The sequence below is a fragment of the Pleurodeles waltl genome, chromosome 5 (genome assembly GCF_031143425.1).
Source record: "Pleurodeles waltl isolate 20211129_DDA chromosome 5, aPleWal1.hap1.20221129, whole genome shotgun sequence".
In the NCBI taxonomy this organism is placed as follows: Eukaryota; Metazoa; Chordata; class Amphibia; order Caudata; family Salamandridae; genus Pleurodeles; species Pleurodeles waltl.
The window spans coordinates 253,347,573-253,924,288 of record NC_090444.1 but is presented as its reverse complement, the minus strand read 5'-3'; the positions used below and the strand labels follow the sequence as shown (position 1 = coordinate 253,924,288).

The following is a 576,716-nucleotide window of genomic DNA, read 5'->3' as shown; positions in this document are numbered from 1 at the left end:
GGGTGAGGACAGCAAGTTTTGTGCGTCAACCAACCTGCATTCATGAGAGGTCAGCAATGCATCGGTTGCAATTTACACATTCCTGTCATTGTACCTTGTGTATCGCACATACGTATTGAAGTGCCAAAAATGGTACACACATGTGCAATGGTGAAAGGATTCATGTTCCCCTGGTACAAATGTATATGTCCATCATGGGCTTTACAACTATAGAAAAGTGCTAAGTAATGTTTAAATGATAACAAACATAATGCTGGAGTATTGGTAGTTCCTTGAGTCATGTATGTGCAAAGTGATATGACAAGAACACAAATGTAAGAATGACTAATTGGCTGCTGCAACATCAGTGTCATAGTTTTTGAAGGTAATGATGGAGATAAGTAAATCCTGCTTACCGCCACGATGACGGCCTCAACCTTACTGCTGCGGTTGCGGATATCCGTTCACCATATTATGACACAGACACACCAATCTGACAGAACACAACCACATACACAAATCTGCCAGCCCAAAGGTCAGTGCAAAAGTGGCGGTCTCAAAACCCATACTGTTAAGCCATCAAAACAATGCTCACCAAATTATGACCCACAAGTCACCACGGCGGACATTGAACGGCAGTAAACCATTGGTCGTACATACTGCCGTGCTTGGTATTGTCACCCACATACAAAACAACACCACACTCACACACCACTATAAAACACACACCCACATTACCCACAACCCCTTACAAACAACAATTGCTGCCAGGAGACTGCGAAGAAGACCACAGAGACAACTAGACACACAAACCACTTACACCCATACACCCCTCACGCACTTCACATCACACACCCCACCACATTACCCAACACACCCTCACCAACACACATCACACAACACCCATGGCACCACAAAGGCACCCCCGTTTCATTGAGGAGGAGGTACAGGTCATGGTGGAGGAAATTGTCAGGGTAGAGCCATAGATCTTTGGAGCACAGGTACAGCAGATTTCCATTGCCCAGAAGATGGAGCTATGGTGGAGAATTGTGGACAGGGTCAATGCTGTGAGACAGCACCCAAGAACAAGGGACGACATTAGGAAGAGGTGGAATGACCTACGGGGGAAGGTACGTTCTATAGCAGCAAGACACCAGCTCACAATACAGAGGACTGACGGTGGACCCCCACAGCTCACATCATGGGAGGAGCAGGTACAGGCAATACTGCATCCTGAGGGACTCGCTGGAGTTGCCGGAGGACTGGACACTGGTAAGTCTATATTTACTACCTATCACCCCCCCAATACTTGCATGCCATCTCCCACCCACAGCCTCACTCCCATCACTCCACTCCATCCCACACACTGCACCAACACATCTCACTAATCCCAATGCCAAGCCCTGCATGGACACCCCTCCTAGCCCTACATGGACACCCATCACTAAAGCATGCACAGCATAGGGAAACTAACATAACCACAATACATCACCATACACAAGCAAAAGCTGGCAGGGTAACACCAACCATAGAGGGGAAGCTACGGAAGTACAAATGTCATACACATCATTTACATCCCCACAAGTACCCCAGCCAATGTCAGTGGAGAGGAGGTGCCACCACTGCCCAGTCCCCTAACAGAAGAGGCCCTCAGCGATGACAGTAACTCTGGACTTCATGATCTGGAGGACCTACCTGGGCCATCAGGGACAAATGGACAGTCTGTCACCCAAGCCCACTCACAGACCACCACAGAGCCTCCCCCATCAGGAACCAACACCACAGCACCCACCCAGCGCACCCACACCTCTGTCCCCAGGACACGTCAACCTGTACAGGGATCTCAGGCCACAGCTTGCTCACAAGACAATCAGGGAACTGGGGTCAGTGGCAGTGGGCACACTGTTCAGGGGACAGAGGCACAGGCCAAAAGGGGCACTGGGAGGAGTGCTGTGCGCCAGAGGGAGGACAGGACCAGGAAACCAACTCTCCAGGAGGCACTCTCAGAGATCCTGGGAGCCTACCAACATTCCCAGGACACGATGGGCCATATCCTTGACAACGTGCAGGAGAACAGGAGACTGCAGGAGGGATAGTATCAGGGGATCAGGGAGGAGTTTCAGGCCATCATCAACACCCTGATCTCCATAGCAGGGGTGCTGGCAGACATGGCCAACATCACGAGGGAGGCAAAATCACACCAGTGGGCCCCTACCACAAGCCAGTCCATCTACCAGCCCTCCACTTCCACTGCCGCTAGTAGGCGGGAGGCCTACCACAGGACCCACAGGCCACCAGCAACCCTCCCCCTGCAGAAGGAGAACCACCCCGCAAATGTTCCCTGCGAACCAGACAGAAGCCAGAGACACTTGCTCAGACCACCACCAGGAAATGAGACTCTCCTGATTGTCCCCCTTGTGTCCCACTCTGTCACCTTGTCCATCTCAAACTGCCATTGCTCCCCTTCCTGTGTTCCCCTTGGACACCGCACCTGTGCTACAAACAGATTGGAACAATACCCTGGACTTTCCTCCATCATCACCCCATTCCATTGCACCTTCCCCTCAATATCTTAGTACTACAATAAACACCCTTGGACAAACTTCGACTACTAGTATTTCATGTATTGCAAATTTGTATTGATTGAAACAGCTACATCCATTGCAAATGAACTGTACATAGTGAGAGCATAGAATGAATGACCTGTTGCTGGCTGTTGTGATCACATCAGGACATTGTTGTCATATCACCAACATATGTAAAATGACAATCCATAGGTATCAGTAAGTAGGGGAAATAAGTGGGTAATGCCAGCATGCCAATGCCACACAGAATACAACACTAGTCATAGAAATGTGAAGTTGCACTGTCTCACCTGTGTGTCATTGGAAGTACTGACAGATCACTAATGTTCTGTTGGCACATCCTCATCCTTTGCCTCCTCATCCTCACTGTCCTCAGGATCCACTGCTGCTGCCTCCAGTCTCCTCCTTCTGCAGAAAAGGTACATGGCGTCTGAGGGCCAGGTTGCGCAACATGCAGCATGCCACTACTATCTGGCAGACCTTCTTGGGTGAGTAGCTCAGGGATCCACCTGTCAGATGGAGGCACCTGAACCTGGCCTTCAGGAGGCTGAAGGTTCTCTCAATTTTCCTTCTGGTTCGCCCATGTGCCTCATTATAACATTCTTCTACCCTTGTCCTGGCATTCCTCACTGGGGTCAGCAGCACAATAGGTTTGGGTAACCAGAATCACCTGCAAATTTTGAGGGACAACATTTAGCCACACACTATCCTATTTGGCCAACAGCAAAGGCATACACTAACATACACCAGGTGGGGACCATGGCGCAGCTATAAGCCACACCCTGTGCCTCTGTAGTCGTGCCACCACATTTGGGATGCTGCTCTTCCTGAGGGCAAAGGCATCATGCACCGACCCAGGAAACTTAGCATTGACATATGAGATGTACTGGTCCACCAGGCTCACAATCTGCACATTCATGGAGTGGAAACTCTTACGATTCCTGTACACCTGTTCATTTTGCCGGGGGGGGGACAAACGCAATATGTGTACCGTCAATCGCCCCAATTATATTGGGGATATGCCCCATTGCATAAAACCCAGCCTTCACAGTGGCCAAATCTTCCACCTGGGGGAAAGCAATGTAGCTGCACATGTGTTTTATCAGGGCGGACAAGACTCTTGCCAGCTCTATTGAGAACATTGTCTGTGACATTCCTGCTGCCAAGCCCACTGTCACTTGGAGAGAACCAGTTGCCAGGAAATGGAGCACCGATAGAAGTTGCACAAGAGGGGGGATCCCAGTGGGATGACGGATAGCTGAGATCAGGTCAGGCTCCAACTGGCCACACAGCGCTGTGATTCTGGCCCTGTTCAGTCTATAGGTGAGTATTATGTGCTTGTCCTCCAGTGTAGCTAAGTCCACCAGGGGGTCTGTACACGGGGGTATGTCTCCATCTCCTATTCATCCGCAGCTGTAGATATCTAAGGGACACAAGAGTGAGTAGGCTGTCACAATTTGAACAACTATACCACAACAGCAGTCCACATCGTGCAATCATGTTTTGGGACAGTGGAATTTCAAAGTATGTGCTTTTTATCCTGTGACGCAGCAATAATCGATAGCCCTGTCCTCCCCTCCTGATGTGGCGACCGCTTGCCCTGTGTGGAGGGACAGGTGGAAGTGAGGTCATTCCACCGGCGTTGTGCGCTGTGGCGGTAGGCGGTCGTGAACCATTGTGCAATTCTTCATTGGATAATATTGGGCCGTATAGGGTACAGTGGCCAATTGGGATGTACGCCGGAGGTGACGGTATACACTGCAGCTGATGTGGCTGCCATTTTATTTCTCAATCATCACTTGTTTCCTGACCTTCCACAGGAGAAGACCTACACTGCATGTGCTTCTGTAACCTGTGTATGGAACCTACCATGGCCCGTGTGACTGGGGAAAGGGCCCCAGCCTTCACTTCTGAGGAGTTGGAGCGAATGGTGGATGGGGTTCTAACCCAGTACAGACTGCTGTATGGGCCTCCAGACCAACAGGTAGTACACTGTGGGCACGATGCATGTGGCATGAATGCATGGAGTTGTGTGTGAAGGCATCGTGTAAGGGTGGTTGGGGTGTGGGGGGGTTCTCTTGGCAGTGTACATGTTGTGAGCTGACCTATGTGTTTTGCAATGGTGATGGGATCGGGTATGGTGGGCCATGTGTGTGACAGGCTGGACTATTTGTTTAATGGAGTTCTCCTGTATGTATTACCTCTGAAGGTCAGCTCCCATCAATGAAGGGATTATGGTGTGCCATCGAAAAGGAGGTACGGACCCTGATGGTCTATGGCAGGCAGAGCACCCACTGTCAGAAACAGTGGGAGGACCTGAGACACTGGGCACGGAAGACCACAGGGGCCCAGCTAGAGATGGTCTCCCAACGAGGAAGGGGTGCCTGTCGGACCCTGACCCCGCTGATGGACTGCATACTGGCGGTGGCCTACCCTGAGCTGAATGGATGCTTGAGGGCATTAAAGCAGCCACACGGGGGTGAGTACAGTGGGTATAGTTACAACTAATGGCTGGTGGGGTGGTATCCGGGTGGTGGTTGGGTGTTAGTGGGTTCCCCTAAGGCCAGGCCAGACATAGCAGCGTAGGTCCTCTGAAGGGTAAGGGTTGCATGGCAAATACAGGTAACCTAGCTTGTTAGTATTCACTTCTAGGCAGGGCAGGTGTGCAGCAGTTGGCAGTGTATGCTCCTCCTCATGCCTTGGTGACTAGCCAGATCACTGTTAGTGCAATGCATAGTGCGTAGGCCTGTTCCCTGTGTGTGAGGGCGCTGTGTACGCCAAGGGTGGTGTTGGTGCAGACATTGACCCAGTGTATCCTTTGTCTCTCTCTCCCCCATTTCTTTTGTCATCCTGTCCTTATGTGCATTAGCATCATCTGGCGGAGGAGCAGAGGCCCCGGCGACAGAGGGAGCTGCATCCCACAGGACCCTGGAGACAGAGTCCACCTACGCAGAGGGAACCAGTGGGATGGACGGTGAGGGGAGCACCACGACGGAGACTGGAGGGGACAACACAGACTCAGATACCTCCTCCGATGGGAGCTGCCTGGAGGTGGCAGACACCTCTGTGACTACCCCAGGTGCAGGTTCAGCTGCCACCCTCCATACCAGCACTGCCCTCCCAGTAGCCCCTCAGTGAGTTGCCTGTGCCCACTCACGAGTGAGCCCTGCTGCCCTGAGTGAGGAGGCTATTGACCTCTTGAGAGCCATCTCGGTAGGGCAGTCAACCATTGTGAATGCCATCCAGGGGCTGGCATCCCAGATGCAGCAATGCAATGCATTCCTGGACAGCATTCTTGGTGGATTGGTGGCCCAACAGAGATCGATTCAGGCTCTGGCCTCCTCTCTGATGCAGCCATTGTCCCTGTTTCAACTGCCCCCCCAACTCCCACTTCCCAGTCCCATTCTCCTCAACCCCAACCCATCCCAAGCACACAAACAGACAAGCATGCACACAAGGCAACACCCAAGAGTGGCACAGGCAAACACAAGCACCACACTTCATCCCACAGGCACTCACACAAACACCATACAGTTTCAGACACAACAACATCCACAGCATCCACTGTCTCCCCCTTCTCCTCCTCCACCTCCTTCCCAGTTACATCCACTCTCACACCTGCATGCACTACATCAGCATCCACTACCAGCATCACTACACCAAGCAGAACACACATCCCACTGGCAGGCACCTCCACAACATCCATGCACATGTCCCCTGTGTCCTCTCCCACCATGTCTGTCCCCCCCAAAGGACGCAAACGCAAGCACTCAGACACCCAACAGCCATCCACCTCACAACAGCATACAGCCCATGCACCTGCACCCAAATCCAGCACACATATACCTCCGACAACCACTCCCCCATCCTCCACTTCTATTACTCCTCCCTCCCACCACCCCAACATCCCTAAAAGGCTTTTCCTTGCCCAACCTGACCTCTTCCCTACCCCTCCCCCGTCCTGCACGGATGTGTAGGGTACCAAGGACACAGCCCAGCACCTCAGCCAAACAGTCCACTGGGACAGTGGTAGCACCACCTACTCGTGGTAGTAAGGTTACAAGAACTACAACACTGAAGGGAAAGGAGCCAGCACCACCAGGGATGAAAGGGAAGAGTCCTGCACCAGCTGTGAGGAAGGGGCCTGCACCAGCTGTGAGAAGGCATCGGGGTCATGGCAGGCGTTTCCACGTGGGAGACCAGTGAAATAGCCCACAATCAACGCCAAGAAAGGTGTTACCTAAATGCCAAGGGTCAGAGGTGCCTCAGAAGGCCCCACCCCTCCACATACACAGCCCATACAGCACCAGCAGCCCTGCAACATCCACCACCAGCTGCCAATGTCTCTACCTTTAAAGCAGATATGCGAAAGGACGTGGTGGACGTCAAAGCAAGATTGGCCAAGATGGAGGCAGACAATGCCCGTAACTTCAAATTGTTGAAATACATAAAGAGGAAGCGTATGATACTCTGAGTGTGGACAGTGACCACTTCCCAGTACCTTCCCTTTCCCTAGTTTCCATTGTAAATAGTTTTTGTGGGCTTTAGGTGAGTCGGCATAGATTATGTAGCATAGAGTAGGTTAGTTGTAGGACATAGTATAGTTGGGGGGTATTTAGGATTTTTTTTTGTTTTGGGGGCTTCGGGGAGGTCATGTATAGGGTCTAAGTTAAAAAATATAAAAGTAAAAAATATATATATTTTTGTTTAGGCAATAGGTTTAGTAAGTCTATGTGTAGCTTTAGTTCATGCTGCCATACTCATCTATTGTCTCTTAAGGGGAATGGGGGACAATGTTTATTGTGTGGCATTACATGTAGAACATAAGTTTAGATTAGGATAGATAGCTGTAGGGATAAGTTAATTTAAGTTAGTATAGGTTAGTTTAGTGTAGGTTAGTATGTAGTTTAGGTTTTTAATAGGTAGTTTTGTTTACTATTAATGAATCATGTTAGTTTTCTACAATCTGGTGTCCATGATGATTGGCTGTCTGGGTTTTAGTATGTCTGCACTACTTGCGTTAGACAAATGCCTTTGGGTGTGCATTCAGTATTGATTTACATGTGTGACTATGCTTATCCCCTATGACCAAGGACCTGTCTGATTGGCAGCAGTCTAACATCAGCTAGTCAATACACTTTTCAGCACAGTTCTTAGTGCTAAGTGCTGAAGTCTGTAACAATCATTCTTGAAAAGTTTTAGCACATTGCACTCCACCTCACTTGGGGAATGGATACTGGCACACAAACGGCTGCCACTCACGGTATTACATATGCATATTTTGTTGGTCACATCAATGTTGTACTGGTACAAACATCAGGGAAATTTCCAGACACTTGTGTTCTAAACCACACATGCCTTATGTCAAATTGCATGGATACCTGTCTAATACATGCTTTGAAGACTCAGAAAGTTGGTTGTAGTCCACTATCAGTCACCTTAATCATGTTTGAATCCTAGTGTGTGCCTTTGTGTCTGATAGAAAGCCACACATGTCCTTTAGTTCTGTAGTCATTGACATAGCTTCACACAATGCATACATTTGTAACAGTTGATGGATCACTAAAAAAACCCAGAACACGTGGGATTATGGTGATTTATTTACGTGTGCAAGTTTTGTTTCCAATGATGTACAATGTACAGCTGACTGACCCGATGGGACAGGAGGCACCACACACATCAGAGGATGAAGATTTGGAAGGAACAACATTCTCATGTAAAACCAACCGGTAGCACCAGTCTGTGCCACATGGACAGTCTCTCCTTAGTTCTGTGTTTAAGATCATGCCAGTGTTGTGACAGCTGGCAATGTGCCTTCTTCACTCAACTAACGTTGACTTATCTTGTATGGACTGTCATTGTCTCTTTTCCTACCTATTGTCAATTTGGACACCTCCTCACTAATGCACACTTCTCCTACACATGTCTCTTGACATGTTCCTCATCCTTGTACATCAAATGGCTCAGGATCTCTCATGGGGTCAGTGAACTGGACATTGTACTGCATTGTAAACTAAACTTGCACATGTAAATAAATCACCATAGTCACATGTATTGTGTGTATTTTTCAGTGTTTAATAAACTCATATAAATGACTGTATTGTGTGAAGCAATGTCAATGAGAACAGAACCAAATGACATGTGTGGCTTACTGTCAGACACAAATGCACACACTAGGATTCAAACATGATAAAGGTGAATAATAGTATAGTGGACTACAAACAACTTACTGAACCTCCCAAGCATGTATTGTACATATATCCATGCAAGTTGACATATGGCATGAATGGCTAAGAACTCAAGTGTCAGGAAATGCCCCTGACAAATATACCAATACAACAAATATGTGAGAAACTGAAGAGCATATTCAAGACTGTGACAGGCAGCTGTCAGTGTGCCAGTATCCATTCCTCAAATGAGGTGGAGTTTAATGTGCATAACATTTCTAAAAATGATTGTGACAGACCTTATCAATGACAATTGATGTTGCATCATTACCTGTCAAATACATTGTATCCATACACAATCTGAGTGTCAGAAACTCCATTGAAAACTGTCTTGAGTAGCTGATGTTGTAGCACTGCCAATCAGACAGCCCCTTGGTCATTGAGGAAGGACATAGTCAGACATGTAAATCAATACTGGATGCATACCCTAAAGCATTTCCCCAACTTGGCCACTGGAGACATGAGAACAACCAGACAGTCAATCATCATGGATACCTAATTGTCAAAAAATAACAGGATTTATTGGTACCTAAAACCACAACCTATAAAAAAAAAACTAACCTACTCACTAACCTACACTAAGCTAACCTATACTAACTTATTTTAACTTAATCCTACAGCTATGTATCCTAATCTAAACTTAACTTATACACAAAATGCCACTCAATAAACTTTGTCCCTCCACCCTCCTAATGAGAGAATAAACATATAGGAAAACTTGAACTAAAGCTACACATATACTAACCAATCCTATGTCCTAAAAAAGATATTTTTTGATTTAATTTTTGTTAGCATTTTTTTTTTGTACATATACCCCTAAACATAATCCCCCAGCCAACAACCTCCCAAACAAAAACAACGCCTAAATCCCACCCCGAACTATACTAACTATATCCTACACCTAACCTAATCTATGCTATCTAACCCATGTCTAACCCCCTAAAACCCACTAAAACCTTAAACAATGCATACCGGGGAAGGGAAGGTCCAGCTTCCTCTTGATGTACATTGATATTTAGTAATTTCTGGCATTTTCTGCATCGTCTGGCCAACCTAACCTTGACCTCAGCCAGGTCTTCACGCATTTCCACCTCAAAGCTGGTCCCAGTGGCAGATGGTGCTAGCTGTTGTGGTGCTGATGGCGTTTGATGTGCTGCAGATGTTAATGGTGCTGGACCTGATGAAGTACCATGGACTCTGGGTGCTGAGGACACTCCTTTAGTTGAGGTGGTTGCAGGCTGTTGAGCTGGTCCACCACTAGGGAGGGTCTTCCACGACCCCAACAACTTTTTCCGTGCGGTACCTCCTTGCCATCTTTCTGTAACCATCCTGGACCTTGCAAATGTGCTGGAAACATTCAACACATTTTGTGAATTTCTGTTTCTGGGCTGTAGTCATTGTGGCAGCTAAAACATGAGGAGAACATGTTATCAGTAACTGTGTTGGGTAGAGAAAGAACAAGCATACATTGTAAACAGCATTTCCTGATGACACATGCTGTCAACCAGTAAGCCAACAACAAGGGCAAGACCCAAGTCCATACAAATGTGCCTAGCAAGCATCTACAGTATTTTGTACATGTCACGAGAATAATGGCTCCCCAAATTTGTACACTAGGGCCAAGATGTGAGAGGGTCTAGGGCCTCCTTGCACCACATTAGTATCATAAGCAATATGATGCTAATAAGGCACAACAAGGCCAAATGTTCAGCAGAATATCAACAAAGTGGTGTAATACCTGCACTGTGTCACTTTGTCACCCCTTGTGCCACATTAGGTCTATGCCAGACATGATGTATGAAAGGGTGGTGTTACCCCGGTAGGGTGACAGCCAAAATGGCACACTGCAATATAAGAGATTCAGCTGCATCATTTTGTTTTTGCAACTTTTGTTGCCAGCTCAGAGCTGGAATTGAAAGGGGACACACCATTGGTCACAGTGGGCCCGTCTGAACAGTCCAGGGTTAGCATTAGATTATCTTGCACAAACCATGAATTGCACATCATTTCAATCAAGATGTTAACCACAATAGGCACATACCCAGCGCCATAGTGTGCCATATATCACATATGGCACACACATGATGTCGGATAGGGGGGAGCTAAGGGCCGCAAGAGAAGTGGGGCAGCGCTGGGTGCAGCACCTGTTTACTTGTATCTGCCCCTATCTGTGCACAAACTTGATACACCTCCCAACTACCAGGTACATACTCACCATGCACATTTCATACACACGTGATGTGATCTTGCTTGCTCACAACTATCACGATGGCTGAAACCTGTCTGTCAGGAATAGGACCATGCGCGGTCCAGGTCCCGCCCGAAACTCCGCTGCACGGCACTGCAGTGCTTTCTGCGCACCACTTGTCATCCCCTCTTGCTCCAAAGGTGGCCATCAACGTCGTTTGCCCTGTGGCAAAGCTCATAGAGCTGCAGGTTCAGGTCATTGGTGGACAAGATGCACTTATCAATGCGATTCCATGAAGGGACTACAATTCCCATGTTTTTTAGAGGCAGCAGCCATTTGGGGTGTGGCAGGCCTAAAAAGCCCAGCCACACCCAAGCACGTTGCTCACTATTTTGAAGACTTCGATGCAGCCAGACCTCGTGGGGATTTCTCTGGAAAAGAGCAGAGTTCCTGAATGTCAGAGTGTCATCCCACCGAAGTATCCTTTTTTCCATGGTGCATTAAAAAATGAGTAGTTCGTACTCGTGGTGGTAAGGCATTGCTGAATCCAAGTTTGAAGGAAGTCGTTAATTACAAAAGGTAAAGCGCCCCTTAGCATGACGAGCAAAGCATTTCACGCCACACTGGTAAAGCGCCCGGGCGCAACATTTAAAGTGATTAAATTCACATGAGTAAAGCGCACTTGGCATGGTATTCAAAGCACTTCAGTTCACAGGAGTAAAGCTCACCTGGCATGGTATTCAAAGCACTTCAGTTCACAGGAGTAAAGTGCACTTGGCACGACATTCAAAGTGCTTCAGTTCACAGGAGTAAAGTGCCCTTTGCACAGCAATCAAAGCGCTTCAGTTCACAGGAGTAAAGCGTTCTTGGCACAGCATTCAAAGCGCTTCAGTTCACAGGAGTAAAGTGCCCATGGCACGACATTTAAAGCGCTTCAGTTCACAGGAGTAAAGCGCACTTGGCATGGTATTCAAAGCGCTTCAGTTCACAGGAGTAAAGCGCCCATGGCACGACATTTAAAGCGCTTCAGTTCACAGGAGTAAAGCGCACTTGGCATGGTATTCAAAGCGTTTCAGTTCACAGGAGTAAAGCGCACTTGGCACGACATTCAAAGCGCTTCAGTTCATTGGAAATAAAGCGCCCTTCTCACAGCAATCAAAACGCTTCAGTTCATATGAGTAAAGCGCCCTTAGTCCAATAATCAAGGCGCTTCAGTTTACATGAGTAAAACTTTCAGGCCTAGGTGGCAAATGTGAAAACATCTCAAAGTTAAGCAAACCATAGTTTCATTGTTTTTGGAAGCATAATATGGGAGAGACATATTTAAGTCTTTGATGATATGTGAGATACATATTTAAGTCTTTGCGAATTTCTAGACTGAGACCAAACGTTTTATGTTTATGAATGCATAGCAGTTGCATGATTGATGTTCAGAGCATGTCTGAGGTCCAAGCTCTTGCCTTCCAAAGGTTCAGAGGTCTCAGTTTGTTCTTGTTCCATGATTCAGAGAAGGGCCACGCCCAGTTTTGTTTAATGCTCACGACATCCTGAAGTATCATGATTTTACTAATTGTTCTTGTTCCATGATTCAGAGAAGGGCCACGCCCAGTTTTGTTTAATGCTCATGACATCCTGAAGTATCATGATTACACCAATTCTTCTTGTTCCATGATTCAGAGAAGGGCCACGCCCAGTTTTGTCTAATGCTCATGACATCCTGAAATGTCATGATTTTACCAATTCTTGCACCTACGAAGACGCATTTGTTTATTCCATAAGAGTCTCAACTGCTGCATTCACGGAGACGCCTTTGTCTATTCCATAAGGGTCTCAACTCTTGCATTCTCAGAGACGCCTTTGTTGATTCCATAAGGGTCTCAACACTTGCATTCACGGAGACGCCTTTGTCTATTCCATAAGGGTCTCAACTCTTGCACACACGGAGACGCCTTAGTCTATTCCATGAGGGTCTCAACTCTTGCATTCACTGAGACGCCTTTGTTTATTCCATAAGGGTCTCAACACTTGCATCCACGGAGACGCCTTTGTCTCTTCCGTAAGGGTCTCAACACTTGCATTCACGGAGACGCCTTTGTCTATTTCATAAGGGTCTCAACTCTTGCATTCACGGAGATGCCTTTGTTTTTTCCATAAGGGTCTCATCACTTGCATCCACGGAGACGCCTTTGTCTATACCATGAGGGTCTCAACACTTGCATTCACGGAGACACCTTTGTCTATTCCATAAGGGTCTCAACTCTTGCATTCACGGAGACGCCTTTGTTTATTCCATAAGGGTCTCAACTCTTGCACACACGGAGACGCCTTTGTATATTCCAAAAGGGTCTCAACACTTGCATCCACGGAGACGCCTTTGTCTATTCCATAAGGGTCTCAACTCTTGCACACACGGAAACGCCTTTGTCTATTCCATAAGGGTCTCAACACTTGCACTCACGGAGACGCCTTTGTCTATTCCATAAGGGTCTCAACTCTTGCATTCACGGGGACGCCTTTGTCTATTCCATAAGTGTCTCAACACTTGCATTCACGAAGACGCCTTTGTCTATTCCATAAGGGTCTCAACTCTTGCACACACGGATACGCCTTTGTCTGTTCCATAAGGGTCTCAACACTTGCGTTCACGGGACGCCTTTGTTTTTTCCATAAGGGTCTCAACACTGGCATCCACGGAGACGCCTTTGTCTATTCCATAAGGGTCTCAACTCTTGCACACACGGAGACGCCTTTGTCTATTCCATAAGGGTCTCAACTCTTGCATTCACGGAAACGCCTTTGTTTTTTCATAAGGGTATCAACACTTGCATCCACGGAGACGCCTTTGTCTTTTCCATAAGGGTCTCAACTCTTTCACACTCAGAGACGCCTTTGTCTATTCCGTAAGGGTCTCAACACTTGCATTCACGGAGACGCCTTTGTCTATTCCATAAGGGTCTCAACTCTTGCACACACGGAGACGCCTTTGTCTATTCCATAAGGGTCTCAACTCTTGCATTCACGGAAACGCCTTTGTTTTTTCCATAAGGGTATCAACACTTGCATCCACGGAGACGCCTTTGTCTTTTCCATAAGGGTCTCAACTCTTGCACACACAGAGACGCCTTTGTCTATTCCATAATGGTCTCAACTCTTGCACACACGGAGACGCCTTTGTCTATTCCATAGTGGCCACGCCCAGTTGTGTTTAATGCTCATGACATCCTGAAGTATCATGTTTACACCAATTCTTCTTGTTCCATGATTCACAGAAGAGCCACGCACAGTTTTGTCTAATGCTCATGACATCCTGAAATGTCATGATTCTACCAATTCTTGCACCTACGAAGACGTATTTGTTTATTCCATAGGGTCTCAACTCCTGCATTCACAGAGACGCCTTTGTCTATTCCATAAGGGTCTCAACTCTTGCATTCATAGAGACGCCTTTGTTGATTCCATAAGGGTCTCAACACTTGCATTCATGGAGACGCCTTTGTCTATTCCATAAGGGTCTCAACTCTTGCACACACGGAGACGCCTTAGTCTATTCCATGAGGGTCTCAACTCTTGCATTCACGGAGACGCCTTTGTTTATTCCATAAGGGTCTCAACACTTGCATTCACGGACACGCCTTTGTTTTTCCCACAAGGGTATCAACACTTGCATCCACGGAGACGCCTTTGTCTATTCCATAAGGGTCTCAACTCTTGCACACACGGAGACGCCTTTGTCTATTCTGTAAGGGTCTCAACACTTGCATTCACGGAGACGCCTTTGTCTATTCCATAAGGGTCTCAATCTTGCATTCACTGAGACGCCTTTGTTTTTTCCATTAGGGTCTCAACACTTGCATCCACGGAGACGCCTTTGTCTATTCCATGAGGGTCTCAACTCTTGCATTCATGGAGACACCTTTGTCTATTCCATAAGGGTCTCAACTCTTGCATTCACTGAGACGCCTTTGTTTATTCCATAAGGGTCTTAACTCTTGCACACACGGAGATGCCTTTGTCTATTCCATAAGGGTCTCAACACTTGCATCCACGGAGACACCTTTGTCTATTCCATAAGGGTCTCAACTCTTGCATTCACGGGGACGCCTTTGTCTATTCCATAAGGGTCTCAACACTTGCATCCACGGAGACGCCTTTGTCTGTTCCATAAGGGTCTCAACTCTTGCACACACGGAGACTCCTTTGTCTGTTCCATAAGGGTCTCAACACTTGCATTCACGGAGATGCCTTTGTCTATTCCATAAGGGTCTCAACTCTTGCATTCACGGAGACGCCTTTGTTTTTTCCATAAGGGTCTCAACACTTGCATCCACGGAGACGCCTTTGTCTTTTCCATGAGGGTCTCAACTCTTGCATTCATGGAGACACCTTTGTCTATTCCATAAGGGTCTCAACTCTTGCATTCACGGAGACGCCTTTGTTTATTCCATAAGGGTCTCAACTCTTGCACACACGGAGACGCCTTTGTCTATTCCATAAGGGTCTCAACACTCGCATCCACGGAGACGCCTTTGTCTATTCCATAAGGGTCTCAACTCTTGCATTCACAGGGACGCCTTTGTCTATTCCATAAGGGTCTCAACACTTGCATCCACTGAGACTCCTTTGTCTATTCCATAAGGGTCTCAACTCTTGCACACACGGAGACTCCTTTGTCTGTTCCATAAGGGTCTCAACACTTGCATTCACGGAGATGCCTTTGTCTATTCCATAAGGGTCTCAACTCTTGCATTTACGGAGACGCCTTTGTTTTTTCCATAAGGGCCTCAACACTTGCATCCACGGAGACGCCTTTGTCTATTCCATAAGGGTCTCAACTCTTGCACACACGGAGACGCCTTTGTCTATTCTGTAAGGGTCTCAACACTTGCATTCACGGAGACGCCTTTGTCTATTCCATAAGGGTCTCAATCTTGCATTCACTGAGACGCCTTTGTTTTTTCCATAAGGGTCTCAACAATTGCATCCACGGAGACGCCTTTGTCTATTCCATGAGGGTCTCAACTCTTGCATTCATGGAGACACCTTTGTCTATTCCATAAGGGTCTCAACTCTTGCATTCACTGAGACGCCTTTGTTTATTCCATAAGGGTCTCAACTCTTGCACACACGGAGATGCCTTTGTCTATTCCATAAGGGTCTCAACACTTGCATCCACGGAGACACCTTTGTCTATTCCATAAGGGTCTCAACTCTTGCATTCACGGGGACGCCTTTGTCTATTCCATAAGGGTCTCAACACTTGCATCCACGGAGACGCCTTTGTCTGTTCCATAAGGGTCTCAACTCTTGCACACACGGAGACTCCTTTGTCTGTTCCATAAGGGTCTCAACACTTGCATTCACGGAGATGCCTTTGTCTATTCCATAAGGGTCTCAACTCTTGCATTCACTGAGACGCCTTTGTTTTTTCCATAAGGGTCTCAACACTTGCATCCACGGAGACGCCTTTGTCTTTTCCATGAGGGTCTCAACTCTTGCATTCATGGAGACACCTTTGTCTATTCCATAAGGGTCTCAACTCTTGCATTCACGGAGACGCCTTTGTTTATTCCATAAGGGTCTCAACTCTTGCACACACGGAGACGCCTTTGTCTATTCCATAAGGGTCTCAACACTCGCATCCACGGAGACGCCTTTGTCTATTCCATAAGGGTCTCAACTCTTGCATTCACAGGGACGCCTTTGTCTATTCCATAAGGGTCTCAACACTTGCATCCACTGAGACTCCTTTGTCTATTCCATAAGGGTCTCAACTCTTGCACACACGGAGACTCCTTTGTCTGTTCCATAAGGGTCTCAACACTTGCATTCACGGAGATGCCTTTGTCTATTCCATAAGGGTCTCAACTCTTGCATTTACGGAGACGCCTTTGTTTTTTCCATAAGGGTCTCAACATTTGCATCCACGGAGACGCCTTTGTCTATTCCATAATGGTCTCAACTCTTGCACACACGGAGACGCCTTTGTCTATTCCATGAGGGTCTCAACTCTTGCACACACGGAGACGCCTTTGTTAATTCCATAAGTGTCTCAACTCTTGCATCCACTAAAACACCTATGTTTATTCCATAAGGGTCTCAACACTTGCATCCACGGAGACGCCTTTGTTTTTTCCATAAGGGTCTCAACACTTGCATCCACGGAGACGCCTTTGTCTATTCCATAATGGTCTCAACTCTTGCACACACGGAGACTCCTTTGTCTATTCCATAAGGGTCTCAACTCTTGCATTCACAGAGATGCCTTTGTTTTTTCCATAAGGGTATCAACACTTGCATCCACGGAGATGCCTTTGTCTATTCCATAATGGTCTCAACTCTTGCACACACGGAGACGCCTTTGTCTATTCCATAAGGGTCTCAACTCTTGCATTCACGGAGACGCCTTTGTTTATTCCATAAGGGTCTCAACTCTTGCATTCACGGAGACGCCTTTGTTTTTTCCTTGAGGGTCTCAACACTTGCATCCACGGAGACGCCTTTCTCTACTCCATAATGGTCTCAACTCTTGCACACACGGAGACGCCTTTGTCTAATCCATAAGGGTCTCAACTCTTGTATTCACGGAGATGCCTTTGTTTTTTCCATAAGGGTATCAGCACTCGCATCCACGGAGATGCCTTTGTCTATTCCATAAGGGTCTCAACTCTTGCATTCACAGAGACGCCTTTGTTTATTCCATAAGGGTCTCAACTCTTGCACACACGGAGACGCCTTTGTCTATTTCATAAGGGTCTCAACACTTGCATCCACGGGGACGCCTTTGTCTATTCCATAAGGGTCTCAACACTTGCGCACACGCAGACGCCTTTGTCTATTCCATAGGGTCTCAACACTTGCATTCACAGAGACGCCTTTGTCTATTCCATAAGGGTCTCAACTCTTGCATTCACGGAGAAGCCTTTGTTTATTCTATAAGGGTCTCAACTCTTGCACACACGGAGACGCCTTTGTCTTTTCCATAAGGGTCTCAACACTTGCATTCACGGGACGCCTTTGTCTATTCCATAAGGGTCTCAACACTTGCACACATGGAGACGCCTTTGTCTATTCCATAAGGGTCTCAACACTTGCATTCACGGACACGCCTTTGTCTATTCCATAAGGGTCTCAACTCTTGCATTCACGGAGACCCCTTTGTCTGTTCCATAAGGGTCTCAACACTTGCATTCACGGGACACCTTTGTCTATTCCATAAGGGTCTCAACACTTGCACACATGGAGACGCCTTTGTCTATTCCATAAGGGTCTCAACACTCGCATTCATGGACACGCCTTTGTCTATTCCATAAGGGTCTCAACTCTTGCATTCACGGAGACCCCTTTGTCTGTTCCATAAGGGTCTCAACACTTGCATTCACGGAGATGCCTTTGTCTATTCCATAAGGGTCTCAACTCTTGCATTCACGGAGACGCCTTTGTTTTTTCCATAAGGGTCTCAACACTTGCATCCACGGAGACGCCTTTGTCTTTTCCATGAGGGTCTCAACTCTTGCATTCATGGAGACACCTTTGTCTATTCCATAAGGGTCTCAACTCTTGCATTCACGGAGACGCCTTTGTTTATTCCATAAGGGTCTCAACTCTTGCACACACGGAGACGCCTTTGTCTATTCCATAAGGGTCTCAACACTCGCATCCACGGAGACGCCTTTGTCTATTCCATAAGGGTCTCAACTCTTGCATTCACAGGGACGCCTTTGTCTATTCCATAAGGGTCTCAACACTTGCATCCACTGAGACTCCTTTGTCTTTTCCATAAGGGTCTCAACTCTTGCACACACAGAGACTCCTTTGTCTGTTCCATAAGGGTCTCAACACTTGCATTCACGGAGATGCCTTTGTCTATTCCATAAGGGTCTCAACTCTTGCATTTACGGAGACGCCTTTGTTTTTTCCATAAGGGTCTCAACACTTGCATCCACGGAGACGCCTTTGTCTATTCCATAAGGGTCTCAACTCTTGCACACACGGAGACGCCTTTGTCTATTCTGTAAGGGTCTCAACACTTGCATTCACGGAGACGCCTTTGTCTATTCCATAAGGGTCTCAATCTTGCATTCACTGAGACGCCTTTGTTTTTTCCATAAGGGTCTCAACAATTGCATCCACGGAGACGCCTTTGTCTATTCCATGAGGGTCTCAACTCTTGCATTCATGGAGACACCTTTGTCTATTCCATAAGGGTCTCAACTCTTGCATTCACTGAGACGCCTTTGTTTATTCCATAAGGGTCTCAACTCTTGCACACACGGAGATGCCTTTGTCTATTCCATAAGGGTCTCAACTCTTGCATTCACAGGGACGCCTTTGTCTATTCCATAAGGGTCTCAACACTTGCATCCACTGAGACTCCTTTGTCTATTCCATAAGGGTCTCAACTCTTGCACACACAGAGACTCCTTTGTCTGTTCCATAAGGGTCTCAACACTTGCATTCACAGAGATGCCTTTGTCTATTCCATAAGGGTCTCAACTCTTGCATTTACGGAGACGCCTTTGTTTTTTCCATAAGGGTCTCAACACTTGCATCCACGGAGACGCCTTTGTCTATTCCATAAGGGTCTCAACTCTTGCACACACGGAGACGCCTTTGTCTATTCTGTAAGGGTCTCAACACTTGCATTCACGGAGACGCCTTTGTCTATTCCATAAGGGTCTCAATCTTGCATTCACTGAGACGCCTTTGTTTTTTCCATAAGGGTCTCAACAATTGCATCCACGGAGATGCCTTTGTCTATTCCATGAGGGTCTCAACTCTTGCATTTATGGAGACACCTTTGTCTATTCCATAAGGGTCTCAACTCTTGCATTCACTGAGACGCCTTTGTTTATTCCATAAGGGTCTCAACTCTTGCACACACGGAGATGCCTTTGTCTATTCCATAAGGGTCTCAACACTTGCATCCACGGAGACACCTTTGTCTATTCCATAAGGGTCTCAACTCTTGCATTCACGGGGACGCCTTTGTCTATTCCATAAGGGTCTCAACACTTGCATCCACGGAGACGCCTTTGTCTGTTCCATAAGGGTCTCAACTCTTGCACACACGGAGACTCCTTTGTCTGTTCCATAAGGGTCTCAACACTTGCATTCACGGAGATGCCTTTGTCTATTCCATAAGGGTCTCAACTCTTGCATTCACTGAGACGCCTTTGTTTTTTCCATAAGGGTCTCAACACTTGCATCCACAGAGACGCCTTTGTCTTTTCCATGAGGGTCTCAACTCTTGCATTCATGGAGACACCTTTGTCTATTCCATAAGGGTCTCAACTCTTGCATTCACGGAGACGCCTTTGTTTATTCCATAAGGGTCTCAACTCTTGCACACACGGAGACGCCTTTGTCTATTCCATAAGGGTCTCAACACTCGCATCCACGGAGACGCCTTTGTCTATTCCATAAGGGTCTCAACTCTTGCATTCACAGGGACGCCTTTGTCTATTCCATAAGGGTCTCAACACTTGCATCCACTGAGACTCCTTTGTCTATTCCATAAGGGTCTCAACTCTTGCACACACGGAGACTCCTTTGTCTCTTCCATAAGGGTCTCAACACTTGCATTCACGGAGATGCCTTTGTCTATTCCATAAGGGTCTCAACTCTTGCATTTACGGAGACGCCTTTGTTTTTTCCATAAGGGTCTCAACATTTGCATCCACGGAGACGCCTTTGTCTATTCCATGAGGGTCTCAACTCTTGCATTCATGGAGACTCCTTTGTCTATTCCATAAGGGTCTCAACTCTTGCATTCACTTAGACGCCTTTGTTTATTCCATAAGGGTCTCAACTCTTGCACACACGGAGATGCCTTTGTCTATTCCATAAGGGTCTCAACACTTGCATCCACGGAGACACCTTTGTCTATTCCATAAGGGTCTCAACTCTTGCATTCACGGGGACGCCTTTGTCTATTCCATAAGGGTCTCAACACTTGCATCCACGGAGACGCCTTTGTCTGTTCCATAAGGGTCTCAACTCTTGCACACACGGAGACTCCTTTGTCTGTTCCATAAGGGTCTCAACACTTGCATTCACGGAGATGCCTTTGTCTATTCCATAAGGGTCTCAACTCTTGCATTCACTGAGACGCCTTTGTTTTTTCCATAAGGGTCTCAACACTTGCATCCACGGAGACGCCTTTGTCTTTTCCATGAGGGTCTCAACTCTTGCGTTCATGGAGACACCTTTGTCTATTCCATAAGGGTCTCAACTCTTGCATTCACGGAGACGCCTTTGTTTATTCCATAAGGGTCTCAACTCTTGCACACACGGAGACGCCTTTGTCTATTCCATAAGGGTCTCAACACTCGCATCCATGGAGACGCCTTTGTCTATTCCATAAGGGTCTCAACTCTTGCATTCACAGGGACGCCTTTGTCTATTCCATAAGGGTCTCAACACTTGCATCCACTGAGACTCCTTTGTCTATTCCATAAGGGTCTCAACTCTTGCACACACGGAGACTCCTTTGTCTCTTCCATAAGGGTCTCAACACTTGCATTCACGGAGATGCCTTTGTCTATTCCATAAGGGTCTCAACTCTTGCATTTACGGAGACGCCTTTGTTTTTTCCATAAGGGTCTCAACATTTGCATCCACGGAGATGCCTTTGTCTATTCCATAATGGTCTCAACTCTTGCACACACGGAGACGCCTTTGTCTATTCCATGAGGGTCTCAACACTTGCATTCAAGGAGACGCCTTTGTTTTTTCCATAAGGGTCTCAACACTTGCATCCACGGAGACGCCTTTGTCTTTTCCATAAGGGTCTCAACACTTGCATCCACGGAGACGCCTTTGTCTATTCCATAATGGTCTCAACTCTTGCACACACGGAGACGACTTTGTCTATTCCATAAGGGTCTCAACTCTTGCATTCACAGAGATGCCTTTGTTTTTTCCATAAGGGTATCAACACTTGCATCCACGGAGATGCCTTTGTCTATTCCATAAGGGTCTCAACTCTTGCATTCACGGAGACGCCTTTGTCTATTCCATAAGGGTCTCAACTCTTGCACACACGGAGACGCCTTTGTCTATTCTGTAAGGGTCTCAACACTTGCATTCACGGAGACGCCTTTGTCTATTCCATAAGGGTCTCAATCTTGCATTCACTGAGACGCCTTTGTTTTTTCCATAAGGGTCTCAACAATTGCATCCACGGAGACGCCTTTGTCTATTCCATGAGGGTCTCAACTCTTGAATTCATGGAGACACCTTTGTCTATTCCATAAGGGTCTCAACTCTTGCATTCACTGAGACGCCTTTGTTTATTCCATAAGGGTGTCAACTCTTGCACACACGGAGATGCCTTTGTCTATTCCATAAGGGTCTCAACACTTGCATCCACGGAGACACCTTTGTCTATTCCATAAGGGTCTCAACTCTTGCATTCACGGGGACGCCTTTGTCTATTCCATAAGGGTCTCAACACTTGCATCCACGGAGACGCCTTTGTCTGTTCCATAAGGGTCTCAACTCTTGCACACACGGAGACTCCTTTGTCTGTTCCATAAGGGTCTCAACACTTGCATTCACGGAGATGCCTTTGTCTATTCCATAAGGGTCTCAACTCTTGCATTCACTGAGACGCCTTTGTTTTTTCCATAAGGGTCTCAACACTTGCATCCACGGAGACGCCTTTGTCTTTTCCATGAGGGTCTCAACTCTTGCATTCATGGAGACACCTTTGTCTATTCCATAAGGGTCTCAACTCTTGCATTCACGGAGACGCCTTTGTTTATTTCATAAGGGTCTCAACTCTTGCACACACGGAGACGCCTTTGTCTATTCCATAAGGGTCTCAACACTCGCATCCACGGAGACGCCTTTGTCTATTCCATAAGGGTCTCAACTCTTGCATTCACAGGGACGCCTTTGTCTATTCCATAAGGGTCTCAACACTTGCATCCACTGAGACTCCTTTGTCTATTCCATAAGGGTCTCAACTCTTGCACACACGGAGACTCCTTTGTCTGTTCCATAAGGGTCTCAACACTTGCATTCACGGAGATGCCTTTGTCTATTCCATAAGGGTCTCAACTCTTGCATTTACGGAGACGCCTTTGTTTTTTCCATAAGGGTCTCAACATTTGCATCCACGGAGACGCCTTTGTCTATTCCATAATGGTCTCAACTCTTGCACACACGGAGACGCCTTTGTCTATTCCATGAGGGTCACAACACTTGCATCCACGGAGACGCCTTTGTCTTTTCCATAAGGGTCTCAACACTTGCATCCACGGAGACGCCTTTGTTTTTTCCATAAGGGTCTCAACACTTGCATCCACGGAGACGCCTTTGTCTATTCCATAATGGTCTCAACTCTTGCACACACGGAGACTCCTTTGTCTATTCCATAAGGGTCTCAACTCTTGCATTCACAGAGATGCCTTTGTTTTTTCCATAAGGGTATCAACACTTGCATCCACGGAGATGCCTTTGTCTATTCCATAATGGTCTCAACTCTTGCACACACGGAGACGCCTTTGTCTATTCCATAAGGGTCTCAACTCTTGCATTCACGGAGACGCCTTTGTTTATTCCATAAGGGTCTCAACTCTTGCATTCACGGAGACGCCTTTGTTTTTTCCTTGAGGGTCTCAACACTTGCATCCACGGAGACGCCTTTCTCTACTCCATAATGGTCTCAACTCTTGCACACACGGAGACGCCTTTGTCTAATCCATAAGGGTCTCAACTCTTGTATTCACGGAGATGCCTTTGTTTTTTCCATAAGGGTATCAGCACTCGCATCCACGGAGATGCCTTTGTCTATTCCATAAGGGTCTCAACTCTTGCATTCACAGAGACGCCTTTGTTTATTCCATAAGGGTCTCAACTCTTGCACACACGGAGACGCCTTTGTCTATTTCATAAGGGTCTCAACACTTGCATCCACGGGGACGCCTTTGTCTATTCCATAAGGGTCTCAACACTTGCGCACACGCAGACGCCTTTGTCTATTCCATAGGGTCTCAACACTTGCATTCACAGAGACGCCTTTGTCTATTCCATAAGGGTCTCAACTCTTGCATTCACGGAGAAGCCTTTGTTTATTCTATAAGGGTCTCAACTCTTGCACACACGGAGACGCCTTTGTCTATTCCATAAGGGTCTCAACACTTGCATTCACGGGACGCCTTTGTCTATTCCATAAGGGTCTCAACACTTGCACACATGGAGACGCCTTTGTCTATTCCATAAGGGTCTCAACACTTGCATTCACGGACACGCCTTTGTCTATTCCATAAGGGTCTCAACTCTTGCATTCACGGAGACCCCTTTGTCTGTTCCATAAGGGTCTCAACACTTGCATTCACGGGACGCCTTTGTCTATTCCATAAGGGTCTCAACACTTGCACACATGGAGACGCCTTTGTCTATTCCATAAGGGTCTCAACACTCGCATTCATGGACACGCCTTTGTCTATTCCATAAGGGTCTCAACTCTTGCATTCACAGAGACCCCTTTGTCTGTTCCATAAGGGTCTCAACACTTGCATTCACGGAGATGCCTTTGTCTATTCCATAAGGGTCTCAACTCTTGCATTCACGGAGACGCCTTTGTTTTTTCCATAAGGGTCTCAACACTTGCATCCACGGAGACGCCTTTGTCTTTTCCATGAGGGTCTCAACTCTTGCATTCATGGAGACACCTTTGTCTATTCCATAAGGGTCTCAACTCTTGCATTCACGGAGACGCCTTTGTTTATTCCATAAGGGTCTCAACTCTTGCACACACGGAGACGCCTTTGTCTATTCCATAAGGGTCTCAACACTCGCATCCACGGAGACGCCTTTGTCTATTCCATAAGGGTCTCAACTCTTGCATTCACAGGGACGCCTTTGTCTATTCCATAAGGGTCTCAACACTTGCATCCACTGAGACTCCTTTGTCTATTCCATAAGGGTCTCAACTCTTGCACACACAGAGACTCCTTTGTCTGTTCCATAAGGGTCTCAACACTTGCATTCACGGAGATGCCTTTGTCTATTCCATAAGGGTCTCAACTCTTGCATTTACGGAGACGCCTTTGTTTTTTCCATAAGGGTCTCAACACTTGCATCCACGGAGACGCCTTTGTCTATTCCATAAGGGTCTCAACTCTTGCACACACGGAGACGCCTTTGTCTATTCTGTAAGGGTCTCAACACTTGCATTCACGGAGACGCCTTTGTCTATTCCATAAGGGTCTCAATCTTGCATTCACTGAGACGCCTTTGTTTTTTCCCTAAGGGTCTCAACAATTGCATCCACGGAGACGCCTTTGTCTATTCCATGAGGGTCTCAACTCTTGCATTCATGGAGACACCTTTGTCTATTCCATAAGGGTCTCAACTCTTGCATTCACTGAGACGCCTTTGTTTATTCCATAAGGGTCTCAACTCTTGCACACACGGAGATGCCTTTGTCTATTCCATAAGGGTCTCAACTCTTGCATTCACAGGGACGCCTTTGTCTATTCCATAAGGGTCTCAACACTTGCATCCACTGAGACTCCTTTGTCTATTCCATAAGGGTCTCAACTCTTGCACACACAGAGACTCCTTTGTCTGTTCCATAAGGGTCTCAACACTTGCATTCACAGAGATGCCTTTGTCTATTCCATAAGGGTCTCAACTCTTGCATTTACGGAGACGCCTTTGTTTTTTCCATAAGGGTCTCAACACTTGCATCCACGGAGACGCCTTTGTCTATTCCATAAGGGTCTCAACTCTTGCACACACGGAGACGCCTTTGTCTATTCTGTAAGGGTCTCAACACTTGCATTCACGGAGACGCCTTTGTCTATTCCATAAGGGTCTCAATCTTGCATTCACTGAGACGCCTTTGTTTTTTCCATAAGGGTCTCAACAATTGCATCCACGGAGACGCCTTTGTCTATTCCATGAGGGCCTCAACTCTTGCATTCATGGAGACACCTTTGTCTATTCCATAAGGGTCTCAACTCTTGCATTCACTGAGACGCCTTTGTTTATTCCATAAGGGTCTCAACTCTTGCACACACGGAGATGCCTTTGTCTATTCCATAAGGGTCTCAACACTTGCATCCACGGAGACACCTTTGTCTATTCCATAAGGGTCTCAACTCTTGCATTCACGGGGACGCCTTTGTCTATTCCATAAGGGTCTCAACACTTGCATCCACGGAGACGCCTTTGTCTGTTCCATAAGGGTCTCAACTCTTGCACACACGGAGACTCCTTTGTCTGTTCCATAAGGGTCTCAACACTTGCATTCACGGAGATGCCTTTGTCTATTCCATAAGGGTCTCAACTCTTGCATTCACTGAGACGCCTTTGTTTTTTCCATAAGGGTCTCAACACTTGCATCCACGGAGACGCCTTTGTCTTTTCCATGAGGGTCTCAACTCTTGCATTCATGGAGACACCTTTGTCTATTCCATAAGGGTCTCAACTCTTGCATTCACGGAGACGCCTTTGTTTATTCCATAAGGGTCTCAACTCTTGCACACACGGAGACGCCTTTGTCTATTCCATAAGGGTCTCAACACTCGCATCCACGGAGACGCCTTTGTCTATTCCATAAGGGTCTCAACTCTTGCATTCACAGGGACGCCTTTGTCTATTCCATAAGGGTCTCAACACTTGCATCCACTGAGACTCCTTTGTCTATTCCATAAGGGTCTCAACTCTTGCACACACGGAGACTCCTTTGTCTCTTCCATAAGGGTCTCAACACTTGCATTCACGGAGATGCCTTTGTCTATTCCATAAGGGTCTCAACTCTTGCATTTACGGAGACGCCTTTGTTTTTTCCATAAGGGTCTCAACATTTGCATCCACGGAGATGCCTTTGTCTATTCCATAATGGTCTCAACTCTTGCACACACGGAGACGCCTTTGTCTATTCCATGAGGGTCTCAACACTTGCATTCAAGGAGACGCCTTTGTTTTTTCCATAAGGGTCTCAACACTTGCATCCACGGAGACGCCTTTGTCTTTTCCATAAGGGTCTCAACACTTGCATCCACGGAGACGCCTTTGTCTATTCCATAATGGTCTCAACTCTTGCACACACGGAGACGCCTTTGTCTATTCCATAAGGGTCTCAACTCTTGCATTCACAGAGATGCCTTTGTTTTTTCCATAAGGGTATCAACACTTGCATCCACGGAGATGCCTTTGTCTATTCCATAAGGGTCTCAACTCTTGCATTCACGGAGACGCCTTTGTTTATTCCATAAGGGTCTCAACTCTTGCACACATGGAGACGCCTTTGTCTATTCCATGAGGGTCTCAACACTTGCATCCACGGAGACGCCTTTGTCTATTCCATAAGGGTCTCAACTCTTGCACACACGGAGACTCCTTTGTCTGTTCCATAAGGGTCTCAACACTTGCATTCACGGAGATGCCTTTGTCTATTCCATAAGGGTCTCAACTCTTGCATTCACGGATACGCCTTTGTTTTTTCCTTGAGGGTCTCAACACTTGCATCCACGGAGACGCCTTTCTCTATTCCATAATGGTCTCAACTCTTGCACACACGGAGACGCCTTTGTCTAATCCATAAGGGTCTCAACTCTTGTATTCACGGAGATGCCTTTGCTTTTTCCATAAGGGTATCAACACTCGCATCCACGGAGATGCCTTTGTCTATTCCATAAGGGTCTCAACTCTTGCATTGACAGAGACGCCTTTGTTTATTCCACAAGGGTCTCAACTCTTGCACACACGGAGACGCCTTTGTCTATTTCATAAGGGTCTCAACACTTGCATCCACGGGGACGCCTTTGTCTATTCCATAAGGGTCTCAACACTTGCGCACACGCAGACGCCTTTGTCTATTCCATAGGGTCTCAACACTTGCATTCACAGAGATGCCTTTGTCTATTCCATAAGGGTCTCAACTCTTGCATTCACGGAGACGCCTTTGTTTATTCCATAAGGGTCTCCACTCTTACACACGGAGACGCCTTTGTCTATTCCATAAGGGTCTCAACACTTGCATCCACGGGGACGCCTTTGTCTATTTCATAAGGGTCTCAACACTTCCATTCATGGGGACACCTTTGTCTATTCCATAAGGGTTTCAACTCTTGCATTCACGGAGACGCCTTTGTTTATTCTATAAGGGTCTCAACTCTTGCACACACGGAGACGCCTTTGTCTATTCCATAAGGGTCTCAACACTTGCATTCACGGGACGCCTTTGTCTATTCCATAAGGGTCTCAACACTTGCACACATGGAGACGCCTTTGTCTATTCCATAAGGGTCTCAACACTTGCATTCACGGACACGCCTTTGTCTATTCCATAAGGGTCTCAACTCTTGCATTCACGGAGACCCCTTTGTCTGTTCCATAAGGGTCTCAACACTTGCATTCACGGAGACGCCTTTGTCTATTCCATAAGGGTCTTAACTCTTGCATTCACGTAGACGCCTTTTTTTTCCCATAAGGGTCTCAACTCTTGCACACACGGAGACGCCTTTGTCTATTCCATGAGGGTCGCAACACTTGCATTCAAGGAGACGCCTTTGTTTTTTCCATAAGGGTCTCAACACTTGCATCCACGGAGACGCCTTTGTCTTTTCCATAAGGGTCTCAACACTTGCATCCACGGAGACGCCTTTGTTTTTTCCATAAGGGTCTCAACACTTGCATCCACGGAGACGCCTTTGTCTATTCCATAATGGTCTCAACTCTTGCACACACGGAGACTCCTTTGTCTATTCCATAAGGGTCTCAACTCTTGCATTCACAGAGATGCCTTTGTTTTTTCCATAAGGGTATCAACACTTGCATCCACGGAGATGCCTTTGTCTATTCCATAATGGTCTCAACTCTTGCACACACGGAGACGCCTTTGTCTATTCCATAAGGGTCTCAACTCTTGCATTCACGGAGACGCCTTTGTTTATTCCATAAGGGTCTCAACTCTTGCATTCACGGAGACACCTTTGTTTTTTCCTTGAGGGTCTCAACACTTGCATCCACGGAGACGCCTTTCTCTACTCCATAATGGTCTCAACTCTTGCACACACGGAGACGCCTTTGTCTAATCCATAAGGGTCTCAACTCTTGTATTCACGGAGATGCCTTTGTTTTTTCCATAAGGGTATCAGCACTCGCATCCACGGAGATTCCTTTGTCTATTCCATAAGGGTCTCAACTCTTGCATTCACAGAGACGCCTTTGTTTATTCCATAAGGGTCTCAACTCTTGCACACACAGAGACGCCTTTGTTTATTCCATAAGGGTCTCAACTCTTGCACACACGGAGATGCCTTTGTCTATTCCATAATGGTCTCAACTCTTGCACACACGGAGATGCCTTTGTCTATTCCATAAGGGTCTCAACTCTTGCATTCACGGAGACGCCTTTGTTTATTCCATAAGAGTCTCAACTCTTGCACACATGGAGACGCCTTTGTCTATTCCATGAGGGTCTCAACACTTGCATCCACGGAGACGCCTTTGTCTATTCCATAAGGGTCTCAACTCTTGCACACACGGAGACTCCTTTGTCTGTTCCATAAGGGTCTCAACACTTGCATTCACAGAGATGCCTTTGTCTATTCCATAAGGGTCTCAACTCTTGCATTCACGGAGACGCCTTTGTTTTTTCCTTGAGGGTCTCAACACTTGCATCCACGGAGACGCCTTTCTCTATTCCATAATGGTCTCAACTCTTGCACACACGGAGACGCCTTTGTCTAATCCATAAGGGTCTCAACTCTTGTATTCACGGAGATGCCTTTGTTTTTTCCATTAGGGTATCAACACTCGCATCCACCGAGATGCCTTTGTCTATTCCATAAGGGTCTCAACTCTTGCATTCACAGAGACGCCTTTGTTTATTCCATAAGGGTCTCAACTCTTGCACACACGGAGACGCCTTTGTCTATTTCATAAGGGTCTCAACACTTGCATCCACGGGGACGCCTTTGTCTATTCCATAAGGGTCTCAACACTTGCGCACACGCAGACGCCTTTGTCTATTCCATAGGGTCTCAACACTTGCATTCACAGAGACGCCTTTGTCTATTCCATAAGGGTCTCAACTCTTGCATTCACGGAGACGCCTTTGTTTATTCCATAAGGGTCTCCACTCTTACACACGGAGACGCCTTTGTCTATTCCATAAGGGTCTCAACACTTGCATCCACGGGGACGCCTTTGTCTATTCCATAAGGGTCTCAACACTTCCATTCATGGGGACACCTTTGTCTATTCCATAAGGGTCTCAACTCTTGCATTCACGGAGACGCCTTTGTTTATTCTATAAGGGTCTCAACTCTTGCACAAACGGAGATGCCTTTGTCTATTCCATAAGGGTCTCAACACTTGCATCCACGGGACGCCTTTGTCTATTCCATAAGGGTCTCAACACTTGCACACATGGAGACGCCTTTGTCTATTCCATAAGGGTATCAACACTTCCATTCACGGACACGCCTTTGTCTATTCCATAAGGGTCTCAACTCTTGCATTCACGGAGACCCCTTTGTCTGTTCCATAAGGGTCTCAACACTTGCATTCACGGAGACGCCTTTGTCTATTCCATAAGGGTCTTAACTCTTGCATTCACGTAGACGCCTTTTTTTTCCCATAAGGGTCTCAACACTTGCATCCACGGAAACGCCTTTGTCTATTCCATAAGGGTCTCAACTCTTGCACACACGGAGACGCCTTTGTTTATTCCATAAGTGTCTCAACTCTTGCATCCACTAAAACACCTATGTTTATTCCATAAGGGTCTCAACACTTGCATTCACGGAGACGCCTTTGTCTAAATGTATAATTGAATGTTAATGCTGTTATGAACAAGTATATACATACATGCTTAACCATTTTTTCTTTTCAGATCTCTCTCTCTGCTGTTCCCTACCCTAATTCCCTACCCCCCGACTGGCTTCACCATAACTCTGTGCTATATTAGCTAGGTGGGCCTGTTGTTCAGCGGCGTGCAGATCTCGAGGAAAAGGACACTGTGACACTGTCATTTCATCTGCACACATCTTATTTCCTACAATCCATGGACTTGTCCCACATCCATCTGGAGAAGACCACACTTCTCTATGTGTACTCAACTGGCTTTTGTCATTCTCAAAAGAGCTCCTTGTATGCCTCACTGCATCATTGAAGAGCAGTGAAGCAACAGTGGTGCAAGTGTCTCCTGCGAAAGGCCCTTGGATAGCTCTACCCAGGTACACATATTGTACCATGTCCTGACTACATTTGTGCCATGTGTGGAACATAGTGCTGGAACAGGTGCTGTGAAAATATATGTTTTAAGCATCCATGCATTGCAGAAATCCAGCACCTCTGACACATATTGTGACTGACATCAGTGTGTTTGTTGGCATACAAATAATCTCCTGAGACCCAATAATCCATGGCAGTACACGTTGGCACCTGTGCATCATTCAACTTATTCCACATCCTCTGCATACCATCAGACATGATGTTGATACCCCAGGATCAATGATGATGTTCAAATTGACACACATGCCATTTGTACATGAATTAATATACATCATACCCTCTCAGACACAACACTGTATGTACACATGTGACATACAAGGTGACACTTATTGGTTGCATTGGGGTCTTTGAAAGTGGAAACCTCGCCTATGGTGTAGCGTTGATGTCCGCCTGCAAGACATGGCAGGAAAACATAGCATTGTGATTTGTGAAGAAAGATCAGCATGGACAACTGTTACACATTACACTTGTTTAAAAGATGAAGCATAGATAAAAAAAGTAAGAAATCTGGTCCTTTAGTGGAGCATCCCATCCACAGCCAACTACACTCTTCTCCTCTCAGCTCTGCTCTCTTCAAACCTTTCTAACATTCCATATTCTACATGATGTCAGGCTATGACATCAGCCTGAGAGCAGAGCAAAGAGAACAATCTACATTGATTTTACAATTGATTATATACCACACACCTCCCCCCTAAAATAAAAATTCTCCAGTCAACTATATACAAAGTTTGAAAGAATTACAATAGAATAGATAACAAAATACAATGCATAAAGAAAACACTAACCTTAACAATTTCCAATGAATTTTACAATTCTATTAAGATTCCATATTCTACCATCTTTTATCTTCACAGCATTTCTGAATAGTTTAACAACTTCAAAAGGTCCTTGGAATTTACTCTTGCCTTTACTCAATGTCGGTTTTTTGATCAATACCTGATCTCCAATCTTTATGTCAAGCTCACACACACCCTTCTTGTGGTCATAATACAATTTCCTTTTTTGTACATTAACACTCTCATGCACATTCTTTTCATCCATTATGTTTTGATCCATTACTTCCTTCCTCCAACGCACCCACGCAGGTGCAAGTGATGTGTTAGCCTTCCGACCTCTGAAAAGTTCAAAAGGGACCTTTCCTGTTGTAGAATGAGGAGTCACCCTATAAGCATAGAGAAATACTTTTAAACCTTCCTTCCAGTCTCTATTTGAAGCATTCTCTAGTTGTATACATTCTTTCACACACCTGTTGAATCTTTCAATTATTCCATTACCTTCGGTATGGTAAAGAGAACATCTTTTGTGTCTTATACCTGACTTCCCAAGGAACTCACTCATTTCTCTTGAGACAAACTGCGGTCCGTTATCCGTGACAACAGTATCAGGAAAACCCTCACATCCAAAAATGTCATTGAGAAACTCAATTATTCTCTTGGTTTCTGTACTGTGACATATACCAATCTCTGCCCATCTAGAAAAATGATCAATAAGCACTAACAAATAAGTGACACCACCCCTACCATGTAACGGACCCACAATGTCCACCGCAATTTCTTGCCATGGTTTTAGTGGCATGTCTCTTACACACATTGGTGGTACTCTTGTTTTATAAACTTTGTCACTATTGCAACATTCAATACATTCTCTCACTACCCTCTCCACTCTCAAATCCATTCCCGGCCACCAATAGTCCAGACGAATTCTAGCCTTTGTTCTGCTCATGCCTTGATGACCAACATGCCCAAGACTAACAATTCTATCTCTCAAAACCATAGGAACTACTAATCTCAGACCTCGTAACAACAAACCATCCTGAATAGATAATTCATCCTTTACCTTCCAATAGCCACACAACTCTACATCCTTTTTGGCATCATGTGTCCAACCACCTCTGATCTTTTCACACACTCGTTGCAAAACCTCATCCTCTGTAACCGCTTTCTCCCATTCTTTCTGTTCTACTATACCACCTGTCACACTGCACACAGAAACATCCCTTAAACCATACTCACTCGAACTCTCTTCCGCATTTGAACTCAATCTGGAGAGACAATCCGCAACTCTATTATACGAACCGGGAACATAATGCACAGTGTAATCATACTCTTGTAAACTAATCACCCATTTACTCACCCTTCCTGAAATAGAATCTAACCCTTTCCTCATGAATACCTCAACTAAAGGTTTGTGGTCAGTAAAAACTTGAAATTTTCTCCCCCACACAAAATTCCTAAGTTTGTTAACTGCCCAATGTACACACAAAGCCTCTTTTTCAATTGTTGAGTAGTTGAACTCCGATCCACGTAACGTCCTAGAGCAAAACACTATGGGTTTGCGAATCAAATCCTCATTCTCTTGTAACAACACAGCTCCTAAACCTTTTTCACTCGCATCAGTCATGATTACACTTTTCTTCTTGGGGTCAAATGATTCCAAACACCCCAAAGAAGACAAAATACTCTTGATGTTCTTAAACTCCTCTGAACACGCATCATCCCAAACAAATTCAACATTTTTTTTCAAGAGCTGACGCATGCACACAGTTTTTGAAGCAAGATCCGGTAGAAATTTTGCGTGAAACTCAACCATTCCCAAAAAGGACATCAACTCATCTTTTTTCGCAGGTGCACGGTCATGGACCGCCAGGGCCGGGGACCGCGGATGCACCGCCAACAGGCTGGCGGTGCATCCAGGCCAATTCTGACCGTGGCGGTAAAGCCGCGGTCAGAAAAGGGAAACCGGCGGTTTCCCGCCGGTTTTCCCCTGGCCTGAGGAATCCTCCATGGCGGCGCTGCATGCAGTGCCGCCATGGGGATTCCGACCCCCTTACCGCCAGCCTGGTTCTGGCGGTTTTGACCGCCAGAACCTGGTTGGCGGTAACGGGTGTTGTGGGGCCCCCTAACAGGGCCCCACCAAGATTTTCAGTGTCTGCATAGCAGACACTGAAAATCACGACGGGTGCAACTGCACCCGTCGCACCCTTTCCACTCCGCCGGCTCCATTCGGAGCCGGCATCCTCGTGGAAGGGGGTTTCCCGCTGGGCTGGCGGGCGGCCTTCTGGCGGTCGCCTGCCAGCCCAGCGGGAAACTCGGAATTACCGCTGCGGACTTTTGACCGCGCAGTGGTATTCTGATGGCGGTACTTCCGCCCGCGAAGGTCAGAATGAGGCCCACAGTCTCTTAATTTCCTTTTTCCACATCATCCTTCAACGAGATAGGAATAGGCCGCACTTTAGCTATAACAGGAACTGATCCTTTCCTTAATTTTATTTGATGAACATAACTCTTCAAACAACCCAACTTCGAACTGAACACATCTTTAAATTCATCAACAAATTCTCGGAAAGACTCCTCTATTCCTGTACTTATTTCACATACCTGACCAAGAGCCTTTACATATTCATCTTTAACCATCACTGGAGAAGAAGAATTAGGATCCAAAATGACTTTCAAACCAGCCTGATGAGGCCAACTCAATACACTACCACCTTTGACTGGAACATAAATTTTCGCAAAAATTGTGTTAGACTTAGATAATCTCTGCTTCAAAATATCCCCTCAAATCAATGACCTGACCACCATACCCCTCAGGAACCAGATCAGGACTTTTCAAATTAACCTTGTGACTAAAATTTTGATCAAAGAACTCATTAGAAATTAAGGTCAACCATGCCCCTGAGTCAAATAACATCTCAGTTGATTTTCCCAAAATAGATACAAAATCCTTAGGATGTTTTTTTTTCTCAGTACCCAGTGAAAAAGACAAAATACAGTCCTCAACAGTTTTCACAGGTATTTGTTTTTTTGCAGATTTACAACTCTTAGCAAAATGTCCCTTCTTATTGCAGGATCTACAGGTGGAGTTCACAGCAGGACATTTTTTGTAAGTAGCATAGTGTCCCAAATTCCCACAACGAAAACATCTGGGATTCTTATACCTGTTTTCTCCAATTTGATCAATATTCCCATTTTCACGCTGAGATATATCACTGTGTGGTATAAAATCAATTGTAAAATCAATGTAGATTGTTCTCTTTGCTCTGCTCTCAGGCTGATGTCATAGCCTGACATCATGTAGAATATGGAATGTTAGAAAGGTTTGAAGAGAGCAGAGCTGAGAGGAGAAGAGTGTAGTTGGCTGTGGATGGGATGCTCCAATAAAGGACCAGATTTCTTACTTTTTTGATCTATGCTTCATCTTTTCAACAGTGTCCTAGTCAACTTAGATTTAGGAACGACCAACTGCCATCTGCACACTGTCAGTCAGACAGACATACATGTCTCTGATTCATACGTCACACTTATTAAGGGACAGGACCCTGTCAATTGTGCGAAGCTTAGGGGCAGATAATAGGAAAGTGGCACTGCACGCAGTGTAGCGCCACTTTCCTTGCACCCCTTAGCACCCCCTTAGTGCCACCATGTGTGCGCCGTATTTAAGATAAGGCGCATCATGGCACAGGGTAGGGGGCAATGGCATCATAATTATTGACGCTATTGAAGTACTGTTCTGGGTTAGTGCCAAGATTTTGGCCCAGCCCTGAACAATACATAGGGGCCCATCATAATCATTGGTGTGCCCCCTTTTAATGCCTGGTCTGAGCAGGCATGGAAAATGCCTGAATGATTTTCACAAATAATTTTCTTAGTTTTCTTTGGGCCTTATATTCTTTTACCCTCCCCTAACGGGGCAATGGCCCCCTTGCATACATCATGCATGGTGTAGGCATAATGTAGCTCATAGGCTCACTAAGCGGTGCAATGCACGCATTGTGCAACTTTATCACCTTTCTGCTACATTATGCCTGTGTCAGCCATCATATATTCAAAGTGGGAATTTGCCCGTTAGAGGGGCTGAAGAAATGGCACATAGAAACCTAAAGGAACATTTGGCGTAATTTTGTTCTTCACATTTTGACGCCTGTTCAGAACATGTGTTAAAGGGGGGCACATCATTATACTTTGATGGCCCACTATGTACTGGCTAGGATTGTTGGCAATTTTATGGCAATAACCCAGAACAGTAAATCAATAGCATCAAACATTTAAGACGCAATTGCCCCCCAAACCTGCACCATGGTGTGCCGTATCTTAGATACAGCGCACACATGGCTGTGGTAGGGGGGTAGTAAGGGGCGCAAGGAAAGTGGGCCTGCACTGAGAGTCGTGACACTGTCCTTAAATCTGACCTTTGATGTCTTCACCTTTCTCATGACATGCACATGTTATCCCTATTCCCTTCTGTCATGCACAAGCAAAGGAGGATGTTGCTATGTTACAGGTTTACTTACCAACAGGTTTGCCAACCCGAACCCCCAGGTGATCCAGGAGATCACCTTCCCTGACAATGAGGTCTGCCCACGGTGCTTGATCTGGTGGTCTGTGCACTCAACCTTATAGATCCTGTGCATCTGGAAAAGCACCTTCCCCCATTGCAGCTTCCTGGTCATGACTATGAACCCCCCCAGTTCATCAGGACTCATGGTCTGTGCTCTTCTCTTGCCAGACATCCTGCTGTCTCCCTCCATAGCAACCAATAATCCACAAAAAAAGTATAGAATAACCCACCTAACTCCAAATACCCCAACAAACTACACTACCCCAAGACAAACACCTCACAATACAAATAAAATGACAGGACAATAACACTACACAAAACTTACAGATACAAAAAATTGGACTGAACAGCAACAGGACACATCACAAAACTCTCAGCAATCACCACTCCTCAATCAGCACCAGCTTCACACAAACAGTCTTGACCACAGACAGCAAGATTGTAAAGTAAAAGTGAAAGCCATTTCACTTTACCAGGTGTGCAGAAAGGAAGTCCTGTTATTTCACTTCCTAGGCATATGTGTCACGTTTTGTGATATACGTTTTTTTTTTTTACACATTACAGCCATGCGTGGATTTTTTCCATGAAGGCTGACAAGGCCTGTCAACTCGCAACTGACGCGCAGGGGCCAGATGTCATTTTTGGTATGTGCAATGTTTGTAAGATAATGTTATGCGTCAAAAAATTTTACGAATACCTGCCATGCTTGAATTTTGGAGGAACGGCTGAGACCGCAAGACAGTTCAGATGGGCATTGTGCCAGGTGTCATTTTAGTGATTTGCGATGTATGGAGATGTACCATATGCATCAATTTTGTTTTTACGCCTGCCGGCCATGAGTGGATTTTGGTGAAAAGGCTGACAGTGCACCCACATTCATTTTTTTATGGGTTTATGCATGTATGTAGTTTGTATGGTTTGGCTACATGTGTGTGCATGTGTATATAATTGTCTACCTGTATAGGAATGTGTTACCACATGTTTGTATGTGTGTGTGTGATACACGCGAGGACTGACACTGTTTGCAAATGTGCCTGTGTGTGAAGACTCTTTGCTACATACATGTTTACAAATGTGTACTGAGTGTTCACATGTGATGCTACTCATGTTGTGGGTCTATAACATTGTCATGTCCAAATTCCGACTGTACGTCATGATACACAACAGAAGATGTGAAGGGCCATGTGCAATACATGTTCAGGCATATCATACCCTTGACAAATCTTTAATAAAGGATGCTGTTGACTAAGGCCGGGATAAGATCATGTAAGCCATTTCGATGTGAGTGCAGGTATGTGCACACACTGGTGTGTTGTGAGGAGCAGATTTAATGATGCAGAGCAAAATATGTAACGTATGGTTCTCCATGCATGCAAACATTGGAGATGGTGTGCTGACGTGTCATTGCTGGTATGTATGTGACAAGTTTCTTTTGTGGAAATATATGTATCATGTATGATAAGTGCTGCATGATACAGTGGTGTATTTAAGGATTGGACACATATCAAATCTCTATTCCAGTTGTATGTAGGCCATTGTTCCAAAGCTGTGTACTCAGATCTGTGTAGAAAATGTTTCACAATGGGGGGACATTTGTACTTGTCTTGATAAGTTGTAAGTTTTCAAGTGACACATACACATATTATCATGTCAATTGTACTCATTTGCCCATCCGCAAATTGACAGCACCATGCCTAGCCCACCGAGCTGGGACATGTGGGATACGTTTAGGTATTATGTGTTCAGTGTTCAGTTACGCAAACTTTGATGTTATTGGTAGATAGATAAAAATTGTATTCAATCTGTATGGCAGGGGTGCTCTCATGCAGTGATGGCACCCGTGTCATCATCGCTCCAGTGGCAATTTGAATGGCCATACAGGGCCATTGTTGCATGTATGAACACTGATTGACGTGGTCACCTCAGCTCAGTTCACTGTATGCAATCAGCAGGCCCCTGACTGTGTACAGGGTCAATGTAGCGTACTCAGGGATTTGCTTGGCCGTTGGGTGGTGATCTGCCATCCTCATGATAGAGTATCAACACTGTGATGCACAGTCCCATGCAGACATACACATGCACATTTGTGATCCTATGGCCAAGTATGTGTTGTTACCCTTGCAGTACTTGAAGTCAGGCTTGCCCTATCATATACTGGGGACTGACAGCTTGTTTGTGTAACACACGTCTCATCAATTTCCATGGTTACACATGATTTGCTATGAATCTGTGTGGTTATTCCTAGGATGCTTGGTTAGGCCATTGATAATTTGTGGTACTGCGTCTTGTCTCTAGAACCAGGGTACAGATATGGTCCTTCCTGGGCTCTGGGCTTCCCTTCTTTGTGGAAGGCCTCTATGGAAGCCTGGCCCTGGTCTAACGGGAGTACTCAACCCTTCTGGCTCTTTTCATACATCTGCTTCAGATGTTAGGCAAGCTAAGTGGCTGTCAATAAATGCGGTTCCATTGTTACCCCATTGGGTCCTCATGCTTTGTCAGGCTTCACATCCCTGATGGCTCTTACTATTTCCTCAAGAAAAAGTGCATCTTCTAAGGCTTCCCTATTCTCTGTAGTGAGGCTTGGGTGGGGGATGTCACCCAGGAGCGAATCTGCTTTGCATTGTGTGGCAAAGTACCTTGCATAATCAAATTTCCCATAGTAGGGTTAAACATTTTGGGCTATGGTTTGTCCACAACTAGCAAGTTCCCCTGACTCCTTCTCGATCCCAGGAACCTATCTATCCACAACCTCATACCTGAATAGCCAGGCCAATAATTTTTCCTGTCTTAACCCCTATTACATTGAAGTGCTGCTGTGTTGCCTTCTGGTGCATATTTGCAGCTTCCTGGTGCATGTTTCAGTATCCATTTTGCTTCAGAGCTAGGGTGTGGGCTCCCTCAGATCCCTCCTCATCAGTTTCGCTGGACTCAAGGGACATTAGCTCACATTCAAGGTGCTTCAATTTGGTACTTTTTAGGTTTTCCCTTGCACCATCATGGTGAGACCCACCCCCTTGACTACTGTCTCATAGGCCGCCCACAACGTGAGTGGAGACTCGACTGAAGTGCTGTTTACCTGATCATAATGGTATTTTACGGGTAGCATCCATTCCTTAATTCATGGCTCTTTAAGCTACCAAGGGTTCAAAATGATGCAGTACTGTTTGGCTTCTTGTCCCGACCACACACCAGCCACAGGGGAGAATAGTCATAAATACCCCTGGTTAAGTTTGTGGCCTCACTCTCATTTAACAGTTGGAGAGTGGGCATGAAAAAGTGATCAATTCAAGAGAGACAATCATGCACCCCCAAGTAAAAGGATAAAGTTTTGGGTTGCTGGGTTAAGGGTACACCATACATCTGCCAGATCCCGGGCAGTGAGGTAGTCTGCTAATGTTCATCTGACTGAGCCCAGGGACCTGGGGAGTGTCGGTGAATGCTACCACTCGGAGTCACCTGGCCTTTATTGGTCACATATACACTGCACCCTGATGCAACAACCTTGACTGTAGCTGAAGTCCGCCGCTTATAAACTGAGCTTATGGAAATAAACAGACGAGTAGTACAATTTGTAATGCAAACATTAAATACGAACCGAGCACATGCTGCCCTGGTGCAACCACATGCAGCAAAATCAGGTATTAATCCTGCGACTGTACATTCGATTATGGGTAAGGTACCCGCCAAACAGGAAGAGATTCCATTTTGGTTAGCTCAAAAAATAAATGCACTGGAAGTAGTAGTTCCCCATACGGGACCTCAGGATTAGCATAGAATATTAACTATGTGCTTGCCATTTGGGATGGTTCCCACAGTAGATAACTGCAATACTTGTAGCATGGTATTTGCCACACTCTATACTACCGCACATGGTACACCGACACTTACCAATCTACCGGAAGTGTTAAAAACAATTCAAGATGAAGACGGGGCTGCCCCGACCCTGGACTTGGGGATGCAACTAATGGGCAATTTTGCCACTGTATCTTCAATCATAATAAGTAACCTTAAAGGGGAAGCAGTTGCACTAGCAGTGCGCATGCGGCCTCGGGACGTTCCTCAAAAGGATCAAGAACGTGAGCTGCCAAAGATTATCGCGGAGACCTACTCTAGTATTGGTTGAGATAGTCTGGGGGCCAGACCCACAAAACCACAGTTTCAGGGAAAATCTAATAAAAATTCTAGAAAGCAAGCTCCTGAGGGTTCTAAAAAACACTGGGATAAAAAACAACAAACTCCTAAAAAAGAAAGGGGAGAAACTCCGCATACGGAGACCCCACAGAATAGATATAATCTCAAAAATAGAGATAATATAAAAACGCCTGACAGATATCAATATGCTGATACACGCCAATCTCGTTCTTTTCAGGACTCACCTGAAAAATGCAGTGAGAGAGGTGGGCGGACAAAGCGAAGAACTGAGTGCGTGAAACCGAGAACGGAATCACAACGCTCAACAGAAGATTCTATCTAAAAAGAAGAGAAACTTCCCCAACAAAAACCCCAATTTAAAAAGAAAAAAGTGACAGCAGTTGCAATTCGTCATGTCACTCAAGAAGAGGGCTCTATTAAAGAACAAGAAGTGGGCACTAGCTCTGCTAGACAGCGCAGCAGAGGTCACAATAGTTTGCCAGAACCTTCAAGAGCATCTGGAGGTGAAAGCAACTGATGACCTCTTAGAAGTGGAAACTGCAGAAATGTTTTCTCCATGCCTGACAGGGTGTACAAAGTAACCTTACAGTTAGAAGGAGACATTGAGTGCACAATCGACGCAATCTTTTGGGACAGCATCGTAAAAATTTATGATATTCTACTGGCCGAAAGGGATTGGCCACCGAAATTTTTCTGTACTTGCCCATATGGGAAGAGGTTATCAAACCTTCTTTCTCGCCTCTTGTTCCCGATGAGCTCGTAGAATCCTGCGCCGTTGATTGGGCATTGGCACAGACACCCACGTTATATCACAACCACGTAGGGTGGGATAAAGATTCTCCTATCATGTAATTCCGATTAAAAATCAACCCCAAACTCAACCCCAATACCCAATAAAACATGATGCTAAAGCACCCGTGAGGAAAATCCTCACACAACTGGAGTACCAGAGCGTAATCAATCCCTGTGTCTCTCCAATGAATAATCCTTTATTTCCTGTAGCTAAACTGGACCATTCATACAGAATAGTTTTAGATTACAGACACTTAAACAGTCACACACGCACATCTGATATACAAAATTCTCACAGCACAGCACTTACGAACAACCTAGTGCACAAAAAATACCAAAACAACATTGGATATTTCAAATGGTTTCTTCTGCCAAAACACAGCACCTGTGAGTAGAGACTTAACAAGTTTCAGTGCACTGGGCTCCCAGGAATAATTCTGTTGTTTACCACAGGGATACAAGAACAGTCCAGCACTGTTCGCGGCTCGTGTAACTTCCATATTGCATAACATTGACCCTGGAGCATTGTCCTATGTAGATGATATCTACCTTACAGATGACGAATTACTGCAACATCTAAGACAGGTAGCCCCCATTGTTGTGGGATTTGCCAAATTCGGTTATAAATTCAATAAAAAAAAAACAAAAATAGCGTTCCTTAGTGACCTGTTTCTGAGATACGAGCTATCAATTGAAGGAAAGAGCCTAGCGCCACAATTCTTAGAAACATGCGCACAGTTACAACCTCCAAGTACCATTAAAAAACTCCAATCCTTAGTAGATTTCCTAAATTTGGGCAGAACTTACATTCCATATTACACATCACGCATGAAACCTTTATATGACTTAATACATCCTGACTTTTCCAGTAAATTTTGGACAGTCAAACACACACGCATTCTCAGAGCATTGCATTAAGACATGCTTGCAGCACAACATTTACACACAAGGAACAATAAAAAACCTCTGGTCATCAGAGTAATTGCTGGTGCCATTGGTTTCACCTATGTAACATTCAATGAGGGTGAGACAGTCCCGATTGCATACAAATCACATTCATACTCTACAGCAGAACAACGTTTTGCTCCCACTGAGAAAATTCTCACTGCTGTTCAGATGGCTGTCATCAAAGAAAGACCACTGGCCCAGGGGAAATGCATTATTGACTATCTCCAATTCCAGCCCTTGAGGCTGTTATCAAAGCCAACATTCCAAACATTAAAGCATTACATCCACTTTGGATTCAATGGGCAACGTATATGACAGCCACTGATGTAGACTATGGGGGTCATTACAACATTGGCGGTAAAAGCTGCTTACCGCCGTGCAGAAGACCGCCAACACACCGCCGCGGCTGCAGAATTCCGCCACAGCTATTATGACCCACATCTCGGAACCCGCCAAAATTCAGACACCCACACAAGTCCGCCACACTAAAGGTCAGTGATAAACTGGTGAAAACAAAACCTCCACCGTCACGCCAACAGAAATACGCCCACACTATCACGACACACGAATCCACGCGGCGGTCTTTCAACCGCGGTATTCCATTGGCGGTACACACCGCTGCGCTCAAAATACACACACATTTACAAAAGACAACCACATTGGACAATTCGAAATACACACACCTGATACACATACACACACCACTCCCACACACCCAATACAATATAAAACACACACCCACATCACCCACAAACCCCTACGACAACAATTGAGAACGAAGCACAGAGAGAGACACCACCAGCAAGTACAACAGCATCCACAGGCACATAACACCATCACCCACACAACTTCCACGCACCTCACACAACACACCACTACATATCACCACACTTATCACCACACACACCACCCCACACATCACCTACACCACCCCATGGCACGGCAAAGACACCCCAGGTTCTCGGAGGAGGACCTCAGGGTCATGGTGGAGGAAATCGTCCGGGTAGAGCCACAGCTATTTGGATCACAGGTGCAGCACACCTCAATTGCAAGGAAGATGGAGCTATGGTGAAGAATAGTGGACAGGGTCAACGCAGTGGGACAGCACCCAAGAAATCGGGAGGACATCAGGAAGAGGTGGAACGACCTACAGGGGAAGGTGCGTTCCGTGGTCTCAAGACACCACCTGGCGGTTCAGCGGACTGGCGGCGGACCCCCACCTCCTCATCCACAACTAACAACATGGGAGGAGCAGGTCTTGCTGATTCTGCATCCTGAGGGCCTCGCAGGAGTAGGTGGAGGAATGGACTCTGGTAAGTCAAATCTTAACTATTACATCCCCCACCCTACCTGCATGCTATCACATACCCCCACCCTCGCCCTCACCCCTATCACTCCAACTCCTCACAAATGTACCAATCACAAACCAGCCATCCCAACCCCAAGCCCTGCATGCAACAACAAAGCATGGACACCCATCACCAAAGCATGCACACTGCACAATGCCATACACCCCCTAAACCATCATCACACAAGGTCCCACACAGGACCCCAGCACTGGGGTACACGGTCACCCACCCATTGCACACCATGCCACACACAGATGCAATAATCATACCTTTCCACCCCTGCATGACCCCAACCCAACGTCACCAGAGAGGAGGGTCCAGACATGTCCACTCCACCCACAGAAGAGGCCCACAGTTATGACAGCACCTATGTCCAACTGGATCTAGATGACCAGCCCGGCCCATCGGGGGCCTCGGGACAGTCGGTTCCCCTCACACAGGCAGAGGCCACCACAGACCTTCCCCCCTCTGGAAACACCAGCACAGCACCCACCCAGCGGGCCCATACCTCCGTCCCCAGGACACGTCAATCAGCTGTGTGTCCACCACTACAGGGAACCCAGGATAACCCACCACTCCAACAACAATAGGGACCTGGGGGCAGTGGTAGTGGGCACACGGTCCAGGGGACGGAGGCCCAGGAACACAGGGGAACTGGGAGGGCTGCCGTGCGACAGGGGGCGGACAGGCCAAGGGAACCCACTCTCCACGAGGCCCTCTCCTCCATAATGGGAGCATACCACCACTCCCAGGAGACGATGGCAACGGTACTGGCCAAGTTTCAGGAGACCCAGCGTATGCAGGATGAACAGTATATGGGCTTCAGGGAGGAACTCAGAACCATCAGCTCCACCCTGGGCACCATCATAGGGGTGCTGAAGGAAGTACTGAACACCAGGAGGGACACTGTGGCACTCCAGGGGGCACCTGACACTAGCATGGACGATGAACTGCCCACCACCTCCGCCGGCGCTAGTGGACAGGAAGCCCCACCACAGGACCACCACACCAGCACTCCACCCCCTGCAGAGGGAGAACCACCCCGCAGGAACAAGACAGAGCATGATGCCAAGACCCCGCCAAGAAATGAGACCACCCTGATTGTCATCCCACTGTCCCACTTTGTCACCCTGTCCATAATTAAACTGCCCCAGCTCCACTTCCTATGCCCATATGGGCAATGCACCTGTGAGACTAATAGACTGGACTCTGCCATGGACACTCCTCCGCCATCACCCCTCACCATTTAACATCCCCCTCCAATAATTTGCATTTAAATAAACACACCTAAAGCACAAAATTATCTGCAGTCTGTCTGTGATTTCGAAATAGTGTATTTGCAATTACAGTGACAAAATGTTCTTGAAATAGTAATGTCAACATACCTATGTCACACAGCTCTAGTTCATGAGGAATGTAAGCAGATGACACACGTTGGGACCCACATCTGTGAAACCGTAAGGGAAAGTGACAACTCAGTGTCCATACACTGGGTGAAAACGACAGACAGGATAGAGGTAGTAGTGTAAAAGTACATGTAGTAGGCAAGAATGTATTCTCACCTGTGTTTCACTGGAAATATTGCTGGATCACTGAGTCCCTGTTCTGCATGTCTTCTTCCTCTGCTTCATCCTCATCACTGTCCACAGGCTCCACAGCTGCCACAACACCGCCATCTGGACCATCCTCCTGCAGAAAAGGCACCTGTCATCGCAAAGCCAAGTTGTGAAGCATACAGCAGGCCACGATGTTCTGGCACACCTTCTTTGGTGAGTAGAATAGGGATCCACCTGTCATATGCAGGCACCTGAACCTGGCCTTCAGGAGGCCAAAGGTCCGCTCGATCACCCTCCTAGTTCGCCCATGGTCCTCACTGTAGTGTTCCTCTGCCCTGGTCCTGGGATTCCTCACTGGGGTCAGTAGCCATGGCAGGTTGGGGTACCCAGAGTCACCTGCAAATGGTGAGGGACAACTGTTAGACACACACTAACCTGTAGGGATAACCCCAGACAACCATTCCCACTGTCTTGCTTCCAGGGACTCACCTAATAGCCACACACGGTGCCTCTGGAGTTGAGCCATCACATAAGGGATGCTGCTATTCCGCAGGATGTAGGCGTCATGCACTGAGCCAGGGAACATGGCATTCACATGGGAGATGTACTGGTCTGCCAAACATACCATCTGTACATTCATAGAATGATAACTCTTCCGGTTTCTGTACACCTGTTCACTCCTGTGGGGGGGGGACCAAAGCCACATGGGTCCCATCAATGGCACCTATGATGTTGGGGATATGTCCCAGGGCATATAAATCACCTTTCACTGTAGGCAAATCCTCCACCTGAGGGAAAATGATGTAGCTCCGCATTTGTTTCAGAAGGGCAGACAACACTCTGGACAATACGTTGGAAAACATAGGCTGGGACATCCCTGATGCCATGGACACAGTTGTTTGAAAAGACCCACTTGCAAGGAAATGGAGCACTGACAGCACCTGCACTTGAGGGGGGGATTCCTGTGGGATGGCGGATTGCTGACATCAGGTCTGGCTCCAACTGGGTACACAGTTCCTGGATTGTGGCACGGTCAGACCTGTAGGTGATTATCAAATGTCGCTCATCCATTGTCGACAGGTCCACCAACAGTCGGTACACCGGAGGATGCCGCCATCTCCTCACATGTCCCAGCGGACGGTGCCTATGAAGGACAACAGCGACCACAGAGTCAAACAACTCAGAGGTACATACCCACAGTTTACACAGAACACCAATCATACACAAAAGGTGGCCTGTATGTGTGTTGAGACTAGGCCTAGGTATGTGTTACGCAGTATAAAATGAGGCATGTGGGCCCCTGAAATGGCGGCTGCCTGACCTCTAAAGTGGGACAATGGGATGTGAGGTAACTGCGCTGGCGTTGTACACCATCGCGGTAGGCAGTCGGAGACCGCGGTGCAATGCTGCATTGGTTAACATTGGACCCTATGGGTCCCAGGAGCCAATGACGATGTACGCCGGTGGTGATGGTACGCACTGCCGCGGACGTGACCGCCATTTTCTATCTGTTCAATCACTCGATACCTGATCTTCGACAGGAGAGGACCTACACTGCAAGTGCTGAGGGGACCTCAGTCTGGAAGAGACAATGGCTCGTGCGTCTGGGGAAAGGGCCCCTGCCTTCACATCAGAGGAGGTGGAGAAGCTCGTTGATGGGGTCCTCCCCCAGTACATGCTACTCTACGGTCCTCCAGACAAACAGGTAAGTACACAAGGAGCATGTTGTATGGGCTATGCCTGTGTAGAGAGGGCTGGATGTAAGAAGGAAGGGGGCAGAGTGCTGCGTGCATGAAAGACGGTGGGTGCATGTGCCACATGGCAAGGGTAGGGATGGGGGCCACTCACTTTGATGGTGCATTTGGTAATGACTTCTCTTCTTCCTCTGTACATTTCATGTAGGTCAGCGCCCACCAGAAGAAAGATATTTGGTGTGCCTTCGCCAAGGACGTCCGGATCCTGGGGGTCTACCACAGACGGAGCACCCACTGCCGGAAAAGATGGGAGGACATTCGCCGCTGGAGCAAGAAGACGGCGGAGGCTCAGCTGGGGATGGCCTCCCAACGTGGGAGGGGTGCCCGTCGCACCATGACCCCCCTGATGTTCAGGATCCTGGTGGTGGCCTACCCGGAGTACGATGGGCACTTGAGGGCATCACATCAGACACAAGGGGGTGAGTACACTCTTGATCAGCTGACTTTGCGCGCAGTGGAGTTGTCTGGGTGGGGGAGGAGGGCTGTGGGTTTCCCTAGGCCAGGGTGAGTTCCGTAGGCTAGGCCCCTCCATAAGGCATGGCCCTGTGGCCCCCCACCCCACCGCTGTAGAGTGCCAAGTACGGCTATTCATGCCCCTGTGTCACCTATGTGTGCAGATGTCGTCCATAGCCTTGTAGGCCATTTCCCAGGAATTGCACTGTAGAGCCCAAGAGCGCGGCGTAGTGCAGGGGGCTTCTGTGTCTGTCTTGTCAGCCAACGGTAGGGGTAATCCATGCACTCAACATGTCTTTATTCTGTCTCCCCCCACCCCCTTTTTGTGGTCTACCTGTTCTTGTGTGCATTAGCATCATCAGGCGGAGGAGCAGTGGCACCGGAGCACGAGGAAGCTGCATCCCACGTGGCCATGGAGGGCCACACTACGGACTCTGAATTCACCAGTGGGACGGAGAGCGAGGGGAGCTCCACGGCGGGGACAGGAGCTGAGACCAGCGACACGGACTCGTCCTCTGATGGGAGCTCCCTTGTGGTGGCGGCAATATCTGTGCCTCCCGCATCTACAGGTACAGCCGCCACCCCCCCTACCAGCACCGCCCTCCCACCAACATCAACTGCCTCCACTGTGTCCCCCTCCTCATCATCTCCCTCCTCCCTCCCAGTCTCGTCTACACACACACCTGCATGTACTACCTATACAGCCACTACGTCCCTCACCAGCACACCCACCAGCACACCCCGCTCACGTGCAGTCACCACCCCCACTACCATTCACACGTCCCCTGTGTCCTCTCCCAGTGTGTCTCTGATGCCCCCTCCGAAGATACACAAACACAGGCACACACCCACCCAACAGCCATCCACCTCACGACAGCCTCCAGCGCATGCACCTGCACCCAAAGTCACCAAACGCACACCTCCTACTACCACCACCTCTTCCTCCACTCCCAAACCCCCTCCAGCTACCCGTCCTAGTGTGCCCAAAATAATTTTCCTGTCCAGCCTTGACCTTTTTCCCACACCTCCCCCACCCCCGTCCATCTCATAGGTCCCGAAGTAGCACCTCAGCCACAACATCTCCGGGACCAGTGGTGCCTGTAGTCACAGGTATGTGGAGTGCACCGGCCACCAGGACTGCCAGTGTGGCACGGAGCCCCCCTGTGAAGCATCAGAAGTTGGCCAGTGCCTGGCGGGAGAGGGGGAAGACTCCAGCCACCAAAGCCGCTCCCAGGGGTCCCGTTGGGAGTGTGGAGTCAGCTGTAACACCTCCCAAGGTGGGGAAGGGCCACAAGAAACCCGGCAAGTCTGGGAAGAGCAGCACGGCGGAGAAGACCGCCATCATCCCTGCTGCCCAGGAGGCCCCCGCCAGCCCCATCCCAGCTGCCCAGGAGGGCCCGCCAGCCCCAGCCCAGCTGCCTAGGAGGGCCCCGTCAGCCTCAGCCCAGCTGCCCAGGAGGGCCCCGCCAGCCCCAGCCCAGCTGCCCAGGAGGGCCCCGCCAGCCCCAGCCCAGCTGCCCAGGAGGGCCCGCAAGCACAAGCCCAGCTGCCCAGGAGGCCACCGCCAGCACAAGCCTCGCTGGGCCATGAAGGACCGCCAGCACAATCACCGCTGTACAGGGCACCGCCAACTCAAGCCCCGCTGGGCCATGAAGGACCGCCAGCACAAGCCCCGCTGGGCCATGAATGACCGCCAGCACAAGCACCGCTGAACAGGGCACCGCCAACGCTGAACAGGGCACCGCCAAATCAAGCACCGCTGAACAGGGCCCCGCCAGCACAAGCACCGCTGAACAGGGCACCGCCAACTCAAGCACCGCTGAACAGGGCACCGCCAAATCAAACACCGCTGAACAGGGCACCTCCAAATCAAGCACCGCTGAACAGGGTACCGCCAACTCAAGCACCGCTGAACAGGGCACCGCCAAATCAAGTACCGCTAAACAGGGCACCGCCAACTCAAGCACCGCTGAACAGGGCACCGCCAACTCAAGCAACACTGAACAGGGCACCGCCAAATCAAGCACCGCTGAACAGGGCACCGCCAACTCAAGCACCGCTGAACAGGGCACCGACAATTCAAGCACCGCTGAACAGGGCACCGCCAACTCAAGCACCGCTAGCCCATGAGCGGCAGGGGTACTGACGCAACTGGGTCCGTCACGGGGTGAGTGATGCACTCTGGGCACCAGTCCCCCTCCAGAACCAGTGGAGAGATCCATCCACTACCTCTGTCCTTCACAGGATGAAGCACTCTGGGCACCAGTCCCCCTCCAGAACCAGTGGAGACATCCATTCACTACCTCTGTCCTTCACAGGATGAAGCACTCTGGGCACCAGTCCCCCTCCAGAACCAGTGGAGACTGTTATCCACTTGAGAGACTGTGGCTTTGCACACCCAGTATTGAACAGTGGGCAAACCACCCACTGTAGAGACTCCAGAGACTGTGGCTTTGCACTCCCCAGGATTGAACAGTGGGCAACCCACCCACTGTAGAGACTTGAGAGACTGTGGCTTTGCACTCCCCAGGATTGAACAGTGGGCAACCCACCCACTGTAGAGACTTGAGAGACTGTGGCTTTGCACTCCCCAGGATTGAACAGTGGGCAATCCACCCACTGTAGAGACTTGAGAGACTGTGGCTTTGCACTCCCCAGGATTGAACAGTGGGCATTGAGCCCCCTTGTGGATCTGGCATTGTGCACTCATCCGGCTGAGGTACCCCCTTCCCCCTGAGATGCCTGTTGTATTTCTATCTGATGCCCCTCCAGTGTTCTCTCTGTTTTGATCTGGTATCGAGTGTGGGCCTCGCCCATGCATTTTGGGCCAAGTGGTCCACGGACTATAAATGGTGCAATACCTGGACTTGTATTATTGGTGTATATATTTGTTTATAGTGTATATATATTTTGGAGTACTGTATTTTAATAGATTACAATGGTTACAATCATTTCCTTTTGTCTTTGCATTCTTCCGGGGGGTTTGGGGGTGTAACTGTTATGTATCAACATGTATTAGTGTGTGTGTTGTAGTGGGTGAGGGTGGGGGTGGGTGTGGGGTGTTGCGTGTGTGTGTCCCTGTTTTTTGCCTCCCCCCTCCCCTGTGTCGTAGGTGCAGTACTCACCGTGGTCTTCGCCGCCGGCATCCGTTCTCCTGGTACAGGAGCAGGAAGACTATCGCAGGTAGAATTTGGAGTTCCGGGTCCATGGTGTCCTCCTTCCTCGTGGAGTGTGATGAGGTGAGCGTTTTCCCTTCGAAATTCCTGTTTCCGCCGTGTTTTTATCCGCGGTGAATCCGCACCGGAAAAGGTGGCGGATTGGCCTGTCATAATAGTGTGGGCGGTACATTGTCTCTCGCCTGTCTGTTGGCGGTGACCGCCGCACTGTTTGTTTGTACCGCCATGGCGGTCTGAGTGTTAAAGTGGCTGTCTTTTTTTGGGGCGGTTTCCGCCACGGTCGTAATTGCAGATTTTTTACCGCCGGCCTGTTGGCGGTCTTACCGCCGCTTTAACACCGTCCGCCAGGGTTATAATGAGGGCCTATATTTTTGACCCAAAATTACAAACACAAGAATTTTTGCATTAAGAACTAGAAAATACATTGCCTATTGATCAATATCAAAGAATCATGTACACCGATATCTCAGCACAATCTGCAATAGGCACAAAGCATCAATAATCCCCTGCCTGCTCAGTTATAAGCAGCTATATGGAGGGTAGTAAGTTCTATCCACAAAATATTTTCACGCAAACCCTAGGGGATTCCACAGCACAACTAGCAGAGCTAAAAGCTCTGGTGATGGCACAGGAACATGCGGATCCTGCGCAGTTAACACTGATTGTCTGTGATTCGTACTATTGTGTCAGTCCTTCAATGAATATCTGCATTACTGGCACCAGAATGGCTTCAGAGATTTTAAAGGTAACACCATTAAACACAGACTTCTGTGGGGGAAAGTAGCGGATCTGAAGGAAACTCTACTAAATGTCCATGTTGTACGTACACTTGGACACCAGCTCATTGGAGTACACGTTGCTGGAAATTCACTGACTGATGAAGCAGCCAAATTGGCAGTAGCTACAGCTTCTGTTGCTGCAGTACCTCGTTCTAGAACAAAACTGGACGATGACATTTGGGCTGCCGTGAAAGCCATGGCTGAAGGCACGCGCTTCCCAAAAGCATTTCCTGCTAAATATTCCTACCGCATGGGAGGCTTTCTTGATGCAGAAGTAAAAATTCCAGGTGTGGGAGTTCGAGCAATTCCCAAGAAAGACCTAAGACCAGAGTTGATTAAATTAGTGCATGAGGGGGTGGCCTCTGCCCATGCTGGTGTGGCGGCTAAAACATCATTATTGCAAGCACGTTATTGGTGGCCAGGTGTATACAAGCAGACCAAGCAGTATGTCCTTTGTTGTGATATCTGCCAACAAATAAGGGGTCCACCATCAAATGTCCATCGCAGACACCCCTCCTATTTTCTAACAAACCACTACAATGTGTGTACTTGGACCATTACGGTCTCCTAACACCTGACAGTGCATACAAATACATCTTAGTTGCTGTCGACTCTTACTCCAGATTTCTATGAGTGTGGCCACAATGCTCGGCTGATGCTCAGATTGTTATTGAAGATTTGCAAGTCTTTATCGGCACATGTGGAGTTCTGGCTTTTCACTCAGAGCATGGCCCTGCTTTTGCCTCAAGGGCATTCAGGGACGCCATGGCTTCGTTCGGTGTCTGTGACAAAGCGTCTTCTTTGAACGCGCCCCTCCGATACCCCAGAGGTATGTCCGCGGACGCCCGATGCCCCGCTGGTATTTCCGGTCCCTTCTTCTCCAACCCGGAAGTATTTTCCCCGTCCCCGAGGAACAACCGATGGCCGGATGGTGGTGGGGTTTTTAAATCCCCGGATACCCTCACTGGGGGGACACCGCCAGACCCACGTAGCGAGATGACCAAGGAAGGGCCGACCGCGACGGTGAAGGAAGAGACGACAACGCCAGGAGCAAGCTACGGAGGAGACGAACAGGAGGCAGCAGGACCCTGAAGCCGGCCACCCTCTAGGAAGAGCGTGGCCTAATCAAGTACGAGACGGGAAAAGGAACATTTGTTTTATTTTTATTTTCCCTCCTTTATTCAAACGCTGATAAAGGAAAGGGGTTGAGACAACAGTAATTGAGGTTCATCTCAAACATAAGTTTGTTTTCTTTTCTTTATTATTACTTTTGTTTTGTGCACCTTTGATTGAGAGAGACTTTTTCCCTTATGCAGGGTCATCCCCAGTCTTTTTGCCTCCTTCCTCCTGTTTTTTCTGACCTCTCGCTGTTGGCTCTAGGACTCTGAGCACTTTATCACTGCTGACCAGTGCTAAAGTGCAGGTGCTCTCCCATCTAAAGTTGGTACGATTGGCTTATACCTAATTGGCATATTTAATTTACCCATAAGTCCATTGTACAGTGGTATCTCTATACCCAGGGCCTGTAAATTAAATACTACTAGTCGGCCTGCAGCGCTGCTTGCGCCATCCACTGAAGTAGACTTTCAAACCTGTCTCAGGCCTGCTAGCGCAGGGCCTGTGTGCACAGTTTTCTGCCAGAGGAACCTGCCATCTAAATTTACTTTCCAGGCCCAGAACTCCCCTTTTACTACACGTAAGTCACTCCTAAAGTATGCCCTAGCTAGCCCTATGGGCAGGGTGCCATGTATGTAGAAAGGCAGGACATGTGCCAGGTTGCGTGGCCTGTCCTGGTAGTGAAAAACAGCCTAACTTGGTGTCTCACTGCTGTGAGTGCTTCCTTCTCATAGGATTGCATTAGAAATGCCCTGCCTTATGTGTAACGGGTATTGTCTGATTTATGAGGGGTAGCGTAGGTGTGTTTGGTATGGTTGTGATGGTGATAATACATGCTGCTTACTAGTGTGGGTGTATTTTTTATTACTATCACAGAAATGCCACTTCTAGAAAGTGCGCATTTATCTGTGCTCATGACTCTGGTGTTTTGCAGCTTGACTCCAATCCACGTCTGGGCAGAGTGACAGTTGGTGCTTTGTGCATACTTTTCAGACAGCCTGTACACAGGGAGGGTGGAGGTGTCACAGAGGTGCACCTGCATATTGAATAGTCTTCCTGGGCTGAGAGAAGGGAGATGCGGGGCACACCTACATTTGTAAAGGCTGTGCCCTGGCCTCACACAATAGGGTTGTTAACCCCCCACTGATGTTTGGAGCTTGTGCTGAAAGGAGAGAGGGGGCACTCCCAGAACCAGTTGTAACTGGCTGGAACCTCCTCTCCCTACCATTGCAAAACATTGTAAGGACTGAGTATAAGTATACAGGAATTTTCCCCACAATTTGGAGACTCTTTGAACATCATGGAACTGGACACAGCAATGCAGGAAGGACTTACCAGGGACCGCCATGGACTGCTGCTGATGTGCTGACCTGTGACCTGCTTGGTCACCGTAAAGGACTTGCCACTTGCTACCTTTCCCTTGTGCCGGCCTGTTGCTAGGGCCTCTCTGCCTGTGGGCCTTTTCTTGAACCTTTTGCTCCCCTGGGCAGGGTGCTGTGGCCCCTGACTCCTGCTGTGACCCGGAAGCAGGAGAGGTGCTTCACTTGGTGCCTAATCTATTGCTGAGTAAAGCGCTTCCCCTTTTTCAGCGCTTTTGCAAGAAAATCACCGCCGCAGCCCGGGCTGTTGACTGGGGCCCTAGCGCTGTGAAAAGCGCTCTCATAATTGCCCCAAATCACTGCTGCGACCCGAGCGTCGTATTTGTATGCAGCCGCGAGGATCGCGCTGTTTCCAGATCCCCCGGGGCACCCAGAAAGGAGGATCGGAGCGAACGCACTCCAAACATTGCCCCGGGGGCGAAGCGTGCTTTTTAACACGCCCCCGGGGCACTTGCAGGCACCATCCTTGGTGCCTGCTCCACTCGCCAGCCCTGGTCGGGCTAAGAAGCAGCTAGTGCACCACATCGGGTGCGGCTGCGTAGGGAAGCAGGAAAAGAAGCCTCATCAGAGGCCCCTGCTCCCTTCTTCACTTTGGCAGCCGCACCGAGGACGAGGGCGGCTGCCTCCCACTAAGCAGGACACGGGCAGAAAGGGAGTTCCCTTCCCCCCGGTCACTGCCCTAGGGGCACGATCGCCCCAACTACTTGGTTGGCTTTTGGGCCCCCCCCTCTTTGGAGAGGGCCATTAGAGGCCCGGGGGTGACCCACAAGGATCACGGGTCCACAGAGGGGCCCGTTTCAAACATTACAGAGAGGGTGCTGATCGCCCTTCTCCCCAGGAGCATCGCGTGGCCACCCTGGAGCGCACAGGAGTGCCGGGGACCCCCCATACTCCTCTCGCTAAGCACAGGGAGGCCCCCACATTGCGCAGAAGAGTGCCGGGGGGCCTTCTTGGCCCCTTAGGCACTGGCGGTGCCTTTATCATCTACCAGGTATTTCAAAGGGACAATATATATTAGAAGTTCTTATTAGAGACTTTATTGCATTATATATTGCATACCTGTTTTATGATGTTTCTGTGTGCATATGCAAATGTTCCTTTTATGGACATGCTTGCTAATATGTTCTTCTAACTTGCCATATGTTTTCTAATGTTCCTATTATGGGCATTGTATGATGTTCTTATGACAAGTGCTTTGGTGTAATAACGTGTTTTCCTGACTACTGCTTATGTTGCAGAATACTAAGTAACCTGTGTGTTAGGTGTGACTACTGCTCGTTTGCAGAGTAACTAATGTGTAATGTTCTGACAACTGCTAAGGTAGCAGGATAGTACTGATATGTGATGTTTGGTCTAATAATTGCATTGTGTACAATACAGTATATTTTCATATAATCTGGTGTTGTGTTTCCTTTGTGGTGGGGATATTGCATCACGTGTGTTGTGTGTGTTGTGCAAACGCTTTACACATTGCCTCTGGGATAAGCCTGACTGCTCGTGCCAAGCTACCAAGGGGGTGAGCAGGGGTTATCTTGGACGTGTAACTCCCTTGCCCTGACTAGAGTGGGTAAGTTCTGCCTGGCTGAGGTGCATACCCTAGCCAACCAGAAACCCCATTTCAAACAGACACTAAAAAGAAACAAAGCAGGTTATGCTCTCTATATTATTTACATATATACATATATATATATACATATATATATATATATATATATACATTTTTAATCTCACTGTTTTTCAACATTTTGACAGTTGTAAGGAACAAAACTCAGGGAGCAGAACAGGACAGAAGGAAAACCCAACCAAAGAAAAGAAGAGAAAACTAAGGCAGAAAGAAAAGGGGAATACAAAGAGAAGATACAGAGGAAGAAACATAGCAGGAAATAAAGTAAGGCCACAGATAGAGAGAAGAAAAAAAAAAGTCAGAGAGGAAAGCGAATATAACAACACAAGAAAAGAAAAGAAAATCAGAGAGATAGGAAGAGAGAGTCAGAAACAGTGAGGAGAAAGAAGGAAAGTAAAGTGAGGAACATACATACCAACCTTCTTGTGTTCTTCTTTCTTTACATGCTCCTCCTGAGTCTCCCTCCGGATAAAGAAGAACAAAAGAGAGAAAGCGTGAAGATCAAGGGGAAGATAAAGACGAAGAGCCAATAACAGAACAAGAATAAAGGATTAAGGGCCAGATGTTCAAAACTTTTTGCACGTCGCAAACAGCAAATTTTGCTGTTTGCGATGTGCAAAAAGCACATCGCGATGCCCAATCCCCGTTTTGCGAGTCGGTAACCTGGTTACCGATTTGCAAAACGAAACTGCAAGTCACAATTAGGAAGGGGTGTTCCCCTTCCTAATTGCGAGTCGCATCGCGATGCTGTATTGTTTTGTGACCGCTAATGCGGTCACAAAACAATCGCAGTTAGCAGCCATTTCAAATGGGTACTAGCCATTCGCAAAAGTTAAGGGGTCCCCAGGGAACCCCATCCCCTTTGTGAATGGCATTGAAATTTTTTTTTCAGAGCAGGCAGTGGTCCTATGGACCACTGCCTGCTCTGAAAAAAATGAAACGAAAACGTTTCATTTTTTAGTTTTGTAATGCATCTCGTTTTCCTTTTAGGAAAACGGGCTGTAATAAAAATAAAAAAAAGCTTTATTTAAAAGCAGTCACAGACATGGTGGTCTGCTGTCTCCAGCAGGCCATCATCCCTGTGAGTGCTGCGAGTCTCAAGGGAGTCGCAAATTGCGACCCACCTCATTAATATTAATGAGGTGGGCTTTTGCGGCCCCCTTGTGAGTTGCAGATGGTGTCAGGGACACCCTGCTACATTCTGAATTGTGACTCGCAAATTGCGAGTCTCTCTGACTAGCAATTTGCGAGTCGCAATTCAGAAACTCCTTACATCTGGCCGTAAGAGACTGTGAAACCTGTATTGCACTTAATAAATTACAATTTAAAGATCAGTGTGTAACTCCATTATTCGTCTCCATTTCATCCCGAGGGAAATTATGTAGTGGAGTGACAAAACCAAGATTTAAAGCAATCCTTAACAGCCAGAGTATTAGGTACGGGTCGTAGTTGGCTTAATCAACTAGTCAAGAGAGCACTTAATAGTCTACCTAGAAGGTCTCTGGGGGGGTCGTACTTCAAAGGAGCGCCTGTTTGGAACTCGAATATATGTTCCAGATCTTGATGGTCCTGGCGTGGAGGCGGCAGAAACACCCTTTGACATAAATTAATGTGTCACTACCTTGCGGGAATTACAACAGTTCAGTGACGACAACGCTTCTGCCAGTGCTGCCTCTGTAGAAATTAAGGATGTACCAATAACATCCACCAGCTGGATTCCAAAGGTTGGGGATCTAGTACGTGAAAAAGTTGCTGCAAAAAAGGAGTTTGGTCCTTCCTTTTGTGCACCAGTTCCAGTTCTGGGAATACACGGTACCAGAACTGTTATCCTACCACCGCGGCCTCGTACTAAAGAAAACTACTTTGTCTTCATCAACAATGTTAAGTTTAACCATGTGGCCGATCCTGCACAGCAGACCAAGAGGAACAACCAGTAGTACCCGAATCCCTCTCACTACTGGTCAAGATGTCCCTCTACAAGTCTTTAGCAGCAACGCTGACATCCCCCCCGAGCTTGGGTAGGCATGAAAAATGATCTTGCATTAGTTCTACTAACATCTATTATAACAAGCAACACAGAAATTGCTGATCGATTTGATTCAACTTCTACACAAATGGATGGCGTCATTTACTGTGAACTACCGCGGGAGACCCTTGCCAGTTCTCCTCCTTCAAATACGGCTCCAGTTTTGGCACAAACTGCTTCTGGATAGTTTGCCGACATCAATGACACCTTTTCAGACTCATTTGCCTCTTCTACACCTGAACTGCCAAAACACGTAAGCTTATAAACCGGTTTAAAACAAATGACCTAATGTCTCATGGAAGCACCTGTGGCTTTCCTTGACTATATTAGCTTTCCTCCTTTGGATTGGCTTTGTTATTACTTTCTTTCTACTGATACATGGTCATTACCTTCCTGAACGATCAACAGTTGAACTGGTGGCTAAGTTCCTAAAATCCCATTTTTCTTATCACAAGGTCTGCAGAGACTTGTCTTTCGTGAGCATTTCTGCTATACCAATTCCTGATGGGATTGTTTGGGTTAAAGTCACGTTTGATATACACGGCCCGACGAAGGTCACTCAAGTACCATATGTGTTTAAACTTTCCATGAATGATGTAATAATACCCAGAGTTTTTTCTGATGACTGGGATGTGAAAATAGTTGATTCTATAATGACTGAATTGCAGTATTTTACTGTATTTGAAAGTGAGGATGTTTATCAATCCAAAGAGAATTATGGTGACATGTTTTGCTATAATTATCATGGACCCCAAAGACTATTTTTAACTACACATAGTGGGAACATTGTCCAACTCCACCACAAGGGAGTTCTAAAACATATTCTGAAAAGTTTGCATATTTTTTTGGACACGTTAAAAATGCTGATTCATAATATTTTTAATTGCCATCAATGGAAAATGTACATATATTATTGACAGATACGAAATTCATTTATTCGGATTCCTTTGTTTCCCGGTTGGCTATAGAAGGTTATGAATATTAGTTGAAGTTGATTGACTTAAAAAGTGTGTGGGGAACAAAAAATTGGCAAATAAGGGGAAAGGAAGCCTCATTTAGAGCATGTCTGATACCTGCTCAAATGATATTTTTAAATAAAACTGTACAACAGACAAGTTGTTGAGGCTTAGCAAAGATTAAGGATTTGAATGCGCCCAGCATTCCTGCCCCTGCAAAATTTTACAAATGGAAAAAATATATGAATGTAACTGAAGATCAGCTCGATTAATGGGTCCAAAATGGCAGGTTTAATGCTTCACTTTCACGTCCTGGTGGATGGTTATTGTAGCCAATAGATCCTAATGGGTGTCATAAACGTTTTATAAACTCCATGTTTTTTTTTAGAACAAGTAGGCCTGACCCTCGCTAAGTATCATCTGAACATGCGGGTATAGTAACAACATACAGTGCAGGGAAACTATGCCAGCAATGGTTGAAGAGTTCCTCACTAGATGCTGTTAGAGAACACCTCAGTCTCCTGTCTAATAACACTAACTTACAGTATTTCCTGTTAGGCCCTAGAAAACAAAGCAGAAAGCACTTCTTAAATGCAGTCAATAATCACATTTGGAAGCTTTCCCAACAAGAAGCTGCTGCCCGGTTTAGGCAAAGAGATCTGGAAAACTTACAGAAGGCATTAGCTGCTAATGGGATTAATACCCTGTCCGACCGGGGGTGCAAAGCCACAATCTCTCAAGTCTCTACAGTGGGTGGGTTGCCCACTGCCATATCTAGGGGAGTGCAAAGCCACAGTCTCTCAAGTCTCTACAGTGGGTGGTTTGCCCACTGTTCCGTCCTGGGGAGTGCAAAGCCACAGTCTCTCACGTCTATACAGTGGGTGGTTTGCCCACTGTTCCGTCCTGGGGAGTGCAAAGCCACAGTCTCTCAAGACTATACAGTGGGTGGGTTGCCCACTGTTCAGTCCTGGGGAGTGCAAAGCCACAGTCTCTCAAGTCTATACAGTGGGTGGGTTGCCCACTGTTCAGTCCTGGGGAGTGCAAAGCCACAGTCTCTCAAGTCTCTACAGTGGATGGGTTGCCCACTGTTCCGTCCTGGGGAGTGCAAAGCCACAGTCTCTCAAGTCTATACAGTGGGTGGGTTGCCCACTGTTCAATCCTGGGGAGTGCAAAGCCACAGTCTCTCAAGTCTATACAGTGGGTGGGTTGCCCACTGTTCCATCCTGGGGAGTGCAAAACCACAGTCTCTCAAGTCTATACAGTGGGTGGGTTGCCCACTGTTCAATCCTGGGAAGTGCAAAGCCACAGTCTCTCAAGTCTCTACAGTGGGTGGGTTGCCCACTGTTCCATCCTGGGGAATGCAAAGCCACAGTCTCTCAAGTCTCTACAGTGGGTGGGTAGCCCACTGTTCAGTCCTGGGGAGTGCAAAGCCACAGTCTCTCAAGTGGATGACATTCTCCACTGGTTCTGGAGGGGGCCTTGTGCCCAGAGTGCTTCATACTGCCAAAGACTGAGGTAGTGGACGTCTTCCTCCACTGGTTCTGGAGGGGGCATGGTGCCCAGAGTGCTTCATCCTGCTAAGGGCAGAGGTAGAGAATGGATCTCTCCACTGGTTCTGGAGGGGGCATGGTGCCTAGAGTGCTTCATCCTGCTAAGGACAGAGGTAGTGGATGTATATCTCCACTGGTTCTGGAGGGGGCATGGTGCCCAGAGTGCCTCATTCTGCCCGTGACGGACTCAGTATCATCAGTGCCATTGGCGCTCATGGGCCAGCGGTGCTTGATACGGCGGTGCCCTGTTCAGCGGTGCTTGAGACGGCGGTGCCCTGTTCAGCGGTGCTTGAGACGGCGGTGCCCTGTTCAGCAGTGCTTGATACGGCGGTGCCCTGTTCAGCGGTGCTTGAGACGGCGGTGCCCTGTTCAGCGGTGCTTGAGGCGGCGGTCTCCATTGCAGGGACTCAGCTGCTGGCGGTCCTTCATGGCCCAGCGGGGCTTTTGCTGGCGGTCCTTCATGGCCCAGCGGGGATTTTTCTGGCGGTCCTTCATGGCCTAGCGGGGCTTTTGCTGGCGGTCCTTCATGGCCCAGCGGGGCTTTTGCTGGCGGTCCTTCATGGCCCAGTGGGGCTTTTGCTGGCGGTCCTTCATGGCCCAGGGGGGCTTATGCTGGCGGTCCTAAATGGCCCAGCGTGGCTTTTGCTCGCGGTGGCCTCCTGGGCAGCTGGGCTTGTGCTGGCGGTGGCCTCCTGGGCAGCTGGGCTTGTGCTTGCGGTGGCCTCCTGGGCAGCAGGGCTTGTGCTGGCAGTGGCCTCCTGGGCAGCTGGGCTTGTGCTGTCGGTGGCCTCCTGGGCAGTGGGGCTTGTGCTGGTGGTGGCCTCCTGGGCAGCCGGGCTTGTGCTGGCGGTGGCCTCCTGGGCAGCGGGGCTTGTGCTGGCGGTGGCCTCCTGGGCAGCCGGGCTTGTGCTGGCGGTGGCCTCCTGAGCAGCGGAGCTTGTGCTGGCGGTGGCCTCCTGGGCAGCTGGGCTGGTGCAGGCGGTGGCCTCCTGGGCAGCTGGGCTGGTGCTGGCGGTGGCCTCCTGGGCAGCTGGGCTTGTGCTGGCGGTGGCCTCCTGGGCAGCTGGGCTGGTGCTGGCGGTGGCCTCCTGGGAAGTTGGGCTGGTGCCGGCGGTGGCCTCCTGGGCAGCGGGGCTTGTGCCGGCGGTGGCCTCCTGGGCAGCTGGGCTTGTGCTGGCAGTGGCCTCCTGGGCAGCGGGGCTTGTGCTGGCAGTGGCCTCTTGGGCAGCTGGCCTGGTGCTGGCGGTGGCCTCCTGGGCAGCTGGGCTGGTGCTGGCGGTGGCCTCCTGGGCAGCGGGGATGATGGCGGTCTTCTCCGCCGTGCTGCTCTTCCCAGACTAGCCGGGTTTCTTGTGGCCCTTCCGCACCTTGGAAGGTGTCACAGCTGACTCCACACTCCTACCGGGACACCCTGGGAGCAGCTTTGGTGGCTGGAGTCTTCCCCCTCTCCCGCCGGGCACTGGCCAACTTCTGATCCTTCACAGGTGGGGGACTGTCTGTGCTGTAGCTCCGTGCCACACTGGCTGCCCTGGTGGCCGGTGCACTCCAGATTCCGGTGACTACAGGCGCCACTGGTCCCGGCGATGTTGTGGCTGAGGTGCTAGTTCGGGACCTAGGAGACTGACAGGGTGGGGGAGGTATGGGAAAGAGGTCAAGGTTGGACAGGAAAAGTTTTTTAGACACACTGGGATGGGTAGCTGGAGGGGGTTTGGGAGTGGAGGAAGAGGTGGTGGTTGTAGGAGGTGTTCGTTTGCTGACTTTGGGTGAAGGTGCATGCGCTGAAGGCTGTCGTGAGGTGGATGGCTGTTGGGTGGGTGTGTGCCTGCGTTTGTGTATCTTTGGAGGGGGCGTCACAGGCACACTGGGAGAGGACACAGGGGACGTGTGAATGGTAGTGGGGGTGGTGACTGCACATCAGCGGGTGTGGTGGTGGGTGTGCTGGAGAGGGACGTAGTGGCTGTAGAGGTAGTGCATGCAGGTGTGAGTGTAGACGAGACTGGGAGGGAGGAGGGAGACGAGGAGGAGGGGGACACAGTGGAGGCAGTGGATGTTGATATGTCTGCATGTGTGTGATGCTTGCGTGAGTGCCTGTGGGATGTGTGCTGCTTATGTTTGCCTGAGCTTCCCTTGTGTGTTGACGTGTGTGCATGCTGGTCTGTAGGTGTGCTTGGGAGAGGCTGAGGTAGAGGGGATTGGGTCTGGATGGAGAAAGTTGGAGGGGGGAGGCTAGACACAGGGACAATGGCTGCCATCAGTGCTGGGGCCAGAGTCTGAAAAGCTCGCTGAAGGGTCGCCTGACCAGAATGAATGCCCTCCAGGAATGCATTGGTTTGTTGCAACTGCCTTTCTACACCCTGGATGGCATTCAAAATGGTAGACTGCCCAACAGTGAGGGACCTGAGGAGGTCAATGGCCTCCTCACTGAGGGCAGCCGGGGTGACTGGGGCAGGGCCTGAGGTGCCTGGGGCGAAGGTGATGCCCACCCTCCCAGGTGAGCGGGCACGGGGCGAAGGCTGAGGGGCTGCTGGGAGGGCGGTGCTGGAAGGGGGGTGGCGGCTGCACCTGTAGATGGGGGGGGCACAGATGTTGCCGCCACCACAAGGGAGCTCCCATCAGAGGACGAGTCCGTGTCACTGGTCTTAGCTCCTGTCCCCGCCGTGGAGCTACCCTTGCCCTCCGTCCCACTGGTGAACTCTGAGTCCGCAGTGTGGCCCTCCATGGCCATGTGGGATGCAGCCCCCTGGTGCTCCGGTGCCACTGCTCCTCCGCCTGATGATGCTAATGCACACAAGAACAGGGAGACCACAAAAAGGGGGGGGATGACAGAAGAAAAACATGTTGAGTGCATGCATTACCGCTACCGTTGGCGGACACGACAGACACAGAAGCCCCCTGCACTACGCCGCGCTGTTGGGCTCCACTGTTCAATTCCTGGGAAATGGCCTACAAGGCTATGGACGACATCTGCACACATAGATGACACAGGGGCATGACTAGGTGTACTTGGCACTCTACAGAGGTGGGGTGGGGTGCCACATGGCCTGCCTTACGGAGGGACCTTGCCTACGGAACTCGCCCTGGCCTAGGGAAACCCACAGCCCACCTCCCCCGCCCAGACCCCTCCACTGGGCGCAAAGTCAGCAGAATGAGAGTGTACTCACCCCCTTGTGGCTGCTGTGATGCCCTCAAGCGCCCATCCATCTCCGGGTACGCCACCGCCAGGATCCTGAACATCAGGGGGGTCATGGTGCGACGGGCACCCCTCCCACATTGGGAGGCCATCCCCAGCTGAGCCTCCGCAGTCTTCTTGCACCAGCGGTGAATGTCCTCCCATCTTTTCTGGCAGTGGGTGCTCCGTCTGTGGTAGACCCCCAGGGTCCGGACGTCCTTGGCGATGGCACGCCAAATATCTTTTTTATGGTGGTTTGCTGACATACATGAATTGTACAGGGGGAAGAGAAAGTTATTACCAACTGCACCATCAAAGTGATTGGCCCCCATCCCTATCCTTGCCATGTGGCACATGCATTCACCGTCGTTTCATGCATGCCGCACTCTCCCCCCTTCCTTCTTACATCCAGCCCTCTCCACACAGACATAGCCCATACATCATGCTCCCAGTGTACTTACCTGTTTGTCTGGAGGACCGTAGAGTAGCGTGTACTGAGGGAGGACCCCATCCACGAGTTTCTCCAACTCCTCCGATGTGAAGGCAGGGGCCCTTTCCCCAGACACTCGAGCCATTATCTCTTCCAGACCGAGGTCACAGCAGCACTTGCAGTGTAGGTCCTCTCCTGTCGAAGATCAGGTATCGAGTGATTGAACAGATAGAAAATGGCAGTCACGTCCGCGGCGGTGCGTACCATCACCGCCGGCGTACATCGTCATTGGCTCCTGGGACGCATAGGGTCCAATCTTAACCAATGCAGCATTGCACCGCGGTCTCCGACTGCCTACCGCGATGGTGTACAACGCCAGCGCAGTTACCTCACATCCCATTGTCCCACTTTAGAGGTCAGGCAGCCGCCTTTTCAGGGGCCCACATGGCCTCATTTTATACTGCTTCACACATACCTAGGCCTAGTCTCAACACACATACAGGCCACTTTTTGAGTTGGAATGGTGTTCTGTGAAAGCTGTGGGTACGTACCTCTGAGTTGTTTGACTCTGTGCTTGCTGTTGTCCTTCATAGGCACCACCCGCTGGGACATGTGAGGAGATGGCGGCATCCTCCGGTGTACCGACCGTTGGTGGACCTGTCGACAATGGAGGAAAGACATGTGATTATCACATACAGGCTTGACCGTGCCACAATCCTGGAACTGTGTACCCAGTTGGAGCCAGACCTGATGTCAGCTATCCGCCATCCCACAGGAATCCCCCCTCAAGTGCAGGTGCTGTCAGTGCTCCATTTCCTTGCAAGTGGGTCATTTCAAACAACAGTGGCCATAGCATCAGGGATGTCCCAGCCTATGTTTTCCAACGTCTTGTCCAGAGTGTTGTCTGCCCTTCTGAAACACATGCGGAGCTATATCATTTTCCCTCAGGTGGAGGATTTGCCTACAGTGAAAGGTGATTTCTATGCCCTGGGACATATCCCCAACATCGTAGGTGCCATTGATGGGACACATGTGGCTTTGGTCCCCCCAACAGGAGTGAACAGGTGTACAGAAACCGGAAGAGTTATCATTCGATGAATGTACAGATGGTATGTTTGGCAGACCAGTACATCTCCCATGTGAATGCCATGTTCCCTGGCTCAGTGCATGACGCCTACATCCTGCGGAATAGCAGCATCCCTTATGTGATGGCTCAACTCCAGAGGCACCGTGTGTGGCTATTAGGTGAGCAGCTGGAAGCTAGTCAGTGGGAATGGTTGTCTGGGTCTGGGGATATCCCTACAGGTTAGTGTGTGTCTAACAGTTGTCCCTCGCCATTTGCAGGTGACTCTGGTTACCCCAACCTCTCATGGCTACTGACCCCAGTGAGGAATCCCAGGACAAGGGCAGAGGAACGCTACAATGAGGCCCATGGGCGAACTAGGCGGGTGATCGAGCGGACCTTCGGCCTCCTGAAGGCCAGGTTCCGGTACCTCCACATGACAGGTCGATCCCTATTCTACTCACCAAAGAAGGTGTGCCAGATCATCGTGGCCTGCTGTCTGCTTCACAACTTGGCTTTGCGATGACAGGTGCCTTTTCTGCAGGAGGATGGTCCAGATGGAGGTGTTGTGGCAGCTGTGGAGCCTGTGGACACTGTAGACGAGGAAGCAGAGGAAGGAAACATGGACAACAGGGACTCAGTGATCCAGCAATATTTCCAGTGAGACACAGGTAAGAGTACAGACCTGCCTACTACATGTACTTAAACACTAATGCCTCTCTACTGTCTGTCATTTTCACCCAGTGTATGGTCACTGAGTTGTCACTTTCCCTTAAAATTTCACAGATGTGGGTCCCACTGTGTGACATTTGCTTTGATTCCTCATGGACTAGAGCTGTGTGACATAGGTATGCTGACATTACCAATGAAAAAAGCTTTCTGCTACCGTTATTGCTAATACAGTATTCCGAAATCACAGACAGACTCCAGATTGTTTTGTGCTTTAAGGGTGTTTATTTAAGTGCTCAATATTGGAGGGGGTAGTAAAATGGTGAGGGGTGATGGTGGAGGAATGTCCATGGCAGAGTCCAGTCTATTAGTCTCACAGGTGCATTGCCCATAAGGACATAGGAAGTGGAGCTGGGGCAGTTTAAGGATGGACAGGGTGACAAAGTGGGACAGTGGGATGACAATCAGGGTGGTCTCATTTCTTGGCGGGGGTCTTGGCATCGTTCTCTGTCTTGTTCCTGGATCTCAGGGACTGTTTGTGAGGTGGTTCTCCCTCTGCAGGGGGTTGGGTGCTGGTGTGGTGGTCCTGTGGCGGGGCATCCTGTCCACTAGTGCCGGCGGAGGTGGTGGCAGTTCTTCATCCAGGCTAGTGTCAGGGGCCCCTTGTAGTGCCACAGTGTCCCTCCTGGTGTTCATGAGTTCCTTCAGCATCCCTACGATGGTGCCCAGGGTGGAGTTGATGGTTCTGAGTTCCTCCCTGAAGCCCATATACTGTTCCTCCTGCAGGCGCTGGGTCTCCTGAAACTTGGCCAGTACCGTTGCCATCGTCTCCTGGGAGTGGTGGTAGGCTCCCATGATGGAGGAGAGGGCCTCGTGGACAGTGGGTTCCCTTGGCCTGTACGCCCCCTTTCGCACAGCAGCCCTCCCAGTTCCCCTGTGTTCCTGGGCCTCTGTCCCCTGGACCGTGTGCCCACTACCATTGCCCCCAGGTCCCTGTTGTTGTTGGGGTGGTGGGTTATCCTGGGTTCCCTGTAGTGGTGGACACACAGTTGATTGACGTGTCCTGGTGATGGAGGTATGGGCCCACTGGGTGGGTGCTGTGCTGGTGTTTCCAGAGGGGGAAAGGTCTATAGTGGCCTGTGACTGTGTCAGGGGAACCGACTGTACAGAGGTCCCCGATGTGCCGGGCTGGTCATCTAGATCCAGTTGGACAGAGCTGCTGTCATCACTGTGGGCCTCTTCTGTTGGTGGTGTGGACATGTGTGGGCCCTCCTGTCCGGTGACGTTGGGTAGGGGTCCTGAAGGGGTATAAAAGGATGGTTATTCCATCTGTGTGTGTCATGGTGTGCAATGGGTGGGTGACTGTGTACCCCAGTGCTTGCATTCCTGTGTGGGACCTCGTGTGATGATGGTTTAGTGGGGTGCTTGGGTATGTGCAGTGGGCATGCTTTAGTGATGGGTGTCCATGCTTTGTTGCATGCAGGGCTTGGTGTTGGGATGGGTGGTTTGTGATGTTGGGACATTTGTGAGGAGTTGGAGTGCTGGGGGTGAGGGTGAGGGAGGGGGTATGTGCTGGCATGCAGGTAGGGTGGGGGATGTAATAGTTAAGATTTGTCTTACCAGAGTCCATTCCTCCACCTACTCCTGCGAGGCCCTCAGGATGCAGAATCGCCAAGACCTGCTCCTCCCATGTTGTTAGTTGTGGGGGAGGAGGTGGGGGTCTGCCGCCAGTCTGCTGAACCGCCAGGTGGTGTCTTGAGACCACGGAACGCACCTTCTCCCGTAGGTCATTCCATCTCTTCCTGATGTCCTCCCGATTTCTTGGGTGCTGTCCCATTGCGTTGACCCTGTCCACTATTCTTCACCATGGCTCCATCTTCCTTGCAATTGAGGTGTGCTGCACCTGTGATCCGAATAGCTGAGGCTCTACCTGGACGATTTCCTCCACCATGACCCTGAGCTCCTCCTCCGAGAACCTGGGGTGTCTTTGCCATGCCATGGGGTGGTGTAGGTGATGTGTGGGGTGATAAGTGTGCTGATATGTAGTGGGGTGTTGTGTGAGGTGCGTGGAAGTTATGTGGGTGATGGTGTTGTGTGCCTGTGGATGCTAGTGTTCTTGCTGGTGCTGTCTCTCTCTGGCTTTCGTTCGTGAATTGTTGTTGTAAGGGTTTGTGGGTGTGTGTTTTATATTGTATTGGGTGTGTGGGAGTGGTGTGTGTATGTGTATCAGGTGTGTGTATTTGGAATTGTACAATGTGGCTGTGTTTTGTAAATGTGTGTGTGTTTTGAGCGCAGCGGTGTGTCCCGGCAATGGTTTACTGCAGTTGAAAGACCGCCAAGTGGATTCGTGTGTCGTGATAGTGTGGACGTATTTCTGTTGGCGTGATGGTGGAGGTTTTGTTTTCACCAGTTTATCACTGACCTTTGGTGTGGCGGACTTATGTGGGTGTCTAGATTTTGGCGGATTCCGAACTGTGGGTCATAATAGCTGTGGCTGAATTCCGCGGCCATGGCGGTGTGTTGGAGGTCTTCTGCACAGCGGTAAGCAGCTTTTACCACCAATGTTGTGATGAGGGCCATAGTTTCTTCTGCAATAGACATAATACAAAGTGACATGTCCTCTTTACACCTTGGACAGAATCAACCAACGTCCATTATGCAGTTGGGTTGGACACTACAAACATTGAAGGCAGTTCCCGTTCCCTGGCAACATGTTAGCGCAAGGGACATATTTTCCAAATTTAATTTAACGTGACAACAACTAATGGCTAAGGAAGAAGTGGCTTATGTCATGTTAGCTATTGAGAAATTAGAAAAGTTGACTTTTACTTTGGCTGAAATACCATCTGCTGAGTGGTTAATACACAGGATCATTCATCTGCCTATTTCAACACTTCAATTCACGTCCTGCTTAAAACACATTCCAGTGGGCAAATATGATAGGCTAGAAGATAGTTACATCCATGAGGTGTGGGAGCTACCCTTCTCGTACAATTGTCTCAGTGGCATGAAAGAGGTCTTTCTTAGCGGTCGCGAGTCCAAGACTTCTGTTAGCCATTCAATGGTTTGTAAGCAGCTGTCCTTGCATGGGGTGTGTTATGCTTCGGCAGCGAACTTGGCTTGTTATCTGAAGGGAGTCCCAGTCCCCTTGATTAGACCTGCATTCCAGATGCTCTCGAATGGCAACTATGTCCTCTTCAATAGTGAGAAATGTTGTGTGATGCGAGACGGAATAGTTCATGTCGTTTCGGTCTCTAAGATTGTTAATTGCTGCGGGAATGTACCTTTTCCCCCTACACGACAAAGGGAAGTATCTGAGATTTGGCCCCATATAGCTACTTCAAATGTGAATTTTGACAAGTTGAGCAGACTCAAGGCTTTATTGTTTCAAAAACGTGTGGCGCACACATCTGCACGCAAGACCTATGCGCTTCAGGTTGTGAGCTCATCAGCAGAGATGCAGTACCTTTTAAGTACTAACTTTCCGTGACACTTTGGTGAACTCGTGGGACGGATATTTAATGTGCCCAGTACTACTGGAATCGCAAATTTCTTTAAGGCTGTTGGTTCTGGTTTTGTTCACACCTTCTCCTCTATATTTGGCTTAATACCTTCAGCCATCCACTCAATATTCTCCAGTATTTTCGGGGGATTTCCGATAACTTTGGCTACAATAGGTGGCATTTGGCTATTGCTACTTTTTTTGCGCAATGGCTGTCTCGCTGCAACAAGGACGAATGAAAGCGCTTCCACCAACGCAGCTGTGTCATGAACGCATGATGCAGTACTTTGGAGCATTCCTCCTGGAGCAATTGAAGTGTGACTGGTCTCTGTCATCCAGACCGGTTTTTGCATTGTGTGCAGCCCGTGTTTTGGTGGCTCTGGTGCTCATTTGAACATGCACTGAAACTTTGTCTTTCTACGCAGCACTTGCTTCCATTGGACGCTGATCTGTTGATGTCCTCGTTGATGGCTCATTACCAGACATGTGCGCTGAGGGTGCGTTTGCTACAGGAAGCTGTTTATGAGTTGCTGGTTGTGGATCACGCAGCTCTAAACTCACTGTTGGGCACACCACGGAATGCTGCTGCCTTGGCTGGAGCTCAGGCTTTGGAACACAAATGCTTCTTGGTTTTCCTTGGTGATGGACTTCCTAATTTACCACCTGCCAAAGTGGAAGATTTCCTGTCTTCAGTTATCCCTGATTTAATTGGCAACTTCCAAAATGACTCTGACTTTTGAAATTGGGCTTTTTCTTGACACCACACTTAACATTTTAAATTGTCCTTTTAATACATGCTCAAGTGTCCTTTTAAATTGTCATTATTGACATTCCCATATATATTGCTTAGAATGAATTTTAGTAGCTTTTATAGATAATTAGTTTTGGAACCACCTTTGAACCGGCAAGGGGAGGGTGCTGTGTAGCCATTTTAACTATAATTTTAGGTACGTTATTTTAGCAAACTAGGCCAGCCACTGTGCAGTTTAATCTAGATATGTTTTATTCATATTATTTTACCAATAGCCCCATTTGCTGTCTTGTTTTATTTTCTCTATCTAGCTGTTCTTTGCCTAGGCCACCACTGCGCTCTTAAACAAGACATTTCTTTCACTCTGTCCTTTTCTCAAGGCTGCAGTAAGATAGGCTGCCGGCAAAAGTGGTACGCTTTGTCTCTAATGTTCACAGAAACGTTCACACTCTTACGTGGGGATCCTTTCTTGGAACATCAGCTGTTTTATTATAAAAACACTACTTTGACCCATGTATGTTAGAGGGAGATTCCAGCCAGATGACCACAATTGTATGCTGATTGCTGAGTGCTTCGCTGCAGCTTCTTATGTAGACTACAGACCTCTTGTTCAGGTATGTGGGATAATGTCTTCCCAGGGGAATCTGAAGGGCAGAATTAGAGCTTACCATACTGTGCTCTAACATAGTTTAGGTAGGAACTATTCTTAAAAACCATAGTGACAACATGGTTGCGTTATTTTTATGTTTTACTCTCCTTGTCACAATTTTAATCTTATTGTGCTTCATCATTCTAGTTATTGCAGTACATGCTTTATTATGTAAGATGCAGTTGCTTCAATAAAACCTTATTGAACTATACTCTGCTTCTGGTTGTCCTTTCATCTGTGGGACTAATACAACTGAGAGAAACGGATGAGATCTGAGTGACCACGATTTCCCTGAGGAGTCATTTGTGTAATGCACTGGTTGCCCAATCATCCCTGCTCTTGGGTGGAGATGAGGCACTGCTAGTTAGCCGGATGAAAACCCGTATTAGGCTGACAGGTGTCACCTGGTGTGGGTTCAGACTCAGTTCCCCACAGTACAAGTGATTCTGCCACCCAAATCCAGTCTCATGAGGATAATGAGAACCTACACGACACTGTAGCTTCACAAAATTTGTCATACATGGCCACATGCTCACATTTGCATTCCCCAACCTATGTAACATTCACAATGAGTGAATTTTGGTACTGTGATGACTCATGTCAGCTATGAGTAGAGAGAATGACACAATCGAGCTTTCTATGTGATTCATCACAAATAAATTTGCCAAGGGTCTGTGACGTGTTAGTACATTGTTTGACTTGCATGCACATTCCAAGTTGATTGGGTGTGATACACCTAGACATTTATGTGTATTAGTTCCTGTATGTCACTCTCTGACTAATACATGTGAGTGGCAATGAGAAGTATGTTATCAGTACTCACGTCTGATATTGTCATTCAGACTTAGCTAGGTTACCCAGCAGACACAAACCTAACATTGTATGTACTTGCTAGCCTTTTCCTACCTAGCCCATACATCTGTACAGCAGTCTTCAAGTATATTTCCTGGATTGCTACAGGCATATGAGTGTGCCAATGTAAAATGTATTAGCTACAAACAATGTGTCCATTCCACCAACACATTCATGTGGTACTGAATTATTTTAAAGATGTTTAATGTTCCTCACTATGGAGCAGATAAAGTGAAGTGGCGCAGCAACCAGTGCAGGGCCACTTTTCTTTCCCTCCCTTGGAGTCCCTGTTCCGCCACCCTGTGTGTGCTGTATTTTACAGACTGTAGATGATGGGACAGGGTAGGGGGCAATAGCGTGTAATGTATTTTATGCAATTGATGTACTGTTCAGGGTCGGGGCTAAGATTTTGGCCCTTACCCTGAACAGTACTCAGGGTCCGATTGGTACCAATGGTGTGCCCCCTATAAGCAGCTCCTCTGAGCAGGTGTTAAAGATAGCAGCAATATATGGTGCCGTTTTTTTATCTAGATTCCACTGCACCATTTTGGCTCCCACCCTACCGGCTGTACAATCCTCCTTGCATACTTAATGGCTGTCGTAGGCATTTTTTGGCAAAAGGTGCTACAAAGTGGCCCAATGACTGACTTGTGCCACTATGAGTTTCTGCTGCTTAGATATTGCCTAGTTGGGTCACATTAGCATAAGATATTTGACACTAATGTAGAACAAGGATGCACTGGGACCTCTTAAATCAGGGGTCATGCAGATAATAGACCTTGTAGTAACTCATGGCCTGCGTTTTGGAAATGGCCGTTTTTTAAATGACAACTCTAGACCCACCTTCTACAGAGGCCACTACAGCAGCACTCTGGATTACGTTATTTTTGATCTACGAGTTTGGCACTTTATAATCAATGTTGAGGTTGGTTCACGGTACACTAGCGACCATGCCCCCTTACAAATTGAATATAATGCAACCCTTTTTTCAGGGCTCACTCCACCTTATGTTCTGGATGCTCCCAATGATTGGCTGGAATTATCCAGCAATAGGCGTGTGGTGAGATGGTCTTCGTTTTTGAATTCTAACCTGCTTAATGACAAGCTTTATGACCTAGTCTCTTGCCACCAGCTTTTTGATGACTCTATTGTTTTATCTCCCTCAGAAGTTATGTCCTCTCATGCGACTCTTTTTTTGGATCTCAAGGAGCTTTTTACTAAACCCCCCTCAACCCAAAACAAAGGAGATAAGAGTTCCCTGGGAACTACAGACCGATTAGTCTATTAGATAACCTGCAAAAAATATTCTCTTTCCAGTTGTTGTCCAGATTAAAACACTGGATAACAAAAAATCAGGTTTTAAGCCATCTCCAGGCTGGTTTCCGGTACAAGGTCAGTACCATCGATCAGGTCTTCCGATTCACTACCATCAAGTGGAAGACCGTAGACGCCGACAAAGGCCATTTATTTGTGGCCTTTGTTGATTTGAAATCTGCGTTTGACCTTGTCCCGCGTGCCAAGCTCTGGGCGGTCTTGAGCAACATTGGAGTTCCGGGTTCTTTGATTAATGTTATCCAAGATCTTAACTCTGACAATTATGCCAGAGTGCGCTGGGTTTGGCTGGTGAGTTGACCCCAGCTTTTTCTATAATGCGAGGTGTGAGGCAGGGGTGCGTTCTCGCGCCCACCCTATTCCTATTGTTTATTAACGCTTGCATCCCATACCTCTTAGATTGCTTTGGTGATGCCCCGAATTTGCGTGGCCAGAAGTTCCCCTGTCTACTGTTCGCAGACGACACCCTGTTACTCTCGCGAACTGCCATGGGCCTTTCCAGATTGCTATCACGATTTTTGGAGTTTTGCAAAGACCATGGGTTGGAAATCAACTCAGCAAAAACAAAGTATATGGTCTTTGGGGACAGTAGGTGCAAAATGAAGAGACCAGTATACCTAGATGGTGCTCCCTTGGAAAGAGTGCGCACCTTTGACTATTTAGGTATCAAACTGGAAGACTCACATCTTTGGCATGCACACCGCCAGAAATCTCTATTGTGCTTGAAGCAAAGGGCGGGTGGCATTGTAAGATTCGCCTCTAGATCTCCCAAGTTTGCAATGTCTCCCGCCCTTGAAATATATAAATCCCAAGCCCGCGGGGGGCCTTATATGGTGCTGAACTTTGGGGCCATTGTAACCTGGTGGATTTGGAAAGGGTGGAAAATCAATTTCTGAAATCATTGTTAAAAGTTCCTTCTAGCACTCCATCTCTGCCCATCCGTATGGATCTAAATCTTTTTTCTATTTCACAGATTGCTGCTTTAAGGCCCTTGCTGTATTGGATCCGGCTCTGGATAACAGCTGCCCTGTCTCCATTTCGTTGTGGGCTTCTCAAACTGGTGGGCAGTAACACAATCAGTAAAACGAAATGGTGTACTTATGTCAAAGATTCCTTATTCCATCTAGGTTTTGGGTCCTATTGGTCAGACCCTTCTTCTATTCCTAAAAATGCTGTGCAGCTATTGAAGGATGCTTTTTGGCACAACGCTCAGATTGTGCAATTTACTGAGATTGTTCCGTTGTCAATGTGTGATAATTATTTATCACTCAAATGCCACTATGAATTTGAGCCTTATATGGATATAGCATTATCTCCATTTGCGCGAGCTCTTTTTGTTAGACTCAGAATAGGGTCCCTCCCCTTGTGTTCCCTAACGTACAATTGGCATTGTTCTTCTAATAGTTCCAAGCTCTGCCCGATGGGCTGCCAACGTGAAGAGTCTATTTCACATGTTCTCTTTTATTGTCATGCATATCGCAAACAAAGAGCTTGCTGGATTATCCCACTCTGCAAATCTATAGGCGCCAGGTCTCATTTGTATGCTGAGAGAATTTTTAAATCTGATCCATCTCCCGAGGTAGTTTTACCAGTGGCAAAATTCCTCGAATCAATCTGGCGCCTTAGACTAGCAACTTTAAAGAAGAAGACTGGATAGCTAATTTTAAGATCTATGTATGCATTTTAATTGACCTTTTGATGTCTGATTTTAGTATTTAATTTTTAATATTAAGATACTGTTTTATTGTATTATTGAATTCCCATAGGCATAGGGAATAGGGTCCTTGCTGTGTGGTACACTCTAAATTTAGGAGATATATATTGTGATCATTCTGTTCGAATTTTTATTTTCTACTATCTCTTTTACATTTTTACTGTGTTTATATTTTTAAGTGTTTTACCAATTTCCAAAATTAACAATTTATGATGCTTGTATTGTACTTTTATGGTATGCTTTTACTTACCGAAATAAAGTTAAATGATGATGATGAAATCAGGGCCTATATTCCAAAGTTGTTTACAACTGTTGTGGTGTAGTCATGCTCTCAGAGATATGAGCAAGTTACAATTGGTATGTGATGGTGTAAAAGAGCATGCCATGTACATTCTGAGTTTACGTGATTTTATTGATTTATTTACATGGTGATTCTTGGAGTACAGTTCTATGTGAAAATGTTTTGCACTATTAGATCTCTTCTGCATACTCCTGCAGCAGTGTTTTGTTGTTCCCTTTCCTACAGTTATACACCATTGTTATGATCCTCCTCATTGGGGGCATCTACTTGTTCATTCCTAGGGATATATGTGCGTAGACAAATGTTGTGCAAAATGGCACACACAAGGACTATTTTGCAGGCAAGGGGTTGTGCATATAACTGTCCTCCTCCTGTAAGATGCAGGCACCTCAACCTTGATTTAAGGGGCCAAATGTCCGCTCCACAACATTTCTGGTACTTATGTGGAGTTCATTATATGCCTGATCTGCATCCATTGTTAGATTTCCAAAAGGTGTTATGACCCATGGCTGGATGACATAAATTTGGTCAGCTGCAAAGGAATGTGAGAACATGTGTCAATCATGCACATTAGTTAATTGCTAGGTGCCATGGCCCCTATTTGTTTTGAGTGGAATAGTATATGAGACTTCTATCGAGTATTGAGTGTGTTCCTGTGTGGATGGATGGTTGGAGTGGTCTGTGGTGGTGCACTTTCTGATCATGGCTTGTGGCTTAGGTACATGGGGATTGTAACTTGAATTTTTGTCAGACAGTTCACCCATGCCAAATATGTGCGTTGTTCTCTATATCTGAGCTCGGGACCAAATTTACAAGGGCCTAGCACCTCCTAGTACAACATAAGCCTCATTTTAGTGGATACAATTGTGGGCCAATTAGGCAAATGATCACAGCGCCATGTTTACAAAGTGGCACTACCCACGCAGTGCAACACTTAGAAAACCTTTGTGCCACATTATGCCTGTGCAGAGAATCATGTATGCACGGGGTGTGTTCTCCCAAGCTAAAATGGTGCAAGGGAATATAAGAGGTTCCAATGCATGATTTTTATCAGATATTTTTGATGCCTGCACAGAGCAGGCATAAGTATGGGGTACACCATGACTTTAAGTGTGGCCCTATGAATTATGCAGGGTTTGCAACATACATTTGGCATTTATCCTACACAGTCCATCAATGGCATTCATCTTGTTGACACTATTGCAACTACTCTGCACCATGGTGTGCCATATATTGACTATGACACACACATGTTGGTTGTAGCGGGGGTGCTAAGGTGCATAAGTAAAATAGCACTGCTTTAGATGCTGCCCAACTTTTCTGACATGTGGCCCTTAGTGCCTTCACTTTAGACCTGCAGAACAATGATGTAGTGGACATGTGTAGCTATTTTGTGTGCCATGTGACAGGTGTAGGGCCCTGTGTGTTGCATGTGAATCCCCCCTGTTTTGCCCTTGAAATACCTCCCTTGCTCAAAGTGTTGTTGTTGGCAATTGCTGGCTGGCATATGTATGTGCATGAGGTTCATATGCCCAGTGTGCAACAGTTAAATGGGATGTGTTGTGATGTATGCAGAATTTTACAGACAGTTGTGGGACAGGATGGGGCATGCTGTGCTTTTCTGCACTGCCCTGCATGAGGAGTCCAGCCCTGCTAAGTTTCATGTATTCTCATCCATGTGCATTTCTGGCCTCTCCCTGTACATTGTCAGTGGTACATCACCCCAGTCCATTGTTGGTAGCTTTATATCATGGTATGGAGATGTGGTATTTACAGCTATATTTGTTGGTATGCTGTGAGGTGTCCATTCCTGCACATGATCTTTCATTGATGATGATGTTGTTTTTCAATGTGTGCTGCACTATACACCACATAAGGGAAAGTTGTGCACAATAAGTATACCTATAATATAATATTTTGCTGATATGTACATGGTGATGGGACCACTCGGGTGGCAATAGATAGCAGTGCTGCCTGAGATTTCTACAGCATAGTAAATGTGGGGCAGTGCCATTATGTGAGTAAAGTGCAGAGCAATCCTTTGGTATGTGTTATGTCATGTTTGAAGGATGTGTGTTCTGTTGTAAACCTATGAACACATGTAGTTTGAGCTCAGCTTTTGTATTCATAGGGGACATTGCTCCACCTGTCTGTCCAGTGATGTGACAGTCAGTGGTGCCAGGGACTTGCAGATATTGGCATATGTGAGGTTGATGTGCATTACAAGCAGTGTAGTGTGGCATATATATGTGTTGTGGCACGGTGTCCAGTTGCTTTCCAATGGTCCTTCTGTTTGTTTCCCTTATGTAATTGTGTGTGCGCCTTATTTTAACACCTGGTCTTCCCAGGCATTAAAATGTTGATGCTAATCGGACTTAGCATCATTTTTTGGAGCCGGTCTTTTGCATGCATCATTTTTTGGTCGGGTTCTAAATTTGGCACAAGCGGCCTAGTGTAATTTTTTGGGAGGGAATGCCTACCTTGCATATCATTGTTGTTAAACGATACAAGGTGAGGTGTCACTCCAAAAAAATGATGCTAAGTCGGATATTTTTATGCTAGACTGCTCTAGCACCAAAATATAAATATGCAGATAAGTTAGCACCCCTTTTGCGTCAAAAAAATGGTGAAAACACAGCACTAACTTTTCTTAAATCTGGGCCTTAGTTCTGTGTTTGCAATTGTGCCTGCACTTCTTACAATTGGTGACAGTCCTCTTCACCTCTGCCACACTGTTGACTTTATCTACTGTTACCTGCTATATAGCCTCCTTCCCACCTTTTGACAGTTATGAGGTGACAAAGAGCTGGTGTTGGTGCTCTGCCACGTCTCTGACCAAGAGTTTATTCTCCTTACTGAAACAACACTTCCTTTTCCTTTTCTCTTTCTCCTGTGATGTTGTTTGTCCATCCTGGCTGGAACTGGGGTGATTGGAGTATCTATGTGGTCTCTTCTGGCCTGCATTGTACATCTTGGGTCCTTGTGGCTTGTTTAGCTACCTCACTGACTTTTGTTTCTGCTAATGCTGCAAAAATGGCGCTAACATAATTAGCGTAAAAAAAGTGCTCTAATCATTCTAACGCCACTTTTGCAGCATTAGCATAATTTTTCTTTACTATGTGTCACAATAGCTAGCATAATTTTTTTTACACTAACCTTTCCTTTGCACCATGGTTCGTCGCTTTCTAAATACGGTGAGCAGATGGTGCAAGGGAATGTCATAAAGTGTTTTTCTTTTTTCACACAACTGCGCTAGCTCATTTGTTTGTCATTTTTCTTAAATCTAGGCCAATGTGTTGTATGAGACGCAAATAACGAGCTCAAAAAATTAAGGCATTCTTGATTAAAAAAAGAAACAAAACAGATTGGTTAGATAACAAGATCTTAAAAGCAGTCCACCAAATTTTCAGACAACAATTATTTCCTCCAAAGAATTTTCATGCTTTGCTATTCTAAAATCAATAAATCTTAAAACTACTTGGGGGGGTCATTTACAGAGCGGGCATTTTACCTGAATCACCCGTGTTCTTGTTTTGCCAAACCTGCGATGGGGAACCTCTACCTTTTTCAAGGTTGAGCATCAGCTGACTCACATCACAAGAAACCCATGATCCAGCACACTACTCGCCACAGTTCCAGCTGATCAGTACATCAGAAGAGTACATTTAGGGTGGGCCTTCTGATGTATACTTTTCTTGCCCTATGTTGGCTAGCCTGGGCAGAAAAAATAATCAGTGCCCGCAATGCACTGCTTGCACTACATGGATGTTTTGTTCTGAAAAAAATAAACTCATGGTTTGAGAGTCTGCTTCTGCAAAACAATAAACTGCCACTGCAGCTGGCTAGCATTACTGGGATACTTAAAGTGCTACTTCCGTGTTGCCCTGAATGCATTTACCAAAATGATCAATGTTGTCATTGTAGAGACCTGCTAAACACTATTGCTACAAAGCCAAAGTATAGACCACGTGATTTTCCAGTTCCATTCTGAGTTTCCCAGTTCAAAAATATACAACGTGTTTTGTTTTTTCCAACAGGTAAAACCGTTGTGATCCCCACCTTTAAACTGTTTTTAACCCTAAAAGTCCCTCCAGCTAGTGCCTGGGGGAACGTATATGGAGAAAAGCCTTTATGTTGAATTAATTATCCGAATTGTTGTACATTGTTCGAGCCTCGATTTAAATTGCTGTCACCGAGGAGGAGCACTGCAACTGTTTTCTCCAGTCCTCTTTTCGGGGTCCTACTCTTCCATTGTAAATTAATTTATATATCACAAAACCAGGTAATGCCCATCATATGGGTACAAATAGCTGTGCATTTTCAGTTGGTTACTATGGTGTATAACAGGTCTAGTATGTTCTTCTGCATGCCTTTCATTTTAAAAGTTTGAGCTTTAACTTGTGTATTATATGTTGGCCTGAAATCCACCCTGTTGCTCTTATGAACAACACAACCTTTCCAAGGGGCAGAACAGGAAGTGAGGGGAGTGTCATAAGGACTCCAATAGAGGGCAGCGCAGAGACAGTATGGTGTGGTGGAAGTCAAGCACCCGCAGAGGAAGAGGGGCGAATCTATAAGGCATGGCACACATAATACAGGATTTAGGGGGTCATTCTGACCCTGGCGGCCGGTGGCCGCCAGGGCCACTGACCACGGGAGCACCGCCAACAGGCTGGCGGTGCTCCAACGAGCATTCTGACCGCAGCGGTTCAGCCGCGGTCAGAAGCGGAAAGTCAGCGGTCTCCCGCCGACTTTCCGCTGCTCGTTTGAATCCTCCATGGCTGCGGAGCGCGCTCCGCAGCCATGAGGATTCTGACCCCCCCTACCGCCATCCTGTTCATGGCGGGAAAGCCGCCATGAACAGGATGGCGGTAGGGGGGGTCGCGGGGCCCCTGGGGGCCCCTGCCGTGCCCATGCCAATGGCATGGGCACGGCAGGGGCCCCCGTAAGAGGGCCCCGCAAGGTATTTCAGTGTCTGCCTTGCAGACACTGAAATACGCGACGGGTGCTACTGCACCCGTCGCACCTTCCCACTCCGCCGGCTCGATTACGAGCCGGCATCCTCGTGGGAAGGGAGTTTTTCCCTGGGCTGGCGGGCGGTCTTTTGGAGACCGCCCGCCAGCCCAGGGAAAAACTCATAATACCCTCCGCGGTCTTCTGACCGCGGAGCGGTATTATGGGGGCGGAATTCTGGCAGGCGGCCTCCGCCGCCCGCCAGAATTAGAATCAGCCCCTTAATGTCTACAATAGATTTTCATAATCCACCAATTTCAGTCTACCTTCAGCACAAAAGACTGGTGTCACATATTGATCTGGAGCCTAATGTTGTATGCCCCGATTACGTAGGAGTGATATTTAAATATTTAATAAACTATTTTTTTACTTTTCTATGCAGTTTAAAGGCAAAATCTGGCAGCCGGAATGAGAGAATTACTGTCATGAAGGACCTCCTGATCAGTGCTTTCAGCTGTGTAAAGTAAAGAATAGGGGTTGGAGGAATGTTTCACTGTGCTCCCGGGACTGGTGAAATTTGGCAAATACATGTTACTCTTGCACATGGAGTTCCTGTCATATTCTATCAGTTTGTGCATGGCAGAATTATTTCCTGTGAGGCTCCAGAAATGTGAGCACGACCAAGACCTGGCATTTCCTAGTGCCATTTTCTAACGTGGGTTATCACATACGGTCGCTAGTGGTCATGGTCAGAGGGCTCCTTCTGGTGTAGATTTGCTGCAGCTCTCGTAGATTTTCTACTTGATTGGTTGCAAAACCAACTTGCAAAACCAACTTGAATGGATGTGCACTCTTGTGCACTTCATGGTGCCATTTGCACTGATTTTTCAGTGCTGCTCGCGCTACTGACTCCAAAGGGCAGCATGAGCAGCCCGACATGCATATTTTCCACCCATTGGTGGAACTTCATGGAATCTCGTGGAGTTTTTATGTAACTCCACAGAATTCCGTGGAGTGAAAATCGACCAGTTCTCCCCACCTCTAGTAAAGAAACTCTCCACTTGGTAATGCAGTCTACATTTATTAGTGCACAGAGAAGACATCGATTTTTCAGAAATTGTGCTTTTCATATATAGGATTCCACTATTGTATGAGAATTCCATGTTGATTTTTTGCCCATTATACACATAGAACCTGATTCAAGGTTGTGCAAAGTACACTAAAATGACAATGTATCATTCAGTGTCAGTTGTTTTAGTTATCATACTTTCTGTAACCCTACACTTGTGTAGCAACTTCTGGTGTTCTTAGAAGAGGATTCTTTGAATGTGAAGTGAGGTTACTAAAAACAAGAATCAGTTTGAGAAAAGGGAGTGCTCATGTTTCAAGGTGCCCTTATATTCTGACCCCTTTTTCCAGTTCCATTCCATCTCACACCCATGTCTACCTTTGTTGCCACAATTTAATGACTCTCCATGCCCATGTATTGCCATGTATATGCTATGTCTCTCAGTGCCTCCCTATGTGGCCATTGTGTTTGTGTCTCTGTGTTCCTACTGTAAAGGAACTTGGCACTTGTGCCTGAGTCTACTGCTCATGAACACCAGCGTTACTGGTGGCCGGTGACTCTAGGTGCAAGACAGAGTGAGTTCATATGCCCAATCCAGAACAGTTAGCAGAAAAAGCATTCAAACCCTTTCACTTACTTACATCCTATGAATCCGTTTAAAAATAATAAACAAGAAGTGGCTATCTGCATTTTAATTTTACATTTAAATCTAAATAACTAACATATCAAATTCAAGAAAGGGAATACCTAAAAAGAAAAATGCGTGTGATAATTATTATACATCAGAAGATTACTTTGTGGAGAGATCCTAAGAACTTGCTGTTTCTCACTTCTATGAACTGTGCCATTGTTAGATATGCGTGATGGGCCCGCTGATGCAGGAGACAATGCAGACAATGTAAATATAGTGTTTCACTATATTTGACAAGCCATAGACAAGACATAGACAAGACACAGTGGTTCGCATGTCATGGTAGGTTTGCATTTAATTCTACACCCATTCCTTTCTCTTATCCTTTTCCTTTATTATGTTTATAATTAGGGGTGTGTTTAAGTAAGGTCATAATCAGTGTTTTTCCATAGACATACCCATTATTTTTGAGCTGTCAAATGATTGGGTCAACAAATTTACAAAACAGTCCTTACTATAAACAATATGCTACATGATCAGAGATGACTATCTATTAATGTACACCTGGAAGAACTAGAATGACATGATAACTCAACACTATGGGTCTGATTCGCAATGGTAAACTTAGAACAAATGGTCTAAGTTTGTGACATACGATATTCACAAAGGGCATTTCGGAGCAGTATCTTTTTGTCAGCACTCAGGGTGAAATCTCCACACTAGGGCTGGAGTTTCTACACTCAAGGTGGAATCAACACATTTGGGGAGGAATCTCAGGCAAGCAAGTTCCGATGCTTGCATCAGGTACTAAGCTGCATCAATAGGAGAACCTATCTCCACATACAAATGCCCCATACACTGTCCAGAAGCCAAAGGGTAGCTACGGAGTTCTACCTCTGTTCCCACTAACCACATGTGCAATGTGCAATTACTTGTTCCCATGTGGCTCTTCAGCCACCTTGCCACGATGCACACATCTTTTGCAACAGACACCGCTGGCACTCTATCAATGTGCAGGGTGTCTGTGATGTCAGTGGTAGCTTTACTGATGTACATGCAGTTTTCCCCGGCAGTACGCATGACAGCTATTTATTACGCAGGTCACCTCTTGCACGGCACATTACAGTGGGAGAATTTGGCAACATGTGGCTGCTGGGTAAGTACCAAGAACTACACAAGTCTGATATGTGTACATGTTTTTTTAATATGCACAACCATCATACAACACTAATCCTCATGCCACATACATGCCCCCAACAGACACAGCAAATACCATTTCATACACCATGTACTGTACAGATGCAGGAGGGACAATTACAAATATGATCTAATTTTCCTCCTAAGGTGACGCTGCATATGCACTCTCCCATCATCTCCTCACACCATTGAAACATGCAACCACTTTATCTCAGCGGAAGTACAAAAGGACACACATACACACACAAGCCATCATTGCATGCAGGTTTTGGTCTCCTGAAGTCAAGATTCAGATGCCTTGACCATATGGGGGCCAACGTACAAAACAATGGGCAGGTTATGCAGGTTCATGACCAACTGGTTGACACTTGACCAATCTGTAGTGTTACGGCCTTCATGTGGTTTGCAGTCTGTTGTCAATGATGATAGTTGGACATCTAACACTCTGTCCATAAATTCCATCCATACATATTTACTTGTGAGCCATACATAATGTCTGTAAACAACAACAGTTGGTAAGAGTTAAAAGGTTGCCATGCAATACGTTATGTGCACCTGCCAGTTATTAGTGTGGCCAACCTCTCTAAGGGCTCCATTGCCTCAGGGCATTAAATGTCAATGCATGTGTGAGACCTCCCTGAACAGTTTGACAATAGGGGTCTGTTTCACAAAGGGCCTCAGACCTTGGGACTGAGGTGCTGCTGTAGTGGGGGAGTCTCCATACTCTGGGTGGAATCACTGCAATGAGATTTCTCAGTGCATAGATCCTGCCCCAAGTGTGGAGATTCCCCCCCAGCTGGAGGGCCTCAGACACAAGAGCAGAGGTCATTTGTGAATCAGGCCCCTTGTGTGTGCTGAAATGGATGTGGCAGTGTCACCATATGTCTGTCATATATACACCATATTTCAATTGGACTTGTGTAATTACATGGATAGTCCATGCTCATAGCTGCCATGTTTGGCAGCTCCATGTGTGATGCATCACTCCAGGCCTGTTGGTAATATTTGTGGAAACTGTGACTTCTGTTCCTGTTTCACTATGGAATGAAAAAGACTACAAGTTTCAGTATTCAATGTGATAATCTAGGCTGGATCAGCACATCATGAAACTGTCTCGCACATAAATCCGAGTAACATTTGCTGGCCCCATTAAAAAATGGCTAGGCAGATTGTGTTGTGTGTAACGCAGAATGCATCACACATGCTGGTCTAAGGTACCCCTATGATGATCTGTCACTGTCTCATGTTAACTTCACAGTTACCATGCAAGATATATAACATGGAGAAGCTGCCACTGTCTGAAGTGGTAATGTTGTACCAACACACACCCCTTGCTCTTATGGCACATCTAAGCCCATTGCAGGTTCAAGGATAAACTACCCTGCAGTTTGCGGTGAATTAAGTCCAGATCTCGTTGTGCGCTCCAGCACACATCTGTTCCTCTGGGCCTACATAATGCACAGGGGACCTTCAAGCACCTCCTCAGTTAGTAAGGTCATAGAAGTATTACAGGATGTGTGGGTGCCTTGTCCTCAGGTCCCTCTGCCAGGTTGGGTGGAGGTGGGTTCAACAGTGCAGCAGGATGACAGAGGATCTTGCTTGGAGGTGAGGATGCTCAGAATGACCATAAAATAGATGCCTGCACCTCTGTGTATTGGAGGAAATTGGAAGTGCTAGTCGCTAACTTTCTGCCCTCTTTTCACACTTTTTACTAAATTTCGAGTTAGAAAACCTTGTTTTCCAGCCCATGTGCAAAGTCTTGTCCCCGAGTGTGGAGAGTACTCCCTGATGTGCAAACTTCGCAATTGGGCTGAGGAATCTGAAAGCGGGCCTAGAATCCAACATTCTAATACAGGAAATACAAGGCACTAAGTTCATGACAGGAAATTGCAGGCAGCCAATTTATGGTCATTATGTCCTTGGTAGTATGATGTGAGCAGTGCAGAGCTGTACCAGCATGTATCTTATGCCACATGTTCAGTACTCACAAGGCCAATGCCTCTTTGGAGCACAATGAATGCACTAACCAGAGAACATGTGTAGTGTTCTGAACACAACCGTGGAAATGACCCTCACAGTTGCATTTGAATGAATAAATGCACTGCCAACACCATGACTGGTGAACCAAAGGCCTTTTAACTGCTGTGTGCAATGGGGAAGGAATGTTCAGGCAATTTACAGTTTGGGGACGAGAGGCATTTGGGTGCTGGATGCTGTATCAAGCATGCCTTTTGTGTGTTTCTCATGTCTCCTTTCAAGTAATCTGAGTGACTGCCGTTGTAGAAATAAGGCCAATGCCACTTTGGAGCACATTGAATGCACTAACCTGAGTGCATTCTGGGACTTGTAGTGTTCTGAACACAACTGGGGAAATGATCCTCACAGTTGCATTTGAATAAATAAATGCACTGCCAACACCGTCGTGGTGAAGCTGTGTGCGATGGGGAAGGAATGGCCTATACAATGTCCAGTGTGGGGACAAGAGGTCTTTGGGTGTTAGATGCTGCATCATGCATGCCTTTTGTGTGTTTTTTTTCAGGGGAAAATACAATATTATGTGCTATGAAGTAAAGGCTAACTTTGTGATACTTGTCTCACTTAAAATTGTACCAACATTTTAAAGGGGGACATCTTCCCAACAGTGGCTCATATGTCATTTGTAATGCATAGGTAGCTGTACTAACTATGCGCATGTGCTAACCAGTGTACAGCAAAGCAGTCTTGACATGCTAAATGTGACACTTGCCATAGAGAGTGTCTGATGTTGTCAAGGGATATTCAAATAGTTAGATTCAAATTTTAGCATAAGGCATATCCAAGGCCTTGTTTGTATATGTACACCCAATCCAGCATTTGTGTTGTGTTAGACAATGCTACATATAAGATGGCATATGATAGTAAGTGTAAGACTTTTGAGACTGCACATGGTAGGATAATCCTAGATCCATGCTTAGGTGTGGATATATCCATCCAGACTGTGTTCCATCTTTACTCGTAAACTGACATTGAATGATGATTATGTTGAAATATCAGGAAACACTGATTGCAATAATGCTGAAGGTGAGAGTTGGTCAGTACAGAAGTGTATACTTGCCAAAATTGTAAAATACGTCAATTTGTGAGTAAATTCAAGACAACATAGTGATAGCTAACATGATTTTGGCTCCAAGACACATCTAATTGGTTAGTGAGATCAAAGGAGAACAAAGTCTGCACATGCTTCATGTAGTTAGGTGCTGTGTTATGACTTGTACACCAACTACATAATGTTTTGCCTTCTATTTCAATGGACCTAGCTGGCCAAGAACACCAGGAACAGGGGCAGAATGGGACATTCTTGGGGCACTGGCAGCCACAGTCTCTTCCTTCCAGTGAAGAGAAGGAGGAGTAGGGACCCTATTGTACTTTAAATTCAAAAGAAAAGAGAGAAGGCCCTCCAAAACCTATCACCCAAACGGGACAGGGCACCTTGATACAGTGAAAAAAGGAAATTCCCCAATGGGATCAATTAGATTCAACCCCACACGGCACACGATCTCAACCGCTCAATATCTAAAATGATCAATCTCAATAAAGGAATCAGTGATAAACAATATAATTTTAATAATATAAACCCATAAAATTATAAAACCCCACATTACACACTAAGAACAATGATAAAACCATCACATATAAAAATCAGACAAAAGGGAGACAAAACAAAAAGACATTCACTCTGGTCTATTATATACGAGCTGTCCCAATTTTGGTATTTGGATATTGGCCTATTGACTTCTGTCCACAGTCTCTGTTCAATTTTAGGCCCGTTCCAGTGGGTCCAGCAATCCAATTTGCGTCAATGCGTTTTCGTGGATTTTCAAAATTCCTTCCACCACCTTCTTCAGGACATTAAGATATACTCCCCTCATATATTCTTCAAATCTGCATGCACCAGAAATTAAGTAGATATCAATTAACCAGTCATCCCAACTCCATATGTTTAGACACACATAGGTTTTAGTTTCACGATAGTCCACTGACCTGATAACCTCAAAGAATCCACTTAGCTCCCAAATCAATATATTCAATCACATAGGGCCCCATATTGATAAAAAGGCTCCCAATCTTTTAAATCCGAGTGGCGAAGCTCCGCCCTCGTCCTCTTCACACAAACAAATAAATAACCTATCACTGATTCCTTTATTGAGATTGATCATTATAGATATTGAGTGGTTGAGATTGTGTGCTGTGTGGGGTTGAATTTAATTGATTCCATTGGGAATTTCCTGTTTTCACCGGAGTAGGGACCCGAAACATCAGCAGGGAGAGGTAGTTTGCCCACTTGGACAAAGCCCACAACAACTGTAACAGACTGGGTGGAGGTTGAAGACACTGTAGGAGGGGGCACCAACGTGAACACCTCTGGTGCAGGGGGAGGAATGTGACTATCCCCCGACACACAATAACTGAACACAGCTGAGGTTTCCCCAGAGCACCCTCCCTACTTCATGAGGCCCCCATTCCATAAGAGCCTACAGCTGCCCCCCTTGCTACTTGTCCCTTTCCAAGTGGATGCCCGGATGAACCGAGATAAAGCTCTGCCTCCAACACCCCACACCCCTCATGTGAGACCCAAACCCCACCTGTATTGTCACTCCTGTTGTTGCATACCAGGAAGTGATGGGGCATCTGATGGGAAGACAATTATGTCCTTTCTTTTCCTACTGAAGATCTTTGAAGGACTGTGTAGGTTCTGAGAGTAACACTCAAGAGACATGGCCACCCTCAATTCCAACATCACTTCCTTGGGTGTAGCCATGCTGTATACTTTGACCCAGCGTACTTCCCAAACCACTCTCCATGTATCACCCTGTACTTCTACTAGAGGTGTGCGGGGAGCTTAACTCCGCTGGTGGAGCTAACGGAGTCCTTGGAATGCAGAGTTATCCAAACAATTGTGCTAGCCCTGCCAGTGGAGCTCACCCAGTGTGCCCTGCAGCCCAGTATGGGCTGCACAGCGCAAGCTCAGACAGTCTGCGCTTGCTCTGTGCATCCCATAACTGGGCTGCAGCACACACCGGAGCAGAGTAAGAAGTAGGCAGCCGCTAAAGAAGACTCGTCGCCATCAGATGAGGAGGAGCGGAGGACCCCCAGGAAGACCCAGTTAAGTCTTTATCGCTTCCTTTTGTCATTGTTTGTGCACACTGATGCACAAACAAGGACTGAAACAGCAATTTTCACTGCCTACAGCCATGGCCTGAATTCAGGCCTGGGCCATAGGCAGTAGAAGCTGCCGTTTCAGGCCTCTTGTGCACAGGCCTGTCAGCTGGTGCACAACAGGACTGGCAGCTTTCATTGCCTACGACCCTGGGCTGAATTCAGGCTAGGGCCGTAGGCAGCAAAATAAAGCACTTCACTTCATATTAACCCACCTTATCAGCCCCAAACCCCCCTCCCCAACTGCAACCCTGCCGGCATCAGTGCAGCATTCATCCACATCAAGCATCATACATTTTGGGCCCTGGGATCTTGTTATCAAGTATCCATGCCATGGACGTTCAACCCAGTTGTGGCTACTCCTCTCCACAATAGACTTGGCAACATATTTATGAGCCCTTTGCCCCATGGGAGCATCATTTTTTGTGAAGCTCTGGCAGGGAAAACTACAAAATCGGATATATGAGAGCGAACAAAGTCACGTTGCTTGGCTTTGAATGGCGTCATAGATATTGAGTAAGGCAAGGCAGCGCAAATCTCTGTGTTGACTTAATCTGCGCTCGAGTGGTGTTCCATGGACATTGCGGTGGGTGTTCACATGCAACACCCATGGATTTTGACACTTCTCCAGATTTACAAAACCATGTGAACCTGGGGATGCACCAAAACCTTATGCTTCCTGTTAGAAATGGGGTCTCGATTTTGCAGTCGGTTTGCACCCTGTCTAAGTAGGGACCCTAACTCTAGTCAGGATAAGGGAGATACCCAGCTCAGATAACCTCTGCTCACCCCCTTAGTAGCTTGGCACGAGCAGTCAGGCTTATCTCAGAAGCAATGTGTTAAGCATTTGCACATAACACACAGTAATACAGTGAAAAAACTATAGAAGTACACCAGTTTTAGAAAAATAGCCACAATGTATCTGTGTAAAACAAGACCAAAATGAGAAAAATTCAACATACAGTAATAAAGATATGTATTTTGCAAGAAGTAACATAAAAATACAGTTCCTTGAAGTCAATAGATCCGCCTGGGGCTATCACATTGTTGTGAACAACAAAGCCAACAGTTCAGGCCAGCCGTGGTGTCGCGGGCCAGCTATGGTGACAGGAAGACCCTTCAAACAGTACCTTGGAAATGTAGGGCATTGTGATCCTCGCGATGAGATCCGGAGTGCGGCGTGGGAGGCGTCAGTTCTGGGGGCTGATGCAGGGGACACGGGGCTCTTGTAGTCACATGCATTGCAGATCGAACTCCGCGCTGATGACGAAGTCAGGAGTGCTGGCGTCAGGGCTGTGGTGCGAAGTGACACAATGTGACGTGTGGTGCCCACAGGCCACAGTGCAGGCAGTGGCTTGGTGACAGCGCCCTGCAGCATCGGTGAGACCAGGGCTGCGGTCTGAAGTGGGGCGGTGCGGCATGCGATGTCTCCAGGTCGCAGTGCAGGCAGCGGTGTCATTGTTGCTAAAATGTTGTCATCGGTAGGCCCAAGGCGGAGCGTTGGTTGACGAAAATTAAGTTGATGGCGCTGGCATCAGTGGACCGGGGCTGTGGTGTGGGACGCTGTGTCGGGTACCTCATAAGTGGCGTTCTAAGGCTACGGTGCAGGCAGTGGTGTTGCTGTCAGCATGGAGGGTCATTGTCGGGGATGGCAAGGCTATGGTGTGAGGAAGGCGATGTGGAGTGCGGGCCTATAGGTCACAGTGCAAGCAGCGGGTTGGTGACAGCTTCAGGTGGTGGTAAGGTGAGACCAGGGTTGTGGTGCGATGTGGGCCAAGGCTCTGTGTGGTATCATCAAGTCAAGGTGCAGTCAGCGGCATCAGTGACGGCGTTGCAGTGGTTTTTCTTCTGTTGCAGCACAAAATGCACATTTCCCAGCTTTATAGGAAGATGAAGCTGGAGTCTTTGATATCTCTGAGACTTCCAACAGGAGGCAAGCTCTACTCTAAGCCCTTGGAGAAACTTCACAAGCAGGATACACAGTAAAGTCCAGTGTTTGCCCTCTTTAAAGCAGAAGCAGTAACTGCAGGCCAATCCAGCAAAGCACACACACAAAGAGGCAGTACTCCTCCTCCAGCTCTTCAGCTCTTCTTCTTCGCAGAGGTTTCTCTTGATCCAGAAGTGTTCTAAAATTCTGGGGTTTTGGGTGCACTACTTATACCCAGTTCTACCTTTGAAGTAGGCAAACTTCAAAGGAAAGTCTCTGTTGTTGACATGATACTGCCTTGCCCAGGCCTGGCACCAGACATACACCAGGGGGTTGGAGACTGCATTGTGTGAGACAGGCACAGCCCTGTCAGGTGTAAGTGACCACTCCTCCCTCCACTCTAGCCCAGATGGCCCATCAGGATATACTGGCTACACCACAGCTCCCTTAGTGTTACTGTCTAGAGGGAATTTACAGCAGCCCAACTGTCAGTCTGACCCAGACATGGAAACACAAGCAGGCAGAGGCACAGAATGTTTAAGCAAGAAAACGCCCACTTTCTCAAAGTGGCATTTTCAAACAGACAATTTAAAAAACAACTTTACAAAAAGATGCATTTTTAAATTGTGAGTTCAGAGACCCCAAGCTCCATTTCTTTAAATAACTGACGGCTCACTTTCGTATTTTAACCACACCAAGATTTTAATTGTGGACTTTGCTATTACACATTTGTGTCTGGTTTCTATTGGCTCTTCTGCTTTTGCTGCCTATGGTCCGTGTTTAGAGGCCGTTGGTAGTAAAGTCATCTGTTTTACTGTTTCCCTCCCCTCCTCCTCCCCTTTTGTATGTAATTATTATTTGCCTTACCTACTGTGCCCTCCTTTTTTCCTTTTAACTAGTGTGTTGGCCTGCCTCAGGTTATTTCATTGGCAGCCATCTTTCCCCTTTAGTTCTGAGCAATCATCAATGCCATTATTGGAGGTCAGTGGTCTAGCCGCCAGAATCTCCTTGAATTTTAAACCCATTTAAGAGCTGCGATGCTGCGGTCGCGCAGCGGACGTGCCACAGGTGCGCCGCAGGTGCGCCTAAAGCATGACTGTCTGCACCCATGCGCGCCAAGGGGGCAGTACCCCTGTCCATTTTAATAGGAACAAGATATCTTATAATGCCGGCTTCCTCCAGTCACTCAGACCAGAACCTGTAGATGGTTGTCATGGCCGATCTTATCTTTTGGAAGTCATCTCACCTTGTGCTATTTGCCATTAGTGTCCACTGCCTAAAACACTGACTGATCATGTGCCTTATATAGCTTCACAAAGTACTTTCCTCCTGGCCAATTGTCGTTCACTGGCTGCCCATAATCTTGATATTAACCTTCTTTTGAGTGACCCGAAACCCACAGCTCTTTTTCTCACAGAGACGTGGGTTCATGAGGGATCGGCACCCAATGTAGCTTTAGCTTTGCCCAAAAATTATTTGATAATCAGGTTGGATAGAACCTCTGCTAAAGGGGGGGAATCATCATCATCTTTAGGGAATCAGTTAGGGTAATTTCCCATCCTCTTCAGCTACCTGACTGTGAGAGTACGTCTTTCTCTATTTCATTAAATTCTCAGTGTCGTTTTTGAGGGGACTTAGTGTATCGTCCCCCTGGCCCAGTGCAACATTTCTTACAATTATTCCCAGAGCAGGTTGCTGAACTAATATGCAATAAGCCTAATTTCACTATTCATGGTGATTTTAATATTCACGCAGAAAATCAAGATAATGCTGCGGCTAAAAGATTTTTGCCCCATATGGCCGCCCTGGACCTAATACAATTGGTAAGAGGCCCAACACATAATAAAGGTCATACTATCGACCTAGTTTTTAGTAATGCAGCTGGTCTAACCTCCTTGCCCCCCTCTCCTATGCCTTAGTCAGATCATTTCTTAATCTCTCTTAACCTGCCCACCCTGGCACCAGGTAAAACCTCCCAAATTATAACTCAGCTCCATAGGCGCTGGCATACGCTTAATGATAGAGAGTAGATAAGTACTTTAGAGAGTTTGAAACCTGCCTTCAGGGGGAATATGGTTTGTTCCCTAGAGTTATTCAACGATTGGATCACCAAAAGCTTAGGTATTGTGCTCCCCTGTACGTCAAGGTCAGGAGGACACCTGAAAAAAGGTATTCCTTGGTTCTCCCACCACCTATGTCTATTAAAGAGGGGATGCAGACGTCTGGAAAGAAGATGGAGAAAAACTTATGATACCTCGCTGAAAGAAGAATACAGGAAGGCTATTAGACTGTTTCATGTGGAAATTAAATCAGCACAAAGCACCTATTATGCCACCAAAACAGAACAGAGCTCCAACTCTCCTAAAGAGATTTTTCATCTATTAAGAGAAGTTGCCCACTCTCATTTTTATACTGAACATGTGGAAGCCTCTCACAAACACAGTAACAATCTGGGATCATTCTTTCAGAAAAAAATCTTAGACATCCATTTGGCCTTCCCGATGGGAACTTACAGTTCCCAAGCTCCTAGAAAGGAGTGTTTAAATGGCACAGCGGTGCTTTTACAGTTTCCGCCTCTCTCTACAGAACTGGTTTCAACATTACTGGACACCCTTAAATCTGGCTCCCCCCTGGACCCGGCACCCGCCACAATTTTAGCGCCTTTTTTAGAGGCAAGATCATTTCAGGTGCTAGATCGCTTTCTTCTCCAGCTGTTTTAATAACAGCTGGGGAGTGCCACAAGGCTCTTCACTTTGTTCCACTTTATTTAACATCTACATGTTGCCACTGGCAAAGCTAGTGGAGCCGTATGGTTTCTCTCTAGTTTCATATGTGGATGACACCCAGCCGGTGGTCTCTTTCTCAACTGAGCAGAACTTGTCTCAGTCGGCACTCACCCCCTACTTATGGGCAATGTCCGAATAGATGTCTGAATGTAAACTTAAGCTAAATGGAGATAAGACAGAGGTCATGATCCTAGGCCAGCATTCTCGGCCGAATCTCATTTCCCTCATGCTTCACTCATTAGGGGATTTGCCCCCTCCCAAGGGATACATCAGGAGTTTAGGAGTATGGCTTCACCCATGGTTGAACATGGATCATCAGGTGAAGAAAATCTCCTCCACTTGATTTGGTACATTTAGACTCCTAAGAAAGGTGTTTAAAATACTTCCACCTATTGCAAAGAGACTCATCATCTGGCACTCATTATTTCCCGCATGGATTATGGTAATGCCTTGTACCTCGGTGCTCCGAAATAGTTTAAAAAGAAACTACAGGTGGTGCACAACACTGCCGCCCGTCTTATCTTTGACATACCTCAGCATGAATTGGCCAAATAAGCTCTCTCTTCTCTGCATTGGCTCCCAGTGGAACAACCGATAAAGTTTAAAACGTTGTATGCATCCACAGAGCTCTTTATAACAAAGGTACTCCACTTTTCCGAACCCTTGCCTCTTTACATAATCCTGTTAGACATCTTAGGTCCTCTTTGGTGGCTCTAGCCTCAGTCCCTTTAATAAAAAAGTCTAAATGTGCCGGAAGCTCTATGGCCTATGTTGGTGCCTAGTTGTGGAATTCTCTGCCCCTGGGCCTATGACAAACCAGCCATGAATTATCCTTTTGTTGTCTACTTAAAACTTGGTTGTTTTTGCCTCCGTCCCTCAGTCTGTGTCTTGAAGACTTCCGTTAAGTGCTGGGAGGCCTTTGAGTAGCCATGCGCTCTATAAGTCCTCATAACTTAACATACCATAGCATCTCTATCTGCTCCCAAAGGGAAACTGCACTTAAATGTTATTTAAAGGCAGCCCCCATATTAACCTATGTGAGGGATAGGCCTTGCAACAGTGGAAACCGAATTTGGCAGTATTTCACTGTTAGGACATGTAAAACACACCAGTATCTGTCCTTTCTTTTAAATACACAGCACCCTGCCCATGGGGCTACCTAGGACATACCTTTCGGGTGCCTTACATGTAGTAAAATGGAAGGTTTGGGCCTGGCAAGTGGGTACACCTGCCAGGTCGAATGGGCAGTTTAAAACTGCACACACAGACACTTCAGTGGCAGGTCTGAGACATGTTCACAGGGCTACTCATGTTGGTAGCACAACCAGTGCTGCAGACCTACTACTAGCATTTGATTTACAGGCCCTGGGCAACTCTGGTGCACTTTACTGGGGACTTACCAACAAATCATATATGCCAATCATGGATAAATCAATCACCAATACAATTTACATAAGGAGCACTTGCACTTTAGCACTGATCAGAAGTGATGAAGTGTGCAGAGACATTAAACCAGCAAAACAGAGTCCAGTATACCACAAAACAAGAGGTCAGAAGGCAAAAAGACAGGGGAAATGAGCCAAAAGATGCCAGGTTTAACACCTCCCTAAGTGAGGCATAACCAGGAGAACTAACTTTATTTTGCCTCATTGTTTCCTCTTTCCATGTGTGCTGCATTTTGCATCATGCTGACAACACAGGATACCTTGCACCATATTGCAAGGGTGCCTGCATTGTCACTAGTTTGCTGAAATGATGCCAGAATAAGGGAAAAGGGCAAGTATGCACAGTATTGGATAAATACAATGTATTCCTGCCCTTTCACTTTGGCATAAGGCAGCACGGAAAGGTGACTTGCTGCACTACCCTATGACAATTCCGCATAAATGATTGCCAATGTGAGCAGTTAGGTATGTACTGTACTCATCATACATTTTCATTCAACCTTTCATTAGCCAACATGTTATGAAGTGGTATATTGTTATGAGCCATATGTTATGAGCCATATGTGAGCATATGGAGATGAGTGACAACTGGAATAGTAGACACATACCACATACTGCTGACCTTTTATCCACTTTATAGTCGCATGAGCATTTGGTAATGTCATTATTAAGTATACTAGGGCCCTGCATCCGCCTAGTGTGTGGTGCCTGGCCAGATGTGACACCCGTACATGTTGCAGAGATCAATGTGGGCTGTGTATTTCTGGACAACATCACAGGGCCTACATTGATATGTGTGTTTTCATTTTACATTCTAGTTGACAAATGTGATGCACAGCATTTACTAGTTCATTTCACTGGTTTGGGACTGTTGATGGATTCTATGTAATATATCTATTGGTTGTCTGATCACATTGTAGGAGTTTGGACCCTCTCCTGTCCGTATTTACATACCAGTTTGTGAAAGTGGTATAGGTTAATGTGCCGAATGACGTTGCCTTCCTGGTGGTGCACGAACCTCGGCTTCAGTGGGTGACTGTAATCTGACTGTATGTGGCAATGAAAGGGAAAAGTCACCAGACTTAATGAAGAAATGCGGTAAATGTGCAACCTGTCACATATTTACTCAATTGTATCTACATTCCAACAGTAATGGTAAGTGAAAAAGGCATATTGGCTATTGCCATTTACCAGTGTTAGGCGAAGAAACCAGCAGTGATGGACCGCTGTTTGGGACTGAGAAACTGGAAGTTGCCATTTCAATCACAAAGAATGCTGTGACTTGTAGTGCAATGGACTAAATGAGAGACATGAGGGTCTGACTAACCATGCAATTTGCACATAGTTTGGACAACATCCATAGTCGCAATGTATTGCAGACATTGATCATTCTGTGTCATTGTTAGAATCAACATATATTACCTGGTATCACATTGAGGTCCTCACTCAGAGGAAGCCAATGAAGCAGTTGGGGGCTATGGTGAAGAGGAAGTCCCTCTTAAGTGGGATGAGTTGAATCTAAAGTCCAGTTTGTCCACCTGGGAGTGCTCTGGCCACCTCTATCCTACTGTACTCTTCCTTCACCTGCCTCTTCTCATCCTGCCACTTTTCCTGGCTGTCTGTGACTGTACGGACATCATCCCTCAAAATAGTGACTTCAGTAGCCAAATGCTGTCACAGGGCTGCCTTCTGTGTGGCACTGCTGCTAAAGGGGGGTAGACATTGCAATCTTTTGTGGTGCCTCACTATGAACAGGATTATCATGGGGATCTCCTCCTCAGTATAATTCTTCTTCCTCCTCAGAGGTAGCATGGTGGAGGCATGGCACAGATGAGGCCTTGATTGTGTGCTGCTTTTATGTGTTTGTAGAACTGTGATTGCATGTGGGATTGTCTGCAGGCATATGTAATTATACTTGCTCCACCCCAAGTGCAGAAAGTTCGCACCGATTATGGAGATTCCACCCCAAGTGCAGAAACTCCACCCAAAGTGCAGAGATTCTGCCCCAAGTACACACGTAAAGATACTACTCATAAATGCCCTTTGTAAATACCATATGTCGTAAACTTATACTTTTGATCTAAACTTAGACGAAAAATTAAAGTTTGCCTTTGTGAATTGGGCTCATGGTTTGGGATGAACACCCTCACGCAAAAACACATGTTCCAGATATTCGACTGATGATTTCAAAAATGTAAATTTTTCTCTTATAAGAACCACACAGCTTCAGCAAAAACCTTGAGCACCTGTCTAAGAATGTTGTCATGTTCACTGTGTTCCCATGCATGAATTGACACATCATGTTGAAAGATGGAGACATTGTCAATATCTTTCAGTAGGGTAGACATGATCCGCTGAAACATTGAAGACGCAGAAGTATGTTGGAATGGCATGCAGCAATACTGATTTGTCCCCCATGCAAATACAAATGCTGTTAAGTATCGGGATTCAGGTGCCAATTCTACCTGATGATACGCTGCTGCTAAGTCAAGCTTAGTGAATATTTTTGCTCCAGAAATAGTTGACAACATTTCATTAAATTTAGGGAGTAGGTGTGACTCTACCCAAATCTCTCTATTGAGAGACCTAAGGTCAACACACACCCTCAGCTCTCTGTTTTGTTTAAGCAGAACCAGAGGAGAAAGCCACAGTGAGGATTCAATTAGTTCAATAATACCTTTGATATGTAAGCCTTCGAATTCTTTTTCCAAATATTCTCTTACACTGAAACACACTCCTATCAACTTCTGCTTTAAAAGGCGAGGTGCTCTTCTTTGTTTTAATTTTGTGTTTGATTCCCTTTATTTTCCCAAGTTCACTTGAGAATACCTTGGTAAACTCATTTAACAACTCTTCTGAATCTCTGGTGCCTCTTATCACTGTTACCTGTTCACTTGTACCTGGACATAAAACCATATCAAACAATCCTTGATGGAACCATCCCAATACGTTCAACCCTTCAACAGCCACATATCTCCTCCCAGAAATGCATCTCACCTTAAACATCAAAATAACTTCAAAAGTCCTTGAAGTTCAATCTTCCTCCCTTCATAGTAGAGCGGTAACCTGTCCAGTGGTAACAGCTTACAATCATCTCAATTCTGTTGATACACTTCCTAAGTGATCATTTTGACCTTAGCTCCTGAGTCAACTAATAGATGTACTTGTTTATCACCAGCTTGTATGTATACTTAGGGATCAACCCATTGTTCCAGAGCCCCACTTTTCACATTACCATCCTCTACTACCAAAATCATGTCTTGAGCTTCACCCATCAGGTCATCAACACTATTTTCATTCTCATTATACACAGCTAGACATTTGTGCTCTTGCATTTTCTACCTCTGGTACACCTTAGCAAGTAGTATGCCTGTCACCATATAATAAAATATGCACACTGAAAATATACAGAAGTATTCATACCCTTTTTGTAGCTCTTGGTGAAAATTTCTCACACCGAGATTAAGATAAACAATAGAGAGGTTTAACCATATTTCATTTTGCACACATCAGAAATGGCCTTTGGGTATTATTGGAAACATTTCTTGTTGAATTATAAATATAATTTTCCAAAATGCCTGAAGCACTCTACACACAGGAGTGGCATGTGCAATACAATTCTCTCGAATGGTTAGAAGCCCAAAGTATTAAAATGGTGCCCCGCTGTTTCCTTGTCTCAGAAGTCAGTAGCGCTCGAATGCGTGGTCTAATTGTCCAAGATGGCCACCAATAGATTTGTTGTTTTTAGAGGCGGTGGTGCATTGACATTTACAAAGTGTGGCCCAAAGTCTTTAGATGGCCAACAGGTTTTGCAATTTTTTTTAGAGGCAATGGTTCTCATGATACGCATGCAGCATTTCCCAAAGACTTAAGATGGCTGTCCGTGTGGCTGTTTGTTTTCATAGGAAGTGATGCTTCTGATATGTGTGCAGACGTCTGGCCTAACAATTGTCCTACCCAATGCAACCCCTATTCTGTAAGTGGTAGCCGCCAGGGTACGCATTTAGCATCTACCCACTTACTCGTGTAATCAGCACACGTGCCGGATGTCTCTCCTTTCGTTAGGAACCAAAAGGTAGAAAAATGTAACTTAACCACGCTGATTGCTGAGTGTAAGTTGCGTCACTGTGACACACTGTGGGTTCACTGTGTCTGGGGTGACTGCCCTTTGCCACATATAATGAACAGAATACATGTAGGGTGTGCTTATTTGAAGTAATTTATTTGTCAAAGCCACACATGATGAAAATCACACCAGACCGTTTCAGGCACACCTTCAACTGACAAATACGATCAGTTAACAACATTCTAAAGAATGCTAAATCTCCTGCAGCTTCAACTGACATATACAATCAATTAACAACATTCTAAGGAATGCTAAAGTTCCTGCATCCTAGAGTGGTACCTTAACAAATAAGAACATAGTAAAAATACCCTCACAGCGCACACCAGCTACAAAACATCTGCACATTACAGCATTACATTGCAAGCTGCCCAAACATTGCAAGCTACCTAAAACATTAATCTTACACCTGCCTTGCCTTTTGTGGAGCAAAGATGAACAACAGCTTTGATGGGTGTTGATGATGGGAATTTCTCCTATCACATGTTTTGTGCAGGACAGTACAAATGTTTGTGTGCTTGCTTGATAGTGGGCAGTCAGTGTATCAAGTGACGCAAGGTCAACTGGTGAGTAGAACCTTCAGAGTTTATGGCTTTTGAGCCATGATTGATGATCGGAGTTGTTTGTGTGGAGCATAAATTCAATTGTTTTTAAGTATGCACAGGTCATCCATATTTTGAGAGAAAGGTATACACCAAGGGAGTTTAAACCTTAAGTTCACAAAGCCTTACATAGAGTTGTGTGTCATCTGTATATTGGAAATGTGAAATCCATAATAGCTGAGGTTGCTTTGTAGAACCCAAAAGGACTTTCAATTGACAAGCAGAAGAAAGGACCTAGATTGTCCCTTTTGGAAATACGGGTGTTGAATGGTCAAGAAACCATTCAATGATTTCGTTGTCTGTGTTCAAAAAGCTTTACATAGAGTTGTGTCTCATCTGTATCTTGCAAATCCATAATTTCTGGGGTTGCCTTTTAGAACCAAAAGGGGATTTCCGCTAATAGGCAGAAGACGGGACCTAGATTGTCCCTTTGAGAAATACTAGTGTTGAATGGTCAGGAAAAATGAAAGCCATTCAAAGATTTTTTTGTGTCTATTTTTAGACCTGACAGTCTAGGGGGGTCGCCCCCATTTTCTTGCCTGCCTCCCTCCACTTTTTTTTTACACTGTTTTTGCTGGTTTTAGGACTGCACACTTTACCGCTGCTAACCAGTGCTAAAGTGCATATGCTCTCTCCCTTAAAACATGGTAACATTGGTCCACACCCAATTGGCATATTTGATCTACTTGTAAGTCCCTAGTAAAGTGTGCTACATGTGCCCAGCGCCTTTAGATTGAATGCGACTAGTGGGTCTGCAGCACTGGTTGTGCCACCCACCTAAGTAGCCCCTTAACCATGACTCAGGCCTACCATTGCCAGGCCTGTGTGTGCAGTTTCACTGCCACTTTGACATGGCATTTAGTACTTGCCAAGCTTTAACCAACCCTTTTTTCTACACATAAGTCACCCCTAAGGTAGTACCTAGGTAACCCTAGGTAACCCAGAGGGCAGGGTGCTGTGTAGGTAAAAGGTAGGACATATACCTGTGTGTTTTTATGTCCTCGTAGTGGAAAACTCCTAAATTAGTTTCCCGCTGCTGTGAAGCCTGCTCCTTTCATAGGCTAACATTCTGGCTACCCTCATATACTGTTTGAGTGGTAGATTCTGATCAAAAAGGAGTAGACAGGTCATATTTAGTATGGCCAGAATGGTAACACAAAATCCTGCTGACTGGCGAAGTTGGATTTTATATTACTACTTTAGAAATGCCACTTTTAGAAAGTGAGCATTTCTCTGCACTTAAAATCCTTCTGTGCCTTACAGCCTGTCTCCAATCCATGTCTGGGCTGGGCTGGTTGACAACTACCTTGTGCATTTCACCCAGACAACCACAAACACATCTAAGTCACACTTGCACACATCTGCATATTGAATGGGTCTTCCAGGGCTGGAAGGGTGGAGGGGCTTGACACTTAATTTCAAAGGCTATTGGCCTGCCCTCACACAAAAGAATGCCACACCTCTACTGGGACCCTGGCAGACAGACCTGTACTGAAAGGGGACCTTGTACACTTCAAAACCACTCTTTGACGTTTCCCCCACTTCAAAGACACCTTTGGGTATATAAACTGGGTCCCTGACTCTACCAACTTAGACACTTCCTGGTACAGATACTCTGAACCAGACCTTGCAACCTGCCAAGAGTAGCTGCCTGGCTGCCCAAAGGACTCACCAGGACTACTTTCCTGTGAAGGACTGCTGCCTTGCTGTTGACCTGCTGCCTTGCTGGCCTCTGGCTCGCCTGAGAAGTGCTCTCCAAGGGCTTGGATTGAGCTTGCCTCCTGTTCCTGAAGTCTCAGGGCCAAAAAGACTTCTTCTCTTTAAAAGGAACTCCTTGTGCGGTGAAAATCGATGCACATCCTGTCGGAATCAATGCACAGCCTGCCTAGCAGTGAAAGAATCACTGCATCGCCGCTCCAGAATGACGCAGCTTGTCTCCCCTAGTGGAGATCAATGCAGCACCAGTATTGTGACCGGAACTTCAACGCACAGCCCACCGGATCGAGGCATCCCTGAGCCAGAACGATGCAGCCCGACTTCCTGCGGGAGGAATCGACGCAGCGCCTGCCATGCGACAGAAAGTCTGCTGCATTGCCCACCGCGTCAACACAGCACCTGTGACTTTGTCCAGCACTCCCAGGATTTCCATGCATCGTCCCTGGCCATCAAAAGACCCTGCATCGCAAAGAGGATTCAAGCCTTCGAGACGGAATTATATGCAAAGTCCTTGCTGCGTGGAAAAGAATCGAAGCATCGTCTGTGTGTGCCCGGAAATCCGATGCCCACCCCTTGTTTTCCACGCATCTCCTCCTCAGGGGTCTCCCTGCGTGTAATTTTGACGGATACCAGGTACTTTGTGCACATAAGAGACAATTGTTGCTTTCTAAAGACTTAAGACTCTTTTTATCATTGCAAAAGTGATATTTCAACTTGTACGTTTTTAACTTAATTCATTCAGATAAATATCTTATATTTTTCTAAACCTGTGCGGTGTATTTGTGTTGTGTTTTCACTGTATTAATGCATGATTTATTGCTCAAATACTTTACACATTGACTACTAAGTTAAGCCTGACTGCTTAGTGCCGAGCTACCAGAGGGTGGGCACAGGATAATTTGGATTGTGTGTGACTTACTCTGACTAGTATTGTGGTCCCTACTTGTACAAGGGTGTATAACTCTGCCAATTAAAGACCCCATTTCTAACATCTATGTACAGGTGAGTATTAAGGCCCATATTTATACTTTTTGACGCTAAACTGCGCTAACGCAGTTTAGCGTCAAAAAGTTTTGCGCCGTCTAACGCCATTCTGAAGCGCCATGCGGGCGCCGTATTTATGGAATGGCGTTAGACGGCGCAATCAGACCGGCGCTGCCTGGTTTGCGTGGGAAGAAACCACGTAGACCAGACAGCGCCGGCGTAGGGGGAAAATGGCGCATGGCCGTCTTAAAATGGGGCAAGTCAGGTTACGTCGAAAAAATCGTCTTAACCCGACTTGCGCCATTTTTTAACGACGCCCATCCCCCATCAACATGACTCCTATCATTGTAAAGATAGGAGTCATGCCCCCTTGCCCAATGGCCATGCCCAGGGGACTTCTGTCCCCTGGGCATGGTCATTGGGCATAGTGGCATGTAGGGGGGCACAAATCAGGCCCCCCTATGCCACAAAAATAAAATATAAAAAATAAAAAATAAAACTTACCTGAACTTTCCTGAATGTCCCTGGGGTGGGTCCCTCCATCCTTGGGGGTCCTCCTGGGGTGGGCAAGGGTGGCAGGGGGGGTCCCTGGGGGCATGGGAGGGCACCTGTGGGCTCATTTTGAGCCAACAGGCCCCTTAACGCCTGCCCTGAGCAGGCGTTAAAAAGTGGCGCAAATGCGCCGTTTTTTGCCACGCCAACTCCCAGGCGTCTCTTTTGCCCGGGAGTATAAATACCACGTAAAGGCCTGGGAGTCATTTTTTAGACGGGAACGCCTCCCTTGCATATCATTAACGCAAGGAAGGGGTTCACGCTAAAAAATGACGCACATTCCGGGAACTTTGGCGCTATTCGCCTCTAACGCCATAGTATAAATATGGCGTTAGTTGGCGTTAGTTTTGCGTCGAAATTGCGTCAAAAAAAACGACGCAATTTCGGCGCAAACGGAGTATAAATATGGCCCTTAATATTTTTTTTAAATCGTGATCAATGATAAAAAGGATGGCTGCGATATTTAGGAACACTTTGACGATAGAGTCAACATCATTGACAGTGCAGAGAGTATTGCTTTCTGCATAGATGACAGCAATTGCTGCGCTGTTTTGAAGCCTTAAGCCATACTGCTCAATCCTGGGATGTTGTCCCTGCTAACATGAACAGGCAACTGTATATCTACAGCCATCTTTTGCACTTTTCCAAAGGAGCGAAAATATATTGCAGAGTTTCCAGTTCTAGAGATCAAGAGAGGGAATATTATGCAGTGGAAGTATGTGACTAGTTTTTATCAATGAGGAAATCCTCCATCAGTGTGGAAGACATTAACAATGAGTAGGATTTAAGAATATTATCTAGATAGATTGCTTACAAGCTAGAAAAACACGTGTTTTAGAAGGTCACCTGCGATATAAAATGTGGGTAAGAAGAATGTGTGCTTGTTTCGATGTGGTCTTGTACCGTGAAGAGTTTCCCAAAGGGGAATGTGTTACTTGCAGTGGCTGTTTGATACAGGGGCTTTGCTAGAGAGCTAGTCCATTTTTAAACAGCTCTGAACAAAGCACATGACTCAAAATGTTCAATTATTCAGTTGAGAGTAAGACCATGTTAGACCTGAGTATGTGACTGAAGACATGCATGTTAAGCAGTGATTTAATTTTTGCTGATGGATAATGAAAGGGAGGATTTCTTTAAAGGAGCAAATAAGGTGTTTGTGGGATGGCTGGTGCACAGGCCTGTGTTTGTGAGCATAATTGAGTATGCATGTGTCTTTAAGCGTATGTATATGTATGTGTGTTGAATTTCTGATTGTGAATGTTACACAATGGTTATTTGAATAGTCTATATGTAATGTTTTGAGGTAGTCGTGTGTCCTATATTATTAGCTCTAGAATGTTTGTTTAATGTGAGTTGGATCAATTGTGTGTTGTGTGAGATACAGTGAGCCAAGGAGGTTGCGTTTTGCTTCCTTAAAAGACAAGAATGTTGTGGTCTAAAGAAGATTTTAATGTAGTGTATGAGGTGCCTAGATGGCAAGAGATCAGAAATGATGGATCTATTGAATCCATAGCATTTTGAAATGAGATGGAGGGACAAAGTCTCTGTAAGCGAACGGAAGATGAGACATGCATTTGAAGGAACAACTAATCGATTCTTTAAAATTGGGGCCAATTCAGTTGAATTTGTCCATGAAGGATTTGGCCACACGTTTTGTCTATGATACAGTTTAGATGATGTGTGCTGTATCCATTCTGGGTGGAGGGATTGTAGAGGAGATGTCTCCAGTTGGGTGTTAGGCAGGTCTCTCTGCTGAAAAAGTGTTGATATTGTGTACAGATGTGATAATTATGGTGTCTATTGGATGGAGTACTACAGAGCAGGTGCAGAAAAGTGTTAGTTTCATTGCTCTGTTAGTGGACATTGTCTGTGTCTTTGCAAGTGGGGCAGATAGGAGCATGCTGCGATTGAAAGTGTGAGTGGTATAAGGTTAATGATTAAATGTTTGTTGTAGAGCTTAAACATCTACATTGTTGTGATACTCTTCATTGGGACATAGACGAAATGCCCTTAGTGAGATTGTTTGAAATGCATTTGGGTCAAGTTACTGGCTAAACACAACCACTGCATTGCAAAGCCTGGTAGAGATGTGTGTTACTTATAAGGAGCAGGTATCCGTATTCAGACAGCAGCCCTCAAAGAAAAAAATGATCAGGGAAAGGTTATCTCAGCATGTCAGATTGGCTGGCTATCTTGCGATGGCCAGCCCGACATGTGTACTTCTGCTCGCACCAATCCAGCATCTGTGTTAACAGCCAGGGGATTGCAGACCCAGGCTCCCAGTCACAAAAGGATCACTAGGTTAGCCTGCTCCATCCAATCCTGGCGCTACTCTCATACTCCAAACAGCATGAGAGCAGGTGCAGAATTCGTGAGGTTTGGGTTGACGTAAACCAGTCCGACAGCATCCTCGGAGGTAGAGCAGTTCGTGGGCTCTGAGAGAGGGAGAAAGACTGAATACCAAACTGGTTTGCTTAAGGTAAGGCCAACGTGCAACTTAAACTGAAGACACAAGAATGAGTTTTCTATGTCATGCTTTTTTGTGGCTATTGTTTGTTACTGTGTTGTTCTCCTTCACCTGTGCATTCATTCATTCATGCATTTTGCCACTACAATTCCGTTGCAGCTGTGATCTAGTGCACTGGGCCATTCCGCAGAGAAACACACACACATATATATATATACATAGTTCACTTTATTTACGGGGTCCTGCATTGCTAACAACCACCGCCAAAGAGTATTCGTGAATCTTAATTTGTTTGATGACGTTTGTATGGGATTTGAGCATCACTGTGACATAGTGGACAGGATGTCACATTTAACTCTATTATGTGGCCTCTAGAGTGTACGTGGAGTAACTTGGCAGTAATCACCGTCAGCTTCCATAATAGATACCTGACTCACCGCTGGCTGTGCAAAGATAACTGCAGACCACATATGGTGGAGAGAACCACTGCACAATATCTCCTTTATCAAAAACTTATCAAGAACGCCGCATTGACGAAGGAGCAGACCCAGTGCCCCTCTCAATCCAAGGCTAGAGTACAGATGCAAATCCCATATACAACTTTAGTATCCCTTCAGAACATCTGGTTTTAAGAGATTAATTATGTGCAAATGATGCTATAAAATGCAATGATTGTGTCAGATTTTTTCTCTAGAAGAGGAACCCCCAGAATCCCTTTCAAGAACATGGGACTTATTCACTTCACACACTAACTTCGATCAAAGGCATTTTCTTTCGCCCTACCACTTCCCAAGTCCACCAGCCACCACTGGAGTCCCTTTAGTGTAATTTCCTCATCCTTCCTCTGGAGGCTGTGATTCATTGCACCTTCAGGTTGCATGCCTGACACAAGAAAATCACAAGTGGTAGTGCCTGGAGAGTCAGCATCAAAATGATGGAATCACCATCATATATCCAGCACTTTCAAGGTGAGTTATCACTGAGGAATTTGTGCTCACTTTTCTTCAGAAGCCTCCTATACTTTTCATAGTCTAGTACAGAATCATCATCTATAAGTTAACCGATACTGTAAGATTTGCTTTCGACATGGGGAAGAAATAGTACATACAATCTGTTATAAATATATTTGTAGCTTTGTTCATATTACACCGTTTTGCAGTTGCATGACATGAAATCCGATGCCCACCCCTTGTTTTCCACGCATCTCCTCCTCAGGGGTCTCCCTGCGTGTAATTTTGACGGATACCAGGTACTTTGTGCACATAAGAGACAATTGTTGCTTTCTAAAGACTTAAGACTCTTTTTATCATTGCAAAAGTGATATTTCAACTTGTACGTTTTTAACTTAATTCATTCAGATAAATATCTTATATTTTTCTAAACCTGTGCGGTGTATTTGTGTTGTGTTTTCACTGTATTAATGCATGATTTATTGCTCAAATACTTTACACATTGACTACTAAGTTAAGCCTGACTGCTTAGTGCCGAGCTACCAGAGGGTGGGCACAGGATAATTTGGATTGTGTGTGACTTACTCTGACTAGTATTGTGGTCCCTACTTGTACAAGGGTGTATAACTCTGCCAATTAAAGACCCCATTTCTAACATCTATGTACAGGTGAGTATTAAATATTTTTTTTAAATCGTGATCAATGATAAAAAGGATGGCTGCGATATTTAGGAACACTTTGACGATAGAGTCAACATCATTGACAGTGCAGAGAGTATTGCTTTCTGCATAGATGACAGCAATTGCTGCGCTGTTTTGAAGCCTTAAGCCATACTGCTCAATCCTGGGATGTTGTCCCTGCTAACATGAACAGGCAACTGTATATCTACAGCCGTCTTTTGCACTTTTCCAAAGGAGCGAAAATATATTGCAGAGTTTCCAGTTCTAGAGATCAAGAGAGGGAATATTATGCAGTGGAAGTATGTGACTAGTTTTTATCAATGAGGAAATCCTCCATCAGTGTGGAAGACATTAACAATGAGTAGGATTTAAGAATATTATCTAGATAGATTGCTTACAAGCTAGAAAAACACGTGTTTTAGAAGGTCACCTGCGATATAAAATGTGGGTAAGAAGAATGTGTGCTTGTTTCGATGTGGTCTTGTACCGTGAAGAGTTTCCCAAAGGGGAATGTGTTACTTGCAGTGGCTGTTTGATACAGGGGCTTTGCTAGAGAGCTAGTCCATTTTTAAACAGCTCTGAACAAAGCACATGACTCAAAATGTTCAATTATTCAGTTGAGAGTAAGACCATGTTAGACCTGAGTATGTGACTGAAGATATGCATGTTAAGCAGTGATTTAATTTTTGCTGATGGATAATGAAAGGGAGGATTTCTTTAAAGGAGCAAATAAGGTGTTTGTGGGATGGCTGGTGCACAGGCCTGTGTTTGTGAGCATAATTGAGTATGCATGTGTCTTTAAGCGTATGTATATGTATGTGTGTTGAATTTCTGATTGTGAATGTTACACAATGGTTATTTGAATAGTCTATATGTAATGTTTTGAGGTAGTCGTGTGTCCTATATTATTAGCTCTAGAATGTTTGTTTAATGTGAGTTGGATCAATTGTGTGTTGTGTGAGATACAGTGAGCCAAGGAGGTTGCGTTTTGCTTCCTTAAAAGACAAGAATGTTGTGGTCTAAAGAAGATTTTAATGTAGTGTATGAGGTGCCTAGATGGCAAGAGATCAGAAATGATGGATCTATTGAATCCATAGCATTTTGAAATGAGATGGAGGGACAAAGTCTCTGTAAGCGAACGGAAGATGAGACATGCATTTGAAGGAACAACTAATCGATTCTTTAAAATTGGGGCCAATTCAGTTGAATTTGTCCATGAAGGATTTGGCCACACGTTTTGTCTATGATACAGTTTAGATGATGTGTGCTGTATCCATTCTGGGTGGAGGGATTGTAGAGGAGATGTCTCCAGTTGGGTGTTAGGCAGGTCTCTCTGCTGAAAAAGTGTTGATATTGTGTACAGATGTGATAATTATGGTGTCTATTGGATGGAGTACTACAGAGCAGGTGCAGAAAAGTGTTAGTTTCATTGCTCTGTTAGTGGACATTGTCTGTGTCTTTGCAAGTGGGGCAGATAGGAGCATGCTGCGATTGAAAGTGTGAGTGGTATAAGGTTAATGATTAAATGTTTGTTGTAGAGCTTAAACATCTACATTGTTGTGATACTCTTCATTGGGACATAGACGAAATGCCCTTAGTGAGATTGTTTGAAATGCATTTGGGTCAAGTTACTGGCTAAACACAACCACTGCATTGCAAAGCCTGGTAGAGATGTGTGTTACTTATAAGGAGCAGGTATCCGTATTCAGACAGCAGCCCTCAAAGAAAAAAATGATCAGGGAAAGGTTATCTCAGCATGTCAGATTGGCTGGCTATCTTGCGATGGCCAGCCCGACATGTGTACTTCTGCTCGCACCAATCCAGCATCTGTGTTAACAGCCAGGGGATTGCAGACCCAGGCTCCCAGTCACAAAAGGATCACTAGGTTAGCCTGCTCCATCCAATCCTGGCGCTACTCTCATACTCCAAACAGCATGAGAGCAGGTGCAGAATTCGTGAGGTTTGGGTTGACGTAAACCAGTCCGACAGCATCCTCGGAGGTAGAGCAGTTCGTGGGCTCTGAGAGAGGGAGAAAGACTGAATACCAAACTGGTTTGCTTAAGGTAAGGCCAACGTGCAACTTAAACTGAAGACACAAGAATGAGTTTTCTATGTCATGCTTTTTTGTGGCTATTGTTTGTTACTGTGTTGTTCTCCTTCACCTGTGCATTCATTCATTCATGCATTTTGCCACTACAATTCCGTTGCAGCTGTGATCTAGTGCACTGGGCCATTCCGCAGAGAAACACACACACATATATATATATACATAGTTCACTTTATTTACGGGGTCCTGCATTGCTAACAACCACCGCCAAAGAGTATTCGTGAATCTTAATTTGTTTGATGACGTTTGTATGGGATTTGAGCATCACTGTGACATAGTGGACAGGATGTCACATTTAACTCTATTATGTGGCCTCTAGAGTGTACGTGGAGTAACTTGGCAGTAATCACCGTCAGCTTCCATAATAGATACCTGACTCACCGCTGGCTGTGCAAAGATAACTGCAGACCACATATGGTGGAGAGAACCACTGCACAATATCTCCTTTATCAAAAACTTATCAAGAACCCCGCATTGACGAAGGAGCAGACCCAGTGCCCCTCTCAATCCAAGGCTAGAGTACAGATGCAAATCCCATATACAACTTTAGTATCCCTTCAGAACATCTGGTTTTAAGAGATTAATTATGTGCAAATGATGCTATAAAATGCAATGATTGTGTCAGATTTTTTCTCTAGAAGAGGAACCCCCAGAATCCCTTTCAAGAACATGGGACTTATTCACTTCACACACTAACTTCGATCAAAGGCATTTTCTTTCGCCCTACCACTTCCCAAGTCCACCAGCCACCACTGGAGTCCCTTTAGTGTAATTTCCTCATCCTTCCTCTGGAGGCTGTGATTCATTGCACCTTCAGGTTGCATGCCTGACACAAGAAAATCACAAGTGGTAGTGCCTGGAGAGTCAGCATCAAAATGATGGAATCACCATCATATATCCAGCACTTTCAAGGTGAGTTATCACTGAGGAATTTGTGCTCACTTTTCTTCAGAAGCCTCCTATACTTTTCATAGTCTAGTACAGAATCATCATCTATAAGTTAACCGATACTGTAAGATTTGCTTTCGACATGGGGAAGAAATAGTACATACAATCTGTTATAAATATATTTGTAGCTTTGTTCATATTACACCGTTTTGCAGTTGCATGACATGGTAGACTTTATTCTGTACTTTAGTAAATATAAGAGTGCCACTCTGTGACATGTTTATGGAGAGGTAAGAACGGAAGCCTATGATTGGTCAAATAATGCAAATAATAAGAGGATCGAGTAACCATAGTTAAGATACTCCATAGCATGTTCATTAACCAAACTACACACTCTGCTCCTTTATCTCACTCATACAGATTCTTTGTCCCATTTTTTTCACATTTCTCTTCTTTTCAGCTTTCGTGTTTTTCTTTCCTGTCCTCTAGGTGATAGTCTGATGAAGGAAAATAAGTGTCAGTCCCCAAAAAGGAATTGCTTGGGTTCCATCTGCAAAAGCCGGCACAACTTCAGCACTGCCCAGGATGCTGGTGAGCAGGATCTAAAGGCAGTGACGTCACCTTGGTGCGCTGCCTTGTGTCAAAGCGAAAGGGTAGGAATGCTCCATCTGCATGGTATAGTGCACATTCCTGTCCTTTCCCACTGCGCTGGCGCCATTTTGGAAGCCTAGCACCAACGCAGGCACCATTGGACCATGGTTCCTGCACAAAAACAATAAACAATCCTGGGAGACTTTTTCCTCTTTCTATGCAGTACACACAGAAAGAAATAAAAAACAAGCAGAGATAGGAATATTTCTCCTCCTTGTGCCTCCCCTGGGAAGGAGTAAGCTTTTGGTGCATTCACAGGTTTACAAGGTCTTGTAAATCTGAGGATGTGTCAAAATCCATGGGTATTGCATGGGAACACCCACTGTATCGCCCATGTAACGCCCCCCCCCGGCGCAGAGTAGGACAATACAGCAACTCGCGCTGCGTTGCCTTACCCCATATCTATACGTCCATTCAAAGCCACGCAAAGTGGCTTTGCATGGCCTCAGATATGATTTAAAGGTTTGCAACGCTGGTGCATCACAGAAAGTAACACAACGGCGGCACAAGGGGCACATAAATATGTTCTTGTGTTTTTGATGACTTGGAGCTTCTGTCACACTCTTCATGTCACGCTCCAGGTTTACTACTTCAGCAAGAGACAATGAGAGAGGAAGAAGGGAGGGAAAGAGTGGTAGAGGTGAAAGAGAGAGATGTTAAAGAACAAGAGAGGGAAATAGAGAGAAGAGGAGGTGAGACGGGATGGATGGAGAGAGAGCGCGGCCGGGGCTGCTTTTCGTTCTCAGTCCGGCCATGACTGGAGGGTGAGGTATTTTTTTAAAAATCAACTGCAGCTTCAACAATATGATTTTTTGTTCCTCGGCTTCACTGCCGGCTCTGCGTCCTCGAGCCACTTTGTAAGACTAGCTTGTTTACAGCTTGAATGGCTCTGTTTATGTGTCCCTTTCAAAGAAGAAACATGGGAAGGTGTGACTTCCTAAGGTCAGACATACGATCTGCTTTTCCCTTTTAATGGGGGGTGAGGAGAGAGAAGGGGGCTTCAGAGGAGGCGTTGGAGTAGGTGAGCGCTCGGCTCTTTATGAATCGGTGTCTGAGAAGTAGCCGCCTAGGCTAAGCTCCAGCTGGGCTAATAGAGGCAAGAACTCATTGCAGCGAAAATGTATTTTGGAAGCAAAATACTTGCCTGGGGAGCGTGTTTCTCTGTTTTGTACATGTGACGCAATCATTACAAAAAACAGAAGTGCAAGAGGGTGGTAGAAACAGTCTCATGGTGTGTGTAGAAGGTGTGATTCGTAGTCTGTTTACTGTCTGTTCACTGAGGCTTTCTCAAGGTTTTTTTGATTGGAGGGTCTCTGTGAACCCCACTGCATTAGTCAGCCATGGAAATGACATTTGTAAGGACCAAGCAATCTGTTGGTGCCCCAGTACTGGCATGATCCCCCAAGATGGAGGAGGTGGCATTATTGCTCTGCACGACAAATCACAGCCCCTTCATCGAAAGGGAGAGCGCATTGTGATTTAGTCATGTCTGCTGTTCAACAAGGAAGCTGCTGCTTCTTCCGTTGTTGCACATAAAGCGCCTAAAAACAGTATGTTGAAATAACTTTCAAACAGTCACCTTCACCCCCGAAAAAAACTACAACCACCTCAATTTACTGAGGAAAACACCAATTTGTAAGAATGCTAATAAGCCACGATTATTTTGAGAAACAATGTTACTACATGTACCACGATGACATGTGTACTAAAACAAAAGGTAGCCAAGACAATGTGATGAAAGTAGTGACTGTGGCAGCTATTTTACAACGGTGCAGTGCTGTGAGCAGTAGAATGATAAAGTCCTTTTATACTGCGTGATACTGCTGCAGGAGCCAGACTAGCATCAGGGTCAAGTAAAATGTCAGAGGAAGTGACAGACTATCACCTATAGCAAACATTCCCATCCCCAAGGGACCGAAATGTAACTACAAAAGGGGGGGCACACTGGACCCTTCCCCAAGCCTTAAATTACCCTGGGCACAGCTTGCCCTATTTCAATCACTTTAATGAAAAGGGAGGGGCCCCCTGTTTATGAGCCTTTAGTGGCTCCGGGGACCCCATTTCTTGGGTCCGACTCAGTGACTGTGTCCCGGGATGTCTAACCCCATGACAAAGTAGTTGTTTCCCTGCGCACACTGGCGTGGGCATGGAGATGTGTGTTTGCTCCTGTCTGGCAGGAGCATTTGTAAATCTCCCACCAAACAGAGCCAACACATAAATCTTCCCCAAGCTGCAGGAGTTTTGAAAATGCTCCGTCAGCTGGGAACAGACTTGTGCTCTGTTTTCTTGCAACATAGTTAGAGCAGGAAAACAGAACATATATTGCTCCCGGGAAGAGCCGGCTGGAACGTGGGGCCAGGGACTCTCCTCGCAGCCCTCACAAAGTTGGTCCATGGGTGTCCCGTGTGGCCACTAGTGCACCCACATATAATTTATGTGGGCCCTGGGGGATGAGGTCTCTGGGACCAAAATAGGCCCGGGGCATCTTCAGGGGCTGTACCTTTTGAAAAAGGTACAGCCCCTGAAGATGGGGTCCCCATGGCCTATAAAAGCTTGAGCGTGAGGCAGCTAGGACCCCTCCCCTTTTACTCACATTTTAGCCCTGGGGATGGGTCCTCTGGCCTAACTAGGCCAAGAGAAAGGGGGGCCATGTGCCCCTACCCTTTAATTCACATTTCGACCCAAAAGATGGACTTTCCGGGCATAATATGGCTTAGGGAGGGGGCTGCATTCCCCATCCCATTTTTTGTAAATTTATCCCTGGGAGATGGGGTCCCAGGGGCCAAGAAGGCTCGGGGTGGAGTCCTCCATGCCCCCTCCCCTTTATAATTTACTTTGGCCCCAAAGAATGGTGTCCATGGGGCCTAGTCAGGCTCGGGGGGCACACCCCACTCCCCTTTGAATTTGGCCTCGGAGGATGGTATCTGCTGGCATATTAAGGCTTGAAGAGGGCAGCCATACAGCCCCCTCCCCTTCTTTTATTGAATTTAACTGCAGGGCCAATTTTGGCCATGGGGGACGGAGTGCCCAAGGCCCAAAGGCCAACCCTACACTAGGTCACCAAAAGCTGTGCATGGCTTGGGGGTGGAAGCCTGCATTTGGGGATGTTTAGCTGCCTTCATTCACCAGCTATAGTTATCTCAAGTAACTATAACTCGAGCCCTAAGTTAACTATTACTTGCGTCCCGCGATCAATAATTTAATGGCAAATGTTCCAGTCATACTACCAATGATGACATAGAAGATGTCATGAGTGATGTAAAATGTGGGGTAATTAGCACGCACGCAAGTTATAGTTACCTTAGGACACGAGTTATAGTTACTTGAGGTAACAGTAACTATAACTGGTGAAATATGTGTTTTTCAGAATTTAAAATGTTACGTTGTTGCTGAATATTTCACCTAACTATTACAGTACTTTCACCTCAGATTTTTTCAGTGAATTTCTAGGGGCTATTTTAGCATAAGTAATATTTTATTATCATACGTAAATCAAACCCCGTGACGTACAGCCAAAGGCCATGAGCAGCAGGAGGTTGCCTGCAGAGCCTGGCCTACGGCCTTATGGCCAGCCCCGCATATACAGCTAACACTGCACTGGGAGCCAACTCCACACTGCTCGGGGCCTTCAACCCTGCATGGAGGGGGGTTGTTAGGAGGGCCTGGTCTACGATAGGGCACTGCCACCAACATCCCGAAGTAAACCATCCCCAATCCGCACACAGCCTATGGCTTTTTACGGCAAGGTGCTTTTTTCACATAGGGATGACCTTTGGGCCCCGGGGAGCAACAGATATATTAAGGGACCAACCCCCACATGCAGCCAACCCAACACTGCACAAGGCCTTACTCTGTGCATGGTGGGTAGTTGGCCACAAGGCCTAGATATAGGGAGACAAGGTAGTGATACCCTGACATCTTAGGCCTACTACTGGGTTCACAGAGGGAACCTGCCTGTGGCTAAAATCTTTTTTTTAAAAACAAAAAATGTGCTGCAAATTCATGAACCTGCAGAAAAATGTTTAAAAAATCAATGCTTTTTAGAACCCTCTGGGGTGGACCAAGGCCTGGAGGGGTGACACATGTTTGTTTTTTAGGTGAGGGGCCCTCTCCCGAAGCTGTTTATAGCCACGGGTGTCCTATTCCCTCGATATCTGAAGTGTTTTTTGAGGGGAAGGGGCATGCAGCCACCCTTCCCCAGCTGATTTTGGCCCCCAAGGATCAGATCCCCCAGGGCCCAATTGAATCAGTTAGAGGAGGGGGCCATGTGATTCCCTCCCCAAACCATGTAAGGCCTTGGGGACAACACTCCCAGGGCCCAAAACATGTTTTAAGGGGAGAGGAACCGCACTGCCCCTCCCCAAGTCTTTAAATGTAGAGATCCCGTATCCCTGGGCCAGCTCACTTCTTGTGTCCTGGGAAGTCCACTCCTGGGATACAACACTTTCCCTACCCGCACCTATCTAAAATAGATATGTTCTTGGGGGATGGGGTTTCCAGGGCCTGATGAGGTTCAGGGAGGGGGCCACATGGACTCCCTCCCCATTAAACAAAATACAGCCCTGGGAAATGGGGTCCTCAGGGCCTAATGAGGCTCAGAAAGGAGGGTAAACTGGCCCACCTCCTCTTTTGTTTATACTTCTGCCCTATGTGATGGGGTATCCACAACCTAATTAGGCTAAGGGAGTGGGGCCACGCGCCCTCTTCCTTTATTAATTATTGGGCCCCAGGCACAATAAAGCTCAGGATAGGGGGCCACATGACTCACCTCCCCTTTATTTTAATTATGTTTTAACCCTGAGGATGTGGTCCCACGGGCCAGATATGGACCATGGAGGGGCTGAAGGCCTCCTTCTTCTAATATATATGTTTTGGCCCTGGTGGATGGAGTTACCTGGGCCCAAAGGCCATTGCTACTCCATTTTACAAAGGATAAATGCCCTCTATGGCTGTCGAAGGCTGTAATTGGCTGGGGGTGGCAGCCTGCAGGGGTTTGCCTGCAGGCCACACACGGCCAAAGGCCTTGCACACTGTGGGATTGGCTTCCAGTGGGAGATTATTGGAGGAAAGATATTTTTGCTCCTGACTGGAGCATTTTTAAAGCTCCCACCAGTCAGGAGCTAACATGCAAGGCTGCTCCCACCCGGAGGGAGTTATAAACATGATCCCATTGACAGGGAGCACACTTCTGGTCTGTTTCCCTGACAGCACGCCTGCATATTGCTCCTGCCTGAATGGAGCAAGCAGAAAACAACAGCTCCCTCTAGGCGGGAACAATGCTGGCTCCTCACCATACATGTAACCAGTAGGGTCCACGGGTGTCCTGAAGCTCCCCCTGTGGCCCCAATATGGTGGTTGGTACCACCCATAATTTTGAAATGCCCCAGGTGATGGGGTCCCTGTGGACATAATAGGCTTGGGAGGAGGGTCACTCTTTTAATAATATGCAGCCCAAGTGATGAGGTCCCAGGGGCCTGATAAGGCGTGGGGAGGTGGACAGCATAACCACCTCCCCTTTTTTTATTATATTTTGCCCTGAGGGATGGGGTGTTTGGAGCCTTTTGAAGGCTCGGGAGGGGGGATGCATGCCCCTTTCCTCTTAGAATCTTCAGCCAGGGGAGGAGGTCCTCAGAATCAAACAAGGCTCAGGCTCAGGTGCACCCCTCACCTGTTTAATTGTATATGATCCCTGGGAATGGGGTCCTCAGGGCCTTTTAAGTCTCCTCCCCTTTTTATTGGAATTTGGTCCCCGGGGTCAGTTAAGGCTCTTGGAGGGAGCTGCACACTATTTCCCCTTAATATATATGTTTTGGCCCCAGGGGATGGAGTCCCCTTGGGCCAAAGGGCAACCCTGTGCTACACACGCCAAAGGCTGTGCATAGCATGGGGTTAGCAGCTTGATGGGGGGTTGACCACAAGGCCTGAGGGCAAGCCAAGCCCTATGGCCAACCCCAACAGTGCACAGTTAAAGGCTGTGTACTGCAGTGCTGTGGGGTGGGTTGGTGGCCTGTGGGGTGGTGGAGGCAGGGCCTGGATGCAAGCCATGCTCTGCTGCCAACAACATGCATGACTAAAGGCTGCGCCTGCATTAGGTTGGCTGCCACCAGGTGGATTCCTGCAAGGAGTTGGGTGCAGGGCATCACTGCCAGTTAGGCCCTACGATCAACCTGCACCATGCATGGTGAAAGCTCATCGACGCAGTGTGGGGTCGGCAGCCAGCAGGGGTTTTGGCAGTCTACAGGTGGGTTAGCTGCAGGGTCTGGCTACAGGATAGGCTCTGGTGCAGCATTCTGCTGTGCACGGCCAAAGGCCATTTGCAGCCTCTGGGTGGCTGCCTGCTGGGGTTGGCCGCAGAGCCCTGCTTGCAGCCATTTATGGCGGGGGTTGGCTTTTCGTATGGTTATAAAATATTACTTTATGTTAAAAAATCCAAAAAAAAATTACCTGAAAAAAAACCAAAGGTTAAAGTAACATCATAATTAGGTGAAATGTTCAGTAAGAACATAACGTTTTATGATTAAAAAAACACAGAAATTCAGCAGTTATAGTTCTCTCAAGTAACTTTATCTTGTGCCCTAAGGTAACTATAACTCCGACTCTCACCATGCACTGCCAGTTACCCCACATATTGAATGACTTATTACATGTTCTATGACATCATTGATTATAGCACTGCAATCTTTGTAGTGAAATTATTGATGAGAGAACTGTGCGTGGATGGGGCATCCTCAAAACAAGGATGCTCACTTGGGGCAGAATTGCAGTAAAGAAGTATTTATTAAAAAGGCAACTCCAACATGTTATGGCCGACAGACAGCCTTGATCACATGACAAAACAAGGCAGGCTGTTGCAATTTATAATCCAGAACTATGGAAAGTGGACGAGGTGAAAATCAAGTGTGCTTGAAATGGGTGCCATGTTGGAAAAGTCAGACAGGGGGCGTAAACAGAATGCAGGACATATACATCAAGTCAAAATATGTGAATATGTAAAAAGAAAATGGCACACAGCCATCCAAAAACAATCCATTCATGACACTCAGCACTTCTCAATTAATAATAAATGCACATCTTCGACCTCTGCCTGACCAAAGCATCATGCTTTGCCTATATTAGCACACCCACACTAAAGGCTGCCTCAACCCCAAAATAATATATAATCTGAACTCATGGCTGTGAGTTCTCTACATAAAACACCAATGGGATGTTGGGATCAAGAAATCATACTGAGTGTTCTCAGTGTGCGTGAGGATTCTTTCTCCTAGAATTAAGACTTCTCCATCTTCCTTTCTTTTTGGAACAGTGTATTTTGATGTGTGATGTATAGTATTTAATAAGGGAGGTCATACACTGGACCATTATTCCTCCCTATCCCTCCGTTTGTTGATGTACTTAGTACAGCAGCTTAGCTGTGGGATACTATAACTATATATATTTTTTCAGTCACCCGGTATGGATAATTTCCAGGGACTTAGCTTTGATGATGACATTGTGTCTGCTATTTTACAGACTCGTCCATATTGGGAAATGATGGTGCTGGACCTTTCGGGTCCTACAAAGGAGGAGTGGGACAAACTGTCCTCACTTAAACGAGACCTTATTAAGACGGTCCTACATGGTACAATTATGACTGAGTACCTGAGAGCCAATATAGCCCCCAATGGGCTCCTGGTGGCCAATATGCCTAGGATATTTTTACAGGACCTGGCCTTCAGGGAGGATTGGGCCCAGATAGCCTGGAAGTGTACCAGGGACTGGCTTGTTCTTATCATTAATACCTCGAAACGGTTAGCAGAATCCATTACCATACAGATTAATTAGATGGAAAGCACACTTAAAACCACAGTTTCCATCACTGCCTTTAAGAGCCGGTTGGCGGAGATCAATTCCGAACTTAATGAAACGAAAGAATTCCTGACTCAACAAAAGATCATCAAATTACAGAAAGATATTACCAAATTCAGCAGAGAGAAGGTCTATCTTTACATTGAGGAAGACTTTGCTGCTGACACTCAATCCCTTTCTTCTGATGAGTCTTCCTCCTCTGTTAAAAAGCCCCGTAAATACAGTAACAGCTCCTCTTCTGATGGGTGGAGCACTGATGATGACAGACCACAACCTTACTTTCACTTTCCACAGTACCCTCACGGCCAGCCGTTAGCATGGCAATACCCCTTCCCCTTCTACCAACCACGCCCCATGGGACCATACTTGCCTTTTTTAGGCCACGGCCGGGGCAGAGGCAGAAAGACAGGAAGAGGCAGAAGGGTTCACTGGGCACAGGAGGAACCACAGATGGTGACTCAGGGCCAATGGAAGAACCAGTCAAATCTGACTTAGTAGTGAACTTGTCCTCTAGACCACTATCTTCAGACGAGAGTAGGGTCTTGAATAGAGGATTGGGCTTTATACCGACCCCCAAAGAGGACTTCTTTCGTCTTCACTGTGAACTTTCCCAATTCTTTAGAAAAATCAAACTCCAGATTTTTTTCAAAGATAGACCTATTGACAACCAGCCCGAGGACTCGGGGCTCAAGAAACCGTCTAAATTTATGCCTCCCTCATCGTCAATGCCTTGAGAGGTCTTAGCATTTGAGAAGGCGGTCATGAATGATCTCTCGAGTTTACATCCTAGATGGAATTTCGTCAATTTACCCAATATAGAACGGAATACTCTTAGGACATTGGCATCCGACACCAATATTGTGATCAAACCAGCAGATAAGGGTGGTGCAATAGTTGTGATGAATACAGTTGACTACAGACAAGAATGTTTACGTCTTCTCGGGGACTCCACCTACTATTCTCAGATCAAACGAGACCCTACTGAGAGACTACAAATTGAGATACGAGGGATGATAGAGGAGGCTTGCAGCAACTCATGGATCTCTCAGAAAGAAGCTGAATTCTTGGATACCAAGAATCCATGCATCCCCTATTTCTATTGTCTCCCCAAGATTCATAAAGGTAGGACTCCTCCCCCTGGTTGCCCGATAGTCTCAGGAATAGGTTAGGTTCTTGAACCCCTATCTACCTTCTGCGACCAGTTTTTTACAACCTATTGTACAAGAGTCAGCCACCTACCTGAAGGACACCAAGGATGTCCTCAACTTGATAGAGACTATCAACTCAACGGGTCATGTACATGCCCTCATCACTCTTGATGTGGAAGCATTGTACACAAATATACCACAAGAAGCCACATTAAAGGTAGTTGAATCTGCTCTTTTCTCTGCTAATTGGGAATCAGCTACTCCTGTCCATTTTATAATGCATTGTGCCACCACAGCCATGAAAGAGAACTTTTTTCAATTTGAGGATCTTCTTTTCCACCAGATACGTGGCACGTCGATGGGGAACACCTTCGCCCCTAGTTTGGCCTGCCTATATATGTACGATTTTGAAAAGCGGTTCATATTGCCTCATACCAACCCTTTTCATGATAACATTAAATTGTGGCGACGGTATATAGACGACATTTTGATCGTCTGGCAGGGTGTACTCTCTGAGGTTGATGTATTTACAACATGGGTTAACAGCTTAGATCCCTTTTTGAGGTTTACATCCTCGGTGTCCACTACCAAGATCTAATTTTTGGATCTACTGATTGGCATTGATGATGGCAAACTCATAACTAGTACTTACCACAAAACCACTGATCGCAACAGCTTACTACTGTATGAAAGCCATCACCCTAGAGCATTACGAGATAATCTGCCTTACGGTCAGTTCCGTCGACTATGTCGGAATTTCAGTAGCATACATACATTTAATACTCAAGCTAAGGATCTTTCCAATAAATTGAGTGACCGTCACTACCCAGTTCACGTGGTCAATACAGCTTACAAGCGGGCCAAACACTGTAACCGGGACGCACTACTGCTAATGGCTCCTCGACCCACAGACACCAAGCTGACTTGCGTGTCCACGTTTACCCCCTTGTCTAATACCATAAAGAAAGTGGTTAACAAAAGATGGACCATTCTGTGTAGTGGAGGAGTAGACATTCCTAAACCTCTCTTTGCCTTTAAAAGAACGACCAACATTAAGACATGTTGGTCCACACTCAACCACGATCCGATGTTGCACCTCTCAGACAAAGGGCATTGTGGGATATTCCACCAGTTGCAGACCATTTTCCCTGTGGTAATTGCAACATGTGTATACTTATGAAACGCATGGATACACTTGAATTGGACCCAATAGGTACATGGCGTTTACTAAAGCACACCAACTGCAATACTCGTAACTGCATCTACTTGATCACTTGCCCGTGTAATTTACGTTATGTGGGCATGACCACGAGAGCAGCTAAACTGAGAATTAACGAGCATCGTAGTAACATCAGATGCGGTCGCACCACGACCAAACTCAGTATTCATTATATCGAGGTTAACCATAGCCCAGATGATATGTGGTGGGCAGTTTTGCAGACCAGCCTACTAAAGGACACGAGATCTCTTTTTGAACTTGAACAACGTTGGGTGTATAAATCAAACACTCATATCAGGGGACTTAATGACGATATCCCTTGGATTAGCCTTTCACAAAGATAACCAGATTTATGTTGGTGGGTTTCTTTAACTAAGAATGTTTTCCTCTAACAATTTGGTCTAACTATCTGGATATGTTTCTTTTTTTAGCTGTACTAGGGCATGTTGGTGCCTGATGCCTTTCTTTCTGCACTTTGTTATCCCATTGAGTATCAGTGCTTTCTCTACTATTGATGTGTTACTTTCGTTGAAATATTCCACATCATACAGCCTAATAATGCACTTTGTTCGACATAATCTATCAACATTGAGCGTTGACTGATAATCCTCTGATCACTACTCCTTGTCAGCACGGTTGTAATGCACTCGTGACTAGTCCACTCGCCATGAGTGTTTTTATTACCATTTCAATGAGAACTTTGCTTTTAACTTAACACTTTGACTGACTTAGCCCATTTTGGGTATTTATAGCCGTTAACATCGTAACTAGGGCCGTGATATAGTCAATTTTTTGTTTCTTTACCTCACCAGCACGACCGAAGCACACGCTCGGCTTTGTTACCTAGCAGCGCAAGCGTCAGCTTGACGTGCCTGCTTCCGGTCAGCGGGTTCTTCTTCCCTGCTTTCCGCGTCCTCCCTATTCTTTCGGGAGCCCTGCCAGGGGTAGGTTCACCTCTTTGGCACAGGAGCGATACAAGTAAGTTTAACATAGCGACTATAATCTTTACCACTATTCTGCTTGTGCCTTTTCTGCCTTCATTCATGGGCGCTCTACCGTTGCTTCCTCATTTGTTTGGCAACGTGTTTTGTGTTAACTTTCGTTGTTTCATACACCCGCGGGTGGTTCCCCCGCACCAGTTGTGATTCTTTGGTTTTAATGACTTCACCATTTAAGTAGTTCTGATCCTCTCAGATCGACTAGTAAAGCTGAACCATGATGCCACTTTTTGAATTATTACACAGCATTACTTACTGGTGTCCGAGAACGTTTGGAATGTTCTGCCTAACATTGAATTAGGGAAGGCATGTTTGTAATAACTTTACCTGTTCATTTGATCACCCTCCTGACTTTTTTGCTGTAATTTATCTACAGATTGTTTGCTGCTTGGTTTTGGATTTCTGCATTGCTTTGTTTTAAGGGATAAGTGTGTCCCGTCACGGCTACTATCTCAATAACTGGTCATTTGAACTCTACTGGAGCCTGTGGGTATTGAATAATGCCTTCTTCAATAACAGCCATTTCTGTTGTTTGTTGTTTCTTGCTTACTTAACTATTAGAAATTTTGCACCCTGCCATTGGACCCCCGCTGTCCCATGAAGCATGTTCCTTAAATGGGAGGGTAAGCTAACTAGCGGACTTGCATGCACCAGTGTGCCACTACCTGCACCATCACTGTGTTTTTCACAAAACGACACTTATGTTTTCAGTTTAATACCAGTATGTTTAGACTTCATTATTTTCTTGTGACCTGTGTTCTTTTGATTGCAGGGCGACAGTTAGGAATAGGACGTTCAAGTTACACATAATTAGTGTAAGTGACTGGAGACGTGATAACTGATAGTTTTAGTTTGTAGGAGTTTTTTCAGTTGTATTAAAGGAGAAGCATATATCCAGCTGGTCCTGAAGAAGCGTCGCTGGATCCAATTGGACCATAAAGACGCGAAACATGTTGACCATTTTTCAGTGATGGTCTGGTAATTCCACACCTCACCTTCTCCAATAAGTGTGGTTGAGAGTGTTTTGATCATTATTCTCATTTCACTCTCCTCATCATTTTTAATCTTGGCCTTCACCTTCCACGGTTTAATAAAATTGTTACCCCCAGGTTTAGGGTCCAGAGCCAATTTTAATCTCTATTGTAAATCTAATTTCTCTTTTTTCTCCTTCCAAGCTCACTTTTGGGGTCTTGGCATCATCGAGTAAAGATCTCCAGCAAAGTGCCCCCCTACGGGGGGTGCCCGTCAGACATTGCAGCGCCGGTCTGCAATTCCGATGATGAAGCATGACACCCATTAGGGTGTGTGAGGATTCTTGCTCCTAGAATTAGGACTTCTCCATCTTCCTTTCTTTTTGGAACAGTGTATTTTGATGTGTGATGTTCTCAACAGCACCAGACAGTCCTGAGATATGAATGCGGAGGCACCGCAAAGGGGTTCCTGATTGATAGAATATGCAATTCAGTTTATGAATGGCTGTCCCAGAGGTCTATCTTGTGGTATATATGTCAGTTACTGAAACGTAATATGGGACATGTGTTGGTACCACACCAATACAGAGGAAATGCATTTCCACTGGCGTGGCAACAGTTAATCCAAAACTCAAGCCTCAGAGAGCATGTTGTCAACTCATGTCTGTCAGTGTATGTTGGGAGCACTCTATGATCAACCCACAATAAGTCATTATGGAAAGCGGGGTACCTAATCAGTTAATATGAATACTTTTCTAAGTAGTCACGGACCCCCTGAGGAGGCTTTGCGGACCCCCAGGGTCCCTGGATCACAATTTGGGAACCACTGGTCTATTGCCCTCATATGTTCCAAGAAGGCAATTTTAACTGTATGTATGGTTCACCCTACATAGCTCTTATTGCATGGGCAATCAAATAAACATACTACAAATCATGAGCTTCAAGTCAGATACTGTTATACTTCTACTTGCTAGAAGGGTGGCACAGTTTCTGACTTTCAGGTTGCATACATGCAGTTAAAAAAGCATTTGTATCTTGTCAAGAAATAAAGAATGACATTGATTTCTGGCCTCATGGAACGATGATCACTTCCTGCAAGACCAGGAAGTGAAGTTAAAACAAGATCAGTTCATAGAAGGCTGTTTGTATGATATGAGGCAAACTCTCCCAATACTAGAGAGAAGCTTATAGTATATAAAGAAGAAATTAACATGGAATGCTTTGGACACATTCCTGTAGAACCCTTGTGTTGTTTCCTAGTGTTTCATTTGTATATATTTATGTTTTATAGGGGTATTGCCACTTTACTGGTATCATACAACTGCATGATTGCTTGTCGACATGAAAATAAAACATCAGTTAATAAATCAAGGATTGGCAAAACCTATAGATTTCAATCAATCATCTGTAGAGCGTGCTATTCACCCGTTAGGGTCTCAAGGCGCTGAAAGAAGTAGAGGGGGAAGTGCTACTGCTCGAATAGCCAGGTCTTGAGGCTTTTCCTGAAGGTCAGCAGGTCCTGGGTCTGTCGTAGGTGGATGGGGAGGGAGTTCCAGGTCTTGGCGGTGAGGTAGGAGAAAGATCTGCCGCCGGCTGTAGTTCGCTGGATGTGGGGGACGGTGGTGAGAGCGAGGTTGGTGGAGCGCGGTTGACGGTTGGGAGTGTGGAAGGTGAGTATGCAGGGCCAGCGTTGTGGAGTGCTTTGTGAGCTTGGATGAGGAGTTTAAAGGTGATCCTCTGGAACTTGGCCGTGGTTCCTGCGTAGAGAGCATTGCCGTAGTCCAGTCTGCTGCTGACAAGGGCGTGGGTGACCGTCCTTCTGGTTTCGGTGGGGATTCATCTAAGATCTTTTGGATAATGCGGAGGGTGTTGAAGCAGGAAGATGAGACGGCGTTGACTTGCTGGGATATGGTGAGCGCTGAGTGTAGGATGAAACCTAAGTTGCATGCGTGGTTGGTGGGCATTGGTGCGGTTCCTAGAGTGGCTGGCCACCAGGAGTCATCCCATGCGGAGTGGTCGGAGCCGAGAATGAGGATCTCCATCTTGTCTGAGTTCAGTTTAAGGCAGCTCCTCTCCATCCAGTTGGTGATAGCCTTTATTTCGTCATGGAGGTTGGTTTTGGTGGTGGCTGGGTCCTTGGTGAGTGAGAGGATCAGCTGGTTGTCATCGGCGTAGGATATGATGTTGAGGTTGTGAGATCGGACAATGTTGGTGAGCGGTGCCATGTAGATGTTAAAAATGGTTGGGCTGGGAGAGGATCCTTGGGGAGCGCCACCGATGGTCTTGGTGGCTTCAGAAAGGAAGGGAGGGAGGTGGATTCTCTGGGTTCTGCCGGAGAGGAAGGATGTGATCCAGTCTAGGGCTTTGTGGCAGATCCCTGCGTCGTGGAGGCGTGTGCGGAGGGTGTGGTGACAGACGGTGTCGAAGGCAGCCGAGAGGTCTACGAGGATGTGGGCCGCAGTTTCGCCTTTGTCAAGCATGGTCCTGATGTCGTCGGTTGCGGCGATGAGGGCGGTCTCGGTGCTGTGGTTCCTACGGAATCCGGACTGAGAGGTGTCCAGCGTGTTGTTGTCTTCCGGGAAGCGAGTCAGTTGGCCATTGGCGATATTCTCGATGACCTGCGCTGGGAAGGGGCGGAGGGAGATGGGCCGGTAGTTCTTGAGATCTCCGAGGTCCGCTTTGGGTTTCTTTAGCAGGGCGTTGACTTTGGCGTGCTTCCAACTCTCCGGGAAGGTGGAGGTCTCAAAGGAACTGTTGACGATCATACAGAGGTGGGGGGCGATGATGAGGCTTGCTTTGTTGAAGACATGGTGGGGGCAGGGGTTGGAGGGTGATCCGGAGTGGATGATGCTCATGGTTTTGATGGTGTCCTCGTCATTGATGTGGGCACAGGAGAGCAGGAGCTTGGGATGGCTGGGTGCGTTGGGGTTTGTGGTGGCTGTGGTGGTTGTGGGGGTCGAGGTGTTGAAGCTGCCGTGGATGTCTGTGATCTTGCAGTGGAAGAAGGTGGAGAGGGAATTGCAGAGGTCTTGCGAGGGAGGGGGGTCGATGGAGCAGGACCTGGGGTTGGCGAGTTCCTTGACGATATTGAAAAGCTCTCTGCTGCTGTGCGTGTTGTTGTCGATGCGATTCTTGTAGAAGGATCTCTTGGTGATCCAGATTAGTTGGTGGTGCTTGCGGATGGCTGTCTTGAGGGCGGTGTGGTTGATCTCTGTTTGTTTGTGGCGCCACTTCTTTTAAATTTTTTGGCACTCCCGCTTGGAGGCCTGAAGGTCGGCGGTGAACAAGATGGCCTTAGTGCTGCTGCGGTTGTTGGAGTGTTTCCTGATGGGGGTGAGGGTGTCGGCGCAGTCGTCTATTCATTGTCTGAGGTTGAGGGCAGCTGTGTTTGGGTCGGTGGTGATGGGCAGCGGGGCACGGGCGAGGGTTGAGATCATCTGGTGTTCAGTGATCTTGTTCCAGCTGTGGCGGGGGATCTGCTGTGGGTGGTGGTGTGTGGCAGGTTTCTGGAAGGTGAAGTGGACGCAGCGGTGGTCAGACCAGTGGAGTTCGGTGGTATGGCTGAAGGTGACATGGCTGCTAGTGGAGAAGACGGGGTCGAGCGTGTGGCTAGCGGAGTGGGTGGGCGTCTTGAGACCGAGGTTGGCGAGGTTGTTGATCAAGGCGGTGGAGTTGCTGTCTTTGGCATTCTCGAGGTGAAAAGATAACAAAGATTTAACCTTTGTTACTTAATTTCATTACAGATGCTTTTTGAATATTAAAATAATTCATTAAGAGTATTTGTTTTACTCACTATGAAACATGAGCAAGCCATACCCTCTATAAAGTCTGTTCTGAGCTTTGACATTCAATTGTTGTATTTTGAGCATGCAGAGTTCAAATACCGTCATTTTTCACAGGCAATAACGTAACCGGGCTCCATTTAATTTATGACCACATTATCTTTTTTTTTAACTTTACTTTTACACACATATGACTTCTTTTGGATATGGAGTGTTATTGTATCCCAGCAAGAAATCCATATACTGGGCATTACACAGCAAAGACATGCTTGAGCATGTGTACAAACTAACTAGGCCACTTTGAAGAAGTGAAGGTTCTAGAAGGATTTCTTCTACTAAACATCTACTGATACATATAACTTATGCTGCATACACTTAACATTGCTGCCCTGCTGCCAACTCATCTGTACTCCAGACTGTTGGAATCTATATACTGGTCCACATAGACACTGTTTCAGCCCTGGAAATGATAAACTGTCCCACATAGTTTGTATCCCAGACACTTAAGAATGATATACTAGTCCACAAAAGTTGTGCGTGAGGCACCCGAGAATGATGTACATCTCCACATAATCAAGCTATGTCAATTAAAAGTAAATGTGATGTGATCCAAATGTTGCAGACTGGCTACTATGCAGGTGGCTTTAACTTCAACATTTGGTGGACATTGAGTTTAAATTCACATAGAAAAAAATAAGTGGATATTTTTATTAGTTAGTAGAGAATACACTCTTAGATGGATGCAGGGCTGGTTTTACGGGGGTGCGACCGGTGCGTCTGCAGTAGGCACTGACCCGAAAGGGGGGGCTGTGTTCAGCAACAACTTACAATATAAAAGTGCTTGCTACAGAGTTCTGTGTGCGCCCAGCTTTCAGGTAGCAATACAAATGCCAAGATAACTCTTGTGATTACCGTTCCTGCTAGAGAAAGAGATATTGGAGTTTTGTCTAGGCACAGTTTTGACTTGCCATTAAGTAGTTCAGAAGGTTAGTATGCCTGCTGGCTGGAGCAAATCTGTATTATATGCGGATAGCTGAGTGGATTAGTAAAGCCAGCATTTACCAGCACTTTAAAACAAATTAAATGTATGTGAGAGAGGGGCCATGGAGAGGTGAGGGGCATTTTTGCATGGTGGTAGTGAGGGAACCCGAGGAGGAGGTCATGGGGGTCATGGGGGCACCAAAGAATGTTGCAAGGGCACCACCAGTGTGAAAGCCGGCCCTGGATTGATGTTTTAGAATACTTTCCTGATCCACTTTTTGGACCAGTGATTTATTTTCTGTGTTCAGTAAGGGAGATTTTGGGTCAGGACTTTACATTTTGGCGTTTGGAAGCAGTTGTCCAAGAGGGACTAAATATGAGTATATTCGACACAGGAATAAATAGAAGGAATGCATATTAATTGATGTTCATGATTCAATGACTTAGCCTTTTGGACAACAGAGAAATTATGAATGATATAATGTAGTATGTCATTCAATTGCAGTAAAATAAAATGCAGTGCTTAATCAGATTCCAGATGAGACCCACATTTAGCCCTTGATGGCCTGTTTGACCCAAATCCAAGACTGATGGACAAACAGAAAGACCCAAGTTGAACCCTGAGTAAAATGGCATTGCTCTCTTTGGCTGTAAATGAAAATCCACTGGGGTATCCATGCCCATTTTTTTGGAGAGGACCTGTGGATCAGCTTGACTGTAAATATCCTAGGTGCCATCTTGACAAACTCTTTAACTTTCAGGAGCCTCTTGATCCCTGAGTCAAACGATAGAAAGGATTACTTTATAGGCATAATGAACACAGAATTTATAAATTTGTAGAGCACTGTATGTGAATCGATGTATTCTTCTTTCATAGGGAAAACAGAAATATTCAGGAAGAGTAAAGCAGGAAATAAAAATTGGTTACCATTTTTATAAACAATGTTGTTTGATGAGGGGCAGATTAAACCAGTGCTGGCTCCCGAAACTTTTGGGCTTAGCACAATCAGGTTTCAAGCAGAAGAGAACACAACGACTGACTTTATATTCTACCAGTTTTAAGGAGAGTTCACATTTTTTGACAGAACACCATATGCACAATACATTGATATGCCAGGGTTCCCATTCTAAAATGCCGGCTATCATTAGCCAAGTTCAAATGTATTGCAAAGGGCTGTTTAGGAAGAGGGCTTTGTTGGCGAAAGTTCAGATACAGATTTTTTTCCTATCTCCTGTGAAACTCTAGATTTGTTTGTCCGTTTCTTTTAGATGTGATATTTTTAATGCTATTCAAGTGTACAGGTAGAAAAGCAAATCCGTGGACTTATGCATATAGCGGCACTGCATTTTAGACTATCTCATTTAGAGTCCTTGTGTTATCCACAGCGCTAATGAGTGTAACAGCACTCTGGACAGATAGTACGGTCTGTATCCACGAGACCTGGAGAAAGTAAAGTTCTTTCATTTGGATAACTGGGTAAGTTATCGAATTTACATTGATTACTTTGGCCATCTAATCAAAAAGATGTGGAGAGGGGGCTTTATGTCAATCTGTATTGCCACACTGATTGTTGAACGATATTGTACTCATTTTCCAGTGGTGGGAAACTTCTATGCTCTTTTCAGTTGGCCGATTGATCACACAGGCCCATATTTATACTTTTTGACGCAAAACTGCGCCAACGCAGTTTTGCGTCAAAAAAATTAGCGCCGGCTAACGCCATTCTGAAGCGCCATGCGGGTGCCGTATTTATTGAATGACGTTAGCCGGCGTTAGCCGCCGGCGCCGTCTGGTGTGCGTTAAAAAAAATGACGTACACCAGGCAGCGCCGGCGTAGGGGGATATGGGGCTTGGGCGTCAAGAAATGGGGCAAGTCAGGTTGAGGCAATTTTTTCGCCTCAACCCGATTTGCGCCATTTTTTACGACTCCCAACCCCCATAGAAATGACTCCTGTCTTAGCAAAGACAGGAGTCATGCCCCCTTGCCCAATGGCCATGCCCAGGGGACTTCTGTCCCCTGGGAATGGTCATTGGGCATAGTGGCATGTAGGGGGGCACAAATCAGGCCCCCCTATGCCACAAAAAAATAAAAATAAAATACTTACCCGAATTTAACTTAATGTCCCTGGGATGGGTCCCTCCAGCCTTGGGTGTCCTCCTGGGGTGGGCAAGGGTGACAGGGGGTGTCCCTGGGGGCATGGGAGGGCACCTCTGGGCTCCGTCAGAGCCCACAGGTCCCTTAACGCCTGCCTTTTGCAGGCGCTAAAAAACGGCGCAAAAGCGGCCGTACGTCATTTTTTTTGACCCGCCCACTCCCGGGCGTGATTTTTGCCCGGGAGTATAAATCCGACGCACATGCCTCGGAGTCGATTTTTTAGACGGGAACGCCTACCTTGCATATAATTAACGCCAAGTAGGTGTCCACGCTAAAAAATGACGCTAACTCCATGGACTTTGGCGCTAGACGCGTCTAACGCCAAAGTATAAATATGGAGTTAGTTTTGCGTCGAAATTGCGTAAGAAAAAACGACGCAATTTCGGCGAAAACGGAGTATAAATATGCCCCACCGTGTGCCAGATTCCTTTACTGCAATCTTAACTGAGCCATGTTACTTTTCCTTGTTGTAATTCCTTCCCTTATCAATGTTCTTTTTAACCCCTTCATTGCGCATGATGGAATTGTTCTGTCAAGCGCCCCAGTTCTCATGTGTCCTCATCACACGATCGTTAAATCCCTCTGCGGTTTACAGCGGAGGGATTTGTTTTTCGTTTTCACTGAAATGACGAGCAGCGCATGGCGTGCTGACGTCATTAATTTCAGTAAAAACAAAAGCAAAATGAGTCGATCGCCACACTTCATTTTCTCTGCCTTGGTGCTAAGGGGGCAATCTCAGTCCCCGAGGCAGGTGGCAGAGGTATCATTAGAAAGGGGAGAATCTCCCAGACAGCAGGGAGAGGGGAGCAGCCGCTTGGTCAAGTGCTTTTGCTTTCCCCTTTTTTTGGCCATATTCAGTCTTTATGCCCCCTGCTGGGGGCATATGCGGGCAATAGCTACTGATTTGCCCCCCCAACCCAGGAGAGCAGAAGGCACAGTAGGCACCAGGGTTTATATATTTATTTTTTTAGAATGGGGTGGGGGCTGCCCACTATGGGCATGTCAATGCCCCCATCCCTGAAATTGGCACCACCTTTCTGCTCCCCCTGGGGGGCAGATGGAGACAATAGCCCCCATCTGCCCTCCAGGAAGGGAAGAAAGCACACAAGACACCAAGAAATATGAATGGGGTGGAGGCTGCTCACTATGGGAATGTCGATGCTCCCACCCCCAAAAATTTGGGCATAGTCATTCTGCCCCACACGGGAGGGCAGAGAACACAAGAGACACCAGGGAATATATCTTTACTTTAGAATAGGGGTAAGGGGCACAAACCCCGGACGGGGGCATAAAGCACAATAGGCCCCAGGGAGTATTTTATTTAGCCAAAGTATGGGTGAGGGCTGCCCAGAATGGGCATTGCAATGCCCCCACCCTTCCAAAAATTAGCATAGTCTTTCTACCCTCCCTGGGTGGCAAATGGGGGCAATAGCCTCTGATCTTGCCCCCTGGAGGGGACGGAAAGCCCACTAGACACAACAGGGTATTTTTTTTTTAAACTAGAGTAGGGGTGGGGGCTGCAGAGAATGGACTTGGCAATGCACCAATTCCTCCCAAAAATGAACATAGTCTTTCTTGCCATCCGGGGGGGCGGAATACAGGGGCAATAGCTGGGCAGAAAGCCCACTAGGCATCAGGGGGTATTTTTTACACATGAGTAGGGGTGGGGGCTGCCCTGAATGGGCATGCTAATGCCTCTAGTGCCCCCTCAAAAAAAGCCACAGTCTTCTTGCCCCCCCCGGAGGGCAGATATGAAGAACAGCTCCCAATCTGCTTCCCCTAGAGGGGCGGAAAGCCCACTAGGCACCAGGAACCATTTTTTTTCTCCGTGTAGGGGTGGTGCTACCCAGAATGGGCATCCCCCACATCCCCTAAAAAAATAGGCACATTCCTATTGCAGCCCATGGCAGGCAGATAGTGGTTATCAAAACCAATCTGACATCCTGGGGGGCAGAAAGCCCACTACGCACCAGGGTTAAGTTTATGGGCATGTCAGGGTGTGGCCCCATAGGCAAGGGTTGTTTCCCTTTTTTTTGGGACCACATTATGGCCATTTCTGCCCTCTCCCCTTGGGGGCAGTTCAGAAAATATTTTTAGGCTCATCCCCTAGCGTTTTCTTACCCATAATACAGTGCACACCTCAAATTTAGCTAGAAAGTTAGATTTTCCTCACATTTCTTTGTGGGAAAGTTGTACAATCACTGTGCCACCACAAATTTCCTACCACCCAGTGTTTCCCTCAGTCTCCCAAAAGAAATGATATCTCACTACCCAAAGTAGAGTCATCCTAAAAACATATAAAATGAAATACTAAGGCGGAACCAAATTGGGTCCAAAAGGTCAATCTACACATTTTTGGTCCTTCTCTGTTGCAGGCGATAGGCCCACCCACACAAGTGGGATATCGTTTTTATGGAGAGACCAAGGGGATCACTGGGTGGTAGGACATTTTATGCCAGCACAGTGACCCTGTTACTTTTCTGCACAGAAATGTGAGGAAAGTGTGACTATTTAGCAAAATTTAAGTTTTGAGAAAATGTTGGAGGGTCTATGCAAGACATACCTCCCTCGACTCACCCATGTGTCTAGTTTTCAGAAATGTCTGGGCTTGGTAGGTTTCCCTAGATGGCCACTGAGTCAGGGACCAAAAACGCAGGTTGAGCCTATGCAAAACTAGGTTGTTTTGTGATAGATAATTGTGATATCCCCACAATGCATTTTGGGCTGTTTCCTGTCACAGGCACCAGGCCTACATACACAAGTGAGGCACCATTTATATCGGGAGACTTGAGGAAATGCTGGGTGGAAGTTAGTGTGTGGCTCCCCTCAGAAACCAGAACTTTTCTTCACAGAAATATGAGGAAAATGTGTTTTTGGACAAATGTTGAGATTTGCAAGGGATTCTGAGTAATAGAACCTCGTGAGAGCCACACAAGTCACCCCATTCTGGATTTTCCTGGGTGATAAAATGTGATTTGGCCAGTTTGTGTTTTGGGACATTTCCTGTCAAGGGCACTAGGACTACCCACACAAGTGAGGTACATATTTATCGGGAGACTTAGAGGAACACAGAATAGTAGAACAAGTATTATTGCCAATTGTCTTTTTCTGCATTTGTGCCTTCCAAATGTAAGACAGTGTGTAAAAAAGAAGTAATTGTGGGAAAAGCCCTCTAATTCACATGCTAGTATGTGTACTCACAAATTCAGAGAGGTACAAATAACCACTGCTTCTAAACTCCATATCTTGTGCCCATTTCAGAAATACATAGGTTTCCTTGATACCTATTTTTCACTCTTTATATTTTGCCAAATTAATTGTTACCTGGTAGACACTGAAAAACCGTTGCAAGGCGAGACACAGTTATTGGCTCTGGGTACCTCAGGTTCTTGGTAAACCTATAAGCCCTACATATCTCCGCAACCAGAAGGGTAACGGTATATTGCTTTCAAAAATCTGTCATCGTTAGAAACAGTTACAGATGAAAATGTAGACACAAACGGCTGTTTTTTCCTCAACTCAATTTCAATATGTTTGTCATTTCTATATACTGTTACTTTCTATAGGAAAACCGTGAAGGATCCACACAAATGACCCCTTGCTGAATTCAGAATTGTGCCTACTTTCTAGAAATGTATAGCTTTCGGGGATCCACCATTGAGTTTACACCCATCTCTAACACTAACTAGAAGAAGGTTGACAGTTGAAAAAATAGGAAAAATGGGCTATGTTCCAGTAGAAGGCCAAAACTGTGCTGAAAAATTTGTTTTTCTGACTCAAGTTCACCTGTTCCTGAAAACTGGGAAGATGGTGATTTTAGCACTGCAAACCCTTCGCTGATGCCTTTTGCAGGGAAAAAGCAGAAGCTTTTTTCTGCAGCACTTTTTTCCAATTTTTCCCCCAAAAAGAAACTTTGGCTCTATTTTGGCTAATTTTTCGCTCTCTTCCAGGGGAATCCACAAATCCTGCGTACCTTTATACTCCCCAGGATGTTGAATAAAAAGAATGCAAATGTGTCTTATGTGGCAACTAGGTACAGAGGCCTAAGCACAGACTACCCAAAATGGCCAAAAAAGGCTTAGCACAGGGGGAAAAGACTCAGCAGCGTTGGGGTTAAACTGCTCGTGACTCCAGTTCATCTTGAGAATAACTTTTTATGCATTCTTTTCTTGCTGCCCACTGGACTAAATATTAAAGTTTCTCCTATCATCCCTGGCAGTGTTCTTTAATGTGTTAAGTATTTTAAGTCATATTACTTTTACCTGTGTCTCCAAATCGTCACATGATAGTGTAGTTTTTGTTGCTACAGTAGCCATCTTTGTTTACTTCTTTCTCTCTCCAATTGGTGGTGGCTTTTCAAAGTTGTCATTTCGCTGGCATTGAAACCACGTACGTATATTCTCACCTCACTCAATGCACATAAGACCACAAAACATCTCAAGCTTTATTGTGATCACTATATGAAATCGTTGCTTGACTTCCTGTCCAAGCACATTTTAAGAGTATCTTTGGTGGTTCTGTGAAAGCAGTTATTGTTGTCTCTGTTTCGTCTTCTTAACTGTGATAATTTCTGTAATTTCCCTGTGCCTTCACGTCCTAAAGTGTAAAAGTGCATAATTAGGTCCAGAGGGCGTAAGGTTTTAGACAGCATAGATGCAATCTTTATTTTATTCACTGACATACAGATGCAGAACCTTTGAACAAACAATACTTGTTCAATCACATACAAACAAGTGGAAAGAGCACTGTCAAACCCTCTAGGACTGCTCTCACCAAAACTGCTTTGATGTTTATTTTTCAAACAAATGTAAAAGACATTGAAAATGCCACTGTCTAAACTATGGCATACAAATGTTTGCAAAAACTATTTCAGAAATACAAAAATGTTAAATTGAAACAGAAATGAAAAGAGAGATTGGCAGTGGAGTAAACTACTTTTCAGGATTATGCACATGTGCACAAGCGAAATTAATCACTTACAAGGAACAAAGCCAAGGGCTCTAGTGGGCTGACCTATTGCCCCATGCTGGATGGTCCTGTGAGCTCAAGCGAAATGTGAATGACACTTGAGCAGACCAATGGATGAAGAGTACTGACTAAAAGCCCCTCCATTTTCATATAAGTATGTACGCATTTTATGTATTTTTTGGCAAACAGGAGTCTGGAAAGCGAGCTAAAGTTGTGCTCTAGGCCAGATCCAAACAAGCATTGGCAAAGCCAACAGGTTTCCCCTTTGTTTTTTTCTTTCTATCTAACTGGATTGTAAAATACTAGAACAATGTTATAATAATGTTTGTTTTAAACTTGATAAACTGTTCATAGTTTATTAAATTTAAAACAAACATTATTGTAACATTCAGTAAGATAGAAAGAAGAAACAAAGGCAAAACCTATTGACGTGAGGGCATGCAGCGAAGAAGACAGCGAAGAAAGAAAACAGCAGTGAAGAAAAAAAGACAAGAAGAAAGAAGATGGCAATTAAAGAAGAAGACAGTGAAGAAAATAGACAGAGGGCAGCATGCAGTGAAGAAGAATGAAGACAGTGAAGAAAGAAGACAGAAGGTGGAATGAGGTGAAGAAGAAAGAAGACAACAAAGACAGAAGACAGAGGATGGCATGAGGTAATGAAGAAAGAAGACAGCAGAGAAAGAAAACAGAAGAAAGCACGTGGTGAAGAAGAAAGAAGACAGCGAAGAAAGAAGACAGAAGACTGCATGCATTAATGAAGAAAGACAACAGCAAAGAAAGAAGATAAAACACTGCATGCATGAAGAAAGAAGATAGAAGATGGTATGGTAAAAGAAGACTGTGAAGAAAGAAGACAGAAAACACGACAGCAAAGAAAGAAGAAAGAAGACAACATGCTGTGAAGAAGAAAGAAGACAGCGAAGAATGAAGACAGAAGATGGCATGCATTAACGAAGGAAGAAGACAGGGAAGAAAGAAGACAGCATTTAGTGAAGAAAAACAAAGACAGCAAAGAAAGAAGACAGAAGATGGAATGCAGTGAAAAAGAAAGAAGACAGTGAAGAAAGAAGACAGAAGACTGCAAGCGGTAAGGAAGAAAGAAGACAGCAAAGAAAGAAAACAGAAGACAGCATGCAGTGAAGAAGAAAGAAGACAGCAAAGAAAGAAGACAGAAAAAGGCATGTGGTGAAGAAGAAAAAAAGACAGTGAAGTAAAAAGACAGAAGATGGCATGCAGAGAAAAAGAAAGAAGGCAGAGAAGAAAGAAGACGACATGCGGTAAAGAAGAAAGAAGACTGCAAAGAAAGGAGACAGAGAAGAAGGCAGCAAAAAAAATGAAAAAAGACAGCATGTAGTGAAGAAGAAAAAAGACAGAAGATTGCATGCGGTAATGAGGAAAGAAGACAGAGAAGAAAGAAGACAGAAGACGGCATGTGGTGAAGAAGAAGAAAGAAGACAGCGAAGAAATAAAACAGAAAATGGCATGCGGTGAAAGAAGAAAGAGCACAACGAACTAAGAGGACAGAAGATGGCATGAGGGTGGAGAAGAAAGAAGTCAGAGAAGCAAGAAGACAGAAGACAGCATGCGGTAAAGAAGAAAGAAGACTGCAAAGAAAGAAGACAGAGAAGACGTCACCAAAGAAAGGAGACGGCATGCAGAAAGAAAAAAGAAGACAGCAACAAAGAAAGATGACAGAGAAGACAGCAGGGAAGAAAGAATATGTCAATGAACTGAAAAGACGGCATGCAGAAAGAAAAAGAAGACAGCAACAAAGAAACTAGACATAGAAAATGGCAGCAAAGTAAGAAGAAATCAGCAAAGAAAGAAGATGGCATGTAGAAAGAAAAGAAAAGTACCTTCAGTGGTGTAGCCAGTGGAAGGACACTGGCCAGTGTCCAATGGGAAGTGACCGGAGGGAGTGTTTGGTCCAGAGGCAACTCGATGGCAAGATCAGCGAAGAAGAGAACAGGAAGTGATGTGCAGACAACGTGCTGGCCAATCAGAAGCACGTAAATTAGAGTAACTTTGGAGTAAGCCAGTGGTAAGTTCAGTTAAGTAAGGGGCTGGTTCTAAGGCCCTTTCACATTTTTTTTTATTAACAATAGATTTCCAAGCAGTGCCAAGTGCGAGTGCAGACGAAACCTAAAAAAGAAGTAGTGTTCATATAAGCTCAGAGTAACAAAATCATCAATGCTCCTGTTTGACCTGATAGCCTTAGGGTGGTCACCCCCAACTTTTTGCCTGCCTCCCTCCACTTTTTGATACTGTTTTTGCTGATTTTAGAACTCTGCACACTTTACTACGGCTAACCAGTGCTAAAGTGCATATGCTCCCTCCCTTAAAACATGGTGACATTGGCTCATACCCAAATGGCATGTTTAATTTACTTGTAGGTCCCTAGTAAAGTGCACAACATGAGCACAGGGCCTGTAAATTAAATGCTACTTGTGGGCCGGCAACTCTGATTGTGCCACCCACATAAATAGCGCCTTAACCATGTCTCAGGCCTGCCATTGCAAGGCCTGTGTGTGCAGTTTCACAGCCACTTCGGCTTGGCATTAAAAGGTGCTTGCCAAGCCTGAAACTCTCCTTTTTCTACACATAAGTCACCCCTAAGGAAGGCCCTGGATAACCCTCTGGACAGGGTGCTATGTAGGTAAAAGGCAGGCCATATACCTGTGTGTTTTATATATCCTGGTAGTGGAAAACTCCTAAATTTGTTTTCCATTCCTGTGAAACCTGCTCCTTTCATAGGCTAACATTAGGGCTACCCTCATACACTCTTTGAGTGGTAGGTTCTGATCAGAAGGGGGTAGACAGGTCATATTTAGTACGACCAGAATGGTAATATAAAATCCTGCTGACTGGTGGGGTTGGATTTTAAATTACTATTTTAAGAATGCCACTTTTAAAAAGTGAGCATTTCTCTGCACTTAAAATCCTTCTGTGCCTTACAGCCTGTCTCCAATCCATGTCTGGGCTGGGCTGAACTGGTTGACAGCTCCCTTGTGCATTTCACCGAGACAACCACAAAAACAGGATGCTCAGTCACACCTGCACACATCTGCATACTAAATGGGTCTTCCTGGAATGGAAGGGCGGAGGGCCTGACACTTACATTTTAAAGGACAGTGCCCTAACCTCACACAATGGACTGCCAAACCTCGTACTGGGACCCTGGTAGACAGAGTTGTACTGAAAGGGGACCTTGTGCACTTCAAAACCACTCTTTGAAGTCTCCCCTACTTCAAAGGCACTTTTGGGTATATAAACTGGGTCCCTGACCCTATCTACTTAGACACTTCCTGGGGCAGATACTCTGAACCAGATCCTGTAACCTGCCAAGAGGAGCTGCCTGACAGCCTAATGGACTCACCGGGACTGCTCTGCTGTGAAGGACTGCTGCCTTGTTGTTGCCCTGCTGCCTTGCTGGCCTCTGGCTCTGCTGGGAAGTGCTCTCCAAGGGCTTGGATTGAGCTTGCCTCCTCTTTCCTGAAGTCTCAGGGCCAAAAAGACTTCATCTCTGCAAAGGAACTGCTTGTGTGGCAAAAATCAACACATAGCCTGCCGGAATCAATGCACAGCCTGCCTAGCGGTGAAAGAATCACTGCATCGCTGAACCAGAATGATGCAGCCCAGCTCCCTGACAGGAGATCGACGCATCACCAGTGTTGCGACCGGAACTTTGACTCACAGCCCACTGGATCAACGCATCACGAGCCGGAATGATGCAGCCCGTTTTCCTGCGGAAGGAATTGACTCAGCACCTGCTGTGCGGCAGAAACTCCGACGCATCGCCCACTGGATCAACTCAGCACCTGTGACTTCGTCCTGCACTCATAGGATTTCCATGCATCGTCCCTGGGCATCAAAAGACCTCACATCGCAAACAGGATTTAAGCCTGCGTGCCGGAATTCGAAGCAATTCCTTGCCGTGTGGAAAATTCTGTGTGTGTCCGAAAATACAACGCACACGTTTTCCTCACATACCCTCCTCTGTGGTCTCCGTGCATGTAATTTTGACGCTTATCAGGTACTTTGTACTTGCAAGAGACACTTATAAGACTTAAGACTCTTCTTAACATTACAAAAGTGACATTTCAACTTCTACTTATCAAATCTTGATCGTTTTGACCTTAATTCACTCAGATAAATATCTTGCATATTTCTAAATCTGTGTGGTGTATTTTTGTGGTGTTTTCATTGTGTTATTGCATGATTTATAGCACAAATACTTTACACATTGCCTTCTAAGTTAAGCCTGACTGCTCAGTGCCAAGCTACCAGAGGGTGGGAACAGGATAATTTGGATTGTATGTGACCTACCCTGACTGGGATTGTGGTCCCTAGTTGGACAAGGGTGTATACCTCTACAAACTATAGACCCCATTTCTAACAGCTCCTAATACTTTTGTAAGAATACAACATGAGACTACACTTTCAATCCATTCAATGATGTTTGCATATCGTTATGAATGTCAATTAAAGGATAGCCAGGGGGCAGAAGCTCCCCAACTTGCCTTTTCATACTTCTGACACTGTTCTCATTCCCTTTGGGCTCTGAGTTGAGTGACGTAACAAAGGCCCCCGCTGCCCATGCCGTGGGCCGTGAGCACCAGGTGCCCCCCCACCCAGCCCAGTTTAATGTGCACTGACAGCAAGCCCCTCACTGGGCCCAGGGAGGAGGGAGCCCTTCCAGGTACTTTGCAGGAGGCCCCCCTCAAGTTACGTTACACCACTGTCTGAGTTATGAAAGTAGAGGCAGGAAGGGAAAGTAAACGTTGTCTAGTTTGCTCTCCTTGTCCTTAGCCTAGTTCCTCATCAGCAAATTCCAGGATGGTGAGGGGCAAAGAATGAAACACGGGGTCAACCTGCTGATCCCATCTCGATTCAAAGCATGTTTGAGTGTTAATCCTGCTATCCCTGTCATGTGAGTGAATCCACTCCAAGGGGCATATTTATACTTCGTCTGCGCCGAATGTGCGTCAAAAATGTTGACGCACATTCAGGGCAAATGTTGCCCCGTATTTAAACTTTGACGCCCGAGCCCGCGGACGACAAAATTCCACCGTGTGCGTCATTTTTGGGATGCTGCAACCCGCCTTGCGTTAATGATATGCAAGGTAGGCGGTCCCGTTCAAAAAATGACTTAAACGCCCGTGCGTCGTATTTATGCTTTTGGGCAAAAATGACGCACGGCCGGGAGGTGGAGCCGGAAAATGACGCACAGCCCGATTTGCGTAAAAATGTAACGCCTGGGCCAGGGCAAGCGTTAAAATGGAGCAAACACACCTGTATTTAATCAGAACGCACAGAAACAACAGCAGAGCAGCAGAGCAGCAAACAGGAGACATGGAGGTGATTCTTATCCAGCGTGTACGCAGACGCAGAGCACAGGAGCTACAACAGCAGCTACAACAACACCAGCAGGGACCCCAAAGGCAGCGCAGAAGGCAGGAGAGGATATTCCGCCCCAGAACAACCCTTCATGGCCTCAGGGAACACAACATCATCCAGAGGTACAGGTTGAACTGGCAGGCCATTCAGCAGCTGCTGCGCAAGATAGAGCCACAGTTGGCACCCACTTTGCTGACACCCCGCACCATCCCAACAGAAACCAAGCAGCTTGCCATACTTCACATGCTGGCAAGTGGCTCTTTTCAAACAACTGGTGCCCTGGTTGCCGGAATATCACAACCATCATTCTCTGCCTTTTTGCCCAAAGAACTGGATGCCATAATTGGACTTACACCCGCCACATCTGCTTCCCTAACACACTGCAGAAGCAGCAGGAAACAAAACAGGGGTTCTACCTCATTAGTGGCTTCCCACACGTCCTTGGTGCAATCGACTGCACACATGTACGCCTTGTGCCACCTGCTGCAACTGAACACCTCTACCGCAACAGGAAGCACACACATTCCATCAATGTGCAGGCCATAGTCGATCACCAAGGACTGATCACCAACATCGTGGCTAAATATCCTGGGAGTGTCCATGACTCCTTCATCTTCCGTCACTGCACCATCAATGAACACTTCCAGGATGGACGGTATGGCAATGGACTACTTGTTGGTAAGTACAAAAACCTACTTATATACACACTGCACAGCAACCCTCTAGGACACACAACACATACACCACAACAGCAACATGTGAACAGGAACACACTGAGGTTGTGACATCGCTAGCCATGTTTCTTAGGTCACCATTGAACCTGTCACACATCTGAAATTACTGTACAGCCTAATGTTAAGACGTCAAAGATCACATGTGGAGTGGGTTGCCTAAATGTCACCTTGCAAATTGTAAGTGTCCCAATGACGTTTACATTAATCCATTGCATAAGTCTAAAGGTATGGGATGTCCAGGGTACATTGATATGAACGTGTTAACAACACTGTCAAAATGATTCTGTGTATGGAACTATCATCTCACCCCCAGTGAAGACACACGGACACCTGTATCACAAGTCACAATGCTAGGGAGGGCACACTGTACTGCAAATCCCAAAACATACTGCTGACAAACGGTCAGCAGCCAAACACTTGTTCAGCCAAGGAAACAACACGATGCAGATGGTACGTCCTACAAGCCTAGGATGCGACATAATAACACAAAAGAGTCACAGACAACACAAGACAACTACTGCCATGAAAGGTCATTTCAATGGGGCTAGCTACATAAACACCTATAATAATCACCATATCATGGTCTGGCTACTCATTTTTGCACACCTTCATCTCTAACTATCAGAATAAGAGTGTTGCCTCATGCAGCATTGCTGATATACTGATTAGGACACTGAAAATCCCAGAGCTAATGTGATGCGTAACATACAATGGTCACATACACACACTGTAAATGACATATATCATGTACATTTCTCCTTTGAAGGCCAATAGCAGAGGACCACACCTATTTCACACATACATGTTGAAATCATGGTCCAACGCAGCATATGGCACACAACTAAGACACCATCACTCAATAAGGGGAAAACAAGCCTCATACATGAGGCAGTCGATGTGCTTTTGCATCAGTAACAGGAATGTCTGACCAGACCCTTGACAGCAGTTATTCCAACTGCATCCAATATTTGCAAGGACTATCTGTGACCAGAGTTCCATAGAAGCTGTACATAGACAGCACAAGTGCCACACATATGAGCAGCATTGCGCACATGACATTCCATGTACATGTCAGCCCATTTCCTAACTCCTGACACACTCATGCACCTGGTCACAACCCACCTGTCTGAAGAGGTCCCTGGAATAGTAAGATGTGTACCCTGATATCCCCTCCCCTACACACACAGCTTGTCAATAGCAATCCAGTGTGCTACACCATTTCCTATGGTATGCCATTGTCATAGAACATCTGACTGCATGGACGTCAGGTCAATTAATACACTGGCTTCTAGTTTCTAAGCCCTGTTAGCACCTGTAGATTGCTTCCCGTGTGAAAATGTCTGTTGGCCATTAGAATGCAAATCTCACTTACAGGACTTGTGAGAAACAGATGCAGCCCACACCTGTGATCACCTCCATGCACACCACCCATTTCAACAAGCACTGCCCCTGCTGATGCCTAGAACAGCATAGGAGTTTCCATTTTGTCAAATACACCGTTAAGCATTGATACTAATTAAGCCGTGTAACACAGCCCTTGGGTTCATTTGTCACCTTCAAAAACACAGGACATACACAGTTTGACATGTCAACTCTCTAGTTCGTCCTCCAAACAGTCTTAGTCAGACCACTGATTATGTAACTTGTCAAATTGCTGGATCCTGATTCACCCTGCATTCTGTCAGCCTGACTGGCATCTGTCTGTGCGTCACACTAAAGTATCCCTGTCTCTGCATATGTACCACACTTGCGTTAGCAAACCTCTCATTCATCAGGGGGTATTTGGGCATGGGCTTCTTCAGTGCATACCCAAATACATTGTATAGCATCATCTGCCTTTTAAATGTACCATATGAGTTAAATCCTCTGTGAAAAGCAAAATTCATGGCCCATCCCTTGTCTCATTCTCATTTATGCATGAATGACAAAGTGTGACAGTGTCCCAGGGCCGTATGCAGGGATTGGATACGGGGCCTTCAGCAGAACCAGCAACCTCTGATAATGTCCATGAAAAATCCACACATGTCAGGACCCTGACAGTTTACACACAGAATCACAGTGCTCACAACATATTGATGGGCCGTGTGTGGTGAATAGCTGCGAGAATAATCAGCACAGAGGCTATGATGTTCCCAGATGCAGTGGGAATTGCAGAGGCTAACCTGTGTACAAATGTTGTAATGACACCTGCCGGAACATGACACCTGAGACATTATCTCACTCAGCACACCAAGGTTGTCCTGTTGACTGTCTCATTACACGTCTTTAGTGACAGGGTGGGACCATCCCCATGTAGGTTCTCATGTCCACATCCACTTTACTCACATTGATCAACAAAGGATACTCAGTAGATACAGGACTAGCTGCCACTGACTCATGATGAGTCCTGGACCGAACTGTGACAAATTACACCCCAAAAAATATACAGGATCATCATTGGACCAAACACATGAACAAGACACCTATGTGCAATTGATCACTGGAAATATGTGGACACGTGCTGCCTCGTCTGCTGGTCCACCACAGCCACTTGAGAGTTGTGGCTAACTTCTATGACCTCAACTGTGGTGTCATCATACATTTGTGATTCACCTTTGTCTGTCTGGGCAAACAACATGGTACCCACTTCCTCAATGCATGTGTATGACTCACTGTGGGATTCACCAACTAGTGCCTAGGAAGCTGTTACCAAAACTCTAGGACATAGGATGTTGAAAATGTGGACCATTGACATGAACAAGCGTCTGCCATCTATCTGGTGCATGCTTTGTCACATGTGGTGTCTACGTTACCCTATATCTTGGAAGTCCACATTACGGATGTTGCTACATGTATGACTAACACATGAGGAAGCATTATTCTGTCCAACACAGCATGATGTTGTATGGTTTCTCACTTCATCAGATATGTCCCTCAGGAAGGGCATAGTATGATGCAATCATGGCCACTGTGCAGATTTATCTGACTACATAATATCAGGACAGTTGTATTGACAAGCTACGTGATTTGACAGTAGGCACATTTCAGTTATCTACTGCACAGTTGATATGTCACATTACCCAGAGACAGATTTGTTGTGTAAGTGCTATTTATTGAAAAGTGCTGTAGTGCTATCTGTACATTGTCCATGATTGTGAGTCCATTAGAGTGACATCTTACATTGTGATCCTACACAAGGGGTTACGGAAATGCTTTTGACATGCTGGGGTGATGTTTCAGACAGTGCAGAGGGACAGGATTTGCCAATGAGTAGGAGAGAGACAATCACTGGGCAGGCTGACAAGATATACAGTGGTAAGCAGAACAGTCATTAAGTAGAGTTGTTGCAAGACTGGCATGTTACAAAGCACAGGACCTTGGTAATAGTTGGCCATATGGCAGGGACTAGTGCTTCTGGGTACTTTTTGGTGTGAAGGTGATCTGTTCCATGTCTTCTTCTGATGTGTGTGTTGCCTCCTCTGTTCTTGGTGGTGGTGGTTGTGAAGGGGCAACACACACCTCAGTGTTAGAAGACGTGGAGTCAGACATCCCGGTCGCTGCTCCCTGTGAAGGTCTTACGGGCAGTACTGCAGCAAGGAGGATCTGCTGGTTCTTGAGAATAGCAGCCACATCACGATGGTAGGCAGCCAGGTCGGCCCTGAGGGGTTCAATGTTGCATTTGTGCATGCATTGACAGGATTGCTGTTGTAGGTGTTGGATCAACTGTATTACAGCTGTGCTGATTTCCTTCTGGGTTTTTTGCTGTTCCTGCAAGATAGATGTTAGGGCTTGCATAGCTGCTGCCTGATCTGCAGATGACATCATGCACGAACGCACCCCCTCTAGGCTGGCTGCCATAGTTTGCATCCCCACCCGCACCTCCTTGGCCAGCTCCCGCTGTACCCCAACTACAGTTCTCTCAAAGCTGGTGCCTGTGTTGTCAGAGTCCTCAGCTGTATTGGAGCTGGCAGGTCTTACAATTGGGGTGGTGGGTGGATCCTTTGCGATGGCTGCTTGTTCTGTGCTCCTCCTTGTGACTGAATGTGGGGTCTGGAGGGTTTCAAGGACCTTTTGGATAGTCTCCTGGGGAATGTTTATCAGCTCGTCATCCATGTCATCAGGGTAATCTGAGACAGGGATATCCGCAGGAGATCCATCTTCCTCTGCAATGAAACAGGGTACAATTAGTGTGTCTGTGTTGTGGCATGAGTGATGTGACATGCCTGCCTTGTGATGAATTCACATTGTGATCTTGTTTCGTGTTCATTGCTCCAGTCCTTCAGATGGGCATTCTCCCAGGCCTATGGCCCACCTACATGTCACATGTATGTTATTAAGGGGGTCATTCTGACCCTGGCGGTCATTGACCGCCAGGGTCAACGACCGCGGGAGCACCGCCAACAGGCTGGCGGTGCTCCCAAGGGCATTCTGACCGCGGCGGTATGGCCGCGGTCAGAAACGGAAAACCGGCGGTCTCCCGCCGGTTTTCCGCTGCCCTAAGGAATCCTCAATGGCGGCGCAGCTTGCTGCGCCTCCATGGGGATTCTGACCCCCTCACCGCCATCCTGTTCCTGGCGGTTGTGACCGCCAGGAACAGGATGGCGGTGAGGGGTGTCGTGGGGCCCCTGGGGGCCCCTAAAAGATTTTCAGTGTCTGCCAGGCAGACACTGAAAATCGCGACGGGTGCTACTGCACCCGTCGCACCCTTCCCACTCCGCCGGCTCCATTCGGAGCCGGCTTCCTCGTGGGAAGGGGTTTCCCGCTGGGCTGGCGGTCGCCCGCCAGCCCAGCGGGAAACACAGAATAACCGCGGCGGTCTTCTGACCGCGTAGCGGTATTCTGTTGGGGGAACTTTGAGCCGCCCGCCAAAGTTAGAATCACCCCCTAAGTTATTAGACTTTTCGGCATCATCTCTTCTAGGTGTTGGTTTTAGCCAAATAGTGAATTGCCACCTTCTTGTCCTACTCAACCCTCCGTCTACATCCATTCTCATGGTGAGACCTTTCACTGGCTGTGGGTGTTCTGATGGCACTGGCAGCGCACTTAACAATCTGGACCTGCCGCAATCTCTGATCTTTCACATCCACTTAAATGTATTTGACATGTGGCATATCCTTTGCATAGCAATGTTATGACACAATAGGGATGTTGGCATTGGTTAATTTGTACTGCTGATGTTGGGGAATGTGTGGTACATTGGATTGCACTGATTGTCGTAGCAGTGTCCTATTTCCTCCTCTGACTGTGCAGGTGTATGTCAGTGACCAGTTACATGTGCCCCCCCCCTCAATGCTGTTGTCTGAGCAGTATGACATTTGGGATGTTACATTGTGACCCAGGCACAGGATGGACCCTGACATATGCAGCATGGGTATGTCCTTAGTGCTGTGTAGCTCTTATTGTTGTTGAAATTGGCTGATGTTTGCAACAACCATGGGCATTGACATTTGACAGTACTGGGGCCTTTGTCTTTTTTAAGGGGATTGTTGAAGTTGTCATCCTCAACCCCCTAATTTAGGTGTGTATGATCGATGGGGAGGTTACTGCCATTGGCTACTTGAACTGCACACAGAGCGGAAGTGGTAGTGGCAACTGTTGTTGCAGTTACATTCCAGTTGTCGGTATGGCTAGAGGTTGTTAAGAGGGCCCTAGTTAATGTGGGGGGTATGGTGGCTGACGTGTCCCGGGATGTCAGTTTGACGTTGTGGCCTTCCCTCCTGGCGTGGATTTCCCTTTGCTCCATCGTTGGCATGACAGCATGCCCCCATGGGACTGTTGTTGGTGTAGTGTAATGGTGTGCCCCAGCTTCTGTCTGTCCAGGCCATGCCCCCATGCCGTGCCCCTTTACCCATGCCACTCCATGTATATGATGACTTACATGCAATATGTAGTAGGTATTCCCCCCCCGGTTGCAGTTGACATTAGTGCATTTCAATTCCCCATGCGACTTACCCTGCATGTGCGTTGTCTCCTGGTAGTCTGCGCTGTCCTGTCCTTGAATCCCTGTGACGATCTCCTCAGGGATGACGGCTGCAACCATCTCCTCCAAGTGGTCCAGGGCCTCCTGGTGTGCTGGACTCCCACCTCCAGTCTGCAGTGCTGCCTTCCTGTTCCTGGCCATCTTTTCGTTGGTCCTGCGCTTGCAGTCATGCCAGCACTCGATGACTGTTCTGCGTACTTCTGCCACACTGTTAATCTTGTCAACAATTTGTTGCCATATAGCCTCTCTCCTACTGATTGGCAACTTTGAGGTGACAAACAGTTGGTGCTGGTGTTCCGTCACCTCTTTAACCAGAATTTCCTCCTCCTCTGCACTGAGGCGACACTTTATTTTCTTCTTATAAGTGTCCTGATTCTTGTGTGGGTCCTCTTGGCTGGTTCCTGGTCTGTTGTCATCTTCCTGGGGTCTGTAGTGGCATCTGGGATCCATTTTGGCTCTCCCCTGGTGAAATGGAAGTGTTCGCGGGTTTTTTTGATGCTATTGCGTAAAAAAACTGCGCATATCCGTTTTGCGGGGTCGTAAATCGACCCACAGTCATTCCCGCCGCGTTAACGTCGTTTTGCTTTACTACTTGACGCTGCGGCGTGCGTCTAAATAAATGACTCCCCCCTGTGGTTTGCGCCGCCATGCATCAAAGTATAAATTTGACGCCCGCACGGTGCACCAAAATGGCGTTAGCCGGCGGTAATATTTTTGACGCAAAACTGCGCCGGCGTAGTTTTGCGTCAAAAAGTATAAATATGGCCCCAAGTTATTTGCTGGTTTGCAAACAAGTGCATAAAGTAGCCATAAATGTAGCATGTTGGCTATTTATAAAAGACATAATAAAGATAATTAAACATAATATAACACACTTAAAACAATATTTGATAAAGCAGGCAGAAAGCATTGATGGGCTCTTTTCGAGCGTGCCAAACGCACCCAGTACAAATACCTTTCTCCAATTCTCTTTTTTATTTAAACCATATTTTTATTCAGCTAGTTAACAAAAATGAAAATGCCATTTTAACTTAAACAGGCCTATTACAATTTCATCACGAACAAATCAGAAAAAAAAATATTTATCTGCTCAGAATTAATTCTCGAGACATGACTTTAAGTTGTTGCCATGTTGAAGGAATTTTAAATCACGGTGCTCTAGCACCCCCTGCCTTTGAATAAAGGTTTATAAAAGTTACAGCTCTCGAATGTAACCCACCACGCAGTAACTCTCACAGGACACATTATGTACTAATCAACACTTTTTGTGGATATTTTACGTGAACAGTTTCCCTGTTGATAGACTTCGGAGCTCTAAAAGTAGATATTTACAAACCGCACATTGACAGAAATGATCCATGCCATATATTTGCCACGTTTTCAGTTTACATGTGTGTGGCATTTTCATGTTTTCAGTGTCTGCATGTGTGATATTGTAATACCCCATATGGGACACTTTGAGTGATACTTCACAATAGAAAAAAACACTCATGCCCCTGTCATGAGATATAGCTCCGAAAATAGCTCCTTTTTTTGTTAAGTTTTGCTCCCGAAATGCGTACGCCTGTATATTAATCTAATACCCTCGTGTGTTCTTGGACTATGTAAGCTATTTTTTTTAAATCTTCTATGAGCCTTTAATTCAGGGTGATGGCAATTTGTCCGTGGCAAAACAGCAAGTATATATTCCACAAACAATGTTCTCAGCCTGGGCTAAAGACTTTACTTAATTGTTTTGACAAACGCTAAGTCCTGTTAGCAATGTGTACAGTTAGGACATGTCCAGTTTATTGACAGGAAACAGCTGACATGGAGCAGACTTAGACCTTGACAAGGCAGTTGAGCTGCTAACGAACTGTAATTAGAAATATAGGCTATCCTGAAATCAGAAAGGTCGACAAGAAGGACATCATGACAAAACGTATAAAAAACAAACCCTTTAGTTTTGTTAGCTGCTAGTAATTTCACTTACTGTTCTCTAAACTTTCTTTGCCTCTGGTAACAGAGAGTGAGGAGAAGGCTTGTTCAGGCCCCAGGTAACCATATAATCACAGCACGAACTACTGTACCTAGGTAAGCAAGCCACATTTCATTGTGTCGATTAATAGAAATTGGTACATATACTATATGCAATGAATCAATAAATACAAACATTAAAAGGTTTAATATTTAAAACCATAATGTCTATAAAAGCAACAATTATTAATAATTCACAAAACAAAATAAAATCCTTGGAAGCGATAGGTGTTTGTATATGTATGCGGTCTTCCCATTAATGCAGCCTGTTTTTCAGTTCCTTAATGGCATATGACAGCATGTTTACGTATTTGTCAAACTGAGCTAGATCGATTGGACTATTAGTTCTCAGACAATAGGTCAAGTCATCTTGCCAAGTTGAAATCCTTGCATTAAAAACATTGCGCCCCATTTACAAGACCTTTGCGCCACTGTTGCGTAATTTTTCTTTTTCACGTAGCGGTGGAGCAAGCAGTGCTCTACACTGCTCCACATTTACAAACTGATGCATTGGCCCTAAAAGTCAGTTTGTAAAGCCTTGCATCACATTATACCTGCGCCAGGTATAGGTATTCCCACAGGAAAAGCCACGCAGAAACTGAAACAGTGAAATTTACATTTGATTGCATCATTCCGCGACTTCACTGCATCAGAATTTTACCACCTGCTCATAGCAGACGTAAAATTGACTCAGGGCTTTTCACAATGGGGGAATCCTGGCATTGCTGGAGTAGCATCCTTTTTTTGACGCTAGTCCAGTAACGCGTGAGTAAAGCACCACAGATGCGTCAGAATTTCTGATGCATTTGTGAAAACAGTTTATGGCGCAGTCATGGATATTGCCTGAACCAAGCGTGAAAGAACTGCAAGAGTTGAAGGATTCGCAATGAAAGGAGACAGCTGCGATAAATGAAAGGTTCAATAAAATTGAGGAAGCGATAGGGCAGATTCGAGAACGCCTCCAGGAATTGTAGCAGAGAATTTCAGATCTTGAGGATCGCTTCTTAGCTTGGGAGAACAAGCTGGAGAGAGTTCAAAAGAAGTTGTGTGAGTCCCAAAATAAAATTGAGGATATGGAGAGCTATGCGAGTAGTTCGAACCTTAGTTTTGAGAGGGTACTGGAGGGGGCAGAAATGCAGGGCAATCATCGGGATATGTTGCAATTTATGGATGCCCTAATTAAGACCCATATATTGGAAAACCCTCCAGCTAACTTGACAATCATGCAAGCACATTGGGTCGCCTTTCAGAAGCAGCCAAATGCAAAGTTTCCTCGTACTAGCATTGTGATTTTTGCTTACTATAGAATTAAAGAGAAGATTCTCACAAAAGCAAACAATCAAAAGTCATTCGCTCTGGCAGAGAAAGAAGAGGTGAGGATGTTCTCCAATATGTCAGCGGTCTCAGCCAAGAGAACCGACTGGTATGATTGGCCAATTCAAGGCAGCAGGGGCCCAGGCCTCTCTAATTCAGCAATCAAAGCTAAAGGTTGTGTTTAAAGGCCAATTTTATTTATGTACAACTCTTATAGATGCCCAGAATCTTTTGGGGAAGGCATAGTTGGGTTAGCGTTGGGTTTAGGTCATCCCACATTTTGGAATATTAGCTAAAAGATTCCAGAAGTTGGTTGATTTTATGGTCTGTTACAAAGAATGTAAAAATGAAACCAGGCAAAAGAAGCGGGAGCAAATGCGTGAGTGTGGCTGAGCATGGCACGGCTCAGGTTTTGGACGAGGGGTGGAGAGGGGGATCAGGTCTCCCTAACAAGTATGCCATAGTGCCAGGGCACCTAAGTAGTAGGAAGAGATGGTAAGGGGTAGTGTAGTCTATTACGCCTCCAATTTGGGGAGGGCACTCTGCAGGAAGGGGGGGTTGGTGGGATTGGTGGTGCATGGGGTTGGGTGGCTAGGGCATAAAAAATGGGCAGATTTGCTAGTCATTCTACATATGCCAGCAAGAGATTTTGTGCAAGGACAATCATTTTAAAGAAATCTTAATGGAAATTGTGAAAAACAAACCAGTTCCAGCTTTTTTTGAGATGGAGGCGATAAAGGTAAGTCAAGTTAAATATGGATGTGTAATATAATGTCTCTTTTATGCAATGTTAATGGCATTCTGAATAGGTGAAAATATTGTTCTGTAATGAACTGGTTAACTACGTTTAATCCTGAAATCATTTTTCCACAGTAAACCCATCTTTAAGTGAGTACACCAAAACATTTTGGGCCATATTTATACTTTTTGACGCACAACTGTGGCAACGCAGTTGTGCGTAAATTTTTTTACCGCCGACTAACGCCATTCCAACGTGCCATGCGGGCGCCTTATTTATGGAATGACGTTAGCCGGCGCTGCAGACTGGTACATGTAAAAAAAAAATGACTCGCACCAGGCAGCGCCGGCGTATGGGAAAATGGGGGTTGTGCGTCAAAAAATGGTGCAAGTCAGGTCGGAGGCAAAAATCAGGCCTCACACCTGACTTGCGCCATTTTTTTTGACGCACAATCCCCATTGACATGACTCCTGTCATAGCAAAGACCGGAGTCATGCCTCGTTGCCCAATGGCCATGCCCAGGGGACTTATGTACCCTGGGCATGGTCATTGGGCATAGTGGCATGTAGGGGGGCCCAAATCAGGCCCCCCTATGCCACTTAAAAAAAATCAAAAAATATACTTACCAGAACTTACCTTTCCTTCCATGGGATGGGTCCCTCCATCCTTGGGTGTCCTCCCGGGGTGGACAAGGGTGGCAGGGTGTGTCCCTGGGGGCATGGGTTGGCACCTCTGGGCTCCTTCCGAGCCCACAGGTCCCTTAACGCCTACCCTGACCCAGGCGTTAAAAAACGTCGCCCATCAGGCTGGGTGCCATTTTTTAAGGCCCGCCCCCTCCTGTGCGTCAAAATGACGCCAGAGTATAAATAAGGCGCACAGGCCTTAAAGTCATTTTTTGGAAGGGAACGCCTACCTTCCATATAATTCATGCAAGGCAGGTTCCCCCTTCCAAAAAATGATGCACATGGTGGGATTTTGACGTCCGCGGGGTCAGCGTCAAAGTATAAATATGGGGCAGGGTTTGCGCTGAATGTGCGTCAAAATCTTTGATGCACATTCGGCGCAAGCAGAGTATAAATATGCCCCTATATTCCTAGGGTCTATTCTCATGCTTTTTATGCCACAGCTGGGCTTGTAGTACGGGGTGGCGATTTTTTTGTCTAGATCAATAGACTGGCACATCAAGGATGTTATCAGAGATAAGGCGGGTTGATGGATTTGGCTGAAAGTTCGGGTCCAAGGAGTTTCCCTTAACCTCCTTAATTTTTATGGCCCAGTCCAGGACGAGGATGCTCCTGTTAAGGCAATATTTTCCATGGTGATGGGTGCAATGGGCCCATTAATCTGGGGAGATAATTTCAATTTTATAAAGGATCTTAAGTTAGACACCTAAAAATACAGCTAAAGCCTAACACAGCTAAGGAGATGGGCACAATGAAAAGCAGTTTAAATTCAGTGGATCCGTGGTGCCTTGATTATCATGGCCAAGCACAAAATACCTGCTTCTCAAGTCAGTATAACACAGCTAATTGGCTGGACTACATTTTAGTTTAAAAATCAGTAAAATGGAAGGGTACAAGGATCGGGGCCAATGCATTTTCAGACCATTCTGTAGTAGGGGTCACTTTGTAGGTAGAGGGTACTAAAACTTTGTGGGCATACTGGCAGTTTGATAGGATACTCCTAGTGAACCAGGAATGGTTGGGTAGTATGCGTAAATTTATCTAGGAATTGTTTGAGATTAATCAGGGCACTGCCTCCCCGTTTTCTGTTTGGGATTCATTTAAAGCTGCATTTAGAGGTCAAGTGATATAAGCCTATAAATCAATCCAGAGGAGAGTTCAGGAAATATGCTTTAAGGAACAACAAGATGCTCTTGATTATGCTCACAAAGCGTTAACTAGGGGGGTGGCTGAGTGCAGAGTGGATTTAAAAGTTAAGTATGATCAGGCCTAATAAATGCTATGCAATTTTTATGCTTTTGAAGTGATCACTAGCTGAAAAACTTTTCAGCAGAAACAGGATGAAGAAAGTCGGTTTGTGAGCAAACTGTTAGCGTGGTCAGCATGTGGGAAACACAATACATTGCATATTAGGGAAGTTAAAGATCCTGGCTCCAATCTGAGTCAAAGAGATGACATAAAAATCACCCAGATATTCTTGCAGCACAATAATAATATATTTCGCTACAATAGTGTTATTTCCATATCTAGCTTTGATTAGTTTTATAACTTATTCATGCTTCCTTGCTTGTCTGGAACACAGGTAGAGGCACTACATCTAGATATTTCAGTGAAGGAGGCGGTCTGTGCATTTCAAAAGATGTCCAATGCCAAAGCAACTGGTATGGATGGAATTTTAACCGAAGTATATAAGATATTTCAGAAAGAGCTATTGCCACATTTAGTACATTTATTTAATCAAATTGGTGATGGCATAGACATTTAAAGAGTCAGTGGTGGTAAGCTTCTTGAAAGGAGATAAAGGGCCTATTTACGACTTTGGCGGTCTTTTGGCAAGTCTGCCACGGTTGCGGTTGCTAAAAAACAGCCATGTTGGTGGTAATCTGACCGCAGTATTAAGAGCCACACTGTGAAGTCTACCAAAAAACAGCCACATTTCTGAAACTGACAGGACCCTGCAGGACGGAAAAGAGGCAGTTCCACCACCATCAACGCCAGCCCGACAAAAATCCACCCTTCAGATTACTATCCGCAAATCACGACAGCAGTTCTTCCATGGCAGAAAACTATTGGCGGTGCGAACCACGGTGGTCTCAACTCACTTCTTTCAGAACACCACACCACATTGGATAGTTTGAATACCCCACACCTGATACACATCCACACACCCGATACACCTACTCACTGCACTATATAACACATCGAAACACAACCCACAACCCTTTGCAATGAAAATGCCACACACAACCACAGACAACCGACATCCCAGAAAGTTCAAAATAGCAAGACTAGACACTCATTGACACTTCACTATGCACACATCACACACCTGTGCAACATACCTAACACACACATCAGTACCATACACAATCCACAACACCCGACACACACTCATATCACAGCACCTATACCTCACAATTTTCCAAACTCTGCAACCATTCACTTAGCACAATAGTTAGGCTATAGACTCTAGACTGATCATGTCCCTCTGTATTGCACGCCCATTGATATGGACCCCATACGTCGACTCTATCAGCAGGGGACTCATTACAATAGGATTGTAACAGGACAGATACCAAGTAGGTTGTAAACTACAACTACACACAATCAGTGAAATATATGCAAACAGCACAAAAAGCATGACTGAGAGTAGCATCAATATGTCTGCTAAGGTTGAATACAAAGCTAAACTACAAAATACTGAATTTAGGATCATACTACTCTACCAACAAGTCAGGAGGCACACAGATTGTTTTTTTGTATCACCTAGCAAATCCTTATCACATATCCATACCATAGCTTCCAAATATACATATCCCATTGTACAGACAGAGATCAGTACTGATCTACCCATACCTGGAAACTTTCACTTGCATTGATCACATACCTGTAGGCTTGTCACTCACCTATGTCAGTCCACAGTGGCATTCACATTGGTCTGCAATGTAGGAACACACTGACAGCTAGATTCAAGGAAGGACACATAAAACGGTTACTACTGTGCAGATAGAGGCTATGGAAATACATTTACACATGAGACAGACACATATTCAAACACAAATGACAGCTCTTGACAACCTCATGTACCCTACAGGTGACCTTGAAGGGAAAACACTTTTCCACCCCAGTGTCCTGACAGTCTAACAATGTCAGTCATACTCCACAAGACTCAAAGTACTTGGTAATAGCTATGACCACTTCTCAGGTCTGTCTGCAATACCCGTCTGCTTCTGACACTGTCTGTCGTTTGCCAAGGTTCATCAGCGCAACAGATTCCAGGCATACCTGTGTTTGAAAGAGTAGAGAGATGGGACAGAGCAGAATACACTCATCAAATCAGAGAAGTAATGTCCAGAAGTGTAACTTTGCATCTTCTTTATCAATACATGAGACTGTAGACCACTCTCTTATGTACACAATACAAATTACAGTTTGCATGCACAACTCACTCATAGGCATTGGAGCTATATAACAACCCCACAGATGATGCAGGATAGGAGGTGGCATGCTACCCATCTACTTCAGGTTACAAATTTGAACCACAACATTATGTCTACTTCACATACCTTTTAGACAGTTGGTGTACTGGTTGATGAGATCTGCCCTAGAGTCTCCTGCTTCATCTTCCTGTGGCTCTTCATCACTTGGCAAATCTGCATCTCCACCCACAGGTTCTTCTGGCTTCCCCCAACTGGTATACATGGTATTGCAAATATGAACGGCGCAAGTCAAAACAATCCATGTTACATTAAATGCTCAAAAGTCCATAATTAAAACAGGCTTCAAACATTGACTGATAATCTTCTTTATTCTTCTCGAAAATTATTTTATCCACAATTGCTCTCGTTCCAGTCCTAGTCAACACGTGTTTCGTCTGGGGAATACCCCTTGACTTCTTCAGGACTTTCTCATCTCAAAATAGTCAGTCAGATAAATCGAGATTTGTAGTTCAGATGATTCTTAATATAATTATAATAGTGCCATATGCTGTCTGGCTATGTAAGTTTACTCAATGTACTGTATATTCACTCGGATGCCCCAATATGCTCTTGCACAGAAGCGTATCCTGCAACTAGTTCCATGGAGTCCGCGAGTACGCCAGTTTCTGTTGGTATAAATAGTATCTGTTGTTTTGGGGCAAGATTGTGGAGCATGCAGCAGGCAACTATTATTTGACATACGTTGTTGGATGAGTTGAGGAGGGCTCCTCCTGATCTGTCCAAGCACCTAAATCTTCTTGCCTTCAGGAACTCAAAAGTCCACTCAACCACACACCTTGTCCTCCCGTGGGCCTCATTGCAGCGGACTTCCCCTGGAGTGGTTGGTACCTCACAGGTGTCAATAAACAACGATGGTTTGGATAGCTAGAGTCACCTGTGAAGAAAGTGGTAGAACAACACACATATATATGTGAGACATCAAACATTGTGATGGCAGGAGACATGCATTGCAAACACACATTTCAGTTGTAACTGACCAACCAGCCAGGCCCTCTCTGTGTGGAGTCGTGTCATCAGCAGTGTGAAATTGTTGTTCCTCATGATGAAGGAATCATGGAATGATCCTGGATTCTTGACACTGACTTGTGAAATGTACTGGTCTGCCAGACACACCACCTGAATGTTTATTGAGTGGTAGTTTTTCCTTTTCCTATATACCTGTTCATTGGCACTGGAGGGAAACAAGGCTACATGGGTGCCATCTATGGCTCCAACCACAAGTGGAATGTGTCCCATAGCATAAAACTCTGCCTTCACATAGGCTAAATCCGCACGTTGGGGAACCCTGATGTAGCTGTCTAAGTGGTTCAACAATGTACACATTGTACACAGAACATCCCTCAGAACCAGACTGAACATGGGCTGAGACATTCCAGTAGTTAGGGCCACTGTATTCCTAAAGTACCCAGTGGCTAAGAAGTGTAGCACTCTCGAGAGTTGAACAATGGGAAGGATGCTATAGGGATTGCGAATGGCAGGCATCAGATCTGGCGCCAGTTGATCACAAAGATCCATGATAGTTTGACGATTCGGCTGATATGTCTGGATACAATGTCCCTCCTCCATGGTGTGCAGGTCTACTAGTAGACTGTACATTGGTGGTTGTCATTCTCTCCTCATGGCATGAAAACTATGTGAAAAACTGTCAAAATAGTATGTGACATGCAGCATGCAGACATTTTGTAAAGTTAGATACACAACTCACACATATCTTATGTCGAGCTAAGTTACAAACTCAGATCTTTACAGTACAGCACATAGGTATGAACCCGAGGGCAACCTCCTTGGTGTACATTCCCCGAGTTAACTATTAAACTACACATACAGATTCATCTGTACATGGTTGTAAGTCCAACCGATTTGACATGTCTTACACATATTGTTGCACATTATCAACTTTTTCAAAGCACATGGGAACGTCCTAGAAGGTGTACATTGCTATCACCACATGTCCTTAGGTGACACAGCATTTACTGCACTGATGCACAATTTGACAACCAAACATGAAGGCAGTACTTACAGTAGTACTTCACGATATATAGTATAATTAATGACGCAGATAATAAAACTCTTCCATACAAGTAATGCGCTTAAAATGGCAGCCGCCTGACCTACTGTACTGGACACATGGAAGTGATCTAAGTCCACCAATGGAAGTAGTCATGGCGGTAGGCGGTCACAACCACAGTGGAAATTGCCATTGGAAGACATTGCTGCCTTTGGCGGACTTGGGCCAGTGGCTATGTCCGCCGGTGGTGACAGTCGTGTGCATGGCGGACGTGACCGCCATCTTCTGCAGTATAGCTCACTTGACTCCTGACACTGCTGCCGGCAAGACCTCCACTACCTGAGCTGCTGTGTACTGCCCCTGGGAGCTATCATGCCATGTCCTGCAGGTGCTAGGGTCCCGGACTCCACCACTGGGGAGCTGGAAAATCCTCTATGAACAGCTATATGATGCACCAGAGGAGCATGTAAGTCCAATGCGATACCAATGTGTGATAGGTGTTGTGAATGATGGTGTATCTGAACTGTGAAGTAGTTAAGGTGTTGATGCATGCAGATGAGAAACTGTAAATGTGTGTGAGTTGAGAGGATGGGAACGATTGACTACTTGCTGTCACAGAAGTGTACTGTCCTCTACTATTGGTATGGTGCATGTGAACATTACTTTTTTGTTTTGTTTGTGTCATCCATGTTGGTCAACGTCCATCAGAAGAAAGGAATTTGGCTGCCATTGCCAAGCAAGTGCAGACCATGGGGGTCCACAGCCTGCGGAGCACCTACTGTACGTATCGGTGGGAGGACCTGAGATGCTGGGCCCAGAAGACGACAGAGGCCCAGCTGCGGATGTCCTCCCAATGAGTGAGGGGTGCCAGTCGGACCTGGACCCCTCTAATGGTCTGCATTTTGGCGTTCGCTTACTCTGAGGTGGATGGGCGTTGAGGGCAGCACAGCAGCCACAAGGGGGGGTAAATACAGAAAGAACCCACAAACTTGCCACTGATAGTTTAGTGTACGATGTATAAGTATTGCAGCTATGATGATGTGGTAAGTGCTACATGTATGGTGACTACTAGGAAGACATGGGGCCATATTTACAAGAAAGTAGTGCATCACTAGTGATGCGCCACTTTTCTTGCAGCCCCCTTGCCTCCCCTAACGCCACCATGGTAGCCCTGTATTTACAATGCGGTGCACCATGGCGCATGTTAGGGGTAATAGCATCATTTTCTTGACGCTATTGTATTGCTGTACTGGAGTAACATAAAAAAATTGACGCTAATCCAGTATAGTGTTAAGAGGCCCATTTAAATCAATGGGAGACTCATTTTAATGGCTGCTTCAAGCATGTGTTAAAAATGATACTAGAAATAGCACAATGGAATCTTTCTAGATTACATTTCACCATTTGTCATGACCCTATAATGAGGGAATGCTCCCTTTGCATACATCATGTGCATAGTATAAAGGATGTGGCACAAAAGAGTTTACAAGTTAAATATAGTGCTATGGTAGTGGCCCGTTAGCGTCACATTTGTGGCAAAAATTTTGCAGCAAATGTGCAGCTAAGGGGCGTAAGGGCCTTCTAAATCTGGCCCATGGTACTACAGTTGCCAAACATACATACAGATGTGTCCATTGTATTGTGCATGGGAACATTTTGTTCCCCTTTGTGTCCAAATTGTATGACTGCATGTGGAGATGCACATGTCAATGTGACATATGTGTGACTCTACTCAGCCGTACATATTTGTAACCTGCTGTGTCATCCTTCCCACCTAGTGCTCCCAAGTCCATGTGCCCAAATGGTTTTTACAGATGTTTCAATGACATGCTATGTCATTTTCTGATGCACACTGTATGGGAATGCCACATGTAGTGTCTTCATCTGAGGTGTTTGCCAATGTATAAGTTGTGTACAGAATGATCAGTTAGGCATGTGTCGTATTTGAAGCAAGATGAGTTTACTTTCATGGAACATGACTACTAGTGATGGACTGGGCAGGTGTGGATAAGGGGAAGCCATGACATTGTGTTATCAGTCAACTGCATTTACTTAGACTGATTTGATGATGGACAGTGATGATTTGTATGGGGATAGATTTGAGATGTAGCCAATCCATCTTGTGGATGATCTATTTGAGTTACAACTGAGATGGCGATGTAGTGGTCAGATGGTTGGCTTAGGTTGTGGATGAGACCGTGTTCATATGATGTGGGCAGTGAATGGTTTCTATCTTGGCCTTTAGTTGACAAGGATGTGTTGATACTGTTATGAATGTTGTAATGTATGTGTGTGGGAAGAATGTGATGACCCTCTCTCTCTCTTTCTGTGCATCAGCATCCGCAGGTAAAGGACACAGGCACAGCGGAGAGGGGAAGCTGCCAACCACTTGACCCCGAGTGCTGTGACCACTGACACCGTGGGACCCTGTGGCCCGGAGGATGAGGGGAGTGCCACAGGGGAGACAGGATTTACATCTTCATTGTTGGATACTTCCTCCAGTGAACACTCCCTGGTGGTGACAGACCCATCTAGGACCATCCCAGCACCATCTCTGTCCACCATCCCCCCTTACTACTACCCCCTCCCTGTAGTTCCCCACCCAGTTGGCCATGAATGCTCACCCAAGAGGGAGGGTGTCTCATTTGCCACAGGCACCTCTGCCCCTGCACTTGGCAGCCCTGCTGCCCTCGGTGAGGAGGCTATTGACCTGCTGAGGTCAATCTCTGTGGGTCAGTTGACCATTGTGAATGCCATCCAGGGACTGGCAACTCAAGTCCAACAGAGTAATGTGTTCCTGGAGTGCCTTCAAGGTGCATTGGCTGGCCTACAGAGATCTTTTCAGGCACTGGCCTCCACACTGATGGCCGCCGGTCACCCTTTGTCTTCTGTCCCTCCTCCACCTTCCTCTTCCCAATCCCAATCCCAATCCCAATCCCCTCTTTCATGACCCAGCTGAAGCACACAGACAGACAAGCATGCATCCACCTCAACATCTAAGGGTAGCTCACACAACACCACCACAAGACACACCTCCGGCATGTACACAAGCAACATACACCTGCTTAAACATCAACAGTCACAACCTGCCCTGATACCCCCACCACCCACAGTATCACAGGCAGCACACCTGACACATCTGCAGACACCACACCAACATTCACAGATCTAGCCACTACACCTATCATACACACAGACAGCACCACATCAGACCCTCAGACATCCACCCCAGTCACCACACCTGCAGAAATCACAACCACTGGCACTCCTACATGCAGCACATCGACCATACCTGCAGTCACCACCCCAACATACAGTCACCCACCCACACGGCATCCCCCAGCACCTCCACCCACCTCAGTCCCGTACACATAAACACCTGCACTCACCCACCCAACATACTGCCACCACCCACAAGCATACCTCTCAAACACACACACATGCACAACAACCATAACAACACGTCAGACAACCACTTCCTCACCCTCCACTCACAAACCCTCTGCCGATGACTGTCCCCGTGTGTCAAAAAAGTGTTCCTTTAATATTTTGACCTTTTCCCTACTCCTCTCCCACCATGAGACCCCTAAACATTCCGTTTCCCTCCCCAGGCCCATCCCTTGCACCTTCAACTCCCCCCCCGGCCCTGCTGCAAGTACCCATGCCCCTCCCCCCACCAGAAGTCTGCCTCTCCCAAGAGAACCCAACCCTCCCCTAAGCCTATGCCGAAGCCTACCAAGTCAAATCCCGAAGGGCCCCCTCCCAAGCTGAAGCCCAAACTCCCACTCTGCCCGCTATTCTCTGAGGTGCCTTCTTGCCCCCTCGATGCCCCTACCTGTGGAGGTTACATGGCAGGAGAGGTTACAAGCATCAAGTGCTTTGGACATTATTATATTTGTTCCAAATTTTAATATATATGTGGACTGACCATTTGTTGGTTTCGATGTTACATATTTGTCCTGGACTTCTTTACTTGGAGAATATTTGAAAATGGCTGACATTGTGTGTGACTATTTGTGTGTAAGGGGTGCTTGTGCTACCTTTTTTGTCTGGATGGCATGTGAGGTTGCGTGCAGTACATTTGTCCCCTAGTGATAGGTGTGTGTTGTCTGATGGCCATATGTATGTTGGGGACATGTTGCTGTCATGGTATTGAATGGTGTTTGTGTTGACATGTGTTTGTTGCAGTATTGTGTGGCTTTGTGTGCTTTGACTGTGCGTGTTTGGTGAATGGTATGTCAGATACGTTGTGATGTGCGTTTGCTGGGTATGTCGAATGCTGCGTTGCATGGTTGTGTGATTGTGTGTGTTGGTTCCCTGTTGGTGGTACATTGTGTTGTATGTGTTATTTGTCAGTGGATAGTGTGTATTGTGGGTGCTTGACAATGCATTGATGGTGTTACGGTGTTGTACTGTTGGTTTGTGTTGTTGTTGTTGTGTTGTGTGTGACTGTGCCGGTGCTGTGTTTCTGGGAGTAGGTGTGTGTTTTTGACATGTGTGTGTGATAGCCTTAGTGTGTTTACTGTGTATGTGTGTGTATGTGGCTTTCTGTGAGTGTGCGTGTCAGGTTACGTATATGTGTGTGCCTCACCACCCGTTCCCGATTGGTATGTTGTGTGTGCGTACGTACTTTCACAATTCACAACACTGACAGGTAAGTGTGTGTACTTACAGTTGCTCTTGTCATTTTAGGCATTGATTCCGGTGTCTCTGGGCTAGCAGAAGCAGTGGGAAGACTTGCATTTCTGGTTCCAGGGTGACTCCGGACGAGTATGGCTTCCTAAAGGTGAATGTCTTCTTTTATACTGTTGGTTTCCGCTAGACATCACTGGAGGTGCTTTGGCTGGATTTTGTTGGGAATACCGCCATGGTCATACTATGGCAGTCTTCTCTGCCAGCTTTTTGGCAGTGCAACCGCCACTGCCAACATTGCAGTCCTGAGACTGCCAATGTCGTAATGATGCCCAAAGATCCCCATAGTATAAATTCTTATTGACCAATAAGTCTACTCAATGCAGACTACAAATTATTAGCCAAAATCTGGGCAACATGTATAATTGAGGTTGGGTAGACTCTGGTCTATAAAGATCAGTGTGGGTTTTTGCCAAAGCGAATGATGGCTGCGAATATGCAGTATTTGGTCCAGCCTATCAAATTTTTCTCTCTCCCGCGCACAAGACGAGACTGTAATTGCACTGATTGATGCCGAGAAGGCATTCGTGTGAACTGGGATGCTCTTTTCTTTGTGTTGGAGAAATGTGGACTCCCTGTTTGAGTGGTTTCGGTGTTCAAAAGGTTATATCAATGGGCAGAAGCGTGTATAATAATCAATGCAAAGCTTGCAAGTACTGTGCAGATAAAGTGCAGCACCCAGTAGGGATGCCCAATGTCCCCCATACTCTTTGTACTTTTTATTGAGCCATTAGCTGAACGTATACGTAATGTCAAAAGAATCGTGCCCCCTGCTCGGGATGTCCAAACTCAAGTTATTTGTGAGTGACTTGGTGTTATATTTAAAGGCTGACCAGGTTAATATTAAGGGAGCACTCAACATTATTCGAGATTACACTTATTTAGGGGGGGATTTGGTGAATCAGGATAAAACCAATAAATTTTATTTTAATTCTTGTCCATCAGTGCTGCCTCCAGGATGAATTCAGAATTTTAGTAGTCATTTTAGTAGTTATCTGGGGATCCTGATGACGAATAGCTATACTGATTTATTCAAATTAAATTATGAGAAAACAATGGTGAAAGAGAAAGAGTTTCCTGAAAAATGTTCCTTGCTGCCGCTTATGCTAATAGGTAGAGTGTCACTAATTAAAAGGTCAGTCTTGCAGTTGTTTTGATTTCTTTTAGCAAATCTGCCCATAAAGGTCAACAAGGGTTTTTCTAAAAAACTAGGGCTCAAATTTAAGAAATGTTGCGCTGCCTTATATGCTGTGCCACTTTTCTTGTGCCTATCAGCGCCCCTCTAACTCCACCATGTGTGCACCCTATTAAACATAAGGAGCACTATGGTGCAGGGTAGGGACAATATCATAAAAAGGTTTGATGCTATTGTAATACATTGCAGGATTGGCGCCAAAAATGTTGGCGCTATTCCTGCAAGGTACATAGGGGCCCATTATAAATAATGGTGTGCCCCCATTTAATGCCTGCTCAGTGCAGGTGTTAAAAATAGCCGCAAAAAATGGCGCAGGGGAATCTTACAGATTCAACTGCACCATTTTTGCAGTCCCCCTAATGGGTGAACCTCCCCCACTTGCACACATTATGGCTGTGGCAGGCATAATGTGGTGCAAGGGGTTACAAAGTGGTGTAATGCATGCATTGCACCACTTTGTAAATCTAGCGCGGTGAATTGGGCCTCCTTGAGCCACATTAGCATTATAAAAAATGAAGCTAATGTGGCACTAGATTTCCTCTCAATCAGTTTTATTATTAAAAAATGGTAAAAGAGAGTGGAGGCAGCTTGCCATTTTTTTTAAGGTGGCAAGATTGCTGAAACGGCATGGTACAAGGTGCTAGGTGAAATTGTTTGGTTTGCACAAAAAGGTTTTTAGATCTGTGCATATTCCGCCTTGTCTTCGGCTGGTAATGCTACAGGATTGCCAGGGCTTGGATATGGTAACTTCATAAACTATTTGTAGGATTTGGAATTGTAGCGGTTACTGAACACTGGACTACTTTTTCTTATGCACATGACTTGCTACCTGGGCGGAAATAAAACTCTGAGTAGAGGCGGACGATGGAAAGCTATGGTACAGTGTTGTCCAATTTAAATGTTTAATAAATAGCAGTCTCCAAGAGGTGCACCATTCCTCTGAGGTAATTACGAAACTGTGGTACAAAAGTTAACTGGTGGGAATAGGAAATTGGTTTAGGTCTTTTTGGAAAAAGACGGACTCATTATTGATTGAAAGGCATCTAAGTAAGGGGCAAGGGGAAGCAGGAGACAGGATGTAGATTGATGATCGGAGGATCAAGACTATGGGGGTCATTCCGCCAGGGCAAGAATGACAGAAGCACTGCCAACAGGCTGGCGGTGCTTCAAACCCCATTCCGACTGCGGCGGTAAAGCCGCGGTCGCACCACCGGGGACGGCGGTGTCCCGCCGATTTTCCCCCGGCGGTGATAATCCACCAGGGCAGCGCTGCAAGCAGCGCTGCCCTGGGGATTATGACCCCCTTACCACCAGCCTGTTTCTGGCGGTGTACACCGCCAGGAAGAGGCTGGCGGTAACGGGTGTCCAGGGGCCCCCTAACAGGGCCCGGCCTGCTTTTCACTGTCTGCCTGGCAGACAGTGAAAAGCACGACGGGTGCAACTGCACCCGTCACACAGCCGCAACACCGCCGGCTCCATTAGGAGCCGGCTCCTGTGTTGCGGCCTCATTCCCGCTGGGCCGGCGGGCTCTAACATGGTTAGCGCCCGCCGGCCCAGCGGGAATGTCGGAATGTGGGCCGCGGTAAAGTGGCCGCATGGCGGCCACTTGGCGGTTCCCGCCTGGCGGGCGGCGGTAGTCGCCCGCCAAGGTCGGAATGAGGGCCTATAACTCTTAGTTCAACTAATTTTAAAAGGAAGAGCTTTCAATCTCACTGGTTAGCATATTATACACCTAAAACTATTCCTAAAATGTTTCCATCAGTTATCAGAAATGCTTTAGGTTTACCCAAAAGGATAAAGAGGATGTGCTATATATATTTTTCGAGTGTCCTAAGCTGTAGCAATGCTGGGATGTATTTTTTCGAGAATTGAGTCAAGGAATTCAGGTGACGCTGAAGCAGGAATCGAAGCTGGTACCTTTTGGGCTATCAAGTCAAACTTCCTGGCTAGATAAGAATAATTCAAAATGTTGTCTCAGCATGATCAGCTGTCGCGGAGTCATTAATTTTACAATGCTGGCGTACAAATTCAGTTCCAACTCCTAAGAAGTGGTTTGCAAAGCTACAGAGGACAGAGCGATTTGAGGAAGCATATGCTAGAAGAATGGGTAGCCCGACTAAGGCCTAAATTTAAGAAGGGCCTAGCACCAACTATCTTCACACTAACGTAATTTTTTTGTTGCAAATGTGGCGATAGTGTGGCAAAAACGCCGCACCATATTCACAATGTAGTGCAATGCTTGTGCCAGGCATAATGTATGTAAGGGGCGTTCCCCTGTTAGGGGGCCCTCAAAAATGGTGCAGTGGAATCTGTTATATTCCACTGTGCCATTTTTAGCAGCATTTCTAACACCTGCACAGAGCAGGCATTAAAATGAGGAACACCATTATTTTTAATGGACCTCTAGGTACTTTGCAGTATTAGCTCCAACATTTTTAGTGCTAATCCTGAAAAGTACAACAATAGCGTAAAACATTTATGATGCTATTGTCCCTAACCTGGGCCATGGTGCGCCATATGCTAAATACAGAGCGCACATGTTGGCATTAGGGGGGCGCGATAGGCCACAGGAAAAGTGCACTTCATGATATGAAGCACCACTTTTCTTAAATCTGGGCCTAAATATTTTAATGTGTGGGCTCCATTTGAAGTGATGCCCTTGTAGAGAGTAGTATTGTTCCAGAATTGCTCTACTGGTTTAATGGTTAAGGTATAGTGAGCTCCGAGAATGCAAAAGTACTAGGCAATGCTATTATGTAGCATGATGGGGTAGCTTTAGTATAATGAAATATTTTAGTAAATGTGGAATGGCTATGAAGAATTAGTTTTGTTCCAGAATGCGAGTCCTGCAAAGTACAGAAGCACTTTATGAATTGATGCACTTTAAACTGAGCTGCAGGTCTCTTTCTTCAGCTGCTATTTATATTATTGCACTTGATTGTTGTGATAGAGAGTTCTGCAATTACGATTAAGATGATTTTGTGAAGATGCTATGTTGATCAGTTTTTAGATCTTTATGACATATAATTTGTGGACAAGTACTGAAGCACTTTCTGTATCAAATTGCCTAATTTTGTACCAAATGGTGCTGCAGTAGTTATGTAGATCCCTTTGTTGTGCAAATGGTAAAATAAATAGGTTGAAGACTAATTTACACGGATGTTAAGTTGTTTAACTTTCAGATGTGCAATATATTTTGGTGAGGGGCATGACTGTGATTTGCAATACTAGAAACGTACTGTAGCACTTATGTACTAAATAGATTATTTTGCACCAAAACGTGTTTCTTTGTTGTTATGTCAAGCTGCCTATTCATGTCAACAGCCTTAGTTGGTTGATTAGTCTATGTTTGGGGTAGGACAGGTTTGGATAAGCAAGTGCTTCAGTTTTGCTGTATAATACTCCTTAGAATTCTTCATGGAAGATGATGTATATGATTGATTGTCAGTTTATGTCCATTCGGTCTGTTATTTTTAATGCAGGACACCCTCAATATGGTGAATGAATTTATATATATGAATCTGCTCAATAAAAAAAAAATCATCTGTGAAAATGTTCCCCCTTGGAGCTCTGTATGGTAAATACAGCACATTCATGGTGTCATTAGGTGGTCGTAGGGCAGCGCAAGAAATCTGACGCATCAGAGCCGATGCGTCAGATTCTTGTAAATGAGACCTATTGTCTTTAATAAAATACGGTGTGCAGTTAGAAATACTGGGCAGCAACATAGGAAGTGCAGCATGGTTTTTCTCCCATGGTAACAGAACCTACAACTAGTTGGGCCATTCTGATTTGACCAGTTGGTTCTGTTCCTATAGATTGGTAGAACCATTAGCTTGCGCAAAGTATTAGGAGGCACATTTAAGTGCCCCTAGTGCCACCTTAGTGCTGCCTTAGCGTCATTTTTTTAAGCTAAGGCGGCGCTAAAGTGGCCTTTTCCCCCGTGCCATATTTACAAAGTGGAGCACTTTGTAAACCCTTGCGCCACATTATGCCTGTGCCAGGCATAATGTATGCAAGGGGGCATTCCCCTTTTAGGAGGCTGAAAAAATGGCATAAGGAAATCTAGGAGATTTGCTTGCTCTATTTTTTCTGCACTTTTAAAGCCTGCTCAGAGGAGGCGTTAAAGGGGGCATACCATTATTTATAAAGGCCTCCTATGTACTCTGCAGGAGTAGCGCCAAACTTTTGGCATCACTCCTGCAGAGTACAACAATAGCGTAAAAAAAATGACGCTATTGCCCCCTACCCTGTGCTAGGGTGTACCTTATTTTGAAAACAGCGCCCACATGGTGGCAGTAGGGGGTGCTACGGGGCGCAAGGAAAGTGGCACTGCACTGGGTGCAGCACCACATTCCTTAAATCTGCCCCTAAGTTTCTTAAGTTCCTACTTAAAGCCTCCTTTAGGTAAGGCTCCATCTTTGTCCTTTCTTGGGAGTTAGCACTTAGGTGGGCATAAGGAGTGTTTTGGGGCTTCTCCAGGTCACCTTTCCTCAAAAGGACCAACATCGTGATTTTTAAGAATCCGTATAATAGCCTGGACTTAAGGGACATGGAAGTTACTATTTCCCAGTTAACATTTAGGCAGCCATTGTTAACTATGATGTCCAAGGACTGCTTAATGTGCTAAAAATCTCCTGCAGTGACTTTTTAGGGTTTCTCTGTTGGCTTGAGCAATTACATAATAATATTGAATGAATGATGCCTTGCATTCAAGGTTGTCTAATCCGTCCAATGTCATGACGCAGCAGCGATTTCCATGTGTAATTTGGTAAGTTGAAAACATTCTCCTATATGCAGTACACTGTAGTACATCCAGAGAAGAGGATCACTTCCACTGTAAGATTGGAAACCATAAGAAATAGTTGCCAATAACTTTGCTCACAATGCTCTTATAATTCATTTGGCAGTTGGACTGTAAATGGTTATTTAGTTTACAAAGCGCAAATGTTACTGCTTATGCTTTTCTTGAAAGTTGCTGTAAATGTATATTGACCATACCCTTTTCAATGATCCATATTCTTTAAGGGAATTACATGTATGCATGTATTCAATTTTGTACTGGCCTAGTCTCCTAGACTAATTAGATATGTTTTTAAATTTTCGGAAAACCATGACCTTTGTCTTTACAACATTAGCAACGAGTTTGTTTTTTTCATTGGGATTGTTTAGCTCATCAAGTGCAGGCTGTATACATTATCTAGTATGATCCTGGATGATCAAGTCGTCTGTATATTAAAGAAAAGGCATTCAATGTGAGTCAATTATTGGTGGTGGTGTTTTTGCAGCAGATATTGCTTGGCTCAGGTCTGCCCTATAAAGGTTGAACAATGTAGGAGCTAACATGCAGCACTGTTTAAGGCCGCCGGATTACCATTTTCTAACTTGATGGCAAACCATGTAAATACAAGGTCATAATTGCCTTTAGTAGAGTGCCAGAGATCCCCTATTTTGGGTATTTAGACAAAACATTGAGTTTTAAATATCGAGCTACAGAAGTATCAGAAAAACTATTGTGATACAAAAATATTGTTGTACAGAATATCGATTGTGTATGTAAGTAATATCATTGTCAAGAATATCTTTGTTGTTAATATAATTTTCAATAATATAGTTGTCAGGAATATTGTTTTTCAATTATCTTTATATGTTTTAGTTCATATATTTATTATACGTGTTATTATTATAAGCATAATTGCTAATAATATTTTTATATATGGCTTGAAATTTTAAGTGATTTCTAATTTTTATTTGTATTTCGAAAAATAATTTATAGTGTTGTAGTGCTGTGCTAGGTTTATAAGGGTATAGAGTGGGAAGTTCATTAAGTATAATTATTAGACAAGTACTAATTTATTTTTAATTATTTAATTGATTAATAATTATGTAAATTGTGTAGCAATTATGTTTTTTAAGTTATGTATTAGGTGCGGACTGCTGGGTTTGTAGGGGATATGGAATGAAGTTAATTAAGTTAATTAAGAATTTTCTTGATTATTAGTTATGCAAATTGTGCAATAATATTTTTTTCAAGTTATATATTAGGTGGGGGCTGCTGTGTTTCTAGGACATATGGTGTGAAGTATTTAAGTAGAAATTAACAATGCATTATTAATGTATTAATCATTATTACATTGATTATTAATAATTTGGGCTGTTAGGTTTTTGGGAGTATAGTGTGGGAAGTTAATAATAATGAAAATATAACATTTCTATTTTTGGTTAATTATTAATGTCCTTATTAATATTAAGAGTTTCATATTTCTTGTACATTAATAAGGCTAATTAAATAGCTTGTGTGTTTGAAGTGAAGCACTTTCCCTACTGCTGCACAGACTGTAGTGGGAATGGTAAATATTACCCTTTTGCAGTCCAGTGTTTTCCTTACTGTTGCACAGACTGGATTGGGAATAGCACATTTTACCCCTACTGGAGTGGGAATAGTAACTTTTACACCTCTGAAGTCCAAAACATTCCCTGCTATTGAATAGACTGGAGTGAAAATAGTGAATTTAATCCCACCAAGGTCTAATACTCTCACTGCTGTTCCAAAGACTGGAATGGGAATAGCAAATGTAACTCCTCTGAAGTCCAACGCTTTCCCTACTATTGCACAGGCTGGAGAGGGAATAGTAAATTGTACCCCTCCGAATTCCAGTTGTTTCCCTACCATTGTACAGAATGCAGTGGGAATAATACATTTTACACTCTGAAGTCCGACGATTTCTCTACTGTTGCACAGACTGGTGTGAGAATAGTAAATTTACCCCTCCGAAGTCCAACACTGTTGCTACTTTCACACAGAATGTAGAGGAAATAATAAATGTAACCCCTCTGAAGTCCAAAGCTGTCCCAACTGTTGCACAAACTTGAGTGGGAATAAGAAATGTAACCCCTCTCAAGTACAACACTTTCCCTACTGTTGCATAGACTGGAGTGGGAATAGTAAATTTAACCTCTCCACCATTCAACACGTGCCCTACTGTTACACAAACTGGAATGGGAATAGTAAATTGAACTTCAACAAAGTCCAATGCTTTCATTACTGGTGCACAGACTGGAGTGGGAATAGTACATTTTACCCATCTGAAGTCCAACTCTTTCCTTTCCCTACTATTGCACAGACTGGGGTTGGAATAGTAAATCTTTTCCTTCCAAAGTCAAATGCTTTCCCTACTGTTACACAGACTGGTGTGGGAGTAGGAAATCTTATGCATCCGAAGTCCAACACTTTCTCTACTGTTGCATAGACAGGAGTGGGAATAATAAATTTAACCCCTCAACAGTCCAACTCTTTCCCTACTGTTACACAGACTGGAATGGGAATAGTAAATTGAACCCCTCCGAAGTCAAACACTTTCCCTACTGTTGCACAGACTGGAATGTGAATAGTAAATGGAACCCCTCTGAAGTCCAATGCTTTCCCTACTGTTGCACAGACTGGAATTGGAATAGTAAATCTCACCCCTCTGAAGTCCAATGCTTTTCCTTCTGTTACACAGACAGGAGTGGGAAAAGTAAATGTAACTCCTTCACAGTCCAACATTTTCCTTACTTTTGCACAGATTGGATTGGGAATAGTAAATTTTACCTGTCCAAAATCCAAAGCTTTCCCTATTGTTGCACAGACTGGAATTGGAATAGTAAATCTCACCCCTCTGAAGTCCAGTGCTTTCCTCTCTGTTAAACAGACTGCAATGGGAATAGTAAATGTTACCCCTCTGAAGTCCAGCACTTTCCCTACTGTTGCACTGTCTGGAGTGGGAACAGTAAAGACCCCTCAGAAATCCAATTCTTTCCCTACGGCTACACAGACTGGAGTAGGAATAATACATTTTACCCATCCGAAGTCCAATGCTTTCCCTACTGTTTCACAGACTGGAATTAGAATAGTAAATCTCACCCATATGAAGTCCAATTCTTTTCCTTCTTTTACACAGACAGGAGTGAGAAAAGGAAATTGAACCACTCAGCACTTCAACACTTTTCTTACCTTTGCACAGTCTGGAGTGGAGCACAGTAAATGTTACCTGTCCAAAATCCAAAGCTTTCTCTAATGATGCACAGACTGGAATTAGAATAGTAAATCTCACTCCTCCGAAGTCCAACACTTTCCCTACTGTTGCACAGAATGGTGTGAGAATAGTAAGTATAACCTCTCCAAAGTCCAACCCTTTTGCTACTGTCACAAAGAATCGAGAGGGACTAGTAAATCTAACCACTCTGAAGTCCAAAGCTTTCCCTACTGTTGCACAAACTGGAGTGGGAATCATAAATGTAACCCCTGTGAAGTCCAACACTTTCCCTACTGTTGAATAGACTGGAGTGGTAATAGTAAATGTAACCCCTCACCATTCAAAACGTTCCCTACTCTTAGACAAACTGGAATGGAAATAGTAAATTGAATCCCTCTGAAGTCAAATACTTTCCTTACTGTTGCACAGACTGGAATGGGAATAGTAAATGTAACCCCTCTGAGGTCCAATGCTTTTCCTTCTTTTACACAGACAGGAGTGAGAAAGGTAAATTTAACCCCTCAGCACTTCAACACTTTCCTTACTTTTGCACAGACTGGAGTGGAGCATAGTAAATGTTACCTGTCCAAAATCCAAAGTTTTCCCTACTGTTGCACAGACTGGAATTAGAATAGTAAATCTCACTCATCTGAAGTCCAATGTTTTCCTTTCTGTTAAACAGACTGGAGTGAGACTAGTAAATTTAACCACTCTGAAGTCCAACACTTTCTCTACTTTTGCACAGACTGGTGTGAGAATAGTAAATTTAACCCCTCCAAAGTCCAACACTTTTGCTACTGTGACAAAGAATCGAGAGGGACTAGTATATCTAACCACTCAGAAGTCCAAAGCTTTCCCTACTGTTGCACAAACTGGAGTGGGAATCATAAATGTAACCCTTGTGAAGTCCAACACTTTCCCTCCTGTCGCATAGACTGGAGTGATAATAGTAAATTTAACCCCTCACCATTCAAATGTTCCCTATTCTTACACAAACTGGAATGGGAATAGTAAATTGAACCCTTCTGAAGTCAAACACTTTCCTTACTGTTGCACAGACTGGAATGGGAATAGTAAATGTAACCCCTCTGAGGTCCAATGCTTTCCCTTCTTTTACAGAGACAGGAATGAGAAAGGTAAATTTAACCCCTCAGCACTTCAACACTTTTCTTACCTTTGCACAGACTGGAGTGGAGCACAGTAAATGTTACCTGTCCAAAATCCAAAGCTTTCCCTAATGATGCACAGACTGGAATTAGAATAGTAAATCTCAATCCTCTGAAGTCCAACACTTTCCCTACTGTTGCACAGACTGGTGTGAGAAGAGTAAATTTAACCCCTCCAAAGTTCAAGACTTTTACTATTGTCACAAAGAATCGAGAGGGACTAGTAAATCTAACCACTCTGAAGTCCAAAGCTTTCCCTACTGTTGCACAAACTGGAGTGGGAATCATAAATGTAACCCCTCTGAAGTCCAACACTTTCCCTACTGTCTCATAGAGTGGAGTGGTAATAGTAAATTTAACTCCTGCATCATTCAAAAGTTTCCCTACTCTTACACAAACTGGAATGGGAATAGTAAATGTAACCCCTCCGAAGTCCAATTCTTTCCCTGCTGCTTCACAGAATGGAGTGGGAATAGTAAATCTTACCCATCCAAAGTCTTACGCTTTCCCTAATGTTGCACAGACTGAAATTTGAATAGTAAATCTCACCCCTCTGAAGTCCAATGCTTTCCTTTCTGTTAAACGGACTGGAGTGGGACTAGTAAATTATACCCCTCTGAAGTCCAGCACATTCTAGTTAGGGAATTATACCCTTCAAAGTCTGACGCTTTCCCTAGTGTTGCACAGTCTGGAGAGGGAATAGTGAATTTAACCCCCCGCAACATAAACACTTTCCCTGCTGTTGCACATACTGGAGTGTGATTGCTAAGTGAAACCCCTCCAAAGTCTGACACTTTCCCTACTGTTGCACACACTGGAGAGGGAATAGTACATTTAAGTTCTCCACCATGCAACACTTTCCCACCTGTTACATAAACTGGAATTGGAATAGTAAATTGAACCCCTACGAAGTCCAATGCTTTTCCTACCGTTGCACAGACTGGAGTAGGAATAGTACATTTTACCCGTACGAAGTCCAACTCTTTCCCTACCATTGGGTAGACTGAAGTTGGAAGAGTAATTCTTATCCTCCTGAAGTCAATTGCTTTTCCTAATGTAATATAACCTCTCCCAAATCCAACACTTTTCTTACTGTTGCACGGACTGGAATGGGAATAGTAAATTTAACCTCTCCAAAGTCCAATGCTTTCCCTACTGTTACACAGACTGGAGTGGAAGTAGTAAATCCTACCCCTTCGAAATCCAACGCTTTCCCTATTGTTGCAAAGATAGGAGTGGGAATAGTACGTTTAACCCCCTCAACAGTCCAACTCTTTTCCTACTGTTGCAAAAACTGGAATAGGGAATAGTAAATTGAATCTCTCCGAAGTCAAACACTTTCCCTACTGTTGCACACACTGGAATGGGAATAGCAAGTGTAACCCCTCTGAAGTCCAGTGCTTTCCCTACTGATGCACAGCCTGGAGTTGGAATAGTAAATTTTACCTGTCTGAAGTCCAAAGCTTTCCCTACTGTTGCACAGCCGGGACTTGGGCACTTTCCTTACTGTTGAACAGACTGCAGTAAATTTCACCCGTCTGAAGTCCAACACTTCCTCTACTGTTGCATAGACTGGAGTGGGAATAGTAAATCTTACCCTTCCTCAGTCCAACACTTTCCCTACTGTTGCACAGACTGGAGTGGGAATAGTAAATTTTCCCAATCTGAAGTCCAACACTTCCTCTATTGTTGCACAGACTGGAGTGGGAATAGTAAATCTTACCCCTCCTCAGTCCAACACTTTCCCTACTGTTGCCCAGACTGGAGTGGGAATAGTAAATGTAACCCTTCTGAAGTCCAACATTCTCCCTACTGTTGCACAGACTGGAATAGGAATAGTAAATTTAATATCTCCAAAGTCCAATGCTTCCCTTACTTTTGCACAGACGGAAGTGACAATAGTAAATGTAACCCTTACGAAGTCCAGCACGTTCCCTACTGTTGCACAGACTGAAATGGGAACAGTTAAAATCCCTCTGAAATCTAATTCTTTCCCTACTGTTACACAGAGTGGAGTGGGAATAGTAAATCTTACCGATCCTCAGTCCAATGCTTTCCCTAATGTTGCACAGACTGGAATTGGAATAGTAAATCTCACCCCTCTGAAGTCCAATGCTTTTCCTTCTGTTCCACAGACAAGAGTGGGATAGTACATTTAACCACTCCACAGTCCAACACTTTTCTTACTTTTGCACAGACTGGAGTCGGAATAGTAAATTTTACCTGTCCAAAATCCAAAGCTTTCCCTACTGTGCCTGGAAGTGCTAACAAGCAGCCGGAAAGGAATGGGGCAGGCTTCCTGCCAAGTTGAACTACAAAATGTTGGTAGACATTCTGCTGCATGGGATGCTTTAGTACTGCTTAGGGGGCTTGAGCCCCACAGTCTGCACCACTTCCAAGTGGAGACTCCAAGTCCAGACCTACACTGAGCCTGGAGGTGCTGACGAGCAACTGGAAAGAAAGAGGGTGTACCTGCATGATAAATCATGCTACAAAGCGCTGGTAACAATGTCCCTGCAAACAATGCTTGCGAGGCATGCCCAGACATGCACCCGGGCGAAGACAAGACCAAGACGGCTCCCTCTTAACCCATCTGAGACACAAAGAGGTAAGGTCTACAGCTATATATACCCTGGTTTCATTGGAAGTTGTCCCAAGAACATTGTGGTAAGAATGATCTTTGGCAAGTTCTTCTTTTATAATGGGTTAAAGGAAGGCTACAGGCAGCCCCCAGTGGGTGGCAAACATTACTAAAAGGGCAGCTTCACATGCAGAAAAGAACTGTATGATTGACGACATTGATAAGCTGAAGAGAGTTGGAAACATTGCTAACAAAGGAAACTCACAAAACCACTTTGAGATTGGCCCAAAGGTAGCGGGTATTTTTAAGAAGAAAACTCATGCTACTGTTAATATGAGGAAATCATTGAAAATACCTGCTGAACCTCATTCTTCCACTTCGGTTAATTACATACAAATAGAAGGAGGTGAAAGTGGAGTCAGTTTACAGGAACTACAGTCTCAAAATATCTGAAACCTTTGGCCACAAGGAGTCTGATTCACAAAGCTAAACTCACTTTGTGAAAGTTTGCGATTGTTTGCTAGTCACAAAGGGATTTGTGAGTAGTTTCTTTACGAGTGCAGAGTCTCCACACATAAAACTATAGGACAGTCCTATCTTCATATGAGCGTAGACTCTGCACTCATAAAAATACTACTTGTAAATCCCTTTGTGAATGACAAACAATCATAAGCTTTCACGAGGTGTAAGTTTACCTTTATGAATCAAGCCCTAAGTTATCATCTTGACAGATATGAGCAACTATGGCATTGAAGCAGTACTTATGCACATGAAGGAAGGATGAGGTTGTGTTGGCTTAAACAGCAAGGGCACTGGGGCAGGCCAAGCATAATTATTGCGTAGGCGAGAAGGAAACTTTAGCCTGTTAGTGGAACATAATTCACTACAATCAAGGACACCTGCAAGGTGCCACAATACATTGCTAAGTGGCCCTTTTAAATTTGTCTTCAAAGTAGACACCAGCAGTGTGCATTATTTAGGCCATCTCATTGTCTGCAAAGGCATTAGACTTCTCAAAAGCTTATGGAAAGCAATAAGGAAAGCCACTAATTCAGTCAACAAGGATCTCCTCATTTGTGTTTAGGATTAGCAGAGTATTTAAAAACAAGCTGGGTGCAAGAGTTATTTACAAATTACTCAAAGTTTATATGGAGTGAAAGTTACTATTAGTGTATAGTGGAGAAGGAAATGTTAGGTAGTTATTGGAGCATATTTCACTTTAGACAGTATATGTGGTCAGTGAGTTCATAGTCCAGACAGTCCATAAACCATTGGTGGATTTGATTACAAAGAAGGAGGCCAATCAGGTAACACAGTGCATTGCTGAGTGGCTTTTAGATTGCATGAGTTTGTCTTCCATGAAGAGTATGATTCAGGAGTCAGGAAGTCCATGGCAGATTGCTTGTCATGTCTTCCTTTGAGTGTTGTGGAGCATGATGATATTAAGGAAGAATGCAGAGTAGTAAATGTAGCTGAGGTGACAAGAAAGTATGTGTCCCATTAAGAGAGGATAAAGATACACAATGCAAAGTGGTGTTGAGGAAGGTTAGTAATTATATACTTAATGGCTGGCTGAAAAAGGAATAACTTGATAAGAAAGGGAAGTCTAATGATAATGTTAAGTTAGAACTGTATTGAGAGGATGTTTTAGAAGAAATGGGACATTGATGGTACATTTTGATAAAGGAAAAGGGTCATTGAGTTGGCCATCTGAGGATCATGTTTATCAGAGCCTCAAGAAGGGGTAAGGGTGGATATTCTAATTTTTAGTGGCTAAAGTTAGATAAAGATGTAGGGGGATGACGAAACAGTGCATACCTTGTGCGTTGTGTGATGAGTGTCAAAAGGCCATGATCTACCCTTCTCAAAGGATGGAGGATGGTTCTAGGCCTTGAAAGAAATTTGTAATAGGACATCATGACTACTTTCAGCCTGCTTGGTTCAGGTTCCACATTTAATTTGTGGTGTTAGAATATTTTTCATGCAGGCCAGAAGTTAAATTTGTGAAGCAGAATGAAAAAGGAATGCCATTGAATTTCTACAGGAACTGTTTCTGAGGGAAAGAGTTCTGCTGGAAATTGTTATGGACAACAGTGCCCTGATTGTATCCACACAGATGAAAACTTTTTCTGGACAGTCTGGGTGTTTATTACATCAGGATGTCAGTTCATTCCGCCTAAATCAATGGTATTGTTGAAAGATTGACTAGAATTGAAGGAAGGGCTACAACCGGCATTGTGTTAAGGGGGATTTTATTTAAATCTGCTTATTAGAACTTTGCAACATAATACCTCATAAAAAGAGAAATCTACAAACTCATGTCAAGAGTTGCAATTGTACATATTGTGCAATGTTTGGATATGTACATGGCTGCGCCTTTATTAAATACAGACATCATTTGGTACTTAGCAACATTATTATTTTGCAGTTGCAACAGTCAAGCCTTTCACAGCGGATACTCACCTGCAGGAAATCTCAAGTCTCCAGACAATGCAGGTGTCTTGACATATTCAGCAAACTTAACATTTCGTCCTACCATTTTCATTCTTATTTCTTTGGTTTGGTACCATTCCCACAAAACCTAAGCCAGCTCATTATCATAGAGACCCTAGGACTCAAACAAACCATTTTAATGTAGGTTTTCACCAATAGCAGCATAAAAAATTAACTTTTTTTCATCTTATTTTTCCTGCAGACCGCGTCACTCCCAGTAGACATACATGAGGTGTCATTTGCAACCAAGCTTGTAGGCTCCTTTGGTATTGGTGTGCCACCTGTCTCCAGTATTCATCTAAATGTGAGCAATACCACATTAGCTGTAGATAATTGGTATCTGTACAACAGAATTTGGGACATTCTATAATTTTCTATTGGTCTATTTTATCAAGCATGGCATGAGTGACATATGCCCTGTGTATGAAATAAACTGAATGCATCTAAATCTGGCATTGCTTGTAGCGTTTTGAATGAGCATTAGTGCCGCTTTTCCGTTTTTGACTGTAATACATTCACCACAATCTGCTTCCCATTTTTGTCTCGCTCTAATTGTGAGTTTTATCTTAACCTTATGTATGGCAAGGTATAACCTTGTGACCAGTTCCCCTACCACTCTCTGTACACATAATTGCTTCTATTATATGAGAGTTAGTTGTGTTTTCCAGCTGTCTTTCATGTGTCATTCGCAAGTTTTCTGATTGCATAGTAATGTAAAAACTTCTAGTGTCTAGTTGAAATTACTCCTTGGCTTCCTTCCATTGCAACAGTGATCCATTCACATACAGATTGCCAGTCTGAATGCAGCACCCTGTTTACCACTTTGCTATATTTAGCTCTCAGTCAATTTTCTTCAATGCATGGGAATTCCCATAGCAGCAGCTCATGTATGTAGGGGAGGTATCTGGCCCATCTAGTTTATAAATCTTCCAAGTATGAAGACCCCAGTGGATTATAAATAACTGTCTGGAGAGTACATTGGTGGCATTTTATACCTAACTTGGTGATTCTCCCTTCAGTAATATTTCTTGCAGGAAGTGTTGTACTGTTTCACCACAAATTGCAACTGGGCCGCCTGGAAGTATGGCTCTAAGGCCCTCATTACAACAGTGGCGGGAAATGCCACCTACAGTTGTGCTGACGGCCGCCAACAAACCGTGACCGCGGTGGTAATCCGCTACAGGTATTATGACCCACACTGAGAAATCTGCCACTATACAGACACCCACACAAGTCCGCCACAGGAAAGGTCTGTGATAAACTGGCGGTACCAAAACCCACACCGTTACGCCAACAGGAACACACCCACAGTGTCACGACCCACGAATGACCGCAGTGGTCTTTTAACCGCGGTAAACCATTGGCGGTTCACACCGCCGCGCTCAAAATACACACACACCTACAAAACCACACCACATTGGACAATTCAAACTACACACACCCGACACACATACACACACCACACCCACACACCCACACCAATATAAAACACACACTACCCACAACCCTTTACGACCAAAAGGATTTGACAACTGAGAGAGACAGGAGCAACCATTCAATTAGAGGCACAGAACACCATCACCCATACACCATCCCCGCACCTCACACCACACACCACAACACATCACCCCACACGTCCTCACACCTACCGCTCACACCACATCAATGGCACCCCAAAGACCCCCCAGGTTTTCAGAGGAGGAGCTAAGGGTCATGGTGGAGGAAATCATCCGGGTAGAGCCAAAGCTATTCGGATCACAGGTGCAGCAGACGGCCATTGCAAGGAAGATGGCGCTATGGCAGAGAATCGTGGACAGGGTCAACGCCGTGGGACAGCACCCCAGAACAAGGGATGACATCAGGAAGATGTGGAATGACCTATGGGGGAAGATGCGTTCCGTGGTTGCAAGACACCAGGTAGCAGTACAGAGGACTGTCAGTGGACCCCCACCTCCTCCCCCACAACTAACAACATGGGAGGAGCAAGTCTTGGCAATAATGCATCCTGAGGGCCTCGCAGGAGTAGCAGGAGGTCTGGACTCTGGTAAGTCAAATCTTTACTACTAAATCCCCCACCCTACCTGCATGCCATCACAAACTCCTACCCCTACTATCACCACCATCACTCCACCACCTCACATATACCCCACCATCACAACCCACCCATCCCAATACCAAGCCCTGCATGCAACACTATTGCATGGACACCAATCACAGACCTGCATGGACAACCATCACCACAGCATGTCCATCACAGAGATTCACCCAGCCCACAAAACCACCACGAACACAAGGCCAAGCTGACAGGGAAATCACAATCATACAGGGAAACACACCCATGTGCAAGATGGCACACGCAGATACTTTAACACTGCATTTGCATCCCCACATGACCCCTACTCAACATAACCGGAGAGGAGGTGTCAGCTACAATCAGTCCACCCCCTGAAGAGGCCCATAGCGATGACAGCAGCTCTGCACGCCTGGATCACGATGACCAATCTAGCCCATCAGGGACCTCTGGACAGTTGGTTCCCCTGCCACTGTCCCAACCCACCACAGAGCCTCCCCCCTCAGGAAACACCAGCACAGCACCCACCCGGCGGGCCCATGACACTGTCCCCAGGACACGTCAATCAGCAGTCTGTCCACCACTACAGGGACCCCAGGCAACCCCACAAACACAGGACGATCAGGGACCTGGGGTCAGTGGCAGTGGGCACACGGTTCAGAGGACAGAGGCACAGGACAACAGGGAAGCTGGGAGGACAGCTGTGCAACAGGGGGAGGACAGGCCCAGGGAACCCACTCTCCAAGAGGCTCTCTCCAACACCTGAGAGCATACCACCATTCCCTGGAGACCATGGGCCAGATACTGGCAAAGCTGCAGGAGACCCAGTGGCTGCAGGAGGGACAGTACCTAGGGATCAGGGATGACCTAACAAACAACTACACCATCCTGGTCAACATTGCAGGGGTGCTGGGTGACATGGCCAAGAAAATGAGAGAGGCAGTGGCACAACAACGGGCCCCTGACACTAGCCACACAGATCAACAGCCCTCCACCTCTGCCGGCGCTAGTGGACGGGAGGCACTGTCACAGGACCAGCAGGCCACCAGCACCCCACTCCCTGCAGAAGGAGAACCACCCCACAAACGGTCCCTGCGATTCTGGCAGAAGACAGAGAACATTGCCAAGACCCCCGCCAGGAAATAAGACTCTCCTGATTGTCATTTTTCTGTCCCACTCTGTCACCCTGTCCTCCTTGAACTGCCATTACTCCCCTTCCTATGGCCCCTTGGACAATGCACCAGTGATACCAAGAGACTGACTCTAACTGGACCTTCCTCCACCATCACCCCTGCCCATTGCACATCCCCCTCTACTTATGAGCACTGAAATAAACACCCTTGGATCAAATACAAGTACGGAGTCTGTCAATTGATTGCAATATGTATTAGGTTAACAAGCTGTAAACATTTCAATCCATATGTACAGTTCTATATACATTGGTATGACCTGTAGTTGGCAGCAGTACACATAGCAGGAACCAGAATGGGGCACAGGGATCTTAAAATAGAGATGGCAAAGGGTAAAGTCAGTGGCCAGAGACATATGGTAAGAGGCTGTCTTGTACAATGTCCAACAGTTAACTGAAATGTAATATGAACGTACAATGTCTTACCTGTGTGTCACTGGAAGTATTGCAGAATAATGTTGCTCCTGTTGTCAACATCTTCTTCCTCTGCCTCCTCTTCCTCACTGTCCACAGGCTCCACCGCTGCCACAAGACCATCTCCAGGCTCATCCTCCTGCAGAAAAGGCACCTGGCATCTCAAGGTCAGGTTGTGCAACATGCAACAGGCAACAATGATCTGGCACACCTTCTTGGGTGAGTAGTACAGGGATCCACCAGTCAGATGGAGGCACTGGAATCTGGCCTTCAGGAGGCCGAAGGTCCGTTCTATAATCCTCCTTGTACGTCCATGTGCCTCATTGTAACGTTCCTCTGCCCTTGTCCTGGCATTCCTCACTGGGGTCAGTAGCCATGAGAGGTTGGGGTAACCAGAATCACCTGCAAATATTGAGGGATAACTGTTAGACACACACTAACCCTTAGGGACAACACCATACCCAGACACCTACTCATACTGTGTGGGGACCTTGGGCTCACCTATTAGCCACACCCGGTGCCTCTGGAGTTGGCCCATCACATATGGAATGCTGCTATTCCTCAAGATAAAGGTGTCATGCACAGAGCCAGTGTATTTGGCATTCACATGGGAGATGTACTGGTCCGCCAAACATACCATCTGCACATTCGGAGAGTAGCTGCACATGTGTTTCAACAGGGCTGACAACACTCTGGTCAACACGTTAGAGAACATTGGCTGAGACATTCCTGATGCCATGGCCACTGTTGTTTGGAAGGAACCACTGGTCAGGAAATGGAGCACAGACAGGACTTGCACTCGAGGGGGATACCAGTGGGCTGCCGGATAGATGACTTTAGGTCTGGCTCCAATTGGGCACACAGTTCCTGGATTGTGGCACAAACAAGTCTGTAGGTAATGATAATGTGTCTGTCCTCCATTGTTGCAAAGTCCACCAGGGGTCTGTACACCTGAGGATGCTGCCATCTCATATGCAGCGTCAGCGGTTGGAGCCTATGGAAGAGAACGGTGAGCAGATGGTCACATTCCCACATCTATTGCAGTAATGCTGTTTTTTAACTTTACAAAAACAAAATGTGAATCCTAAAATCAGTTGCCGTGCAAATGTCTGCTGTGACGCAGTTAGGTGCCATGCCCTGTGGCCCCCTGAAATAGCGGATGCCTGACCTGTGAGGAGGAACAAATGGAAATTAGGTAATTGCGCTGGCGTTGTGTGCCGTTGCGGTAGGCGTTCGATGACTGCCGCGCAACTTCGCATTGGTTATCATTGGGCCCTATGGGTTCCAGGAGCCAATGGCGATGTACGCCGGCGGTGACTGTATGCACCACTGCAGACGTCATCTATCAACTCACTTGCTACCTCGCCATCAACAGGAAATGACCTACACTGCAAGTGCTGCTGTGATCTGTGCCTGGAAGCGACAATGGCTCGAGTGTTTGGGGAAAGGGCCCCTGCCTTCACTGCGGAGGCGATGGAGAGACTGGTGGATGGGGTCCTACCCCAGTAGATTTTACTCTATGGTCCTCCAGACAAACAGGTGAGTACACTGTGAGCATGATGCTTGGGCCATGAATGTCTGGAGTGCTGGGTGTTAGCCATATGTTGGGGGGAGGGCTGAGGGGTCCTGGCCAGAGTGCAGCATGTAACGTGGTCAATGTATGTGCGTCAGGGGATGAGTGGGATCTGGTGGGCAATGAGTGTGACGGTTCGGATGGGTGACTAATTCCCTTTTCTGCTGTCTTTTCCCTGCAGGTCAGTGCCCACCAGAAAAAGGGTATTTGGCGTGCCATCGCCAAGGAGGTGGGGACCCTGGGGGTATTTGAAAGGCAGAGCACCCACTGCCGCAAGAGGTGGGAGGACCTGTGCTGCTGGGCAAAGAAGAGGACGGAGGCCCAGCTGGGGCTGGCCTCCCAACGAGTAAGGGGTGGCAGTCGCACCATGACCCCCCCTGATTTTCCGTATCCTGGCGGTGGCCTATCTGGAGTTGGATTGGCGCTTGAAGGTATCATAGCAGCCACAAGGGGGTGAGTACTGAATCTGACTCCTGCTGTGCGTGCGTTAAGAGTTTCCTGGGTGGGGGGGTGGGGACAATGGGTGCCCCTACGCCAGGGTGAAGATGGCAGGGTAGGTCCCTTGTTGAGCAGGCTCTGAGGTATACCTACACCAATAGTGTTAGTGGGCATCTACTACTGGGCAGGGTCCTTTGGGTTTCTGGGGTGCAGCTGATGGCGTTAGGCATTGTACCCCATGGGCTGGTGACTATCTTAGGAACTGTTTGGGCATGGCCTAGTGCATAGGGCTGCTCCCTGTGTGTTGTGTCCACCAACGGAAGTGGTGTTGCTGGCATTGACCAAGTGTATCCTCTGTCTCCCCCCCCCTTTTTGTTTTGTCACCCTGTCCTTATGTGTATTAGCACCGTCTGGCGGAGGAGGAGAGGCACCGGCGACGGAGGGAGCTGCATCCCACATGGGCCTGGAGGCCGAATCCACCGAGGGTGAGGGCACCAGTGGGACTGAGGGCGAGGGGAGAACCATGATAGGGACAGGAGGGGATACCACAGACAGTGACTCCTCCTCTGATGGAAGCTCCCTGGCGGACACCTCTGTGCCCACCCCAACTACAGGTACAGCCGCCACCTCCCCTACCAGCACCGCCCTCCCATCAGCCCCTCAGCGTGTTTCCCGTGCCCGCTCACTCAGGAGGGTGGGCATCCCCTTCGCCCCAGGCACATCAGGCCCTGCCCCAGTCAGCCCTGCTGCCCTCAGTGAGGAGGCTATTGACCTCCTGAGATCCCTCACTGTTGGGCCGTCAACCATTCTGAATGCCACCCAGGGTGTCGAGAGGCATTTGCGACAAACAAATGCATACCCGGAGGGCATTCACTCTGGCGTGGCAGCCCAACAGAGAACATTTCAGGCTCAGGCCTCAGCACTGATGGCAGCCATTGTCCCTGTGTCTAGCCTCCCCATCCAACTTCCTCTACCCAGTCCAAATCCCCTCAACCGAAGCCTATCCCAAGCACATCTTCAGACCATCATGCACAAAAGAAAACACACAGGAGTGGTTCAGGCAAACACAAGCACCACACATCATCCCACAGGCACTCATACAAGCACCAGACCCCATGCAGACACATCAACATCCACTGCCTCCACTGTGTCCCCTTCCTCCTCCTCGTCCACCTCCCTCCCATTATCGTCTCCACTCACACCTGCATGCACTACATCCTCATCCACTACCGCCATCACCAGCACGCCAATCACAACACACCCTCACGAGCAGTCACCACCCCCACAACCATACACACGTCCCCTGTGTCCTCTCCCAGTGTCTGTAACCCCTCCTCCCAAAGTGCACAAACGCAAGCACCCACCCACCCAACAGCCATCCACCTCACAGCAGCGTCCAGCACTTGCACCTTCACCCAAACTCAGCAGACAGACACCTCCTACAACCACTTCCTCTTCCTCCACTCCCAAACCTTGTCCCTCGTTCCCTCGTCCGGCCCCAGTGTGTCTAAAATACTTTTCCTAGCCAACATTGACCTGTTCCCGACCCTGCCCCCCCTCCCCGTCATTACCCTCGGGCCAAGGTGTCCAGAACCCAGCCGAGCACCTCAGCCACCAAGTCGCCATCCAATGTGGACCCTGCAGCTCCCAGAGGCTCAAAGGGGGCACCCGTCAGGAAAGCCAGTGTACTACCAACCCCTGCAAAGGACCAAACTATACCACCACCTGTTGAAGAAGGGGCCAGCATGCAGCAGGGGCATGGATGACAACCCACCCAGCAAGGCCTTCTCCAAACCTCCAGCTGACAGAGCCAAGGGCAAAACAGCATCAGCCAAGTTGAGGAAGGGGCAGAAAACCGAAGGCAAGGCACTTCAGCCGACGGAGGATGCAGGTGAAGCCCTGGTGCCCACCACCAGAACCGCCAGCCCCGCCACCTGCACCATGGCCAGCACCACCTGGAGCCCCGGCGCAAGCACCGCCACCTGCACCGCTGACAGTAGCACCACTAGCAGCAGCACTAGAAGGGCGGCCGTCCGAAGCTGCAGGGGATGGGCTGGAGCCTCCCCCACCACTGCCAGCGCCGACACCAGCACCGCCACTGCCACCCCTGAGAAGCCGTCACCGCCGGCGGACAGTGTGTAGTCCTGCCTCCATGGGCTGTTGTGTGTCCTAGCCCCTGCAAAGCAAGTGGGTCTGACACCCAGGTGAGATACTGTGACCTTGCACTCCCCAAGATCTGCATCACAGGGCACAATGCCCCCTCCAGCACCAGTGGAAGAAGCCATCCACTCACCCAATCCTTGGCAGGATGAAGCACACTGGGCACAACGCCCCCTCCAGAACCAGTGGAGAAAGGCATCCACTCACCCAATCCTTGGCAGGATGAAGCACACTGGGCACAAAGCCCCCTCCAGAACCAGTGGAGAAAGACATCCACTCACCCAATCCTTGGCAGGATGAAGCACTCTGGGCACCAAGCCCCCTCCAGAACCAGTGGAGAAGCCACCCACCTGAGAGACTGTGGATTTGCATTCCCCAGGACCAAGCAGTGGGCAAACCACCCACTTTAGAGACTGTGGCTTTGCCCTCCCCAGGACCAAGCAGTGGGCAAACCACACACTTGAGAGACTGTGGCTTTGCACTCCCCAGGACATTGTTGTGGACATGTAGCCCCCTCCAGGAACAGTGCCGTTGTCCCATCTTCCGGCTGAGGTGCTCCCCTTCCCCGTCCCCCTGAGGTGCCTGTGTGTTTACGACCTGATGCCCCTGCAGTGTTCTCTCTGTATTGAGGCAGGAGTCAAGTGTGTGCTTGGCCCATGGTTTTTGGCCCAGTGGCCCACGGACCTTTGTGAATGGACAATGTACGGCATTCTGTGCATATTGTATATTTGTGTTAATACTGTTTTCCAAACTCTATAGTATATATGCCTATTTCTAAAATATCACTAATTTGACTCAATTCCTTTTGTCCTTGTATTCTTCCAGGGGCTTATGGGGTGTATATGTAATGTTGCTGCATGTGTTTGCGTGTATGGTGTTGTGGGTGGGGTTAGGAATGGGGGTGTTGCGTGTTGCGTGTGTGTGTCACTCTCTTTTTCCTCCCCTGTGTATTAGGTGCAGTACTCACCGTCGTCGTCACCGCCGTCTTTGATGTTCCTGGTAGATGAGGAGGTAGACCAGCATCGACAGGACCTGTAACTCGGGCACCATGGTGTCCTGGTTCTTCGTTGAGTGTTGAGAGGTGAGTGGTTTTTCTTCCAATTTGTGCTTTTGATGGCATTGGTACTGCCCCGGAAAAGGTGGCAGATTGGCGGGTTGTGATGTGGTGGGCGGTACATTGTCTTCCGCCTCTCTGTTGGCAGTGACCGATGAGGTGTTTGTTCCTACCACCCTTGCGGTCGGAGTGTTAAAGTGGCTGTCTGTGTTGGTGGTTTCCACTGTGGTCGTGATCCCATTTTTTTTACCGCTGGCCTGTTGGTGGTATTACCGCCACTTGAACACTGACCGCCAGGGTTGTAATGAGGGTCTAAGTCTGTTACCATCAGGCCCCCAACCGCACCCCCCACTGCTGTGGACACTACAGGATATTGTTCTGTATTCTACACCCATTCCTATCCCGGCTATGGTTGTCAGCACTGACTTCAATGCCTTAAGTGTGCAACATGGAATTGAGAATATAAAACACTGGAAAACCTACAGACTTGTGGGTAACGGCAGCATCCTATACAACCTCTACCCTATCTGCCACGGACATGGGTGGGGCAATCCAAAAATCTATGTTCTTTTGTAATTATAACAACAACTTGTCAGTCTTGAGTTCTATCTCTGTTTTGTTTATGACCATCATTCCCAGATATCGAATAGTGTCTCTATCCCACTGTATCCCAAAACCAAGGATATGCTCTGTGGGTAAGCCCCTCGGTGGAACACCACCAATTTCTATTTATTCACACAGTGCCCAGATTGATTACCAAACTGGGTTATTTCAGTCAAGAGTATTGGCAAGGGTGTGTGTAGGTTAGACAAATATACCAGCATTTCATCTGCGTATAATGATACTACATGTTTATAGGAACCTGTTTATATTGCCCAGTTAGTCAGTTCCATACGAGGCCACTGGTTCCATGGCTAATACAAGTAGTAAAGACAACAGGGGCCTTCACTGTCTGGTGCCATGCTCTAATTCCCACTCTGCTGGTATTATATCATCAGTTCTGACTATGGTCAAGGCTTTTGTGTACGATAGTGAGGCCATCTTGAGATATACTGGGCCAAAAGTAATTGCTTCTAGAACAGGAAAGGGGTATCGTCACTGTACAGTCTTAAAGGCTTTCTCTGTGTTCAATGAGACTAAAGTGAGCTTCTGCCTGCTGTATTCCCCCTCTCCTGTAATGCTGTCAGTCGTCCTACATTCACTGCAGTACTCCTACCTGGAATGAAGCCATTCTGATCTCTATGCACTAAATCTGTAATCACTTTGGGCAGCCTCATAGCTAGAGTTTTGCATAGTATTTTTGTTATCCGTGTTCAGCAGGGATAGAGGTCTGTATAATCAACTATCTGTAGGTTGTTTGCCAGGTTTCAGAAGCAAATTAGTTGCTTTCTGTGATGATTTTGGTAACTCTCCGCCTCACAGTGCTTGACAGACATCCAAGACAGTGCTTAATTTGTAAATAAAAAGGTTCTGGTGCCCAAAGCCCTCCTCGTAAATGTTAAATGTTCGAACACGGAATATTGATGCAGCGTAATCCTGAAGCCATCTTGGGCCTCTTCAATCGATTTAAAGCCAGTGCCTGCCCCTTCAGCTCAGTCTTACAGCTTTCTGCTGTCTCCCTTTAAGACTCTTTTTTGTTTTTCTCTTCCTCCGTCTTTCCCATATGTGTCTTTTGCTCGCAGTTAATGCTTGAGGCAGAAAAATAAGTGCCAGCCCTCACAAATAAGTACAGGGGCTCTGCACCGGAAACAACAAGCATAAATTAAGCGCTGATCTAATAGGCTCTCTGCCTCTATCCCTGTATAAGAATGACATCAATCTGCTGGAAGACCATTCGGTCCTGGTTCCTTATATGTGTTCAGCTCCTATATAGCTGTATTTATTTCTTCTGTGGTGATGCTTGGCTGGAAGGATTCTCTCTGTTCTAGTAAGTTTCTTAACGCCTGCTACAACCGTTTGGAGGACATGTCTGCCCCCAGACTATTCTCACTGCTTGTGTACAGGATTTTGTAATATTGATGTTACACTATAAGTTGGTTATTGTGAGTTTACCGGACCAACCCAAATGTGGCAAATGGGTGAAACTCCATACAAGTTGAGGAGTGACGGGGAACTTTGTTTAGAGAGTTGGTTGACTGATGGGAGGAAAAGTGTGATTGAGGCATAGCTCATGTTGTGAGTACTGTGTTCTGTATGTATTGTGTTGTGTTGTGTGCATTTGTATAGTGCACAACTCACCTGAGATGGTATCCTGCCAACAAAGCATGAGCTGCATGGCTGAGGCAGGTTTGTGCTAGGTGAAGTCAGGTCTTCAGTTTCTTGCTGAATGCAGAAACTGAGGAGAAGTCTTAGATAACCATGGGCAGGTCATTAAAGGCTTTAGGACTGAGGTAGGAAAAAGCATGGCCGCCGGACCTGCAAGAACTTCCAAGCGACCGCTTACAAATGGCTTATGCTGGATTCAATTTTGTAGTATGGGTTTTTGACAACATAAGCTTCCTGATTGCAGTAGCATGCTAAGGGAACCCCTCCAGTCATCACAATGGCACCCAAACACTTCCCACATTAGCTACACTACATTTCTAACCAATCACGACCTTGGTGTGCATTGTCTATGAAGCTCTATCTCCTCCACTTCTGCACTCAACTCCATGCACATGCTGCAAAATGTGGCAGGGTGAGAGTATCCCCTGCTCATCAGACATGAAACAAAACACCTGCAATATTGACCATTCTATAAAACTACACATCTCAAGCAAGTCTAACATACAGAGTAGAAAGGTGCTTCTCCAGTAAAATGGATTTCAGGGCCTCACAATAGCTTGACACAGTATACAAAAGAATTACAATACAGTACCTAATAACCACAATACACCACGAAGCTAATGTTTACTGAATCCAGCAAAACACTCCGTTGAGATGTATTAACACATTCACAAGATTAAAATGTTAATAAATTGAAGAGACTATGGTACCTTCAAACAAAGTGAAGGCGAAGGGAGGTGATGTGTTACTTGAATTAGATGGTAGAATTTACTTTGGATCCGTAGTCGAAACATGGCACAGCTACAAGATTTTGAGCGTGGCTAGCTATTTTACAACCAGAAAACTAAACAGTTGAATTGGTATTTTACCCCTCTCACTATGTCCAGTTATCAACTATATGGATTATTCTTTGGCTATTGCCACTTTTCATTGAACTTTCATATGACTCACATATCATATGGTAACTTGGTGCCCCCTCCAGTAGGGAGTCTGACTTTTGAACAATAATTTTCACCCATGAAACGTAATGGCTTTGGCAATGATTTTTAGCCATATTGTACAGCAGCACACAACTGAGGGTGGAAAACAGAAGCTGGGCAGGCAGACACAGGGATGCACACGGACAACAGAGTGGGCAGGGATTGGGGAGCACTAGGAAAATGGAGGGTGGGAGGGGAAGCACAAGGACAACAGGGTGCGGGCGGTTTATGGAGAAGTACACGGACAATGTAGAGTGTAGGGAAGCAAGAACAGCAATGGAAGGTGGGCGGGTGAGGAGGAAGCAAGAACTGCAATTGAGGGAGGGAGGCGAGGGGAGAAAAACAGGCGAGAAAGAGGAACATGAAGTACACATAGGAAACAACTGGAAAACACATACACTCTAGTAGAGTGCATAACCAAAGAGAAAAAAGTAGCCCCCTGATAACTGAAAATGGAACACTGGAAATATGCAGGTAACGGGTCCATGCTCCAAGGGGTGTGCAAAAATACCAGAGGAGGAAAGAACGACCGCAGAAGGTGAGGAATGTGAAGTAAGCAGATGTGAGTGTATGAAGCCAACCAAAGATAAGGAATGGGCAGGCTCTAGGCCTACTGTAAGCTAACACCATGTCTCACTGACGTATCCAAAATCTAAAAATTAGTTAATAGTTTGTTTCAAACAAGATGGCTTTAGATTCCAGATCTACGCTGATCGTTAGGGGCTACACAAGAGAAAGGGCAATTTACTTGATGTGGGTATGTACATGACAATAATTTATCATGTTATTAAAAGTTACAGCCTTCTCTAGGTAATGTGTTTTATTTCAATTTTGAAACGTGTAAGTGCTCTTTTTAAAATATACAGAATCCAGAACAGTAAACTACACGTAATTCTATTTTCCAGCGGTGCTTTCACATTTTATAAAGCGCATATGTTGTACAATTGTGAAATCTTAACAGCCTCAACACATCAGTAGTTGGCAAGAGCTTTGTTTTAACATCTGCTTTTTATCTGCTTAACAGGAAAACAGCAACCAGACAAAGGAACATTGGAGCGCTATCCCCCAGTTTATCTGTCATGTTTACACTTGGCAAAATGTAAGATTGTTATTCTCTTCACTGCAAGGAATAATCTCAGATTTATTGCTTCTTGACAGTGCAAACAAATAAGCCATTCTATAAATAAACCACGGAAAGGACACAGTGAAGGTCTTTAGCAGAGCTTCTTCAATGAAGCTGGAGCTGGGTGACTTTTCATTTCCAGTGCTAAACTGAGGGTCGAGAGCAGGGATTCTTTTATAAATGGGAACTCTTTTGTGTTCAAGCTTCCATGATCAAAGCTCATGCAACCTCATTCTGGAGCTGACTGAAGCATTCCGGAGCAGTGAAGTAGGGCACTAGAGGTGCCATGGAAATGCCATTTGCACACTCTATCCATGCATAGGACACACTATACATTTGTGGCTGATTGGACATCAGTTCTGTGTGGGGAGGTTGTGTATGGCTGGAATTTCTGTTATCACCTGGTAAAATATCTGCCTATTACGAGTTAAACCCATCTAATGGCCAATAAATGTGCAAGCTGGATCTACTGCGTGGGATTCTCAGTTTGTGAGGTTTAATGCAGGTATACAACACCCTATGCAGGTGGTAAATATCTGCAAGGTGACCTGTGTGGAACAGTGGGAGCAGAAAAGGGATGGTTTTCTGGTTAGTGAAATCAAGTTTGTTGTTCCCGCACCTGGAATATCCAAGGGCAAGAACATCGCCCCACATAACACTGAGTGGAGTGGAATTCCATATAATAATTCTGCTTTATTCACATTATAACTGGAGCCATTATCTTGCCCAGGTAATACCTAGAGAAAACAGCATATGCAAAACCAGTGACTTGGTCCAAATTGCATAAAACATATGGTAGAAAAGCTGATTGCAAATACAGTTTTGAACTCCATTTTGCACTTAACATTGCCCATTGAGTGAGGAATTGAGAGGCTGATTGAGTTTGTTAATAAGGGAGTGAGCGGGCCTATGAGGGAGTCATTATGTGAGTGAGAGTGGGAAATTGGGCGAGGAGGAGTAAATGCCAGACCTGCTGACTTTGGAACTAGGGAACCAGGTCTGAGTCACAGCAGCTCAAGATCCTGTGATTCTGGACAAATCAATTAATCTCCTGGTGCCTTGAAAAATGAATGCGTCCTTGTGTTGTAAGGTAACTGGTGCTCATGCAAAATGCTCCAATACCTTCAGATCAAGTTTGTGCTATATAAAACTGCAAAGCAAAATAAAACATGTGAGAGACTGGCAGAGAGAAGTGTGTAAATGAATGTTTCAAGTTCATGTGGTCTTCCATTTTGAGTCACTTCTTTACTCTTCTCAATTGATAGACTTGTGGTCCTCCAGAAAATGAAATTGTGTCTTTGTATATGGCAGCCATTAACAAACAGTGTAAAACAAACCCTATCAAAGACCAGTGCAAATACAGATTTGCATGCGCTATCTCGAAGAGACATGTAGTTTTCAATCTGTGGGCTTCCGCCCTCCCATAGACTTACTATTTGCTTGCTCCATTGTCACTCATGTATCCTTTATGCCCATTTGTTCATGGCCCCAGAGGTGGGTCCAAGTACTTATGTCCTTCCACCCCTCCAATCTAGGGGCTTCTTTTTCTTTGCATTTGGGCACAGATCTGTTTTATTATTCACCTTCTCATGCCGTTTCTGTTCCGTTCTGTAACTGGCTTATGGCAGAGTTCTTTCCCTGCAGCTTTGAGACAGTCTGCCTGTTCTGCCCTCCCTGCCGGTCCTCCTCTCTTTCCCTTTTTCTCTCCCAGCAGTTTGTTTTTGATCCTATGATCTTGCCCCTGCTCCTTCGGGACACCCACTTTGCCAGGTCTCTGGCAGGCCGTCGTCTTTCTGCCATTGAGGAAGTATCTGCTCACCCTAGATCATTCACATCCTGTGTCAATTTTGTGTTACTGGGGAGGTTACATCCCATCAGGACTGCACGGCCACTCGCTTTCAAAAAGTCACAACAAGCATTAAGAAAAATGCCAAGAGGTCGCAGCTAAAAGGCCTTTTGACTTTGTTATTGCAATCATGCAAACCTACAAAAGTGACTGGGTCATCATGCCTATTTTTTATAATTTACTGATATGAGTTGGATCGGTATATTAAAAAAAAGTTGCACAAAAGCACAATGTAAAACAAAATTGTCACTGCAAAACAGGAACGGTTTCAACAATAACAGAGGTTGTGTTTTGGTGCACTTTTTATATGGCACAAACTTGGCTTGAAGGTGATGGAGCGCTTTTCATGAGCACGAGTTACATTACACAACAACACATTCATGTTTTTGATAGATGGGGGAAATTAAGTGATCACAGTGGCCAGAATCACAGGATGTTGACCGGATGCCAAGACTCCAACTGGGTTCCCCAGTCCGCAGCGCTGCCCTTTACACAACATCTGGAGAGCTGCTGACTTTTTTCCAGTCTTGATGCTCATGTGCCCCATTCTTCCTGCCCTGACTTCCATCCGCTATCTGTGTTTACACCACCAACCAGCTCTAGGAAAAAAAGTGCTATGACTCCGCCAGCAGTGGGCGCTTCATAGCGCTACTATTCTAAAATATAGCCATGCTGCACAGCAGCCATGCTTCTGTACAACATTACTAAAAGACATTGGAAAAGGCAAAATCTCATGCTTAGGAGAAACCTATTGGCTTTGCCAATGCTTATTTTTAACCTTGCCTTTCAATGCAAATGTCACTAAAAGGTTCATTTTAGGAAATAAGAAATGAATTTTAGTTTAAGTAGTTCTTGTTAATACGTTTCAGATTCTGTATTAACAGACTGTAAACAGGTAAAATGTAAGCTAGGAGTGCAATGCGATACCCTGCTTAAGTGATAGCTTTCATGAAGATTTCCTACAGTATTACTTTCCTTCTACATTTTGTGACCACGTGTACTTAATTATAGTCCCAGCCTTGCCATGCAGGCACTCAGGGGGCCTCATTTATCAAGGTCTACAGACTCTCACGGACAACACCGAGTGTGCAGTCTGAAGTGAATCAACGTGGCTGTGCATGACTGCAGCCCTGTGTAGAACGCGATAGTTTTTAATTGTGCATGCAAAGGAAGAATCCCTCCCTGCTAATGGGCCAGAACATTTTTACATGAGTAAAAAGCTTTTTAGCAGGTGTATGTTCATAGTGATTTATTGCACTTTAAATGGAATGAAAAGGCTCAAAATATAACTTTGTATAAAATGTAATGGGGCCCATAATGAGTTGACCGTTGCAAGGATACTGGAAAATCCTTTGGGAAAATCGGGCACCTGATATCTGAATTCGGTAATTTTGTCTGAAAGACACTCTTGGGCATATAGGATCAACTATAGTGGTTTCTCACTAAAGTCGACCAGTAATCGGCCCCAAAGATTTATCATAGGGCTGCGGTGTCACCCAATCCAGTTGTGGGCGTTGACTTCGCTAACTGGTGCTTTGAGGGAAGGGTGGGTCTGTTGCTACCTATACAGATACATGCTCCAAGCTATCAGTGTCTTTACATTGACAACCTGTATCGCAGACACTGTGTGTATCCTGAGGGCTCCCACGAGAATTCATGCAATATTTCAGAGAACCAGTGGGGTAGTCACCCACTCCAGAGACGGTGTCCTTGCACTCCCCAGCAGAGAGCAAGGAGCATGGGCCCCCTCTAGAATCAGTGGGGTAGTCACCCACTCCAGAGACTGCAGCTTTGCACTTCCCAGGACAGAGCAATGGGCCTGGAGCCCCCTCCAGAACCAGTGGGGTAGTCACCCACTCCAGAGACTGTGGCCTTGCTCTCCCCAGGACAGAGCAATGGGCATGGAGCCCCCTCCAGAACCAGTGGCCTTGTTCTCGCATCTGGCTGAGGTGCCACCCCCTCCCCCTGAGGTGCCTGTCTATTTGCAAACTGATGCCACTGATGCGGATGTGGTCAGGATTCCAGTTGGGCCTTAGACTTTGCCATGTGGGCCCTTTGAATATTGGACTGGGCAGTGTCCCTTTGTGTACATGTGTACATATCTGTTTCATTTACAAATCGAATTATTGATTTTGAATTTGATCTGATTACAATAACTCTCGTCCATTCCTGTTGTCCTTGCATTATTCTGCCGTTTTACGGGGACAAATTGTTTTTTGTGTGCAGCTGGTTGTGTGTATTGTGTGTGTGTGTCGGGTGTGTGTCGTGTGTGTGTGTGTCACTCTCGTTTTCTTCCCACCCTTCCTTGTATGCTGGGCGACTGTATTCACCGTTGTTGTCTTCGTCGGCATTGATGTTCTGCCCTGGAAAGGTGACAGATTGTAGTGCCTATTTCAAAGACAGTAATGGGAATACGTACTGGACCTGTGACACCACAAAGTTTGAATTCTTCTGGACTGAAGACATTCTGCAGGGAAAAAGCACTGGATGCTGTGGGAGGGACTGCCACTCTGCCTGTTGCTTTGCTGTGCTGGCCTGCTGCTTGATGTTTCTGTCCAGGGAGTGAAAGGACTGGACTTTGCTTTCTACATCCTGTTTCCAAAGGTTCTCCAAGGGCTTGGACTGAGCTTGCCTCCTGTTAAGAAGTCTCAGAGCACCTGGGCTCTCTGGCTGAAACTCCTGACTTTCTATGTAGTGCCAAATCCAGATTCTGGGCCCTTGGGAGTGAGTTCTGGTGCAACCAAGAAAAAACCAAGCACATCGACTCAAGAATTACCTGTCCAACTCCACGCCGCTACCTGCAATGGAGCTGTGGTCCCCGCTGAGTGGAGCGACTGGTGTCGCAGGCCGAATGCAACAGAAAGCACCTCTGAGGTCATTCCACAGTGTGAGTCCAGAGCACCGTGTCACTGACGTCGGTGGCACCCAGGTCCAACTCCGTGCCGCACCTGTGGCCCCATGGAGTCATTGCATATGTATATGAGAAGAAGCATTAGTGGGAACTAATTGATTAAAAAAATAAGCCTAGAAAACAGTATATTAATTACTCCTAGGCAAATAATGAAACTGTTATTTAGGCAAAAATAATTCCTTACAAAGCCAACTCGAAAAGTGAATAATCCACATTTTCAGGTACCATCTAATCCATGCGTGTTAATATTTTGAAACATAAAAAATGTTTTTCAATACAGTTACAACACAAACAATTATCGAAAGATAAATGAAACAAGCAACATTTAGTGTGACACATTAAATAGGTATTTGTATTGTCTTCCAGTTGTTTTTCTGTATGGCTGCGTCCTTATTTTGAATTTAGTCCTTGTGAGAGGTAGCCCCTTCGGGGCAATATCATAGGACGAACAACTCTCCTCTTAGTGTTTCCAACAAATATGTGCCATTTCAAAATTGCTTCAGCTCAGATTTAGCGTTAGGTTGGCTCCACCAAGACAAGCATCAACATGTTTTGGCCCCTAAATTTCAGACCTTCTTAGGACAGATAGGAAGACTTGTGAATCTGATTCCAACGGAGAAACTATCCCTAAGGTACCCAACTCATGTAAAGAGTCTTTTAGTACAGACGCATGCCAGCCATGCAAATATCAGGTAGGGTCGCTAAATAATCTGGTGTATAGCTCTGTCCAAGGAGAAAGAAAGGGGAACAAGTTCAGCTCTGCTGTGGCAAACCACAGTCAATGTGTTAATTTTTTTATTAATTAGTTCCCACTAACACTTCTTTTCATATAGACATGTACTTAAGACCCAGTTTTAGTGTGGTTATGTTGGCATCCCCTTGTATGACCATCGCGTGATTGTGCCACTGCAAAGTCGAGACCTCTCTTCTTGACCAGATGGATTCTGCAACCCTGTTGTGTCGTACGGAACTGATGCCTCGCCGCCAATGCTGTCTCACCTTTCATGCAACCGTAAAGAATTGCCTTGCAGTAAGGAACTGACACCTCACCTCCCCGGTGGAAATAAGGAACCAACATCGCACTGGATCCAGTAATGTCTCCTTGCAAGTCTTTGTTTCCTCATTGTTTTCCAAGGTACTGTAGCTGGGGTCCGTCCAACTCCGTGACTGTCCCGCGCTCCTCCCAGAGTGGCATCACACTGTTGGGAATTACTCTGTCAAGATGCTGTGATAGCTCCGGTTGGGGGTATTGTGTTTCCAAGCCTTTTACTGAGATTTACTTTTTCAGAATTCATATCTCTACTTGTGTATGTTGGATTATTGCCCTTTTGGTCTTGTTTTACTCAAATAAATATTGGCTATTTTTCTAAACAGTTTGGAGTACTTTTGTGGTGTTTTCATTGTGTTACTATGTGTGTGTGTACAAGTACTTTACACATTGCCTATGAGATAAACCTGAGCAGAGGTGATCAAGCTGTGTGAATCCCTCACCCTGACTAGAGTGAGCATCGCTTTTTGGACACGGTGCAAACCACTGGCAACTAGAGACCATGGTTGTAACACCCATGCACATGAGTGGGTCACTCCAGACCTATTAGAGAATATGCACTGGCACAAAAAACACAAGAGTCAGTATATTGATGGCTATTGAACAATTGGTGTAAATCAGGCATCTCCTAAGAAACATCTCTAATCTGGACAATTGGGATCCCACAAACCCTTAGCTAGCTACCCCAAGAGGATACTTTCTTATAATGCATATTCCAGGTGGAAGGAGGAGATCTACTCCTAAAGCTGGACCAACCTACCATATCACAGAGGCAAGGCACAGAGGAATGCAAGGAGGAGGGCTTACATGATGGATCCCTCTCCTTCAGCTTTTAAAGGTTCTCAACTACACACACTTGTGTTGGACTTTTTTTGCATTTTTTTTATATAGTGCAAATTCGACCCGAAGGTATTGGAGCACTTTACATGAGCACCAGTTACATAACACAAGGAATTATTTTTTTTTTGTTTAGGTAGTGAGATTGAGCGATTTACCCAGAATCACGGGACGTTGAGCTGACACTGAGTCTCAAATCTGATTCCCCAGTTCCATAGTTGGCAGCTCTGGCCATAGCACCACACCCTTTCATTACTCGAAGCAAAGGTTCAAAAGTTATTAAATGTTAACGCAACAATCACAGAATTACACATTCAGGCTTTATAGGGCAAATACGGGAGAGTTGATTAGCACATTGTCCCTGCAGGACCACCGCATGATGATTTGGTCATGCCCCAAGAAACATTATTGGCACCGGACTAGAAGGCCAAGACCACCTGCAGGTCAGTACCCCATCTAACAAGCCACATACCTAAAGAATCTCTCTGTAAGAGGGTTTTTCATAATAAAGTCAAGGGCACTTTTCGATGTGTAATTTGATGCAATGTGATGAATTAGTGGAATCCACTGAATGACTCATGGAATATTTTAAAATGATCCTCGTTTTTTAGACCTCATCGTGAAAATGCAACCTACATTCTGGAGGCTGCTAGTGGTGTCAGGGATAGTTTCCTAAGTATTACTACTTCAGTTTCACAATAAAGATGCCAGTTTGTTGCAGATCCACTTGCGTGCCTTTAGATATTACCATTGTTAGTAAGAATTATCATTCATTGGAAATAGAAATCGCTGTGTCTGAGAATAAAATTCACCACGTCTCTGACGACATTTGCTTGGATGTCTAGCTTGTAATTTCGTATTTCCAAGAATCACTGACAGACATTTATCCCAAAAGGTTGAATATTGAATACAGAGATTTACTATCCTTTGTGGCTACCATAGGAATAAATGGTACGTGGAATTAGGATATATGGTTTAAATGTAGTCAGTGAGCATTAACATCCTATTAATCAGCTTTGTTTTATAGTTTTCCTTTTTATGCAAATGTGTTCTTATCCTTTGTTATTGAATTCAAGGTTTATGCTTGTAAATCAACTATTGGTTGAAGAAAGTAAATATAGGCTTCTAATTTGAGGTTACACTCATACGAAGGGGTGACTTTTTTGATTTTCTGCAGCTATGGACTTCAGATGCATACCCATGTTTGCCACTGTGCCCAAGGAGCTATACCCTGAACATAAAAGTCTTTTTAAGTCCTTCATTTCACATCAAATGTGACACCAGTTTCCTGGACAGTATAGACTATTCAGTGGTGATAAATTTATGTCTTGAGAAAGTGCTAACTTATAAATTATTTGTAGTGCAGTAGTTCATGGGGTACTGAGTGTTTAGTTCCTGAAGCATTGGAGGGGTGGTGTCACAGGTCTCTATTGCCTCTGGAAGTTTAACTTCGATAATTCATTCCATGCAATTCACATAGTTTCCTATTCTGCTGTAGTTATGGGAAACTCAGTATTTTCTTTTTATTTCATTTTATCTGGAGATCTAAAAGAAATATGTTGATGACTAATCATTTTGCAATAATTAATTTCCTTCATTAACTAAGCACATGGAATGTTGTTTCAGAGAATTGTTGAGCCAGACGTGTTTGGGGAGTCAGGTTTATTTCTGGCACATGGTCAGAAATGGATATTTATCTAATTTAGGTTGTTTCCTTCTTTTCTGGGAAATGGATCACTGAGTCTAATGAATTTGGGAACTGTAATTATGTACAAAAGAAGAAAGGTCCATTTATGTGTGAGAGAAATCAAAAATTCAGAACTGTATTTGTTGTTAAATCTTTCAATGAAGCAAATGAAAATAAAATGCAACTTTTTGTAATCTGCCCTATCTGAAAGGTTACCCTGGATTGTTTTTTTACTTTTTGCTTAACCCTATTTTTGCTAACAAAAGAACTCTCTGCACTTTACCTCTGCTAACTTTTGGTAAAGTGCTTGTGGGTCTCCTTTCAAATTGGTATACAATTGATTGGTTTATTTATTTGTCTTTAATTCCCTATCATATGATACTCAATGTACCCAGGGCAGGGAAATTAAATGCTACCAGTGGTGTGTGGCACTCATTTTGCCATCCACTGCAATCTCACTGTAAAGCATTTCTCCAGTCCTGCTGATTGTGTGTCTATGTAGTTCTTAACTGAAAATTTGACCTATCAAAGCATCCCCTTTTTGACAGGCCTAAACCTTCCTTTTAAATATTTGTAAGCCACCCTTACACAGGCCTTCTTACCCATTGGGTAGGAGGCATGATACTTAATGTAGGACATGTAAATGTTTGATGTTAAACATGTGCAGAATGCCAAAACAATTTGGGGTTCATTACAAGTTTAGCGGTCTTCTGGAAAGACCGCCGTGGTGGTGGCCGTTAAAAAGACCTCCATGTTGGTGGTAATCCAACAGCTGTATTAAGAGTTACACTGTGAAGTCTGCCAAAAATAGCCAAATATCTGAAACTGCCAGAAAACTGGAGGACGGAAAAGAGGCGGTCCTACCACCAGCACCGCCAGCCCGACAAAAATCCTCCCATCAGATTACGATCCACAAATCACGACATCAGTTCTTCCATGGCGGAAAACCATAGGCAATGCGAAACGTGGCAGTCTCAACTCACAGCACATCGAACACAACACCACATTGGATAGTTTGAATACCCCACACCTGACCCACATCCACACACCCGACACATCTACTCACTGCACTTTATTACACTTTATAATCCTTTGCAAAGAAAATGCCACACACAGCCACAGAAAAGCTACATAGTACACAGATACAAAAAGTAAGAATAGGCACCCATAAACATTTCACTATGCACACATCACACACCTGCACAACATACGCAACACACATTTTATTACCACACACGACATACAACAATTGTCACCCACTCACATCACAGCACCTACACCTCACCATTTACCTATTTCAGCAGCCTTTTACTTTGAACACTACCACACCATCTTCACCACCACTACCATGTCCCCACAAAAACATCCACATTTCACGGGTGATGAGTTAAGGGTCATTGTAAACGAAATTGTCACGGTAGAGCCATACCTGTTCAGAGGAAAAATTCAGCAAACATCAATTGCCAGGAAAATGGATTTGTGACAAAGAGTAGTCGACAGGGTCAATTCTGTAGGAAACTATCCAAGAGGTGGAACGACTTCAGGGGGAAGGTATTTTCCATGGAATCCAGGCACCAGCTGGCGGTTATTAAGACTGGCGGTGGGCCCCAACCTCCTCCCCCTACTTTCACATCTTGGGAGGAGAAGGTCTTGGACATACTGCATCCTGAGGGCCTGACAGGAATAACTGGGGAAGTGGAGTCAGGTATGTCCCCACAAAATCCACATCACTCCATTGTCATGCTCCCTTACTAGCTTACCTCACCCCTATTAACATGCCACCCAATACACCTATGTTCAACTGACCTAATACCCCTCTCTGCCATGCCACATGTCCACTAAACTCATCTGGCGCCACAGCCCTTGCAAATGGTATGTGAAATACTGGCAACTCATAGCACTACAACTCCCAGAATGCAATAGCCCACCAATGTGAAAACCTGAACACTACACCAAATGTGAGATGTCATGCACATGAAACTAACTACCAATCTAACCTATCTTAAATGTTCAAGCGTGAAACAGTTAATGTCAATTACAGAAATGCAATGACCCACTCCTACTATCATCACAAGCAAAACACAGCTATAGCTGAGTGCCCAATCCAAATGCTCTTAGAATGATCATTCCAACTATTGTAATGTACTCATCAGGGGTGGAATTCTAGATGCCAAAGTGGATGCACATGCATTACATCCATATACAGGTCAATTTAAATTGCTTACTCACATACTGGGTCCCTGCAATGGCAATAATGTGCATTGTACAACTTTCATTTGTGCCATCTATTATGCCAGACAGCTCAATAGGTAACAAAGGTGAATAACCATGTGAATTATCATACAACATCAGGTGGCATCAGCAGTACAATCACTACCAACATAGTTTAACAACTCAAAACATGGAGTATGTAATTCAAGTCACAGAGTTTTATGTTGTTACTCTGTGCAGCAGCTCTCATTGTCATTACTGAGGATCATGTTAAGGCACCGTCTGCATCTCACACAACTACAACAATACCCCTAATTTAACTTGAACTCTGTGTTCCACTACTCCCACAGGTAACCTCTGGATGAAGGCTCCAGTGAAGACAACACCCCTGGATGCCTGGACACTGACGACAAACCTGGACCATCCGGGATACCTGGTCAGTCAACAGCTGTCAGTCTCACCCTGCCCACATCCACCCCTCCCACTCCTGTTGCACCTACAACATAGGCAACCATTCGCCTCTTAGCCTGTGTCCCAAGGACTGTTCCATCCATTGTGTGCCCCTCCAGAGACACTCATGTATATGGTGTTGAGAAGGTAAGTGGCTAGCCTGCTGATCCCTTAGCCCATGTATTTTGTCCATGCTACATATGTCAGTACCATACCTATATGGGTACAACATGAACAATGTTGTGCCTACATCATGTGTCAATTGATACTTCATGTCTATTGTTCTGTTGAAACTACCAGAATTACCTTTGCCTATCTGAGGGTGTTTGGACAGTTTTAGTAATGGATCAGCTCATTTCTTCCTGACTTAATAGTGTAGCAAGTGTTTCATCTAACATACATATGTTGTTATGGGATATGTTGTCATTCAATTTGCTTGACTCTAGGTGTATGTGTCAATCATGGTTACATTAGTAGTTGGTTTTGTAATTGTTAGTTCAGGACTAAGGTAATAGGTTTCCCATGTGGGCAGTTGTTAGTGATGTAGGTGTTTACATGCAGTCATGTAGAGTTTGTACCCAGCATGCACAGTGGAATGGTATGTGGCCTTCATGCACATGTTTGGTGTCCATTATTTTGGAGGTGTTGGTATGCTCCCTGTGGTTGTCTTTGGTTGTATTTGGTGTGCTAAGTAGGCCCCTATTTCAGGACATAAATTGTTGTCTATGTGTCACTAAGTTAGATAAGTGGGTCCAGATACTCTTTCTGAATCTTTTTATACTATTTCAATTGATGCTCTAATGACATGCTATGTTATTTTGCGAGGCATTCTATTTGAGTATGTCATATGTAGTGTCTTCATCTGAGGTATATGACATTGTGAAAGATATGGACAGAGTCACAAGTTAGGTATGTGATTGCAAAGCAACATGTGGTGTTGTATTTGAAGTGAGATGAGTTTACTTTCATGTCATATGACTAATGGTGATGGACGGGGCAAGTGTGGAGTAGTGGAAGGCATGATATTGTGTTTTCAGTCAACAGTATTTCCTAAGGATGATTTGCTGATACACAGTGATGATCTGTATGAGGAGAGACTTTAGAAGTAGCTAATTCATCTTGTGCATAGTTTGTTGTGTTACATCTGAATTGATGGGTTGGTGATGTAGTGGTCAGATGGCTGGCTTATGTTGTGGGCGAGACTGTGGTCATTTAGGACTGTTGGAGGTATGTAGTTGTGACGTGATTTAGGCTCAAAATGGTTCCTATCTGGGGCTTTATTAGACATAGCTGTGCTGTTCCTGTTGTTTATGGTATACTGTATGTATATGTTAAGAATGGGAAGACCCTTTCTCTTTCTCCATCTCTTTTTGTACATCAGCATCGGCAGGTGAGGGAGAAGGGGCACAGCAGAGTGGGGAAGCTGCTGGCCACGAGACCCTGAGTGCTGATACCACCAACACTGAGGGACCCAGTGGCCCGGAGGGTGAGGGGAGTGCCATTGGGGATACTGGATCCACCTCATCATCCAGTGGACACTCCTTGGTGGTAGGGGACCCATTTGGGACCACCCCAGCACCATCTCAGTCCACCACCCTCCTTACTATCTCTCTGTAGCTCCCCACCCCGTTGGCTGTGCCCGCTCACCCAATAGGGTGGGCTTCTCCTTTTCCGCAGACACCTCTGCCCCTACTCCTGTCAGCCCTGCTTCCCTCATTGAGGAGGCTATTGGCCTCCTGAGGTCAATCTCTGTGGGTCAGTCGACCATCCAGGGACTGGCAACTCAAGTCAAATAGAGTAAAGCATTCATGGAGGGCATTCATGGTGCACTGGCCGGACTACAGAGATCCTTTCAGGCACTGGCCTCCACACTGATGGCAACCAGTCATCCTTTGTCTCCCGTCCCCCTCCACCTTCCTCTTCCCAATCCCAAACCACTCTTTCCCAACCCAGCCAAATCACACAGACAGACAATCATGCAACCACCTCAACATCCAAAGTTAGCTCTGACAAACACACGCACCACAAGACACACCACCTGCATGCACACAAGCAACATATACCTGCACCCACATCAACAGTCACAGCCTTCCCTGGCACACCCACAACCCCCTACATCACTAACAGCACATCTGACACACCTACAGACACCACACCAACATTCACAGATCCAGAAACTACACCTACCTTACCCACACACAGCACAACAGCAGACCATCAGACATCCACTAATCCCCAGATCTGCAGACACCACAGCCACAGACACACCTACATGCAGCACATCCACCATACCTGCAGTCACCAACCCAACAGTCACCCACCCACCACGGCATCCCCCAGCACCTCCACCACCCCTCCTCTAAAAGACACATAAATGCCCTCACTCCCCCACCCAACAGACACCCACCACCCACAAACATACCTCATACAAACATGCACCCAAGACATCCACACCAACACTGCACACAACTGCTCCCTCTCCCTCCACACCCAAACCCTTTTGCTATGACCATCCCTGTGTGTCTTGGAAGTCTTTCCTTTCAGAGTCTGCCCTTTTCCCTACTCCTCTTCCACCCGGTGATATCCCTAAATGTGCTGAGTCCCTCCCCAAGTCTGGCTTTTCCACCTCCATGCCCTCTCCTGTCCCCCTGCAAGTTTCCGTGCCCCACTCCCTGCCAAGAAGTCTACCCCTCCACCTAAAAGCCAACCCACTCCTAAACATAAGTCCAAACCCAAACCCCCCCCCCAAGCTAAATCCCAAAGGCCTCCCTCCAAGACCTAAACCCAAACTGTGTCCCTCCACCCCCTTTACCCAGAGAACACCTGAGGTACTTGCATGCCCCATTGATGCCCCTTCCTGTGGAGGTTACATGGCAGTCAAGAATCAATTTGGGACACACATGTGTGCACTGTGTGCATTGCTACAGTTAACCTATGGAATGACCTATGGATTTCAGTTTTATTATTTAAATCACAAAATAATTACTTGAACCAACCAGTTTGTGGTTTCTTGGTTGCATTGTTGTCATGCATTTCTTTGACTAGTATGGAGTTGTACCTGGCTGACATTAGTTGTGTGTCTTAATGGGTGTGTTTGTGTGTTTTGCTTGGGTTACCTGTGTTGTTTAGCCAATATGTGATATTGTGTGCTGTGATTTTGTCTGACAGTAGTCTGGTGTGTGTTGTATGATGGACCTGTGTGTGTTCAGGATTTTTTTTTGGGTGGTATTGAATGGTGTTTTTGTTGAAATGTGTTTGTTTGTGTGTTGTGTGGCTTTGTGTGCTTTGACTGTGTGCGTGTGTGTGTTTTGTGCATGGTATGTTAGATACAATGTTCTGTGTAAGTTGATCGGTAAGTAGAATGGTTGTGTAATTGTCTGTGTTTGTTCCCTGTTGGTGTTACGGTGTGCTGTATGTGTGATGTGTCCCCGGGTAGTGTCCCCTGTGGATCCCTGCCAAGTGATTGGAGATGCTGAGATTGCGTTGTGGTTGTGACGTGTTGTGTTGTAGTGTAGTAGTCTGTGAGTGTGGGCCTGTGCAGTGTTTCTGTGTGTACATGTGTGTGTTTGTGGCATTTGTGTGTGTGCGTGTGGTGGCTTTGGCATGTTTGTTGTGTATTTAAGAGCTGTCTGTGAGTGTATATGTTAGTGTGCACTTACGTGTGAGTGTCGCTCTCGCACCCCCTTCCCGATTGTATGTTGTGTGTGCGTAGAAAAACTGACAATATACAACAATAACAAGTAAGAGTGTGCACTCACGGTTGCTCTCGTTGTCTTCTGCGTTGATTCCGGTGTCTCTGGGAGAGCAGGAGCAGGGGGAAGATGTATAGTTTGGTTCCATGGCAGCTCCGGAGGTGTATGGCTTCCTGAAGGTTGGTGTCTCCTTTTATACAGTTGGTTTCTGCCTTGTTTCCTTGGTGGGGCGACCCCGGCAGAAACCTTGGCGGTATTCAACCTTGTAATCTGTCCGGTGGAAAAATGGTCTTTGCCAGCCTGCCGGTGGTTACCGTCATCTGTGGCGGGCAGACTGCAGTGGCGGTGCCAGCAGTGCTTTGGCTGTATTCTGTTCTGAATACCTCCATGGTCGTAACATGGCGGTCTTCTCCACCAGCATGTTGGTGGTATGACTGCCACCACCAACATGGTGGTCCTGGGACCACCAAACTCATAACGAGGCCCTTTGTGTCTATCCACTGTCTGGTTCCAGAAAGCTTAGCTTTGTCTTACCAGACGTTTGTCTCTGAGTTTGTGGGGGTGGAGTACAGGGATTGTCTAAAACTTAATTTTAGTGTTAGATGTAGGAGGAAACTGCAATTGACTAGTACACTCCCTACATGTACCCAGCCCAAGTTTAGTGCAGCAAAAGTCTTCAGCCTTCTTGAAAATGCCCAATGTGGGTAGGGTTACCCTCGGGAATCTTCTCCTTTTGCATTGGTGCTCCTCTAGGGTCATTTTCACCCACAGCCAGTGCCTGGCACAAATGTGGCATCTTCAGGCACCCTCTTCGGATCACTCTTGGACCTGTGGAAGTTCAGTAGAGGATTGAACCTTCTGTATTCCACCTGAGAAGAGCATAGAAGACTGAACATGCTCTCCTTCTTGTACCCAGGACAAAGAATTGGACTCCAAGTGTCATACATTTGATTTCTTGTTAAAGCTACAAGGACACACCATACTTCAAGAGACAATTACCTGCAGCTGCCCAGCTGACCAATTGCAACTGGACCTGGACTAGACCTTCCTGTTGGCCTCTGCCTGCCACACTGTGAGCCTCTAATTGCTTCCCCTGTGGTCCTGGAGGGCTTTTGAAGTGTACTCCTGCTGAAGCAGGTGTCTTAACTAGAAATTATTAATGAGTGTTTATGTAGTTTGACTAATGAATTTTGTAGAAAATGAATAACGTAGAGAAAAATTATGCACGCGTTGGAAATGTGATCTCGGAGAATGGTCACCAATGTTCACGAAATGTACTAATTAAGGCTTAATACTTATGAAATATTGAAAATTTATCAGATTAATGTAGTATTTAGAGTTATGAAGTATGCTTTAGTTTATTAATTGTAGGCCTTAACTTAGCGTGTGTCTTGATCTAGTTTTGCCAGGTCTCATGCAGAAGCTGTATTTCTTAGCAGTTTAATAAAAATTGCTGACAGAGTGAACTAAACTGTGAAATGCCCATAGTCTTGTTAAAAGTGCTTACCAGAAGCTTTTCGTGAGAACAGACTAACAGGAGATGATGTTCCTAGCAGTGTAACAAATTGTGTATAATGTGTGTGAGATGTACTTTCCCAGGACGCAAACAATGAAGACACTGACTGGAGCTGAAGATGCAACAATATTGTCACCTGACAAGCCGGATGATGAGGACATCGTAAAGTGGACCAATCAACTTCATGAGCAGAGTGAAATACTAGAATTCATAGATTTGGTATAGAAATATTTTTGGGTAGAGTATAAACGTACGATTAACTGACCAATAGGGAATTAGGGGATAGTTTAGGTGACTTTGATATAACAACGCGACAGGGGAGAATTATTCAGACCAGATTTTGAGAATTACTGTGATTTTGTGAGAAGAGACTTTAGAAGAGATTAGAGATTCATTCTGTCATTGGGCTCATACTCTCTAACTGAGAGCCTGTTTTGCTGATCGATTTGATGACCTGAAGACAAAGGCTGATTTTGTTTGCTGACTCATACCGTGGATAGGTAGATATGAGAATGTGACTGTAATGCATTTTTATGTTTTTTCTTTCTAGGTACCAACTGCGCTGTTTTGATAGAGCCATAGTTAGATGTTTTTTCCTAAATTTGTGTTCTAAATTGTTTGCATGAAGCTTAACATGCTGATGCTAATCTGAGGTTAGATGAGGATATTCACATAATGACTAATGTTTGACGAGTTATCTTGCTGAATTCTATGTACGATATTACTTCGTTGCAGGTGACTCTGCTATTGATATGTACCGTAACCTTAGAATGTGTTGTGATTCAAGCTTTGATTAGATTGCGTTTCTTCTGTCGCTGTGGACAACCAGTTATGTCATTATATGTGTTTCATTTGATTTTGAGATTAATTTACATGACTTTAGCATTGTTATTATAAGGGAAATAAACTTACTAAACTTTACTAAAGGTGTGGTTATTCATGAATAAAAGGTCATGGTGAGTAACTCTTACTGACTCCATTGAATATTGATTTTGTTGATTACTAATGTTTATCGATCATTGTGTATTGATTATTAATTCTGTACTGGAGCTATGGTAAGAACTTCTTAAACGAGTCAAAAGGTTCATCGACCTATTCGCGTCCCCATGTAAGTTTACTTATTAAGGTTGACGCGCTAACACTCCTGTGGTGAATTGGGACTTAAAGGACTAAAGTCAGAAGGTAAAATCTTTCACCAGAACGAACCTGGTTATTTCTCTGATTCACGGTTGGTAAGCATCAAATTGCCCCAAGGTCCTGTTCTACTGCAACTATAGACTACTGTTGGCATGTTGTACATCTTGTTGCTATTACTACTTATAACATAAAAATGAATATCTTCCTTTTATTGGATTTTGTCATTTTCATGTCATTTTGTTTATTACTATTTACTCTATTGTTTTAATTTGTTTTGGAATTTTTATTGTTTTGCATTTCAACTTGTTTTTTGTTTTAGTACTGCATAAATGCTTTACACATCACTTCTAAGTTAAGCTTTTCTGCTGTGTGCCAATGCCACCCGGGGGTTGAGCTCAGGTTTGTTTAGTGACTTCAGTGGCTCACCATTTCAAGGACTGTGTTTATTATTTAAGTGGGGATCTCACCTCACAATTAACACCCATTTTTTTTTTACAGCAAACCATAATCTTTGAGAGCTAAACAGGCACTTTATTCATTCCAAAATGATCTTGAGGATGCACATCTGCCTTCAGGTAATATTTGACCTTGCTAAACTGCATGCGGAAACACAAGGAATTCAACATGTTTCCCCAAGTAAAGGTTTGGAATATTTTAATGAATGATACGCTTCTACAGATGTATGATGCAGAAAACCCCTTGTTTGCAAGGCACACACAGATTTGATGTCTTTTAAGAATGTTTTCAATTCTGGTGAGGGGAAAAATATTTATGCAAAGGTGTCATTAGCGGATTTAGGGAATACCATTGAGGTAATACAGCTCTTTACATTTGCAGTACTGTTAGGTGCGTTGGCCTGCTTTTCTCGTATTACCACACTGCTTTGGGTTTTTCCTATGTTTATTTCATCAAATGTTTCCTGGTTAATTGCCCGTGCGAAAAATCTTGGCGTTTGGTGTTCCTGCATTACTTGTAATCCTGATTCGGCTGGGAACTCCAGTTAACAGTCAAACGGAGATTATCTCCTAATTAGAATAATGAGATGAATGGGTCTCTCTATTTAACAAAAACCTTTAATGAATGACGCACTAGGACAGACTCTGAAACGATGAGTTTCTTACACGTAGGTGGGGAGCAAAGTGTATATCATGAGGATGTAATGCTGCCAAGTGGCTTTGCGTTATCTGTGGCATGTTTCACCAGTTCTGTTTTTTCTAGTTAACGCCTCTCTAAATTCCAGAATTAGAATTTGAAAATTAATCTTTAAAAGTATGGGCTAAAAGTTACACATGCAAAGTGCAGGTTGCTCATATGTGAGGACTGGCTTAGAATCTCACACATGGCGTAGTTCCACTTGCAAGTTATGATTAATCAACCGATTCATTCAAACAGTTCCATTGTGCGCTAGTCAAGTATTCTCTGAATAAAAGTTGACATACCAGACCACATTTTAGTGTTTCTGACTAAAAAATGTTTTGGCCGGTCCGCGAAGTATTATAATTAGCAGTAGGCTCCTGAAAGTATTTTCCTTTAGTTTGAATTGAGGACAAAAATCACGGAGATTTTGGGAAATTGTGGGTTTCGTTCAATTTCTCATTATATCATCGGATGTTATATCATGAATCTGAAGTCATAATTTCATATGGAAATATGGGTAACTCCTCAGACTTCCACAGCACTTGCTTGTGTGCAACAGTGCACCACCTGTTAACCGCCTTGTGAGTGTGCCTTTGAGTAAACAGGTTTGGATATCATTTAATTAACAGGTTGATAACACCTGTTATTTCTGCGGCTTTGCACATTTAATAAGGCGATTCCACTTTCATTATATCTTATGAGATCCTCTAATTTCATAAGTTTTTGAAAAGATGTATAGGGTAACATCAATGAGATAACAAACTGGGTTCGTCTTTTTGAAACTTGAAATCAAGAAATTCCGGCTTTCTTTAACATATATGTATAAGGAATTGAGAACTTCGTGAAACCCGTGAATTTCAACCAATTCGTTTCTGCCATGTGTGTCCATGTAATGGTGTAAACTGCTGTACCAAGGGAGTTGTCTTATGGTCTACAGAACTGTGGTCTTTCTTTATGTTGCGTTTAGTGGAATGCTGGTAGGTATGTACTGTTCTTATGGTACTGTGTTCCAAAGAAGTCAGTTGCGCTGCTGCCTAGGGACAACAGTCGGGAACAGGGAGTGCTGATTTCGCTGAGGCACAGTGCTTAATTTGTCAATAAAAACGTACCGGTGCTCAAAGCCCTCCTCTTGAACACTCGGCTGCTGCAACTAAATGTGGGAACACGGAATACCTGAAGCCATCTCGGGCCTCTTCAATACATTTAAAGCCACTCCCTGCCCCTTCAGTTCACTTTTGCAGCTTTCTCCTTTCTCCCATTGAGAAGCCTTTTCGTTGTTCTCTTCCTCCGTCTTTCCCATATGTGTCTTTTGCTCGCAGCTGAATAGGCGCCGGCCCTCAGAAATAAGTGCCAGTGCTCCGCACCGGAAACAAGTACAAGTTAAGCACTGCTGAGGCATAATAAACTTAATTACGCTACATCTGTGCCTCCTCTTGATTCTTTGCCGATACCACAAGTTGTGAAACGGAGTGGGATTTTATGTCCATGTAACTGCTTGGCTATATTTCTATATCCAGTTTTGGCACTTGTCTGAAATGTTGCTTATCGTGGCTAACTACTCAATGTCCATGTCATTAAATTTGTATTTCAAACATGTGAAAAAACCCAATTAAGTGTACATGACGCGGAATCACCTCTTAACCTCTGCCCCCAATTTAATAGTTTACCAAGCTTGGTTTGTGCTTTAGAAATAGTGATATATGCATTGGTCCTGTTTGCTAAAGCTCTGGGATACCAGAGCAGAGGGATGTGCACATGCTGGGAAGTTTGTGTACTTTTATCTTCTTTTGCAGACGGTTCACCCAGAAGCAGACACACTTCAAGGCCTGAGCTAAAAGAAGGGAGCGTGGCAGAGCTGCTGACATCCTAAACTCACACTGAGAATGTATGCCAAACTCTATCAGGCTTGATCCGATGAAGCTGAAGGAGGAGATGGGCAAAACTTTGTTGTTTGGAGGAATAGATACATTGTGCACGCATTCTTAATCTGGTTTAAGTGTTAAACAGTGTTTGCTCATGCAGTAACATCTGATAAGCAACTCCCCAAATTATTTGAGCATCTGACAAATTATCACCAAACAGCAAATAATCTGTGAATCTGGGCATAAAACACAAAGGAAGGAGCAAAGGATCTGACCAAGGAGCAACCTATACAATGAAAACATCGAGGAACTCCTCAAGATAACGAATGAAAACCGGGCTGCAAAAAATAGGCATTTAATGGGCCTAGATTTGGTACTGGTCTCGGTACTGCGTGAGACACAGTATCAAAGGATGATGACAGAGATATCTGCGTAGTGGTCCTCCCTGTATTATTAATAATATGTCTAAGGTGATCAAGTTAAGATATAAGAGCCACACAGCCAGACAGAGATTGATAGAGAATATTATAATTGTCAAGGAAAGAGGGTCGTTGCTGGCTAACAATTTTCTCTGTAAAATTATCAACACAGGGTAAAGATTTGAGAGGTCAAAGATAGTTCCGCCCACCAGGATCAGCAGAATGTTTTCTAAAAGTGGAATTATGTATTTTTCTTGGTTGCCGGTACCATGGCAGAATGAAAAGCAAGAATAATTAGGTAAGCTAGGAGCAAGAGCATCTATGACCTGGTGTAGAAGCGGACATGACCCGAACTAAGCAGTTCCCCAGATTAGATAGCCAGAAGAGCAACCAGTGGCGGCTCCTCCGCCAGGACGGAGTAGCGTCCCCCGCCAGCAGCAAGCACTGCAAATCCTTTAACAATGAAAGGATAATGAACTAGGGGGCATATTTATACTCTGTTTGTTCCATTTTAGGATATTTTTTTAAGGATAAAACAGCGCAAACTTAATTCCATATTTATATTTTTACGCTAGACACGTCTAGCATCAAAATATTGGAGTTAGCACCATTTGTGTGATGTGTGAACCCACCTTGCGTCAATGAGATGCAAGGTAGGTGTTCACGTACAAAAAATGACTCTAAGCCCGTACCACTATATTTATCCCCAGTGCAAAAGCCTGCTTAGCATTAATTAATGCCTGGCGTTAAAGTACCTGTGGACCCATTTCCATGGCTAAACACCATGGAATAGGCCCACAGATGCCCACCCCAAGCCCTAGCAACATCCCCACCCACACCAGAGGGACACCAGAGGATGGGGGACCCCATCCTGGGTAAGTATGGGTAAGTATAGGTAAGTATATTTTTTTTATTTGCTGTGCCATTGGAGGCCCCTTACATGGGTCCCCCTGTATGGCACTGGGTCAAATGGCCATGCCCAGGGGACACTAGTTATCTGGGGTGGTGGGCATGACTCCTGTCTTTACTAAGACAGGAGTCATTTTTGGCTGCTATTGCGTCAAGACATGACACTCGTCTGGTTAACGCCATATTTATTGGGGTTAACGAGCCTAGCATAATTTCTGGTTCCCTAACACCGTTTCCTCCGACCGTCACCTACCGGCTCTTGTGCCATTCCATAAACCAGCGGTAAACCTTTTGAGGCAAAACTGTGTTTTCGCAGTTTTGAGTCAAAAAGTATAAATATGGGACTAATTTGATTATCCTTTCATTGTTAAAGGGGCGGGGGAATGGGGATGATGAGCACTGAGGGGAGTGCACTATGCACTCCCCTCAGTGCCCATGTATGTTTGGCTGGCCATCTTGGGCCAGCCAAACACAAAGCGCAGTGTGCTCACTGAGAGAGCAGGTACAGGCTCCCAGTCTGCCTGGGACGCCCTGGCTGGGCACTCCCAGCCAACTCTAACGCAGCTTTGAGTAGCGTCTGGATTGGCTACAGGGCATGCTGGGAGCCTGTGCCTGCTTGCTGCTGAGATGACGAGGATCAGCGGTACAGTGGAGAGTTTTTTTTAATGTATTTTATGCTTTTTCTTAATCTTCCCCCCACACACCGCCCGCCCCCTGTAGCAGCTGCGAGCCACGACTGAGTTCAACATATATTTTATATAGGAACAGATGACTGAATTCAACAACACCTTCATTGACAGGCTGACAGCATGCCTTACCGACCCTTACATAGGTGGAAGTAGAAAAAGAGGCATACATGTGGGCGAGATAGGAGAATGACAATTAGATAGAGGTTCACACGGTGTCTCAGAATGTGGAGTAGCCATAGAACAGCAAGAACACTACATGAATTCCTTTAAAGTCTAAAACAGTTCTCAAGAATTATCAATGTGAGTAATTTGTGGATCCATAGTATTCAGTGAGCTAGGGCATTCAAACATTTGAAAGAGTTGCCTTCAACCAATAATTGCTCTGTGTATCACTGCTCAGTCATATATAGGTGGAGAACTTTTGTGCATGGAGTTAGTAACCCAAGACTTGAAGCCTACATCATTGACCTCGAGATAATCACTAAATTTATAATACCATCCAAAAAGTGTTGTTGGGAACGTTTTACTGTGCCATAATGTGTTTCAAGCTGAACACCATCTGAGATTTGGATTTGCTGAGTTCACAATACCTTTCAATAAAATATCAAAAAGAATAGCAGATGGTTTTGACCAATGAATAGGTAGACAAACAGGTTCCGAAATTGATCTGGAGCATTTAAGAATCAGGTTCAAATGGTCACTAGCTTCATGAGTGCTATCTGCCATCATCTGAGTGAAGCCTAGTATGGAGCAAGAGTCTATCAGATTTCAAAAGTGGTGAGTTTGGGCAGTTTTGCTTAAATGATGAAATCTCACAGGATTTGGGTTGCAGGCAGTACGTAGGCCTCTCTGTGGCCCCCAGCACTGCCTTCTTAAGAACCGGGGTCCCCGCCATTAAAAGGTTGGCTGAAAGGGAAGTCATGATCAGCACAGCAGTGCTGAACTGGCCACTGCTGTGGCTGGCCAGAACTTCGAACGCCGCCAACCCGTCGGGATCCCTGATCCTGGTGGAGGCAGCGGTCTCCTGGTGGTCTGACTGCCAGGACCATAGTCTGGCAGTTGAAACACCAGGAGTGCAGCAGTCCGACCGCCACTATGAGTTTGGTGCCAACAAGTCCTTGAGGGTGGGCCAATGACATTAGCTTGACATGAGGGATGTCACCAACCCATAGGTGTAGATGGTAGTGACAGTACTCCTTATGTGAAGCAGCAGCTAACCCCATGTCTTCGTATCTCAGTCTATGTGTATCTTCTAAGGAGGCTGTCCCACTAAAAAGCAGAAAGTGAATAATCTTGCATTCAAGTTTCATTTATAAAAACATATGTCTAAATCTTTGTCCATAATGAAGTCAATAAATTAAAGATTATGGTGGTCATTACAACATTGGCGGTAAAAGCCACTTACCGCCGTGCAGAAGACCACCAACACACCGCCGCGGCTGCGGAATTTCGCCACTGCCATAATGACCCACAGCTCGGAATCCACCAAAATCTAGACACCCACACAAGTCCGCCATACCAAAGGTCAGTGATAAACTGGCAATAACAAAACGTCCACCGTCACGCCAACAGGAATACGCCCACACTGTCACGACCCACGAATTCATGCAGCGGTCTTTCACCCGCGGTATTCCATTGGCGGTACACACCGCCGCGCTCAAAATACACACACATTTACAAAACACTACCACATTGGACAATTCCAAATACACACACCTCATACACATACACACACCACACCCACACTCCCAATACACTATAAAACACACACCCACATCACCCACAAACCCTTACGACAACAATTGCGACAGAAGGCCAGAGAGAGACACCACCAGAAAGAACAATAGCATCCACAAGCACTCAACACCATCACTCACACAACATCCACGCACCTCACACAACACACCTCTAAATATCACCCCACACATCACAGCACACACCACCCCACACATCACCCACACCACCCCACACATCACCCACACCACCACATGGCACCGCAAAGACACCCCAGGTTTTCTGAGGAGGAGCTCAGGTTCATGGTGGAGGAATTCATCCGGGTTGAGCCACAGCTATTCGGATCACAGGTGCAGCACACCACCATAGCTAGGAAGATGGAGCTATGGCGAAGAATCGTGGACAGGGTCAATGCAGTGGGGCAGCACCCAAGAACTAGGGATGACATCAGGAAGAGGTGGAACGACCTACAGGGGAAGGTGCGTTCCGTGGTCTCAAGACACCAGATAGCGGTTCAGAGGACTGGCGGCGGACCCCCACCTCCTTCCCCAGAACTCACAAGATGGGAGGAGCAGGTCTTGGCTATACTGCATCCTGAGGGCCTCGCAGGAGTAATTGGAGGAATGGACTCTGGTAAGTCAAACCTTTAACTACTTCATCCCCCACCCTACCTGCATTCTATCACACACCCCCACCCTCGCCCTCACCCCCATCACTCCAACTCCTCACATATGTCCCAATATCCCAAACCACACATCCCAAACCCAAGCCCTGCATGTAACACCAAAGCATGGACACCCATCACCAAAGCATGTCCACTGCACATACCCACACACCTCCCTAAACCGTTATCACACAAGGTCCCACACAAGAATGCAAGCACTGGGGTACAGGGTCACCCACCCATTGCACACCATGGTACATACAGATGCAATAATCATGCCTTTATACCCATGCAGGACCCCTACCCAACGTCACCAGACAGGAGGGTCCAGACATGTCCACTCCACCCACAGAAGAGGCCCATAGTGATGACAGCAGCTCTGTCCAACTGGATCTAGATGACCAGCCAGGCCCATCTGGGACCTCAGGACAGTCGGTTCCCCTCACACTGGCACAGGCCACTACAGAGCTTCCCCCCTCTGGAAACACCAGCAGAGCACCCACTCAGTGGGCCCATACCTCTGTCCCCAGGACACGTCAAGCAGCAGTGTGTCCACCACTACAGGGAACCCAGGCTAACCCACCACCCCAACAACACCAGGGACCTGGGGGCAGTGGTAGTGGGCACACGGTTCAGGGGACAGAAGCCCAAGGAAACAGGAGAACTGAGAGAGCTTCTGTGCGATAGGGGGAGGCCTTCACCCAAAGTCACCAAACGTACACCTCCTACAACCACTACCTCTTCCTCCACTCCCAAACCCCCTCCATCTACCCGTCCCAGTGTGTCCAAAACACTTTTCATGTCCAACCTTGACCTCTTCCCCTCACCTCCCCCCCCCTTCAGTCTCGTAGGGCCCGCCTCTCCAGGGCCCAACCCAGCGCCTTAGCCACAACAGTTGCGGGAACAGTGGTGCCAGTAGTAACCGGCTTCTGGGGTGCGCCAGACAGCAGGGCAGCCAGTGTGCCAAGGAGTCAGAGCACGGACAGTCCCCCACCTCAAAAGCACAAAAAGTTGGCCAGGGCCCGGTGGGAGAGAGGAAAAAAATCTTCCACCAAAGCCTCTCCCAGGGGTACAGTTGGGAGTTTGGAGACAGCTGCACCACCATCCAAGGTGGGGAAGGGGCACAGTAAAACAGGCAAGTCTGGGAAAACCTGCACGGCGGACAAGACCGCCACCGGCACCGCTGCCAAGGACACCGCCGCCACAAGCACCGCTGCCAAGGACACCGCCACCATCAGCACAGCTGAACAGGACACCGCAGCCACCAGCGCCGCTGCCAAGGACACCGCCACCACCAGCACAGCTGAACAGGACACCGCCGCCACCAGCATCGCTGAACAGGACACCACCGCAACAAGCACTGCAGGCCAGTGACCAAAGATTTCGACGCTACTGAGGCCGCCACGAGCAGGATGAAGCACTTTGGGCACAAAGCCCCCTCCAGAACCAGTGGAGAAAGGCATCCAATACCTCTGTCCTTGGCAGGATGAAGCACTCTGGGTACAAAGCCCCCTCCAGAACCAGTGGAGATTTACATCCACTACCTCTGTCCTTGGTAGGATGAAGCACTCTGGGCAAAAAGCCCCCTCCAGAACCAGTGGAGAAAGGCAACCACTATCTCTGTCCTTGGCAGGATGAAGCACTCTGGGCACAAAGCCCCCTCCAGAACCAGTGGAGATTTACATCCACTACCTCTGTCCTTGGCAGGATGAAGCACTCTGGGCACAAAGCCCCCTCCAGAACCAGTGGAGAAAGGCATCCACTTGAGAGACTGTGGCTTTGCACTTCCCAGGATAAAGCAGTGGGCAAACCACCCACTGGAGAGACTTGAGAGACTGTGGCTTTGCACTCCCTAGGAAAACTATTTAGATTTTTTATTTTCTGAAAAAAGGAACATTACTTTCAATGGCAAGGAAAACAATTTGCATAGTCCGCAAAGGCAGAAAAACTAAAACAAAGGCATTTTAACAGTTGTGCGCCTGGATGGCTGGCACAAGATTTGGAACAGCTTGTTCGCCAACTTTCAAAACTTTGCCACATTTGCAACAAAAAATCCCAACTTCTCCAATTCCTGGGATTGTCGGAGAAACTCCAGAAACATGGCATGCACCAGATGATGGTCCTGACTGTTCAGCAGATGCCCTGGAACCACCTTTCCTCTGCAGCCTCTTCATTTGCGCTCTTGCAAGTCGAGTAGAGTGCATTGTGCTAAGATGGTTGAACATACCCTAGGTCCCACAAGAGTATTTCCTCTCACTCCCTCTGAACAACACCTTTTCACAAAGAGTGCATGTCACCTTCTAAGCATTTGAATTTTTCCTCTTCTGGAATGGTGAAAAAATTCCCACACAATACTCTCCTTTTTCTTCTTCGTCAGTTTGTATTCTTCCTCCAAGATGTTGACATCCCCCACCTGTTGCTGCTCTACTGAAGCTGCTGTATCCAAAAAGAAGAAAGACAAAAAGCACCAAGCCACAAGGACAAAGTATTGGGTTTGGCAGAGAAATGTGAAAACACACAGCCGTTGCCAAAGTAAGTTGCAATGGGTGGGATCCCTCACTATAGAAGGTGAAAAGGACCTTAGACAATAGAATTGTTTTTTCTAGGTACATGGGATGCGCAAAACCGCTGCATACCCGCCACAACGCAAACGTGACTCTTTCAAAACTATTTAAATGTCGGTTCAAATGTATTTCTTGTTTGCAAACATTATTTGTTTTAACAAGTTAGTAAACCTCTTTATATATTGTAAACATTAAGAAAGTGAAAATATGTTAATTCTGTATTTTTTAAAACAGTCGGAGTCACATATCCTGTGCAAATCCAGATATATGTGCAGGAACGTACGTGACCACATCGCAACTCTCAAAAAAATACTATAGACACTTTTAACATCTTTTTAAAGTGTTGTTATGTTAGTTAATTAACAACATTAGTTAAACTAGTATATAAAACTAAATTATAATAACGTGTGTATGTGTATTATACAAACTTGTAATTTGCGCTGAAGTTGCGTCCTGTGCACAAAGGTTCACGTTAGGTACACAACTCTTAAATTTCTTTTAATATATATATATATATATATAATATTACTAGTAGTAAAAAAAACTGTTAATTCACCATGAAGGCCATTGGCTTAGATCCTACAAGGGTTTCCTACAGAAAATAACAGCTGAAATAAAAAAAGCTTGAAATTGAGGTGAAAAAAACAACCATTTTTCTCAATGTTTTACTCTGTAACTTTTTCCTGCGATGTCAGATTTTTTAAAGCAATATACCATTACGTCTGCTGGACTCTTCTGGTTGCGGGGATATATAGGGCTTGCAGGTTCATCAAGAATCCTAGGTACGCAGAGCCAATAAAAGAGCTGCACCTTGCAATGGGTTTTCATTCTATACCAGGCATACAGCAATTCATTTGCTGAAATGTAAAGAGTCAAAAATAGGTATCAAGAAAACCTTTGTATTTCTGAAATGGGCACAAGATAAGATGATGAGAAGCAGTGGCTATTTGCACATCTCTGAATTCCGGGGTGCCCGAACTAGCATGTGAATTACAGGGCATTTCTCAATCACACGTGTTTTTTACACACTGTTTTACATTTGGAAGGAAAAAATGAAGAGAAAGACAAGGGGCAATAACGCTTGTTTTGCTATTCTGTATTCCCCGATAAAAATGGTACCTCACTTGCATGGGTAGGCCTGATGCTCGCGAAAAGAAATGCAACATGGACACATCACATTTTTACATTGAAATCTGATGTGTTTTTGAAAAGTGCCTAGCTGTAGATTTTGGCCTCTAGCTCAGCCGGCACCTAGGGAAACCTAGCAAACCTGTGCATTTTTTAAAACTAGACACCTGGGGGAATCCAAAATGGGGTGACATGTGACAGGTTCTGTAACCCAGAATCATTTGCAAACCTCAATATTTGGCTAAAAAAACGCTTTCTCCTCACATTTCGGTGACAGAAAGTTCTGGAATCTGAGAGGAACCACAAATTTCCTTCCACCCAGCGTTCCCCTAAGTCTCCCGATAAAAATGATACCTCACTTGTGTGGGTAGGCCTAGCGCCTGCAACAGGAAATACCACAAACACAACATAGACACATCAAATTTTTCCACAGAAAACAGAGGTGTTTTTTGTAAAGTGCCTACCTATGGATTTTGGCCTGTAGCTCAGCCGGAACCGAGGGAAACCTACCAAACCTGAGCATTTTTGGAACTAGACACCAAGGGGAATCCAAGATGGGGTGACTTGTGGGGCTCTCAACAGGTTCTGTTACCCAGAATCCTTTGCAAACCTCAAAATGTGGCCAAAAAAACACCTTTTCCTTTAATTTCAGTGACAGAAAGTTCTGGAATCTGAGAGGAGCCACAAATTTCCTTCCACCCAGCATCTCCCCAAGTCTTCTGATAAAAATGATACCTCACTTGTGTGGGTAGGACTAGTGCCCGTGACAGGAAATGTCCCAAAACACTATCTGGACACATCAAAATTATCAAAAACAAAACAAACTGTTTTTGGGTGGGGGGGGGGGCAGCCTGCGTTTTTGTTCCTGGGCTCAGCAGACATCTAAGGAAACCTACCAAACCCAGACATTTCTGAAAACTAGACACCAGAGGGAGTCCAGGGAGGTGTGACTTGCGTGGATCCCCCAATGATTTCTTACCCAGAATCCTCAGCAAACCTTAACTGTAGCTAAAAAATATTTTTTTCCCACATTTCTATGTGGGATCACTGCACCGGGACAAATTTCCTACCACCCAACACTCCCCTCAGTCTCCCAGTAAAAAGTATACCTCACTTGTGTAGGTGGGCCAAGTATTAGTGTCTTAGTGGGTGTGTGAGCGGTTGCATAAGGGTCTGAGTGGAATTCTTAATCACAGCATAAGGGTGGGTGCATTACTTTCTGAGTGAATCTGTAAGTGGGTCCTTAAGGGTCTGACTGGGACTCTGAGTGACTGCATGAGGGTCTGAGTGGGTATGTGAAAGGATGCATGAGGGTCTCAGTGGATCTGTGAGTTGGTGCATCATTGTGTGTGAATGGGTCTGTGAATGGGGGCATGAGTGTGTGAGTGGGTCTGTGCTGTAAGTGGGTGTGTGAGTGTCTGGTTATTTCAGTGGCTACATGATGTCACTGTGTCTGTGAGAGGGTGCATGAGTGTGCCAGTGGGTCAGTGAGTGAGTGTATGAGTTACTCAGTAGCTCTCTGAGTGGGTGTGCAAGTGTCTGGTTCTATGGAAGGGTGTGTGAGTCTGAGTGGGTCGTTGCGTGACTGTGTGACAGTCACAGTGGGTATGTGAGTGGGTGCATGAGTGTCTGAGTGGATCTGTGAGTAAATGCATGACAATCAGAGTGGGTCTATGAGTGGGTGCATGAGTGTCTGAGTGGGTCTGTGAGTGGTTGCATGGTGGTCAGAGTGGGTCTGTGAGTGGATGAATGAGTGTTTGAGTGGGTCTGTGAGTGGGTGCATGATGGTCAGAGTCAATCTATGAGTGGGTGCATGAGTTATTGAGTGGGTCTGTGAGTGGGTGTGTCAGGGTCTCAGTGAGTTTATCAGTGAGTGCATGAGGGTCTGAGTGGGTCTGTGAGTGGCTACATGAGGGTGTCAGTTGGTCTGTGAGTAGGTATATGACTGACTGAGTCAGTCTCTCAGTGGGTGTACAAGTGTCTGTCTGGGTCTGTGTATGGGTGTGTAAGTGTCTCAATGAGTCTGTCAGTGGGTTCATGAGTGTGTGAGTGTGTGTCTGAATGTGTATTTTTTTTTTGCACCAGGATTTGCAACTCTGTGAGGGCATTACACAAGGGCCGTGCTGAGTGCCAAGACGGAGTCTCAACTCCACGATTGTGGAAAAGTAAGAGTTTTGAACCATCTGAAACTCATAAGAGGTCCCTCAGACACTCATTGGTGAACCTCATGGGGTCAGAATACCTCTACCCTGACCCCTTTTATTATTTACATCCCCTATTTCCACCCCTCCTCCCACAGGGCCAGGCATCGGATCATAAGATGGCAGTGGAAACTTTCTCCACAGGTTCTGGCCAGCCAATCACATTACTACCATCTGTTTAACGGAGCTGCGGTGCTCCACGCAGGACCCGCAATGGATCCCTATATATACAAATTTGGATTCCTTTTACTTTCTTTAAAACTACTCAACCTATTTATACCAAATAACCAATAGACCTCATTCTAGACAAAGAGCTACCTTTCTGTAACATTTGGTGTAATTCCGTCCAGTGGTTTCAGTGATATCGATGTCCAAAATCCCGATTGAAAAAATGAATGGGGCAAACATGTTTTCGAGACAGCAGCTGAAGTGACCACCTCTGGTTTTTGGAAAGTTTCATGAAGATTAATCAAACGGCGCCAAAGTTATTATCAAAACAAAAAACACTTTTTCAATACAAACTAGGGGCCTAATTACGAGTCTTGCAGTCCTAGGACTACCAGTCCCTCGGTGGTTGTTGGACCACCGCTGATGTGGAAGTCCAACTGCCAATTACGACCCTGGTGGTCTAACCTCCATGGGACCGCCGTCTCCACCAGGATCAGTGATCCCGACGGGCTGACGACAGTTGCAGGTTGCAATCTGCCAGGGCAGTCCAGCACCCAGCGCCTCCCTGCTGAATACAACCTGGTTCTCTGCTGGCTTTTTCATGACATTTCCCTGCCATGAAAAGACTGAGGGTGGCAGAATTTCAGCTGGCTCGACAATGCTGCCATCATTTCCCCAGTTGGCTGACCGGCAGAAACCTTGATTTCCGCCCATCAGCCCAGTGGGAAAGTCAGAACGGGGCCGACGGAGAGATCGCCACTACAGTGGCAGCCACTCTGTCGAGAGTTTAACTCATAATCAGGGTTTATATATATATATATAACCTACTGGCAGTTGTTGGTAGAGAGCTATAGTTAAGACCTAGTTTGCATAGGAAAAGCATTTTTTGATTTGACAACAACTTTTATGCCGTTTGATGAATCTTCACAACATTTGTGAAACTAGTACGACAGTTGGTTCGCTGCTGTTTTGAAAATTTCAGGGTGATTCGTCAAGCAGGGGTTGAGAAAAGGGGGGGCCAAAATGCTTTTTCCACATGCAATTTCCCATAGGGAGTTTGAGCACAACTACAGTCTGACCCACAGGGTGGTTTCATGGTGATTCGTCAAGCAGGGTCAGGGGCTGAGAAAAAGCGGGGGTCCCAAAATTATTTTTCACAATGCAATTTCCCATAGGGATTTTGAGCACAACTACAGTCCGAACCGTTGGACAGAATTACACCAAATTTGGCAGAAAGGTAGCTCGTGGTCCAGAAAAATACTTTTTTCCTGATTTGGTGTAAAACTGTTAAGTTCCCACTAAGCGAGAGAGAGCAAAGAGCAACTATGCTCCCAGCAAGCCGGAGCTGGAAAACTGCTCCTGCTCGCTGGTAGCAGAGTTTTCATCTGTTTCCCTGCCCACTGTCAAGCAGCAGAGAAAGAGGTGAAATGATTGCTCCTGCGTGCAGGGAGCTGCATTTCTTGCAGCTCTCCATGTGTGGGAGTAATGCCAGCTTCTAAAGGAGATGGGAAGCTGATTGGGGCTACAGGGGAATTAGGGCTCCCCACACGGTCTCCATCAATGCGCACTGGATGAATTGGGTGGGACCAGGGTACCTAAGTACAAGTAGCCAGGCCCAGAGGGATGGTGTCCCTGGGGCCAAAATCGGCCCAGGGAGGGGGGGTACACAGACCCTCTCCCTTTCCATTAATTGGCTGGGAGATGGGGTCCCTGAAACCAAAATCGGTCCCTACTAAATACTCAAGATATTACATCACTCATGACATAATTTATAATATCACTGTAACATTTGCAGTAAAATTATTGATGAGAAAACTGTGCATGATGAGTTATAGTAACCTTAGGGCATGAGTTATAGTTACTTGAAATATCTCTCACTATAACAGCTGAATTTCTATGGTTTTGTGTGTGTAGGATCTGAACCTAAGTATAATGTAACTGTTGTGCATATATATATATATATATATATATATATATATATATATATATATATATATATATATATATATATATATAAAAAATAAAATTCCACTTTGTCTTGAATGGTATTTTACCAGTCCAAAGAGCTGTAATAATGTGTCTTTAGTGGTGAATGGCTTTTGTCATTTTACAGCTCGGCAAGGATGGTAATGTGTCATTCCTGTGCTTAAAGATTTTGCTCTATAATTGTCCCAATCTAGCTCGGCATAGATAGTAACGTGCTGATCCTATGCTTAAACACTTTGGTAGATAAACATACATTTGAGGTTAGCAAATCTAGAGTGTCGCTGGTGTTGCTCGGTACTCCTTACTGGTGCTGCTCTCCACCTAAACTTGTGAACTACCCAGAGTTACCTCTTCTTTTTTGCATAATTTGTTCATCACTCTGACTCTGAAAGTGCTTTGTTTTGACTTAAAGTGGGTGCTCCTTTGTATCTGGACAATGCTAAGCCCCTCTGAAGAGCTATAATGAAAGCAAAACTCATGTCAAGGGTTGCTTTTACTATTTCCAGGTTGGCTTGGATGATATTTTACCGGTCCAAAGCTGTAATACTGTGCCTGTAGTGGTGAATGGCTTTTGTCGTTTTACAGCTCGGCAAGGATGGCACTGTGTTAATCCTATGCTTAAAGATTTTGGTGTATAAATGACAAAAGACTTTGGACCACATTATGACCCTGGTGGTGAGTGATAAAGTGGCCCTAATACCGCCAACAGGCTGGTGGTAAGTCCCGCCAAATTATGACCATGGCGGTGATAGCTCCCATAGACAGCCAACAGCCAGGGCGGAAACAACACTCACCACGGCGGTAGCCAACAACACCCAGACGGAAGACAAAGTACCGCCCACCATATTAAGACACTACAATCTGCCACCTTTCCGGGGCGGTACCAAGGCCATCAAAAGCCTGGCGGAAACACATCACCGAAGAGAAGGGACTCACCATCGGAGACACAGGAAAGAACAAAGCCGCCATGGAACCCAAGCTGCAAGTTTTCCTGATAATCTTCTATGTTATGCTCCACCTGGAACACCAACGCCGACGAAGACAACAACGGTGAGTACAGTCACCTAGCATACAAGGAAAGGTGGGAAGAAAACGAGAGTGGCACACACACATACGACACACACCCGACACACACACACCATACACACAACCAGCTGCACACAAAAAACAATCTGTCCCCGTAAAACAGCAGAATAATGCAAGGACAACAGGAATGGACGAGAGTGATTGTAATCAGATCAAATTCAAAATCAGTAATACGATTTGTAAATGAAAGAGATATGTACACATGTACACAAAGGGACACTGTCCAGTATAATATTCAAAGGGCCCACATGGCACAGTTGGCCCAACTCGAATCCTGACCACATCTGCATCAGTGCCATCAGTTTGCAAATAGGCAGGCACCTCAGGGGGAGGTGGGTGGCACCTCAGCCAGATACAAGAACAAGGCCACTGGTTCTGGAGGGGGGTCCATGCCCATTGCTCTGTCCTGGGGAGTGCAAGGCCACAGTCTCTGGAGTCGGTGACTTTCCCCATTGGTTCTGGCAGTGGGCAACTTGCCCATTGCTCTGTCCTGGGGAGTGCAAGGCCACAGTCTCTGGAGTGGGTGACTACCCCACTGGTTCTGGAGGGAGCTCCATGCCCATTGCTCTGTCCTGGGGAGTGCAAAGCCACAGTCTCTGGAGTGGGTGACTACCCCACTGATTCTGGAGGGGGCCCCATGCTCCTTGCTCTCTGCTGGGGAGTACAATGCCACAGTCTCTGGAGTAGGTGACTCCCCCACTGGTTCTGGGGGGGGCTCCATGCCCATTGCTCTCTGCTGGGGAGTGCAAGCCAAGGTCTCTCAGGTGGGTGACTTGCCCACTGGTTCTGGAGGGGGCAACACACAGCAGCACCTGGAGTATGGCCTACATGGCATCCACTGGCGGTGACGGCTGCAGTGTGGTGGTGGATGGAGGAGCCTCCTCGCTAGCCTCTGCACTGTCTGATGGCTGCAGTGTGGTGGTGGATGGAGGAGCCTCCTGGCCTACCTCTGCACTGTCTGATGGCTGCAGTGTGTGGTGGATGGAGGATCCTCCTGGGCAGCCTCTGCACTTTCTGATGGCTGCAATTCATCAGCTGGTGGTGGGGGCCCCATGACTGCTGGTGGTGGAGTAGAGGGCTTCGTCTCCTCCAGTATATGGGGTGTGGGTCCCTTACCCTTCCTGGCAGGGGTAGATGGGCTCTTCTCCTTCTTTCCTGGTGGTGCAGGCTCCTTCCCCTTCTTTCCTGGTGGTGCAGGCTCCTTTCCCTTCTTGCCTGGTGATGCTGGCTCCTTCCCCTTCTTCGATGGAGAAGTGGTATCCTTACCACCACGATTAGGTGGTGCTACCACTGTCCCCTTGGACTGTGTGGCTGAGGTGCTGGGCTGTGTCCTTGATACCCTCCTCATACAGGCAGGACGAGGGGGGAGGGGTAGGGAAGAACTTGGGAAAGGAAAAGCTTTTTAGGGATGTTGGGGCGGGAAGAGGGAGGAGTAACGGGAGTGGAGGTTGAGGGTGTGGTTGTTGGAGGTGTATGTCTGCTGGACTTGGGTGAAGGTGCATGGGCTGTATGCTGATGTGAGGTGGATGGCTGTTGGGTGTGTGAGTGCTTGCGTTTGTGTCCTTTAGGAGGGAGGGCAGACAGAGTGGTAGAGGACAGAGGGGACACGTGCATGGCTGTTGTGGATGTGCCTGCCAGTGAGGTGTGTGTCCTGCTTTGTGTGGTGATGCTGGTAGTGGATGTTGATGTAGTGCCTGCAGGTGTGAGTGTGGATATGATTGGGAGGGAGGTGGAGTAGGAGGAGGGGGAGACAGTGGAGGCAGTGGATGTTGTTGTATCTGCAAATGTATGGTGTTTGCGTGAGTGCTTGTGAGATGAAGTGTGTTGCTTGTGTTTGCCTGTGACACTCTTGGGTGTTGTATAGTGTGCATGCTCGTCTGTATGTGTGCTTGGGATAGGTTGGGGTTGAGGAGAATGGGACTGGGAAGTGGAATTTGGAGGGGGGAGGGTAGAAACAGGGACAATGGCTGCCATCAGAGAGGAGGCCAGAGCCTGAATCGATCTCTGTTGGGCCGCCAGTCCACTGTAGATGCCCTTGAGGAATGCATTGCATTGCTGCATCTGGGACGCCAGCCCCTGGATGGCATTCACAATGGTTGACTGCCTTACAGAGATGGATCTCAGGAGGTCAATTGCCTCCTCACTTAGGGCCCAGGGCTCACTGGGGCAGGGCCTGTGGTGTCTGGGGCGAAGGAGATGCCCACCCTCTTGGGCGAGCAGGCACGGGATACTTGCTGAGGGGCTGCTGAGAGGGCGGTGCTGGTACGGGTGTGGCGGCTGTACATGCAGCTGGGGTGGTCACAGAGGTGTCCGCCACCATCAGGGAGCTCCCATCAGAGGATGTATCTGAGTCTGTGTTGTCTCCTCCAGTCTCTGCCGTGGTGCTCCCCTCACCCTCCATCCCACTGGTTCCCTCGGCGTCCGTAGATTCTGCCTCCTGGGTCATGTGGGATGCAGCTCCCTCTGTGGCTTGTGCCCCTGCTCCTCCACCAGATGAGGCTAATGCACACAATGACAGGATGACAAAACAAGAAAGGGGGGAGAGAGACAAAGGATACACTGGGTCAATGACTGCACCAACACCACAGTTGGCATACACATCACCGTCACACACAGGGATCAGGGGTGAGCACTATGTATTGCACTACCATGGATATGGCTAGTCGCTAAGGCAAGATGAGGACACCACACCGCCAACTGCAGCACTCTTTGGACCCACAATGCCCTGCCTGAAATGGACTGCTAACAAGCTAGGTCACCTGTATTTACCATACACCCATTACTCTTCAGATGACCCACTCTGCAATGTCTGGCCTGGCCTTAGGGGCGTCCACTGACACACATCCACCACCCGGATACCATCCCACCAGCCAAAATATGTATTGATACCCACTGTACTCACCACCTTGTGGCTGCTGTGATTCCCTCAAGCGCCAATCCAGCTCAGGGTAGGCCACCACCAGTATGCGGGCCATCAGGGAGGTCAGGGTCCAATGGGTACCCCTTCCTCATTGGGAGGCCATCCCCAGCTGGGCCTCCACGATCTTCCGTGCCCATCGTCTCAGGTCCTCCCACCGTTTCCTACAGTGGGTGCTCCGCCTGCCATAGACCCCCAGGGTCCGAACGTCCTTGGAGATGGCATGCCATAATCCCTTCTTTTGATGGGCGCTGACCTGCAGAGGCAATACAGACAGGAGAACACCATTAAACAAACAGTCCAGCCCATCACACAAATGGCCCACCTTGCCCGTTTCCATCAGCATTAGCACACAAATAGCCCAGTGAACAACATATACACCGCCAACTGACAATCCATCCAACCCCCAACCACCCTTACATGATGGTTGCACACACATCTCCATGCATCCTTGACACATGCATCGTGGCCAAAGTGTACTCACTTGTTGGACTGGAGGCCCATACAGCTGTCCGTACTGGGGTAGGACCCCATCCACCACTCTCTCCAACTCCTCCGAAGTGAAGGCAGGGGCTCTTTCCTCGGTCACACGGGCCATGGTAGGTTCCAGACACAGGTCACAGCAGCACACGCAATGTAGGTCTTCTCCTGTTGAAGGTCGGGAAATAAGTGAGGATTGAGTTAGAAAATGGTGGTCACGTCCGCGGTGGTGTACACCGTCACGGCCGGTGTAGATCCCCATTGGCCACTGTACTCCCTAGAGCCCCATATTATCCAATGAGGAAATGCATGGCAGTGCAAGACCACCTTCCGCCACGACGCCCAACGTCTGCGGAGTTACCTCACTTCCACCTGTCCCTACATACAGGACAGGCGGTGGGGGGCAGGCATATCAACATTTGCTTTGTCACAGATTAGATTGGCACATACTTCGCCATTAACACTGTCCGAACACATCAGTGCACCATGTGGACTACTGTTGTGATTTTGTTGTTACAATTGTGACAGCCAACTCACTCTTGTGTCCCTTAGATACCTGCCGCTGCGGATGAATAGGAGGTGGAGACATGCCCCCGTGTACAGACCCTTGGTGGACTTAGCTACACTGGAGGACAGGCACATTATACTCACCTATAGACTGGACAGAGCCACAATCACAGAGCTGTGTGCCCAGTTGGAGCCTGACCTGATCTAAACTATCCGTCATCCGATTGGGATCCCCCCTCTTGTGCAAGTGCTATCAGTGCTCTATTTTGTGCCGACAGGTTCTTTCCAAGTGACAGTGGGCTTGGCAGCAGGAATGTCACAGCCAATGTTCTCAATTGTGCTGGCAAGAGTGTTGTCTGCCCTGGTAAAACACATGTGCAGCTACATAGCTTTCTCCCAGGTGGAAGATTTGGCCACTGTGAAGGCCGGATTCTATGCAATGGGACATATCCCCAATATTATTGAGGCGATTGACGGGACACATATTGCATTAGTCCCCCCTGGCAGAATGAACAGGTGTACAGGAATCGTAAGAGTTTCCACTCCATGAATGTGCAGATGGTGTGCCTGCCAGACCAGTACATCTCCCACGTCAATGCTAAGTATCCTGGGTTGGTGCATGATGCCTTTGTCCTGAGGAATAGCAGCATTCCAAATGTGATGGCCCAACTACACAGGCACAGGGTATGGCTAATAGATGAGCCTTGGTCCCCACCCACTGTATGTTAGCGTATGCCTCTGGTGTTAACCTCATAGGATAGTGTGTGGATAAATGTTGTCCCTTATTACCTGCAGGTGACTCTGGCTACCCAAACCTATTGTGGCTGCTGACCCCTGTGAGGAATGCCAGGACAAGGGCTAAACAACATTATAATAAGGCACATGGGCGAACCAGACGGATCATCGAGCGAACCTTCGGGCTCCTGAAGGCCAGGTTCAGGTGCCTCCATCTGACTGGTGGATCCCTGTGCTACTCACCCGAGAAGGCCTGCCAGATAGTAGTGGCATGCTGCATGTTGCACAACCTGGCCCTCAGATGCCATGTACCTTTTCCACAGGAGGAGGAGACTGGAGATGGCCCTGTGGCTGCATAGACCCTTATGACAGTGAGGATAAAGAGGCTGAAGATGAGGATGAGGATGAGGACAACAGAACATCAGTTATCCGTCAGTACTTCCAATGGCACACAGATGAGAAAGTGCAACTTCATCTTTCTATGACTATTGTTGTATTCTGTGTGGCTGTGGCATGATGGCATTAACTACTTTGACCTCTACTTACTGTCACATATGGATTATCATTTTAAAGATGTTGGTGCAATGACAACTGTGCACTGATGCGCTGACTACAGCCAGCTACAGGTCATTATTTCTATGCTCTCACAATGTACAGTTCATTTGCAACGGATGTAACTGTTTCCATTAATACACTGTTTCAACACATGACATACAAGTATATGAGTTGTGTTCAAGGGTGTTTATTTTAGTGCTAAGAAATTGAGGGGAAAGTGCAATGGAATGGGGTGATGATGGAGGAAAGTCCAGGGTATTGCTCCAGTCTGTTTGTAGCACAGGTGCAGTGTCCAAGTGGCCATACGGAAGTTCAAGGTGGACAGGGTCACTGAGTGGGACACAAGGGGGACAATCAGGAGATTCTCATTTCCTGGCGGTGATCTTGGCAAGTGTCTCTGGCTTCTGTCTGGGTTGCAGGGAATGTTTACGGGGTGGTTCACCTTCTGCATGGGGAGGGGTGCTGGTGGCCTGTGGGTCCTGTGGTGGGGCATCCCACCAACTAGCAGAAGTGGAGGGATGGTCAATGGGCTGGCTAGTGGAAGGGGCCCGCTGGTGTGCTACTGCCTCCCTCATAATGTTGGCCATATCTGCCAGCACCCCTGCTATGGAGATCAGGGTGGTGTTAATGACCTGCAAGTCCTCCCTGATCCTGTGATACTGTCCCTCCTGCAGCCGTCTATTCTCCTGAACGTTGTCAAGGATCTGGCCCATCGTGTCCTGGGAATGTTGGTAGGCTCCCAGGATCTTGGAGAGTGCCTCCAGGAGAGTCGGTTCCCTGTTTCTGTCCTCCCCCTGGTGCACAGCAGTCCTCCAGTGTCCCTGTTGGCCTGTGCCCCTGTCCCCTGAATGGTGCGCCCACAGACACTGATCCCAGGTCCTTGATTGGCTTGGGGGCGAGGTGTGGCCTAGGGTCCCTGTTCAGGTGGTCACACTGCCAATTTACGTGTCCTGGTGACAGAGGTGTGGGTACGCTGGCTGGGTGCTGTAGTGTTGGAACCTGATGGGGGAGGCTCTATGGTGGTCTGTGAGTGGGCTTGGGTGACCCGCTGTCCAGTGGTCCCTGATTGGCCAGGTAGGTCATCCAGATCCAGAAGTCCGGAGTTACTGTCATCACTGGGGCATCTTCTGTCGTGGCACGTCCTCTCCACTGACATTGGCTGGGGTACCTGTGGGGATATAAGTGATGTATTATGCTTCATGTTTGAGACATTTGTACATCCCTGGCTTCCACTCTATCGTTGGTGTTGCCCTGACACCTTTTGCTTGTGTATGGTGATGTACTGAGGGAATGTTAGTTTCCCTATTCTGTGCATGCTTTAGTGATCCATTCAGGGCTGGGGAGGTGTCCATGCATTGGTATAGCATGCAGGGCTTGGCATTGGGGTTAGTCAGATGTGTAGGTGCAGTGCGTGGGATGGAGTGTAGAGATGGGAGTGAGGGTGAGGGGGTGTGATGGCATGCAGGTATGGGGGGTGATAAGTAGTACATATTGACCTACCAGTGTCCAGTCCTCCGGCTACTCCAGTAAGTCCCTCAGGATGCATTATTGCCAGTACTTGCTCGTCCCATGCTGTGAGCAGTGGGGGAGGAGGTAGGGTCCACCGCCAGTCCTCTGTATAGCGAGCTGGTGCCTTGCTGAAACACAGCTTCCCCCGTAGGTCGTCCCACCTTTTCCTGATGTCATCCCTTGTTTTTGGGTGCTGCCCCACAGCGTTCACCCTGTCCAAGATTCTTTGCCATAGCTCCATCTTCCTGGCAATGGATATCTACTGTACCTGTGCTCCAAAGAGCTGTGCCTGTACCCTAACAATTTCCTCCATCATGACCCTTAACTCCACCTCAGGGAAACAGGGGATCCTGTGTGGTGCCATGGGTGTTGTGTGATGTGTGTTGGTGAGAGTGTGTTGAGAAATGTGGTGGGGTGTCTGATGTGGAGTGCATGAGGGATGTATGGGTGTAAGTGTGTGTGTGTCTATTTGTCTCTGTGCTGTTCGTGTCAATCTCCTGGCAGTAATTGTTGTTCGTAAAGTGTTGTGGGTAATGTGGGTGTGTGTTTTATAGTGGTGTGGGTGGTGTGTGGGTGTGGTGTGTCTATGAGTTTCAAGTGTGTGTTTTTAGTGTTGGCAATGTAATGTTGTTTTTTATGTGGGTGTCCATTCTGAGCGCAGTGGTATGTACCGCCAATAGTTTACCGTCATTGAATGTCCGCTGCGTTGATTTGTGGGTCGTAATGTGGTGGGCATTGTTCTGTTGGCGTACCGGTATGGATGTTGGGTCTGGCACTTTTGCACTGACCTTTGGTCTGGCTGATTCGTGTATGTGGCTGTATTCTGTCAGATTGGTGTGTGTGTGTCATAATATGGTGAACGGATATTCGCCACCGCAGAGGTATGCTGGGAGCCGTCAGCGTGGCGGTAGGCAGCATTTACAGCCAATGTCATAATGAGGGCCTTTATCTCTTTTTAGCTCTGCATGGATATCCTGCTGGTCCTATGCTTAAATACTTTGCTAGATAAACATACATTTGATGTGAGCAAATCAGTGTGTCACTGGTGTTGCAGGGTGCGCTTTACTGAAACTGCTCTCCACCTAAACTTGGGAACTACCCAGAGTTCTCTCTTCTTTGTTGCATAATTTATGCATCACTCTAACTCTGAAAGGGCTTTGTTTTAGTATTTTACATTTGTGCATTTAAATATATTAACTTATGATGTTAATATAATATTTTACGATAGTAATATTTTCAATTTAGTTTTACTTTATAATAATATATTTGAAGTACATGTTACATTTTAAAGTACATTTGTACATTTTTCAACCTTAAAATTAATAAATATGTTAAAAATATATCTTTTTTCACTTTTTTGTTATTTCAAAGTTAATTTTAAAAAGTCTATGGTGGTCATTACAACCCTGCCGGACGGTGTTAAAGCTGCGGAAATACCGCAAACAGGCCGGCGGACAAAAAAAGTGAATTATGACCCTGGCGGAAACCGCCAACAAAGACAGTCACTTTAACACTTCGCACGCCACGGCGGTACAGACAAGCAGCGCGGCGGTCACCGCCAACAGACAGGCGGGAGACAATGTACCGCCCACACTATTACAACCCGCCAATACGCCACTTTTTCTTTTTCTTTGTCCTCCCATCTCTTACGGCAGTGGGTGCCCCGTCTCTGGTGGGCCCCCAGGGTCCGGACCTCCTTGGCGATGGCACGCCAAATGTACCTCTTCTGGTGGGCGCTGACCTACATGACATGCACAAGAGAGGAACAGTCATTACCAACTGCACCGTCGTTGTGAGTGGCCTCCTCCCTACACTGGCCATTTGGCCCATTCATTCCTTAATGTTCTATGAACTCTGCCCCCTTCCCTCTTCCAACCAGCCCTCTCCACCCAGGCCTAGCCCATACAACGTGCTCCCTGTGTACTAACCTGTTGGTCTGGAGGACCGTAGAGTAGCGTGTACTGGGGGAGGACCCCGTCTACCAGTTTCTCCAACTCCTGTGCAGTGAAGGCAGGGGCCCTTTCCCCAGACGCAGCAGCCATCGTCGCTTCCAGACCGAGGTCACAGCAGCACTTGCAGTGTAGGTCCTCTCCTGTCGAAGGTCAGGTATCTAGTGATTGAACAGATAGAAAATGGCAGTGACGTCTGCGGCGGTGACGTCCACGGCGGTGCGCATCATCACCGCCAGCGCACCTGTTCATTGGCTCCTGGGACCAATAGGGTCCAATGTTAACCAATGCAGCATTGCGCCGCGGTCTACAACCGCCTACCGCGACGGTGTGCAACGCCAGCACAGTTATCCCACAATCCCATTGTCCCAGTTTAGAGGTCAGGCAACCGCCATTTCAGGGGCCCACATGGCTTCATTTACTACTGCGTCAACACACATACAGGAAGGGTTTTGTGAGTGGTGTAGTCTTGTGTGTAACTGTGGGTACATACCTGGAGGAATAATGACTGGTTCTTCGCTGTTGTCCTTCATATGCACCGTTAGCTGGGACATATGAGAAGATGGCGGAATCCTCCGGTGTACTGACCGCTGGTGGACCTGTTGACAATGGAAGAGAGACATGTCATCGTAACCTACCGGTTTGACCGTGTCACAATCCAGGAACTATGTACCCATTTGGAGCCAGACCTGATGTCACCAATCTGCCATCCGACTGGAATCCCCCCTGACGTGCAGGTGCTGTCAGTGCTCCATTTCCTTGCAAGTGGCTCTTTTCAGACAACTGTGGCCATGGCATCAGGGATGTCCCAGCCTATGTTTTCAAACATGTTGTCCAGAGTGTTGTCTGCCCTGCTGAAACACGTAAGGAGATACATAATTTTTCCCTCAGGTGGAGGATTTGCCTACAGTGAAAGGTGACTTCTATGCCCTTGGACATATCCCCAACGTCATAGGTGCCATTGATGGGACCCATGTAGCTCTGGCCCCCCCCCACAGGAGTGAACAGGTGTATAGGAACAGGAAGAGTTATCATTCCATGAATGTACAAATGGTATGTTTGGCAGACCAGTACATCTCCCAGGTAAATGCTATGTTCCCTGGCTCAGTGCATGACGCCTACATCCTGCGGAATAGCAGCATCCCTGATATGATGGTTCAACTCCAAAGGCACTGTGTATGGCTATTAGGGGACTCTGGTTACCCCAACCTTTCCTGGCTATTGACCCCAGTGAGGAATCCCAGGACCAGGGCAGAGGAACGGTACAATGAGGCCCATGGGTGGTCTAGGAGGGTGATCGAACGCACCTTCGGCCTCCTGAAGGCCGGGTTTAGGTGCCTCCATATGACAGGTGGATCCCTATTCTACTCACCGAAGAAGGTGTGCGACATCATCATCGTCTGCTCCATGCTCCATAATTTGGCTTTGGGACGCCAGGTGCCTTTTCTGGAGAAGGATGATCCCGATGACGGTGTTGTACCAGCTGTGGAGTCTGTGGAGCCTGTGGACAGTGATGAGGAGGAAGCTGAGGAAGAAAACAACGACAACAGGGAGTCAGTCATACAGCAATATTTCCAGTGAGACACAGGTGAGAACATTTTCATTTTTAGCATTACATTAACTTTCACACGTCTACCTCTATTCTGTTCCTCGATTTAAATCACTATTTGGTAACTGAGTTGTACCCTTCCATTGTGGTTTCACAGGTGTGGTTACCTATGTGTCAACTGCTTGCACCCTTCAAGGGCTTGTGATGTGTGACATAGGTATGTTAGCTTTACAATGGTAAACCCATTATGACACTGTCCTTGATAATACATATTTACTAAATCACAGACTGACTCCAGATTGTTTTGTGTTTCAAGGGTGTTTATTGAAGTGCTCAGAAATGGGAGGGGGTTGTAAAAGGAGGATGGGTGATGGCGGAGGAATGTCCATGGCAGAGTCCAGTCTATTAGTCTCACAGGTGCACTGCCCATCTGGGCATAGGAAGTGGAGCTGGTGCAGTTTAAGTATGGACAGGGTAACAAAGTGGGACAGTGGGAGGACAATCAGGGTGGTCTCATTTCCTGGCGGGGGTCTCGCCATCTTGCTCTGTCCTGTTCCTGGATCTCAGGGACCGCTTGCGTGGTGGTTGTCTATCTGCAGGGGGTGGGCTGCTGGTGTGGTGGTCCTGTTGCGGGGCGTCCTGTCCACTAGCACCGGTGGAGGTGGTGGGCAGTTCATCGTCCTGGCTAGTGTCAGGCGCCTCTTGGAGTGCCACGGTGTCCCTCAAGGTCTGCTGTATGTCCTTCAGCACCCCTACGGTGGTGCCCAGGGCGGAGCTGATGGTCCTGAGCTCCTCCCTGAACCCCAAATACTGTTCGTCCTGCAGGCGCAGGGTCTCCTGCAACTTGTCCAGGACCGTCGCCATCGTCTCCTGGGAGTGGTGGTATGCTCCCATGATGGAGGAGAGGGCCTCGTGGAGAATGGATTCCCTTGGCCTGCCCGCCCCCTGTCGCACAGCAGCCCTCCCAGTTCCCCTGTGTTCCTGTGCCTCCGTCCCCTGGACTGTGTGCCCACTACCACTGCCCCCAGGTCCCTGTTGTTGTTGGGGTGGTGGGTTACCCTGGGTGCCCTGTAGTGGTGGACACACCGCTGATTGACCTGTCCTGGGTAGGGAGGTTTGGGCCCGCTGGGTGGGTGCTGTACTGGTGTTACCAGAGGGTGGAAGGTCGGTGTTGGGCTGTGCCTGTGCAAGGGGAACCGACTGTCCCGAGGCCTACGATGGTCCGGGTTGGTCATCAGGATCCAGTAGGGCAGAGCTGCTCTCGTCACTGTGGGCCTCTTCTGGGGGTTTAGTGGTTTTGTCTGGACCCTCTGGTGTGGTGACGGTCTTTCTGGTTCCTGCAGGGGCATAAGAGCTAGATTATTGCATGTGTGTGTGTAATGGTGTGCAATGGGTGGGTGTTTGTGTACCCCAGTGCAAGCATTTCTGTGCGTGGGGTTGTGTGGTGATGGTTGGGGGGGTGTTCTGAGTATGTGCAGTGGGCATGCTTTAGTGAGGGGTGTCCATGCTTAGTTGTGTCATGCAGGGCTTGGTGTTGGGATGGGTGGTTTGTGTCATGGGTACATTAGTGAGGAGTTGTAGTGATAGGGGAGGGGGTGAGGGCAGGGCTGTGTGATAGCATGCAGGTAGGGTGGGGGATATGATAGTTAAGATTTGACTTACCAGTGTCCCATCCTCCACCGACTCCTCCGAGGCTCTCAGGATGCATGATGGTCAAGACTTGCTCCTCCCATGTTGTTAGTTGTGGGGGAGGAGGTGGGGGTTCGCCGCCAGTCCGCTGTACCGCGATGTTGTGCCTGGAGACCGTTGAACGCACCTTCCCCAGTAGGTTGTTCCACCTCTTCCTGATGTCCTCCCTATTTCTTGGGTGCTGTCCCACGGCGTTCACCCTGTCCACTATTCTGCGCCATAACTCCATCTTCCTGACTATTGACGTGTGCTGTACCTGTGAGCCAAATAGCTGTGGCTCTACCCGGACGATTTCCTCCACCATGACCCTGAGCTCCTCCTCGGAGAAGCGGGGGCGTCTTTGGCATGACATGGAGTGGTGTGGGTGATGTGTGGGGTGGTGTATGTGGTGATGGTTGTGGTGAGTGTAGTGGTGTGTGGTGTTTTGTGCGTGGATGTTGTGTGGGTGATGGTGTTGTGTGCCTCTGTGTAGTGGGGTTGTCTATTCTGTGCTCTCTCTCTGTCGCCTTCGTCTCAAATTATTTTTCGTAGGGGTTTGTGGGTGATGTGGGTGTGTGTTTTATATTGTATTGGGTGTGTGGGAGTGTTGTTTGTATGTGTATCAGGTGTATGTATTTGTAATTGTCCAATGTGGCGGTGTTTTGGAGATGTGTGTGTATTTTGAGCGCGGCGGTGTGTACGCCAATGGAATACCGCGGTTGAAAGACCGCCGCGTGGATTCGTGGGTCGTAATAGCATGGGGGTGTTTCTGTTGGCGTGGAGGTGGAGGATTTGTATCCGCCAGTTTATCACTGACCTTTGGTGTGGCGGTCTTGTGTGGCTGTCTGAATTTCGGCGGATTCCAAGATGTGTGTCATAATAGCTGTTGCGGAATGCCACCGCCGCGGCGGTGTATTGGCGGTCTTCTGCACGGCAGTAAGCGCCTTTTACCACCAATGTTGTAATGACCCCCTATATTATGGTCATCTACATTTGGTTTTCAATATTTTTAAACTTTAGATATTTTTATATAACACTATTCTGGATTCAATATTTTTTCTCAATTTAATTCTAAACATAAGGTTAGAGATATTGTGGGTGCTGATATTTTGACTTTGATATTTTTAATATCAATATGTACTACTACAATCAGAGTTGAGGTTAGTAAAGCTTCAGAATGGTTGTCCTAATTTTTGACCGACCAAATGCATATCATTGCTACCCCTCCTTATTGATTGAAGACAAAGATTCACAGCTGTGGTAGCCCTCAGGGCTTCATTTTAGCGCCACTTTCTTTTACTATATATACATTTCCCCTTGCAAAGTTAGTAAATGCATTTGGCATCTTCTTGTACATCTATGCTGATAACAACCAACTGGTTGTCTAGTTTTCCAAGCCTGTCAATTTGCCAGATAGTATTGCTCTGAATAACCAAGGTACTCTGGTCAACTCATTGTCAATTATTTGCTTCTGGATTTAAGCAAACTATATGAAATTTAGCCCTGATAAAACTGAGACATTGCTGGTATCCACTCAGACGATAACATCAATTCTTTTCCCATGGCTGAAAGTAAGGGCAGTTGCCCCTTACCATTTGCTTTCATATGAAATGTTGGTGTCATGATTGACAACAGACTTTACCTAAAGACTCAGGTGAATCATGTTGAACAAACTTGCTTCAGGCATCAAAGAATGCTCAAATCTATATTACCGTTTATTAACCCAGTTCATCTTGTAACAATAATGAATATGGTGATACTACCAAGGCTTTATTATGGAAATGCCTCATATTAGTCAGCCCTGGATCCTGTTTTGCATCAAGTTCAGCACCTGCAGGGTGAGCTAGTAATACTGCAAGATCATCACATATATGATTGTTTTGCACCAGCTTCACTAGCTGCAAGTGAAAAGTAGGATTCTGACAGGACAGATTTAAGGCACTCCAGATGTTTTAGTGAATGCATTTAGATTTTATAACTCTACAAAAGCTGTGCAATCAGCTCATTCATTTTGTCTTACTGTTCCCATGTCATGTTTTAGCAAATTTGGTGTCATAGCCTCTTCTGTCATGGCAGCAAAACCCTGAATCTCTCTTCCACTTGCTCTTCATTCGTACTCTAATTTACCAGTGTATAGAAAGGTCTTAGAAATATATCTGTTTTAAATTTCATGTCACGGACCGGAGGCTAACATTATTCAATCTCCTTTATTGCCACTACTCACAGCAGCTGCTTTCAAGAATTCAGAACACAAGAGTTTCAACACAATAAAAACACAGATTCCTCAACACTCATCCTTCTTTTTACAGCAGATAAGTACTGATATGAGAGAGCGTGATATTAGCTTAGTATTTTGAGTATATTTTGCTGTATGAAAGACTTTTATTTTATAAATTAATATATATGTAAGGTCTTAGATTGTTTTTAAACATGGTTGGTTTTCAAAGGGGTTTACAATCTCTTACATTGCTTTAATGTTTTGTTTCTATGAAGAGATGTTTGTCCCTTAGGATTGGGCACTTAACCTTTATTAAAATAGTTGTATTTCATTTGATTTGTAAGCTGTATCTCTTTACCAGTGTCTGTTTGTTGAAGAGGCGGGTGCCTGTGTGAGCTGTCAGTTGGGCCGCGTACAGTCTGCGTGAGCAGATGGGTGCAACATGCAGTTTCCTCGGTCCGCATTGGAAGGTTGCTCAGGGATGAGTAGCTGCGTGTGCTTAGCTTTCTGTTCTGCTGCACAGGCGGCATATAATGAATGATCGGTGAAGCTTGGGCGCACCTGAGTTTTTTTGTCAGCCACAAGGATGGTGTGTTGATGGCTTGGAAATGCTCAAATCTGTTTTTTCTCATCAGTGGCATGGGTGGCATTTTAATAGGTGTTCTGAGGCCCCCAATCAGTCCTGGATATGAGGAGGCATACATACATGGAAGAATTAAAAAAATAGAAATGAAGGAAGGACTATTAATCAAGAGCCAAGTCTATTGGAGGAAAGCTTTGTAATGTCATATGGCAGGCCATTTCAGGAAGTTGTACAAGCTTCTATTATGTTACTATGATAGAATGTTTTGACATAGTGGCCTTTTAGAGTGTCAGGTATAGGTGACAGTTGCTTTCAGGCCATTCTACTGTATCTGAGGGGTTGAGGAGATTATTGGTGGAAATAGGTAGTCTATGCAATTTGTTGGAAAGAGTTTGTCTATTAAAGCTGTGGTAGTTAGGGTGATTGTTTCACTAGTGTATTTTGACAAGATGTGTGAGGACAAGACTCAGTTGGCCGATGAGACTTTGCTTGAGGAGAGGTTAGAGGCAGCCCTGGATAAGATGACCACTGAGACTGGTAATAGAATGAAGAAAAAGTTAGACGCAATGTTACAAAATAAAAAAGTAGCCTCAGAGGAACAGAAGTTCTGGTCAGAAGGTGAGACTTCTCAAACATAGAAGAGGGGTAAGGTAGCAAAGAAAAGGAAACACCTTTTGGTGGATTTTGTACAAACTAAGAGAAAGAAATCTGCACTAGCACAACATGGTGGCTGTCTTGGCACAAGACTAGGAAGTGTTGATGACACGCATGGTGGGCAGTTCAAGGGCCCAGAATTAGAGGCACAAAGGCCCGTATTTATACTTTTTTTTGCGCCGCATTTGCGTCGTTTTTTGATGCAAAAACAGCGCAAACTTGCAAAATACCATTGTATTTTGTAGGTTTGCGCCGTTTTGCGTCAAAAAGCGGCGCAAATGCGGCACTAAAAAAAGTATAAATACGGTCCAAAATTTTTAAAAGATTCATGCAAGCACTGTGGTACCGTGTTATGAGGCCTCAGGGGCTGTTGAGGTTGAATTGAGCTGTTCTTCGTAATTCAATCTGGATAAGTCAGAATGTGAGAAGGTTTCTCTGAAGAAGGACGTTAAAGAGAAAATGAGGGAAAAGGGCCAACAGGTTTTAATAGATCCTATCGGAGACTCCATGTTTGACCCTTTTTCCTTTTTTAATAAGCCATCCCCTGTCTCTGGAATGGGCCCCAGTCGAGCAGTTGGCAGAATATGTGTGTACTTGGCTCAGAAAACAGATTCTTAAAGAGGTCAGGCTAAGATCAGAATGCCTTAGACCGTCATTAGAGGATAAGGTCACAGCGACCCCTGAGTTGGACACAAAAATCTTAGCATTTCTAGGTAAAAGAGGCTGTGATACATGTAAGGGGCTTGACAAAGGATTACTTATGTGTCAAGATAGGCTATTGGATGTAATTGGTCATTTGACTAAAATATACAGTATGGTAGAAGAGGCGCATGTAAGCAGATATTCTTTGGATATTGAAGAGATGTATCAATGGGTCCAATGTGCTGTGTGGTTTTTTTTGGGCAATGCAAATACAAGGTTTTTTGTAGAGCTCAGAAAAAGTATATTATTAAAAATAGATCCTAAGATGCTGGATCTAGCAAATAATGAAGCTGGTCCTTCCTCAAAAGGTCTGCATTTTGGTGATGAATTTATCAAGCTATGCCCATATTTGTGGGGGCTTATTCCCCTATTCAGAGGTCCCACCATGACATTAAAAAAGTGTTTAGTGTTCATGTTTTTGGAAGGGCCGGGTGATCGAGGGGTCACTTCCCTGCCAAGTAATGGAAGTACGAGAGGTTTGTTTTCCTGAGGTAATGGTCCATCACAAGGACAAGGGTCATGGGGATCCTCCAGTTTCTATCCTCAACATCAATGACCTAGAGGGTGAGGAACTCATGGTGAGTATGTGTTCAAGGATCAGGTAAGGTCAGACCATACTGCTCTTCCAATAAAGTTGAAGGGCAGACTTGTAAACTTTTATCACAATTGGTTACATGTAATTGGAGATCCTTGGGTTCTTCAAGTGGTGCAAGGTTATCAAATAGAGTTTATAGAGGAGCCGTTTCAGTCTTGGGTCCCGAGTGGAGTCCAGATCAATACAGATCAAGAAAGGTGCAATAGTTGAAGTGTTTCAGGAACAAGGAGGGTTTATAAGCAATATTTTCCTGGTAGAAAAGAAGAACAAAGGCTGGAATAAAATCTAAGGAGATCAAACAATTGTGTGGTGTATCACCATTTCAAAATGGAGGGTATGCATATGTTGAGAGACATTCTACAGTCAAGAGCGTGGTTGACCCATTTGGATTTGAAGGATGCTTACCCAACAGTTCCAGTTTGGGAACCTCATCAGAAGTATCTAAGAATCATTTGGGAGGGGGAGAATGTTTGTTTGCCTTCCTTTTGGACGTTTGTCTGCCCTGTGGTGCTTTACAAAAGTTCTGCATCCAGTGGTGTCTTTTATGAGTGAGAGAGTCTCAGGTTGATCATTTATCTGGATGATATTCGGATCACGGAACAAAGCAAGACATGACTAATGGAATATATGTGAATGCAGTGGATTTACTGGACAGTTAAGGTTTTGGGAGCAATCCAGTTTAGTACCCTGTTCCGTTGGAAATGTCGCAAGACTTTCCACTTCTGTTGCCAAGGTTTCCAGAACTCCTGCTGGGTCCTGCCAGTGAGCTTCACATTTTGATTTTGACAGCTCAATTGAGCTTGGTGGCATGGAGAATTTCAGGAGACTATGGGAGGTACTTGGCCTTTCACAGCAGGCTTCAGCTCTTATTAAAGAGTTGTGGGCTGTAGGAACAAGAAAAATTTAGATTGGCTTGGCAGAAATGCATTTGCTGGTGCATGGAGAGGGAGTTTGATCCAGTTTTGGTGTCTTCATTGGTGAATTATTTGTCGGAAAGGTATGAAGACTGAGGGCCTCATTACGAGGCTGGCAGTCATAAGACCGACAGCCTCGTGATGGCGGTCGGACCGCTGCAGACTATGTGGTCCGACTGCCCCATTATGGCCCTGTCATACCGCCAACACCGCCAGGCTGCAGCCAGCTTGCAGCCTGGTGGTCGCGGAGGTTGTAATCCGCTAGGGCACTACTGGGGATTACGAGTCCCCATCCGCCAGCCTTTCCATGGTGGTAAACACTGCCATGGAAAGGCTGGAGGAATGGGGGCATCTGGGGGCACCTGAGGGCCCCTGCAATGTCCATGCACTTGGTATGGGCAGTGCAGGAGCCCCCATGCACAGCCCCATTGCGCATTTCATTGCCCGAATTACAGGCAGTGAAATGCGTGACGGGTACTACTGCACCCGATGCACCTCAACATTGCCGCCGGCTCGATTACGAGCCGGCTCCAAAGTTGAGGTGAGTTTTCTGCTGGGCCAGCGGGCGGAAACACTATTTTTGTCCACTGGCTCAGTGGAAAACTAATAGGGCAGCAATCATCCCGCCAGCACTGGCGGTATGATGGCGCCCACTGCTTCGGCAGTCTTTGAAAAAGATCGCCGACGTGGCAATGAGGGCCTGATTTTCTTAAGGGACGTTGAATGTGTATTGATCAGCGATCGCTGCAGGTCATGAGTTAGTATATGGTCTCTCAGTGGGAAAGGATGTCATGGTAAGAAGGTGAATGAGAAGCATTTGAATTACAAAGCCCCTAATTTCCAGATATAATTATGTTTCGGATTTTTCAAAGGATATGGATTTGCTGACTTTGAAGGATTTATCTTTAAAGTTAACCTCATTATTATGTCTGATTTAATTCTGGAGGGTAACAGATGTAAGAGAACTTGGTATTACAAGCTGAATGTATTCCCCCAGAGGGTTTATTTGTTGAAGAAAACAAAAACAAATTCTGTTTCAATTTTCTATCCATTTCCCCCTGAAACTGTTCATTTATGTGTGGTGAAATGTGTGAAAGAGTACGAGAAGAGAACTTCTGTGGTCAGACCGCAGGGTGTGAATCAATGAACTACCTCCTTTAGGAATACTTTCAGGGCTGTGCCTACGTCTATGTTTGTGAGATGGGTGAGAGAAGTGATGATTAGAACTGTAGTGGATGTCAGTATGTTTGGAGCTCATTCAGTGAGAAGGGTGGCTGCATCAAAAGCATTTGTGATGGGAGAACCTTTGCAAGATATTTTGAGATGTGCTGATTGATCCAATGATGTGACTGTTAAAAGATTTCATTTCAACCCATCTTAAATTTTGGCATATTGAGAGGCTCTAAACTTTCATAATGTTAGCCTCCAGGTCTTGCCAATAAATATAGAATTTCCACAGCCTGGTGGGCAGAAAATCAGAATTTTACTAAAAACATGGAGGCTAATATTATCCCTCACCTTATCCTAGCCCTGGAATAATTATTGTCTCTTGAACTTTAGCTTGTGGTCAAGCTTAAGGGATAGAGAATATTTGTCTTGAGAAGATGTGGAGACTCAGGTGGTCATTCTGAGTTTGGAGGTCTTTACCGAAGACTGCCGTGCAAGCAGCCACTGAAAGACTGCCAGTGATGGGGATGTGAAGACCGCTGCATTACAAGTCACTCATACAACACCACCCAAAATACACCCCAAAAACGACACCATCGGTTGAAACAATGGGATGAAGGAGGAGGCTGCACCACCAGCACCGCCACGCTGAGAACATCCTGCCCACTAAATAACAACCCACAAATCAGCACCGTGGTCCCAACACAGCGGCAAGCCATCGGTGGTCCGAACCGCTGCGGGAAAAAAAGGCACCACCACCAGAACACCGCACCACATTGGACAATATCATTACCCAACACCTGAGACAAATACACACACCTGTCCACAGCACAATAAAACACACCCCTACGCATACCCAGATCCCTTTGCAAACAGAAACTTAGACATAGCGAGGCAAGAGCACACTGAAAGGAGGCACTGCACCTAGATATCACAGCCACCATCACACTGATCACGCATCACACAACACACCAATGCACGCAAACGCATAATAGCCATGCACATACCAGTACCCAAACTCACACCAACAAACAGCACCCAGTATCCCTGCACAACATACACCCCCACCCACAACCCAACTACCATGGCAGCACAAAATTATTTCACAGACGAGGAGCTGAGGGTAATGGTTGACGAAATCGTCAGAGTGGAGCCGCGACTGTTTGGGGCACGGGTCCAGCAGACATCCAAAGTCCGGAAGAACAACTTATGGCAGAGGATAGTTGTCAGGGTGAATGCAGTGGGGAACCATCCATGCACAAGGGAGGACTTTAGTAAGAGGTGCAGGCCATGGCTTTCAGGCACCAAATCGCCGTCATGAGGACTGGTGGTGGGCCCCCAACGCCACCAAATTCACATCATCCCAAGGCAAATGGATACAGGACCTGTGGAATATACAGCTGGAACACCCACTCTGATGATCACAGAAACCATGTCCCCACTCCTCTGAACTGTGATGTGAAACACTCAATAAACACCAAAGAGCATAAGTATTGGTATGTCTTTATTGTTTAAAGTGGCATTTCTGTTAACAAGAAAGAATCAAATAAACATATCTTGACTACAAGAATGTCAGAGTGACAGATGCAGTAGGAATCTCCAGCAGGTGTGTAAGTACATCCATTTAGTAGTAACATCCAATGGCAAGGGTGCCAACAGGCATTTCAGTAAGCAGCTTGCAAACAGACATGTGACCTGAAGAGGAATCAAAAACATGGGATAAGGCTCAATTTTGTAAGCCATGTAGGCCATATCCATACATCAACAGCAATATATCACTAACACAAGATGATTGCTGCAGCAGGTATTATGCCACATATGCAAAGGCCAGGATTGTCATTCACACACACGTGTAGTTATGGTAAGTTACCTTATAGCTGACATCCTCTACAGAACACATCCTTGCGTAGTCAGAAAAGATAGGTGACAGACATCAGCTGACAGTATTTTGTCGTTGAATACAACTGGCCACATTGCTGTGGTTGGGAAGTTGAGATGCTTGTCCTGGTTTCCTTCTACATGGTGGTGTGACATCTGTGTGCAACGGTGTGTGAGGTCTGTGTATGGGTTGTGTTGCATGCACTGGGTAGAAGGGTTGTGCCATGGGCAAGTTGTCATGTGTCTGACTGCTTGCTTGTGGGATTGTATGGGGTGTAGGGTGCGTCCGTGTGTATGGTGCTGCACGTGTGGATTTCCTTGATTGTTGGTTGTACATGATGTGTCATCTGTGTCATTGCTTGGATGTGTGTTCACTGCTATTGATTGTGTGTCATTGCTACATACAGTTCATGGTGTGTATGTGTGGTGTTGCACAACGTGCCTGCCTATGCTTGCTTGGAAGTGATTGTGGTCTCATTGTCGCTGTGTGGAGAGATAAATCACAGGTTTACATGATCAATGAGCCAGGCTACTATATTTATGGTTATGACTGTATCCCCTTAAGTTAGAATCTCCCAAACAATACCTGTTGTACAGTTATTTCAAGCATTGGTTGGCTTTGGATAGACAGCCTATGAGCTTGTGAGTATCACCATTTACTTGTAGACAGCAGTGCGAATAGGACACTCAATCACCACGTTTGCGTGGAATCTTGTACTAAATAATTAATAGAAAATGTGGGTTTCATAAGCAGCAGATAAGCTATCTAGCTGTGATCTGTTTAAAGGAATGCTCCATGCTGAGCTTTTGTCTGACAGTGCATTAGATTCCCACAATTACTGGCTTTTGACAAGTTTATGTGGGGTCTAGTCCTTCAATTAGTGAAGGTGTGTTTGTTTTCTCTGTTTACTGCTGAGTTCATGAACCTCCTCTCATTTAACCACTTGGTTTACAAATGGGAATAGTACTTTAGGCCTTTGTTCCTCTGGTGCTGTCTAAAATTGCATTAAATACCACATGGGGCAGTCTTCTGCAAAAACTGGGAAGTAGGCTTTCCAACTTCAAACAAGCTACATTCTTGTGTTATGTGGAGTACCATTTGCATAATTGTTTCGTTAGATCTTCTTAATATTAAATTGTTTTTAATACTTCCATGACTTGATTTTTCTCTCACTACATGTTACTTTGATTTTTTTTTTTATTATTGAGCCCACAAGATTTCAGTGAATGCATCACACAAACACAATTAGTCAGGTTTCATTTCCACCGGTGTATAGAAGAAGTTGATATGGAATTTGTAGTTTGTTGATAGGTGTTATCTTTCAGTTGCATACTGTATCACATATTCTATGAAGATATGAAGAATATTTGCTTTTAATAACTTCAGATACTCTTAGACTTTGCTCTGAAGCTTTTTTCTGAAGCGTAGAGTTTCCCAGCTTGCTTTTTCTATTAAATCGTCACATGGTTAACATTGACTACTTTTGGATAATTATTTTGCACTTCTGATTGCTCCTTGGCGTGCTAACGGTATACAAGTAGGTGGACTAAATCACATAGTTTCCCAATAAATGTGAAGCCTTTCAGTTAGATTGAAAAGAAAGTATTTCACATGTTGTCATATTTATTCTTCTACATACTGCTGATAATATGAGACTAGGGTTAAACTGAATAAATGGTTTATGAGATGTAGACTTAAATCCAATGGAATTTGTCAATTAAATAAACCATTTGGTACATGCATGAATCCGATCATTTTGAAGTCTAAAAAATGTTTATTGGATTCAAACTCTGTAGTGTGTAAAGTAAGAGCTACATTGTAAAATGAAAGCTAATTTTTACAAGACTCCAAAAAGTCTATTTCAAAATAATAGAAAATGCAGCACTAAGGGCCTGATTTAGATCTCAGCTGAGGGAATACGCTGTCACAAATGTGACAGATATCCCTTCCACCATTTTATGATCCCCATAAGATATAAAGGAATCATAATACAGTGGACGGGATATCTGTCAACTTTGTGACTGAGTTCCCTACTCCACCAAGATCTAAATCAGGCCCTAAGTTGCAATTGAGATTGTAGAAATGACAGTTTAACTGACAAGTTTGGGAAGGCAGTTGTGAGTAATGAAGATTGCAAAATGTACACACGCATAGATTGGGGATGATCCATGTTACTTAGGGGCCAATTCTCAAAGGTATTTTGGGGTACATAATGTGGTACTCCTGTAGTCATTTTTATATAGTCTGGAATGCCTTAGTGAACTAGTTTCAAAACATCTAAATTGAAAGCCAATGGGAATATTCAGAGAATAGTCATATGCAGTTAGTATACATAGAGAGGATCCGGTCCTTTTCACAATATTACTAGCAGGGAGTTGGACATTTTGGGCCATTTCACAAAGGCAAGTAAGAATACTCCTCAGGTGCTATTTCCCATTCTCATAAATACTTTTATGAATCAGCCTGTGAAAGGGTGCAAAGTAAAGAAATACAAAATAACCTACCTGGGATTGTGGTCGCTACTCGTCGCAAGCCAGGACATTATCGTGGAAGACCTAGGACTAGAATGAAGACAAGATTAGTGTTCCCACAAATTTTGTACCCCACCAAAAGTTCTTTAATTTCCCAATAAATGCATAGCACATCTCGCTCTATAACAGAGTGCCTGTATTCTAGTCTTACCAGACACCTTGAGATAAACATAGCGGTCCTTTCATTGCCACCATTCCCATTCTTCAATACTGCACCTACTCCTTTTGAACCTGTGTCCATTGCAAGATCAGACTTTTCTGAAGTGCCAAAATTCTGTAATGACAGGGATTTAGATAGTGCTTTCTTTATATCTACAAACTGACATGTGCATTCAGATGTCCACACAAATTGTATGCCTGGCAAACTTTGGAATTAATTTATTACAATATTCAGTCATCCTTAAAAATGCTATCAACTCTTTTTATTTAGGACTTGGTAACCCCTGAATGTTCTTTACCAACAGTTCATTTGGCCACACTCCCTTTCCAGACAGGTTATGCTCAAGATGAGTAATTTCCCTACATCCAATTTGGCACTTTTCTTCTTTTAAAGAAAGACCTATCTCTCTAAATTTCCCTAGTACTGCTCTCAGCATTTGATCATGTTCTTCCTGCATTCGATCATAGATTAGCACATCATCCTGATAAATGTTATTATTAGCAATACCTCTCAAAACATTCTCTATTGCTTTTCGAAATACAGCAGCAGCTGAAATTAATCCAAAGGGCATTCTTGTAAACTTATAAGAGCCAAAAGGTATGATAAAAGATGTCAAACTCATTGATTCCTCATAATCAACTTGTGTAACATCTCTGTTATATTGGGAAGGAGATGCCTGTCAATAATTACAGCCTTCTCAATCCTCCCAAATCCACCCATAGTCTTGCATCACCAGATACCTTGTGTGCTATCACTACTGGAGTGATGTACTCTGTCATTTCAACTTCCTTTATAATTCCTTTTTTTTAGATTGTCAATTTGATCAATCATTGCTTCTCTCAATGCTAATCGGACCCCTCTGACTTTACTCACACTGGAGTTAACATTTTTAGCATAATCTTATGGGAGTAGTTTACCAAACAACTCAGGTTATCTGTAAATACATCCAAAAATTCTGACCATAATGATTTGTTCAAGTCTCCATCAAACATTTCACTCACAGTTTCAACACTTTTATTTATGCTCCATGTGGGTTTTCTACTATGTGACCCAATCTCCTTCAACACAATTGGTTGATCAGTGTTGGGGGTCCAGCATCACACCCAAGTCTTTTTGGTGAAACCAGCTGATGATGCTGTCCCCTTTGGTAGCAATAGAGATTTGTCCTGTTGCAAATTTGCCCTTACATCAAATTTCTCCCATGAAATACCCATCCAATTTAATGGGTTGGCCCGTAAGCTAGGAGCCAAATATCTGGTTTAGACACTTTCACTTTATCTACCAGTTTGTTCAAGTAAAATTTCCTTGGGATCAGAGAGAGTTTTGCACCCAAGCCAAATAACATTTAAACTGAAGAATCATTAACTTTGGCCCAATCAATAGGATTTATTTTGTTTTGGTCTCCTACCAGTAACATGATCTGGCCACAGCATAATTCATCATACTTTCATTCATTTTCTACATCAATCTTTTTCACCCTTTTCAACTTATTATGAGCTATTCAACACTTTCCAAAATGCCCTTGTTTCCTGCACACCCTGCACTTGACATTCTATGCAGGACACATTTTCTCATTTGTTAGGTGTCCCTGACTATCACAACTGAAGCAAATTCATTTGAACTTTTTCTTTTGATTGTCCATAGCTTTATTTTTGTTATTCTTCTCCACAATATAGGCTTGAGTTCATTTTCACGGCCAACTTGAGGCCCTACATATTTTTTCTCTTCACTGACACTTCGTATCTTCTCTAGAGCTTCTGCTACTTTGTCATATTATGTTTTATGATATCCACACAAGGTAATAAGTGTACAATTTCCCCACAATTAGGAGAACCTCATCTAACCTAGGGTCGTCTTTGCACAATAGTTCATCCCTGACCTTTTCAGTGTTGCACCCCAGCTTGAATTGATCACCAATGCGTACATCAGTAGACCTCTCAAATTTACATGAATCACCCAATCTACTCAGATCAATAATGTAACTCTCTACTGATTCTTGTGGTCGCTGTATTTTCCTGCCAAAATGATACTATTTGAATATTGTGCTTTGGGTAAATAATGATTGTCTTACTTTTTAATACCTACAGCAAATTCATTCAGCTCTTCTGTTTCATTACCCAAATGCTGGGCAAATGTCTTGTCCTTTAGAACCAAGGCAAAGTAAAAGTAGGGCAGTATTATTTCTACACTTAATAATGTCCCACTAACTTTTACATAGCGTAAATAAAATTCTTCCATTTTGCTCATCTCATAATGTGCTTCCCTGGAGAAGGTAAGAAAAACATTGGCAAAGTCATATTCTGCATTATGACTCACCACTGTAGAAAATTACTATGACTGTTTAGCTAGAAAATAAAGTCAGTGGAGCAACAGTGTATCGTAAAGCACCACACTAGAATGAGAGCAAAATGTTGACCAGAGTTTTACAGATATGCTCAATGTTTCCTTCCTCAGAAGTGTGTGTTCAAGCAATATTATGTCCTAGAAGGCAGTACCAGAATAAAGTAAAAAAATAGTTTAAAAAAAATAATAACAAACTTGAAACATCAGTATTCAAAGTAATACCCAAGACTCAAAAAGAAAATGATGCTGATGGACTTCAAGTCACTGATGTTCGATGTAACACCTGAGCATACTATTGACAATCCTCCCAAGGATTTTCAGGCAAGATAGACTCATTCACCTTGACAATATACCTGCCTCACAATTTGCTTTCTAATGTAGGTGATAGAAAGCCGACTCTTTACTGGACAACCACACCATACAGATGGAGAGCTGCGCATAGAGACAGTTTACTAAGTTAAACAACAAACAATGCAGATGAAGCGAAGATACGCTGATGTTGGTGTGCACCGTGATGAGAACACATAAGCAGTGACACAGGAGGCACAGTGTGTAGCATAACAATGAAGCCAGCTTGTGATGACATTGATGGGGATCCACACTTTGCACAGCAACAGTGAGTTACTAGAGAACAAGTCTTGCACTGCAACACACACACAATAGCTGGTTTCCCAGCAGCAAGTGTCACACTCCAGTGTGCTCTTCCCTGCTGTGTAAATAGTTGGTTTCCCGGGCAACAAGTCTTGTGCTCTTTCCTGCAATATCAATAGCCCATTATTAGGCAACCAGCGTCGACCCTTGTGAGTGCGCTTGCTCCCCTACATGCATACTTGGACACAAGTTTTACTGTATCGGCTCATGCTGCCACTCACTTTGCACCACCCGGCTCGCACAGTAAGTAATGGGTCCAATGTACTTGCCAATTCCTGCATACACTTGCCTCAATCCACAGACAAAATCAGGTACGTCAGAGTTCATCTGATAAATGGTCCTTGACCCTAGTCATTGAGACATCCCTCCAAAACCTTCAGCGTTTGTCCAGTGTTTTTGAACATGATTTCAGCAGTCACTTAGCTTGCCCAAGTTGATATCTTGATAAATTACCACTCAGATTGTTTCCTCTTGTCACCAGTGTAGAAAAGTACAGTGTCCTCCAGTGTTATTAGCTAAAATAAAGGTTATTCAGATTGGGAATAACCTGGACAGTTCCATCCACCTCAGAAGCCACCATCCAACTACTCCTTTACAGGATGCACATTATAGATTGCTCTCATGCAAGATTCTCCATAACAACATAAAGAATCTAAAAGAACACGTAAGCTTCTACTAGACATTAAAGCTACATCACTGAAGCTATAACCACACCCTGATGACCATCTGCATTAAAAATTATGTAAAGAACCAAATGAGAATTAGGCCCTACTTTCAATTTTAATGGACTTGACTTCCCTAAGATGTAAAGGGGCTTTTATGTGTGGATTAACCAATTCATAGCTTCTGTCACCTGATGACTAAGGGTGAATTGAAAGGATTAAAAGGACATTGGGTAAGTAACCCCATAACTGTGTCTCCTCATGCAAAGGATATCCTAGGCTTAATAAAAGGGGGGGGGGAAGGAAAATGACCATAATGTGGCACAGAGTTTAACATAAGAGAATGTGTTTTGTGTTGTTAACTTGAGTTTAATAATTTTAATATTTTACTCTTACCTGGGTTTACCTGTTCTTTTCTGAGGCAAGCGTCAGCCGGCTTTCCTCTACTGTTACCTAGAAACAAGCAAAAGACAATAAAGAACACTGAAGATGGAAAAGAGTTTCAAGTGAATCTAGATGGCCTGTGGACTCTTGACAAACCGTACTATTACTCCTAATCTCTGAATTATGTGAAATAGAAATAAATATACATTGCTAAAATGAAAAGAAATATGTTCATAAGCATCCCTCCACACAGACCCTCCTTAAATATACATATAATTTATCAAATACCCAGCAGTTCACACAGTCTAGCCCATATGTTGTGGCAAACATATCCCTTCACTGCGCTACACTAATATCTTCTGTGTCATTTTTAGATCTCACCTAAGACAACACATATACACTCTGTTATAAGACATTTTGTTAGCTTACAGTGGGCTTGGAGCCTGCCCATTGTTTAACATTAGTTGGCCTTCTTGCTTCCTTACTACTTGATGGATTTTGTTGGCTTTACTTACCTGTTGTTAGTCTGTCCCCACCCTAAAGCACAGACTCATTGCTCTGTTCTTACACCTCTCATTTTTATGTCCCAAATATGAGACCTATTGGCTTTGCTAATGCTTGTAATGCTTCCTAACTGCCTCAGTCATTTTATATGTCACCGTGGATGCATCAATGTTGCAAGCGTAGGCATAACATAATATTATTAAGGGATAACACTCTGAGGCATTTCTGGACCAACTTGAGTCCCAGAATATTTCAGGTGGTCCAATGACTGCCTGTATCTATTCCTGTTGATCTGCGCGTTATAAAGCGAATTTGCTTTATTTGCAGCACTGGCCACACCCAGGTCACACCCATGCCTGTCAGGTCCAGGAGGTGGATGGGCTGGTCCATCCCTTTAACACCCGTCCATCGGCTGAACTTGCCTGGTATTTCTAATATTGGTCTACATTGACTTTACTAAGTGGTTTAAAACTGTATTTTTTATGAGGACTTTTAGTTGATTTTATAGGCCGTTGGCGTGTTGGAGACCCTGAGTGAAGTCTTGTGGGTCCTTTAGTATCTTTGGTGGTGGGACTGCCTTATTCATTGTACTTGTTGCCCAAACTAATTGTTGAAACAGTTTGTTGGAACAGTTTAAGTAGTGCTAATCCATTAAAAGTACAAATTAGGCAATGGGCAAAAAGAAGATGATGGAGGGGGCAAAAGGCCCAGGGAGAGCTAAACTAAAAAATTCTTGAGATCAGCAGAAAATAACTGTGTACTAGATTAAAGTGATTCCCTGCTAAACAAATGTAATTAAATAAATCAATGCCTTGCCTCCAGCGGGTCAATAATTCATCTCCTTCTTCAACACAACCCTCAGTCTATAGAAACAAACATATAGCACAAATGTTTGAGAAAGAAACCGCTAACTGGACGAGAATACCTCAAAAGACCAATAGGCAGGTAGTAGACCCAGGGGCTCTGACTATGGAACAAAATAACCTAGTAGTGGAATGTCGCCGCTGCTTTTCGGTACTTTCGGCATCTTGTAGCGAAGAAGCAAATAAAGAGATAGGGACTATGACGAGAAAGGGGGCATTTCTCTATGGGGCTAGAAAACCATTAAATGTCATCTTGACCTAATTAGTGGCCTGAATGATGATCTTTCCTTGCCTAAAAACAATTGAAGTCCTTGAAAGAAAGGCTGGGGAAGTAACAGTTATGAAGTGTGTAAGTTGCCACAGGAAAGATGGGGATGGGAGGACTGTAGGTGCAACTAACATTGTGGGAACTATGTCCAAAAACCCTGCACCCAGAGATTGTGGCTCTGCTTTACAACCTGATTGTGTTCTTCCAAAACCTCCCCCTCCTTCAGCAAACAAACTAGATGAGTTGTCATGCCATGGGGGAGCGCACTCTGAGATACACCAGATGAGGTAACCCAGTAGTGTTCATTCAAGGCAGGTTGAGAGGTGCCATGTGGAGTTTAATCAGGAATTTTATCCCCTTGTAACTCCTCCCCCGTGGAACCTGTATTCATGGACTTCAAACCTGCCAGGTCCATGGGGCAGAGTGCACAATGGGGTTTACTCTGGACATCGGCATCATATCAGACAATATGCAATCTTCCTAAACCAGGTCCCCAAATTGCTTTGTGATGCCAAAGAAGATCAGGATTCCTTTATTAATAAAGTGACTGACTGGTTTTGTGAGGTAAGACACTGCTATTCTATCATTAGGAGTAATATGAGCAGTGCCAAGGGATCAGTCTCCCAGGGGGCCCCCTTGAAGTGCTAACGGTTTCCCTCATCAGCAAGGATTTGGAGGTAGGCCTAATGTTAGTTGAGGTATGCCCAATTTGTGATGCGAGTACACAAATCTCAATTAGTTTTACAATGTCCAATGACACACAAGGCCCCCCAAACCTAGGAAATAGAAATAACTTTGAAATAGCAGTACCTACTACACCTAATTGACTTGGTGGATGGCATACACCTAAAACTACAGAGAATATGGTCAGTAGTAAGGGTATGAGGGAAGACATTGGTTATACTCCATTAGAAATAGACCCAAGTCCGGAGGGTCCTCAGAGCTGCAGGGATATTAGGTTAGGGGATGAGGGGTATAGCCAAGATCAACTAAATAGGATCAAAATTTTGTCATGGAATGTGGCGGGATAAGATGCATGCTACCAGAACCTGAGTAGGGGCAGTTTATCGAAGCCCATGATATTTTTCTTTTTTAAGTCATATGGAGTATTGACCCTATTTATGGGGATGGGTATTCATCTTTTTGTACTAATGCAGTGCAGTCACGTAGAGGAAGACCATCAGGGGGCCTAGCAATTTGGGTCAAGGTTACACTCCAATGTGTAATTACCCCTATTAGTACAGACTTGCCAGATTTCTTAGCATTCAGCTTGGAGCTTCCATTAGGCATGACTCTTAACAATTTCAATGTCTATGATTGGGTGTAGGGCGTTCAGCCAAAAAATAGTGTGTTAATGGAGCTAGAGAGCATACAAGCAGAACTACCTTAAGAGTGTAACATTATAGTAGCTGGGGTCCTTAACATCACTATCGAACCCTTACTAGCATATGTTCCAGAGTTGACCCTGCCAGTGGCAGATCGCTCAGGTAGAACTCCCTGCTGTGAAGTGGAAAGCTGGAGCAGCACAAGTTTTGGCACTAACACTCAACTTTGGCCTTAGAGCGGCTAACAGAAGGACCCCATCGGATAGAGACAGTAACGTTACATATAACAGAGTTGGTCACTCAAGCAGCATTGATAACTTTCTAATCAGTGTTAGATTCTGGCCCTTCCTGAAGGATATAGAAGTATTGGATAGGAAGGTTAGTGACCATAATGCGTTGGAGGAAAGATTGGTACTAAAGCTTCCAAGTATAGCTTGACCAGATCTGGGCAATGTTTCACACTCCAACAACGGCAAAAATATAAGGTGTAATTGGGTTGTGAGGAACCCTCACGTGCTCGAGGGAGTGCTAGTTAAAGTAAAGGAGGTAGTAGTGAATCTGGTTGGTCTCGGCTGTGACACTAGAATAAAGGTATTACAAGAAGAGCACAACCTGCTCTACACCCAGATCAGAGGATCTCTAACTACTCCAAGAATAGTGGAGAAAAATTGTGTTAAGGAGGAGGCATGATACAACAAATTATACAAGGAAGCAAATCCAAGCTCCTAAAAGCAGCAAAGGCTACTTGTAGAGAAGTTCTGGAAGAATTCACTATGGACAAACCTCCAAGGTGCATTGTCAACCAAAGATAATAAAACCTTTTGGAAGGCTGTTGCTAACTTAGAATTTTGTAACCAACAGCAACACTGGGTCACTCATTTTAGCAACCTTTACATGGGTAGTAGCACACTAGCCCAGGATGGCTCAGACTCACCCTTAGATTTTAAATACATCAAAGGCAGTAAGTCTGGCAATCTGGAATTTGAGCTAAAAGAAACAATGTTAGCTATTATGTCATGTGTGGCAGCAAGATCCCACTGGCCTGATGGAATCCCCAAAGAACTTTACATGGCTAAGGTGGAAGTCTGGGGATCATTTATCAATCTTTTTTCTGATTATATTTTTTTGGGTATGGAGATTCCACCTTCCTGGAAAATGGTGGAGATAATTCAAATTTTCAAAAATCGGCACCACACATTGACCCAGGCAACTACAGGCCTATTAGCCTGACAGACGCTGTACAAAATATTTTTTGTAAGCAAGTGCTGGCCCACCTCCAACATTGGACAGAGGGCCAAGAAGTGATATCTGAATTCCTGGCTGGCTTCAGAAATAAAGTCAGCACTGTAAACCAGATCGTTCACTTTAAATGTATCTGTTGGAAAACATTGATAATAAAAAGCTGGCTTTGACCTGGTACCTAAACGTTTGAAAGATCCTTGATGAAAGGGGTATCCCTGCAAAACGTTTGCATTTACTGATGCAGCTTCACTCAGAAAACTATGCAAAGTGAGGTGGGCAACTATGGGCAACTGACATAGCGCTTTAGAGTCCAACATGGAGTTAGAAAGGGTTGTGTCTTGTCCCCAGAACTCTTTTCATTGTACGTTAATAGAGTGGTGAAGTACCCAAATAAGGATGACTATGACTTCTCAAAAGTGTACGGCCAGAGGATGCCAGCACTTCTCTTAGGACTTCCTGTGTGTACCCCGATGTTCCTGTTATGATCCTGTTATGTCTAGATTTGGTCCAATGATGCATCACTCATAAAGCTGAGTGTAGAATGCTTTTACACAGGCATTGATTGTGGTCGACAGCAGCGTTAAGCTCATATTGCATGAGCCTCAAACACCTTATGCCCCTGCATGTGTATGCAAGATCCAATGGCTGAATTTTATACGATTGCTATTGGGGAAACTCGGGCTGGAGAACATTTGGGCCTCTCCTGAAGAGACGTTTCAATTACGAAAGCCAGTCCAAAAGACATCTATTGGAAATTTACTATCATCTAAACTGTTAAAACCAGCAGTATTTTGACACGAGATTTCATGAACTTAAAACCATTCCCATATTACAAGCCTACTATTGACAAAATATTCCCCCCTACGCCCACCAACCCCCCCCCCGTCCTTTGGCTTGTAAAATCTATATTCATTCAAGTATAGGACTCTTCCAACTATGACATTTTGAACTAGGTGGTCTAGAGCTGTCCCTGCAAAAGATCTATGCCCTGCCTAGTGGATAGCTCCCATTTGTGAAACTGGGAACTAGCAGATATGTGGAGGCATATAGATTCCTCTCCACTCACACGAGTGATGTTTTTTTCATTTGTCAGATTCCTAATCTCAGCTTGAATTCGGCATTGTACAAGCAGCAGCTGTCCAGGAAATGGTTAAGTAATGATTTGTCAAAAAGAGAGTGTCTCGTTGATGGGGGTAAACCCACTCCTGGTTTTTAATGGTTTTTAATCTGTCGACAACATTGTGTATAATGAGCAGTGAGTTGTATGTCCTATTTGGGATGTTTATATAACACTTACTGCTATTTTGCACAGCTGTAATAGGGAAGTCTCATATAGATACAGGCAGTGCTTAATTGTAAATAAAAACGTGCCAGTGCCCAGATCCCTCCTCTTAAACATGCAGCTGTTGCAATTAAATGTGCGAACACGGAATACTGAGGCAGCATAATCCTGAAGCCATCTCGGGCCACTTCGATCCATTTAAAGACACTCCCTGCCCCTTCAGCTCACTCCTGCAGCTTTCTGCTTTTCCCCTTTGTGACGCGTTTTCATTTTTCTCTTCCTTTATCTTTCCCATATGTATCTTTTGCTTGCAGTAAATACTTGAGGCAGAAAAATAAGTGCTGCCCGCCAGAAATAAGTGCCAGTGCTCCGCACCGGAAACAGCAAGCACAAATTAAGCACTGGATACAGGCTAGCCTATGTGCCGGAATGCTTTAAAGGCAGTACTTGGATGTGAACTGTCCGCATCTGTGATCTTAATGTGTCACTAAGGGCCACATGTAGCAAAGGGTTTTACCCATTCTGTGTCTATGGGAAAATGTTTTCGTACATATGGCCCTAAAAGTTGTACAATTTAATGTCGATTTTTGCGCAGCACCAGGTCCCTCTCTTTATTAAGATTATTATTTTTTAATTTTGTATTCATTTTGCGAGTATTTGCACTTTCTGTGGTTCAATTCTGAACTTCAAACCTGGATCAAACAACGTTCTTATCTATTTAGTACCATGCATATCATGTTATTGGCTCTTATGATAACGAATTCCTCATTAATGTATATATGTTTCCGATCTCTGGAGATATCTACTACTTTGTTTTAAGGATGGTTTTGTGTTTTTTTATGATTGTTGTACTTTTATGTTACTGGAGATCGGCAAAGAGCTATTATGACGAATAATATATGGTAATTCTTAATATAGCACTTGTTAGTTCAGTTTCATCTGTACTGCTGCAAGAAGCACGTTATTATTATTTTTTTACTCAGTAGTTCTCAATTTAACCCATTAAGAAGTATAAAAGGCTGAGTTAGATCTGTCCTTATTTAAATATGTGACCTACAGGTTGCACAAAGGTCTGAAGTTCTTAATTCACTCTGTAAAGAGAAGTTGATGGGACAATTTCTGAACATAATACTGCGCTTTTGAGGGTAGGTATTTACCCTAGCATTATACCTTAGTGGATGTTGATGAAATAAACTATGTTCATTGTGTCTCTGGTAAAAATACACCCTGCTCCTTCTGATGTGGTTTGTTCTTTGTTTTTTCTGTAGTGTGCTTCAATATCAGCACCATTCAGTGAAGGTCTCCCATGTTTTCTTTAATGTCCCCTAGCAATGCACAGGGCTAGGCAAAGGGATAGTACACAATGTACCACCACCTGAAGGAGAGCATGGCTTCTGTTCTCTTGATCCACACTGCAGGAAACTAATGGAAGGTGGTCTATGAATGATACATTTAAAAGTGCTGACCTCGTCCATGCACCTCTGACATGGTAAAAGCTTACTAGACCCCATGTAATTCTGCTTACTACCCCATTAATTGGATCTTTATAGTCCCTTCTAAAAATGCAGTGCAGTTATGCAACATTAGCATGTTTTGTGATTAATGTTTGATCTAAAAGTAGTATGTATGGAGACCAGATGCTGCATGACTGGTATTCTGTATGCCAGATGAAATGGTGGTTTCCCAGAACATAGTAAATCAATGCTGACATTTCTGTCCGAGGAGTATGCTTCTGGAGCTATGTCTCAGATGCCTTGTGACTTCCTTGTCTCAGTTTGATTTTTGGCTTCAAAATGTAGGGCTCAGTTCCCAAAGTCATCTGACATCATATGTAAAAGTATGCCTAGGGAATGTACGCATCGTACTTGAATTGTCAGTTCACAAAAAAGAGCATTTGGAAACTTAAGCGCTTAACATATCTTTACGTAATACTCTGCCACGTATGACCCTGAATAAATGCGGCCATTGACGGAGAGAGATACAAAAAAAATGGGAAATGTATTATCCATAAGGAGTGTGACAATAGTACAAGCAAAACAGTCTCAAAAGTACACCCACTTAGATTTTACTACAAGTCACATACAACAGTCAAGTATTAAGAACTGGCTTGAACTTAGACCGAAATCAATGGAATCGGGAAAAGGAAAAAGGTAAAATAAAAGGTTAATGGTACATAGGAATACTAACAACCACTGTCAGCTCAATAACAGAATCTAAGGAAAATTGGGGAAAATGTTTAAATAAAAGAACATACTAACTCAACTCACAATCCATGTTTCATAAATCAGAAATAAATTAACCTAGCAAGCCACAGGAAGACCCAAACCGGAAAGGTCACAGCTACACTAGGAAGCAATTGCAAATTAAACTTAGAAAACAGATATTCCATAAAAATGTAAAGGGCCAGATGTAGCAAAGGTTTTTACCCATTCTGTGTCTATGGGAAAAAGTGTTCGTACATATGGCCCTAAATGCTTACACAAACTGAGCAATCCATGGCGAGTGGAACTCGCTGGCAGAACATGCTCAGTAGGTGCCTGGTTCCTGTATTTTCTCAATTCTTTCGTTTCCTTGTAGGCACTAGTGTGCGACTTCAGGAGGCGCCTGGCTCAGGCATCAATGCTCCGTGCCAGTTTGGAATGACTTTAGGCTTTTATGATTTATGCATTTATTGCGAGCTTGCGAGCGTATACGAGGTGTTGATGGACCCCGGTTTGCATTTTAATTTCCACCCCGCTTGATTTTACTCGCGCTGAAAAGCGCTGTGTCGTCACGTCCCTGACATGCCCCCTAGATGCCAGCCTCCAAAGCCAACAGGGCAGCGTGTCCCTACAGCGAGCGTGCACAGCGGGCACGCCGCTGATGCCCCAAAGGCGCGCCAAGGACAAGTTGCCTGCGTCCATCCGGGTCCGGACAGCATCCAGTGGAGGTCCCCCTGACCGTTTTTTGACCCTTCATACTGCTGCTTGTAATGCACCAAAGAGGATTTATAAAAGCTTAATACTCTAGGCAAGAATCCCCTTTGCACTCTTTTGGACCCACTTGGTACTTCAAAGACCATGAAATGTCAGCCTTGTGGGCAACCACTAACCAGCCAGACAGCTGAAAGTAATAACTTACTTAACATAATCACCTAAGTCTAATAAGCACCACAGCCTTGCATGTACATTAATAAATGCTATATCACTGATAAAAAACAAAGCAGAGTTCAGGGAGTTTTTTTAAATTAACAAATTGGACGTAGCATTCATAAGCGAAACATGGGCAGACTCTTCTTCAGGGCCTGACCTGGTAGTTGCCATTCCGCCAGCATTCAGCATTTTTATAACAGACCAAACTGAGAAAAGAGGCAGAGGCCTTGCAATAATACACCGCAACAGCCTGTCCATCAGTTTTTCAGCAGTTGCCACAATGGACAAATGCAAAGCACTAGCATTCAAAATTGAGCTAATTAAACATAATACTTTTAATGGTCTTCTTATATACCAACCACCGGGACTTCGGTCTTCATTTAGCCAATTTTTTGCCAACATTTAGAAGGAGGATTCAGTTCTTTAGACTTCACTGTTTTCGGAGATTTTAACTTTCAATTAAAGAATCTATTAGACAGTGATTCTGCTTTTTTAACTGATAATATGGCTAGTGTAGGCCTTGCGCAGTTGTTAAATGGCCCAACACACGGGGCTGGCCACACACTGGTTGGACTTTTCTCAGAAAACCGCTACTAAATCTAGCAGCTATATCACCACTGACATGGATAGATCACCATGAGGTTATGTGTTAATCTAAATGTTTCAAATGAATTACCATCAGTAACTGGCTCTAACACAGCTAGAAAGTCACATCCATGACATAAGATTAATCCTGATGTACTAAATTCAGTTCTTCTGGGATCTAATCTTAGCACCGCTAAATATCTTGATGCAGCAGTATCTGCATACCATGAGTGGCTAGGTTCAGCGATAGGTCAAATAGCTCTGGAAAAAAATACAATTGCCATAGGGTAACACCATCTGAACCTTGGTACTCCGATAAACCTAGGGCCCAAAAGCAGCTCTTCTGCAGGCAGGGGTGCAAATGAAGAAGGAGCTATTAGAACAGTGAGAAATAAATCTATACAATCAAACAATTAAGGGTTATAAAGAGTTAATTCAAAAAGAAAAATCACCGAATTTTATTGCTAAAAATTGAGAAGGTCAAAAATACTACTACAAAACTATTCAATACAGTAAAGCTACTGGCCAACGTCCCAGACAATAAAAATACAAATGCTAGCCAATCATTTTGTAATACACTGGCCTTGTTTTTTTCATACTAAAGTTGCGGATGTGTATAATAGCTTTACAGCTAATACCATTCTGAGTCATTATCTTCCAGACAAGGCTTATTCACCTTCTAAACTTGCATTTTTCTCCTTTTCACCATTGTCAGTTGAACAAGTTAATAATTTGATAAATTCCATTAAGTCGGGATACCCAGTTGATTAATGCCCACCAAAAATAATTTGGTTGGCCCCAAAAACAATATAATTTTATCTGGCTGATGTTTTAGATAAAATGTTTTGTACTGGTTATTTTCCTAGGACATTGAAAAAAAGCTTCTATTCTTCCACTAATAAAAAAGAAAATCTTGCTTCATACTGACCCTATCAACTATAGGCCAATTTCACATCTGTTATTCCCAGCCAAGTTAGGTTAAAAAGCCAAGAATCAAGAACTTTCGGCTGCTATACAGATAAACAACTTATTAAGTGCCACACAATCTGGCTTCAGAAGTGAACATGGCATTGACTCTGCGCTGGTTGTCGCCTCAGAAGAGATCAGATTTTTTTGGGATAAAGGAGGAAATGCTGCACTGATCCTTGCATATCTTTCGGCCATATTTGTCACGGTAAATCATGACCTCCTGATTGACCGTTTGGAATCCCTAGGAATCAGAGGAATGTCTTTGGAACTTCTGCAATCCTTTTTGACAGAGCAAAAGCAATTTGTCGCTTAGGACACTTTTGTCTCTGATCCAATTTTTCTTCCATGTGGAGTGCCTCAGAGGTCTTCTGTGAGCCCCACACTATTCAACTTACATGTCCTGCCCTGCGGCTTTCACCTAAATGCGCATCAGCACTGGTCAAAAGCCTTGGAATATCACAGGAAATTTGAATTCTTTAATGTAATATTCCAAGATTATGCACATATTGTCTGAAACAACATCGATGAATATAAGAGAGTATGGTATTTGACTTTTTATATGTGTGTATCTGCAATGTACTAATTTTGCATCAAGTAAAAAAAATATTTGAAGTGTTCGATCACAAACAAAATGTTATGAAGAAAATAGCTGTACTATATTTTCTTGTGACTTTGTTGGACCTGTATTTCTCGGATGTTTTAATTGGTAGGAATACAGATATGTATGATATGTGTGGATGTAGTTTGTTTGTGATATGATAGTGTGCGAGAACTGATTTTTAGTGAGGATGATCTGAGAAACTCAGAAAGTTTATTATTACTTTTTGAAACATGTAAGGTGTAGATACCTATGAACCATGTATTAACATCTAACAATGTTTCTGGACTGCTTTGGTTCAGAAGAATTTGGCAAAGAGAGCTTGTACATTAATAAATGACTCCACTGTTGTATTATAATTTTGGGCATAAAACAAATATAATTCTTGAATGATAGAAGAGTAAGAGCCACATGAGATTATTAATAACTACGTGACAAGGGGACCTTTGATTAATGGGAAAGTCGTGGCTGTGCATTAGGTATTCACCAGGGACCAAATAATGGTGCACATTTTGACAAAAAAAGATTCCAGAGAAACATTGGAGAACATGTAATCCTATTTTTATGATCGTTAAAGAGTTAGCTATAGCTTGAGGCAAATAATTAACCTTGAAATGCATGATAATTAAAAAAGAGGATAAAAGGGAGAAGGGCATGCAGTACAATCTGATACGAACAGTCCTAATGTTTTTTTGCAGGTGGTGTGCTTGCTCCCCAATTCACTAGCAGTCAGTTTGCACAAAGAGCTATTGTCTGCTTACAGTGGCCTTAGAACCTGCCCATTGTTTAACATTGGTATACTTTGCTGTCATTTTCATTTGCTTACTTTTTATGTGTTAGTTTGTGTGGAATTTCTTTTTCTCTCCTCTAGAGCATTGCCTCATTACTTGTGCCCTTCTCTCACTTAATTTAAATTTTTTAAATTAAACTGTTTCCTTTTTAGTTAAGCACTCCATGAGTGTACATAGTTCCCAGCTGTCTCCCTTTGCTACTTTTCTTCACCTCTGCCGTGATCTGTGTTGCTCTCTCTCACCCCTGTGCTGCTCCCCCTCAGGTCCACATTAATCTTCCTCGCATTTGTGTGCTTTTCTTTTTCCCCCATGTGCCACATTAATCTGCAATGATGTTTATTTCTCCCCTTGTCTTCCATGTTGCTTCTTCCATCTGCCCTCCATGTTTCTTCCCCAGAGCACTCAGTGTAGCTTCCTTTCCATCCCCACCTTCCGTGTTGCTTCATCCCCTCCAGGTTTAAAATTGGTTAATAAAAAGAAGAAAAAAAACAGCTGTGTTGCTTTGTAGGTGCACATGTGTGGGGCATGCACTTATAATATTATGCAGCTGGCTGTGCCATAAGCTTTTTTCTGCTCTTAGGCCATGCTGCACAGCTTCATGGCTTCTGTATAACATTGCTAAAAACCACTGACAGTCAGTAGGTCCTAAAGATGAGATCTATTGACTTTTCCAATACTTGTATTCTCTCATGTGGCATCAGTGTCTCTGGCACAGTAATGGCAGGAGTGACTCACAGGGCTTTGTCGGGGTGGGTGTTACAGGAGTGCGGGGGGCATGGTGGAGGGGTGCGGGAGAAAATTAATTAAAAAGTAAAGAAAAAATCACTTACCCGCTCCTCTCCCGTCCCTGCTGCAGGTACAAGCTCCCAGCCTGCCCTGTGGCTAATCCTGATGCTGCTCAGTGCAGCATCATGATTGGCTGAGAGCGCCCACCCAGGGTGCTCCCAACCAAACTGGGAGCCTGTGCAAGCTCTCTCCAGCCCAGCGACTGGGTTGAGTCCTGTGCGCATGTGTGTTTGGCTGGCCCTAGACGGCCAGCCAAACACACAAGCAATCTGAGGGGAGTCCACAGTGCACTTCCCTCTGCTCGTCACCCCAAATGCCCCACCCCTTTCAAAGTTTAATATCCTTTACTTGTGAAAGTATTTGCAGCGGTTGCTGCTGTTAGGGGGCGACGCTCCTCTGCCCAAACGGAGGAGCAACTCCTGAGTGATGGTAGTGGATTTACTTAGCACCCTAGAAAACAAACTCCTAATTGATGCATCAGTCAAACACAAAAGATAACTTTAGCATTAGTTACCTTATCTTAATGTGTCAAAGATATTTTTCAGTGGCTATCTCAAATAACACAAACCCAACACATATATGCACAGTCTATATACCAGATGTATAAAACGTACGATTAGGAGGGACACATTTATGACTGATTTTCAGTTTGGCCACTGTAAATGAGCTGAATTTAGATCCACTCTATGACATTTATTTGATGTGGCTATTTGGAAAATTTAGCTCGCATCATGCACTCCTGGACATATGTTCGACACCCCAGATCCGTAACGTACATTCACAACCATGAATGTTACATTTCTATTCATGTTGTCATACTTTGTTGGAAGCCATATAAAACAGCCTGCAAATGTATGCCCTTAATCTGATATGTTGACCATGCAGCTGCACCGAACACAGTGGTATGAGTACTGAAGTAGAGTAATCTCCATGCACCATTATTTACTAATAATGGAAACAGAATATCATCATACATGTCTTTAGCCTTTGAATGTAGAACTGGAAAGTGCTCTGTTCTACTATCAGAATGAATTGAATTTATGTTTGTAGCTTTGATTAGAATCCAAATAAAGGTGGTCATTACAACCTTGGTGGTCTTTTTGACAGACCGCCGAGGGGCTGCCGTGCTGAAGACCGCCAGTGCAGGAGGTTTTCCGTTCGACGAATTATGACTGCTGGCAGCCCTCCGTCCTTTTTCGGATGGAGAGCCGCCAGCAGCCATACTGGCGGTCGGCAGGGAAGTGGAGGTTGCTCCACCTCCACTGCCACGTCATCAGAACACCGTGTTCTGGTGACGGGGTGCTGGCGGTGGAGAAGGCCCCGTGGATCCTGTCCCCTCCCGGAAGATCAACGGACAAGGTAAGTTGATCGTCTGTTGGGGGGGTGTTGTGTGTTGTGTGCGTGCATGGGGGAGTGTGTGTGAGTATGTAGAGGGGGTGTGTGAGTGCACGTGTCTGTCTGTTTGTATGTCTATCAGTATGTGTGCGTGCATGTCTGTATGTATGTGTGCGTGTATGACTGTGTGTGTGTATGTTGGTATGTATGTTGGTATGCGTGCGGGTATGTGTATTGGTGGTGTCTGTATGTGTGTAGGGTGGGGGTGTGTTGCAATGTTCGGGGTAAAGTGGGGAGGGGGGTCCTGCCACCTTTGGGAGTGGCAGGGGAGTGGTGGTGGGGGAGACCCCTATCAGTGCCAGGGAATAAATTCCCTGGCACTGATAGTGCCTACAGCCATGGATTTCATGGCGGTTCCAAACCACCTGAAATCCATGGTGGTCAGCAGGGTTGTGATAACGCCGGCGGTCTTGTGACGGCCGCCAGGCTGGAGACCCAAGTCTCCAGCCCGGCGGTCGTCTCCACCCTGGCGGTCGTAATGGAGAAGTGGCGGATGACCATGGCGGTAACCGCCATGGTCATAATTCCATTTTGTTTTCCGCCAGCCTGTTTGTGGTAATACCGCCACTTCTCCACCGACCGCCAGGGTCATAATGAGGGCCAAAGTCTTTTCCCCATACTTGGAAGTACAGAAAGCTGCATGCAAATTCCTGAAAAAAGACCTAGGTACATTATTTCTAAACAGTAGAGCATTTTATTTCCAAAAGGTGAGAAAACTGTGCTCTCCTTTTTCAGTGCTGGTTTAAGGGCTAAATGTGGTAAGGATGTTTTGAACCATCCATTCTGTTTGGAAAGCAGCTCCATGCCACCATTCTCATTGGGGATCACCGTTTCCTACTTGTCATATGACTATCCCATGTACTGTATGACAATGTATATGCCAGCTACCCCTTTTCCCATTGCAGGAGATGTCCTTGAGAGGAAGAAAAGTAAGGGGTAAAAAGGGGTGGAGGGGCAGCCATATGTAGATTTCAAGAGTTTAGCTGTCAGCAACAGGCAGTAACATTGCACAAAGATAGGCTAGGTCCAGTTATCTATGATTCCACTTAGTTCCCAGAGCGAGAAAACATCCTTTTTTAATACTGCCCTGTCTATGATGCTCTGCTCTGTTTCACTGGTGTAATGCACAAAGATGGTGCCCCCTACAGAAAATGAAAAGGGGCCCCAGATATCTCATATCTCACATAGAAGGTTTGAGGGCCCCTGAAGGGCAGGAGCCTACCTGCACCAAGGGGGCTGCATGGGCCTGCTTTACGACCCTGCTCTGTATTATTTTGCTACTGCAACCTAGAAGGCCATATTCTGTGGAAGCCAGCTGAGTCATGTGATGTCAATGGAAGGAACTGCCAGCTGCCTCTTTAAATGATGGTTAATTTTATAACTAAATGCAAAGGTAAAGAAAACATGCCAAAAGTCAAGCTCCACTGTGAGAGCCGACCCCTGATAAATAACCTGGGTATATCTGCTTTTCTGTATGCCCTAAAGCAGATCAATCCTTCTAATGCTGTGAATACAATAAGTGCTTGTCCACTGAGGGAACATCATTATAGTGCACAACAGATTCCATGTCATATGTCAGATTTCCTCTCCATCCTGTGATTCATTGCACAACAGCAACTTCTTTGATCCTTCAGTCCACATCTTTTATAATTGATAATCTTATTATGTCATAAGCATTTGCAATTGACGTTCCTACCATCTGAATGGCACCCTATTGCTTTTCAGAGCCTTGGCCCCCTTTTTAGGTTGAAGCTTGTCATACAGCACTGCTGACTGATTGCAGAAGACTTATTAGAGACATACAGATAACTGACTTGGAAAGCAACTCCAATCATTGCTTCCCATTGTCTTTTAGTATTGTCATTTTTTTTTGCTTTCTTTTCAATGTTTTTTTTTGTTTTAGCCTGTCCATCTAGTTTATTTTTCCTCCCATGAAGCATGACATGTTTAGCATCTCTCTAATTTGGCTCAGTTGAACCTTCCACAAGTGTCAGCTTTTCTAGATTTTTTTTCTGTTCAGCAAGCACTCCATGAGAATGTAGGCATTTTCCTCTGTCTCTGTGTTTACTCACTTATCCTGGTACATTTCTTTTCATAACATTATAAAAAATATGTTTTCAGCACCAATTTTCTTCAAGCCACTCTTGGTGTCTTTTTAAACAGATTCACCCTTCCACTTGTTTGCCTGTGCTCTATCGGTTTTAAACCATTTTAACTTTGGCCTTTCCTATACTTCTAGGTACACAATTAGGCCCTCATTAGAAACCTGGCAGTCAGTGATAAAGTGGCGGTAATACCGCCAACAGGCCTGCGGTAAGAAAAATGGAATTTTGACCACGGCGGCAATCGCCAACACATACAGCCACTTTAACACTCCAACCACCACGGCAGTAGCAACAAGCACCGCAGCTCTAACCGCCAACAGCCAGGTGGAAGACAATGTACCGCCCACTGTATTATGACAGGCCAATCCACCACCTTTTCCAGGGCGGTACCAATGCCATCAAAAGCATGGTGGAAACAGTACACAGAAGGGAAACGACTCACCTCTCGACACTCAAGGAAGAACCATGATGCCATGGTGCCCGAACTGCACATATTTTCAATGCTGGTCTACCTCCTTCTACACCAGGAACACGGAAGGGCAGAGAAGACAACCATGGTGAGTACCGCACCTAGCACACAAGGGAGGGTGGGAGGAAAAAGAGAGTGACACACACACGCAACACCCCCACCCCCAACACCATACACACAAACAGATGCAACAACATTACATATCCACCCCATATCCCTCAGGAATAACGCAAGGACAAAAGGAATTGATTAAAGTGATATAAAAAAATGTAATATAAAAAATGTAATATAAAATATGTAGATAAATACATACTGAAAGGACAAAACAGTATGTAAAATATATACAAATGGAGGGACAATGTCCACTCCAAAATGTCCGTGGCCCACAGGGCCATAACACATAGGCCAAGGCCACAGTTGACTCCTGCCTCAATACGGATAGAAAACTGCAATGGCATCAGGTCGAAAACACACAGGGACCTCAGGGGGACGGGGAATGGGGGGGCACCTCAGCGGGAAGATGGTACAACGCCACTGCTCCTGGAGGGGGCTGCATGCCCTCTGTGATGTCCTGGGGAGTGCAAGGCCACAGTCTCTCTAGTGGGTGGTTTGCCCACTGCTTGGTCCTGGGGAGTGCAAAGCCACAGTCTCTCTAGTGGGTGGTTTGCCCACTGCTTGGTCCTGGGGAGTGCAAGGCCACAGTCTCTCTAGTGGGTGGTTTGCCCACTGCTTGGTCCTGGGAGTGCAAAGCCACAGTCTCTCTAGTGGGTGATTTGCCCACTGTTTAGTCCTGGGGATTGCAAAGCCACAGTCTCTCTAGTGAGTGGTTTGCCCCCTGTTTGGTCCTGGGGCGTGCAAAGCCACAGTCTCTCTAGTGGGTGATTTGCCCACCGTTTGGTCCTGGGGAGTGCAAAGACACAGTCTCTCTAGTGGGTGATTTGCCCACTATTTGGTCTTGGGGAGTGCAAAGCCACAGTCTCTCTAGTGGATGCCTTCTTCCACTGGTTGAAGAGGGGGCCTGGTGCCCAGTGTGCTTCATCCTGGCAAGGAGGGGGTAAGTGGATGCCTTCTTCTACTGGTTCTGGAGGGGGTCTTGTGCCCTGTGATGCAGATCCTGGATGGGGCAAGGCCACAGTCTCTCACCTGGGTGTCACACCTACAGTTCTTGCAGGGGCCAGGATGCACTACAGCCCATGTAGTCATGACTACACACTGCTCGCTGGCTGGGGGAGGCTCCAGCACTTCCTCTGCAGCCTCAGATGGCTGCCCACTGGGGCTGCTGCTGCTGGCAGTGGTGCTGCTGGCGGTGCAGGTGGTGGTGCTGCCGGCGGAGCAGGTGGGGGTGCTGTCAGTGGTGGGGGGAGGCTCCAGCCCTTCCCCTGCAGCCTTGGATGGCTGCCCACTGGGGCTGCTGCTGCTGGCAGTGGTGCTGCTGGCGGTGTAGGTGGCGGTGCTGGCAGTGGTGCATGAGGCAGTGCTGTCTGTGGTGGGGGGAGGCTCCAGCCCCTCCCCTGTAGCCTCGGATGGCTGAAGTGCCATGACTGGTGTTGTTTGCCCAGGTGCTGCTGCAGCCCAAGGCACTAGAGCCATCCCGCCTCCGGCGTCTGTTCCTTTTACATTGGCCTAGTGTTGTAACCATACAATTTATGTATGTCCAATAGTTCATACTAACCTGTATCATAGTTATTGGTTTAATGTCAAAATGGATAAACGACAAAATCAGTATATAAGTTGTAAACTCACATATTAGTTTTGATTCTGTATTAGTGGTATAGTCCAGCAGCTCCTAAGAATGTTGGGCATTGGAACGCCATGGAGCTTGCCTTGGAATGTTGGTGAAGGACTGTGGAAGAGCTGGAGTTGGAGAGACGATGTTTGAGGAGCTTAGTGATTAAACAGCATAATATATAACAATATCTTACCTGGTTACTTCATTATTCAAGCGACGTTAATTGGAGGAACATAACACCTAGGCAGCTGTTGTTCCTTTCTTGCCCTTGGCAGCTGATGGTGCTTCCTTGCTGCTGCCAGCTGGTGGTGCCTCCTTGCCCTTGCTAGCTGGTGTTCCCTTCCTGCACTTGCTAGCTGTCATCCCCTTCTTGCCCTTGGCAGGTGGTGCAGGCACACTGGCAGTGCTGATGGGTGCCTCCTTGGAGCCTCTCACACATGCAGTAGCTGCAGAAACTACAGTGGCCGTGGACTGGGTGGCTGAGGTGCTGGCCTGGGTTCTGCCCACCCTGGCCTGAAGTGAAGGATGGGGGGTAGGGGCGGGGAATAGGTTAAGGGTGGAGAGGAAAAGCCTTTTAGGGACTCTGAGGCTGGAAGAGGGTGAAGGTTTGGGAGTGGAGGAAGAGGGAGTGGCTGTAGGAGGTCTCTGTCGGCTGTGTTTGGGTGCAGGTGCACGGGCTGGATGCTTTCGTGAGGTGGATGGCTGTTGGGTGTCTGAGTGCTTGCGTTTGTGTAATTTGGGAGGAGGGGGCACAGACACAGTGGGAGAGGACACAGGGGACGTGTGAATGGATGTGGGGGTGATGACTGCCAGTGAGGGGCGTGTAGTGATACTCGTGCTGGTGATGGAGGTAGTGGATGAGGATGTAGTGCATGCAGGTGTGAGTGGAGATGCTACTGGGAGGGAGGTGGATGAGGAGGAGGGGGACACAGTGGAGGCAGTGGATGTTGGTGTGTCTGCATATGGATGGTGCTTGTGTGAGTGCCTGTGGGATGATGTGTGGAGCTTGTGTTTGCCTGAGCCACTTCTGTGTGTTGATTTGGGTGCATGCAGGTCTGAAGGTGTGCTTGGGATAGGCTGGGGTTGAGGGTAATGGGACTGGGTAGAGGGAGTTGGAGGTGGGAGGCTAGAGACATGGACAGGCTGCCATCAGTGAGTTGGTCAGAGCCTGGAATGCTCTCTGTTGGGCTGCCACGCCACAGTGAATGCCCTCCAGGAATGCATTTGTTTGTTGCAAATGCCCTACTAGACCATGGATGGCATTCAGTATGGTTGACTGCCCAACAGGGAGGGATCTCAGGAGGTCAGTAGCCTCCTCACTGAGGGCAGCAGGGCTGACTAGGGCAGGTTAAGAGGTGCCTGGGGCGAAGGAGATGCCCACCCTCCTGGGTGAGTGGGCATGGGAAACTCGTTGAGGGGCTGCTGGGAGGGCAGTGCTGGTACGCGGGGTGGCAGCTGTACCTGTAGTTGGGGTGGGCACAAAGGTGTCCGCCACACCAGGGAGCTTCCATCGGAGGAGGTGTCGCTGTCAGAACGGTCCCCTCCTGTCTCCGTCGTGGTGCTCCCCTTGCCCTCCATCCCACTGGTGCCCTCACCGTCAGTGGATTCGGCCTCCAGGCCCATGTGGGATGCAGCTACCTCCATCGCTGGTGCCCCTGCTCATCCGCCAGATGATGCTAATGCACACAAGGGCAGGGTGACAAAACATGAATAGTGGGGAAGAGAAAGAGGATACACTTGGTCAATGCCAGCAACAACACCACCGTTGACATACACAACTCACAGGGAACAACCCTATGCACTAGGCCATGCAATACCAGTTACAATGTTAGTCACCAGGCCATGGGCTACAATGCCTAACGCCATTAGCTTCACACCTGAAACCCACAGGACCCTGCCCAGTAGTAGGTGCCCACTAGCATAAATGGTGTTGGAGTGCATCTGAGCCTGCCCATCATGGAACCTACCCTGCCATGTTTGTCCTGGCCTAGGGGCACCCACAGACCCACACCCCGCACCCAGGTTACACCTCAATGCGGTCAACTTCATGATTCTGAATCTGTAATCACCCCCTTGTGGCTGCTGTGATGCCTTCAAGTGCCCATCCAACTCCAGATAGGCCACCGCCAGGATGCGGAACATCAGGGGAGTCAGGGGGGTCAGGGTACGATGGGCACCCCTTCCTCATTGGGAGGCCAACCCCAGCTGGGCCTCCACCATCTCCCTTGCCCAGCGACGCAGGTCCTCCCACAGTTTTTGACAGTGGGTACTCCACCTGTCAAAGACCCCCAGGGTCCGCACCTCCTTGGCGACGGCACGCCAAATACCCTTTTTCTGATGGGTGCTGACCTGCAGAAAAAGATACATAAGAAAAGGTATTAGTCATACCGTCCGGACTGTTACACTCATGGCCCACCATATCCCTCCCATCCCCTTACGCACAGACATTGCCCACCAAACATGCAGCACTCTGCCCAGGACCCCTCAGCTTACACACACAGCACACCATACATTCATGCCCCATGCATTGTGCTCACAGTGTACTCACCTGTTGGTCTGGAGGACCATAAAGTATATCCACTAGTCTCTCCAACTCCTCGGAAGTGAAGGCAGGAGCCCTTTCCCCAGACACTCGAGCCAGGGTCGCTTCCAGACACAGGTCACAGCAGCACTTGCAGTGTAGGTCCTCTCCTGTTGAAGGTCAGGTAGCAAGTGAGTGAACAGATAGAAAATGGCAGTCACATCCACGGCGGTGCGTACCGTCACCGCCGGCGCACATCACCATTGGCTCCTGGAACCATTAGGCCCCAATGATAACCAATGAGGTGTTGCATGGTGGTCGTCGACCGCCTCCCACAACAGTGCACGTCAGTGGAATTACCTCATTTCCACTTGTCCTTCCTCACAGGTCAGGCGGCTGCCATTTCAGGGGGGAACAGGCCATGGCACCTAACTGCGTCACAGCAGACATAGGCACATCAACGGACCTTCACATGCACATACTGTTTCTGTAAAAAAAAATGCAAGGCATATTAATCTGAGGATGTGTTTGAATATGACCATCAGCTCACCGTTTTTCTCCCTAGAGTTCAACCTGTGAGGATGAATAGGAGATGGAGACATACCCCCGTGTACAGACCCCTGGTGGACCTGGCGACAATGGAGGACAGGCACATTATCCTAACCTACAGAATTGATAGGGCCACAATCCATGAGCTGTGTGCCCAATTGGAGCCAGACGTGATCTCAGCTATCCGCCACCCCACTGGGATCCTTCCTCTTGTGCAGGTCCTGTCAGTGCTCCATTTCTTGGCAAGTGGGTCCTTCCAAGCAACAGTGGCCATGGCAGCAGGGATGTCACAGCCTATGTTCTCAAACATGCTGACCAGGGTGTTGTCTGCCCTGATGAAACACACGCGCAGCTACATTATTTTTTCCCAGGTGGAGGATTTGGCCACAGTGAAGGCTGACTTCTATGCAATGGGACATATCCCCAACCTCATTGGTTCCATTGATGGTACACATATTGCCTTTGTCCCCCCCCGAAGAAATGAACAGGTGTTCAGAAATCAAAAGAGCTTTCACTCTCTGAATGTGCCGATAGTGTGCCTAGCGGACCAGTACATCTCCCATGTCAATGAAAAGTATCCTGGTTCTGAGCATGATGCCTTTATTTTGAGGAATAGCAGCATTCCATATGTGATGTCTCAACTCCAGAGGCACAGGGTGTGGCTAATAGGTGAGCCCATGGTCCCGACCCAGTGTCTGTTGGTATATGGGTGTGGGTTTGGCCCTAAGGGTGAGTGTCTGACTAACAGGCATCCCTCAATATTTACAGGTGACTCTGGTTACCCCAACCTCTCATGGCTACTGACCCCAGTGAGGAATGCCAGGACAAGGGCAGAGGAACGTTACAATGAGGCACATGGGAGAACAAGGAGCATCATTGAGCTCACCTTTTGCCTCCTGAAGGCCAGATTCTGGCGCCTCCATCTGACAGGTGGATCCCTGTGCTACTCACCAAAGAAGGTGTGCCAAATCATGTTGCATGTTGCACAACCTGACCTTGAGACACCAGGTGCCTTTTCTGCAGGAGGATGAGGCTGGAGATGGTCGTGTGGCAGCGGTGGAGCCTGTGGACAGCAACGAAGAGGAGGCAAAGGAAGAGGATGTGGACAACAGAACAACTATAATTAAACAGTACTTCCAGTGACACACAGGTAAGACACTGTAATCTCACCTTCCATTGCTGTTTTGTGTTGGACATTGTACATGGCAGCCTGATTTTCCAATTTCTATGGCTTCTTACTGTCCCCTTTGGTATCTCTATTTTCAGATATCTGTGCCCCACTCTGGCTCCTGTTGTGTTTACTGCTGCCCACTACAGGTCATACCTGTGTATATATAACAGTACATTTGAATTGCAATGATTACAGCTTGTTAAACTAATACATATTTCAATCACTTAACAGACTCCATACTTGTATTATTTCCAATGGTGTTTATTTAGGTGATAATAAGTGTAGGGGTTATTGCAATGGGCTGGGTTGATGATGGAGGAATGTCCGGGATAGAGTCCAGTCTATTGGTTTTACAGGTGCATTGTCAAAGAGGGCATAGGGAGTGGGGCAATGGCAGTTCAAGGTGGACAGGGTGACAGAGTGGTACACAAGGTTGACATTCAGGGGAGTCTTATTTCCTGGCGGGGGTCTTGGCAATGTCCTCTGGCTTCTGTCTGGATCGAGGGACCTTTTGTGTGGTGGTTCTCCATCTGCAGGGTGAGGGGTGCTGGTGGCCTGTTGTTCCTGTGGTGGGGCCTCCTGTCCACTAGCGTCAGCTGAGGTGGAGGGCTGTTCATCGGTGTGGCTAGTTTCAGGGGGCCGTTGGTGTGCCACTGCCTCCCTCATGGTGTTGGCCATGTCTGCCAGCATCCCTGCAATGGTGACCAGGGTAATGTGGATGTCCCTCAGGTCCTCCCTAATCCCCAGGTCCTGTCCCTCCTGCAGCCGCTGGGTCTCCTGCAACTTGGCCAGTATCTGGCCCATCGTCTCCTGGGAATGGTGGTATGCTCCCAGGATGTTGCTGACTGCCTAGTGGAGAGTCGGTTCCCTGGGCCTGTCCTCCCCCTGTTGCATAGCAGTCATCCCATCTTCCCTGTTGTCCTGTGCCTCTGTCCCCTGAATGGTCTGCCCACTGACCCCAGGTCCCTGATCATCCTGTGTTTGTGGGGTTGCCTGGGGTCCCCGTAGTGGTGGACACACTGCTGATTGACGTGGCCTGGGGACAAAGGGATGGGCCCGCTGGGTGGGTGCTGTTGTGGTGTTTCCTGAGGGGGGAGGCTCTGTGGTGGAATGGGACTGTGCCTGGGTCACTGACTGTCCAGAGGTCACTGATGGGCCAGGTTGATCATCCTGATCCAGGCATGCAGAGCTGCTGTCATCACTGTGGGCCTCTTTGGGGGGAGGACTGGATGGCGCTGGCACCTCCACTCCGGTGACATTGTGTGGGGGTCCTGTGGGAATGTAAATGCAGTGTTATTGTTACTGCGTGTGACATCTTGTGCATGAGTATGTTCCCCTCTATGGTTGTTATTGCCAAGGCAGCTTTGGCTTGTGTGAGTTGTGATTTGGTTGGCTAAGTGATTGTCACTATTGTGAATGCTGTGGTGATGGGGGTCCATGCAGGTCTGTGAGTGGTGTCCATCCATTGGTGTTGCATGCAGGGCTTGGTATTGGGATGGGTGGGTTATGATGGTGGGGTATATGTTAGGTGGTGGAGTGATGGGGTGAGGGTAGGGGTGGGAGTTTGTGATGGCATGCAGGTAGAGGGGTGGTGAAAGCAGTAAAGATTTGACTTACCTGAGTCCAGTCCTCCTGCTACTCCTGCCTGGCCCTCAGGATGCAGTATTGCCCATACTTGCTCCTCCCATGATGTTAGCTGTGGGGGATGAGGTGGGGGTCCACAGCCAGTCCTCTGTACAGCTATCTGGTGTCTTGCAACCATGGAAAACACCTTCCCCCGTAGATCGTTCCAACTCTTCCTGATGTCATCCCTTGTTCTGGGGTGCTGTCCCACAGCATTGACCCTGTCCACGATTCCCCGCCATAGCTCCATCTTCCTAGCAAAGGACGTCTGCTGCACCTGTGATCCGGATAGCTGTGGCTCTGCCCGGATTATTTCCTCCACCATGACCCTAAGCTCCTCCTCTGAGAACCTGGGGTGCCTTTGTGGTGCCATGGGTATAGTGTGTGTATTGTGTGTGAGGGTGTGTGGGGTGATGTGTTGGGGTGTGTGTTGTGAGGTGCATGGATGGTGTATGGGTGATTGTGTTCTGTGGCTCTGATTCAGTGGGTGCTCCTGGCGCGTCTCTCTCGCAGTTGTAAATTGTTTGTAGTGGTAAAGGGTTGTGGGTAATGTGGGTGTGTGTTTTGTAGTGTTGTTGGTGTGGTGTGTGTATGTGTGTCAGGTGTGTGTAGTTTGAATTGTCCAATGTGCTGTTGTTTTGTTAGTGTGTGTTGTATTTTGAGCGCAGCGGTACGTACCGCCAATGGTTTACCGCGGTTGAAAGTCCACCGCAGTGATTCGTGGGTCATAATGCTGTGGGTGTATTTCTGTTGGCGTAACGGTGTGGGTTTTGGTACCGCCATTTTATCACTGACCTGCTGGCTGGTGGACTTGTGTGTGTGTCTGTATAGTGGCGGATTTCTATGTGTGGGTCATAATACGCGTATCAGTATACTGCCGCAGTCGCAATATGTTGGCGGCAGTAAGCATGGCGGTAAGCGGCACTTACTGCCAATGTCATAATGAGGGCCTTAATGTCTTACTGTTAACACTATCATAATTTTAACAACCGAAACAATCCTTTTATGCATGTTTTTACCAATCATTGTGTTCGCCCACTTGTCCCAGCACAATTCTTTTAATAACACTGTATCACATGTAATTTTTCACATATTTGTCTTTCAATCTTCTCACATGGACAATTTCACGTTCATGAATCTTTGCCCTTCAAGACGCTCTACTGTTTGTTTTATCTCCATGTTTTGCACTCTTGTTCTTTTGCTTTCACCCCCTCCACATTGCTCTGTCGCTGTTTATTTATCTCGGCTTGGATCCGTGTTGCTTCCCCTTACGTGTGTTCTCCATTTTGTTTCCTTCACCCTCTTGCTTCCCTACCTTGATTCGACCCTCCATCACTGTGTAGACACTTGCATGACTGATGTGCATCCTACAAAATCACATAGCCAGCATTGTAGACTTTTTTCCTGTTCATTAGCTGTGTTGCAGAGCATCAAGTTACCACTGGCAAAGCCAGTAGGTCCCCAAAATGAGATTGGTTGGATTTGCCAATGTGTGTTGTATACTAACGCTATTTGACCGGAGTCAAAATAATCTTGTGTCATTTGGACTACATAACTGTATTTTTTGCCATTGACTTGTAGGTTATGTGTAAATACTGTTTAAATGGAACAATACGAAAAGATTTGCTTTTTACTTGCCTATGCATTGACACCTATATGAATTTGGTGCCATCAAGGAAGACATGATGTGGGTTGTAGAATGATTGAGTCTATAAGTTGCACAAACAAAAAAAACAAAAAATCACTATCTGGAAATGGTAAACTTCTCAGTGCATATTTATATTCATCAGCGCTTAACCACCACAGTTCAGGTTGCACAGCCCTATCTCCAAGGAGCAGCCTGGTATTGCACAGTTTTCAATTAAAGAAACAGACTAGAACCTCCCTTACGAGTGGCCTGTAAAGTCATTTGGGGCCTGGTAACATATATTTGGTTGCCCACAAGATGATTTTAGGAAACTCGGGGGGAAACCACGGAAATGATTTCTGCATTTTATGCCTCAAAAACATGTGACCTGCATAATCTCCCAGGCTCACAGGTTTACCGGGACCCTGAGTAATGGAAAATATGTTTATTGACCCAAATTATGATCTATTTGCAGATGCAATTCCTCAGCAGACCGTGAAAGTACATTGGATTGCAAAGATGCGGGGTTCAAGCTCCATAGTTCAGTCTTAACTACATGACACTATTTGCAATTGTTAGGCGGGTGAATTTGCTTTTTTGACCGTTTATCAGCTATGACTTTATTACAATTTTTTAAATGTATGTTAGTACATGAAACATGGCAGTGCGTGTGACACTTAATTCAAAACATGTTTCTTTCACACATGTTTAAGGAAAATGAAGTTCTGGAAGGCAAAATTATCCGTCTTCACACATTCTGCATTTAACAGCATGATACAAAGCTGAGAACATAAATGACTTCTAGATGGGAAACAGGAGACACAGATGTTTTTTGACTCTGGTGCTTGGGGCTTTTCAAATTGGCTAAAAAATGTGCTCTACAAAAAAAAGAAAAAGAAAGAAACAATGACTAAGTGATATACCCACGTGCATTCAATTTGATTTCCTGCGTGCCTGCAAACAGTTCCAAACTAGGCAATTATTTCCATGTTAGCTCTGTACTAAAATGGACTTGGCATGTGCTTTGTGCTGCAAACTGAATTTTTTTTTACTCCAGCATTAGGGAATGTTGCTACATGCGATTTGCAGAAAAATATGGAAATTAGTAACGAAGTTAAGCAATTCAATGTTTGAAGGGGAAAAACTAGAAAAACATTCGTACATCAAACAGCCAACATTTATTCAGACAGATGCACAGCATTCGTAAGGAAATGGCTCTTTTTGCATGATCACCCCAAGCCTCTTTTTGAATGATCAGGCCCAAAGGTTTTGGACAGTTGCAGCTGGCTTTTCGACTCTGAGATTGCACTGAGGTGTTAAATTGGCTACCCCCAATTGGCATAACTGTCTTGCCTATAAGTCCCTTGTGTAGGATACTCAGGACATATAAGTCAGAGTGTTCCCCCGGGGCTGCAGCACTGATTGTGTCAACCTGTGTGTTGCAAAGTACAAAATGGTTCCCACTGCAGCCTGCAAGAGCAGTTTTAAAACTACTAGTTAGACTTTGCAGATTAAACCAATTGCAAAGTTCCCACCTCCCTTGACAATAGATATAAATCTCACCTAAAGAAGACCTGTTGAGCCCTAAGTCAAGGAGCTGAATAAAATCAAGTAGGACAAATACTTTTAATGTGTCCAAACAGAAAAACTTGCAAATTGTCATTTTTGCTGTAGAGAAGTTACTAGCCCAATTGGCTAATACAGAGTTACAGGCTGTTCTCCCAGTCTGGCAAACTTCTGACTTTAATTGTGGCATTAAACCCAACTTGATGCACAAGTCGAAATAAATGTCAGTTTTAAAAAATGGCAACTTTTAGAAAGTTGTCACTCTCTTGCCCAATTTGACCATTGGCCTCCCACAGTTGCTGGCCACTGGACAGCCTTCTGCCCTCCTGGGGAGTAGTGTGAACGACTCCAGGCTCATGAAAAATACAGGCCTGCCACAGAGACAGGTGTCACCTCCCCCTTGCAGGAAGATAAACAGGGTGATAACCTAAAAGGTGAGCTTCACAGGAGAAGCTGCTTTTGGTGGGCAAATAGCGATCACACTCATGGAGGGCTGCACGTTTGTTCAGGTAGCCAGGAACAGAGAAGGGACACCAGTAGCCCACAGGTAGCCACACCTCTAGGCTGGACTGTCAAGCTCCTAACGGCCAAGGAACATGTTGGGTATGGGCAAAATAGTGCATTCTGTGTTTGCTAGATGCCACACCTGGAAGTCGTCACACAGCAGGAGGGATGGTATCCCATTGGCTAGTGACTGCACCATGCAAGTGACTTGAGGTGCTCGTCAATATTGTCATAATACCGGAGTTCTGACATCTAGAATATCACTACATGGTTAAAAGTGTTGATATATTTGAATATGGCTGTATGTTAGGTGCAATGTTGTTCATCACACACATAGGCGATAACTATGGTATACAAGACATGCACCATATTCTAGTAGGGTTGCAAATATGACAAACTAGGGCCTGATGATTGCATTCAGACTGGTTTGAGTAGGACGTTGACATATTCACACTGGGCACTGCCTATAGCTGACATGGAGTGTGCAGCATGCAGTTAATTGTGTTTGGGACAGCACATATACATATGCAATTCAAGAAGTGTGCTGTTATCTCTAGCAGTCTGCTGATGGGTACAACATATCATAGATTCTCTGTAGCAGATCTAATTAGGGTGTTCATGCCCTGAGACTCAGTTTTGACATTTAATTACCAAGGACTTGGGGCTGAATCAGGTGTTATTGTACGGAGGGTGCTCCCAAACTCGGGTAATCCCTCCAAGATGACAGTGATGAGTTACCAGTCTAGGCTGTCCTGAGACAAGGGAAGATAAGTGAGCTGTGTCTACTGTGTCATCTCTTGCCTGGATGCGCAGGATGCAGGGCAGCGTATCGTGAAGTGGAATGTATTGACCGGTAACAGTAAACATTGGTGTCTCGGAGCTTGAAATGAATGGGGCGCCTAATGTTTTGTATGTTGTGTACATACATATTGATGAAGATTGTAATGATTAACTTGATTCCCATTATTAGGATTGTTTCATCGGGTAAATCTTAGCCCACTTGGAAACAAGATACAGTGACGGTTGCATTATACAGGTGGTTTGGAATGACTTGCATGTAGGGGCTTATGTTTACCTATGGGCTCTTTCCTCATGGTTGGTTTGGTGTATTGGCAACTAATGGCTGTATGTGGTTGATTTATGTTGTGTGGAGTCTGTCACTCTCAATGTGATGTTCTTTAGTTGAGCAACAATTTACGAATTGGACACCGAGTACCTACCTGACATGTCCATGGCCTGGCAGACATCAGTATGTAAAAAATTACACGGGTTGCATGGGACTGCTGACCATGAGATCATAAGCACCTTGGATTGGCAGTACATTTGGGGTACTTTTGAGGCTTTTATAATAGTTTGTCCAACTGCACACACTGCATGGGAGGAAGGGCTGTGTACTGAAATGTAATGTATTGATTCATTCTTATGCTGTTTTAGGCAAGGTTTTGGACATTCAAGAGATTACTTCTGAATTGTCAGAGGCTCAACCCAATTTATATGGTAGTGAGTCTTTTTTTGTTACAATCCATTTGCCAAATGCTTATAATATTGAGAAAATATAGAGACTAAGGATAGTATCCAGTTTTTGGTTTTATTTCTAGCAGGTTGAAGGTTTGGATGACTTAGTCCTGATGAGACCTCTTAACTAGCATGGGATTGAAACATTAACAAACCCTCCCCTTTGTTTTTGTTGAGCAAAATCATTGTAATAGGAGGTACCCCATTTTTAGAACAAGGAATACTATGCATAACCAGGGGACTGTAAGGTGTCTTTATTTATATGTACTTGTAAATATTGTTTCATGTTTGATCACTGCATCATTTGCAATTTGTTCACCTTTGACTGCATGTAATTACAATATGTATATTATCTAATATATACAATTGACAGAAACAAAAGTTCTGCAGATTTATTTTTGGTTTGTTTTCAGTGCCTTACAAACATTAATTGCATGGAGAAATGTTTTGTTAATTATTGGATTTCTCTAAGGGCCAGATGTCTCAAGAATCCATTTTGCGATTCTCAAATAGCGATTTTTAAGAAATCGCTATTTCAGAGTCGCAAAATGGTATGTGTCAAATTTGCGATTCGGTAATAGCGATTTCTTAAAAATCGCAAATGCTATTACTGAATCGCAAATAGCGATTCTGACTCCATTTGCACCTAAGGGCCTGTAGGCCCACATTTGCAAATTTTTTGCATTTCCCAAATTGCGAACTCCTAACTGGAAATCGCAATTTCGGAATTGCAAACCCCAGGGTTCTGGGGGCCTAAGGCCCCCTCTTCTGCACCCCCAAAAATTATTTTAGGACATGTAAGGCACACACATGCCAAAGGGGCATGTGTGCATTACATGTCAAGTTTAAAAATGCATTTTGATTGCGATTCCTTAGTGCCCAATTTGCATTAAGGAAAAGCTTGATACATGTGCTTAAGAAATCGCAAATAGGGAATCCTTATTTAGAGAATCGTAATTTGCGATTCTCTAAACGGGGTTGCGATTTTAAGGAATCGCTATTTTAGCAATTCCTTAAAATTGCATAGTGAATGCCTTTCATACATACTGAAAGGCATTTTTGCATTCGCAAACGGCCGTTCACACTGTTTGCAAATGAAAAAAGCTTTGATACATCTGGCCCTAAGTCTCAAAGTCTCACCTTGAATGAGTCCCACTGGACATTTGTTTGTTTAGGATATGTTGACCCTAGTCCTGTGGGTGCATAGGGTAGTCCTTGTGCTAGGGTATATCACATAGTCACCCCAGTGCACCTTGTGGGCATAAATATGGCACCCCCTGAACCCTGAACCTCAGATCACAATGGAACTGGAGAAAGAACCGAAGAAGGACTGACCTGCTGACACTGAGACCTGGCAAGAGAGGCTGCACAGACTGCTGAACTGTACCTGCCTCACCTTGGGCTAGCAAAGAGAGAACTGTGTCTGTGGTTTCTGGCTCGTGAAAAAGTCACTCTTGAGCCCTAGACCAAAGAAGTGACTCCAAGGGTCCGTCAGCTGACCCTCTGGAACCAGCACCAGGGCCGTCAAAGTTAAAGTAACCCATTTTAGCAAGTCAATAACCACATTAGACGAATTGCCACTGAACATTGACAGGCAACCTGCGAGACGATCCCTGATGGCTAAAAGTTGCACTCTAGTCTGCTGACCCCAGGAGTGTTGCTTGAGTCTAGATTGGTCACCAGAGATGGACACCAGCTTTCGGCAAAGTAAACCGCTCGGCCTGCGGTGTACAGAGTTTAGTAGTCCAGCCACAGCTGGCCTTGTACTGGCTCAAAGAGGGCTTTGAGGGACACCATCACCTTTGGCCAAAGTTGCCCCACCTTACCTATGGACTGAGGAATAACCACAAGGAGGCCCCATTGACCGCACAGCATCTAGAGCATCCTTCAACATCCTCAGCATCCTGCATCCACAGCATCAGGACGACTGTCTATGGCGTTCTTATTTAAATTGTGTGGAACAGGACTTTGGTGACCAAGTAACTGTTGAATACCCCTTATCAGCCCCCTTGACCTTTTCCCTGCTGGAATTGGTCTCTCAAATCAGGCCAGAGTAGCTGAACACAACTCTTTCAAACCTTTCAAAAGTTCTCAAGTTTTATGGTTACCAATGCCTGTTTGCACTTCAGACTAAATAGCTGTGATTTAGGTTTTTTCTAAAAACCTACATCTCCGGAGCCTTCTTGTGGATTTTGCTCAACTGGGTGTCTAAAAATTCATAACAATAAAATGCTTTGCTCTAATACCTTTGTTTAAGCCTTATTGCTTGAAATCACAGCTACCCAGAGTTGAGCGAAAGGTTTACAAATGAGTTTGACTGTATCCAAGTTAGTTTTGCAAGTGCACTACGCAGTAAGTTTACACAACTATACCATATAAAATACCACAATTCTCACATGCACACATTCAGATACAGATCAAATGTACCCATGTGCCAGCAAAGACAGAAGCACTCATGCACACAGGTAGACATGAAGCTACCAGATCACAAACAGTAGGACACATATAGACAGAAAAAACACATACTGACATACAGGCACACAACACACATAAATAAAAACAAAAACATGCACAGACAATACACATACAGACACCAAATGACAGCTACTCAGATGAATGATGCACATACAGAAAAATTGTCGAACAAAACGCTGGATAGATAAATAATTAATCACTCCTGTTATACATGGACAAACATATAAATAACCATGCACACTGATTAGCAGACATATAGGCACTCATGCACATAGACAACTGGACTACCTGCACACGTGCACACTGATCATCAAATATATTGAGAGCCATACACACAAAATGAAACATCTACATGGACTCATGTGACATGTAAGCAAACATACAGCTACGTACCACTACTCATGGGCCATACGATGTACATGTGCTCATGCAAAGAGATCAGCAGGCACACAGTTGTGAAAATGCAAAGGGCAACAGATACACATGAACCTATGCACAGAAAAACATGAAAATAGGCCAAAAAGATGCAGGGTAAGAGATAATGCACTGATACAGCCAACCAGGCAAGTCAAGGCTAACACACACCCTCACCTTACATTACATACTCATTGAAAGTCAAAGACAATACACATATAGTCACATTTTCAATCATCAGCAAAATGTAGCACATTGTAACGTTACATGAAAACTTGGTGTGTAACAATATGATGTGCTCCGATATAATAAGTTGGGCAGACCTATATGGTGGATAATTGACTATAAGATCCCAAGTACATGGTAAACATCATGTTCATTGTAGGAAGAAGTCCCTGATAGATTTGTGATAATATTTATCCCTGATGAAGCCCTCTTGAAGGGACAAAATACATGTCTGGGCTTGAAATTGATGTGAGAAGAATAAAAATGTTGAAGATTCAACATTGTGGATCTTGTGCAATAATAGACTGAATTAAGGATCTTCCATCTTGACAGACTGATTTGCATTGTTCTGACAGCTATGATCATGAATCATTAATACTTCATGTGACACTTTGTAGTGCCCCCAATGTTGGTTAGATTAGCCTTCCATGAGTTAATTTCCTGGCCTATTGTAGAGTCTCCTGAATCTCTAGTGTGCTAGAATTGTATCATAGGCAACTCAAACACAGCTTCTGAAAGTCACTTGTATGTTTAATTTTGCTAGGCAAAAGTTCAAGTTGTTTTGATTTTAGAAAAGAAGACATGCAGATACAGTGTTGAAAGAATGTGTATAAAATATATAATTTGTTTTACTTGTAAATACTACAAAAGCATGGCCTTTTGATTGCACAGACCTGTGCTCTGCCTCCTAATTCATTACAATGACAGTATACTGATTCTAGCTTCTTCACATCAGAAACAAGGAGCACAATGAGCATAAACGTATTATAAAATAATTCAATAAAAAGAACAAGGGCTGGCCATAACGGGAACTAAAATTTGCAGTTGTAGTTGTTTTTATCATGGCTGCACATGATCAAGCTTTCCAAAGGGACACAGCTTCCATTTAATCAGGTGTATGTGTAAGTAGCTAAACCAGGTTTGTTGTTTGCTATCATTCCTGATAGTGAGTGAGCATTGGCACTCTTATGTGCACTGAATTAATGTGTGAATATGTTGCTTGTGAACTCACTGGGGACACGAAGCAAAGCAAGCATGTTTATATTGTTTTGAGAACACCACCATTCTGAAACAAAAGGTATTAGTTCACCAATGGATTCTATAGTCTTCCCTATGATTGGCCCTCCAGTTGATTGTAGAACCAACAGTAACACCAGCAGTCCTGAGAATGCATCGGACTGGACTTCACAGAGCTTCTTTTTGGAAATATATGAAAGTGATGTACACTCAGTGTTGCAACAGGTAATACTAGTATGGTGTCTGCAAAGTTTTCCGTATATGTGTTGCTCACACATCCTTTTATGCCTTCAGTCTTAGTACACCTCCAAGTGAACTGCCTCCTGTGTTGCAGCTCAGATATTACTATACTACTTATAAATACCATTAAGCTTGTTCTACTGTGTGTCCTGTGTGTCCTATGGACAAAATGAACATTCTTCCTTTGAGTGGGGCCCATGTTTTAGCTGAACAATCAGTAGGCAGAGGGCCAAATGGAATCCTGCCTATGGGGAGAGAGGGGGAGACCTTTATTTAAACTGTCCCAAGGGATGCACTCTCCCTAGTGCCTATGCGCACATCACCGGGAAGACTGCATACACATCCTATGTATTTGCCCCGCTCTACTTCGCTGGAGAAAGCTGTATCTGAAAAACATTTTCAACGCCAACGGTATCAGAACATGCCAGCAGACTATCCTATTTAGTCTGAAAGGATTGACTCCGCAACACATGGCCTGTTTTGCAAAATGTATTTTAAAAACAGAACATTACTTAAAACATGCCACAAAAAACCAAGATGAGAAAACAAGCCCTCAACTGGCATAGGAAATTAACACTGTCAGCTCCAGGCTTATGAGTAATGGCTACAGCATTCCCACCAACAGCCCTCTGCATACTCTTTATATTTTATCAGTTAAAAGAAAACATTTTTTATGTTTTTCACCTTGAATCCCAAAAATGTCTAATTTAACAGTCAGTAACTTAGTGTTGTTCCAGTGCGTATGACTATACATCTCAAGATGATCAACATGTAGACAGGGCTTTACAGGACTAAAAACCACAAAGAAAGCACAAATGTATTAATTGTTTTATGGTGTTTTTGACGTCTCCTCTTGTACGGTTGCAATGACTCTAAGTATTCACGCAATAAAGCATAAACTTCTACATTAAACTGGCCTAGGTTTTCCTTTATTTATGGTCTAAGTGGGTATGGATAAAAATATCTTGAATGGGAACCCTTTCTTCCCTCAATAACTAATGACTGGGTATTCTTGTGGGAAAGTTATTTTTCTAGACAGGCAAATAATACACCATGTTTGACTCAGCCCATGTTTTATCTCCATGGAGATGCTTATTTCTTGGGTTGGGCAACAGTATTCTGTGGATGCTGTAAAAGTCATAAAGGTGCTGGCTCTTTCTGAGGTCTTGGTTCCACATAAAGAAGATATGTTGCCCATTTTGCTCCCTACTTGCAAATGGATAATGGTGGCAATTCTGGCCATCTTGGTCAGGGACAATTCCTTACATGGTGAAAGGTGGTGAAGTAGAATTTACAAAACTACACATGATAGTCATCTTAAGCATCCACAATCAGCAATACACATAAATAGCTGACATGAAAGTAGCTATTTTCCTTGCTTGTGATATGCTTTGCCTTTGGTTTGTTTCTGTTATTACTTATACCGAGTTGTATGTCATCCTCAAGTGGTGCTATAGATACTTACAGTTCATGGTGCTAAAATGCAGGGTACTGCAGATGCTACTCCTTGACTAAAACAGTTTACATATTAATGAAGGATGTTGTAGAGGTTTGGAAGAGGGGCCTTGAGGGCTGCTTGTACTTTAGCTGCCAGAACACAAGTTAAGGTGTAGCAGGTTCCAGATAGCCTGACTACTGTGGTGGAGATGGTATCTACAGAGTATTTGAAGAAGGAGCTCAAAGCTCTGATAACGAAGAATAACAGCCATAGAGGTGAGACAAATGAGACACTAGCTGACCATTTGCCTTGATACAGCACATTAACACAATCAGAGTGTGTCCAACTATTTCATTGACAAGGGCGGGATGTGATTAAGTAGGAAAAGAACAGGAGACACATTGAATAGTCTTGAGGATATGTCCTCCTGGACCAATATCATTCTTTTCAGTCTGGTGGATGGTACTTGTACATGGGCCCTCTAAACACATAGCAGGAAAATGTATCCCATTCATAATTGATGATCCAAATTCACTAAATGATATTGTGCTGTAAAGAGATAATTGCATATCATTTAAATATATGCTGTGGGTCAACTGCCCAGAACATTGATTATTTGTTTTCAATGATCTGTGGCTCCCGGTTGCTGCTAGGACTTAGAGGTCAATACTGTACAAGGGGAACAGGTTGCATTTTTGTTGAGCTTACCATATTGTCATTCAAAAACTCTAAGATTTATTTGAAGGGGTGAAAAGGAAATGTAGGGAAAAGGCAGTCAAGAGTTATTTTTTCACACTTAGGATAATTCAAAGATATCAATAAGAAAAAACAATTCCTCACAAATGCAACTTGAGCAATGTATTTTTAAAGCAATTATCTAGATTGTTGTTTCAGTAATCTATTAAATGGATTATTTTGGCTGTATGGGGTGATATGCTGCTAACTATCATTTGATCACAAATGCACTATTAAATAATGCATCTAACATGTGCTGCTATCGAACTGGCATTATGTCTCCATCGCCAGGGTATGCACCATATGGCCTGAAATCCTTAATTATGTTGTAGGGTTTAAGGGGTACATTTGCTTACAAAAGTCTGCAGCACCAGTCACTTTAATCTTCTCTTCCTTTGTATTTGAGCATTTAATTGGTCAACATCTTCTGAAATGCTTGGGTCAATTGAATTATTAGATGGGAATCTGACACATCTCTAAATGGGGGAGACAATTACCCATATTGATGGTGTGTGTTCATTCTGGATGGGTGGCAAAGTATACTAGTGTGTCACAATTGCTTTGGCAATTGATAGTGCTTTCTCTAATGTAGTTACTCGGAAGGTCAGATTAGCAGAGTTCTCAAGTGCCAGACACTAGTTTGGAGAAAGAATTGCTTCCAGAAAGTTCTGTTACAAAGGCCAAGTGAATATTATAGCAAGCATTATACATTATACTAGAAATCGAAGGATAAACTTCACTTTTCAATGCCCCCCTACTCTCCCTTTGTGGTAATTATCTGAATAGTTCCTCAGACTATTTCAGGATTGAAAATGTATTGTCTCAAAACAGGCTTTCATTCTTTAACCAACAAAGAGGACTGTATTTTCTCTATGAAAACAGTAAATGTTTTCAGAGCTTATTTGACTTTGCTGCTCTTTGGTGGATGATTATCGTTGTGTTCTTTATGTGCAAGTATAAAGTACATTTGGAAATACTCATCCTTTGAGGAATTGTATCTTATAATGTATTATCTGTCCACTATTAGGGCTGATAGAAGTCTGTTGGTAGCATCACATAGTAAAAAGGGAATACCAACATTATTTCTCTGGGTACAATTCATACTTCAATATTAATATATTAATAATTGCAGCTAATTGTACATGAAATAACGTGGATGATTTTCAACTCTCCTGATCTGTACGGAATGGGAAGTCTCCAGACCAGCAATACAAACTGGAAGAAATGAAAATGGAAATGTCTGCTTTGAAGGATGCTTGTCAGGCAACTAATATTGAAATCTGTTTTTTTTTTAAGTAATCTGTACCTGGTAGCTACGTTGGGGTTTGAATGTGAGTAATTTAAGAAATATATCTATTTGATTGCATGCCAGCTAATTGGTACAGGGAGAATAATTTAATCAGGGATGCTAAAAAGCAAGAAGATATTTTGGAGTGACATGGGAGGGGTGATGTTTGGGGTAGAGTGTGAGTAGAGTGTGAGTTCGCTGAAGCCAGGGTAGCACTGGCTAAATCATTTGATAGGTTAAAAATATTTTAGTAGAGATGTTTATCATTTAACGGACTCAGGAGTGGTTAAGGCAGAAGTAACCAAAAGTTTGTGGTTTGTAGGAACGGAGCAAGGGAAGGGTCTAATGTGGTCAGCAATTTAGGACAAGCAGATATTTATTTGGCTAATAGAGCCACACTTACCTACATCTACAGTGAGTGCTTATATTGTTGAGACACTGTGTGGAGACAAGTTCAGTAGAATGATGATGTTAGAATGCAATGATCTAGTTATGAGATCAGGTGGAATATAGAGTAGAGTGTCAAAGGGTTGGAGAGCAGTTAAGCTCAGCTGGTGATGTCTTGTGAAGAAATAAAGATTTCCCACCATATGGATGCGGATGGAGTATGATTTTTCCATTGGCGACGAAGGAAGACTATCTGTGCAGGGGACAGACAAACAAGAACAGATATCTCCACCTCTGGAACCTCATACGCAGATATAATTGCATTGGACATAGCGCAAACAATATACTTATTGCTTGTAAGGCAAGTCAAAAATTGTGAGTGCGAATATGGGGCCAACAGGCAACTTTCCACATTACCAGCTTTTCTGAGAAAGCGAGAACTACAACAAGTTACACACTATATGACACAGCTACAGGGATTTCAGGAAAGGCAAGTCGAACATTTTTCTTACTTTGCATTATAACTTCAAAAAAGGTACAAAAGCAAAACTTTTTTCATTTTTTTTCTCTTCTCCTCCTTCACGTTACATGTAAAAAGAGTTGTTACCGTTGTTATCCCGTGCCATGTAGAGCCATGCGAGTGCTAGTATTAGGTCTATGAACAGTGCTGCTGAACACTTCCATGAGTCATTCGAAAAGTGTGAGCTCGAGTACATGCGCTGACGATTCTTCTACGTGAACACGTGTCATTTTTAAGTGAGAAAATGCCTGAGGCGGCATCAGGAGATAAAAGTAACTTAATTGGTTGAAAGGCACCTCGTCCTACAGCATCTAGGAATCTGTCCAGCGAGAAAATTTTGAAAAACGTGCCCCACGTGGCATCCTTACTAAAGCCTCTCCTAACATCATAGTAATAAGTAAGGGACTACGTTCAACTATCCATATACAAATAAACAAAGGACTAGTATTGGTAAATAGTACTTCCAAACAGTAAAGTTTAGACTATTTATACAGTTTAATTCTAAGATATGCATGTTAATTCATAATTAGTTATTTGTTTGCATTACTGCATTGCATTATTAGATTATTATTGTTGCATATATATGTATTATTATATTTTTTTCTTCTGTTTTTTTCATTTGATATAACTGTGTATTATAGCCCATATTGAACAAAGAAAATGGCATAAAAAAACCTGTCCTCGCCACCACCATTTCTGTCAACACCAGGGAGCCCACCTATTCCTAGGAAACAATGGAAAAAGATTTTCATAGCATATTTGTTACCAATTGGATGGGATCAATATGGACCACCTAGGTGCCAAGCCATTTTATTATGTCAGTTAAGAATTGAAGGCAGGAGGATTTATGAAGATTTACCAGAATTATCCCTAGGAATGGGCGATGGTCAACCTACCAGTGATTTGGCATGTCAATGCAAATGTTGGACATTCAATGTACTCCTTAAAAAAACTTAGTTTTAGAATGCCATAACCTTTTTTCAAGACTGCAAAGGGAGGATGAAGATATTTCATCATATGTAGCAGCGTTGAGAGGTCTTGTGTTATCCTGCCAATTTGAACACTTGACTGACTCTTTGATAAGAAATCAAATTGTAATGTGTGCATACAGCAAAAAAGTAAAAGCAAAATTAGCAACAAAAAATCACAAATTAGAAGAAGCTATTGAAATAGCTAAAGGGATGGAACATACAGCATTGTGGTTACAAGAAATAGGCATGACAGAGGAGAAAAAGAATAAATATGCGGATATAAATGAAATTAAAAATGACAATTGAAAGAAAAAGATTAAAGAGAGAAATAAAAATATGAAGGAAAACACAGAAACAATCAAGGTTGGGATACAATGGAAGCAGAAAACCTTTGAATGGAGGGAGGTGAAATGTTTTCAATGTGGTGCTCCTGGCCATATAGCATCCAGTAAAATGTGTGCAGCAAAAAATATGATTTGTAGAAACTGTGGCAAAAGAGGGCATTTTGCAAAAGTGTGGAAAGCACAGTCTGAGTCAAGAGTTAACAGAAGGATACAAGTAGTGGACCAGGAAGGTCAAGATGAATGTAAAAATATTCATGAGGTTATTTTAACTCTAGATCAACCTAATGAAATTGATCTATGTAAAGAGGCGATGACAAAGGAAATGCAAGGAGTGAAACCAGAGAGTACTGACAAATTAGAGAAGCCCCATTGTCAAGTTTCTTTGAATGGTACGTCCACAAATGTATTAGTAGATTCAGGAAGTTTATTCACCCTGATATCAAAAGAAACGTATGAAGCCAAATGGGCCGAGGTGAAAGGGACCCAGTTAATCAAAGAAGATATAAGGTCTGTAGGATATGCAGGAAAGAAAATAACAATTTTAGGAATGATATGGATGACGATTACTTTTAAAAACAGATCTGTGCATGGAAGAATATATGTTACAGATTATGGTTCAGATTTGTTGGGGTGGCGTCATCAGAAAGATTTAGGACTTATAATAAACCCAAATGCAAAAGAATCCATTGTTTTATCTCAAAAAGAAACAACAGGAGAAGTAAATGAAGGATGTAATGGCAATGTGAATGAAAAATATTCAAAGGTATTTTCCAATACCCTGGGGTTGTTGAAAGGTTTTTCTCAGAAGATAATATTAAAGAAACGTGAGAAACATTCCTAATTTGATGTGAGAACCTCTTCAACAATAATTAGATAAACTGCTTGAATAAGACATTATTGAACCTATTGAAGCCTCTGAATGGCTTGCGCAAGTTGTAATTGTACCAAAAGAGGGAGGTAAAATTTTGCCATGTGTGGACCTAGACCTTAATAAAAATATTTGGGTGGACAGGCAGCCACTTCCTAATATGTCTCAAATATGAACGATGGAAGGGAAGGGAGAGATGTTTAGAGTTCTTGCTATTTCATCCGCATATCATCAAGTAAAGCTATGTGAACAATCTAGGCATCTTACATCCTTTGTAACACCACTGGGAGCTTTCTGCTACAAAAGAATGCCTTTTGGATTAGCCTCAGCCTCAGCGATGTTCCAAAGGATAATGGAAAATATTTTTGGAGATATGAAGCAAGTACTTTGTTTTCAAGATGATATATTGATTGTGAGAACTAGTGCAAATGATCATGACTTGGTATTCGATGAAGTAATGAAGTGGCTTAAGAATTACGAATTAACCATCAAGAAAGAAAAGTTAGGAAACCTGAGGTAACTTACTTAGAACATGTTGTAAAGAGTGATGGTATTAAACCAAAAAAAAAAATAGTAGAAGCAACAGAAAAAGCACCAAAACCTAGGACCAAAGATGAATTGAAGTTGTTCCTCGGACTTGCGGTGAATTGTTCAAAATTTGTACTGAGATTGTGGAGCCTCTAAGAAGGCTAATGAAGAAAGGATTAGAATTTAATTGGAATGAGGAGTGTGAATGTAGTTTTGAGGAGATTAAAAAGTGTATAATTCAAGCACCCACATTGGGCCATTTTGATGTTATAGCAAGGGCATACATAACCACGGATGCTAGCAATGTTGGCATTGGTGCTGTTTTAACTCAAAGAAAAGATGAAAAAGAGTATGTTGTTGGATTTTCATTCAGGACGTTGCAAGTAGCTGAAAGATCATACTCTGTAATAGAGAGGGAGGCCTGTTGCTGGGGAATTAACCACTTCAAGTTCTATGTGTGGAGTATACCTTTCAAGGTAAGAACTGATCATAAACCCTTAACAAACATCTTTAAAGGAGGGAGAGGTTTGAAAGGAAATGTTACTCCACGTATTTCATGATGGTTATTGTCTGTTATGGAGAATAACTTTGAGGTCGAATTTGTCCGGGGCGGTAAGAATGTGTAGATAATGTAACTGCAAGTGAAGAGGAAATGAAAAGAATGTATCCTGAGCAGATGGCTATAAGTGGTGAAGAATGGGAAGTTAATGAAGAAAAGGATTTAGTCATGAAGGCGGTTGAAGAAAGAGTTGTGGAAGAATGGAAATATGAAGAATGAGTTAACAGTGATATGAGTGAGTACTTTAATATAAGAGAAGAATTAAGTATAGTAAATTGCAAATTAATGAGGAGAAATCAATTGGTTCCTCCAAAAGGAATTTGTGGTCACGTTATGGATATTACGCATGAAGGGCATTTTGGTCGGGGAATGATGAAGAGAAAATTAAGGCAGTCATATTGGTGGTCCAGAATCGTTTGAGATGTAGAAGAGAGAGTAAAGCTTTGTGTTGCATGTGCAAACAGTGACAAAATAAAAACAATAAGACAACCCCCGCTAACGGTCATGAAATTCCCAGAAAAACTATGGGAGAAGTTGGCCATAGATTTTATGGGTCCAATTTTTAAATTGGGAGTGAGACATAAATACGTAGTAGTGTCAGTAGATTATCACACTAAGTGGTTTGTGGTAAAAACAATGGAAAATGTAAATACAGCAGGAGTGATTGAGTTTCTGGAAGATGTTTTTGTGGAAGAAGGAAGACCTAACAAAATTGTATCAGATATTCGGGTACATTTTGTATCTAGGGAAATGACTGATTATTTGAATATGGTGGGCATAATACATGAAAGGGTAGCCTTATTCCAACCACAAGCAAATGGATTAGTAGAAAGAACAAATCGCATTGTAATCGAGAATATACAGCTATCTTTAGCAAATCAGCTTTCATGGCAAAAGGAACTGAGAAAGATGATGTGGTCACACAAAACGACTCCACATTCTGTAACAGGTATCTCACCTTTTGTATCTTTGAAAGGGAGGAAACAAGGAATAAAAGTGTGTCCTATGTGGTTAAAAGAAAAGAATGTAATACAAATTGTAAATTTAAATTATAAAGCAAAAAGTGAATGATATGCAGGAGAAAAATGCGTACTATTATAACAAAAGGAAATGTGTCAAAAAGTGCCTTGTACAAAGGGGAGATTGGGTTGTCATAAGGAAGGGAGGAATGGTCCAGAAGGGGGACAGTAAGTATTCTGTTCCACAAAAAGTGAGAGAGGTACGCCAAAATGTAATTATTTTGCAGAATGCTGCAACTTGGAGCATCGAAAATATATGCAAGGTTACACGGAGATAATGCATTATGTGGTTTATTCTCCATTGCTATTGTTGTCACTCCATCATAAATCTATGTGATTTTATAGCAAGAATATAATTGTATGTGAGTTTTAAATAAGTAATTTTAAGTCATTGAAATAGTATATGGCCAGTGTATAAGGGAGGAGATTTGTGGAGACAAGGCATGTTCAGTAGAATGATGATGTTAGAATGCAATGAGGTAGTTCTGAGATCAGATGGAATGTAGAGGAGAGTGTCACGAGGGTCGGAGAGCAGTTAAGCTCAGCTGGAGATGTCATGTGAAGAAATAAAGATTTTCCACCATTCGGATGCAAAGGGAGCATGATTTGTACACACTGCCTGACCAAAAATAAGAATTGATCAGACAGTTTTCCTCTGGAGGAGACAGAAAGTTTTTGTAATTATAAGCACAATATACTGTTTGCTTGTTTTGCTGCTTCTCTGGATGCTAATCAGACTATTTATGGAGTTGCAACCTGCATCTGAGAAACACTTTGAACATTCTCTTACCTTTATTCAGTAAGGACACATTGGAATGTGTCACACATTGGTGATTATCACTAATCAATCCCAGTGCAAGGACTTCAGGCAATATGTGCTTGGCAAGTAGCCAGGTTAAGGTCTGTTGTAATGAAGATACCACTTTTGTAGGCAGGAGGTCAGGTAGACAGTTACGTAGATTAAAGATGTAGATTTATTAATATAAAGTATCTTCGGTAACATGCTAAATGTAAATTTGTAGTTGAGTAGATGCCCCACCAAGAGCAGTATCCTACTACTCAGCCCACTCTCACCAACTGACACTCTCTCAACACAAGTACTCATCAACATCCGTTACATTACACACACACACTGGCTGAGCAGCAGGGAACTCCGTAACCATGGAGAGGATGCATCACAATGACACCAGGTTACAACAAGGTCTAATCTAGTAAATTATGTTTAATCAGACTTAGATGTGATTGTCATCAACACTGGTCTTTGCAATCTAATATTGACCCTTTGGTATGAGTATGTCAGACAATATTTCTTAGCAACTGCATGGATATTTCTGTGGAACTCCACATGATCCTTTTGTATGACCATAGAACTAAATCAGGCCTCTACCTAAGGACTTTAAATGGATTGAGAGATCGGGGTGAATTACATAGCATCACTTAAAAGAGTCATTCAAATGAACCCCTTAGTGGTAGCAGGTAGGGGTCCATTTCTGGGGACACATAGCAAATCTCCCCTATACACTGGAAATTTTCCATCAGCCCTATATGGGAACATCAGGATCACTAAAAGGGCACTACTGATGGTGAAGCTGGTACAGCAGGGTACTCATATGTACATCATCAATCATTGATTTTAGCTGATCGGCACTTTCTAAATATGGAGGGAGTGCAGAGACGATTGACTATTGACTATTGTTGGCAGATGTTCCATTTCTCCTGTCTCAAAATGTAGTCCATGGTTCCTACAGTTGTGGTCTTCTTGGGTCATGTGCAAATTTCTTTAGATTTATTTTCAAGCTAGATGTTGATTTTCTTTCAATATTTCATGGCTCAAGAAGTGCAGATGTACATTAAAATACAAAGTGGTCTTAACTGTGAAAAAACTAAGTAAAGTAAACATTTCCACTTCCAATTAATGCAAATGAAACTTATGCATCGAAATCAACTGCCTCTATATTTCTTGGCACATTGATAAAACGTAAGCACAAATTTAGCCAAGTCTTTCAAGCACATGTCATTTACTAAGCATATTTCAAGTAGTCCTGCCAAGGACATTTTCTTCTATTTATTTCCTTTTTAGTAAGTTACTGCTTTATGCCGAGCCATTGCCCCATAACATCACACGCTGGAAAAACAATGGGCAAGAAAAGTAAAGTCTAACAAATCAACACTGCAAAATGCCTTACAACGCAAGCACATTTTCTGATGGCAAACCTCATCTGTTTCAAATTTTTTAATTCATATTTAGCCATCACCCGCTGCTGCCTCAGCATAAGTATTATAATTAGTGGTTGCGAAGAAACGCACTCATTGAACTATTTATTTTTCATGCTTTTAGCAGGAAAAAGAGAAACGTGTATATCAATTCCAAATGTGCTTCAAAAATGTATTTTGGAACGAAATGCGTTAAACAAAGTTAGATGTCTTTAAAATACGCAGATCCGCGGTACCAACTATTGGTATGGGAATACAGTAATTAAAACTAACTTCAGCCTTTGTTTGTGGCGGTTTCTGTATTTTTAGATTTCTAAAGTTCGTGTTTGATTTTAAAAAAGTAGATAAAAAAACAACAACCCTTATTGGTGTGATTATAGCTGTAGATATTAAGGCTTCAAGAACATATTATTGCCTATTTTCGTTTGCTTTAAATTTTAACCCCCCCTTCTCCCAGGTCCCTTCCACGGGAAATCATAGAACACCTGTAACTGATGTTTCCTTCCACAATAAGAAAGAGAAATCTAATTGCATTTTACAGTGTGTCTAAGAAAAAAAAAACTATTTGGGTCACAAGTAAAACAGGAAAAGAATACATTTAATGTATGTCTTATTGCTTGCAATCTGACCGTTTTTACACTATTTGAATGGAAATGTATGTTTTGGTAGAGGCAGTATAAAGTGCAAATGGTCCCAGCAGTCTTAGCATCCAATCATGCTTCACTGCACACTCACACCCACACCAATTGGAAAAATGATTTACACACATACCACCAAATTCCTCCTGAAAGGAGTTCTTTGGGAGTCCAGTCTTCATAAATAAAGCTCTGTTGCATGCCTCTTTTTACTGTCACCTTTGTGTGATTTGAGTACTCCTCGATGTGCATCCGGTATATATCCAAATCACCAAAGGCCTTGTGCCATAATATGGACTAAAAATATATGTGAAGAGCTAGAGCATTTTCAGAATAACTGGCCTCAGGGAAGTTCTGGACTTTGAAACATGCTTTTAAAAAAACTCTATACTCCACTGTCCATAGCTTTAACAAGTGGTGCCTTTACATAAGCAGGGTTCGTGTCACTCATTGCTCCCAGTGCAAGGGCCCGGGAGCCAACGTGAGGAATTACTGGAACCGGGCCAAAGTCTTTTCAGTCTTCAGACAGGCTGATGCAAACATCCCTTCTCCCCCACCTGCACAAAACCAAGCGATCTCCATTGTGCCAGGGCTTACCTCACGAGCTCTTCCGAAAAGATGCAAGGACTCGTCAGGCTACAGATGTGCATTTTGGTCCGTGTCTTAGGATACATTGTCACCTTCAATAGCTTGGGGCTGAGACAGTCACATTCACGTCATCTATTGCTTATTCCATTATCTCCATTACCTTTTTTGCAGTTGGCATGCAGGATGGTGACACACCGGCTCTTGTGGGAGGTTCATCCGCAATCTTGTGTCTGTAGCCAAGACATACAGTTGCCCTCCGTAATTTACCAGGATTGCATTTCTCTTTCGCGCATTTTTAAATGCAATTTGACTGCTCTTCCGTATAAAGGATCTGCAGCAGCCTATCATTATTTCTGAGAAATAGGTCCTATAGTCCAGATAGTTACCACCCAAAATTATTTTAGTTAGCTGAATATAAGTATCGTCTCTGCAAGAGGCCATACAGAGATTGAGTAATAATTTACTGTATATTACATAAAAGTATTATGAAGACATACACTTCAAGAACATTATTAGAATTAGAGTGTTGAGGAAAAACAAATAATCACAAGCTAGAAGTAAACTTGCAGTATTACATAAAAGTCCTAGGGCTTGATTTATGTTTTGGCATATGGAGTGATGTCAGCTGGCTTGGAGGAGGGTTTAGGCCCTCATTACGAGTTTGGTGGTCTGAGGACCGCCACGGTGGTGGACTCACCACCGTCGGCCTAGTGGAGAAGACCGCGATATTATGACCATGGCGGTCTTCTGAACCGAACACAGCCAATTCTCCACCAGTACCGCCAGTGTGATAGGACCAACTTGGATGGCAGTGAGCATCTCCAGCACGGCGGGGACCATGTTTCCGCTGAGCAAATTACAAGTTAACACATCCACAGGGTTTCCGCTGCGGTCGCACCACCACCAAAATCCTGGCAGAAATGAACCACATGTACGGTGACACTCACCTTCAGGAACGCAGATATGTCCTGAACCACCATGGAATGAGAATTCAACCTTTTCCCAATGCTGCTGCTCGCACTGCGTCTCCAGAACCAGCGACGATGATAACAAAGAGGACAACAACCGTAAGTACACACACCTAGCACACACTGGAGGAAAAGCCATTAGAACACACGCATGCACAAACAACACACAGCTGGGATGGATAGCAACTGACACACACACGCAAAAACACACCCATACCAACACACACACACACACACATACACACAGGCTCACATGCAAAACACACACACGTGCCATACACACATCAAGCACAACACACTTGTATCAGACAAACACCTCCCTGCACACATCACCGTCACACACCAACACACATATATACAATACCACAGAGTCACACATCAACACAACTGCAGCTACACATGACAACACATACCCACAACAACATTCATAGACAACTCACAACCAGTCAACACGGGCACACACCCACACAACATACCAAATAACACACCACGCCCACACAGCATACAGCGTAGATGACAACGCCATACCTACATACATGGACACACACATAACAACCACACAATGGCAAACAACAGCACCACAACACATCACACCACACAGAATGCACAACTAAGCAACACAGATGAATGGAACCACACAATCATTACACTCACACAAAACACATCACTAACATCAGGACCAATGGCACGGCCACACACACACATGCATACCAGGCAACAGAGCTAGCACAACCAACACACACAACTCACACGCACAAACCAAAGCCCTCAAACAGTAAACAGACATGTAGAAAGAAAGGCAGGTAATCATCGACACAAACATGATCTATTAAATATGAACATAAATAAAATGAACAACTATGTACAAATAAAAGGTCGGTGGCCCGTCCATGTCCGTTTGTGCCCATGGCACATATATTAGCGTACATCTACCCCAACTTGACTCCTGACTGTAAAATATACCTCCACATGGTGGGGACATCCGGGGGCAGGCAGACACCTCAGGGGTGAGGGTGTGGTGGTGGAGGGGGTGTTTTGGCTTGGGAGGAGGGTCCTTTGGTTTGGGCTTGGGGGGCTTGTGCTTGCGTTTGGCAGGGGGGTCTTTAGCTTTAGCTTTGGGAGGGGGGACTCCAGATTTGGGTGGGGTAGATTTCTTTGCAGGGGCGGAGCATGGAAAACAACAGGGGTGGCATGGGAGGAGGCAGAGGTGGAAGGGCTGGACTTTGGCAAGGATACAGGGCACTTCAGGGACTCACCGGATGGGAGAGGGGCAGGGGACTGGGTAAACTAAAAAAGGAAACGTTTTTTAGGTACACAAGGGTGGTCATGGGAAATGCGTTTGAGAGTTGAGGGAGTGGGAGTTGATGTCAGATGTAACCTTGTGTGTGTCTTGGGTGCAGGTGTGTGCATGGTATGAATGTGTGTCATGGGTGTCTGTTGGGTGCGTGAGTACGGGTGTTTGGGTGTCTTGGGAGGAGGGAGGGAGTAGGTGAATGGCCATGATGGATGGGTGGCAGTGTGCTGGGGTGGTGGCTGCAGGTTTGGTGGATGTGCTGCAAGTGGGGGTGTCAGTGGTTGTGGTGAGTACAGATATGGTGACTGGGGTGGATGTCTGTTGGTCAGCTATTGTGGTGACTGTGGCTAAAATGGGAGTAGTGGCTGGATCAGGGAGTATTGATGTAGTGCTAGCAGGTGTGAGTGGCATAGTGGCTGTGATGGAAGTGGGTGGGGGAGTCTGTGCAGGGAGTGAATGTTGTTGTGTCTGCAGCTGTGTGTTGTCTGTGTGCATGCCTATGGTGTGTCTTGTGGTGCTTGTGTTTGTCATGTGCAACGGTGTCTGTTGGAGTGGATGCCTGCATGTGTGAAGATGCGCTCTGGATAGGTGTGCGGAGAGGGGATTGGGATTGGGAACAGGTAGGTGGCGAGGGGACATTAGACAAAGGGACACTTGCTGCTGTCAAGGAGAAGGCCAGAGCCTGAAAGGATCTCTGCAGGCCAGACAGGGCACTGTGAATGCCTTCCAGGATCACATTTCTCAGGTGCACTTGAGCTGCCAGTCCCTAGATGGCATTCACAATGGTGGTCTGACCCACAGAGATAGACCTCAGGAGGTCAATAGCCTCCTCACTAAGGGCAGCAGGGCTGACTACAGTAGGGGCAGAGGTGCCTGGGGCGAAGGAGACACCCACCTTCTTGAGTGAGTGGTCACGGGCAACTGAGTGGGGAGCTACAGGGAGGGCGGTGCTTGTAAATGGGGTGGCAGACAAAGATGGTGCTGGGGTGGTCCCAGATGGGTCCGGCATCACCAGGAAGTGTCCACTGGAGGAGGATTCTGAGGATGATGATGATCCTGTCTCCCCCTTGTCACTCCCCTCGCCCTCTGTTCCACTGTGTCCCTCTGCCTCTCTGGATTCAGATTCATGGGTCCTGTGGGCTGCCGCTTCCCCACTTGCCAGTGCCCCTTCTTCTTCTACAGATGATAACTAAGCACACAATGGGAGATAAAGACAGGGGGAGAGAAAGATAGGTAGGGAAAGGGTCAAAACCTAACTCGTATTAACACATACGTACATATCACACACTACATCACATGTCAGAGCATGCCATTGCAATTGCACTCCAAGTCTGCAAATACCTATTTCATCTTGCAAAGCTGTAATGAACATTTCACATCAGATGTGCACACAAGTAGGAATATGGACATGAAGAGACAGTGACACTGCATCACACCAGGGTTTTGGCAGGGGAATATGAAATTTCACATGGATTCACAAAGTCATCAATTTTGTGACCTCCCTGGGCACTTACCATATCTAGCACCATCCCAGTGTTGTAAGGCCATGTCCACACGCTGATATCTACAAGAGCTGCGCTTGCTGTACCATCTGCCCTACTAAGATCATTTAGCAGTACCCTTTTGTTGTGTCACTACACATCCCTAATCACTGAAGGTGACATGATTGCATAGTCAGCTATCAGGCCAATATTGCTGTCCCATTGAGGCCATTCTTGTGGTGGAAATGTGGAGGCAGATCCACTTACAGTCAATGGCAGCAACTGTACCAAACCAATACATACACTGTTCCAGTAGGAGACCAACACAGATGGATTAGCATTTACAGCTCTGACACACTGATGGAGATGGTTGGAGCTGGACATAATGCATAGGTAGTCAAAACAGCCCCAAACCCGGTAGGTTTGGGAGTGCACTCCACTGACAGCATTGCCTTGTCACACATAAACATGGGTACCCTGGCAGGGTCACTGATACCCATCGTAGTTATGTAGCTAACATAGTCCACATTCACAGTATGGCAGAATCAAGCCACCCAATCCCACTAAAGCCCTGTCAAGTGCAAAATTACAGTCAGTACTCACCCCCTTGTGGCTGCTGTGCTGCCCTCAAGCACCCATCCACCTCAGGGTACGCCACCACCAAAATGCGGGCCATAAGGGGGTCAGGGTCCAATGGGCATCCCTCCCTCACTGAGGTGACATTCCCAGATGGGCCTCCGCAATCTTCCAGGCCCAGTGTCTCAGGTCCTTCCACTGTTTTCTGCAATGGGTGTTCCCTCAGCTATGGACCCTAGGGTCCGCACTTGCTTGGCGATGGCATGCCATATCCCCTTCTTCTGATGGGCGCTGACAGACAGTAGGAGAACATGATTAGGAGTGGCACAACATTGACAGCAGTGGACTACAAACACCAGACACACCACATCGATCCAAATAGGTCACATTCTACATATCCATTCCCCCAGCATGCATGCACTCCAGGGCGGGTATGCCTACGGCACTTACTACGACGCACACACCTAACACACACTACAATGGCATGGGGTTTACCTGCACTTCTGGGGCCCCTATACAGCTGTCCATGCAGGGGTAGAACCCTTTCCACCAGTTTCTCCAGTTCTTCTTGGGTGAAGGCCGGGGCCCTATCACGTGCAGGGTGTGACATGATGGCTCCCAGAGACCCTACACAGCAGCTCATGTAGTGGAGGTGTTGCTTGTAGGAGTGTCAGAAGTCAAGTGAGCTAGCGGCAGAAAATGGCGGTCACAGCCACCGTGTACAGGACCATCACCACCGGCGGTGATCCTCATTGGCCCCAGTCCCTCAGAGGCAGAAATGTTAACCAATGAGAAGTAGCACTGCGGTTGCAACCACCTACCGGCATGACACCATATGTCAGCTGACTTGTATCACTTCCAACTGTCCTGTGCTGCAGGACAGACGTCTGCCATGTCATTTTACTCACAGGTAATGAGATTTTCCATAAAATGTAAGTGCATCATGACAGTGAAATGTCCATAATTCTGCACAGGCCCATGCGTTTATATGAAGTATGAGCACATACGTGTGACATTCAACACAGATGTCACCTGAAGTGCATTTGCCCCTACATGCTGCCCCGTAGGTGGTGTTGCACACTAGATCACTGTCATATCTACATGCATTGTCCATGCAGGACACATATGTGCACATGACATGGAACACAACACATGTATTCAGTGGCACAAAAAATGTACAGAGCCATCAATGGGCAACACACACATTGCATTAATGGCACTCCTACATACACAACGAAATAACTGTCACCCGTTCAGGCATGTCTGCATTGTTTAGTGTGTGGCATGAGATATTGACCTGCTAACAAGTTGGTAGTGCTCATCACGTGCTACATTTTCTCCTCTACATCCTAGGTGCCATGTGATAAGGATTAGGAGAAATGCACTTGTGTACCGTCCATTAGTTGACATCACCACCTTGGAAGAGAGGTACATTGTGCAGACCTATTGTGTGAATCGTGTCACCACCATGGAGCTCTGCACTCAGTTGGAGCCTGATCTATTGCCTGCCATCTGCAATTTCAATGCCATCCCTCCCAGGGTCCTAGTATTTCTTGTCACAGGGTCCTTTCAGGTCCCAGTGGGCTTGGCTGCAGGGATATCACAGCCCATGTTCAGCATCGTGTTGTGGAATATACTGTCAGCTTTCCCAAAACACCTGGACAGCTACATCAGGATCCCCCAAACTGCGGATTTGCCCACTGTGAAGGCTGACTTCTATGAGCTGGGACACATACCTCACTGATTGGTGCAATGACAATTGATGACACCCATATTGCTTTGGTTCCTCGAAGGGTCAACGAACAGGTCTATTGTAACCAGAAAAACCTTTACTCCATTAACATGCAGGTGGTGTGTTTTGCGGACCAGTACATCTCACAAGTGACTGTCAAGTTTCCGGGGTCTGTCCATGAGACCCATATACTGAGGAACAGTAATGTCCCACACATGATGGCACATCTACAAAGAGAGAGAGCTTGGTTCATTGGTAGGTATCAATGTGGATATGTGTCTCTGTTGTTGCACCTGTCAACACTACCTTCACTGTGCCTGTCCTTGGTTGCCAACTGGTCACACCTTTATTCATACAGGAGACTGAGGATATCCTAACCTTCTCTGGCTGTTGACACTAGTGAGGTACCCTACCACGGATCCCGAGACACATTTTTAATGAGGCACACGACAGGGCGAGGTGTGTGACAGAAAAGACTTTTGGCCTACTCAAGGCAAGATTCCTGTGTCTCCACATCTTAGGAGGTGCCTTCCTCTACAGTCCCCAAAAGGTTTGCCAAATCATTGTTGCCTGCTGTATGCTCCACAATCTGGCCCTCAGACATCAAATCCAATTACTGGCAGATGAGGAGATGGCTGCTTTACCAGTGGGTGGTGATGGACACATGGAAAGTGATGAGGAGGCAGACGATGATGGAGCAGCAGAGTCTAGGATTGAGCTGATCAATCAGTACACCCAATGACATAGAGGTATGTTGTGTGTGCAATGTGGCAGGGGAAATATTTGCAGTTGGATTCAATCAATCAATCAATAATAACTTTATTTCGGCTGAAAGCCATAAAAGTAGACAATACAAAAACATAACAAGATTGTGCAACATGTCAGTTATAAGAAAGAGAAAAATGACAAACAGATGACACAGTTTACTTTGGGAGTCCTGAATGATACACGGTTGTGAAAAATGGAGCAAGGCTAGCATTATTTTTAAAATCTTAACGTCCCAGAAAGTATAAAAGTATTAGGTCATTGTATTTTGACTCCAATCAATTAAAACTTATTAAACTGAAAAAATATAATCTAAGACCGATATATTAAAAACACATGATTCTAACAGTTCACTAGATCTTGTCTCCCATATATTCTACAAGTACCTCACCGCTGAGGAAACAATTTTGTCATTTATCTCAGTTGTCGAGTATAAAAGGAAGAAATTCCATAGTTTACTTTAAGAGCCCTAGACAAATAATAGGGTCACACAATTGTAAGAAACAAAGCAAACCATCATTATTCTTAAAATCTAAAAACCAAGAGATAAAAAAATATATAATAAAAAGAATTAGACCATTATATCTTTGACTTCAACCAATTAAGACCTGTTATATTAAATAGGTATAATCTAAAACCAATGTGTTAAAAACGCATGATTATAATAATTCTCTTGTTCTTATGGCCCATGCACTTCACAAATATCTCGCAACTGAGAAAACTATTTTATCATTTGTGTCAGTTGTTAAAAGTCGTAATGCTGTATTCCATTCCCTTATCCCAACTGACCTACATAACGGAGCAATCCACTTTTTCCTAGGTGCCAGATATCTAGGGCAGAAAAACATAAAGTACGCGAGTGACTCTTTTGTCTTTTGGCAATGATGGAAGTATATTAAATTACAGTCCTCCAATCTCCATTGCGCTGTAAATGTCTTGAGCGGGAGGGTCCCTAGTCTGAACCTAATAAATAATGTTTTAGTATAGGGAGGATTTACATTATCCATGTAGGCCTCAAATTTGGGGCTGCATTTATGGTCTAGAAACTGTAGAGTCAGACTGCCATGATTTTTTAACCAAATTTGGGCCAAAATGTTCTCCCAATAGCACCTTTTTACACGCTCCTTTGTTTCCCTGGTCCAATTATGAGGAGCACTCCACACCTCCTCCATCTTGAGGAATTTGCACGTATCTCTAATGTGTCTGAACCAAGGGATCTTTAGTACGCTATCACTTACGAGAAATTCATCTAATGCTATATGGATGGTGGACCGATACTCTGAAGTCCAAAGACGAATCCAGTACATTAGTGGTCTTAGTGCAATTTCGTTATGTATCTCATTTAGGGCTAAGTCAAATCTGAGGGGGGTGAGAGGGGTGCTCATCGGCAGCTTCAAGAAGTTTCGTATAAAGCGGTTTTCTACCATGGTCAGACACCTAGAATTAGTATGTCCCCAAAGCTCAGGACCATAAATTGAGGCTGCTACTGCCACTGCTTTGTAAACAGTGATGGCAGGTGTTATCTCCCCTTCCAAAGTATTAGCTATTTTCCTCCCTATCACTGTTGACCTCTGCCTAAGTGCTGTCAGACTCTTCCCGATCTGTGCAGACCAACGTTGGTCGTCGCTTAACCTAATCCCCAAATAATCAAATTGACTGACTCTCTCCACTGGTTGGCCTGCTATCGTCATTTTCCCCCTAAATAGTTTATGCGGGTTAAAGGCCATGAACTTCGATTTTGTTGGGTTAATTTCAAGTCCTCTATTAGAGCAAAAATTATAAAAGGCGTCCAATTCATTTTGTAGGCCCATGGGTGTTCTTGAAATTAATAAAGTATCATCGGCGAACATTAAAATGGGGACGGGGGCTCCAGCTAACCTTGGGGCGTCATGATTACAGTGTAGCAAGTGTCTGCAGCACCATTTATGTAAAGGTTAAACAGTGTTGGTGCCAAAATGCACCCCTGCCTAAGCCCTCTATCGACAGGTATAGCTTCCGTTAGATCGCCGCTTTCTGACCAGCGCACATGAGCATAAGTCCCTTCGTGTAGATATCTAATCAGTCTTAGTAGTTCACCATTGAGTTGATAACTCTCCATAACTTTCCATAATGTATCCCGAGGTACCATGTCAAAGGCAGCTTTTAAATCAATAAAAGCTACATACAAATGGCTTTTATTGAGTGACAGGTATTTCCAGCAAAGAAGGTTAAACCTAAATGCCTGGTCTATTGTACTCAACCCTCTTCTGAAACCTGCCTGAGAATCGGAGAGAATTTGAGAATCCTCTATCCATATCTGTAATCTATTCAGTACCTGCTTAGTAAATATCTTTTGGCTAACATCAATTAGACTGATAGGCCTATAGTTGCTAGGTTGTTCCCTTGGCCCTTTCTTATAAATAGGGACTATGATTGCTCCTTGCCACGTAGTAGGAAGTCCTCCCCCCCTCAATATCTCATTACTAAGCGCATTTAGATACAGAGACCAGGTTGTCGGTCGGGAGAGATATAAATCACCTGGAATACCATCCCTTTACATATTGATTGGAGAGCTGCTGTTGTTTCTTTTAGGGAGAAAAGGTCCAGGTCAAATTTGGGTGGTGTTACACTCCCACCCGTTAAGGTATTGGCAAAAAGGTCATTAGGTTTTAGGAGAGGAATAATAGTACTACTAGGTTGAGGTTTTCTGTATGCGTTTGAAAAATGCGTCACCCAAGTTTCTGGCTGAATTACAGGGTAGTTTTCCATACCTTGAGAACTGCTTTTATCTGCCACTAGTTTCCAGAATAAATTGAAATCCTTCTCATGGAGCGCCTCAACCATCCTATTCCAATATCTAGTTGCCTACTCTTTTTTTGCGTTTTTAAGTACATCTTTGTATACATCCCTGCATTTTCTGTCAACAGTTCCCTTCCTTAAGTGCTCCCAATAGCTGCATTTTAGCCTGACGGCAGGGGTTAGAAAACCACCTTGATGTTCTAGTCCCAATCTCTGTCCGCCTCCTTACCGTCTGGAAATGTGGTTTTAATCGGGTAATCAGGATACTATGGAGATTGACCGAATCCACCAATATCATATTTGTATGTTTAAATGGGGAAAGTGTTGTTGCAACTGTTCTATAAATTAATAGCTGGAAATTTACATCACCTTCAACCCATTCCCATTTCACGTTTTTACAATCATTGGTCCTAGTGAGGGCACTGTTTTGAGTCCATGTTGTCAATGTCTTACAACTGAATAAGATAGTAGAAAAGGAGGTACTCAAAGCTTGATGGTCACTGTCAGTACGAGGGAAAACAATCATGTCGATAAGGGATTTCCAGAGAGCGTCATCTACTAAAACGTAGTCCAGGTGGCTAGAATATAAACCTCTCCCATATGTAGGCGACGCCGGGGTATCTGATCTGGTGTTCCCATTTACTATTCTTAATCCCTTCATTTTTATTAGATCTTCGAGTAGTTCTAATGCTCCTCCTTCTTTCTTAGATATGGCTTGCACCGGCCCAGATCTATCCCATGAATCTGCAAGCTGGATTCCTTCTTGCTGATTGCCATCTCTGCAGTTCAATTGCATATTAAAATCTCCTGCAACAATTAAACCCCGCCCGTCAGGAAGGCAGTTAAAAAAGTCTGCTAGTGTACTCATCTGAACAGTCTGGGTCCTTTGGGTGCCAGGTCTAACGTATATATTTACAATTATTATACTAACAGGACCTCTAGCAGTACTAATTTTGACTGCAACGGCTAATAAATCCCTCGTAGGGGTTACTATCTCCTTTACCTTTGGAAACAAGTCATGTCTTAGCCAAATTATCAGACCACCTGAAGCCCTGCCTGATGGTGATGGAAGTGCAGTCTTCTGGAAGGTCCAATAACCTTCTCTATTTACTGCAGATGGAGCCCATGTCTCCTGTAATAAAATAATATGGTGTTGATCTATAAATCTGCACCAATCAGGGTTGGCTGTCTTCTGGATCAGCCCTGCCACATTCCAAGATAAGATCCTGATCGGTAAATCATGATCATCCCCATTTTCTGGCGGCTTCTCCCTAGTCTCGTTTAAGCAAGCTATTACTCCCTCGGCCTTCTCCTTTAGCGAGCCACTGCAATGTGCTTTTGGCTCCGCTCCCAGGGTATCAGGTATGTGGTTTATTGGCATATAAGAATCGAGACTGAGTATGCCATCACTCCCGACTTCAATCACGGGGGCTTCACGTCAGTCTATGGCTGAAGTTGGGCTGTGCTTTTGATCCCTTCTATGGGCACAAGAATGCTGGGCCATTGTGGTATTATTTCTCTCTTGAGCAAACAGGTTTATCAATGATTGGGGAAGTTTGTGGGCAAGTGTCATTTGGGATGAGGCACCAGGTCTCACTCTTTCATCGAGTGGGAAAAGGCCCTTAGCTAGACTCTGACTGGTCAATTTTATCCCTATAAGATCTGTTGTTAATCCTATTCTTGTGAGTCTCTGTGCGATAACTATATCATCCCTTATAATGGACCTACACTTCTTTGTCCCTCTTATGCAATGGATAACTTTATTTTTGAGAGATTCCGCTTGCTCTAATTGACCATTACTTAGCTTAGGAACATTTATCATGTAAATATCGTAGTCACTATGCCTAATCTGACTTTGGGGGATATTTCCCGAGAAGCGTTTGGGGCTTTTATCTAGGGGTCCTTCTCTGTGCATCTTACAGTTAGCCCCTTTGTCAAAAAATGTATCACATTTATTAGGGGCGCACACTACAGGAAGTACACTATTGCCCCCGTGAGTGATCTGGGTTACCATTTCAGCCCTTTGACCCCTACACCTCTTTGTCATGAGTGTCTCAGGTATTAAAACTGGCTTTGCCAAGGAGTTAGGGTCAAATTTTTGTGATGACTTCCTTATGTCCCCGATTACCGCAAATATACCATCCTGCTTCTCATATATCATGTGGGTAAAAGATGTAAGATGCTCTCTAAGACTTAAAATTTCAGCTCTTATCTGTACCAACTGTGAGTCAGCCGGATGTTCCTTCTGAGTGATTGAAAATGGTGTTGGCTCCTCAGTTCCCCTTGGCATAGTTCTCTCTAATTCAGATGGCAATAGTAGAGCAAGGGGTAAGAAGCGGTTATTACAATTTGGCAGGGGGGATGCACCATCTTGCTGACTAGGCAGGTTTGATTTAGGGCTCTCTATTGGATTATTAAACATTTCTGTCTTATTAGATTCTGAGCTAGTGCCCTGAGATATAGATATCTGTGTGTCTCTATTCACAGGAGCGAAGAAAGATTTTATATCATTAGAGGTGGCAAAAGCATCTTTCGTACGAGATTTTGAGGGCTTAGTGGCTAACAAACTCTCCACTTCCTCTATAAGATCATCAATTTGGGTAAGTGTGCAATTTTCGGCCGCATGTCGAGGTACTCTTTTTGCCCTTCCCTGCTCGGTGGAATTGCTAGTAGCTTTCCTTTTCCCCATCCTGGTAAGTTATTATCCTCAGTCACGTTGTAACAGAAGAAAAAAGGGGAAAATTTAGGTGCCACAACTAATATGTTCCAGAAACCGGCAAGCCCTGGTTGGAATAGCGCAACAATGGTGAAATTATTTTTACTTTGTTAAACCCCAACACAGTACCTTCAGGCAGCCTTACACTTATAAGCTGCCTAGTCCAAAATGTCAGGGAGGTGGCCCTGCCCTGGCTCTTCCTGGCAATGACGGGCAAGGACGGGCCCGCCCTTGGCCTTGGCCGCGACGGCGTGAGCGCGAAGGAAATTTATAGGGCTCCTGCCCCTCTGATTCGCCCAAGGGCTCCTGCCCCTCTACTTGGCTCACAAACAACGCGCTTCCCGCGACGGCGGGAGCGCAAAGGAAATTTGATGGGCTCCTGCCCCTCTGATTGGCCCAAGGGCTCCTGCCCCTCTGCTTGGCTCACAAACAACGCGCTTCCCGCGACGGCGGGAGCGCAAAGGAAATTTAAAGGGCTCCTGCCCCTCTGATTGGCCCAAGGGCTCCAGCCCCTCTGCTTGGCTCACAAACAACGCGCTTCCCGCGACGGCGGGAGCGCAAAGGAAATTTAAAGGGCTCCTGCCCCTCTGATTGGCCCAAGGGCTCCTGCCCCTCTGCTTGGCTCACAAACAACGCGCTTCTCGCGACGGCGGGAGCGCAAAGGAAATTTAAAGGGCTCTTGCCCCTCTGATTGGCCCAAGGGCTCCTGCCCCTCTGCTTGGCTCACAAACAACGCGCTTCCCGTGACGGCGGGAGCGCGAAGGAAATTTAAAGGGCTCCTGCCCCTCTGATTGGCCCAAGGGCTCCTGCCCCTCTTCTTGGCTCACAAACAACGCGCTTCCCGCGACGGCAGGAGCGCAAAGGAAATTTAAAGGGCTCCTGCCCCTCTGATTGGCCCAAGGGCTCCTGCCCCTCTGCTTGGCTCACAAACAACGCGCTTCCCTTCTGCAGTTGGATTCAATAGACAGCCCCTCCTGGCCAGGTATATCAGTGGGGATGTCACTTAGACACTTACCATATGTGGGTGGTGATAGACAACTGAGTTTATGTCAGGAACATTGTCAGTGGTTTAAACACTGCCATTTGTACCATATGCAGGTTGCTAGTTTGACATCTACTCTACTGTAGTGTGCTATGTGTCATTTCATCTACTGTCCAGAAGTGAGTCAAGTTATGGGTTCTGTACTGCGTGTCCTTTCATATCCTAACTCTTGCCTGAGCCTTTCATTGCAAGTTGGGTCTGCTAACAGTTGGAGGTGTTGTGTTGAGCACATTCCGGATGACAGCTACAGGTTTTTGGCTATGTCATTCTTGTGTTTCTTGACATTGAGGTGTAGTGTGTTGTGCCCTCTTTCTTTGCCAAAGCACAAGGGGCACTGTTACAAATTACTGCATATGTACATAGGGTGGCACCATGGCTCACATCCTGATTTGTGTCCCTGTGTTGTCCTTTTTACAGATTGGATAACTGTATCTACCCTGGTGTGTGACTGGACAGCTAACTCTCCTTGAGAAGTCTAATGTGAGATCTCTGGTGTCCCATATTCTCTGAGGTGGAAGCCTCCCTCTGCTGTGAATTGTACTGGCTGTAGGTTGATGGATGTTACGACACATGACATTTCAGTTTGCTCACATTTCCCCATCATACAATAAAGACACAAATGTGTATACTGTGCTTTACAGTGTTTATTGTGCACATACTGTCCTACAGTTGATGAGTGGGGTCATAGTGGATGTTGTCATCGGAGTAGATGGCCTAGCTGTAGGTAGTACAGGTCCAGTATCCAAGGGCCTTGGGAAAAGATGAGAGATGACATTGAACAGTCACCAGGGTGTGTCAGTGGCACACAAGGGAGAATGTTCAGGAGAGGTTCACTTCCTGGCAGTGGTATTGATCTTGGTATCAGGATTCCTGGATGGATGACCAGATTTGCAGTGGGGCTCCTCAGATACAGAGGGAGGGGTGTCAGTGGCTTATGGGTCCCCTGGCAGGACTTCCAGTCCACTGGCTGCTGCTGACGTAGATGGCTCCGATAAGGGGGTGCCATTAGAAGGGGCCTGCTGGTGGGTGGAGGTGGGATGCAGGATGTTGGGGAGGTCCCTGAGCACCCCTGAAATGGTGGCCAAGGAGGCATATTCCCTCCGCAGCCTTTGGTTTTTCCCCAAGATGGTGAGAATTTGCCCCATCTTATCCTGGGATTGCTGGTATGCTCCCAGGGATTGGAAGATGGTCTCCAGGTCAGTCGGGTCCCTTGACTGCCCCGGCCCCTGGCCCACAGGTTCCCTCCCACGCTCCCTTCCCCCATGTGCCTGTGCCAGAGGCATGGTGTGCCCACTCCCAGAATCACCAGGACCTTCAGTATCTTGTGTTTGTAGGTTAAATGCTGGTCCCTGTACTGTGGGTCACCCAACTGATTGACCAGTCCTTTTGACACAGGTTTGGGGACTAGCTGTAATTGACACAAGGTGGGGGAGGGTTGAGTGTGGACAGGGTGAGGCAGGGAGGCACGCTTGTCACTGGGGGCTTCATCCTGGGGAGGACTGGCAGTCTCTGGCATCATCTCCATGGTGCCAGTGGCTGGGGTACCTGTGAAAGGAGTGGAAGATTGTTATCTGGTGTAGTTGTGATTGGATGTCTGTGTGTCCGATGCCTACAGTGGCTTTACTTGATTCCCAGTTGTGGCAATGGCAGATGCAGCACTGCAGGCATTATCTGTGAATAGTGGACTGTGATCGAGATGACACATTACATTGAATGTTGGGGCATAGGGATTGCATTGCTGTCTTTGTCATGAGTTGGTCCTCATCCTAAGCATCCAGTTGGTGTGGGGGTTGTAATGGTTGTATATACAGGAGTTGTACTGTGCAGTGCTGTTAGCAGGTATTGATGTGGATGAACAGCTGCTATATGGGAGTTGTTGGCAGTGTTATCTGTGCACTTGGGTGGGACTGTGTGGGCATTGTGCAGGGTGATGGTGTGCCATGCAGGGGAGTGGTATTAGGTGATTGGGCGTGAGGTGGAGAAGTAGATGGGGCAACTTGGAGGGTGATAGGGTGGTGCGGGGGATGCTGGAAAGGTGTACTTAGTGCCAGGGGAGTGATGGTTACTTACCAGACTCCAGACCTCTGGATATTCCAGCCAGGCCCTCAGGATGCAGGATTGCCAAAACCTTCTCCTCCCATGATGCAAACTCTGGGGGAGGTGGTGGGGACCTACCACCAGTCTTGTGAACGGCTATCTGCTGTTGTGATGCCATGGCCTCACCTTCCCCCCCGGTCATACCACCTCTTCCTGATGTCCTCCCTTGTGCATGGATGGCTGCTCACTGAGTTGACCCTGTCAACAATTCTCTGATAACTCCTAGCAATGGACATTTGTTGGACTGTGCACCAAAACAGTTGTGGATCTACCCTGATGATTTTATCGACCATGACCATCAGCGCATCGTCTGTGAAGCGTGGGTGCTTTTGACGTGACATGTGGTTGTGTTGTGGGTGCTGGTTGTATGAGGTGTTTGTGTGCAGCGGCGATGTGTGTATTGTGTTGCTGGTGCAATTGTGTGGCGTGTGATGCGTGTGAAGTGTGATGGTGGCTATGGCATAACAGTGCTGTGTCCTCCGTTTGTGCGCTACTCACTGTCACTGGGGGTCATTCCAACCTTGGCGGTCGGTGTTAAAGCGGCGGCTAAACCGCCAACAGTCTGGCGGTGAAAAAAATGGAATTCCGACCCTGGCGGAAACCGCCAACAGAGACCGTCACTTCAACACAACGCCCGCCACGGCGGGACAAACAAACAGCGCGGCGGTCACCGCCAACAGACAGGCGAGAGTCAATGTACCGCCCACCCCATCACAACCTACCAATCCGCCACCTTTTCCGGGGGCGGTAGCCCCGCCGATAAAAACACGGCGGAAACAGCCATTTCGAATGGAAAACGCTCACCTCCATACAGCCCACGAGGAATCTGGACAGCATGGAACCCGAACTCCATATCCTCCCAGCGATTGTCTACCTGCTCCTCTACCAGGAACACGAACGCCGGCGCAGAAGACAACGGTGAGTACTGCACCTACGACACAGGGGAGGGGGGAGGGAAAAAATTACGGGGACACACATACGCAACACCCACCCCCACCCTCACCCACTACAACACACACATCAATGCATAGCAACAACTCAGAGTTACACCCCCCAAACCCCCCCGATCCGATCATCGTAGCAGGTATTGTCCGTGGACCACTGGGCCCAAATCACATGGGCAAAGCCAACACAGGATACCTGACTCCAACGGAGAGAACACTGCAGGGGCATCAGATAGCAAAACTACAGGCACCTCAGGGGGAAGGGACGGGGGGGCACCTCAGCCACATGAGTCCACGACGCCAGATCCACGAGGGGCCTCCATGGCCACTGTTCCATCCTGGGGAGTGGAAAGCCACAGTCTCTCAAGTCTCTACAGTGGGTGGCTTGCCCACTGTTACATCCTGGGGAGTGCAAAGCCACAGTCTCTCAAGTCTCTACAGTGGGTGGCTTGCCCACTGTTACATCCTGGGGAGTGCAAAGCCACAGTCTCTCAAGTCTCTACAGTGGGTGGCTTGCCCACTGTACCATCCTGGGGAGTGCAAAGCCACAGTCTCACAAGTGGATAACAGTCTCCACTGGTTCTGGAGGGGGACTGGTGCCCAGAGTGCTTCGTGCAGCCCTGCCCGACACAGAGGCGGGCCTGCCCTTCCGCCAATGGGCCAGCGGTGCTTGAGACGGCGGTGCCCAGTTCAGCGGTGCTTGAGATCAAGGGCCCAGTTCAGCGGTGCTTGAGACGGCGGTGCCCAGTTCAGCGGTGCTTGATATGAAGGGCCCAGTTCAGCGGTGCTTGAGCCGGCGGTGCCCTGTTCAGTGGTGCTTGAGACGGCGGTGCCCTGTTCAGCGGTGCTTGAGGCGGCGGTGCCCAGTTCAGCGGTGCTTGAGATGAAGGGCCCTGTTCAGCGGTGCTTGAGACGGCGGTGCCCAGTTTAGCGGTGCTTGAGACGGCGGTGCCCTGTTCAGCGGTGCTTGAGACGGCGGTGTCCTGTTCAGCGGTGCTTGAGACAGCGGTGCCCAGTTCAGCGGTGCTTGAGATGAAGGGCCCTGTTCAGCGGTGCTTGAGACAGCAGTGCCCTGTTCAGCGGTGCTTGAGACGGCGGTGCCCTGTTCAGCGGTGCTTGAGACGGCGGTGCCCAATTCAGCGGTGCTTGAGATGAAGGGCCCAGTTCAGCGGTGCTTGAGATGAAGGGCCCTGTTCAGCGGTGCTTGAGACGGCGGTGCCCAGTTCAGCAGTGCTTGAGAAGGCGATGCCCTGTTCAGCGGTGCTTGAGACGGCTGTGCCCAGTTCAGCGGTGCTTGAGATGAAGGGCCCAGTTCAGCGGTGCTTGAGACGACGGTGCCCTGTTCAGCGGTGCTTGAGACGGCGGTGCCCTGTTCAGCGGTGCTTGAGACGGTGGTGCCCAGTTCAGCGGTGCTTGAGATGAAGGGCCCAGTTCAGCGGTGCTTGAGATGAAGGGCCCAGTTCAGCGGTGCTTGAGATGAAGGGCCCTGTTCAGCAGTGCTTGAGACGGCGGTGCCCAGTTCAGCGGTGCTTGAGACGGCGGTGCCCTGTTCAGCGGTGCTTGAGACGGCGGTGCCCTGTTCAGTGGTGCTTGAGACGGCGGTGCCCAGTTCAGCGGTGCTTGAGATGAACGGCCCAGTTCAGCGTGCTTGAGATGAAGGGCCCTGTTCAGCGGTGCTTGAGACGGCGGTGCCCAGTTCAGCGGTGCTTGAGACGGCGGTGCCCTGTTCAGCGGTGCTTGAGACGGCGGTGCCCTGTTCAGCGGTGCTTGAGGCGGCGGTGCCCTGTTCAGCGGTGCTTGAGACGGCGGAGCCCAGTGCAGCGGTGCATCGGATGAGTGTTCAGCTCAGCGGATCCGGCCATGGCATGGAGGTCATTCGCCACCTGACCTGTGGCTGGCGGTTCCTTCCTGCCCATCTGTCGTGTGGCTGGCGGGGCCCTCCTGGGCTGCAGTACCGGGCCTGTGGGTGTCCTCCTGCCCACCTGGGATGGGGCAGACAGGGCCCTCCTGGCCAGCTGGGCTGCTGGCGGACTTGTCGGGCGTGCTGCCCTTCCCAGCCTTCCCTGTTCGCCTGTAGCCCTTCCCCACCTTTGGCGGTGTGCCAGGTGGCACCACACTTCCTGCCGGAGCCATGGTAGGGATTTTGGTCCCTGGTGTCTTCGGCCTCTCGCGCCGGCCACTGACAATCTTCGGATGTTTTACCGGGGGTGGGCTGGCCGTGCCTTGGCTCCTTACTGAACTGGCTGCCCTTGAGGGTGGGGGACTCCACAGTCCATGGCACACTGTCATTACAGGTCCCGCTTTTGTGGTGGCTGAGGTGCTGACTGGAGTCCTATGAGATGGACGGGGTGGGGGAGTTGTTGGGAAAAGGTCAAGTTTGGAAAGGAAAAGCAATTTAGGAACAGAGGGACAGGTAGGTGTAGTGGGTATGGGAGTGGAGGAAGAGGTTGTGATTGTAGGAGTCTTCAGTCTGGTGTCTTTGGGTGCAGGTGCTTGGGCTGGATGCTGTCGTGAGGTGGATGGCTGTTGGGTGGGTGGCTGCCTGCGTTTGTGTAGCTTGGAAGAGGGGCTCACAGACACAGTGGGAGAGGACACAGGGGACGTGTAAATGGTAGTGGGGGTGGTGACTGCACATGTGCGGGGGGTTCTGGTGGGTGTGCTGGTGATGGACGTAGTGGCTGAAGATGTTGTGCATGCAGGTGTGAGTGGAGACGTGACAGGGAGGGAGGAGGGAGACGAGGAGGAGGGGGACACAGTGGAGGCAGTGGGTGTTGGTATGTCTGTATGTGGATGTTGCTTGTGTGAATGCTTGTGTGATGTGTGGTGCTTATGTCTGGATGAGCTTCCCTTGGGTGTTGAGGTGTGTGCAGGCTGGTCTGATGGTGTGTCTGGGATAGGCAGAGGTACAGGTTATAGGGTATGGGTGGAGGAAGTTGGAGGGGGGAGGATAGAGACAGGGACAATTGCTGCCATCAGTGCTGAGGCCAGAGTGTTGAACGATCGCTGATGGGCAGCCTGCCCAGAATGAATGCCCTCCAGGTACGCATTACTCTGGTGCACCTCCCTTTCTACACCCTGGATGGCATTCAAAAGGGTAGACTGCCCAACAATGAGCGTCTTCAGGAGGTCAATGACCTCCTCACTGAGGGCAGCAGGGGTGACAGGGGCAGGGCCTGAGGTGCCTGGGGCGAAGGAGATGCCCACCTTCCTGGTTGAGCGGGCACGGGGCAAACGCTGAGGGGCTGCTGGGAGGGCGGTGCTGGTGCGCTGGGTGGCGGCTGTACCTGTTGGTGCGGGGGGCACAGATGTTGCCGCCACCACAAGGGAGCTCCATTCAGAGGACGAGTCTGTGTCACTAATTTCTGCACGATTCCCCGCTGTGGAGCTCCCCTCTCCCTCCGTCCCACTGGTGTATTCGGAATCCGTTGCATGGCCCTCCAGGGCCATGTGGGATGCAGCTCCCTCGTGCTCCGATGCCACTTCTCCTCCGCCTGATGATGCTAATGCACACATGAACAGGAAGACCACAAAAAAGGGGAGGGGGAAAAATAAAGACATGTTGAGTGCATGCATTGGCGACACCGTTGGCGGAGAGGACAGACACAAAAGCCCCCTGCACTACGCCGCGCACTTGGGGTCCACTACTCAATCCGTGGGACATGGCCTACAAGCCTATGGACGACAACTGCACACATAGATGACACAGGGCCATGGATAACTGTACTTGGCACCCTACAGAGGTGGGGGCGGGGGCACAGGGCCATGCCTTACGGAGGGGCCTAGCCTACAGAAATCGCCCTGGCCTAGGGATACCCACAGCCCTCCTCCCCCACCCAGACACCTCCACTGCGCTCAAAGTCAGCAGAATCAGGTTGTACTCACCCCCTTGTGTCTGCTGTGATGTCCTCACGCGCCCATCCAAATCGGGGTAAGCCACCGCCAGGATCCGGGACATCAGGGGGGTCAAAGTAAGACTGGCACCCCTCCCACGTTGGGAGGCCATCCCCAGCTGAGCCTCCGCCGTCTTCCTGCTCCAGCGTCGGATGTCCTCCCATCTCTTCCGGCAGTGGGTGCCCCGTCTGTGGTGGACCCCCAGGGCCCGGACGTCCTTGGCGATGGCACGCCAAATGTCGATCTTCTGGTGGGCGCTGACCTATGTGAAATGTACAGGGGGAGAAAAAGAGTCATCACCTTCTGCACCCTCAATGTGAGTGGCCCCCTATCCCTACCCTTGCCATGTGGCACATCCTGTCATCCGTCGTTTGATGCATGCCTCATTCGCTCCCCTCCCCACCATCTTCCATCCACCCGACTCAACACAGGCATTGGCCACAAAGCATGGTCCCAGTGTACTTACCTGTTGGTCTGGAGGACCGTAGAGTAGCGCATACTGGGGGAGGACCCCATCCACGAGTTTCTCCAATTCCTGAGCAGTGAAGGCAGGGGCCCTTTCCCCAGTCGCATGAGCCATTGTCTCTTCCAGACCGAGGTCACAGCAGCACTTGCAGTGTAGGTCCTCTCCTGTCGAAGATCAGGTATCGAGTGATTAAGCTGTTAGAAAATGGCGGTCACGCCCGCGGCGGTGCGTACCGCGGTGGTGCGTACCGCAACCGCCGGCGCACATCGTCATTGGCTCCTGAGACCCATAGGGTTCAATGTTAACCAATGCTGCTTTGCGCCGCGGTCTTCGACCGCCTACCGCCACGGTGTGCCACGACAGCGCTTTGACCTCACATCCCATTGTCACACTTCACAGATCAGGCAGCCGCCATTTCAAGGGCCCACGTGGCTTACTTTTAACTGCGTCACACATACCTAGGATTTGCATCAACACTCATATAAAGCATTCAATGGAGTGAGAATCGTGTTATGTGCAAGCTGTGGTTACGTACCTGTGGGTTGATTGACTCTATGCTCGCTGTTGTCCTTCATAGGCCCCGTCCGCTGGGACATGCGAGGAGATGGAGGAATCTTCCTGTGTACAGACCGCTGGTAAACCTGTCGACAATGGAGGAAAGACATGTCATACTGACATACAGGCTTGACCGAGCCACTATTCAGGAACTGTGTGCCCAGCTGGAGCCAGACCTGATGTCACCCATCCGCCAACCCACAGGGATCCCACCTCTAGTGCAGGTGCTGTCAGTACTCCATTTCTTTGCAAGTGGTTCATTTCAAACAACAGTGGCCATATCATCAGGGATGCCCCAGCCTATGTTTTCCAAGGTGTTGTCCAGAGTGTTGTCTGCCCTTCTGAATACATGCAGAGCTACATTGTTTTCCCTGAGGTGGAGGATTTGCCTACAGTGAAAGGTGATTTCTATGCCCTTGGACATATCCCCAACATCATAGGTGCCATTGATGGGACACATGTGGCTTTAGTACCCCCCAGCAGGAGTGAACAAGTGTACAGAAACAGAAAGAGTTATCATTTGATGAATGTACTGATGGTGTGTTTGGCAGACCAGTACATCTCCCATGTTAATGCCAAGTTCCCTGGCTCTGTGCATGACGCCTACATCATGCGGAATAGCAGCATCCCTTACGTGATGGGTCAACTCCAGAGGCACCGTGTGTGGCTAATAGGTGACTCTGGTTACCCCAACCTGTCATGGCTACTGACCCCAGTGAGGAATCCCCGGACAAGGGCAGAGGAACGGTACAATGAGGCCCATGGGAGAACTAGGAGGGTGATCGAGGGGAACCGACTGTCCCGAGGTCCCCGATGGGCCGGGCTGGTCATCTAGATCCTGGTCGACAGAGGTGCTGTCCTCACTGTGGGCCTCTTCTGGGGGTGGAGTGGACATTTGTGGACCCTCCTGCGCGGTGACGTGGCGTTCGGGTCCTGCAGGGGTATAAAAGTATGGTTATTGCATTTGTGTGTGCCATAGCGCGTAATGGGTGGGTGCCCTTGTACCCCAGTGCTGGCATTCCCGTGTGGGGGCTTTTGTGACGGTGATTTGGTGGGGGATGGGTATGTGCAGTGGGCATGCTTTGGTTATGGGTGTCCATGCTTTGTGGTCGAATGCAGGGCTTGGGGTTGGGATGGGTGGGCTGTGATGGTGAGACATTTGCAAGGAGCAGGATGTGATGGGGGTGAGGGTGAGGGTGGGGGTATGAGTTGGCATGCTGGTGGGGTGGGGGGGATGAAGTAGTGAAGATGAGACTTACCAGAGTCCATTCCTCCTCGAACTCCTGCGAGGCCCTCAGGATGCAGGATCGCCAAGACTTGCTCCTCCCATGTTGTAAATTCTGGGGGAGGAGGTGGGGGTCCGCCGCCAGTCCACTGCACCGCGATGTTGTGCCTGGATACCATTGAACGCACCTTCCCCCGTAGGTCGTTCCACCGCTTCCTGATGTCATCCCTATTTCTTGGGTGCTGTCCCACAGCGTTTACCCTATCGACTATTCTGCTCCACAGCTCCATCTTCCTGGCAATGGTGGTGTGCTGCACCTGTGTCCCGAAGAGCTGTGGCTCTACCCGTACAATTTCCTCCACCATGACCCTGAGTTCATCCTTGGAGAACCTGGGGTGTCTTTGCGGTGCCATGGGGTGGTGTGGGTGATGTGTGGGGTGGATTGTGTGGTGATGTGTATTGGTGTGTTGTGTGAAGTGCGTGGCAATATTGCTGGGTGAAAGTAAAATGCGCGTCTGGGTGCTCAGTTCTCTTTTTCTCAGTGCGTGGTCCCGATTCTGTAGCAGTGAGGGTTTGTGGGTGATGTGGGTGTGTGTTTTATATTGTATTGGGTGTGTGGGAGTGGTGTGTGTATGTGTATCAGGTGTGTGTTTTTCGATTTGTCCAATGTGGATGTGTTTTGTAAATGTGTGTGTATTTTGAGCGCGGCGGTGTGTACCGCCAATGGAAAACCGCGGTTGAAAGACCGCCGCGTGGATTCGTGTGTCGTGATAGTGTGGGCGTATTTCTGTTGGCGTGACGGTGGAGGTTTGGTCATCGCCAGTTTCTCGCTGGCCTTTGGTGTGGCAGACTTTTGTGGATGTCTGTATTTTGGCGGTTTGCCTGTTGTGGGTCAGAATGACTGTGGCGGTTTACCGCGGCCGTGGCGGTATGTTGGCAGTCTTCTGACAGCGGTAAGCGGCTTTTACCGCCGAGGTTGGAATGACCCCCAGTGTGTGTATTTCTGTTTGCAAAGGATTGTGGATGTGTGTGGGGGGTGTCATATAGTGCAATGAGTAGGTGTGTCTGGTGTGTGTATGTGTCTTAGGTGTGAGGTATTCAAACTGTCGACTGTGGTGTTGTGTTCTGACAGGATTGAGGTCTGAGGGAGGCTGTTCGGACCGCTAATGGTTTTCCGCCATGGAAGGACCACTGTGCTGATGTAATCTGGTGGGTGGAAAGCTACCAGCATGGCAGTGCTGGTGCTGCAACTGCCTCTTTCACACCCTCCTTTGTCCTGGCGGTGTCGGATTTGCGGCTGTTTTTAGGCGGTATACTTTGTGGACTCTTATAATGGCCGGTGGGATTCCAGCAACACTGGCGCTAATATGGCGGCTGCCACCACAGCGGTCTTACCAAAAGACTGCCAAACTCCTAATGACCACCTTAATGTCTATGAAGTTGGCACTACTCTGCCCGGCAAATTTATAAATGACCAGCAAGCCGGTGGTCATTTGTAAAGCATTGGTTGGAACCTTGGTGGTTCCTACCAAAGATGTTTAAAGTTTGGTCCACAGCTCTGTCAACACGACAGGCCCGTCCATCAAACTTTTTTTCTTTGGTTAAAAAGAAAATTCTGAAGGAGGTTTTTATTTTGAAAAGAAAAAAGAAAAGACTCCCTTCACCATGGGAGATATCTGTCATGGCTGGGTGAGCATTTATCACTTTGGTAAATTCATTTAATTAAGTTTAATTTTCAATATTAAAATGTGCAATGCATTAAAAAATATATATTTCATATAATTAAAATATAATAGTTTGGTTAATAATAAAAAATGTGTGCTTTATTTTTGCAGGTATTGGACTATGTAACTTTCAGAAATAGAGCTATTTAATTAAAACAAATCCATTAAAAAAATTAAAACAATGTTATGACCATCAGTTCATCGGAATGCAACATTTAAATTAAATATCTTTAAAAAAACGCCATTTTTGCCAGTTAAAATTTACAAAAATAACACATGCATCAAAAAAAATATAAAACAAATATTTAATATATTTAAATTAAAAAAAATAATCTAGATTTGTGCTGGAGTAATATTTACTTCTCCCACTCCAAACTAAACAATATTGAGGAAAGTGGTGCATTTAGGGGGGCTTAATTTAGCATTCTCACCCCAAACTGAGTGAAAATGGGAAAACGTGCTCGACAGGTGGGGGTCACGTTTACTATTCTCATTGCAAACTAAGCAACACTGGATAATTCACTGGACTCTGGAGGGTGTCAGATTTACAATTCCCACTCCTAACTGAGCATATCGTACAAATAATTGGATGCTGGGTAGGTTAGATCTACTATTCACATGCCAAACAAATAAAATAGGGGAAGGGTGAACCAGGGCACTGAGGGGTTAGATTTTAGTATTATCATTCCTTACTAAGCAACATTGGGTAAGCACCGAGCCTTGGAGTGGTAGGGGTGTTAAATATATGATTTCCACTCTAAACTAAGCAACATTAGGGAAAGCATTAGATCCATGGGACAGATCTACTCTGATCACTCCAACCTAACCAACATTGGAGGAATCATAAGACACTGTCAAGGTCCAACTCCAAATTCAGCAACATTGGGGAAAGCTGCGTACTCTGGGGAGGGGGTGTCAGATTTACTATTAGGACACAAAACTGATTAATATTGACAAAAGTGTAAGACTCTTGGGGGTATGATGGGGGAATTACTATTTCTACTGCAAATAATCAATATTGAACAAAAAAAGGAAAACATGCACATAAATATAAACTGCCATAAACTGAGGTGACAGTGTCACAAGTGCCTACTGAAATATGGTCATGTCCCTAAATGCGAACACAGAGTCCAGTACCACTCCAACTTAAAGTCAGTAATGTTCCAGTGCTACTGTATTACGTTATCAGCAAGTTTCCCTGGGGATAACAAGCCCAAAACCAGTCTTACCCACACTGAAAGGTGTAAATAGTTCCTGAGTGTTCCCTGTCAGAGGGTGCTTGCAGCAGCTGCAACCAAGTTAAGGTAAGTTAGCCACACATGGCCCAGGTGGCTGCACTCAGCAGGTGCGGAGTCCCAGATTCCTGAAGTGATCAGAGGCTTTCTGAAGTTTCTTCTCTTGGGTAAATGTTTGCTCATCTCCCAATGGGCAGTGCTCTGATGATTCTGTCTTAGGTTCCTCGCCTGGGTGATGGTGAGCAGGTGTTTCCATGGTATTCTCACTTCTCTGGCAGGGGGACAGAACAAGTCACAGTCCTTAATGCTCCCTGTGACCCCCTCTGACATATGAGGGCAAAGCAACTCACTATTTACGGGCTGCAACCCGGTCAGCACAGTGAAATTCTCCATGGTGGCCCCTCTTGGCATACGGGTCACTGACTTGCTACTGCACAGGGCTATAGCTCTTACTGCATGACAGTCTTTTCCCCATGTGGCCTCTCCTGGCATTCGGGTTGCTAACACACAGGGCTACAGCCCTTACCCCATGGCAGTCTTCTCTCCAGCAGCCACTCCTGGCACACAAGGTTGCATCACTACCATGCACAGGTTCCACACCAATTCGCTCAGGACAACACGTGTGATTCACGGTGGCGTTCTCCTGGCATATGGGGATCCACAGCAGACAGTGAACATTGCGATGGTGCTGGGCAGGGGGAACCACTGCACTGCCAATGCCAGGGGAATGGGTAGTGCAGGGGCCTGGGCAGTGCAGGGATCTGCCTGTGGCCCCTTGAATCTGTTCTCCGCCAGCCTTTTCATGGTGGTAAAACTGCCATAAAAAGGCTGGTGGGAAACACAGTTGTAATCAGCAGAGCAGTGCTGCATGCAGCGCCGCCCTGGCTGATTGTGGCCTCCACCCGACGTCAATCCATCGGGATCACCGACCCTAGTGGAGATGGCGGAAGCCTGGCAGTATGACCGCTAGGGTCTTAGGCCCTGATTCTGACCCCGGCGGTCTGAGACCGCCGGGGCCAGGGTCGGCGGGAGCAGCGCCGACAGGCCGGCGGTGCCCCGCAGGGCATTCTGACCGCGGTGGTTTGGCCGCGGTCAGATTCGGAAAACTGGCGGTCTCCTGCCGGTTTTCCGCTGCCCTTGAGAATCCTCCATGGCGGCGGAGCGCGCTCCGCCGCCATGGGGATTCTGACACCCCCTACCGCCATCCTGTTCCTGGCGGGTCTCCCGCCAGGAACAGGATGGCGGTAGCGGGTGCCGCGGGGCCCCTGGGGGCCCCTGCAGTGCCCATGCCAATGGCATGGGCACTGCAGGGGCCCCCGTAAGAGGGCCCCACTTTGTATTTCAGTGTCTGCTTTGCAGACACTGAAATACGCGACGGGTGCCACTGCACCCGTCGCACCTTCTCACTCCGCCGGCTCAATTCTGAGCCGGCGTCCTCGTGGGAAGGTTGATTTGCCCTGGGCTGGCGGGCGGCCTTTTGGCGGTCGCCCGCCAGCCCAGGGCAAATCCCAAAATACCATCAGCGGTCTTTCGACCGCGGAGTGGTATTTTGGTGGGGGAAGTCTGGCGGGCGGCCTCCGCCGCCCGCCAGACTTAGAATGACCCCCTTAATGTGGCAGTCAGAAGACCGCCAGCCTTGTAATGAGACACTTAGTATGTTTTACATAAAATATGTATACGTCAACACCAGGACAGTGCGCACTCTACGGGCAGCTTATTGCAGAATGACAAACCTTATGCAATGTAATAATTCATGCATTGTGTGCTGATATTGCATACTAACTTTTTGCATTACAGGTATTTATCTTGAAATGTCCTTATCTTGAAATGCCTTTAATATTGTTTGCAATGTATTGTTTATGTTCAAGCCTTTCCTGCAGCCTGGCTGGGTGTGGCAGGTGGGTGGGGCTTTGGTCTATTTAAGCGACGCAGCCCAGTTCACGTGCTCAGTATTCAGAGGTCCCGGTGCAGAGCAGCAGCATTTTCCAGGGCTCCTGTTCCGGAGGCCTACTTGGACATTTCCAAGCCCTGTCCTCATTACCTTGGTGATCCTCAAGCAGGGCGGTGAGGCGGAGGTTGGGATAGGCCCCCCGACTCCGTTTCCAGAGATTTTCGAGTTTTGGTCTTTTGATTAAATCGCGTGTTTCTTGGCAATTGGCGCTTGCAGTTCAGATCGGCAGAGTGTGCAATCATTTCCTAGCATTTGAATCTTGATGGCTGAATCGGCAACAGTGTGTGCAATTCATTCTTGGCAATTAACCCTTGCAGTTCAGATCGGCAGAGTGCGCAATCATTTCCTGGTATTTGAATCTTGATGGTTGAATCAGCAACAGTGTGCGCGATTCATTCTTGCCAATTAGCCCTTGCAGTTCAGATCGGCAGAGTGCGCTATAATTTCCTGGCATTTGAATCATGATGGTTGAATCGGCAAGAGTGTGCGTGATTCATTCTTGGCAAATTAACCCTTGCCGTTCAGATCGGCAGAGTGCACAATCATTTCCTGGTATTTGAATCTTGATGGTTGAATCAGCAACAGTGTGCGCGATTCATTCTTGGCAATTAGCCCTTGCAGTTCAGACCGGCAGAGTGCGCGATCATTTCTTGGCATTTGAATCTTGATGGTTGAATCAGCAACAGTGTGCGCGATTCATTCTTGGCAATTAACCCTTGCAGTTCAGATTGGCAGAGTGCGCAATCATTTCCTGGCATTTGAATCTTGATGGTTGAATTGGCAACAGTGTACGCAATTCATTCTTGGCAATTAACCCTTGCAGTTCAGATCGGCAGAGTGTGTGATCATTTCCTGGCATTTGAACCTTGATGGCTGAATCGGTAACAGTGTGCGCGATTCATTCTTGGCAAATTAACCCTTGCAGTTCAGATTGGCAGAGTGCGCAATCATTTCCTGATATTTGAATCTTGATGGTTGAATCAACAACAGTGTGCGCGATTCATTCTTGGCAATTAACCCTTGCAGTTCAGATCGGCAGAGTGTGCAATCATTTCCTGCCATTTGAATCTTGATGGTTGAATCGGTAGCAGTTCAGATCGTCAGAGTGCGCAATCATTTCCTGGCATTTGAACCTTGATGGTTGAATCAGCAGCAGTGTGCGCAATTCATTCTTGGCAATTAACCCTTGTAGTTCAGATCGGCAGAGTTGCGCGATCATTTCCGGTATTGGAATCTTGATGGACAGTCCAACAATAAGATGCTTAGTAATTTCTGGGCAACTGAATTCTGAAACTCAAATCAAAACAGAATGTGACTTTACAGTATCATTCATGAGTCTTTCGCAGTTCATGTTTTGAAAATGAATTTGTTAAATGATTCTTGTCATGACTTAGTTGCTATTCCAAGAACTAACTTGAGAGAGTTCCATGTTCAGTGCATAAGATGTTATTCTGAAAACGCTTATGTGAAAGTCTGCGTTATCTTTCTTTTACTTCCAGGTATCCAGAACTAAAAAGTCATGGTATTGAAAAGCTCTTGATCTCTCATGTTATCAGAGTATAGATAATTGTAGTTCATTAAGATTAATGTGAATAACTTTGCTATTGTGTTCTTAACTCTTGTTTCCACAGGTCTCCTTTCCCGCTGTTCCCAACCTAAACCCCATCCCCTGCTTGGCCATTCTTTAACTCTGTGCTATAACGGCTAGTAGAGTTTGGAGCTGCCAAAAGGTGGACAGAATGGGAACAGACGCAAACCCCGAGGATCCGGCCTCACTGACAGTATATTACACGGAGGCCCAGATTTACAAGAATCTGGCACATCAGTACTGATGCACCAGATTTCATACGCCCCCCCCACCACCACCTAACGACACCATGGTACACCATGGTGCATGTTAGGCCAATAGCATCAAAAGTGTTTATGCTATTGTGAGACTTTGCTGCACTAGCATCAAAAATGTTGACGCTAGTGCAGCAAAGTGCAAGGAGCCCCATTGATTACAAATGGTGCGTCCTTTTAATGCCTGCTCTGAGCAGGCATTAAAACTGATGCCAAAACTTGACAGAATTAAATCTTGTATTTTTCATTGCTCCATTTTTGCGGCCTCCTAACACCAGAATGCCCCCCTTGCATACATTACATCTGGCGCAGGAATAATATGGCGTAAGGATGGGCAAAGTGGCGCATGCATGCACTGTGCCACTTTGTAAATCTGGCTTGTCAGAAATTGCTTGGTGAGCCACATTAACGTAAAAAAAAGCCTCTAATGCGGTGCAAGGTGGCACCAGGGCCCTGTAAATCTGGCCCATGGTTTCAATGAATTATAGGTAATTAATATTGTAATATTGTTTTGTTATGTGTTAAAACATTCCCAATGATCTGGAATCATTTTTCATTTGGAAAAATATAAGTGTAAATATAATATTACACTAAAAAAACAATTGTATATATATATATAGATATATATCTTACTAACTCTTTAAGATATTGCAAATAAAACTTACACTTGAAAGTATATTGTTGAAAGAAAGTCCTATTTATTGTAATCATGATATACCTGTAATAAATCTAACACACTTTATTTTAGTATTAGTTTATTAAATATATTTATATAATATAGTAACTTTTATAATTTAATTTTCATATATTTGTTTTACTAGTTGAAAGAAAAATATATTCCAAAATATTACAGTACGCTTTTTGTTTTCAACCTAAAACATAGGCTTAATAACATAATCATGTTTTATATCATAATACATAATGAACATCAATTATTTATGTTTAAGCAATTTTTTTAAATATATTTACATATTTGTGTATCATATTTCTCAAACATTTTAATAATATTATAAACAATGGATTTACATTTTGAAACATTGTTCTTATAAGATCAATGTAAAGCTTGTTGGTAGTCTTTTTTATTGACATTCTTTCCCTTATTATTTACCACTAACTCTGTTTCTATTCTTTTTCCATCTTCAGTAAACAGCAGCATTCACTATGGATGGCTGATCAAGGATGAGGCTGTTCATTTTCAGGTGACACCATTTAATTCACTTTTTTAAAGTAGTAGTCATAGCTGAAGAGTTTTAGAAGTAAGGTTAGTGTCCATTACTTCAGTTACATTAATTTGATTAGCTGGGTTTAGAAACTCTTAATAGTTATTTTATTAAGTTAATTAGGGTCTAGTGTTTCATGTAGTTTGTTTTTGAGATATCGGTTTCTAGATAGACTCTACTATTTACGTTACCTTAGATAATTTAAGTTATTCATAGTGCAGTTTTTTGGGTTGTGACATGTATGATGAAGTATTTTTCATCTCTAAAAGTACCACCAATATTTAAACGAAGGCTTTTTCCCAGATTGTGTTATTCTTTTTAGTTTTACAAAGAGAATTGTAAGTTTCGTTTTTTATTTCCAATGTTTCATTATTTTATTTTTTGGTATTCATGGGCAGTTGTTCAATATATTTTTTGGAGCTTTAGAGAGACTTATATGGATTTTGTCAAAGAATTCTTTTTGGTGGTGCAATATGTTTTTTTTCCCCTGTTTTGGGATTTTTGTTACTTTGGTTTGCTACTGGTGTACTTGGATTTCTGCTTCATTGGTCTTCAGCAACTATACACTAAGTAGATTTTAAATTAATTCATTAATAATGACGCATTTGGGATCAATGTAAATCATGTATTTTAGCTAATTATGCAGATGAGTAATCTTTTCTAAGTCATTATGCTACTGAGTTTTAATGGTCATTTTCCCGTCTTTTACAGTGACTTTTTTTGGTTTAAATTAAAGAATTTTTTATTATTGGTTTTGTGTTACAATAATATGGTCAAGATTTACTAACAGTCTCATTACAAGTTTGGTGGTCACAACGCGGGACCGCCAAACTCGCGGGGAGGACGCCACTACCATGACTGTGGCTCCCCTTGCCCTCTTACAATGTTCCCACCAGTCTGACTTGTGGGAACATTGCAATAGAACATTCCCGCCAGTCAGACTGGCGGGAACAGGTCTACGAGATAACACTCGGCTCCCTTAAAGAAGCTGAGTGCTATCTCGTAGCACAAAGGGGGCCGACCAGCACCCTCAGAATGCGCACTGTCTGCAAAGCAGATAGTGCACATTCTGATGGAGCTAGGCAGGGGGGCCCCTGCACTGTCCATCCCATGGGCAGTGCTGGGGCCCCTTGTGGCCAACAGCACACCCTCACCGCCAGCCTTTCCATGCTACTGAAACCCCCATTGAAAGACTGGCAGTGAGGGGAGTTGCAAACATACAGGCAGTACTGAGTTCAGCGCCACCCCAGCTGAGTACAACTCAGACTGCCATCATCGTGTCAGGAACCATGTTCCATGCAGGGACGGCAGTGCCCTGGCGGGTCCACCCACCAGGATTGTAAGTGGGCAGTCAGACTGCCTAGAGTGCAGTGATCCGACTGTCAACGTGAGTTTGGCAGTCCTCGGACTGCCACACTCGTAATGAGGCCCTAAGATTGTGTGTCACACAAATCCATGAAAAATAATGCAAGGGTATTTACTCTGCAGTGCAGAGGGTATTTGTGCACTGGAAAGGTGCCTTTTTCACAATTGCATCACTTTGCATCAAAGGTGCATTACTGTGGAAAACTTCTGCAAGCACCCATAGGTTTTGATGAAAAGCTCGATCTACTAAGATAGTTTGATTGGCCTTTGCTGCAAAACAAAGCATCCTTGAAGCAGATGTTTTAATTTTTTTTTTAAATACTCATTGCATGTGTGCTCATAAATAGGGATAGGGAAGTGACCAATGACAGGCCTATTTGATGGTCTAAGAATCCCGCCATTTTGGAGCAGGAATTCCTGGGAAATCTTACTGTAAGACAATGAAAAAGTACTGCAAACTAAAGATGGAAATTTTGAGAAAATACCTAGGAATGGGTGGAAGAATTCCCCCAGTCACTGGCTGGTGCACAGGATAAATCTGGCACCTGAGTTATCACCACCTCTGAACATTCCTGAACTTGTGCAGATTCAATCAATCAATCAATCAATCAATCAAAACTTTTTTATAAAGCGCGCTACTCACCCGTGAGGGACTCAAGGCGCTGGGGGGGCAGGAGGGTCACTGTTCAAACAACCAGGTTTTGAGGTTCTTTCTGAAGAGTAGGAGGTCTTTGGTTTTGCGGAGGTTGGTGGGGAGGGAGTTTCAGGTTTTGGGGGCGAGGTAGGAGAAGGACCGCCCTCCTGTGGTGGTGCTTTGGATGCGGGGGACTGTGGCTAGGGCGAAATTGGCTGATCGGAGGTTGCGGTGGGAGTGTGGAAGTTCACTCTTTCGTTGAGGTATGTCGGGCCGGTGTTGTGGAGGGATTTGTGTGCGTGGATGAGGATCTTGAATGTGATTCTCTTCTTTATGGGGAGCCAGTGAAGGGTTTTGAGGTGTGGTGAGATTCGTTCGTGGTGGGGGAGGCCAAGGACAAGGCGTGCAGCTGTGTTCTGGATTCTCAGGAGTTGCGTGTGAGTTTGAGTGTGGTGCCGGCGTAGAGGGCGTTACCATAGTCTAGTCTGCTGCTGATGAGTGCATGGGTGACTGTCTTCCTTGTCTCTGGGGGAATCCATTTGAAGGATTTTTTTAGAGTGCGGAGTGTGTTGAAGCAGGAGGAGGTTAGAGCATTGATTTTCTGTGTCATGGAGAGGGAGGGGTCCAGGATGATGCTGAGGTTGCGTGCGTGGTTTGCGGGGGTGGGTGCGGGTCCTAGGGCGGTGGGCCACCAGGAGTCATCCCATACCGTTTTGTTGGGGCCGAAGATGATGATCTCGGTTTTGTTGGAGTTAAGCTTGATATTCCATATGAAGAAGCAAGCCATGCTGGAAGAAGGCTGCTGATTCCCGCTGAAAGAACAGGGGTCATCCAAGGCCTCGAGGGCTTAAGGACTCCTGAGTCCTGCTGACAGTTAGGCACTGCAACTGCTGTCCAAGGGTCAAATGGTTGACCTCCTCTTTACCTGCTTTAAGTACACAAAAAGCAGAAGGATTCATTACTCCTAGAGGGCCCAGCAAGAGACCAGATGCATAGAATAATGCCCTGTGGTGCTATTGGCTTAATGACTGACCAGAAGGAACTTTCCTAGTATTCTGAGAAAAGTGGGACTAATTTTCTTCCATCTCTGGAGGACCAGGACACCATGCTGATGCTCGCCCAGGTAGGTCCCAACACATATAGGCAACAAAAACAGGGTTGTTCTGCTCAAAGCTTATTGCATAACTGAAAACTAGTGTATCAGGATTCCTCTGAAAAGGTACCCAGCCCTGAGAAGCTCAGCCCTTGTGAAGTGTGTCCATCCTTGCGACAATGGATAATAGTGTTTTCAAAGAAAAGTGAATAAGATACCTTTTTAGAGTTTGGCAGATGGTAAACTCTGTTACAAGTTTGGGGAATTTCCTGTCCACCATATTACACATGCATTATAGTCTATGCACTTGTAATAGGGTAGAAAGGGCATCCATTATATTTTGACAGAATATTTCTTGGACCAAGGTGAAGCAGTAAAGTCTATCCCATCTATGATGCAACCTCAGCAGCTATAAAATCCAGGTTTGTCCTGCCCAAACCCAACTTCTTCATCTGAAGCTCAACATTGACATAGTTCAACTTTGATGATCTCTCACTAGCCATAACTTTAGACTTTGCTTAGCTGGAACTTTTTACTTTCCATTTAAAAGAAAATGTAATTTTGTTAGCATGATGAGCAGCTTGGTGTATCTGACCTCTGCTCAGGTCAGGTCATTGGTAACCATAAGCAGTAACTTGTATTTGGCACTTCACTTTTTCTTCCTGCTTTTGACTTTAAAACTTTAAAATTCATGTCTCCTATTTTATTGATCTTGGTGATCTTGGGAATTATAATGTGTTGTGTTCTTTAACTGATGGATAGTACTTGATCTTCACCTGCCCTATTCTGGCGATTGCCTGCTGCTTGTGCCATAGGTACACTGGGTTGAGCAGAGATGCAGAACTCTGTTTTGATCAAACCAGAGAGGGTTTCTTAAGTTGGTATGGGGTACCCTCCTCCCAAATTAATAAACCTATCCCTGACACTTACACATATACATTCATGGCTGAGCTTTGGATCGGCACACTTCATCTATTGGTCTATTCAACAGTCAATCACTTTCTGTCCATTGCAACATACATCATCGGTCAATGGGCAGCCCAACTCAGCCTTGGTTCTCATGCACTGTGAGTGACAATCACATGGAAAAATAAGTTCATTTTATTGCCAAGACTAGTGGGTCATTGTTTTGTACTTTTTTTAGTTTTTTAGTCATTCCTCTGTTTTCAAATTATGTGTTTATGTTGCAGTTACAAAAACAACACTACATTTCTTTACAGCAATAAGAATAATATTTTCATGCGAGCTACATCAAAACTAAAAATGCTGATGCATGTCCTCTGATTTTGTCTCATATCAGAATCATTTTGGAGATCAGTGTTGACAGCTACAGAACAGATTATGGGCTCAGAGCTAACCAAATGCCCAAAGGTGGTAATACTAGACTGCCCAGGAAAAGACATTTACCATTGCATAGTAGGAAATGTTGGCCTATTTCTCACATATTACTAGCAGCCAAGCAAAGGATATTTTGGCTCTAGGGACCATGGATGGTCCCCACAGAACACAAATAGATTGAAAAACTGTGGTGGATTCTAGGAATAGAAAACATTATCAAGAGCAGCCAGAGGTGAAGAAACAGATTTTACAGCTCCTTAACTTTTTAGCAAAGACTATAAAGAATGCACTTGCCCCAAGAGACTCAGAGCTTTATTTACAAGGGCACTGTGCCATTTGAACATCAATTTTTCCGACGTTCCATTGGGACACTGCCCTGCTCCACATTTACAAAGCGGCATTAAGCCACTTTTCGTAGCTTAAAGGTACCTTGTAAATCCAGCCACGCATTACTATATGTGAAAGGGACCTGTAATGGGTGTTGCTGTGTGCACTCCACTGCAACACCCATTGCAGTTTCATGCTGCCCCAGATTTATGAGAAATATTTACAAGAAATAGTAAACTTGAGGGAGCGCCAAAAATTAACGCCATTGCAGGAGTGGCATTAGAGTGGCGCAATGAAGAGAAATGCTTTTATTTCTAATCGTTTTTGCTTTTACTTTGAGTGATGCATTCTACAGCACACATAGAATGAACAAGACACCATTAATGATTGTTTATTTGCAGGGAGGTGTCCTTCCTGCACATAAACAATCATTAAATAATGAGAAGTTGTTACTTCTATGTGTGCTGCCTTATGCAGCTAATTTGAGCACCAGCACGATGGAAAACACAGGGGTGCGTGGTATTGTAGTAAATATGGTGCATCTCTTCTTTTCTAAAATGATGCAGTGCGGGTCTGCCACTGTACCACTTCTTTGTAAATGAGGCTTTCAGCATGCTAAAGATTCTGGATATTCCAAAACTGTTGCTACTCCACAGATTCACAGAAGAAATGCGAGTTACCAGTCACCTTACGAGGTGAGTATAGGATCACGAAGGCGGTCTCAGGGTCTTAAGGATGAGCAGCAAAGTAGAGAGGAGGAGGGTGTAAGAAGAAGGGATGCACCAGTTGAAAGGAGGGATAAAGCCTGGTCTTGATTATTTGATATCTGCTGTTGTACTGAAGAATGTCAGTGCCAATAAAAGTGCATTCATATCTAAAATTCAAAACGGTAAGTACACCTCCCTTTTGTGAAGCACTCATACACTAGGGTACTGTTAAAATTACATAAAATTGTTAGTTTTTATCTTCATTTAAACTTTTTTTTATTTTCAGAATGTGGCCTCCAATTATAAGCAATAGAATATTTTCCTTACTTAATTTTATTTTTGTGGCATATGCTTACAATCAAGAAAACTAAAACATTTAACCATTGTCTGGGATTGCCTTGGTGAAACCTACTGGCTTTGCCAATGCTTGTTGGCTGTATTTTCACTGCAGGTTGTTTCTTACCCAGCACAGGGTTGTACAAATGTGGTTGGGCATGTTGCCTCTAAAATCTCTCCCCAAACTCTCCATGCATTACACAAGAACTTTTCTAGTCAGTGCATATGTATTCGATTGTAAGTCGAGTAATGTTACTGCCAAATATTTCTCAAGATATTGTACTTTTGTCTTAAGATTTATTTCTGTTTGCTCTTTCTGCACACCTGTGCAGCTCAATGATCCCTCCCGTACCTTGTTTGTGTCAGAAAAACCTGCACAAATAAAATACACAACAATAAAGGGTGTTGTAGCAGTCCACATCAATCACGTTTCCTGGTACTAGTTTTCTGTGCTAGAAAACTCGCTAGTTCAGTCACCGTGTCTGAAAAAGTAAACTTCTACTCAGCATGATTTAAAAATGTGACACTGGGAAAGTAGTGTGCTTTTCACTGCCGCTAATGTTTTCTCTGCAATGCGCCTCTGATTGTAAATTCCAAGAATAAATAGAAATCAACTACTTATAATAAAAGCATGTGCTCTCAATGGAAGCAGAAACATTGGAAGACACCTGGCAAAACAATATGACTGGCCCTTGCACAGACTGGAAAACAAGTATGGAATGGGGAGAGCACGCTCTTTGAAGTTTGGTGCATTAAATTAGTTACAGGACTAGTTTCAGCAGGAGTTCTTATGCAGTATTAACCTGAACCCTGTGATCTGAGGTAAGGGTATTAGTTACAGCTCAGAACAGACATCTGTTTCTTTCAAGTATTCAGCCACTGAATTTCGATCTGGTACATAGGGATAACTCCGTATTTGTTTATTCACACTTGCAACAGTGTACATTCATCAAGAAGGGGTCGTACATCAATCCTGACACATTGTTTATAGATGTGTTAACCTTTTCTAAATCAGACGATATTGATCTAGTTATTGCAGGATGTGAAAAGTTATTCTCTTGCAAACATCCCCTTCTTGAAAATACTATTACTACTCAAAGTTTGAATGCGCTTTAATGGTAAAAGGCCGTTTTTTAATCCCTGTTAATAAAAACGTTTCAGTACCGCGAAATAAAGCTAACCCGCAACAAAACTGCACAAACGCCAGCATCAAATAGCACTGGCGATAAAATAGTGATAGCTTCACACGTGCCTTGACATAGAAATGTGGCATACAAGGACTAGGAACCAAAATTAGCCTAGGCAAAAATGTTCAAACCAGGTCTACACTGCAGGTGGCTGGGACTTAAATGGGACCAAAAGGACATTTTTAGGCTATTCAAGTCTGTCCTGCTATGAAAGCAGCCCCTAGCCTACAAGCCTGAGTGTCTATTTGCATATGGCTGAATCCAAACCAAACTGGCATAGTGGGCAAAAAAACAATGGATTTGGATGCAGCCCGAGCGATCACCAGTGGCTGAGATTAATTCAAACACTCCATCCATCACCCTTTAGTTTTTGCATTTGCCACCCTATGTGTGCCCAGTATGCACAGTTGTGGATGCTAGTTGCACTATGCCATTGAAACCAAGCTGTACCTGGCTGAAGAGCCCTAAGTAGGGCAAAACCGGTCCTAGTTTGCTTGTGTTCCCGGTTCAGGGAGGATCTGGCCTGGCAGTGCCCGCAGGACTGTTCGCATGAGGAGCAGGGTCAAGACTGATTTGCGTATGGCTGGGTCCAAACTATGGTGGCCTGGTGAGCAAAAATATGATTGCAGTGGCTGAGATTAATTCGAGCTTTCCATCCATTATCTTGTTGTTTTTGCCGAGTAGCAGAATGGCAAGTCCTACTGAGAAAAGTGGGAAACTCCTCAAGCCAACGTAAAAGTAGGCCATACAAACTTGGCAAACCTCACTGTTAACTATATAATTTAGCAGCTACGAGTGCAGTGTATGATGGAAAGAAGGAGAAACAAAATTATAAATCATTTTAAAGAAATACTGTGAAGAAAATCTGGCAAAAAATAATTCTTTGCTTCTTGCAGGTCACACACCTCCCGATGATTCGTCTAAATGTAACAGAGCCACTCGTGATCTCCAGGGTGCATTGCCTGGCCCTTTTTTCATAGTAGGGCATTGTAGTCTTATATTCTTATCTAGGTAGTCGATTGGATGTTAACTGCAGTAATATCGTACTACAAGAATGTTGTAGAACAAATGTCAGCAACCAAAATATTGTGCATGTAATTATATATTTGTTAAGTATAAATTTGCCATTCATAACTCCATATCAAGTTATGTATATTGTTGATGTGCATATATGCGGACTTAAGTATAGTGAACCTACTATTACAAGTATGGGCCTGCTTTAAATATTGGCGAATGAGTTACTCTGTCACAATAGTGACGGATATCTCATCCGCAAATATCTAAACCCTATTATATTCTATGGGATTTAGATATTGGTGGACGGGATTTCTGTCAAGGTTGTGACCTAGAACCTCTTCTGCAAAAAATCTTAATCAGACCCTATATAATTTACTAATACTTTTGTCTGTGATATTTTCGTTCATAAACGTTTATAGCATGATATTAAAAATTATATATTCCAGTACCAAATTGATGGACTAGATTCACAGATAGTTAATCACAAACTGTGCAATTGTTAGAAGAGCACATTTTGCCTGTGTGCTAAAATTCATATAAAATGTGTGAAATGTTGTTTGTGTCCAAATACAAGTGCACTGACATATTACTTCAAGCACCAAGACACATTTGTACACTTTCCACTGACTGAAAAGCTCCTTCAGATACCTAATTTTCATTTACTGGGGTTTCAGAAAACAACCAAAAAACACAGTTTCTAACACTGAACCATCATCACCTTAGTATCAGTGATTGTCCCTTCCCCTCTCCGCCACAGAAGGTGAAGAAGGGCCCTTGAGTCTCTCATATTTCACATATTTTCATTGACCTTTAGCTAAATGGGGTCCCCTTAAAGGGTGGGGGCCTCCTTGAGGGTTGGAGTCCCCCTGTGCCACAGGGATCTGCATTACACCCCTGCCTAGTGTTTGATTTGTTACCTCCCTCTCTCAACAAGAACCACACATATTTGCTCTTGCCTTTGTATTCTGACACCATTTTCAGACCCTGTTCTTGGAGCCAAAGGACAGACAGGGTCTACTTGGCCCCAACCTTGGCAGTGATATTGTTTGCCACTGGTGTCCGGGGTCCATCCTACTAATGCTTGCAAGTAAGAACATTTCTGTACTTGACTTTCAGATTAGTGAAGAAGAGCAATCTTTTCACAGATGTAGTGTGGGAGGCAAGAACTCAGAATTCAACAATCAGCCAACAGACACAATAATGTATTGTCCAGATGAGTGCTAGTCTTTTTGAGTAAAGGGAACTTCAGTCGCACAGGGTTACTCCATACTACACAGGGCAGTTAAGGGATGCATAAGAGGCTTACAATCCTTTTAAGCTTTAGGCACTACATCCTTCTCTAACCCCCTAAATTAGAGTTCTCAAGAGTTTATAAACCCTGCAAACAGAGCTAGCTAGGCAAAGGGGCAATCACCATCAAGTTGTATGTGCACCTGCAGTTCAAATCACTTTTTCCTCAGTATGATATTAGCATAAAAATGTCTTAGCAGCAATATTTCTCTTGTGTCTCAGTCTCTTGTTTGCATAAGCTCTGCAGCACTTGTTTACCTGCTGTCTGCAGGTTAACCCCTGTGGTGCCCTGGACATAACGGTTACGTCCTGGGCAGCACCGCTAGGGTGCCCAGGACATAACCGTCACGTCCTGGGCAGCACCGCTAGGGTGCCCAGGACTTAACCGTTATGTCCTGGTAGGGTCCCTCGGGGGAAGCACTAGCGCTCCCCTGGTGGCCTTGCACCCCCCTCCCCTGGGCAGGGATGGAAGGGGAATCGCTTGCCCTTCCACCCTGCCCCCCCTGACTCCCTGTGGCATCTGATGACGTCACCGTGCGATCGCATGCTGACTTCATCAGAGGCCTACCCCTCCTCATCAGAGGTCACCCCGTCCGATCACGTGGAGGGGGTGAGAGAGGCATGAAAGGAGAGAAAAAGCCTTTCCTCTCCTTTCATGTCTCTCTCAGCATTTCTGCTGCCCCTTCGCGATGCGATCGGGCAGCAGAAATGCCACTAGACACCAGGCAAATTGTTTGTTCTTTTAATTATTGAATAAAGAGAGTGGCCCCTTGGGCAAGGGCTGCTCCCCAGGGGGCAACTTATTTTTAGGCCATTTCTGCCCCCCCGAGGGTACGTCGGCCTATTATAATTAGGCCGATCTGCCCCCAGGTGGGCAGAAACCACTAGACACCAGGGATTTTTTGTTTTTAGGTCAGTTTCATGTGAGGGGAGTGACCCCTTAGGCAACGGTCGTTCACCTGGGGGACAAATTTATTTTAGGCAATTTCTGCCCCCCTTGAGGACAGATCGGGCTATGTTGAATGCGATCTGCCCCCAAGGGGAGCAGAAACCACTAAGCACCAGGGATTTTTTTTGCACCAATTTCACACAAGGGGAGCGACCCCTTGGGCAAGGGTCACTCCCCTGGGGGGACACATTTATTTTAGGCTATTTCTGTGCCCGAAGGGGAGCAGATTGGCCTACTTCTTTCAGGCCGATCTGCCCCAGGTATGGGGGGTGCAGAAACCACTTGGGCACCAGGGATTGGTGTGTGTGTCTGTGTGTGTTTTGTTTGGGGGGCAACCCCTTGGGCAAGGGTTGCTCCCCAATCGGGTACTTTACTGTTGGCCATACCTTCCCCCTCTTGGGGGCAGATTGGCTTATTTTCGGAAGGCCTATCTGCCCCCTCGGGGGGCAGAAAGCCCACCAGAGACCAGGGAAGATGTATTTTTTCAAGAAAAGAGGGTGGGGGTATGGCCATCCCTCCACTCCAAATAAATGGGGCCAAAGTTGTTCTGCCCACCGGTGGGTAGATGGGGCAATTACCCCCAATTCACTCCCCGGGAGGGCAGAAAACCTACTAGATGCCAGGGAATAAAAAAAAAAAATAGTGGGGTGGTGGCTACCAACCACTATGGGCATGGTTATACCCCCACCTCAACTGAAGGAGGTAACAGTCTTTCAGCTCTCCCGCTGTACACTAAAACATATTATCCCACAGCAAGCAAGAGGACATTTGATTATTTTGGGTTTTGGTTTTACATTTGGGCCAGAAGAGTTTGGCTAACTCTCAAAATCGTCCCACTTGGAATGGTGAGGGCTGCACTTCTTGGACTTTGGGACGCTGCCATGTAGAAAAATCCACAAGACCTAGACAAATCTGAAAACTAAACATCTGGGTGAGTCCAGGGTGGGGTGCTTCACATGCACCCGTACCATTTTCTTACCCACAATGCCCTGCAAACCTCCAACTTTGCTGGAAATCACACATTTTTCCCACATTTTTCCCACATTTTTGTGATGGAACCTTCCGGTATCTGCAGGAATCCACGAAATTTCAACAACCCAGCATTGTCTCATCTATGCTGATAAAAATTCTGCCCCACTTGTCAGCCTAAAAATGTTTTTTTTCAAACTGACCTTTTGGACCGGCTTTGGTTCCCCGTCATTTTTTACATGTTCTTGGCTCTTCCCTTTCACAGGCACTTGGCTCACCTATACAAGTGAGGTATAATTTCCACCAGGAGACAGAGGGGAATGTTGGGTGGTAGGGAATTTGTCCCGGTGCGGTGATCCCACACGGAAATGTGGGAAAAATGTGAGTTTTAAGCTAAATTTGAGGTTTGCTAAGGATTCTGGGTAAGAAAACACTGGGGGATCCACGCAGGTCACACCTCCCTTGACTCCCTCAGGTGTCTCATTTTTAGAAATGTTTGGGCTTGGTAGGTTTCCCTATAGGCTGCTGAGCCCAAGACCAAAAATGCAAGTTTGAGAATAAATCCTGTCGAGAGCAAGCGATCACTTTAAACCTTTGAATTTAACGAAAAAATATTGAACCCATCCATTTTTCCCAACAAGTTTATTTTTCACCAGAGAATGTCTTTCAAAGTTCCTGATTTTTCTCCCTTTGCAAAGCTTATGAATTTTCCTTCTTTTCTTTCATTTGAGCAAAATATTCTTTCTTTATTTTAGGATCGTTTTCACTCCTACCGAATCCATCTGGAAAGCGTATACAGACGTTTTGTCTGCAGGGGTTTATGCACAATGGCTTTGTGAAGCAGAGCAGTACATACATTGTTGCAAACGTTAGGATTTTAACTTGGAAGTGGTAAAGCAAAACTCGTTCGTAAAGTTTTTGGTTGACCTTTCCAAATGCTGCAATTAGTACTTTTCAACTTTGAAGGTCCTCTAATAAATACATATTTATTCTATCTAAATATATTTTTGTCTTTTTTCCTGTTCTCTGCGAGAGGTTGGTTAATATCTGATAAAGATCCCTTTCTTTCCATATGCTTTGCTTTGTGTTTGTGATGCTCTTAAGTTGTGCGCGTGGGGGCGGTTTCATTTTGTCAGTCTCCTTGCTGTCTGTTCAGAAAACAATTTGATATTTTTTTATTAACCAGTATGGTCGCCTGCAGGCGGACACTCTGGTAGCCTTATATTACCCTAGATTGTTGACTATGAAACTCTAGGCATGAGTCTCCTCTAATAAGCAGTTACACGTGGGCCTTCGTCATCAATTATAAGCACTCCTTTTGTACTCTTTTGCAGTCTGTACAAAGGGAAGCAATCATTATTTTGTAAGAAAGTTCGTGAATCTGTGGGGTCCATAAAATTCCTACAATACAACATTCCCACACTTCTTCCAAAAAACTGCGACCCAGGTTGTGTGACTGGGCCTAGAAACTGCTACAGAAATGGATAAAAAGAGTGTCAATTTAAAATTAAATTGGCCTTTCACGGTCCTTGGTTTGGTCTGAACCGGTCATGGGCGCAAGGCCCAGCCACACAATTGTGGTGCAATCTATATCGAGGAAAGTGTGGGAACGCTGAGTAGTTGTATAATTCTCACAGATCCCAGAATTGTTTCTCACAGAAATAGCAAACGTTTGAGATTTGCAAGGCATTTGTCGATAATATAAAACCTCTCCTTTAGAGCTCCTCTTGGTGTCTAGTTTTAAGAAATGTCTGCATTTGGTAGGTTCCACCTATGTGGCAGCCGAGCCCGCACTAAATTAGGCAGCTACAACATTACCAAATGGGTCCTTTTCGTGACGAATATTTGATGTCTCCATGTTGGGTTTTGAGGTCTTTCTTATCACCGGGGCTAGGCCCAGATACACAAATGGGATACAGTTTTTATCAAGAGAAGGAAAGAAATATATACAATACTTTTAATTTTCAAATTAATTTAACTCAAATTTTTGGCTTCTAAATGTAATGCAGTGTGCAAGAAAGAACACGTTTTGCAAAATGCCCTCTGAATCTCAGGATAGTAGGGGTGACCCTAATTTAAGAGTGGAATAAATAACCACTATTTCTAAACTCAGTATCTTGGCACCATATAAAAAATGTATGTGGCTCCTTTACGCAATGAAAAATTATTATAAGGTGCAGCTAGGTTGTTGACACTGGGTATCAAGTGTTCCTGGACAACCAACAAACACTATGGCCCTCATTCTGACCTTGGCGGGCGGCGGAGGCCGCCCGCCAAAGTCCCGCCGTCAGGTTACCGTTCCGCGGTCGAAAGACCGCGGCGGTAATTCTGATTTTTTCCGCTGGGCTGGCGGGCGGTCGCCTTCAGACCGCCCGCCAGCCCAGCGGGAAAGAGGCTTCCACGATGAAGCCGGCTCGGAATCGAGCCGGCGGAGTGGAAGCTGTGCGACGGGTGCAGTTGCACCCGTCGCGTATTTCACTGTCTGCGCAGCAGACAGTGAAATACATGTAGGGGCTCTCTTACGGGGGCCCCTGCAATGCCCATGCCAGTGGCATGGGCACTGCAGGGGCCCCCAGGGGCCCCGCGACCCCCCCTACCGCCATCCGGATCCCGGCGGTCGGACCGCCGGGATCTGGATGGCGGTAGGGGGGGTCGGAATCCCCGCGGCGGTGCAGCAAGCTGCGCCGCCGTGGAGGATTCAATGGGGCGGCGGTACACTGGCGGGAGCCCGCCAGTGGTGCCGGTCCGACCGCGGCTTTACCGCCGCGGTCGGAATCCCCATTGGAGCACCGCCGGCCTGTCGGCGGTGCTCCCGCGGTCCTCCGCCCTGGCGGTCTTTGACCGCCAGGGTCAGAATGACCGCCTATGTATCTCTGTGAGCAGAAGATTCTGATGGGGGAAACGCCCTGAAGGCCGACTCCGGAACAACGAAGTCGTGGGCAACGAAAGCGGAACTACGCTTTCATTAACCACAACTTCGTTGTTTTGTGCCTTAACCACGCATGTGCTGAACAACGCACATGTGTGGTTAAGGCACAAACAAGGGAGTCGGCTGAGGAGGACGACGCAACGAGTCAGGTAAGTGGGGCGGGGGTTGGGGTTTTAATTTTAGGGGCGTGGTGGGGGGTCGGGGTATTTTTAGTTTTAGGGGCGGGGCGGGTGGGGACTTGGGGTTTTAGTTTTAGGGGAGGGTGGGGGTTGGGGTTATAGTTTTAGGGGCAGGGTGGGGGGTCAAGGTATTTTTCGTTTTAGGGGCAGGGGGCGGGTGGGGGGTTGGGGTTTTAGTTTTAGGTGCGGGGTGGGGGGTTGGGGTATTTTTAGTTTTAGGGGCGGGGCGGGGGTGGGGGTTGGGGTTTTAGTTTTAGGGGCAGGGGTGGGGGGTCAGGTAAGTGGGGCGTGGGTGGGGGGTTAGGGTTTTAGTTTTAGGGGCGGGGTGGGGGTGGAGGGGTTTTAGTTTTAGTTTTAGTTTTAGGGGCGGGTTGGGGGTTGGGGTATTTTTTGTTTTAGGGGCGGAGCGGGGGTGGGGGTTGGGGTTTTAGTTTTAGGGGCAGGGGTGGGTGGTCGGGTCAGGTAAGTGGGGCTGGGTGGGGGGTTGGGGTTTTAGTTTTAGTGGCGGGGTGGGGGGTCGGGTCAGGGTATTTTTAGTTTTAGGGGTGGGGCGAGGTGGGGGGTAGGGGTTTTAGTTTTAGGGGCAGGGGTGGGGGGTATTTTTAGTTTTAGGGGTGGGGTTGGGGTTTTAGTTTTAGGGGAGGGGGCGTCGGGCGGTTTAGGGGTGGGGGTGGGGGGTCGGGGTATTTTTAGTTTTAGGGGCGGGGTGGGGGGTTGGGGTTTTAGTTTTAGGGGCGGGGTGAGAGGTTGGGGTATTTTTAGTTTTAGGGGTGGGGTGGGGGTCGGGGGTTTTAGTTTTAGGGGCGGGGTCGGGTATTTTCAGTTTTAGAGGTGGGGGTGTTGGGGTGGTTTTATGGGTGGGAGTTGGGGTAGTTTAGGTTTTAGGGATGGTGTGGGGGTTGGGGTTGTTTTAGGGGTGGGGGTTAGGGTGGTTTTAGGTTTTAGTGGTGGGTTGGGGGGTCGGGTAGTTTAGGGGTGGGGTGGGGGGTTGGGGGTTTTAGGTTTAGGGTGGGGGCTCGGAGTAGTTTTAGGGGTGGGGTGGTTTTAGGTTTTAGGGGTGGGGGTTGGGGTACTTTAGGTTTCAGGATTGGGGTGGGGGTTGGGGTTGTTTTAGGTTTTGGGGGTAGGGTGGGGGTTGCGGTAATTTTAGGGATGAGGTGGGGGTTGGGGTAGTTTTAGGGGCAAGGGTGGGGGGGTTGGTGTGGTTTTAGGGGAGGGGGTGGGGGGGTTGCGGTAATTTTTAGGGGTGGTGGTGGGGAACCAGGGGTGACGCATGCTGGAACAATGCATGCCTATCACTAATGCCTTTACCAGGAATGCCTTTACAACGAAAATCCGTTGTTAAGGCATTCGTGGTAAAGGCATTAGTGGTAACAACGCGGTCGTTGTTCCGACCTCGTTGTTCAGGCATGCATTGTTCCGGCATGCGTTGTTCCAACATACATTCGTCTGATGGATGTAAAAGTATGGTAATTAATGTTGTAAATTGGACTTTGGGGCAAAACATATAGATGACAACTTGTCACCAGTTTTTTTTTAATTTTGCCGGGATAACATATAAGGAAAAAAGGTATGGAGGATAAAGCTTGAAGTGCCCCGAAAATCAACATAATGGCTTAGCACTGGGATAGGAAAAGCCTCAGCAGTTAAGTGGTTCAAGGGAAGGTGCATATGAAAATATAATTGAAGAAATGTTGTGGGCTGCTACAAATTCTCATTGACAATTTCTAAAGCCGAGTCCTAAAGCTCGTTGAACCCCTATAATCAAATGGTGGAAAATGCTGTCAAAACGGACTTTTCTTTGTGCGCATGTGTGTATTTGTATATGTGTGTTGAGTTGTGTATGTTAAGCTGTTTGTAGGTGAAATCTAAGAATACGTTTGAAAATAAGCTTCAGTAGCATTACCAAAAACACTGCTCATAATCAAGCTACTTGAGTTTCCTCATAATCTGATTACCCTAATGAAACGTAATATGGTGCTTTAAACACTCTGACTACATTCTGTGTATCACTACGGCATACATGATCTTGTACTGTTGCTCCAAATTGCTGACTTTTTTTTCTTTTATTTGTTCCAAAATATATTTTAAAAAGTAGTTTTTGGAATTATGACAACAAGTATGTGGCCTTGTTTGGACACATAGATGTTACTTTATATTCCCCTGTTTAGGTCTAGCTGAGAGTACAGCTTACTCCAGGACCTAGTGTTGCCAATTCTTTACGTTTGTATACAGTGGGCTTTTGTTTTACCTGTATTTCTCTCTAACCTCATGCTTTGGCTGTTTGGTTTATCATCCCATCTCTTAGAGCGTGCCTGCACTGTAAATGCATGAGGGACAATTTTGCAAACCAGAAGTACTCCAAATAATCGCTGTTTGAATTCTGTGTCCCATAAGTCCTCAGTATGCAGAAAGCAATCATTTTTTGTTTTTTTTACACTGTAGCAAGCATGTTTACTATTTTAGTTAAGGCTTCAAATGCAAGTGTAAGCTATCAGCTGTGGTGACACTAGTTGTATTAAGTAAGTGCACTTACGCTCCTTTTACAATTGATGGTTTGGCATTTTTGTGCTCTTTGTGTTTTTGATAGTATCCACTTTAGATACACAGAACAGTGTTGCAGCATATTCTGGGTATGCAGGCTTGATTCCAGTAGTTGGGCAGAGCATTTACACCTTATTCTCATGGTTCACATGACACAGACACTGCACCAATCATATTGAATATAAATAACACTTGACCAAACCCTACTCTGCCAAGGCAACAGAACCTGGGTGTATTCACATAAATTACAAACAGTTCAGTAGGACTCACTCAAATATCCTCATGAGGTAAAATGACATATCAATGTTTTGTCGTCTACTGTTGTAGGGCTCTTGTCGTGGGGACACGACTGCTGGTTTTGGGCAGCACCACCTTGGATGAGGGACTGAGTAAATCCAACACCATTTGGTAGCTGTGTGACTAACCCTTTTGGCTAGCTATCAGCATCTCTCCAAAACCCACAAATAACGGTGATTTGTGGCAGCCTGATCCATGACACTCTCTGACTTCTCAGGAAAGTTGTGGTGGAAAAGATATTTCCCCATTCTCTCCATTACCTAAGTCTCGTGCATGCTAAGATAAACAGAAGCAGGATTTGGTTCAATACATTTTTTGAAGCAACTGTGTTCTACATAAAAAGTGAAATGTGAAACAGATAAAAAGTACCAACATCCTGTCAGATGAGTGGATCTAAAACCCCTACCTGCACTACTAACAATCTACATCAGAGCTTCAGCAGTGTTAGCCCTAATCTGCCAATACTAGTCTCTGCAAGGAAGCCCCATTCCTGAGCAATGTAGAGGATTTGCATGTTGGTCTGCTGGCAGTCCTCCCAAGTGGATGGAGTAATGAGAACAAGTTCAGCAGAGCTGCGACGATGTGGTACAGGTGAGATGGCTGACTGGAATATCCCCTCTAACCTGGTTTGGGGCAGTGTGTAGTTTTATAGCAAAACATGTTGTTGTTCTGAGAACTGCCCTGATGTGATCATGTGTCTTTTCTGTGTAGGTTAGACGTCATACTCTTAGACAGGCAATACTAAATTATCTTGTACAGCCTTGGGCTGAGCACAAGATGAAATGTTGTGCAAAAGAACTAATACATTTGTGTGGAAGGGCAGCTGATGAAAATAATAAAACATCTCCACTAAAATGAAGCGTTGCTAAAATAAAAAAAGGAATAAATGAAATTAACTAGGTAAAATGGCACAGGCCACAGGCCCAGAGCTAAAATAATTGTGCCCATGCAAAGAGCTAAAATAACCACAAAACATTGCAATATCACAATCTTCTTGCTCTTTACAACAGGTTCTAGGCAATATATCAATAAGGTGAAGGCAGAGCAGTGAATATAAGTGCCATAGTTAAAGTATGATACATAAATACAGTATGGGTATCCATAGTTTAAACTTATCAGTCCGGTATAAATACTGATCCAGAACGCAAACATACTGTGAATGATCCCCACATACTTTTCAAAGTTTTGACCCAGAGGTTAATTATAGTGGCTCTCTTCAGAATCCATCTGACCAAACACCTCTCAGCTGTGTATATCTTGCCTGATTAATCGTCTCATTCAGTTTCACCAAAATCCTTTCTAACAAGGGGCCGAATGAACTTCGCTGTTTGCAGCAAATTAAATTAAATAGGACTGCAACACGTCGCGTTCACTTGTTCCGAAGATCCAAGTAGGGATATTTAAGTGAGTTCCACTGAACCATTTGTTATTTGCAATCATATAGGATGTGTCTTATGTAATTGTTGCCACTGTCTTGTTGAACTGGTGTTCTTCCATAATTTACTTTTCCATGAAGTATTTGGTCCTGGGGGAAAGAGAGTAGAATCATCAACATGGGACGGAGGCCTTGATGTTGAGCTTAGTTTCTCCTCCACCACAGAGTAATCATGTCATAGGACATAGAGCTGATACAATAATATTAATCCTTCTATTTAAAAAGGCCCTGATGTTGTTTGTGTTAAACTCTATGACCAATTTGTGGTTATGGGCTGTAATCTATTTATCCTATTTACTGTTTCAAATTGTCAACTCCTAGACACTGGATGACCAACTCAACTTGAATGCCTGCGTTGTAGAGTAATTTTCTTCTCTATGGCACATGCTCCATGCACGGCTCCGTTAATTTTCTTTAACCCATGTCAAATATACATACCGGCTATTGCTGCACAACTATGCAATTAAAGAGTATTATTGCAGACTGCACTCAGCTCTTGCTCATTCTCATCCAAACGTGTGTGGGCTCACTGTTTATTCTTTCTCTCTGTTAATAACACCCCCATAAAATACAGAAATAACACATAGGTGCATGTGTGTTGTAAACTAATAATGACTGTATAATGCACAGGACAAACTTTATTGCTACAGATCACAGAGCACCCAAACAAAACCGGGTTATTGGAAGTCTACAATGAAAGGAAAACAAGACATCATTCAACAGGTAGAACAGTGCCACCAAACTAAGTCAAATGCCCAGTGTGCCCAGTCAAGGCGTTCATTGACGAGCGCACGGATGATGTGCATCCCAGAGACGGGAAATCCATCAGCACTTCTCTAGCCTCTGCCCAACAGCCCGAAATTCTATGTCTCCTCACAGTCCAGTCCAAATCTTACCACGCCTGATGCAGAAACGAAGGGGGTTGGGGCACCACACATAAAGAAAGCATGAATTGAAAAACACATACCTTATACTAACATTTGAACATAAACACATAACATATATTACAATGCTTGAACATAATTCTGATTAAAATGCACTTTAACCCATTGCATTAGTACATCCCCATTTCACAAATATCCACTTATCCAGTTTTTACCCAATCAGACCAAGCACAACGAGTTCAGTCTATTTTTCTGCTCATTTGTACATGGTTGGTCCACTCCAGGTATTTCTGGGCTACGAACCTATTAAAAAATGTTATGTGCTGTTCAACAGCAAACGCTGTTTTGAGACCATTATAAACGTAAAGCTAATTAATTAATGTTAGCTGTGTGTGGAAATGAGAGAGTGAATGGTCACAGTGTAAATACGTGTGCTTAATTGGGCAGTGATTGCTTAGATTCTGCCGCAATTAAGGCACTACAGAACGACCTTTAACACATCAATTTCACTATCGTCTTTAGTATACAAAGGTATCACAAAGTAACATTTTCAACAAATAAGTGTTTGTTCATATGTTTTTTTATTATAGAAACCTGATATTGTTAGTCATTTTAATCCAGTACTTTGTTTCCCACCAGCTTCTCTGAAGTGTTATTTTTTAATTTCCAAACTGTTCTCTTCATTCTGACATTTTCTTTTTATGATCATCGGCTTGATTTGAATGATGTTCTCAAAGATTTTTTTTTTAAAGACGCTAGGTGCCTCTAAAGGTATTTGATTCATTCGGTACCAGCTGAGAGCACATTAAATTGCCTCATCACGGGAGACCTTTCCGGTTTGCAGAAGCGGTTCTCACGGTCTGCTTCAAGCACACATGATGTGGTCGCACGCCTGTCTGAAAGAGTGTATGGTTTTATTTTTCTCCTCAAACTGTGACTTGTTATACCCTGTAACATTTAACAAGCGCTTTTCAGCCCGGAGCGCCTATTTATGGATCATGGCACAACAAAATAACTGCCTGGGTTTTCTTGGGCTCGGAAACCTTTTAAAAAACACTCCTGGCGACATTAAGGAGTAAGAGTGACCCTGATGATTTAAGTGTTTTTAGGAGTATTCAGAAGTCAACAACTGTATCTGTTTTCAATGTAATACAACTAAATGACTGTTATAGCATTTTGTATAACTTGTGTTCGCGGGCTTGCATGTAAATATCCTCCTGCACAGGCGTACGCCAGGCTGAATGTTTCCTGCTGGACTGATGTTGTGCTTGACTGTGAAGGCAGTGATCAAAATTATGAATTTTATTGATAGGGTGAGCAATTTTGATTATACAACTTTACCTAATAGCGAAAGATTTAACAACTTCAGAGTTCTCAGTTGACATTGCTTTATCACTGCAATTTTTTTTATTCTGTCTCATCGCATCATGTGCATCTTTAATTATGGGAAACGCTTTCTATTGCTTCACAGCCTTTCAAAAAGGGTAATGAAATGAATTGAAATTCCCAGTCAAGTTCGTTTTTAAATTACCACTTTATTGGATGTTGCAGTCTCTCTTTGACTTCATCAATGGCAACCAGGTAGCACCTCTGAAGCTGGTGTGCTACAAATCACATGTCGAACAATAATGTAAAAACACAAACACATATACATTTACCTTATTTTTAATTACTACTTTGCCCTTTTCAGTACCAACTCGTCAAATCTTTCAACCACATCAGGCTTTAAAAATACATTTATTACCTATTTATATTGCCTCCAGTTGTTATCCATGTGCTGGACACAGTTCTTAGATGATCCTTGATTCACTAATCCACCTTTAGCTGTGGAGTAGTGTGCTACTCACCAAAAAGCACTTCAACGCCTTATTAGGGGTAGTAAGTGCTACAGAACATAACTGCGGTTGCATGAGTAAACACTCCGCCATCTGTAGAATGTCATGAATGATAGTTTGGACTATCACAGACCATCACACCTTCTGGAGTGCTCAGTTCATCTCAAATGGGTCCGATCTACACACCCCAGCAAGATTCCTCATCTCGAAAGATTTGCCTTCTGGGCAATTCTCATACTGCATTGAAATCAGCAACTCACCAAGTTATAATCAACTTTCTCCAAAACATTTTTTGGAAACCAAAGAAAGACTACAACATAACAGTCTATGATTATCAGAATTTCAGCACCTTGGAATAATCTATTAGGCCCTGGAAAATAAAATCCAAATTAGAGTTGTTGTTGTTGGCTCCTCATCAGCAACCCATTTCCTAACACTGCAGATCATTTTTGGGTTTCAAGAACACTCATGGCTCCACCCAAACATTTGCCTAAGTATTTGACTTATTATAAGATTTTCATTTACACTCAACATTTCATCCAGTACTCCATTAATTTGATCTTACCATGCTTTAATTAATTTTGATATTGATTTACCAGTTTCTAATAGGAGTATATTTAATTCTAGGAAAATATTCATATAACTACTAGAATTATTAAGGCCCTAATAGAATCTAGACTGCATCAAGCTTACTCTAATTTAGATCTGTTCAACTGACATGTCAAGAGTCCTACATTCATTTCAATAAAAAATGTTAAAAAAATATTGGACGACTTAGCACCATAGAAGATAAAGAGGATAACTTTAATACTAGGCCACTTAACCCTGACCTTAGCAAACACATTTTGCATTTGAAAAAATACACAGAGCCTACAGTGAGAGTGGCTCCAAAACAAAATTGAAGCTGATAAATACTTGCATCTGTACCACTTGCAACTCATCTCAATAATAGTTCAAAATCTCCCACTACCGAATGCTGATTGATTTTTTTTTCTTCTAGCAATTCATTGATGCATCAGGAGCATTGGCAAACTGTGAGGAAAATGACCCATATTTTCTATTTATTACATCAGCGGAGAAGGAAAACATTCTCCCCTGACAAGACAGAATGTCAATTATTAACTTTTATTTTGTCTCTCTGGAAGATATTGTGAGAGCAGTAGCCAAGATACTTTCCTAAGCAAAGAAGACAATTCTACCAGTCTCTATGATCAAGAAAAATATAGTCCCATATTTATGAAAAATGACGCACAGCTGCACTAGTGCAGTAAAGCGTCATTTTTATTAATGCGAGCTAACACCATTCCCTAATGCCCTCCATCTGTCATTTTTAGGAAAAGACGTACGATGGTGCAAAAAAATGGTTAACGTCTCAAAAAAATATGCTAGCCAGTGACAAATGGCATTAGGGGAAATTGAGTAAGTGGGTCAAATATGATGGTAGGATGCTTAGCGGTAAAATATCTGCTGCTAGTCAGCCTAGCATCACTTTCGATTGCACAAGCAGCCAAAACATTACTCCTGTCTAAGTATAGACAGGAGACATTACCTCAACCCCAAGGCCCACCACAAGGGACCAGTGTCCCCAGGACAAGCCCAACATACCCAGTGCCAACCAGGAGGCCCCATGTCCGTGCCCCCCAGTAGCACACCACACACATACACATACACTTACCTGGGATGGGCTCCCTCCACCTCTGATATAGCTGTGGTGTGGGTGGTAGTGATGCTGGGGGTTGGGGTGGGCATCTATGTGCCCATTCCATGGAGTTTCCCCATGGAAATGGGCCTACCAGCACTTTAACGCTTGGTCTGACCAGGCAATAAATAATGTTGCTAATCGGGCTTAGCGCCATTCCTAAGGTCCGCCTCATAGATGCATGTCATTTCAGTGTTGGGAGGTAAATATGGCACTGGGGGGGCTAGCATCATTTTTGGAAAGGGAACTTACCTTGCCTACCTTGCATCTCATTGTCACAATGACACGCAAGGTGGGATGGCACTTCCTAAAAAGGGTGCTGTGTCTGAAATTTTGACACTAGACAGGTCCAGCTTCAAGATATAAATATGGAGTTAAGTTAGAGCCACTGTAGAGTCAAAATAAATAACGCTAAGGTGACTCTAACTGTCCTTAAAGATGGGCCACAGTGTTTTAGGCGAGGATATCCTCTGTCTTGAAAATGTATTTCTTCAAAGAGGAGTATATCCTTCCATGTTGAAAAGGGCTTTATCTATTGAAAAAAACACGTTTAAATGCCAGCTACACAGTAAATCCTTTCCCAAATGTCAGCATTCCATTTTTCACAAAAGTAACTGAATCGTTCGCCACTACTAAGCTGCAAGAGTGTCTTGAGTCCAACACAATACTATCTGATTTTAAATCTGGTAATTTCCTAGCAGAAGTAAAGAAAAAGCTGTACTAAACAATTTTCTTCAACTTCAGGCCAAACGCTCCCAGCAGGATTTACTCTTTTAAGCCTGTTGGTGAAGACTGGTACCAGAGACAATGGGTTGTTGTAGGTTCGGCTGAAGCAGGTAGCTGGAGGAGAGGGGAAGCATTGACTTAAATTCAGGCGGTCCCTGGAATATGATTCTTAGAAGTCCTTTTAGGTACTTATGCCTCTTCGAAGCACTTTGACATGCAGCTTCCCTCACGGATAGTTTTATTGCCTTTCCTTTTCACAACAACGTGTTCCCTCAGGCACATCTGATGGCAGCCTGTGGTTTCAATTGCACACTGAAGACTGCTAGATCCTGGTGAACGCGAGTGAGTCCATGTCTCACGCTATTATTTCCTGTTTATAAGATGTGTACACCTGATGACCTCCAACTGTTTGTCACCAAATTTGGGTAAACAGTCTCTGCTGTTGGAGATGGATCATCCGATATAATCAGTAAAAAATGCTCATTTTCATCTAGTTAATTTATCAAAAAATTGTATTTTTTTGAGACTAGTAGATTTAATCTGAATGATTCAGGTAACGGTGCTTTAAAGGCTTTTTTTAAAACTGTGACGTATTTATATATTTCATATAAATACACAGAGGTGAAACAAGCAGTGCAAAACCGAGCCATTAAAAGTACCTTTGGTCTTCGAAAATGTGATCACAGTTAAAATACTGCGCTTAGTTATGATGGCTGTCAATACAAAGTTACATCCTATTCACAATTTTATGCATCATTTGGAATGCCATCCAAGGACCTTCCCATCCATTTTCCTCAAGCCTTTTTCAATTCCAGATTTCTTCTCTCAACTCCAAATCCACAGTTCCCAAATGGCATTTGTTAAGTGCTGTGCGCTAACTACTTGGCGTGGCCAGGCTCTTGCAGATTTTTCTCCATTCAGTGGTTCACTTTTGAAATTTTTTCACTTTTAAAAGTAAGCTTACACAACATCCACTGAACATGGTGGCTGTGCCATAGGAATCCACACTATTTCCGAGAGCTATTTTAATGTTTATTGATTTTGTTATTATGTTGTCTGTTTGCCCTGCTGTCAAAACAATGCTCACCTGTGGCATCTTACATATTGTTGGTTGATGTTTAGCACCTTGGATTTAGCTGTTTTTGGGGGCAATATCAAATAATTTTTTATATACATACGTCACACATACATTTTAACTCCAACTCATATGGATAACATACACTACAATCTCAGATATTTTTAAACGTGGTTACTAACTTTCATCTAGCAACTCATCAGTAACTAGTTCCATTTCTCTCCTGCAATTGAGTCTTGGTTTACAATTTTCCCTTACCTCTATTTTATGAGCTAACTAGTCTGTGTTGTCCAACTCACCCCTCTTTATGAGTCTTACTGCCCGGCATATCACGCTGAGAGCCAACTCCTTCTCTCATGACCTCTTCAGTCTAGCCGTATTCACTCTGAAATTATCTACACCCTAATACCCTGAAAACGTATTTTTTGTTCAAAATGTGAGTTTTTTAAAATGTTGGCACATTCACTGCATTTCTTCAGTTAAACTGCTCAAAAGTCCATTTAAATTTACCACTAACTTTGATAATAGTTAACTCTGACAAGCACATACACATTTGCATTTTCACTTCAGGAACACCACCAATTCCTCAGCCAAACTTAACATACTCATTCATGCAAACATTGCACATGCTTATGCTGCGAGAGATGACTATGAAAGTAGTACAATTTGTTGGTTTGATTATGTGTTATTGATTAATTGCATTCAACTTCTAAGTGTCATTATTTATTGTTATAAATACTGAGAGGTCATAAGCATTGCATTTGATGTATGAGGCATGGTTTGCATTGCTGGTGTGCAGGTTATGGACTATGCTTGTAAATTCCATTGGTTTTTAGGTTGCAATTCATAACCCTAACCTCTCTTTAACTGTGTTTTTTTTTTAGGTGAATGTTGAAGGATTTTTAATTCTATGCTGAGGTGGTATAACCAAAGCTAATGATACCGTCAGTTTATTACTTTGCTTTTCAGTTAATTTTTGGGTATTTTTAATGATATATCCAAGAATTCCTGGCAAACAACTCTCTGTGGACATCCAACCCCCACTGCGCATGACCTTCAGCTGTACACAGGTTTACCAGGCCTGATGTCCAACCCTCCACGGGCAGCAAACCCCAAATGGCTGAATGGAAGTGCAAAAAGTTGGCCTACAGTTAGAGCTTTGCCAAGAAGAATTGTTTTTTTAAAAATATGTTTTACATCCGCTCAGTAGATGGTGGCAGCCAATCATTTGCTGAACTGATGAAGAACAAATCAAAAAAAGCACAATTCTTCTTGAGCAAACTTCTACTCGTATGCCAACTTTCAGATAATTCTGGTCAACCATTTTGTCTATAGATAGATAGATAGGTAGATAGATGCTCAATAAAGATAAGCCCATATTTATACTTTTTGGTGCACCACTGCGCTAACGCAGTTGTGCAGCAAAAAGTTTCCTGCCGGCCTGTGTCATTGCAAAGTTCCAGTTGGGCGGCAAACTTATGGAATGCTGCAAGCCGACGCTAAGCTTGGGCTACTGTCAGAAAAAATTACGTTAGCCGGGTGGGGGTGGCAGGAGGGGTGATGGGGTTTTGCCTCAAAAAGTTACTCTTGGCTGGTTAGAGGTAAAAAAAGCAGCTAACCAGCCTAGCGTCATTTCCTGATGCACAACCATCCATAACACATGACTCCTGTCTTGTAAAAGACAGGAGTAATGCCCACCACCCCAATGGCCAGCACAGGGGACCAGTGTCTCCTGGGCATGGCCATCACACCCAGTGACATTCAGGGTGACCCATATCAGGGCCCCCAATGGCACTTAGATACGTTTTTTAAAATATTTACCTATACTTACCTGCGATGGGGTCCCCCATCCTCTGGTGTCCCTGTGGTATAGGTGGGGTGTTCCTGGGGCTTGGTGTGGGCACCTGTGGGCCCATTCCATGGTGTTTGGCCATAGAAATGGGTTCACAGGTACTTTAACGCCTGGTCTAACACTGGCATTAAATAATGGCACCATTATTTAGGCCCACCTTCCACCGGTGCTCCGTTTTTGCACAGGGGATAAATATGGCGCTACGGGCTTAGAGTCATTTTTTGAACGGGAAAGCCTACCTTGCATCTCATTGACACAAGGTGGGTTCACTGATCCAAAAAATCAAGTTAACTCCTATATTTTGACGCCAGACTGGTCTAGTGTCAAATTAAAAAACATGGAGTTCATTTTGCGCTATTTTTGCATAATAAAATGACACACAAATGGTGCAAACAGAGTATATAATGATCAAATTATCCAACCAATAAGTTGTATTTCAGAAACATGCACATAATACCATGTAGACCTTCCGCCTCTTCCCTGCAGCTTTTGAGGTTCAACGTAGACATCAAGTACACACATCAGCCATTTTCTCCTTGAGCAAAATTAATTTTCCAGACAGTTACAGAACTGCAAAGGGGCAATATTTAACCTTTTCTATGACAATCAGAATATATAACAAAATTACGTGCCTCTGACATTGTGGTGCCTGGCCACTAAACGTAAATGCAGTATTCTACTCTGCTTCCCCTCTGTGTGTACTTGTTGCAGTAATTTCTTCTGTATAGATGTATTTTGTGAGGTTGTTGAGCCTCTTGGATGCATTACTGAATGTGCTTGAACTATAGGCTGCCTCTCCTGCAGAGTGTTCACAGCTATTAAGCACATTCCAGCCTACCCACTCAGACCAAACATGTGCTTTCTCAATTAGATAGCTTAGGATCTCGTGCTCTGATAAATGACTTGGTATTCTAAAAAGATGATGGGGTTTCATCCAAGTTAAACAAAGTGATTTATTTGTGCTGAGATAATATTTCACAGCTTTTCACTGTGGTGTGCACCACACCACAGAAGCTACGCAAAAGCATCACCTGCATATCCAGTACTGAACATGTGGACTTCATCTTTGCTTTCCAACACCCTCCCTTGGCTATGCACCGGGAACTCCCATGTTCGTGCTTAAGCAGCTTAAAGTAAACAAGCCCAAGATAACGCTGTCTTTGTTTCGAGCCAGAAATGCCGGTTTCCCCCACCACAGCATACCTTTGCTGACGGGTCCCTGGCAGAGCTGTCCCTGGGTAAAAGAAACATAATTATGTAGTGTTCAGCTAGGTTGTCAAAAAGATTGAAAGATTTTAAAAAATACAACATGAAGGGGTACACATCGAGCTCCCAGAAGGTATCATTTCCTTTCACTGGCTTATGTGTTACGTTTTTAAGCCTATTAAGAAGAGTAATATGGGTTAAAGCAGCCATGGTACAGATATTTGCTGAACCTAAAGTCCCCACATTCCATTCAGAGATGGGGTTAATAAAATGAGGAAACTTAGGTGTCATTAACAATTACTATTCACACAAAGGGCTCCCAACTGCGTCACTTATATTGCATACAGTGGCGTTTTCAAGGGAGAGATTAACAGAATTACTCCTGATTAAATGTTTTTGTTGAATATTTTGTTTTCACATTGATCACTATGTGCCTGATTATGAGTTCTGCGGATGGTATTACCCATCCACCGAACTTCTGACGGGGAGGTTGCCGCCATACTGGCTACCTCCCCCCCGGGCCCATTACGAGTTTCCCGCTAGGTCAGAGGGTGGAAACCTACGTTTCTGCCTGCTGGCCTAGCATGAAACACCCTACAGTATTGTATCTGGCTCGTCATTGAGCCGGTGGCAATGCTGTAGGATGCAGGGTGCACCAGCACCCTCGCAATGTTCACTGTCTGTAAAGAGCGTACTGGCCAGGGCGACCCCTGCACTGTCCATGCCAAGTGCCTGGGCCTGCAGGGGCCTCCCTGGGGCCCGCTGCACCCGTTCTCCGCCAGCCTTTACATGGCGGTGTTACTGCCATGAAATTGCTGGTGGATTAGGACCGCCACAACCCCCAGAATTCCAGGACAACTAATCCTGGCGGTGCTGTCAGTCTGACCGAAGCACAACTGCCCCAGTCATAATGTGGTGTTCGGACCGCCACATTGGTGGTGGTCTGACTGCCACCGCGAGTCTGGCGGTCAGTAGCCCGCCAGACTCATAATGAGGCCCTATATGTTCACTGTCATTTTCTCTAGTGTTTTACCCTGACAGGTTACTTGCTTTCAGCAGCCAAACTGTCAGTGTGAAAGCCAGGGGACCCCTGCAGTTCGTTCAGATCACATAATCCCACTGGGACCAATAAACCCCATTACCAGTCACATTTAGAGCACTAGGACAGTCATAATGAGGCCACAAGAGGTCTCTTGATAGTGTAGGATGCATCATCATGATGTCTCTGAAGCCTGGTGAAGTTCTGGTTATCTTCAGTTTATGTAAGAAAGAAGTGACCCTGCTATTAAAGGGATGAACCAGAGCCTAAGCATAGATGTTGAATTTGTCAGAGCAACATGCTAATTCCTACGAAACACTAAAATAACAGATCAAAATCAATATGACAATAAAAAAAAGGGAAATATTTTCTTCTGATACTCAGATAGAGCAATAGAGAACAATCAAGTGTCAGAAATGGCAGAGTTCCCAACTAGGGGCAGCAGCCTACCTCAAATCATCTAGAACAGATCCAAGAACAATTTCAGTGCCCCAGGATGAATAGAAATCCATGTAAACATTTTCAAGATTTCCACTCTTATCGACACGTGTACCAGTGAGGATCCCTCAGGAAATGACCACATTTAGTAATATCAGAGGTCTGGGTTTTCAGAATCATCCAGCAGAGCACAGTGGAGTTGAAGGAATAAGTGAAGTTACAAGTGCCACCACAGGCATATAAGAATTCAGTATATTGATAGCACAGTGGTCTGATGGACAACCAGACTTTATCTTATGCATCATTATTCTGATATTTGTGGTGGTGATAAAAGTAGATTCAGAAAGATTATGTAATGTCAGCGGGGTGACATCAAAAGGCTGAAAGAGGCTTTCTCTGAAGTCCACAGGTGATCATTTCCAGTGTGCAAAGGCTGGAGTGGAAAGGACCTGCCTGCCATGTAACCCTTTTTGATTGTCAGGGCTCCAGTAGACATTTCTTCTTGGTCATTAATACTCCATTTTGAGTTGTATAGTTGCAGTTGATTCTTCAGATATAGTGGTGCTGAGCCACATAGAGCATTCTGTATAAAATCAATACTGTTAGAAATGGGGTTTTTGGTTGGCAGTCAGGTTGCCCTCTGTCCAAGCAAGAACCCTCACTCTAGTCAGGGTAAGTCACATACAATCCAAAATCAGCCTGTGCTCACCCTCCGGTAGCTTGGCACGAGCAGTCAGGCTTAACTTAGAAGGCAATGTGTAAAGCATTTGTGTAATAAATCATACAACACCATAGCATAACACCACAAAAATACACCACACAGTGTTTAGAAAAATATATAATATTTATCTGGGTATCTTCAGGTCAAAACGATCAAAGTTGCAATATGAATTTGTAAAGATATCACTGAAAAGTGATATAAAGCGTCTTAAGTCTTTAGAAAGTAAACAGAGTCTCTTTCAAACACAAAGTACCTGGTTTCTGGTGGAAAATCTCCTCAGAGAGCCACAAAGGAAGAGGTGCGTGGAAAAAGGGTGTGTGCGTCGATTTCTCCCCAGCACACACGGACTTGCGTCGTTATTTTCCACGCGGGGAAGTCGGGCGTCGTTTTCCGGCGTGCGGACAGTCTCTTTCTGTGGGTCGTGGGGATTACCAGATGTCCCGGGTCTGTGCGTGCATTTTCCTGCTTGTTTTCCGGCTCCGCGTCGTTCTGCGGGGCTGCGCGTCCAAGTTTCGATCTCACGGCAGGCGTCGCGTCGATTTCTCCTGCGGAGTCGGGCAGCGTTGTCCTTGCGAGGCCGTGCGTCAAAGTTTTGATCTCACGGCAGGCGTCGCGTCGATTTCTCCCGGGAAGTCGGGCGGCGTTGTCCTTGCGAGGCCATGCGTCAAAGTTTCGGTCGTCCCGAAGGCGTCGCGTTGATCAGCGTCGGTGAGCGGCGTTTTTCTTGCCGCGGAACAAGCTGTGTGTCGAAAAGTTCGGCGCACGGAGCGTCCAAGAGGAAGAGTGAAGTCTTTTTGGTCCTGAGACTTCAGGGAACAGGAGGCAAGCTCTATCCAAGCCCTTGGAGAGCACTTTTACAGCCAGGCAAGAGTTCAGCAAGGCAGCAGGCCAACAGCAAGGCAGCAGTCCTTTGTAGAAAAGCAGACAGGTGAGTCCTTTGAGCAGCCAGGCAGTTCTTCTTGGCAGGATGTAGTTTCTGGTTCAGGTTTCTTCTCCAGCAAGTGTCTGATGAGGTAGGGCAGAGGCCCTGTTTTATACTAAGTTGTGCCTTTGAAGTGGGGGTGACTTCAAAGAGTCTCTAAGAAATGCACCAAGCCCCCTTTCAGTTCAATCCTGTCTGCCAGAGTCCCAGTAGGGGGTGTGGCAGTCCTTTGTGTGAGGGCAGGCCCTCCACCCTCCCAGCCCAGGAAGACCCATTCAAAATGCAGATGTATGCAAGTGAGGCTGAGTACCCTGTGTTTGGGGTGTGTCTGAGTGAATGCACAAGGAGCTGTCAACTAAACCTAGCCAGATGTGGATTGAAGGGCACAAGATTTTAGTGCAAATAAATGCTCACTTTCTAAAAGTGGCATTTCTAGAATAGTAATATTAAATCCGACTTCACCAGTCAGCAGGATTTTGTATTACCATTCTGGCCATACTAAATATGACCTTCCTGCTCCTTTCAGATCAGCAGCTGCCACTTCAACAGTGTATGATGGCAGCCCCAATGTTAGCCTATGAAAGGAGCAGGCCTCACAGTAGTGTAAAAACGAATTTAGGAGTTTTACACTACCAGGACATCTAACTACACAGGTACATGTCCTGCCTTTTACCTAAACAGCACCCTGCTCTAGGGGTTACCTAGGGCACACATTAGGGATGACTTATATGTAGTAAAAGGGGAGTTCTAGGCTTGGCAAGTACTTTTAAATGCCAAGTCGAAGTGGCAGTGAAACTGCACACACAGGCCTTGCAATGGCAGGTCTGAGACAGGGTTAAGGGGCTACTGAGGTGGGTGGCACAACCAGTGCTGCAGGCCCACTAGTAGCATTTAATCTACCTGCCCTAGGCACATGTAGTGCACTCTACCAGGGACTTACAAGTAAATTAAATAGTCAATCATGGATAAACCAATCAGTAGTACAATTTACACAGAGAGCATATGCACTTTAGCACTGGTTAGCAGTGGTAAAGTGCCCAGAGGTCAAAAGCCAACAACAACAGGTCAGAAAAAATAGGAGGAAGGAGGCAAAAAGTTTGGGGATGTCCCTGTCAAAAAGCCAGGTCCAACATGACCCCCTACCAGCCTAAAGCCAGGGGAGAACAATCACTATCCTGATGTACTTCCCTGTTTGAGGCGACAGAACAAGGACCCAGGCCCACAACAGCAGGGGCATGCTCCAGTTCTTCGCCTTCCTGACTCCAATTGGATCCCTCTGTCCATACTCTCAGGGCCCACTAAGCCAACCCATGGGGAACCTTTCTCCTTACCTGCGGATCCCATCTGTGCAGCACCTAACTTTACTTTGCTCAAAGATGTATCCCAGGAGCAGGATAGTACCACCATGACCAACACAGTGGTGTTGCCCACTCTACCCCTGGGGTGTGACACTTGTCCCCTCCCAGGGATAACTCTGTCCACCCGGACAGCAAGCCACAGTGATTACTGACAGCTGCCAGGGATGAGAGCCAGGCCCCAGGCCTCTCAAAGCTCTCCAACCACTGTGGCCGTGGAGAGTGGGGGGCGGTAGCCCCAGGTGCTGGGCACCCTTTAACCACTCTCCCTTCCACCAGGTCAGGGATGACAGCCTGAACCTGGTCTTCCCCTCTGGGGCTCTGTACCCTCCCTCCTGGAGCGGTACCCCCAGAGTCCAACATGGTCAGGGTGCTTACAGAAGTCGCCCTGTACCATTCCTCCACCAGTGCAGGGCTGTTAACCTGCAACTGGCCCTCCAACCTGGGGCCTATACCTTCAGGTTGGACTAGGGCCCGGGGTGAGGCTTCCCTCCCCCTGCCCTCCCTTCTGGGGTCCAGCACCCTCCAACTAGGAGTGGCCTCCTCAGAAGACAACATGGTAGGGGCACTGTTATCAGTAGCCCCTCCCTCCAGGTCCGGGGGGACACCCTGAACCTGGTCTTCCAGCCCAGGGTCTGTACCCTCAGACTGGATCACTGCCTGGCAAACCAGGACTTCCTGGGAGGCACACCTACCCCCCACCAGGTCAGAGTTTAACCTCTGCACCTGACCATTCAACTCAGAGTCACCACCCTGAAGTTGAACAATTGCCTGGCACGCCAGGACTTCCTGGAGGGCACACTGACCCTCCACCAGGTCAGAGTTTAACCTCTGAACTTGGCCATTCAACTCAGAGTCACCACCCTGAAGTTGAACAATTGCCTGGCACGCCAGGACTTCCTGGAGGGCACACTGACCCTCCACCAGGTCAGAGTTTAACCTCTGAACTGGGCCATTCAACTCAGAGTCACCACCCTGAAGTTGAACAATTACCTGGCGCACCAGGACTTTCTGGGAGGCACACCTACCTCCCACCAGGTCAGAGTTTAACCTCTGAGCCTGGTTCCCCAACCCAGGGTCACCACCCTGAGGTTGGGCAATTGCCTGGCACGCCAGGACTTTCTGGGGGGCACACCTACCCCCCACCAGGTCAGAGTTTAACCTCTGAACCTGGTCATCCAACCCAGAGTCAACACCCTGAGGTTGGACAATTGCCTGGCACAGCAGGACTTCTTTGGAGGCACACCTACCTCCCACCAGGTCAGAGTTTAACCTCTGAACCTGGGTATCCAACCCAGGGTCACCACCCTGAGGTTGAACAATTGCCTGGCACGCCAGGACTTTCTGGGGGGCACACCTACCCCCCACCAGGTCAGAGTTTAACCTCTGAACCCGGTTATCCAACCCAGAGTCAGCACTCTGAGGTTGGACCACTGCCTGGTACACCAGGACTTTCTGGGGGGCACACCTACCCCCCAACAGGTCAGAGTTTATCCCCTGAACCTGGTTAGCCAACCCAGAGTCACCACCCTGAGGTTGAACCATTGCCTGGCAGGCCAGGACTTCCAGGGAGGCACACCTACCTCCCACCAGGTCAGAGTTTAACCTCTGAGCCTGGTTCCCCAACCCAGAGTCACCACCCTGAGGTTGGGAAATTGCCTGGCACGCCAGGACTTCCTGGGGGGCACACCTACCCCCCACCAGGTCAGAGTTTAACCTCTGAACCTGGTCATCCAACCCAGAGTCAACACCCTGAGGTTGGACAATTGCCTGGCACAGCAGGACTTCTTGGGAGGCACATCTACCTCCCACCAGGTCAGAGTTTAACCTCTGAGCCTGGTTCCCCAACCCAGAGTCACCACCCTGAGGTTGGGAAATTGCCTGGCACGCCAGGACTTCCTGGGGGGCACACCTACCCCCCACCAGGTCAGAGTTTAACCTCTGAACCTGGTCATCCAACCCAGAGTCAACACCCTGAGGTTGGACAATTGCCTGGCACAGCAGGACTTCTTGGGAGGCACATCTACCTCCCACCAGGTCAAAGTTTAACCTCTGAGCTTGGTTCCCCAGCCCAGGGTCACCACCCTGAGGTTGGGCAATTGCCTGGCACGCCAGGACTTTCTGGGGGGCACACCTACCCCCCACCAGGTCAGAGTTTAACCTCTGAACCTGGTCATCCAACCCAGAGTCAACACCCTGAGGTTGGACAATTGCCTGGCACAGCAGGACTTCTTGGGTGGCACATCTACCCCCCACCAGGTCAGAGTTTAACCTCTGAGCCTGGGTATCCAACCCAGAGTCACCACCTTGAGGTTGAATCTTTGCCTGGCATGCCAGGACTTCCTGGGGGGCACTCTCACCCCCCACAAGGGACACACCGTCCCCAAGGGCCACACAAGAGTCTGGTTGGCGCAGGTCTCCCGACCTCTGCCCATCCGGCAGAGTCTGGGTTTCCCCCAAACCAGAAACGGTTTCACCTGGGTCATTCCTGGGGGGCTCTGCTCTCAGAGCTGTCCCCTGACTCTCAAGGTCCTCCACTGGGGTCTGCAACCCCCTCTCAACCCTATGTCTGGACTTCTGCACCCCCTCACTAGGAGGGGTACTGCCAGACACCAGAACTGTTGGGATGCTGGCTACAGTCCCCCCCCCAAGTTCTTCTGACACTGCGGGGCTTCCCTCAAAAGGTGGCCCTACGGTACAGGCTAGGCTTCCCTCCTGGTGTTCCCTCATGGAACCCTCTAGGACCTGGGACCTACCTGGGACACTACAATCCTTTCCCACCACACTCGGTTGGGAACCACCTAGACCACTCCCTTCAGGAGCACCCCCAAATGCCTCTTCAGGCTCTCTGGTACTCACCCAGAAGTCTGCCTCCATTGTAAGTTCTCTGGGGTCAGAGAACTCACACTCCACCGGGTGTTGGCGTAGCTCTGGAAAATAAGGACCAGACATATGCTCTCCAGCAATTACATCACTCTGCCCTTCACATGTATTAACCACAGTACCCTTCACCCAACCACCCAGTAACTCAACCTTGGAAAAGCACTCTACTTCACCCTCCTGAGACTGGTGAGACAGTATCTGTCTGTTCCTGACACTCAACCCATACTCTTCTGGGATGTCTCTACACTCTATATCCAGGACGTCCACCAGGGGGGAACCCTTTTCTCTGTCACACTCTGCTAGAGTCAGTAAAGTGTCCCTCCCCCCAGTAGGAATATGACTCCCTGTGCCAGTCCCCCAATCCTTCTCAGGGACCCTGTGCATAACGGGAACTACCTCATACCCTTGAACCGCCTGGGGTGTGTCAACTCCCTTCTTCAAGTTGGGCACCACATCTCTGGGCTTGTGCCCTCCTTCAGCAGTACTAGATGCAAGATTTTTGCTGCCACCATCTGAACTGGACTCAGCCCTTCCGGCCTCCAGTTTCAGCTCTTTACAGCTCAGCTCTTGAGCTGCAACCTTTTCTTCTTCCAGGGCTAAGAGTCTTTTTGCCTCAACCTCTGCATGATACTCCTCTAATTGTTGCTCCTGTCGCCTTTGACCTCAGAGCCATTCATCTATTTCTGGGTCACTGTCCAACTCTGAGTAGTCTTCCTCCTCATGTGAGAAGTCTTCCTCCTCCTGTGCGTAGTCCTCCTCCTCATCTGAGGGGTACTTAGTCATTTGGTTTCTTGCTGCCTCTCTCTCTGCCCATCTTTCCTCCCCCCAGACTATGTAGTGATGGAGCATCTCCGCCTTAGTAGATCTCCTTGCTACAGGAAGGCCCCATTTTCTGCAAAGCTTCCTTAGGTCAACCTTAGTGAGGTGGTCAGTACGAACAAAGAATGAGTAGATACACAATCCCATTTTGATAAGATCTTATCAGCAAAAACCAAAATCCAAAGTCCAAAATATCAATAGTATATCCAGGAGGACATCAGAGAACCAAGAGCCAAAAAAGATGAAAAATCAAGTTGACCTTCAACTGTGGGTAGGTAGTGAAATACTTAGCTACTGTATGTCACTACACAAACACAAGTCCTATCCTCACCGCTGATCACCAATGTTAGAAATGGGTTTTTTGGTTGGCAGTCAGGTTGCCCTCTGTCCAAGCAAGAACCCTCACTCTAGTCAGGGTAAGTCACACACAATCCAAAATCAGCCTGTGCTCACCCTCCGGTAGCTTGGCACGAGCAGTCAGGCTTAACTTAGAAGGCAATGTGTAAAGCATTTGTGCAATAAATCATACAACACCATAGCATAACACCACAAAAATACACCACACAGTGTTTAGAAAAATATATAATATTTATCTGGGTATCTTCAGGTCAAAACGATCAAAGTTGCAATATAAATTTGTAAAGATATCACTGAAAAGTGATATAAAGCGTCTTAAGTCTTTAGAAAGTAAACAGAGTCTCTTTCAAACACGAAGTACCTGGTTTCTGGTGGAAAATCTCCTCAGAGGGCCACAAAGGAAGAGGTGCGTGGAAAAAGGGTGTGTGCATCGATTTCTCCCCAGCACACACGGACTTGCGTCGTTATTTTCCACGCGGGGAAGTCGGGCGTCGTTTTCCGGCGCGCGGACAGTCTCTTTCTGTGGGTCGCGGGGATTACCAGATGTCCCGGGTCTGTGCGTGGATTTTCCTGCTTGTTTTCTGGCTGTGCGTCGTTCTGCGGGGCTGCGCGTCGAAGTTTCGATCTCACGGCAGGCGTCGCGTCGATTTCTCCTGCGGAGTCGGGCGGCGTTGTCCTTGCGAGGCCATGCGTCAAAGTTTTGATCTCACGGCAGGCGTCGCATCGATTTCTCCTGCGGAGTCGGGCGGCGTTGTCCTTGCGAGGCCGTGCGTCAAAGTTTTGATCTCACGGCAGGCGTTGCGTCTATTTCTCCCGGGAAGTCGGGCGGCGTTGTCCTTGCGAGGCCGTGCGTCAAAGTTTCGGTCGTCCCGAAGGCGTCGCGTTGATCAGCGTCGGTGTGCGGCGTTTATCTTGCCGCGGAACAAGCTGTGAGTCGAAAAGTTCGGCGCACGGAGCGTCCAAGAGGAAGAGTGAAGTCTTTTTGGTCCTGAGACTTCAGGGAACAGAAGTCAAGCTCTATCCAAGCTCTTGGAGAGCACTTTTACAGCCAGGCAAGAGTTCAGCAAGGCAGCAGGCCAACAGCAAGGCAGCAGTCCTTTGTAGAAAAGCAGACAGGTGAGTCCTTTGAGCAGCCAGGCAGTTCTTCTTGGCAGGATGTAGTTTCTGGTTCAGGTTTCTTCTCCAGCAAGTGTCTGATGAGGTAGGGCAGAGGCCCTGTTTTATACTAAGTTGTGCCTTTGAAGTGGGGGTGACTTCAAAGAGTCTCTAAGAAATGCACCAAGCCCCCTTTCAGTTCAATCCTGTCTGCCAGAGTCCCAGTAGGGGGTGTGGAAGTCCTTTGTGTGAGGGCAGGCCCTCCACCCTCCCAGCCCAGGAAGACCCATTCAAAATGCAGATGTATGCAAGTGAGGCTGAGTACCCTGTGTTTGGGGTGTGTCTGAGTAAATGCACAAGGAGCTGTCAACTAAACCTAGCCAGACGTGGATTGAAGGGCACAACAAGATTTTAGTGCAAAGAAATGCTCACTTTCTAAAAGTGGCATTTCTAGAATAGTAATATTAAATCCGACTTCACCAGTCAGGAGGATTTTGTATTACCATTCTGGCCATACTAAATATGACCTTCCTGCTCCTTTCAGATCAGCAGCTGCCACTTCAACAGTGTATGAGGGCAGCCCCAATGTTAGCCTATGAAAGGAGCAGGCCTCACAGTAGTGTAAAAACAAATTTAGGAGTTTTACACTACCAGGACATCTAACTACACAGGTACATGTCCTGCCTTTTACCTACACAGCACCCTGCTCTAGGGGTTACCTAGGGCACACATTAGGGATGACTTATATGTAGTAAAAGTGGAGTTCTAGGCTTGGCAAGTACTTTTAAATGCCAAGTCGAAGTGGCAGTGAAACTGCACACACAGGCCTTGCAATGGCAGGCCTGAGACAGGGTTAAGGGGCTACTGAGGTGGGTGGCACAACCAGTGCTGCAGGCCCACTAGTAGCATTTAATCTACCTGCCCTAGGCACATGTAGTGCACTCTACCAGGGACTTACAAGTAAATTAAATAGTCAATCATGGATAAACCAATCAGTAGTACAATTTACACAGAGAGCATATGCACTTTAGCACTGGTTAGCAGTGGTAAAGTGCCCAGAGGTCAAAAGCCAACAACAACAGGTCAGAAAAAATAGGAGGAAGGAGGCAAAAAGTTTGGGGATGTCCCTGTCAAAAAGCCAGGTCCAACAAATACCCTTTGATTTTACTTTTGAGAGCATCAAAAACTAATTAACCCTTTTCAAGAAAGCAGACGTGATTAGGTTTAGGTGGTGTTTGTCACTGCTTGTGTGGTATTTTGCAATACATGGAGTTTTTGTGGTACAAATTGTGGATCTGCCAGGTTTCATCTAGAACAATATATATTTTCAAAGACTATCATTCTGAGGTTTGGGTTCAAATTGGTAGTCAGCCTACTTGCATAAACATCTGAGTCAGGGGTGTACATCACTGACATATGTGAATGCCCTATTATACCAGATTGAACCAGCTCAAGCACCACCTGATTAAGGAGAAGAACATTGTTTTGTCAGGGAATGTCGGGACTCAATTTTCTCCTCAGTGTGATATGTGAAAACTGCAACTTTCATAAGTTTTGTGTTGACTCAGTACAAAACTGAAAGATTTATGCAGGTCCTCATAGCTTTCTCTGTTTGATCTATAAAAAAAGAAGATTGGACAAAATAGATTACAAAAGAAAAGACGACACACATGCACACAGTAAATATCGAGAACATTTATCCTGATGACTCAACTTGGCAAACAAAGAAGTCTACACAGAATTACCTAGTCATCTCATCTGTACCCAATAAACATTCTACCTAAGAGACCTGTAAAGCAATGGGATCCCAATATGTGTGTTCGGGCATAGCACCAAACTGTCTACTAACACACAGAGCTAATTGCTGCATGTTGGGATTAGACCGTTAGGAAGGTGGAAGAATGCTGGAGGAGAACAAGAATGTTCTGGGGACTGTAGGGTGGTCAGTTGGCAGGGAGCAATTGATGGGCTGGGAACAAGCTGTCACCACTCCTTATGCAATGTACGTATTCCTTAAATAAAGTGCATATTGACAACTTTCCTGCTGTGAACAGTGGCAATGTGGATGAGATGCAGAACAGTGTTGACAGGAGATCAGTAACTTCTTCCAGGGATGTGGTTGACTTCAGGGCCCAGTTGAGGTACTCCTTTGTTGCTGGAGTTAGCCAAGGATATTACAGATTCCAGTGTGGTTCTGGTGTGGATTCGATCAGGCCTAGTAATCCAGCTGGTGAACTGCAACCCATGACCAATCTGTTCCGGGTGTGTTTGCCCCTACCATCAGCAGCAGTCTTTGGCAAAGTCGAGGAGCCTGGTGTAACTGCAATGCAGTGATCCAACACTATGTCATTGCCATAGCTACGTGCAGGATTTTGGTAGCTTTGTTTCACCATGGCTTAGCATTACATGGTTGCCATAGCCATGCACGCTCCTTACTGGATTCCAGCAGCCTTGTTTTCATGCGTTGTTAGCATAGCAACCCACAACATTTCTTTGCATCTGGTTCCCAGTGATGTAAACATGTACGCCTATTTAGCGTTGGAGTAATTTTTAGTCCATTTCCTGTGGCACATATGTACGATCTTGTCTCTTCGGTGCTTGGAGGCATAGAGCAGCCATCTAGGATCTCGAATATACATCAGGTGTAATTTTTTAACGCAACTTCTATGTGTGTTTCCTAGCTGATTCCAGCCCATCCATTGTGTGCATTGACACCAGGAGACATTCTATGTAAAGTAGAGCTGAAGCACAGTTCTACATTTCCTTTTAATCCTGTACTGTGCTGGTTTCAGTGATCAGTACACCCTTCATTTACTACTATTTTTTTATTCCATATATTGGTGCTGCTTAATTCTTCGTGGACAAGCACATTGTTGTGTTCATTTTCTGTGACCTTAATTAGCACTATGGTGGGAGTATTGTATTTGGGCACTATATTGCACATTTGGTACTATGTGTGAGCATTTCTGAAGGTTTGTTTTGCTTCTTATACTTGCTATTCTAACATGACCAGCATCCAACCTCCATCCCCTTTTTCTAGCTGAACCTAATGAATCTCCCAGACAATCGGAGTTATGGCTGGATTTGTTTGAAGCTGGAAAATGGTGAATGTACACTGGAAAGACAATTATCTTCACTCAAGTACAGATTAGGTGCTATAAGGTTCAGTGAGTTCAAGAATTTATTTATCTTAGAGAATGTGGGGAATGCAGTTGTGCACCAATGATATATTAATCAAATGCATGAGGAATATGGCAGAAGGATTAGTGTGGTAATGAAAAGGTTCAAAGTTTATTCCAGAGAACAGAAGGAAGAGGAAACGATTGGTTAATTTACTGTGGCCATAAGAGGGTTGGAGGTGATGTGTGCTTTTGAGCATATGTTGTAGGATCAAGTGTTAAGAGACCAATTGTTAATGAAAAGTAAATCTATGAAGAGTCAGGAAAAAATATGGTCATGTGGTGTCCTGTGCGAGCCACTCACCTGAATTCCAGGTGTTCTGATGGGGCAATGACAATTCCCCAATCCCGGTGAGGACTAGTGTGACTTTGATGAAGAGTACACTGTCCTCTCACAAGTCCTCAAGGGGAAGGGGGATATGGAAAGAGAAAAAGAGAAAATACCAGCTTCTGCTTCATGGACTGCTTCATGGACTGCTGGACCCTGTACTGCGTGCCATGTTGGGAGTCAGGACTCTGATTTCTCAAAATACTGGGTTCTTGGTTTTTTAGGATTCTGGGCTGCAAAAGAATTACTTCATTAATGCATTGAACCTGCATAAGCTATTGTACATTGCATAATGTCAGTCATTGTTGACACATTGTTCATACGTTTCTATAAGGCTGAGTAAGTCTCTTCCTCTTTTTACAATACTTTCACAGTCTCTGAAGCAATGTCCAAACTCAAAAACAATCAACTTGACTAAAGGGCTTCTACGTGTTCTGGTGTAATCTTTTGCCAATATTAGTTTTGATGAACTTGCTAGATTTCCAGTCTCCTAATTTTCAGGGGAGCACTTGTTATAGGAAATAGTCTTTACTTATGTCTGTTTAGCTGTATCTTGGATTCCCACCCAAACTATGAATCATGCTAGTTCTTATTGTCATCAGTCATTTAAAAGACAGAGCTCTGTTTTGTTTCATTTAAGAGATTAATCTTTCTTTACCTTAAAATTAAGTTACTTGCTTGAAATTTTCAGAAGAACCCAAACTGTTTGTTTTTGCACCTTAATTATTTTCTCTCTTTTACAGGAAATACGGGATCATTGGCAGACGATGGAAGAGGAGAGCCGGGACTCTGCAGGAAGCCGACCGGAGGGTGAGGCTCACCGGAACTTGGCTGGAGGCTGTCCGGAGGATGAGAAATGCTGGAACTCAACTGGAAGCTAGTCGGGGAACGAGGAACACTGGAACTTGTCTGGAGACAGGCTGGAGAACAAGGAACTTGACTTGCACTGGAACTCGACTGAAGCAGGCTAGAGAACAAGGAACTTGACTTGACTGGAAACAGGTGAGCAGAGCAATAGGTACGAGGCCAAGCAAAGCCTCATACTCACAAGCATCGATAAACAATCAAATGTGCACATGTGCCTTTAGGCAGTTGATTGCTTGTTAAGGAAATGAGCAATTATCCTCCTGATTGTGGAACATGTTCAATACGGATCACACTGTGAAGAGCACATATTTTTGGCAGCTACAGTTGGAGCAGGTGGAAAGGCAGTTGGTTGCTTGTTAAAGACATGAGCAATTATCCTCCTGATTGTGGAACATGTTCAATACAGATGAAGAGCATATGTTTTGGCAGTTACAGTTGCCACACATTTAGTAGGTGGGATACAATGTGCATAATCAACAAGCATTGGTTATACACAAAACGTGGTGAATTGTTGTTGAAAGCAGCAGTACATGTTGCAAGAAATATTGAGGTGTCAAAAAATGCATACAGGTCATATGGAAGGAGAAGGAAAGTACTGGGGCTGTGTGTGCTGTTGGAAGTGGTGGTAAAAATACAAAGGATAAAGTGAACGGTTATGAAGTGATGCATGAAAATGGTTTGAATACCAATTCCAAAAGAATGTTACATTATAGGTCTGGATTGGGTAGCAATCTCGCTAATTCAAAAACGTGTCCTGTGGTAAGCAAGGTTTGTAGTTCTTGCAAGTAGAAGATACATTTTAGCAGGGTGTGTAAGAGCACTGGGAGAAAAATTAACTACATTGCTGAGAACTCTGAGGAAGATGATTCAAGTATGCAAGGTGTGGTTTTGAGTATACAGAATGATTCTTTGAATGTCAATGAGGGGGCGGTAAAGTTTCTCACTTGTTTGTTGAGTATTGACGGTGTGTCCATCTTAGGGGATGGAAACGTCGAAACGTCAATAGTGGTACCATAACTCACGCTGTAATTGAGACTGAGGGGCATATTTATACTTGTTTTGTGTTGAATTTGCGTAATTTTTTTTTTTTACGCAAATTTGGTGCAAAACTAACTCCATATTTATACTTTGGCGCTAGACGGATCTAGCGCCACAGTTATGGAGCTAAAGTCATTTTTTGGATGTAGAAATCTACCTGCATCAATGAGATGCAAGGTAGACGTTTAAGAACAAAAAATTACTCTATGGCCTTAGCGCAATATTTATCCCCCGTGCTAAAATCACCACTGCAATGGAATGTTGGCAGCCATCACCGCGGTGGTAAGTGGCATTCTGATTCTCAATATTTTTTGCACAATATTTGTGTATGGCAATATTTTTGTTCTTGATATTATGTCATGGACCTGGGGCATTTGGACTTCAGTTTCCTATCCATCTTGAAACTTGTTTCCCAAGATAGTGAGAGCAATTCAAGGCTGACTCAGAGACCAGCACACTATAACAATGCTCAATACATCAATGTTATGTGGTGCACACATAGTTACGTGCTACAAACAAAAGTGCAAATCTACACAAAATGTTGATGGGAGAAACTGTTTGGAAGCTCTTCCAATGTGCCTTGTAAAAAATAACCTGGGTACAAATCATCCATAACAGTTATATACTGAGGAATCAAACTAACCCTCAAATTCTTGTCTATTTTTGTTATCTGTGAGGTTCGGAAAGAACATGGAAAACAAGCAAAAACAACCCAAATGCCATTTGTGTAAACCAGTACCCTTTCACAATAAAAAGGTAAATTTACAAGCTTTCCCAAGATGTTCATCATCAATAACAAAGGTTTTGACAGTAACCTTTCACATTCAATTGAACAAGCCTAGCCGACAGATTTTATTATCGTTTTACAATAAGGTCTATTACTAGAGTGATCAACCAGGCAGACCTAAAGCATAATCAGAAAGTCTCTTGGGAGAGACTGCAACATTCAAAAGACCTGACCTAAATCTGTAAAATGGTGACATGAGTTCTCCTACTAGAGAAATGCCCTACAATTTAGCCAGTCTGAATTTTCATTTTCAAGTCACAAAACTGTGTGTCCATTTCTCAAAAGTCATACAGTCAAAGGCACTCCCATTCCCACTTGAAAGATAAAGTGAGGCTCATGCATGTGTCTTTCAAGCCAAGGCCCATATTTATACTCTGTTTGGGTCGAATTAGCGTTATTTTTTAAAATGTTAATTTGATGCAAACCTAACTCCATATTTATACTTTGGCGCTAGACCCGTCTAGTGCCGAAGTTATGGAGTTAGCATCATGTTTTTACAGTGAAAACCTACCTTACGTCAATGAGATGCAAGGTAGGCGTTCCCGGGCAAAAAATGACTCAAAGGTACTAGCGCCTTATTTATCCTCCCATGCAAAAATCACGCACAGGAGGAGGAGGTCCTTAAATAATGGCGCTAAGCCTGTTTAGCACCATTATTTAACGCCTGGGTCAGGTAGGCGTTAGGGGACCTGTGGGCTCCTTTCCATGGTCAGAGACCATGGAAACCACCCACAGGTTCCCTTCCCTGCCCCCAGGGTCACCCCCACCCACCCACACCCACACCTGGAGGAAACCTAAGGATGAGGTGGACCCATCCTAGGTAAGTCCAGGTAGGTATTTTTAGGTTTTGTTTTTAAAGTGCTATAGGGGGGGCCTAACTTGGGCCCCCGCACGGCACTGTGCCCAATGGCCATGCCCAGGGGACATAAGTCCCCTGGGCATGGCCTTTGGGCTGGGGGACTTGTCTTTTGTCTTCACTAAGACAGGAGTCATGCCCAGGGGGGTTGTGCATCAAAAAAAGTGCCATTCTTTCCCGCACAACCTCCAGTTCTCCCTACGCCTCCCCTACCCGGTTAGCATCATGTATTTTGACGCTAACTGGGCCTTAGCACCGGCTTGCGCCATTCCTTAAATATGGCACCCGGCTGGCATCCTGGAATGGCGCTAGCTGGAGCTATAGTTTTTTAAGCAAACCTGCGCTAACGCAGGTTTGCTTTAAAAAGTATAAATCTGGCCCCAAGTGCCCATCCATCTCCCCCACCCACTTGACATTCTGCTGTGTTGGTCATGGATTTGACTTTGCCTGCTCTCTCGCCTGTCTCATTTTAACCTTCTCAGGTGCAGAGGGCTGGGCAGTAGGCAGACCATGATACTGGTCCCCTAGTGCCACACTGGTGATGCCCGCAGGCTACACTCAGTCAGGGAGGCAATATCTTCTGATGCTTGCTGATCACAGGGTGCATGGGTAGATCTCCTCCAGCTCTATGAAGACATATGAGAGATTTTTCAAAAATGCAGCATCATGCCTGAAATGTTTCTTGAAGGACTGCTTCCAAAGGCTGCAATAAGCCTTTCCTGATTGTAGCAGAGTACCACAGCCCTAAGGTGCCTACAATGAGGATCAGACATGCCACACACAAGTGATTACTTTCATTTATGATTTGCCTGTCCCAACTTGACCAATTTCAGTGGGGTTAGGAGCCCTTCTGCCCAACCGTGGCCTGGAGCTTTTCAGGTCAATCGCTCCAGCAGTCCCCAGTCCCCCCCCCCCTTGAGCGTACTTTAGCATATCTCCTCCCTAGTAGGCGTGAGAGAGAAAAATGGCCCTGGTTCGACCAGCCATGGAGAGAGTCCATGAGAGTGGATGATTACAAACCAGAAGTGGGTGCATCCCCAACGCTTCTGTTAGGGCTTGCAGTGGTGCTGGTCCATCCTCTTTCCTTTACAGATTCCTCCAATCTTTCTGCTTGTGAAGGGATTTTTAAAGAGATGTAATAGGTCCTCTGATTGGTGAGCACCAACCCTATTTAGCACTAACACTTTTATCCCTAAATGTCTTACTGCTTCTCAAAGGTCAGACCACACACTTTCTACTCATGCACAGTAATATTGATTAAATCCAATACAGTAATCCTCTTGAGTATCATGCCACATAATTATTTGGGCTTGTCTCCATCCAAGCCGATGTAGTCTCTATCCCCCAACATGTCAAAGGGACCTAGTGCTGTGTACAAGTGACATAACTGTGATCTATCACCATTGTTAGGACAGGGAGTTTCCCCACCTTCATTAACAGGGAGTTGTTGGTGATCAGCTAAGGAAATTCCAAACCCACTCCTTCTTCTGACAAGATAATCTTAATTTCCATAGAATGGGCCTATTTTTCACAGGGGCCTTTGATCTGCAATGGAGGAGGAGCGCAAAAATTAACTCACTCAACCAGGTAGCTCAAATGGTGAATTTCATAGAGGTTGGTTCAGAGAAACATTTTCTTACAAAAATATGAAAAGGAACTCATCTATAATAAATGTGACCCCATATTTGAATTGCAGGTCCAGCAAGATCTATATAAGACAGTTATCTTTGTCGTTATTCCATAGTTCAATTCAAAGTTATGGTTTAATACAGTTTAAGCAGTTTAAGCACTATAGGCCTGCATTAGAATTTGGCAGATGAGTTACTCCATCACAACAGGATATCTATTACATTTTTGATGGAGTAACCTGTCCACCAAACTCTAAATCAGGTCGTAAGTGTACAAAGTGAAAACACGTTACACATTATAACTTTACCAAAAAGGAAGGGCACATTTATCTTCAGTACCCAACAGAATTATCACAATTTAGATTGCACCTCATCTGCCATAGAGATACCTGTGTGTTGGCTCCTGGCCAAGTGAGGCACCATTCTTACCTGCTGAGGCTTTACGTGCATATGCATGTAAATGTGTCATGCACAGCCTGCCCAGATCCCCTTACCCTAGATGTCCAGAACAGCTGACCTTGTTATAAAAAATAGGTTGCATATTGTAGTGAAGGTGTCTCACTTGTTGTTCACTAGAGGCTCCTTTATTTATGCAGTAAGCTATCAGGAACTAAAGTCTTTCACCCAGCCAGTGAGCAAACTATCTCACCTGAAAGGAAACCCCTGTGATAATAATACAATACATAGTGTCATCATATTCCATACAATATCAGGGTCTACAACACAGCTTAAAACATTTAGGGCAAGATTCACAAACTGTGCTTTGAAGTATGTTTTGAGGTACTACAAAAAGTATTTCAAAGTGCTATGCACAAATTACATGTGGAGTTTATGTCTCCACAATTACCTGCACTGATATGTGCAGAGTTCTCCCCCAAACTGCGAAGTCACCACCTATATAAGAATACGTTTTAGTAGTGAATGTGGCTGGACCTGAAGGGAGTGGGTGGGAAAATGGCATACTTACTGCAAAAGGGATGGGGATTAGGGAGGAGTAATTGGTGTTTAGGGAGGGTTGGAGAGAGCTTAAAGGGTGGTGTCACCCACTCACATAAGAGTAAGCCAGCTGGTATTTACACTTGGAGTTGTGAATACCCAAAAGTAGTAAAGTTACTCAAAAGTGTAAACTCACTCAAAAGTGTGCTACTTTTGTGAATCAGGCCCTTAGAGTATTATATTGGCTGAGGGGCTGTGATGCACATCAGAGGTACAAAAACAGCAACAAAATGGGGGTTTTCATGGCTAGAATACAACTTGTTTACAGCTACATGCCTGCTTGTGTAATCAAGATAGGCTGCATGGCCAGTTCAATTTTAAACATTTTGACATCCTGAATGTTTGTTGTGGCAGTGGTGGATTCCTCTGGTACTGATAGTCCTTCAAAGTTATGAGCCATGACTGAAGGGTGTGACATATGTGGTGTGTGTAATGCATATGTTTTTTTTTCCAAACAGGTGCAAACAGATCTAAGGCAGTTGAAGACTGTTTTGTGTTATGTAAGTTGCTTTTAACCATTTGAACCAACTTAGTGAGCCTTTGATTTTCATGTGTCAACACCATGGAAGCAGCATAATTGCCTCAATTCTTTCCTAGCCTTATTACAACCATATCTGGAAAGGACAGGCCAAGTTACTTATAAGACCATGATGTTTTCTAATTCTGTCCATTTTTATTACTGCCACAAGTGCGGACATTGGGCCTGAATCACAAAGGTAAACTTAGACTAAAGGTCTAAGTTTAGACCAAACATCTAAGTTTAGACCAAACGTCTAACTTTACTACAAGTAAACTACAGGTAAAGTATAAACTCAGACCAAAAGTCTAAACTTAGAACTTAGACCAGTCTAACTTTTCTACAAGTAAAGTTAGACTTTAGGTTTAAAATGAGACTTTTGATGTAAACTTAGACTTTGGTCTAAGTTTATCTTTGTGAATCAGGCACATTATATGTTTCTGGCTGAATGGTGCAATTGTATGCCTGAACAAATATTTTGAATACAAAAAATCCTCTAATTAATGTAAATCAAGGCTTGCATCGTTCTTCCTAAGATTCAAATATGCCATTGGTTGTGGGATTAAACATTCCATTTCAATTTTCAGTAAACTTTATTCAGATTATTCAAAAATCCATGAAAGCATACGAACAACATTATTCATCAAATAAAAACAACGGTATAAAGTTTCCATAAAGTGCAAATGTGGACATACTGTGCTATTTGACAGTACATAGTAATGATGCAGCACCTTATTTAAAATGAATGTGCAAAAAACGTTCCAATAGACACAATTAGAATCAATCATAAAAAATAATCTAAAAGACAATTAAAGTTCTACATAACTGAAGCGTGATCATGTTCCTAACATATATTCACAAAAGGTTCATTTCATCATTATTATTCCCAGGTTTAATTGTTTTCAAATGATCAAGTACCTTCTGCCTTCTGATTACAGGCTTAATAAAAGTCAGAATTAAACAGCTGGAATGGGCATCTCCTAATTTGCATAACAATTTAAAAGCTTCTTGAGAATGGATCATCCTCTGTGATATAATTGATGGCTGCAGTTCACGTAGTCTAATATCTTTATATATTGTACAAAACAGCATTAGATGGTTGATTGGCTGGACTTTCCATCACATGGGCACTTGGGTTAGTGCCTTGACCAAGCATCTGATTTAGGGAATGCAACCATATAGTGAAGCACCTAGAAGCGTAGCCCAGTCAAATAGAATCTATCCTGTGTTTTAGTTACATTAATCAGGTAGACTTGTAGCCCTTGTTTCCCCAGCCCCTGACAATATCTATCCACTGTTATCTTAGATCTATCTCGAAGTTCTCTCATGGCCTCCTTCTTCGTCATGAAACCTGCCCTTATTTCTTTTTTACTGAATTTCAAGTTAATTGCAGGGGACTGAATGATTAGATGATTGTCAAGGTCCTGCAATAGGCTACTTATATACCGCACTCACAGGATTTTCCAATAGTGGTCGAGTTCTAGACAGTCCCTTATAATATCACTAGTAAACTTTGTACTCCTCTTTACCCAAATGCTATACTATTTAATTACAGTACTGAGATGGATTGAGGGGCATATTTATACTCTGTTTGCATCAAATTTGCGTCAACATTTTTTACGCAAATTCAGCGCAAACCTAACACCTTATTTATACTTTGACGCCCGACCCGCGGATGTCACAATTCAGAAGTGTGCGTCATTTTCTGGATGCGTGAAACCGTCTTGCGTTAATGACATGCAAGGTAGGCGTTCCCGTCCAAAAAATGACTTTAAGGCATGTGCGCCTTATTTATACTCCCGCGTCATTTTGACTCACAGGAGGGGCGGCCCTTACAAAATGGCACCCAGCCTGATTTGTGCCATTTTTTAAAGCCTGGGTGAGGCAGGCATTAAGGGACCTGTGGCCTCATTTCCATAGTCTATGACCATGGAAGCAGTTCACAGGTGCCCTTCCCTGCCCCCAGGGACACCCCCTGCCACCCTCGCCCACCCCTGGAGGACACCATCACAGGTAAGTACAGGTAAGTAGAGGTAAGTATTTGTTTTTTTTTTAAGTGGCATGGGGGGCCTAACTTGGGCCCCCCTACATGCCACTGTGCCCAATGACCATGCCCAGGGGACAGAAGTCCCCTGGGCATAGCCATTGGGCAGGGGGTATGACTCCTGTCTTTCCTCAGACAGGAGTCATTTCAATGGGGGTTGTGCATCAAAAAATGGCGCAAGTCCGGTTAGAGCCATGATTTTTTACTCTAACCTGACTTGCACTATTTTTTGACGCACAACCCCCATTCTTCCCTACGCCTGCGTTGCCCGGTTAGAGTATTTTTTTTTACTCTATCCAGGCCGCAGAGCCAGCTAACGTCAATCCATAAACAAGGCACCCGCCTGGCGTGTTGGAATGGCGTTAGCCGGCGGTAAAGTTTTTGATGCAAACCAGCACTGCCGCTGGTTTGCATCAAAAAGTCTAAATATGGGCCTGAGTATTCAAAGTGCACAACGGCTAATCCTTTGTGGGCAATATAAGCTGGAGTCGAGCACGGACTGCTAAGAGCCTACATAGGATGGTGTTCTCCTGTGACTGGACCAATTTACTACAAGCCATACCTCAAGCTGGGGCTCCGTACAATGAGACTGGAAGCCATTTACTTTTACATATTTCCAATATTTCTCAAATTGTTTTTGCGCCAAGTATATCGGCAAATCTAAAACATGCATGAAATGCTCTTATAAACTTAAGATTTGATGATTTAACATGCTTCCCCGAAAAGCCCTCTTTTGAAAATAGTATTCCCAGATAGCTAAAGGTGCTCACTTGTTCAGGTTTACGGCCCGCCACAAAATGGCTTCTACCCTTCTTTTTCCCCCTCCGCAGACCATAGTATATGTTTTGTTTAGGTTTAGCTTGAGATCTCTGCCCTCCATGTTCGACTCAAAATTATCCTTTAAAAGGTGGAGGCCGTTTGCTGTCCGTGAAAACAACACAGAGTCATCTGCATTTAATAACGTAGGTGTGGCTTGGGTCGTCACCCTAGGAGCATCAGCATTTACCCTCTGGAGAAAGGCATCCACCCAATTAATATACAAAGAAAACAAGAAAGGTGCTAGAATTCATCCCTGCCCGATTCCTTTTGACACACGGAATTTATCTGTGCATTCCCCATTTTCCCCAAAGACTACTCTATCTGAAAGGGAGTTGTACAGCTGTGAGAGGTGGCAAACAATATCTTCTGGTGCACCCAAGTCCTTTAGGCTCTGCCATAATTTGCCATAGTTTACTAGATCAAAAGTGCTACTCAAATCTGCAAAGCAGAGATGAATGTGCCCATGTCGTGCCCTAGTATACTTGCCAATTATTAAATTCAGTTTGACACACTGCTCCACTGTCCCAATGTCTTTTCTAAAGCCATTTTGCAAATCTGTTAAAATATGGCCATCCTGAGCCCAGGCATCCAACCTACCTAAGATCACCCATCCCATTGTTTTAACTGATGAATCTAACAAAGACATTGGGCAGTAACACTTTCTGTCCCCCCTGTCCCCTTTCTTAAAAATGGGTACAATTACACTCTCGCTCCATGTCAAAGGGAGATATCCCTTTGCTGCTACATTAAAAACATGGGTTAAAATAGGTGCTCATAATGGAATGTGAGACTTGAAGGCATCCACTGGGTCCTCATCAGGCCTGGTGCATGTCCATTTTCTAAGGCTAAAATCACCTCTTCTAAACTGATTCTCTTTAGAGGTAAGAATAATGGAGTTGTCTGTATGTTGATGAAGCTTGCACCAACATCTATATATTTTGGATTAAGAATCCCTCTGAATTTTCTATTCCAGGCTCCTGAAGCAACTGAGGCCTCTACAGTTGGCTGGCATTATCTTTTAATAAGAGGGCATGATACATTTTACAAAAGATAACAGAGTCACCTGTTTCAGCTGCACGTCCCAGGTCTCCCTATGCCTATTCTTGGAGTTTTTTCTTCCTTGCCATTAGTGCTAGCTTATAAAAACCATCGTAACTACTTAGGCCCTCAGACCGCCGGGGCCAGGGTCGGCGGGAGCACCGCCGACAGACTGGCGGTGCCCCGCAGGGCATTCTGACCGCGGCGGTTTGGCCGCGGTCAGAAAGGGTAAACCGGCGGCCTTAGAATCCCCCATGGCGGCGCAGCTTGCTGCGCCGCCATGGGGGATTCTGACACCCCCTACCGCCATCCTGTTCCTGGCGGTTCGCCCGCCAGGTTCAGGATGGCGGTAGGGGGTGCCGCGGGGCCCCTGGGGGCCCCTGCCGTGCCCATGCCAATGGCATGGGCACGGCAGGGGCCCCCGTAAGAGGGCCCCACAAAGTATTTCAGTGTCTGCCTAGCAGACACTGAAATACACGACGGGTGCAACTGCACCCGTCGCACCTTCCCACTACGCCGGCTCCATTCGGAGCCGGCGTCCTCGTGGGAAGGTCGATTTGCCCTGGGCTGGCGGACGGCCTTTTGGCGGCCGCCCGCCAGCCCAGGGCAAATCCCAAAATACCCTCAGCGGTCTTTTGACCGCGGAGCGGTATTTTGGAGGGGGAACATTGGCGGGCGGCCTCCGCCGCCCGCCAATGTTAGAATCACCCCCTTAATCTCCTCTTTATCCTTAGAGGATTTTTGTAAAGGTTTTCTTGGGTACTGGTTTGGTCTAGTGCAATGTTTTTCAAACCAGCCATGAACTTTACCAGTACTACAAGATTACTTGTATGGTGCTCTTAAGTTATCTGCAACACCATTAGCAGTATATCGTGATTAGCATCCCAGTCAGTGCAGGTTTTAAAAGCTTCTTGATTTCCCCTAACTACATTTTCTAGAAGCCTGACATCACTGATGCCTGCCCACTTCAACCTATCACCATTTCTGTCCACTCTTTCAATTAGGGATACTAATTTAAAACGCTTTGCCTGGTTACAAATAATATTAAAAGCAAGGCTAAGCACTGAATGATTGCAAAGCGTGGATGGTTCTATCTTAAAGGATTCAACGCAGTTCAAAATATTTACAGAAACTATAACATGATACAATATAAATGGCCATTAATATGAAATTATGTTTGTGGAGCGCTAAGTCCCTCCTGATCCTGCACAATCAACTCCAAGTTTAGACTGTGCATGGCTTCATTTAAAGATTCACCATCGTGTGAGAAGTGCAACAGGTCTTTCATGAAACAATTGTGATAACCACGAAGTGCACTATTAACATGTCGGCATTTACTCATACTAAAGTCCCTGGCCAGATATACATATTGTGTGCACCAGTATATTTTTTAAACTGCTCGAGATCCTTTCTTAGCACCCCCAACACTGCTGCTCTTTATGTGTGAATAAAAAACATTATTATAAAAATGAATCAAAATCACCTCATATTTATGGCCAATAAGTAGATATGCCATTTGGTAATATGGGGAACTAGTGAAGGATTTCTTAATGACAATAGGGACAAAGTTTTAAATTAGCATCGCTAAGACTCCTTTTGCTCTATTGCAGCCTGAAGGGGTGACAGGTGTAAGAATAGATATAAAGCCATCTACGTGGAAGCCTTCTGTAAGCCAGGTTTCTGTGCCAGTGAGCACAATTTAGAATTCGTAGCCAACTGGCATTTCCTAGTTTATTCCTCACTCCTGCAGCATTCCATCATTTTTTTAGCAAAAAAGAACAGGTTGGTTTGGTGGTCTCCACCAGATCCCTCCCTTCACTTTGTTGGCTCTCTGATGTTATAGCTGCCCTGGAGCACAAACCTAGCTCTATAAGATCCTCCTGTCAATCTTGTTTATCTAGACCAGACAAAGGGGCAAATCTATTTGTCGTGGTAAGTGCATGTGAATAGTAACAACCCTGAGATTGGATCACTACCTGATCATGCCCTAATGGCAGGCAAGGAGTTATAATGAGAACGCTGTTCAGGGGGTCATAACACAGGGCTAATATGAGCATTTGGTCTGTAAAAATACCCAAATGGCTGTGATCTTACCTTATCCTTGGAAGATTTGTTTGTGCAAGTCGGTGAAGCAGTCAGTCTACAATCCTAGGGCCCCTGAAATGAATTATAATGCAGTCCTCTGGCATCTCCTTCTGATGAATGCCAAACCATGGTACTCTCCTAACATTTATGACTTCCCAAGACAAGTCCCCCTTCCAACCGGTGTTAGTTTTAAGTCAGAAAATTGTCTTGTTTTTCCGAGCCACAAAGTCTTCTCTGTGGTGGGAGGATGAGAGAAGGGAGCACATTCTGGGGGTAATTGCGGATAACAAACCTGGAATAATCAGAGTATGAGATGATTGGAAGGTGGGATGGGCCTTCACAGGCCCCTTTGTTTGAGACTCCATCTCCAATGCACATGCCCCATGGAATTTACTCTGTGGAATACTAGTAACGTTGGATTAGGTAGTCGCATGCACTTGGTTAGTCATGTTGTCTAAAGGTTTAGGAGCTTCTGGATTCTGATCCTCTTGTGCTGAGGCCAGGACCTCCCGTGCTCGGTCTCTGTCCTTAGCATTCAGTACCATTGTCTCCATATTTTGTCCCAATTAATTTGTTAGCGCTGTAATTCGTGCTTCCATGGAGTCAAGGCAAGCAAGAATGGGAGAGAGCTTCAGCTTTTTTAATTTCTTGAGATGGTCAAAAGTTCTATCTGCAAAATGATTCAATGTGTCCTGGGAGAGAGGAGGAGGTTCCACGCCTCCTACGTCGGGTAACAGCAGAGTGGGAAGGTTAGATTGCAACCCCCCTCTGTCTCAGGCCCTCTTTCCTTTGATTGAACTTTTGAAGACCTTTGAGTGCTACCAATAATTTTGTTCCAACTTGAACCCTTAGTCCTTTTATTGGTCTTTGGGCAAGAGTCTGGGCACAAATTGGTGGATTCTTCTTCCAAAAGGGCCGTGGGTTATTACATTGCTCAAGTCAGTGATGGGCTCTGCCTTACAATGTGGGTTAATACTAGGAGTATTGGATATTATCTGGTTTCATTGCAGCGTCAGGTAATATAGTGCCATTATTCCGAGATAATCTCCTTTCTGACAGTTCAATTTCCACATTAACGACCCTTATAGCACTTTTCAACATACAGTCAATTGCTGTATACTTTACAGGAGAGATGATTCTAGCATCACCCCTCAACATTTTCCTTTTGACCACGGTAACATATGTAGAGAGCCACAAGGCGAATTTAAAGAGAACCCACTCACTAATATTTACAAGCCAATTCTAGCTGGAACATAAAACTGTCCCGACATTCATGACCAACAAATCCAAGTTAGTCGCTTATCATGGAGTAAAAACCAAAAATGACAAAGGCGGTCATTATGAACACGGCAGGAAACACGGGAAACACGCCATGGCGGCGGTAAACACAAAAGGCCGCCATTGGCAGTGAATGGAAAGCCGCCATATAATGAACGAAAAATCCGACACCTCCAAAAATCACCAGACCACCACTACCCACCATGACCCTGTCGGCGGGAATGCCGGACCTCCCCACCCTGCCACCGCCGAGCACACCCACATCCCGCCCTCCAAATAATGCACAAATCACCTTGGCGGACAGTGGAGGCCAGACGACCACTGGCGGTGCCGACCACCACGGGCGGCAAGTGAACTTAACAGCAAGAAGTGCACACATTGGATAAGCGTGCAACCCACACACCTGACACACATCCATAACCCCATAAAACACCCCTAGACATACCCCACAATCCCTTGCAACGAAACAGGCCAAGAAGACGGAGAGCACCAGAGGCAGACACCGAACGACACCATGCACGAGACGCACACTGACGCACAGAAGAGCACCCTCACCACGTTCCCAGCCCGACACCATTCACCACACTCACCATGTCACCCCTCAAACATCCACACTTCACAGAAAGGGAGTTAAGGACCATGGTGGATGAGATCCCGAAGGTGGAGCCACAAATATTCGGGTCCGAGGTGCAGCACACACCCATCACAAGGAAGATGGAGCTATGGCAGACCATTGTGAACAGGGTCAATGTAGTGGGACACCATCCATGCACCAGGGACGAGATGGAATGGCCTGCGTGGGAAGGTCAGGGGCATGGCATCAAGGCACCACATTGCAGTCCAGAAGACTGGGGGAGGACCGCCACCAACACCACCAGAATACACAGACTGGGAGGAAAAGGTACTGGCCATCCTGCACCCTGAGGGACTCACAGGACTCACTGGAGGAATGGACTCAGGTAAGTCATCAACATTTACCCCATATACACCATACCTATAATGCATGCACCACCCCCCCACCCACACCCACCAGGACCAACACCCCACCCAGGCAACAGCCACTAAATCTACCCCCCTGCATGACCACAAACCCACTAACAGGCCCACATCCCTCCCCCTGTGCACAGCCACCTACCCCTGCAAGTACCCACAATGGAACGACACCCCCCACCACAATGCAGCCCCACAGTCGAAGCAAAATGCAGTGTAAACCTCACAAAGGCACCCTGTACGGGGCGTGGCCAATCACACCAACATGGCGGACGCATAATCCAGAGGCTCTTTTGGGGCCTAACAGAATCCTGCCTAAATCTACTCCCCCTACGAGTTTGTAAACTGGCCGTGCAGAGGGATACAGAGGCGCCAGTGAGGAGCGGCCGGCCAACGCCTGGGAACTCGTAGGCGCCTGCGTACGACTTCAGGAGGGGACCTGGGCATGGCTGGAGGCCTAGCCCGGACGGGCACACGAGGCACGGCGGTGCCTTGCTGAGCCGCGGAGGTGGGACGCTGATGCGAGGAGCGGCTCGCGCACCCGGAGGGCTCCCGGCGTGCCCGTGCCTGCCGGGCTGGCTGGAGTGCTTCCTCTAGCCCGTGGAGATTGGAGTGCTGCCGACTGTTCTAACCCACGGGCGCTGTGAGAGGAGCAGAGCGGGCCGGGGCCCGTGGAGGAGTGCCGATCTTGGCCGGCATGCTGGAGGAGGCTCCAGGCCTATAGTGGTGAACACAAATGCGCACAATTGACCTAAGAAGAGAGGCACCGGGGTGAGGAGTGGTGCAGCGACGCTGTGTGGGGCGTCGGCAACAGGGCCTAATCTCGGGCTCGACCTGCTGTTTGACACCCACGGAGCCACGGAGGATCCTCAGCGGCTGCATTTTGGTGGTTTAAAACGTGACCCCTGGAGGCACAACCTGATGGATGTCGTGGCCCGGCCCAGGGGAGCGCTATCACTTCTGGTAAGTCGGAGTCCTATACTGGAGAGGACAGGCTGATCTGCTGGGGCAGAGCTGACGCAGCGGCACAGAGGGAGGTTCGGACTAGACCCATATCCTTGAGGCAAGCGGACTGCAGCCCTAGGGGGAACCGGGAGAGTGCACTCCGAGCGGCAAATTGGCGGCCTGCCCTGGGCCGCGGTGCTGAGTCAGAACGTGCCTGTTGGTGAAAGACGAAGGCCCACGGAACTGAGCGCACAAGAGCACAATCCTAACTTGATCAAGGCCCTGCCTTGACGGTGCGGAGCGGGGGTGCCTGGCCTGGGAGCAGAGCACAGTATCATACAGCGCCACGACCGCTGGGGTCATACACCTAGACAAGCCTTAGAAACCTGTTCGTGGAAGACGACTGGTTTATTGTCACAACCTCCTGAGGGGCACTCATGCCACTTCACAGAAGATAGACAACACTGGGATGGCGCCTGATTGATGCTGCTGGTCGGTGCACCCCTAGTCTGAGCCATAACAAAGGAACGCAGTGTCAATGCCGTGGAGAACAGCTGGAGGTGAACCTATAAGCCTAGGCACGAGGCACTGAGTAATCTCCCACCTGCTTGACAATTGAGGTACGATTTACATGTCCCGGATGACCACCAGGCATAGGACAAGAGGCAAAAACCTGGGCCGTAAAACCACCAGAGACTACGACAAAGAGAAGATGGAGGACCCTGCACAATCCACAGTACAGACCACCCTTGACAAAATCCTAGGTGCAATAGAAGACACAAAAACCACTCTGAGACATGACATCAACCAGGTAGTGGTCGAATTGGGTCTGCTGAGAGACGACAACCACAAATTAGCGGACAGAGTGAAAGAGACTGAAACTACACTGACAGAGTTTGCACCGAAACAAGATAAACTCGCCGCCACAGTCCTCCACCTAACTGAACGAGTGCAACATCTAGAACGTAGGATGGAGGATGCAGAGGGGAGAAGCCGCAGAAATAATATACGGATCGTGGGTCTTCCTGAGGGTGTCGAGAAACCAAACATGGTAGAATTCCTTGAGGAATGGCTGCGCACGGTCGTAGCCCCGGAGCTTCTCTCGCCGTTCTTCTCCCTGGAGCGGGCACACAGAGTCCCCTCACACCCACTGCCACCGGGAAGGCCACCAAGGGTGGTGATAGCCAAACTAATGCACTACAGGGACAGAGATACCCTACTCCAAAGGGCCAGAGAGACTGGACCATTCAGAGTCGAAAATGCCACGGTGACGCTGTTTCCGACTTCACTATGGAAGTGCAGATGAAACGGGCCTCATACACGATGGTGAAGAGGACACTCCGTGAAGCTGGGATACCATACTCCCTTCTCTTTCTGTCCAAACTAAAGGTAATCCTGGACGGCAAAACCATGTTCTTTCAAACACCTGAGGAGACATGGGAGTGGCTGGAGTCGAAGGGAATGGCGGAGGGACCGCGTGGCCAGAACGAGCGCATGGACCGCACGGGTCGAAGAGGTCAAAGGAGACAGCGAAAAAGAAACAGATCGCGACAAGACCAACCACAGCCAAAAGGAACTGGCCAGGATGGACGCTCTGAATGCAGCGGCCTCCGTTTGTGGAGGCACTCCATTGGTTGATAGCGGTAGTGAGGACTCGGATTGTGCGTCCATATCCTCCGAGGGGGTTCCGGCAGCTCGGGATATGCGCCCAGGGTAACTCCGCAAATGGCGGACGAGCTAGGTTAACAGTCCATAACCTGAACACGAGGTGAGGAGTGTCATATGAATGAGGCCCCGACGGACACGCATCCATCCCCCCCACTAGTTTCTCGGCCACGAGACAGGATGGCGAGAACTTTAATCAACTTGTTGCTATTGCTTCATTGTTGCCCCGGGGTCCGGGATTTGGGGTTTATGTTTGCATTTTTTTGATGGTGATGGAAACACTATGAACGTAGTACACAATTCTGCACAATGAGAAGTGGAGGAGGGGACACAAAGGGGCACGACAGAACTCGGTTTCACCCTAGTTGGTCTAGTATGGCTGAATACAACTTTCTGACCTGGAACATCAGGGGAATGGGATCGCCCTCTAAAAGGTACAGAGTGTTATCGTACTTGAAACGGCGGGGGTGCACATTGCTATGATACAGGAGACTCACCTTACCTCCACCGAAGTAGACAAACTCCGGCGTAGATGGAGAGGACAGATATTTGCTACCAAGTACTGATATGGGTAAGAGCAGGGGTCCCCTTTGAGGCCAAAGCTGTGGACATAGACCAAGAAGGCAGATTTGTGGTTGTGGAAGGTATATTACATGGAGTTACGATTACCATTAGCAGTATCTATGCGCCCAACCAGGACCAGATACCCTTCATGCAGCGCTTATCGAGTCACCTCACGCGCCAGAGGGGGGGGAGATGTTATTAGCAGGGGATTTTAACTGTGTATTGGATACTGAACTGGACCGCTCCACCCCACTGCTGCCTGGAGCAACAATGCATAAGATAGCTAAACACATGGAGGAATGGGTCCGGGGCTGGGGTTTGGTGGATGTATGGCGAGCGCAGCATCCGCAAGATAGGGACTACTACTACTTTACACACTTACACCAATTACACACCAGAATTGACAGGGTGATTTGCTCGGCAGCGATAGCACAGAACATGATCCACACTGAATATATCTGGGGCGCACTCTGTCTGATCATAACCCACTGCTTTGCGTATGGCGAGCAACTAGAGACAGACCCCCTATACCATTATGGAGATTGGGCCCAGCCGCACTAGAGGACCAAGCATATAGGGAGACATTGCATTCCTTTCTCACAGATCATATCGCCACCAACTCTGGCTCGGCGTCAACTAGAGGGGTGGAATGGGAAACGTTAAGGTTGCAGTAAGAGGGCACTGCAGGAGCCAGGCTCTCGAGCGTGAGCTAATAGGTTTAGAGAAAACCATCCACGAAGAAGAAAGGAAAGAGAACAGAACTGCCTTAGAATATGATAGACTCAGAGAGGCGAAGGATTTACACGCTAAGACTGAGGAATAGTTAAGATGCCACAACACACAAAGGTACCTAGCCTCAATACAAGCGGAGGAGGGCATTTCGGGGAGGATGCTAGCATGGTTGGTGAGACCAGGAGCAGAGGGGATGCCTATAGTGAGCGTAAAAGATGTGAAGGGACTACATAAATATACACCTAATGAGGTCAATGGAGCCTTTAAGGAGTACTACACCTACCTGTACAGACAACCAGAGAACCTGGAAATCGAAAGGGTCAGAGATTACCTGGGGGGATTACCATTGACCACTCTGACGGAACAGGACGGGGACAACCTAGGGGGACCAGTGACGTTAGAAGAGGTAAAAGAGGCCATAGAACAGCTGGCGGCGGGGAAGACCCCGGGTACGGATGGTCTTCCGATTTACTTCTACAAGAAGTATTCCGCACTACTGGCTCCCAGACTAGTCAAAATGTATGCGGAGGCTCTCCAACGGGGTTCCCTACCAGGGACACTGAGAGAAGCTTTAGTGGTCCCCCTGCCCAAACGGAACACAGGTGAGCTCTCAGTGACAGACTTCCGACCGCTGTCAATGTTAAACTGTGACTTTAAAATTTTTAGTAAACTAATGGCCAACAGACTCCTCAGCTACATCCCCAATCTAATACATGAGGACCAAAATGGATTTATCCCAGCGCAAAGCACCTCCCTAAACTTGAGACGCTTGTTTAATCTTTTACATATGCCACAAGCTGCAAAACCTGATGGGTCGACGCTGTTGGCAATAGATTTTGAAAAAGCCTTTGACTCGATACGATGGGATTTCCTGCGCTCAGTGATGCTCCAGATGGGGATGGGTGAGGGCTGGGTGCGCTGGGTAGATCTGCTATGCACGACTTCCATGGCACGAGTGAGAACGGGTAAAATGATTTCTGAGACTTACCCTGTGCACAGGGGAACTAGACAAGGATGCCCATTGTCCCCTTTGTTGTTTGCCCTGGCAATCGAACCACTAGCGGCCCGGTTCCGGATGGAGGGAAAGGGACACGGAGTGGAGTGGGGACAAACTGAACACATCATTTCACTCCATGCGGACGATGTATTAATTTATCTGAGAAATGTCGAGACTGGTTTACCAAGGGCATTGAGAATATTAGATGACTTTGGTGCTGTCTCGGGACTCCGTCTGAACCGTGGTAAGAGCTTTGTCTTTCCCATGGTACAGGGCAGTGAGCGACCCTCCTCTTGCCCCGGGGATGTAGTGTGGGCTCTGCGCACCTTTGAGTACCTCAGAATACAGGTGTTTCACGATCTAAAAGACCTCTGCAAGGGTAATTTGGGCAAGGCGTTGCATTCACTTAGGTCCTCATGAGATTCTGGAGATCACTCAGACTAACCATATCAACTAGGGTGTCCCTTTCTAAGATGATCATGCTCCCACGCCTTCTCTACTTCTTTGCCAATCTCCCGGTACTAGTTCCTTCAACATGGTTTCACGAATTAAATACACTTCTTAGGGATCTGGTATGGGATGGAGGCCGGAGGCGCACATCGCTATAGGCCCTGACTAGCCCAGTACTCATGGGGGTTTCTGGGAGTGCCGGACTTTGAGCTATACTACCTGGCCTGTCAACTCCAGTGGACAGCCGGGTGGCTGAGGGGAAGAGGCCAACTGGACAGATGCACTGATGCCGGAGTGCAGGATATAGGCAAGATACTAGCACACATGATTGCTCGAGGTGGAGCACACGGGGAGGAAAGCGCCCTAATGAGGGTTGCAACAACCTGCTGGAAGCGCTGCTCGCGACGAGTAGGGGTGGGAGTAGCTTATTCACCAGCCCTTCCATTAACAGTGCTGGTACAAACCTCGCCAGAGAAACCACTAATAAGCCACGGGCTGGGAGTCTGGGCGCGGGCCGGGGTACAGACAGTTGGAGATTTCTTCCAGGACGGGATAATGAGAACTTTCACAGACATGTCTGATATAAATAATGTCCCAGGCGGGAGGTTCTTGTCGTATCAATACCTAACACACCGCATAAAAGCACTCTGGGACACTGTCAACGCGGAACCAGAGGTTTATAAGATCCTTCATTACCTCCTAACCCAGGGCGATGAATCTCACCTGGTAGCTAAATTATATAAGGCCCAAATGGAATGCTCCATGGTGCCATTACAGGCGTTGAGAGAAATCGCTGGGAAAAAACATTAGGGGAAGACTTAACAGATTCGGCCTGGAGGAGAGCACTGTACTACCCCAAGATGGTATCACGAAACACACGGCTGCGCTATATCCAATACAACTACCTACACAGGACGTACCTCACCGCACATAGACTAAACATCATTTACGGAGGCGAAACTAGAGCATGCCCCAGGGGTGGGGAACCAGATGCGAACCTGGACCACATGCTGTGGCAGTACTCCGAGATCCGGCATGCCTGGGGAGTGGTGCTGGAAAGGGAACTGGATCAGTCCCCATCGGCATGTCTGATGGGTCTATATGCCGGTGCAGCGCAGGATCGGTAAAAACAAGATTCTTGGATCTGGCTCTGGTACTATTTAGGAGACAGATTGCTATTAGATGGAAATCTTCTGAAAGCCCCCTCTAAAGATCTGGAGAAGAGATGTCTCAAAGTGGGCGAGAGCTGAACTTCAAGTGTTGAGGCGAGAGGAGATGAAGGGGCTACGCCTGAAACCCATTGCCCCTGACTGGGAGGAAATCTTAGATAAACGGGAGCAGGAAGTTCAAGAAATGGGAACTAATAGAGAGACGATGGACACCCCTTAGAATAGAAATTAAGAGAAAGGAACACACAGTAGCAAGCTGGTATAGATAGGGGAAGTGAAGGCAGGTCAAGTAGCAACATGGTAGGCGCAAGAAGAAAGAGTCAGATTGCACCACAACATAACAGACCCATTAGAGGAAAGAGCAAGATGGCATCAGCACATAGCATGCACATGTAGAGACCTTCCCCCCTACATTACTAGAATCGGTAACTAAGGATTAACTTAGAACTAAATAAACTAATATCAATAGACCAAAATAGCCCAGTCCTAGGCACCCGAAACGTTCATGCATCTGTAACAGACTTGTCTATGTCCCCCAACAGGCACCACCACCCATGGCACCCTAACGGACGGGACAAGGAGTGCCAGTGCCCCCCAGAGAGACAGAGGCACCTCACAGGACACTGGTGAAGAATCCCTGGACACTGATAAGCAAGCAGGCCCCTCACACAGTCCTGAACTCTCACCATGCAGCAGCCCCAACCAGGAAACCACTGACACCCCTACCACCCAGGCAAGACCAGCAGCCCAGGGCAAGCATCCCCACACCAGAATATCCAGGCCACAGACTGGTGGAACACAGGTACAGAGGCCACAGTCTCCCACTCCCAACATGCAAGCAGGCGAGGGCCCCAGTACAAGTGGTACTGCCAGACCTGTGCAGGGGACACAGGCACAGGGGGCTGGGTCAAGTGCAAGGGTCTCAGTGGGCCAGGGGGGAGGCCGCAGGATGGATGCAGCAGCCCATGACATGATATCAGAGGTATTGGGTGCCTACCAGCATACCCATGACAGGTTGGAACAGATAGTGTCCACGCTGGAGCACAGGCAGAGGATGCAGCAGGAACACCAATAACAGGCCATGGAGCAGTGTAAACAGCACAACGCCACAATGGCCATCATAGCAGGAGCACTGCTGCAGCTGGTACAAACACAGTCTGAGACCCACACAGGACAGGAGGCCCCCACTACAGCACCGGACACCCACTATGAAATTACACCATCAGCAGAAACATCCTAGGAACTTCCCTCACATGAAACCCAAGGGCCTACCATGTCATCCCCTGAAGATCAACAGCAGGTGCCCAAACGGACCCTCAGGCCAAGACATGGCAAGAACCCCAGCAAAGAACAAGGCCCCCTTCAAGAAGTAACTCAGCAACAATCTGCACAGCAACCACTCAATCAGCTACCACACATTGCTAAGAGGAAATATGAACTAATGTAAGAAATGATGGACCCATCAATACTACCAACAAGGCTGCCACCATGTTGGCTTTGAGGACACCCACCCCTTACGACTTTCCATCACTGTAAATAGCACTATTACCTCCCTGCAACCTATAAAACACATATCACACCAGTAACACTGTCCCCTGTGTTAAAATGTGAACAAAGTGAAGTATGGATGCAAATGGCTGATAACAACTTTATTGTCAAATAGTTGCATGAAGGGATTCATGTGTGCCTAAATGTGGGCCCTAAGTAAATGCAGAAAATATCAATCTGTACCATGCAGAACTGGACCATGTTTCACATATCATTATCAATGCCCCCCTATATGACTGAGCACACTGACAGTATGTGTCACAAACCCCAATGTCAGCCCAAAGTCCCACACAGTTACTTGAAGTAGAGTTGTATCAGTTGGGTCCTGGAATTGACATCTTCCCCTTCCGCATCATCACCATCACTCTCCTCCCCTCTCTGAGGTAGCTGGTCAGGACATACAGCACCCTCCACCTCCAAGAGGGGGATAGAATGTCTCACTGCCACGTTGTGCAGCATGCAGCAGGCCACCACCTTTCTATACACCTTTTCAGGGCCATAGGCCAGGGAACCCACAGAGATATGTAGACAACAAAATCTAGCCTTCAGGAGACCTATTGTGCGCTCTATCACCCTCCTAGTACATCCATGGGCCTCATTGTAATTCCTCTTTGCATCCATCCTAGGATTCCTCATTGGTGTCAGGAGCCAACGCAAGTTTGGATAACCAGAATCACCTAGAAAAGGTGCAATACAGAGTAGACATTGTTAAGCCTGGCTGTCTGCTATGTGTCAGTTAGTGACAGAAACACTTACCTATGATCCACCCTCTGTCCTCTTGGAGTTGTTACATCCTCTGTGGCACACTACTGTTCCTCAACACAAAGGAATCATGGACTGAACCTGGGAACATGGCACTCACATGTGAGATGTACTAGTCTGTAGTACATACCGATTGGATGTTCATGGAGTGAAAGTTCTGTCTGTTTCTGTACACCTGTTCACTGACTCTTGGGGGGATGACCGGTATGTGGGTGCCATCGATGGCACCTATCACATGGGGTATGTTGGCAAAGGCATAGAATTCAGACTTGATGGCAGGGAGGTCAGTAGTTTGGGGAAACCTCACATAGGGCTGCAGGTGTCGTACAAATGCATTTAAAAATCTTGTCAGTACCATGTTGATCATTGGCAGTGAAAATCAAGCACCCATGCCCACTGTCACTTGAAATTAGCCTGTGGCCAGGAAATGGAGTGCGGAGAGCACTTGCACATCAGTAGGGATGGCATGCTGATTACAATTTCCCGGAGTTAGTGCAGGATCCAGTAAAGCACAAAGTTCCTGAATTGTTGCACGTGTGAGTCTGTAAGTCTGTAATTGATTGTGATCTGACGCTCCACCATGGTCCTCATATCCACAAGTGGTCTGCACACCGATGGTGCCCTTCCTCGCCACAAGGGTCGGCACCTACGAGGTGTGATGAACACACATACATAGGCACACATTGTCATCAATTGAGCACTGCATATTTCATTGTAGTGACTCAACATTAACTGCTTCTTGACAGAATTACATCTACACCTCAATGAGGGAACAGTCTTTTTCATGTGTGGTATATTACAGAATGGTCACATGCACAGGTGCTTCATGTGGCTGGAGGGCCTGCCTTGAGCACATTTTTATTTATAGATGCGTAGTTACTTCCAAAATGTCTGCCCACTGTAATCCAGGACTTTCGTTGTGGAAGTGACCTCATACCGCTAGCGGTTGATGTCACAGCGTAAGGCGGTGTTTACCACCGTTCGAATTTTCATTGGTTAACATGGATGCCAATGGGGAACCATGGCGTATCATGATCACCGCCAACCGTGACGATGCACACCGCTGTGGTACGTATGCAATTTCGTCATCTATTATTCACTTGACTCGCTGATCTTGTGTGGACCGGTACTCCACTGTGTGTACTGCTGTGACCTGCCTCTGGTCATGGATGTGGCTCATGTTGCAGGGGAAAGGTCCCCAGCCTTCACCCAGGAGAAACTGGCGAGGCTAGTGGACGTGGTCCTGCCCCTGTACGCAAAACTCTATGGACGGCCAGAGGTACAGGTGAGTCTGGGTTTGGGGGGCACTGTTTGGTTGTAATGGATGGTGTTGAATGGACATATGTGTGCACCTCTGAGCCTGCATGGGCTGTGGTGCATGGCATGCTGTGTGCGCATGGCCTGTAAGTCTGAGAGTACTGTCCGTCCCATAGTGGGCGAATAGCCAGCTGCACCTATCTTGCAAGTGCCTGACCTCTGTGTTCCATATCTGTGTCACCCTTTTAGGTCAGTGCCCACCAGAAGAGGTAACTTTGGCATGCCATCGCAAAGGAGGTGCGTACCCTGGGGGTCAACAACCGGCGGAGAACCCACTGCAGAAAGAGGTGGGAGGATCTGCGGCGCTGGGCGTGTAAGATCTGTGAGGCCCAGCTGGGGCAGTCTTCCCAACGTGGAAGGGGTGCCCATCGGGCACTACCCCCCCTCATGCAACGTATCCTGGCGGTGGCGTACCCAGACCTGGATGGGCGCTTGAAGGGTGCACAGCAGTCACTAGGGGGTGAGTACTCATGTCACGAACTTCAGTCTGGAAGGACATCTGTGTGTGCATTAGGGTTCATGCTGCTTAGAGGCAGGGAGTCTGACTGTTGTCCATCTACATGATGGTCCCCAAAGGGTTTAGGGGTGTCTTTGTCAGGTCTCCCACATGTCGGGTCCTTAGGTAGTTCAGGGGATGGGTGTACAGCAGGGTTCTGGTCAGTAGTCAGGGGCATGGCCAGGGGCATAGTGAACGGTGCTGCCTGTTGGGGGTGTCTTCTGGGTGGGTGTATGTCTGGCCACTATGTACCTCCATTCAGCTATTTACAAGTGTCTCTCCTGTTTTGTCTCCCCATCCCTGTTGTCTTGTGTTAGTTTTGTACAGCATCAACATCTGGTGAGGGAGCTGAGGTACCAGCAAGTGGGGAGGCAGTGGCCCACGGATCCTCAGAGGCAGAGACATCCGACGCCAAGGGGACCAGTTGGTGGTAGGGCGAGGGGAGTACCACGGGGAGGCAACTACCACTGGAGGTAGTCACTCTGATACCTCCTCCGATGGGGGCTCCCCAGCAGTGGCGGACCCTAGTGGCCACACCACTACAGTGACATCTTCCGCCACCCCATTCCATCACCCCCCTCCCTTCTGCTCCCCACCGAGTTGCCCGTGCCCGCTCACCCAGAAAGGTGGGCGTCTCCTTCGCCTCAGGCACCTCCTCCCCTGCCCCAGTTGGCCCTGCTGCCCTCACAGAGGAGGCTATTGACCTCCTGAGAACCATCTCTGTAGGGCAGACAACCATTGTCAATGCCATCCAGGGGCTAGCATCAGAGGTGCAGCAGACAAATGCCTATCTGGATGGCATTCACGGTGCTGTGTCTGCCCTACAGAGATCTTTTCAGGCTCTGGCCTCCTCTTGGACGGCAACCAGTTTCCCTGGCCATTCCGTTCCCCCCTCCAACCTCCTCTACCCCTTCCATCACCCCACTCCCTTCACCCGTCCAAAGCACACATTCTGACACGCAGTCAAGCACATCAACACACAAGAAGCACACTTCTAAACACAAGCACCACACCTCCCACCACAAGCATTGACACAGCCAACAGACACATGCACACACAACAACATCCACTTCCCCCAGTTTACCCACCTCTTCTGCCTCCCTGTCTGTCTCCTCTACATCCACACCCTCATGCACTGCACCTTCAGTCACTGTTGCTGCTCCTCTTACTGCACTCACCACAATAGCAGACATCCATACATGTACCCCATACACCACACCTGCACTCACCACAAGTACTGTAGTTGACACACGCAGCACACTCACCAGACTTGCAGACACCCACTCAACATACATCCACACTACCTGCCTGTCTTCTCTCACTGTGTCCACCCCCTCCTCCAAAACCCAGAAATGCACCAAGACACCCACCCATCACACATCCACCACACTACAGCATATTGTCACCTGCACCCACAACACGCACCCCAATACCACATACATCCACTGCCTCTGCCTCCACTCCCACGCCCTGATCCAGGACCACTCCAATTGCTCCGAAGAAATTTTTCCTCTCCTCTGCTGACCTCTTCCAGTCCACTGGCCCACCCTGTCTTGTCCCTAAGTGTACTCACCTCCTTGCCCTTTCCACTCCTTCCACTTCACAGCCCACCCCTGTCCACCCTTCACATTCCCGTGCCCCTTCCCCAGAGAAAAAAAAGGCCCGGGCAGAGCCAAGTCCATCTGGCTCCATCCGCTCGAAACACCCCCTACACCTTCAAAGGACAAATTCACACCCCCTCCACCTTCCAAACGAAAGTCCAAGCTCCACCCCACCGCAAATCCCCACCCCCTCCACCCTCTGCCCCTGTTCCATGAGGTGCCTGGATGCTCTTTTGTTGCCCCATTAGGTGGGGTACCGTGCACTTTTGGGAGTCAGGTTGGGTCCGGTGTGGCCCATGGCACTTGTAGCGCTACGGACTGACCATTGGCCCTGGTTGAAGTAGTTGGCTCTGTGAGTTTTAATAAAATATTTCTGTGTGGCCTGTGTTTTGGCGGCACACTGTTGAACCCTGGTCTTTCATTTCATTGTTTATGGGTGTGGGGCATTTGTATGTACTATGGTCAAGCTGGATTTGCCTTGTGTCGGGTAAATCCCTCTTGCTCTGGGGTGTATGGGTTGTATTGCTGTGAAGGGTTGTAGTGGCGTTGCAGGGTGGGTGGAGTGGGTGGGTATGTAACTGTGCTCTTTCCTCCCTTGTTTCATAGGTTGCGGTACTTACCGTTGTCGTCTTCGACTGCGGTCTCGGTCGTGGAGGTGTAGGGCAAGGAGCAGGGCTGGCATGATCTTCAGCTCTCTATCCATGTCTGCTTCAGCGTGTTGTGCGTGCCTCCGGTGAGTGTTTCATTGGATTTGGTTCATTTCCGCCTGGCTTTGCGTGGCGGTGGTTTCCACCCCGGAACTGGCGGCGGACTAGTGGTTCATAATTTGATGGGCGGGTTGGGCCTTTCCATCGGCTGCTGTCGTCTTCGGCACTCCTCTACTGGCGGTGGGTGGTTTTCTGGATGTATGTGTTTCAGTTGGTTCATTATTTGGCAGTCCGGACCGCTCCTCTTTTGGCGGTTTTTGCCGCCACCGCCGTCGGTGGGATGCCGGGCATGCTAAAAGCGCGGTGTTGATTAGGTCCCACCCCCTCTCACGTTGCAGCGCCTCCAGGTGCTGATATATGTGGCCATTGAAGTCCTCAAAGACCTAGATGCATGTAGTCACAGCCCTCAAACTGCTGTCACACACAAAGTCCCACACTGCGGGAGGCAGAGTGTGCTATAAGTGCAGTTTTGATTAGGCACTGTCCCTCCTCCTCACTTTGCAGCACCTGCAGTTGCTGGCATTTGTGGGCACTGAATTCCTCAAAGCCCTGGTTGCACAGGGTAATGGTCCCCAAACTGTCACCATACACAAAGATAAACATTCATATTGTTGTCCAGTAAATGTAGTGACATTGAAGAAGCTGAAATTTCCACACTTGGGTCATAATAGCCTGCATACATAATACTACACTTGCACATTTTCAATAGTAAATCAGGTTCAGTGACAATTTGGCTCTGATAAGTTAAACCTTCATGAATAATTACTTTTTCAGCTTTGCTTCAAAATACCTGATTCCGATTTGCAAATAATATGGCCACTTATGGCCTAATTAAATTAGGCATGCTTCTTTCCCACCCTTTCATAAGAGAATACATTTACCTTATGAATTAATTGTAGTTGAACATATAAGGTGAGGAACACCAGAATTTAATTTTCATTTCAACAGAACTAATATTATGTGTCATTTTCCCTGCCCTTCCAAAGAGAGTCTAGTGATCTGCCCTTCACTGCAAAGAAAGATGAGTCCAATGCAAGTTGAAGACTGCAGCTAGTTCAGACTTGTCTCCATCTTTCTGTGATGTTGGATCAAGTGCTGCTGACTCTAAATGTCACCCTTTGAATGGTGTGCATTCCATGGTTACAAGAACCTCAGAGCTGAAGTTCCCAATTGGAGATATGTGTCATATAGGTACATTGACTTTTCATGAATCATTGGTTGTCAACAAATCTCCTAAACTGTGTAAATGGGTCCAATATATGGGCTAGAATCTGGTTGTACATCTACAACACAGGACTGCATTTTGATATTTAGTGTTTTGGGGCACATAACTGTATCCTAGAAGAAGACATTTTGGAATTTAGGATTTAGGGCACTGTTAGAGCCCATGAAAGCATTTAAAATCATCTGTCATGCAAAAAGGAAATATCCCAGGTGCCAAAGATTTCTGCCTTGAGACCTCCTTGGATTGACTTTCTTAATCTTGCTGGTAATGTGAGGTGTTCTTCCACTGCATGAAATTTGAAGTATCAAACTACAGAGATATTGCATCCACTATATTGATGTGATATTAACTACATCATAAGATTGGTCTAAGACCTACTGGCCGCCCCTAACATGATCGGTCTATCCAACACCCCCTTGTCATTGAAGAGGTGGAGAACTGCTTTTTTTTCACAAGTCTGCCACCGACATTATCATAAAGACATGGACAGACCCGTTAGGTTGCTATGTCTCCGTGAAGCTAAAAAGCCTGGGCCAGATCTTGATACTCGGACCCATCTATGCCCTAAATCACAATACAGTGTCCTTCTTCTTACCTCTATCTAGACTCCTGACACTTTGGGGGTGATTCTGACCTTGGCGGTCTTTTCGCAAGACCGCCGAGTTACCGCCGCGGTAAAGACCGCCGACCGCGGCGGTATGCCGCGGCGCGTATTCCGACCGCTGGGAGCGTTCCGCCGGAAAACCGCCAGCAGCCACACTGGCGGTCGGTGGGAAAGTGGAGACTGGTCAACCTCCACCGCCACGCCAGCAGAACACCGCCCACAGAATTACGACCCACATTTCTGTGTGGCGGTCTTCTGTTGGCGGTCTTCTGTTGGCGGTCACGTCCCTATGGCTCCCGTCGCCTCCCGGAGGACCAACGCAAGGTAAGTTGATCGTCCGTGAGGGGAGGGGGGGGTGTTGTGTGATGTGTGCGTGCATGGGGGTGTGTAGAGGGGGTGTGTGAGTGCGTGCATGCGGGCGGGGGGTGCCGCTGTGCCTATGGGCAATGTGTGTAGTTCGGCGGGTGCGCATGTTGGCATGTATGTGTGCGGGTATGTGCCCCCGTTGTGTATGTGTGTGTGTAGGGGGTGTGCATATGGGCATGTTGGGGGTGCGTGCATGTCGGGGTGCGTGTATGTGCATGTCGGGGTGGGGGGGGCAGGGGGTTTGTAACATCTCTGGGGGGTGGCAGGGGGTGGGGGGGACTCGTGGGGGGTAGTGGGGGGTGGGGGAGACCCCTATCAGTGCCAGGGATGGAATTCCCTGGCCCCGATAGTGCCTACCGCCATGGTTCGCATGGCGGTTCCCGACCGCCAAAAACCGCGGCGGTAAGCAGGGTCATGATGCGGTTGGCAGTCTTGGGTCGACCGCCGGGCCGGAGTGCGCAAACTCCAGCCAGTCGGTCATGACCGCCGTGGCGGTCGGAGTGGGAAAGTGGCGGTCGATCGCGGCGGTGACCGCCGCGGTCAGAATGCCATTTTTTGGACCGCCGGTCTGTTCGCGGTCCGACCGCCGCCTCTCCGCCGACCGCCGGGGTTAGAATCACCCCCTTTGTTAACACTAGGGTAAAAATAGGTGGAGATTTCTGACCATGCCTGATAATCCTAATTATAGGTCTGTGACTCTAACAGGTGGCACCTGATAACCTTACTTTTGAACAGGAATTTCTCAGGGGTCTTGTTTATTCTGTCAAAGAATTATAGACAGCTTCTATAACAAAAGATGAGATCTCAGAGAACATCATGGCTATGCTCAGTAATAAGGTGCTGGGAGAGAACAGTTTATCCATCAAAATTTACAAGTTTAACAAATAATTGATTGTGCCACTGCTGGATAAACCTTTCAAGGAACTGATGGGCTCTAACACATTACTGCTGAGTTTAACAAGGTGCTTATTAGTCTTATTGTAAAACCAGACAATGACCCTACTAGCTGTGTGAGCTACAACACAATGTGATATGAAGATACCTGCAAAGGTCCTAGCGACCTTGCTCAAGCAGGTTATCCAGATTTTAATCCATGACTCACAAGTAGGATTTGTACCTGGCAGCTCTTCACACAATCATGTGTCTTCTGTCAAATATTACATGGCGCGTACAGATGACAAAGTTGAAAAACTCTTCCTCTCATTTCAAGGCAGGGAAGGCTTTTGACTGGGTTGAATGGGTGGACCTAATCCTTACGATGTGTATAGTTCCCAGTTTCCTGCCGAAGGTCTGATGGCTCTATCACTCCCCTACAGCACAAGTTTTCTGTAGAGGCCATGTCCCGTAAACTTTTCATGAGACAAGGAAGCCTATTGGCACCCTAGCTGTTACTGTTGGCCCTCTAGCCCCTGGCAGCTGCCATTCGTCAGTCAGTGCATATCCAGGGTATCGATACACTTACAGGTACCATCAAAATCCTGCTCTAAGCCAACAATATACTGCTGAACCTGAGCGATTCTGAATCCCTCCACATCTTATCTCCTTTATTGATGTGTTCTCTGTTTGGCATTCTAGTCAACAGGAGTCTTCATGACATGTTAACTAATACAACCTCTGCTGATTAAAATAGAGCTCCGCTTCACATACTGGTCCACCCTGCGGGTCACCTTCTGGAGAAGAATCCAGATGATCAAGATGGTGACGGTCCCTAGATTTAATTATGTCTTTGGCATGCTGCAGCTTCTGATTCCTACTCACAATAAGCTGATTAGGATGTTTGTAATGGCGGGCATTAAGACTCGCTGTAAACCAGCGAGACTACATGCGGACACTAAAGCTGCAGGTCTACGACACCCTGATATGTGTATATACCATATCGCTCATCACCTCTTGTGCTGGTTTACTTTTTAGCACCTGCTAAAGATCAATCACCATGGGTGCCCTGGAAACGCACGCTGACACATACTCTAGCTGGCTAAGAACTCTTGTACAATGCTAAGGTCTTAAAGTCTGCCCATTACCCTACCACCCTCAAACCCACCTCCCCACCTCTTCCGGCAATGTGGATGACTTGGAAAAACTTGCATCGACTTCTGGACATACATAATAATGTACACAAACAGGCGCCTCTTTGGATCAATGTGGGCATTCAAATCGCTCATAAGCTAATCAAATGGTCCGATTGGGAAGACAAGATCAAGAAGGTTGGAGACCTCCTTAGTGGGAACTCTTTCATTCCTTTCAGATGCTTCCATCAGATTTTGCACTGTTCCAGTGACAGATATGGAGGTATTGGCAGATGAGACAAAGCCTACATGGTGAGCTGGGACGAGACACTATTCACTTCCCTGTCTCACCTATTTTAGAATATCTCCCGAAGTGGGGTTATGAAAGGGTACAATCTCCAACTTACACCAAATCCTCATCATCAACACATACTCCCACAGTGCCCAAACAGCTACTAAAAACATTTTAGCTGGAAGACTTTGTAGGAGGCTGGCCTGGCTTGTAGTGGGTACCAGAGGTACTTACACCTTGTGCCAGGTCCAGTTATCCCTTATTAGTGTAGAAGAGGTGTTTCTAGCAGCTTAGGCTGATAGAAGGTAGCTATGGCAAGGCAGCTAAGGCTGAATTAGGAGACATGTAAAGCTCCTATACCACTGGTGTCATATGCACAATATCATAAGAAAACACAATACACAGAAGTACTAAAAATAAAGGTACTTTATTTTTATGACAATATGCCAAAAGTATCTCAGTGAGTACCCTCAGTAAGAGGATAAGTTATATACACAAGATATATGTACACAAACCAAAATTGTGCAGGTAATAGCAAGAAAAGTAATGCAAGCAGTGTAAAGTTACAATAGATTGTAATAGGAGCACATAGGTATAGGGGCAACACAAACCATATACTCCAAAAGTGGAATGCGAATCACAAATGGACCCCAAACCTTTGTGAACTTGTAGAGGGTCGCTGGGACTGTAAGAAAACAGTGAGGGTTAGAAAAATAGCCTACCCCAAGACCCTGAAAGGTAGGTGTAAAGTGCACCTACTACCCCCAGACAGCACAGAAGTTGTGATAGTGGGATTCTGCAGGAAGAACAAACACCAGCAATTCAACAACAGTGGATTTCCAGACCTGACTACCTGTAAGACAGGGGGACCAAGTCCAATTTGTCGCAACAGTGTCGAGAGTGGGCAGGAGCCCAGGAAATGCCAGCTGAGGGTGCAAGGAAGCTGCCACCTGTTGGAAGAAGCTTAGAGTTCTGCAAGAAAGAAGAGAGCTAGGAAGTTCTCCTTTAGAGGATGGATGTCCCACGTTGCGATGAAGCTTGCAGAGGTATTCCCACACAGAAAGACCACAAACAAGCCTTGCTAGCTACAAGGGTCGTGGTAGAGGTTTTTAGGTGCTGCTGTGGCCCAGGAAGGACCAGGATGTTGCCACTTGGAGGAGGAAAGAGAGGGGGCGCCCAGCAAGACAAGGAGCCCTCACAGAAGCAGGCAGCACCCGCAGAAGTACCTGAACAGGCACTTGGAAGAAGAGTGAACCGGAGTCCATGCAAAGTCACAAAAGGGAGTCCTACGACGCCGGAGGACAACTCAGAAGGTTGTGCACTGCAGGCTAGAGTACCGGGGACCCAGGCTTGGCTGTTCATGAAGGAAATCCTGGAAGAGTGCACAGGAGCCAGAGCAGCTGCAAATCACGCGGCACCCAGCAATGCAGTATAGCGTGGGGAGGCAAGGACTTACCTCCACCAAACTTGGACTGAAGAGTCACTAGACTGTGGGAGTCACTTGGACAGATTTGCTGAGTTCCAGGGACCATGCTCGTCATGCTGAGAGGGGACCCAGAGGACCAGTGATGCAGTCTTTTGGTGCCTGCGGTTGCAGGGGGAAGATTCCGTTGACCCACGGGAGATTTCTTCAGAGCTCCTGGTGCAGAGAGGAGGCAGGCTACCCCCAGAGCATGCACCACCTGGAAACAGTCGAGAAAGCCGGAAGGATGAAGCGATACAAGGTTGCTAGTAGTCGTCTTGCTACTTTGTTGCGGTTTTGCAGGCGTCCTGAGCAGTCTGCGGTCGATCCTTTGGTAGAAGGTGAAGAGGGAGATGCAAAGGAACTCTGATGAGCTCTTCCATTCGTTATCTGGTGAGATCCCTAAAGCAGAGACCCTAAATAGCCAGAAAAGGAGGTTTGGCTACCTAGGAAGGAGGATTGGCTACCAAGAAAGTTAAGAGCCTATCAGAAGGAGCCTCTGACGTCACCTGCTGGCATTGGCCACTCAGCGCAGTCCAGTGTGCCACAGTCACCTCTGTTTCCAAGATGGCAGAGGTCTGGAACACACACGAGGAGCTCTGGGGACCTCCCCTAGGAGGTGCAGGTCAGGGGAGAGGTCACTTCCCTTTTCCTTTGTCCAGTTTTGTGCCAGAGCAGGGCTGGGGGACCCCTGAACCGGTGTAGACTGGCTTATGCAGAGATGGGCAACATCTGTGCCCATCAAAGCACTTCCAGAGGCTGGGGGAGGTTACTCCTCCCCAGCCTTCACACCTATCTCCAAAGGGAGATGGTGTTACACCCTCTCTCACAGGAAATCCTTTGTTCTGCCTTCCTGGGCCAGGGCTGCCTGGACCCCAGGAGGGCAGAAACCTGTCTGAGGGGTTGGCAGCAGCAGCAGCTGCAGTGGAGACCCCGGATAGGCAGTTTGGCAGTACCCGGGTTCTGTGCTAGAGACCCGGGGGATCATGGAATTGTCCCCCCAATGCCAGAATGGCATTGGGGGGACAATTCCATGATCTTAGACATGTTACATGGCCATGTTCGGAGTTACCATTGTGACGCTGTACATAGGTAGAGACCTATGTACAGTGCACGCATGTAATGGTGTCCCCGCACTCACAAAGTCCGGGGAATTTGCCCTGAACGATGTGGGGGCACCTTGGCTAGTGCCAGGGTGCCCACACACTAAGTAACTTTGCACCCAACCTTCACCAGGTGAAGGTTAGACATATAGGTGACTTATAAGTTACTTAAGTGCAGTGGTAAATGGCTGTGAAATAACGTGTACGTTATTTCACTCAGGCTGCAGTGGCAGGCCTGTGTAAGAATTGTCAGAGCTCCCTATGGGTGGCAAAAGAAATGCTGCAGCCCATAGGGATCTCCTGGAACCCCAACACCCTGGGTACCTCAGTACCATATACTAGGGAATTATATGGGTGTACCAGTATGCCAATATGAATTGGTAAATGTAGTCACTAGCCTGTTAGTGACAAATTTGGGAAGCAGAGAGAGCATAACCACTGAGGTTCTGGTTAGCAGAGTCTCAGTGAGACAGTTAGGTATCACACAGGGAACACATACAGGGCACATACTTATGAGCACTGGGGCCCTGCCTGGAAGGGTCCCAGTGACACATAGACTAAAACAACATATACAGTGAAATATGGGGGTAACATGCCAGGCAAGATGGTACTTTCCTACACAACCCCCCCGCCCCCCAAACGAAGGACAATAAGACTAGCCATGACCTGATGAGTCATCATTGTCTAAGTGGAAATATCTGGAGAGTCAATCTGCATTGGAGTGGGTACTCCCAGGTCTATGTTCCACTGTATAGTCCATTCCCTGTAGAGATATGGACCACCTCAACAATTTAGGATTTTCACCTTTCATTTGTTTTAGCCAAAGTAGAGGTTTGTGGTCTGTCTGAACAATAAGGTGAGTGCCAAACAGGTATGGCCTCAACTTTTTCAGTGCCCAGACCACAGCAAAGGCCTCCCTCTCAATGGCAGGCCAACGCTTTTTTCTAGGGGTCAACCTTCTTCTGATAAAAGCAACTGGTTGATCCTGGCCCTCAGAATTCAGTTGTGATAAGACTGCCCCTACCCCTAATTCAGATGCATCAGTTTGAACAATGAATTTCTTGGAGTAACATGGGCTTTTTAGGACAGGTGCAGAGCACTTGGTCTGTTTGAGCTCCTCAAAAGCTTTCTGGCAGCTAGCTGTCCATAATACCTTTTTAGGCATCTTCTTACTAGTGAGATCATAAAGTGGGGCTGCTATGGAGCCATAGTTTTTAATGAATCTCCTGTAATACCCAGTGAGGCCTAAGAAGGCTCTCACCTGGGTCTGTGTTGTAGGGGGAACCCAATCCATGATTGTCTGGATTTTCCCCTGAAGTGGTGCAATCTGTTCTCCACCTACCATGTGTCCCAGATAAACCACCTTCCCCTGCCCTATCTGGCACTTTGAGGCCTTGATAGTGAGGCCTGCCTTTTGCAGGACCTCCAAACCTTTCCAAAGGTGAACCAGGTGCTCATCCCAGGTGGAGCTAAAGACAGCTATATCATCTAGATATGCTGCACTAAAAGCCTCCAGCCCTTGGAGGACTGTGTTCACCAACCTCTGAAAAGTGGCAGGTGCATTCTTCAAACCAAAGGGCATCACTGTAAATTGGTAGTGCCCTCCTATAGTTGAAAATGCAGTTTTAGGTTTAGCATCCTCAGCCAATTTGATCTGCCAATACCCTGCAGTCAAATCAAAGGTGCTTAGATACTTGGCAGATGCCAGTGTATCTATGAGCTCATCTGCCCTGGCTATAGGGTGAGCATCAGTTTTTGTTACCTGATTGAGACCTCTGTATTCTACACAAAACCTCATCTCCCTTTTTCCATCTTTTGAGTGAGGCTTTGGTACAAGCACCACAGGACTCGCCCATGGGCTTTCAGAAGGTTCAACCACTCCTAGATCAAGCATTTTCTGAACCCTCTTGTTTTATGCAATCCCTGACATGGTCAGGCTGCCTATAGATTTTACTTTTGACAGGCAAGCTGTCTCCAGTATCAATTGTGTGTTCACACCAAAATGTGGTGCCTGGCACAGTTGAAAAGAATTCAGAAAATTGTCCAAGGAGATTTATGCAGTTGTCTTTCTGTTCTGCAGTCAGACAATCTGCTAAAACTACTCCCTCCACTAAAGCATCCTCTTCAGTGGAGGAGAAGAGATCAGGGAGAGGGTCACTCTCTTCTTCCTGTCCTTCATCTGTTGCCATGAGCAGGATGAGATCAGCCCTGTCACAGTAGGGTTTTAGGCGGTTGACATGAATCACCCTAAGGGGACTCCTGGCAGTGCCCAGGTCTACCAGATAGGTAACCTCACCCTTTTTCTCAACAATTAGATGGGGTCCACTCCATTTGTCCTGGAGTGCTCTTGGGGCCACAGGCTCCAATACCCACACCTTCTGTCCTGGTTGGTACTGGATCAGAACAGCCTTCTGGTCATGCCATTGCTTCTGGAGCTCTTGGCTGGCTTGAAGGTTTTTACTGCCCTTTTTCAGCCATTCTGGATCTTAGGCCAAGTACATAGTCCACTATGTCCTGTTTGGGAGATTTTAAAGGTTGTTCCCAACCCTTCTTCACAAGTGTTAGTGGACCTCTTACAGGGTGTCCAAAGAGAGGTTCAAAGGGGCTGAAGCCCACTCCTTTCTGGGGTACCACCCTGTAAGCAAAAAGGAGGCAAGGTAACAGGACATCCCATCTCGTCCTGAGCTTTTCAGGGAGTCCCATTATCATACCTTTGAGAGTTTTATTAAACCTCTCTACCAGTCCATTAGTCTGTGTATGATAAGGAGTGGTGAATTTGTAGGTTACACCACATTCCTTCCACATAGCTTTCAAGTATGCAGACATAAAGTTGCTACCCCTGTCTGATACAACCTCTTTTGGGAAACCCACACTGGAAAAGATTCCCAGGAGGGCTTTTGCCACTGCAAGAACTGTAGTGGTTCTTAGAGGAATTGCTTCAGGATATCTTGTGGCATGGTCCACAACCACCAAGATAAACCTATTGCCTGAAGCAGTAGGAGGGTCAAGGGGGCCAACTATGTCAATGCCTACCCTTTCAAAGGGGACCCCAACCACAGGTAGTGGAATAAGGGGAGCCTTTGGTGTGCCACCAGTCATGCCACTGGCTTGGCAGGTCAAACAAGACTTGCAAAAATCTTTAGTGTCCTCTGAAATCCTAGGCCAGTGAAACAGGGGGACAAGACTTTCCCATGTTTTGATCTGGCCCAAATGCCTAGCCAAAGGAATGTCATGTACAAGAGTTAGAAGGAATTTTCTGTACTGCAGGGGAATGACCAGTCTCCTGGCTGCTCCAGGTTTTGGGTCCCTTGCCTCTGTGTACAAGAGGTTGTCCTCCCAGTAAACTCTATGTGAGTCACTGACATCCCCATTTTGCTGCTTGGCAGCTTGCTGTCTGAGACCCTCTAATGTGGGACAGGTTTGCTGTGCCACACTCAGCTCTTCCCTGGCAGGCCCCCCTCCACCCAAAAGCTCAGCAGTGTCGGCTGCCAGCCCATCTGGTGAAGGTTCTACACAGGGAGGAAATTCTTCTTCCTCAGAAGGAGAATCATCTGTAGAGATAGGGATAGTGGCTAGGGATTTACCCTTGCTACCCCTAGCTTTAGGGAGCACTTGGTCCATTGTTCCAGGATACAAGTTACCCAGTCCTTTTTGCTTTTTAGCCTGAGCCCTTGTCAAAGCAAAAATATGCCCAGGAATGCCCAGCATTGCTACATGAACCTCCAACTCCACTTCTGCCCAAGCTGATGTCTCTAAATCGTTCCCTAATAGACAGTCTACAGGTAAATCTGAGGCAACCACAACTTTCTTTGGACCAGTAACCCCCCCAGTTGAGATTCACAACAGCCATGGGGTGGCTAAGAGTGTTGTTATGAGCATCTGTCACTTGGTACTTCTGACCAAGTAGGTGTTGTTTAGGGTGCACCAGTTTCTCTATCATCAAAGTAACACTGGCACCTGTGTCCCTGTAGGCCTGAACCTCAACACCATGTATTAGGGGAAGTTCCTTGTACTTATGCATTTTAAGGGGACAATCAACCAAGGTGGCCAAATCAATGGCACCTTCAGAGACTAACACAGCCACTGTGGTCTCCCTAACAAGACCAACCCCAACTAAATTACCAAAAGTGAGCCCAGCTACTCCCTTGGATTGGCTATTAGTAGGTTTGGTGTTTTTCTTTGGACAACTGGCATCAGTTGTCCAATGGCCTTTGACTTTACACAAATAACACCAAGGCTTTTTAACTTGATTATTGGAAGAGGATTTGGACCCACCACCCCCACCAGAGGATTTTTGTGGGCCTGATGAAGACTCAGTTTTACTTTTGTCCCCACCCTTGTCAGAAGACTTACCATCCTTCTTCTTGCCATCCTTGTCACCCCCTGTATGAACTTTTCTGTTCACTCTTGTTCTGACCCATTTGTCTGCCTTCTTTCCCAATTCTTGGGGAGAGGTCAGATCTGAGTCCACTAGATATTGGTGTAACAAGTCAGACACACAGTTATTCAGAATATGCTCTCTCAGAATAAGATTGTACAGGCTTTCATAATCAGAAACTTTACTGCCATGGAACCACCCTTCCAAGGCCTTCACTGAACAGTCAACAAAGTCTATCCAGTCTTGTGAGGACTCTTTTCTGGTGTCTCTGAACTTAATCCTGTATTGTTCAGTGGTTAAGCCAAATCCATCCAAGAGTGCATCCTTCAAAACTGCAAACTTGTTAGCATCACTTTCTCTAACAGTAAGGAGCCTATCCCTACCCTTTCCAGTGAAAGGTAGCCACAATATAGCAGCCCGCTGCCTTTGAGGGACCCCCTGTACCATACAGGCCCTCTCAAGTGCAGCAAACCACTTGTTGATGTCATCCCCCTCCTTGTAAGGGGGGACTATCTTGTGCAGATTCCTAGAATCATGCTCTCTAACAGGATTACTATCAGGAATACTGCTGCTGCCACCATCGGGTCCTAACCCCAATCTCTGTCCCTCCTTCTCCAGGTCTAAGGATTCCCTATCTAAGGCCAGCTGTTGCTGTTTAAGCTTCAGTCTGGTCTCTTCAACCCTCAACTTTTTGAGTTCCCTTTCTAACATGTTGTCTTCAGGGTGGGTGGGTTGGGAATGCTTGGACACAGAAGATAAATTGGAAACAATAGAAGCGGATCTGTCCCTAACTGAATGAACCCTAATTACTTGGTCTCCAGGAATAAAGACTCCACTACTATGATGGGAACCTCCATTACTCCCAACATTACTAGGTGTCCTGCTAGGGGGCAGATCTGGAACAGAACCCTCCCCACCTCCCTCAAGGAGATCCCCTGAGTCAGAATGGGAGCTTTCTATTAACCTCTTATTTGAAGTGCCTGCTTGGGACTCATCATTCACAATAAGCATGTTATATAGAAACTCTTTTGTAGGGTTCTTTCCTAACACTAAACCTCTATCTAAGCAGAGACTCCTTAGGCTCTTGTAATTCAAATTGTCATAAGTAGTATTGACCATTTTAAGAGTAGAGTCTACCACAGACATGATAGCAAATGGTTTAGAGACAGTGAGAAGGAAGAAAAAGTTTCAGAACTTTTTAAAGAACAGAAAAAAACCTTTTTCTAATGTTTGGAAAACCTTTAGAAGTTCAGAGAAACTTTTCAGAACTTTGTAAAAAGTTTGAGTGAAGAAAAGAAAACTTTTTGGTTAGGTGTACATACACTGAACTTGTTTTGTATATTATTCTCTTATGAAAAGTACACAATGACAAAGTGGTAAGTAGTTACAAGTACGTATCCCACCGCTGCACAACCAATGTAGGAGGCTGGCCTGGCTTGTAGTGGGTACCAGAGGTACTTACACCTTGTGCCAGGTCCAGTTATCCCTTATTAGTGTAGAAGAGGTGTTTCTAGCAGCTTAGGCTGATGGAAGGTAGCTATGGCAAAGCAGCTAAGGCTGAACTAGGAGACATGTAAAGCTCCTACTATACCACTGGTGTCATATGCACAATATCATAAGAAAACACAATACACGGAAGTACTAAATATAAAGGTACTTTATTTTTATGACAATATGCCAAAAGTATCTCAGTGAGTACCCTCAGTATGAGGATAAGTTATATACACAAGATATATGTACACAAACCAAAATTGTGCAGGTAATAGCAAGAAAAGTAATGCAAGCAGTGTAAAGTTACAATAGATTGCAATAGGAGCACATAGGTATAGGGGCAACACAAACCATATACTCCAAAAGTGGAATACGAACCACAAATGGACCCCAAACCTATGTGAGCTTGTAGAGGGTCGCTGGGACTGTAAGAAAACAGTGAGGGTTAGAAAAATAGCCCACCCCAAGACCCTGAAAGGTAGGTGTAAAGTGCACCTACTACCCCCAGAGAGCACAGAAGTCGTGCTAGGGGGATTCTGCAGGAAGAACAAACACCAGCAATGCAACAACAGTGGATTTCCAGACCTGACTACCTGTAAGACAAGGGGACCAAGTCCAATAGTCAGGACAGTGTCGATAGTGGGCAGGAGCCCAGGAAATGCCAGCTGAGGATGCAAGGAAGCTGCCACCTGTGGGAAGAAACTTGGAGTTCTGCAAGAAAGAAGAGAGCTAGGAACTTCTCCTTTGGAGGATGGATGTCCCACGTCGCGATAAAGCTTGCAGAGGAGTTCCCATGCATAAAGACTGCAAACAAGCCATGCTAGCTGCAAGGGTGGCGGTAGAGGTTTTTGGGTGCTGCTGTGGTCCTGGAAGGACCAGGATGTCGCCACTTGGAGGAAGAGACAGAGGGGGTACCCAGCAAGTCAGGGAGCCCTCACAGAAGCAAGCGGCACCCGCAGAAGTACCTGAACAGGCACTTGGAAGAAGAGTGAACCGGAGTCCACGCGAAGTCACAAAAGGGAGTCCCACGACGCCAGAGGACAACTCAGAAGGTTGTGCACTGCAGGTTAGAGTGTCGGGGACCCAGGCTTGGCTGTGCATGAAGGAAATCCTGGAAGAGTGCACAGGAGCCAGAGCAGCTGCAAATCACACGGTACCCAGCAATGCAGTCTATCGTGGGGAGGCAAGGACTTACCTCCACCAAACTTGGACTGAAGAGTCACTGGACTGTGGGAGTCACTAGGACAGAGTTGCTGAGTTCCAGGGACCACGCTCGTTGTGCTGAGAGGGGACCCAGAGGACCAGTGATGCAGTCTTTTGGTGCCTGCGGTTGCAGGGGGAAGATTCCGTTGACCCACGGGAGATTTCTTCAGAGCTCCTGGTGCAGAGAGGAGGCAGGCTACCCCCAGAGCATGCACCACCTGGAAACAGTCGAGATAGCCGGCAGGATGAAGCGATACAAAGTTGCTAGTGGTCATCTTGCTACTTTGTTGCGGTTTTGCAGGCGTCCTGAGCAGTCAGCGGTCGATCCTTTGGTAGAAGGTGAAGAGGGAGATGCAGAGGAACTCTGATGAGCTCTTGCATTCGTTATCTGGTGAGATCCCCAAAGCAGAGACCCTAAATAGCCAGGTTTGGCTACCTAGGAAGGAGGATTGGCTACCAAGAGAGGTAAGAGCCGATCAGAAGGAGCCTCTGACGTCACCTGCTGGCACTGGCCACTCAGAACAGTCCAGTGTGCCACAGACACCTCTGTTTCCAAGATGGCAAAGGTCTGGGACACACTGGAGGAGCTCTGGGCACCTCCCCTGGGAGGTGCAGGTCAGGGGAGTAGTCACTCCCCTTTTCCTTTGTCCAGTTTCGCGCCAGAGCAGGGCTGGGGGATCCCTGAACCAGTGTAGACAGGCTTATGCAGAGGTGGGCACCATCTGTGCCCATCAAAGCATTTCCAGAGGCTGGGGGAGGCTACTCCTCCCCAGCCTTCACACCTATTTCCAAAGGGAGAGGGTGTTACACCCTCTCTCAGAGGAAATCCTTTGTTCTGCCTTCCTGGGCCAGGGCTGCCTGGACCCTAGGAGGGCAGAAACCTGTCTGAGGGGTTGGTAGTAGCAGCAGCTGCAGTGCAGACCCCAGAAAGGCAGTTTGGCAGTACCCGGGTTCTGTGCTAGAGACCCGGGGATCATGGAATTGTCCCCCCAATGCCAGAATGGCATTGGGGGGACAATTCCATGATCTTAGACATGTTACATGGCCATGTTCGGAGTTACCATTGTGACGCTGTACATAGGTAGTGACCTATGTACAGTGCACGCGTGTAATGGTGTCCCCCCACTCACAAAGTCCCGGGAATTTGCCCTGAACGATGTGGGGGCACCTTGGCTAGTGCCAGGGTGCCCACACACTAAGTAACTTTGCACCCAACCTTCACCAGGTGAAGGTTAGACATATAGGTGACTTATCAGTTACTTAAGTGCAGTGGTAAATGGCTGTGAAATAACGTGGACGTTATTTCACTCAGGCTGCACTGGCAGGCCTGTGTAAGAATTGTCAGAGCTCCCTATGGGTGGCAAAAGAAATGCTGCAGCCCATAGGGATCTCCTGGAACCCCAATACCCTGGGTACCTCAGTACCATATACTAGGGAATTATATGGGTGTACCAGTATGCCAATGTGAATTGGTAAATTTAGTCACTAGCCTGTTAGTGTCAAATTTGGAAAGCTGAGAGAGCAAAACCACTGAGGTTCGGGTTAGCAGAGCCTCAGTGAGACAGTTAGACATCACACAGGGAACACATACAGGGCACATACTTATGAGCACTGGGGCCCTGCCTGGCAGGGTCCCAGTGACACATAGACTAAAACAACATATATACAGTGAAATATGGGGGTAACATGCGAGGCAAGATGGTACTTTCCTACAGACTTGGAATAATATACACAGATAATGGCTGGAACGCAATGATGGAATTCCATGACTGCTTGCTCTTAGAAGCATGATTGAAATATTCATACTACGTGATTGTGCACAATTGGTATTGGTTCCCTTGCAAATTATGCAGGGCCCATCTAACCATAACCAACACCTTCTGGACTTGCATAGAGAACGGCTGTGACCCCTATCATATACTGTGGCCTTGTCCTGACTTAGGGGGTTATTACAACTTTGGAGGAGGTGGTAATCCGTCCCAAATGTGACGGATTTACCACCAGCCGTATTACGAGTTCCATAGGATATAATGGACTCGTAATACGGCTGGTGGTATATCCGTCACTTTACCGTCACTTTTGGGACAGATTACCACTTCCTCCAAAGTTGTAATAACCCCCTTAGTCCCCTATCAGTGTTTGATATGGAGGCAGATTAATTCCCCTCGCTTTATCCCCTTTAGAGACTTAGGGCCTCATTACGAGTTTGGCGGCAGCATTGGCGGTCCGACCACTGTCAGGTTAGTGGTCACACAGCAAGATTTCAAGTCATGTTGGCCTATGGAGCAAAGACCGCAATGGTCCCACTGGCACCACCAGGCAGCACAGACTGCCACAGTCATGAGGCAGCACAAACAGGCCGGCAGAGCCTGTGTTTCCACCGGACACATTATGAGGTTGCACACCGCCAGTGTGACTGTGGCGGTCCAACCATCACGTCCCAGCAGGCAGAAACACACAATATAAAGGGAAACACTCACTTGAAGGCAGCCTTACAAGTCCTGTGCCTCCATGGAACCCATCACATACATCCTGTCATTGCTGATGATCATCGAAGGTGCACAAAATCCACGGTGTCATTGACAGACCCAACCGTAAGTACACACACCTCCCTGTGTTATGAACCGCAATAAGCTGTTGCACCATCATCCACATGATATGGGGTCATGATATGGGCAACACGTATGCGTGTCATTGTGTCCTAGTTCTGAATTACATACAAAGAAGGACACATGCACAGTTGTAAAATGCCTCTTTGGGCACTACAAGACTGCAGAGAAACACACGTCTGCTCATCTCAGGCACAGGGTCAATGAAGTGTACACAACATTGTCTCACACAACACCAACAACACACTAACATCACATCTACAAATACAACTCACTCACTCACATTACTGTTGTCACATTCGATACACACATGTATGGATGTGGCATGGAACCCAGAAAACACTTCCAGCAAACAGCCCTGCAATGGACACACACATCACACACATTGCAACACAAAGGAAGGACAATGGGATGCATAACAGACATAGAGGCAAATATATAAAGCTCTCTATGCAAACAATACCCGCACAATAGGGACAGGGCCAGCAGGAATACCCAGGGAAGGAGGCTGCACTGGGACACCTATTATCTTGCAACTGCCCACAAAACAACTATTGCACAGGAACTGGCCTGTCAGCTTTCTCTGGGACAAACACTACTAGACTCACATGACATGCCTGTCTGCACAATGTGGAAGTGCAAGTCAACAAAGCACATACAACTCCAAATGCAAAGGACATACCTCTACATGAAGTAGCTGCAAGGTACACACAGCTAAATGAGACAAACAATACTAGACTCAAATGACATGCCTATCTGCACAATGTGAAAGTGCAAGTCAACGAAACACATCCAACTCCAAATGCAAAGGACATACCTCTACATGAAGTAGCTGCAAGGTACACACAGCTAAATGGACACATGAACAATCAAATGCAAACAAAGGTAGCACAATTGAACACACTCTATGTCTGCACAAACAAAGCTCAAGCTGACACACATCAGATAAATATACAATCCATATCAGGGGGACAACTCTAACACCATACATGTTCAAATTGGACAACACAAGATGTAATACTTACCATACTGTTAGAAACTGGGTCTTTGGTTTGCAGTCACGTTGCCCCCTGTCCAAGCAAGAACCCTCACTCTAGTCAGGGCACAGGAGAAACACACCCGGCTAACCCCGCTCACCCCCCTTGGAAGCTTGGCACGAGCAGAAAGGCTTAACTCAGAGACAATGTGTAAAGTATTTGTGCCAACACACAGAGTAATACACTGAAAACACTACAAAATGACTCAACATCAGGTTAGAAAGAAAGCCAATATTTATCTGAGCAAAACAAGACCAAAACAACAAAAATCCAACATGCATAAGTCGTTATGAATTTTTAAAGATTAAGCTTTAGTACAGCGGTTAGAAACGCAAATGTGTCAAATTGGTGATATCAAAGCACTGTGACAGAGTAATTCCCAACAATCTAACGCTAATGGCACTGGTCATGGAGTCACACGGACCCCTAGGTACAGTACTTTGTGAAATTGAGGAAACAAGCCAAGGCACGGAGTTGGGGATTGCTGCGTTTTCTGGATCCAATGCAGCGTCAGTTACGGTGCTGCGGAGTGGAAGAGCAGAGGCGTCACAAAGGGCCATCGGGTCCTTGCCGCAGAGTCGTGGAGGTCAGGTGGCATCAGTGCAAAGCATTGGATCCACGCACTTCTGGCGCATTCGATATCTGGCGGTCACAGAGTGGTGCGGCAAAGTCAGTTGTCACAGACGTCGCTGACACAGCACTTTGGGACTCACAGAGTCATGGAGTTTGGCGGGGCTGCTGTGGCATTGGGCCTGCGGGGTCTTCACACTCCAGGGAGGACCACGGCTTCAGGTGCAGGTGGCCACGCGGAATTGATCAGCAGCAACAGTCCGGGGTCATCCGAAGTCAGTACACTTGGTTCTTCTTGATTTTCTCCTTTCAAGGGCCCAAGGACTGGATTAGACACCACTTGGCAAGGCAGGAGTCACAGCAGAGAATCCAGGTGCTGGCAAAGGAAGACTTAGATGGCCTTGAGACTTTAGAACGGTGCAAGCTCAGTCCAAGCCCTTGAAGATTCTTCTCAAGCAGGAATATTCCACAAAGTCCAGTCTTTGCCCCTTCCTCAGGCAGGAGCAGCAACTGCAGGATAGCCAAACAAAGCGCAGTCACAGGCAGGGGCAGCACCTCTCCCCAGCTCTTCTCATTGACAGAGGTTCCTCTTGGTTCCCGAAGTGAATCTTGAAGAAATCTAAAGTCTGGGGTTTTGGGTCCAATACTTATACCCCTTTCTGTCTTTGAAGTCGCCCAACTTCAAAGAAAAGTCTGTGTTGTTTACAGGATCCTGCCTTGCCCAGGCCAGGCCCCAGACACAACCCAGGGGGTTGGAGACTGCTTTGTGGGAGGGCAGGTACAGTCCATTCAGTTGTAAGTGACCACTCCTTCCTCCACTCTAGCCCAGATGGCTCATCAGTATATGCAGGCTATACCCCAGCTCCCTTTGTGTCACTGTCTAGAGGAGATTCACAAACAGCCCAACTGTCAGTCTGACCCAGACAGGGAATCCACAAAGAAGCAGAGTCACAGAATGATTTAAGCAAGAAAATGCCTACTTTCTAAAAGTGTCATTTTCAAACTATCAATCTAAAAGTCAACTTCACTAAAAGATGTATTTTTGAATTGTGAGTTCAGAGAGTCTAACCTCCAGATCTCTATCTGCTCTCAAAGGGAAACTGCGTGTAAAAGATATTTAAAGACAGCCCCCATGTTAACCGATGAGAGAGATAGGCCTTGCAACAGAGAAAAACAAATTTGGCAGTATTTCACTGTTAGGAAATGTAAAAACACTCAAGTACGTGTCCTACCTTTCACAAACACAGCACCCTGCCCATGGGGCTACCTAGGGCCTACCTTAGGGGTGCCTTGCATGTAATAAAAGGATAGATTTAGGCTTGGCAAGTGAGTGCACTTGGCAAGTAGAATGGCAGTTTAAAACTACACATACATGCACTGCAGTTGCAGGTCTGAGCCATGTTTACAGGACTACTCATGTGAGTGGCACAATTAGTGCTGTAGGCCCACTCGTAGCATTTGATTTAAAAGCCCTAGCACCTCTAGTGCACTTTACCAGGGACTTACTAGTAAATCAATCATGCTAATTATTGAAAAGCCAATTACACATTCAATTTCACATAGGGAGTACTAGCACTGGTCAGCATTAGTAAATTGCCAAGTGTTACAAAAATAGCAAAAGCAGAGTCCAGCACCAACCTGGGAAGCAGAGGCAAAAAGTTAGGGGAGACCACACCAAGGATGCCAGGCATAACACATACTAAACAGAATACAATGCCATGATACCACCATTGCATTCATACCCACATATCCATACTCTCAACATATACCCTTGTCTTGGGTGACACCAGCTCTGCCCACAAAGTCAGATATTGCAAGCAACAGGAAAGGGATCAGCAAGCAGGATTAAACACATGCAACTGAAGGAACACAGCACAAGTCACTCAGGAACAACATAAAGGTAGAAAAGGATGTGGAGGACAAATGTTTATTTTGCAAGGAAATGTAAGATGTCCAGGGCCATTTGCCAGTCCATTATCATATGTTTCTACACCCCACTGTACTCAGACTTAACTCCTTTACTGCCAAGGAACCGCCACAGACAGGATCATCAAATGGGCAGGTAGGCATCTCAGGGATCATCTTTGGGTGGGGGGGGCGTATTTGGAAGGGAGAGTTTGGTCTTGGGTTTTGGAGGAGTGGTCTGCTTTTTAAGAGCAGGGGGCTTCTTCTTGGGATTGAAGAGGTATGGGTGCTTGTGGGGTGTCAGGGGAAGCCTTGGAGGTAGAAGAGAGGGGCTTGGGAGGTGGGTGGAGCCTCTTGGGTTTGGGAAGAGGGGTGGAGGGAATAGGGGAAATTTCAAGTACCAGCATAAAACCTTTCTTAGGGACACGGGGAGGTCAGCAGAAGGGGGTGGGGATTTGGAGGTTGAGGGAGTGGTTGCCTGCTGTGTTGTTGTGGATGTCACGGGTGCGTGCTTCTGGTAGGTATGCTTGTGCTTGGTCGGTGTCTGCTGGGTGAGTGAGTGAGTGCATTTATGTGTCTTGAGGGTCTGGGAGGTGGAGGTGCTAGGGGTTGGAGTGGTGGATGTGTGTGTCTCTGTTGGGGTGGTGACTGCAGGTATACTAGTTGTGGTGGATGTCTGTGTGTCTGTTTGGGTGGTGTCTGCAAGGTATGGTACTTGTGTTGAATGTCAGGGTGTCAGTTGGTGTGATGCCTGCGAGTATGCTGGGTGTGGTAGGTGTAATGCTGGGGGTTGTGGTGGTGTCTGGGGAAATAATTACAATTATTGTGCCTGTGGGTAACTCTTGTTTGCTTGCGTGCTGGTGTGTTTTGTGGTGCTTGTGTATGTGTGTGCTGCTCTTGTGTGTTAATATGGATGTGTGCGGGTCTGTCTGTGTGCTTTGGTTACATAGAGGAAGGGGAGATTTGGATTGGGAAGAGGGAGGTGGAGAGAGGACTGAAGGTGGGGGGTGACTCACTGCCATCAGTGAGGAGGCCAGAGCCTGAAAAGATCTCTGTAGGGCAGCCATTGCACCATGAATGCCTTCCAGGAAAGCACTTGTTTGTTGTAGTTGAGTTGCCAATCCCTGGAAGGCCATCAATATCGCTGACTGACCCACAGAGATACTTCTCAGGAGGTCAATAGCCTCCTCACTAAGGGCAGCAGGGTTAACAGGGGCTGGGAAGGAGGTGCCTGTGGCAAAGGAGACACCAACTTTCTTGGGTGAGTCGGCACGGCCAACTGGGTGGGGAGTAATAGGGAGGGCAGACAAAGATATTACAGGGGATGCCCCAATGGGTCTGCCACTACTATGGAGTTACTACTGGAGGCAGAAACTGATGATGATGAGGATGCTTCGGCCTCCCCCGTGACACTCACCTCACTCTCCAGACCACTGAGCCGCTCTGTGTCGGTGGCGTCTTGACCAGAGGCCCCATGGCCAGATGCTTCCCCACTCGGCTGTGCCCAGTCTCCTTCATGCCAAAGCTGATGCTGCAAATACAAATCACACTTAAACAACAGCTCTGATTATCAATCATTACCATGATATTACCATGATATTAAGGAGGCCCCAGCAACAAACACCTTAATGGCCCATACATGTGCCATACCATATGCATGCATGCCATGTGAACTGTCAACAGTTGCCCACAGGAAACTCAGGATATCAGACAACTACAATTACATGGCTGAAGTTGTGTAATCACAATAACCATTCAACAAGTAGGAGACCCCCATCACTCTCAACGCTTTGCCCCATGGAAACAGACCTCAGTCACCTGCTGTCATACAATAGTAGGCCAATGCCAAATGCATTTCCACAGATCCCACAAAATGCACACATCTATTTGTCACATACATAATGACCCAACAACAAGAAATGATGCTCAGAAATCCTGCCATGTTGCTGACAAAAGTACAATATCCAAAAGAAAGGTGTCAGAGAAATAGACGTCACACTGGAAGCAGTTCCACTATGCACACCTCACCAAGTGATTTTTATCCCAAAAGAGTCATGGAGGTAGTATTAATGTTGCTCAGATAGGCCACACATGTGGCATGGAAATGGAAACTGTAGACATCATGCAATATGTCAGGGGGAGATGGCTCTAAAATCCACAAAACAATGAATCAGCAAGCCCCAGGGTAATCACCACTAATGTCTACCATCCCTTACAATGAAATACTCTAAGTGCCCCAGCAGACACCATTAATCCCTTGGATGTTGGAGAGGCCCTGAGATTTGCAAGTACTTGTTGAAGTCCATCAACATGTTGCCCCTCCATTCTACCTCCAAGGCCTCATAGTCTCCATTATGGTCATGCAGACCCAGCTGTCTGTCTGTGGATGAATGGTTGCACCAAAACAAAAGTGATTGCAACATAACTGCAAGTCACTCCATGATGCTGGCCAACAATCAGGTCACCAACCTTACCCATTACACATGTGCAGTGCAGTTTTCCATATGATGTCACATCAACAGCATAGATATTCACATTGTGGTGCTAAACTCTAGGCCCATCTGCCATGTTCCTCATTGCTACTGCAGTTGCCAAATAAGATGCTATGATGTATGAAGGAACGCGTCAGCCAATAAACATTGGTTACACACTTCTGTCTGTGGCACAACATGAAAAGAACCCCATTTGTCATTGCCCTATTACACACACAGTTTGCCATGCACATACATGTGAGGAAATTCAGACATCATCCCATCAACATTGGTGGACCATGCATGAAACAGGACCTTACAAATGTTTTTCAGAAGAGAAAGGGACACATGCTGACTTGTAAGTACCAGGAATGTTGGAAACAGTGATGGTACATAAATTATGTCAATGGACATTCCCCACTTACGAAGGGAAAGTAGTGCTCTATAGTTCACCCAAAGAACAATGTAAGCTCTGTCACATGTATGTTGGCCATCTTCACATTACAGACTGCAGTGAGGCACCAGCACCGATCATATGCTGAAGACAACTAGCCTCTGGGTGGCAGATGCCAATATACTCTTTTACCCAGACACACAGATGAGGAAAGTGATCCATCACTTACTTACCTTTGGCCTGTAACATTTAGGAGTATTGGTCCATTGCATGGAAATTTCACACACTACAACAACAAACAGTACTTGTTTGATCAATGTACCCAGACATTCTTTGTACCTGAAGAGCAAGTGGTTTGATGATTCTACCCAGTTGTGTCCTAGGTCCCTGGGTCAATAGGCAAGACACATCAGTATGCATCACATGACATGCCTACACAAACAATCATCTACCGTGTCACACACGGCTCATCCCTAATTGCCAGAGGGAGCTGTCTGAACCTACCTCATTCACTTGGTAATGTGACAGGTAGTATTATGCCCTTTACTCAACCTCTTGTGGCTGCTGTCCTGCCTTCAAACGCCCATCAAGCTCTGGATAGGCCAATGACAGAGCGCTGGCCATTAGGTGGGGCATGGTCCAACATGCACCCGACCCCATGTTGGGAGGACAGCCCAAGCTGAACCTCAGTGACCTTCCAGGCCCAGCGTCTCAGGACCTCCCACCTTTTCCTGCAGGGGGAGCTCTGCTGACTGAGGACCCCCAGGGTCTTCACCTTCTGGGCGATGGCCCTCAAAAATCCCTTCTTTTGTTGGTCGTTGACCTGCATGGATGCAAAATACAAATCAAGAGATCATGATCACAACTTTCATCACAAATGGTTCAGTCACAGATATTTCAGTAACAACAAGTTAGGACTTATCTATTTGTCATTACTCCCCAAGTGTGACACATACAAGCCAATAAGTACAGGGACATGACTACAGACATATATATTTATATCTGCAAACTAACCCATTACCCGGCTCAGGCCCTACAATGATTAAGCAAGCTTATTGACATCATGTAGCCCATGCTCTAGCAACTTGTTCTGTGAGATGAGCCACTATGAAAGACATCACACCTATGTGGCTTCTGAAAGGTAAACTCCTTATGCATGAATGAACTATCACATTCATACTCTGTGAGAATGACTCTCTACTTACGGTCCCTACAGGCAACTGCCAGAATACAAACTCAAACATTATGCGTGAGTAACTATGAAGGGACTGGCATGGTGGGTACAAAAAGTGTCTTCCCTGTCCATGTGTGAACATGTGTCATAACAAAAGCAGACTCATGCCGCTTCAGGGGGTGGAGTTCTCTGCTTTCTACCTTTAACACAGAATGCTCCTTTGGACAATTGTGCCCATCCTACAGGGATGGCATCCAAGAAACACAGGCATGCACTGTACAGTTTTTGCTATGTTACCAAGCTACTGAGTCACATATCATGGCCTCCCTGGAATCAATTCACTGTCTGCACTTTACAGGACAAATATGACCTGTGGGAAGGTGACAACAGAGCTGTGGGAGTAAGGGACCTGTCATGAGTCAAACATACATATTGACAATGATGCAAAGTGCATATATGACTTAGACTAATGACTTACCTCTGTACCCATTCCCAATTTAATCAAAGGAATGAGGCATTCTGGGCAGGATTTGCTACCAGAGCCTCATATTGGCCACATGACAGGATCTGCTGAGATACAGGGAGTAGACACAGTATCACAGTTGCATAACCACAGCGACTCTACCCTAGCCTAGACTAGGTCCCATACTGAGAGATACATGTGACAGGCCCTTGTCTCTGTAGGCTAAGCTGACAGAACCTACATACCACTCCATTTCCATCACTTCTATGCATGACAGTACATCGTATAGCCAACAGCTATTTGGCATGTGGTGTGTGTGACAATCTGAAGGACACAGTGAGTCATGATAAGCCTTCCAAACAACAGTTTAGCAAAAGCAGATGTGTTTAGAAATCTCTGTGGCACCATGCACATTGCTCCCATTACTCTCAACTGACTCATACAACATGCATACTCAGCTCATACTGTCTGACATTTACAACAATCATGAAGGAAGAGATGTCAGTGTATGGCAGTAATGTCTCCTCACCGAGTTACGTGCATCCAACACAAGGAGGATTTAGGATCCCAAAAACCTTATCTAACACAATGTGACTGAACTTTACATATGGCACTGGCCACCAACACCTGCACATAGTCCCTCCCATTGATGCCACACAGACTGTAACAATAGGCGCATGAGTAGTCAAACTGGCACACATGGCCACATTTTAGCTTGTGAGGAGGAAAAGGATGAAATACGGTCCAGATATCCAGTCACATTTCAAGGGGCAATTGTGTTGCACATCTTTGAGTTTGGTCCAGAAACATGTTGTAGACACATATGTGGAAAACCATGGGTGTCACATGTGACCCCTGTGTTATTTGCAGCTGTGATGTGAACTGGTTGCCATGTCTATCCCTTCAGAAGTGCCTTGTCACATCATTAATATGCATGATGAACGGTTCTTTGGACACTAATGTTGAAAATCATGTCTTGTCATACATAGGTACCCAGGGAGAAGGAGGGTGCAACTACCTCCTGTCTACTGTTCACTGCCAGAAATTGAGACCATGGAAGAACGTCACATTATCCTTCTTTACCGTCTGAATAGGCAAACAATATTGGAATTATGTCCTCAGTTGGAGACAGATATGATGCCAGCTATTAGTTATCCAACCAGCATACCACCCATTGTACAAGTCATGTCAGTAGTGTGCTGCCTAGCCACAGAGTTCTTCCAACATACAGTGGCCTTATCAGCTGGCATTTCCCAACCAATGTTCAGTCTGGTGTTAAAGGATGTCCTCTCAGCAATGTTGAAACACCTGGACAGCAGTATCGAGTTTCCCCAATGTGAGGATTTAGCCCATGTGAAGGCTTACCTTTGTGGTTTTGCATGCATCCCACATGTGGTGGGGGCCATTGATGGCACACATGTTGGCTTGCTCCCAATGCAGGCCAATGAACAGATATACAGCAGCCGAAAGAACTTTCATTCCATCAACGTGCAAGTTGTCTGTTTACCGGATCTCTACATTTCACGGGTCTGTTCCCATTATCCGGGTTCAGCCTATGATTCCTTCATAATGCAGAACAGCACCATACCCTGGCTGATGTCACAACTGTACCCAGAGAGGGCCTGACTGGTTGGTAAGGGACATCTATTCTGTTTGTGTGTATGCACATATATCCCATTCCTCAACAGAAGACTCCAAATATCCAAACCGCCCTTGGTTGTTGACGCCAATAAGGAATCCAACTATGCCAGGTGAAGTCCACTTCGTTGAGGCACATGGAAGAACAAGGAAGGTAGTGAAGTGGACTTCTGGGTCCTGAAGGCCAGATTCCGTTGTCTGGACTGTACTGGTGGAGCCCTCCTCTACTCACCCAGGAAAGTGTGTCAGATCACTGTGGCATGCTGCATACACCACAACATTGCCCTGCAGAGGAATATCATGTACATCCCAGAGGAGGGGAAGCCTGCAGTTCCACTGGATGAGACTCATGAAATGCCAAGTGAGGATGACACTGGTGAAGAGGAAGGAGCTGACTTGCGGGAAGATCTCATCAATAGCTACTTTTCATGAGTGTAGGTATGTCATGTGATATAATGACTGTAACTGTAAGAAGAACCCTAGTTGTGACAATGTGTGGAGTTGTGTTTAGGCAACAACTAGGGAGTTGATACTCTGCAATATTCAGCCAGAGTGCTTGAAGAGTTAGCCTTAGACATATCCCACTTTTAATGATGCTGCTTTGTTTGTGTCAGTCTCACTGAAACGTAATTTCCTTTCCAGCTGCTTGCTATGTGATTTGTGTAATAGGTATGTTTTGTCTTTGTACATCTAGCTTCATCATGGCATCCTCGTGTGGGCATTTCACGGTTGCGATATTGGCAGATATCTGAGGCAATTCTGACATCTGAAGTGGACTTGGATTGTTTCAGGTAATGTAGATCACAGATTTGGAGTGTATGAGACATGTCCTAAGGCTGCTTGAACAGCATTTGGGTGGAAGGTCAGAAGTGCACATTGGACTTGTTTAGTGTACTGTTTTGGGCTGATTGCATCATGTGTGTGACCATGTGGGCATGAAATATGTTGTCATCAATTGCAAGAAAAGCATTCACCCTTCACATAGACTAAGCACTCTTCTTGTATGATCTGTATGTAGCTGTAGATGTGCTTCATCATTGCAAGGCACACTGCCTGCGCGACAACACTGACATAGGTTTGTGTCAGACCTCCAGATGTATGGTCATTGGATTATAATGGGCCTGTGATTAGGTATTGTTGTACTGCCCTCTATCTGTACCTTGATTTACGTGATGTTGGTTTACTTTGGTGTGGTATCTGATAAGGCTCAAGCTGGTAACACCACCCATTTTTCTGTTTGCCTCTTCTACAGGACAATGTCTGACAAGTCCCTTCCTTCTGTGGTCTGGGGAGGCTGTACCTTGGTATGTGTACCTTGACACAATATGAGTCAGCCATTCGTGACTATGATAGTCCAGATATTTCAACAGCCTGTGTGCTGGACAGCGCAGTAAAATGTTTGGTGTGACCAGACACTTGTAGCAATGTGTTTGTGTGGGTTGGTAGTATTCCTTAGGAGAACACTGTACCTGTAACATATCCCTCCTTGCATTAGTATCTTGTGACTTCCTCATTTGCTTCATATGGTCTTACATCTCTACACAGCAAAACGTGTAACAGAAGCAAGCAGATAATTACTTTGTGATAGGTGGATTTATTGAACATTTGTACAGAAAATAAAGTTGGGCGTGATGGAAAAGAAAAGTGAAGGGTTCAGTCAAAGAGAATGAAATAATTGCAGTAGGTGCCACAACATTTGCAGTCCAGTGTCCTCCTCCCATTAGAAATGGAAGGTGGTTGAAGAACAATCAACAGAGTTAAAATGTGGCACACAAAGGAGGTCATTTTAGAAGAGGTCACTTGCTGGCAGTGGTGGGTGTCTTGCCATCCGAACGTCGTGGGTTCTTTACTGGACATCGCCGCTTGTGTGGTAGGAGTTGGGGGGGGTCTGCTTCTACAGAGGAAGGGGTGTTTGGGGTGGGTTCTTCCCTTGACAGGGCCTCCCTTCCAGTGGCTGGCACCGATGAAGAAGGGCCTGGTGTAGATGCGCCAATGGAAGAGGTAGTGTGTTGTTGTTGATCCCTGAAGAGGGTGGTGTTAATGTCTCTCAGCACCCTGTTAGGGGAGCCATTTTGGTATTGTGAGCCTCCCACTGTTCACACATTTCACGATGAAAGTCCCTGTGCGATTGCTTGATTTCCTGGAGTTCAATACGTACCTGGCCCATCACGTCTTGGGACTCCTGATAGACCCCCAAGACGTGGCTGATGGTTTCCTGGCCAAGAGCAGCCTCAGTGGTCTCACCCCACTGTCCGACAGCCTCCCTCTCATGCACCCTAGCCTCACGGCCCTGTGCCCTTGCCACAGATGCCCTCTCCCACTGGTTCCAGGACCATCATTGTCAGAGCTATTGTGCTGCAACTCAGGGTCCTGAACTGGGGGGCACAAGATGGTTGCCACTGTCCTAGGGATACAGGTTGGGGGACAAATGATTGCCTGTGATGTGGAGGCAACTGGACTTGGAGGTGATGTAGTGGCCCCAGTGAAACTCACTGTTGGTGTCTGACGAGGTTGTCCAGATGGGCCAGAACCGTCCTCCACGTCCAGATATCCAGGAGTATCTTTGTCACTAAGGGCTTCATTCATGGGGGTAGTGGCAGTCTCTTCTGTGGGCTCAGTGTGGCCAGTGCCAGCTCGACTTGTTGATGGGAAAGGTACAATGTTATTGGTTGTATTATGACTTCTACCTCCAAAAGTTTACAGTGACTTTTCGCAAAGACCTTGTGCATAGTTGATTTGCAGGTACTTCTATTGTGACAGGTACACATGCTATTGGGTGTATTGACCTGACATTTATGAGGCATGCCAATTCCATTTAGGTCAAGCAGCTTCTGAAATGTGCATATCATGAGCCCTTGGGAGGATGGCCTGAGAATGTAGTGCAGGCAAAACAATGGCTAGGTAAGAAATGTCTTTAGTCATTTTTAGTCCTAGTTGATTTTATGCAGGCAGACCCAGGGCTTTGGTGTATATGTGATTGTAGTTGCTATGTGGACAGTGCATTATGAATCTATCTGCTTCCAATACTATTCTGGTTCTGCATCTTGAGGCCTTTGGGATCAATGTTTTACACACTGGGTAAGGTGTCCTTCCTGTCCCCAATAGTTTCATCTTGGGGTAACTGTTCAGGATGTAGCTAGGTAGCCTGACACATCTCAGACTTCAGCATGATCTGTATCTTGGTCCCTCCCTGGTGAGTACACTTCAATTGAGAGCTAGCAGGCAAGGGTATTTGGACAAGTGACCACTGTTCTGGTGTTTGGAGTTTCTGAAACATTGCTTCCTGGGAGTGGCAGTCATGACACTATTCATACTACAGACACTTGACAGATGGTATCCTGCCAGGTGAGTGAACTTCAATTGAGAATTCATAATTAGATTTGGGCAACTGAACATTGTTTTTGTGGTTGGAGCTAGGGGAACAGGAATTATTGGGTTTTGCATTCTGGTTACTCCATCTACTTCCCCCCACCATACAAATGTTATCCTTCCAGGTGAGTCTTTGGACAAGGGAAGACTGTGCTGGTATTGAAGTTAGTGAAACAGTGCCCCCTGGCCTTAGCAGTCATGTTATTCCCTGTACTACACACACTGTACAAATGGTATCCCCTTAGGTGAGTACACTTCAATTGTGAGTTGACAAACAGGGGTCTTTGGACAAGTGAACACTGGGCTGGTGAGTGGATTGACAATAAAGGCGGAAAACTGAGAGCAGTGAGCATGCATGACATAGCATTTGGTTGACTTTTTTGTGTTGTAACTTACCAGACTCCACTCTCCCAGGTATTCCTGTCAATCCCTCAGAATGCTGGATGGCCAAGACCTTGTACTCCCATGGAAAGAGATGCAATTGGAGGGCCACGCCTGTCTTCTTGGCCTGCAGCTGGTCACTGGAGACCAGGGAACGGACCTTGCCCCTGAGGTCGTTCCACCTCTTCCTGATGTCCTTCTTTGTGCGCAGGGTAGTGCCTACAGAATTCACTCTGTCAACTATCCTGTCTGAAATTTCCATTTTCCTACTAAGAGTAGGGTGTTGGACATTTGTGGCTCGGAAAATGTGGATTTTTAGAATGTGACATGGTGGAATTGGAAAAAAATAATGTGAAAGTGACTTACTAAAGAGGGGAAGTGCAAAAGGGTGTCGCTGGACAAAGGTGTGTGCTGAGTGTGGAAAGAGATGGTGAGAAAATAGTGGTGCCTAGAATCTGTGCTGCTGTGTTGAATAATTAGCTCTGGCTTCTGTGCGTTACAATGTGAATGCAAAGGATTATAGTGTGTGAAGGGGTGTGTTTTATAGTGTCTTTTGCACGTGTGTCCACTGTGGCAATGTGTGTCAGCTGTGTTGTTTTCAAATCCATTCAATGTGTATTACTTTGGTGACTGCGGACCACCATGGTTCAGACCGCAATTGGCTGACCACCCTGGGTGTCCGCCCCTGCAACTTTGGGCTTGTAATTTGGTCAGTGGTAGGCTGCTGTGCTGTTGGTGCTGGAGGTCAGGGTGGCTATTTCTGGGCTTCCGTGCCCCTACCTGTCTGCCTTTTTTGGTTGGCAGTCGACGGTCCTGTCTGTTTGACCGTCAACATGGCGGTCTGGCAGTTCAACCACCAAACTCATAATGAAGCCCACAGTCTCTACATGACTTTATTGACATTGATGATGCATCCTCACACTGGTGAAGACACTATTACAAGACCCGGAATCAGTTGCACCTATTGGGTGAGATTTAGGGCCCCTTTTAATGTCTCACAGAACCTTCATATTCTTTGGGCCTCTAGGCATATACAACACCTCCTCAATTGAGCTATAGGCTGCAATGCTCCTATAACATCCCGGACACATGCAGGAGTCAGGTGGAAGGGAATATGACTAGACATGATGAAGGGGATATACTGATTCTTGTTCAAAGGCAATGCAGGGGTGGCATACATCTATAACTGGGAGGTAGGAGATGGGGAAAACAGCATAATGCGGAGCACACATAGGGTGTGGAAAATCTATATGTGACAGCATTGACTGGTATTATTGACTAGCTTGTACTCTGGTACTACATTACTTTGCTTTTATGTTATGCTGGCCATTGTGACCTGTCCAGGATTAATAGGCTGGCTCCCTATGTTTCTTGAGTTCCATTTTCTTGAATATTTGTTCCTATGTGGTCCTTCAGAATTGTATAAAAAAAGGATTAGTCTAAGAAGGTGGATGTGTAGGTTGATATTTCTACTGCAATATAGCAATACACAATGTTACTGCAGGATTAGTTATAGACAAAGAAGTCTTGGGGAGTAGTGTTTCTCCTTGACATCTTCTGATGCTATTAGCTGAAAGTATCTGGGATGTTTTATCAGAGGCCTGCTGCCTCTCCTTTACCCATGTGTGCACGTTCCCACAGTCACTGTTATATCATGTATGAGGAGAAGGTAAACTTAATATACTAAGGGAGTGAATTTGAATGTGTTTCAGAGATGTGGAGTGGGATGAGGTGCCAGTCGGCAGCCGTTGAGAGCTGAAGTTGCTGAAGGATGATGGATGTGATTAGTGAGTGAATAGGAGAATGCGACTGCAAACCAATATAAGCCCTGGAAAAATACACACATCGGCCCCACAACCTGGCTGGATAGTTTACTCACAGCAGCCTATTCTGCTACGTAGCTTGAAGTATACCAAGAAAACGCCAGAGTAGGAGAATGGCATTGGTGACTAGAGGGCTGGATTTTACCTATCTAATTATTACCTTTCTTAATACACTCACAATACGTTTTGAACTAGTTATGATGGTGCACACTTTTATAAGACCAAATAGATATTTTGGGAACTGGATAAATGCATTTTTCTGATGCAGGTAAGGATTTTTTAGTTTAAGCTTGTCAATTAGGTCTTGAATGCGTGAACATTTTTGGAGCACATGTTACTGTTCTTAGGAAAAGCATACAATGTTCTCTCCAAACAAATGTTTATACCATGCCCTTCAAACGTTCTGCTGCCGAAAGCTGAATTTGCAAAACACCTTGTCAATATTGTTAATAATGTCCAGGAATAGCTGTTATAATTACAGCGTCTAGCCGCATCCACATTACGTGCATAGTAAATTAATTTTAGAGTTGCACCCACGATTTTAAACCTATTGTAATGTCTTGCTTGTGGGAATTCAGTATTTGTTCTAGCACGTTGTTACCTGGCTTGCATCCCAGCTTCTTCTGCAGGGCCGAACTGACAACCAGAATCAGCCCTGGCACAACAATTAAACCAGTCCCACCGTGCGGGGGAGCAGGGCCGGATTGGGGAACCAAAATCAACCTTGCAAAAAAGCTGCGCCCAGGCTGTCACCCTTTTTCTCACTGTCTTTCCATCGTTCTGCTCTTTCTCTCCTCTCTCTCTTCTTCCTCACTGATCATTTCTCTCTAATTTCCACCTCCCTCCCTCTCTTTCTCTGTCTCTTGAAGCTTCCCCTGCCTGTTAGAATTAACCTCGAGGCGCTGGGAAATGTGACAGTGCAACAGGAGTTAGTGAGCTTTCAAAACCAGTCTCTAGCGGCGTCAGGCCACCGGGGAAATGCCTGGTGGACTAAAAGGCCTCTCCGACCCTTGAGATCCTGCCACTAGAATGTAGCCATGGAGGCTTAATGGCTGATTAGTGGCAGGCCATCCTGCTCTTAAATCACCCCTCTAGCCTGCAGCCTAACGGAACATGCCTGAACAGCATAATGGCCAGTCAGGTACTGTACCTGTTCTAAATGTACACACAGCTAAAAAAAGAATATGGAGGCTAAAGGTGTTGCAGGCTCCCACGTTATAAGATTCAGCTGTGTGTTTTTTCAGATGTTCTGGCAGATTAAAACAATGCTAACTCCCTTCCCACACCCTTTAACATAGTACATTTGCATGACTCGTGTGCTAATAACTATTATAAAGTTCACTGAAGGTTGAGTTCTGGACCTTGCTTTTCGAATGTTAATTTCTCCTTTGCTCTCTGTAAGATTTTGGGAGATGAATACATGCCATGTTGTCTCTTGATGAAATGCCTTTGTTAGAGAGGTGCATGGCTTTAAGTGGTCCTGCTACTTGAAGCCTGCATGATGCCATACTACAGTGGATTCTATGTTAAGCGTTTTTAAAATAGTGTTACACAAAATTAGTCATAATATGTCTTGCCCGGAACCACAGATATCCCTAAGATGACACTGGGCAGAGAGAGACATAGTTAAAGGCAGAGGCAGATAAAGAGTGGGGGTGAGGTTTCGACAGTGAAAGGCAGAGTAGACAGAGGTCCAATGAAGAGAATATTCACTATCCAGGGGCCTCTTGGAAGATAAGGGCCCTGGGAAACTGCCAACTTTGCCCATGCCTTACAATGACTACATGTTTTTACATTAAATATGTTGCACCTGAGTGCCTGCAATCCCTCCTTCCCTTCCAGTATGCAGCCCATTTTTGTGGTCTTCAAATGCAAAATAAGGATTTGAGCAAGAAACTTGAGAGTGACACAGGGATCTTAGCAATACGTGTCTACTGTCACTGAGCTGTACTAAAACAGTCCTGGAGGGTTTCCTGGCTATGCGCCCAATTCTCAGATACAAATAAAATAAAACTGGGCCATGAGCTGTATATAACTGTCCATGCCTGTTTGAGCACACAAGATGCTGCAGTAGATCGTGCTTTAAAGCATGTACTCTTCCTCCCAAGAAATACCTCTTGGTGAAGCACTCAGCTGACATCATATTTACTCTCACGCAGTATAGAGAGAGGCTTGTTGTCCTCTTACAGAGACACCACCACAAGGACACTGTCAATGGGGCAGTGACTCCCACACCGGCACTGGGACACACCAGCTGGGAAGGGCACAGTGCCAGCATCACAGGCAACGGGGTGCTGGCATGAAAATATTGGAACGTAGGCAATGATATAACATAAATAGTGACATGGGAACACTGACACATGGACATTTATACATGGAGCTTGGATCACTGGCGCACGGATCAACAGAGACACGTGAACACAGGCAGTGGCGTGAGGGAATGGACACAGAGTCGGTGACACCAGTCCACCAGGGCGGAGACACTGAGACACTGACACTAACATGTGGATATTGACATGAGGGTACTTGAACTATGATACTGGCAGTAGGAGTCTGATACAGTCATAGGACACTGTTGTCACACTGTTATGGGGACACTGACAGGGCAAGGCTGACATGAGGACAATGGCGAGAAGAGACCGAGAGAAGTGCAGTGAGATGATGCCACTTACATATTGACACGGACATGTACACACCGATGCTAGGACAGTGACAATGTTGAAAATTCAAAATAGCAACAAAGAAGTGCTGATAAATATTGATTTTTGTAAAAATATAAATATGCCACAAAGCCGAAGCTCAGTAAGCTAGTAAATATATTTAAAAAAATAGCGTGGAAAGCGACTTTGAGTTTGGAATGTTTACTGATATTGGAGACTTGCTTATAACTAAAGGATTTATCTTTTTTTCCCTGCCAGCTGCTGTTAATAAATTTAGCAGAGCAAATTACAGCTTGGACTGTGTGTTGGAAAAAACCTTTGCCGTATTTGCCTTATATGAACCATTGTGGGAGCTAGGCAAGTATTTAATAATAATAGATTTCAACTCAATCTCTAATAATACTTGACTCTTAACTAATCTTTAAAACATTCTGAAAACCCATTACAGAAGGAAATATGATATCTTGGAAAACACAGTACCCTAATGCATTATTTCATGAATGATATTTCTGATGCACATTTATAACTCACACAGCACAGGTCAGGAAGAATTGAAGAACATCTGACATTGAGTAGCACATGTATATGATTCTTTCAACGCTGGAACAGAAGGCTCCTTGCTGTGCTTTTCTCCTCTCGTCTTCAGCGGATCCATTAACTTGAACACTCTCCGAGTTAGTGCATGTTTCGCTAGAAGCAGGGCTCCTCTGAGACAGAAAGAGACAATCACTGCCCTGTGTTCCTGAGCTCTGGTATCTGCAGCCCAGGCACTAAGAATGTCTGCTAATTAATGTATACGGTGAAGACGCGAAAAAAGAAATACATAAACTCCTCCTATGTTGGCGCAGGGCAGAAATCGGGATCATGATGCTTTGCGCGTCCTAAGAAATTTAGGGGCAGATTAGAACCCTTTGTGCCATAATATCGCCACATAAGCGTCATTTTTCTATGTTAATGTGGCTATATTTTAGCGAAAACGCGTCACCAGATTTACAAAGTGGCACAATGTATGCCTCACACCACTTTGTAACCCCTTGCACCAAATTATGGCTGCGCCAAGCATATTGTAAACTAGGGGAGCGTTCCACCATTAGGGGAGCCGAAAAAATGGGGCAAAGAAATCTAAAAGATTCCTTTGCATCATTTTTTTGAAATTTTTAACTCCTGCTCAATGAACTTGTAAACCTGGGGATGCACCAATATCCTACGCCTCCCCAGGGGAGGTGCAATGAGGAGAAATATATCTATTTTTTCTCGTTTCTTCCTCCTTCTATGAGTGCTGCATTCGGGAGCACACATAGAAGAGGAATATGCCTCCCAGGATTGTTTTTGTGAAGGAAAGTGCCCCTTTCTGCACAAAAACAATCCCGCATGCAAGGCAGGCAGCATAATGCAAAGGTGCCCGCGTTGGCACTAGGCAGCCCAATGTGCGCCAGCTATGGGGGAAAAGTCAGGAATGCGCTGTATGCCTTGTCAGGTGAGTTGCTGCGCTGCGTGACAATCTGATGAATATGCCCCTAAATGTGATCTAGCAGCTATTGAGCATCATAATGACTTTTTTATTCAAGGAATAAACTCAAATATAGTTATCTTCGCACAGATGCCCACCCAAGGGTACATGGAGTAAAATGTAGCGTTTTACAGATTGTTACATTATTGTTCATTAAAAACCACAGAAACGTTTGCCCATTTTTTGCACTTTTTGTAATACATGTTCCACACAAGTAATGCTAATTGCCTGACTTCAGTGGATATAGGTTTGCCTTGACTTCAAGGGGTGTTTGCATATTTTCTGTCCCCAAATGCCCAGTTTGATATATTATCAGGGGTGTAGCACACATGAGACACTCTCATTTAGCGCTGCACTTTCACTGAGACGTTTGGTGAAAAAAGCATTTGTGCATGACAGTTGAGTGAAGCTATTAATTCACATTATGTTGCTTCATGTGAGCGTCAGTGCAAAATGTATCCCAGATCCTGGCATGAAAATGCTAATATACTATTATAAAGGAGAACATGGTAATATTGTGAATGAACATAAAGGATATGTACATCTCATAAAGAGAAGAAACGTTACTTTAAACTCAAATTCAGTAATGAATTTAAAATTTGTCAGTATTCAAGCTTTATGGTTAGTTTGGCCATTAGTTTGAAATCATACCTTGTTTGGGAAACGAGGATGGTGATAGGGCTTGTAACTTGGATTTTAGTAATTAGCATGAGCCAAATGCACAATTACACGTAATGAGGTTTACTTATTAAAATGTTGAAAATATAATACGTGCTTTCTTTCAAGCCAATTGCTTTCATATACCTGCTGTATTTGCTGACGGTGTATGAAGCCCTCACTCCCTTAAGGATATTATACTACCTTTATTTTTATAACACATTAACAAGTGGTAAAGAAAAAGATGGGGAAAGTGAAAATATGTTTAAATGTCTTCTTTATGAATTTATCCGTTACATTTAATAGGGCAAAATGAGGCACCTGATTTAGGACAACATTAATTAATAGGCTATTCCGTCAAAACTCTTGAACATGGTCATTCCACTCTAATAGACACATGGGATTATATTAGGGTATGTTCTTAGGGGTTATTTTTCAAAGTAAGCGTTGCCTTCTGGGTCAAACCATGCAAGGGAGTGGGGCATAGCTACCATACAATAGCGAAGACTTTAGTAAAATCACTTTTTTGTGTATGAGGGAAGGGAAAGGGCAGTTCTCTCCATGAATGTTTGTGTTGTACATTATGGACTTGTTAGCTTACATTTAATTACAACCATCTGGAAGGGAATTTATAGAAATCCATGTTTGGGTTTAAATTAATCAGGTGTAGTTCATTTCCATAAAAGCCTCTCAAGTCCCTGCGACAGGTCCCGTTTGGTTCACCATTTGTCTGGAAACACTGTTTCCAGTAAAATCTGGAATTACAAGAAATGCTGCAACCCCAGGAACAACTTCTAGACCTTTCACCAGCCTGAAGTGCATGTAAATGGCTCCAGTCATAGGAATTAAAAATTGACTCGTGCGTAGTGTTACTGATTCTCACACCAATTTCTCATTTGTCAAAGGACCCTCTGTGAATACTTGTAGTCACTTAGTATTTAGTATTTCTGCATCTCAGAATTAACACTAGCCCTAGTACTGTTAATTCAGGTGCGGGAAAATCTCATTGCTATTCCCGCATGCCTCGTAATGGAGCCCACTGCCTCACAAGGTATTCGCATCCAGGCTGAATTTACTTTTTTCAGCTGGTAAAATTGAAAAGCATGGTGCCTTTTCAAGTTTAGATCATAATAAAACCAATAATTAATAATTGCAAGAGAAAGATAATGGTAACGTGAGCTGGGCGGGATATGGAGGAGACATGATCTTTGTAACCCTTCTTCAGCTCGGTGCAATCAAATTATTTCTGTACTTGAAGTCATACATGGACATCGATCTTTGGAGAGTAGACAGAAAAGGAGTCTCACCTAAATACGTGACCCAACAGTTACAAAAATAATCCACTATCAGCAAGAGCACTGAAACTCGCCATCCACCATCTTAACAGGCTGCAGAAGCACAGATATGACATCATATGACTGTCGCGAAACCGCCTGATGATATTCAATATTCTGGGTTCTGGAGGTGCCAAGGTGTGACAGCGCACCACTATAGTGCAGAAGTATGCTGCTGAAACTCGTTTTGAGACCTATGAGCAGGATGTGCCCCATCCTTGATATTGGGACCTATGTGAAGGCAAGCTAAAAAAAAAGGCTTTAATTAAAAAGGTGGTGAATCATCAATTTCAAAGCCATCTGAATAATTCGGGCTCTTTGGGTCCAGGAAGAGCTGCTATACAGTACATTGTGGTGCAGTGTCACAGCTGAGCGCCCTGGGCCTGGTGAGGAGCCTTGTGAAAGACTATGACCAGACCACAGATGCAGGGAAGAGGACATCTTTTCTTGTAGCCACCATAGCAACACAGGAAGATGAACATAGAGGACTGATGACCTTGACAAAATGCAAAAAAACATAATGAGCAGACACAAGGCGAGATGTCTCTGTCAGTGCCTGTAGTATCCTAAATTGTGAGGCACCAGGCATTTTAAATAGGCTGATACTGAGTCTAGAGTGGACTAGAAAACTTATAACACATTGTGCCTGGTATGCCTCTACATGGTCAATGCTTATTTAGTCAAGGGGCTTTTCTTCCAGTGCATCACCACACGTCGAAGACCCAGGTTGTTGCTTTAACCTAGGGCTGCTGCCTTCTTGATTCAAACCAAAATATCAAATGGAGGTGAAGCTTCTGTATTTAGGCCACATGATTACACAGCCCTGGGAGGGAAGTGATAAGTAAGAATTTTGCCCTTTGGTTAGGGCTTGACATGTCAATATGGTGGGAGAATCCCTTAACCACTGACTTCGAAGGCTTGCAAAATAACACCCGGATATCAAATGGATGTGCATTATAAAATCTATCCTCTATCCAGAGATACTTCACACTAATGGGAATGTGTCTCAAAACTGTAGCTGGCGAAGCATGACGTCAAATAGGGACTGTCGGTATCCCACTATCAAGAACATGTTGATTGCTTGTGTGCGAAAAGGTGTATCAACATGGCATGTTATGCTTTAAAAGATTGGCTGAGGCAATCCTGCACATCTTTATCAATTTGTGACAAACATAATTTAACCTAATCTCAAACCATACCTTCAAGAAATGCCGAAAGACGTGAGTAGCCTATGATCCAGAGTTCATGGCTTTAAAAGAACGGTGGATGATCACAACAAAGAACGACATCACATGAGCACCAGACAAGAAAAATATAAAGAAATCTTCTTAAAACAGGAAGATCTGGCAAAGAGATACCAGTGCAACAACATAACTGACCATAGAAAGTTTAGCTGCGGAATGCTGAAGGCTAAGACATCCACAAATATGTTAGAAATTTCGTGCAACATGTAAAAAAACACACATTAGATCTTTGAGTTTGTTCGGGCCACACCCACAGAGTGATGAGTGAGGGGGCCTATGAAGAGCCCCCCCACCAGTAATTATGCTTACACAAGTCTATTTCTATGAAGCCAAGAGGGAACTTATGAATCTGTTAAGAGTTAAAGAAGTCATAATCTTTGAAATTGCAACTATTTTGAAACTTGACCACTTTCATTCTGAGGAGGAGCGATATCAGATGGCATACAGAGTTCCATTGTGAACATAAAATACTCTTATCAGTGGAGTAATCTGTTCTGACTCATTTTCACCTGTGAGGTAATTAAACACTTTGCCCAAGACCTTAGGGAAGTCAGTGCAGCCCTAAAAATGGAAGAAGAAGATGACGAAGAAGATGACTCCATGTGATCTATGCGAGGACGTGGGGCTAGACGACAAAGACCCACATGGCATACAGTACAATTGAATCACAGCAGAATGCTACCTATGGATAAAGAAGTAGAAAGTGTAAGAGTAAAATGCTGTTAGAGTCGCAGAAGTTTAGCAAAGGGAACACAGTGCAGACTGGAGATTCAAATCACTCAGCAACTTGACCTAAGACATCGTCAAGGATTAGCATATTCCACATTGTGGTCACATTAAGACTGGTTGGAGGACCTGGTGAGGAGCAGAGGAGTGAACCTTTGGTGAGATTCAGTGATCTATATGGTTAAAAATGGTTAAAAATGGGACATACTATTCCTACAGTGGCAAGAATATGTATGATTACTATGTTTTCATTTTGAGATCAATTCATTTTTCCGCTCTGTAAGGAGAAAAAAGATGGGTTTTGGGGAGGGGCAAAACACTCCAGGAGTCATTCATATGCCATTCAGAGATGGGGAACACGCAGGGTAGTTCAGCAATCCTTGAGCTGATGATCCCCCTAATGCTAATATTTTAAGATCGTGAATTGCAACATGAAGGGGCTGATTTACCTTCATCAAGAAGATGTGTCTGCTTAAGGAAACAGACTTAATTAAAGGAACTTGGCCTAAAATGAAATTGAACTGACAGGCCTGAGACATCTGTTACAGTGCTACATTAGGGGGCAGAATAATGATTGCTACCGCCCACTAATAGCTTTTAATTTACAGGCTATTGGTATATGGAGTATCATTTACTAGGAATGTGTAAGTAAATTGTATGTATCAATCAGGTGTAGACCAATTTTAACATGTTTAGATGGGAGAGCACAAGTATTTTACCACTGGTTAGCGGGGTAACATTCACAGAGCTCCAATGCAAACAAGAAATGGGTTCAGCCATACACCCTAGGTGCCTGTTGGACCTGACCGTTTTTGCAGGGGCATCCGCAACTTTTGGCTTCCTCCTACTATTTTTATGACCTCGTTTTGTTGGCTCTATGGCACTGAGCACTTTATCACTGATCAATGCTAAAGTGCATGTGCTGTTCCTTCTAAACTTGGTATGTTTGGCTTACACCTGATTGGCACATTTATTTTACCTGTAAGTCCCTTGTACAGTGGTATCCTTTATACCCAGGGCCTGTAAATTAAATGCTACTAGTGGGCCTGCAGCGCAGCTTGCGCCACTCACAGAAGTAGCCTTTCAAACCAGTCTCAGGCCTGCCACTGCAGAGTCTGCGTGCACAGTTTGCAGCCACCCTGATTTGGCAAGTCAAACTACTTGCCAAGTCCTAAACTCCCCTTTTACTGCATATAAGTCACCCCTAAGATAGGCCCTCGCTAGCCTGGTAGGCAGGTGGCTGTGTATGTAAAAGGTAGGGCATATGTCTTTATGTACTACATGCCTTAGCAATGACAAACATTCTATTTAGTTTCTGAATACTGTGAGCACTGCAACTCATAGGAGTGCATTTGAAATGCCCTGAGATATGTCTAAGTGGTATCTTTTGATCTATGAGGAATAGTGTGGGCATGTTTAGTATGTCTGAAATGGTAGTGAGAATTGCTGCTTACTGGTGTAGGTGGATTTTTTATTACCATTATAGAAATGCAACTTTTAGAAAGTGTACTTATGAACCACAGAGGGTAACCTAAAAACCCAACCGGGCTGGGTAGAAGATAATCATTAAATACTACAGTGCCCTAACGGGGAAAGATCGACAAATTCAGATTCAGCACAGCTTGCTCTGCGAACGCTCAGTCTTCTGAAGGCTCACACATGAATGAAGGGTGTATTGGATTTGATTGGTGACCTGGTATATGAGGAGGAATGATAATTTAAAATGAGATGTGATCTCCTCATAAAAAGACAAGTAAAGGAAGTGAAGAAATTTGAGGATATATTTAAGGGACTCCCATCGTACTAGTCCTGAAGAAGACCCATTGTGGAGCTGGGATTTGGCCCAAGATATAGAGGGGTCGAAACGTCGACGGATATATCATAGTCTGGATTGGTCTCTGCATAGGATCTTTGGAGGATTGAAGGAATTGATTTAGACTCTCTGAGGATTTGGAATGGAGTTAATGCAGCAAACAAAAAAGAACCAACTAACTGGTTTTAATGTTTTTTATATAGGTTTTTGATTCACTGGAATATGTATTATTCTTCTTTCTATCTATCACAAGCACTTTTTCTCACACTGTCTGTCCTTCGGTGTGTTGATTTAGTAATTGGGCTGTCCATGTAGGATGAATATATTAAATTGATATTTATATATAAGTAAATAAATGAATATATATATATATATATTTATATGAATAAATAGTTTTTTTGCTTTCACCTATGTTGCCTTATGATGTATAAATAATTTGTCGATCTTTCCCCGTTAGGGCATTGTTGTATGTAACTTTTAGAAAGTGAGCATTTCTCTGTGCTTATGACTCTGGTGTTTTGCAGCTTGACTCCAGTCCATGTCTGGGGCAGAGTGACAGCTGGGCTTTGTACACACTTCTCAGACAGCCAGTACACAGGGAGGGTAGATGTGTAACAGGATTGCATCTGCATACTGAATGGTCTTCTTGGACTGGAAGAGGGAGAGGCAGAGCGCACTTACATTTGTATAGGCTGTGTCCTGCCCTCACACAAATGGCTTGTTTACCCCATACTAATGTTTGGAGCCAGTGCTGGAGGAGAAAGGGGACATTCCTGGAAATGGTTAGTGCCACTGGAACCCCTTCTCCCTCTTTTATAGAAACTGTGCAAAACATATATAAGTACAGGGTGAGCATGTGAATAGTGTTTTACTGACCCAGGCGCAATGAGAGCATTTCCCCTGGGTGGCTCTTAGCACATAAAGAGCGCTTTGTATGTTTATTTCACACAGCGCGTGAGGAGCTCTGTTGTATCTCCATGGGCAGTATGGAGCGCAAGTAGAGCGCTCCTTGCTCTCCTGTTCCAGCGCATGAAGAGCACTTCATTTTGGTCTACTTTGGAGCAAGGAAGCACCCTGTGTTTCTGCACGGAACAGCTGTAGGAAAAGTGAGGAGGAGCCCGCCGGCAGCCTTTCACTGAGCGCGAGTGAAGCGATCACCCATTGGTGCCCCCAGGGCACAAGCCAGCACCTACTTGGGTGCAATCACCTCTGCGGCCCGTGCCACAACACAAAAAAATGCCAGCTCTCCCGGAGGCGCCAGGAGCTGGAGGAGGCCAAGGACTCCTGCCGGTCGGGCAGAGAAAAGGGATTCCTGCTGGCTGGGTATGAGAGTGGAGCCGAAGGAGAGCCTGGGAAGCAAGGTAGACCGGACACTTTTGCTGAGATCACTGTGCCACCTGTTTGCGGGCAGCAGCTTTGGGGAAATGCCGCCATCAACCCAGGAGTCCCGGAAGGGCCACGAATGCACTCACTGAAACAGAGGCACATAACGAGGAACCGCTGAAGTAAGCAGTTGTCCTTCACGGATGAAGGTGGCTGCCTCTGTGATTTTCTTCACACAGGGAGGAACCGGAGAGGCCTTCCCACCATTGTGAGCTCCTAGTGTGTGCCCCCTCTCCTAGTGGCATACCCTTGAGAGGCATCCTTTATAGAAGGTGTTGACCTGGTTTATCCTAGCTGGTGACACTTCACTTACCACGGTAAGAGAACAGGAGCTCCCCTCCCGGATACAATGGATTAGGTTTAGGTACAGTAATTCTTCTAAGGGAAGAGCAGATGCACTGCAACTTCCACGGGAAAGGTATTGTTGGTTTTTCTTATTAATGCTACACTCCACCATGATACTTCTGCCTTCATTGCACATTTTGTATGGCCTGACTTATGTATATGTTGTGCTTGCCATGTTACGGGGGACATACACAGTTTCGGGATATGGCTTGTTTGCAATGGGAGGGTAATGCTGTGGGACACATGTATTACAGAAACGTTTCTTATTCTTCAGTCATGATGATATCTTGGCCCTCATGATAATGGGTTTATTATGACATGCATTTTTGGTGATAATGATGACCTGACTACTGGCTGTATTGCAGAATACCAGTAACTTATGTGTTTCCATGACTACTGCTTTTGCAGAGTAATTATAACCTATGAGATGTTCTGACAACTGCTTATGCAGCAGGGTATTACTGATCCATGTCGTCTTTGGTCTAATGATGTTTTATGCAATATAGTATATTTTTATATAGCTGGTTGTGGAGTCTTCTGTGTGATGTATTTATTTTGTCACTAGTGTTGTGTGTATTGTACAATGCTTTACACATTGCCTCTGGGATAAGCTGACAGCTCGTGCCAAGCTACCAAAGGGGTGAGCAGGGGTTGTCTTTGGTGTGTAGCTCCCTTACCCTGTCTGGAGTGGTGGTTCCTGCCTGGCTGAGGTGCCTACCTTAGCTAACCAGGAACCTGATTTCTAACAGTACCACTGAGGAGGTGACTCCAGGTCCCACAGTTCATAGTGGCAGAAGGCATCAACAGGCTTGAAGGAAGGGGGGAAGCCTTGACCCCGACATGCTATAAAGTGCTGCAACCTCTCCTGCTGTGTTGTGCACATGTGGGCCATGCACGAGCAAAGCCTAGGCCAAGGGCAGTCCTGTCCTGTACCTTTCAGCAACAGGAAGAAACAGGACAAGACCCCCCTTGGTTCTTCATTTGGACACTCTTGTGGTAATAACTCTTTAATGCTGCCTAGCTTTACTTTTATATCTCTATTCTGTAATTGACCAGTTGCATTTTTTCACCCAAGAGGGAGAAGGTTAGGAGTGACAAGATGCAACAATAAGTTCAAGTACTATTGCTGCTAGCTGGGCACAGGAAGTTTATACTTGGAACTTGCAGTGTCCTGGAGGTGTGGGTTCATGAACAGTGCAATTGCTACGTGTGCATTATTGTGGTTCATGATTCTGAGGTCCCAGTGCATGCATGAGGGAGATTCCTTGGCATCTGGAAACTACCAGTAAATCTCAGCATGCTTACTGTGCGCCAGGAGGCAGCGTGTTGTCTGAACGCACAAGCATATCAAACGTTAAATAAGCCTGGATAATTAGGTCATCTTCAGTGACTGGACGCCGTGGGGGAGCTGTATACCCAGGGCCACAAACTTGTGCAGTACTGTTTCACTGACTGCTGTAATATCCAACGACACCAAGCAGGTCATTGGGGCTGGGTTACTCCATCTCAGAGCTTTCCTTTTTTGTTTCTGTGGCCCGGGCTGGACTCTAATTGAAGTTTTAGCAATGTCTGTGTTGACGCAGATTTTATTATAGAATATTCATGTATTTTGAGTGTTGAATTTGCGTAGAAAATGTAATAATCTAGAGAAAAATAATGCACGCATTTGAAGAGGCGTTCACCAGTGTGGCCGCTAGTTTTCACAAAGTGTACTTATTAATGGCTTATTAATATGAAATAATGAGCTTATGTTTGATTAATGTAGTAATATGTCATATTGAAGGTTATGCATTATGTATTAGCTTTATTAATTGTAGGCCTTAACTCAGCGGAGGTCTTGGCCTAATTGCAAGGCCTCATGTCAAACTGCATTTCTTAGGCATTTTATAAAATGGCTGTCTAGAGAATGAAATTGTGGTTTTCCACTGTACTGGCTATGTGCCGTAGCTGAAATCAGTTCTCATGAGAACTTCTTGCTAGAAGATGCTTTACTAGCTAATGAGACATTGTTAATGTAATGTGTGTGAGACTAACTTTCCCAGGAGAAGACAAAGACCATACTGACTGGAGTATAAGCTGCAACAATATCGTTACCTGATGAGCCGAATGACGGGAGGGGGACAAAAGGAGCCAATCATCGACATGTGAACCATGTACTAGTAGAAATGTATATCTGAAGTTTAAGTTTCATTGGACAAAGTGTGAACATGTGATTTGTGAACCAATTAGGATGTGGAAAGTAGTTTTAGGAAATCTAACTTAGCCGGACTGCACAGAGAGGAGTCAGCCCATTTTTGCCCAATTTTCCATCTTGAGAAGCGATGTGCTTAACTTTATTGCTCAAAGACTTTGCTTATTCTGAACTTTGATGCTGAATCCTGATGCCTTGCTAACCAGACTGATGTCCTGATGATGAAGACTGTCACAGCTTGCTGATCCAAACTGAGGATAGGCATATTGACTATGATGTTGTTTGCTATGTCTATGTGCTTTTGTTTCTAGGTACCAATCGCTATTTTGATAGAGCTATAGTTAGATGTTTTTCCAAATTTGTGTTCACTAAATTGTTTTGCATGAAGCCCAAACATGATATTCTGATCTGATGTTAGGTAGGGCTCTCACTGATTATTCTTGTTACACATAATAACATTTCATGTCTTTTCTTTGCTGAATCTAAATGTAGGTAATATAATTTGCGCAGGTATTCTTGTTATTAATTTGCACTGTAAGTTTAGAATGTGTAGTAGCCCAAGCGTTGATTAAATTGCAATTCTTTTGACGTTTCAGTCAGCCAGTGTTGTTTCTGTATGTTTATCAATTGATTTTGAGATTGATTTACATGACTTTACCATTGTTAATATAGGGAAATAAAGATTCTAACTTTTACAACAAGGTGTGGTTATTCATGACTAAAAGGTCATGGTGTGTAATGATTACTGACTCTTATTGATTACAAATGTTATTGAATATTGATGTGCATGTACAGGATATATGGTGGGAAAGATATATGGTGGGAAAACCTCTAAGCAAGTCAAAAGGCTATTTGCGTCTCCCTTGTAAGTTTACTTATTAAGGTCTGATGCGCTTAACAGTCTGTGAAGTGTACTAGGATTAAGCACTCACTTGATGTGGATTTCAAATTGAAGCGCATGTGACTCATTTTTGTGTGGTATAGCATGTGTAGTTATTCTCACTACTGTGTTATTTGGGATCCTTCCTTTTCTGCAACTGCTGTCTACATAATCTGTCGCATTAGCTTTTAAAGGGGTGATTTGTAACATGAATTCCTCACAATGGGTAAGAGGAAGGTGAAAGAGGGAGCAAGGGGTCTGAGTAGAGTTTAAATATTGTTGAGATCTGCTTGGGATAACTGTGTTTTAGATAGAATTAACAACTTGCTGGGAGAATGTAATGACATCATTTAATGCCCCCTTCCAGGGACTTCTAATTTAGCCAATTCTCCCCGAACAGTGCTCCTAACAATAGCAATAAGCGCATTCCCAAAATGCTTGAAAAGAGACCCACACGAGTTGGCTCAATTGCATCTGACAAATTGTTGAGAAACGCTCGGCAGTCCTCTGATCAGGTTGCTGACCTGGGTGAGCCAGCATTGGAGCCTGACAACTTAGCAGTAGAGTGCTACAATTGTTTTTTCTGCACTTTGCGGTAATGAATCAGGGCCCCCGATCAAGTGTGGAGGTTGACTCAATGAAGGCTTGAGTACCATTGATAGCCTCCTAGACCTAATTAGAGGAATGAAAGAGGAAGTTTCTGCCCTCAAAAAACTGTGAAAGGCGGCAAAAAAAAAATGGGGAATCGTTAATCACAAAATGGGCTAGACTTTATGGCAGTGACCTGCGGAAAGGATTGAGGGGGCTTCCAATAGTGAGAGGGCCCTGCCACAATATTCTCCAAGAAGGATCTGTGGTACCTCAGTTCCCCCAGAGCATGTTCCTGCACAAGCTCCCTCCCCTTTGGTCATCAAGTATGGTGAGGCGCTGTCTCTTGAGAGAGGTCACAAGGAGATGTATAAGTCAGAGTTACAAACATGTGACCACAATAGATGGGTGGGGAGGTGGTCATGGTGGGCTAGGAATTCAGGGCAATTTCCCTTTTGTAGATACCCCAGTGCCTCGGGGTCCGTAGCCTCTACCTATAAATCCCCCATTATGCAAGAAATGTGTCAGGAGGTCCAAGTTCTCGGGATCTTCACGATGCTGAATATGGGTCCCACTTCCAGGCAACACCAAAGTCAGATGCTGTAATAGCGCTGAACTTTCGAGTGGCCCAGCCGGGGGAAGGGTTAATCGGGAAGGAACAGCAAGGAGGGAGATCTGAAAAGGAATGGGTTAATATGAAATAGGCAAAAATGACATTAACTAGAAAGTTTCACTAACTATCAATGATCTCGCTAATTCCTATGAATGTCATTCATCAAAGAACAATTTTACCTAAGAATGTATTTTTTTAAAATTAAAAGTCTGCACCACACTTTATGCCAAAATCTAGGAAAAACATTTATTTGAATTGTTCCACCAAATACCTTGCTCCATAGACCTGAAGCACAACACTAAAGATTCCTCAATAACTCTCACACAGGAGAAACACAAATATTTGTCTTTTTCTTTCAGCAGACAAGGTTTGTCCAAACACAATGTCACTTTCTAAAATATCAATTATTACAGACAATGTTATAACGCAATGGAATTGAAATGAACACTTTTAGAATTCTTTCGAACAATGTAAACATTCTTTCAAAGTGAAACAATTACTAGTGTGTAGCCTTCCTTCAAAGAAAATGCCCCCAGAGAATATTGTTGAATTAGAATCCACAGAAAAATCAATATCCGAAGGACACACTGTTACAAGGCTACTTTCGCGTAGCGTTTCATTAATGCAAATAAACTTTGAGTTCACAAAAAGGGCAAGTATGCCTAAAGGGAAATTCCTCACCGCCGCGAGCCGGCCGCTCGCTAAGTAACCAAACAGATTTCCGATAAATGTACTCAGCTATTTGCATCGAACCCTAAAAGGAAATTCCTCACCGCCGCGAGCCGGCCGCTCGTAAACTGAAAGGCAGAATCAAAGAAATCCTGTCAGCTGCTCACAGGGAACCGTTCTTCAATAGACGCTCAAGAATAGGAAGCGTCGGTTGAACGAGTGTGGCAGGTATTTATAGCCTGACCACACCCAAACATAATTAGAAACAAAGGAGGCTGGGATTTGAAGTTCCCCCTGATTTCCTGATTCTTCCATGACGGCGATGCTCAATGCATTTCACTGTTCTAGAACAATGATACCACCAATGGCCTAATTTGTTTAATGAATGACTTTTACCACATACAATGTGTTGTTTCATGGCAATGGTGGCAATAACTTTAGAACAGTTGCGCTCACGCGCTATCACATTAGAACAGTTGCACCCACGCACTATCACGGTCCTGACAGTACACCCCCTCCCCGGACGTGGGCGCGGACTTGGTTTATTGGGGTAACGGAGATGAAATTGACGTATTAATCGTGGAGCATGAATTTGTGAAGCAGGTTCCCAAGAATCCTCTTCTGAACCATAACCTTTCCAAGATATTAAGTACCACAAAGAGTTACCACGAAATCGAGAATCTCAAATGGCTTGTACTTCATATTCCCATTGATCTTGAACAAGGATTGGTGGTGGACGTGTTCTATTCTTGGTAATGGCAGGTTTAAGTAAAGAGGTGTGAAAAACAGGATGAATTCGCAAAGATGGGGGTAATTTCAGTTTGTATGTTACTGGGTTGAGGCGTTGGAGAATTTCGTGTGGCCCAATGAATTTTGGATTAAATGCATTCTTGTCTTTAAAATTAAGATTTTTTGTAGATAACCAGACCATATCTTTTACCTTATATTCGGGACCGGGTTGATGTTTCTTATCATATTGTTGTTTGTATTTTATTTTGGCTTGTTGAAGATTTTGTTGGAGTTGTAAGTGAATCTTTTTTAAATGGGATAACATTCCTTGTACTGCAGGCATCACTTCTGTAGAACTTGGGAAATCAACTGGCAGAATACGAGGATGTTGACCATAAAGACCATAGAATGGAGAGTTTTTTGTTGAAGAAAGACAAGAATTATTATAAGCTAATTCTGCAAGCCACAGAAGCGAAGGCCAAGAAGAAGGATCTTCTTCTGCGTAACAGCGCAGATATTGTTTTAATGTTTGATTTAATCTTTCAGTCTGGCCGTCAGTTTGTGGATGATAACTTGTAGATAGATTAGAATCAATATGTAAAGCCTGACACCATTTCTGCCAGAAATGTGCCGAAAACAGCGAGTCTCTGTCAGATAGTATAACCTTTGGGAGACCATGGAACCGCACAATATTTTGTAGAATAAGATTGACCAGGACACTTGATGTGGGAAGTCCTTTGCACGCGATAAAATGTGCATATTTAGTCAGACTGTCTATGACTACTAATACCGTGTTTACATGGTTGACTTCGGGGAGACCTGTGATGAAGTCCATTGAAATATGTTCCCATGGGAAATTAGGAGTTGGTAAGGGTATTAATAATCCCTTAGGTTTCACATGAGAACTTTTACAACGAGCACAAATTTCACATGATTCTACCATTTGTTTAATATCTTTAATTAAAGTGGGCCACCAAAAATATCTTTTCAGAAGTTCAAGCGTTTTTTGGGGTCCTGGATGGCCTGCTACTGGATGAGTATGCAACCATTGAAAAGCTGTGTGTTGTAACTCTTTTGTGGGTAAAAAGATTGTTGACTTATAAAAGGGTAAACCTTGTTGTATTGAATAGTCAGTGCCTTTTTCCAACCAGTTTGACCATTCCGTACTGTTGAAATGTGCACAAATGGAGTCCAGAAATTCGTCAGCAGCTATTAAACATATAACTTTAGAGGGATTGATGATTCACATTGGTTGAGGTTTTTCATGTACTAAAGCTGAGTCTTGTCTGGTTAAGGCATCAGCCTTTCTGTTATCACTACCTGGTCTGAAGGTAACAACAAAGTCAAATTCAGCGAAAAATAACATCCATCGCAATTGTCTAGGGGTCAATACTCGAGCTGAACTCATGAATTGTAGATTCCTATGATCGGTATAGACTGTGATTCGATGGATTGTTCCAGATAAATAATGTCTCCATTCCTTGAATGCTGCACGTATTGCCAACAGTTCTTTTTCTGCAATAGTATAATTTTGTTCTGCTGTGTTAAGTTTTTTAGACATGTAAGCTACAGGATGTAATTGTCATGTAGTAGGGTGTCTTTGTGAAAGAATGGCCCCAATTGCTACATCAGAAGCATCTGCTTCCACTAGAAACGGATCTGAACTCCGTGGATGGGCTAGAATAGGGGCCGTGGTAAAAGCTTGTTTTAACATCTGGAAGGCTTCTTCCGTTTGTGATGTCCAATGAAAAGGGGTATTTTTGCAAAGTAATTTTGTAATGGGGGCTACCGTCTGGGAAAAATGATCAATAAAACGCCGATAAAAATTGGCGAACCCCAGAAAACACTAAACATCTCGGACAGATTTAGGTGTGGGCCAATCCATGACAGCTTGAATCTTTCGGTCGGTCATTTGCATTCCTTTAGGTGTTAAAGTAACACCCAAAAATTCTACTTCTTCCGTATGAAACTCACATTTACTAAGTTTACAGTAGAGATGATGTTTTCGCAAAGTTTGTAGTACCTTCCGCACGTGTTCTTCATGGTCTTCTTTTGCACTGGAGTAGATTAAAATGTCATCTATGTAAACAATGACAAATAGATCTAAATATTCTCTTAAGACGTCATTGAGAAAATATTGAAATGCAGCAGGAGCATTGCAAAGACCGAAGGGCATAACTTGATATTCAAATAAGCCATAGCGAGTTTTGAATGTTGTGTTCCATTCGTCTCCTTCTCGTATGCGGACCAAATGAAAAGCCCCTCGGAGGTCAAGTTTAGTATATACGACAGCATCCTTGACTTGGTCTAATACTGTAGTACGGGAATTAAGGGCAAAGGATATTTATTTTTTATAGTAATCTTGTTCAAAGCCCTATAATCAATGCACAGTCATAAATCACCATTAGCTTTGGGAACGAAGAACAGAGGAGAAGCTGCTGGAGAATGTGAGGGTCTAATTAAATTGTTTGTTAAACATTGATCAAGGTATTCTCGTAAATATTGATTTTCTTTTTTCAGAAAGAGCGTAAATCCTACAATTAGGGATCGCAGATCCTGGCACCAAATCAATTTGGCAATCATACGGTCGATGAGGTGGTAATGTACCAGCTGCTTGTTCACTAAAAACATCTGCAAATGTGGCATATCGAGGTGGTAAGGCTATTATTTTTTCTGCTGCAGTAGCAATTTGTTGAATACAAGGTTTAGTAGAAAAACAAACTCTTGAATAATGAGATGATGAGAATGTTACAGTGTTTTTTTTCCAATCTATAAGAGGGTTATGTAACCTTAGCCAAGGCATACCGAAAATAAAGCCATATTGTGGGGCTTTGATAACATCGAATTGTATTTGTTCAAAATGGTGCTTACCATTGGAATTGCAACACCTCATTTGAATTGGAGAAGTATGAGTAGTGATTGGACCTCCAGCGAGTTCACTGCCATCCACAACTTGTACACTTTCAGGTATTATCTTCTTTTGACATGCAAGAAGTAAACGATTTGCAGTTTGAAAGTACACAAAATTTCCAGTGGCTCCTGAATCTATTAATGCAAAAGTTTCTTGCCATTTATCCATAATCAAAAACTGTATTGAAATACAGAAATGTCTATTCTGTTGATTTGAACGAGAATGTACGGAAGGGATTGTAAGAATACCCAAGGGATTCCCTTCTCTATGTCTTGGGTTCCTTAGTTTTCCTTAATATTTTCTATAGATGCGACTTGACTCTTATTATTAACAAAAGAATCAGCTTTGTTTTTAGGTTTCGCCAAACAATCCCTTACGAAATGTCCTTTCTTTCCACAATATAAACACAAACCTCGGCGTCGTCTTTGTTCTTTTTCTTCTTTCGTCAATGGTTGACGAAGTGTTCCAATTTCCATTGGTTCGCTAGCAATGTCTGAGGGGATAGAGGAAGTAACAGGATGATATTTGTCTTGACGCCAAGTGCTGCAATCTGGTCTTTTCTTATCTCCCTTTCTTTCAGAAAGTCTATGATCGAGTCTAAAAGTTAGATTTATTAAATCTGTACATGTTTTAGGTTGAGGATCGATTTGAGCTAATACATCTTTTAATTCTTCCTTAAGCCCTTGATAAAAAAGTGCAGCTCTCTTTTCTTCGGGCCAAGCTGTTTCAACTGTTTCAACCACCAAATGATTAAATTGAGAGAGATAAGAAATAAGGTCCTTGTTTCCTTGTCTTAGCTCCAATAGTTCCTTATCAGCAGACATAGTAACTGCTCGTCGATCAAACACTTTTTCAAATTCGTCCACAAATCGACGCCAATTGTACAGTAAAGGACTATCTTGTCATACTAGGGGAACTGCCCAATTAGCTGCATCTCCTGACAAGTATGAAATCAAAAAGGCAATTCTAGACTGTGGATCTGGGAAGGCAGCTGGACGACAAGTGAAATGTAGCTCCACTTGAGTAAAGAATATTTGAACTTTGTTAACATCTCCAGAAAATCTTTCAGGAGCAGCCAACGGTATCTGTGTAGGGACATTCACAGATACATTGGCGGGAGACGGAGGTAAACGTGGTAGAGATGTTCCTCCAGGACCATCCACCTTAGCTTGTAATTGAGTGACTTTATTAACTAAGGCTGCAGTGTCATTCCTAGAATCCCGTAGCCCTTTTTGTAATTGTGTTAATGCCTGCATTACTGTATCTAAAGTAGTCATCTCGTCAGCTATCGTGCAGATCAAGAGAAGAGAAAACTCGTTGGCTTCCTATTCTGTCAGGAGGTCCAAGTTCTCGGGATCTGCACAATGCTGAATATGGGTCCCACTTCCAGGCAACACCAAAGTCAGATGCTGTAATAGCGCTGAACTTTCGAGTGGCCCAGCCGGGGGAAGGGTTAATCGGAAGGAACAGCAAGGAGGGAGATCTGAAAAGGAATGGGTTAGTATGAAATAGGCAAAAATGACATTAACTAGAAAGTTTCACTAACTATCAATGATCTCGCTAATTCCTATGAATGTCATTCAACAAAGAACAATTTTACCTAAGAATTTATTTTTTTTTAATTAAAAGTCTGAACCACACTTTGGGGGTCATTCTGACCCCCGAGGGCGGCGGGAGCCGCCCGCCTGGAGGGAACCGCCAGAATACCGCTGCGCGGTCAAAAGACCGCTGCGGGTATTCTGGGTTTCCCACTGGGCTGGCGGGCGACCGTCAAAAGGCCGCCCGCCAGCCCAGTGGAAACACCCCTCCATGAGGATGCCGGCTCCAAATGGAGCCGGCGGAGTGGAGGATGTGCGACGGGTGCAGTAGCACCCATCGCGAATTTCAGTGTCTGCTAAGCAGACACTGAAATTCAGGGTGGGGCCCTCTTATGGGGGCCCCTACAGTGCCCATGCCATTGGCATGGGCACTGCAGGGGCCCCCAGGGGCCCCACGACACCCCATACCGCCATCCTGTTCCTGGCGGGCGAACCGCCAGGAACAGGATGGCGGTATGGGGTGTCTGAATCCCCATTCAGCAGGGCAGCGGAAAACCGGCGGGACACCGCCGGTTTTCCTGTTCTGACCGCGGCCATACCGCCGCGGTCAGAATGCCCTGCGGAGCACCGCCAGCCTGTTGGCGGTGCTCCCGCCGACCCCGGCGGTCCTTGACCGCCAGGGTCAGAATCACCCCCTTTATGCCAAAATCTAGGAAAAACATTTAGTTGAATTGTTCCACCAAATACCTTGCTCCATAGACCTGAAGCACAACACTAAAGATTCCTCAATAACTCTCACACAGGAGAAACACAAATATTTGTCTTTTCCTTTCAGCAGACAAGGTTTGTCCAAACACAATGTCACTTTCTAAAATATCAATTATTACAGACAATGTTATAACGCAATGGAATTGAAATGAACACTTTTAGAATTCTTCTAACAATGTAAACATTCTTTCAAAGTGAAACAATTACTAGCGTGTAGCTTTCCTTCAAAGAAAATGCCCCCAGAGAATATTGTTGAATTAGAATCCACAGAGAAATCAATATCCGAAGGACACACTGTTACAAGGCTACTTTCGCGTAGTGTTTCATTAAAGCAAATAAACTTTGAGTTCACAAAAAGGGCAAGTATGCCTAAAGGGAAATTCCTCACCGCCGCGAGCCGGCCGCTCGCTAAGTAACCAAACAGATTTCCGATAAATCTACTCAGCTATTTGCATCGAACCCTAAAAGGAAATTCCTCACCACCGCGAGCCGGCCGCTCGTAAACTGAAAGGCAGAATCAAAGAAATCCTGTCAGCTGCTCACAGGGAACCGTTCTTCAATAGACGCTCAAGAATAGGAAGCGTCGGTTGAACGAGTGTGGCAGGTATTTATAGCCTGACCACACCCAAACATAATTAGAAACAAAGGAGGCTGGGATTTGAAGTTCCCCCTGATTTCCTGATTCTTCCATGACGGCGATGCTCAATGCATTTCACTGTTCTAGAACAATGATACCACCAATGGCCTAATTTGTTTAATGAATGACTTTTACCACATACAATGTGCTGTTTCATGGCAATGGTGGCAATAACTTTAGAACAGTTGCGCCCACGCGCTATCACATTAGAACAGTTGCGCCCACGCGCTATCACGGTCCTGACAAAATGGTGCTTGATGGGGTTTACTGCAGGCATCAAGGGCCCATCAGCTATCCAGTCATTTTCCTTAAGCAGGTACACAATCTGTATGTTGGTGTCAAAGAAGATCAGGAGTCTTTAATAAACAAAGTGACTCATTGGCTTCGAAGTTAAGCAATGCTACTCCATAATCAGTAGCGACATCCTGCGCGTAGAGATGAGTAACCTCATAGGAGGACCCTTCGACTTTGTTTATCACCAAGTAGGGATCTGGTGGTAAGCCTCTCGTCTATAGTTGCATGCATAATTCCCAAAGCTGGCGCACAAATCACAATTAGTTACAGAATGTGCAATGCCTCTCAAGCTACTTCAAACCAAGAGGAAATTATCAAACCTGAGCTGACTGTTTATCTAGATCTAGCTGACTTGGGGGCTCAGGTACAGTCAGTGTATCGGACAATCAGATTTACAGGACAGATATGGTGGAGAGAATTGGCAATTCCCCTAGAGAAGTAGCCCCAGCATTGGCAGCTATTCCGGGTTCTAGAGTTGATATCACTGAGACAAGGCATCATAAAGAGGAGCAAATAAGTGGCATTAAAATACTGTCTTGGAACGTGGCAGGGATACTCAGTATGCTACCGTAAGTTGATTGAGGGCAGTGTATTGAGGCTCATGAAATCTGTCTCTTTCAAGAGACGTGGAGTACCGAGCCCATCTATAGAAATGGGTTTTCATCTTGTCTTTCGTCTTTCAAGGATTGTGGGGTACTGAGTACAATTCCACACCATGTGACAACTGTGGGCCAAATCCTGGTTTTCCGCTAACTCGCAGTGCCTCATCTCTGCCCAAGAGCAGGGATGATAATGGCAACCAGGCACATGACAAGAAAGACTCCTCAGGGGAATCGTGGTCAAACAAATCTAACCCCTTTTTCATGTTATATTACTCTCACACAGGCAAAAACAAACAGAGGCAGAATATAGTTCAATAAGGATTTATTGAAGTAAATGCATGTTAGATAAAATGGCATGTATTGCAAAAACTAGGATGATAAAACACACTAAATGCAAAAGGGTGACAAGGAGTGTGAAACACTAAAACAGTCCCTCCATACTGTCACTAGGAGTGATACATATCTTTCTCCTACCTAAGCTATGTTAGAGCACAGCATAATAAGCCCTAATCCGCCCTTCAGTTTCTCCTAATGGGAAGACATCATCCCCCATACCTAAGCAAGGAAGCCTGTAGTCTAGAGAGACACCGTCCCCATAGAGGCCAGGGATTTCGTAGTCTAAGCAAGCAGCTGTAGTAAAGGCAATCAGCATGCAGTTGTTGTAATCTGACTGCAGCCTTGAGGAAAGCAAAAAGTAAAATGAATGCATTAATAGGAACATGATGCATTCCTAGACGAAGGATCAAATAGAGAAAATAAAACAACACCGCAAATGTGGCTATTGCTAGAAAAACTAAGTGATGCTGAATAAAATGTAACTGGGTTAAAGTGCACTACGACAGGCTTACTTTGTAATATAACATGTCTAAAATATGGCTAAATAGCTTTAAAAGTTTGAACCTACCATCAGACACGCCCCTTTACATCCCTAATGTATATTATTGTGTGGAAGGTTGTGCATCAGACACCAAAGTTCTAACTGTTCTTGAGTCAATTTTGACAGCACTCCCTGGTGACCCTATTGCTATAGTAGCGGGGGACTTTAACACAACAAAGGAGCCCCTAGTTGCATAAGGTCCAGAGCTGACAGCAGAGCAAGATTCTCAATGACAGATGCCTCAGATTGATCTTCCGTTTGTAAAATGATCAGCTCGTGCAGCCCAAGCCATGACATTGACACTCAATTATGACCTTAAAGCAGCCAATGGGAGGACTCCATCAGATGGGGATGGTAAATGCACCTATAACAGAGTAGGGCATGCTAGCACAATCACTTATTTTCTAATCAATGTTAGACTTTGGCCATTTATAAAAGATATAGACGTTCTGGAATGGAAAGACAGTGATCATAATGCACTGTCTCTTATGTTGGAGGGTAGTCCGGCACTTAAGCTCTCAAGCATAGCTCAATCTGACTTGGGACTATTTACCACATTGCAACAGTGGTAAACCATTATGTAGGGCTGGATTATGAGGAATCCAGATGTGCTGGAAGAGTCTTAAATAAGGTATAGGAGGTAGAAGAGAATGTAGTTGCTGCACCATTTGAAGTGAGAAGTATGGTCCTACAGGAGGAACACGTTCAACTTTTTGACTACATTAGGGAATCATTAGCACCAAAGAAAAGAGCTAAGAAACTTGCCTGTAATGGGGTAGCATGGTATAATAAAGCTTATAGGGAAGCCAAAGCCAATCTACTGAAGTAGCCAAGACAAGTTGTAGAGACTCTTTGGTAAAGTGTAGGTCTCTCTACAGGAGTGAATTGTCCAAGTCGAAAAGAGCATGGGAGGTTTCCCTGTGGTCAAACCTAAACAATGCATTAACACGTGAAGACAATAAGTCCTTGTGGAAAACTTCAACGGTATGTACCAGGGGAGTGGGAATGAACTAGGAATTTTGTATACAACCTGCACAGTGGGTCACCCACTTTAGCAACCTCTATACAGATGGCAAGGGTGATACAATAGATGTTTCAGGTCTGTGGCACTTTGGATTATGAGATTGAGGGCCGTGGAATCTGGTCTCAACTCAGATAGGGAGTTGGAATTCTTCCTGGTTTAATTTAGATAATTTGTCCATACATTAAAGTTATTGCAGGTTAACTTAATTATTTATTACCATTGTTTCCTTTGTTCAAATAGGATGTGATATTTGGTGTATATCAGTTTTCCTTATTGTCAATGGCTTTGCAGCATTTGAGGTATTAATTATAATCCTTCAACTAAGTCGGTGGAGTTTCTATTATATTTCATATATTAACACATTATTGCAAATTGCCACGACCTAGCACTGACCCATATAAATGAGACCATGTCTGTATGAGTTACTTGGTTTGTTCTTTTTATGAACATAGTTTGCCTTGTGCGTAGAGACATTAGAATTTGGAAGATGCCACACAAAGATGCCACACAAAGGTACCACACAGAGAAACGAGTTCGGGACGAATAAACTCCTTGTTTTTTTCAGTATACAGCCAGATTTGGCTTTCCTGAGATGGAGTTATTGTGTATTTCTTTTTTCATAATGGTCTTTCCAGGTGTTATCCCATTTCAAGATATTACATCTCCTGATTAATTAACTTATTTTTAAGTGTACATTGTTATTTCAGTTAAGCATTGTTCATTTGGTATTTTGGATGTTTGATCTACGTTTGGTAACGAAAGTAAAAATTAAAGGTAGTCTGTTTTTTAGTTTTGTGCTGGTGCTTGCGTTAGTCCGTTCTCTATCTTTATAACATTGGGTACATTTCAACTTCCGGGTCCCAGACGCCGGGCTCGGGAGTCGCGCACTCGCGTTATTGTTTGCTCTGATCGCGTTGGGAGTAGCGTACTCGCTTCTCCCAGTACAGGAAAGAGGTGTGTGCAACAGACCGTGCTTGATTCTAGATACGGTGAGTATTGGTGTTTTTGGTTTTGGTTCGAGCATGTTTATTTCTTGGGCAGACTCGGCGCTGGATCTCCAGTATAATTGATAGGGATCTTTTTGACAACGGATTAATCTTTACCTACGATTAAGCTTGAAGGTTGTCCTAATGCTTATGGTATTTCAGTTTACACGCGTTTTAACTAGAAAATGATTTTTTACACATAGAGTCTGAACAAGGAGATATATATGGTGTTATTTTTTGTTTTCCAAGATCACCATTTACTTACCGATTGGCATCGAATGGATATTGATTATTGACGGTTGAAATTGGTTAACATTTTGGAAATAAGGAGGTATGACTTCCACATTTTTTTTGTTGCATGTCAATTAACACAGTGGTGTTTTTTCAGTTGAATAGTGGAGCTTGTGGCTAGTGCATGTTTGGGCATATAGTCGGTTCTTGAGCTTTACATATTTACTTGTTGTACTTAAGGGTAGTCTTTAATTATTCGGGTTTCTTTGGTTCTCATTCCACCCTTCGTTATTTGGGACTTTTGTACAAGACATGAGACACTATAGGATATCACTTCAGCCATCTTGTCTAAACCACAATTTGAATTTATACCAATATTTTGCCCTTTTGTAGGCAAATTTGAAGACTTAGTTTTAGTATTTTGGTTATTAACTCAACAATTTATTTTACAATTTTAGCCCTGAAGAAGTCATTTGGGATTGGATTGAAGTTTTTCCCAAGACGAAACACGTGTTGGCTTGAATTGTATTACTATGGAGGTGTTGTTAAACACAGCTTGATTTGCATCGCTACTGAGAAATGCATACACTTATGAGAAAAAGTATTCAAATTGCTGAATAAGAATGGACTCTTTCAAATATGTATTAAAAATTTATGCTGGACTTTGTTCTTTTTGATGATTTACATATAAGCTTACAATAAGTTTCTGTCGGGTGTGCCGTACTTTATATCATTATCTATTGGATTGTTTAAATCCATAAGGGTGGGGGGTGTTCCCTTGTGCAGGCACCCTTGTTTCCTTGGGTTTTTGGTTTACTTGACCCGATTTTATGCTACTCATGATCCTGAGCGCCTGTTTAGCCCCAAAAATCTTTCACCCCACCAGTAAAGTTTCGCCTTATTTTGACTATCTTGGTGTAAGGCTCACGCTTCATCTAAACTGGGGTTTGCAAATGCAGAAATCACATGCAGTCCTGATTCAGCACAATGCTTCCACAGCTAAAATTCATAGACTCCCATTCTCCAGGATTGCTGCACCTGCCCAAGAAACCTACAACATCAACGTCTTAGGTGCTGCCTTGTCTGACTGTGAAATTTGAGGACATGCAAATATCCAAATTCTTTCAGTGCCTAAAAATACATTTATTGGATCTCTTTTTGGCTTCCCTGCAAACACACCAAACATCCCACTAGGCCTAGGCTTGGCCCTAAGGTGCATTAAATAGAAAGTGGAGTGTAGAATGCTACTATACTGGCATTGCCTGTCGTCAAACATAGCATTGAATCCTTACTGTTGGGGACTGAAAGAGCTGATGTTCCCTGTTTGTGTGCACAACATTCCATGGTTGACCTGCATAAAACACCTTTTGGCAAAATTTGGAATGGGAAATCTCTGTGAGTCTCCCAAAGATATGGGTACCATTGTGAAATCCAATTTAAAACAAATTTATTAGGAGCACTCTACCATTCAACAAGCAGTATCTTGTAGGGGGTCTCTGGCCAGGGATTTCTTGGATGTTAAACCACTCCCATTGTATGAGGCTGCCGTTGATTAAATCACCCAAACCTTGGCATGCAAACTGTATATCCAGTTCAGATAAAAGAGGTTGCCAACCATAGAATTTTGTAGCAACTGGTTGAGAATTGCTCCAGGGGATGTCTTGTGTCACATCTGGATAGTGGACATAGCTTGCTCCTATTTATGGGACCCTTATCCGAAGTACATGCCTGGCTTACTTTGTAAGTCTCATCTGGGCAGCGCAGGCGCTGTCTCTTCAAAACATGCTGTAGCTCTTCTGTGGGCTACGAGCATGTTCATTGCTTGTCATTCGTTGGTTTGTGCACGTTTCTAAACTCCTCACTTTTCATTGGTAAATCGTGGCCATTTGTCCCTCCTTTTGGTGTGTCTTTCACTTCCATGCTACTGGCCCTGTTACACATCTTATTTCCCTTCTTGCCATTTGAGTTAGTTACAACACACTGTTTTTTTAATAGCCTCAGCTTTTGTGTTAAGAATGTTGTGTTTGTTGGCTTTACTAGGCAAATGCATGCAGCTTATGGTTTCACCACACACATGTTTTTTTTTATTTCAGAAACACACTGGTTACTTTGTCACTTTGAATGTGCCTTCTGGGCGCTGTGCAGCATTACGTTGAGAATCAACTGTTTATTTTGTTGTATTATCTGGAGGGAGACATTCACAGCAGATGGTGAAAAAGTGTACAACAGACCAGCATTATGTCATCACCCCCACCTCCAAGATACCTCTGTGTCTGCCATAGGCTCCTAGTCACACATCCTCAGTGTGATGAGTGAGAGGGTACCTCTCCCAGTTCCTTCTGTGAGAAATGTCACGACTATGCACTCCCAGTACTCGAGTATTTCCTTTTATGTCTGCCTCCTTCCCTGATGAGTGAAAGCATTTCCTTTGCTTGTCCATAAGCCCCACCCCTCACTTCCTGCACTGAAGCAAGCCAGATGCATTCCTCATTACCATTCGCTCATTGCCTGTTTCTGTTCTCTCTTGTGTTTCTTCAGTTTCATCTGGGATTTTTTTTAACTGTTAAGTGATTTTGTTTTCTTTCTACATTCATTTTTTACCTGTTTGAACTGTCTAGCTTTCTCCATTTATCTCAGTTTATCTGCTGACTCTGAACTAAGTTATTGGGGCAGCGCCATGGTGTACCGAGACTCTGTGCACACTGAAGGTGGTTGCACAATGAGACTTGTGGATAAGGTTACCAGATGAGGTCCAAGAGAGGATGAGCTTGCACCCTGTAGGTGGCTGCACACACAATCCAGTTATAACTTGCAATCTGCTATGTAGAAACACACATCAGCTTGTTAGCTTCTTATTGACTCATCAAATGTTCCTCTTTTGTTAGGCTGTTGACACCAGCTGCTTGAAAACCTTTGGAAGGCCCTAACCTGGTCTTTGGGTCACCCCCTTTCACCTATTGGTCTCTTGAATAGTCCTGACTCAATTATACCAGTGCAGTGCTGGGGACGCTGGCAAAGTCTGGCCGGGCCATTCATGTTGTCTTCCTGTTACATTTCACATGTATTGATACACACTGTTTTGCCAGGAAACCCCATGATTGCAATTAATTTATCAGCCATAAATACAAGCCTTCTGGGATTCCAGGCACATGCTTGTGTTGGGCAGGGGCCGAAAAGAGTCCTGGCCTCTTCTGGGACTTACTATTTAATTGGCAGATATGCCATCTGACTATGTTAAGACCCAGGCTTTCTGATCTTGTTTTAAGGTCTGGTGTTACCCAAAACATTTGGGTCGTACTAAAATTATATGAGTGTTATACTTCCCAGTGCCACTGGATATATTTCGTCATTCTTAAACTTGGTAACACTGTCTGGGCATTAGTTGCACCTTATTAGTGCCAGATTGACACCCTTCTATGGCAACAAGCAACAGAAAGGTGACCAGTCCAGCTTTGGAAAGGACCTTCCACTGTGTTGAAACACGTGTCATTGCATTTTTAGTAACATTTTAACCAATTGAGCTATAAAGACAAAGGGACCCCTCGTACATAGAATGTACAACCAACTTTGGCGATCATTCAAATTAGTTCATCCCACCTCTAGGCTACAAAGGCATGGCATGTGCTTGCTCAAGTGCTCTGCAAAGTGCTACAGAGACTGTTTCTGTGTGCTATAGATGTTCTGGCAATGCTTGGAACACCAACAACCAAGTAATTGGTGGTAAATGGGTATGCCTGTGCCTTCCATGCAGCGTGAGGTTGACAGAATACTGAAGCAAATCTGCACATACTAAACACCTGGTCCGATGCCTTCTGGCAGTTAATCAAGGTGTTAATCAATTTCTGGCAAAACCATAATTATTACTACTGTGCTTACATATTTATTTATTTGATTACTTTTTTTTTTTTTACAACTTATTAATTAAGTCTCCTGCCATTAACTCACCACAAATTTTGATGTCTTTAACGGCTAATGTAATGTAATGGATAATGTGCTGCGTGGCTAAGCACTTAAAAGGTCCCAAAGGCGAGAGCTATTGGCTATCCCAATGCTTGTTTTATTGCTATTGGCACATACACTTGACTTCAGAGTGCTCCTTAGGTACTTGTTGAGCTGTTGTCCTGTTTTGGGGTCTAAAAGTGCACCTTATTAGTCATGGTTTATTAGTCATGAGTAGACTTTTTAGCAATGTAATATGTATTATATGAAGAAGTTAATGTTTTGGATCGCTGGGGATTTTTATTCTTTTTATGAATGGATTTGTAATGCATATTATATCTTTATCTGTACTTTGATGATTCGTGAGATTGAAAAAACGTTATTATGATTATGATGATAATAATTATTAATTGAAAAAGAAGATGTCCAATATCAGTAAAAATCAGAACATTATGTATGAAAAAAATTAGTAAAAGAATAAATTGAGGGCAGGGAAAAGAGGTAAATAATGGTATAATAACATTCAGTCACTGAATAAATGGTTCACTTCGTACTTTCTTCAGTGTAATTTAAGTGCAACACAAAGGATGTAATAATACCTGGCCTAATTAAAATGTGAATTAAATAAGCAGATAAAATGTCAAACTTTTGAGGTTTGACAGCTTCTTTCCCTGATTGTTTTTTGAATTTCAAATGCTGGCAGGAGAGCTAAATAATTTCTTAATGAACACACCTTCATGATTCTAATCTTCCTAGTCCTTTCTTAGTGATGGTTGGTTAATCTAAGTGAAGCACGCAAACATGTTAACTCCTTCTTAAGTACACATAGAGAAATGTATATTTTTTCCTCCCTCTCTACTGAATTGGTCCCCTAGGAGGGAAGCAAAAGCGAAATGTTATATTTAAGGACATTTCATGAAAAAAAGTAAAAAGCTAATTTTACAGGCTAGCTAATCAGGGGGAGGAAGGTGTGCAGCACATCAACAGATTCTTTAGAGAATTCACCTTTCAAATATGTGTTGTTTGCAATTATGCCATTGTTGATATCTGACTCAAAGGACGTTAGCGCGTGACAGTCTGACTTGAGAAAACCCTGACAGCAGGGTCGGATTGGCAAAGCGGGCAATCGGGCATGGGCCGATGGGCCAGTACCTGAGTGCCAGCTATGGGCCATTTTTAAGGCCTCTACCAACTGCCCATAGTGCGCTACCATTCTCGTTGCCTGTGAAGTTTTAAAAGAGCCGGCTTGGCAGATAGCTTCCTAGATAAGTTGGTGAGCAGTCTAGCTGCGGCATTCTGCACCACTTGAAGTTTCCCTATACAATAGTCTGGTGAACTTAGAAACAGAGCATTGCCGTAGTCAAGGCGGGAGAGAATCAGGGCCTGAAAAAGGATCCTTTTAGCCCTGTGAGGAAGAAGATTCAAAATCTTCCTAAGGGATCTCAGAAGGCCAAAGCATGTAGATGGGAGTTTTTTGGAATGAATTTCCATAGTAAGTCGGGCTCAAGCCAAAACCCAAGGCTCTTGATATGGGTCTTTGGAGATGGAAGGTTATTAAAAGCCTCTGAATAGGAAGCTAAAGGAAAAGCAGGGGGGCCATTACCTATAATCATAACTTTGGATTTCCCATCATTAAATTTGAGTTTAGATAAGTTCACCCAGTTGGCAATGTCTGCTAGAGGCTAGTAGTGAAAATTTGGAGGAGAGGACAGGGCTGCCTGGGCTTGCAGCAGTGACATTGGGAGGCCAGTTTTGTGGCATCTTCACCTTGGCCACTGTGGGGCCGGCTCTGACCCTAGAAGGACTGAGGCCGCGATCAGTGAGCGAGGAAGGAGTGTGAAGATGCTAAAAGGCCAAGTGATGTGGCATTTGAAACATTTTTAATTGTCTCCTTCCCCCGGCCACTCTCCCCAGGTCAGCAAAGAAGTGGTGTCATTTGCGTGTTCCCAACCCCATATTCAGCCCATGGTGGATGGGGGAAGGGGTTAGACTGTAGAGTTGTCACTGAGAGGCCAGTTGTTGTTGTGCTCCTGATGGGCTGTTTCCACCTCGCCCCTCTTGGGCCATTTTGCCCAGAAATAAAGCAATGTCTTTCATGTGACCCAGGCCCTCACATTTAGGTCATAGTCGGTGAGGGTTGGGGCGTTCCTTAAAGGCTGAGGGGCCCCACTGGAAGGTTACATCAGGTGTTGTGCCATTTTCACCTTGTGCTGGCCGGCCTAAAGTTCACTATTTAATTTAATAGCACATGCCCAGTTTTTCAGAGAATGACACACACTTGCTGGAGAGATCTGTGTTCTGTCTAGTTACAGTTTTGACTCATCATAAGTTAGCACATAGTGTTAGTGTGCCTGCTGCAAAGCACAATGTGTAGCTTGCAGATCACCAAGTTATATTTCATAGGTCTGCGAATTACTTCTTTTGTAACGGAGCTCCTTTTGTTACTTGCAGCACATCAGTTAAGATGTAGACCACTGGAATTATGTGCCGGGAAGGACTAAATTATGCAACAGGGGAGGACCAAATTATGTGGCAAGGAAATACAAATTATGCATTTTTAAACATTGTAACCCTGTTTGGGCAAATGTTTCACCTCATTAGTATCAGTCTAACAACCAAATACAGCAGTAAACAACTAAAAAATGACCACTCAACCTTTGTGAAGAGCCTTCTAATCCGCAGAAGCACATGTTGCCACATTTTTAGTAACTTCTGAAGTGACTGAGTCAGAAACAATCTTTCTTCGATAAAATCTGGCAAATCCATATGAGAAAAAACGCTGAACTGAATTCCAGTGACCATAGTTATAATCGGCCCACTGCAGCAGGGTCGAGCTATAAAATAGCATTAAGGACCTGCATGAAAAGTGCAAAGCGTGAATTTAGAAACTTTTTTTTAATCAATCCTTTGTTATTCTGGGATTCCTAAAATATAGTACTTTGGTTAATAATAAACTCTCATTAGTTCAGACAGTCCCAACCACTGCGTAGTATTTAAAAGTTGCTGTGTTTCTCCAGACCGACCATTCTTAACATATGGTGCCAACCAATATGGATGACATCTGACTCCTACACCCTCATAGTCTTATGTAATTTCCTATAAATTGATTTATGCACTTGAATGATTCATTGTCTGTGTACAATATATGAGTGTGATGCAAATCTCTCTGATACTCTACGTTGGGACAAATAGCGCTATAAAAGAAATTAAATTTAATAAAAGTTATGCATGTCACTTACATGCAGGAGTTAAAAAAAAGTTTTTAAAAAACCTGACGCCAAGTTGTAGTTTCTCGTAAGCATTAGTGAAGTTATAACAAATTAAACCCCTTTATGTCCCCTCTATTGTAGTGGCATCTAGGTGTTAGGACCCTAATATTTCCCGATCATGATGACATGCCAATTAAAGGAAAGGTGATAGCTCTCAAAGTGAACCCTTCCAATAGCCATGCTGGACATGAAAATAAGAAACCTCTCTCACCCACCGCAGGTTGCTGCTCTGAGCAGAAATCAGGCAACCTGCAAGGATGGGTGAATGTTTTCTGCCACTGGCAAATGACACCAGAACAAAGTCAGCATATTTCACTGGGGCCAGCCTGGATTCCAGATCCAGCTCACTGGCAGCTGCCAGATCCTTGAACAAGCTGATCCCCCCTCTTTTCCTCCACTGGACCCAACTTAATGGTACTCGTTTTATTAACCTCAGTACTATGAAAGGCTAAGTGTACCAGTTGGAGTTTGAATCCATGACCATAAGCTCAAATCTGTAAAGGATGCATTAGCCCACTGCATCACCAGACCATGCTAACCATGAGACTCTGCTCATGCTGTGATGATGTAATTAAAGGAAAGACTTTTCTGAGCATCAAAAGGTAGTTGGTAGCCTACGCAGATCAAACCAGGAAAATTCATAAGCTACTTACTGCCTGGAAGGAGACTTACCTGGCCCACCCATTTATTCAGTGACCTGCTGTAGGCTGGAGTCCACGCCTGCCTACTACCTAGTGCCTTCACACCTTGCCTGTGGGCTGCTTTTCACACACTGTCAACTCAAACGTTGTTGCTGAGCTGGCACCTCCCGAAGCCTTTCCTCATGCAACCCTTACCTACCATTAACTGCCCTGTCCACCCCGAATTTCCATCTTCACCAGCTCAGAAGGACTGGAGACAGGGAAGAAAGCTATCAAACGTTTCTCAAGTATAGGCAATGCTCAATTGCAGTAAGTCATTCTGCAGTGCATACCAATATTACTGCGTGAATCTGCCCGAAATCCCCACAGACCTGACGCAGAAACATCAGTCACCCTACCTTCACAAGTCCAGTCCCTACTTGCTGTGCCATGTACTGTCTGCCAGTTTCACCTGCCTCTAAACCATCCCCACCAGCTTCTTCTGTTTTGTTATCCTGGATGGGGACACCAGCAAGCCCCCCCCCTCCGGCCTGCTCCTGAGGTAAAATTGTTTGCAAGGGTTTAAAATATATATATATATATATATATATATATATATATATATATATATATATATACATGTATATATATATATATATACATGTATATATATATATATATATATATATATACATGTATATATATATATATATATATATATATATATATATATATATATATATATATATATGTATATATATATATATATATATATTAATGACTGATTTTTAAAGTGTTATTTACAGACATTAAGAGTGTAGTATGAAAAGAACTCCAAATAATCTCTCCTTCTCCCTTTTGTAAATCACATCAGGCAGTGCTTAATTTGAGCCTGCGGCTGCCGGTGCCGAGCACAGTACTTAATTTTGGGGGCTGTGCTTATTTTTTTTTGCATCAGGTATTTTCTGTGAGCAAAAGACACTAAAGGGAAATAAGGAGGAAGAGAAAGACAGAAAAAACATCACAAAGGAAGAAAGCTGCAAGAGTGAGCTGAAGGGGCAGGGTGTGGCTGTAAATGGATTAAAGAGGCCCGAGATGGCTTTATGTTTTCACTACTTCAGTATTCCATGCTCGCACATTTAATTGCAGCAGCCACATGTTTCAGAGAAACGCTATGGGCACCAGCACTTATATTGAAAAATTAGGCACTGCCTTTATGCAGCATTAGGGTATGTAAAATATGCAGCAGAGACTAGTTGTTTTTAAAAAGTGGGGGTGGTGTAATACTTTATCTGATTTCCAGTGAGCGGGCAAAGAGAGCACACCCACATTCTGAGAATCTTCCTGGAGATTACTTCCCCTAAAACAGTTTTAAAAAACCAGGTCAAAGTGAGCCTTTTACAGCACAGAATTCACCTACATTTGCTAAAAAACACTGGCTCTAAAAGGACACTTAATAAATGCTGAAGTACTTTAAATATGTACCAACTCAGTAAAGATAGATAAACTCCAGGCTTCATCCCCATTTAAGTCAAAGTGTGTAGTGTGTGCCCCTGCATGCCAATAATTATCTTTATTGTACCAGGGCAAGAATTTTGGTATGAATGTATCCCATATACCATGGGTGACCCATAGGTCAACATTAACTCTAATATGTACTAGGCCAGAATGTTGTCATGGTTGCCTGCATCCCCCCACTCAGTATGCCCTGGTTGCCCTTCCTAAGGCCAAGAATTGTATTGAGTATGGTAGTACCAGCATTTTGCACAAGTGTCCATGATCTCCAATATGCCAGTGCCAGAATTTGACCACAGGCTTCCCATATACCACAAGCTACCACTAGTGTACAGGCACATTGCCATGGGTGCCTCATCCCATATGCCAAGAATTACCGCCAATATTCCAGTGCCAGCATTTTGCATAGTTTTTTCTTATGCAAAGAATTATAATCAATCAAGGATTTATAAAGTATGGCAAATCACCTCTGAGGGTCTCAATCAGAATGTCAGTACCAACATTTTGCCACAAGTGTCCCATATGGCAATAATTACATCCTATATGTCTACCTTTTGCCTGGACACCTCATATGTCAATAATTACACCCTCACTCTTATTCATTCTCACTAGGTCAGTCACTCTAGCTCACACTCACATGTACTCAGTCATACTTGTTCTCTAATTCAAAATGAATCTAATTTATTCTCACTCACTCTGTCATCCTCAGTAGGTTACACTATAACTCACATACCCACAAACACATACTACTTTACAGGGTTTTATCTTATTTACTTTCCTTTAGCTTGCTGAGCCTCTGTGCTTCAGGTGACTGTACTGGCTAGACATTCAGGGCAGGAGCACAGCTTCTACCAGCTCGAGAACTGAAGCAGAAATTTGGAGTCTGCACAGTCATGTGTAGGTTCTAGCTGTCAGTTTCTAGCCTTTTCCTCACACCTTCTTCCACCGTGTTATAAGGTGGGGTACGGTGAGTTAAACTCTTGCCAACACCACTCCCCTGTGATGAGATGGGAGAGGGGGAGGTGACAGCATGATTGACAGGTAGTGCTGGCATTGTAGAGATTAAAGCAAAAGCTCCCAGGACTACCAGTACCAGTGATGCTATAACGTGACACTAATGGGGAGGACTTGTAGCCTGGCAGGACCCTGAGGCCAAGGCTAGGACTTTGCAGTCATGGTTAATCTCTCTGATGGCTGATGCAGGTGTCTCTGCACGCATGTGCCAGCCATTATGCATATTTGCTGACTGAGGCTACAGCGATAGTACGGATATTTTTTATAATACCTCTAGTGAATAATAGATTATAATTCACTGCTGATATTATAGAAGAGGGGCAGAAACAGGAGTGAGCCACTGAAAATAAAAGATTTTTTATTTATGTGATAATCAGGGTCGAGGAAACAGTTGATTTGGAGAGGGAAACCTCACAACCAAAAGTTGACACTAAAAGCAAGTTTTCAGTTTTTACAACTACAGTGTTTCCATTATTCACCAGTGCTACTCACCCTTCATGATTTAAAATGCTTAATGAAGCACACAATTCTTCAAAATGTAGCCCACTGATACTAACCAAGCAATGTTTTGTGAAAGTCTGTACTCCTCTAAAGTGGGCCACTTCTTTGGGGTTGCCCAGGCCTATTTTTTATCCTGATTTGACCCTGCCTGACAGCATATATTTAATCTCCCTACATCAAGACTCCTCAGGGTAGTAAATATATGCACTGTCCCCTCTTTGGGGCCATGTAGACGGGAGGCAGAAGAGAGTTGACACATTTTTTTCGAAATTTTTTAATCTAATAATTATAAGCCATTATTTAAACTAGTTTCTTGACAATTAAGAGAATTGAAGTGTTCCACCCATCCACTAGTTCCTTAGATAACTTATTATTGAAGCAATAAATACGTGATGTGAGAGTATAATAATAAATAACAAAATTTTGTTAGACACAAAAAAATTTACCTTTTCATTTATCTATTTTTGTACTTTTGTAGAGTGCTGGCTTGTGATGAATTGCCACTTCCTAGCCATGCATTATCTTGGGGCTTTTCCATTAATCAATTAATGACGTGCAGTCCATAATCCAGTCGGAGTGAGTCTTGCAGCTGTAGCAGTAGCGGTGTGAGCAAGGAGGTGCAGTTGCAGCCAGAGCCAGGTGTGGGTGACGCAAGGGTGCAGCATTCAGTGGGCAGCCGGAAACTAATTGGGGAACAACCAGGCCATGCTCCGAGGTATCTGGGGGCAGAGATAGGGACAGGCCCGGAGAACAGGTCCGGGTATGGACTGAGCCAAAAAACGGTACTCAAATTCCAGCAGAGCAGAACAGAGCCATTGCCAGAGCCAGACAGCCAGTTACTACAAGTGGACTGCAAGTGGACATTGAGTGCTATGTTTTTTGTTTTCTCTGCGCTCTGGAGCAAACCTAAATACCAGGCTGGCTGGTAGTGATCTGTTGGCTTTTGGCCCATAGCAGTTTAAACAATGTATGATCAATGATCAGGGACAATTGGATGTAGCATGACGCTGGCATTAGGCCTCTGTTCCTTTTGGTAGTGTTAGCACATCTGACCTTAATAAGTAAACTTACAAGGGGATGCAAATAGGTCAATTAAACTTTTGACTCGCAATGAAGATGTTCTTACCATAGGTCCAATACATAATCAAGAACCAATAACCAATATCAATAATCAACAACAATTAATCACATCAATAATCAATGGAGTCAGTAATTATCACACACTATGACCTTTCAGTCATGAATAACCACACCCTTTAGTAAAAGTTAAGATATTTAATTCCTTATATTAACATTGCTAAGATTATGTAGATTAATCTCAAAATCAAATGGAACACATACAGAAACAATACTGGCTGTTCAAAGCGGTGGGAGAAACGTAGTCCAATCTTGAACTACAACACATTCTAAAATGACAGTGCAAATGAATAACAAAGTCAACTGTGTCAGAGTGATTACATACGTTCGAGTTTAGAAGAGACATTCATCAATCATTATTTCCTTATTAGCATCATTTCATTAGTGAGGATCCTTAATTAACACCAGATTAGCAACAGCATGTTGGGCTTCATGCAAAACAAGTTAGTAACACAAATTTGGAAAAGCATCTAACTATTGCTCTATCAAAACAATGCAGTTGGTATCTAGAAAGAAAAAACAAATATGCATAATAATCAACAGTCTCATTTAAAATACCTATCCTTAGTCTGGATCAACAAGCAGAGTCAGTCTTCGTCCTCAGGACATCAGTTGATAAGCAAGGCATCAGAATTCAGCATCAAAAGTCAGAACATGCAAAGTCTTTAAGCATTAAAGTTAGGCACGTCTCTTGTCAAAACGCACAAGAAAATATTGATCTTTCGGCCAGCAAGAAAATGGGCAATGAGTCTGTTTTATCTCCTTGCAGCGTCATTAAATTAAAACTACTAAAACTACTTCCCAAATCCTTATTGGTCAGTTAATTGCATGTTCACACTTTGTCCAATAAAACTAAAATCCCAAATCTATGAATTATACTATTAATCCATTCACATTTCATTGATTGGTTTGTCCTACAATTACCTCATCATCCAGATTGTGAGGTAACAATATTGTTGCAGCTTCCACTCCAGTCAGTATCTCCATTGTTCTTCTCGTGAGAAAGTCAGTCTCACACCATTACACACAAAATGTTACATTAATAAGAACAGCATCTTCTAGCAGTCAATTCTCATGGGAAAGGCTTCTCCGCTACGAGCACATAATGCAAAAATTTAAAATTGCAGTTTAACTCTCTAGGACAGCCATTTTATTAAACGTTAAGAAATACAGCATCAACACGAGGCCTGGCAAACTAGGCCAATACATTCGCTAAGTTAAGGCCTACAATTAATAAAGCTAACATTAAATGCATAACTCTTATTATGACATATTACTACATTAGTCAAAAAAGATCCAACATTTCACAATATTAATTCACTAGTAAGTACACTTTGTGAGCATTGGCGACCACTCGGTGTAATCACATTTTCAATGTGTGCATTATTTTTCTACGTTATTATATTTTCTACATAAAACCCTAATTCAAAATGCATGAGCACTTAATTATTTTTTTATTAAAACACCTGCGCTAGCAATCCTTCCTCTAATGACTAAATGTGTCATCACACTAATTACCACCCACAAATCTCTACATCAGCTAAACCTCTGTCAATTTGATCCCTTCATACTTTTGTTTCCCTTTTGAATTTTCCCTATACAATTTTTCCCTTTTCTTTTCTTCCCTCCTCTGATTATTCTCTGGCCTTTACAATATAATCCTGCTGCAAATGTTACACAATCCCCATATTCCAATTAGACAAACCACAACAATTAATATCCCTTGCAAGATTTTCAATAGAATCCCATTCCAAATGATGCTGAGACAATTTCCCACTGAAGCAAATCCCTTGCCAACCTTTCCCAAACACCTGGGGCCAGATGTAGTAAAGCGTTTGCGAGTCGCAAACGGTGCAAAATGACGTTTGCGAGTCGCAAAATCCTCGCCGGAATGCAGAAATGCATTTTGCGAGTCGGATCCGACTCGCAAAATGCATTTCCGACTCGCAAATAGGAAGGGGTGTTCCCTTCCTATTTGCGACTCGCAATGCTATGCAATTCCATTTGCAACCGCGAAAGCGGTCGCAAATGGAATCTCAGTTACCATCCACTTGAAGCGGATGGTAACCCAGTCGCAAACGGGAAGGGGTCCCGATGGGACCCCTTCCCCTTTGTGACTGGACATAAAAATATTTTTTCAGAGCAGACAGTGGTCCAAGGGACCACTACCTGCCCTGAAAAAATCAGAAACAAAAGGTTTTGGTTTTCTTTTCAAAGTGCAGCTCGTTTTCCTTTAAGGAAAACTGGCTACACTTTGAAAAAAAAAACAGCTTTATTTAAAAGCAGTCACGGACATGGTGGTCTGCTGCCTCCAGCAGGCCACCATCCCCGTGAGTGCCCAGACTCGCTATGGGGTCGCAAATTGTGACCCACCTCATTAATATTAATGAGGTGGGTCTTTGCGACCCCATAGTGAGTCGCAGAAGGTGTCTGAGACACCTTTCTGCATTGCAAATTGCGAGTTGCAATTTGCGAGTCGCTCGGACTCGCAAATTGCAAGTCGCAATTTGCTGTGTTCCTACATCTGGCCCCTGGTTCTTTCAATTCTTTCAAATCAACACTTTCATTAGTCAGATCAGTAATTAAGCCTCTAATTTCTCTACTGTTATCAGGAATATACGACCAACAATGCCTAGAAGTAATCACTCTACAGACTCCACCATCCTTCGCTAAAATCATTTCTACAGCAATGTCTAAAGCAAGATGATTGAAGAATCATAGCTCTATCAGCAGCTAACTCAGGCCCTGGTTTATACTTCAAGGTGCAAAACTACACCAACGCAGTTTTGCAGCAAAAAGTTTGCCACTGGCTTGCACCATTTCTGAGCACCAGCCAGGCACCATATTAATAGAATGGTGCAAGGCGGTGCAAAGGGTAGGCTAGCGTAAAAAAAATTGGCATTAGCCAGGTGGGGCAGGCTGTATGGAAGAGTGGGGTTTTGCACCAAAAAATGACGTTAGGCAGGTTAGAGTAAAAAAAAAAAGACTCTAACAAGCCTAGTGTCCTTTTCTGACACAAAACCATCCATACCACATGAATCCTGTCTTAGAAAAGACAGGAGTCATGCCCACCACCCCAATGTCCAGCACAGGGGACCAAGGTCCCCTGGGCATGGCCATAGCACCCAGTGCCATGTAGGGGGCCCACTTCAGGGTCCCCAATGGCATTTTGTTTTAAAACTCCTTACCTGTACTTACCTATACTTACCTGGGATGGGGTCCCCCAACCTCCGCTGTCCCTCTGGTGTGGGTGGAGGTATCCCTGGGGCCAGGAGAGGGCACCTGTGGGCTTATTCCATGGTGTTCCACCATGGAAATAGGACCACAGGTCCCCTAACTCCTGCCCTGACCCAGGCGTTAAACAATGGTGCAAACCAAGCTTTGCACCATTATTTGACCCCTCCTCCCCGTGCGTGATTTTAGCACAGGGGATAAATATGGCTCTAAGGCCACAGAGTCATTGTTTGCTCGGGAACACCTACTTTGCATCTCATTGACGCATAGTAGGTTTCCAAGTCCATAAAAAGCCTTTAACTGCATAAATTTGGCGCTAGACGGGTCTAGTGCCAAAGTATAAATATGGAGTAAGTTTTGCACTGAATTTGCGTAAACAAAATGATGCAAATTCAGTGCAAAACGTGTATAAATATGCCCCTCAGTATCTATCAGGAGTATGGCTCCCGAAAGATTTGTCAGCATGTTATCCACAATAGTAGACAACTTTCAAATCTTTATCGAATTCAGAATAACTCCCACTCTAGGAATCACTGCTCCAAATATATCTCCCACTATACCAGAAGTGGACACCCTCCTCTGTCTCATATGATGTAATTCAGTCACTTTCAGAAACGTTTTCAAATCATCCATTTGATAAATCTTTGGGAAAACTATCCCCAAATAACATGTCCATACCATCCTCTTGGAAGACGGTAATAAGCATTAAGACCACAAATATAATAAATTATGGGAATTGCCGGGTCCTATCCTTTCAACATAAATGTCTATTTACTCTGAAACAAAAACACATGCTTCCATTCACTCGTTCCCGCAAATAAAGTGTCAGTGCGTGATTAAGGCCTATACACACAAAGTTTCCCTGTCTGTTGCACATCTAAAGCTAATTTCCCTTATATTTTAATTGCACTATGAGCATAATCATTCCTGTGAGTCCTTTTCTCTAAGCCTTTTTCTAATTTCCCTTTTAATGCCTTCCTCCTATCATCTGTGTGATCTAAAAAGCTTTTCTCTAAAGTTGTAAGCAAGCATGTCAAATTATTTCTCTGTGCATATGATGTGCCAAACGTTGATGTAGGCTCAAAGAAACCTCTATTACTATATCATTATTCTTAGCTACTCTACTCCAATACCTAATTATAGGAACAAACGAAAACACCATGTCGTAGTTTGAGTAAAAGTACTGTATGTACTCCTGGTTATAAAATCTTGTTAGTAGCAGGCTACAACTTATTCAATAAGTTAATGGCAAGCTATGATAAGAAACTCCTTTCTCAACCGATGAAGGAATCTGCGTACACACATAACAATTCTTCACATCCATGGTCTCAACATACTCACTGAACAAGCAAAAGAAAACATCAGAAGAAAGTTCTCCTTGCGCATTAGTATCCCCTTGCAAATATTTCTCATCTAACCTAAACTTCTCTATTGCCGTTAGTGCAGTAGTCATCTCAAAAGCAGAAGTATGGTTGGCTTTACTCTCCACAATCAACGCCTCAAACAATATCCCACACATAATCGCCAAACCAATACTCATATATTTACAGTACCTAACATTCCTACCCTGTTGACTAATGTTACTCATGATCTGTAATGAATCAGAAATCAGAAAAATTAGGAAAAAACTTGCAGCAAAAATCAAAAATAGACAATTCTTCTTTCTGCCATTATTTACAGCTCTCATTCTCACTTCCAGGATCCCTTGTCAAAATCAGTTAGCAGCTTTGTCAAAATCAGGTTTCAAAATTCAAATCAGGTTATCAATGTCTCTTCCTGTTACTTTCAACAGTCTCTTATTAAAAAAATGTCCTCTCATGTTGTTTCAGCCGTTCAGTTCATCAGCTTCCTTCAAGTGCCAAAATACTGACCCGGAATGTCTCTATCAAAACAAAAAGACAAAAACTCTTGCTGCCATTCATTCGTAGTTGCATGCGCCCACTCAGGACCTGTGTATTTTTGACTTGCTACTCTCTTTCTTTTAAATTTTAGATCACCATTCAGTTCTCCTTCACTTAGATCCTCTCTCCTTGTTGTATCTACTTCTTCCTCGATTGTTGTCTCAGCAACCACTTCATTTCCTTTTTTTACTTCCAACTCTGGCCACTTATCTGCTTTCAGTGGACTTTTTGCCAGTGTTTTCTTCAGAGTCGAACTTGAACCTCCTCCTTGTTCAGCTGTGTTTTCTCTTGACGGACCTACAATCGGTTCAAGAGAAGTCAGATCACAGTGACTTTGATCCACCTCAACTCCTTTCCCCCCCTGGGTCTGGCAATTGCTCTGTTTGTCCCTCAAGATCATCTGCTTCTGGGAAAGCCCTCCTCTGACTAGGCTCTCCTGCTGTCTCAATTGAGATAGCCTCTCTGTCACCCTCCCGAAGGTCTTCTTCTTCGTCCCTCACAGGCGTGACTGAACCGTCCTCAACAGGTTCAGATCTGGTCTCAGTTCCCCTTTGTTCTCTTTCCGGCCCTAAGACTTGTCTCGCTGTTGTTGGTACTCTCAACAACTCTTCTTCTTCAGGATCCATTGGACATGCCACTTTATTTGTGTGACTCGTATGAATCCAGTTCAGAATTCCAGCACACTTCATAGCTGTGTTAGTTGTCAGAGCTACCTGATAAAGTCCCTTCCAATGAGGCTCCAAACACGTTTTTCTCATGTGTTGCCGGACCACAACCCAGTCTCCAGCTCTCAGGTTGTGCCCTGAGTCATGGATCAGTGGCAGTGTGGTGGCTTCCACCTGCTGAGAGAAAGAGTGAACCCCACAAGCCAGACCTTTGCAATAGTCCAACACCAACATATCTGTAATGTTGACAAGTGCATTTGCAGGCACCGCTAGCAACCTCATGGCTCGGCCCATGAGGATCTCATGTGGTGACAATCCTGTCTTCCTGTCATGTGTGTTTCTCATTGACATCAACACTAAAGGCAATGCATCAGGCCATTTCAAATTTGTGGACGCACAAATCTTTGCAACTCTTGACTTCAAGGTACCATTCATCTGTTTCACTAGTCCTGATGCTTCAGAAAGATAACTACAAAGCAATTTCTTTTCAATGTTCAATGCTGCACACCGTAATTTAATTACTTTGTTATTGAAGTGACTTCCCCTATCTGATTCTAAAGAGATCGGAAACCCAAAACGCGGTATCAGTTCCCTAAGCAGTAGTTTCACTACTGTGAGACTATCATTTCTTCGCGTAGGGTAAACTTCAATCCAGTGACTGAAGATGCAAACAATCGCCAACACATATCTCAAACCTCCACACACAGGCATCTTAATAAAATCCATCTGCATTCTGCTGAATAGACCTCTCGCTTTTCCAATGTGGCTCAAATTATCACTGTCCCTTTTCCCGTTGGCAAATGACACAACAATGGCAAACTGCTTCAGCAACTTGTCTAAACTTTGAATCAAACCAATCATTTTTTAACAATCAAATCATTGCAACCCTCCCAATATGTGCTTGACCATGATAGTACCTCAGCCATTTGAGACAACAGGCTACTTGGCAAAACCAATTGACCCTCTTCTGAAACACACAATTCATTTTGTCTTTACACACATTTCCTTTTGCTCCATGAATGTTTTCCCTCCCTGTCAACATTATTCTGCACTGTTTTCAATTCCTCCAAAGTGTCAATTATTTTCAATGCATAGCTTTTCTGGTTCCATCTTCTTCAGATAACAGTTCCCACTTCTCTTTGAATGATATACAGTTCAATGCGCAAAACCTTGTGACTTGATCCGCATATTTATTTCCCAATGACACAAAGTCCTGCGACGTCAGATGTCCACTGCATTTCAACACAGCAATCCTTTCAGGCATTTGATAAGCATGTAACAGTTCTTTAACCCTTTCACCATTTCTCACCGGTGAACAAGAAGAGGTAATTAAACCTCTCTGTGATCACAACTGGCCAAAATCATGGACTATTCCAAATCCATACTGGCTATCAGTATAGATTGTAACTTTCAGCTGGGCATAAACATGGCACACTCTATTAAGGGCTACCAGTTCCGCTACTTGGGCAGAATACACTCCTCGAAGCCAAGAAGCTTCCAAAATACCAGTGATTGTGCACACAGCATATCCTCCTCTCAGTGTCCCTGCATTGTCTCTCAGAAAAGAACCATCAACAAAGATAATTTGGTCATTTTCTTCCAATCGGGTGTCTCTAATGTCAGATCTCGGTTTTGTGCAAAAGTCAGTTACTTCAAGACAGTCATGCTCAACATCTTCCACTTGCTCAATTTTGACATTTTAATTTGGATGTAAGGTTGCCAGGTTCAGCACTGTACATATTTTCAATGACACATTTGGTGACCCTAGAATACTCGTTTCATATCTGGTCAGCCTTGTACCAGTCAAATATTGGGTTTTCATCATTGTGAGTAAAATCTCAATAGAGTGAGGGACCATTACAGTCAGGGGATGTTCCATCAAAATGTCTTCAAACTGGGTAAGTGTCTGACCAACTGCTGCAACTGTGGACAAACAACCCTGTAAGGCTGCTGCAACTGGGTCCAAAGTAGCTGAAAAATAAGTTACTCTGCGGTTTACACCTCCATGGACCTGTGTTAAGACAGACAAAGAACATGTATCACGCTCATGACAAAACAATGTGAAAGGTTTTGCGTAATCAGGCATACCCAATGCTGGAGCCTTGCACAGACTCTCTCTCAATTCAGCGAATGCTTTCATTCCAGCCTGGTCTAATGCTATAGGATCAGTGACTTCCTTATGAGTCAGCTTCTACAATGGTCTCAAAATGACTGAAAAACTTGGAATTCATTGGCGATAATAGCCTACCACCCCTAAAAACATCCTGACATCTCTCTGGGTGGTCGGGGGATTTATCTGCAATATGTTGTAATTCTTTCTCTGGATATCTTTCTTGATCCTTTCTCAATCTGGTGACCCAAATATTGTACTACTTTCTGACAGTACTGCAATTTAAGCGGAGACACTTTGTGACTATTCTTTCCCAAATGGTTCAGCAGAGCAATTGTATCATACTTGCACTCATCCCTTGTTTCGGACGGAATCAGTAAGTCATCAATGTACTGCACCAAGGTCAATTGGAAAGGCAATTCCAATGACTCCAAATTATTTTTCAAGAGCTGATTAATTATGGAAGGTGACTCCGAAAAATCCTTGAGGAATTCTGCACCAGCAATAAATTTGATCCAGTAATTTGAAACAAAAGTGAAAATGACTATCCTCATGAATAGGCACAGAAAGTAAGGCTTGTGACAAATCAATGACAGTGAACCACTCGGCATCACATGGAATCTGAAACATTATCACAGCTGGATTTGGCACCACAGGACAACATTTGACCACAATCTCATTTATCTTTCTCAAATCCTGGACAATTCGCACTTTCCCACAAGGCTTCTGCAAACCCATTTTCTGGGAATTACATGAACGGCTCAATACTTCCTTCAAAACCCCTTGCTTTACAAAGTCTGCAATTATCTGGGCAACCTTCATAAGAACATCTTGCGGCACGTAGTACTGTGGAAGGTGCAGGAAAACTGCATTCGGCTTCACAGTAACTTTAACTGGCTCAACTTCCTTTATCAAACCTACTTCTTTTCCTGTCAAATCCCACAACTTCTCTTAAACCGTTCCCTGCAAATCAGGATGAAGCTCTTTCACTGTGAACATAGGGAAGAATTCAATCAGAGGGTACTCTTCATTTGTAGTTTCACATTCTGTCTCTGGGGCTTGGTCATCTTCATCATCACTATTCGTCTGGATCTCAATTCTCTTATTTGAACAAGTTATCGAACACTTCATTTTACACAGAAAGTCTCCTCCCAGTAGGGATACCGGACTTGAATTGCAGACTTCAAATTTATGCAATCCCTGAAAGTTACCAGTCTCAACTTGAACTGGATCTGTAATTGGGTTTGTCAAATACTGGTTTGCTACCACCTCAACCTGAACTGTTCTACCCGAGAGGAGCACATTTAGAAATTCTGCACTTCTCACTGTAGAGCGAGTAGCTCCTGTGTCAACCAAGAATGAAACTCTGTGACCCATAACCTTTCCCTTCACGTAGGGACCGCTATGATCTACTTCCAAGGAAGTTTCAAGCACATATGGCTCCTCATCTGAACTGTCACTAGTCCAATCATCATTTATTCCATTCTCACTGTGTAACAGGAATTGGTGCACTGTGTTACTATTAAGCCTCTGACCTGTGACCTGTTGAGAAAGCATCATCTGTTGCTGTTCATTGGGGCTTGAGGTATTTGAATTTGCTGTCTAGGTACCATGGGAACCTGCTGTTGCCTTGGCTGCAATTGTGACATTTGCACATGTGGCATTTGTACCTGCTGCATGGGCTGAAGATTCTGCATTTGATTCACATTATTCTGAAAATTTGGGTTAGGACCTCTCACTCTCGATCCTCTCACATTCTGAAATGAATTGATGTCATTACTCTGCTGAACGACACCTTCCTGCACCATCATTGGACACTCCCATTTCCAATGTCCAATGGCTCCACAAACGTGACATGGCAATAACTTATTCACTCCCTGCACATCATTCTGAACCACTTCATTACTCAAGTCTGGACCACGATTCATATTTCCTCCATGACCTCTACCTCTCATCTGGGGCTGAAACATCATGTTTCCCTGCTGCTGCTGTGGTAACTGCTGTGGGAAATTCCCTTGCACCCCCTTTTGAGCTGCTTTAATCTGCATCACCATCACCTTCTCTTCCAACTTTTTCTGCTTCAACTCAATCCCATCACTACAGTATTTCGCATACTGCAACACCTCATCAATTGGCTTTGCTTGCCAGCAAATCAAGTGACTCTAAATCATCTGGCTAATTTCAGGTCTCACTCCTTCTGCAAATCTGAACACAAAATGGAACATGTCTTTCACCTCAATTGTTTCTATACCACTGTAATGCTTGAATGCCTGCAACAATCTCTCATAATATGCATGCATCAACTCCTGTGCTTCTTGAGCTGTCCTGTCAATCCTCTGCCAATCAAAATTCTCGTTTTCAAAAACTCAATCACCTTATAGTAACGTTTCATTACCTCAGGAGATTGTGCACCTGTATTCTTGTCTCTCTCCTGTTCACTTGTTGGCCAATGTACACTCCTCTTACATTCAGTCCACAGATCAGCTGGAACCACTATCTCTAGTAATGTGTTCAAGTCTTCCCATAGGCACTTTGCAAGTTTCACAAACGTGACTGTCTGCTGATACCACTCTACTGGCTTCTCTCTCAATATTGGATAAACATTTGTAAATGACAGAATGTCACTTCTGCTCCACAGGACATGAACAAAATTCCCTCCTGGAATTTCTCTCATTGGTAAAATTTTCACTGGATCTTTATCCTGCTGCACATTTGCAATCAGTTCCAAGGAATCCTTTTTTCTCTTGTCTCTTTTCTTTACCCCTCTGCCTTCCCATTTGTCTAATGCTCTTCAGGTCTGAGCATTTTGAAGAGACTCCTTAAGATGTGCCTTCATTCCGGCAGATTTCATGTGTTCAAAATCTTTAGCCTCAAAATCAAATCTGTAACTCCTTTTCAAGTGCTTAGTTTTCTCTATTTCTATGCCGTATGTCTCTGCCAAGTCTACTAATTTCTGATGCACTTTGCTCATCTCTCTCGGAATCTTCGGGCACAAACATCTCAATGCTGCCTCTGTGTAGGATTCTAACCTGATAACCCCCATCGTTCCCTCAATGAGTTCACCCGCTTCCATGCTTAACCTAGCATAATTCAAATACTCCTCTCCCTTAGGAGCACTCTGTGGGGTATTCAGCTTGTCTAACCATTCAGTCAACTGCTGAGCTGTCAAACCTTGCAACAAAGTGTTACCTGCTTGGACTGCGGAACCTGCTGTGCAACTACATTCAGGGCCTGCAATGTCATCAGTTTAAAACTCTGACTAATGTTTGACCCTGCCATAGTATCTGAAAGTGCTACAAATGGGCTAAGGTCTCGTAATGATCTTGATCTGTCAAAAGTCTGTCCCAGAGACTATCTGAACATTTTCACTATGTCCTTCCCTCATTATATTCTGGGACATTTCTCCCTGTTCACCTACAGTAGGTTTCTTCTGTGCAAATAAGGGTACCACTGGACCAACAGTAATAGGTATCGATATAGCATCTGGAGGTGTTCAGGCACTTACGCTCTGTGGGAGAGTAACTCCCATATTTTGATTCATCATCGGAGTCATCTCTGACTATGTCCCAGTTACTAGTGTAAATCTTGGCATTACCTGTGTCTGCACTTGGGGCAATAAAATTAGAGTTGGTTCAGTCTGAACCAATATCAGTCTCGCGAATACCTGTTCCATAGGCACCATTAAGTTCAAAGTTGTTTCCTTAATGGGCACATCAGGATAAATTCTCTGAATCTGAGGCGGTTGGATCTGGTTTTGCACTGCAGGAGTAGTGGGCACATTAAGACTACTCTGCATCACATTCTGTGTCAGGCTAGCATTAGCCTGCATCAAGCTCATTGTCCCATTAAACTGTGTTGGGGCTGTTGGATCAGCACTGTACTTGGACCACTCTCATGTACTGAATATGGTGGTGGGCGATCTCTCAATAACTGTGTGATAAACTCATCATCATCCGATTCCTCCTACACTGTTGAAGGCCTTCTAGCCTCTCTACTCTCGGACGGAGTTCAGTTGGTTTTCCTAGTAGCTTTCCTTCCTTCTCATTGTCCTGCGTAATTGCCGGAAACAACTTAATTCCGTGCAAGGTCTCCAGCCTCCAAACTCTCTGAACACTGTTCCATCTAGCCTCCGCTAGAGTCTTTTCTGCCTTTCTCACCCTCCTCTCGAATTTCTGTTGCTGTCTGGCTACTAACTTCCAAATTATTAATGCCTCAAACTGTGTTGGTCTCATAAGGGGCTTCGATTCATATAGCACCATCCTTAAATGCTCCAAAACCCTCAAATTGAATGTCCCATTTGTAGGAAACGCTAAGTTCCCATCCTTCTCTGTCAGTTTGCACCATTGTTTTAGCCAAACACATGGTGCGACACCCTTCTCTTCCATTACAATGTAAGCTTGTGTACCTTCTGGCGGTGTAGCCTCGCCTACACTCATTGTAATATGTGTATCTCCCCTTAGAGCACTCTCTAAAGCTTTGAAAAATTTCATCTTTTTGACCTTTTTGTTACTCAAAATCAAATCAGGAAATGACTTTTAGTCCCAAGATTCCTTTCACCTACCTTCCCAACCAATTGCCTCTCATGGACGGCTGCCAATCCATGTGCGACCCTTCTCATTATCTGACCTATCCCAGCGCGGCTCCAATGACATCACACTCACAATTACTGCAGCTGACAAAGTCTTGCGGCTTGTCCTCCTAAACTCTGATTCACACAAACTAATGCAAAAAATTGCAATGCACTAACCAAAAACCAAAAAACAAAAAACAAAAAAACAAATCTCCTTCTTTCTCGGTCTCCCAGATTTGCAAACAAAATTCGACCCGCAAATTTTACTCTCAACTGATCAAAAGGTCTGTCCTGGTGCACATAGGAGTCGCCAAATCACAGTGAAAAATGTTCTTTCACTCACTTTACTCACACTCTGACTTGTCGACCGTGCCAGATCAACCTATTAAACCAGACAGATTACAACATAAAACCAAGGCCCGTATTTATACTTTTTTAGCGCCGCATTTGCGTCATTTTTTGACGCAAAAACGGCGCAAACTTGCAAAATACCATGGTATTTTGTAGGTTTGCGCCGTTTTGCGTCAAAAAGCGGCGCAAATGCGGTGCTAAAAAAAGTATAAATACGGGCCCAAGTGTCTCATGCACTTTTCAGTTTACTCCAGAGTCTTGGATCACGCAGGGTCCGTACATCAACAAAAACGTGGACAATTTTTGAGCACGAAGTGCCACACAAATGTGAAGTTCGACGACTTCCCTACTCTCATACTGCGGAGTATGCACACTCCTTCTACAACTTTATGTGGAGTACGCAAACTCCCTAAAGCCCTCACAAACCTCACAATCCACCTGTGATTTGCATAAGCTGTGCAAGCACAACCTACTTCATTCACACTGTCACAAGAACGCTGAGAACATCCTCAAACAACCTTTAGCAGGATCCATTATTCTGGGAAAGTCATTTCTGGGCTTAAGGGAACATAATTTTCTCTCCATTTAGCATCATTGAAAAACAAAATCCAAATTTCAATAATAATGAACCTTCAAAGGACCAACTCATCATGCTACTACCATCTCTGGGAACACCTATACCAGGCTCTTAGGGAGACGAACTTTCACCTCTCTTTACTAACGCTGTTAACACCTGTTACTCTATACCGGATGTCTATAATAAGCTCTTAGATGGACGAACCCTCAGCCTCTCTAACCATCTCTGTTTACACCTGTTACTCTATACCGGACATCTATGATAAGCTCTTAAGGAGACGAACGATCAGTCTGCCACCATCTCTGTTAGCGTGTCTGACCTTAATAAGTAAACTTACAAGGGGATGCATATAGGTTGATGAACCTTTTGACTCACAATTAAGATGTTCTTTCCATAGTTCCAGTACATATTTTGTAACCAATACCCAATATCAATAATCAACAACAATTAATACCATCAATATTCAATGGAGTTAGTAATTATTACACACCATGACCTTTCAGTCAAAAATAACCACACCTTTTAGAAGATATTTATTTCCCTATATTAACAATGCTAAGATCATGTAGATTAATCTCAAAATCATATGGAACGTATACAGAAACAAAACTGGCTGTTCAAAGTGGCGGAAGAAACATAGTCTAATCAGAGCTTGAACTACAACACATTCTAAAGTTACAGTGCAAATTAACAACAAAGTCAGCTGCATCAGAGTGATTACATCCATTCGAGTTTAGCAGGGAAAATCATCAATCATTAATCCTTATTAGCATAATTTCATTAGTGAGGATCCTTAACTAACACCAGATTAGCATCAGCATGTTGGACTTCATGCAAAACAATTTAATAACACAAATTTGGAAAAACATCTAACTATGGCTCTATCAAAACAATGCAGTTGGTATCTAGAAAGAAAAAGCAAATATGCATATGCTTGTGACGGTGCAGTTGGCAGTGCTGCCAGTGGAGGGGGGTGGCTCCAGCCTTTCCCCTGCAGCCTCGGATGGCTGGAGTGCTCTGGCTGGTGTTCTGTGCCCCTTCCTGCCCTTGGCAGATGGTGGTGCCTCCTTGCTTCTGCCAGCTGGAGTTTTTGCCTTGGCCTTGCTGGCTGGTTGTGGCTCCTTCTCCTTGCTGGATGCTCTCCCCTTTTTGGACTTTCCTGGTGGCTGAACCTTCTTGTCCTTGGCAGGTGTTGGTGGCACACTGGCTGGGCTGATGGGTGCCTCCTTAGACCGTCTCAGAGCTCCAGAAACCACAGCGGATGTGGACTTGGTGGCTGAGGTGCTGGGCTGGGTTCTTCCCACCCTGGCCCGAGCTGAAGGACGTGGGGGGGGGGAAGGGGTAGGGAATAAGTCAATGCTGGCAAGGAAAAGCTTCTTAGGGACAGTGGGGTAGGAAGAGGGTAAAGGTTTGGGAGTGGAGGAAGAGGGAGTGGTTGTAGGAGGTGTCAGTTTGCTCTTTTTGGGTGCAGGTGCATGAGCTGGATGCTGTTGTGAGGTAGATGGCTGTTGGGTGAGTGTGTGCTTGCGTTTGTACTTTGGGAGGAGGGGTCACAGACACAATGGGAGAGGACACAGGGGACGTGTGCATGGATGTGGGGGTGGTGACTGCCAGTGAGGGGGGTGTATTGATAGGCGTGCTGGTGATGGAGGTAGTCGATGAGAATGTAGTGCATGCAGGTGTGAGTGGAGACACTACTAGGAGGGAGGTGGATGAGGAGGAGGAGGGGGACACAGTGGAGGCAGTGGATGTTGGAGTGTTTGCTTCTGGATGGTGCTTGTGTGAGTGCCTGTGGGATGATGTGTAAGTGCCTGTGGGATGATGTGTGGTGCTTGTGTTTGCTTGAGCCACTTCTGTGTGTTGATTTGGGTGAATGCTGGTCTGAAGGTGTGCTTGGGATAGGTTGGAGTTGAGGGGATTGGGACTGGGTAGAGGAAGTTGGAGGAGGAAGGCTGGAGACAGGGACAATCGCTGCCATCAGTGCTGAGGCCAGATTCCAAAATACTCTCTGTAGGGCCACCACGCCAGAGTGAATGCCCTCCAGGTATGCATTTCTTTTGTTGCAAATGCCTCTTGACACCCTGGATGGCATTCAGAATAGTTGACTGCCCAACAGTCAGGGATCTCAGGAGGTCAATAGCCTCCTCACTGAGGGCAGCAGGGCTGACTGGGGCAGGGCCTGAGGTGCCTGGGGCAAAGGAGATGCCCATCCTCCTGGGTGAGACGGCACAGGAAACACGCTGAGGTGCTGCTGGGAGGATAGTGCTGGTATGGGGGTTGGTGGCTGTACCTGTTGTTGGGGTGGGCACAGAGGTGTCCGCCACCGTCAGGGAGCCTCCAACGGAGGAGGAGTCACTGTCTGTAGTGTCCCCTCCTGTCTCTGTCGTGGTGCTCCCCTCGCCCTCCGTCCCACTGGTGCCCTCACCGACGGTGGAATCAGCCTCCAGGCCCATGTGGGATGCAGATCCCTCCGTCACCGGTGCCTCTGCTCCTCCGCCAGATGATGCTAATGCACACAAGGACAGGATGACAAAACAAAAAGAGGGGGGGAGAGACAGAGGATACACTTGGTCAATGCCAGCAACAACACTACCGTTGGTGTACACAACACACAGGGAGCTGCCCTATGTACTAGGCCATGCACTACCAGTTACACAGCTAGTCACCAGCCCATGGGGTACAATACCTAACGCCACTAGCTGCACACCTGAAACCCACAGGACCCTGCCCAGTAGTAGATGCCCACTAACACTATTGGGGTTGGAGTGCTTCAGAGCCTACCCAACAAGGGACCTACCATGCCAGTTTACCCTGGCCTAGGGGCACCCACAGCCCACATCCTCCACCCAGGTAAAACCTTAATGTGCGAAGTCATGATTCTGAATCTGTACTCAACCCCTTGTGGCTGCTGTGATGCCTTCAAGTGCCCATCCAACTCCTGATAGGCAACCGCCAAGATGCCAGGGTACGACGGGCACTCCTTCCTCATTTGGAGGCCAGCCTCAGCTGGGCGTCTGCCATCTTCCTTGCCCAACGGCACAGGTCCTCCCACTGTTTGTGGCAGTGGGTGCTCCGCCTGTCAAAGTCTCCCATTGTCCACACCTCCTTGTTGATGGCATGCCAAATACCCTCTTTCTGATGGGCACTGACCTGCAGGGAAATATGCATAGAAAAAAGGGATTAGTAATACCGTCCGAACTGTTACACTCAAGTCCCACAATATCCCTCCCATCCCCTTACACACAGACATTGACCACCAGACATGCAGCACTCTACCCAGGGCCCTTTAGCCCCCCACTACACGAGGCATACACACACAGCACTCCATTCATTCATGGTCCACGCATCATGCTCACAGTGTACTCACCTGTTTGTCTGGAGGACCATAGAGTGAAGTATACTGGGGCAGGACCCCATCCACCACTCTCTCCAACTCCTCCAAAGTGAAGGAGGGGGCCCTTTCCCAAGACACTCGATCCATTGTCTCTTCCAGACATAGGTCACAGCAGCACTTGCAGTATAGGTCCTATCCTGTTGAAGGTCAGGTAGCAAGTGATTGAACAGATAGAAAATGGCGGTCACGCTTGCAGCGGTGTGTACAGTCACCGCCGGCGTACATTGCCATTGGCTCCTGGAACCCATAGGGCTCAATGATAACCAATGTGAAGTTGCGCAGCGGTCGTTGACCGCCGACCGCAAAGGCTCACAACGCCTGCAGAATGACCTCATTTCCACTTGTCTCTCCTCAGAGGTCAGGCAGCCACCATTTCAGGGGGGCACAGGCCATGACACCTCACTGCGTCACAGCAGACATTGGAACATCAGCTGACTTTCAAATTCACATACTGTTTCTGTAAAGGAAGAAATGCTTTTTTATTGCAACATATGTGTGAATATGACCCTCTGCTCACCGTTTTCCACCCTAGAGTTCAACCGCTGAGGATGAATAGGAGATGGAGACATCCTCCCGTGTACAGACCCCTTGTGGACCTGGCAACTATGGAGGACAGGCACATAATCCTTACCTACAGACTCGATCGAGCCACAATCCAAGAACTGTGTGCCCAATTGAAGCCAGATCTGATTTCAGCTATCTGCCACCCCACAGGTATCCCCCCCTCTAGTGCAGGTCCTGTCAGTGCTCCATATCCTGGAAAGTGGTTCATTCCAAACAACAGTGGCCATGGCATCAGGGATGTCTCAGACAATGTTCTCCAACGTGTTGGCCAGAGTATCGTCTGCCCTGCTGAAACACATGCGCAGCTACATCGTATTCCCCCAGGTGGAGGATTTGGCCAAAGTGAAGGCTGACGTTTATGCCCTGGGACATATCCCCACCATCATTGGTGCAATTGATGGTACTTCTGTAGCATGTGCCCCCCCAGTCGGACAAATGAACAAGTGTTCAGGAATAAAAAAAGCTATCACTCTCTGAATGTGCAGATGGTGTGTTTGGCGGACCATTACATCTCCCATGTGAATGCCAAGTATCCTGGATCTGTGCATGATGCCTTCATCTTGAGGAATAGCAGCATCCCATATGTGATGGCTCAACTCCAGAGGCACCGGGTGTGGCTAATATGTGAGCCCAGGGTCCCCACACAGTATATGTTGCTGTATGGGTATGGGGTTGTCCCTAAGGGTGAGTGTGTGGTTCACAGGTATTATTTGATATTTGCAGGTGACTCTGGTTACCCCAACCTCTCATGGCTTCTGACACCAGTGAGGAATGCCAGGACCAGGGCAGAGGAACGTTACAATGAGGCACATGGGCGAACAAGGAGGATAATTGAGAGAACCTTTGGCCTCCTGAAGGCCAGGTTCCGGTGCCTCCATCTGACTGGTGGATCCCTGTACTACTCACCCAAGAAGGGGTGCCAGATCATCGTTGCATGTTGCACAACCAGGCCTTGAGACACCAGGTGTCTTTTCTGCAAGAGGATGAGCCTGGAGATGGTCTTGTGGCAGCGGTGGAGCCTGGGGACAATGAGGAAGAGGAGGCAGAGGATGAAGATGTGGACAACAGAATTTCTCTCATAAAGCAGTACTTCCGGTGACACACAGGCAAGACACTGTAACTTCACTTTACATTGCAGTTTTGTGTTGGACATTAGACATGGTAGCATGATTTCCCTATGTCTCTGGCCACATACTGTACCCTTTGGCATCTCTATTTTCAGATCGCTGTGCCCCACTCTGGCTCCTGGTGTGTTTACTACTGCCCACTACAGGTCATACCAATGTATATATAACTGTACATATGAATTGCAATGCTTACAGATTGTTGAACTAATACATATTTCAATCAATTGACAGACTCCAGACTTGTATTTGTTCCAAGGGTGTTTATTTAAGTGCTCAGAGGTTGAGGGGGATGTGCAATGGGCTGGGGTGATGGTGGAGGAATGTCCAGTTAGAGTCCAATTTCTTTGTAACACAGGTGCATTGTCCAAGGGGGCATAGGAAGGGGAGTAATGGCAGTTCAAGGTGGTCAGGGTGGCATAGTGGAACAGATGGGTAACATTCAGGAGAGTCCTATTTCTTGGCAGGAGTCTTGGCAATGTTCTCTGGCTTCTGCCTGGATTGCAGGGACCGTTTGCGGGGTGGTTCTCCTTCTGCAGGGGGTGGGGTGTTGGTGGCCTGGTGTTCCAGTGGCGGGCCTCCTGTTCATTAGCGCCGGCAGAGGTGGAGGGCTGTTCTTCGGTGTGGCTAGTGTCAGGGGCCCGTTGGTGTGCCACTGCATCCCTCATGGTGTTGGCCATGTCAGCCAGCACCCCTGTGATGGTGACCATGATGGTGTGGATGTGTTTGAGGTCCTCCCTGATCCCCAGTTACTGTCCCTCCAGCAGCCGCTGGGTCTCCTGAAACTTGGCCAGTATCTGGCCCAAGGTCTCCTGGGAATGGTGGTATGCCCCTAGGATCCCTGCAAGTGCCTCGTGGAGCGTGGGTTCCCTGGGCCTGTCCTCCCCCTGTTGCACAGCTGTCCTCCCAGCTTCCCTGTTGTCCTGTGCCTCTGTCCCTGAACTGTGTGCCCACTGCCACTCACCCCAGGTCCATGATTGTCTTGGGTTTGTGGGGTTGCCTGGGGTCCCTGTAGTGGTGGACACACTGCTGATTGACGTATCCTGGGGACAGTGTTATGGGCCTGTTGGGTGGGTGCTGTGCTGGTGTTTCCTGAAGGGGAAAGGTCTGTGGTGGTATGGGACTGTGGCAGGGTAAACGACTGTCCAGAGGTCCCTGATGGGCCAGGTTGGTCATCGTGATCCAGGCGTGCAGAGCTGCTGTCATCACTGTGGGCCTCTTCTGTGGGGGGACTGGATGTTGGTGGCACCTCCTCTCCAGTGACATTGAGGGGGGGTCCTGTGGGGAGGTAAATGCCGCATTATTGTATCTGCGTGTGCCATATTGTGCATGGGTGTGTTTCCCTGTATGGTTTTGATAGCCCTCTCAACTTTGTCTTGTGTGTGTGGTGATTTTGTGGGCTAGGTGATTCTTTCTAATGGGCATGCTTTAGTGATGGGTGTCCATGCAGGTCTGTGATGGGTGTCCATGCATTGGAGTTGCATGCAGGGCTTGGTACTGGGATGGGTGGGTTGTGATAGTGGGGTATATGTGAGGAGGTGGAGTGATGGGGTGAAGGTAGGGGTAGAAGTCTCTGATGGCATGCAGGTAGGGTGGGGATATGGTAGTAAAGATTTGACTTACCAGAGTCCAGTCCTCCTGCTACTCCTGCGAGGCCCTCAGGATGCATGATCGCCAAGACTTGCTCGTTGTTAGTTGTGTGGGAGGAGGTGGGGGTCCACCGCCAGTCCTCTGTATGGCTACTTGGTGTCTTGCAACCACAGAATGCACCTTCCCCCGTAGGTCATTCCACCTCTTCCTGATGTCATCCCTTGTTCTGGGGTGCTGTCCCACGGCATTTACTATGTCTACGACTTTCTGCCATAGCTCCATCTTCCTTGCAATGGATGTCTGCTGCACCTGTGATCCGAATAGCTGTTGCTCTACCGGGTTGATTTCCTCCACCATGACCTTCAGTTCCTCCTCTGAAAACCTGGGGTGTCTTTGGGGTGCCATGGATGTGTTGTGAGTGGTATGTGTGAGGATGTGTGGGGTGATATGTTGTGGTGTGTGCTGTGAGGTGCGTGGATGGTGAATGGGTGATGGTGTTCTGTGGCTCAGATTGAGTGGGTGTTCCCGGCTTGTCTCTCTCTCTCTGTTAGCAATCTTTTTTTTTGTCGAAAGGGTTGTGGGTAATGTGGGTGTATGTTTTATAGTGGTGTGGGTGTGGTGTGTGTTTGTGTGTTAGGTGTGTGTAGTTTGAATTGTCCAATGTGATGTAGTTTTGTAAGTATGTGTGTATTTTGAGCCCAGCTGTGTCTACCGCCAATGGTTTACCGCAGTTGAAAGACCTCTGCAGTGATTCGTGGGTCCTGATACTTTGGGCGTATTTCTGTTGGTTTAACGGTGTGGGTTTTTGGTACTGCTAGTTTATCACTGACCTTTGGTCTGGCGGACTTGTGCTAGTGTCTGTATAGTGGCGGATTTCTCTGTGTGGGTCATAATACCCGTAGTGGTATACAGCCACGGTCACGGTATGTTGGCGGCCATCAGCATGGCGGTAGGCGGCATTTACCGCAAATGTTGTAATGAAGAACAAAGTCTTTAAGCATTAAAGTTAGGCACGTCTCTTGTCAAAACGCAAAGAAAATATTCACGTTTCGGCCAGAAAGAAAATGGGCAATGGGCCTGTCTTCTCTCTGTGCAGCATCATTAAATTAAAACTATTAAAACTACTTCCCAAATCCCTATTGGTCAGTTAATCGCATGTTCACACTTTGTCCAATAAAACTAAAATCCCAAATCTATGAATTCTACTATTACTCCGTTCACATTTCGTTGATTGGTTTGTCCTATAATGTACTCATCATCGGGCTTGTCAGGTAACAATATTGTTTCAGTTTCGACTCCAGTTAGTATCTCCATTGTTCTTCTCCTAAGAAAGTCAGTCACATACGCATTACACACAGAATGTTACATTAATAGGAACAGCATTTTCTAGCAGTCAATTCTCATGGGAAAGGCTTCTCAGCTACGAGCACATAATGCAAAAATGGAAAATCACAGTTTAACTCTCCAGGACAACCATTTTATTAAATGTTAAGAAATACAGCTTTAACACGAGGCCTGGCAAACTAGGCCAAGACATTCGCTAAGTTGAGGCCTACAATTAATAAAGCTAAAGCTTAATGCATAACGCTTAATATGACATTTTACTACATTGATCAAACATATATTCAACATTTTACAATATTAATTCATTAGTAAGTACACTTTGTGAGCATTGGCGACCACTCGGCGTAATCACATTTTCAATGCGTGCATTATTTCTCAACGTCATTATATTTTCTACCTAAACCCCTTAAATACATGAGCACTCATTAATAAATTTTTATTAAAACACGTGTGCTAGCAGTAGTGGCGCAGAAGCGTCCGCGTTAGGCCTAAGCAGCTTGCTCACACCTAGGGGACGGCAAAGCCACCCTCCTACCAGCCTGCATCTGCTCCATCTCTCACATTATCAGATAATCAACAGCAGCAAAAGCAAACTTTCAGTCCTGCCTGCATCAGACACCTGCTGTGCTTGTGCCCTCTGCAATGTAACCCGTGTATAAGGTACATGCAGGTATGTGCAGGTAGGTGGCAGCAGCCTAACAAAGGGATACGGCTCATGAAATTCCCACCATACTGGTACGAGTTCTTGAGTGGTGTGCGAGCCAAGGACCCACGGCTGCGTGAAACTGCGCTAAACTGCCCATGTGCTTATGCCTTCCTCTGTTGCTGTGTTGTGTTCGAGCTCTGCTGGAGTGTGAGGAGTGCAAGGAGGCAGCACCAGCCTACAGATAACTGTTGCTGATTTATTAACTATACTGTAAAAGTATCTGGCTTACTCAGCATATTTGGACCTTTTTCCCTACATATTCACTAACTAACAAAACTAAAAAATAAAATAAAATACAATAAGACCACCAAACAACTTGGCTGTAATCTAGAGGTGGGGAAGTAGAAAGGCCACACAGCATTTGAGACAAGTCGGGAGGAGAGACCTGGAGGGAAGAGAGGCAAGTAGTTTTGTCCAACTAGGTTGAGACCCCCTGATTGTGGAGGCAGCCTGACTAGGCTCGGGTGCAGCTTCCAGACAGGGGTGAGCTCCCGCTCCTCTTATCTCTGGTTTTACCCCTGGTCTTAGAGGAGTAAAACCAGTAGAACACTGACAAGCACAGAGCACTGCAGCAAGCTGGTTTAAGTGAATAAAGGTATTATCCTCTTAGAGAAAACCGAGGAAACTGCAGGAAATTACAGGAAACAATAGAATATCTATAGAAGAATTTCAGAGAGACCAGACAATTGCAAATTTAGAAAACTGGGTCTACGCTCTAGCCAAGACTAGGTAAACTCAAGGGAATTCAGGGGAAACAATGTGCTCTGGGAGAACTCAGGGGCCGGTAGTAACGCAAAACCAACAGAAAAGGAGGAAGCTTATTGAGATCAAACTCAACAAACCACCAGGACACACCAACATCATTAAATACTCAGTGGAGAAGTCAAGTAAACTCTACTGAACCCCTGCTACCTAACATGAATTCTAGCCCAACACCACCAAAAATAACGGAAACATTGAAATACCTGAAAGATGCAGGTGCTGGAGTATATTGACTTTCAATATACTCCACAGTAGTAACATCATGGTACTCCCCAAGCCTCTCAGTCCTGTTGTGCTAATTAAACAGCTGGGAAAAACGACAGAGATACCAATCAGCTCCTCTGGGCTGGTAGTGTGGAGGAAAGAGCCTCCGGGAGAGCTCCATAGAACTAAAGAGATAGGAATGGGGGAACTAAAGAATATTCAAAGTATTCTTGAGGAGTCAATAACAATTAAACCACAATCCCTCATACCTCTCCAGAGGAATAGTGCAAAATTGTCAAGATTGAGTCCCTCAATGTACAAAAGAAAAGGACTGAGAACAAACTACCAAAGGGCACAAAAATTCAGAGCCACAGGCTGCAGCAAAGTCCAAAAAGGATGCCTACGTGGATTACTTGAGTTCCTCTTTCGGTGTGCAGAAACTAACCCACTTAATCAACTGTCTAAAAGAAGAAATCATATGTCAGACACAGAAATGGATGGATGGGATGTTGTTGGGTAATGAACTGACTCAGGATAAAAATCATTATTGGAATCCATCAAAAAGAGTTTTCAAGATACAAACGTGACACCACCGCCTACTACCCCCCCAAGCACAGTGAGGGAGGAAGCAACCTGCAGTACATCAGACTTGGCCAAAGACCTCACTTATCTCAATGCCAAAGAATGGGAAAATCTGTTTAATACAGATGCAAGAGATGAGCCACCAAATATCAGTATTGGCCTAAAGTAAATCGGAGGACACTGAGCCTTACTTCTTAAAACATTACAAAGGTCCCTTGAGGCTTTAAATTTACAGGCCAACAAAATGGACATTCAGATTAGCCTCTTGAATACTATTGATTTTTACACTGCTGGGATTGATGAGAAAATGGCTAACTTGAATAGTCTGTTTAAAAGAGCGTAAGCCGATGCACAAGAGTTGCGGCAAGGCCGTAATTGGTCACCCGTGCAAGATAAACTGGCTAGCCTCCCGGAGACAATGACCCAGGTTGTGGGTGAGCGCAAAGCTATTTAGCACAAAGAGGCCCCACTGATTTGGGAGCTGTCACTATTTAGGAATTAAGGCCCATTACCCTACAAGAGCAGGGCGAGGAACCATCAAAAACGTCAGGACCTGCTACTACGTTAAGACTGAAATTGATGAGGCACAGAACGCAGGAGTAAATACAAAACAGCATCAGGTGAGGATCCTTTGACAGATTTAGGCCATGGGGCCCACAAAAATACATCACCTGACAACATCATAGAAAACATTCCAAAACCTACATGCAGTATGAAAGAAAACTAATGAGCAAAAAAGAGAAAAGTTGATCCTACCTGCGGACAACATTCCTGGGAGTTATCTATAAAGTTACCTACAGAAAATGTGATTACCCCTACTTCAGTGACTGAAAAAGCTAAAAAAAAAAAAAAGACCTACAACATTTTCTCCAGGATAAAAGCTGGTTCAAAAGCCATTCCAAAATAACCCTCCAGAAATTGAAGTAATAACAATAGGCCAAAGCTGGGCTCCCATGGAAATCTTATCAACCGTCTCAGGAAAAATGTTAAACAGGATTAATCCAACACTAACAACTCCAGAGCAAGGGCATAAGGAACAAAACCTGAATTCTCAAATACCAGAAGATTATTGGCCTTCTCAGCAAAATGCAAGCAAACAGAAGCGAAGCGAGGGTAATAAACACAGTTAAATTCTTCTGACACTCTGGCCTAAAACAGACTAGCAAATACTAACTTCTTCACATGGACCCCCAAAGAACCTCCATTAGAAACTCACGACAATAAACAAGCAAGGTGGATAACATCTCCTGAGGGAAGGAGAAAAGTTAGGTATACCGTGGAGAGTGACATGAACACTTCTGTGCCATGAATCAGCGTAAACAATATTGGGATTTCAAAAACTAACACGTCAAATCAAACGTCTAGCCTGCAACAGGACTTTAATCAGTTTAATCATCTGGAGGGGCAGATTATGATCAAAAATACAACCTCACCGATTATTAGGTCAAAGGAAATACTACAATTACAAATGAATCCTAGAACTCAAAGCCCTAGGGCCTTCAGCCCAGCAACAACTAAAGTCACTCAAGCCTACGATAAACAGGATGTGGTACAAATGGCAGAGACAACTAAACTATTCTGCCTGGATTACATCTCAAAAGGCCCTTTTAATATTTTTAACAGAGGTAACATCCTGAAGTTCACCCATTTCATTCCATCTCTAGTGAATGCAACTACAATGGGTATTCTCGCAATAGAGTTCATAAATCCTGGCCCAGGGCGCCATAGTGAGCATAGCAAAGTCACCTTGATCTCCGATGAATTAGCACAAAAGGTAATGAAGGATGCAGAGATCTTTAAGAACTGGGGCATATTGATTTCTGCACTTAAGACCTGTGGATATCCTTACAAATTAGAACAACTTCAGATCAAAGCCCCCAGAACAAACATGATGATGCGAAGGGTTTGTTAGGTGTTACCTCACTTCCAGTTGAAGTGATAGCACGCCCCCCCCCCCCATACAACATCATTGAATTACAATGGGGATGGCGAGCCGGTACATTAAATACAACCAGAAATTATTATGACCAAGGAAATCCATCAGTATTAAGGATGAAAACACCCTAAGGATAAGGATCTGGTTCCGGATCATAAATGGGCTTGTCAGCAAATTCGATGACTCACAGACCATGGAATACTTACACAGCTTTCAAGTTGTACTTCTGCAAGAAATGTGGGCGCACAAATCTGTGCCACTGGAAGGTTTTTCATAATTTCATATTACGGCACCAGAAGCCCTAAAGCATGGGTACTGAAAAGGGGGCCTTGCTACTTACTTATTTACATCTATCCAAATAGAAGGCAAAGAGTGTAAGGACAGACATGAAGGGCTCCAGACAATTGAACTAGCTGTGACATCATCTGACGGCCAGATGTTCACCACAGTAATAGTGAACATATACATCCTCTATAGCAAGGTGGCACGAATGAAACTCTCCAAAGCCCCAATAGGTGAACGTATGAATTTAAAAGCTATGCGAGGGAATAGCTCCATCATCACTTTTTTGGTGATTAATCCCAGGGGTTATCGCACAACTCCTAAACAAGACCATCCTTAATTGATTAACCTTTGATGGATGTATCTTTAATGCAATATGTAACCTCACATGCTCTGGGGGAGGAGATTGATAGTGAGCATCGTCCACAGGAGACAGCCTTCTCGATCACCCCATTAGAACAAGAGCTAGCGATCGGCCAAGAAACTACAGCTTATATAATTAACAACATGGGATTTAAAAGTACTACTACTTTTTTGCCAATTCTCCTACAAGGTGCAAAGGAATTATTTTACATCCTGGATGACATGTATGACCCAGTAAGAAGCTGGGAATACTTTACAGATAAATATGCAGCTTTGCAACAACAGTAGCTGATTATCATATTGGCTCTGGAGTCAAAGATCGCCTTAATGACACCCTGAGAAGAAATCATCACATCAGGGAACTAACAATGTGAGTAAACCAATTATGGAGACAATTGAAGAAAGTCCCAATTGATCTAAAACTGTGGCGTGACTTAAGGAAGGCAAAGAAAGATTTTAAAAAACAGAATTGGGAGATGTTGAAAAAAAGCAATGAAACATTTTGGGCTAAATTTCTCTGTGACCCAAAAAGAAAAAATTCAGCAACGTTTTGGCAGACAGTAAGCAGTATCAGCCATCCCCCACTCCGGGCACCAAGTTCACATATTTCAAAGTCTTCCTGGATTAGTTTATTCACCCTACATTTCAATGCAAAGGATACAACTCATACAAACAGAATGGAATATACAAACTCAGGGCCTCAGGAATAAACCATGAAGTAAGTGTCCCAGTTTACACACTATGGAAATATTGCTGAAAGTGTAACTGAACAACATCTGGAAAGGCGATATGAACCCGCCCTAGTAATCAGTGGACAGAGTATTCCAAAACAAATTTCCAAAGAGGAACAGGAATGGGCCCCCTGACCCCAACGTGATTGTTCCAGCAATCTTTAAAGAAGAACCAGCATACTCGAAAGAGAAATTAGAGCCTCTCTTTAAGTTTGTTCTATACAGCGGCAGAGTCCCTGCCTCGTGGAATGGGTCAGTGATCTCGCCAATACTTAAACGGGAAGATAAAAGCAAGCCTGAGAATTACTGTCTGGTGGCATTAGTTGACAATTAAGCAAAATACTTTGCAGGAATCATTTTGGAGGAGCTGCAATCTTGGGCTGAAGAACATCATATTATACCTTTAAACCAGACAAGCTTCACCAAACCAACAGGATCTATAACAAACATCATGGCCCTGACCCTGTTAAGTGATTACATAATGTCGTACAATCAGCCTATTCACCTGTGTTTCATTGATTATAAATGTTCTTTTTACAAGGTGAGCTGAAATAAACTCTAGCAGGCTGGAATATACCTGATGGCCTTTTAAAAATATTGCAAATGCTGCATGCTGGCACTTGGATTAGGATAAGGCTTGGAAATGGCTCTCGCCGTCTATGCACATACCAACAACAGAGGATTTAAAACAGTAAAGCGCATTGGCCCTGACACTCTAATATCTTTCTCACAGATCTTCCACATTGTGAACACAAGGTAAATAGTCATGCACCAAAAGTGGGAGGATTTATGTAATCGAACCTCCTAAAGGCGGATAACTTAGTCCTGATAAGTAGGACAAAAGTGAAACTACAGTGGCTCTTATACATAACTTTGGACTACTCAAACAATAATTGGCTAACTATTAATATGGAAAAGACCAGAATACTCACATTCCAAAGGAATAAGCTGGAAAAATATAATTAGCACTTTGGTACTGGAAAAGTGGAATAGACAGACATATATAAATATCTGGGAGTGCTATTTAGTTCTAATGGGAGATCTGTCGACCAAATGGAAAAAAGTAGGAGAAATTGGAAAGTGCTTGGAGCAAGTGTGGGACTGCTTCCTAGGAAAATTAACGGCTTCTCTTTTAGTCCAATACTACAGGTGGTCCAAGCCAGAGTCCTGCCTAGGTTAGCTTAGTGGCGTGAGCCTTTGAGGGTCTGGGATAGCATAACGCTTGACCTTCCAGTCTCAAGAATTTATAAAGCAGTTTTTCATCTTCTGACATATGTGTCACCAGCACAAATTAGACTGGAGCTTGTCCTGGTCAAACAAACCCTGGGCAGACCTTGCCTTGCCAGTGGCCTTTGTGAACTGCTGCCAAAGCCTTAAATATGCAAAAGAGGGATCCTTGAGTCATCCTTGAGTCATCATCTTTGGTTGCAAATACACGGGAGGGATATATCACCTATGAGCATCTACCTACAAACAGCACTTGCCACTTTGAACCTCTTATCCATTTGGGCCCAGAAGCTGAGCCGAAGTGAGCTGTTTAAAATAATAAAAATAGATGCTAAACCAAAGTCACTACTGAAAGACAAACATGATTTGGCAAGGTGGAGGCATGGATGGCTGATTCTCAGTAATTATGAGAAACTATCCCCTAAAAGCTACTTAGCAATAACTTATAGCATTAATACAAAGGAGCAATTTCTAAAATTCAGATTTGGGGTATTGCCAGTATTAGAGCACTATCTGCCATGACAAAGAAAGAAGTATAGGGAACAATGCAGGCTTTGCGGTGAAGCACCTGAGAATACTAGTCATCCACTGTGCCTCCGCAAAGCCATCTTAAATGAACGACGCAAAATATTGCTTAAGGAGAGAAATAAGAACCTACAAAGATGTTGTGGTTGCGTGCTTTAACCCGGCCAACCTCACACTCAACTGTGCGCTGGTAAACATTTTAGGAGCGTGGGGAAGAAAATCATGGCCATGAAACCAAAGAAGTAGTAGTAGGGCGCAAACTTTTGTATTGATTGTTTTTAAGGACCTGGTAATAATAGGTCTTTTATTGATACGAATTGAATTTTACTAGTCTGCTTTACGATGGTTTTAAGAAAATAAGGGATGCATTTTAAATGTGTGTTTACTAGCGGTTTTGCAGTGGTGAATAAGTTGTATTGCAATGGTTTTAATTAAATAAGCAAATAAAAACTAAACTTGAAAATTGACATGCTGCATCTATTAAGTTCAATTTAGATTTGGTTTTCGATATTTAAATAAATACAAATCTCCGATTGTAACAAAAACAATTTGTGTAGGAAGGAACATGATTTTTTAAAATAAATGTGGCAGTGACACACTGCAGTGTAACTCTGCAGGACATAACCTCCTTAACTTGTTCCACTAGGCCCCAATACTGAGATCACAAAAGCAGACCCTGGGCTTGTTTTCTTAGTTTTAATGTGAGCCATAAATCTTATGTTATCTGTTTCTGGGATCTGAAGTGCGGGGTCCTACTTAGAGCAAAGCCCAAGATAGTTAGTCCCCACTGCGACCCATTGCGACAGTAGTGCTGTATACTACCGAGTTGGTATATGCACTGTAGACAACACAGCTTTATTGTAAAAACACAGATCCCACAGGCACAGATCCCACAGGTGCAGAATAGGGTACCAGTCTTCACAGTATGTCATGACTGGTGTGCAGGGACACATCCCACATGTTTTACTTGAACTGCAACCGGGCCAAACATGAAATTATAGGGAACGCTAAGTCTTGTGAACCACATGCAAATCACATTGTGAACATGTTTTGACTTGTGCCACAATTAAGTACATCATAAAGATAAACAGAGTCAAGTACTGTGGGAACTCAATTTCCTTGTAATTTATTACAGTGTTTTTAAAGCAGCAGTGTCCTGTGTGATTAAAATGTAGTGCCCCATGGACTAGATAAATCATTTCCAACCCCTCTTTCCAGTGTCCTCATGACTCCGGAGTATCATACATTTGCAGAATGCCACATGCAGTGGCTTCATCGAGTACACATAAACAAGGATCACTCTTTTATCATCTCATCATTGAATCACATAAACACAAATGATAAGGAGGAGGGGCAAAAGTCTCAAACAGTTCCTCTAAGTGATATTTGGGAGGACATCTCTGGACCCAATAAACATTGGGCAACGCCAGTGGCCGCGGAACAGGGGTAAGTCACACACACATGCCACACTTTACACATGGGTTCCCGTGCATCACACATGACACAACCACAACCTCACACTAATCTACACAAACACACACACACACAAGCACAACTACACACATCATGACAGTGACTGCCACACAACAACATGCACCTGAGTTCTGCACCCAGCAACACACAACACAACACACACACCAACATCCACGCCATATGCAAGTGCCACACATACTGACACAACCACATCACCCACTACACCTCCCACCATTTCACCCAGCCAATTGCACTGCACAGACAAATATTTGTACTGACTCAGCTGTTTAATTAAAACTGAAATTACAAGGCTAAAGTGTTCAGAATGCAAGACATTTTTACAGATCAGATTTTGACTTTGGAAATTGCATTGTGAAATGTGTGTTTTTTTCCAAAGGAAAAGCTATGAAATGTTAGCTAGCTTAATAACTTTTGGAGCCACACAGTGGAAAATAAATTTAATGAATAAGGACTAGTTGAACAAAATTGTCGCCAAATGTAGTGCAGCACCCAAAGTTGCTGTGCTGCATTGCGTGACATGGGGATAGCACAAAAGCACCATACCTACTGAGATGTGTCACTACCCGGGTTTCTCCCTAGCGCCCACTCACAATTAGGCTGTCCAGTGCCATGCACACACCTCTGCACCATAGTGCAAGTGTTTGTGTGTGTGTGTGTGAGTCGAGCATAGGTTTTACACTGTAAGGGTACCTTTCCAGTACAGAATACTGTGCTTGGATGTGTGCTGTACAACTCAGCACAGATGCAAAGTGGAAAAGGTTGGGAGAAATTAAAGCCTTTCTCCTTTTTAACACCTGCTTTCAGGTGGACTTATTTTTTGGTGCAAACTAACTAACAAACTAACTATTGTTAGTAGATAAGCTTTTGTGTCAAAAACCATGGGTGGTTTCATGGGAATGCCCATGTACCTCTCGTGGAATGCCCCCTTGAAGGAGAGTAATAAAAAGGAGACCTTTGCCCTACCTTGTATTACTTTCAGGCAACTTTCTGGTGTAAAACACGTTTTGTGCTGGAAAGTAAATAAAAAACATTTTGAGAAGGGTTTGCTCCACTTTTGTGACACAAACCCGGCACAAAATGTTTTATACTCTGAGCCTAAGAGTTCACCAGGGTGCAGGAACTGCTGGCATTTGGAGAAGACGATTCTGTTTTAAAAATAAATCTTCTCAAATAAGAATTAAACTTGTAGGAGTAAATCTCAAGGGTATGATATTTAGACTGTGTAAAACATATTAAAAAAATATACAGGCCCATATTTAAGAAAAAGTGGTGTATCATTTATGATGCGCCACGTATCTTGTGCCCCCTACTGGCACCTAACAACACCATGGTTGCGCCGTATTCATAATGCGGCACACCATAGTTGTTGTTAGGACAGTAGCGTCAACATGTTTGATGCCATTGTGGTGCTCTGCTACACTAGCGTCAACATTTTTGACAATAGTGAAGCAAAGTGCAAGGAGGCTCATAGGTTATTATGGGAGCATAATTTTAAAGCCTGCTCTGAGCAGGCATTAAAAATTACATCCAAAATGGCACAGAGAAATCTTTTAAAATTCACTGCGCCATTTTTGTTGGACTCCTAGCTCCAGAACACCCCCCTTTGTGTACATTGTGCCTGGTGCATGCATAATGTGGCACAAGGGGTTACAAAGAGGCACAATGCATGCACTGCACCACTTTGTAAATATGTCAAAGCTGAAAAGCAACTTTAGCATCGCTTAGTGTCAAAAAAATGATGCCATGGTGCGCTAAGGTGGCGCTAGGGGCTCTTAAATATGCCCCATATAGTTCTAAAAACTTTAATGACAGGTACATTTTAACCTGTAATTCATTTATCCCTTCAAACTAGAGATATTTACTAAAATTCCACTTGTCTTGTAATGCCATTTAGCACGATTAGAAAGAGTTTCTTCACCAGGTATGATAATGGATAATGCTGAATTGCTTTTCAGTTACGGGGAGAGAGATTCATTTTTCAGATGTCCTGCTTTGCTGTTTCTTCCCTCACAGAACTTCCCTTCACCTTATCATGTCAAAACTGTGTGTCTTTCTCAAGTCACTGTTGGTGGTACCTGGCAAGGGGCCTTATTGAGCATTGTGCCATCCTTGAGAACAGCATCTCTGCCATAAACAGCTTTTGAGCAAGGTGACCGGTCTTACAGGCGTTAGCACTGGCCTGGCTCCAAGTAGGGGATTCTAAAACATGGGTAGATTTAAGTGTGATTTCTCTGTACATGGCTGGTTAAAGTTCATTAGGCTGTAACCAGAGACAGACAAGAGTGCAGGCGCTGTATAGAAACTTCCTCACTTAAAAAAAAAGAAACTGTAGACACACTCCTCCCATCTACCAAATGACAGATAATCAGAAGCCCTTTGCTAACAGGGTCTTCATTGAAATTGCAAGGAAAGCCCTGCCTCCTTATTTCTTCACCTTAGGGTCTAGGTCTCGACCCTCCAGTCACAGTAATGCAGCCAATACACTTTCTGGAGAACCTGTCCTCAATCTCTTTCTTGTGCCGTGATAAACCAGGGGCATCCAATATGAGTCCCACCTTACCCAGTAACCAGGCTCACACAACACAAAAGTCCTATTACCGTACAGGAATTTCACACTCATTGCCTTTAAATGTACCAACATGTACATGGAATGTCAGCACAAAGTTCTAGGGTTTCATTTATACAGAAAAAAAGATTGGGTCGCACTACAGATTAAAAAGAAAATTATACGGTACCACCACCTCTGTATATGATATGACCAAATAATGGATGGTAGTCCAATGCCCGCTGTGATGATACACTTTGTGTGTCCCTCCAGTCAACAATACACATTTTGGACCTCACATCACCATGTACTGGACTAAGACTCCCCGCACACTAGATTAGTGTTGCAGTGGGGCCAAAATAAAATTCAGGATATCGGTTTCAATTGCAGTCAGATAGGGCATGGTAATATTTCAGTTTATCATGTGCAGCACATTCACGTTCCAACACTCACATATGAGCAAAATAGCAACAAATTGTAGCTGAGATTTTGTTTTGTATCTCTCTGTTCTCTTTAGGAAGTGATCCTCTGAGCATTGTAGCTTCTATGGGAAAATCTACTTAGAAGGTACAAACTGGCAAACTATACAAGTTGGAAATTGATAAATATTAGCAGACTGGGAATTGAACTGTGTAAATTAAGCAACCTCATCCTGATGGATATCATATGTCAATTTTATTCAAATGTTATTCATGTTTTTTCGCACAGGTACTGGTTTCCAGATACTACTCTAATCAAGACATGGTGAGGAGACAAAAAAGGAAAGGTTTGGCCAACCAACTTTGTATGAAGTTGCCTCACAGGGTAGCCCTGACCAGCCTGACCCTTGAGGATGAGGTCGGCCGTCCTCAAATTCAACTCTTAGGTGCAGCTACCTGGGCTCTGTAAGTCAGTGAAAAACCGATCTCTCCTGCAGAGGGAGTTTGGAAAATAGAAGAAAAAATCAATCACTTCAACATCAGGTGCAGAAATTAAATCAATGCAAAGAGCTTTGAGCCATACCTCTTAGCAGAGGAAGCCAGGGAGAACACTGATGTGAAGGGCGGAGATTCTATGTTCACTGCATCAATGATTCTAGAAATAATAAAGGTTTACGCAAAGGGATAGGAAATGTCATGAATTGCAAAACTGATGAAGTCAGCACTTTTTCCAAACTACATGTGGAACAAAATTATAAAAGCCAACTACACCCACTCTGAACGTGAATCTGGAAAATTGCGAATTTCAGTGCTTCGTGTAATTTGTGCAGATCATGTGCTTCTCCCTGGTGAAATGTGGTGCCCTGAGACCCACACAAAGGGCTTGAACCACTTGAATTACTTACAAACGTGGCCGTTTGTGGTACTTTTGAGGACTTTCTACTGCCTTCTACTTTGATTTTTATTTGTGGCATTTGGAAGCACAATCTACTTCTGAATGTATCGAAATAAAAAACAATTTTGTCAGCACCACTTGAAGACATATTGAAGCTGATTAAAGTTTTTTGGATTTTACATCTAGCTGGTAAAGAGCTCACTTTCTTTTCTCCACCACATTCTACATAGCTGTGAAATAAGTTGTGTTGGTGGTTGAGGAGCCTCATCTGGAAAAATTGTTATATCTGATCATGTACCATTATTTATTACTTTGAATCTGATAATGGGAAAACGAAATGGTCCCAGACAGCACCATCTCAATGCAACTGAGAAATATGCTTTAATGCAGAAGGGCAGCTGATTAGTCTTCCTGGAGACTGCGATGTCATTTATTATAGGAGTTAAGGGTGGGATTACTGTTCCTGGTTCCTGTTGTCATAATTTGAAGGGTTTTTCAAACAGATCAAGCCTTTTTCATTTCTACTTGATCACTATTAAGTGTGTCTACGATAGTCAGATGCAGACTGCTCACATCAACCTGGAGACGACCCTGCTGTGAAGAGTATTACTCATGACAAAGCCTGAGTCTGAAAAACAGCCTACAAAGGAAACATGAAGAGCTGCTGACCCACTTGTCTTTCTAGTTCGGAGCTCTCTCTGATCAAGTAGAAGGTGCTTCCCAGAGTACTGAGAGAACAAGTATGCAACCAGATCTGATGTCAGCCTGAAAAACAGCTTCACATTCCCTGGAATCTCACCTCAAGAAAGAGCTGAGTATTTATTCTGGAATGGCTAGAGAGCAGTGCTTAATATGTGCTTGTTGTTTCCGGTGCGGAGCACCAGCACTTATTTTTTGAGGGCCGGGGCTTATTCTTCTGCCTCAAGCATTTCATGCGAGCAAAAGACACATATGGGAAAGACGTAGGAAGAGAAAAACGAAAAAGCGTCACAAAGGCAGAAAGCAGAGCGCTGCATGAGTGACCTGAAGGGGCAGGGAGTGGCGTTGAATGGATTAAAGAGGCCTGAGATGGCTTCAGGATTACGCTGCCTTAGTATTTCGTGCCCCCATATTTAAATGGAGCAGCCGCGTGTTTAAGAGGAGAGCTTTGGGCACCTGCACGTTTTTATTTACAAATTAAGCACTGCTAGAGAGTCCTGTCTGATTGTGGAGGGAAGGAGCACGCTTACCCTGCAAGAGCAGCTGACAGTGTGGACTGAAGAAACTGACCTGATGCTGTTGTCTGTTCACCAGACATTCAAAAAGAGCATAACTGCCATGCTCCCATCTCTAAGTCAGTCACGCATTCTTAGCAGAAGATCCACAGCACTGCCAAGATGTGGACAAGTGGATCCCACCCTCATTCTCGCTGTCGAATTAGCATGTGCCCAATCGACCTGAACTGTTGGAGAATGATTGATGTTTCTTGGCTTCACCTAGTTGTATGCCCCAAATGACTGTTATAGCTAAGGTTATGACACTGGCTGATCTATGCCCAAGAGGCCCCAGCCAGAGAAGAAATCTGTGACCCTGTGGCTCCTTTCCCAAGGTGCCGAAAAGAACTCATGGGATGGTTATCTTAGTCACTTCTCAATTGTGTGCCTTGGGAACTATGCTGCCCAGAAGTAGAAGCTGATGCAGCAAGGTACTGTATCCCTGTGTGCCAAAGCACTGATTGGCTGTATGTGGTGCTACCTTTATGTGGACTCAGCTGTTTTTGACCAAAGTGTAGACAATCACATGTATTTTTTATTGGGACTCAGGAATTTAACTTAGCCCTTGGGCTTGCAGGCCTGTGCCCGTGTCACCTAGTGACTTTTAACCTACTTAGCTTGCTCTGTCATAGCCCACTTAATTTTATTATTTCTTTTAAGATGGCTGCCATTGTTTATAGTTATAAAATTGTTTTGATTTGCATTATCAGTACCACTCTGTGAAGTCGTCGCTGTCAGCGTCATCATCAAGTGATGTACGCAGGTATGCACATCATGTCCCTTTCTCACTTAGCTGTGACAGAAACATAATGTACCCTTGTTGGGTATTGTTTACATAATTGCCACTACAAGTCTACCCCCTTAACAATTGTTTGGGAACATACCTGCGTCAGGGGTTCTACAAGATCTATATAAATACACAGACAAGGTTATCAGAGGGATTCTTTCCAGATGCCATCTACTCCATCAATGCTGCACGTCACCTCGCTGCAGAACTCAGCCTTCATGTCACAACAGAGTCTGACCTAGAGACCTCAATCCAAGGTAACGAGGGTTGGAGTGCACTTTTCATGGACATGGTACTAGCAGATTAGGTTAATCACATCTAGCTCTCATTAGGTTAGAGATTAGGTTCTCCTTGCTAGGGGTTATATATTTCATGTTTATTGCAAGATGGTGGGGTGTTTGTATTCATGTCTATCATCTTCACAATTATGCTTCTTTCATTGTTTGTCATCCTAATCATTGCAGCTCATGCATTTTACCATAGATCGCAGTCTTTTCAATAAACCTATTGAAAACTTTCCTGCATCTCCTTCATTGCCTGTGTGTGACTGAAACTTATTACTAACATGAGAAAAGGACAACTTCAGTTCCACCCGGCTCCCCTGAGATGTCACAATCTAGAGTCTATGTGTAAGGCTGCCAGAAATCACCTTTTACTGTTTAGGTTTTTGGTGAGGTACTGTTTGTGAGCCAGAGGGTTGGGCCGATAGTTGCGACTTGTAGGAATGAATCAGTCGCCTACAAACAAAAGTGCTGTCATCCCTAAACCATCAGTCTAGCCTAGGAGCAGGAGTCCAACTATGACAAAAGTACCTCTAAATTATCTGCCCTACAATCTGAGCCTGTGGCAGTGGCAAAGTAAACGAAGAAGGTGAGCATAAAGAACTTAGCAGATGATGTGGTAGCAGAAGGAACACCTTCAAGTGACAGATCCAAGGTCAGGCACAGTCACTGAAATGGCAGCAGGAGCCCCATTGTCTCTAGGAAAAGAAACCTGTTTGTGAAGAGTGGATCCAAGTGTCGAGGCCATGACGTTTATCAGCTGTGGTTGTGATGAGCAAGATCGGATATGATCCATGGCAAGGCTGTAGAGCAGCCTTCCTCTGGCACACTCAAACCTAGACCCACTCACCAAGCTAGAGGAAATGGCAGACATTCTTGAGACTGAAGAGGCTGAACTATCTTCTATTGAAAAACACTTCTCGGGGGGGAGTAAAACACAGCTCAATTCAATGTACACTATATGTCCTTCTTTAACAAGTTTGTAGGAAAAGTTAGAGTGAAGACGAAGGAATGTTTATTACTAATAGGCCATACAGAAATGGACACAAGTTCAGTCACATGGTAGGAGGTTCTCTGATTACAAATACCGACTGTGTCTATATATAAGCCCACATAAAGAAAGGAACTTAGAGGTTTTAAGATCTGTGTGCCTTGCATCAGTGTCAATAAGGTAAGTAGTAAGTTTACCATCAATGTCACAATTCACATATGGAAATATTACAGTATACATACCACAGTCAGAACCTCTCCGACTGCTTCTAAAATTCGGGGTACGAATTCCGAGCAACTTGATAATGCCCTAGCTTACCACAAAGGAACAAGAACTTCCTACTCCTGGGGTCTCTACTCATCCCCTTCCATTTCCTTTCCTATTCTTTCTGCTTCCTTGCCCTCATTTGCCCTCCCCTTTTGTAGGGCAACTTGTCCCAAACCTTCAATCACATGCTGCATATTTTGTAATTTCAAAGATATTCATCTAGATTCAGCATTCTCTTTCATTTTCCCTTGTGAAAAGACACAGTGATTGGAGACTGCCAGAAAAGCTGTCAGCTTCTTAGTTTGTCATTCAATACATATAGAGGTCAACTGACTCATATTCAATTTGACTTAACATTCAAAAATAATCCCAGCACAAAAATAGTACAGCCAACTTTCTCAACCATCTGCATCAGATGAAAAACTTCCAATCACATCCTTACAGTCCCTCCAAGTGATCCTCTAGTGCTGCACCCTTAAATTGCTTGCCATTCAAGATCTCAGACAAATTATGTTTCACAGAGCATATCCCTGGAATCACATTTAACAATGCATCCTTTGCAACATTCAACTCTCCATCAATCCCGGGGGACCATTTTCGGCCATGATGCTTACTCCACCAGTCTTTTGCTCATCTGACTCGGAATCACCAGTCACAATAACGGAATGCTGAGGAACTGTTTCCTAATCTTCATCAAATCAGAGGTTGTCCAAGGGACATGGACCACAACTCCATCCCCAGACTTAGGGTAGTCCCTCAACGGGAGACTGATGTAAGAGGATGGACTCTCCTCATCAGCTCCATTTAGATGGGGAGAAACGAGATGCCTTCTAGACAGTTGCCCTGTGGTATGTCTCAAGCTTTTAAACATGACCATAGGACTTCATTCACAATGGTCTCTGGAGCTTGTGCATACTGTAGATGGATCCACAGTAGTGGAATCAGTATCCAACATGGTTGCCAGCCAATCACATTGCTGGCTTGTGCATTACCTCTTTGTGCTCCAGCCAGAGCCGGTCCTACAGACACAGCTCCACTTAATCCATGAACAGCTGCAATCCCAGCTTCTTCAGCCAGCATGGCAACATGTCCAACAAGTTCACCTCCCTTCTGTTCTCAGTTTCTTTCTCTTTCTTTCGTTATTCAGTGATCAGGGCAAAGAAATAGGTAGGTTGTGGAGCAATTGGAGCACAAGCCATGACTCTACCCCTCATGTGGCAATCTGGTATTCCAAATTTTCCTGAGTTTACCGGACTTTGGATTCATGTTTGTGTTTGTGTGCCTCCTCATGCCATTGTATAAAGAAGAGTTATTGTTCGACATCTGTCCTGTTATTGAGTCTTTCAGTTTCTTTTGCAAATTAGCTAGACTTTCTATATCCAAGGAATTGTGTCTCAAAAGGTACTTCTTCCCATTATTAGTGAGTCCCACCCACTATCGTAAATATTTGCATGTGTGCTTACCAGATTGTTGGTACATTGTATGCGCAGAAGTTTCTTTCAGTGAGGGCTCACTACGCTTAGACTGTTTGGTATTTCTTATGAATCATTCACCATCAGATACCAGGAAAAAAGGGCCTGCAGGCCTTGCGTCTGCAGTTCATCCCTGTTAGGAAATTAGGGAAGGAAACAGAAAAAAAGAACTAAGGGAACCCTTTAGTTATATTGCTTCTAATGATTTTGTGCAGAGAGAAAGGAAAAGTCACATGCAGCACCACCAAAGATCTCCTCGCATTTGAAGAACCTTCACTCAACACTCCAAGGTAGTTGTAAAGGGGTCAGGGAGGCTAGATCAAATGGTCTCTTTTTCTCAAACATTAATCCTTCAAGGATCTGTGCCCCAGGTCCAGGCCCTCCTACTCGTGCCTATTGTCCCCACTGAAAAACTATTTCTAGAGCCCACTCACTTTATATGATGGGTTCACACTCATACTCACTTTCTTTTTCTTCTGGACTCCTCACAATCCATCTTACTGAGCCAATTTTTCCTTTTATAGTTCCCATCATCTCCTACATAGATGCCCATTGTCTGCATTCTCTCTCATACTTTTAGCCAGTTTACAAGGTCCCACACTGGGTAGTCTGTACCACAACTCCCCTAGAGAAACGCCTTTGTTACCTCTGGTGCCTGGGTTTGTCATGTGAATCTCAATTCAGCACTTCCCTGCTTTCTTTCTGTTAAGGCGTTTCCAGATGCCCCATGCACCACCCGTCAAAATAAAACACGGGACATCAGGACACCTAAGGTTCAACTACTGTTTAAAGCAAAATAGCAAGCTGTGTGGTTACAGAATCAAACACAGTTGTCATTTCCACTGACCAGAGTTTTTGCTAGAAAAAGGTGAGCTAGGCCATGGAGCTGAAATATACAGAGTTTTAGCCATATATTTATATAGGCCCGTATATATATTTGAATATATAGATATATGTATATATATATATTTCTTCATGAATGTTTCAAAACTAGTTTGACACTCGCTTCTGCTGCTTTTAGGAACGTTTTGGGGTGATTTGTCAAGCGGAGACCAAGAAAAAAGTGGGGCCCCAAAACACATTTTCCTTATGCAATTTGCCATAGGGATTTTGGACACAACTACAGCCCAAACTGTAGGACAGAACTACACCAAATCTGGAAGAAATCTAACATTTGGTCCAGCAAGTGCCTTTTTTGGAATTTGGTGTAAATCCGTGCAGAAGTTTTGGAGTTATTATTGGAAAAAGAAATGTCGAAATCTAGGGACACAAATCCTTCGGTGGCTTTATTAATCTTTGTTTTTTTCAGTGAATATGTATATTGTAATTCTATTGTATTTATGTAGTGCCTACTACACCTGATGAGGCACCAAATTGCCTTTCAATGAGTAGCACTCTACTCCGGAACCCAAAAGGATTAGTGGTAGATTAGTATAGGGGAATATAAGTACAGTTTTAGTATTAGTATGGAAGGTATGAGTAAATTTGACTGGAGGACATCTGAGTCTGTTAGTTGGATTGAATATAATAGGGAAGGGATGAATCCAGAAGTGTCAATTGGGAAATCACAGTAGTACAATGAGGTTTGGGATGAGTAAAGAAGAGATGGAGGAGGGGAGAGTCTGTAGAAAGGGATTGGTGGATCATAGTAGTAAAATGGGCTTGCGATGAGTCAAAGGAGAAATACATGAGGGAGATTTTAGTAGGGCTGTTTGTGAGATCATAGTAGTAACCTGAGGGCGGGTGAGCTGGGAGGGGTAGAGGAAGTAAGAGTCTAGGAAGAGTTATTTTGTAGATCATAGTAGTAGAATGGGTTTGGGATGAGTCAGAGAGTGGAGATAGAGGATAGATCGATAGAGGTATATGGTGATGGTGAGACAGAGTAAGCCCTTGAAATAGTAATATTTTTTTGCATCTACAGTATGGATAAAGTAATATATATATATATATATACACATATATATATATATATATAATTACATAGTAAGGGAATATATGTGTAAAGAATATAATATATTGAGATTTAAAGTTGTATAATAAAAATTTATAAATACAGAATTTCAGTTGTTGCAGTATTTGAGGTTAATTTATTGTGAACTTCTATAACATTATTTTATTCTTTCTCAAAATTTCAATAGTGAAATGCTTTTAGATAAATAGTTAAGATAATATTTACCTATTGTGATAGATAAAATAAAAACAGAGATTCATAAGCATCTAATCAAACAGCTTATATAGAAACTATGCGATGACCGATGAACATGTATGGCGTAGAATAATATACACACATATATACAGCTATACGTGCACATGTGCATAATATATATATAAATACACACACACATATACATGCACATACATACACATATACATGTAACGGTTAGTAAAATATACATTTGTTAAAAAGGCCTGAAGCGTATGTATATATTTTAATTAACATAGTTATTATACATATTTGTACAAAGAAATATATGTATCTAGATATATATATATTTAATCAAATTATAAATGTGGTGGTATGTAGGAAAGAGACAACTCTTGAGTAGTCTTCTAAGGATAAGATAGTTATCCATGCATATTATATTTGGGACTAATGAAATCTAAAGTTTGGCCACTTGAACAGAGAAAGATCTACCACCTATTGTTTTTTTATTGTATGGTGGTGTTTTGTGGTGGGGTGCCAATCTTGACCTGAAGTTTCTTTGTTGAATGTAATTGGTGATTTTATTCTTGATGAAAAGCGGTCCTGTTCCATGTACTGCTTTGTGAGTTATCAACTGGTAACCAATGTAGAGCCCTCAGGGCAGGGGAGATGTGGGGTTGTGACTTTAGATATAGGAGTAGTCTGGTAGCCGAGTTCTGAATGCGTTTTAGTTCATAGTAGATAAAGATGATCCATCGTAGAGGCCATTGGCATAAACCAGTTTAGATAGTACAAGAGAGATAGTATTAGTAGAAAGCAGCAGCCTTCTTTCTGGGGTTACTGGAAATGCTGCCAACCTCTTCCCAGTTCTCAGTACCACTCAGTGCCACACAGGTGCATCAACCAAAACTCGGCAGCTGGTTAGCTCAATGGAGCCTTTTAAACAGAAGTAGAGTGGAAGCAAACTGTCTCACATTGGTTCCCCGGGTTTGTGACTTTCATTTATTTAGGAGTTATACAGTTGTCTTTTAACATTTTACTTTTGTAGTGGTCTGCAGCCTTGAGTTGACTAGGCACATATATAAATAGATAAATTGACACACGTTGAAAATAAAGACCATTCATAAAGTTTCCACGGCTGTGCACAACGCCCAATTACAATTTATCTTGACATAGTACATAAATACAAAGTGACGTATAGCTGTAAATGTTTGCAGCAAGGTAACACAACTCTGGCGATTTTCTTGTGGACGGTTTTGATTTATTCTGGATACGACTACCCTTAAGCATAAACGCTCTCTCTTCAACAAAATGAAGACGCACACTTCTCCGCTGCTCTATTTTCTGTACATTTTCCTCACGTTCGAACGAGTTATCAAAATTAGCATATCTCATTAAACCTCCAATGATTTCAGTTCAGACTCCTCTTGCTTACTCAGCAAACGATTTAATTAGCAACTACCATAATCGGGTATTAGTAGTTCAAAAAATAATATTTTTATACTGGTGTTTCCCTTTTCTCAGCTGGGTGTTTTCCATTTTATTTAGCTGAGTTGTGCAATTCCTCTTGCAAAATCTAAACAGCGGGCCGATTCACAGAATCAGGACATTTGCGATAAGAAAAAATAATTTTTCGATGAGTAAACCCACTTTGCAATTCGGTAATCTCTTTACTGATTCACAAATTGGGTTTTGCGAGGCGCAATTAGGAAGTGGCTTCCCTTCTAAATTGCGAGCCGCAGTGCGATGTATAATTGTTTTGTGACCGTGAATGTGGTCACAAAACAATTGCACTTACCACCAATTTCAAATGGGTGCTAACCCATTCGTAAATGATAATGGGTCCCCATGGGACCCCTTCCCCTTTGTGAATGGTAGCGAAAATGTTTTTTTTTGGGAGCAGGCAGTGGTCCCAAGGACCACTCCCTGCTTTGAAAAAATGAAAAGAAAACTTTTAATTTTTGTTTTTAAAATGCATCCTGTTTTCCTTTAAGGAAAATGGGCTGCATTTCCAAACAAAAAACTGCTTTATTTAAAAGCAGTCACAGACATGGTGGTCTGCTGTCCCCAGCAGGCCACTATCCCTGTAAGTGCAGGCATTCTAAATGAGGTCGCAAATTGCGACCTACCTCAATAATATTAATGAGGTAGGCCATTTGCAGCCCTAATTGGGAATCACAAACAGAATGAGCTACACTGTTGTACGTATGGTTTTGCGACTCGCAATTTGTGACTCACAAATGAGTTGCAAATTGTGACTCTGGGTCGTACATCTGGTCCTTAATTCCTTCCTTGAAAGATCGCAGTTAATAGAGAAAAGAACCACATATGTGGGCTACTCAGGGGACATCCAATTTCTTGTCTTCTGCTTGATGAATCTTGACCAAAAGAAAGTATCCCACCTCGTGATCTTCATTTCAAGTTTTGTGCAGATACGTTAAGCGCTGGCCTAGAAAAAGGAGTGCCAAAAGTGCTTTTTCCCATTTTAATTCTCAAAGGATTCTTTGTTCCTGCATACAAAAAACAAAAAAAGGCTGTACAGAATTACAACAAATTTGGCATAACGGTACATCTTCACTTAAGGATGATTGGTTGCTTGCTTGGTGTGGTTTTCGAGAAATTAGTGTATAAATAGGTGCCTGGGCTAGGCAAAAGAGAGTACTTTTTAGAGGTATGTAGACCATTAATTCGCAGAGGAGTAAAAACGTCTGAATCATGGACTTCCGTGGCTCTAAAACTAAATAATACTTGAATGTGATTGACCAATGGAGCATTTTCTCCCATTGGCCGTTGTGGTACAGCAGACCTCAAGCCAGTCCTGTGAAACTGGAATGATTAGATTGGCTAGCTGTATCAAGTACAGGGAAAAGGGACTAAACCCCTCCAATACTGAAAGTAAAAATAAAGGGGCACATAATAGGGTAGGATGAGCGCACGCTGACCCCACGCCCATTTGTTAGGGGTGGGGGGTTGTCAGGATTATTTGTTCCTGGGATCTGCAAATCCTTCATTGCTCCTAGGATGAACCCCTCTGTACCACAGAACCGTCTGGGATCCCAGCACCTTCAGGCTTCACCAGCCGGTGCTAAAAGCCAGGAAAGCTTCACAGAACTACGTTGGTCTATTGTTAGATCTGTGGTTCCAGCACAGGTTCTTGAAGCTTGCCAGAGTTTACACTCTTCAGGGCCTAGCCCTCCATTGTGCATGACCAAAAGCCGCAGGCAGCCAAGAGCTGTATGTCATTGGAGGGTGTGGCTGAGTTACCCCCACTGAGCATGGCCCAGTATTGTGTATAGTGCCTGCTGTCCATCTTTGCTGTGTAATGTCACAGTCCATGAACAACTGTGTCTGGACACCCAGTGAGGATGAGGCACAAGGCACACAGTGGGAGAAGGACACCTGCAGAGGCCGGGGCTCAGCTCACCCTTGCTGCACAAGGCAAAAGGACATATGCAGCGGGCTGTCATATGCCCACTGAGTATGGAATACATGATTACATCATGGAAGTTGCACACTTTCAGAAGTTGGGGCTCAGCCCATCCCTGTTGGGTGTTTGTTTTTTAAAATGTTGTGCATGATTGAAAGCTGTGGTCAGTGGTAGTCACATGATTACAGGCCACGGGTTAGCCCCTGCTGTGCATGGCCAAAGGCTGTGCACAATAGGGGTTGGATGCCTGCAGCTGGGGGTTTACAACCTACCACTGGCGATGCACATTGAGGTTTGGATGCCCACAGAGGGTGAAGCATAACACAAGACCTGGTTAACGGCCTCTGCCGGTCAGCCCAGTGGAAACCTTGTAATTGGCCTAGGGGAAGACCACCAGGTCCACAGTGTTCTCCTCTACATGGCATGAGGCTGGCTCATGACGAGACCCTAAATCTCTGACTTAGCTCTGCAGCTGTCCTGCTAAGTAGGGCCAAAAGCCGTCCTCAGCTGGAGTCAGGCACCCACACTGTTCACAGCCAAAGACCACATGCAGTGGCAGTTATCTGCCTGTGGAGGGTTGGGTGCAGTACTTGAACGGAGACCAGGCCTTCTGCTTAACCCTTCCTGCTTATGGAATTAATCGCACACCACATTATTTCTTAAAAAAACATCGTGGGAACTGCAGTTCTATTGTAAGTCCATCAAATGAAAAAGTTAAGGGAAAACCATGTGGCAAACTTGTTTTTTTGCCTTGGATCCTGAAGAATAAACACAAAAAAGTGTAATCTAGTCAGTAATTGATTGTAACTGCTAAGTTGATAAGAAATACCAATAATTTTAAGTTTGTATTGCTGTGAGAAGCAGACTCTGTCTGGTGAACCTTTGACCTGATTAGAAATTCGAAACGTGCTCTAATCTGGTAAACGTGTACAAACAGGGACCTTTTTGTGTAAATATATGAAGGGTATGTCAAGTTTAACCAATGCATTTATTAAGCATGAATAATTAAAAAAAGCTTAACATAATTAGATAATAAAGCCTGAACTGGGATATGCATTAGAGGGTAACATTCCATATTGATGCTGAGTTCAGTTAACAGACTGGAAGAAGATATCTCTGGTTGAATGTATCGATCAAGATTTTCACTGGAATATTTCCAGCACTTCATAAAAAAAGGTGGCATACTCTGTAGTTTGAGTTCTACTCATACTTTATGTGAGTGATTCACTGCTGAGTCAGCTAGGGATAATCTAATGAGATAATAAATACATTAAAGTAAGAAAAGTAATGAAAGGGAACCTGTGACATATTTTATTGTAAAGAGTGCAATTCTGATCATTGTCAAACTATAGTATTGAGCAGAAGAGCAGTAGGTGAAGTAACAAAGCAAATATGTAATATGAAGGATGATTTGGTGAATGCAAGTTTGATGGAAATCACGTATGGTGTTTTAAAACTAAATGCTGTGCTGATGTGATTAAGGAATGTGGTACCACAGGCGCAGTAACACACTAAGGCCCTCATTACAACCCTAATGGTAAAGTCCGCTGACTGCTGTGCTGTCAGCCACCAACATACCGTGTCCACGGCGGAAATCCACTACGGGTATTATGACCCACACTCAGAAATCCTCCACAATACAGACACCCACACAAGTCCGCCACACCAAAGAACAGTGATAAACTGGCGATAGCAAAACCCACACCATCACGCCAACAGGAATACACCCACAGTATCACGACCCATGAATCAACGCAGTGGTCATTCAACCGCGGTAATCCATTGGCGGTATACACCTCCGCGCTCAAAATACACACACACTTACAAAACTACACCACATTGGGCAATTCAAACTACACACACCTGAAGCACATACCCACACCACACCCACATACCCACACCACTATAAAACACACACCCACATTACCCACAACCCCTTACAACAACATTTTTGGAAGAAGCAGAGAGAGAGAATAGCAAAGCAACACCAGCATCCAGAGGCACACAACACCATCACTCATACACCATCCACGCACAAAACACCACACACACCAACACATCACCCCACACATCACATCAACCGTCACCTGACACATCGCTCACACCACATCATGGCACCTCAAAGACACCCCAGGTTTTCTGAGGAGGAGCTCAGCGTCAGGATGGAGGAAATCATTCGGGTAGAGCCACAGTTATTCAGATCACAGGTGCAGCAGACATCCATAGCAAGGAAGATGGAGCTATGGCAGAGAATTGTCGACAGGGTCAAGGCAGTGGGACAGCATCCCAGAGCACGGGATGACATCAGGAAGAGGTGGAACGACCTAAAGGGGAAGGTACGTTCTGTGGTTTCAAGACACCAGATAATAGTACAGAGGACTGGCGGTGGGCCCCCACAACTAACAACATGGGAGGAGCAAGTCTTGGCGATCATGCATCCTGAGTGCCTCGCAGGAGTAGCAGGAGGATTGGACTCTGGTAAGTCATATCTCTACTATAATATCCTCCACACCCAACCTGCATGCCATCACAAACCCCTACCACTACCCTCACACCCATCACCCCATCACCTCACATATATCCCACTATCACAACCCACACATCCCAATACCAAGCCCTGCATGCAACTCCAAAGCATGGACCCCCAACACAGACCTGCATGGACACCCATCACCACAGCATGCACAGTGGAGACACTCACCCAGCCCACAAAATCACCACTCACCCAAAGCCAAGCTGACAGGAAAATGACAACCATATAGGTAAACACACCCATGCACAAGATGGCACACACCAATACAATAACAATGCATTTACACCCCAACAGGACCCCTACACAACGTCATTGGACAGGAGGTGCCAGCCATATCCAGTCCCCCCACAGAAGAGGCCCACAGTGATGACAGCAGCTCTGCACGCCTGGATCAAGATGACCAGCCCGGCCCATCAGGGTCCTCTGGACAGTCGGTTCCCTTGCCACAGTCCCAAATCACCACTAAACCTCCCCCCTCAGGAAACACCACCACAGCACCAACCCAGCGGGCCCATCCCTCTGTCCCCAGGACCCGTCAATCAGCAGTGTGTCCACCACTACAGGGACCCCAGGCAACACCACTAACACAGGAGGATCAGGGACCTGGGGTCAGTGGCAGTGGGCACACGGTTCAGGGTACGGAGGCACAGGACAACAGGGAAGCTGGGAGGACTGCTGTGTGACAGGGGGAGGACAGTCCCAGGGAAATCACTCTCCATGAGGCACTCTCAAACATCATGGGAGCATACCACCATTCCCAGGAGACCATGGGCATGTTACTGGCCAAGTTTCAGGAGACCCAGCGGCTGTAGGAGGAACAGTGCCAGGGGATCAGGGAGGACTTGAAGTCCATTAACACCACCCTGGTCACCATTGCAGGGGTGCTGGCAGACATGGCCAACACCATGACGGAGACAGTGGCATACCACTGGGCCCCTGACACTAGCCCAAAAGATGAACAGCCTTCCACATCTGCCGGCGCTAATGGACAGGAGCTCCCACCACAGGACCAACAGGCTACCAGCACCCCACCCCCTGCAGAAGGAGAACCACCCGCAAACAGTCCCTGTGATCCAGGCAGAAGACAGAGAACATTGCCAAGACCCCCACTAGGAAATAGGACTCTCCTGATTGTCACCCTTCTGTCACCCTGTCCACCTTGAACTGTCATTGCTCCACTTCCCATGCCCCCTTGGACAATGCACCTGTGATACCAAGAGACTTGACTCTATCCTGGACATTCCTCCACCATCCCCCCTGCCCATTACACATACCCCTCTACTTATTAGCACTGAATTAAACATCCTTGAATCACAAAACAATCTGGAGTCAGTCTGTACTTTCACAAATGTATTATTACAACTTCTTCAACAAATATCAGTATTAATGTTCATTTGCACATACCAATGTATGACAGTTGTTGGGCAGCAGTAAACATAGCAGAAGGCAGAATGAGGTACCCAGATCTGTGAAAAGGAAAGCCAAAGTGGTTAAAAGGCTGACTTATTTAATGTCCTACAGTAGTCAGATCTAAAATGAGCAGTGCCAGTCTCTTACCTGTGTCTCACTGGAAGTACTGCATGATGATGTTGTTTCGGTTGTCAATATCTTCTTCCTCTGCCTCCTCTTCCTCACTGTCCACAGGCTTCACAACTGCCACAAGACCATCATAAGGCCCATTCTCCTGCAGAAAAGGCACCTGGCGTCACAAAGCCAGGTTGTGCAACATACAGCATGCCACGATGATCTGGCACACCTTCTTCGGTGAGTTGTATAGGGAGTTGTTAGATGGAGGCACCTGAAACTGGCCTTCAGGAGTTCGAAAGTCCGCTCAATAACACGCCTAATTCGCCCATGTGCCTCATTGTAACGTTCCTCTGCCCTTTTCCTGGCATTCCTCACGGGGTCAGTAGCCATGAGAGGCTGGGGTAACCAGAGTCACCTGCAAATGTCGAGGGATATCTGTTAGACAAACACCAACCCTTAGGGCCTACCCCATACCCAGACACCTATTCATACTGTGTGGGAACCTTGGGCTCACCTATTAGCCGCACCCGGTGCCTCTCGAGTTGGCCCATCACATAAGGGATGCTGCTATTCCTCAAAATGTAAGCGTCATGCACAGAGCCAGGATACTTGGCATTCACATGAGAGATGTACTGGTCTGCCAAACACACCATCTGCACATTCATTGAATGGTAGCTTTTTCGATTTCTGTACACTTGTTCATTCCTGCGGGGGGGGGGGACAAATGCCAAATGTGTACCATCAATGGCACCAATAATGTTGGGGATATGTCCCAGGGCATAGAAGTCCACTTTCATTGTGGCCAAATCCTCGACCTGGGGGAAAACTATGTAGCTGCGCATGTGTTTCAGCAGTGCAGATAACACTCTGGACAACACATTAGAGAACATTGGCTGGGACATCCCTGATGCCATGGCCACTGTTGTTTGAAAGGAACCACTTGACAGGAAATGGAGCACTGACAGGACCTGCACTAGAGGAGGGATACCTGTGGGATGGCATATAGCTGACATCAGGTCAGGCTCCAATTGGGCACACAGTTCTTAGATTGTGGCGCAATCAAGTCTGTAGGTGATAATGATGTGTCCATCTTCCATTGTAGACAGGTCGACCAGGGGTCTGTACACTGGAGGATGATGCCATCTCATCATCTGCCCCAGCGGATGTGCCCTATGGAGGAGAATGGGGAGCAGAGTGTCATGTGCCACATAGGTTGCACAAGTGTTTTTGGTCTAATGTGAGTAAATCCGTGTGTGGCGTTGTCTGTCCGTATTTCTGCCCAAATGTGCAGTGACGCAGTTAGGTGCCATGCCATGTGCCACCCTAAAATGGCGGCTGCCTGACCTGTAAGGAGGGACAAGGGGAAATGAGGTAACTGCGCTAGCATTGTGCAGGGTCGCGGTAGGCAGTCAAAGACCGCCGTGCGATTCAGCATTGGTTATCATTGGGCCCTATGGGTTCCAGGAGCCAATGACGATGTACACCGGTGGTGACGGTACGCACCGCCGCAGACGTGAGCGCCATTTCCTATCTGTTCACTCACTTGATACCTGACCTTCAACAGGAGAGGACCTACACTGCAAGTGCTGCTGTGACCTGTGCCTGGAAGCGACAATGGCTCGAGTGTCTGGGGAAAGGGCCCCTGCCTTCACTTCGGAGGAGTTGGAGAGACTAGTGGATGGGGTCCTCCCCCAGTACACGCTACTCTACGGTCCTCCAGACAAACAGGTGAGTACACTGTGAGCATGACGCGTGGGCCATGAATGTATGGAGTGGTGTGGATGGAAGATACATGTGGGATTGGGGGCTGAGGGCTGCATGAGAGAATGGTGAGTGTATGTGTGTCAGGGCATGGGTGGGAAGTGGTGGGCAATGAGTATGACGAACCGGACAGGGGAGCAATTTCCTATCATGCTATACCTTTCCTCTACGTCAGCGCCCACCAGAAGAAGGGTATTTGGCATGCCATCGCCAAGGAAATGCGGACCCTGGGCGGTCTATCATAGACGGAGCACCCACTGCAGCAAGAGATGGGAGGACCTGCTCCGCTGGAGCAAGAAGACGGCAGAGGCCCAGCTGGGGATGGCCTCCCAACGTGGAAGGGGTGCTCGTCGCACCATAACCCCCCTGATGTTCCAGATCCTGGCGGTGGCATATCTGGAGTTGGATGGGCGCTTGAGGGCATCACAGCAGCCACAAGGGGGTGAGTACAGGCTCATTCAGCTGACTCTTTACAAGGTTTCTGGGTGGGCGATGTGGGCTGTGGGTTCCCCTAGGCCAGAGCGGACTTAGTAGGGTAGGTCCCTTGTTAGGCAGACTCTGTGGCACTCCAACCCCAATAGTGGTAGTGGCCATCTACAACTAGTCATCCTCCTGTGGGTTCCAGGTGTGCAGCAAATGGGGTTAGGCCTAGTCCCCCATGGGCTGATGTTTTTCCTAATAACTGCTAGTGCATGGCCTAGTGCATAGGCCTGCTCCCTGTTTGTTGTGTACGCCAACAGTAGTGGTGTTGCTGGCATTGACCATGTGTCTCCTCTGTCTCCCCCCCATCTTGTTTTGTCATCCTGTCCTTGTGTGCATTAGCATAATCTGGCAGAGGAGCAGAGACACCGGAGACGGAGGGAGCTGCATCCCACATGGCCCGGGAGGGTGAATGTACGGAGTCTGAAGGCACCAGTGGGACAGAGGGCGAGGGGAGCTCCACGACGGGGACAGGAAGAGACACCAGCGACAGCGATTCCTCCTCTGATGGGAGCTCCCTTGCGGTGGTGGGCACCTCTGTGCCCACTGCAACAACATGTACAGCCGCCAACCCCCCCTACCAGCACCGCCCTCCCAGCAGCCCCTCAGCGTGTCTCCCGTGCCTGCTCACCCAGGAGGGTGGGCATCTCCTTCACCCCAGGCTCTTCAGGCCCTTCCCCAGTCAGCCCTGCTGCCCTCAGTGAGGAGGCTATTGATCTCCTGAGATCCCTCACTGTTGGACAGTCAACCATTTTGAATGCCATCCAGGGTGTAGAGAGGCATTTGCAACAAACAAATGCATACTTGGAGGACATTCATTCTGGCCTGGTGGCCCAGCAGAGAGCATTTCAGGCTCTGGCCTCAGCACTGATGGCAGCCATTGTCCCTGTTTCCAGCCTCCCCCCTCCAACCTCCACTACCCAGACCCAATCCCCTCTACCTCAGCCTATCCCAAGCACACCTTCCGACCAACATGCACACACATCAACACACAAAAGTGGCTCAGGAAAACATAAGCACCACACATCCCACAGGCACTCACACAAGCACCATACCCATGCAGACACACCAACATCCACTGGCTCTACTGTGACCCCCTCCTCCACCTCCCTCCCAGGCTCGTCTCCACTCACACCTGCATGCACTACATCCCAAGCCACTACATCCATCACCAGCATGCCCATCACAACACACCGCTTACATGCAATCACCACCCCCTCAACCATGCACACGTCCCCTGTGTCCTCTCCCAGTGTGTCTGAGAGCCCTCCTCCCAAAGTACACAAACGCCGGCATACACCCACTCAACAGCCATCCACCTCACAACATCCTCCAGCCCATGCACCTTCACCCAAACTCAGCATACGTACACCTTCTACAACCACTACCTCTTCCTCCACTCCCACACCCCCTCCATCTTCCCATCCCAGTGTGTCTAAAAAAACTTTTCCTGGCTAACATTGACCTCTTCCCTACACCTCCCCCCCACGTCCTTCCCCTTGGGCCAGGATGTCTAGAGCCCAGACCAGCACCTCAGCCACCAAAGCATCGTCCACTGTGGTCCCTGCAAGTCCGGGAGGATCAAAAGGGGCACACATCAGGGCTGCCAGTGTGCACCTACTGAAGCTAAGGACCACCCGATTCCGCCACCTGATAAGGTAAAGAAGGGGCCATCATGCAGAAGGGAAAAGCCGCACCACCCACCCAGCAAGGCCTCATCCAGAACCAAAGAGGACAGTGCCAAGGTGCCATCAGCGACTACCAAGGTGGGGAAGGGACACAAAATCAAAGCCAAGTCACCTCAGGGCACGGAGCCTCCTGGTGAGGGACTGGTGACCCCCATTTCTCATGACAGGCCAGCAACCTGTACCACGGTGAGCACCGCCGCAATGACCACCACCTGCACCGCCACCTGCACCGCCATTTGCACTGCCACCTGCACGGCAGCTGCCACGACTACAGTCACCAGCATCATCCCCAGTGGGCAGCCGTCCGAGGCTGCTGGAGACGGCCTGGTGTCTCTCTCCACTACTACAGACACCTGCACCACAGGCAGCACCGCCTGCATCTCTGCCGCAGCCACCGCCGCAGCCATCGCCACCTGCCCCGCGACATGCCCAGCCAGTGCCACTAGAGCGGACATCAGCAGCATCCCCAGTGGGCAGCCATCCGAGGCTGCAGTAGACGTCCTGGACCCTGCACACACTACATGAGGCACCACCACCAGCACTGGCACTACAAGCAGTTTGCAGCCTAAGTCGCCGCAGGATGGAGTGTGACTCTGCCTCCATGGAGTATCATGTTACCTGTTCCCTGAAAACCTCGTGGCTCAGACACCCAGGTGAGGGAATGGGAACTGCCACACCCCAGGTGCAGCATCACTGGGCACCAAGCCCTCTCCAGAACCAGTGGAGAAAAGCATTCACTAACACAGTCCTTGGCAGGATGAAGCACTCTGGGCACCAAGCCCCCTCCAGAACCAGTGAAGAAAAGCATCCACTAGCACAGACCTTGGCAGGATGAAGCACTCTGGGCACCAAGCCCCCTCCAGAACCAGTGGAGAAAAGCATCCACTAACACAGTCCTTGGCAGGATGAAGCACTCTGGGCACCATGCCCCCTCCAGATCCAGTGGAGAAAAGCATCCACTAACACAGTCCTTGGCAGGATGAAGCACTCTGGGCACCAAGCCCCCTCCAAGAGCAGTGGAGAAAAGCATCCACTAACAAAGTCCTTGGCAGGATGAAGCATTCTGGGCACCAAGCCCCCTCCAGAACCAGTGGAACATGTCACAGACTTGAGAGACTGTGGCTTTGCACTCCCCGGGAGCAGGCAGTGGGCAACCCACCCACTTGAGAGACTGTGGCTTTGCACTCCCCAGGAGCAGGCAGTGGGCAAACTACCCACTTGAGAGACTGTGGCTTTGCACTCCCCAGGAGCAGGCAGTGGGCAACCCACCCACTTAAGAGACTGTGGCTTTGCACTGCCCAGGAGCAGGCAGTGGGCAAACCACCCACTTGAGAGACTGTGGCTTTGCACTCCCCAGGAGCAGGCAGTGGGCAAACCACCCACTTGAGAGACTGTGGCTTTGCACTTCCCAGGACCAGACAGTGGGCATGGAGCCCCCTTGAGGAGCAGTGGCATCATCCCATCATCCGGCTGAGGTGCCCCCCTCCCCTTCCTCCTGAGGTGCCTGTTTTTATTTTCTATCTGATGCCCCTGCAGTGTTCTCTCCATTTTGAGGCAGGTGTCATGTGTGGGCTTCACCCATGCTTTTTGGGACCACTGGTCCACGGACATTGAATGGGACAGTGTATGGACTTGCTGTAAATATTTGTATATACTGATTAATTACTTTTCTCTTGGGCTATCTGTTTGTTCGCATGTTACACTCGTTAAACTCATTTCGTTTGGTCCTTGCGTTCTTCCAGGGGGTGACGGGGTGTATCTGTGATGTGATTGGATATGTGTATGTGTGTTGTGGGTGGGGGTGTTGCATTTTGCGAGTGTCACTCACTTTTCCCTCCTCTCCTCCCCTGTGTGCTTGGTGCAGTACTCACCTTGGTCGTCGCCACAGTCCTTCGGACTCCTGGTAGATGAGAAGATACACCAACATTGGTAACACCTGTAGTTCGGGCTCCATGGCGTCCTGGTTCTTCGTTGAGTCTCGAAAGTTGAGTGGTTTCCCTTCCAAAGACTGTTTCTGCCTTGCTTTTGATGGCATTGGTACCGCCCCGGAAAAGCTGGCGCATTGGTGCCTTGTAATAGTGTGGGCGGTACAATGTGTTCCGCCTGTCTGTTGGCAGTTACCGCGGTGGTGTTTGTTTCAACCCCCGTGGCGGTCAGTGTGTTAAAGTGGCTGTCTGTGTTGGCTGTTCTCGCCATGGTCGTAATTCCATTTTTTTCACCGCCAGCCTGTTAGCGGTATTACCGCTGCTTTATCACCGACCGCCAGAGTTGTACTGAGGGCCTAAATGTAGTTTTATATTCAAGAAACAATGGTACTCTATGTCAACATCAGGACAGTGCGTGCTCTACGGGCGACGTAAATGCAAAAACCCAGTCCTTATGCAAGGGCATATTTCATGCATTGTGTTTCTATGCAGTATGTTAACCTTTTGTTTTGCAGAGCTTTTACCTTGAAAAGTCATTTATGCTGTTTGTGATACATTGTTCATTTGCAAGGCTTGTCTGCAGGATTACAGGGTGTGGTCCTTATTCTAAGGCATTCTAGAAGCCTTTCCTGCAGGTTGGGTGTGGCTCGTGGACGGGGCTTGGCTCTATATAAGGGAGCCAGCCCAGCTCCACGTGCTCACTATTCAGAGATCCCGGTGCAGAGCAGCAGCATTTTCCTGAGTTCCTGTCCCGGAGGCCTTTCAAGTCATTTCCAGGCCTGCCCTCATTTATTTGGTGATCTGCAAGCAGGGCGGTAATGCGTAGGTCGGGTTAGGCCCCCGACTCTGTTTCCAGTGACATTCGAGCTTTGGGCCTAAACATAAAATTGCGTGCACGATTCATTCCTGGCAGTTAATTCTTGGCATACAGATCGTCAGTGTGCACAATCATTTCATGGCATTTGCATCGTGAATTTCGAATCGGCAACAGTGTGCGTGATTCATTCCTGGCAGTTAATTCTTGAATTACAGATCGGCAGTGTGCGCAATCATTTCCTGTCCTTTGGTTCTTGATGTTCGAATCGGCAACAATGTGTGCAATTCATTCCAGGCATTTAACTCTTGAATTACAGATCGGCAGTGTGCGCAATCATTTCATTGCATTTGAATCTAGATGTGCGAATCAGCAACAGTGTGCGCATTTCATTCCTGGCTCTTTAAATTTTGACATACAGATCGTCAGAGTGCGCAATCATTTCTAGACATTGAAATCTTGATGTGCAGTTTGATTAATGTGCATAATAATTCCTGAACATTTGAGTCTTGGAACTCTTAATCAGAGTGTGACGTAGCAGTGTTATTCATGATTCTAGTACAGTTCATTCATGCCGAGAAAATTCAGGTGCCCTTTGATTTTTGTTATAATGCAGTGATTATTCCAAGATCAATTTGGAGAGCGTTCATTATTAAAAATATGATATGTTAATTCAGGAATTTTCATATACAACTTTGCATAACCTTTTCTTGATTTCCAGGTATCTAGATTCCTGAGGCCTAATTATAGTGAAGCTTTAGGCCATTCATGTTTTCAGTGTAAGTGTTATTTGAAACAAAGTTTATTGAAAGTCATTGTGATTAATCTTGCAATTGTGTTGTTTAACTCATGCTTCCACAGGTCTCCTTCCCGGCTGTTCCCAACCCAAAACCCATTCCCCCACTTGGCCATTCTTTAACTCTGTGTTATAATAACTAGTGGAGTTTGGAGCTGCCAAGAGGTGGACATGTTGGGAACATGCGCAAGCCCTGAGGATCTGGTCTCCTTGACTCTCTATGGGGCATGGAGAAAGAACAATAAAATGTATGTAACGATTTGAAACTCTCCAGACAGAGAATGTTTTTCAATAGGTGTTCACAGTGTGATTTTTCAGTGGATGGGAAGTCAAAAAGTATTGAGTCGTGGTACAGTGTACTTTAATCATATAGTTAGTTGATTTTCCAAAACTATGAACAGGACAAAGCCCTGTTGTAGTGTATTGACCATGATACTACAACGTCCACAATGAATGACAGAAAACAGTGGAACTCCTTGCAGGCAGCAGGAGATGGTTGCCTGCAGAGGGTCTGCTGGAACCTAAGCCCTACAGCCAAGCTCTGCTACACACGGCTGCAGGCCATAATTAGTAAGGCTTGGCTTTACATGGAGGAAGGACTGCTCCTACAGGCCAAGCAGGAGTTGGCCACCCGGAGAGGGTGAGCTGCTTCTGGAACATACCTCCGCTGGTGTAGGTTGTTCGCCAGTGGATGGTAGGGTGCAGAGACAGTCAGGGTGTAAGGCTCTGGAGCCAAAATAAACTGTGAATGACCACAGGCCAAGCACAATGGGGTTGCCGGCCTTTGGAGGGTTGGTCACTTCTAGAGCAGACCTCTACTGCACAGTGTAAAATGTGAAACCTCTTTGTTTGCCTGCCTGTGTCACCATATATCCATGAACCCCAAATACTGCATCAGATCTCTGCGCCTGACATTCACTTTTAACATATTCATATATTTTGCCCTAGATGTCTTGTCCAATTAATTGTCCAGAGCGACATTAAAATCACCATCTACAACATACGGGGAGGTAGACTGCACCAAATGCTGTTCTAGGACATTCAGGTGGCTAGGATCATCACAGTTGGGTCTGTAATACACCGCACATGACCATTCATACCCTAAAATAGCCAAAACCCATCTACCTAAGCCATCTGGCTTCTGATTTAAAACTTTGATACCGCAGTTCTTCTTAACGAGTATGGCTACCACCTTGGTGTTGTAAGATTGATCCGAGCACACTACATCCTGCACCCACGAGCATCTTGAAAAAGCCTGCAGACATTCTAGTTTGCTTAAATACATTTCCTGCAATGGAATAACCTGAGCCTTTACATCCTTTAATGCTTCTTCAACAAGCCCACATTTTTTGCTGGCTCTCAAGCCATTTACGTTCCAACTAATTATTTCTACATCTGTCCCCTGCATCTATATTGTATATCTATTATCCCGAGCTTGCTCATTTCCACATACAGGACTTAATGGGAATTCTTAAGGTATACTGAGGACATTTTTTTCCTGATTTTCTCCCACATGCTTCCCATGTTGCACCTGTGCCAAAGTGACTGTGGCCATCTAAACATCAGGGAGAAACTGCCTGAAATGGACAGTATAAAGAGAGACACTCACCTGCAGATAGCTTCACACGTTTGGAGACGCCATGGAGGCCTTTTGCCAACATCACGCTGCTGCTCATGCTCGCCGAAAGACAACAAAACCAATGCATCTGTGGATGACAGCAACCGTAAGTACACACACCTACCTGTATCATTACCCTTAAAAACAGATTGTAGCCCCAGCAAACATATCATTGGAGGTACGCCACGCAGCAGGTACACATCTCAAACCGCACACACTCACTGACATACAGCAACACAGACACCCACACACTCACAATGCACACACTTTGGCCAGCACACTCACACTGCACTGCAACAATATACAAATACACACGGCCACACAGCTCAGGCACAGGGACACTGAAGGCTATGCAACATTGTCATACAAAGCAACAACAACACACCTACAGCATATATAAATATACAACTCACACATTCACATTAAATATTGGCCAGGGACTTGACACACATACAACACATACATCTATCAATGTGCATGGAAAATACAATACCACCATGAAACAACCCTGCAATGGACACATACATCACACACATCACACCACTATGGAAGCATAATGTCATGCACAATAGAGAGAGAGACAAATAGACAAAATAGAGAAAGAGCACCATACCAACAATACCTGCACAGTTGGGATGGGAGAACCAGGAGCATACATGGAAGGAGGCTGCACTGGGACACATGTCATGTTGAACAGGCCCCTCAAACAATATGCACACAGGAAATGGCCCAACATGGATCTCAGGGACAAACAATACCAAAACCAATCGTCATGTACAGCTATAGAAGGAGAGGAAGAGCAAGTAAACATAGCAAATACAAATCCTACACCATGGGACTTACCTCTACACGAACTAGCTGCAAGGGACACAGACCTAAATGAACACATGCACACCCAAATGCAAAGCTTCCTAGCACAACTGAACACCCTCCATGTCTGCACTAACAAAACTCAAGAAAACACACCTAACATGTACACAATAGCCATATCAGGGGGACAAGCCTATCACCATTCCTGCCCACATTGGACAACACAAAAATAAATACTTGCCATACCAAACAGTACACAATGACATGAAACGAACATTGCATATACACAGACATACCTAACAAACAACATAAACCCTTCCCTTGGGGGACAGCAGCAGTGCACACAAACTCACATACTGCAGACTACAGCACACGGAGCAGCAAGCAGTCACAACACACACAACTAGAGGCACACAACCAAAGCCACTCAGGAACAACCTAAAACTAGGAAAGGAATTACAGGACAAAGGTATACCCAACAAAATCAAATCTTTGGGTTTAATGCCAACAACAATATGAGCAATAGCAATGTCAAAAGGCATTTTTTGTGAATTGCATTTAGGTAATCGCTATTTGAATGTATGAAACAACAGGAGCTTCATTTAGCGATTCCCAACAGCTTGCAAATCGACCTACCTCATTAATATTCATGAGTTAGGTCACAATTCACGACCCATTGTGAAGGGCTACAATCACAGGGATGGTGGCCTGCTGGGCTCAGCAGACCACAATGTCTGTGATTGCTTTTAAATAAAGCAATATTTTTTTTTAAAATGCAGCCCGTTTTCCTTAAAGGAAAACGTGATGCATTTGAAAAAGATTGTTTTTTTTTGTTTTTTCATTATTTAAGAGTTGGAAGTGGTCCGTGGGACCACTGCCTGCTCTTAAAAAATGTTTTTGCATGCACTCACATTTGTGAACGGGTTACCACCTACTTGCAGTAGGTTGTAAAATGTGAAGGTTTTGCGACCACATTTTGGTCACAAACCTTTCCTACATACCACTGTGATTCTGTATCAGGAAGGGACGCCCTTGACACACCCCTTCTTAATACCGAATCGGGATATAGTCGCAATTCCAATTTGCGATTTGGTAACAAGTTACTGAATTGCTCATTTGGATTCATACATACCAAAATGTATTTTTGCGATTGCAAACGGCCAGGTGGGTCGTTTGCAATGCCAAAAATGCATGCTAAATGTCCAAATCATGGCACAGTCTTTGTGCCCAAACTTGACTCCTAACTGCCATGTAACCTCCACAGTAAGGGGCATCAAGTGGGAAGGCAGGCACCTCAGAGATTATCTGGGGCTGGGGGTGATCAGATATAGGAGGGAGGGTTTGGGCTTGGGAGGGGGGCTCTTTTTTTGGGAGGGGTGGGCTTCTTCTTGGGGGAGGGGTATGGGTGCTTGCAGGGGGGCAGGAGATGTTCGGAATGGCCTTGGAGATGGTTGAGGACCTTTTGGGTGTGGGACATGGAGGGGGTAAGGTCTACCTCACAAAGGAGAAGCTTTTTGGACACACAGGGACGGTCATCAGAAGGGGGGGTCGGGATTTGAATGTTGAGGGAGTGGTTGTCTGACGTGTAGTTGTGGATGTCTTGGGTGCCTGCTTATGGGAGGTATGCTTGTGTGTGGTGGGTGTCTGTTGGGTGGGTTAGGCTTAGGAGGGTGGAGGTGCTGGTGGATGCTATGGTCGGTGGGTAGGTGGTTGAATGTCTGTTGGGGTGGTGACAGCAGGTTGGATGGATGTGCTGGATGTAAGTGTGCCAGTAGTTGTGGTGTCAGCGGGTGTGGTGTTTGGGGCGTATGTCTGTAAGTCTGCTGCATAGTGTCTGTGAGGAGGATGGGTGTGGTGACTGTATCTGTGACCAGTGTGGTGGTGTCTGTAGGTATGATTGATATTGTGTGTTTGATGCTGAGGGTGGGGGGGGTGCCAGGGAAAGTAGTGACTGTTGCTGTGTCTGCGGGTGTATGTTTGTGTGTGTGTGTGTACGAGTGGTGTGTCTTGTGGTACTTGTGTTTGTGTACACTACCTTTGTCGGTTGAGGTTGATGCCAGAGGATCCATTTGTTTGCTTTGGGTAGGTAGCAGAATGGGGATTTAGACTAGGAAGAGGGAGGTGGAGGGAGGCGAAAGGTGGGGAGTGACTGACTGCCATCAGTTTAGAGGCCAGAGCCTGAAAAGATCTCTGTAGGTCAGCTATTGCACCATGAATGCCTTCCAGGAATGCATTGGTCTGTTGGAGTTGACCTGCCAACCCCTGGATGACATTCACAATGGTGGACTGACCCACAGAGATACTTCTCATGAGGTCAATAGCCTCCTCACTTAGACCAGTAGGGCTAACAGGGGCTGGGGTGGAGGTGCCTGCGGCAAAGGAGATGCCCACCCTCTTAGGTGAATGAGCACGGCCAACTGGGTGGGGAGCAACAGGGAGGGTGGTGATAGAGCAGGGAGTCCGTCACCACTAGGGAGTGGCCACTGGAGTAGGAATCCGATGATGAGGATGTAGATCCTGTCTCACTGTGTCACTACCCTCACTCTCAAGGTCACTGGGTCCCTCTGTGTCGGTGGTATCTTGACCCAAGGCCCCGTGGCCAGATGCTTCCCCATTCAGCTGTGCAACGTCTCCTTCGCTTGCCGCTGCAAATGCTGCAAAAAGAAAGAGAAATAGGGTCACAAAATGGACCTGATACAACTTCAATCACAAATCTGAGTGACAAATTATACCATCAGGTCAAGTAGTCCCCAGCAAAAACTTATACATAAGTGGCACATACATGTGCCATAACATATGCTTGCATGCCATCTCTATTTCCCAAATTAACCCACAAGACTACTACAATTGCATGGATGGAGTCTGTCAAACCCCACAACCATACTACAACTAGGTGGCATCTCCATCCCAAATGCTGTGCCACATGCAGCAGTCTCCAGTTGTAACCAACAAAAGTATCCTATTGTAAAGTACACACCCATATTTCACACACAAGGTTGTGCACACATCCATTTTGCACTTTCATGCTGTAGCAACAATTTGAGAAGAAGCCAATGACATCCAACTAACTCTAATACAAAAAAACAATATCCTAGAGTATTGGAAATAGAAATACCCATGTCGTAATGGACACATGTCAACAATGCACAGATCTACAAATGACACCTGTCACAATAGAGTCTAGGAGGAACTATCAGTGTCACACAGAGAGGCCTTACACGTGTCAATGAAAGGAACACCATTGACATCAGCTTCAAGCTGTCGTGGAATAATGTCTCAAGGATACACACAACAAAGAATCAGTAAGCCCCAGGATAGTCACCATTAATGTCTGCCACCCATGACAATGACAACATCTGGGTGTGTCAGTATCACACATCTGTCCCTTGAATGTTGTAGTGACACAGAACTCACAACCAGAAATAGAAGGACTCCAACCTGTTTTCCAATAAGAAGCAACATCACTACCCACATCTTGGTCATGCCAAACATGGTAGCTATCTGTAGATGAATGCATGTACCCAAACACATGTGATTTGAATATCAATGCAAGACATTCCATGATACATGACAACAGCCAGGGAACAATCCTCAACCAATACACAAGTGCAGTAAACTCTTCAACATGATACCACATCAAAGGCAAAGATAAACAAAGATTGGTCCCACAATCTTTGGCCACCTGCCATATCCCTCATTGCAACAGCAGTTCTACATGTCAAGTGACATACTATGACGCATGAAGGTATCTGTCAGACAATTCACAATGCCAACACACTCCTGTCCGTGACACAACATGGAATGTACCACCATTGCAAATGTACCATTCCACTTACAGTTTTCCAAGCACATATATGTGAGAGGATACAGACATCTTACCATCAACATGGGGAGGACATGCCTGAAATTAATGTTTTCTAAAGGGAAATGAACACATGCTGACATGTAGGCACAATAAATACTGGCAACAGTCATGGGACATGATTCATGTCAATGGACATTGCCCACTTACAAAGGGAAAGTGGGTTGCTACATCTGCAAACAATTATCCAGGTAAGCCATGTCACACATATGATGGACACCAACACAGCACAGACTGTAGTGAGGCACCAGTACCCATCATATACTGAGGATAACTTTTGGATGTTAGATGTCTACATACACATATGCACAGGCAAATGGCAAAGGGAAGTGATACATAATACAATTACCTTTTTGTTTGGGATATTCAGGGGAAGTGATTTTTGTCTCACAAATAACACCCACTACAACAACAAATAGTACATGAATGAGGAGTAGACACAGCCATTTTTGGACCCTGCAGAGTAAGTGGTTTGTGAATTACTCCATGGTGTGTACTAGGTACCAGGTTCAGAAGGCAAGGTACAGAAGTAAGATACACATGACATGTCAACACCAATACTGTGTGACACATGGCTTGACCCCACACAATCCCCTGGCAATGGGACAAGCAGGAATTCTCTGTGTACACACCCCCTTGTGGCTGCTGTCTGCCCTCAAACTCCCATCCAGCTCCGGGTAGGCCACCCCCAGAATGCAGGCCATTGATGGGGTCATGGTCCAATGGGCACCCCGTCCACATTGGGAGGATGGCCTCAGTTGGGCCTCCACAATCTTCCAGGCCCAGCATCTCAGGTCCTCCCACCTCTTTCTACAGTGGGCGCTCTTCCGGCTGTGGACCCCTAGGGTCTGCACCTTCTTGACAATGGATCTACAAATCCCTTTCTTTTGATGGGCGTTGACCTGCATTGATGCCCAAACACAAGTAAGGAAATTATGTCCACAGATCACATACAAAATGACAGCCTCACATACATGTCAGTACACATTGTAGTGAACAATCTGCTTCACCCAAAATGCCCAGGTGGAGCACACACCAGTCACTAAGTACATGTACAAGACTACAAACATTTTCCAATCTGCAGACCAAACCACCACCCTGCTCAAGCCCTCCACTAACTAGGTTGGTCCACTGACATCTTGTGAGATGTACTCTGGCATTATGACAGAGATTTAAAAAAACATGGGACACATCACAACTCTGTGGTTTCCTATTCCACAGCGACTGCAGCTCCAGGGCCTTTACTACAAATATTGGCACACATGGGCACAATCTAGCCTGTGAGGACGGAATATATAATGAAATACAGGGAAAAAAGTGGACATAAGGTAGCTACCTGCTCCTCACTGCACCATAGAGCTGTTCACACCAGGGTAGTACCTCCGCCACCAGCTTCTCCAGCTCCTCCAGGGAGAAGGGAGGGCCCTTATCACCTGTTGGACGTGGCATGACTGCTCCCAGAGACAGTACACAGCAGCTCAGGTCATTGAGGTCTTGCTGGCAGCAGTGTCAGGAGTCAAGTGAGGGATTTTTCAGAACATGGCAGTCACGTCTGCCACTTACACAGCCATCACTGCCAGCAGACACAGCCATTGGCCCTAGACCGCCACTGACAACAACATTAGTCCATGGCTGTGTCTGCCACGGCTGCAACTGCTTACCACCAGGATGACTTTTGCCAGTGGTTCCTTTCCTAGTGTCCAGTGGAGTAGGTCAGACACCTGCCATTTTAAAAGCATTTTATGTTGTACTTGGCTAATAAAAAATGTGTCACAACTCCGAAAAATGGTCCAAACACCTTATAAGTGCTGGTCATGTGCTGTCTTGTATGTCCTTCTACTTTGACAGCATTTTTGTACATTGCGAGGCACATATGGCAAGTTTATTTTGCCCACAGACACCTCCCACCCATTCATTTTAAATTAGGGGTCTTATGTCACATTCTGAGTAGCATGTTTCATCTTGAAAATGGTTGCTGTTCAGGTAGATGATGTGTACACATTTGTGGTAAAGCAGTGGGGAAACACGTTACTTCTGTGTAATTGACAGTGGTAACTTGTACTGAGCATCATGTCATCAATCTTGCCATGCTTTGTCACAGTATGTCAATAATATGCTTTTTGTATGTTGCAAGAAATAAATTGGATGATGGCTACACTCCTACCCAGGTACCCTGGGAGAGGAAGGATCAGACATCCTCCTGTCTACAATCCATTGCCAGACCTTCAGGCCATGGAAGACAGACACCCATCCAGATGTACCATCTCAATAGGCAAAGAACTGTGAATCTCTGTCGTCAGTTGGAGCCAGATTTACTGCCTGCCATTTCTCATCCAAATAGCATACCACCCATTGTGCAAGTTATGGCAGTATATTAACATCTTGGGTTAACCAGGCCCTGGTTGATAATATCTTCAAATATGAGGGACTCCTGGAAGATTGGGGCATAAAAATGAGCAAACCAAGAAAGGAGCACTATCCGCATGTGCTGACCTGGAAAATTCAAGCCACACCATTCAGCGCCTTGAGAGGCACCCCAGTAGTAGAATCATTGACAATTGACAAGACGATCTCTGTACAGCTAATAAAGCAAGCTGGAAAGCCCCAAACGGAGAGTGCAAGAACGGACCATAACATCTTAGGCAGGTCGAACTGGGGCTGGCTCCCTACAGCTTTGAACAGCAACGTGAAAAGGTGCCTTTAACTATCTTGGTCCCCCTCAAAGTAATATAGATAATACGATTAAGGTCATCAGTTGGAATGTGGCTGGGATAGCCTCTCTCATTGTTAGCCCCACCATTGAGGACTTCTAATAAAACGCAGATATCCTCTGAACCACAAACCATTGCTGGCTTTGCAACCACTCATACCCCTGCAAAAAAGAAAAAATTGTTTAGAAGACACATGGGCGGCCTCGCAACATATGTCAATTTAGAAAGAGCAGTGAAAACAATCCCGGGGGAGAAATCAACCAACGAGGTTCATGTAATAACCATATACGGCTTTCCCCTGACAAAAAAAGCAACACCAATTGCAATCATAAATTCATACTTAAATCCTAACCGAGAAACTAAACAGACAAAGCTCAAGTCAATCCTGTCCACACTAAAGGATTATGCATATGAGTACCCGGAACATGAACTTTTAATCGCAGGTGATTTCAACACTCGACAACTCGGGCAGGGTGCAAGTCTTCCTGGAGATTCTCTGAGATCCGCCCTGGAGACCTCTTTTACAGAACACCAACTAAGATCTTCACATGTTAAAACAACGAGGCACGGCCCACCTATTCCAACATTTACAAATTTCTCTATATTAGATTATTGGGGTCATTCCAACCCTGGCGCTCGGTGTTAAAGCGGCGGTCAAACCGCCAACAGGCTGGCGGTAAAAAAAATGCAATTCCGACCCTGGCGGAAACCGCCAACAGAGACCGCCACTTTAACACACCGCCCGCCACGGCGGGACAAACAAACAGCGCGGCGGTCACCGCCAACAGACAGGCGGGAGACAATGTACCGCCCACCCTATCACAACCCACCAATCCGCCACCTTTTCCGGGGCGGTAGCCCCACCGATAAAAACACGGCGGAAACAGACATTTCAAATGGAAAACGCTCACCTCCATACACCCCACGAGGAATCTGGACAGCATGGAACCCGAACTACACATCCTACCAGCCATTGTCTTCCTGCTCCTCTACCAGGAGCACGAACGCCGGCGCAGAAGACAGCGGTGAGTACTGCACCTACGACACAGGGGAGGGGGAGGCAAAAAATTACAGGGACACACATATGCGACACACCCACCCTCACCCTCAACCACTACAACACACACATCAATGCATAGCAACACATCACAGTTACATGTACAAACCCCCCGGAAGAATGCAAAGGCAAAAGGAAATGATTATAAATATAGAATTATATTGTAAGACTGAGTATAAAATATATCACACATCTATAACTTCATATACATAAATTGTCCAGTCCGATATGTCCATCAGCCATTGTTCGTGGGCCACTGGGCCAAAACACATGGGCAAAGCCCACACAGGATACCTGCCTCCAACGAAGAGAACACTGCAGGGGCATCAGATAGGAAAACTACAGGCACCTCAGGGGGAAGGGAAGGGGGGGCACCTCAGCCTGATGAGTTCACAACACCAGATCCACGAGGGGCCTCCATGGCCACTGTGCCATCCTGGGGAGTGCAAAGCCACAGTCTCTCAAGTCTCTACAGTGGGTGGCTTGCCCACTGCCATATCCTGGGGAGTGCAAAGCCACAGTCTCTCAAGTCTCTACAGTGGGTGGGTTGCCCACTGCCATATCCTGGGGAGTGCAAAGCCACAGTCTCTCAAGTCTCTACAGTGGGTGGGTTGCCCACTATGCCATCCTGGGGAGTGCAAAGCCACAGTCTCTTAAGTCTCTACAGTGGGTGGTTTGCCCACTGTTCAATCCTGGGGAGTGCAAAGCCACAGTCTCTCAAGTGGATAACAGTCTCCACTGGTACTGGAGGGGGACTAGTGCCCAGAGTGCTTCGTGCAGCCCTGCCCGACACAGATGCGGGCCTGCCCCTTCCGCCAATGGGCCAGCGGTGCTTGAGATGAAGGGCCCAGTTCAGCGGTGCCCAGTTCAGCGGTGCTTGAGATGAAGGGCCCAGCGGAGTGGTGCTTGAGATGAAGGGCCCAGTGCAGCGGTTCTTGAGACGGCGGTGGCCAGCGGAGCGGTGCTTGAGATGAAGGGCCCAGTTCAGCGGTGCTTGAGATGAAGGGCCCAGTTCAGCGGTGCTTGAGACGGCGGTGCCCAGTGGAGCGTTGCTTGAGATGAAGGGCCCAGCAGAGCGGTGCTTGAGATGAAGGGCCCAGTTCAACGGTTCTTGAGACGGCGGTGCCCAGCGGAGCGGTGCTTGAGATGAAGGGCCCAGTTCAGCGGTGCTTGAGACAGCGGTGCCCAGTTCAGCGGTGCTTGAGATGAAGGGCCCAGCGGAGCGGTGCTTGAGATGAAGGGCCCAGTGCTGCGGTTCTTGAGACGGCGGTGCCCAGCGGAGCGGTGCTTGAGATGAAGGGCCCAGTTCAGCGGTGCTTGAGACGGTGGTGCCCAGTTCAGCGGTGCTTGAGACGGCGGTGCCCAGTTCAGCGGTGCTTGAGATGAAGGGCCCAGTTCAGCGGTGCTTGAGATGAAGGGCCCAGTTCAGCGGTGCTTGAGACGGCGGTGCCCAGTTCAGCGGTGCTTGAGACGGCGGTGCCCAGTTCAGCGGATGTGGTTGTAGGAGTGGGAAGTCTGGTGTCTTTGGGTGCAGGTGCTTGGGCTGGAGGCTGTCGTGAGGTGGATGGCTGTTGGGTGGGTGGCTGCCTGCGTTTGTGTAGTTTGGAGGAGGGGGTGACAGACACACTTGGAGAGGACACAGGGGACGTGTAAATGGTAGTGGGGGTGGTGACTGCACGTGTGCGGAGTGTTCTGGTGGGTGTGCTGGTGATGGACGTAGTGGCTGAAGATGTTGTGCATGCAAGTGTGAGTGGAGACGTCACAGGGAGGGAGGAGGGAGACGAGGAGGAGGGGGACACAGTGGAGGCAGTGGCTGTTGGTATGTCTGCATGTGGATGTTGCTTGTGTGAATGCTTGTGTGATGTGTGGTGCTTATGTCTGGATGAGCTTCCCTTGGGTGTTGAGGTGTGTGCAGGCTGGTCTGATGGTGTGTCTGGGATAGGCAGAGGTACAGGGGATTGGGTCTGGGTGGAGGAATTTGGAGGGGGGAGGCTAGAGACAGGGACAATTGCTGCCGTCAGTGCTGAGGCCAGAGCGTTGAACGATCGCTGATGGGCAGCCTGACCCGAATGAATGCCCTCCAGGTATGCATTACTCTGGTGCACCTCTCTTTGTACACCCTGGATGGCATTCAAAAGGGTAGACTGCCCAACAATGATGGTCCTTAGGAGGTCAATGACCTCCTCACTGAGGGCAGCAGGGGTGACAGGGGTAGGGCCTGAGGTGCCTGGGGCGAAGGAGATGCCCACCTTCCTGGGTGAGCGGGCAGGGGGCAAACGCTGAGGGGCTGCTGGGAGGGCGGTGCTGGTGTGCTGGGTGGCGGCTGTACCTGTTGTTGCGGGGGGCACGGATGTTGCCACCACCACAAGGGAGCTCCCTTCAGAGGACGAGTCACTGTCACTGACATCAGCACGAGTCCCCGCTGTGGAGCTCCCCTCGCCCTCCGTCTCACTGGTGAAATCCGAGTCAGTTGCATGGCCCGCCATGGCCATGTGAGATGCAGCTCCCTCGTGCTCCGATGCCACTTCTCCTCTGCCTGATGATGCTAATGCACACATGAACAGGAAGACCACAAAAAAGGGGGGGAGGAGAAATAAAGACATGTTGAGTGCATGGATTACCGCTACCGTTGGCGGACAAGACAGACACAGAAGCCCCCTGCACTACGCCGCGCACTTGGGGTCCACTACGCAATCCGTGGGACATGGCCTACAAGCCTATGGACGACAACTGCACACATAGATGACACAGGGCCATGGATACCTGTACTTGGCACCCTACAGAGGTGGGGGGCAGGGGCACAGGGCCATGCCTTACGGAGGGGCCTAGCCTACAGAAATCGCCCTGGCCTAGGGATACCCACAGCCCTCCTCCCCCACCCAGACACCTCCACTGTGCGCAAAGTCAGCAGAATGTATTTGTACTCACCCCCTTGTGTCTGCTGTGATGTCCTCACGCGCCCATCCAAATCAGGGTAGGCCACCGGCAGGATCCGGGACATCAGGGGGGTCAATTGACGACTGGCACCCCTCCTACGTTGGGAGGCCATCCCCAGCAGACCCTCCGCCGTCTTCCTGCTCCCGCGTCGGATGTCCTCCCACCTCTTCCGGCAATGGGTGCCCCGTCTGTTGTGGACCCCCAGGGTCCGGACGTCCTTGGCGATGGCACGCCAAATCGCGACTTTCTGGTGGGCGCTGACCTATGTGACATGTACAGGGAGAGAAAAATTGTCATCACCTTCTGCATGCTCGATGTGAGTGGCCCCCCATCCCCACCCTTGCCATGTGGCACATGCTCTCATCTGTCGTTTGATGCATGCCTCAATCGCTCCCCTCCCCACCATATTTCATCCATCCGACTCAACCCAGGCATTGCCCACAAAGCATGATCCCAGTATACTTACCTGTTGGTCTGGAGGACCGTAGAGTTGCGCATACTGGGGGAGGACCCCATCCACAAGTTTCTCCAACTCCTCCGCAGTGAAGGCAGGGGCCCTTTCCCCAGTCGCATGAGCCATTGTCTCTTCCAGACCGAGGTCACAGCAGCACTTGCAGTGTAGGTCCTCTCCTGTGGAAGATCAGGTATCGAGTGATTAAGCAGATAGAAAATGGCGGTCACGCCCGCGGCGGTGCGTACCGCGGCGGTGCGTTCCGCGACCGCCGGCGCACATCGTCATTGGCTCCTGAAACCCATAGGGTTCTCTGTTAACCAATGCGGCTTAGCACCGCTGTCTTCGACCGCCTACCGCCGCGGTGTGCCACGCCAGCTCATTGACCTCAAATCCCACTGTCGCACTTCACAGGTCAGGCAGCCGCCATTTCAAGGGCCCAAATGGCCTATTTACCAACTGCGTCACACATACCTAGGCCATGCACCAACACTCATACAAGCCATTCAATACATTGGGAATCGTGCTACGTGCAAGCTGTGGTTACGTACCTGTGGGTTGCTTGACTCTGTGCTCGCTGTTGTCCTTCATATGCACCGTCCGCTGGGACATGCGAGGAGATGGAGGAATCTTCCCGTGTACAGACCGCTGGTGGACCTGTCGACAATGGAGGAACGACATGTCATACTGAAATACAGGCTTGACCGAGCCACTATACAGGAACTGTGTGCCCAGCTGGAGCCAGACCTGATGTCACCCATCCGCCAACCCACAGGGATCCCCCCTCTAGTGCAGGTGCTGTCAGTACTCCATTTCTTAGCAAGTTGGTCATTTCAAACAACAGTGGCCATATCATCAGGGATGTACCAGACTATGTTTTCCAAGGTGTTGTCCTGAGTGTTGTCTGCCCTGCTGAAACACATGCAGAGCTACATTGTTTTCCCTGAGGTGGGGGATTTGCCTACAGTGAAGGGTGACTTCTATGCCCTTGGACATATCCCCAACATCATAGGTGCCATTGATGGGACACATGTTGCTTTGGTCCCCCACAGCAGGAGTGAACAGGTGTACAGGAACCGGAAGAGTTATCATTCGATGAATACAGATGGTGTGTTTGGCTGACCAGTACATCTCCCATGTTAATGCCAAGTTCCCTGGGTCAGTGCATGACGCCTACATCCTGCGGAATAGCAGCATCCCGTATGTGATGGGTCAACTCCAGAGGCACCGGGTGTGGCTATTAGGGGACTCTGGTTACCCCAACCTGTCCTGGCTACTGACCCCAGTGAGGAATCCCAGGACAAGGGCAGAGGAACGGTACAATGAGGCCCATGGGCGGACTAGGAGGGTGATCGAGCGAACCTTTGGCCTCCTGAAGGCCAGGTTCAGGTGCCTCCATATGACAGGTGGATCCCGAATGTACTCACCAAAGAAGGTGTGCCAGATCATCGTGGCCTGCTGTATGCTTCACAACCTGGGTTTGCGCCGCCAGGTGCCTTTTCTGCAGGAGGATGGTCCAGATGGTGGTGTTGTAGCAGCTGTGGAGCCTGTGGAGAGTGAAGAGGAGGAAGCCGAAGAGGACGACATAGAGAACAGGAACACAGTAATACAGCAGTATTTTCAGTGACACACAGGTAAGAGTAGACACCGGCATATTACATTTACTTAATGACTCCTACCTCTCTACTGTCTGACTTTTTCCCCCAGTGTATGGTAACTGTGTTGTGACTTTCCCTTCCGTTTTCAGAGCTGTGGGCCTCACTGCGTGACATCTGCTTTGTTTCCCCATGGACTACAGCTGTGTGACAGCGGTTTGTTACCATCACAATGTGAATGAACATTTTGGCACGGTCATGTCTAATACATTTGTTCTAAATCACAGCCAGACTCCAGATTGTTTTGTGCAATAAGTGTTTTTATTCAAGTGCTCTACATTGGATGGGTGGTTGCAAATCGGTGAGGGGTGATGGTGGAGGATTGTCCATGGCAGAGTCCAGACTATCAGTTTCACAGGTGCATTGTCCAAATGCCTGTGGGAAGTGGAGCAGGGGCAGTTTAAGGTTGGACAGGGTGACAATGTGGGACAGTGGGATGACAATCAGGGCGGTATCCTTTGCTGGCGGGGGTCTTGACATCTTACTCTGTCTTCTTCCTGGATCTCAGGGCCCGCTTGCGGGGTGGTTCTCCTTCTGCAAGGGGTGGGGTTCTGGTGGCCTGTTGGTCTTGTGTCGGGCCTCCTGTCCACTAGCGCCGGCGGAGGTGGTAGGCAGTTCTTGGTGCATGCTAGTGTCAGGGGCCCTTTGAGGTGCCACAGTGTTCCGCAATGTCGTGACTACCTCATTCAGGGCCACTACGATGATACCCTTGGCGGAACTGATGTTTCTTAGTTCCTCCCTGAACCCCATATACTGTTCCTCCTGCAGAAGCTGGATCTCCTGAAACCTAGCCAGGACCGTCGCCATCGTCTCCTGGGAGCAGTGGTATGCTCCCATGATGGAGGAGAGGGCCTCGTGGAGAGTGGGTTCCCTGGGCCTGTCCCCCCCCTGTCGCACAGCAGCCCTCCCAGTTCCCCTGTTTCCCTGGGCCTCTGTCCCCTGGACCGTGTGCCCACTACCACTGCCCCCAGGTCCCTGTTGTTGTTGGGGTGGTGGGTTAGCCTGGGTTCCCTGTAGTGGTGGACACACCGCTGATTGACGTGTCCTGGGGACAGAGGTATGGGCCCGCTGGGTGGGTGCTGTGCTAGTGTTCCCAGAGCGGGGAAGGTCTACTGTGGCCTGTGGCTGTGTGAGGGTAACCGACTGTCCCGAGGTCCCCGATGGGCCGGGCTGGTCATCTAGATCCAGGGAGACAGAGCTGCTGTCCTCACTGTGGGCCTCTTCTGGGGGTGGAGGGGACATTTGTGGACGTGGCGTTCGGGTCCTGCAGGGGTATAAAAGCATGGTTATTGCTTCTGTGTGTGTCATAGCGTGCAATGGGTGGGTACCCGTGTAACCCAGTGCTGGCATTCCTTTGTGGGGGCTGTTGTGATGGTGGTTGGGGGGGGGGTTGTATGTGTATGTGCAGTGGACATGCTTAGGTGATGGGTGTCCATGCTTTGTGGACACATGCAGGGCTAGGTGTTGGGATGGGTGGGTTGTGATGGTGAGAAAGTTGCAAGGAGTAGGATGTGATGGGAGTGAGGGTGACGGTGGGGGTATGAGTTGGCATGCAGGTGGGGTGGGGGGAGAAGAAGTTAAGATTTGCCTTACCAGAGTCCATTCCTCCGCCTACTCCTGCGAGGCCCTCAGGATGCAGGATGTTCAAGACTTGCTCCTCCCATGTTGTAAATTCTGGGGGAGGAGGTGAGGGTCCGCCGCCAGTCTTCTGCACTGCGATGTTGTGCCTGGATACCATGGAACGCACCTTCCCCCGTAGGTCGTTCCACCTCTTCCTGATGTCGTCCCGATTTCTTGGGTGCTGTCCCACAGCGTTGACCCTGTCCACTATTCTGCTCCATAGCTCCATCTTCCTGGCAATGGTGGTGTGCTGCACCTGTGCCCCGAACAGCTGTGGCTCTACTCGTACAATTTCCTCCACCATGACCCTGAGTTCATCATCAGAGAACCTGGGGTGTCTTTGCGGTGCCATGGGGTGGTGTGGGTGATGTGTGGGGTGGATTGTGTGCTGCTAAGTGTGGTGATGTGTATTGTTGTGTTGTGTGAAGTGCGTGCAAATATTGCTGGGTGACAGTGAATTGGGCGTCTGGGTGCTCGGATGTCTTTTCTCGGTGCGTGTTCACGAATCTCTAGGAGTGGAGGTTTGTGGGTGATGTGGGTGTGTGTTTTATATTGAATTGGGTGTGTGGGAGTGGTGTGTGTATGTGTCTCAGGGGTGTGCATTTTGAATTGTCCAATGTGGTTGTATTTTGTAAGTGTGTGTGTATTTTGACCGCGGCGGTGTGTACCGCCAATGGAATACCGCGGTTGAAAGACCGCCGCGTGGATTCGTGTGTCGTGATAGTGTGGGCGTATTTCTGTTGGCGTGACGGTGGATGTTTGGTCATCGCCAGTTTCCCGCTGCCCTTTGGTGTGGCGGACTTTTGTGGATGTCTGTATTTTGGCGGTTTGCCTGTTGTGGGTCAGAATGACCATGGCGGTTTACCGCGGCGGCGGCGGTGTTATGGCGATCTTCTGAACGGCGGTAAGCGCCTTTTACCGCCGAGGTTGGAATGACCACCTATATCTTCCTGAGTCTGGCCTTATGGCATAGATGCCTAAATTATGGGGTGACCCAAAGATCTGAGAGTGATCACAACCCCATTACAATAGAAATCACCCTGGCAGCAACAAGTCTACCGTCCTACATAGCTAGTGGCCAGCAACTTGTAACTAACCTATGTCCATCAATAAAGAGATTTAAATGGAGTGAGAAGGAGAAGGTAAAATACGAGCTTTGGAAGAAGGCGTACGGACTTCCAACCTTAGAAGGAGAGATTGGTAATACTGATAAACAGTGGGCACATATGATAAAAACCTTACATTCCTCATTAAGTGTCCCAGCCCAACACGGGCGCACAGACACCAATAGACAAACGGTATGGCTGTCCAACTAAACCAGGGGATATGTTTGGAGTAAATGAAATTGCAGGCAGCTAGAAAAAAAGTGCAGATGGAACAAATCATCAGCGGTAGAAACTCTCAGGATGCAGGCAAGGAAGGATCTTAAGGGGAAGGTATGGAAACTGAAGCAGAAGGAGATTGAAGAACGCTGGATCCGCCTAGACGCATTGCTGCCCCCTAACAAAAATAGAGAGTTTGGTAATTCCATAAATGCCCTAGAACAGGGGCCAGCAAGTAAGGCCAATGAAATAGCAGCCAGTGTCTGGGAAAAACACGTGGGATCCCTTTATGTGGACCCAGGACGCATTGAAACCAAGGGTACCATGGGGAGGCAACTCAATCTTGAAGGCTTAGAAAACACTACATTAACGGTCACAGCCAAATCAACTAAAATGATCCTAAATAGTATTAGGCGGGATGGAGCCCCAGGCCCAAATGGTCTACCCAGAAGCATATTTAAGGATGACCAAGACTTCTTGGCAGCTCCCTTGACTACCCTCTTCAACAACTGCCTATGTCAATCAGACGTTCCTGGTGCCTGGAAAGGCTCATTATTGCATCCTATTTTAAAAAGGGTGACTCTACCCTCCTGGGTAATTATAGGTTAATATCCCTATTGGATGTGGACGGAAAGGCCTATGCAAGGGTCCTGCTCTGGGATTTGGAACATTGGATTACAGAAAACAACATTATACCAATGTACCAAACCGGATTTAGGCCATGCTCATCCTGTCAGGGAGACCAGATCCTCAGGGCCTGCGTACGTTCCCAATTTTCCACCACTAGACAGCTCCAAAACTCTGATAGAATATCACAGAGCCTGAGAGGGTCCAAGCGGGGGAAAAGGGGATTAGGAAGGGTACAGCTGGGAAGGAGACCTGTAGGAAGCAAAAGGTTAAACAACACAATATCAAGATATTATTACATTGATTTTTACTAGACTATGATTCTAAGCGTTGTCATACTGGAAACATGGATAACTTAAGAAAGGACTATAACTAGACCTCAAGAAGTCTGGGTACCTGGAAAGGAATCAAGAATGGTTAATACAATGTTTCATATGAACTTTTCATGAAATATAAGATACTGTCTAGGAATATAAGAACCTTCTAGAAGGACAAAAGGTAATCTGTGACTTCCAATCAATCAATGTCCAAGTTGTTGTTTGGTGGATCTCTACATTTCACAGGTCTGTGCTCGTTATCCAAATTCAGTCCATGATCCATTCATCATGCGGAACAGCACAATTCCGCATCTGAGCCTGACTGGTTGGCAAGTCACATATGTCGTATGTGTATGTATCAAATGTGTGCTATAGAAGAAACAATGAGAGAGACAAATTGTTGCACATACTTCCCATTCCATTACAGGTGATTCTGCATATCCAAACCATCAATGGTTGTTGACTCTGGTGAGGAATCCAAGTACCCCAGGGGAAGTCTGCTTCAACGATGCCCATGGAAGAACACAGCATGTCGTAGAGTGGGCTTTTGGGCTCCTGAAAGACAGATTTAGGAGCATAGACAAGACTGGTCGAGCACTCCTCTACTCACCCAAAAAAGTATGTATGATCAGTGTAGCCTGCTGCATGCTCCGCATCATTGCCCTGAGGAGGAAGATCCCATATATGCCAGATGATGGGGAGCTAGCAGTGCCACCGAGTGAGAATCCTGAAATGCTAAGTTAGGATGATCATGATGAGGAGGAAGGTGAAGACTTGTGAACAGATCTCATCAATCAATACTTTACGGGAGTGTAAGTGTGTGATAATATGTGATTCCTGTGATTGTATGGGAAATTGTAGTTGACAAGATGTGTTCAGTAGGGCATGTTTTTCACAAAGGACAGGGGATCTCATGCCATGCAGTGTACAGCCAAGGTCTGATTGCAAATTCAGGCAGAAAAACAGCTAATACCATCATTATCTTCTTTGTTTGTGTCAGTCTCATAGAAATGTGAAAGGATCTACTGAAGTCTAATGTGAGATTATGGTCAAATGTATGTATTTTCCTTCCTGAACTCCTTGCATTGTGTTTTATTCAGGTCGTTCACCCTGTCATCCTCATGTGGGCATTTTAGAGTTGTGACATTGGCATGTGGCTGTTGTTGTCCTGACATATGAAGTGAAAATAGATTGATCTAGGTAATGTTGGTCACAGATTTGGGGTGTATAAGTCCTTTGCCAAAAGCAGCTATGACAATGGCTGGGTGAAATTCTGAAGTGCACTTGTTTGATGTGGTGTGTTGATCCATGTGTGTGATCATATGGCCTTGATACATGTTGTCATCCAGTGCAATCCATGCATTCTGCCTTCACATTATGTTGACAATGATCCTGTATGACCTGAATGTAGCTTTCAAAGTGTTTCCTTACTGTAGGCCACAGTGCCTGTGCCATAACACTGACATGGGTGTGTATCATACCACCAGTTGCTTGTTCATTGTAATGGACCTATGATTTGGGACTGTTGTACTGCCATCCGTCTGTGTCATGGCATATGTCAAGTTGGTAGACCAGGTTTTGGTATGTGATAAGGCTCAAGCTGGTGACAACATCCATTAATCTTTTAGTCTATTGTATAGGACAAGGTCTGACATTGCCCTTTCTTCTTTGCTGTGAGGGATGGTGCCTTGAGATATCTAGCTTTTGGCTATGATAGCCCTGACATTTTGGCAGCTTATGTGCTGTACAGTGCAATAAAAAGCCAACATCTAAAAATGATGAAACATTACTAGTAGCCATTGGTTTAGGTTTTAGGTGTGTTTATTTACATGTGCACAGGAAAGAAAGGCTAAACTCAAAATAAGTAATTGACAGTGGAGGAATCAGTCATGGTGGATGTCATCAATATAGTAGATGTCACAACATTTGAAGTCCAAATTCCAGTGTCCTTGCATGGAAAATGGAAAGTGGTTGGAAAACAGTCAACAGAGTGAATCAGTGGCACACAAAGGCGTTTCATCAGGAAGGGCTCATTTCCTGGCAGTGGTTTGTGTCTTGCCATGTGCACCTCCAGGATCCTTGGGTGGATGTCCCCGCTTGCAGGGGGTTCTTCAGCTACAGAGGCATGGGTGTCTGAGGCAAGTCCTTTCCCTTGCAGGGCATCACTTCCAGTGGCTGCTACCGATGTAGAAGAGGCTGGAATTGACTGGCCAATGGAAGGGGTCTGGTGTTGTTGACGATCCCTGCTCAGGGTGGTGTTGATGTATCTCAGCACTCCTGTTAGGAAGGCCTCATTGGTATTGTGGGCCCCCCACTGTTCATTAATTTTCCCCATGGAAGTCCCTTTGTAGCTCGTTGATCTCCCTGAGTTCGGCGAGTACCTGGCCCATCACGCCTTGGGATTGTTGGCAAGAGTTGGATGATGGTGTCCTGGCCACAATCATCCCCAGCAGCCTCATGCCACTGGCCCACACCATCTCTCCCATGCACCCTACCCCCATGTGCCTGCACCCTTGGCACGGCTTGTCCGTTACTACTGGTTCCAGGATCATCTCTGTTGGAGGTGTCTTGTTGTGACTCAGGATCCTGGACTGGGGAGCACAAGATTGCTGTCACTGTCCTTGGGGCACAGGTTTGGGAACAACTGTTTGCCTGAGATGTTAATGCAACAGGGCTTGAAGGCATCAGTGTGATCAAGATGAGGCTGACAGGTGTTTTCTGACCAGGTTCCCTGGATGACCCAGACCCATCCTCAACGTCCACACATCCAAGAGTGTTCTCCTCACTGAGGGCTTCATTCATGGAAGAAGTGGTAGTCTCTTGAGTGGTCTCTGTGTTCCAAGTGGCAGGTAAACATGCTGATGTGAGAGACAGAATGTTACAGGTTGTATTGTGACATTTACCTCCAATAGTTAACAGTGACATTTGATTAAGACCATGTACAAATAGGATTTGCCGATTGTCCTAATGTGACAGGCACATATGCTATCAACTGTGTCGACCTGACATTTGGGTAAAATACCAATTTCATTTCAGTCAACTAGCTTCAGGATGCCTGAGTTTATTAGCACTTGGAGGGATGGTCATAGACTTATATCTTGCCAGCAGTGCAGTGAAAACAGTGGCTGGGCAGAATGTGGTTTAGGTCATCTTAAGACCTAGTTGACTGTCATGCAGGCAGATCCAGAACATTGTTGTACATGTGATGGTTGTCATTATATGGTCAGTGCTTTGGTAATAGGTCTGCTGCCAATACCATTCAGATGATTGAGGCCTTTGATCTGTCTTTAATGTTATTTTTGCACAAAGTTTGAGTTGTCCTTCCTGTCCACAATTTTTTTCATCTCAGCATAGCTGCTCAAGATGGGTCTAGGTGGTTGGCCACATCACAGAGTGTACCATGAGCTGTATCTTGGTCCCTCCAGGTGGGTAAACTTCATCTGTGGCATCACACGCAGATGCACATTGTCATACGGACAATGGCCTGGTTCATGGAGTTGCAGGGACTGTATACACACAATATACATGGGTCGTCCTCTCAGGTGAGTACAGTTCCATTGCAAGTTCCCGTAAAGGGATACTCAAACAGATGCAAGTAGGCTGATGTTTTGCATTAGGCATACAGTGCCTCCTGGCTTTAGCATTCATATCAGTACCTGTCCAACGCACAGACTATACAGATGCAATCCTCGCAGGTGAGTACAGTTTAATGGTTGAGTAAAGGGAGAAGGGTCATAGTGGAAGAGGACAGTGTTGTGGCTGAGTAGACTGAGAGTACCAGTGCCTCCTAGTCTTAGCATTCCTGTCAGTACCTGTCCTACACACAGACTACACAGGGTCCATCCTCTCAGGTTAGTAGACTCCAATGTGGAGTTTGTAATAAATGTTAATTTTGAGTAGGCTACACTGTTCTGGTTTTAGTAATGTTAGAACAGTGCCTGCTGGGAATTGTTGCGCTGTCAATCCATGTACTATACCCACTATACAGAGATATAGGGCCAGATGTAGGTAAGTTTGGGTTTGCGACTCGCAAATTTTGAGTCGCAAACCCATATGCAGGATGGTGTCCCTGACACCATCTGCGAATCGCAAGGGGGTCGCAAAGACCCACCTCATTAATATTAGTGAGGTGGGTCACAATTTGCGACCCCCTTGTGATTCGCTGCACTCACAGGGATGGTGGCCTGCTGCAGACAGCAGACCACCATGTCTGTGACTGCTTTTTAATAAATCAGTTTTTTTTTATTTTTTATTGCAGCCCGTTTTCCTTAAAGGAAAACGAGTTGCAATACACTCGGGAAAATGAAACTTTTTTGTTTCATTTTTTCAGAGTAGGCAGTGGTCCATAGAACCACTGCCGGTTCTGAAAAAATATTTTCAGAGCCATTCACAAAGGGGAAGGGGTCCCATGGGGGCCCCTTCCCTTTTGCGAATGGGTTAGCACCCATTTGTAATGGGTGCTAACTGCGAATTGCTTTGCGACCGCGTTTGCGGTCACAAAGCAATTCTGCATAGCGAATCGCAAATAGGAAGGGGAATACCCCTTCCTATTTGCGAGTCGCATTCCCATTTTGGGAATGAGCATCGCGATGCGCGTTTTGCATGGCGCAAACAGCGAAATTCGCTGTTTGCACCATGCAAGACGCTTTGTACATCTGGCCCATAGTTCCTCCAGGTGAGTCTACTTCACATGTTGGAGGCCAGACAGGGGTCTATGGACAGGTGGGCACTGGACTGTTGAGTGGGGTGATAGTGAAGGTGGCAAAAGATGAGCAGTGAGCATGCATGCCAATACATTTTGTTGCCATTTTTATTGCTGTGACGTAACCAACTTAATTGACTCCACTCCCCCAGGCATTCCTGTCAAGCCCTCAGGATTCATGGATTGCCAAAACCTTATCTTCCCATGATGTTAGCTGTAAGGGTGGAGGTGGGGACCACCGCCAGTCTTCTGGAGCTGCAGCTGGTGCCTGGATGCCATGAACAGACCTTCCCCCTGAGGTCGTTCCACCTCTGCTGATGTCGTCCCTTGTGCGTGGGGTGAGGCCTACAGAATACCCTCTGTCAATTGTCCTTTGCCACATTTCCATTTTCCTGGTGATAGTAGCTGGACTTGGGCTCCAAATAGATGTGGCTGTACTCTAATGAGTTCATCCACCATGACTCTTAACTCATCTGCAGTAAAACGTGGATTTGTCTGGAGTGACATGGTGGTGAAATAAAATAATCAATAATAAAGATAGGTGCCGGGAAATGAGGAGGTGACAGGGAGTTTAATGAAGGGGAGGGGTGCAAACGGGTGTGTTGAGGGTGTGAGATATTTGCTCAGTGAGAGATGGAAATTGGAATTTTTCTTTTTTGGGGCGCTTGGGATGGTATATTATGCGTGGGAGTTACAAAAGATTGTGGTGTGTGAAGGGGTGTGTTTTGTAGTGTGGTTTGTAGTTGTGTTGGGTGTGTGAATGAGTGTCAGCTGTGCTGTTTTTAAATTCATCTAATGTGGTGTTGTGTGGTACTGTGGTGGCCACGGACCGCTGTGTTTCAGACCACCATTGGAGGACCACCACGGCATGACCGCCACTACAATTTTGAACTTGTGATAGGTTCAGTGGTTGGTTGACAGAATGTCGGTGCTGGTGGTCGGTCTGCCTATTTCCAGCACTCCTACGTACTGGCGGTGTTGTTTTTTTAGGCTGCCTTTGGCGGTCCTGAATAGGTAACTCGTAATACGGCGGTCTGTATGACCACCAACATGGCGGTCTTTTGGTGGCTGTCACAACGGCAGGGGTGGTGGTCCTAATGCCAAAACTCGTAATGAGTCCCTATATCTGGAGTTGTCGCTACGCCTTTAGGGCCTCAGCCTGTAAAAGGTCCGGGGTCCCACTGTCTCTAGCCCTATTCTATGTCTGATCCTTTCTAACTTGTGACACCTATCAACATATTTTATTTCCTTACACCTTAGCCCCTTGACTCCAACCCCTATATCCCCCACTATAACTGGAAGAGCATTTGGAAACTGAACTGGGAAAATTTTGCAGAGTTATAAGATTATTGGATTGCAGCCTTTACTTCTAAGTGCTTGAAGACTCTTTATTATTCCTGATCCTGCCTCATCAACTACCCTCACATTATGCGTCTCATTCCTCCACATCATTTTTAAAACGGCAGGATATGTAAATTGAACTGTGGAGCCAAGATCTCATAACTCTTTCACATTTCTCCTCAGTTCCCACTCCTGAAAGCCATGGGTGGTAAGCCTTGTGGCCAACTCCTGCCTGGGAGCAGCACAGATTGGCTGCTTGTGAAGTACCTGCAATACACCTCGGTTTGGGTTTGTGCAGTGAGTAGGGGTGCAAGGGCTGTCCATAAGCCAAGACATGTGTGGAACAACTGCTTTGCACGATCAGAGGGTACGAGCAGTTGGGGGCTGTCTGCAAAGCCAGGCCACAGGTCAGGCCCTGCTGCCAATATTCACTAAGTACAGTAAAAGGCTGTGCTCATCAGTTGTCTGCATGTGACAGGATGGGCACAGAGCCTTACTGAGCATCAGGTCATGGGCTGTCAGCCTGCTGTGAGTTGAATGCAGAGCCTGGTTGTAGATCAGGCTTGCAGGCAACCCCCACAATGCAATCCCTCTCACTCATATAATTAGTTGAATGCAATCTGTCACTGGCTCTCTAATACACAGTTTCAATAACTTATCTCTCTCATGTACTTCACTTGCACTAACTTTGATTCAGACTCACTGTTATAGAAAACAAAAAAAAATTGTACAAATTGTAGAATCTTTAGTTTTGTAAGCAACCTTTTGGTTTTCTTGTGTTTTTACTTTTTTAGGGATGAAAACAAAATTATAACTTCAACATTGGAATAGTAACTTGCATAAAAAGTCATTTTTGCTTATCTGATGATGTAGAAGCACTAGTTTTCTGAGCTTGCTCGCTTTGCTCTCCAAAGGAAGACACTGCAATGCAAGCCAATATTAGCACAGGAAGCGTCACTCTCATACTGCTCCTGTTGCAAGGCCACTTGTGGCAATATCTCACCAGGAGGCATGCTGTAATGCAGCAACAGATGCCAACTTCTACTCTGAGTCACACTTCCTTTTGCCTCATTATATTGGCACTAAGGCAGAGCATTAGTGTTTTCACATCCAAGATGTTCCAAAGCTATATTTGCCAGGGCTTCCCAGACTCAGGCCCCCATCATTAGTTTGGCAGTACCTGGACAGCCATGTTTCAGGTGGCGGTTGTAGTGCCGACAGCCCGGCGGTGAAGACTGCCAACAGTTCACAGCCAATACACCGCCAGTATCGCCAGTACCGCCAGTACCGCCAGTGAAGTCAGTCCACTGCGGACGGTGGTAGGCACCTTCAGACCAACAGGACCATGTTTCCACCAGACATATTACGAGGCTGCACATCGGCAGGGTTTCTGTTGCGGTTGCACTGCCACTAAAACCCTGGCGGAAACCAACTCTATAAAAGGAAACACCCACCGTCTGGAACATAGAGCTCCCTGGAGCCACCATGGAACCTGAACTTGAAGCCCTCCCGTTGCTTCTGCTCGTACGACGACTCCAGAACCAGCGATGGCGACAAAGACAACAAACGTACCCCCACCTAGCACACACTGGAGGGAAAGGCATTAGTAAACACCCACACATAATACACATAGCCAGGATGCCTTGCGATGAACACACACATGTATCTACACACCTATACGAACACACACCTACATACACACACGCACACACATTCTACACACATGCACACACAAACTATACACACCATGGCCAACACACATGTGCCATACACAAGCCAATCCGCACACACATAGCACCGCCACTGCCTAACATAATCATACACAACACCACCGACTCACACAACAACTTCACAACCGCTACTAGAAATATGCTTCACCAACCACTCTCACTGCCCACCTCCAGATGACAACACATACATACAGCAAAACGTAACAATACCGCACAACTAGTCAACACCATCACACAGCCATACAATGATCCATTTGTCACACCACACCCTCACACAACGCATAGGATGTAGCCAACTCCACACACACGCACGCACACACAACAACCACAAAAGGGCACGCAACACCAACATTACACATGCCAACACAAACTATACACAATTTGGCTACACACATGCCTTGAACAAACACAGACTTATCCAACACACAAAACACAGCAATGACAGTGGGACCAACGGCAGGCCCACACACACATGCAGGCCAGGCACAACAGCTAGCACAACAAAAAAACACACACACACACAAACCAAAGGCCACAAACACTAAACACCCATGTAGAAAGAAAGACAGGACAATTATGTCACCATTGAAGCCAACGGCAGATTGGCCCAGCTATGTTAAAAGGCAATCAAATAAATAAGGAACAAAGTACAGATATCAATAAGGCCATTGACCAGTCCAAAGTCACAGGTGCCCAGGACACAAATGGCACCTACCAGTGCCCCTACTTGACTCCTGACTGCAAAATGACCTCCACAGGTTAGGAGCATCAAGGGGCCATGCAGGCACCTCAAAGATTAGGAGGGCTGGGGGGGGTTTGGGTTTAGGCTTGGGAGGGTGGTCCTTGGACTTGGGCTTGGGAGGGTGGTCCTTGGGCCTGGGCTTGGGAGGAGTTGACTTCTTGGTAGGGGTAGGGGTAGAGGTAGGGGCATGGGCACCACCGCGGGGCAGGGAAGGACTTGGAGGTGGAAGGGTTAAACTTGGGGAGGGAAGCAGAGCACTTGGGGGTGTCACGGCTTGGGAGAGGGGTAGGGAACAGGGAAAACTCTGAGAGGAACATCTTTTTACACAAACGGGCGGTCAATGCAAAAGTGTTTAGGAGTGGAGGGAGAGGGAGTGGTTGTCAGATGTGTAGGTATGGATGTCTTGGGTGGAGGTGCATGCGTGGAATGCTTGTGGCTGCTGGGTGTATGTTGGGTAGGTGTGTGCAGGCGATTAGGTGTTTTTGGATAAGGGGTTAGGAGGTCCTGGGAGATGCTATGGTGGATGGGTGACTGTCTGTTGGGGTGGTGTCTGTAGGTATGGTACATGTGTTGCATGTGGGGGTGTCAGTGGTTGTGGTGGGTGCAGATGTGGTGAGTAGGGTGGATGTCTGTGGGTCTGATATTGTGCTGACTGTGGGTAAGATGGGGCTGGTGGCTGAATCCATCACTGAAAGTGTGGTGGCTGCAGATGTGTCTGGTGTAGTGTCTGTAAGGAAGGGGTTGGCGGGGGAGTCAGTACAGGGAGTGGATGTTGGTGTGTCTGGAGGTGGGTGTTGCTTGTGTGCATGCTGGTGGTGGGTCTTGCGGTGCTTATGTTTGTCTGTGGAGTCCTTGTCTGTTACGGTGGATGCAAGCTTGTGTGTACGTGTGCTTTGGATGGGGATATGGAGAGGGGTTTGGGTTGGTGAAGAGGTAGTTGGAGAGGGGACTGTAGACAAAGGGACATTGGCTGCCATCAGAGAGGAGGACAGAGCCTGAAAGGATCTCTGGAGGCCAACCATGGTACTGTGAATGCCTTCCAGGAATGCATTGCTCTGTTGGACTTGAGCTGCCAGTCACTGGATGGTATTCACAGTGGATGACTGACCCACAGAGATGGACATCAAGAGGTAAATAGCCTCCTCCCTGAGGGCAGTAGGGCTGACTGGGTAGGGGCAGGGGTGCCTGCGGCAGAGGAGATGCCAACCCTCCTGGGTGAACGGGCACGGGCAACTGGGTGGGGAACTACAGGGAGGGCAGTGTTAGGAAGGGGGTGGCAGACAAAGATGATGCTGAGGTGGTCCCAGATGGAGTGTCCACTGAAGGACGATTCAGAAGATGATGTGTTGGAGCCGGTCTCCCAAGTGGCACTCCCCTAGCCCTCCATCCCACTTGTTCCCTCGGTGTTGGTGGTGCCACCTTCTGGGGTCCCGATGGTCTGCTGCTTCCTCACTCGCCTGTGGCCCTGCTCCTTCACCAGCCAACACTGATGCACACAATAAGAGGGAGAGAGAGAGAGAGAGAGAGAGAGAGAGAGAGAGAGAGAGAGAGAGAGAGAGAGAGAGAGATGGGGGCAAAATGGTTAGCATACACTTCTCATTGACACAGCTAAACATGTATAGCTTTCTCAATACATATCATGGCTAAGCAATCTCATTTGCAAAAACACATTTACTACATTATGTCATGACATGCCACTAAAACCCACACCTGTCTGCCAACCCTCACTTCTACAGCAGTACCTATGTAGGAATGCACTACTAGTTTAATCTCCATGATGCTAGCCAATGCCCTCTTAAGCTGGCACAGCATTCCCTGGATGCACTATCAGCACTATGCCTGATAACACATCTTACCTCTCCATTCACCTTTTACTCATTGGATGTACGGCTGACACAACAAAACACTGCACACTTCAACAGTGACAACACTTGATTAGTCCATGTCCTCTGTAAAATGTCCATTACAGTGAAGACAACTCCACTCACCGAGCACACACCACCTACTTGTCCTTACACATGGCTGGCCACTCAATATAGGGATGCCATTATGGAGAACAACTCAGAGCCTGAGGAGACTGATTGCAACATTTCCATCACATCAACACGCCATGTGTCATGTAATAGCCAAACCACTCCTAATCTACCACAACCTAATAGCCAAGCCAAGCTATAAGATTCACAGGTCATCAGAAGTGCCTCCAACTATTCATGTCAACATGATGCAGGCAGTCACTCATCAATGCAGCAGAAGAAAAGCTAGGGCTTTGTAATACATTCCATATACACACCATGGTGACACATCAGGGATCTACCAGGGCACTCACCACCACCAGTACTAACCCATAGTTTTGAAGGCCACATCCCCACAAGAAATTGCCCCTAGGAATGCAACGTGTGTGCAATCAGACCTCATCAAATCTACACGTATCATTATTCCAGGTTGCCTATCCACACATACCCTGCAGTCAGCAGATCACCTATATTTGCCTAGTCAGTTCTCAGGCCAGTACTCTGGTCCCTGAAGGACAGTTCTGTGGTGAAACTGTAATGCCAGACTCACAACCTGTCTATACCAGACAGAGTACATGAATTACATAGTCCCAGTGATGAAAGGAGAGTCACACAGTCGCATTTACAGGTAGCATACACAGATGGCAGTGGACTGACACCTTAGAGCCAGTAATGCAGATATATGGAGGTGCTCATACACAATACTTAGGGTACTACTGACACTCACATCCATTGTATGGCCAGGATAGAGTCACACATGTTTCTATGTCATTAGTGCATCTCCACATTACAGATTTGGAGAGGTATGGAACAGGGAGATGTAAATCCACTGAGAGTAAAGCATGAGGACACATCTACACAATATACTCTGGCAGGGTGTCTATTGCCAATTTCCAAATGTTGATACACAAGTAGCATTAACTACAATGGCACCTTGCCAGCATTGAGGCACCCATCCCAATTAAGGCCAGCCAAGTGCCAGGATACAGTCAGTATTCACCCCCTTATGGCTGATGTGCGGCCCTCAAACGCCCATCCATCTCAGGGAAGGCCACAAGCAAAATGAGGGCCATTAGGTGGGTCAGGGTCCGACGGGCACCTCTCACTTGTTGGGAGGACATCCCCAGATGGGCCTCCGTGGTCTTCTGAGCCCAGCCCCAGCGCCTCATTTTCTCCCACTTCTTGCGACCACCAGGGTCCGCACTTGCTTGGCGATGGCACACCAGAGCCCCTTCTTCTGATGGGTGTTGACCTGTATGGGTGACACAGACAGAAGGAGAAAGTCATGTACACCGGCACCATACCAACAGCAGTGCACTATTAACAGCATACCCATCAAATGCCCTTATGGTTCACATGCCTAAACTCCATGCCTCCTGCATGCATGTACTCCCTGACCGGTACATGTACGCCATTCACCATCACACACACCCCTATCACACATGACTATGGCATTGGGCTCACCTGCTCCTCTGGTGCCCCCTACAGATGCTCCTACAGGGGTAGGACCCCCTCCACTAGCTTCACCAGCTCTCATTGGGTGAAGGCAGGAGCCCTATCACCTGCAGGACGTGACATGATGGCTCCCAGAGACAGTACACAACAGCTCAGCTCATGCAGGTCTTGCTTGCTAGAGTGTCAGGAGTAAAGTGAGTAAGGCAGCAGAAAATGGCAGTCACGGCTGCTCCGTACGGCATCATCACCCCCGGCGGTGATCACCATTGGCCCCAGTCCCCCATAGTCACCAATGTTACCCAATGAGAAGTTGCACGGCAGTTGCGACCGCCTTCCGCCATAGCGACATACGTGGGTGGAGTTAGATCACTCCCACCTGTGCAGTGCTTTAGGACAGGCGGCTGCCATTTTATGCACATATCATGCCTTGATGCAGCAAAATAAGCGCACCATACACCTGCATGTCCAGATACTCATTGATTGATTTGCACTGTCTCCGTATAGGTATATGGCATGACTACATACATGCTCTGTGCAGGAGAAGTCACAGTACCACATATGGAACATGACACGTGATATATGTAAGAAACTATAGATCAGGGGCAGCAATGTGCATCAAGGGTGGAGTCCATGCCGCTTCATCATGCCCAATATTGTATGTGTCAGCAGTGTGCTGCATATCTACAGTGTTAGATGTGTGCTATAGTATTATGTTCAGCTAACATGTGTGGTGTGCATATCACATTGGACAATCGCTCCTCTGCATCCTAGATACATTGTCATGAGGAGATTGAGACATGCACCAGTGTACTGTCCGCTAGTGGACCTTGCAACCCTGGAGGAGAGGCATATAATTCAGACCTATCGTCTGAATCGTCAGACCATCATGGATCTATGTACCCAGTTGGAGCCAGATCTATTGCTTGCCATACGTAATCCCTTTGCAATCCCTCCCACAGTTCAAGTCCTGTCAGTGCTACACTTTCTTGCCACAAGATCCTTTCAGATTACAGTGGGCTTGGCAGCAGGGATGTCACAGCCCATGTTCAGTCATGTGTTGAAGGATGTACTGTGTGCTTTTTTGAAACACCTGGACAGCTACATCAGGTTTCCCCAATGAGGGCATTTGGCCTATGTGAAGGCAGACTTCTTTGATGTGGGACACATCTAACATGTGATAGAGGCCACAGATGGCACCTATATACCCTTGGTCCCTCCCAGTGCCAATGAACAGGTGTATAGGAATGGGAAAAACTACCACTCCATCAATGTTTAGGTGGTGTGTGTGTGGCAGACCAGTACATCTCTGAAGTGACTGCCAAGTTTCCTGGGTCAGTCCATGACTCCTACATTCTTAGAAACAGCAATGTCCTACACGTGATGGCACATCTATAGAGGGAGAGGGCTTGGCTCATTGGTACGTAAGCATTTGGATGTGTGCTCCTGTTATGGCACCTGTCATCAGGTCGTACCTATCCTACAACAAACAGGTCCTATCTCTGTGCACACAGGTGACTCTGGCTATCCTAATCTTCCCTGACTGTTGACACCAGTGAGGTTCCCTGCCACTAAAGGGGAACACCATTTCAATGAGGCCCACGGCAGGACAAGGCGTGTAATCGAAAGGACATTTGTCCTCCTGAAGACCAGATTCAGGTGCTTGCACATCTCTGGAGCTGCCCTCCTCTGCACCCCCAAAAGATATGCCAGATCATAGTTGCTGCTGCATGCTTCACAATCTAACCCTGAGACGTCAGATGCACTCACTAGCTAATGAGGAGGAGGCAGCTGGACCAGTGGATGGTGATGCAGAAATGGAAATGGATAAGGAGACAGATGAGGAGGGTGCAGCTGACTCAAGGGCTGAGCTCATCAATCAGTACTTCCAGTAACATACAGGTATGTTGTCTGTGTATTTGCATGTCTAGTATTTCAACATACTTTGGTATCAATGGTCCTCCTGATTTGGAATATCAGTGGTGGGGTAATTTGTTCCTATCCCTATGTGTGTTGTGGGAGGTGAGTGACTGCATGTAAGGTGCTAAGTTGAATGTCTCATCTCTAACAATGTGTACTCTAGGCAGGTTACAAGAATCACATTTCCTATGAATAAGCCTGGATTGTGCTCTGTGTCCTGCGTTCTCCTTTTCTCATGTCATTCCAGCGACTGCCTGTGCACTGTTCATCTTTATCACTCCTACCTATTGCTTGAGCCATTAATGTTCAGTATCCTTTGATTACTGTTCACTGAGTGGTGTTTTGCACGTGAGAGGTGCTATCTACAGTGTTTTGTGATCTATGTCCTGTGACTGGTTATGTATAAGTGTTATCTGTTGTGCCCTGTTTAGTTGCCGTCTACACTCGGTATGTCAACTATGGACTACATAGGTGCTTTGTGTGGCACCATGCCTACCATCCTGATGGTAGTCTCTGTCATGCTCTTTTTGCAGGTTAGATAAGTGGATATAGTCTGGTGTGGGGCAAGACTAGTGACTCCCTTACATCCGCCTTGGCACATATCTGTTGTACTGTGTCTGCTGCAGAGGATGCCTCCCTCTGCAGTCTATTTCACTGCCTGTTGGATTGTGGTCCATACAACATTGACAATGTGGTACACATACAATTGTATCTATACAAATAAAGACACATTTGCAGTAGCTGTGATCTATAGTGTTTATTGTGAATAGAATGGCAAACAGGTGATGAGTGAGGTCATGGTAGATGAAATCCTCTGATTAGGTGGCACAGCTGTGGGTAGCACATGTCCAGTGTCAATGGACCATAGGCAAATTGAGTAATGTCATTGAAGAGTCAACACAATGTCTTAGTGGCACACAAGGGAGAGTGATCTGGAGAGGGTCACTTCCTTGAAGTAGGTGTTGTCTTGGCATCTACTCCAGCCGGAGGTCTGGGTGGATGTTCACATTTGCAGGGCGATCTTCAGCTACAGAGGGAGGGGTGCCTGAGGCCTGTGCTTCCTCTGGCTGGGCCTCCATTCCACCAGCAGTCACAGATGTAGAACGCTCAGGTGTGATGTGGTCAGTGGAAGTGGCCTGCTGCATGAGAGGTCCTCATGATGGTGGTGAGGACCCTGAGCACCCCTGCAATAGAGACCATGGTGGCATTGTGGGCCTGCCACTGCTGCATGACCTCCTGGTGGTATTCCCTCTGCAGCCTCTGGTTTTACCCCAAAATGGATATGATCTGGCCCATCCTGTGCTGGGATAGTTGATATGTTCCCAGGACTTGGGAGATAGCTTCCCTTTCAGAGGCTTCCCTTGGCCGCTCCTTCCTTTGGCCAAAGGTTCCCTCCACGTCCCCTGCCCCCATGTGCCTGTGCCCCTGGCATTGTGTGTCCACTTCCAGTTTTACCAGGAACATCATTTTCTTGGGTGTGAGGGGTGGACTCAGGTCCCTGTACTGTGGGGCACACAACTGATTGAACAGTACTTGGGGCACAGGTTTGAGGATGAAGAGTTGGCTGAGATGTTGTTGCCACAGGGTGGGGGGGTTGATGTGGGCAGGGTGAGGCAGGGAGTGGTAGACTGACCAGGGGTCCCAGATGGGCCAGGTAGGTCATCACTTTCCAGGCATCCAGATGCATTGTCCTGACTGGGGCCTTCATCCTGAGGAGGGCTGGCAGTCTCTGGTAACCTCTCCATGGTGGCTGTGGCAGGGGTAACTATGGATGGAGTGAGAGAGAGTTAAATGTTGGAGGTGTGTATGGTTGACTGTTAGTCTGATGCATACAGTGGCTTGACTTGATTTCCAGGAATGGCATTGACAGGTACAGCACAGCTAACACTGTTTGTGGATAGTAGATAGTGACATGTGTACCATGCTCCTTGGGGTTGTTGTGAATCAGGCTTGGTCACTTCTGCTGGGTGGGTGGGTTCTGTTCTTGTGTGTTGGTTCACATGACAGGTTTGCCCTGTTAGCTCGTGGGAATTCTGGCTTGGTTTATGTAAGTGGAAATGGCTGTACATTACAGTATGGTGTCCAAATGGGAGTGGGGTATGTGTGTATGCAAGGTTGTTTGTCCTGTCTGTGCCTGTTGTGCATGGAGTATACCTTCTTACTTTAAAGGCCAGGATTAGTACATTTCAGGGTAGTGGCCCTGGATTTGTGGCCCTTATGATTGGTGACAGTGCTGTGTATGTGTTTGGGCTACTTTGGCATTGTGTAGTGCCATTGCATTACTGACATTGCCATTTAGTGGTCCTCAGTCGAAGCATCCAGTTGTTGTTGCTTGTGCACTAGTCATACATGCAAGAGGTGTGATGTGATGTTCACATTGTAGATTCTGATGTGGATGGGCTAGTACATTGTGGGAGTCGTAATGATTGTACTTGGCAGTGCTATACGTACACTTGGCAGCGACTGTGTGGGCACTGGGGGTGGGTGGTGGTATGGAATGCAGGAGAGGGACATTAGGTGACTGGGTGGGAGATGTCGTAGGAGATAGAGTGAATTGAGGGCTAGTGGGTGGTGAGGAAGCATGCGGGACAGGACGAATTAGCTAGGGGAGTGTTAGTTCCTCACCAGAGTCCAGTCCTCCAGGTATTCCATTCAGGACCTCAGGATGCAGGATGTCCAATACTTTCTCCTCCCACGATGTGAACTCTGGGGATGGAGGTGGGGACCCACCGCCAGTCTTCAGTACTGCCAGCTGGTGCCTGGACGCCATGGAACTCACCTTCCCCCGCAGGTAGTTCCACCTCTTCCTGATGCCTCCCTTGTGCATGCATGGGTGCCCACTGAGTTGACCCTGTCAACTATTTTCTGCCATACCTCCATTTTCCTGGCTATGAAGGTTTGCTGTACCTGTGCTCCTAAGAGTTGTGGTTCTAACCTGATGATTTCATCGACCATGACCCTCAACTCATTGTCACTGAAGCGTGGGTGCTTTTGACGTGACATGGTGGTTGTGTTGTGGGTGGGTGTTGTGTGTAGGGTGCAATGTAGGGTGCTTGGTGGGGGTGTTTGGTTGTGAATGCTGGTAGTTTGAGGTATTTGTGTGTAGTCGTGATGTGTGTATAGTGTTGGTGATGCAGTTGTGTGGTGTGTGGTGAGTGTGATTTTGTGCCTCTAGTGTGTAGGTGCCACATTTTTGATTGTGGCTGCTCTCATCTCTCGATCTGTGGTTTTAGTCGCAAAGGCTTGTGGGTTGTGTGGGTGTGTGTTATATGGTGCTGTGAGTGTGTCTGTCTGGTGTGTGTATGTGTGTCAGGTGTGGGGTCTTCGAACTGTCCAATGTAGTATTGTGTTCTGACAGGAGTGTGTTCTGGCCGCGGTATTTCGGTCCGCCAATGGTTTTCTGCCATGGAAAGATCGCTGTGCTGGTTTGTGGATCGTAATATGGTGGGTGGAACGTTGTCGGCGTGGCGGTGCTGGTGGTGGAATCACTTCTTTCCCACCCGCCAGTGTCCTGGCGGTGTTAGATTTGTGGTCGTTTTTTGGCGGTCTTCATTGTGGACTCTTAATACAGTGGGCAGGATACTGCCAACACTGGTGGTCTTTTGGCGGCCGCCACCGCTGCAGTCTTGCCAAAAGACAGCCAAAGTCGTAATGAGGGCCTCAGTTTCTGCAGGCACAATTGTTATGTCAATTGTTTTGATGGCAACTCTTTTACTCTTGAAGGGACTGCAAAACAGTTTTTTGATTCGAAGAAAAGGAAAGCACAGCAGAAAACCTGGGTAGCTTCCTTTGTTGTAAGTCTTCCTGCAGCATGGAGTGTACTGACACGTATGTAAAGGTAAAGGACTACTTGAAAGTGGAATTGAAAGTGGAAATATATATTCAAAATACTTCTCTGCACCAAAAGACTTCTGGAGCCGTGATACTGTGGTACCATGTCCTGGTGCGCCAGTTTCAAAAAGGTCACATCATGGACATTTTGAAAAGTACCACCACAGTTGTGAGTTTTATGCTGCATTTTACAAACTCCTAGTCTCAAACAACAAAATTTAGTATGTTTTCTGATCAAATACAACTTTGTAAAAAGTTACAAGAATCACAGCTCCCATTTTGGATTCCCAGCACCTGGAAAGCAAGTCCAGCCTTGCTGACCTTAAAGGAGTGATTTAGCACTATATCAGTGTTTCTTTGGTGCTACAGAGGATCTGCGAATCCTTAAATAACAATTAAAGGAGGCTTAAAAGCAAGCCCACAGCCTTTAAAAACAAGGAATCCACTCTTTCAAGCACACTTTTTTTTCTCTGTGTTCCTCAACAGTGAGAGAAGGGTGCTTCATCTATTGGCATCACGGCATATCAGCCCACTGAACAAAGCCAGGATGCACCTTGTAGACCAGAATAAGAATCTTTTGCACAAGTACACCAAACATCAAGGGCTCCTGATGCACCTCAACACAAAAAAAGTCTTTGGTGTGGACATTTTTTCCATATTGTCCAAGAGGAAAAAAGTAACTGCCCGCAAAGTCACATCCTCTTTATGTGACCAACTATTACAACATGGGTATCCAGGGATGCACTTGTTCAGAACCAGTTGCATAGTAAAGCAACAGAGGGTCATGCACTGAAATAAATACTCCATAGCAGAGATGCAGCGGCAGCTGCATTAGCAAGCAGAGTAAGAAATTCTTCCCCAAAAAGTCTAGCAACAAGTAGAAGAGGATGATGATTGGTGGCTGTAATTCTTTTCCACTTGCTGCAACTGGTGCAGAAAGTTAATTTCTTTGGGACAGATAATTAAGTATGTTATCTGCCGGGAAATGAATGCCCACCAGGAACAAATGCCATAAAGACTTTTATAAAAGCTTTAAAAAAATGAAAAATTAAAAAAAGTTTAAAAACATTGGGGTGTTTCCACAAACTGCAGTTTGTAGTATACATTTTAATACTCCAAAAGAGCAACTTGTACTGCAAAATGTTATTCACAAATCTACATGTGGAGGCCTGTGCCTCTCCTTTTTTTTGCGGTGTTCTCTGCCCCGGTTCCGAAGATCTCTCCATATGTAGGTATACATTTCAGTGGTAAATGTTGGAGGAACCTGGTGGAATGACCGGATAATGGAACTGTATTACTTCTAAATGGGAGGGGATTAGAAAGGGGTAAAGATGGATTTAAGAGGGAAATGCTAATGCAAACACCCACCCATACCAGATTGTAAGGAAATGCCTCTTTTTGTCAAAGTTTTGGACAGATGCTACTGTTTTTTCAGACTCTGAGAGTGCACTGGGGCCTGCCAACCAGACCTCAGTGCCGGTGCTCTGATTCTGAAAGGTATATGTTTGACTGGCTTATAACCAATTGACCTTACTAACTTATAATTCCCTAGTTTATGGTAACGAGATACCTAGGGCCTGCAGGTTAAAGTGTCCCACCTAGGCTGTAGCACTTATTGTGCCACTCTGGATGTGACAAGGTGAAAACATGCCACTGCAGACTAGCAGAGCAGTTTTCAACTAATAACTCGAGTTTACTCTTTAATCTAATGGCAAAGCGGAAACCTCCCTTTTCATAAATATCTTACCAGCTACAGTACACCTAGTGAGTCCAAAGGATGTGTGCTTTGTATTCAAAACTAGGACATGTATACTTACATGTCCTAAGTGTAAATACACCAAATTATTGTTTTTACTGTGGAAATGTTCGTAGCTCCATTGGGAAGTACAGGGTAACACACTGACAATTCAGCTGTGCTAATCTCTGAAAGGGACTTCTAAAGTTGATACTTTAAAGTATAATATTAATTGTTTCACAGACAAAATGTTGAAACCCTAAATATTGTGACACTAAACTATTGAGTCAAAAATATTGAGTTTTCCTATACATGTAATGATAAGTATAGACATATATCAGAAAAAAATAGTTTTACACTAATATGGAAATATGTATACAAAAATATCATCTTTTAGGGTATCTATATTTAGAAGTAGTAACCATTAAATATATTAACATGTAACATAACAAAATATAATGTAAATTAAAAATATTTAAATAATATTAATGTATAAATAAAATGTACTTATTTACTATTCCCACTCCAGTTCATGCAAAAGTGGGGAAAGCATTGGACTCAGGAAGGGTAAAATTTGCTATTACCACTGCAGTCTGTGCAACAGTAGTGAAAGTGTTGAACTCAGGAGTGGTAAAATGTACTATTCCCACTTCAGTCAGTGCAACAGTAGGGAAAGCTTTGGACGCAGGAGGGGGAAACTTTACTATCCTCACTCCAGTTGGTGCAACAGCAGGGAAACGTAGAACTCAGGAGCGGTAAATTGTACTATTCCCACTCCAGTCTGTGCAACAGTGAGGAAAGCGTTGGACTCAGGAGGTGTACAATTTACTGCTCCCACTCCAGTCTGTTCAACAGTAGGAAAAGCACTGGGCTCAGGAGAGGTAAAATGCACTATTCCCACTCCAGTTTGTGCAACAGAAGGGAAAGCATTAGACTCAGGAGGGGTAAAATGTACTATTCCCTCTCCAGTTGGTGCAACAGTAGGGAAAGTACTTAATTTCAAACACATAACTTATTTTAATACAAGTATTAATGTCATAAAATTATAAAAGCATCAACATACAACTAAATATATGCATTAAAAAAATCAAACAATAAAAATAAGTATACATTTTTTAAATAATTAATATAAGAAAAAATATTATTTAATAATCATTTCATTAAATTCCCACACTATGGTCACACATTTAACATATAGATAAATTAAAAGAAATAATAATAATAACACAATTTGCACAATTAATTAACAATTAATTAATTCATAATAAATAATGTATAATTATTCAACTATTATATAATTACCTTCTCACCCCATACTGCTACAAACCCAACAACCCGCATTAAAAATGTAAATAAAACAATTATATTAAACAATTTACACAATTAACTATAATTTATCAATAATTAATCAATTATTATTTATTCCACGTTCCACCCTTTACCCCTACAAACCCAACAACTTGCACCTAAATTATAACTTAAACAAATATTTACACAATTTACATACTTCATAATCAAATAAATAATGAATGTTAATTGAAAAATATACATTAATTATACTTAATTAACTTTCCACTCCGTGCCTCTGCAAACCTCACAACGGACTATGAAACTATAAATTACTATTTTACAATTACATAAAAAATATAAATAACTTAAAATTACAGGTAATGAAAACATTAACAACAATTGCACAAACAGTAGAAAGCATATACAATTAAAATAGTATCTAAACAAGTAAAGAAGGTTAAAAAACAATATTTCTTACCTTAAAATATTTTGTCAACAATAATGTTGCACATGATATTTCTGTGTCATCAAATTAAAATCTCGATATTTCTGCATCTCAATATTTTTAAATTTATATTTTGTCAGAACACCAAAATAATTGTTACATTAAATTGGACTTGATGCCCAAGTCAAATGTGTTATAACCTTTTAAGAAATGTAACTTTTAGAAAGTTGTCACTCTGTTCCTGAATTTCTCCATTAGCCATTCACAGGTGCTGATCACAGCATAGCCTTCTGCCCTCCCAAGAAGAAGTGTAAACAACTCCCAAGACCAGGAAAAACAGAGTCCTGCAGTTGGAAGAGGTGCCATCTCTCCCTGGCAGGAAGCTATGAAATACAAGTAGAGATGTGGAGAAATATAGGAGAAGGACAGGGTAGAAACGAGATCTTTATTAACATAAAGATAACATGTATCCACAGATGTGTGGTCATAGAAGGTCTTGCAGCAACTGTCTTCAATGGTCCTCTTCAAGCCAAAACATCATCAACATTTCCACAGAACAACCAACAATGCTACAATAGGTAATACATTTGGAAATACCAATTACACTATAATATACATTTCAATACAACACCCCTCTCTCCATTCAACATACACACACAAAAAAAAAAAATAATAGAAGAAACAGGTTAAACCTGCAAGGCTCAAATACTATCTGCTAATCTGTTGACGTTCCAAATTCTTCCTTCATCCAATTTTGCTGCTCCCTTAACAATCTTCACCACATGATGCAGGCTGCTAATATGAAAACCACTGGCTTTAGCAAATAATTCTAACTGTGTCAACCACTCTAACATCAAATTCCTTAGCAGCTTTTTTAACACCATGACACTTCTTTCTTTCATACCAAAACAAAGAGGGAGAAGGAGGTTGTGGGGCTGTGTCTATCCTCTTTATAGCCTATATAACATTACAAAAGAGGCCCAGCTAAAAGAACTACCACAGGATGGATAGGAAAAAGGATTTTCCTGTTAGGAAAACCCTCACCCACCAGTGTTACCCCTTGGTGGCATGATTTATCATTGGGTTTCTTCCCATTCCGCTACGGAGCGGGCGTGCTTCGACCTTCGGGATACATAGGAGCGCTGATGTAGTCTTGTCAATGTGAATCATAGGAAGGATAGGAGTGGTGGGGTCTTGGGTGAGTTAAAAATACCTGTCTCCTAGTAATTCCAATGATTTAATAGATCTTTTGGAGGGGGTATGATTAAAAAGGAGCTGCGGAAGTGGGAGATGTAATGTACCTGACTTCCTAGTTTACACGTTTCAGAGCCTTATCCCTAGGCTTCTCTTCAGGACCAAGGTGAACTCCCTGGTGCCAGTGCTTGTTTGACTACCTCTAACAAAAGCAGAAATAATACATGCTCTGTGATATGGTGCAATTCACCTTATTAATGTGGTGTCATAAGACGATACCTATTGTTTATGGTGTCCATCATTGATATCTGTAGAAATACAAGAGACGCATAGTTATTATAGCCCCCATATGTAATGGGCCGCTATATATGTTGTTTGTGGGTGTGGTGCCACCTATTTGCAAACTGCACCCCACTTGTGGGAAACGGCACTCATGAATATCAGGACTGAGGGACTAAAGTACTCTCATAATCAACAGTACAAGACATACCACATTTAAAACTATTAAACATGTAAAGACGTGAAACACACCAAACAGCACATACGTGGTGCATGCGTAACCTACTTGGTAGTATTTGGATTCTCATATCATAGCTCCTTCGGGAGGGGTGTATGCTTGTAGTCACACTCTAAAGATTTGGCAAAGTTTTAGAATCAATTCATCTTACCATATCTGTAGCGCCATGTAAACAATTTTCAAAAGGCACTTACTTCCTCAAAGCAACACCCCCACTCTGTCCCTAATGCTCATCTCCCCGGGATCTGAAACTTGAATGCTTACATGGGAGCAGAGTTTAAATGTGCAGCAGCTCTTGCATCTCGTCAGTCTAAAGCGTGCAGCACTAGATCACTAACTTCCCCAAGATAGTAGCTTCCTGTGGAACGAAAGATGGTCCACAAGGACCCTAAAAGTAAGTATCCCTTGTGGGTGCCAGTAATTGCACAGAGGTTATTGGGGCTTAATGGGCTTACAGAGGCAGAGCTGGGTATTCCCATATCGTTTTGATGATTATGTGGGAGTTTCTTTCTTGTTTTTAACGGAGGGTTATTCGTTCCCTTCTTACTGTGATGTTGACGTATATGTGAGTGGCTAATATTTATTGTTGAGGGTTTGCTCTTTGTGACACGTGAAGACTTTTCAACATGTAATCCATTCTACATTCTAAAGACAATTTCCATGATCTCCTTGTGTTTGTCATATTTCTCTACTTCCTTAATACATTCAACTTCTGACACACATGCACCAATAATCTCACAGATTGTAAACTCCTCTTCCATCCACCAGATGTACTTAGCATCCATTAAACACTGAACATCTTTGACTAGCCTGAAGAGACAATCGGCAGACTTATTACCCCCTCAAGGAATATACAAAATGATAGACTTACAATGCAACTAATCTTTTGGTGATACACAAAAAAATGCAATCCTACCTTTTCCTGTGAAAAACTTCCTGAAGTGGTTCGCGATATGTTTGTACAATAAATCTAACCGCCCACAAAAACTGTTTGAATTTCTTGATGACCCAATACACTGTCAATCTCTCCCTTTCTATGGTGGAGAATTGAGTTTCAGTCCCCTTAAGTGATATAGTGGCAAAAGCTATGGTGACTGCTCCACTATTCTGACCCAGTTACAACACCATAGCCATATCTTTCTCACTGGTATCAGCTACAATACAACATGAAAAAACAGGGATAAAGCTCTTCAAACATTGAGGTGAATTTAAGTTTAATTTAATGACAGCGAACAGTCTTTGACACGCCTCATCCCACAGAAACTGCACACCTTTTTATAAGTAAGTTCTGAATCGAACATGTTTGACTGGAAAAAAATAGGAACAAATATACTATAAAATTCAGGAATACCCAAAAAGACTTACACATCGTCTTTTTTGTTAGGATGAGGTAAATGAGAAATGGTCTTAACAAGATCATTCATAGGTTTAACCCCATCAGCTGACATAATGTGTCTCAAATAAGTAATTTCTGGTAGACATAATATGTACTTGCTGACCTTCAACGTGATGTTTTTTCAACTAAAAATCCTCTAAACTTCTCTGATCTTTTGCAAATGGACATCAAAAGTGCTGCTGAAAACCTAAACATTGTCTTGAAAAAATGTTACTCCTAAAACTTTCCCCAAAATATCTGTCATCAGCTTCTGAAAAACAGATGCAGTGGAGAAAAAGCCAAAAAGCATCTGGCAAAAGCAGAAAGTTATCACTCAAACCTGATGGTAGGCTGAAGTGAGGTCCAGAGTGGTGAAAAATTTAGCACCCCCTGTCACACTCACTATTTCCATGATATTGAGAAGAAGAAATGTATCCTCAATCGCCTCTTTGTTGAGCTGTCTGAGGTCATCACACAATCTGATGTCACCTGAGCTTTTAGTTACATACCACTGGAGCCACCCTTTCAGAAACTTCAAAGGTTTTGGCGATCTCTTCAGCACACAAATGGTCCAATACCATTCTTAGGGCACCTTGTAGGCTAATAGGAATATTCCTGACTTTGTACCCCCCCCCAATTTAGCACCACCTTTTAACCGGATGCTATGTACATACCCCTTGATGCACCCCACATTATTTGCAAAAAATAGCAGGGAATTCTCGAAAAAAGGTATCAGCGAAATTGTATGAGAGCAAAGCAATGGTATCAATCTTTCTGACCTGAACTTGGATTTCAGGATTAGGGTTAAGGTAGATCCCCAACATTTTCTGTTGAGGCCAACTCAACACTGTAACACTCTTAACCAGCACATAGATCTTACACAGAGCAACATTCCAATAGAATTCTATACTGGCCTCAAAATACCATACCAGCTCAATAGGTTTCTCTCCTTAACTGTAAGGAGTGACATCAGGATCCCTGAGTTTGACTTTTCCTTGAAAACAACTGTCAAAGTCTCTGTCTGAAACTAAGGAAAGTCTCACTCCAGAATCCATCATCTTGATGACAACAATACCAATTAGAAACACGTGGTCTGAAGGATACTCACATTGAATACTAGACACACAATTCACATCATTAACAATTTATAAAACCATTTCTGGATCTTCAGCCTCAACTTCAAAAACTTTCTTCTTGAACCCATTTGATTTAAAACACTTTGTATAGTGGCCCATTTTACTACATAGTTAACAGATGAGTTTGAAAGCTAGACATTCCTTGAAATTGGCAAGAGACGGCAGAAAATGTTTTTTCTTGGAAGAAACAGAATTATTGTAGATGACGTAACAATGTGCTTCTGCAACTCTGGAATACACGATGATGAATTTTCAACCAACTTAGCAACAATTAGGATCTCAATAAAATCAGGATCTTTCTTGAACAAAAATGCCTCGCGAACATTGTCACACTTACACTCCAACATAAATTGGTTTCTTATTTATTCATCTGTACTTTACTCAAAATCAAAAGAAGGAATACATTTATACAGAGCAATGACAACATCCTCAACTGATTCATCAGCACGCTTTTATCCTCTTCTCAAAGTAATAACTTTGTAGCATAATAGAAACTTTGGGCAGAAAATGATTCTCCAAAAGTTTGATAGACTTCTCACATTCATTAAGAGATTGACAGGCAACCCCATTATCTTCAGACTACTTTGGGCGAATTGTTTAAACGGTCTTAGCCCACGGCCCCTAAAGAATGCAACAACAAGGAAGCTTTTTTGCCTATAGAGATATTTGAGCCACAAACATTTAAATACTTGGTCTGTGAAAGAGGAGGTTCTCCAAGAGAAAGTAAAACAAGCAGAGGTGGAGAGATATTTTGCATAATGAAAAATTAATATAGGAAAGAAAAAAAAAGAAAAGAAAAGAGAAAGAAAGCAGAGAAAAATGAGTCCTCAGGACACAAATATGTATCTGAAATCCTCCTGAGAAGAAAAAGGTTAACACTAATGCAATTTAAAATACTAAATAGTTAAGTCTTTCTTTGAAGACTAGATACAAATTGTTTGTTCACAGTTTCATTTGTGAAAGTGGGAGGAGCCAGAAACAGTCCCCACTGAAATGCTACATGCAATCTTTGCAAGGCAACCCTGAAGAAGAAGAGAGGGCAATGGTGATCCTGAAGGTCAGAAGAGAGAAGTCTGATGAGAGCAGGCAAGACTAAATACAAATGAGAGGACAAGCCTTGTATCCACTTTTCTTTACACGCTCCCGGATCACTTGCAGTATCCGTATACAGTGCCTGCTCACTGTAACAGTTTTACCAGTGCTTCAGTTATAGCTTGATGGTGGTGGGTAAGGGGAGAAGCATAGTGATATCAGGAAGACAGGCACAGGAAGACAGCTCCCAAGTGCAGACAGGGTTCCAACTCCACCACATAGACTCCTCACCCGAGACCAGGCAAGGCTCCAATGCGAGCATAGAGAGTTCAAATCTGGATATTCCTTTAAAAAAATAAGGCTTTAACACACTACAAAGTGAAATAGCAAAATGGCTTTTGTTACAGAGGCCTTAAGTACAACGCATTCAAAGGCCCAAAAAAACACAGTAGTAGAAGGGTGTGACTAAAAGCCGAGTTCCTGGGAAACAGTCAAAGTAAACTCCATAATAAAAACACAGTACTTTAGGATAATAGCAAGCAGAAGCAATGTAGAAAAGCTGTTGCTGAAGTTCAAACAGAATGTATTGAAGTTTCTGTTAAAAGTGAAGCCTTGAACAAAGGTGAGTTCAACCTATCATCGCCAATGTGAAATGAAGGTAGAGATGTGGATAAATCCAGGACAAGAAGAAGGTGGAAACACGATCTTTATTAACATCAAGAGAAACTCCAACCACAGATGTCCACAGATGTGCTAGCCCCAGAAGGCCCCCCAGGAAGTAACTTCACTCCTTCTCTTCAAGCCATAACATCATCAGCATTCCAACTAGAACAAACCAACAATGCTCTAAAATGTAATATATTGGCAGATACCAATTATACTATAATACACATTCCATTACCCTAGAAGCCACACAGGGTGCGGGCCCGAAAGGCAAGCTTCAAAGTGGAGCTTTGAAGGCAAATGGTGGATGCACATGAGAGGAGCTGCTCTTTTGTCGACGTACGTGTTGACATCGGGGACATACTAGGCAAACCACTTGCCAAACTATTTTTCCTTTGGTAGCCATACCTCCAAAGTGGGCAACCAAACTCAACATGCTGAGAGAGGGGTTCTAGCATCTTGGGAGTGGGCTCAATGGTGCACTCTGGGATAGCTAGATATCACAAACTGCAGTCATCATCAGGCAGGGAAGGTCATGGTAGTCCGTTGGCTAGTAACCATTGCATCCAATGAGGGGACTTTCTGGGTACAAATATAGCACACCAGGCACCCAGACCTCAGATCACATCTAGACTGGAGAGGGGACTGAAGAAGGGGGGTGAACTCACTTGTTTAGGATCTTGAGGAGGTTATTATGCCGTCAAGAATCAAAAGAGAGTGACCAATATATCGGAACACTATTTTCAACTGGGAATACCGAAAACATTGAATTACAGATTTTCTTTCTTCTTGTTATCAAGTTAATGTGTATTAATTTGAATTTTATCAAAAAAGTGTATTCTCACAAATTCTGAAACTGTCTAGCTATTTGAACTTGAGAGAATGTATTGGTCATGATGCAGCGACGTTGATGTTGTGAAACATTCTGGCCAGTCTTTGTAGACCATGAAATTAAATAATCTTCAATAGAAAATTTGTCTTGCATCATTTCTTTTTTTAAATCACAAACTGAGTCTGGCTTGATATTTGAGTTACACAGTGTCAAAGGGAAAGGCTTTGTTTATCTTGAGGTCATTTGTATCTGAGCCTCTGTGTTCCCCTGTGTAAGAAAGTACCATCTTGCCTGGCATGTTACCCCCATATTTCACTGTATATATGTTGTTTTGGTCTATGTGTCACTGGGACCCTGCCAGGCAGGGCCCCAGTGCTCATAAGTATGTGCCCTGTATGTGTTCCCTTTGTGATGCCTAACTGTCTCACTGAGGCTCTGCTAACCAGAACCTCAGTGGTTATGCTCTCTCTGCTTTCCAAATTTGTCACTAACAGGCTAGTGACCAATTTCACCAATTTACATTGGCATACTTGTACACCCATATAATTCCCTAGTATATGGTACTGAGGTACCCAGGGTATTGGGGCTCCAGGAGATCCGTATGGCTGCAGCATTTCTTTTGCCACCCATAGGGAGCTCTGACAATTCTTACACAGGTCTGCCAGTGCAGCCTGAGTGAAATAACGTCCACGTTATTTCACAGCCATTTACCACTGCACTTAAGTAACTTATAAGTCACCTATATGTCTAACCTTCACCTGGTGAAGGTTGGGTGCAAAGTTACTTAGTGTGTGGGCACCCTGGCACTAGCCAAGGTGGCCCCACATCGCTCAGGGCAAATTCCCCGGACTTTGTGAGTGCGGGGACACCATTACACGCGTGCACTGTACATAGGTCACTACCTATGTACAGCGTCACAACTCCGAACATGGCCATGTAACATGTCTAAGATCATGGAATTGTCACCCCAATGCCATTCTGGCATTGGGGTGACAATTCCATGATCCCCCGGGTCTCTAGCACAGAACCCGGGTACTGACAAACTGCCTTTCCGGGGTTTCCACTGCAGCTGCTGCTGCTGCCAACCCCTCAGACAGGTTTCTGCCCTCCTGGGGTCCAGGCAGCCCTAGCCCAGCAAGGCAGAACAAAGGATTTCCTCTGAGAGAGGGTGTAACACTCTCTCCCTTTGGAAATAGGTGTGAAGGCTGGGGAGGAGTAGCCTCCCCCAGCCTCTGGAAATGCTTTGATGGGCACAGATGGTGCCCATCTCTGCATAAGCCAGTCTCCACTGGTTTAGGGATCCCCCAGCCCTGCTCTGGTGTGAAACTGGACAAAGGAAAGGGGAGTGACCACTCCCCTGACCTGACCTCCCAGGGGAGGTGCCCAGAGCTCCTCCAGTGTGTCCCAGACCTCTGTCATCTTTGAAACAGAGGTGTCTGTGGCACACTGGACTGCTCTGAGTGGCCAGTGCCAGCAGGTGACGTCAGAGGCTTCTTCTGATAGGCTCTTACCTCTCTTGGTAGCCAATCCTCCTTCCTAGGTAGCCAAACCTCCTTTTCTGGCTATTTAGGGTCTCTGCTTTGGGGAATTCTTCAGATAATGAATGCAAGAGCTCACCAAAGTTCCTCTGCATCTCCCTCTTCACCTTCTGCCAAAGGATCGACCGCTGACTGCTCAGGACGCCTGCAAAACCACAACAAAGTAGCAAGACGACTACTAGCAACCTTGTATCGCTTCATCTTGCCGGCTTTCTCGACTGTTTCCAGGTGGTGCATGCTCTGGGGGTAGCCTGCCTCCTTCTTGCACCAGGAGCTCTGAAGAAATCTCCCGTGGGTCGACGGAATCTTCCCCCTGCAACTGCAGGCAACAAAAGACTGCATCACCGGTCCTCTGGGTCCCCTCTCAGCACAACGAGCATGGTCCCTGGAATGCAGCAACTCTGTCCAAGTGACTCCCATAGTCCAGTGACTCTTCAGTCCAAGTTTGGTGGAGGTAAGTCCTTGCCTCTCCACGCTAGACTGCATTGCTGGGTACCGCGTGATTTGCAGCTGCTCCGGCTCCTGTGCACTCTTCCAGGATTTTCTTCGTGCACAGCCAAGCCTAGGTCCGCGACACTCTAACCTGCAGTGCACAACCTTCGGAGTTGTCCTCCGGCGTTGTGGGACTCCCTTTTGTGACTTTGGGTGGACTCCAGTTCACTTTTCTTCTAAGTGCCTGTTCAGGTACTTCTGCGGGTGCTGCCTGCTTCTGTGAAGGCTCCCTGACTTGCTGGGCATCCCCTCTGTCTCCTCATCCAAGTGGCGACATCCTGGTCCTTCCTGGGCCACAGCAGCATCCAAAAACCCTAACCGCAACCCTTGCAGCTAGCAAGGCTTGTTTGCAGACTTTCTGCATGGGAACACCTCTGCAAGCTTCTTCACGACGTGGGACATCCATGTTCCAAAGGGGAAGTTCCTAGTCCTCTTCGTTCTTGCAAAACACCAAGCTTCTTTCCGTCCAGTGGCAGCTTCCTTGCACCCTCAGCTGGCATTTCCTGGGCTCCTGCCCACTCTCGACACTGTCACGACTCTTGGACTTGGTCCCCTTGTCTTACAGGTACTCAGGTCTGGAAATCCACTGTTGTTGCATTGCTGATGTTGGTTTTCCTTGCAGAATCCCCCTATCACGACTTCTGTGCTCTCTGGGGGTTGTAGGTGCACTTTACACCTACCTTACAGGGTCTTGGGGTGGGCTATTTTTCTAACCCTCACTGTTTTCTTACAGTCCCAGCGACCCTCTACAAGTTCACACAGGTATGGGGTCCATTCGTGGTTCGCATTCCACTTTTGGAGTATATGGTTTGTGTTGCCCCTATACCTATGTGCTCCTATTGCAATCTATTGTAACTTTACACTGCTTGCATTACTTTTCTTGCTATAACCTGCATAATTTTTGTTTGTGTACATATATCTTGTGTATATTTCTCATCCTCATACTGAGGGTACTCACTGAGATACTTTTGGCATATTGTCATAAAAATAAAGTACCTTTATTTTTAGTATATCTGTGTATTGTGTTTTCTTATGATATTGTGCATATGACACCAGTGGTATAGTAGGAGCTTTTCATGTCTCCTAGTTCAGCCTAAGCTGCTTTGTCATAGCTACCTTCTATCAGCCTAAGCTGCTAGAAACACCTCTTCTACACTAATAAGGGATAACTGGACCTGGCACAAGGTGTAAATTTATGGGCTGAGGTGTAGAACTTAAGACCTGACTTGATGACTTGATGATGGGGTCTGGGAAAAGACCGCTATGTTCCTCTGAGGGGGCAAACATATCTGCACTGTTCCTTTCAGTTGAACCAGGCCTTTCTTCTGAACCTCCCCGTGCTTGCATTTCAGTAATTACCTCCTTTGCCACTGAGGAACAACCAGTTCTACTCTCCATGGCTTCAAATCCTCTGGGCACTGCTTTAAAAACGAAAGCAGGGACGATTCTATCTTGAGGTTTCTTAAGACCACTATTTCCTACGAAGTATCCTGACTGCCCCCATGGGTCAAAAATTGCTGCTTGCCTTTTATACTGTCATCATTCTCCTCTTTTTCGCCCATAAAGGCCTTCTTTGTGCAGTCCTCCCCCCTCTGTCTACTATTTACCAGCCTGTGCATCTCCTTCAGGGCATCCCCGTTGTTGTTTGCCTTCTAGTATTGTTATAAACCCCCTTACCTTTGGTACATTTCTGGCACTGGCGTGTTGGATTTGAGGGGCCTTCGAACGCTTGCCGCGCTTGGGTGCGGTTTGGGGTAATGAGCTGAATTTGTCTAGGGCTTACATCCCTCGCTTCTCCCGGAGCTCTAGCCCTCCAAGGAAAGGGGAAGGGAGAGGAGCTGGCTGTGCTGCTTCCCGTGCCCCGGAAAAGAAATCTCGCTGAAAAGCATCTTCCCCGGGTTACGCTCCGTACCGCTTCCGCCCGGAAGCCTATTCCGTGGCTGCTCTTCCTCCGCCACAGTGTTTCCTGGGCTGCATTCAGACCGGGTCCTAACCCCTGCATGCACCACCGTTGGTAAGTAGTACAAAAGAAGATGCAAAGTTCACTACGGCAGGGATTAAAGTTGAAGCATATTCTGCCTTGGATCCTGAGAGCCCGCGACCGAGCAGATCTCGGCCGCTGCGTTCCTCTATCTCTATTTCCCATTACAGCACTCTGTATACCTTGCATCAGGGCCACTCTGTTAAAATCTATAGTGGTTCACCCATAGAGCCAGGAACTGACTACTTTGGTGGCAAGGTAGCTATCCTACAGATCCTAAATGGTTCCATGGACCTACTTGGTCACACAAAGCAAGCCGGAGAAGCCAAACACAACTCTCTAAACGCTTTAACCAAGTTTTCAAACTTGGCAATTAACAGTGCCTGTTGGAATTTTGAAGTGATTTATGAATTACTTAAATATCTATATGTCCAGAAACCTCTGGTTGATATTTTGGTGTCTAAAAGTTCATAAAAATAGGATCTATTCCTACAAATCGATGTTGGGTTTCTTTCATGTTGTATAACTTTCTTATTTGGTTGTTTTGGTGCTTCTAAATGCTTCACACTTACTCCTTTGTTTAAGCCTGACTGCGCAAAGACACAGCTACTCAGGGCTGAGCCTAGGTTCAACAAATGAACCTGACTCTACAGAAGTTTGTACTGTGAGTGTATTACCCGATGAGGTCACACAACTGCACCATATTATACACCAGTTTCCTTTCAAAGAGTAAGGTGGTCATTACAACCTCGGCGGTCTTTTTACAAGACCGCCGAGGGACCGCCGTACGGAAGACCGCCAGTGGTGGCGGTTTGCCGCTTGGCATATTATGACCGTTGGCAGCTCTCCGTCCTTTTTCGGACAGAGAGCCGCCAACAGCCATACTGGCGGGCGGCGGGGAAGTGGAGGTTGCACCGCCTCCACCGCCACGCCAACAGAACACCGCCCACGGAATCACGTCCTGTGATTCGGCGTGGCGATGTTCTGTTGGCGGTGTGGTATCGGCAGAGTAGCCCCCATGGATCCCGTCCCCTCCCGGAGGATCGACGGACAAGGTAAGTCGATCATCCGTTAGGGGAGGGGGTTGGGGGGGTGTTGTGTGTTGTGTGCGTGCATGGGGGTGTGCGTGTGTGTATGTAGTGGGGGTGTGTGAGTGCGTGTATGCTTGCGGGGGTGTTGTGAGGTTGGGAATGAGTGCGTGTATGTCTGTAGGTATGTCAGCATGGTTGTGTGCGTGTATGTTTGAATGTGGGTGTGCGTGTCTGACTGTGTGTGTGGATGTAGGCATGTATGTTGGTGTGTGTGCGTGTATGTGTGTTGGTGGTGCCTGCGTGCGTGTCGTGTGGGTATGGGTAATGTGATGTTGGGGGTCGGGAGGGGGGTCCTGCCACCTTTGGGGGGTGGTAGGGGAGGGATTCGGGTGGGGGTTGGGGGTGGGGGAGACCCCTATCAGTTCCAGGGAAGATATTCCCTGGCACTGATAGTGCTTACCGCAATGGATTTCATGGCGGATCCAAACCGCATGAAATCCATGGCGGTGAGCCGGGTCAAAATACCGCTGGCGGTATAGTGACGACCGCCGGGCTGGAGACCCCAGTCTCCAGCTCGGCGGGCGGAACAGAGAAGCGGCGGATGACCATGGCGGTAACCGCCATGGTCATAATTCCCAAAAAAAGACCGCCAGCCTGTTAGCGGTCTTACCGCCGCTTCTCCGCCTTCCGCCAGGGTCGTAATGACCCCCTAAGTCTGTTGCTATTCCCAAACTGCACTTCTGAACTTACTACATATAATAAAGGAATGAAAATATTAACAGGTATGAATGTACTCCAGGCTGTCCTTGGAGTAAGTCCAGCACAATACATTTTTCAGTAGTTGGTTTTCCCCAATGTCAGTGTGTAATGCTGGAGGTGCACCTGTGACAACGCAGGCAAACAGAGTAGTACTGGTGACATACCTAGAATGAAGCAATTCTGGTGCTATAGCCAGTGAGAGGTACCCAAGGAGCAACATACAAGTGGATACAAAGAGCATAGTGAGACAATGAACTGACAGTGAATGGCAAGAGGATTTTCCACGGCAAGCAAGACATGGGGTGCCAACCTGCACCCTGAGTTTGTTCTGTTCCCATTCGGCACAGGACAGACAAGGCACACAGCCCAAATATTACCTGTGATAGCTTAAGACTAAGAGGCAATGTAGGGCATATAGCCCTGGGCCTGGAACTAGCTAGGAATGACCATGATGATCAACATCCCTCCTTCAAGTGATGCCAATGATGGAAAACTGTCCAGACTCCACTGATGCCTTTCTTCCTTTGAGAAACTACCCTGGTCTGGGGGGGGGGGGGAGAAACATTCCATGTCCCTTGGAACCCCACTGACCTGATTAACATATTTGTATTCCCCAGATAATCCCACAAAATCCCATGAAGAGTTGCAGATGGTGTATGAGGTGTATAAGCTGAATTGGACAGATGTGACCCAGTTGTTCAGATTGGGTATACTGAGTAAGCTCAGAAAGAGATTAATAGGAAAGAACAGCTGGCTACAACAAGCCCCTCAGAATGATGATGTTTTAGCTACCGCCCGGGATACATTGTGAATACTGTGTTAGAAGTGTGCCCAGTCTAATGAGACTGGTCAAAATTATCAAATTGTAAACAGAGTCACCGGCAGATATTCTAGATAGGCTAAAAGTTGAATTTGACCAATAATCAGGCATAGTCCAAACTACAGAACAAGCTCAGGAAGCTGTTGGCGCTGCTTTTGTGGAGTAATTGTTACCAAATGTGCAAAATCAGCTGTG

General features: G+C 45.6%; 1 long non-coding RNA gene across 3 annotated transcripts; it reads right to left on the bottom strand.

The window, feature by feature from the left end:
• Window positions 1-133,091: 133,091 nt before the first annotated feature.
• Window positions 133,092-573,781, bottom strand: LOC138297243 (uncharacterized). 3 transcript variants are annotated; one of them, XR_011203964.1, is made up of 5 exons: window positions 573,608-573,781; window positions 250,578-250,634; window positions 246,339-246,395; window positions 147,675-147,771; window positions 133,092-133,240 (listed from the first exon to the last, which is right to left on the bottom strand). It is a non-coding gene; the product is annotated as an uncharacterized lncRNA (long non-coding RNA). The 3 variants fall into 3 exon arrangements; XR_011203963.1 differs by lacking the exon at window positions 573,608-573,781 and adding an exon at window positions 450,559-450,609; XR_011203962.1 differs by lacking the exon at window positions 573,608-573,781 and adding an exon at window positions 444,237-444,319.
• Between the last annotated feature and the right edge of the window lie 2,935 nt (window positions 573,782-576,716).